The sequence below is a fragment of the Agelaius phoeniceus genome, chromosome 16 (assembly GCF_051311805.1).
Source record: "Agelaius phoeniceus isolate bAgePho1 chromosome 16, bAgePho1.hap1, whole genome shotgun sequence".
NCBI lineage: Eukaryota > Metazoa > Chordata > Aves > Passeriformes > Icteridae > Agelaius > Agelaius phoeniceus.
In genome coordinates, this window is record NC_135280.1 from 2,967,133 (window position 1) to 3,434,556 (window position 467,424).

Consider the following 467,424-nt stretch of genomic DNA (forward strand, 5'->3'; position numbering starts at 1 on the left):
AGGACAACTCCCAAAGACTGGCCTGAAATCCCAAGGAGGAATGGTGAAGGTGAGCAGGGCTGGATCAGCTGGCAAAGGAGAGGAACCAGTTGTGATCCTGCTCACCCTGAGCTCTGCACAGTCACCACCAGGTCAGCCAGCCCTGTGATCTCAAATAAAACACAATCCTTTCACCCCTTACCTACTGATCCTTTGCAGTGGGAGCATGTGGTCCCCCCAGCACAGCACAGCCACTGCAGCTCAGTTAAGCCACACTTTTATTGTATTGTATTCCATGCATTATGTTCATGTTTTATAGTATGACAGGGGGAGGGATCAAGATAAATGTTAAACATAAACAAGAGCAGAAAGGTCGTTTGTAACAGGTCCTGAGAAGGAAAGGCACATCGTAACCACCGAATCCAACAGAACGGAAACCTTGGACAGAGGAAGACAACGCTGGAGAGCGGATGAGGGAGGGGGTGTTTCAAGTTGGGGGCTGTGGAAGCAGGTTTGACAGCCACCTGCATTCCCCCACCCACCACAGGTCTGTAGTTCAAACGGGTTTGGGGAGCTCAGTATTCAACCAAACCACTTCCACACTCCTGTTGCCCGGGGAGAGTCCAAAATCCCAAACTCCTCCAGGCTTAATCAGCACCAAGGGGCAGCACAGGACTCCAAGCTCCTTTCTGCAGAGACCAGCTGGGAAAAGGCAGCTGGTGGGGAGGCAGGGAAGGGTTACCCAGCACCGAGGGACCCCCAGGCAGGTCCCACCCAGCCATGCAGGGTCACAGGAGCACCGTGGGCTCATCGCTGGTGAGCTGCGGGTATTGCTATTCACTGGCATCGAGGAGGAGGGGAGGCTGGGACAGAGCAGGGACACAGTAGAGAAATGGTTGGCACAGCCACTGGCACAGGTCTCTGCCAGCTCAGACACCAGGGGGTTGTAGCACCTCGAAGGAAGCAGCAGCAGAACCGGGAGATGTGCTGAGTTAAGGCAGCGATCGCTGCGGGGATCCAGGGAAGCTCGAGGTTCCTGCCAGAGCAGCACAGGGGCTCCAGAGCCAGGCTGGGCAGGGGGCTCTGCCCAGAGTGAGAGCACAGCACACCCTCCCCTGAGCTGACACATCAGGGGGCTGCTGGAGACTGCACCCAGTGGAAATGAGCACTAAAGCAGGACAGAGCTCAAGCATCGCACCCAGCCCGGCGGTGGCACAGACACAAGTGTCTGATCTTGGCTTCCAGGGGACAAAACAGCTCAGCTTCACCTTGGAATCAAGAGGAGGGATGGTTCAGCCATCACAGCAGTACCAGAGCCAGCCTTGCTCCTGTAACTATGTGTTGAAGTGTGTTGTGCATGTTAAAGAAGGAACATTTAGCAGCCCACGTTTCTTCTTGAGCCCCTTTAGTTTGTTACCTGTCACCCTTTCCCAGTCCCTCGAAGCCACCCTAAAGGTCACAGCCTGGGTGAAATAAGCAGCAGGAGGGCAGAAATGAAGCAGAGGCAGGGCTGAGCTTGAAGCCTTTCCTGAGCAGCCCAGGGCAGAGGTGGCTCTGCCCCCTGGCACAGGTGGTGGGCACGGGCAGGGGTCTCACAGCCTGCAGTGTGCAGGGCAGGGATGGAGGTTGGGAGTTCTGGAAGCCTGAGAGGGCTGTGCTGTGCTGTGCTGGTGATGGGCAGCCCAAAAGCACGGGCAGGCAGCAAGGGTTCCCCTTGAGCTGGTGGCCAGGGACAGCTCAGGCTGAAATCCTGGCACAGGGTCTCCATCTCTGGCCACCCCAACCAGGAGAGAAGTTTGTAGGAGTTTTTGCCTTTGCTGCCATGGATTTTGTGCTGGGCTCTGGGAAAGGGCTGAGCTGCCTCTCACCTGGGGCTTCAGTCACTCCGTGGCACAGATTGTAAACTTTAGTCCCTGCTGAGCTAAGCAAGGCCTGGGTTTGGTCTCCAGGTGAGAGGTTCTCCATGTCCTGCCTGGCTGCAGCCCCCAGGGGCTGCTCAGGGCTGGGAGTGTTGAAAACATCTCTCCCTCACCACAGCTCTGCCTTGGGACACTCCAAAATCCTGAGAGCTCAGTGTGAGATGCTCTGAGGTGTAGCTCAGGCCCTGGAAAATGCAGGCAAGGCAGGACTGGCAGCAAGCTGGAGTGCCCTGCCATCGTGGTGTCACCTCCACGTCTGAGGGTGGCAATGCTGGGTTGTGCTACAGAATCATCATCCACCGAGGGAAGAGCATGAAATGAGGGTGTTCCTGCTGCTGGCCAAGGTCCCCACGATGCTGCCAGTGCCCTGAGCTTGGAGCTGTGAGGGGGCCCTGAGCAGACAGGTAATGCCATGAGCCAGGGCTTCTTCCCAAAGGCTGTAAGGAGGAGCCATTGGAATCCACATGGATGCAGCACCTCTAGCACTGAACCCTGGAGATGGGCCAGGAGCAGGTCCTGGAGGCCTCACCCTGCTGCTCTCAGGATGTCCTGGTGGGGCTGATCTGGGGCACTGACAGGGATGCAGAGATGGAGGAGAGGGAGATGGAGGGAGCCTTCCTCTTCAGCTGCAGGAAACCCTTCTGGTGCCCTGGGATGTCCCTCACTGCTCAGGCCAAGGCTGGCTGTGGGGCTGGTCTCTTCTCCCGAGCAGGCTGTGTCCACACCAAGGGCAGGGAGACAGGAATAACCATCCATGACCCTCTGGGATGCCACTTCAGGGTTGTGTACACAAGCTGGGCAGGAGCTGGCATCTCCAGGGAGCAGCATCTGCAACTCAGCCACGTTTCTTCCTCTGCACAGACTCTGCCAATGCCTCTGCAGTCCAAGTCCACTCCTCACACAGCTCTTGTCTCCAACCTCGAGGGTGTCACCATCCCAGTGTCTCCACAGCCAGGGCAGCAAAGCCCCTGAGGTGCCACCATGGTCCACACGTTCTGGTATGTACTGCAGGTGGCCTTGGACACGGCCTGGTGCCCACCAGGTGCTGCAGGGGATGAGCCTGACACAGGGCTGGGGCTCCTCCAGCACCTCCCTCTGTCCCACAAAGCTGAATCCACAGCATCTCCCCAGCTGCCAGGAGCAAGGGGGGGCTGGTAGCCCATGAGCAGCCCTAACCAACATCCCCCAGCAAGTTCAGAGCTGTTGCCAAGCAGGGGGGAGAGGATGAGGTGCAGAACAAGTCACGCCCTGGCCTTGTGATGGAGTTTGGTGGAAAGTTCACCCTCTTCTATCCCCTGGCTTGGGAAAAGCACTGGTGGGCAGCCTGTGTGCCCAGAGCAGCCTGGCCCAGGGGCTGTGGCCATGCTCACACGTGGGCACAGAGGAGGAGGAGGTGGTGCCCACACTCACACACCCCATGGACACGCTAAAAAACCGGGAATTGCCAGTGTGGGAAGGGGGTTCCTGAGACTGCAGAGAAGCCAAGGCCGCCTTGAACAGTCAGGGCCAGGTGTGCTGGTGAGGGAGCAGTCCTGCCTTAAGGCTGCAAATGTTCCAGGTACTGCGGCAGAGGGTTCTCCTTGACGTATTTCTGAATGTACCAGCACGTCAGGTGCGCCTTCAGGTCCTCCTCCACCACAAAGTCCAGGGCTGCCTGCAAGCAGTGCAGATCAGATGGGTCACAACCAACACCCCCAGCCTCAGGGGAGTCCTGTACCCCTCACCCAGATGGGGGAAGCAGCAGGAGTCCCTCAGGTACCCCCTGTGTGAGGCAGGTGGAGGCAGAGGCACAGCTGTCCTGCCACAGCCACCAGCTCAGCACAGAGTCCCCAGTTTAACCCTCAGCACATCCAGCCCCGTGGATGCTGTGCTGCAGGTGACACAGCCCATCCTGTGAAGGCCACCTTCATCATCCCTTTGTCCCTGCTTACAGGGCCAGGGAGCAGCTGGACCCCAAAGCAGCACCCCACTGTTGTGCTCATGGCTCCCCAGCTCCCCCTCACAGCCCAAGCAGGCAGAGGGCTCATGAGGGCAGTGAAGGTCTGAGAGGAGGGGTCCAGCTTGAGCTGAGCCATCAGCCCCTGCACAAGGGATTTCTGCTGAGAGGAGGAATGGGCTGAACCTGGGGGAGTGGCTGGATTTGCTGACACTTACCCAGCTCCTCTTGCCACAAAACCCAGGAATGTCTGAGCCCAGATTTCCATCTGCCCCTCCAGCCACCCCATCTCCCATCAGAGCAGGATTCCCACAGGGCACACACACAATTCCAACAGGAGAGGGCCTGGTTCAGCCAGGATCTTTACCCACAGCTGGGATGGCAGCAGGATGGGCACCTTGCCCTTCTGGGGGGCTGGGGCTGTACCTTTGCCAGGTGCTTGGCAATTCCTCTCCCTCGATAGGCGTCCGGCACCTCCGTGTGCTGCAGGTCCACGATCCGCTTGCCCACGTACTCGTAGAGCAGCACGGCCTTGTCGTGGCAACCTGAGGGTGGCACAGAGGGGACAGGGCTGGGGTGACACCAGGGAGCCCACAGCAGGGCATGGAAGAGAGGATTGAGGGTTGGGATGTCCCTGGAGAACCCACAGCAGGGGATGGGACAGAGGGGTCAGGGTTGGGGTGTCCCCAGAGAGACCCCAGCGGGGAATGGGACAAAGGATTGAGGGTTGGGATGTCCCCAGAGAGACCCCAGTGGGGAATGGGACAGAGGATTGAGGGTTGGGAAGTCCCTGGAGAACCCAGAGCAGGGGATGAGAGAGAGGATTGAGGGTTGGGATGTCCCCAGAGAGCCCACAGCAGGGAATGGGACAGAGGATTGAGGGTTGGGATGTCCCCAGAGAGACCCCAGTGGGGAATGGGACAGAGGATTGAGGGTTGGGATGTCCCTGGAGAATCCACAGCAGGGGATGGGACAGAAGACTGAGAGCTGGGATGTCCCCAGCAGGACAGGCAGTTTTGGGACTGCTACATCATCCCTCATGCCACGGGAATGGCTCTGGTGCTGGGTTTCAGTGGTGGCTTTTCTTTCAGTGACACCTGGATGTCCTCACTGGTCCCCCCAAGGCCTTTCCATGCCCCTGGAGCAGGAGCAGGTTTCTGACCCAGCTCTGAATCAGTGATGCCAGCAACACAAGTTTAGGGTGGGAAAGCAGCTGTGGGGAGGGAGGAGATGTGTTGATGGTGGGGGAGAGTAAAAAGAAGAGGGGGAAAACCAACAAAGCTGACCCAGGTAACAGCCAGTTAATTTCTCCTCCAGCACAGGGTTTTTTTTTTTGTTGTGGCACATAAAACAGGACAAAACTCCTTGGCCTGGTGTTGCAGCATTGTCTAGACATGTTTTGGGAAAGATGAATCCCACAAACACACAGGAAAGCACACACAGGTGTGCAAGGGGGGCTGTGCACACAAATTTACATGTACACACACACAGGCTTCCTGTTTCAACAGCCTGATCTTTCTCACAGCAGCTCAGTTACAGGAAAAAAGAAGTTTCAGCTCATGTATAAATCAGAGGAGTCAGAACAGCCCTCTGGTTTCATCCACAGAAACTGAGCCTTCAGTGCAAAAGCAAATGTTTCATTTCTAGAGAGTTTCTGTGCTTAAAAGTGAGTTTCAGAAATGCAAGATCCCAATCAAAGAGACAAGTTTGATTAAAATAATGGGAACTTTTCCTTCTCTCTGATGTTTTTTTAAGGCTGAAGGGCTGCAAAGTTCACCTGCATTCAGGATGAGCTTTAGCTGAGCTCAGTACCCTCCATTTCACTGCACTGACAACTCCAGCCCAGCTTGCCTCACCCCTGTATTCAAGAGAAACTAGAAAGGAGCCCATTGGAATTTTGTGTTTCCAGAGAAGCAGCTCAAGCTTTTATTCCTGCTCCTTTTATGCAGACACTCCATTCTCCTACACTGGATGGAAACCTTCACATTTCCAGCCCGAGTTTATTCCTGCTGGTTTCTGCCCACTCCTTCTTGTGCCAACATTGTTCTTGGGTGGACATAAATAATTTCCCTCCCTGCCATTCCCCCAAGTATTTCTAGGCTTCAGTCCTGCCCCTCTCAGCTCTGGCTCACCAAAAAGCTTTGAGTTGCCCCCAGGCAGAAAAGAGGGAGCACTGCAATGTTTCTCCATGTGGATCCAGGCACCCCAAAAAAGCCAAGGGAGCAGGTGAAGCACAGACCTGGAGGGAAACCTGCCCAGGCTGGGGCATGAGGTGCCCTCACCCTCACAGAGCATTTGGTGGCAGCTCTCAGGGGTGGCAAGGGCAGAGTTGGCAGCACCAAAGGCTGTAAAATGATCTTACAGCAGCAGCTTTCACTCGTTCCAGCCCTTCCACCCCACTCTCCTCCCAGGCTAAAACTTTCCATAGCCTCTGCCTGAAGCTTTGAGGAGTTTAAAACTAAATTGACCACAGAACAAAAGATCTTTTTCTTTAAATACACTTTAAAATATATGATCTGTTTAGAAGTATCAAAGACACAAATGCATTTTAAAGCAGGAGGTGACTGGAGTGTTTGGAGGATCTCAGACATGTCCTGGACAGGCTTTTGCTGGATATTCCCTGTACCACAGCAGCACCCAGCCAGGACAGGAGCTGCAGAGTGCCACCAGGGCACAGATGAACACACACAGAGAGGATTTTACAACCAGCCTGATTTTACAACAGTCAGTGCTGCTGGAAACTGGGCCCAGCTCAGAAAAACATCCCAGCTCAGCCAAGTGCATGATCACATCCACACACCTCAGTGGCACAGCACCCAAAACCAAGGACCCTCGTGCCTCAGGGTGTGGTGTGGGCCCTGCAGGTCCCAGCCATGGCTTGGGAAGAGCCAACCCTGGAGCTGTGTGCTGCCCTGGCCATGGGGGCAGCTCCCAGAGCAGCTGGGGGGGAAGTGCTGACCCTTCCAGCTCCAGTTTGGTGCAATCCCCCCCAAAGAGAGGGGGCACAAGCAGAACCCCCCCAGAACATGGCATGAGAGACACCTCCTGCCAGCCTGTGCCACCCCCTGGGCTCTGGGACAGGAGTTTATCCCTGCACACAGCTGGGCACAGACAGCCTGCCCTGGAGTTTGACTCAGTGACACTGAGGCAGTGGAGTCGATGCAAATCAGCACAGCCAGAGAGGAGCAGGATGGCAGCCATGGCAGCACAGCTGGTGCCCTGCTCACCCCCTCCCAGGGGCCACAGGGGAGGGGAAGCTCTGCTGGGAACTGGGCAAGGGAGCAGCTGTAACCTCGCTCTCCATGGAAGGTTTGCTTGCACCAGGAGCAGTGGTGGGCTCAGCCCTGAAGCCAGACACAAGTGGCCAGGCTGGGGGAACAGGAGAGAGCCCAGTCCCAGCCCAGCTGAGGAAGGGACACCTCAGGCATCTGGGAGGACACAGACCCCCCAGCCCAGCCCATCCTTCACTGCCCCCCTCTCCTGGTATCCACAAAGTACCCAACAAGGGGAGGCTGCAGCACTGCAGGGCTGTCCCTTGTCCCTGTCCCCTGCACCAACCCCAGCCCACGACAGCCCTTTGTGTGCCCAGGACCAGGGCAGGGCCTGGCTGCTGCCTGCAAGGCCAATTTCTGTGCCCCAGCCCCCTTTGGACACTGCTCAAAGCCATTCCCTGGGAGCAGGGGGACAGAACAAATGCCAGCCCCATCTCCCAGGAGCAGGAGGCAGCTCAGGTCTGCTGCTGCTGAGCCAAACAGTGGGGGAAAAAAAAAGCAAGAGCTGTGTGTGGGGTGGGCTGAGAGGACAAGAAGTGCTGAGGAGCTCGTGCATCCCAGGCTGGAGCTCTGCCTGCCATGGGCTGGCCTCACTCCCCAGGGAGCTACTGGCACGTTACTAGGGAGAGAAAACACAACAGAGCACAACAGCCAGAGAGGAGACAGCACAGGGCTTGTGGAGGGGCCTCCCTGGCTGGAGGGGCAGCAGGGGGGCTGGCTTGGAGCAGTTTCCTGTTTAGGAGCTCTCTGGAGGTGCCTGTGGCACAGGAGGAGTGGGGATGTCTTTGATGCAGGGCCTGGTGAGAGATCCCCTGGTCCCTGCTGCAAACTCAGCACCTTCTCCCCTCCTGAAAGCACCTGCCCATCAGGCAGGAAAGCTCCAAGGCATGACCTGCTCCAGTTTTCCCAATAAACCTGAGCCTGGGCTCCTGGACAAGGAGCTCCTGAGACTCAGATCAGCAGTGGGCAAAGCAGGAGCTTCCAGCCAAAATCCTGCCCTAGTGCAGCTGGGGAGGAGTGGGAGGCTTGGGAAGTGTGGTGTGCTGCAGCCAGCAGAAGTGTTGGAGCTGGAATGTGTGAGAAGCCCGAGCATCCCTGAGGAACTGGAGCTGCTCCATGCTCGTGGTGAGCCTGATGGGTGTGATGGGCATCAAGAAGAGACAGCAGCTGCTGCTAAAAGCTCTTCCCCTGCCCCAAACATCTGTGCCAGCAGCTGGACCAACCAGCCAACTGCTTTGGCACGGGGGGGTCCCTTTGAGTTTCTTGTTTTGAGCTGAAATTTCATCTCAGACCTGAAGAAATACCCAACTATTCCTGACAAAACCAGCCTATATGATTCCCATGGAAGCTTTTAGCTTTGACAAATTGATGTTTTCCAAGAGAGTCTCTGCACAGGGAGGTTTCTGGCTGGCTCAGGCTGTTAGTCACATCCTAACCCATTACAAATCCAGTTGGGCGTCTCTCTGCCCTCCTCTCGAGGGATAACGAGGCTCAGTAAGGTCTGGTTATAATCAGCTTTACTTTCAGCTTCTAAATGCTCCTTCATTTGGGATGCAGGGGAAAAGGGAACGTGTTCAAATGAAGCAGCTGTTCCTACCAGAGATTTAGCAGCTACTGCAGCAATGAGAGAGGGGAGGAACCAGCAGAGAAAGGGAAGACAGGGCAAGCCCCAAAAAACTGAAAAAACTCGAGTGCAATTCATCTTCCCTGTGCACAAGGAGGAAGTCCTGACACGAGGTCACACAGGGGCGCAGAGGCAAACACAGGATGATGCTGCAAATGAACACTTTCACAACCAGTTCACAGCTTTCACTGTCTCAGCCTCCTGCTCCTGGGATTTCCAGAAATTCATCACCATGCAAAGTTTTCTACCCAGCATCACACCACCATAAACCACCAGCTGTCAAAGTCTGGCTGCTTGGTCCACGTGCCTGGTGCATCCATGCTGTATCATCCACACTTGACATTTAGCAGAAATTAGGACATCACAGGAAAGTTGACCCTGGAGCCCACAAAGTGCTGCTCATCTCTCAGTGACACGGGACAAGAGTGCTCTCTGAGGGACATGGAGGTGACTTTGATGCCAAAATCTGTGTCTGACCCATTTCTTGTCATTCCCTGCTTGCTGCAGGGAAAACCTCCCGGGGCATTCCACACCAGTGATGCTCATCATGCCAGGAGGGACAAAGAGCAGTGCAGGAAATAAACATCCAGCCATGCACTCCCACAGAGATGTTATCTCCTGAGCAGCTTCCAGGGCTTGGCTGCTACCAGCAAGGGCCTAACAAGGAGGAGGAGAGGTGGGTCACCCACTCCACGTGGATGTTAGTCAGCACAGCAGGACACTGCTCAGCCTGGCGGGGCTGAACTCACAAAAAAGGGCTCAGACTCCCTGAGCTCCCAGAGAAAACACAACCTTGGTCATGGGGATTCACCTGGGTGAGGCCATGGCCACACTGGATGGGGCTTGGAGCAGCCTGGTCCATGTCTGGACACACAGGTGGTGTCCCTGCCCAAGGCTGTAACGAGATGAGCTTTAGGATCCTCCCAGCCCAAACCACTCTGGGATTCTGTGACTCCAGGACCCCCTCCTGAATCAGGAGGTTCTGTGCTGATTCACACACGACTCCCACAGCTGAATTTCTCCCTCTCAAAGTTCACCCTCTCCAGTCACGACTCATCCCTGCTCAGCCACCAAATGCTGCTGGGCCCGTGGTGCGGCTGCCAGAGCTTTTATCCAGAAAACCACAATAAAAGATTATGTCTCCCTAATAATTGTTGACCCTTGGCTGTCCCCTCTATTTCCTGCACACACCAACTTCACTGGCTGGGACAATGCTCTGCTGGTGGCAGTGGGGACCCGGCACCTGGGATCTTGTTTGATCTCAGGCTGAAATAAGCAGTTGGTGAAATTGTTTTCTCCGCACCCGTCTCCTCCTTCCTCGCTCCACCACTGCCGAGCTCCAGCCTGCACTTTGTAATTAGTGGTTGAAATGAAAATGGGGTGGGGGGGGAGGAAGAAAAGTCTAAAATAAAATCTGGACTATTCTTGTTTTATTGACAAAGCCTCCTGCATTCCCTATGATTTCTGAACTACACTTTTATTTTTATTTTTTTTTAAAGGCAGCTACCCTGCAATTTCTGTATCGAGAGTAGTTCTATACCCAGAGTAGTTCTCATCATAACAAATGGATGGGGAAGAGATGCTGGGATGGTTGAATATCTGTAATTAACCACCAAGATGAAGGCTGGGAAAGAATCAGTGCACCACAGAGAAATTTTAGTGGCATCTACTTTTTGTTCCTTTGTTCACTCCACCCAATATGTGACAGAGCTTTTCGGGGGTCACCGTGTCACCAGAGCTCCACAGGTGGCTGTGGCAGCTTGGATCCATGTCGTTGGTCCTACAGAACCGCGGCACAGACCCTGCTGGAGCTCCCGAGGGGTTTCCCTGAAGGAATGTCCCCAGAGCTGGCACCCCCACATCCCCCACAGGCACCTGCTGGGGGCACCAAGGCAGTGCCCCCAACCTGCCCGTGCCACCATCGGGCTCCACAGCCCGGCCCCAGCCGAGGGAGCCGAGCGATGCCCACACCTCCCCTGGGAGAAGGTTCTGGGGGCAGGAGGGGGTGGGGGGCACTGGTGGGGTCATACCGCGGCAGGGTGGAGAGTACGGGGGAAAGCGCAGCGGGACACAGGGCACGGGAGGAGGAGGGAGCGGGGGAAATAGGTGAGAACCGGAAAAAGGGGAGGAACAAGAAGAAAAAGGGGGGGAGGAACGGGGAGGGAAAAGGGGGGGAGAGACGGGGGGGGGGCGAAGGGGGGGCACAGCGAGAACTGAAAAGGAACGGGAATCTGTGTCCCCAGCGAGGCGGAACCGCGGGCGGAGGGCAGCAGGTAACGTCCCGGGGAGCCCCGAGCGCCGTCCCTTACCGTTGAGCCGCACGGTGAACTGCCGCCGCTTGCGATCGTGCTCCACCTGGATGGGGCAGCCCTGCTCCAGGAGGCCGAGCGGCGCCGAGTGCGCCATGGCGGCCCGGTGCCGGTGCCGGTACCGCGGTCGGTTCCGGTATCGGTGCCGGTGTCGGTGCCGGAGCGGAGACGCGGGCGGGCCCGGCGCGGGCCCGGCCGCAGGAAGCCCCAGCTGTGCGGCACGTGCCCGCCCCGCAGCCAATGGCCGCGCCGCGCTTTTGTTTTGGTACGGCCGCGCGGCCCTTAAAGGGGCAACGCCGCCACCGCCGTGGGGACCGCAGCCAGCGCCCGGCGCCCCCGCGCGGGCGGGCACCGCCACCAGCGGCCGCCAGAACAGCACGGGTCCGGCACGGGTTCTGTGCTGGTTCTGTACTGGTTCTGTGCTGGTCCTGTACTGGTCCTGTACTGGTCCGGCACGGGTTCTGTGCTGGTTCTGTACTGGTCCGGCACGGGTTCTGTGCTGGTTCTGTACTGGTCTGGCACGGGTTCTGTACTGGTCTGGCTTGGTATCTGTACTGGTCCTGCACTGGTTCTGTACTGGTCTTGCTTGGGATCTGTACTGGTCCTGCACTGGTTCTGTACGGGTTCTATACCGGTTCTATACTGGTCCCATACTGGTTTTTACTGGTCCTTTACTGGTCCTTTACTAGCCCTGCATCGGTTTTCTGCTCTGGGTGGCTGGGGCCGCTGTGCTGGGTCTGCCCATGGTGCCGGCTGCTCTGCGGCAGGGCCCAGGCTGCTGCCCTGTGCTGTGCCCTGCCTGTGCCCTGTGCCCTGTGCTGTGCCCTGCCTGTGCCCTGTGGTCAGCCCTGCCTGTGCCCTGTGCTCAGCCCTGGCCTGTGCCCTGTGCTGTGCCCTGCCTGTGCCCTGTGGTCAGCCCTGCCTGTGCCCTGTGCCCTGCCTGTGCCCTGTGCTGTGCCCTGCCTGTGCCCGGCTCTGCTGGGAGAAGCCCCAGGTCATGGCTCCTATGTTATTCTGGGACCAGGTTGCTTCAAGTCCATCCAACCTGGCCTTGGACACTTCCAGGACCTGTGCCAGGTCCTTCCCACCCTCACAGGGAAGAATTCCTTCCCAATATCTCATCCATCCCTGCCCTCTGGCAGTGGGAAGCCATTCCCTGTGTCCTGTCCCTCCATCCCTTTTCTAAAGTCCCTCTCCAGCTCTCCTGGAGCCCCTTTAGGCCCTGGAAAGGGCTCTGAGGTCTCTCTGGAGCCTTCTCTTGTCCAAGCTGAACACCTCTGGCTCTCCCAGAGCAGAAGTGCTCCATCATGTATCACACACACATCACATATCACATACACATCACATCTGTGACCCCAGAGCTCTCAGTGACAGGAGCTGAGAGTGCCTGAGGTGGCTGTGCTGGCAGCTGCAACAGGAAAAGCAGCAACATCTAAATTCACAATAAAGAATAGTTCACCAGCAGCTTCTCTGCACCTGAACACCATCTCATGTAGCTCAGCCTTTGTTTACTCATCCCTTCAGCTCCTGCTGCCCTGTGGGAAAGGGATTTGTAAAGAATTCAAGGCCATAGAATAGAAGGCCATAGTGGGGGAAAAATACAAGTGATTTGTGGTAAAAGTAATAGCAGCATTGTGTGGCAAAAGCTAACAGGCTGAAAAACATTTATAAAGTATTGTGACCAAGAAATAAGTTAGCTTCTGATAGGATGGCATTGAGTTTTACATCATTTGTGTCTCAGTACTCATCGAGACTGAAAACAGAATAAAATTTTTTCAAATGCCTCTCAGTTGCCCCATCTCTGGGCCAAAAAAAAAATATTATCCAACACCCAAGCACTGCCTCAGCCCAGAGCTGTGTGGATCAGCTCAAACTCCGCTGCTGATTCCAAGATCAGCAAGATCTTTTACCCAAGATGTGGATAAATGTCAGAAAGGGCCCCTCAGCTTGCCCAGCCCTGCAGTGACACCCACAGCTCTTGCATCAGCTGATGACCCGTGGCTGGGCTGTGGAGCAGTGGCTTTTTTTTGGGAAAGACTCCTCCTCGTCTGTGTTGAAAGACTTGAAAGGTGGTGAATCTGCGACGTCTCTGGGGAAGGTAATTGCTCTCCCCATTAAAAACCTGTAATTTATTTTCCATTTGAACTCTTCCACCTTCAGTGTGCAGCTGGATCTGGTGCCTTTGGTGCTGGATCGCAGCTCTGCCTGAGGCACCCGTGCAGCCACAGATCCCAACCCCTCCAGCTCCTTCCCTCTGGCAGTGATTCCCTTCCACTGCCTGGCTTGCAGGAGGTTTTTCCAGTCCTCAAATTTATCCCAAATGCTCTGCAAAGCTGCGAGCTGGCTGTGGCAGAGCAGCTGTGATCTCACCAGTGCTGTCAGCAGTTGCCACCCCTCCAACCCCTCCTTTGCATCTTTACGGATCACACTAAGAATTCCAGCCAGAAAGTGGCACTTGGAATCTGCTTTTTTTTGCTTTTTTGACTGCATCTCTCACATCCTGTGCAGCACTTGTGCCTGCAGCCCAGCTCGGGGGCTGTGGGAACATCCTTACCCCGGGATGTGCCACGTTTAGGAGGGATTGATTCCTCAGTGACTCAGAGAGGAATTAACCACAGAGTCACAGAGTGTCCCGAGCTGTGAGGGACACACAGGGGTCACCCGGTCCCACTCCAGGCCCCAAACCCACACTGTGCTTGCCCGGGAGCGTTTTCCAAGCACTGCTGGAGCTGTGGCAGCCTTGGGGCTGTGCCCATTCCATGGGGAGCCTGGGCAGCGCCCGAACACCCTCTGGGGGTAGAACTTTTCCCTCATACCCAACCCGACCCTCCCTGGCCCAGCTCCAGCCGCTCCCCTGACTCCCCGTCCATTTCCCAGCCGGACACACCGCTGCCACCCGTGAGGGACCCACGGGAGATGTGGCGAGCTGGCCATCCTTAGCTGACAGCTGAGGTGCGCGGGTCGAGGAGCAGCACAGGACGGGGATGCTCCGCGCTCCAACCCCACGGGTTCCGCGGAGGGGCCACACCAGCGACGGTGACACGGAGGCCACCTCTCCTGAGGGGCAGCAGCACCCGCCCGCCTCACTTCACCCTCACAGTCGCGCCCAAGAACCGCAAAGCCGTTTCCGCGCGGGGGCCTTAGCCCCGCCCCTACGCGGCGCTGGCCAATGGCGGCGCGGGGGCGGGCCCGGCGGGGCGGCTGCCGGCGGGGCCGCGGCGGGCGGGACTCGCGGGCTCCGCTCGGGCCGGGCCCGCCGGGCTCGTACAGCGCCATGTCCCTGCCCAGAGGTACGAGCGGGCTCGGGAGGGCCGGGGGGGAACCGCGGGGCCGGGCATGGTGCTCAACCCGCCGGGCTTGGGCTCCCCGCGGGCTTCCTCTGCGCGGGCCCCGGTGGTTCCGCAACCCGGCGGCGTCGCTGGGGCCGGAGCTGCGATGCGCGGGGCAGCGAGCGGGGATGCGCGGAGGGGCCGCGGGGGACGGGGCGAGGCTGCGTTTGGCGTGGGGACAGCGATAAAAACAGGCGAGTTTTGTTTTCCCGTCCTTGAGCTTCCGCTCCTCGGGAGTCCTGGGCTGGGAGCCCTCGCCGTGGCTCAGCCGGGTGGGAAGGACCGGGCTGAGGTTCCGGGCGTGGGCCGTGTCGCCTCGTGTCGCCTCGTGTCGCCTCGTGTCGCCTCGTGTCGCCTCGTGTCGCCTCGTGTCGGTGTTGGGGCACGGCCGGGAGCCGATGCCGGCGTGTGCCGGTGTTGCCTCGCTGCTTTCCCGCGGTCCCGGCCGGAGAACGTGACCGTGTGTCACCGGGGTTATTGTGGAGCACGGCCGTGACTCAGGTGTCCCCATCGCCAGGTGAGCACCGGCCTGCAGGTGTCGGCCTGCGGTGGCCGTGCTGGGATGGATGGATGGATGGATGGATGGATGGATGGATGGATGGATGGATGGATGGATGGATGGATGGCGACAGTGGTTCTGCCGGTGTCCCGGTGCTCCCCGGAGCCGGCCCCATCCGCACACCGGGCGGAGCAGGGAGCGCTCGGAGTGTGGCTGCCGCCTCTCGAATCAGCGGAATAAAATTCGAGGGGTTTTCCCTGATGCTCTGGAAACTCGAAGTCAGGAGCCATGTGAGCAGATGAACGCGCCTCCCGTGACTTTTTTTTTCTTTTCCTCCCCCCCCCGATTTTAAACGATCCGTGTCTTATCCGGAGGGAATGTGGACCTGAGTTTCCTGTTTGCTGTGTAAGCAGGGGGTGAATCAGCAGCGATTTTTCGGAGCTGCTGAGTGGAGCTGCTGACTCACAGGTAGGAGCACATGCCTCCAGCCATCCAGCCTTGGAAGGGATCATCCAGGCTTCTTAAAAGGCTGGGACACCTGAGCCCACACCTTTCCTCGGCTGCCTGTGCCGGACCAGCGGATGTGTGCATGGAGGGACGAGGTGAGCCTGGCCCAGGGACCACTTGTGCCCCACGGGAGATGATGCTCAAGCTGAGCCTGGAGGATTTTGGGGGAAGCAGCAAGAGGTGATGCCTGGAGGAGCACCTGGAGCGCGGTGCTGTCCTCGGAGGAGGTTTGGAGCTGCTGTGTGCGTGCAGGTTTCTGTTGGTTGTGATGAACTGGTTCATTCATGCAGTTAGCCTGGTGTGCTGTGCTCGAGGTGTCACACGTGTGCTGGCAGCTCCGAGTCCCTGTGTGACCTGAGCTCCTTTGCTTCCACCAGGGCAGCAGCAGCAGCAGCACGAGGGTGGATCCTGAGTGTGTGGCACACATCTGCCTCCTCTCATCCTGCCTCTCCTTGCCTTGCACCTGCCTCCCAGGGGGTTTTTCCAGGGATGCTCGCAGGTCTGGCTGTGTGCACCTGCTGCTCATGGCAGCTGCTTCCCTCTCTTTCAGGCAGCCTGAATTAAAGCTGAATTTCCCTGGTTTTCCTTAGGGAATTTCAGTGAAAAATCTCAGGTTTCCCTTGCTGGTTCTCCTTGGGTTTGTGTTGCTCAGGGTTGTAAACAGAGGCCGCTGTGCTGAGGCTCTTGGTTGGTTCTTTTTGTGACAGATGCCTTCCAAAACTCACCTGCCATCACTTTGGTTTAGTCACAGGGCTGTCTCCTGCCTCGGGAGGTTTTTGGGACACGTGGCTGGCTGTGACACTGGCGATAGGAATGGTGCTGTGCCGGGGCTTTGCTCTGCACTAAACATAGCTTGGGAGATAAACACCTTCTGGGGATTTTGTGGAGCTTAGGGAGGATTTTGGCTTTCTTTCTTCCTCTTCCCATCGCTCCTGTCTGCTTGATCCAAGTTATCTCACAGGATCTTGTATGTGGGAGAGCATCTCCTGTGTTATCTTGTGCTGTTGAGGCTGATGTTTACTCATGTATGCAAAATCTCCCTGTTTTCTCAGGTCACCCAAGTTCCCTTGAGTTGTGTCTCATGGCCTGGGTGGCACTGAAGGAAGGGATTGGGAACAAAGCTCTGGAGCTGTCCCTGTGTCCTCCTTGCAGAGCTTTGCAAGGGATAGAGCCTCTGTCTGCAGCTTGCAGCATGTGGCTGGGTGTGATTTTTCCAAAAGGTTCCACCTTTTTCAGGGAATGGATGCTGTGTAGGGAGGGTGTTGTATCCCAGAGGGTTAAAGCAGGAGGGGATTGAAGCCTCAGGGAATTTTCAGCCTTTGTGTGGGTGCAGAAACACAGTGGAGGATGCAAGGTCTGAGACTCTGGGGATACAAAACCAGGCTGTTGCCTTTTCCCTGGGCCTCAAGGTGTATCTTCTGCCTGCCCTGCACATGGAAATCCCTGTGCCCATCCCCGGGGCTATTGGCTGTGCCCTGAGTGGCCCCTGATGCCTGGGAAGCCCCTCCTGGAGGGACAGGCAGGAGCGTGCTAATGGGGAAACAGTTGTTTCCTAAAATTTTGGGGTTTGCTGGGAAAAGCAGCTGCAGGGAGGGAGGGAGGGAGGGTGAGTGCATGGTGGGATCTGGAGGGAAACCTGCTTGTCCTGTCCTGGCTCACCCAGCACCGATGGCTGAGTAATTCAAAACCGAGTGTTTTTCCTTAGCAGGGAGATTGTCCTTTGGGAATAGAGGTGCTGCTGGGGAGAGGGATCAGGATCTGTCTGGAGCCAGGCTGTGCCTCTGGGGAGGCAGCTCTGCTTTACCACAGAGGCTTGGAAAAACCAGCAGTGAGAAATGCCAGGGCCTGGGGATGAACTGCTGCCTGTTCTCGTGGCACATCTATTCTGGGTGGGTAAATAAGTGGTGGTGCCTTGTCCCTGCCGTGCCCTGGCCGTGCCCTCCGTGGGAGCACACCACTGTTATGCAATTCAGTCTGTGAATCCAGCACTGTCTCATCTGCCATTCACACTTTTCCAGCTGCCATCCCCAAAAAAAGGCAGCTCTGCCAAAAATACACGTGTGGGTCGTGACCTGCTGAAGCAGGACTTTGGCTCTGGGCTCCTGTGCTGTCCAGGCAGAGCTGCAACCAGCCTGGTGCTCCCAGGGTGTGAGTGCTGGGACAGGTGGGAGCTCTGATCCCATGGAGCCATTATTTAATTTGAGTTAGAGCATCCTGGAGCTCGAATCCAATTAATTGTTAACGATCCTGGAGCAAACACAGCACTTTGCTCCTGCCTTCCTCCTCTGCTGCCACAACGGTGGGTGCCTGGAAAATATCATGCTGGATGTGATAAATATTTAGCTGTGCCTCAGAAATCCATTTCCCTCCCTGGAGGGATGCCTCCCTGCTTTTCTTTTAGTGGATAATGAGTCTCACTGCAGGCTGATCCCTTTGTTTTCCAGCTCTGAGCCGTGGTCCAGGGCTGAGCTGGAGTTTGTTTGCAGAGGTTGTTGTTGTGGCTGGAAGAAACTCATCTGTGCTTTGTAGAGGCTCCCATTGGGAGCAGCTTTCTGGTACTGGTGATTTTGTGCCCCCAAATGACACCTCTGCAGGTGTGGGGCTCTGTGGGTTTTTGGGCAGAAGATGTTTTTTGCTTGTGTTGGTTAATAAGGCACAGCCTGGGCTGGCTGTTTGCTGGGCAAAGAGCTGGGAGAGGAACTTGTGTTGGCTGGGGAGGTGATTTTACTCTATCAACAAAAAGTTTGGGGTTTTGCTGGCATGACTCAGGATGGCTTGTGGGTTCATGTGGAGCTGGATCTACCCGCTGCCTCTTGCTGACAAACCTCTGTAGCACAGGTCAGGTCTTAGTCAGGGATTTGGAGTGGGGGAAAGGGCAGAGAGGATTTTTTTTTTTTTAATGATGGAAACTGGAAGTTTCTGTTGGTTTTTTCCACCTGGGAGATTTTTCATCTCCTCACAGCCTCTTATCTGTGTGGGGGCAATGCTGCAGTGCTGCTGTGGCAGTGCTGTGAGTCCCAGTGTTTGTTGTGCTGAGGAACTCTGGAATTACTGGGCACAACTGCAGCAAGCTCAGATGTCACAGTGCTGCCTTGTGGCCCCAGTGGGCCTCAGTTTGCCCTGGATCTGAGTCTGCTCCCTTTTTTGGAGCTGGGACAGGGCTCCCTGTGTGCTCCTTTCTCTTGCAGCCTTTCTCTGCCCAGCAAAAGGCTGGAGCAGAGGTGCTGCTTGTGTGGGATGTGGTGGGTTATGGTGTGGCCAAGGGGAAGGGCAGGATTTGGGGGTCCCAGTGGGTAGGGGAGGAAGGAAATCATTGCCTTGTGCTGGGGACCTGCAGTGGGGTGAAGTGAGGATGAGCTGGAGCCCCTCCAGCACCCACTGAGCTGCCACAAACTCCCTCCTCTTGCCTGCACTGTGCCCAGGGAGGGGCACTGCTGAGTTGATCTGTGCTCTAAGCCTTAATTTCATCATTTCAATTGAAATTATTAAAAAAAAAAATTAAAAGATAAATTTCCACTAAAAGCATAACTTGTAAGAGGAGGCAGGATGAGGAGGAGACAACACTTACCAGAAGTTGTTTGTGGAGCATTCACCCTTCCTCCCCCTTCACCACCACCAAAGACAAATCTGGGTTTGGAAAGGAAGAACCCTCCAGAGTGCTCAATACAAGTAATTTCCCATCAGAGGCTGCTAACCTTAGCTGTGGTTTGGCACTGGCATCAGCCAAGCTGCTCGTGCCTGATGGAGCTCTCTGGGAATGGCTTGGACCCTTTTCTCCCTGGGATCTGCCTGTTGAGCACCAAGTGCCCCTTGTCACCAGTGTTCATCCCTGCTGCCTCCTCTCCTGCTGTGCTAGTGCCTTTTAGGAAGTGTAAAAAGCAGCTTTTAATTTTTGTATTTAATTTCTAAACATCTTGGAGGTTTCTCATGAGGAATGCACAAATCCCTGCAGCTGGGATGGGGTCCTGCCAGCATCAAGAGCCACATCCTCCCTCAGCATCCGTGGGTGATGGCTGTGGACCAGCAGTGCAGGACAGAGGGACAGGAGGGGAAGAAGTTGTCCTGCAGGGCCTGGCAGGTGACAGTCATGTGTGTGACAGATCACAGACACGCGGGGCTGGTTACGTGGATGGGCTGGGGTGGTTCAGGGGAGGATGACGGGGTTATCTGGGGTGTGTCAGCTTGTCTGGGCTTGCAGGCCAGTTAGAAACTGCTCTGTGGTGTGTGTGTGTGAGTGTGTGTGAGAATTCCTTCCTAGCTGGGGTCCCGTGGGGATGGCTGACACAGCACTGGGCTGGCTGCTGTGGATGCCTGCACTGGGCTGTGCTAACAGCAGCTTGGAGATGGCAGCAGCCTGACCCTGCTGGCTGGAGGGCGTTTGGCACAGCTGGAGCAGATGCTCCCTCTTGCTGCACAACAGAGACTGTTCCCTGTTCAAGCTGGTGAGGGACAAACACGCTGCAGGATGGAGGAATTTTCTGCTGTAGCACCAAGATCTTGGATTGCTTGGTGTGGGAGTGGGAAAGCTGAGGCTTGAGAGGGAGATGATGAAGCAGCAAAGTGTGCAGCCCTTGGGATGGCCCCTCTGAATCAGCGCTGAGCGCTGGGGGCACGGCTGCAGGGCTGTGTTGTGCTGCAGACACCAGGATGTCTTTGCAGCTTGTCACCAAAGGTGACGTGGCTCCTGTGCTGAGGGCCAGATGTGCTCATGGTCAGGGCTTTTGAGGAAAGCTGCTCTGCATAGTTCACAATCCCCTGCTGCTCTGCACCGCTTGGTTTCTCTCCTGACCTGCTGCCAACTTGCACCCTGGCCAAAGCTGAGATGATCTCGTGCTGATTCGTGGCTTTGGCTGCTCTTTGTCACCTTCCAAACACCTCTGAAAGGTGCTCGGGGGTAGGTGACAAGCCCAGCCCCACGTGCCTGTTTGTAAAAGCCCCAGAAAATCCCTGCTGGCACGGGGCAGGGCAGTGTGAGACACCCGTGTGTGTGTGCACGTGTGCTCAGCTGACTTCTGAGTTTCCCTGGTGTCCCCAGAACTAAAATCCTCCACTCTGTGCTAAATCCTCACCTGTTTCACCTGTGGTGCTGACTGCCACCCCTGTGGTGGTCAGGAAAATAAAAAATAAGATGTAATTGTGCAGAAAGAGGGATGAAGGTGCTGGTGGGTGGTGATGCTGCTGGAGGACCAGCCTGGACCTGACCAGCCCCTGTGCCAAGCTCTGTCTGCCTCTCTTTGGCAGCGCCCGTTTTCCTTAAGTCTGGAAGCAGCTCCACACTGCTTTAAGGCTGCTAAAAAGAGGGATGTGGTGGGTGTTGTGATGATCTGCTTGTACAGCTCCCTGTGTTCACTCCCTGTAAGCATCTGCAGCCTGTTTCCCTCAGGTTTTTGGTTGATCCCTGCAATTGTTTGGCTTTGAGCATCAGGTGCTAGAGGATGGCTGGTGCCAGCCAGGGTTGGGGTAGTCCTCAGAGCCCAGGATACCTGCAGGGCTGTGCTGGGGCTGCCTCTTGTGCTCTGCTGATGCTGCTTTCTTACCCAAGAGCAGCTTTTTGCAGGTATTAATTACACCTGTCCCTGCCTGGTTTCTTGAAGGGTGACGAGAGTGAAGCGAGGGCTGGAGGAGGTGCCTCCAGAAATAACCAAGCAGAAATTGTGGGTGAATTTCTAATTCTTATCAGCCTTGTGTGTGCTGTGCTAAGGTGCTTGAAAACCACTCAGCTTTTCCTCCAGTAGCTCCCCTGTAGGTGTGATGTTTTTGTGTACATTCCAGGTACCTGCAAGAGTTTCCCCTTAATTTTGGATCCACAAAGGGTTTTGTGTTTGGTAACTGTGGGTTTCCCCAGGGGGTTTTACAGCCTCAGCTCAGTGAGGGAAACCATGTGTAAGCATCCCAGGGACAGGAGGCAGGGTGTGTTTCCCTTGATCTCAGACAGGTTTGATGTTTCACACATCTCCTTCCAGCTCCTCTCCACACCTCACCCTGCAGAGAGAGCGCTGCTCCTTTTCCCAGAACACGGATGTGAGGCTTGCTCTTCTGAGAGAAAAGGGGTTTCTTAAAAATTGATTTTCTCTTACTCAAATGGAAATGGTTCTTGGAAGCCCTGAGTGTGCCCCGAGACAGCTGCAGGCTGGGCTGGGCTGAGTCACTGCGAGCTCTTGAGCTGGGATGTGAGCCGGATGCGTCGGGACCAGCCCGGCTGTGGAGACCTCTGCCTTCCTGGGATGGAGAGCTCTTTAATCTGCCCTTACCAGGAAAAACCTGCAACTCTCACTTCCCTGAACCCTGGAAAAAGTGCAGTGTGATAGGGTGGATATGAGAGAGTGACAGAAGGAGGGGAAAGAAGATCAATCCCACCCAGAGGAGCAGCTGTGGTGGCAAAGCACCGCTGAGCTGTGGGCACGTTTCCTGTGGAGCTTTTCCTTGTCATGAATCAAAGCTGCCCTGTGGGTACTGGGCAAATCCACCAGAAAATAAAAGTGTTTTCCCCACACAGACCTGGTACAGCCTTTGATAAGAGCCAGGGTGATGCTGGGCAGTGGGGCTGGCAGTGTGCTGGTGTTCCAGCCTTTAACTGGGGGGCATTTTTTAGGCTTTGCAGCAGGGAGTGTGAGGGAACAAAGGAGAGAAGTGTTCACAGGTGATTTCTCATGGACCAGCTGGACGTGGGGTTTGTTCTGGGAGTGTGGATGCAGTCCTGTGGGGCAGAGGAACAGTGATGGGAGGGAGGGCAGGAGGAACATGGTGTGGGTCATAAGGGTGGTGTGGGTAAAGCCAGGGAAAGAGGCTGCAGGTCCAGCTTGGTGGGGCTGAGCTCTCTCTTTGTATTTGTGTCTCCTGCCTGGTTCCCTGGAGCAGAGAAGGGATGGGTGAGAGAGGCGGGGAAGAGGGTTGGCACTGAATATGTACCAAAGAGAGCAAAAATTTGGTGTGGGACAGCAGGAAATGCAGGGAATTGTACTGCAACACTCTCCTGCTGCTAGCTGTGAGCTGCTGGAACAGCACCCTGCTCCAAATGGAATAATCCAAGGTTTTCTCCACTCCTGCACCTCAGAGATGTGGTGCTGGCTCAGTGCTGGAGGTCAGGAGTTTTCCTCTGAGGGAGCACAGGCTTTGTCCACCCGAGCTGTGGTGGCACCCTGGGAGTGGGAAGCATTCCAGGTCCCTGGGGAATAATGTCACTGTGAACCCTCTGAGCAGCTGCTTGGCTGTTCCCCAGTGCAGATGCTGCTCTCGAAAGTCCTGCCTGAAGTCTGTGGGCCAGGGAAGCACCTGGGTCAGTCTCTTGTTTCTTCTTCTCTCCCAGAGCAGGCAGCTGGGAATGTGAAGGGGGTTTTTTTCACCTCCATAAATTCCATTTTCATAGCAGGTGTCTGCTCTCTTACATCATTTGCAGAGATGACATCACTCTATCCCTGCCCAAAGCAAATGGGAGGGAGGATGGTAGAAATCTTTTTTTTTTTCCCTAATTTTTCTTTTTTTTTAAAAAGCAGAGAGGGGAATACTTTGCTCTCTTGATAAGTTTACAAGGACACCTGGAAGTACATGAATGATGCCAGTTTGGGTAGAAAAAGTGTCTATTGATGCAGGAGTTGAGTTACTGCTGACAATTACAAAGTCAAACTATTCCCTTTCCCACTGTGCCTCCTGTCAAGCTGATCTATTCCAAGGACAGTTTGAGTTTTCTCTCCCATCAGGAAACTGTCACTAGCCAGTCACATCAATTCCAAGCAGATTTTGTTTTTTCATGGCTTAGCCTACGGGGTGAGAAATCAAAGGAAGGGGTGATGCTGGTACCTGCTGGCAAGGAGAGGGGCACAGGTGATGATGTATCTGGCTTTTTTTTCTTCTAGTGTGTTCTTTGCTTTCCCTAAGCATTCTCTCCTTTGCCTTCCCCTGACAATCCCAGGGCATCAGGGCTGGGATTCCTTCCAGATCTTTGTTTCAGAACAAAGCTGAGTTTTGAAGAGGTGCAGTCTCAGCCACTGGAGAAAATCCAGTTGGAGCAAGGGATGCAAAGGAGGCAGTGGCCGTCCCAGAGGATGCTCTGCCTGCACCCCAGCTCGGTGCCTGCTCTGAATAGCTGCCCCTGGGACTGTCCCCACCTTTGCACAGGGCTTCTGCACAAGCTCTGGTGCAGAGCACCACAACTCTGGGCATGTACCTGTTGTGTCCTGTAATGCCACCGTGTCAGTGTCAGCCAGATGGGGCTTCTCAGCTTCCTGAGGGGACTCTGGCCTCTGGTCACATGTGGGAGTGGAGCCCTGGTGTTCCATTGTCACGGGGCAGGCTGACACATGGAGACGAAATCAAACGTTTTTTTCCAGCCCTCGAGGTTGTGCAGGTAACCTAAAAATACATCAGGAATGCGGCTGGGCGGTGACATCCTCCCTCCCGGGGCTGCCCCAGCCTTATCTGCCTGCTGCACAGAGCCCGGGCGTGGCTGCGAGCCCCAGAGGTGGCTGTGCCAGTGCCTCTGCTTGTCAGACACTCTGGCTGAAGTGCCCATCCCCAAATTCCTCACTGGACACACCGGGATGTCACATCCTTCTCCCTTGCACAGCCTCATCCAGAGCTGGTGGCACTGTGGCTGGGACGTCCTGCTCTGATTGTCCCCATCCTCATGGACCATGCCATGCCCCATCCAAGGGGATGAGAAGGATAACACTGTTCCCTTTCCACCTGGATTCAGTTCAAAGGCTCTGTTTTCAAGCAGAGTTTCCAGCCTGAGTGTCCCATGCATAGTGGGGCATGTGAGGCATTCCCATGGGATGTGTGAACAGTGAGCACATCCCAGACTGGGGCAGTGCCTGCACTGCAGCCTTGACCAGGGAAGCTGCTGCCATTCCTGGGAGATTTGGGCTCATCAGGCAGTGTGGTGCTGGGATGGGACAGCCAGCTGGTGCATGGGCTTGTCTCTGAGCAGAGGGAATGAAGTATTCCATGAAAATCAGACTGTCCCCGTGGTTAGGCAGCAACTAAGTCTACTTAGGGGACACGTGAAGTAATTTAATTTTGTGGCCTATCCCAAATACACCTATAAGAAGCTCCTTTCCAGCCCCAAATGGGACACTTTGCTGCTCATGGCAAAGCAGCTCATCCCTTTCTCCACTCCCTGGCTGTGATGGTGACCCAGCCTTAACTGCAGTGGCCTCGGGAGGGGCTGAGTGTCCACAGGGGAAGGGTGGGGAGAGGGGCCCGCTGTTGGCAGGGCACTGTTTGAGCTCATTGCTGTTTTTGTGGGTGTGCTCTTCCCCTTATTCAAGCCAGCCCCCTGGCAGGAGGCTGCTGGGAGGGATGGGAGCCATCCTTGTCCCTGGCTCTGCCCTGGCATACCCAACCCTGTGCAAGTACCTGAATTCTTCCCAAGATTTGCTCTCCCAGCATCCCTCACCTGTTTTGGGGTGACATCCCTCATGGGGAGGCTTTGTTAACACCACCTGATGCTTTTTGTTCCCCTGGGGTTACCTGTGCCCTATAAAGGACTGGATAATTTCTGGCAAATGGTGCACGCCTGGTTATTCCAACTGCACCAGCAAACCTTTGAAAGAGTTCCCAACAGTGAGACTTGAAAGGATGGTTGGGTTTGTTTTTCTTTCTTCACTTTTTTCCCCTTGTTTGTTTACTTTTTAAAGATGCTTTTGAGATGTCAGGAAGCTCAGCTTTATACCACCCCTGGTCCTCAGGCGCTGAAACCCAACGGGACAAATTCAAAGGAAATCTTCTTTCCCATCCCACCTGCTGGGTTAGGGACTTTCTGCTCCAAAGCAGCTCTGACTCTGTGGGTGTCTGTAAAGATCCTTGGAGTGTCTGTGTCTGGGTGAGAGGGAATTAGCTGTTGATAGAGTGAGTGATGGGAGGGCAGCACAGCACTGCTCTCCCCTGGAGTGCTGGGGATGGGTGCTGGTGGCTCTCAGTGCCATCTGCAAGAGCAGCTCCTGCGTCAGCATCCTTTATGTGCTGATGATCTGTGCCTGAAACTATACCCTGGGAGTGGAAATGAGCCTGAGAAAATACCTTCCGCAGTCCTTCTGGGGCTTACATAAACACTATTTAAAATTAGAGCCACTCATTATGTTGGTATGTGCGTTTACCTTGACCTCTGACTTTTCAGCCTGCAAATGTGCCTGGTCCAGCACAGCCTGGAGTCGGGAGAGAGCTCAGCAGCAAAGCACTGGTAGATTTTCTATAATTAGTTTAAGGTAAAGAATCTGGTACAGTATCTCCCCTCCAGGCTGACAGGGAAATCGAAAACAAAACTCCAGCCTGTCAGAGCTGAGCCTGGCTTTGATCAGGAACATCAGCGTTGGCTTCTGCTGGAGTGGCTTTGAGGGAAAGGGCAAGAGCAGCAATTCTTGGCCGTGGCTTTTCTTGCACGTGCTTGCAGAGAAATGAATGCTTTTATTTTCCCACTCTCCCTTGCTATTTCCCAGCCAAGTGCATGCAGCAATTTATATTTTGCTACCATCTCGGTTGTCACCCTGGAATAGCTGCTGAGCTCCGAGCTGGCATTGTCATGGAACAATATTTCTACTATTTGTTGTGGTAATAGTTGTTAGTGGCAGAGCAATTAACGTGTCACCTGCAGCACAATGAAACGTGACCTCTTTCCATCCCAACACCCCTTTGGTGCCCAAACCAGCGAGCCTGGGCTCTGCTGCTTGGTGCCAGGGCTGTCCTGGAGCAAGGGTCACTCCGCTGGGATGCCTGGGCCTGCAGGCTGGCTTGGAATGGTTGAATTGGTGGGAAGGGAACGTGTCCCACCGGGATGCACTTTAGCAATCCAGCGCCTCGGCAGCTCCGGGAGCTGGAGTTTGGCTCCCCACCAGTTTCCTGTTGACGTCACCTGCTATTTCTCTGCTGCAGTTTTTACAACTGTTGAGCTTTCAAGGGTAATCGGAGCTGAGTCCGGCCAACCTCGGCAGCTGCCGATGAGGGAACGCGGCTCTACCTTCCCCAATTCCCCCTGCCTGCCTTGGCTGCTGCTCCCAGCCTTGGGGACCCCTGGGATTTGGGGACACAGGGCTCTGTGAAGCCAGCGGGTGCTTGGGGCCATGCATTCCCACTGAAAGGAATCAGCCGTGCTTGCAAGAAGTGCCGTGCGCTGGATCCTGCGGGAATTTTTTCCCCTCCCTCCTCCAGTCCGCCCCCATCCCTCTCTCGTGCCAGGCGTGCAGGCGCTGCTCTTCATTTCTGGGAAACCATGGACAAGAAGCAAGGTAGATGTTGCAATTTCCAAAACACGTGGTGGGGGAGAGCAAAGGGCTGGTTTTGGTGCTAAAAGGGGCTGTGTAACTTTCTGGGGTCAATCCACGCGTTTTTGTTTTTCCTGGCTTGGGCAGGGGGTCTCTCCTTGCAGCTGGGGATCTGTTTTTAAAGCGCTGGAAAAGTTGCATGTTTTGTGGGGTTAAAACTCTGGCGTCTTAATTGGTAAAAAAAAAAAAAAAAAAATCAAATCCAGCATGTCTGAAGGAAAATATGCAGAGGGTGAAGCTGGCTTCTGGCTCTGGTTGGAGTCGCATTCCTGGGACGCAGGGTTTTCCAGCAGCTCTTGGTTGCCGTCCCCTGCCTGTTGCATGGGCAAGGTGGGTGCCCACGGCCCCAGCAGTCAGCAGCTCTGATTCAGCACAGGCTGAGAGGCTGTTTTGGGGCTGCAAGGGGCTTTTTGTGCAGCATGGTTTTTTCCTGCTGCTCGCTGGCAGTTTTGCAGAAGTGCGGAGCGCGCTGACCCGCGGGAGCCCCTCTGCAGCGGGACCTCAGTGGCTGATGAGTGATGGCTCTCAGCAGGTTGAGAGCCCTTTTTCCACTTCCATGGACAGCTTTTTCCACTCCCAACAGTGGAAAACAGCACAAAGTGTGCTTCTGAGGAGCTGGCTCTCATGACCAAGCACCCAAATTCCCCTCTCTGCTCTGCACCCTGCCTCCAATTTATTTCCTTTCTTTTCTTCTTTTCTTTTCTTTTTTTTTCCTTCATGCTTTTGTGTTCCAGCTCTTTATTTGCAGCAGGGCTGGGATCCACCCTCCAGCTTTCTGCCCTATCCATGGCATCTGACTCTCCTCCTTGGATCGAGGAGAACCGAGATGCATCCAAAACATTTCCCCCAGCACTAACAAAAGCAGCACAGCTCTCAGAGCAGCCTCCCGTGCCCAGGACTTCACCTGGGGCTATAACCAGAGCCCTGGAGAGGCAGTGGTGAGGTTTAATTTCAAAGGTCGACTCAGGCAAATAGTTTTATTTGCAGTTCTTTAGATTGTCCTGTTCATTTCTCTCCGCCCACGCCAGCAGAGTGGGAAGGAAAAACCTCCCGTGGAGAGGTGCAGCTTAATAGGGCTGAAGTTGGTGGTGGCAAAAATGAGGATTCCGGTGTTGAATTAGGCAGTTCCAGGAAATGTCTGGTGGTTCTTAACTGGTGGTGGTTATAGCATGAGAAAAAATCTCGTTGGGCTTTTTTTTTTTTTTCTCTTTAGGAGGAAATGGTTCCTTTCTTAGCATAAAGGATGCAGTTACGTGCCTGCAGCATCACGTGGGTTGCAATTTCATCCGCACCAGGAACTTCTGTCAGCTAATTTTCCCCTGCTTGGGTGCAGGGCACTGTGCTGTGTGTGTCTGTGGCTGGCAGCCCTTTCCTGTGCCCAGAATGGTGCCCTGCCATCCCATGAGCTCGGGGCTGGCAGCAGAGCCCTGGAGCTCACAGGGATAACCGGGACACGTCCCCAGATCGCCTTGTCCTGCTGCTGCCTTTTGGCCTTTGCATCTCTTGAGGGGAACTTGTGCTTGCAGACACCCCTCTTGCAAGAGCCCAGTGCCCTGGGAAACTGGAGCATTTCCAGGATTTTCAGGTGACATAAGCAGTTGTGCACATTCTAGCAGTTCCTCCTGCGGGGACCCTCGCGGGATCCCAAATGTGGGAGGGATTGTGCTGAGTCTCAAGGGCAGCAGAGGCAGTGCCAGGGACTCTCCAGTGGGAAGGAGCTGACAGCAGCTGCCTGCGGGGGCTGAAGGGCTTGAATTGCAGGGTCATGTCATGCCCATCCCACTGCCTTTCTGCTTCTCTCTTTTTTCCCTTTTTTTTCTTATTCCCTTCCCCAGTTTTTCCTGCATTCTCATTCACCCTGAATGGGGCATGGACTCTCCTTGGGGAGAGGCACTGGAGCCACAAGCAGTGGGAGAAGCTTGCAGCAAGGAGTAGTTCAGGCCAGCCTTTGGGAGCTGGAAATCTCGTGTCAAATTTTAGGAGAGCTGTAACAAACGAATCCAACCTCTGCCTCGGCTCCCTGGCTGCAGGGCAGCATCCTGGGTGATTTTATTCCTGCAGGAATGGGCTGAGCTGGGTTTTCTGCCCTTCACAGGTGGCCCAGGCAGAGTCTGGGAGTGCTGGTGTAATACCCCTGCTTTAATCAGTGCTTTTTCATGCTGGAGCTAGGAAATGCTTTTTGGGGCTAAGCAGGACAGGCTGCGAAAGGGATGGTTGCTGATTCCACCTCTGGGAAGTCAAGGGTGGAAGTTTGGGAGTACAGGGATGTGTGCAGGGTGCCTGTGACAGCAGAGTTCATGGCCAGTGCACATCAAAAGACTCTCCTGTACAGAGCAGGGGCTTTGGAACAGGGAAATCTCTGTGTCCCTTGCTGCCCTGGTATCCCATGCTGCAAATCCTGCCTGCAAGCTCGGGCTCTGCTGGACAAGGCACCCTGTGATTCCCAACCCCACACTGGGTGCTCCCTGCTCCCTCCAACCCCAGAAGGGCTGAGGAAGGGCTCAGGCCATCCTGCAGAGGCCTGGCTTGGGTGCCTGGGGACCCTGCTGCTGCCCTGTGAGTCACAGCCACGGTGCCAGGGGAGCTGCTGATGGCACAGAAGGCGCTTTGTGCCGGCTCTGCGGGGTTACTATGGCAATTGGGGAGAGGGAGAGCAAACAGATGGAGCAGAATCCCAGCCAGCATGGGGGGATTTCAGGGCTTCGTGTGGAGGTCTGGCTGGTAACTGCTTGAGGGGGGGCTGTGTGTGGAGCAGAGAGCAGTCTGAGTTTTGGAGCAGGTCCTGGGGGTGAAAGGCTCAGCACGGGGCTAAATCCATCCCCTGGCATAGGATGGGTGCCCACAGCAACTCCCCTGCTGAGTGCAGAAGGACTCAGGGGACCCCAGTTTCTAGATTCTGTTCTTGGCCTCCCACACTGAGTAGCAAGAAGCTGGGAGTGGGAAGGAGAGGCACTGCTGAACCCACAGACAGGATCGTTCCTCCGGCTCCGTTTTGTGTTTGCTCCCGTCGTTGCTCCACTGGGTATTTTGCCAAGTGCCATCCGTGGGTGTGTGGGGCTATTCATAGTGCCCCTTCCAGCCCTGCTGGGTGGGCAGTGGGGAAGGGAAACTCTGCAGGCTCACAAATTAGAACTTGTGACTGCTCTGACATGGTCAGGTGGTTTCCATCCCAGAGGGATGGGTTTGGGGTGGAGTGGCTCGTGTGCTGGTTTCACTGAGCTGGAAGTTCACATCATGGAAACTGTGCTGGTCTTGGAGCCTTTGGCTCAGCTCTGATGCAGGAAAAGTGGCAGATAAGGTGGGGATGTGGGCTGATCTGTGCTGATTCCCTCAGCAGGGAGGGATGGTCCTGCAGGTGGGACCTTTGCAGTACGCTGCAGACCAGTTTTGACCCACAACCTCAGTGAGGTTTGCATTTGGGGAAGGACAGGGCAGGAGAAGTGAGTCCCAGGCACCTGTTTTGTCCTGGAGCTGGCAGGGCACAGGGCTGGGGGCTGTCAGAGCTGGGGACATGCTGGGCATGTGTCTCCCTTCTGTCCTGCTGCAGCTGCAGGAGCTGTTGCACGGTGCTGTCTCCTGCTGAAATCCCAGCTCCTCGCTCTCCCCTCCCTTCCCTGGCAGCCTTTGGAGTGCTGGACTTTGTCCACACGCCTGCTCCCAGCAGCCAGGCAGGTAGGAGCTGCTCTGAAAGGCTGTCCAAGGCCATGCTGAGCTGTCTGCTCCCAGCCCCATGCCTGGAGCACACCTTGGTATTCCTGCTCTCTAATGGATCCTCCAGCTCTGTGCAGCCACAGCAGCTTTAGCTGCACAGTGCAGCTGCCTCCTTGTCTCTCCTGGGAGGGATCAGGACCTCCATGCTCTCAGCTGCTGCACTTTGAGCCCCTTGGGGTCAGTTTGTTTTCTCAGGGATGGAATTTTCACCTGCAGGTTTCTGGCCCTGCCTGAGCCCTGTTTCCCTCTGCAGCAGTGGGTGTTGTTATCTCAGTGCTGTTTGGAGCTGGGAGGAGGGGGACAAGAGCATCCTCTTGCCAGTCACTCCTGGTGCCTTGTCCTGGTGCCTCAGCCTGTTCAAACACCCAGATTTGTGAGGGGTTCACTGCTGGCTGACAGTCAGCTCATGTCTGGTCTTTCCCTGTTTTCCATTTGTTGTCGATGGGGTGTCCCCTCTCCTGCTGGGACCAACCCCTTGCTTCTGCTGGGTTTTGGAGTGCTTTTGTTGGATTTTTGCTGGATGTCTCGTGGTCATTGCTCTCCATGCCAGATCCAGCTCTGGCTCTTCCCAGGAAGGCCAGGCTGGGGCTGGGGCCCTGGGGGTCAAGGAGCCTCTGGACAGGGAATGCTTTTTTGGGAGCCCAGCACATCACTAATGGCGTGGGGACCTCTTGTGGCTGGAGAAACAGGGATGGGGCCAGGCTTGGCTGTGCTCCCAAAGCCCAGCTGCCTCCCTCTCCTGGAGCTCTCCTGGGTCCATGAGCCATGAGGGGCACAGGGCTGCTCTCTGCCTTGGCTGCAGCATGGAGGCTGAGCTGCTGTCTCGTTTTTCTCTTTCAGATTCCAAAGGATCCTTGGAGCCACACAAACCAGGTAAGTGCCCAGCAGAAATTGCAGCTTTCACCCCAGAAAGGGTTTAAATCCCAAAGAGAGGGGACTGTTAATGGCCATGGAGGGTAAAGAGCACTTTTGGGGTACAGTGCTTGGCTGCAAGACCTGGAAAATGGTCTGTTAGTGCACCCTTGGCTATTTCTGCAGAGCAATGCTCAACAGTGTCATTGAGACCCACTCGTGCTCTGGCTCTTGCCTGAAATTTTGGGCAGGTGGTCACTGGGACCTTCTTGGCATTTTGCTGACCATGGTGAGGGGTCCAAGCCGTGCATTCCTGCCTAGTGGCTGCTGGGAAAAGGGTACTTGAAGGAAAAAAGCAAAAATCCATTTGCTCACCTTACGTGTGCATCTTCTCTTGCAGTGAAAGGCAAGAAGAAACGGGATCTGAGGATCACATGTGTCCCCATCAAACCACCCGTGGCCAACACCACGTAAGAATCTCTGCTGCTCAGAGCTTCTCCAGAGCTGCATTTGGCACTTCTCAAGGGGAATGGCCTGTGAAGGGTTCCCAAAATCAGCATAGTTGTTCTTTTCTCTGAAGCTGGGGCTCGTGGGTGATGAGAAGGAATTGCACACGTGTGTTGCTCTGGGAGGTGCCTGTTGGATAGGAAATGTCCCAAAGGCAAAGACTCAGAATCCTCTGGGGTGCTCTCCCCAGTCTTTCTGCCATGGCTCTGCCAATGCCAAAGGGCAAAGATGTGGTAGAGAGAGTAAACCTGCCTGAGGGAAGAATTTTAATGCAGGGGAGGAGAAGTGGTGGTAGCTGGACCCCGACAGAAACCAGAGGCACAAAGGTTGGGGGAGTGTTTTACACGGCCTGAGTATCAGGTTTAGTTTGAGTTGTTTGCAGCTCCTTACCCTGCTAAAAGGAGGACACAGACATCCTGCACTGTTGTGCTGTTTGGGGCCAGTGCCCAGCAGTATCTCAGGGCACTGGAATTTCTCCCTGCCCTGTTTGCTTTGAGCTGCTGATGCTTGTTATGCCATGGGGGAGAGCCCAGGGTAGCTGTGCTTGGTTTGACAAAGAGCAGACTGCTAAAATTCCACTTCCATGGTGCTCTTCCAAAACACTTTGGGCTGCATCACCACTGCTGAGCCTTGTTTGCTCCAGAAACCTGTTCTAGAGAACCCCAGGAGAGCAGTGGAGTCCCCAAAAGGGAAACATCACTGCTGAAAACCCCAGGTAGAAAGAGGGAGGCAGGGGAGCTCCCCCAGTGATGCTGTGCAGCCTCGCACAGCCCTGCCCTGCCCTGCCTGTGACAGCCACCTCCTTCCCCCACGGGCACATCTGTCTCTGCTCCTGCCAGGGTTTGAATTTCCCCTGGAGAAGGCCTCATGCTGGAGTCTGCAGGGCTTTGCATGCCCAGAGTCTGGTGCAAGCTGCCCACTGCTCCTTTTCTCCCCTCCTTTTCAAGCTGCAGTGCAAATATTTGCACAGTGCAAGGCTTTTGCTCAGAGCCCAAAGTACTTCCTTGAAGCTGGAGGCTGCTCTGGTGGGAATTGAGACTAAACCAGTTGGGCAATCACTGCTCTTTAGAAGCTCCCAGGGGATGGGGAGAACCCAGAAGTGAGGCACAAGGGGCAGAGCACTCGTGGTGGCTCTAAAAGTACCGTGCTGCCCAGAATGGGAAGTGGGCAGCAATAAGGAAAAAAAGCCATAAAGGACAACTTTCACCTGCCTGGTGTTGTGCAAAGGGTGACACCAAAGTGCTGCCTGCTCTGCCTGCCTGGAACAGGCAGCAGAGTGTACACAAATGACTCACAGGGGAGGAATTACCTGTTGTTCCCTCGCGTGCATTTCGGGCTACGTGGCTGTGCTGGTACAACACCTGCCTGTCAAAACATGACAGCTGAGCTGCTCTGCCACAGAAACGTCTCATCTCGGCTCCTCAGGCTCCTCTCCTGAGCAGGAATGGTTTCACAGCCTGGTGGTTTGGTGCATGTCTCACCTGGCTGATTCCCTGGGGTTCTCACTGTGCCCCGTGGGTGTGGGGTGAGGCGTTACTGGCACGATTTAAGCATTTGTGGGTGTTTGGAGGGGGCTGGTTGGAACCTACAGCAAGGCACAGGGGGAAAGCAGCAGCTGAAAGTGCTCAAAGGAATGTGAAACCTGGCTCTGGCCAAGAGGGTGAATGAAGCTGGGCTTTCTCCTGACTCTGTCTCATTTCTTGCAGGCCCCCGAGGAACTTGGACTCCAGGGCCTTCATTACCATTGGAGATAAAGTACGTGTCAATGGGGTTTCTTTTTTTGCTTCCTTCCAGTTTGGTTTTCCTTGGGCATGGAGAGCTCTGTGGATTGTGCCTTGCAACCTGTCAGATCAGGAGTGCAGCCTCCTGGGGTACAAACTTTCAATCTAAACCATTCTAGGATGATCCAACCCATCTGTCCTAAACGAGGGTGGCCTCACCAAGCTCTCAGACTGCCCCAAACCAAGTCCCTTTATCCTGCCTGTGTTGCTGCTTGAGGCCCAGGAGAAGCTGGGCACAAAGTTTCTCTCTGGTTCTCCAGTCTTTCCTAGTGACCTGATGAAAAGCACTGCTGGAAATAGCCACTGTCCCTCTTTTATTTCGTTCTCTTGTTATGGGCTCTCTTGGGGCTGCAGAAGCTGTTTGCAAATGAGCTAAAAATACCCTGCATTGGATCAGCCCTATATCTGGACCCTTCCAGGCTGGGAGGTGGCTTGGCTGATGGGATCTGGGTCCCTTGGCCTCAGTGCAAGGATTAGGGTTGAGGAGAGGAAGCTTTGGCTGGGTCCAGGGAACAATCCTGCTGCCTGTGCTGTTTTCTGGGCCTGGTGTTGAGTGTAGCAAGAGCTCTGGGAGAGATGCTCTCTGTGACAGCCTGGGCACTGTGTGTGCAAGGGGACAGTGCTGCAGCCTAGGGAAGACTCTCTAGAGTCACTTCCTTGCCTGCTCCAGTGTTTGCAGGAAGGGTCTGGTCCGGGTATTTTGGAGTGACATGGTGGAGAAGAGGACTGGGGCAGGAGCCCAGCTTCAGGAGTGGAGGTGGGTGGTGACCTCGGGTCCCTGGGATGTGCACAGGCCATGCCATGCATCCCATTGTCCTGGGAGGGCTCCTTGGGTGCATCCATCACCTCTTGTTGCTGGGCAGGGCAGTGCTGGTTCCTGGAGCATGCTGGGAGCCTTGAGGCAAATGCCAGGAAAGGAAAAACACAATAACCAGGAACAACTGCAGAACACGTGTCCAAAAAGCACCACCAGATCCTTCCTGGAGGCCCCTGCAAGCCTGCTCTGCTCCTCTGCCGTCTGCCTGTGCTCTCCTCACTTCAGGATCCACGTCCTGCCCAGGAAAGGGCCGGCACCTTCCTGTGCAGGCCAGGGCACAGCTCAGGCTGAGCTCAGCCCTCCACATCTGGCTGCAATCCACAGCCACATCTGGCTGGGACCAGGGCCGGCAGGAAGGTCGGGCAGACCTGGTGGCTGCTGCCTGTGCTGAGGGGACAGTGCTGGCAGCCACATGTCCCAGCCAGAGGCCGTTTCCTCTCTCCCTGCTCAGGGCGTAGCTCCGTATCCGGAGCTGTGCCGTGCTCCTTTCCCACCCTCACTGCCTTTGTGGCCACTGGGGCACTTTGGCATCCTGGTATTATTTTCGTTCCCTGAGACCGGAGGAAAGCTGGATAAAGGCTGGCTGGAAGGAGGCTGTGACTTATTAGGAGCCATGAATGCAGCATCCAAAAATAGCCCGTGTGTCACTGGGTTGGTGCCCTGCCCAGCAGAGGCAGCAATTACAGGGGAACGTGGCTTTAGGGAAACTTGTTTGTGGCTGGTGCAGGAGCTCGCTGGCTCCCTGCAGTGTCAGCCACTCGCTGGGCTGAGCACTGGCCATGGTTTTTTCACAGCTTAGGTAGTTGTTTTCTTGGTGTTAACTCAGGTTTTACCTTGCTGGCAGCTTTGTGGTGGTAGGAGAAGGTACTGAAAGTGGGTAAAACCTGTGTGAACTCACTGGTAATTAGAAATGGAGTTGCTGTGTGCACCCCATCTAAGAGAGGCTTTGCACAGGTGGTGTTAGACACACACAGGGGTTTTTGTGACTGATGATTTTTGGGATGTGGGGAGAGGTGAGGGATCCCTGGCTGTTGGTGGAGGCTCCTGACAGCTGCCCATTTTGGCACAGGAGCTGTTAAAATCCTGCAGATAGTTCAGCAACTGCAGAAATACCCTTGGTGGGTAATCCCCCACAGGCAGTGAGGCACCAACCTTTGGTGCCCTGTGTAGTGGCAACGTTCCCTGGGCTTAAAGGATGAAAGCCCTGATCTCCAGCTGCAGAGGGGGAATTAAATGAACCCTGGTGAGTGTGGGGTGAGAGGGTTTGGGCTGTGATTCAACAGAGCCAAAAATACCCCCATCCTCTCCAAGTGTGGTGCCTCCACAGTCCTCTATTGTCGAAACGCTCTGCACCAGTGAGCTGACAGTGTTGCTGATGTCCTTGCTGATAAACCTGCTTGTCCCTGATGCCATTTTGTCCTCTCTCCCTAAAGAACTTCGAGGTGGAAGCTGATGACCTGGTGAGCATTTCAGAGCTGGGCCGTGGGGCCTACGGTGTGGTGGAGAAAGTGCGGCACGCGCAGAGCGGCACCATCATGGCCGTGAAGGTGAGCACACCTGGCTGGGCTGGGACACCTGCCTGGGCTGGGGACCACGAGGGACAGCCCCAAGGGAGCAGAGGACCTGCTGAGCTCCACTGGTTGTGACAAAACGAGGGTGGGTTTATCTAGGTTTGGCAGCCTCTGGCATTCCTGGTGTGGTTTGGCCAGTGCAGGCTCTGTGCTGATACTGGCTGGGCACAGTGGGGTTGTTAACAGGCTTGGGAATCCAGGATTGGTGCCTGCAGTGCAGGGCTGGCGTGGCACAGTGCCTGTCAGGCTGCTGGCCTGGCCCTGCACCCTCTGCAGAGCGTGCCAAGGGTTTGGCATTCGTTAAGGTTCTGTCTGGCAGAGGCAATTTGGGCGTCTCCTCCTGGGTGCTGCTGGCTGCAAAATAAGGATAAAACACCCTGGCCCCAGGACTGCAGGTCCTGAGTCAGGCTGGGGGATTCAAGGAGCTCAATCAGAAGTTATAGTTATGCCTTTTTGCTTTGCTTGCTTTTAGCCATGCAAATTGGCCAGTTAGCCAACCTAAAACAAGTGTTTGAATATCTACTAATATCTTCCATTGTTTGAATATCTGATATCTGGTAACCCCACCTACACCAAACTCTTGTTGTTTCATGTTTGTCTCAGAGGATTCGAGCCACTGTGAACACTCAGGAGCAGAAGAGGTTGCTGATGGACCTGGACATCTCCATGAGGACAGTTGACTGCTTCTACACAGTCACCTTCTATGGAGCCCTCTTCCGTGAGGTACTGGCCTGCTGGGTGCCTGGGGCCACCTGGGGCTGTGGGATTGCACTGGAGGCACCAAACTGTCCCCAAACACCCCTCTGTGTTCTTCAGCCCAGCCCTTTATCTCCCCTGGGTTTCCAGGGAATTCCCTCTCAGCTGCTTTCTCTCCATCCGCAGGGTGACGTGTGGATCTGTATGGAACTCATGGACACTTCCCTAGATAAATTCTACAAGAAAGTACTGGAGAAGAAGAAAACCATCCCTGAAGACATTCTGGGGAAAATGGCTGTGTCTGTGAGTGGCTCTTGGGTTCTCAGATGGGCTTGTGCATCCCCTGAGCCTGCTGGAGGCCTCTGCTGAGGGCTGTGGTGTGTTTGCAGTGAGAGGCTGCTGCTGCCTGTGACTGACGGGTGCTTTTCCACTCTCTTATCCCCAGATTGTACGAGCTCTGGAGCACCTGCACAGTAAACTGTCTGTGATCCACAGAGGTAAATGCTGGATGGGGTTAGTGGAGTGTGGTTGGAGATCCAAGTTAGGGGAGGGCACCTTTCCAGGTGTGCTGTGTCCCTGTGGGATGCCTAAAGTGGAATCTGCTGGTGCTCAGGACTGTGGTGAACAGATCTAGATGCTTGTTCCTGAGATGCTTCCCTTTCTGCAGGATGTTGTTCTCTTCCTCCTTTCCAGATGAAGGGTTGAATGTAACAACAGAATTCCTCACCACCTGTATTTTATGAGCATCTCTGTCCCTCTAGGAGTACAGAAATGCCTTGAAGGCAGCTCTTGGAGATAAAAATCCCCAAATCCTCCTGGCTGAGTAGTTTTAGCAAAGTGAGGGCTGAAGGAGACCTTAAAAATCACAGATGGGAATTGTAACACCCAGGTCTTGCTCTCCACCCTGGTGAAGTCCCTTGTGTAGTTGTGGACAGATCAGGATGTGCATGAGACAAACTTTCCTGAAGATTTGGTAGAGCTGTGCTTTTAAGGCTGTGCTGGGCCCATCAATCTCTCCTAAGGAGCTGGGGATAAACTCCTCAACATTTTATTTCAACCTTTTGACCTGCCTGGTTGGAGAGGGGACTTGTTCTCCCTAAGGACACAGTTGTCCTGTGAATAACTTTTATTGCAATAAGACTGGTGGGGCTTTGTCTCCCTTCCCCTGTGTTGGGGCCTGCCTGGTCCCTCCCAGGCCTGCAGGGAATTGCCACTTTTGCCTCAGACTCTTCAATATCCCTGAACAAGCTCAACTTTCCCTCTTGCATTTCCTCTTAGACGTGAAACCTTCCAACGTGCTGATCAACAAGGAGGGCCACGTGAAGATGTGTGACTTTGGCATCAGTGGTTACTTGGTGGACTCTGTTGCCAAGACCATGGATGCTGGCTGCAAACCCTACATGGCTGTAAGTGCAACCCCTGTGCAGCCTCAGCCCTGCCTGTAAGAGGCTGAAAGCCACTCAGGAGTGCTCTGCTCTCCCTGACTCAGCAGAGCCTCCCTTTAAGCCCAGCTCTGTGTTAATCCCACAGTGACTCTCCCTCTGCCCCTTCCATTTGCAGAAGGACACAAAACTGGTTGTGGCACTGCTCCTTGTTGGAGAGAAAGTGCTGAGGCTTTTCTTGGCAGGATTGTTTAGTTTCATCCTCAAGTCAGTATGAATTTCCCTTTGCCAGCTGTGGCATCCATGTGGGAAGTGTGTGCTCCTGGGGGAGGGATCATGCAAGCCTCACTCCCCTGCAGAGAGGGAGAGTTGATGTGAGTTGTGTGGAGCAAGATGTGGCTTTCATCAGAGCTGGATTTAACCTCAGACCCTGCCTCCCTGAGGACATGAGCCAGGGAAATCCACCCAGCCTGGCTTTTGCAGCCAGGGATGTGCTCTGTGGGGTTTGCACTGGGAAAGCAGGAGTGGTAACATCTCCCATTTTGCTGTTACAGCCAGAAAGAATAAACCCTGAGCTGAACCAGAAGGGCTACAACGTGAAGTCAGATGTCTGGAGCCTTGGGATCACAATGGTAACACCAAGGGCTGGGATCTGGATCTGCAGCCCAGGGTTTGGGATGGGGTTTGGGCAGGTGGGGCTGTACCCTGCTGGGAGCACTGGCAGCTGGGTGGGTGCCCATCAAGTAGGACTCAATTTGAACATGGGCAATGAGGTTAATTACCCAGGGAATTCAGGCTCCCAGCAGGCAATATCAGGATAACAATGAATATCCACGCTGAGTATCCAAGAGTCTGGCTTTGAATTGCCCTGCAGCTCCCTGCCTGCTGGCTGAGGGGTAGACACTGGGGCAGGGTTTGCTGCAGCTGGGGCTCAGCCTTCCTCAGCTTCACCCCCCAAGTCACCAGAGCCTTGCAGGGGATTCCAGTCCTGCTGCAGTGAGAGCTGCTGTGTGTGGTTTGCAGCAAATCCTGCCTGCGGGGTAGCTCAGAGCAGCCAACAGGAAGGGGAAATGCTTTCAGTTCCAAAATTGCAGCTGCTTGGGATGGTTTATCTGCCTCCTGCAAGAAGCAGATCTTGCAGAAAGCAGCTGAGATCCTCTGGCGCCAGTGGACAAAGGAAATCCCAGCTGCTGCTCCGAGGGATGCTGCCTGGGAAACAGCTCCTGCTTTCCAGGAGACTCTCTCTGAGGGTGGATTATTTTCAGGAACTTTTCCTGTGCCCTCTTAGGCTTTTGTTTTGGGGGCTGCATCCCTATGTTTGTGCATGCTGTGTCTTGGCAAATATTCCCTTTTCCCCAGCGTGGGGATCCAAACCCAAGTGCCAAACCCAAGCCCCTCTGCCTGGTGTCCCCATGCCAGGGCAGAGCTGGTCTGGCTGACTGGAAATGTCATCAGGAATGTCATCTGAGCTGCAGGAAGCTGTGGGATGGGAGACTCTGAGTGATGGAATATCCAAACCTTTCCAAAGCTGGAAGGGAGAGGACACCTTGCTGAAGCTGGCCAGCCTGCAGCTGAATGGAGCCCCAGGATGTTTGCTTCCTTCTTGTGTCTTCCTCCTGGGCTGGCTTCCTGGGGTTTTTTAGGTTTATTTTCTTTATGAAGGAGTTGGATTGATTTCAGACCAGACAGTTTGTGGGCCATTGAGTTGCAGGGCTGTTCCAGGCCTTCCTGGGCTGGTGGCTTCATTCAGTTTTGAAGCAGCAGGAACTGAGCTCCCCTGGCCTGAGCCAGAGGCAGGGAGGGACACTGGGCTCTGTCCCAGTCTCTGTCCTTTCAGGTTTGTTATTTCTCCCATCCCATCACACCCTACCAGGCAGGTCTCAAGGTTCTGTTGCCCATTTTGAGACAGGAACTGATCCTTGGCATGAGGACACTACCCAAGAGCTGTGACAGACTTTTTCCTGCTTAAATGAGGGATGGAGCAGAGGTGACTTGTAGGAAGAACCCAGTAATTGAGCTGGTTTTGGCAAAATTATGTTCGAGTGCTTAATTTTTCTTGGGTTTGTGGATTTTTTGTGTGTTTAGCTCAGGCAGTGCCTGCCCAAGGCCCAGAGGCTGCCTTAGGGCCAGCAGAGCACTTTGGAAGCCAGTGTAGAAACTGTGTGCTGTTATTATCTTTTTAAATAATCCCATTTTACATATCTTTTGTGACTTCCTGTAAATGCATTAATATGCTGAACCAACCTCAAAAGGAAGTATTTTTGGCCTCTGGGTCTTTATATTTAAAAAAAAAAAAAAAAGAAAAAAAGGTGGTATGACCCAAATTGAAGATGGTTTGTAAGGAAAGAGGGTTTTCCTTTGAATCTGGGCATGGTGGGGCTGTGCCTGGTGTGTGTCTCACATTAAGGAAAGAGGGTTTTTCTTTGAATCTGGGTATGGTGGGGCTGTGCCTGGTGTGTGTCTCACATTAAGGAAAGAGGGTTTTCCTTTGAATCTGGGCATTGTGGGCATGGTGGGGCTGTTCCTGGTGTGTATCTCACGTTAAGGAAAGAGGGTTTTCCTTTGAATTTGAGCTGTCTGGGCATGGTGGGGCTGTTCCTGGTGTGTTTCTCACGTGTCCCTGCCTCCACCCCAGATTGAGCTGGCCATTCTCCGCTTCCCGTACGAGTCCTGGGGGACGCCCTTCCAGCAGCTCAAGCAGGTGGTGGAGGAGCCCTCGCCCCAGCTGCCCCCTGAACGCTTCTCCAAGGAGTTTGTGGACTTCACAGCACAGTGGTGAGGCTCCAGCAGGGACTGCTGGCTCTCCCAGCCTGCCTGAGGAGCAGCCCTGATCTCTGGGGGTTGGAGTGAAGTGTGGGGCTGGCTTTGCTGTCCTTTGGGAGCCCATTTCTGCCCTCCTCGCTGTACCTGGTGCTCAGCATGGCAGGAAGCGCTGCCCAAACTGGTTTTGCTCTCAGCCTGACTCACCCAGGCAGGCTGGAAGGTGCAGAGGTTTCTCTTCCCCTTTTCCTGTCGCTGCTGCTGAAATGTTGGTGTTTTCTGGCAAAGTGGCAGTGAAACCAGAACCGCCCGCTGGCAGCCCCTGGGGGAAAGCTGCTTTGTGGGTTTGTGGGAAGCTGCTCCCCCAGGGTGTCCCCTGCTCCCTGGGTGCTGCCAGACAAGGGCAAGCTCACCCTGCAGGTGCTGGGAAACCATATCCTTCCCTTCCCAGTTGTTCTCCGTGTGGGGCAGACTGCAGAGCTGCTTGGCTTGTGCTTTTTGTGGCAAAACACTGAGTTGTCCTTCCCCCGTCACCTGCCTGGCTGCTTTGCTGGTGGTTCAAACCTGCTCAGGCAAGGAGGGAGACGGATGGGTGCAGCCCATGGGAAGGGGAGATCCCCTATGACAAACCACGTTCAGCAAAACAAAAAGATCCTACAGCCTTTCTGTCCCATTTTTTTTTGTTCCAGCCTAAGGAAGAACCCAGCTGAGCGAATGAACTATTTAGAACTTATGGTGAGTGCAGAGCTGCTTCTGCTGGTCTTTATTCCCAGTTTTGAAACTCAAGTCAGTGGTCCAGCAGGGAAATGGGACAACACATGGGTGATTTTTCAGGCATGGAGTGGGATGGGTGTAGTGTGTCAGGGGTTGGAAGGGTGTGTTGATTCATGGGTGTTAAGGTCAGGGTTTCCAGCTGTTTTCTCCCTCTGTCCTGTCTGCTCTTGGAGAGTTTAGACCTGGAAGGATGGCAGTACAGCTGCCAAGGTGGGGTGTCCTGCTGGGGCTGAACTGAGAAATGCCAAAGTTCATCTTTTAGCTGAAGAATGGTGTCTGGGGAGGAGGGTGGAGTCCACCTCCAGCTGCCTGACATCCCCCCGGGGTCTGTGGTGTCAGCTGAAGTTTTCTTTGATCTCGTTGGCAGGAACACCCTTTCTTCACCTTGCACGACACCAAAGAGACTGACATGGCCTCCTTTGTGACAGAGATCCTCGGGGAAGACTCCTAACTCCCAGCTCCCAGCTCCCTGCAGTCCCTCCATCCCGGCTTCCCCGCAGGAGAGCGAGCGAGGACTCGAGTTCAGGGTGCTTTGCACAAATCACAGATCCACCTCCCCGGCCTGGGGGCATCTCTGGCCCCATCAAAATCTCTTTTCTCTTTGCCCTGAGGAAAAAAAATCCCCCGGGAGGAGCCTTTTGAAGCCAGCACCTTCCCAGCCAAGCCAAGGAACTCTGAAGGCTCAGGAGGTCCCTGGAGAGGAGCAGTGGGTGCCCGAGGCCACCTCCCCTCCCCAGTACCCAGAGCACGGCACAGGGGGTTGTGTTTCTCTGCTGTCAGGGGAAGACAGAGAGAATCAGTGCTGCTGTGCTTCTCCCACTCCTCCCCTGCCTGCCCAAAGCCCCTTCCCTGGAGTCTGGTCTCCCTTGCCTTCTCTCTGTGCCTGGCTCTCTGCCCCCAGGAGCCCACGCAGCTTTAGGGGCTCATGGAGCTCCCTGGGCTGCTGCTCACACCAGAGGAATGTTGTTGGAATGTTTTAATGCCTGGCTCAACACCTTAAGGACCCTTTGAGGCAGCACCAGCTCGGGCATCCCTCTCCCTCAATCAATGCTGCTCTCTTGAGGAGGAGAGGGAGAAAAAGGCATTTTTCCACAAGCCCACTGTGCCACAAGCTGCAGCCCACCTGCCCGTGGGGCTTCACCCAGCATCCATCCCTTCCCTGGGGGGCACAAGGGGATGGAGACACAGCAGCTGCCTGTCCTCCCTGTGGGCTGGGAGTCACATCCCTGCCCTGGGCATCGCCTTCCTCAGCCCTGGCTGCCTCCACCCTGCCTGGCTCCCTGAGAAGTCTCTGCTCCATCTGCTGTCCAGCCTGGAGCTGCTGTCAGACCTCGCACTGTGACGCTGTTCCAGAGGCTGAACTCGCACCCCTGGCGTCCCAAACTGTCCCCAACCCCTGCGGGTGCCAGCGAGAGCCAAACCCCAGAGACTGGCCCGGGGCTCTTGTACATTTGATGTCTATATATGATGGACTTTGTAACGTGTTTCCTAGGTTTGATCTAACTCGCTATAAATTAAAGCCCTTTCTGTGTGGGAGGAGGGAGGAGCAGCTCCTTCTCTGCTGACAAATCCACTGTGAAAACCTGATGTGTTTCCCCAAGCTCCCAGCCTGAGGAGCCAGGGGGGCAGGAGGGGTTTCTGGCTTCTACTGTACATGATCACGGATAAACGCACCGGCTGTGGATTTTGGTTTTGTTTTTTTTTTTTTTTTTTTAATAATTGAGTTTTTCTGAAGGATTTTTTTTTCTTTTCTAATATATATTTGTGTGTGTGTGTATGTGTGCTCTATATATATTATATATTTTTAAATCAATGATGAATGTGTGGATGTCTATGTGGCCAGCAGATCTGGCGTAATAACAATTTTTCTGGCTAAATTTGGGCAGGTGGGGAAGGGGTCACTAGAAAACACTCTGGCCTAAGATTACTTTTTTTCTTTATTTTTTAAAGAAATGCATCTATTTTTTAACTGAATCTTTTAAAAATGTTATTCCTGAAATTCATGCCCTGGAGGTCTGAATTTCAGGGTGAATTTCCAGTGTTCAGGGTCCCCCTCAATGAAGAGTGATGTTCCCTTAAATTCATTATCCCCCCCCTCCTGCAGTCCAGGGTTTGATGCAGTGCTGGGGACCCCCTGCCTGGGAGCTGGGGTGCTCCACGCCATCTATCCCCACCAGCTGCTCCTGGGGAAGCTGCTCTGGGGAAAATGGTTTTCAGCCCTTGATGCATCACACAGCCAAGGCTTTTCCTGTGCCATCCCTCTGATCCCCCTCCCTGAGTCCACAAACCCTGAGGAACCCAGCCCAGGTGGAGCTGCACAAACCCTGTTCAGCTTCAGTTCAACCCTGACCCCCCAGCCCACCTCTGGATGGAAAATAAGGAAGTGATTGATGTTCTCCATGCCTCCCTCCTCCTCATCCTGCTCTGCAAACCACCCGACACTCACCTGTACCTGCTTGGTTTGACAGCTTTGCTGCTGAGATGTACAATTGTAATTTTTTTTTCATAGTTGGTTACTTTGGATTATTTTTGTTTTGAGTTAAGCTTTTGGGTTTTCTCCCTTCTCTGTTTAAATTCTTTTCCCCTTCCTTTATCTCACCCTTTTTTGGTGCTTTGGGGAATGGCGTTCATTTTTGTAAAAAATTTTTTTGCATGCTTTTTATTTTTTTCTGCATTTCTCCTCCTGGAGAGAGTCCTGATTTCTGTGTTTTGGGATAAGGGAGCATCTGCCCTTTCAAACACAGGGGAGATGGCTCTGGGGTGGGCTTGGGCGCCTGGGGATGAGCTGAGGCTTTGCTGAGGAGGCCAACACACCACACCTCCCTGTGCCATCTCCTCTGCTTCATCCTACACAGGTCTTACCTGTCCAAATCCCGTGTCCTTTCCACCTCCCTGCTCCCCTGTCCCACCTCATTCCCTCTGCAGTGGCAGTTCCCTGGTGAGAACCAGCTTGGCTTTAAGGTGGGCGAGGATTTTGACTCGCATGGGAAGCCCCTCTCCCCTTGTATTTTTGGGAATGGTCTGTACCCCTCAACCCCCATCCTTATTTCCAATAAAATTCACCCTCAAACCTGATTCTTGTCTCCTCTTGCTGTTTGAGCATCAGCTGGGGGCTGTTTGGGGCAGCAGCTTGGAGGGGAATCTGGCTTTCTCCCTATAGTGTGGGGTGATGCTGCTGCTGATTTGGGGATTGTACAAGCTGTGACCCTTGGGATGGGATCCCTGGAGCAGCCCCCCTGGGCCTGGGGGTGCAGGAGGCTGGGGAGGGCTGCTGGTTCCAGTCTGGGGCTTGCACAACCCGGGAACCCCAGCTCAGCATCCCAGGAGTGGCAGCCCCGGGAGCGCTGCCAGGGGCTCCCCGCAGGGCTCTGCTGCTCCTGGGGCCGGGCAGGAGGGTGAGGCTGTGGCTTCTGGGGCAGGGGGATGCTCACCATGGACCGGGGATCCCCTCGAGTCGAGGGTCCCGGGGCAGCAGGCGCTGCCCGCGGCCGCGAGGGGGAGGCAGCGCCCGGCGCCGGCACCGAGCGGGATCCACGGGGGTGAGCATCCACCGGGACAGCCGGGATGGGCCTGGATCCGAGAGGGTGAACATCCACCGGGACACGGCGGGATGGGCCTGGATCCGAGAGGGTGAACATCGACCGGGACACGGCGGGATGGGCCTGGATCCGAGAGGGTGAACATCCACCGGGACACGGCGGGATGGGCCTGGATCCATGGGGGTGAGCATCCACCGGGACAGCCGGGATGAGCCTGGATCCACCGGGGTAAGCATCCACCGGGACAGCCGGGATGGGCCTGGATCCACCGGGGTAAGCATCCACCGGGACACGGCGGGATGGGCCTGGGTCCACAGGGGTGAGCATCCACCGGGACAGCTGGGATGGGCCTGGATCCACAGGGGTGAGCATCCACCGGGACCCACGGGATGGGCCTGGATCCGAGAGGGTGAACATCCACCAAGACAGCTGGGATGAGCCTGGATCCGAGAGGGTGAACATCGACCGGGACACGGCAGGATGAGCCTGGATCCATGGGGGTGAGCATCCACCGAGACAGCCGGGATGAGCCTGGATCCGCAGGGATGAGCCGGACCCACGGGGTGAACATCCACTGGGACAGCCGGGATGAGCCTGGACCCACGGGATGAGCCTGGATCCACAGGGGTGAACATCCACTGGGACAGCCGGGATGAGCCTGGATCCGCAGGGATGAGCCTGGACCCACGGGGGTGAATAACCATGGGAACCCTGCGGGATGAGCCTGGATCCGCAGGGATGAGCTCCCACCGGCGGCGGGAGCCGGCGGAGCCCCCGTTTCCATCCCAAGCCCCCCTCTCGGCACTTCCCAGCCCTCCCTCGGCCGGGATTCGGGCAGGGGTGTCCGGGGCATCGTGCCCATGGGGGATGGAGCTGCAGATTAGGCGGGGCACTGGGAGGAAGGAACAGCTCCCTTCCCGAGTGTTTTCCCTGTCAGCCAGGCAGGATCAGGTCGGGGTCACCGCGTTCCTCCAGCACCAGGATTTGGTGGTGATGGTTTGCCTGGAAATGGGGCCCAGGAGGGGGTCAGCGGTGCTGGGGAGAACAGGGACCCCAGGAACACCCATCCGTGTGGTGTGGGGACACACCCGACCTGCTGGGAGCTGGAGCCTGCTCTGTTCCAATTACCAGCTTAATAGCTACATCGAGACCATTAAAAATGCATCAGTGCCTCCGAGGAAAGAACTTCAGGAGAAGTGGAAAATTCATCACTTTGACCTCCCTTATTAGGAGAAAAGGTGTTTTTGGTGTTCCCCCCCATTTGTCTCAAACAGAGGCAAAAACAGGTTATTTGGTTATTTCTTCCTGGTGACTCCCCCGTGGGACAGTCACGAGGTGCGAACACGCAGTGCCCAAACCTGGGTGGAAAGGACACAGCTCCTGCTGCTGAGAAGGGAAAACTCAGCACATCCAGCACAGGCAGGGGCATGGGGAGCATCAGGGCTGCAGCAGCTCAGTCCTGCTCAGATGAGTGACAGAGAGACCCCAGGCAGGTGTGAAGGAGGGCTCTTCATTGCCAAAACCCTGGCCTTTTTAAGCAGCTAGCCAGTTATGGTTTTAAGGCACAACATGTTTACATGGTTTTAAGGCACAACAAGCCCAAGTCAACCAACCACCATACACGATGAAGTGGACATGATGTGGACATGTGGCAGTCACACAGCACATCTGTCACATCTCTCTCGTCTCTCTCATCTCTCTCATCTCTGTACCCCTATTCCAGCTCAGTCACTCTCCCACATCTCCCTTCTCCTTGGCCTAAGTAACAGGCTTGGAGCCATCTTATGAGGCCTTCCCTTTATAAAGCCTTACAAGCAGTCCCTCTAAAAGGGCAGACCCCAAAGTGCTCCCCCAGTACAGTGCAGGTGTTTGTATTGGTCATACTGGCCCTTTGCAGGGGTGGTTCATCAGGAACTGTTGTGGTAGGACAAGGAGTAATGGGTTCAAACTGAAAATAAAGGTTTGAAACACAAGAAATTATTGGCTTTGAGGGTGGTGAGGCCCTGGCACATGTTGCCCAGAGAAGCTGTGGCAGCCCCTGGATCCCTGGAAGTGTCCAAGACCAGGTTGGATGGGGCTTGGAGCAACCTGGGATAGTGCAAGGTGTCCCTGCCCATAGCAGGGGGTTGGAACTGGGTGATCTTTAAGGTCCCTTCCAACCCAGACCCTTCTGTGCCTCCATTCTGTGGTGGTTCTCTCCAGGAGCTCCTGAGCTGGAGCTCACGCTGTTCCTAAGAGCCGTGTGCGGAGGAGGGCTGGCTAATGGATTAGCAGGGGGTGTGATGATGCAGCCAGTTTTCTGGGGCTGAGGGTTATTTATTTTGCTTAATTTTTCCTTTTTTTTTTTTTTTTTCAGATGGTGGCTGAGCCCGTATCTAGGACAGGGGTGGTTTTTTTTTGGTTCGGGTGGCCTGTGGGCACCTTGTCGCTCGATAGTGTAAATTAGCGAGTTCAGCCAGGCCAGGGGTTTGTACCAGACATGTTCAATCCTCCCCTAATAGCTGCCTCACCCAGAAACTTCCAAAGCTCTTGTAGCACCTAAGCACTAATGAGCTGAAGCTGCAGAATAGCAATGAGGCCTCAGGAATATGGATCAGCCTTTCCTGGCCCAGCCAGAGGCTCTAAAATCGTTTCAGCCGGCACCCAGAGGGACCAGTGCAGCCCAGCTGGGAGGGAAGGGTTTAAATGAGGGGCACTGGGTGCAGAAGCCTTTGCTGCCCATGAGGAGCTGCTGGGGATGTCTCCCAACTCTCCTCTCCAGAGAGGAGTGTAGGTGGCTTGTGCTGCGGTGAGGAGAGCCCAAACTTTGGTTGAACCACTGGTATCCAGGTGTGTTGGTGCCCTGCCTTTTCCCTCTGATAATTGATCGTCCCTGCTTGATCTAAGTTTGTTTCTAAGTTTTGTTTTTACTGCTGGCTCGGACAAAGCATCTCCAAGCCCTTTCTGCCTGTCCCAGCAGCCTGGTTTGCACACCCAGCCCCAGAGTTTGTGTATTTATGGAGTGAGTTGTGCCATCCATCCATGCACAGCTGCTTCACTGCTCCATCCCCTGGGAATTGTACAGGACCAACACCAACTCCCCATCAGCAGGGTGCTGGAAAGCTGGGGTGATTTCTGCTGGAGCCCCAAGCCAGGGGGAAAACTCCTCTCTCGCCCAGCAACACCAGCCTCCATCCATCCCTCCCTCTCAGCTTGAAGCTTCTATTGATTTTTCCGAGGCGGGAACGTGGGGGTGGGAGGAGGAAGCCTCAGCAGCGCAAAGCCTGAAAATATCAAAGCTCGACGCCAGCGCTCCGGGGGTGACCGGGGGGGTCACCTGCCCCGCAGGGAGCCCCGGTCCCCCGGAGGATTTCCCGGAGCTTTTCCAGCCCCGGAGCGGCGGCTGTGGCCCCTCTCACGCTGAGTTAACCTTTGTGGAAATGCCAAGCGGAGCTGGAACAGGCTGTTTGTCTCCAGAGCTGCAGGCACACACAGGCGGGGGGCTGAGAGGAGCCTGGCGAGCCACGGTGGCTTTTGCACCCAATTTACATCTTGGGTGGAGCAGGAGACACAAGCCTTGATAAGCAAACCTTGGTATCAGCTGTGTTTTCCTCAGTATCACTCCCCGCTCGGGGCTGCTTGTTTCTCCTCGAGGGATACACTCCTTTCCCCCGATTGAAGCTGGGATTTCATAAATAAACCCCGAGGTTTCTGACAAAAGCTCCGGCTCGGGTCCGAAGCTGCCACGAGTGGTGTGCGGCTGTTCCGAGCACCAGTGCTCCACTCAGTTAATTAATTAGCGATTAATTAGCATTTCCCAGGTCATGCCGACCCTCTGCTCGGGCTCTGCAGAACATCATCCCTGCAACAGGTCCCGTTCCACGCCGGAGCTGATGGATGATCCCGAGCATGCCCCAGGGTGTGCCTGCGGATCGGGGAGCCCTGGCTGCGGCAGGAGGTGCTCGGTTCCTGTGCTGCTGCCCCATCCCGGGCAGAGGCAGCCCCAGGGATGATGCTCAGGGCTCCCGATGGCTCTGCAAATACCCAGCAGCTGCCGGGAATCGATCCGGGCTGGCTCGGCTCGCTCCGGGCACGGACCCGAACCCCGGGCGGGCGGGAGGGGTCGGCAGCGCTGTTGGTGGAATTTTGGGAGCCTGGGGTAAGGCAGGAGGAATGGGGAGGTGCTGGTGGCTCCCAGGGCTGTGCTGGCGTGAGGGGTAGGGATGGCACCGGGATTCCTCAGGCAGTGCTGCCTCCAGCTTGTCTTCTCACCCCGCTGTTTTCCGTAGGGGTTTTTTGGAAACTTACTCTGTGCCTCTTTTGAGGAACCTCTCCAAACAGCCCAAAAGTGCTCTGGGGGTTCTGCTGACTGCACCCCACTTCCCAAAATTTTCCTGGGCTCTGACCTGGCCCCTTTGGGTTCAGAGGGGGCGAGCTGGGGTCAGGACCTTCAGCTCTGAGGACCCTCCAGCCTCTCCCTCTCCTTTGTCATAACTCAGAGTGGGATCCACAGGAATTTGGGTTTGCTCTAGGCTGGAGCACCTGATAGCCCTGTGGGAACCTCAGCCGAGACTGGAAGGTTGTTTTTGGGGTGCAGAGCAGCCTCTGTGAGCAGCATTTGGGGGATCCTTCCCCTCGGGGAGGGGGGCAATGATGGGGGCTCTGCCCTCCCTCAGCCCCAGCAGCACAGGACGTGTCCTTTGCCATCATCCCGCCCCACCCTGAGCTTCTTTAATTACAGCTTTGAGAGAGATCTTCCCCTTTATTCCCCCAAATCTTCTCCTTAATTAAAATCTTCGATCTGGGCCAGCGGGGAGCAGCTGTTGCCTCTTTGCAGCGTGCTGCGAGCTGCCAGCCTGAGTGTGGGCCAGGCAGGGACAGTGAGGGGACAGCACGGGACACTGGCACTGCCATTGTCACTGCCATTGTCACTGTCCCACCTGCTGATGGCTGCTGGGAGCCTTGCCCTGCTGAAGTGAGGGCTGAAATCATCTGAGCTGAGCGGGGATCAAGCACTGGGTCCCTCTGCACCTTCCCACCATGGAGCCCTTCCAGCGAGGGAGAAAACGGCCCGAGTGCAACGAGCCCAAAGCCGTTTGGGTTTGCCAGCTCCTGATCTGGAGAAGGGCTGGGTGATGCAGGTGGATGAAGGTGAAGGTGGAGCTGGGGCTGTTCCTTGAGTTTTGTCCCTGGGATCCACGATGTGCCTGGCCAGGGGCAGCTGTTTCTCATTCCCCTGTCCTTCAGAGGAAGCCCATTGGCCCCTCTCAGGTGGGGCCACCCCTGTCACCCCCGTGTCCCCATTCTCACCACAGCCTGGGGACATTCCCTGCCATGGCCTCGCTGCCTCCTCGTGTTTTCTCCCAGGATTAGCCCAGGGAGGTGACTCTACCCTCCCTTCCTGCTCTGTTTTCTCCCAGGATTAGCCCAGGGAGGGGATTTTACCCTCCCTGCCTGCTCGGGGCGGGCGCTCCTGCAGCAATCCATCGTCACAGCAACGGGGAAGCGTCGGCAACAATCAGCGAGCTGGTGGTGTCAGCTTTATCTCAGCTGATGTGTCTCTTCTTAATGAAACTTGTGGAAGAGAAAAGCCGAAAAAAAAAGGAAAAGGCTGCTGACAACAGATGTATTATTTCTATTTCACCTCAGATTTACTGGTGCATGCATTTTTCATTCATGGAAGAGGCTGATATGCAGATTTATTCAGAGCAGAGCAGGTACAACCCTTTGTGGATCAATTCCTGCAGCAGGCTTAGGAGAAAAGGACTTGGCTGAGCAAAGAGCCATGCAAGGCACTCCCAAAGCCAGCCCCAGGTTTTGTGCCCAAGATAGGCTAAAAGGCCAATTATTTATTTTTTCTTTTATTTTTCTTTCTTTTTCTTTTTTTTTTTTTTTTCTCTAAATCCACCAATCTGGGCTCCAAATTCAGCCCAAATTCTGTTCCTGTTTTTGGCCAGGGGAAACTTCTACTGACAGTTACAGCTTGTATTTCCCACGTACTTCAGCTGTGGTGGCCTGGGTTGACTTTGTTCCTCTTCAGCTCTGCTTTACTGGAGGCTCAGTGCCCCCAGGGTGGCTTCACCCTCTTTTGGAAAGGATGAATTTATATTATAGACTATATATATATATATATATTTAAATATAAAAAATTGTATTATTCATATTGAGATAGCTTTTTCAGGAGGATCCTTCTTTGTCCTGGCTCCTTGGTCACCAAAGTCATACCTTGAACCTCAACACCAGAGCCAGGTGTCTTTACTGGCAGCTAAAATTTGGCCTCCAGATGTGTCTGAAGCTCTTCTCCATCCACACAGAGCACGTTGTGGTTTCTCTGTGATTTGGGGGGCTCTGCTCCCCTGGGGGAGGACACCCTCTGGAAGCCAAGTAGAATTTAATCTCCCTGCAGTGATGAAAGTGAATCCAAGAAAAGTATTTGAGGTGTTTTTTCCTCTCATTAGGAATGGAAGACAGGAGTCTTCTGTCTTCTGGGTACTATACAACCAGCATGAATTATTTAGGACCAAGCATCTCTCCGATAAATAATTTTTTTATGTGGGGAGATTAAATCTGAATTTTTTAAAAAATATAATAACAAAAGCAATTTCTCTCTCGTAAGTCCTCATATTTCACCCAGCAAAGAGATCCCAGGCATCCATTCCTGTATTGATCAGCAAATAGGTCCTTTTATAGATTTAGTTCACCCAACCTTGTTTAATTTTGGATTCATTGATTCAATGCAAAGATCTAGATGAAAAGCAAGTGGGCTGTTTCCAGTGCTGGTGATGCTATTTTTAAATAAATCTAGTGCATGCTAAAATAAATATGCAAAACATTTTTGTAAGGCCGCGTACGGGTGGGGAGACCAGATGTACTAAAATATTTAACAAACTTTTCCCTGATTTCTCGAAATGCATGTTTTATTTACTAAACACCAGTGGAATTTAATCTCACCCAATGTTTGCTCCGACCCATTGTCTGGGGTGAGCAGGAACGTGGGACCTTGCAGGAGCTGTCTGTGCAGTGACATTGGTGGCACATTTAAATGCAAAGCTCATTAACCGTGTCTGGGATTTTTTGTTTGTTTCTCCCTTTTTTTTATGTTCACGTTCCTTACAAGAGCAAGAGATGAAATACCCATCTACAATTCCCTTTCATCTCCAGGCATGTTTGGCTGGGTTTTTTTTCTCCCCCCCCCTCTTCTACCGCTCAGATGACAAAGTTTCTTATTTGGTATTTTATTTGATTTCAGGAGATGAGAAAGAATTAAAAGCATCTTCAGGAGGTTGGGCTCACCTTACTCTATCCAGGATCCTTCAGAAGGAGGATGAGTGACTTGGCAAAGGCTCCTGCCCCCAAAGGATGGAGTTCATCCCAGGGTCAGAGCTGCATCCTGGCTTTTCCTTCACCTGGGGTGACCATCCTGCAGATCCTGCAGATCCCAGCCTCCTTTCCTGGGGCATGGCCTCCCACTCTGGGTGTTTGTGCCTGCCTCCTCCCAACCCTCTGCTTTCAATCCAATCTCATTTAATTGAATTGTGGTTTTGATCACATCTGACGGTGGCAGAGCTCTTGCTGATAATCAGATTCCCATGGGACAGGTGGAAATGGGGCTGGTGGAGGAGGGAGGAGAGACAGGGGCTTGGGTGATGCCACTTGGTCCTCGAGAGACACCAGGGAGGTGACACAGCAGCCAGGCTCTGTCCACCCTGGGGTCAGTCACGTTTTGGGGATGGGTAAATTAACTGAATGTCCCTGTGGGGGTTGAACCCTGCAGGTTGTGTTGGTTTTGGTTAAAAAAAGGCAATTTCCTTGGCAAAACCTTCCACCTTGCTGCAGGATGGAGCAAATCCAGCATCCCCAGCACTGCTGGAACCCAGCCTGGCCTCACCCTGCCCTGCCTGGAGTCTGTGCAGGGATGTGCTCAGCTCTCTGCACATCTGCCACGTGTGTGGTGGCAGCAATTAATCACAGAGATTCATGTGTGATTTACATGAGTTCAGCTGGAAGTGCAGCCTCTGGGATGGGGGGATATTCCTTGCAGAGCTGTGCTGCCCCCTGCTCCAGATGCCTTTCTGCCAGCAAAGTGCTTCATGGGGTGTTTGTTGTGTCTGTGAATTTGGGGGTACCAAAACAGGAGGGGCAGAACGAGCAGCAGCCTCTCCTCCATCCCTTGGTCCTTGCCAGGGGCTTGGGCATAGCAGGGGAGGCCTTGGGTGTGCTGAGACAGCAGGAATTTCCCCCCAGACTGGGATGAAAACAGCATCCTCCACCCTGACCCGTGTGCCCCATTCCAGTGCCCCTTTCCTGCTGACCCCAGCGCCCAGGGGAGGAGAGGATGAGGGCCCCCAACCCAACCCAACCCCTGTAGTGCTGTGATGTGGGGCTGCCACTGCACGAGATCACCTTGCCCTGGGTTGGCAGGTTCAGCACAGAGGCTTGGTGCTCCTGCTCTGCCTGAGCTCTCCCTGACCTGGCACAGCTCTGTTTCCCTTGCTTTGGGTGCTACAGCAGCTTTTCCCATTGAGCTGTGGCTAGTTTACCTCCTTGCTGTCTGCAGGGTACAGCCCTGTGGTTTAATGCACCCAATCTCCTTGGACCAGAGAATCCCAGAATGGTTTGGGTTGGAAGGGACCTTCCAGATCATTCAGTTCCAACCCTGGGACAACTTCCACTGGACCACATTGCTCCAAACTGCATCCAGCCTGTCTTTGGACACTTCCAGGGGTGGAGAGAGAAGAGATCTAAGACGGAGAACGGCCAGAGGAGGATGCAGGGCTGTATTTGTGGGGGTACATGAGGAAAGAGAGACTCCTGCAAGGACCCTGCAGTGTGCTGGCTTGGTCTAGGAGAGGTAGCAGCAAGCCAAGAGACTCAGATATCCTGGCCAGAAGGATGAGAGAACATTGCCAAGACAAGCAGGTGTCCAACAGAGCAGCTCTGGGCCTGGAGGAGACGGGGGGAGACTGGAAAGGAACAACGAGGGAAAAAACCCTGAGGTGTAAGGTGACAGCTGGAAATAGAAGGGAGCAAGTGATATTTGTATCAGAGGTATCCTGGGGAAGGCATGAAGGAATCCAGCCCTGAGAGGAATCCAGCTCCTCTGTTCAAGCTTTTCCTCTCCAACCCAGCACAAACCATCTCAAAGGCTCATCTCAGCTCACCACAAGAGAGGATGGAGCTGCCCATGGCAGCCAGGCACTTCCACTGGTCCACTGGCTTGGTTCTCACCTCCACTGGTTTGGTCCTGATCAATAATGAGCTAATTAGTTGCTATGGAAATGTAATGTGGGAGAACTTTAGGGAGGAGAAATTATAGGTAATTTTTATTTGTTTGGGCCCTGTTCCTATAGCAACAGGAGAACTTGTCACTGACTACCAGTTGGTTTCCATGGAGTTGGCTGCTAGTTCTGGGTTATTAATGCCTCCAAGCATAAAACAACTTACCTAGTAGGGCTGGTGGATTGTCCTCCATCATCCATGGGAACTTTGCAGTTTGCCAAAGTCTGGGCCTGGCCCTCGCAGTGGAATGTGCACGCTCCCAAAAGTTGGGATGGCTGGAGTGTTCATCATCAACAAACAGTGTGGAAGTGCTGGAAGGATCGATTATTCTGCCCCTCTCTTGAATTGAAGGCATCATGGAATGAATAATCCATCACTTCATGGCTTGCTCTACTCGCAGCATTGCCTGATTTTTAATTGGATTTTCTCTGTCTCCGGCTTCCAGATGCTTGGCATTGATCTGCCTTTCTCTGCTAAATTAAAAAGTCTTTTAGCACCTGGCAGTTTTGCTGTAAAGGGACTTACTGTAATTAAGTCCCTTTCTCCCCTCCCCAGGACTGGTTCTCCTGAATGAAGCCGTTTGTTTTCCTCCAGGCCCTCACCTGACGCGTTCCCGTTTCCGCGCTCCTCCGAACAAAAGGGATGTGGTGTCTGCTCTGCAGAGGGCTGCAGCTCTGTCGAGGGACCTCTCAAACTCCTCCAGGAGCCGAGCCTTGGAACCAGACCAAACACTCCTGAGCACTGAAGAGACTGGATTTGGGAGAGATTGGTTTTATGATAGGTTGTAATTTCCCTCCCACCAGCTAACTCCTCAGCTTTCCACGGGTGATAATTACCCAGTAGGAGCTAAAATGTCTCTCCCCACTCCCCCCTTATCAACCCATTCTCCACTTTGAAGGCATCACCACTTCTTCCCAGAGTGTCCTGGCCAATCTCTCGGAGCGCCTGCTCATCCTCTGTTGTTTTGGAAGATGGTGCCACATCCACCACCTCTCCCCTTGGAGGCCGATCTGGCTCCAGCTTTGGAGGCAGATAAGTTGATCAGCGTGTGGATAAACCTTTAATGGTATTTGGCTGAGCTCGCCAGGCAGTCGGAAGGGAGGCACGAAGCAAAGGGCAGCTCCTCACCAGCAGCCCTTCCTCGGATCTCTTGGCAAGCTCTGCTGCTGGCCCCCAGCTCTGCATGCTGTGCTCGCAGCTGCTCCGTCCCCGCTGCTGAGCCACAGCCCAAATGTCTCCAAGGAGGCTGCAGATGGGGCTGGAGGATGAGTCTGAGGATGAAGGCTGGCTGTGGAGATGGGAGGAAAGTCCTGAGCCATCCAGGTGGGGTCTGGCTGGCAAAGCCAGCAAAGCCAAACCTTCAAGGTGGAAGAAAGGCTTCATCCAAGAGTTCCTGCATCTCCTTGGTGCCACTTGATTTGCAGATAAATTATGTGAGAAATCCCCCTGCAAACTCTGTTTGTTCTTCCATGTGTTTCTTTCCAAGAGTGGTGCCCATGGAGGGAGAGGCTTGGGAAGTTCTGTATTGAGGCATCTGGCAGCAATGGCTTTAACTCAGACTGGCTGCTGGATGGAGAGTGTTAGCTGGGTGAAGGGGGCACATCCAGCACACCAGAACCAGCTCTGGGTTGGGAATCCAGGCTGGGGACGCAGGAGGTGCCCAGGAGGTGACATGCTGGGAATGCCCCAAGTTGTCCCTGCCCGGGGCAGCTGCTGGGGTCTCTCTGCCCACATCAGTGTGGTGGCTGTAAATAACAGGGATGCTCTGGGTGGTCACCTCCAGCCTGGCTGTGATCCATGACTCACCAGCTTCCTGTCCACAGCAACGCTATGGATTGACTCACGGCTATGGGAGTGTTTCACCCTGGGCCCACAGCCCTTTGATTTCACCAGACACCCTTGTGTGTTTACAAACCAGAGATCTCCATTTGATCAGGCCTGTGAAAACTGGTGACATCCTGCAAAGCCATGCAGCAGATGATGCTTCATGCTGAGCTTCACCTGGGTCTCCTCCTCCCCTTCCCTCATGTGTGGCTGGAGAGGAATTCTTCCTGGCTTGCTCTGAGCTGCAGCTCTCCCAGGCTGGGCTTTGCTTCACCTGTGTTGGTGCAGTCCCTTGAAAAATCTGTGTTTTCCCACTTAATGTCTCAGCCTTCCTGAGCCTGGAGCAGCCACGGCTCTGCACCAGAGCAGGCATGGGGCCTCATGGAGGTGTGGGAAGGCAGATGATGTGGCCCTTTTGAAACAGCATCTGAAGAGGGGTCTGAGCATGGAAATTACCTGGGAGGGTGAGACCAGCCTTTGGAAAATGGCTTTGAGTCACAGAATCATGGAATGGTTTGGGTTGGAAGGACCTTAAGATCATCTAGTCCCAAGCCCCTCATCATGGGCAGGGACTTTGTGTCCCTGATGCCAGTGGAGCTGTGCTGCTTTGCTCTGAGCATCTGTCACCGGCAGGGCACAGCAGGGCAAGGGGTGGCCCTGTCACAAGGTAAGGCTGGTGCCAGCTGAGAGAGCCATCCCTCGGGGCTGAGATGGCTCCTGGCACGTCCAGGGAGGGCTCCTCTCCTGCAGCAGGCTCTGAGGGACGTGGTGGAGCCTCCTTGGAGGGGTGTGATGGGACAGGCTGGCGTGGCTGTGGTGAGCGCTGGAGATCCCGCCCGGCTCTGCGGGGCCTGTGGTGGGAGGAGGACACAGGGTTTGTTTGGGTGACAGACGAGCACATGCTTTTACTCTGAGTAACCTTCTCCTGACAGAGAATGGAGCCTTCTACCATGCCCTGTGCTCCAGGGGGGCCCATGGCAGAGCGTTGTGTGCTGGAGCAGGGCAGGCACATCCAGCACCTGTCCATGAGAGTGTCCATGGACACTGGCAGCAGAAGGTGGCCATGGAGGAGCTCCATGCTGGGACAAGCCTGGGTGGTTACTCCTTGTCATCCAGCAGCTCTGCCATGACTCTAACAGGCAGGTTTGGGTTGTTCTCCACAAAGTAGGCAGGACCTGTTTGGGTGCGATGTTGTCCCAACCTCCTGCTCCAGGTTTCTGCTGTTCCCAGTTCTTTGTGACAGTTTCAGACAGCTCTCCTGGGAGGTTCTCTAGTGCTGAGGTGTCCAGATGGGCTTATGGTGAAGCCTGGGGTCCTTCCCAACACTTACCTCTGCATCCTGACACCCCCAGGATTTGTCCACGCCCTAAAGATCAAGCAAACTTCAGAGGAGCTGAATTAACCACAGAATGGTTTGGGTTGGAAGGGATCCCAAAGATCATCTCATTCCCAACCCTACCATGGGCAGGGGCACCTTCCACTGCCCCAGGTTGCTCCAAGCCCTGTCCAGCCTGGCCTTGGACACATCTTCACAGTCCAGCCATTTTTCAGCCCTGTTGTTTTTAACCAGCCATAGCCTGGACTTGGAGCATGCTGTCAACCTGTAGATCCTGGTCCTGGAGCAGCTCAGGAATGGGTAGGGAGAAGCATTTCTCCAAAAGCCTTATGTGTGACCTCCCAGCTTCAGTCTAAAATAAAACTGAGGAGCAGAAAGGTGTGTTAGAACACCAGAGCTACACTGGAGCAAGCCCAGGCTGGATCAGTCCTGGATGACAAAGCCATTTTACCTTCAGGAATGGCCACAGCAGACCCCATCCTGCACAAAGGCCTTGCTGGCAGCCTCCTCTCCTCACCAGCTGTGGCCAAGAGGAGGTTGCCTGTGCCAAGGGGTGGATCTCCTGCAGCCTCCTGTCCCTCCCTGCCCTGCCAGCCCTGCCTCACTGGGAACATGTCTTTCCAGGTGAGCATGGCAAGGTGTTTCCTGTGGAGCCACTAACCAGTGGTTGAGCAAGCGTCGCTGGCTTGAAGGGAGGTTCTCCTCCTTCCCCAGCCCTTTCCCTGCTCTGGGTCCATCTGTGGGGAACGTCCTCTCTGAGCTGCCGAGGCTCCTCAGCCTCCCCATGGCAGGAATGGAGGTGTGGAGGTCCCCTCTGGGCTCCAGCAGCAGAACAGGGTGGTGAGGGCTGGCTCCAAAGAAGAGGTGAGACCTTCCTCCACCAGTGCTTGGGAGGTAGGAGCAAGAGGAGAGCTCCAGGAGCCATCTCAGGAGCAGAGTGTGAGTCTGGGATGGGATGGGATGGGATGGGATGGGATGGGATGGGATGGGATGGGACAGGATGGGTGAGCCTGTGCAGCTGCTCCAGCCTTGTTTCACCTCCCACTGAGGTCCAGAAGGCTCCTTGATTGCCAGGAAGGATCATTTGGAGGTTCAAAGCAGTGATCTGCAGCAGTCCACCTGTGCTGGAAGTGTTCTAGAGGCTCAGGGGTGAACCAGCCATCTCTTGTGGGACCTGGAAGGGTTAGGAGGAGATCTGGGGGTTTTTCTCCAGGCCTGGGCTCCTCATCTGCCCCCAGCAGCGAAGGGAAGAGTGGATGGGGTGGTCTGGGGGTCACCTCAGTGCTTGGAGGGACTCAGGGTGGTTTCCTGGTCTAGCTCAGGGTGCAGCAATGTGCTCCAGCCCAAACAGGGCTTTTCTTCCCAGCTGGGCAGCCAGGCCAGAGCTGGAGTCTGTTTTTGTAGGAACTGTTTCTGCAAGGGGATTTCCTTGCTCTGTCCTCCCCCATCTCACCACAGGCTTTTCCATGGGTGTTCCTGGGGGCTGTTGCTGGGCTGTCTCTGACAGGACTCCCTGGACCTTTGGACACTGACAGGGATTTCGTTCCCTGTGTGTGGACAGGTCATTCTGTGTCCCTGCAACCTGCAGGACAGGCTGTCCTGGGGCTGGTGGCTCTCTGGGGCTGCCACCTCTGTGTCTGTGCTAGAGGGGTGCTCACAGCGTGCGGGGTTCAGGGGCTGCTGCCATTGGGTGGGACCTGGGGGCTCTGTTCCATCTCTAGGACACCGTGCTCCGTTCTCCCTTCTCCATCCTGTTTAAACTTCCATCAGCCAATCAGCTCCTGCCACAGAGCAAACATCATCTGGTAATTAATCTGCACAGATGGGCTTTGTTTGAGCAAGCTGGTGTGCACTGGCCTCAGAGGAGGGAGCAGCAGGGCCCTGGGGTGGGGGCACCTCACCACACCCTGCTCCAGGCTCTCCCCGTGTCCAGGACATTCCTGGCATCACCAGATCTTCTGCCCAGTGCTTGGGGCTGAAGGTGGTCCAGGGCATTTGGTTTTGTCAAGGGAGAGAGATGTGAGAAAATAGGTTTTGTGGTTTGGAAACCCTGATGGAGCCAGGGAAGGAGGGAGGGAGGAGACTCCCACTCCTCTCTCAGGGGCTTCTTGAGCTGCTCCATGCCCTGTGATCAGAGCAGCTGGGTTTGGACATGGAAAATGTTCAAATGGAAAATGTTCAAATGGAAAATGTTCACATGGAAAATGTTGAAATGCTGTCAAAGATCTCACCTGGAAAACCTCAAAGTAAATGGGAATCTGCATCTCCCAAGGGAAAAAACCTTTTGGAAGCCCTCAAGAGCTTCAATACCCTTGAATTAATTTTTGCTCCCCTGGTAATTATTGCCTCAGTTTGTGCTGAATTGACAAAGTGCTGCTGTTGCCCCAGAACCTCATTTTTCAGGTGAATCCCTGTTAGCTGATGTTTTTTGCTGCAGTGGTGGCCACAGGGGCTCATGGCCACAGCTGAGGGCAGAGGAGGAAACTTCCCAACCGCATTGGCGCCAGGTCCAACCCAAACTGAGCACTCAGGGCCCTGCCTGCCCCTGCTCTGCCTGGGGAGGGCATTTCTGGGGACAAACTGAGAACCTGGAGCTGTGTCCTGAGCCCTTTAGAGACTGAGCCCAGGCAGCCATTAGGGAGGGACACATCTGCCCCACTGCCCTGTGCTGGCTGCGGGTGACAGATGCCACGGGCAGCCCCATGAACCACGGCAGAGCAGAGCAGCACTTCCAGCCTCAGAGACTTCACCTCCCTGGCAGCAGATCCCAGCCTGAGCTGCCCTCCTCCCGTTCTGGGTCACTGCCTGCAGCTGGGGCTGCTCCTGTTTTTAACAGAGCATTTCTAGATTACAGCAAGTGACAGCAGAGTGATTTGTGATGGGTCAGGCTTCCTGCCCTTTCTCTCATAGCCCTGGCTTATAAAAATATCCTCCCTGTGGGATTGCTTCAGGTCCATCTCTGCTGGCCAGTTCAAATCCCTGTGTTTTATTTGTGTTAGGAGGGCTTGGGAAAGCTTGATGCCTCCTGGTGCCAGTGCCCAGCACAGCCCAGCCCTTGCCAGGGCTCTAGGATGGGGAAGGCTGATTTCCATCTCTGTGGAGATGGAGGGAGGTGCCCTGGGGCCCCGAGGCAGGGAAGGATTCACCTTGGCATCCCTGGAAGTGGGACCTTGGCCATCTCATGGTCCAGTTGCACAAAGACTCATCTCATGTGCCCTGTGTGTGGTCCTGGTCTCGCTGCCTTATAAAAATCCCTGGCTCAGTAGGGAATCTGTTGGTTTTGTGTGTGGCATGAGGCTGGTTTTGGTGGGGGTTGGTGTCTCAGGGGGCTGGGGTGGCCAGAAGCTCCTGCAGCTCCAAGAGACATCAAATGAGCAATTAACTGAGGCTGATTAAAGGATCTGAGGGAAGAGTTTGATGCAGGAAGCAGCACAGATCACATCCATGGCTCCCCACCACCCCATTGTGTCCCACTCTGCCTCCCCATGGCCTCTTCCTGCTTTGGGAGATCTCAAAAGGCCTCACAATCACCACGAAATGGAGATTTTTTTTTTTTTCTGGGCAATCAAGACTGTCCTTGCTTCCCAGACAGGGAAACAGGGTGGGATGAGATGAAGCCATTCACCCATAAACCCATGCAAAGCCTCAGCAGCAGATCTGAGTCCCAGCCTCCAGCATGGCTGCAAATCCTCCTGCTAATCTCTGCTTTGCTGAAGAGCTCCAGGGGATTTTTAGTGGTCCCATTGAGATTATTGTCATTTTTCTCTCTTACTTCCACTCCACCTTGGCAGAATCGATTTCCTTTACTTGATTTAGGCTTTCACTGTGGCAACAAAGCTGTGAGAAGATCCTTTTCTTCTGCAGGACCCTCTTAAATAACCAAGGAAGCCTCCTTAGCACTCAGGAGTGGCTGCAGCTCTGTTTCCCAGTGCCAGAGGTGCCAGCTCTTCCCTTTGAGAGCACTTCAAGCACCTCCACTCCAGCTTGTAAAGGTACAGCACAGATCTCACCGGGAGCAGAACATTCCCAGGAGCTTCAGGAGGACAGAAGCACAGCAGGACAGGCAGAGGAGGCCCCTTGGGACATGCAAGGGAAGGAGAAGGCACCTTGCAGGATGGGCTGAGCCAGGGCTGCATCCATCCCAAGCAGGTTGGATGTGCTGGCTGCATCCCTGGGCCGAGCTGGAAGGAGCCCAGGGAGAGAAAATGGGCTGGCAGAGGATCCAGAGAGCAGCACAGAGCTTGTTGCTCAGGCAGGAAATTGCTGTGTCCCAGAGCCTCTGCTGCAAATCCCCCTCTGTGGGAGCATCGGGGGCAGGAGGGTCAGGACGGATGGAGAGCAGAGATCTCTGCAGCCAGGTCTGGAACTTGGGGTTCATTGCAAAGGGCCTGGGGCAGGGGCCTTTTGGGATTTGGGGTTTATTGCAAAGGGCCAAGTGCAGGGCCCTGCTGGGAGCTGCAGCCACAGCTCAGAGCAGGCCTGAGAGAAGAGAGGGGGAGAGAGGATGAGAGGGTAAGAGGGTAAGAGAGAGAGGTTCCCATTCCAATACAATGAATCTTCTTCTGTGTTGAATATTCTAATTCTCACTAACCAATCCAGTACAAGATACAAATCCTACAGCATTTACATACAGCCTATAACAATCATTACATTACCACACTGTGTTACATTTTAAACCCTAAAAACTCCTCTTTGGGCCCCTTCTACCAAGCTGGCAGGGTCTGCTCTGCCCCTTGGAGCTGTCTGCAAGCAGAGGGTGTTGTTCCATCAAAAGGGGATCACCTTCAGTGGCCACACCATTGTTTTCCAGTTGTTCAGTAACTGAGGGATCTCAAAGCTTGCTTTCATTTCAATCTCACTTATAGTTTCCATATTCTCCAAATCTTTTGCCAGACAATCATATTTATAAGGCTTTCCTGTCTCATCTTCCCCAACACCCCTGGTCTGGGGATGGTGTGGGCAGAGCTGTGGGACCCAGCCCTGCAGGACCTGCAGGCCCACAGCTAAAATCCAACTGGGAATCGTGGAAATGCAAGGCCAGGCTGTTGTCACCTGCACAGGGACTGTGCTGCAGTGTCCCAGCATGGCACAGCCCTGAGCTCAGCTGCTGCTGCCTCTGTCCAGGCTCCAGGGCAGGGAATCATCCTCTCTTGCAGCACTGTGGGTGGCTGAGACACTTCTGCAACAGCAGTAACTGGCTTTGAGTCTGATTCTGACCTGACAGAGCCCTGCTAATGCAGCTCCTGGATCAGAGCCAGCAAAGCCAGGCTGGAATTTCACCTCTCTCCACACAGGGAGATGCTCAGATTTGGATATGTGCAGGCAACATCTCTCTCCTGCTCAGACACTGCTCCCATTCCAAGCCAAGCAGTGGTGGGAGCTGCTCTCTGGGGTAGGATTGCCTCGTGGCACAAACATGGGCTCAGCCTCCCAAAATCACTCAGGAGTGCAAATCTTTGCCTGCTGCAGGCATGGCAGGGATGGATATGATGAGTTGTTAGTTGGGATGGAGGAAATACCTAAGCCATGGCAGGGTGGGGAGGCAGAGGAAAATGTTCAGGGTCTGGTTTGAGAGCTGTAAGCAGCCTCCTCTCTCCCCTTGAGCTGTTCCCAGCCCTGTGAGGTTTTCCCCTACCTCCACTGCCTTTTGAGGATTTTATAGAGAAATGGGGAAACTGAGACAGGGAGATGTGCTGAAACTCATGCCAGGAATTAATCTGAGGGGCTTGGGCTCCCTTGGCTGACGTGTGCCTCTGTCTTGTCCCTCCTTCTCTGGACTAAAAGGGTCAGGGAAAAGGTACAGTCCCATCTTCATGAGGAAAATGGAGAGCTCCATGTCCATAGCCTGGATAAGTAGCAAAAACATTTGCAAGCTGGAAAGGGTCTGGAGAGGCTGGTTTCCAGGAGGGGCTCTTGGATGCTGAAAAACCCAGAAATGCATAAAAAATTCCAATGGCTGCAGCAAATCTAGAGATCCAGCAGGTTTGAAGATGCAGAGGTGAACCCTTTTCCAAAGGGAGGGCAGGGAATTTGGGAGGTGGGAAATCTCCCTGGCCATCCCTTTAGGAAACAGGGTGCCAGTCTGAAAGGAGCCCCAAACTCACTTCCAGCCTCCGGATTAAGCAGGAGGAGACAATAAAAAAAATCACAGTGTCCCGACAAATATAATTAACAGGCAAAAAAGGAGAGATTTTTCAAAGTTTGGGTCCTCAGCAGCGATGTTTTATTCATGGCCCGGCAGGGAAGTGCTGGCGGTGCCATTAATTATGGGAGCTGCGCCTGCTCCGGGGAGCTGGGCTGGGCTTTATCATCCTGACACCTGGAACAGGGAACTGGGGCAGCCTGGGCAGCCTGTGGGGCCACCACGCTCAGGGACAGCAGCCTTGCTTCTCCTCCCTGCAGCCATCCCTGCCCCTGGGTGTCCTCAGGCATCCGCAGGGTCCTGCCACCCCTGCTCTGCTTGGAGCACCACATTCCCAAAAGAGCAGAGCATGGACAAACAGCCCCATAGGGAGGGATCACCACCCTCCCTATGGCTGGGAAGATCTTGGCAGTGCCACTGAAGTCATGGCTTGGTCAAAGAACCAAATCAAAAGGGATGAGGATGATATTAAAAAACACATTCAAAGCACAACTAAAGAGCTGGTTGGAACCATCCCCGGGCTTGGTGCACCCCCCAGGAGCAGCTCACAGCTCTGATGATTTCCTATTCTGGGAAATCTCCCCAGTAACTTTCCAGAGAGGTAATAAATAAAATATTTAGTGTTGAGCAAACTAAAGCAGGTGCAAGAACAACACAAGTGGGAGAAGGGACCTGGGAAGGGTCCCTGTGGGAGTTGGCTGCAGCTTCCAGGGATGTGAAGGAGAGGGACCAGCACAAATGGGGCCAGTCTGGGAGAAAGGTGACCTTGCAGCAGGACATCCCTGTGCATCACATTTATACCCCTGGGAGTGTCCCAGGCCAGGCTGGATGGGGCTTGGAGAAATCTGGGATAGTGGAAGGTGTCCCTGCCCATGGCAGGGGTTGGAATGAGGTGAGCTTTAAGGTCCCTCCCAACCCAAAACATTCTGGAATTCTATGAAAACATTGCCGTGAAAGAAACTTCTCCAAAAATCTCTTTGAAATACAAAAGTGGTGGAACAAGGCTGGAAACTGGGACAACAGCCTGGGGGTAAAGAAGAGGGTGACCTGTGGCATTGTTAGACCCAGTCCAGGGCTGCACCCAGGGGTGCTGGTGCACCTGGTTGGTGGCACTGCACAAAGAACGGGGTCTTTTGTGTCTGCAGTGCCTGAAAAGGCAGGGGACAAACCAGGAGAAGCTCTGAAATGGCAGGAGCATCCTCAGAGGAGCAGATGCTGGATTAGTGGGTGGAACAACCTCTGTTTGCCTGGCAAGGAGGGGCCATCCCTGGGAGTGTGGGATGGCAGGTGGGACCCGCCAGGCTCCTGCTGTCACCTGTGATGGGGGAGCTGATGGTGGGGGACAGCCCTGCCTGGCTCTGCTGGGACCCAGTGCTGCATTCCCCCATCTCTTTTAATCAAGGAAATGCTCAGTTGTGTCCAGGCCCGGGCAGTGTCACCAGAGGATTGATGGCCTGGCACACCCAGCCCCGGTGGCAGCCCGGGCTCAGATGGCCCCGCTCATCCTTGCTTCCAAATGCAAACTGCATTTCATTTCTGCAGGAGAGGCAGGAAGGGAAGGGGCTGGCTGAGCACTCCTGCCTGCATTATCAGCCCCAAACCTCTCCTGGCCCTGCTATCCCATGGGCAGGGCTCCACCAATCCCAAATCTCTGCAACTCCATGGAGGGATGAGCTCTGTTCCCAACCTTATGGTTGGATTCAGTGGTTTTTTAGGAGCTAATAATGTGTCTTAAGAGTTTCATCTGGGGGGATTCCATCCTACACTCAAGGGGCTCATAACCCCCAAAATGCAGAGGGACCCAGAACCCTGGGCTGTGTGATCAGGGAACCAGCATCAGCTACTCAGGGGGATGCAGTTAGCTTAACTGGTGTGAGTATTAGAGGGAAGATGGTGTACTCTTGCCCAGCTCAACCTAATGAGAGGAGAGGCATCCTCCTCCCAGCCTGCTGGTTATAAATAGGAGGAAACAAATGGGGTGGGTTGATGCTGGGCAAGGCTTGCCTGGTGTGGGGCCTGGTGGTGGTGGTGGGATGAGCTGTGCCTGTGCTCAGCCCCTCGGTGCCTCCCCCAGTTCCCTCAAGGGGGTCCTGGTGCAGCATCTCTGGGGGAGGTGGCGTGGGACAGTCTGTCACTGCAGCAGGGCTGGGCTGGCTCCCAGGCATGGCAGCTCCATCTGCTCCTGCAGAAAGCCCTCCTGTTCCCTCCTGTTCCGCCCCCACAGCCAGCCAAAGGTACCTGGTAACCCTTGCTCGGAGCTGGCTCTGCGCAGAGCCGTGTGCTCTATAAAAAGCCAGGCTCCCTGGGAAGGGCCCCCCTCTATTAGGATTTTTTTAGAGACACCCGATGATGAGCAAATCTCCCCTACAGACTGGAGTGGATGCTCTTGGAAAGCAGATCTGGGAAGAAAGGGTTTGTGAGGAGAAAAGGACATATCCATGGGGGCAGAGGGGCAGGGAGCTGCTCCTCATGGACTGAGCTGTTCAGGGGGAATCAGCAGCAGCACTTGACTTATCCCTGAGCCCTTCATCTTGCTCTGAACGTGTCAGTCCCTGAAACTTTAATGCTTTTACACTGATGCTTTAATTATTAAACGTGGAGGTAATGGAGAAGCCAAGCTGGAAGAGGTGGCTGCTGTGCAGAGGTACAATCCTGCATCCTGGGCATCCTGGATCTGAGCATCCCAGGGCTGCTGTGCTGAGCAACACAGATCAGACACTGCTCTGGCTTCATTCTTAGTGCTTTTTGGAATTTCCCACATTATATTCCTGCTCTGCAGGGACCACGGAGGGTCTCGGTATCTCCTGCTCTCTGCCCGTGGTGTGTTTGTCTGGTTAAGTTTGCCAGAGGGGATGGATGTTCTCGAAGGACTAAGAGAGGAGATGTTTGTGATCCCTCTGGATGAATGTCTGTGCCTTGGTTGTCTGTAATTTGGGAGAGAACTGTGAGCTGTGTGGCTGCTTCCAAGTTTCTTTCCCAAAGGGAACTGTGTCAGATTGAAGTGGAGGGGAATGAGCTCGTCTGCAGCCACGATCGGAGCCTGATGGTGCTGGGGAAGAGCCTCCCTCTAGCTACAAAACTGCACCGTGCTTGCCAAAAAATGTAAAGCTCTTGTGCTAACAGGGTAATTAATTAATTACAGCTCATTAGAAGAATTACAATCCCATTAGCTCCTTTGGATCATGAGGGGGGGGAGCTGATCCTCAGAGGATGAGACTGAGGGCACTCCAGGCTGCTGAGAGCTGCACTGGGGAAACTGGGGCTGCTCTGATTTGTGGGGATGGGGTCCTGCTCAGACCATCCCCAAATGATGGCCCTCTGATTCCAGGGAAGCAGACACTGAACTTGCTCCTGCCTTCCCAAAACAGAAGTGCCAGCACTGCTGTGTCCCAGTCTGCTCCCAGGAGCTTGTGCTGGTTGTCAAACTCTGCTCTGCCCACATCCCCATTTACAGATGGCTCATGAGACTCTGCCTGAGGAGGGATGGATCAGGATAAGTATCTGATCCCATGTGGGACAGGTCATGGGGTCCTGCCACCACAGCTCTCTGCTTTCTCTGGAGCAAATCCTCCCTCCTGCCCTCCTTCTCCCCTTGAAATCCCATTAACGCTTCCTTTATTCTTTGCCTCACTTTGCTGTCACTCGCCAGTCACTCGGTTCTTTGATCCCTTTAATTTATTACTTTTATTTCACAGAATCTTTTATTATAATTTTTTTATATGTCTATAAGAAAAAGGCTCTATCATCGAGGCTGGGTGAGTGGGGACCTCTCTGATTAAATATAGCAACGAGACGTGCTGCTCACTGCGTGCCAGCCCTGGGGTGTAGTGCTTGTCCTCGCAGAACTTGGGCTATTTCCCTCCTCCTCCTCCTCCTCCCTGCTGGGACATGGAGGAGTTCTAGGGCCTGCCACGAGTCCAGATAAATTGCTCCAGACCTTAAGCCCTGACTGGAGCAAGCACCAAGTTTCCTCAATTTCCGTTCCCTGAGCCTGATGTTTAGAATCTGGGCGTTTCCATAATGCAGTAACACACCTCATGAATAAAGATTAAGTTGATTAAAAAGGAAAACCCAGAGCAAGGCTGAATAAAAGTGATTTGCAGAGATTAGATGCTCTAGCACATCAGGAGTTCCCTAAAGGGCTGAGCTAACATGTTCAAACATAAGAGCTTTAAGCCTTCTTCCCTGTTTTGTAATTAATGGCTTTGGGTTGGGAAGACTGACTCTCCCACTTGATAATTGTCCCTGTGGGACACACTGAAGTTTTATGCACTGCTCCAGAGGCCAGCATCCCCTGCAACCTGTTCCCTGCTTTCCATGGGGCGTGCTTTGGGCAGTAGTTGCACAAACAGTTCCCTTCCAGTGGCCAGATGTGGGGGAATGGAGCAAAGCAGGGGGATGAGCCTTGTACCCCAGCAGCCACAGCTTCTTCCATGCTCCTGGGTCCCCAGACTGGGGATAACTCTCCTGTGTGGCTGAGTCTAAGGAAGAGAAATAGTGAAAATCAAAATTTCCTTCTTATTTGTGAAAGTGAGACTGAATATGAAGTGTGTCCATGTGATGCCCCAGCAGACAGTGTCGTGTCTTAAGTACCTGGAGCAGCCAAGGAAAAACACCCAACTCCTTTTGCTGTGCATCAAATCCAATGGGCTGCTGCTGTCCCACCCTGAGCTTTCCCTCTGCCACAGAAAAACAAAGGTACATCCTCTCTGAAAAATAGGGGAAATGGGGGGAAAAGCCCCAGAGTCTTTTCTTTCTCCAGGGAATCTCCTTCCCTGGATAGCCCTGGGTCCCAAAGCTTTAAACCTGCTTCTTGCATGCCTGGGGTGATGCTCTGGGAAAGGGGCACTGTGTGTTCCTTAATGGGACAGCAGGGAAAGGAATGTGAATACCTCATCTGGAAAATCTTTTCTCTGGGATTTGCAGGGGCAGATATACAGGCAGAATCCACCTCACTCCATTTTAATGATGCAACCTCTGCCTTCATCAGAATTTCCCATTTGTGCTCAGGGCTGCAGCAACGTCCCTGCTCTGGGCCAGTCTTGCTGTTTAAGTGAGTGAGACTATTCCTGTATTTAAGCCCTGTTTGAGTGGGTGAGACTATTCCTGTACCTGAGAGATGATAATGTAATTGGCCTTTTTAATTCTGACCTGAAAATGGGAGGTTTTCCACGCCACATATCCCACTCCCCTGTGCCCATTCCCTTTCCTCTCTGGAGATGTTGTCACTGAGCTAATGCTGGTGGTGCCTGACTGGGAGACCAGCCCCAAGGTGAGGCTTTGTGTGTCCCAGCAGGTGGGGAGCCCACCCTGAGGCGAGCACAGCTGGAGTGGAGCATCCTCAGGAGGCAGCTCCAGAGCAGGATGCCAGCAGCAGCGAGGGGTAGAAAATGGAGCTAATTTAAAGATTTCCAGGACAGATTTCTGAACTTGATTATGCAGCATGGCAGGGTCTGAACTTGGCAGTTCAGGGTCCTCTTCCTTGTCCCTGCACAACCCAGGAGCTGCGATTCCTGCTGGAGTATTTTTTTTTGTGTGTGAGTCAAATTCCATCACGGGCAATTACACTCAGTCTCTTCAAACTCCTTGGGGAGCAGGGAGGCATTTGCTGGTCCTGTGCCTGCCCGAGGAGTCTCAGGTGTCAGGAGCTGCAGCCTGGAGGTGGCTGCATTGCAGGCGCTCCCGCCGCCGCGCTGCTTCACTCTCTGATTTCTCATCCAAATGAAATCCCTGCCTTCCTCCGGGTTCCCCAGCAGCAGTGGGAGCGGGGAGGCTCCAGGGGTGCATTCAGTGCTGCCTGTGCAGCTGGGACAGTCGTGCTCCCATGCTGAGGGATGCTGCCTTGCGAAGGTGGGAAGAGCTTTGACTCCAACTGGAAATGCAGCTGGTGGAGCAGCAACTCCCCCCTGCTCCTCTCCCTTCTCCCTGCAGTCACAGCCATTCATCCCAAGCAGTTGTACCCAGCGCTGTGCTTCAGCAGGAATTGCTTCCCCATCAATCCAGCCGCTGTTTCTTTCCCCCCCGAGGCTTCCAAAGGCTGTAAGTCCGCAGCAATGTGCAAATACTGGAGAGCTGTGCGTGGGGGATTAGTGACTTGGCAATTAAAATATTTGACCTACATCTTGTTGAGTACCAGCAAGGTCAGATGGAGCCGTGCTTCTTCCCAAAACTTCTTCCCAAAGGAATTTCAGTGTTGCTGTTACTTCTGTTGGAACAGGCTGCTACTGAATATAAAGGGAAGGGCTCAGGGTCCGGATCTGTGGGGCTGTGTGAGGGCTGGACCCCCCAGCAGGGATTTTGGGGGTGCTGGGAGATTCTGAGGGCGGGTTGGAGATCATCTGTACAGCACAAACACCCCATAATATTTACAGGACTCTTCCCACAAACACGGCAGAAGGCAAGCATCTCCTTTTGTTCCTGAGATTGTACGTGCTGAGAATCCTTGTCCAAACAAATGAGTGGGTTTTTCTTCCAGCAAACATCACAGATCTTTTTTTTTTTTTTTAAATTTTTTTTTTCCTCTTCTCCTTTTCACATGTTGTTCGCTCTGTTCTGCAAACAATGTTCTTTTTAAGCCAGGGCAGAAATCTCTGTGTGTGTGTGTGTGTGCAGAGCACGATGTGACGGCAGGAGCCGGCAATGTCCGCTTGGCAGGGAGAGGGAGAGGAAGTCTTTTATAAAGCTCCTCTCATCCCAAAAACAAAGCCCCCCCAGTACTGCTGGGTTTGGATGCTTTGCTCACAGCTGGGGATACAGGCACAGTTGTCAGAGGGTTCCTGGACAGCCCCCAGGCTGAGGTCAGGCACAAACCCTCCTTGGATTCGGGTGGTGATGAGTGGCTGTGGCAGGGCTGGAGGAAAACTGGGAATTTGCTGCTTTGGACTGTGGGCTGTTGATTGTTTCTCCAAAATCCACTTGTATAGCTGGCATCCCCCCCCAACAACCTGGGGAGGATGTTTTGGGCTGTAGTTTGAGTTGTAACAGGGATCCCTTGTTGTGACTGGCACCAACAGCTCTGCCTGTTACTCCTACCCTTGGGAAAGTGTCTGCTCTGAGCCTACCTGCTCCAGGCAGGGCTGCTGAGACACCAACTTGCTGCCAATCTAAGGGAGTTTGGAGTTCCTGCCTCCTGAAACTGAGCAGAGGAGGCTGTTGGCATATCCTAAATAAGCCTGGAGGTGATTGCAGCCCCTTGGGTGTGATCACAGGGAAGGGCTGTGCAAAATCTGTGTGGCTGCTCTGGGACTTGCTGCTGGCTCTAACACTGGGAAATCCCAATGCTCCTTCCCCTACCTGCTAAGCAGGTGCTCCAGGATGCTGCCTCAGAGCAGGAGAAGCCCAGGCCATTGTTGGTCCCAGCTGATGATCAAACCAGAGCCCAAAAACCGAGTGGATCCTCATTTCCCAATGAAACCCTGACCCTGAGGTTTTACCTGTTGGACCCAAGAGTGTGAATCTTTACCAAGAGAGTCAAGTAACAGGTTTATCCAACAGCAGCAATGCCAGATTTTGGCAAAAGAACAGTTAGAGAGTTGAAACCAAGAGGTTTGCAGAAACCCCCATGGTCTGTCATCCCATAGGGAAATCACTCACCCATTCTTTCCATGCTGAGGGGTGCCCCATCCTTTCTTTTTTTTTTTTCAGTGGGGCTGGGGTGAGAAACTCCCAATTGCTGCTGGGGACTGACCTTAGTGAAGGTCATTGATGCTGTTTGCAGTTGTGCTGCCTGCCCTGGTCCTGCCTGGTTTCCCTTGCCTCCCCAGGATCACTCCAGGTGGGATTTGATAGCTTATCTTTATTGAGTCGTGCTGTCCTTGGAGTCTGGTAGCAAGGATTTCTTGCAGAGCCATAAATGTCTTCAGGGCCACCAGTCTGTGAGCCAGCAGGGAGCAGGGAATTGCTGAGTTTGGGTAAACTTGTCATTAGAGAGAAAATAGTTCTTCAGGTTCCTCCCTGAGCAATACACGACTTAAAATAAACCCTCAAAACAACAACAACAACAAAAAAGAAAAATCCAACCTCTTCAACAACCTACACCTCAGCATGGCTCAAAAGAAAAAGAACATCTTTTTTCATTCTACAAATTTTCCTGCAACCTCTCCCTGATTTTCTTTGGGAAATGAACTTCTGGCTAAACCTATTCAATCTCACAAAACATTTCAATTTTGAAAAGAGTGCATATTCTGAAGGAACGTGGTTTCATCAGAGTTCCTCCAGCCAGCTCTAATCCCAAATGCCTCGCTGTGACTAAACCTCATTTCTATGTTAAGTACTTGAGCTTGCCTGTAAGGACCAGGTAAAAACTCAATCAGTGGAGTAGCCTCCCTGCAGCTGCCTTGTTAAACAGTGGGCTTTTAAAACTTTTCTCCTTTTTATCTTAATGGAGAAGAAGTGGAAGATCCCCTGGGGAGAGGCACAGTTTGATCCCTGATAAACCAAGCCAAAAATCTACACTGGAACCTTGCTGACATCCAGGGAGATGTGGGGGCTTGGGGTCACTCAGGACTGGGCTCTGGGAAGGTTTTGCTGCTTTGTTTTTTATCATCCATCATCCAGAAAGGAGAGGAGGAGAGGAAGAAAAAAAGGAATTCTTAAGAAGCAAATTTGTTGGGAAGCACAAAGTGCTGGCCTGGTAGGCAGTGCCCTCCTGCTGGCTGCAGGCCTCAGGGAAGGACATTAATAATTTCTGCCCTGCCCTGGGCATTTACAGCTGCTGACAGCCAGATTCCCATCCCAGTGGCCCTGGATTTGAGGCATGGGCTGCTCTAGCAGCAGGAGGAGTTTCCTGTCCTCCCAGAGAGCTGGATCACACCTTGCCTGGCTGTCCCACCTCACCTTGCTTTGGCATCCCCATGTGAGGTGCATGTGCCACCTGAGCATTGCAGAGGGCTGAGCTCCCCTCTGAAAAGGAGGGCTTTAGGAAGCCCCACAGCAGCTCCATGTGGGACTCAGCCCTTCTGTGTCACCTCTGTGAGCTGCTGCACTGGAGCACCCCAGAGCATCAGGTATCACCTGATGGGATCTGCTGTGCCACCCCTGCATCCCAAATGCAATTCCCTGGCTCACCCCACAGGGATGAACACCCCAAAAAAGGGAAGGGGTATTTCCCCAGCCCTTTAGGAGCTCCCAGCCCTGGGGTTTGCTGGGTGCTGGGGCTCTGCTCCGGGGTGTGCTGGCAGCTGTGTGTGCTCAGCACTGGCACTGCAGAGCCTGGCACCCATCCCAAACTCATGCAGAGCTCAGGAATTACATGTGACTGCTCAAAATGGGGGAGAGAAACAACTGGGAACACCACGGGGCTTTACCTTGGCTTTTTGGAAACGTGAAATTTTCAGGGAGAGTCAGAATGCTCTGTTTGGAGTTAATTTTTCTTTTTTTTTAAATTGCCTCTTCTGCTTTGGAAAACGTCTTTTAAATTATCTACAGGAGAACTGTGATTTACAAATGAGTGCAACAAACCTGGTGGGGAGTTGGTGCCCTTTGGATTGAACAAACTGCTTTGAGGCTCATGGAAAAAAACCTTTATAATTTAGTCTTTCACTTAAAAATAATTTGTTTCCATATGAATGTACGGTTTTATTTTGCTCCACAACCCAAAGAATAGCTCAGCCTTTCATCTCCCTGGCCCTGGGCACTACTGAACCTCTGTTTTCTAAGACTCCACCCTCCAGAAAGCCATCACAGGCAGGTGATCCCAAAATGCAGCTCTGTTTCAGCCTGGCCTCTTGGCTTCCCTGGCACAGCCCTGGTGTCTGCTGTGAGTCCTGCTCAAGGCTTTGAGCAGAGGGTGAAAACTGGGGGGTTTGTGCCAGTTTTGACTGTTTCTCTAGTCTATAAATTCCAATTCCACTTGGCTCTGGTGCCTGCAGCTGCCCAGTGTCACTTAGTGCTGCGTGCCTGGGGACAGGACTTGGGGAATCCCTCAAGTTTTACCTTTATTGCCATACCCAGATCCCAGGGCTGCCACGGGCAGCTGCTGCCTGGACCCCTTTTCCCTCTCCCAAACCCTGAGAGCTGCCAGCCACGGGCACAGAGGCCTTGCCAGGAGCAGGACAGCACAAATATTTGTGCATATGTTCCCCTCTGCCAGCTACAGACCCAAATTCTCTGCCTGCCTCTCTTTTCTCCCCAGCCCAGGGCTGCTGGTGGCACGGCCAGCTCAGCCTGGAGCTCCCGTGCTGATGGAGGAGCTGCTGGTGCTGATTCTACAGGGATGAATTTAACCTTGCTCGGTGCCCAGCACGGCCCCGGGAGGTGCAGCATCTTTATTTAGCAGCGGGGGCGGGTGTGAAATGCCTCTTGTGAAAGACAGGGCGGGTTTTCAGTGTTTAAGTGACCTGGCAAAGGGAGCAGGAGGCTGGGGCGGGTCGTGTCCTGTCTGATCCCTCGGCCTCCCGCTGTCTGTGCCTCCGAGCATCCTCCAGCTGATGTCTGACCCCACCGAGCTCGCTGTGACCTGGTTTGGCACAGGAGGGGATGTCCCAGGCATGGGCAAGTCCCCCAAGGCTGGTGCTGACAGGTAAAGGCAAAATCTCACTCATTTGGGATTTTCTTTGGCCAAAACCACTGTGGGTAAATCCTTTGAAGAGCCCGGAGAGAGGGAGGAAATAGTGTCTGCCAGCACAGCCCTCACCTGGGTTTTCAGCTCACTGAGCAGCCTGGAAAGACGCTTCAGTGCTGAAGATGCCCACAGGTTACCCATCCTCTGCATCCTGCTCATGCCCCAGCCCAGCTGGTTTTACCCCTGCTGCGTCCATCCATGGGCTCTCTCCAGCCTCCCAACTCCAGCTGTCTCCAGAAGGCTGCTCAGGACAAAGAGGAATTTCTCTCCCCCTCTCTCTCTCTGTCTTGTCTCTGGCAGTGCTGTGAAATTTGGGGGAGACTGAGATGAGAAATTCCCCCCGTGGTGGGAGCTGAGCACTGGCAGAGTCTCCTGGCTTGGTGTGGTGTCTCCATCACTGAGGGCACTTAGGGCCCAGCAGCTGTGGAAGGGCTGCCCTTGTAGGAAGGGCCTGTTGGGCTCTTCCAGCCCTGCACTCAGCTACCAAATCCTGGAGGACAAATAGCCTGGGGGCAGAAGTGATTTGCCATTTTGACCCCTTCTTCTGGTGCTTTTTTGCCTCTGGGGATGGGCAATTCTTCTCCACACACCAGACTTTTCCCTGGAGCCTCCTCTGGCTCACCAAGGGGATGTGCCAGGTCCTTGATGGGGACAGCCCCTTCAGGCCCCCCAGGCCTCCTCTAGTGCCTCTGTCAGGAGGGAATGGCTGTGACATGGCTGAGCTGGCTCCAGCCAGGCCAGGGGTGCTTACATAAGATATTTACAGAGTGGCCCAGGAGTGCCTTGGGAGGAAGCCAGCGTGCTGATTAGGTGACGTCTGCCTGGGCGGGTGGATTTGCCCTGGGAGCATCTGCTGCCTGTGCTGGTGGTCCTGCAGGGCCTGCCCTCAGCTCCTTTATGTAAGCAGCCATTTGGGCTCTGGGGCTGCAGCCAAACCTCTGGGTCGTGTGAGGTGCCTGTCTGACCCACAGGGTGTCCAGCCTGGGCTCTGCTGGGAGCAGCTCATCGCTGCTGCTTTTTCCTCCTTCCTCACCCTTTGGTTGAGGGGAAGGGGAGCTGGGCATTGGCTGTGGAGTGAGGAGAGCTGAAAGGGCTCCATGATTTCTCCTGGGTGCTGTGAGCCCCCAGGGGAGCTGCTCTTTGCTGTTCTTTTGGAGGATCCTGTGGTAAAAAGCCAAAGCTGTGCTCATCACAACTGGCCCGGGCCATGGAGCTGGCATTGGGATTGTGCACAAAGTCTAGGAATTCCCACCTGCTGCCCCAAATTCTCCCCCCAAACACTGCAGGCCATGACAGCAGCAGATAAGCTTCCTTCCTCCTGCTTTTTCATGTTTTTTTCCAGTCAGGATCCCAAGTCATGGAGTTTCTGGTCTGGTCTTGGAGTGGTGGCATTCTGAGGGTGCACGATTTTCCTAAACTGGCTCAATTTTTGCTCTTCAGTTGTGGATAAGGAGCAGGCTCCCACCTCTGGCCATGATGAAATGCACTGGCCAAGGTCTCCCCAAGTGCTTGTCCTCTCTGTGTGCAGCAGGGTAGGGTCAGCACCTTTCAACTCCTAAATGTGTATCATGACCAGCTGGGAAATCCTCTGGGACTGTGGAGGGAGGTGCAAGTTTTATGGAGGTTGTGCTTGTTTGGACCAGCACTGCTCATGGAGGAGCAAGGCTGAGCCATCCTGAGCTGAGCTGTGTGCACAGGGAGAAGAGAAGCAGAGGAAGAGTCAGAGGAGGATGCTGGGGAGTGACATTCCCTCGGGACCCTGCTGAAACAAGCTCTAATGGGTGAAATTAAACTGAGTAGAATGGGAAAATTTCCTAGGATGTGTTAGAGCCTCCCGAGGGACACGGTGCCACCCCAGCAGCACAGTCCCCAGGGCAAACACAGGGGAGCAAACCTGGCAGGGGGATCTGTGTCCCTGCTGTGGGGCAGAGCCTGGGTTTGCAGGGAGCCTGAGCTGTGGCACCAGTGCTGGGATGCGACGGGGATGCTGCCAGTGTCCGTGTTGTGGCTGGGGCTGGGATCCAGCTGGAAGCTGGATGGAGCAGTCCTTCATTAGCAAAATCTGCAGAGTTTCACTGGCTACAAGTGGCATTTCATTTTGTCAACTGGCAGAAATACAAATGTCTTTTTCTTTCGCCCTGTGCTAGCCATTCTGGGGAGAAATGGCTCACCTGCTCCATAGCTTTTCATGGAGCAGATTATTGCTCCTGGCTGATGGTTTCTCAGGCCAAATCCTGCTTTTGCTGTTCCTTCCTGGGTGAGTGGAGACAAAGGTGCTGAGCCAAGAGAGCAAGACCTGCTGGGCATGATGCAACCAACCTATGGAGTGCTGCTCCCCATCCCTGCATGGCAATGGCCAATTCTTGTCCCTATCAGCAGTTTCTGGTCCCCCAAGACCTCACTCTTAGTGCCAAAAAAGCACCACAATCAAAGGACCTCAGCTGCTGTGCTCCTCCTGCCACCAGCTGGGCTCCTTCCCTGCTCTCTGTCCCTCCTGGTCTTGCTGAAGCACAGCCAGAAACCAGAGGTGCACAGGGATGTGCATTCCTCTGTTTCCAGAGAAATCCATGGCGGTGCCACAGCTCACTGCTCCTCCTGCCCTGGGGTCAACCTCCCTGAGCTCTTTTGTGCTCCCTCTGTGCCAACACAGCCCTTGAGATGCTCTGGACGTGGAGGGCAGGTCTGAGCATCCCTCTCTCCATCATCCAACTGCTCCTGGACATCCTTGCCTGCTCTCCCAGGCTGAGATCCCCTGGTAACACAAACATCTCTTCTGCCCTGGGCTCTCACCCCTGCTTTCTTCCCTGCTGAGAGCACTCCAGGGGCAAGAGCAGTGCCCACAGCCCGTGCCATCCCTCCTCCCCTCCGTCTGCCGCATCCCCTGGCCCGCTCTCTTCCCAAATCCCACCAGGACTTGGCTCTCTGCTTCCCTTTGCTGGCCAACGGCGTGGCCTGGCAGGGTGGGCACCCCATGCCCGTGAGCAGATGGCACAGCCGGACCCATGCCCAGGCTGGGAGCTGGGGGTCAGCCTGGGCAGGAGAGATGGAGCCAGCTCAGATGGGGCTGGAGCGCCAGGGCCAGGCGTGGCCGTGGCAAAGCTCAGGGCTATTTTTGACCTGGATGGATGAGGGTTTGTTTCCTGAGCTGGCACGTGTGCCTCTCACTGCCCGTGGATGGAGGGACATGTTTTGGGTCATCAAAAGCCTGCAAATGGCCTTTTTTGGAGCAGAAGTGGGAAGGGAGTGGGGTGCTGGGAGAGAGGAGCTGGTATTCCATAGGGGTGTCCTGCAGTGGTGTTGTGATCTGGTGTGGCTTGAGTTCTGCATGTTTTGCTGGGCTCTGGGGTGGCTGTTGCATCCATCAGCCTTGGGGCTTTCTCAGCTTGTATTTCCAAGTCCCAGTTATCACACTGGAGCCTTTGATGGGGCTCCAAGCCTATTTCCCCCAGCACCCCACCTTCCTCCTGCTGCAAAACCCATTGGAGCAAATGGGCGAGATGCCCATGGGAGCACACCCTGCCCTGCGGCATTTGTGAACAACCCTGCACCTTTTGGTGCTCAGCAAACCCTGTTTGCTTGCAACCCAGCTGCTAGGTTTTTGGAAGGGCTTGGGGACAATGGGCTGTGTCCCCAGGGTGTGCAGGACGGGCTGGTGGCACCCGATCAGAGCGGCCACCAGGAGGATGGGTGACTTAGCACGTTTCCCCAGGCCCGCCTCCCCCTCGGCCTCCTCCTCTGGGAGCCCTGACATTAATGCAGCGGGAGGGGGGGATTTATGGACGGCAGCCCTCCAATCGGGCCATCCATCCTGATTAAATTAGCCCTAATGGCTCAGCGCTGACTCTGAGCTCACGGCCCCGCGCAGCCGCGCTCGCTGCAGGCGCTCACCAGGGCTCGGTGCACCCTCCTTTCCCCTCATCCTCCTCCCCTCACCTGGACAATTCCTGAAAGAGTGGTTTGGGGCAGGGGGAGCTTGGAGCTGGAGCTGTTCCCTGGCTGGGAGCCCACGGGACATGGGGGTCCCCAGGGCTGCGGTTCTGCGCTGACAGAAGGGGACAACGAGCTTCTCCCCAGCCCTGGTGGAAAAACATGGGGAACTTCTCCCCAAAAGCAGAGGGAATCTGGGGCTTACCAGGATGGAAGTCCCATGCTAATCATTTGCATTTGCATTTCCTGTAGCAAACTTGGGAGAGAGGGATAAGCCACCAGCATGGGCAGGAGATGGGAACACCAGCCTGGCCAGTTGTGGCTGCCCAGCTCCTCCCAGCCTTCCCAGCCAGCCCCACTCTTGGACTGGAGACCCTGAAGCTGCTCCCCTCACCCCAGTGGGTGCCCCTGGCCCATGGCCAGACTTCCACCCCAGCTCTGCAGCCAATCTTTTAATCTATTTTTGAAGGGAGCATCAGGAACTTTGGTCTGGCACCTCTGGCTGGGCATTGGGGCAGGGAGGTATTTGGGAATCTTTCCATGGGCATGCTGGGGTGACAGGAGAGGAGGAGCAAGCTGGCATGTGAGAAGCTGCCTGACAGATAGAAAGCAGCAGTATTTTGGGGTCAGGATGTCCCTGAGTGGTCTTTACAGGACCACCATGCCCAGTGTGTGAGCTGGTGTCCCCTTTGATCTGCAAATCCCAAATCCCTGCTGTTAACTGAGTATCCATCAGGGCTGGGGCAAGGCCCTGCAGTGCTTTTCACCCTGGGATTTTGGTGTTGCTTGAAATTCAGTGTTTCTGAGGCTTGTGGAATGGGGTGAGATGGGACAAGCCAAGGTGGAGAGGGGAGCGGAGGCAGCGCTGGGAGCGCTGCCCTGAGGTGCTCTGGGGTGTTTGTGAGCAGTGAGGGAACAATCAATGCTCCATCTCAGGAGAGGATGGGAGCTGGGCACCAGGAGAGTCGCTGCTCCAGGATGCTGCTGAAGGAGAGAGGGAGGAATTGCTGGTCCCAAACTTGTGGTGGGAACCACGGAAAAGTGAGGGAGAGGCTGCCAAAGGGCAGGGGAGGAGGCAGCCTCTTCATGTGCCGTGTTCTGTGGGGCTTTATGTTTTCTCTGTGACCTGCCAGCTCGTGACAGCCACGCTGAGCAGCGCCGAGCATCGCTGGCGAGGCTGGAGGTCTCCTGGCTGTGATTTCTTCTTCTTCTTTTTTTTTTTTTTTTGAACAAAGCCTGTGAATCCCCAAAAAAGGAGCAGGCAGCAGCCCTGGGATCTCGCGGGTGACCGAGTGTGGAGGAAGTGTAGCAAAAATTACAGACGGTGGCTGGTTTGCATCTCCCTCTGGCTGGGAGCCAGCCGAGGTTGTGAGCCCACTGCAGCATCCCTGTGCCTCCCGCTCCCCTCCACGGGGGAAGGTTTCACTTTGACCCTGTCCAAAAAGGCCTCGCTGTTATAAGGATAGTGTGACCTGGAGGCACCCAAAGCCTCCCGAAAGGCTTAAAATAATGCTCACCACCAAAGAAACAAACTTGGACTCCAGTCAACCTTTCGAAAGAAAATAAAAATAATCCCCGCCTGCAATAAAAAGAAGTGGCTCCAATTCTCAGCCCTCCCTCTGCCCCCATCTCCCCTCCCCACACACACACAACCCCCTGCCCCTTAAACCGGCCCAAAGTGAAGCCTTCAGGGACGCTGTCCCACCATCGATTTTCCATGGAAGGTGCCCAGCGAGGATGAGGATGGGCTGCAGGGCTGCTGTCCCCCAAGCAGCGCGGGGGAGCTGAGCTGGATCCATCGGGAAGGGGCTGTTGCTTCCCGGCTCTGTGCGTGCCGGAGCTGGGGCTGGGCTAGAAAAAGCCAGCGGAAGCCATCAAGGTAGAGGAGAGGAGGAAGAAGAAGAAGAAGAAGCAGCAGCAGAAGGGCCGAAGGGCTGGGGCGAAGCAGCCATTAGGAAAGTGCTGATGCAGAGGTTCCCTCGTGTCTACGGGCAGAGTTGGAGGAGTTGCTGTTCGCGGACAAAGGCAGCAGGAGGGAGTGGAGCTTTGTAGAAGCCGGAGCCTGTCTCACTGGGTGTCTGTGTTTCATTCCCTGTCAAAAAGCCTGGGAGCTGGTGGGGGAAAAAGCAGGGAAGCGGCGAGCTGCAGCGCTCGCTCAGGATCAGATAGCAAGGAAACCAATAGCGGCGAGAAAAAAAAAAAAAAAAAAAAAAAGAGAAAACCAACCCACATCAACCAACCAACCCACCCACCCTCCACGCTGAGGCTGGAACAGGCAGGTCCCTGCCAACTCCACAGCACGCAGCAAGCAGGGAAGAAGGGAAGAAGTCCACCCTCCCCGGGCAGGAGCGGAGTTGAGCCCGAAGGATATTTGATGACACTTTGGCTACGATGGGTCCCCCAGCATCTTCCAGAGCCCATTTGAGGGTGAAGGCTCTGAAAGCGCAGAGGGAGTTTGAAGCTAAATTCACCTGAGTCTGGATCTCTTGGTCGCTGGGATTTATCTATTTTTCTTTTTTTCTCCACGGGGAAACCGAACCAAGAAAAAAAGCTAGTTTGCTTTTTTTTCCTTTTTTTTTTTTTTTTATCTCCCTCCTTTTTTTTTTTTTTAATTTTTTTTTTTTTCTCTTTTGGAAGAAGATTATTTTTTTCCCCCTGTGGTTGGAATGGAGGGGTTGGGTCTGTGCCTAAGAAGCAGCAGCAGCAGCCGAACGTCGGTCCTGGGAGAAACCCGAGTGGATGTGGGGTCCCCTGCCAGCTAACTCTCCAGGAGCTGCAGCCCCACGGCCCGAGGGGCTGGATGCAGTGAGAGGTAAGTGCCGGCTCCGGTGCCTGCCGACCACGGCTCCTCCAGCTCCGTCTCAATCCCAAGTCAGAGGCAAAAACAGCAGTCTCATAGTGAGTCAATCACTTCCACCTATTGCAGCCCTAATGGAGAAATAAGACGGGGAAGTTTCGCAGCGCCGGCTCCACGGGGAAAGTTCCCCCTCACCCCTGTGCCCCAAATGCCAGTTTTGGGGGGGGGGGATGCTTTGCCAAGCGGCGTCACCGTGCCAGTGCCATGGGCCCCCTCCCTGCCCAGCCAGCACTGAGGGTATTGCTGCTGCTTTTTGGGTTCCTCTCCGTGCTCCTGCTCCCCTCTGCTCGCTTCCCCCGGCCAGCTCGTTTCCTCACCCAAAACTTTTGCACAGCAGCGGTTTTGGGCGATGCCCACGCGGGGTTGTGCCCCTCGGTGCCCACACAGGGATGTTCACATGTTGGTGTGACACACACACAGCTCCTGACCCTCCTATCCCCAACTCCCCGGGCCCTCCCGGCGGGGACACGCTTGGGGTGAGCCCGGGAGCTGCAGGGCTGGGGGGGGTTTGGGAAGCAAACTGCAAAGCACAGGGAAAAATCCGAGCGAGCCGAGCCCAGCAGCAGCAGCAGCAACAGCAGCAGCAGCAGCAGCAGCAGCAGCAGCAGCAGCATAATTGCATCACTGTAATAGTATCGGCGCTGAGCACGAGCCAGGCGAGTAAAATTGTCCAGAAAATGAGCTGTACTAAAGTGCCTCCAGTTAGCAGCACCTGCACGCCTTCACTGGGTGCTCGAGGCCGTTCGTATTTTTAGAAGTCTCTCTTAATTATAGAGCAAAGAGTGTGAGAGGGAAAATGGTGTGTATTTAGCAGCATTCCCGGACAGTTTTGCAGTGAATATGAGCACAAAATCACCAAATAGGGTTTATTTGATTCCCCCCCTTTGCACTTGTGATTTTGAACCACCTGTTTTGCTGTGGTGTCAGCAAACGAGGGCTGGGTTCTTTTCTTTCCTGTTCTTAGAAAGCGTGGCGTGACTTTGCCCGTGAAAAAGATGGGAAGCGGTCCTGCTGCCTTCCCTCTGCACCCCAAATCAACCCCAATTTCTGAGACCTCCCCATTCCCATCCCAGGGGTGACACTGCTGGGGACAGGGCGCTCACATGTCGGCGCCAGGTCTTCTGCAAGCAGCAGAGAGCTGGGGATGTTTTACAGGTCACTGTGAAAAAAAATCCACAACAATCCCTGCAACAACTCGTTTTGCTTCTACAAACCTTCTTCCCCTCATCCCCTTCTATGCAAAACTTTCCAGGGCCTTTTGTTTGGAACAGCAGGTGAAATTCCCTTTGTGTGAGCACAAAGCAATGAAGCCACCAGAAAATAATGAAAACAAGACTAAAAAAAAAAAATTAAAAAAGAAGAAAATCCTTGCCTGCTCTTTTCAGGCCTGGAAGAACAGCGAGTGTTCCCATCCATGCCAGATAAGCTTAATAAAGCTCTGGCTTTGCTGGGGAAGGCACCGTAAAGGCCACTTTACTTCTTGCCTCTGATCCAAAACACACTTTGAAATTCTGTGTAGCCTCTGCTGCTCTTTACCCAAAAGAGTTGCTTTGCCTGTGAAGTCAAAGCAGTTTTTTCCTCAGTGCTGGAAAGACCCGGGGGGGGTTATGGCAATTCCCGTGGGACCAGCTGGGGTGGGATTTTGGTGTCACCCTGACTCTGGTGCCGTGGTGCTCTGTAGTTTTTGGTGGTGTCACAGTGGGGTTCTCCCCTGTCCCTGCTGGCTGGGGCAGCTCCACCAGCAGCAGAGCAGAAATGCTCCTGCTGCAGATAAACTTCGGAGGAGCTGCACCCCGAGCTGAAACCTGGAATTTCCACCCAAGTCCTGTCAGCTTTAGGGGCTCTTAGGGTGGGAATGTGCTTGAGAGACACGGGAGCCTCCCCCAACCCCTGTGCAGGGGGAGGGAGGCTGGGTTGGCAGTTTTGGGGGTGCTGTCTGCAGCAGGAGTGGGAGCGCTGTCCCTGGCAGGGGCTGCTGGAGGGACAGTCCTGTCCTGCTCTCCTGTCACCGCTCGGGTGTGTGGCACTTGGAGGGGACACCTTATGTAAGCAGTGATGGCAGCGCCGTGCCCCGGCCGTGCCACCCTGCTCTGCCACTGCCAGGCCCCGTCCTGAGGGTCCCCTCTGGGTGCAGGAGCTGCTGGATCACTGTGCAAGGAGCGCAATCCCCCTGTGAGGACAAACAGCCCCAAGCCCAGGGTTTGCCTGGGGGTTTTGCAGAGTTCATGGCTGCACCCTTCCCAGCACAGGCTCTGGCATCCCCAGCCCTGGGAGGTGGCACCAGGCTCAAGCCCCTTTCTGGGCTCTTTTTCACCCCTTGGCTGAAATCCAGCCCCCTTTGGGTTTGGCAGTGCAGGGCAAGGGCTGGCTCACATGGATGAGGAGGCAGAAATTGTCCTCATGAGTGTGGGGACACTGGTTGGCAAAGGACCTGTGTCCCTGTCCCAGACCATGAGGCTGTCCCTCCATCCCCCTGAGTGCCCAGTGCACACCCAGACACCTGCCCTGGCCCTGGTGTGCCTGAAACGGAGGAAAGGAGAGGAAAAAAAGAGCATTAAGGGTCTTGGGAAGCCCCTGTGCCCCAGGGAGCAGAGCTTGGTGGGTGTCTCATCCCTCCAGCTCCACTCCAGCTTCTGAGTTGGGGTGCCAGGGAGAAAGGTGGGAGTGTGGTGGCAGGGAGGGTCCCAGTGCTGCTCTGCACAGCTCTGGGTGACTGTGGGCTTGTCATCTCACAGGGATGTGCCCCTCTTTCGCCATTCCTGGCTCCTTCCTAGCTTGTTCCCTGGTTCCAGCTGGGTCCTGCAGTCCCAGCTTGATCCCAGTTCCCAGCTCATTCCCTCGTTCCCAGCTTGCAGTGAGGCAGGACTGCCGGTGGGCGATGGATTTCTTGCAAAGCTCTCTCAGATTTCCCCGTTGGACTTTTGAAGCATCTGGTATCACTATCTCAGCGTCATTATGAATTAATTAACATTAATTTCCTGCTCTGCTATCTCCCATTGCTGGGACCTTTAGCCTGGGCTTTTTTCTCCCCGTCCCTGACATCCTCAAACAGAAATGGCCAGATCCAGACCTTGCCTGACAGAAAACCAGAGAGAAATCACCTAACTGGGCAATGGGGGGCTTTTGGGGTCCCCATCCTGCACCAAGGCCGGGGATGCTGCTGGGATCCCGATGGTCTGGTAGCCAGGATAAGGCTGATCCCAGGCAGTGCTGCCAGCCTTGCTTGCCCCCTGGCTGTGCCCCAGCACAGGGGATGGGTGTTTGGGGATGGGTGATGCCAGCTGTGCCACCCCTCACCTCCATTTCCCTGCAGGGATGCAGGGCAGGTGGGGCCGGGGCTGTCCTGAAGGGGAAGGATTTTCCCTCCAGCTCTGGGAAATCCTGCTCGTGGCTCCCCAGCCTGTGCTGGAGGCACCAGGGGTGTTCCTCTCTGGGATGCTGCTCCAGGGACGCTGATCCCAAGGAGGTTGATGGCAGGGATGCTGTCACAGGGATGCTGTGGCAGGGATGCTGGCCCCAGAAAGGCTGTCCTTAGGGATGCTGATCCTCCAGATTTGTGAGGATGGGGATGCAGATGCAGCAGGCTGGGATCAGGGCTGGATCCTTTGCATCCTGCTCCGTGAGTCACCCCGAGGTGAGGCACAGCCTGACCCTGGCTCCTTCCCTGAGCCCTCACCTGCATGGGTGAGCCCTGGAGAGCCCAGAAGGACTCAGGGGGATGTGAGTGCAGCACCCGCTGCCTCCCAGCCCCATCCCACCCTCCCACGCCCCATTCCCTGCCCCACAGCAGCCCAACCCTCCTGTCCCCCCAGTGCCACCCCGGTGCCACCACCGTGTCCCCCACGGCAGGGCCACAGCAACCCAAGGGCCACCCCAGCCCCTCCTTGCAGCGTGGGCCGAGCTGGGGGGGGTTTCCCCCAAACTCCCAAGCCCCGGGGTGGGGGTGGCAGCCCCGGGGGGGGCCGGGGGACAACCCTGGTGTCCTACATCCCCTGAGCTGGCTGGGGCTTACGTAACGGCCGTGCTGCAGTGTCTGCTCTGCTCAGCGCCAGTGCCACCGGCGGAGCTGCAGCGCGAGCCCGGCTCCCTGGATATTTGCTTTTTGGGGACAGGGGGGAGGGAGGGGGACACCTGCAGGGGAGCTGAGCTTCGGGGAGTGGCCAGCATCTGGAGGGGGTGGTTGGCAGGGCTGGCTGGGCACGAGGTTGAGGTGTCTGCTCACAGTCCCTTCTGGCAGTGACCTTGGGGGTCAGAGTTCCCCCCGGGTAGCAGCAGGAAGGAGGGGTTGGGGATGGGGACAGCAGAGAGGGCCCTGCCCTGGTCCTAAGCCAGAGGTGGGGTTGGAGTCCCTGCTGCACCCTCCTGCCACTCACAGTGCTGCCTCTCCCCTCTCAGGAGAGCACTGTGCAGGTGGGGAAACTGAGGCAGGAGGCTGTGACATCCTGTGGGGAGCAGGTACCAGGGACCCTCTGGATGGGGAGGGGATGGGGAATTACCAGCTCCTCAGAGAACCCTGGGTTGGAGATGCCCCAGCTGAGCCCAAGCTCAGCCCCCAGAGCTGGTGTCCCCACTCAGGGCTGGCACTCGGAGCAGCCTGACAGGGAGGGGCAGCTCTGGGTGTGTGTGACACGCCAAGGGCCATGGGGGGACACCAGGCTGGCTGCAGCACCCTTTGTGTCCCCAGCTTGAGTTCCCAGGAAGCCACAGGGTGCAGAGCAGGGAACTGCAGGGAGAGACCTCCCTGCCAGGCTATGCCAAGGCCGTGGTGTGGCAGGGGACCAGTGTGTCACCAATGTGCCACCAGTGTGTCACCAGTGTGTCACCAGTGTGTCACCAGTGTGCCACCAGTGTGCCACCAGTGTGTCACCATGCCTGACCACTGCCAAGTGCTGGGGTGCACCTGGGATCTGAGCCAGCCCTGGGGGCTGTGGGTGGGCTCAGGGTGCTGACAGCAGCCCAGGGGCTCAGGTGGCACCTGCTGCAGGTCCTTCTGCAGCTGAGATGTCACCACAGTCCCACTCTGACCCAGCTCTGCTCCAGCACAGCTCGCTGCAAGCAGGAGGAGGGTTTGTGTCCCAGTGGTCACCCAGTGCTGTGGGGACCTGGTGGGTCCCTGGCCCATCCTGCTCGTGCAGGGCCATCCAGTGCCACCAGCAGCTGGGCTGTGCCTCCGTGGTGCCTCATAGCAATGCCACCACCTGTGAGTGCCACCTGCCCTCAGGGGTGCCCGGCAGTGTGAAATACGTGGTGTCATCCATCAGTGACAGCCAGGGTGGCCCCAGGGACCGAGGCAGTGAGACCACCCTTTTCTCTCCCCCTTTGCCCCTCGTTCCCAGGCTCAGCTGGCATTTCTGCCAGGGTTTGGTGGGATGGAGCCCCAGCACCCCCAGCATCCTGCTGGGTCCCCTGTGCCCTCCTGGAGGGCGCACGCTGTGCTCGGCACAGGGACCCCACACCCCGGGGCCAGGGGGAACCAAGGACACCAGTGAGCTCATCCCTCCTGCCTGGGCTGGGAAAATCATTGCATTGTGCTCCCTGCAAGAGGCTCAAAGGCCTTTGGTTCCCTTTTAGGATGTGGCTGGAAAGGAGCCACCAAAACAAATGCCAGGAAAAATAAGCCTTCGGTAGTGGCTACTTTCTTTTTGGGATCTGAATGTGGGTCCCTCACCTCACTTGGGGAACCCCCAGTGCTTGGGCTGTAGGGATGAAACTCACCCCAACGCAGGCCCTTCATTTCTGCCAAATTCCAACCTGTTGGGTGATTCAAATGTTTGGGAGAAGTCTCTGGATTGTGCTGCTTTGTCCCTGCAGCAGAGCAGGGGAGCCCTGGCACAATCCCCTGGAGGGTTGGGGCACCTGGCTCGGTGGGATCCTGCTCCCCAGCCAGGCTGGGATCTCAGCTGGGCTGAGAACACCCTCCAGCTCGTCACACACATGGGCCAGCTAATCTGCATCTGACAGCGAGTCATCCTTCCCACCGTGCTGAGGGCTGCACTGACAGTGTGCCTAAAGGGGCTGATGAATTAAGTGCATCTTATAAATACACCAGATATTAAAATTCCCGTGTAATTACAGTGCAATGGGTTGTGTGTGGTGCTGAAGGGGAAGCAATTCAGCAGAGCAAAGGAATTACAGAGAGAGAGGAGAGGCAGTGAGGCATCACTGCACCCAGCTCTGCTCTGCCGGGGTAGAGCAGGGGCTGCAGTGGGAGCAAGGCTGAGAGGCCCCAGAGCTCTGCTGGCATCAGGGCTTGTCTGGGACACTGCAGGGATTGGGGACATTGAGTTGGAACCTGCAGAGTTTCGTGGAGGGGAGTGAGAGAGGGCTGTGCTCTGCTTCATCCCCTGCTCCCCGTCTGCCTCTGGCCACACAGACCCACGAGCTCACTCCAGCACCCCACTGCTCCCAGGGCTCCCATGTGTGACCAGCACTCAGTGCTTGAGCAGATCTAAGAGAACCTGATTTCCTTTCCTTTCCTTTCCTTTCCTTTCCTTTCCTTTCCTTTCCTTTCCTTTCCTTTCCTTTCCTTTCCTTTCCTTTCCTTTCCTTTCCTTTCCTTTCCTTTCCTTTCCTTTCCTTTCCCTTCCCTTTCCCCCTTCTCTTTCCTCTTTGCTATCTTCTTTCCTTTCCTTTATTTTTTTTCTGTCTCCCTCCTCTCTTTTCCCCTACTGTTTTTGTTTGTTTGTTTTTGTTTTTGTTTGTTTGTTTGGTTTGGTTTTTTTCCCTGCTTCTCCTTTTCTCTCTCCTTTTCCCCTTTCATGCTCCCAGCCCCGGGAGCTGCAGGTGTGTGAGCTGCAGGCAGAGGCTGCTCCAGGTGGTCAAACATCCCATCCCACCGCTCACATCCCCACATTCCAGCACCGGTGGCACGGGGGGGAATTTCTTGGTGCTTTCAGCGCCCCTGGCCCAGGGAGGGGGTGCCACCTGCAAGGGACCTCGTGCTCAGAGTGTCCCCAGCACGGTTTGGCTGCGGAGCTGCCGGAGCAAAGGCTTTGCCTTAATGAGCCGGTGCTGGCTGGCTCATTAATGATGTGCAGCGGCGCCATCGGCAGACAATTAGGGAGTGTTGTCCCCGGCTCTAATGAGGGCACAGAGAGAGCTGGGGGTGCTGTGGGATGTGATGGGATGCTGTGGGATGCTGTGGGATGCTGTAGGATGCTGTGGGATGCTGTGGGGTGCTGTAGGATGCTGTGGGGTGCTGTGGGATGTGGTGGGATGCTATAGGATGCTGTGGGATGCTGTGGGATGCCATGGGGTGCTGTGGGATTGCTGTGGGGTGCTGTGGGGTGCTGTAGGGTGCTGTGGGGTGCTGTGGGGTGCTGTAGGAAGCTGTGGGGTGCTGTGGGACACTGTGGGGTGCTGTGGGGTGCCATGGGGTGCCACATGTGTGGGCACAGAGCTGGGCTGTGTCAAGGCACCCACCTGGCAGCACCAGTGACCCACCCCACCACCACCCACAGCGCTGCCTCCTCCTCATCCTCTTCTTCCTCCTCCTCTTCTCCCTCTCCAGAAGGGCCAAGAGTCACACAGGACACTGTCCCCATCGTGTCCCCATCCCACACTTGGTGAGGACACGGGGCCCTGTGATGCCTGCCTTCGCTGGTGCAATGGTGTTTGTTCACTAATTAGCACAATCTGGCAACCCACACCGTTCTCCCAGTCATTAATTGTTATTAATTATTTGTTATGCAAATAGGATTGAGGAGCACAGGGCTGAAGGCAGCACAAACACAAACAGTCCCAGGCCTGGGTGTTTGTGTAAGGATGGGCAAGGTGGGAGGGCCTGGAGCCACCCTGGCTCTGGGTGCTGGGCCCTGCCTGGGGTCCCCTGGGAGCTGGGGACATGCTGGTGGCATCAATGGCAATTGGTGTTGCAGGGCTGGCGCTGGAGGGGACTGCAGGAGTGCTGGATGTGGGCTGTAATGGGGTCATGGTGCTTTTCAGGGTCCTGGGGGAGGAAGGTGATGGCCCAAGGGTGAAAGGAGATGTGCTGGTGGCGGGTGGCTGAGGAAGGTGCTGCTGGCAGAGGTGGGAAAGGTGATCTCTGTGTTCTGTGGGTGCTGAGGATGTCCTGTCCCACTCTTTTCCCTGTGCTCCATCCCTGGGAATGGTGTCTGGGGGGAAGTTGGGATCTTTCACCAAAGCTGGTTCATAGGTGGCAGTTTCCTGTCTCCACCCCCAGCTGGATGGAGGATGGGGCTGGGACCCACCTGTGCACCCCTCCCAGCCACTGCCTGGTGCTGATGGGGCTTTATTTGGGTGCTCCCCACCTTCCCCTTCCCCTCCACCTGGGGCTCTCTGCTCTGTCCATGCCTCCCTTTGCTTTGCATGCCTCTGATCTCCCCATCCACCCCAAATGCAGCCCCCCATCACCTCCCTGTGCCACAGAGCTCCAGCACCAGGGGCACCGTGCCACAGGGATACAGCCTGGCAGCAGCAGGGCCCTACCCAAGCCCTGCCTGAGCAATGGGGAAGGGAACTGAGAAAAAAAATGGAAATTAAAGAGAGGAAAGGATTAATAAGGATCCTGCCTCAACCACAATGGCTTTGTTTCAGCAGAGCTGATACCGCACGCTGGCCAATGCTGTTCCTCAGAGGGTTTTGGGAAGCAGAGAGGTTTTGGCCATGCCCAGGTGCAGATCTGGAGTGCTGTGAGTGTGGTCTTGGTCCCTGCCCAGCCACTGATATTCCCTGGTGTCCCCAGCCAAGTGCTGCACCATGAGGCCACCACTGGCATAAAGCAGAGCCCTGGCAGAGTGGAGATGTGGGGGAAGAAAGGTGTTCTCACAAGGCAGTGCCTGTCCTGCTGGGTGCTCTGTGGAGCCGTGCCCTGGGACATGGGACAGCCTGGAATCTGGAGGGCTGCTGGCTCCTGCTGCACAGGGCATCACCCCACGGGCTGTGTACAGCTCACCCTGACTGCCCCGAGCACAGAGCTGCCTGTGTGTTTGTAACAACTCCCTCTTCCAAGCACCAAGCTCCATCACCTGTACATCCCTGTATGTCCCTGTACCTCCCTCCCCAGCCCTGGTGTAATTTGCTTTTTGCACTTCTAGATCCTTCAGCCACTGCCCCATAAGGCTGCTTCCTGCATTTCCTCCATCCCGGGGTATTTGCCCTTTAGAGGAACATTTCTTTAGAGGTATTCCCAGCAGGGATGGGAGGGGAGCAGCACTTTGCACAAGCTGTGCTCAGAGCTGCAGCGGCGTCCCGACAAAGCTCTCCCATTATTCCTGTGCCTGATGTCCGTGGGGAGCTCAGCCTCTTTTCTTCCCTCTCCGCTGCAGGAATCAGCTCTGGCTGCCGCCAGGGTTATCTCCATCCTCCAGCTTGCAGCACGCTCTGCTGGTTCCCCGTCCCTCCGAGGGCTGGGGCCCGACCCCGGCCGGGCAGCTCAGGCTCCCGCAGCGGAGCGCCGGGGCCGCATTCTCCCATCGCCAATAACGAGCTCGCAGATAAAACCAGGAGAAAAACCGGGGACTTGTGGAAGTTCCCTGCCTGCCGCCTGGGCACTGGTGCGTGCTCTCTGCCCCATCCCGATGCCAAGGCTGAGCCGGGGGCTGCGGGGAGGGCTGAAGCCAGATGCCAGTTTCTAATAAAGCTCAGCTCCCGCCGTGAGCCGCTCCAGATGAGAACGGCGGGGAAGCCGCCGCCGGACGGACACGTGAAAAGCAGCTGAAGGTGAAAGGATCTTGCATCTGTGCGCTGCCCGTGATTTGTGGCATGAGGATGCCCTGAGGAGCATCGTGCCCCGGCTCTGGCCCCCGTGGGGGGCTCAGGGCGCTGCGGGGTCCGAGGCGCGGGCGCTGCGGGGAGCGCAGCAGGAAGGAAGCGCTGGGCGAGGACACAGCCAGCACTGCGTGCACGTCCTTACACGTGTGCTATTTTCAGCTTGACGGGGAGCAGGCCAAGTTCTCCAACAGATTGAGTTGGGAGCTGAAATCCTCCTCTCCTCCTCCCCGCTGCCCAGCACCCACCGCCTGCAGGCACGGCGGGTCCGAGCGCGCCGCGGGCCCCGCGCTCTGCTCCGTGCGGTCCGTGCTCCCATCCCTCCGGAGCTGAACCCCGCTCCCTCTGCCGCTGCTGCCGCTGCCCCACCTCGTAGCAAGGCCACAGGATCTGTCCCTGCTCAGGGACCAGCGGCTGCAGCTTCTCCCTTCCCCGCTTTGCAGCTTCTCCCAAACCCAAACCGCCACCAGTGTCCTCCCAAACCCAAACCCATCGTGGATCTTCAGCCTCACCTGCCTTTGGCTTCATCACACACATTCTCACCTGCTCCATCCTTGCTTTTTTCCCAAGAAGAAATATCTCTCCTCCCCTCCTTCCTCCCCTTCCCAAATTCCTCCTTCCTCACCCCCATCGCTGTGACCCCTCCAGAAGTGCAGCCATGTCCTCGCCTTGTTTGAAATGCAGGAAAGAAGCCCATGTGCACCTTACTGCCTCGGCACCTTGTAATCATTTTGTCACACAAAAAGCACTTTTGTCAAGCCCCCACAGGCAAACTGGAAGGGGATGGATTGGGAAGAGGTATCTGACACCACTCCCTGTTTTTTCCCCCTTTTGCCATCCGGGGTTTTGCTTTATGTGCGGGACAAGCATTGGGTTTTTCTCTCCTCTCCCTCTCCACGTGTTTCAACAACTGTCCTGAGAGAGTGAAAGGAATAAGGGAAATGTTACAGGAAAGCAGCAAGGCTGGAGAAAATGTATTGCCAGAGGCTGGGTCTGCTCAACAAAGTGCAATTACGCAATGGGAGGAGAAAGCTGTTCAGGCCCGGAGAGGGGTTTCCAACCAGGACTAATGGAGCCCCAGGCCTGGTCACCTGGGATGGCCCCAAAATGTTCAGGTGCTGGGGGGGCATTAAATGGCTCCTTCTGTCCAGCACATGAGCTGCTCTGAGGGGTTTTACAGTGGGAGGTCAATGGCGTCGGTTTGCTCCATCCTCAAAGCAGCAAACTCAGTGACAGCGGCTGCCTGGCCCAATCCTGGGAGCCCAAACCTTCCTCCAGGGCCAAGCCCCTGAAGGATACAGGGTTGTCCTTGATGTCATCTCTCCCACTGCATCTTCAGGAGGGGTGTCCCTTTCTCAGCCCCTTCATCTTCTCTGATGAGAGTCTGGGGTCACAGAGCAGCTGACAGCAGCCCTTTCCTCCAGGAAAAGGGTGGAGGCACTTGGAGTCAGCATTTCATATGGCCTTGAGGACAGATGGGCTTCCCAGGGACAGGCAGACGGTGTCAGGGGAACAGGCTCTACTCCAAGTATGGGGACCTCTGATTTGGGTTCTGCAGCCTGGGAATGTGGCTCTGCTTTTCTTCCCTGCTTTTCTTTCGGCTGGCACTTCCCTGAGCATAGGGGCAAGCTGTCTTTGCCAGCCTGTGTCACATGAGCACCACGGGGAGTTTGCACAGAGCTGATCCCCTCTCCCTAACCTTTCCACTAATGAGGAGGCAAATTCCTGGGATGGCTGCAGGGCTGGAAGGTCAGAGCCATCACAGCCTGGCAGCCCCATGGCTCTGCCCATGGTCTCATCCCCCTTTCCCACATCCTTAGTGGTTTGGGGTGTAAAGAGGAGCTGGGAACAGGATGCTCCAAGGAATTCTCATGTCCAGGATGGCACCATTGGCTGGAAAAATGAGGCACCACAAAGCAAAGCCGAGCCCTGCCTAACGAACAGGCGGTCATTAACTCTGCGCTGAAGTGTTTGCAGGTCTACAGCACAGAAAAAAAACAACAACAAAAAAAAAATCCCCAGAACCCACTTGCAAATGCTGCTCATCTAATTAGGGTACCAGGAAAGGCTCATCCATCCTTATGTGTCCAGCGTGTCCTCAAACACGCACGTGAAATCTGGGCCATCAAACACTGGGAGCCGGCGTTGCAGCGAGACGCTCCCGTCCGGAGACAGGTCTTTAAATCATCCCCGAGCTCTGGGAAAACTGCAGACAGCTCCAGAGTGGAAAATGAAAAGGCAAAACGTTGCTCCTGGAGCTCTTGCCCTGAATTATTTGCTCAGCTTCAATAATAAGTTACACACAAGCCAAAGTGAAGCTGCTCAGATGGTTTTGTGGGGAGAACCAGCCCGGTGGATGCTGTGGAGCAGTGCCTGGACCCTTGGTCCTCCAGCACCTTTGGGAATTGATGTGCTCTGGGAAGACAGGCTGGGAAAAGAGGGGAAAAATCCCTCTTTAATGGGCTTTTGTGCAGTATGCAGGTGTGGGAGATGGGATTGAAGCTTTTAATTGATTGTCCTGGAGCTGGAGGGGACAGCAGTGGTGGGGATGATGTTGCTCTGTCTCCTGTTTGCTGGCCCTGTTGCTCCCATGGGTGAATAACTGGCAGGTACCAGCAGGGAAAACTCTGGGCTCTTTCCCTGCCTTATTCTAGGCTAGTTTGACTAAATGTGGCTCGTTTAGGATGAATCACTCTTGCACTGCTGGTTGTGACCTGCTGGCCACTGTGCTTGCTGAGCTTCTGCAATTTCTCTTTTATTGGTGAAAATGAGAAGTTGCTTTTTCTGCCCTTTTCTCTGGGATCACAGATTGCAAATAATGATTGCCTTAAACACAGGCTATTTCCCAGCTTGCTGGGGAAGGGATTGCTGGGTGTTCAGTGCTGGTGGCACCAGGAGCCAGGCCAGCTCTGTGTTAACATGGTCCAACAAGCATCTTAATTTAACTCTCTGTAATTTAACTCTCCTTTATTTAAGTCTCCCCTTTCTCAACTTCATCTTTCCTAATGGAGCAGAGTGGATGAGGTCTTGCCACGAGCCATGTGTTGCATCCTGCACACTGGGCTCTGGGTTGGTTTCCATGTGTTTCTCATGGAAAGGTGATGTCTGGGCTGGATCCTGCTCTGTTGAGCTGCAATGGATCCCATTTTCTCTTGTGCCTGATTCCATGGGATCACATGGAGTACAAGGAGCTGCTCACACTGAATGGTTGTGGCTGAATTTGTGTCCCTGGATTTATTGGTTTCTGTTTGCTGCTTTTTCTCCCGTTTCCTTTCCATGGGATTATTTATAGCCAGGCCAACTCTGCTCCCACTCTCCTCTCCCTCTGAGGTCCCCAGGTGTTGCCTTGAGGAGTCAGGCACCTTGTTCCCAGTGAAAGATGCTGTCAAGGCTTAGCCCAAGGGCACAGGTATAAAACTTCCTGCAGGAACAATTTGCTGCAGGAATTGTGCTGAACCAGCCAAACTGGGTGGTTTCAGGGGATCAACCAGGACTGCGCTGAGATGATCTCACCTGCTTGCTTCCAGCCTGATCCCATTGCTTGTGTAACTCAAACATGTTTTGTAAGGAAAATCTAACCTGATGATCCTTCCCCCTATGGACTAAGCCAGGATCTGATTTTGGCATTTCTGGCAATAGCAAAATATAAATTTTCCCCCACGGCTTCTTCTCTTTGTGACTCTCATAAGAGTCCTGAGGATTTTGCTGATGCCCTGAGACAGCAGCAGGTCTGGGCACATGGTTAAAGGTGCAGATGAGACACTTGGGGACATGGATTAGTGGTGGCCATGGCAGTGCTGGGTTAACTGGGTGGTCTTGGAGACCTTTTCCAACCCTAATGATTCTGCGTGGTGCAGAAAGGCAGGGAGGTCTCCAGAAACCCAAAGAGTGGCTCCACATTTGCCTTGGGTCTGTCAGGACCCAGCAACCTTTACCCCAAATGAAAATGTGCTTTTGGGGTAAAAAACCCCAACAAAACACATGAAAAAAAAATAAAAAATCAGTATCTGTGATGCCATCTGTGTCTGCAGAGTGGCACAGCAGGGACAAGCTGTGCCCAGACTGCTGAGCACCTATGCCAGGGAGCTGAAAGAGGTGGCACGAGCCTTCCTCCTCATTTTCCCCCCCTGGGAGAGGAATGTCCTGTTTCTCTTGGGAACAGCGTATCTCCTTGGCATCTCTCTCTTTAGAAGCTTTGATTTCTTTTCCAACTGCAGCTCTCTAGCCTCAACAGCATGTCTTGGATGTTTTTTTCTCCCACTGGTTGATCTCCTGTTGATCCCAGGGGAAGGCTGGTTGGAAACCTCTCCAGCAGCCCAGGCAAGAGGCAATGGAGGGCTGGGGGCAGCAAGTTGCCAGTTCATTTGTTTTCCTCGATGGGGTTTCAAAAAAAAAAAAAAAAGTGATGGGCTGATGAGTTTGGAGTCTCAGGGGGGCAATTTCCCTGGCAGCATCCAAGTTGTGTCACCTCTCTGCTTGGCTCTGTGACGACAGTGTTGATTTGAATTCTTCCAACTTAAGACTGATTTAAATGATGGTGAAGTTGGGGGGTGGCGTGTGGGAGTAGAGCACTGAGCGCTATTCTTTTTCGGTTGTCATATGCCTCCATAAAGACTTCTTCTGCCTTGGGGATTTGCATAGATCCCTGGTCCAGATTGTGCTGCAAAACCCACCGGTGGTCCTCAAAGCTATGGCAACGCTTCTGTGCTGGCTCCTGAGGCAGATGAAGCTGGGAAGTTTAGGTGTGTTTGCAAGTCTTATGCCATCATTGTTCCTTTTTGGGTTTGGGGGATGCAGACGGGGCTTGGAGCGCAGCTGGGAGACCCCACTCCCCTCCTGACCGACAGCTTTCCCCCTCCTCTGCAGCCCCATGCCCTGGGGAATGTCTGGCTGCATCTCTATTCTATTCTATTCTATTCTATTCTATTCTATTCTATTCTATTCTATTCTATTCTATTCTATTCTATTCTATTCATTTCTCCTCAGCACGTTCTGCTTCGCTGAGCTCTCCCAGCCTTGCACTCCAAACCACTCTAATTTGATGGCAAGATGGTGAGGTCAGGAAAAAAACCCAACATTCTCAATGTTTTTGTGAAAAATAGGTGTTTGGGTAATGACCTCATGGGGAGGGAGGCTGCAGAGTGAGCCAGTCTCCTACCAGTGAAACCGCAGGAGGCGAACGAGTGGGATTGTGCAAATGTCCCAGCCACAGGGAAAGCTTAATTCGGTGCTTGTAATAGCTGAGGACACGCACATCTGTAGGGAAGCAGGCTCCCTTCCTCGCGCTGCTCCCAGAAGGGCTTGTTTGTTTAATTTTATCTCGCCGAGAAAATTATAAAAGGAAAAAAAAAAAAAACCAAAAAAAAAAAAACAACAACCCATACAACCACCACTCTGTGGTTTTACTCAGCTGCAGCACAAAACCACCCCAGCGGAGCCTGGAGAGCGCCGGGAGCGAAGCCCTCGCCTGAGCCCAGGTATTTCCGTGGGGAAGAGGGGCAGCGAGGGGCCCCCTTGCTCTGCCAGGACCCCGCTGCCTGCTGGCACAGGGCCAGGCAGGATGGAGCCGGCTGTAGGAATCGTCAGAGCTGGAGAAATCCGCACATCGCACTCGCTAATCTGCCCCTCCCATAAACCCCACTGCCCCGGGCAGCGGCACCCTGGAAGGAGGGAGATGTTTGCCCTTTGAGAGGCTGGAGGAGGATGGGGGTCTCTGGGGCCCCCAGCACAACAGCCTGGCTTGCCCAGCTGTCACTACTGCACCTTCTGGCCGAGCAGAGTGGGCAAGGTTGGATTTTGGGGCAGAAAGTTGAGATCTTTGTGGTGGTTGGCGCTCTGGAAGCTGCCATGTAAACCCCGCCACGGAGATGGCTGGTGCGGCTGGATAACGTGGGAGCGCCTGTGCTCTGGTTTCAGCTCATTTTCTTCGCTGTCATTAGTTTAAATTTCCGAGGGAGCCTGGGCTTGGCATCGACGCTGACATCCTTTAATTTAACAAATGTAAAAACGGGACGGTTTCCAAGTGGAGTGATTAGAAACGTCCCGCTCCGTCCCGCAGCCGCGGTGCCGGGCGCTGGCCGGGCCGTCCCCGCCACCCCGCTCCCCCCGCCGGCGGGGCTGCGGCTGAGACCTCCCACACTCGTCACACGGGTGTGACACCCATCCTCACCATCCCTGCCCGCTGCTCAGCGCTGCCATCCCCATCCTCACCATCCCTGCCCGCTGCTCAGCGCTGCCATCCCCATCCTCACCATCCCTGCTCGCTGCGCTGCGCCGCCGGGAGCTGCCGATGGGCCCGGCTGGCGAGGAGCAGCAGCGGGGCTGGGTGCAGGAGAGCAGCTCTCCCGCCAAGGGGAGGGACGGGCCCGTGCCCCCCGTGGCACCCCCAGAGCACCCCCCGAGATCCCGTCACCCCTTTGCCCTGGCAAGGGCCTCCTCCGCCTCCGGGTTTGCGTAGGAGGGCGCGTGTCCCCCCTAAGCTGCTTAATGAGGGTTAAGAAGCTAACGGGCTTATTTCCAGCAATGGTTTCCACAGCTCTGCAGGTGTCCCTGGAAGTGCAGTGGCCCTGCTCCCACCCGGGAGCATCCTGCTGGTGCACCCACCAGCCAGCCTGTGCTGCCATGAGCTCGTCGGTGCTCAGCCAGCTGCCTGAGTCAAATCAGTGTCTGTTTTCAGGGTGTTTCAACACCCTGTGACAAAGACCCAGGCTGTGGTTTGGGTAGGGAAGGGGAGTAGGGGGGTGGCATCCCTATGGATACATCCCCCACCGCCCTGGTCCCTCTCTCTCTGCCTCCAGAGCATCTCTGCAGCATCCCTGGGCGGTCGCCTGGAGACGGCCGCCGCGGGTTGCCACAGCGACGGAGCCTTCGCTCAGCATCCCTCCAACTCCGCAGCCTTGGCCGAAGTTGGGCGACAGGAAAATATCCCAGGGAAGGGGCTCTGTCCTCCCCTGGGGTAGCAAGCACAGGGCTGGGGAAACTGAGGCACAGCTGGTGGGGTTGGAGGCAGCTGTGAGGCAATGCAGAAGGGTTTGGAAGTTGCCTGTGAGGTGCAATGGGGTGAAGAGTGGTGGAAATGGGGCTGGTGGAGGGCAGGGGGTGCCTGCAGTCTCTGGGGTGGGGGTCAGCACTTTGGGGGGCAGGTGCTGGGGCAGCACCTCCACATGAGTCCTCCCAGCAGCAGCCGTCGATTGTCACCATGGCAATGCCAGCTGTGCTCAGGTTGTCATCTGTCGTGACATCCAGCGCGTGCTGGGGTGGAGGCTCCAGGAGTGTGCACACCCTGGGGGGCTCAGCCACCCGGAACCCAGACAAAAACCTGGGGTCCCCCACACAGGATGGGGAGACTGGCCCCAAAACCATCAGGGTCTCTCAGGCATGGGGCTCCACAGGGTGACCTGGTGGCACAGGCTGGTGCCTGGCCCTGGGGACTCTCTGTGGTGAGGGAGAGGAGGATGAGACCCTTTGGGGTGACCCTTTGGGGTGACCATGCCCCCCACCAGCCCCACCACAGAGGGCTCCCCCCCAAACCAAGCCTATAACTGAAGGCAATGTCCGTGGAGGGCGAGGAGAGGTTACGTAACTTCAGCGTTTGGAAAATTCTTTCTGCTCCCTTATCGGCTTTATAAATATCTCGACCTGGGGCCAGGCCAGCCAGGGGGGAAGGTGATGACAAGGGCTGCTGCCAGTCCCCACGCTCAGGCCTCTCCAGCCACCGTGCCTCAGTTTCCCCACCTCTATGGACAAAAGCATCCCTGCTTCTCCCGCTGCTGTGCTGAGGGGAGGGCTCCTGGCTGCCTATGGGAGCAGAGAGTGTTTTTCCCCTCCAACAGAAAAAGAGGGGCATTTTTTCTTCCTCTCCTGAAATAGGTTTGAGGGTGGTTTTGGGTCAGAGACTTCCTTAAGTGGCAAGACCAAAGAACCAAGGTCCTGCCTGCAGCACCTACTGCCTTGCCCTAATCTGGTATCACATCCCCCAGGTTTCAATTTGTTGCATCCTTCTTGCTGGTCTTTGATGTCCTAAAAGTCCCTGGGTGGGGGTCATGCAGTGCCTTACCCACTGTGTTTTCCCAGCAGGATGCTGGGGGTGGGTGCCTGCCCTGTTCCCCCTGCTCCCCAAGCCCTCCTGCCCCCACAGCCCAGCCAGGGGACAGTGGGATGCTGGTGCATGGCCGCTGCCCACTGCAGGAGCCCCAGGCTTTGAGGGGGGGCTGAGCAGGTCCCCTGCTCACGTGCACTCTCATTTGTGCCACTTGCAGGGCTCTGTTCCCCCCGGGGGTGTCGGAGGGCGGCCGGGGCCGTGTCGATAGGAGAGCGCACGGCACACACAGCCAAGGGCAGCGTTGTGTAACTCTCCGTGAGGCTCTTCACCAGGGCCATGTCACCCTGTCCCAATGCCACCAGGCTTGTCATCCTCCCCAGTGCCACCAGACTTGGCCCCTGCCCCAGCCACGGGGTCCTTTTGCTCTGTGCCCTCCCATTGCCAGCACGGCCTCCCAGCCATGCCAGCATGCTGTGTGATGCCTGTTTTCACTGCCCAAGGGATGCTGGTGGGCAGGACCAGGACCCCAGGGGTTCTGCAGTCTATTCTGGGTGGCAGCAGCATGACACCACTGTTACCTCCCCAAATCTTCCTGTGACAGCATTTTGGGTTTGCCTGCTGGTGCCCTTCTCCTTGTCAGCCCATGTGTGCACACAGCAGTGCCCGGGCTCGCCAACGCCGGGCTTTGCACTCGCCTTGTTCATTGTAGGGTTGCACAAGGACACATGTGGGGGTTGTTATTTTAGGGCTGGCCAAAAAAAAAATAGGGATCCCTTCATTGCTGTTGTGATCTGCAGTGTGTGCCTGAGTGAGCCACCCACCAGTGACCTGCTCTGTGCATAGGAGCAGAGGGGGAACACAGGCAGATGTGCACCAAACCTTGATGGTTTAAAAAATGACCTTTTAAGTGCCTTAAATGCCCAGATCTCTGCCACAGGGTCTGTGTCTGCTGAGCCCCTTAACTACAGAACCCGAGGCTGGGGCCCAGAAATAATGAATCATTTTAGGGATGTCCATCTGGTTCCTTCATGGCCACCTCAATTTGAACAGGGCTTTCCAAGCAAGGTGGGTGGCCTGGGAAGAACAATGTGAGCCCTGGGTGGTGGCAATGGGTGCCACCATTGGGATGTGGCAGTGGAGTGTCCCACAGCACATCACATCACATCACATCACCCCCAGGCTCTGGGCTACCAACATCAGCGGATGCTGACGTCGGGCAGAGATTTGACTTCTTGCTGCCAGGGCCAGGCTGAGAGGGCACCCATGGCTGGTCCCCATGGGCAGGGAATGAGGGAGGATTAATTGAGTCTCTGATCTCTGACGGCGAGAGGGGACGGGAGCAGTGACCCCCCCAGCGTTACGCAATGCCTGTGCTAAATCTTCATGCAGCAGATAAAGATGGTCCCCAAAATACCCTGCCCTGCCTTTGCTGCCCTTCAGCTACTTGGGTTTGGGGTCATGTCTGAAGTTTGGGGTTGTCCAGCTCTCCAGTGACAGCAAAGAAGCGTTGAAAAGGCAGAAACATTGGGACAGAAACCTGTTACCCCCTGGGAAGACGATTTCCTCCCACCAGGCTTTGCCTGAGGAATGAGAGCTTTAAAGGGAGCCCTTACAGGATTTTGAAGACACTGAAACTCATGAACTGCTGCGGGTAGAGCCATGAGCTGGAGGAAAACTAATAGCTGCAAAAACAGTGCAAGGGCCTTTTTTGTCTTGAAGATGCTGGACAGCATCACGAGTGTGCCAGGGGAGCTGGACATCCCCAGCAGAAAAGGAGGGTGATTTTTCATCCTCTCCCGAGAAGATGGGGTTTGTGTCACGGCCATCATTAAACAGCAAGAACAAAGTGGTCTCGCCTTGGAACACCGACTGCCCGACACCACTGTCTGATCCACCAGTTTGGAATGCGTCTCATCCTTCTGGCTGGTCCTTCACTTCCCAAAAATCTCTGAAATCCCCTCCGGGCTGCTTCTCTTCCACCGCCCCTTGGAGCGCTGAGGCATCGTGGGCTCCCAGCCATTGTCGCACGGCGATTGCCCCCCCTGCCCCTTGGCAATGCCACTGAAGGTGCACATCCCCCTCGCTGGCGGTGGCTCCCCGGGGCCGCGGCCGAGGTGCCATCGCCTGTACATGTAGGGAAGAAGCGAGGCTGTAATCTGAGCTCGGCAGCAATTAGGCAGGACATCGGCAAAGTCCCCGCCGCTCCCTCGGCCGCCGGCTCCGGGCTCAGCATCCGCGGCTCTCGCTGCCACCGCGGGGTAAGTAGAGCCTGGAGGGCGGCTCTCCCCGAGCCGGGCATGTCCTTCCTCCCCGCTTCCTTCCTCCTGGGGGTACCAGTCACGTTTAGGGCTCTGCTGGCACCTTAACCCAGGCAGTGGCAAACAGAGCTGGAAACACGGCACTTCAGAAATGACAGCTTTACCCTGGCACTGCCATGGAGCCAGGAAAACTGCCTGGGACAGTGGGACACGGGCTGGATTTCTCGCCAAGTTGAGCATTTGTTAATGTTTTGATGGAGCAGGAACGATAGTGGGTTTAAGGTCCGAAAAAGGGTGGAGGGTGCTGATGAGCAGCTGATGGCTCAGCCTTGCTTTCATCCCACCTCTCCTGGCCCGAAGGGATGTGTGTGCCCTGAGCTGGTCCTCGTGGTCATGCCGCTCCTTTCCAAGCAGATTCCCAGCTGGAACGGCACCGTGGGGAGCTGCCATCGCTCTCCCCACAGCCCCTGGCTCTGGCTGGCAGCTCCATGGCTCCCAAGCTGCCCGTGTTTGTGCCTTCAGGATAAACATTTCCTGGGCACGGGCTCTGCCCACACCCGCGATTTCCCTGGAGTGGGGGGGTTGTGTTAGGTGAGAACGACTGAAACCTGCCTTGGGAGTGATGGGATTTGGGAAAGAGGCCTCCACTGGAGCTGGGCAAGCAGGAGGTACAGGGTTAGTCTTGCTGGATGAGGATGAATGGATCCAGATCCGTCATCTCCTGCCTCTGGCCCTGAGGTGCGAGAGGGCTCTCGAAATAATCCGTGCCTGTGATATCCCAGGGATGCCTCCAACCACTGGTGTTACCTTCAGGATAGGAAGCCCTCAGCACTGCATCCCTCAGCTCGTTTCTGTCTAGTTGGTGACAAAATCCACTTGGAGACATTTGCCCTCTCTGCCTGGCTTTTCCCTTTCTTCCCACGGTGGTTTTTAGCAGCTGGATGCTCCCCCCTTGGTCAGGGCCAGGGCTGGGGCAGGGCTGTTGCCTCTCCCCTGAGCCTCTTGGCATGTGCAGGATGGGAACCTGCCATTCCCAATGGAAATCTGTGTCCCTGCAGAGACCCCTGCTATGGCAGGAAGGAGCGTGGCCGACTGATTCCAGCCCTGCCATCATCTGCTTCAGCCCCAATCCTGGCAGTTTTGGGAATGGAGCTGGAGCCCAGCATGTATCCGGATTTGGGAGCATGCAGGAGGGACCAGGGCCATGTGATGGAGACACCCCAAGGTCACCAGCACATCCAAGATCCAGGGATGGCTTTTTGGGAGGGAGGCCACCACCACAGCCTGGGCAGGGAACAGGATTTGCCTGGGGACTTGTACAACCCTCTGGCACCTTGGGCATGGCTGGGCTGGGTAGTATTTTAGTTCTAAACCCTGGACATCCCCCAGCAAGGAGTCCCACCCAGGGGGGCTCCTCTTCACCCTCCAAAGACCCTGCTGACCCAGGCCCAGCCATCTCCATCACCAGAGCCCCAACCCCACCAGCTCCTGAGGCTGCTGGGACACTGTCACCATGGCAGGACATGGGCATTGCTTCTGCAGAACTTCAATTTGCAGGGCCCTGGGGCTGCTGGGAGCGGATCTCTGATGTCCTGTGGGTCAGATCCTGCTGGGTGCAGGGTCTGGAGCATCAGCAGGCTGGGAAACCTCCCCTCCCCCTCACTAAATCCCTTCCCAGGCGCAGGACAGTAGGTTATGGGACTCGACCAGAGGTTGGATTTAAGGAGATTACAATTTCTCCCCCAGGATAATCTAGAAATTCAATTAAAACTCTCTGTCTGCTGCCCGGGCTGCAGCAGGGCCTGGGGCACCCTGTGCCCTGCAGCCATGGCCAGGGAGCGCCGGGGTCCCCCCGGGCACACACCAGGTAAGGGCTGACCCCCCCCGGGACCGGGCTGAGCCCCCCTGCCTGGGGAGGAGCTGGGGCTCTGCCCCTTCCCAGGCTGATTTCCTGGGATATTTACACCCACTCTGAGCCAGGGCAGCTGGGGAGGCTGTGGGGGCCTGCAGGGGGCTGTGGAGAGGGGAAAGGGGGTACCCCAGAGGTTTGGGTGGGTGGCATGTGGACAGGGCAGGCTGGCTGGGTTTTGGGGCATCCTTTGGCAGCCCCTGGTGCAGGTGGTCCCTGCCAAGGCCTGTGACCCCCTTGCCCTCATCCTTCCCCCCAGCCATGTCCCCCTGTTCAGGTGTGTGGATGTGAGGGGATGGAAAAACAGCCTGAGTTTTCCAGGAGAACGAGATGGGGTTTCAAGAGCTGGGGGGCAGCAGGACTGGCTGGGGGTTGGGGTGACTGTGGGTGCTGTGGCATTCCCAGATCCCCCTGGCACTGTCCTGCAGCAGGAGCAGTGAGAGGCAGCAGGGGTGGCTTTAGAGCCCTGGGGCCCTGTCAGTGCAGGGATGGGAGCTGGAGCAGGGGTGGGAGCTGGAGCAGGGGTGGGTGCTGGAGCAGGGGTGGGAGCTGAGCTGGAACAGACACAGCTAGACTGGGGTGCTCCATGGAGTTTGGGGCCAAATGAACGCTCAGTACAGCCTGTGAAAGGCTCTTTCCCAGGATCTCTCTGATCCAGGGCACATCTAGCAGGAGTTTTAGGGTGCTTAAGCACAAGCCCATCACCCCACAGAGGCCACCTGGCCCCAGTGGTGACGAATGCTGCACGTGGCCTTTTTTCTTGCTCCCGTACCCGTGGCATCCACACGTGGCTCAGGGGGACAGGGATGAGCCAGCATCTCTCCAGGCACCCTGGTCCTGCCACCAAGGGCCTTCCTTGTCCCACGTGCCTCAGTTTCCCTTCTGTATGTGCCACCAAGGCTTGCAGACAGCGATTTCTCAACTCCTTGTTGGAAATAGGGAGTGCATGGGTGTTGTGGGGAGGGGTGTGTGCCCGTGGCTGTTTTCCTCCCATGTCCTTGCCAAAATGGAGCAGTTTTTTCTCATTAGGGATGCATTGTGGTGGGAACCTTTTTCCTGTCCTCCCCAGCAGTGGAGTGGAAACAGGGAGCCATTTATCCTCATTTATTCTTTATATGTCCTGACCTGGCCTGCCTTGTGCTGACCCTTCATTTTTTGGCAGTGCTCAAAGACAGGGCATTGTAGGAGGGAGTTATTCAGGCATTGCTGCTGCCCTGGCATGCCTGGGGGGGCCTCCAGCCCCTGAGCTGGCTCCCCTCGGTTTGTGGGTGCCCGGTGAGGGGTGGCTTTGTCGGGACGGGGTGAGCAGGGGATATTTGGGCTCTCTCGGCCGCACACACAGCTCCCTCCTCGCCGCTGACATTGCTGTGCTGCTGCCGGGCCATGAAGGGCATCGCCGCGGGAGATAGCGGCGTTATCTGCCGGAGCAGGGCAGCGCTATCTCCGCCTCGGGGCAGGCAGCAGCGCCCAGCGTGACCCGCTCACGCCATCCCCTCCCCGCCGCTCCCCTCTCTGCCCCTCCAACGGGGGACCTGCAAACTCAGCGTCCTCAAACTCAGCTCCTCCGAGCCCCGCCTGAGCTGTGCCACACTCCCATGGGACAGAAAATCCACGCTGGGAGGGTGCGAGAGGCGGGTGCCAGCCGAAACGCGTCCTCTCCAGAGGAAAGGTGTGATGATAAATGGCATTGACACATTCAGCCGGCTCTAACGAATGACTTCCCTGGCACCCAGCGCATTTTCCCAGCAGTGCTGGCTGTCCCGAATATTGTTGTAACATTTAACATCCCCTTTTAAGACAAAAAGTAAAATAAATAAAATTAAGTGTGCAGTTGGCAGATTGCTGGAGACACTCGGGTTCTCGGCGGGGATCCGCTCCGCGCTGGGAGCCGGGTCGCTGCAGTTTCGTGGCAGGAGTTGTTCCTCTCTTGTCAGCTCATTAGCTGGGGCACTCCTGCCTTCCGAGCCGCGGGGAGCCGGGCCCGCGAGTTCCCGAAACTCGAATTATGAGCCTGGTTTGTTTCCCACACGTTAACGCTGTTAGCTCTGCCCGGGACGCGTGGCACCGACAGCGGGGGATGGCCCCGCTCCCGCCCCGCACCCAGCGGGGTTTGCCTGCGCTGGAGCCGGGCTGGGATTAACGGCATCGGCAGGGAAGTTTTGATTTTTGTTCCTGTGCGGGAAAATTGTGATAGGCAGGTTTGTGGGACTCCTGGGAAGCAGAAAGGAAGGGGGATGTAGCTCCGGGATCACCTCTGGCAGCTCCCTGGGGCAGTTCTGGCGGTGGGGAGGTGCCAGGGTGGTGCTGGAGGATGCGCTCCGGAGCCAAGGAGATGCTGGGTGACCACGGGGATGTTGTCCCCGCTGGTCCCGTCTCAGAGCCCGTCCAGCCACGGCTTCCCGTGTGTTTGCATGAGCCCTCTCCCAGCCCGAGCCTCCCGCAGCGGCAGCGTGGGGCTCCAGCCTTCAAATTTAAACCAAACCAGAAATTCAGCTTTCAGCGAAGTCGAGAAAGTGTATTTCCAAACAAAACTGTGCTAAATAAAGGACGAGCCGCGGGCGGCCGCCTGCTCCGGCACATCCACTTTGCTGCCTTTATTTAGCTGCTTTATTTGTCTCCCCAGGCTGCCGCTGCCGGCCCGGGACGGGGAGGGTCTGAACCCCCAGGAGCTCCGGGAAGGGCTCGGGAATGTGGGGTCCCAGATGGGAAAGGGGCTGTGCCACAAGAATGTCCCCGTACCCAAACCAGAGTCGGCTCCTGGGGTCTGTCCTGGCATCACCCCGCAGCAGAGGGGTCCCTGAAACTCTGTGATAGGGAAAGGGAAAAAGGAAAAGGGGGAAAAAGAGAAAAAGGGAAAAAGGGAAAAAGAGAAGAAAGGAAAGAAGGGGAAAAGGTAAAAAAGGAAGGAAGGAAGGAAGGAAGGAAGGAAGGAAGGAAGGAAGGAAGGAAGGAAGGAAGGAAGGAAGGAAGGAAGGAAGGAAGGAAGGAAGGAAGGAAGGAAGGAAGGAAGGAAGGAAGGAAGGAAGGAAGGAAGGAAGGAAGGAAGGAAGGAAGGAAGGAAGGAAGGAAGGAAGGAAGGAAGGAAGGAAGGAAGGAAGGAAGGAAGGAAGGAAGGAAGGAAGGAAGGAAGGAAGGAAGGAAGGAAGGAAGGAAGGAAGGAAGGAAGGAAGGAAGGAAGGAAGGAAGGAAGGAAGGAAGGAAGGAAGGAAGGAAGGAAGGAAGGAAGGAGGGATGGGGAAGGGGGTGCAGGCAGGGGGGAACAGGGATGGGGACGAGGAGCCTGAGGGTCCCTGGAAACTCTGGAAACTCCACCACAGGTGAGGGCAGCTCTGCTGCCCCTGCAGTCACCCGGGCACAGCTCCCCTGCCAGCACAGTTAATCCAGACCCCAGCTAATCCTCTCACAGGTCACTGGGGGCTCATTGCATTTTGTTCACTTCTCAAATGCATCTAGAATTAATTAAAAAAACCCAACTCTAAATTCCTCTTGTGGCAAAAGCATTTGGTGTATTGTCCTGGGGCGAGCCAGAGGGGTGATAGAAGAGCAGCCTTTTCTGGTCCAAAATGCTCAGATCTCATTTTAAAAAAAGAGGAGAAACATTAATGGATGCAGCCAGGATGGACAGGAGGAAGACTCGGGGTGGGAGACCAGGCTGGTGCTGGGCAGCTGGCCTGACAGATCAGCTCTGCAAGGCCACTTTGGGCCTGTTTCAATTCCAGGGACTATAATATTGTAAATATTTACTATTGATATTAACTGTTTGTGCATATTTTACTCTCCCCTGTGGCTCCAAGGAGGGAGAGGCTCTCATTCAGTGTGTGAGCAATCCCTTGGTCTGCTGAGACGCCAACAAACCACTGTGGCTCTCAAAAAATCAACTTTGGGGATAAAAATGGTTGTATTTGGATTGCAGCAGGACAAAATGTGTTGTTTGGTATGAGGTGGTGGCCCACCTGGTTCTGTGTCCAGCAGCTGGGAGGTTTGGGCAGGCTTTAGTGCTCCTGCTTGTGGTGCAGTGCTTCTGGAGGGTTTCTTGATTCTCAGGCTGGATTTGGGGAGCATTTCAGTAAAAGGCAGTGCAGGGTATCATTGCCATGATGCAGCCCCAGGCAGGCTGTGCCTGGCAGTGCTCCCTGGCACTGGCTGGCCCTGGACACCGTGTAATGGAAAGGGTGTGTTTGTCCCAGCGTGTCCCCGGGCACTGGAGCTGATTGCAGGAATCGAGCGCATCGATCGGGCCGGCAGATCCGGCACAGCCTGTCCAGCCCGGCGGCTTCTCTGTGCTCCAGGCACAACTGGGCTCTCACAGGGGGCTCTGCACCCACTCCCCCCTCACCCTGGTGCAGGTCTCATCACCAACAAGGCAGTTCCAGCCTCAGTGGTGTGTCCCATGGCGCTAAATAACAGGGTGGCCTCTGCCAGGGGGTCATGTGTGGAGAGTTCCCGTGGTGCCCTCTCTTTGAGGGGCTTGGGATGTGCCACATGGCTTCTTCCCAGTCCCGTCCACTCCCTGATGCAGCCCCACAAGGGGCTAGGGGGGTCCAGCAGCCTGGCAGAGTGGGTTCCCCCACCACATGCTCATCTCTACCAGGGAGCCCACCGGGCTTGGGCCGCCTCTCCCATGTCCATGTCACCTCTCTCCCAAGCAAAGCTGAGTGTAGGTCCTTGACCCTGCAGCTGAGCCTTCCAGAAGGGACCAAAACAGCTCCCCATTCCCCAGTGGCAGTTGTTCCTTCATGAGACTTGGCCAGCTAAACCCATCTGTGACCGTGGATGGCTCCATGTCCCAATGGATACGTTGGGAAAGTTGCTCCTCAGGAGATCTGCCCTGAGCAAGTACCTTCCCGGGGCCTTCTCCAACCAGATGCTTGTTGGCTCTGTCCTCTCCCATCCCCGGGCAGGGGGACAGAGGTTAAATCCACATCTCCCCGTGCTTTCCCTCGAGCCCAGAAGAGCTGGTGCTCTGAGGTCGGCGCTGGGCTGGGCACTGATCCATCTGGCACGGGCAATGTGAACTGATGGAGCTGCTTCCAGGAGTACCTTTATTGGTATCTGTGTCCCATGGAGAACAGCTCGGCCTCTCTGCTTTCCTCTCTGGTGGCAGAGCTCGTGGGAAAAGTGAAGTGGAGAAACTCTCCAGGTTTTTCATCTGCTGGAGTTGTTGAGTGTCCCACAAATGCAGTAGGATTTGTTCACTCACTTCGTATCATGAAAGAAGAAACTCTAACACCTTCTCCTTTCCTCGGTGTGTTTTTCGAGAGCAGCCCAGCCAAGGAAGGGAGAATTAGAGCAGTGTAGAAGGTTGTCACTCATCAGAACCATTGGCCAAGCAGCCCCTCGGGTCCCTGTGCCATGAGTGGTAACGGCCCTGTCTCTGTTTTCTCATTGCAGAGCCTCTCACAGGATCCACGTGGTGACGTGGCAGCCAAGACGTGGAAGTTTGGGACTTCTCTTCCACCGCAGTAGAATTTGGGGGGTGGGCAGGGGTGGGTCAGGGGGACACTGGGAGTCGCAAGACCCTTCACCTTCACTGTGGGCTTGGCTCAGGGATGACAACGGGCAGAGTCAACCCTTACAGCATCGTGTCCTCCGAGGAAGACGGGCTGAGGTTGACCACCATGCCAGGTATCAACGGCTTTGGCAATGGGAAAATCCACACCAGAAGGAAATGCAGGAACAGGTTTGTAAAGAAGAATGGTCAGTGCAACGTGGAGTTCACCAACATGGATGACAAGCCACAGAGGTACATTGCAGACATGTTCACCACGTGCGTTGACATCCGCTGGAGGTATATGCTCTTGCTCTTTTCCCTGGCATTTCTGGTGTCCTGGTTATTGTTTGGGCTGATTTTCTGGCTAATTGCACTCATTCATGGAGACCTAGAAAACCCGGGTGGAGATGATACTTTCAAGCCTTGCGTTCTGCAGGTCAATGGCTTTGTGGCTGCTTTTCTGTTCTCCATCGAGACCCAAACAACGATTGGGTACGGCTTCCGCTGCGTGACCGAGGAGTGTCCGCTCGCCGTCTTCATGGTGGTGGTTCAGTCCATCGTGGGCTGCATAATCGACTCTTTCATGATTGGTGCAATAATGGCAAAAATGGCCAGGCCCAAAAAACGGGCCCAGACATTACTTTTCAGCCATAACGCAGTAGTGGCGATGAGAGATGGAAAACTCTGCCTGATGTGGAGAGTTGGGAACCTACGGAAAAGCCACATAGTAGAAGCCCACGTACGAGCTCAGCTAATTAAACCCAGGATCACAGAGGAAGGGGAGTACATCCCGCTCGACCAAATAGACATTGACGTGGGGTTTGATAAAGGCTTGGACCGTATTTTCTTGGTGTCTCCCATTACCATTCTCCACGAGATCAACGAAGACAGCCCCTTGTTCGGGATCAGCCGCCAGGACTTGGAGACAGATGACTTTGAGATCGTCGTCATCCTGGAGGGCATGGTAGAGGCCACAGCCATGACGACGCAAGCTCGGAGCTCCTACCTGGCCAGTGAGATACTGTGGGGCCACCGCTTCGAGCCCGTCTTGTTTGAGGAGAAAAACCAGTACAAAGTAGACTATTCCCACTTCCACAAAACCTACGAGGTCCCGTCCACGCCCCGTTGCAGCGCCAAGGACTTGGTGGAGAACAAATTCCTGCTGCCCAGCACCAACTCCTTCTGCTACGAGAACGAGCTGGCCTTCATGAGCCGCGACGAGGAAGAGGAAGACGATGACAGTCGGGGTCTGGAGGACCTCAGCCCGGACAACAGGCACGAGTTCGACAGGCTTCAAGCCACAATAGCGTTGGATCAGCGGTCGTACAGGAGGGAGTCAGAAATTTGACTCTTGGTCCTTCCGTTGACTTTTCCAAGGGTATTTTTTTTCCTCCTCTAATCTCTTCCCCTACAACCCGCTCAAATTATGCAGAACAATGCAAGTGCCATAGGAATGCTTGAGAAATTAGTATCGTTCATAGTTTTCAGTTTCATCGCAATAACCACTGAGCGGTCTGCAGAGGGGACGGTGGCAGGCCACGGCGCGTCCCCCGCGCCCAGCGCCCGCGGCAGGGCCCACGGCTCTGGGGGATGGATGGATGGATGGATGGATGGACGGATGGATGGATGGACAGATGGATGGATGGACAGAAGGAAGGATGAGGAGGGGAGGGTCCGTGGGGCGTGGGCAGGTGCTCACCATGCACGGCCCCGTGGGGCTTTGCTCTCCCCGTGGGGAAAACGCCAGCGTTTTCCTGGAGCCGAGCACTGCGAGATCCAAAAAGAGGAAATATCAGGAAACAAATCTTACTCTTTTCTTTTCTTTTCTTTTCTTTTCTTTTCTTTTCTTTTCTTTTCTTTTCTTTTCTTTTCTTTTCTTTTCTTTTCTTTTCTTTCCTTTCCTTTCCTTTCCTTTCCTTTCCTTTCCTTTCCTTTCCTTTCCTTTCCTTTCCTTTCCTTTCCTTTCCTTTCCTTTCCTTTCCTTTCCTTTCCTTTCCTTTCCTTTCCTTTCCTTTCCTTTCCTTTCCTTTCCTTTCCTTTCCTTTCCTTTCCTTTCCTTTCCTTTCCTTTCCTTTCCTTTCCTTTTTTCTTTTCTTTTCTTTTCTTTTCTTTTCTTCTTTTCATTTCATTTCCTTTTATTTTTTAACTGAGCAGCAACAACAAAACAATTGCTCCTTCAGCAGGCGGTCTGGTTCAGTTGCACAAGAACAACACTTGAAATAACATGCAACATTAATGTACTTCTTTTTAATTTGGGAAAAAACGGGGGAGGGAGGTGAGAGGGTTTTTAATATTTTCACCGCACCGTTTGGGAGACTGTTTACCAAAATAATAATAATAATTATTATTATAATTATAACAACAATAATAATAATATTAAATCTGAAAGAAGTCATTCAGTATTTTTTAAAAATGAACAAGGGAACGAAGAAGCCACCGGGGTCCTTTGAGGGGGTGACTTGTTGGGTAAATGCAAGAGCTAAAAGTTAAGATTGCATCCAATTTTGGGGTGGTTTTTTACCACTGGCATGGCTTCATATGCAGGTGTAAGTGACTGTAGGTTCGTGGCAGTGGAAGAAAGTAGTGGAATTATTGACAAAGGAGGTAATAAGGATAAGCAGGGCTGTGAGAGAAAAAAGCATTGTAAACATGGTAATTAGCCAATTTCTGGAAATGTTGGATTTTGGGGTGGAAATGGGGTCTGGAACTTCAGCTGCTGAAGTGTTGGGTCTCCCCCAACATCTCTGATGGGGAATTCATAACGTTCACCATAACAGGGACATAACAGTGAAAAGCACAAAAATGAGAGTGGAGAGCTCTCAAAATTGGGTATTTCCCCACTTTTCTGACCAATTAGGTATTTTTCTTCCTTGAAGAATATTTTCAAACATGGAAATCAATGGGAAAATCATCTTGTTGGGCTGCTCTTCTAGTCCTGGAGCTGTGTCCGTGCCAGGCTGGGCTTTATGAATTCCCAACCCACCAGAGAGTCCTGCTTCAGAGGCAGATGTTCTCCCCAAAACAACAGATGCCAGTCAAGAAAATCACCCCATTTTGTGCTTCAGCCCATCCTTGTGTCCCAGCCTCAAGGTGGATTGTGCCTTAGAGATGCGAACTCATCCCGTGTCCCAGCCCTTCTCCACAGCCCCCATCCTGCATCCCCCCTCTTGCTCTGCAGCACCCTCATCCCATCATCCACCGCCTTTCAGGCTGGCCTTGGTGACAACCTGCTTCAGCTTTGGCTCTGGCACAAGGCAGAGCACCCCATGCATGGGAAGGGTGCTTCCCTCTGCTCCTGCCCTGCTCCCACAGAGGGCAGGAGTCAGGCAGGTGCAGTTTGTGGGTCCCTTCATCTGGCTATGCTGCTCGTTGGTGCTCTGGGAGCCAAACTCTGGCTCCCTGCTCCCTGTGGCCATGGGAAAGGCTTTGTACCCGTGGGCATCCCTCATCTGACCCTGGGCATGGAGCCCTTGGGGAGAGGGCTCAGCAGTGGGGTCCTCCACAGCACTTTGGCTGGCATGGGCTCCCGGTGCTTTTCCCCCACAGCCCACACCAGGGAAGCTGTGTCTTGGGGTCAGGACTTGCTGTGGTGTGTCCAAACATGGGTGGCAGAAGCAGGATTTGTCCTGTGTCCCCATCCCCATCTTTTCCTTGCCAAGGGCTCTGGGCTACCCCCAGTGTCCCTGTGCCACCGAGCACCGCGGTGGGGACCAGGACATCATCCCTGCAGAGCTTCTTCCCACCAGTGTCTGTCACCATCACCCCACACTGCTGCTCTGGTCTTGGCTTCCTCTAAAAACCACTGGGAGAAAACCTTCTCCAGGGGCAGCACTGGGAGGCAGCTCTTTCAGCACATTTGAGTGCCCCAAATGTGTTGTCCCCACAAGTGGGGACACGTAGGGAGGTGCCATTGAGCTCCAGCCATGACATTTCTGTTTCTTAGGCAGTGAAGGTGGATGCCATCCCATCTCCAATCCCTTTGCTCCTGGGGGGATGCTTCTACCCCCTGCTTTTTGCACCACAGCATCTGGGGGGTGGGAAGGATGGATGGGGCAGGGGGGGGGCAGAGAGATTTTGTGTGAGCACTACTTATTTATTTTTTTAAAACAAATGCTTTTAAGTGGTTTTAGGTTCTTTTGAATAAATAATAATTATTAAAAAAATAAAAGGTGCACATCTTGCTGCTGTAGAGTTCTCAGAGGGTTAACTTCTTTATAAATATATATATATATATCACAGTAAATATTTGTATAAAAACAAAAGAGAAATAGAGATGTCTTTAAGTAAATTATTGCTTTTAAAGAAACTTCTATGATTGTACAGTGTTACCTGGGAGAATAGAATAATATATACAGATGTATTTTTAAACTGCTGTGTAGGAGGATGTGAACTGGGACAGGGAACACCTGTGGCTGGCACAGTGAGGGGATTTTGGACCTTCCCTGCCCCTGTTCACACATGCCCTGCCCCAAGCCCTGCTAGTGAGGGTCTAGCTCTGCTGAGATGTCCTATATCTACTGTATAGTCCTTGTCCTGACCATGGACCACACCGGTACATAGTGTATAAATATTATTTTTGCCTACCTGTGAGAGCTCAGAGCTCCTGGTCTTTTTTCCTTCCACCAGGGAGCATTGGGAAGGCTGCCCAGCCATAGCTTAAATCCCATCAATTGTCAAAGAAAGGAGTAAAAAATTAAAAAGAAAACAAAAAAAAGGTGGGAAAAGCCCAAGTTCAGCCCTTGATTTCCTTAGAGGGCTGGGAAGGCACAGGGATGCTTTGGGGGTGTGGGTTTTTGTGGAGTGGAATCCCTGTGGGAAGGGGCTGGGAGAGGAGCAAGGTGAAATGTGCCCCCCACCAAAAACAGCCGCCGGCCATTTCCTTCAGCCAGCCAGCTCCAGCCCCGGAGTTCACTCCGGTGTCACACTTGATCCTTGGGGAGGAGGGAGCCGCTGACCTCTTGGCCAGCATCCCGCAGGGATTGCCCTGGGCTGGGGCTCGGGGGATCAGCATCAGCAGCTCCCCAAGCCGGGGGTCGGGGCTGGACCTGCCCTGCTCCCGTTTGGCCTCACCCTGAACAGCTCCCCAGTGAGGGCAGCAAGCAGCAGCGTCCCCACACCCCAAATCCACCTCTGGGAAGAGCATCCTGTGCCCCGGGGGGGGCCGGGGGCCATCGGGACGAGCCTTAGCTTCTCATCACCGAATTTAGTGCACTTTGTCTTTTAGGGCTGGGACAATCACTTAGCGCTCAACCTTTCGCGATTCGGTGCCTGCTTGACCTTCAAACCTTTTGTAGGAGATGATTTCAGAGCCACCTTTTCTATCTTTAATAAGGCAGAACAAATACGTTTATTTTTAAACCCTCCTGCTCTTCCCTTTCCTCTCGTGCTGACAACCAAAAGAGTCCCCTCTCTGTGTGTGTGTGTGTGTGTGTCCCCTCTCATTTACTGCACACAGAAACGAGCGTGTGGCAGCTGTGGCTGTGTCCAGCACTCCGGCCACATCCTGCTCTCCCACCCCCCGATTCAGGAATGCTGCCACGGGGGGGTTGGCACAGGGCAGGATCCAGGAGCAGGGACAGGACATGGGGCAGCGCCCAACCCGATGCCACCCATCCCCTCGCCCACCAGCTGTGCACATCTGTCCTGCTGCCCATCCCAGGGCACCTTGTCCCCTCCATCTCCCCCCCAAACACACCCAGTGCTCCCCCAGGCTTGGCCCCACATGGGTTTGGGGACAGAGGCCTGGCACCAGTTCACAGGGCAGGTTGGCAACTGGGAGCACTGGTTTCCCAGGGATGAAATGCTGAGTCTGTTCGCTGGGGCAGTGGTGGTAGAGAAGCTGAGGGATGCAATGAAGGATCTGTACCTTTTCCACCTCCGGTGTTTCTCTGTCTCATTGCACATATATTTGAGATATATGTGACAATGTATATATATATTTGTAAAATGTATTTCAGATGACAAAACTGGCCAATTTTATGTTATTTTAAATATATTATATATATTATATATAAGAGTCTCCAAAAGATATAAATAGACTAGAGAAAATAATATAAATATGTAATAAATGTATTTTGATCTATTTAAAATATCTCGCGTCATGCTGTATATTTTAAAGATCATAGTGAAGTGTCTGCCTGTAGCCAACTTCCAACGTGTTTCCAAGTCTGTCAGTTGTCACACACACAGGATATGTGGAGCAAACTTTGAGCAAGACTGGGGCCAGCACGACAAAAGAGAGATTATTTTTAAGAGCCTTTAAGCAAATATCCATCCTGCTGCCTCTAGGCAGGAGCAGAAAACACCCATCTGAATTTTTCTTGGGAGGATCATTTTCCTCCCTGCTGCAGGAATGCTCAGAATCGGGGGGGGGCCCTGCAGAGGCCCCCCAGGCACAGCCCCTCCCTGGGTAGCACTCGCTCCAGTGGCTCTGCCCACAGGAACAGAGTGCAGCCATGCAGGGAGCCCGGAGATGGGAAAATGTGTCAGGCAGAACGAGCCCAGCCATCCAAAACCGACCCAGCAAATCTTCCCAGAGCGACCTTGGTCCCCTTGGGCCCTGGAGGATGTGTTTCCTACAGGCACTGCCTCCTGTGGGGACCTCAGGGGACATCAGACCACGTCCAAGTGACAGTTTGAATGTCTTTAATGGTCACGGCTGGAGGAAAGCGGAGACAGTGTGAGATGCTATTCACAGAGAGGTTAATGGCCTGCTGGACACACAGCCCCTGCATTTGCCATCCTGGATTTTCCTCCTGGCTTTCACACCCGGCTGCCGCAGGGAACGGGGCTCATGTACTGAGATAACCTGGGGAAATTATCCATCATCATTCCTCAGGCTGGGCAGGGGCTGAATCCAGTTCAGGTGATCATTTCCACCCACCAGGGACGGTCTGTTGGGTCCCATCAGCTCCATCCCATTCTCCATAAGGAAGTTTTTTACTCATTTAAAAAAAATCCCTGCCAGCCACTCACTCTAATCACCACAGAGGGGGCTGGGGCTAAGCAAGATTTAAGAGCAAAGCCCGTTTAATTTAGCAAAGGGGGAGACTGAGAGGTGACTTGATTACAGCATTTGTCACGGGGAGGATACACTGGTACAAAGAGGTAACTTAATCTAGCAGGGAGAGCCATAATAACCACCTCTTCCTGGAAGCTGGAGCCAGACAAATCTATCTTGGAAATAAGGAGCGATCTTTTAATAATGATTAGCTATTAGAACAAGCCACCAATCTCTGTCTCTTAATGCCTTTAAATCTGGACCAGATGCTTTTCTGGAAGCTTTTCTCTTGCTGAGGAGAGGAGCGGGGGGTTCTCGGGGATGCTAATGGCCTGTTAGAGGCAGGGAGGAGAGGAGATGGGAAAAACTCTACTCCAAACCACGGGATGGATCTCGGCAAGGAAAATGCCAGGGAGGAGGTGGGGGATGCTCTGGCAGCATCGCCTGGGGACACGCACGGCCCGTGCAGCAGCTTCCCACGGCTCCCTGCCGTGCCTCCGCTGCTGCTGGGGTTTGCTGTGCCATGAGGCAGTGACTCCTCACACAGCAGAGGCTCCTCACACAGCATTGACTCCTCACACAGCAGAGGCTCCTCACCCAGCATTGACTCCTCACACAGCAGAGACTCCTCACACAGCATTGACTCCTCACACAGCAGAGACTCCTCACACAGCAGAGACTCCTCACACAGCAGAGACTCCTCACACAGCAGAGGCTCCTCACACAGCATTGACTCCTCACACAGCAGAGGCTCCTCACACAGCAGAGACTCCTCACACAGCATTGACTCCTCACACAGCATTGACTCCTCACACAGCATTGACTCCTCACACAGCAGAGACTCCTCACACAGCATTGACTCCTCACACAGCAGAGACTCCTCACCCAGCATTGATTCCTCACACAGCAGAGACTCCTCACACAGCATTGACTCCTCACACAGCAGAGGCTCCTCACACAGCAGAGACTCCTCACACAGCAGAGGCTCCTCACACAGCAGAGACTCCTCACACAGCATTGACTCCTCACACAGCAGAGACTCCTCACACAGCAGAGACTCCTCACACAGCATTTGCACTACAAACCCCAGCGCTTCATTTGTGGAAGCATTTAATGATTCAGGAGCCGGCAGCTCCCTGGGGATGGCTCCCACTGCCTCCAGAGTTCCTCCCTCAGTGGCTGCTGCTTGTACAGAAATCCCCAGGGAGCTGAGCTGATGCTGGCACCACGGGAAATGTGCTGCCAGGGTGTTTGGTCCTTGCTTTGTTTCCAGTCCAACCATCCTCGTGTTTGAGAGCTGAACTGAGGGGTGGGAAGGAGTGGGTGCCTCTGAGGGGAATGACCTTGCTTACATCTAACAGGCCTGGCTGGGACGTTTTCAGCAGTGATGGGCACCAGTGTAATGAGTCTGGGGCTGTTTCTTAGCTGGTAACCTCCACTTCTAATATTCAAGATGTCTTTAAGGGCTAAAACCCTCTCTGGACTCAGCAATGCACCAGCTCTCACTGACTGCCCTCCTGCCTCTTTCCCTTCAGGTTCAGGGGATCAGAGCATCTCTCTGTGCCCTTGCAGAGGTTTTTGGCCTCCAAAAAGCAGGGTGTCTTTTCACCAGCTTGAATGGGTTTTGCTCAAACCCACTGAAATGTGGCTGAGCCAGTCTGTCATCAAGAGGCAGAGAGTGGGCAGAGGGGCTGGGAACTCTGAATTCCCACCAGGAGCTCACCTCAGAGGGATGAAGGCAAGGAACTTTGCCCTGGCCCCACTGGAGATGCTGCTTCTCCATCCATCCTGGCTGCTCCAAGAGGCTCAGACCCTTCAGACCCCTCAGATCTGGTGCCTTGCCCCAGGAGTTGCCCCAGTGCCATTCCAGTTCGGGTACCTCGGATACCCAGGGATGCTGGGTTGTCTCTGGGGGTAACCATAGTAACAGAGCAGCATCTCTGCTCGCCTGCTGGCAATTTGCTTTTTCATCCTACATTAAGGTGGACCCTCTCCAACTCCTTTCTCCCCCTCCATAAAGGCAATACCAAGAGCTCTGCCAGAGGGGCCAGCTCTTCCACTCCATCCCACACCAGGTTTCATCCCACTAAAAGCAGGATCCAGCCGGGGAATCAGCCTCCAGCATCCTGCAGGGAGCCCAGGAAGGCAGCAGCTGGAGTTTCTCCTTAACACAGATTTTTTAATTGTGAGTGGGACAAAATTAGGGGTTTCCTTACACTTGTTGTTAACAGGTCACTGTCAAGGTTAAAAACCTCAAATACTTTAATTTTTTTTAATTGTAAAATGCCTCTACTAGCAATAACACTCTGGCTTATTAATATGGATTGGCTTTTTTCAGTGCAGAATGTAATTATCACCCGCTAAGTACTTTGTTCACCTTTCACATTTCTCCTCACTCGGGGAAGGCAAACACATGAGTCAGCGTCCCTTTTTCTGTCACTTTTAGGCAGCTTTTTTGTGACAAGCCATTGTGAATCAGCACAACACTGGAAAGTTCAGGTCACAAACGCTCCTGAGGTGCTGCTCACAGGGAAATTCGGTGATTTTTATGAAGGAGGTGAAGGACATCTCCTGTCCTGACCCTGGGCTTTGGTGGGAAACCCCAGATGAATAAATTCGGAATCAAACTGGGCTCGGTGGTGCTGATTTGAGGGGAGAAGTGAGAAGGGTTTCCCGTGGGCTATCAGGATGGAGAGGATGTGCTCAAGCTGACAGATCAGCATCCCTTCCCCAGCCAGCCGACACTCCCTCTCCTCTTCCCCTGCAGCTGGCACATTTATTTTGGAAACACCTCATTAGGATGTAATTAATCCTTCCCCTCTTCGCCTGACGACCCCCAGCATCCCTCCCGTCCCCCGGCCTGGGGCGTCCCTCGCTGTCCCCTGCCCTGCTCACACTCCGGGGTGGCACCGGCGGGGGGGTGGCCCCAAAATCTCGTTCCCCGTGGGTCGGCATGCCCGCCTCGGGGGCTTGCTGTCCGTTTGGGTTCGTGGCTGACTCAGCCCCAGATGGTTCCGCAGCGCTTACATAACGCGTGTTGTGGCGGGGGCCGGGACGCGGAGCGCGGCGAGGAGGTGGGCGCGGGGGCGAGGGAGGGAACAGAGCTAAAGATAAGCCTGGCAGCTCTGACAGAGCTTTGCCAGGCCCCGCGGGAGCCGGCAGGGGAAAGGCTGCTGGGATCGGGCACCGAGCTCGCAGCCAGGCCCCGTCTCCATCCCGGCTGGCGCCTCCCTGGGACCCGCCCGTGCCTCTCACAAACAGAGCCCAAATCTCCCCTGCTGCTCCTCCACAGGTTTATTTCCCCCTGGTGTTTCATGATCCGGGCGAGTTTTGGTTGCAGGACTGAACCAAACTGGGTAAAGATTTCCCAGATTTTGTCCCCATCCCTCCTTCCCTCCTCTCCTCTGCTTCACCTGCTGACCTGCACTGGAGCTCACAGTGGGAGCAGAAAAATGATGATATTTCTCTTGAAGGGATGTTTTGGGTGACCTTTGACCTCTGTAGAAGTCTTCCTCTTTTTTTCAGTTTACAATGTCAACGTACACACAAAGATGAATCTTGTTTTACGGGAGTTTTATTTTCATGCTAAATAAAAACCATTCTAATACACAGGATGTTGTGGATGTAATGGCTCTTCTCAGGTGGGGCAGCTGTGGGGTTTGGGGCAGGTAATTCATTACCTGAGACATTGCTGCATGTCTTTTATTATTTATACATGGATTTTATTTGTCTGGAGCTGCCCCAACAGGAGCCTTCCCCAACCCCACTGATTTCATTCCCAAATCCCTTTTTTCCCAAACCTGTGGCTCCAGGGCAACCCCAGGGGCTGCTTGGGGGTCCTGGGGCGAGGCAGATCCCTTTGCCCTGGAGGGATCCCTGGGTGGCTGAGGGTCCCTGCTGCAGAAGGGATGGAGAAGGCTCCTGGCCAGGTCCTGGTGGGCAGGATGTCACCTCTGAGCACCCCACACTGACACCGGGTGCGGGGGCGACAGCAGGAACAGGCTCTGTCAGGAGCAGGAGCACTGATGGTGGCAGGAAGTCCCCAGCTCTTGATAATTAGGAGAAAAACTAAATAAATCCCTCTGCAAAAGACAATGTGCAGGGAGAAGCTCAGGCCTGGGCTCCTGCCAGCCCTGGATTTGCAGAGCTGCCCACGCAGGATGGGAGCACAGGGGGGGATTGTCCCCCCAAGGTCAGGGGGACAAAGGGTGGCAGTTGGTGGCTCCGGCCCAGGTGGGGGGGTCTGGGTGCCCCCCTCACATGCAGGTGTCTGAGGGCCCCTCCCAGGGCAGGGCTCCATCCCAGAGCCCCCAGCACAGGAGGGGTGGATTTATGGGAGCAGGAATCTGGGGATTACGCTGCCAGGGTCTGACCAGCCAAAAATTGTTAAAAATCAGAATATCCGTAGCTCAAATCCAGCTTAAAAGTCAAACCAATCATCCAAACCATCTGCCTCACCATTGAAGATAATACTACTTTTATTGTTTCCATAAGCTGCTAAGCAGCTTTTCAGCAAGAAAAACCCTCTCTGCTGGGACATTTGTGGCCGTGGGACAGCACGGGGGCCTGCTCGGCGCCAGCCAGGTCCTGCTGGGATGGGGAAGCAGGGGAGGATGTGGGGACCTGGGGGGTGCAGGGCAGGGATGGTGCTGGGGGTTAAATTCTCTGTGCCTCAGATACCCCCTGGAAGCCACCTGCTGCCATCTCCCTGGAAATCCACCCATGGAGGAGGGGTGGCACTGCCAGATCTCCTCCAAGACATCCCAAAGTTTTCTGGAGGTTCTGGCAGCAGAGGGTGGTGATGGCAGCCTGAAATGGGAGCTGCCCGTGCTGCCCACCTGACCTTCTCCCAGGGGTATTATTAGCCCATCAGGAGCAGCCAGCAGCTTTCCATCTGCAAGGGCTCCCTGGCTGTGGGCCAGAGAGGGGAGCTGGGCACAATCCTCCCTGTTTCCCTGGGGAGATTTGGGTTGGAAGGGGCCTTAGAGATCATCTCATTCCATGGGCAGGGACACCTTCCACTGGACCAGCCCCATCCAGCCTGGCCTTGGACACTGCCTGGGCAGCCACAGCTTCTCTGGGCAACCTCTGCCAGGGCCTCACAGACAAGAATTTCTTCCCAATGGCCCAACTAACCCTGCCCATTGTTAGCTTGCCCTTGTCCTGTCATTCCAGGCCCAAAGTCTCTCTCCAGCTCTCTTGTAGACCACCACACTGAAGGCTTCCAGCCTCTCTCCAAAGTCTGCTCGCCAGTTCCTGGAAGATGTCCATGCCCAGCAGAGAGATCAGAGTGTCCTGCCTCTCCTAAACCCTCCCTGTTTCATCTCTTGACATGGCTGCTGTGCAGCTCACCCTCTCCCAGGACCTCACTCCAGCAGCCCCTGAGGTGAGAGGAGCTGAGGTCTCTGTTTCCACCTACAGCTTCCCTGGGCAACCAAAGCATCACCTGTCCTGTCCCTATCTGACATCCTGACAGACAGACACCCCCTTCACCCCTGGATTTCCAAACAGGGCATGTACAAGTGTGAAAAGGCCAGGTTGGATGGAGCTGGGAGCAGCCTGGCCCAGTGGAACAGGGCAGGGGATTGCAACACTCACTGGTGTCTGTGAGTCTGCACTGATGCAGGGAGAGCACAAGAACTCATTAATGAAATCGCCCTGGAGCTGCTGACATTGCACACTGGTGCTGCTGGCTGGCTGCTCCTCCTGCCTTCACCCAGGCTGAGTTTGCTTGGAGACATTATTATCCCATGGGAAGGCACCTGAAACAAAACTTTTTTCCTCATGTGGAAATAAGGAAGGAAAAAGAGCTGATAGATCAGCAACCAACAAGCCAAGAGGAGCCTGCTCCTCTATAGATCACCCAGCTTTTATTTTGTCTGATTTTAAGTGCCTGGCAGGGAGTTGGCCCTTCCTGTCCCCTGGGAGAGGCAGAGCATGCCCAGCTCACCAGAGCATCCTGGGTTTGCTGTCTCTGCTGCAGAGCCCCAGCTCCACGTGGCACGGGAGCCACCACTGCCACCTGGAAAGGGACTTTGCAGTGGCACAGAGCATTTCCCTCCTTCAACAACAGCTCAGGGACACCCTCAGCTGCCCCACCTCTCTGGCAAGGTGGACTCTGATTTTGTGGCTCCTCAGGAGGACTCTCCTGGATGTCTGGCTCCTCTGCAGCACCCAGCCATGGCAGGGGATGTGCCAGGCTCCAGGGATGGCTCCATCCTTCTCCACCTCCCAGCCTCTGCCCCGGGCTCACCTGGGGACCTGACTTGCAGCTGCCAAAGCCACATCACTGATTTTTAATTAGGCAGAGGTGCAATTAGTGAAAGACAGCAGAGTGGGAGGAGAAGCCCTGGCCTGTCAGTCTTGGCTGTGAGGTCCCTGACACTTTCCCTAATCAGCCCAGGAAGTCACATTGCCTTGGCCGTGACAGTCCAGAGATGGGGAGATGCATCAGACCTTGCTAAATCCCAGCTGGATTTAGCTCCTGTTAAATGTCTGCAGAATATCACCCAGCAGAGCAGTCTGGAAGTCTTCCCCCTCAGGTGATAGCCACAGCTTTACTGCTCTTGTGTGTGTGTGTCCTTTGTCCACACAGCAAGGTGAGGGTTGTGCTGAGAGTACAGAACAGGGCAGTGCTTTGTGCCTGCATCCCTTCCACCACGTGTTTCCAGCCCTCTGGATGAACACAGGCTCTTTGATCTCAACATCAGAGATGTCCAGACACTCCCAGGGATCCAGGGAGACACAGCTGGGAGGCACCAACAGGGTCAGACCCTTGGAAGCTGAGTTAGGCTCAATGCATCCTTTGCCAGATTTCCACATGCTCCCACATCATCCATCCTTATCCTGCTGCAGGAGGGATTTGCTGCTCTGAGCTGCAGCTCCTCCACTGCCAGTGCTGTGCTGGGGCTGCAGATCCCACCAGGGCCATTTCCGAGATGCTGGCAGAGATCCCCTCGAGAGGAAAGGAGCTCAGCCAAGCCTGGAATGACCTGCTGGGGCAGGGCAGGCTCCTTCCACTCTGGCACCATGTGCTGGGATTGATTTAAAAGGGGATTCTTTGCAGGATGGCCTGCAAAGGGGGGGTGTTTGCAGTGTGTGGCTCCCAGAACACAGCTGGAACAGCCCCAGCCTCTGCCACAGAGCACTTGGCTCCCATTGAGGTCAGGCTGGGCTTGTGTGTGGGGTCACAGCACCCTGGGCTGTGGGATGCTGCTCAGGGCTCTGAACAGTGGTCACACGTGTGATGCCACACACACCTGCACCCCCAGCTGGGGCACAGCCCCCTCATCCCACACCTGAGAAATCAATGTCCTGTTGCTGTGTTCCCACCCCAGAGCCACGCTCTGAGCAGACCCCAACCCCTCTGCACCCCGTGCCCCCAGAGCCCAGGGCAGCTCTGCTCCCCCTGCAGCACAGACCCTGTGAGCTCCCTGCAGTCACAGCTGCTCCCACACACTTCCCAGGCTTTGATTGACTCCAGGCTCCTCTCTTTCCTCAGCCCCTTGGGAAATAAAACTCTCCAGTGCTGCAGATTGTTTCCAGGTGATGTTCAGCAGGGGCTGAACACTCTGGCAGTGCCATACTCACCTCCCTGTTCCCCATCCCTGCCTGATCCCTGTTCCCTCATCCCTGCCTGATCCCTATTGCCTCATCCCTGTTCCCCATCCCTGCCTGCTCCCTGTTCCCCATCCCTGCCTCATCCCTGCTCCCTGTTCCCCATCCCTGCCTGTTCCCTCATCCCTGTTCCCCCATCCCTGCCTGCTCCCTGTTCTCTGTTCCCTGCTCCCCATCCCTGCCTGCTTCCTGCTCCTTGTTCCCCATCCTTGCCTGTTCCCTCATCCCTGTTCCCTCATCCCTGTTCCCTCATCCCTGCCTGTTCCCCGTCCCTGCCTGTTCCCTGTTCCCCATCCCTGCCTGCTCCCTGCTCCCTGTCCCTGTTCCCCATCCCTCTCTGTTCCCTGTTTCCTGTTCCCTGTTCCCCATCCCTGCCTGTTCCCTGTTCCCCATCCCTGCCTATTCCCTGTTCCCTGCTCCCCATCCCTCCCTGCTCCCTGTTCCCTGTTCCCCATCCCTGCCCGTTCCCCATCCCTCCCTGTTCCCCGTTCCCCATCCCTGTTCTCCCGCTCCCAGTGCCATGTGCTCGCACGGTGGCAGGACAGGCGATGCCAGCCGCTCCTCGGGCACTGTCACCTGATCTCCGCCGCCCCCGCTCCGAGCCCGGACAGAAATAAACCCGGGAGCTGCGGTGGAGCCGCCCTGGCACGGCCGGCCCGGGCTGAGCCCATTGTTCCCTGCTAATGCCGGTTCCAGTGACTGATCCCACAGAAATGCAGATATTCCCCTCGCGCCTCTCCAGCCTCCTGCTGCACACAAACCATGGCTCAGGAGCAGGTGGAACAGAAAAGGACATGTTTTTCCCCCTATTTTGTGAATTTTCCCCTATCATGTGAATTTTCTTGTTGATTGAAGGTTCCTTTGTGGGGCGAGGCTAAAGTTTCCACAGGGATTATTTTTTTCCTTGAAAGTTTGAATTTGTTTAAAAAAACCAAAACAAAACAAAACCCTCTCACATTATATCCTGAAAATATAAAGCCTGAAGCTCCATCTCTCCTGGTCCTGGCAGGGCCCAGTGTTCCTGCTGGGCAGCAGCTTTTTGCTATGTAAAATTGGCATCTCCTTGCAGCTTCCATGGTGCTTCCAAGCATGTGCAGAAATACCTGTGGCAGGGCGTGCTGGGGCCAGCCAAACTCATTTCAGTCGTGACCTGAGCAGGTGCTGGGTTGGAAAGGTCCAAAGCTGGGGCAGTGGCTTTGGCAGGACAGCACAGGAGCTGTGTGGTGACAGAGGGGACACCGCAGTCAGTGATTTGGGGTCTTCTTCAGCACTCAGCCTGAGACAAACCAGCTTACAGAGGGACTCAGCATTTCTGTGGTAAGCCCTGGGCTCTCACATCCATTTGTGTGGCTGGAAAGTTGCCTTCACATCTCTGATTTGTCCTGTGGTGCTGAAATATCAGAGACTCTGGCCCAGAGGATCTTTACTTGCAGCCACCCCAGCCTGGCTGAGCTCAGGATGTGCCCCAGCTCTGCAGAAGCAGCCTCAGGAAGGTTTTGCCACAGGAAACCAGCACCAGCAGAACCAAGAATTGGTCTCCAACTGCATCTCCTCATGCTCCAGGTGTCCAAGTGGCTTCCAGGGCCCCTGCCCTGAGTAGGACACATCAAAGTCTCTGCCAGGCAGAGGAAGGACCAGGCTCCTTGCAAGGAGCCCAGCATGCTCTCAGCCTGGCAAGGCGATCAAAGGGGAGGAACAGACAGATCTGAGCAGAAAACTGAGAGAAGGCAGCAGCAATATGGTCCTGGAGAAAGCAGGAGCACAACCCTTTGGCTTCCATTCCCTGCTGCTTCCCCTTGCTTCCCAGAGTGCCTCAGCTTTGCACAGAGCTGAGCTCCTGGAATTCTCTGGGCTGCAGCCCCATCCCAGCAGCTTCAACTCTGGAGCATCCACCAGAGAGGCTCCTGCCCTTCCCAGCAATGTGCCAGGGAAATCACAAGACTCTGGGCTAACCAGCAGCTCTCCAGGGACAAACCCTGCCTTTCTGCCTGCATCATGCTGGATTTTGTCCCTGTCCCCAAAGCCTGTCTCCTCTCACCCCCTCTCCCCAGGCCATACCTGGTTCTTCCGAAGGCGTCATGACTTCACTGTCTATTTTTATCCAGCCCACTGCTAAGTAAAAGCAGAGTTGACACTGGCTTTTGGGAAAAAAAAAAGGGAAAAAAAAAAAAAAAGAAAACAAGGCATTTTTCTTATTGTGTGGGAAAAGATCCATGGGCTGGGTTTTCTTTTTCTTCCCCCTTAACTTGGAGATCTCCCAAAGCAAACAAGTGCTGTTAACTGGAAAATAGGATGATTCACCAGTCCCCTGGGCAGATGGTACCCAGGCCCTCCATTCTCCAACTCCTGGCAAGGGAAAATGCCCCCTGTAAAACTTAAAATAAACAGATGATCCTGTATCCACCAGGGGATCCACCCTGCCAAGCCAACACATCTCCAGCGAGCTCCTGGTGTGCCCAGAGCACTCAGGTCATCCCCGTGGGTGTCCTGCCCCAGAGGGGCACTTTGGGGCATGCAGGATCAGATCAGGGGCACAGGAGGGTCCCAGTGGCTGCAGCCTGCCTGTGGGTGCTGTGTCTGAGTGATGTGCTGGGTTAGAGCCCCAGGTGCAGGGATGGAGCTGGAGCAGAGCTGCTGCTCCATGACAAGGTGTCTGTCCCTCCATGGAGCATCTGCCACACGATGCCCTTGCTCTGGGGTGCTGAGGGGATGCTGACACATGGAAAAGCTGGCCAGGAGATCCCTGTGGGTGAACAAACAGTGGGGCCAGAGCAATGAAGCAGCATTATCTTCCCTGCAGCCTCTGACATGTGTCACAGGAGGGATCGTTCTCTTCGCGATGTGACTCAAATCCCATATGGACAGTGCAGGAATCTGCTGTCCTTCCCAGAGACAGGGAAGGCCTGTTTGTAAATGCCCCCAGCTCCTCCCTTCTGCAGGCAATGGAACCTCTCATCCTTATTGCATTCCCCTTCCAGATTCCCAAATCCTGGCCACACCGGCAACAGGGCTGGCCCTGCAAGGAGGCCTCACTTCAGGCACACAGCAAAGTGAGGGGCTCTTAAGGTATTTTGGTGCTCAATGACCCCTGGAACATATCCAACATGTAAAGTGCCCATCACCAGTGTCCTTTCAAACAGAAGCTGTGGTGGTGGTGCTGGAAAAGACTGGGGTGAAAAGAGGACCTTGAGAGGGCCTTGGGGTGACCCAGGAGTGTTCCCTGTTGAGATCAGGGTTCCTGGACCTCAGGAGCAGGGCTGAGTTCAGGGTCTGCCTTCCCCTGCCTGGGACACTGTAACAGCAGAGGAGCCCCAAGCACAGGCTGAGAGGCCAAATTCCCAGCACTTTAAAATTCCCCCTTGGAAGCTTTTTGGCTGCTGGAGGCCTGGGTTATTTCTGGATGCACTCGGCAGGAGTGTTTTTCTCTTGCTTCGAAGCAGGGATGAACAAAGAGCTCAGCTCTCTGCCTGCACAGAGACAGCCCCAGTGCCCTGGCAGCACCCTCACCAGAGTGTGCCCTCTCCTCTCGCTGCTCTCCAGGCCAGGGATGAGCTCCTAAGGGTGGGGATCAACCCCTTAAACTGCTCCCTGTATGAGCCAGAGACACAGGACAGCGTCCTCCTTCCTCTCCCTTTAGATCAGCCCTTTTCAGCCCAAATGTGACAGACTCCTCACAAGGGGTCTGTCCTACTCCCTGGGCTTCCTCCTGCATCCCTGCTGGCAGCAGGTCAGAGACTTTTGGGCTGCACAAATGCTTCAGCTCCTAAGAGGGCTCTTGGGACAGAAAAACAAGGTTTCTCAAACAAGGTTTCTTAAACAAGGTTTCTTAAACAAGGTTTCTTAAACCACCCAGAGATGCTAAGCCTCAAAATAAGTGACAGCCAATTGTGGTGTCACCGCATTGCCCACACTGCCACAGCTGCTCTGGGCATTTTTGTCAGCTTTGCCCTCCTCCTGTTGCTTTTGTGTTTTATTCCAAGGCACCCACTCAGCCCTCACGCCTTGGGGTGGGCACAGCCTCTGCCTGGAGCCCACTCCTCCACCTCTGCCTGAGTGCGAGGCTGTGACAGCCCCCAGGTCACCTCTGGGTGATTCTGCAGTGGGATTAACAGGAGAAATCCCATTTTTTTAAATGCCAGATATATTGAACAAATTGTGCTGTTACAGATTTAGGAAGGAAATACAGCCAGCACCCAGGAGTTCTGGTTCGGCAGCAATGTGGGCACCCTGCAGGCAGGAGCTGTTTGGGTTTGGAGGGTGAGGAATGGTTTTAGGGCTATGATTGCTCCTCTCAATTATCCCCCTGCTCCCAGGGAGGGGGCTGGGAAAGGCTGGCTCTACAGAAGGCTCTGATTTTTCATAGAGCTGTTCAAGAGAGCCAGGCTTGACCTGGAAGGGTTAAATTCACCCAGTTCATGCAGCAGACTGGTCCCATTCCCCTCCCCATCACCCAGCCCTGTGGTGTCCAGCTGCAGAGCAGGAAGAAGGGGTTGTAGCCCCTGCTCTGACCACCCACCAGCTGCCCTGCCTGCCCCTCCAGCCAGCTGAACAAGCTCCCAGCACAGGGGGGTCGTGGGCTTAGTGGTCCTGAGGGGCAAGGAGGGGTGAGGGAGGTGGGAAAGGCGCTGGGTGAGGGAGATGGGGATGAAAGATGAAGAGGTGACCTTAGCCCTGGCACCTGGAGTGGGGCAGGTGGCTGGGCTGAGGTGGGTGGTCTCTGGTCCTCATCAGAGAGGTCCTTTCTAAGCCTCCATGTGTGGGGAGCTGGCAGAAGTACAAACATCCCAGAGCTGGGATTTGGGACTGCCAGGATTCACTTTGGCCACATATTTTCCTGGCCTGGCTGCAGCTCAGAGAGAAGTGATTTGGCACCTGGGGTCCCCAGCTCACCTCACACCCAGCCCTGGGCACTCCTCTCTTGGATCCAGTCCCCAGCTGAGCCACTGGGACACACCTGTAAAGATCTTTCCAGAAGGCTCAAGGCTGCTGGAGGGTCCTTGTGGTGCCATCCCAGTCAGGGCATGGTGGCAGCTCCTGGGGACAGTGGTGCCATGTGGCTGCTGGGCTGGGCAGGCTGTGCCCCTGTGCAGAGGGGCCAGCATGGCACAGGCAGCCCCAGACACCCTCGTGTCACTGCAACCACCCCATGGAGGTTTCTCCTTCAGCCTTTCCTCTCCCAGACCTTCCCAGAGGGAAGGAGAATGGGGCAGTAGGAAGAACAACCCATTTCAGACCCCAATCCCAGTGCAGACACACCTGGAGGAGAGGAGGCCATTTCTGCCACGGCTTCTCACACACAAGGACCCTTCTCCTGTAACAGCCCCGAAATCTGAACTGGGAGCCAGCACCAAGCCCACCAGCAGACTCTGTCCTCGTGCCCCCACTCCCCCACAGCTCCTGCCCTGCCCTCAGCTGCTGCTCTCCATGGAAATTTGCCCTTTTTCCCCCTGACAACAAGCCCTGCCCACGCTGGGTCTGGCTCTGCAGCGCTCCAGGCTCCCAGCATCAATCCATCTGCCAGCCTTGGTGTCACGAGTGCATCATGGAAAATGCAATCGATCCACCAAGGTGGGGACTTCATTTGAGGGCTCTAATGAGGCAGGGATTTAACCTCATTACACAAAGGTAAGTGCAGCTGCTGGGTGCCCTGGCCAGAGGGCAGCTGCTGGTGTTGTTGCCCAGCTCCTCGTGTGGGAAGGTGTCTCCAAGGTCACGTTGGTGTTAGGGAGGGCTGGGCTGGTGTCCAGAACTCAGTCAACATCTCATTGTGCTGGGGTGTCCAGGCTCCTGGTCCTGCCCAAAGTCACAGGGGAGTTCAGAAACCAGATGAGCTCTGAGCTGCAGCTCTCAGCATTGCTGTCTCTAGTGCTTCCCTCCATCTCCTGGCTCCTTCTTTCCCATCTCCTGGCTCCTTCCTTTCCATCTCCTGGCTCCTTCCTCCCCTCCCATCTCTTGGAAGCCTCTTAGTGCCTCAAGTTAATGTACTGTTTCAAAACAGCTTGTTCTGGCTTCACAAAAGGGTAGAAAACTCAGGGGAGAGCACTCATTAGGAGACTTCCAGCCTGCCACCAATTCACTTTACATCTCTGATGAAGTCCTTTATTCCAATTTCCTCATTAATGCACCACATTAACAGGATCACTCCTTAACTGGGGTGTATTTGCCCTCCCTTCCCTCAGGCCATGCAGCTTAGCTGCCTGGACATCTTTGGCTCTCCAGGGCCTTTGGGACACAGCCAGGACAGAACTGGATGTGCCCAGGACTAAAGCTCTGCTGTGGGATGGAGCAGAGAGCCCAAAGGCAGCCGGGAGGGCGATGGGGCAGTGAGCAGCGGCCGAGGTGCTCCTGACCAGTGAGCAGCCAGGCACAGGAGGGCAAGAAGGGAAGGGAGAGCCCTCACTGACCCATGGGCTGGGGAACACGTCCTCTGTGGCCTGGGGCAGCTCTCAGTGCCACCAGCAGATCAGTTTTACAAACATCAGGGTGATGATGACAATTCCGAGTCCTCCCCTGCGCACAGCAATGATTTTTCCAGTGTCAACCACGAGCTCACAGCATCAACCTCTGCAGTGCTGAGCCCAACAGAGCCCTGATCCCTCCTGGATTCCTGAGATACCACCACCACCCTCTGCTCCCTCCAGAAGTGTTTCCTCTCCTCAGCTGGAAGCAGGTGCAGGCTCCTGATAACTCTTCTTTGTGTCCACAAAGGAAATGGGGCGTGAGAACAGCCCTGCACAGGAGCAGGATGACAGCCCTGCTCCCACTGATCTCAGCCCGGGCTGCAGATGACTCTTCCCTGCTCTCTGCCAGGCCTGGCAAAGTGAGACACTGTGAATAGAAAACAAAGGCTTAAATGTCCCTAAGCCAGTGATCCCAGTGATGTCCCAGCACACCCTAACAATGAGGATCTCCTCCTCCTCCTCCTCCTCCTCCTCCTCCTCCTCCTCCTCCTCCTCACAGCTGGTGGTGGCAGGACACGAGCACATGGTGGAATGACTGTCCCTGCATGCAGGACTGTTTTCAGCACACACAGAGGAGGGTATTAGATGGTGGAAGGTGTCCCTGCTCATGGCAGGGGGTTGGAATGAGATGAGCTTTAAGGTCCCTTCCAACCCAAACCACTCTGTGATTCTGTTCCTCTGGCCAGCCATGGCAAGCACTGGTATCTCTGCAGAGCTGAATTGTCCTGAGTTCTTGGTGTAACCAGCCTCAGCATTAGGTAAGGTACTGTCCTGCTGGTCTCAGGAGCAGCTGGCTGGAAGCAACATCCTGAGGCTCACACACTCTTCCCAGCTGTGTATCAGCATCTTCCTCATTCTCCCACTCCAGAAGATCCAGGCAGTGAATGTGGATCCCCACAGAGAAGTGTGGTCTGACCCACATGTGAAGCAGAAAAAAACATCAAAGAACGAAAAGAAACAAGCCCAACAACAAACCAGAAAAGCTTTTGGAAACTGGGAAAGAATCACAGAGTGATGAGAAGGAGAGGCAGCTCTTCAGGCAGGCCTCAAGCCTAACAGACCCAGATCTCCTCTAAATCCTGGGCAACTTCATCCCTTCCCACACAGGAGAAGTGGCACAAGAAGTCCACCCAAGGGAGGGTCAGGGAGGGATTTCCCCTTCCTCCCACCCATCCCCAGCAGCTGAGGATGAGGAGCAGGGTCAGTGGGCTCCCCCTGGGAGCGGGGCCACGCTGTGCTCTCTCCCTGCCGAGCCCACCGGCGTGCGTGCACACTCAGCAAGCAGTCAGAGCTCGGAGACACGTTCTCCCCAGCATCCTCCCTCCCTGCCTGCCTCCCTCGCCGCCTCCTGGGAGCCTGGTACGTCAGTGCCTGTGGGGGAGAGCCGGTGGGAGAGCTGGGGAGCAAACTCTGCTCTGCGGGGGCAGCTCCGCACGCTGCAGCGAGGGCCAGGCTGAGCGAGGATCTTCAACGGGATCCAGCAACTCCAGGAACCCCCAGATCCCTGCCGTGGTGCCTGGGAGCATCAGTGCAGCAATTGGGAATGCCAAAGGAAGGCTGGTGGGGGGGTGTGGGGAGAGGGAGAGGGATGAGGAGAGGATAAATAAGCCGGAGAAGTGAGGACCCCGGTCCTTTCTCACTGTTTGACATGCAAATCAAATTTGCCTTTCAAAACCTCTACGTCTTGGCAGGGCTGGGAGAGACAAGGCTGAGGCAGAGCCATGGATCTGCCTCCTGCAGCCAGCCTGAAATTGTAGCCTACAGTATCACACAGTCCTGCCCACGCCCCAGCAAACCCCCCCACTCCAAACCCAGTCAGCACTGGGATTCCTCTGCAACCATGGGTTGGAAATAGGTTGCTGGGAGAGACAGATGCCAAGGGAGAAAGGTTAAACAGACATTGTGCTCCAAGGGGGGAAAAAGAAGGATCCAATTCAGCTTTGCAGTTCCTAAAACAGTCTCATGAGATCCTGAGTGAAGCGTGCGCAAGCAGTTTTGGCAAGGAGAAACAAAAGACCTGAGAGGAGCGAGAGGAAGGATGAATGAACAAAAGACAGGAAAGCTGCACATGTTTTGAGTCCCTGAAGTTCACTCATCTCTCTTTTCATGCCCAAATCCTTTTCTTCTTGAGGCACCTTTGGGAGAGGTAGGAAACGGGGGGTGGGAGATTTACTGCTGCTGGGTTCAGCACTGGATCCTATTAACTAAAAAGAATGGGAGCAAGGAGAAATTCCCAAGGCGAGAAAAAAAAATCCATCATTAATTGACAAGTCCCTGCGGGGCTGAAGCGGAGATGTTGAGCTGAATTCAATTACAGACCTGGTCAGAATCAGACAGGAAGATGTGGCTTCTTTCACTGTGTCAATTAAAGAAGCGACTGGGAACGATAGACTTCTCTGACCCATGACTCAAAACAAGCTTCCATCTGGCACTGCCTGATGGCCCCGTGGCTCCCACTGGGAACAGATGGGCTCATAGGCAGTGCAGGCATGCCAGAAGGCCTCCTTGCAGGCTGGGCACTCGACAAAACCAAGCCTTGTGCCCGCTGCAGAAATTGCTGTTCTCCTCAGGAAGGTGGCATCGTTAACAGTAATTAATTTGCAGCCACTGTGCTACCTGAGCAGAACCCAGCACAGCATCACTGAGCCAGCAGCTCCCTCACCAGATTTGGGGTCTCTCTTCAGCATTTCCCTTAGGGAATGGGGAGATAAGTGGCCATGTGAAGAGGGAAAGGGCAGAGAAGCTTTCAGAAGGTACCTGGGCACTGAAAACTCTGTGTCAAATCTGCATCACCCCTTTCCTGGCTGATGGAAGCAGCTCCCCTCAGACCACCTGGTGCTGCACAGCCTGAACCCTCCAGCTCTCAGTCCCTGCTACCACAGCAAAAAATATAGATGCCAGTAGAATATCACATCCTTTTCCCTTCACATCCTCCACTTGGGTATCCCTAATTTTCAATTTTCCCTGCAGCACGGCTCAGCTGGGCAGGGCTCTGAGAACACGGCCCAGATCAGAGATGGGGCAGAGCATGGTCACATTCCCTGAAACCTGGTCTAATGGAAGGTGTCCCTGCTCATGGCAGGGGTTAGAACCTGATGAGCTTTAAGGTCACTTCCAACCCAAGCCATTCTAGGATTCTGTGCTTGATTCCTGCTGGGCTCAGGTGGGCAGGAGTGTGTTCTTCCTTTGTAGGATCAGAAAACTTCAAAGGAACCTCCCTCTGCTCTGTCACCACTGGGAAAACTCCACATCCTCCCATTTTCAGCTAACTGCTCTCTTCAAAGGAGTAACAGTACTGTGTTCCTACTGACACCATTTTACACCTTAAAAAAATCTCTCTTTCTCCAGATTCCCCTTCAAGGGTTGAAAACATCCTTTCTTCTGCTTGTTCCTGCTACTTTCCTTCTCCTTTGAGGATGTTTATTTTATTGAGCAGTCTCCTTTGCAGCCTATTTCTTACCATCCTGGATCCATCGTGCCTGGCCTGATCACAGGATGCCATGGGTGGCTTCAAAGCCTTTGGGGCATCCTCACACAACCCCTCAAAAAAACCACAAAAAACCAAAAAAACAAACACAAAAAAAAAGGTGAGAAAACTGATGCCAGAAAGGTCTGATTCCACTCTGGGAGCACAGCCCAGAATGCAGGGCTCCAAGGAATAAGCTGAATAAGGGCTGATCCTGAGCTCTCTGTGCACCAGCTGAAACCAGGAGTACCACAAAGCTATGAAGAACAAAGAGGTCCTACACAAACATCTCTGTATATTTATAGCTCTTGAATGCTCCTTTTCCCCAGGTGTTTAAGTGGCATTGCCAGCACCTGGGGAGAGAGATCCTCAAGGGATGGGCAGATTGATGGAATCATTCCTGGTCGGCTGCTAACTGGTGGAAGAGGCTGAGCAGGGGGGCTGTGCTGTTGGGAGAACTTCTCTGAGGCCTTGGGAGGGAGAAAGAAGCCAAGAACAAAGGATCTGTGCAGTGTCAGGCAGGGCCTGGAACGGGAGGAATTCCTTTTTCTCATGTTCTTGGCTTATTTACAAAGATTCCCAAAACTCCTGTAAGGAGGGAATGAGCAGGATGAGCAATGCTTCATTCCCAGCCCCAGAGCACAGACCCAGCAGCAAAGGGAGAGGTTTGTTACAGTCAACAAAACCCAGCAGTGGGTAGGGAAAGGAGATTTTCAGCAGACCCTGAGTTCAGGGGACCCTGAGGGTGTGGGGAGCACAAATTGAGGTCTGTGAATTCCTCTGAGCCCCAGCACAGGTGGTGTGGGAGGATCAGGCTGTGGCTCTAAGTCAGAGCTCTGGGAACGAGCAGGGAGGGAAGTGTCCTGTCCTTCTGCCTGCAAGCCTTTGGGCTCATGCTCGAGTCTCTTCTCCATCCAACAGAGCATCTCCAGGCTCCAAGACACTTCCAGCACCCCTCCCCTTCTTCCCCTGCCTTTCTCAGCTTCCTCAGAGTCCAGAAGGTATTGACAGTCCTGGAGGGGGAGGAGAAAGCAGCCTCCCCTTGGGATGGTGAGAAATGCCCTCCTGCCCCAGTGCTGAGGCTGATTCCTGAGGAGAGGCTCCACAAGTGATCAGGGGAGCTGTCAGCAGGAAAGAAAGGAGGGGAGGAAGGAGAGGGCACGTGCTGTACCCGCCAGTGCTGACTAAACCCTCAGGCTTTGTTTGCTTGGTCTCTCCAGCCCCATAAAAGTCAGATGAGCCTTTTAGGCAGGAGCCTGGGGAGGAACAGAGAGGCCTGGGATAAGTGCAGCAGCGTGAGCCATTCCCTCCTGTGCCTCCCCATCTGGGGGGCCCAAGGGAGCCATTTCAGGTCCTTTGGTCTTACAGGAATTCCTTGGTCTGGATCTCATTCTCCTGCAAATGTCTCCTTTTAGGAGCAGTTCCATAAGGCCATAAAAAGGGCTGTACTTGTGAAGGGCTCAGCCTGAAGCTGAGCAGGGACTGAAGGCAGAGAGGTTCAGTGACTCCTTCATCTCAGCCTTCCCTCCCCACAGAGGCATAAGGCAGGACCAAAGGGCTCCCAAAGACGAGGAGAATTTTAGAGCACAAACACTCCCAAAGCCATTCCTCCAGCCTGGGAAGTACCACAGCAGCAGCTGGAGCAGCAATTATCCCTGTGAGGAGGAAGGGAAGGAGTGAGGAGTGCTTAGCAGGGAGGTGTAAAGGGAAATCCTACTTTACAAGGGCCCAGTCAGTCCTGCTTGTACCAAGTGACAGACCTGACAGGAACTTGTGACAAAACACAAACAGTGTCTGGTGGGTACAAAACAGCAGCAGGGACTCATTGCTCTCTGCCCCAGCAGGAATTTGGATGCTGAGAGACAGTTCCCAGGTAACACGTGGGGCTTCTTATTTGAAAACTGCTCCTTTTATTATTATCTTTCCTCCCACTGCAAAAGGCAAAGAGAAAAGAGACAGGGAGAGGGACAGTCATTTGACAAGCTGAAAACTTCTCTGAGGGGGGAAAATGAATAAGTGGGGAAAAAAAAAATGAATAAGGGGAGGAAGAATAAAAGCGCAGGTGAAGAAGGAAATACAAAGTCAAAAGGCTCAGGGCTGACTCAGTGTGGTGCAGGGTTTGTGAGGAAGACTCTGCCTTTTGGAAATCAGTAATCCAAAGGGCTCTGCATGTGTGCATAAAGTTATTGACTGACTGCATTACATCCACTTATCCCCCATTAAGCAGCAGGCTTCAGCTTGATCCCCAACAGCAAGGAATTAGAGTAACTCTACCCTGCGTTTTTAGAAGGGTTTCCATCTCCCAGGAATCCAAAGTGCTTCAGCAGCCCTCCAGGGAATGCAGGACTGACATCCAGATCCTTCTGGGGTGGAGACTGGCAGTGGGACAGGCTGCTGTGAGCAGCAGGGATGGGAGGGAACCCTGGTGCTTCTGTACAAAGCTATAGGATCTCTATTATGCAAGCAGAGTGGGAAAGGGTTGGCTTCCAAGGACACAGAATATAATTAGCCTATCTCAGAACAAGTAGTGATTCCTCCCCTGCTAAGCTGCTCTCAGTTCAGCTTCAAACAAATCATCTCTGCTCCCTGGCTGTGTCTCCACACACGAGCACCAGACAGCTCTTCACGTCTGGAGGGGACTGGAGAGGCTGTAGGTCTCCACATAGTTACTGAACATTTTCAAAGCTGACTTAGAAAGTTTTTGTTCTCTTTTCCTGCCCCCACTTCAGCTTTCCACCCCCTCAGCTGTACTGATGCAACTGCTTGTGGATCTATGGGGAAATGAGACCACAGAAATTAATTTTTTTTAATTGTTTTTTTTTAAAATACGTATTCACTTGCATCACTTCAGCAGAGCAGCCCCAACCTCAGAGCAACACACACAAAGTTTGGTGAAGAGGTGGAAAGAAGCTCCTGGCGGGGGGAGGAGGAAAGCAAAGGAGCCTCAGGTGCCTCCATCAGCTCCTGCCATCCTGAGGTGCTCTGCTCTGGGGCCACACACAGCCCTGTGACCCTGCAGCTCTGCCCAGGCAGCTCCATGCAGGTGTCCCTGCAGCTGGCACGGGGGCACGCTCACACCTCCCTTGTTCCAAAGATGCCTCCTTGCTCTGTGTCTCTGGCCTCGCTGCCGTGCCCCAGCCGATTCCCCACGTGGCAAAGCTGCTTTGTCACAGATGCCACTGGAACTGCTGCTTCTCCTGGAGCTGAAGAGGAACCGGGAAGCTCCGAAGGAGGAGGAAACTGCAGCTCCCCCTCCGAGGGAAACAGAGACAAGTGAAAGGTTTCCAGGTCATCCCAGACTTCTAGGGCAGAACTGGGGAAAGATCCTGAAGGAAGAGATGAAATCAGGGTGTTTAACCCCTGCCATGACAGGGGTTAGTTCACTTCTGCTACAACAGAGAGCAGTGGTCCTCAACTCCTCTGCCTCTGCACCACTTCCAAAAATCCTCCAGATGGGAGCTGGGGATGGTTATGTTTGTTGCCTTGCAAACAGCAATGTCCCCATGCAAAGTGGTCAAACAGGGAGATGTCAAACTTCCCTTTACCCCCTCTGCACCCTCCAGACAGTGCATGAGAGGCACCTTGTTTATGGGCTTGACACTGGGTATGACTTAACCAGCTTTGACAGGGGTGATCCTATTTATAGGAGGAGCTCCTAATGCCTCTCATTCAATGTCATGTTTGGGAAAAAGTGAGAAATGAAACAGAAATGACCCCTGAGTTTCTACTTTCAGTAATGGAAATTTCAGCTGCTGACCTGGGCAGGTTGGGCAGCACTGAGCCAGTTTACTCAAGGTCACTGAGAAGTTCACATCACAGTCCAATTTCCCCTATTTGAATGTCCTTCCTGGCTTGGCTTGGCACTCCTGACGCATTTTCAAGTCTGGATCCCTCTCATTTTGGAGCCTTCCAGAAATTCAACTGCAACTCAGCCCATTCCATAAGGATGGGGGATGTGAGGAGCTGAATGAGAGGTGTTGCTTCCTAGATTGCCACTCAGGAGTTGCACAAATGCTTTGCTAAAGCACCCCAGATCACAGGTCAAGCACAGGAACAACCAACCAAACACCTTTATTGCTCCTTACACACCAAAGGCTTCAGCAGAGGTCAGATCTCATCAGGGCCTGCAGCTCCTCCCAAGGTTCAGGCTGGAGATCAGGAAAAGGTTCTTTCCCAGAGGGTCTTTTAGCACTGCCCAGGCTCCCCAGAGAATGGTCACAGCCCCAAGGCTGCCTGGAGTGTTTGGCCAATGCTCTCAGGGACAGGGTGGGATTGTTGGAGTGTCTGTGCAGGGCCAGGAATTGGACTGATGATCCTGGTGAGTCTCTTCCAACTCAGGATATTCTATGATTCTACAAAAACTCTTTTTTTTTTTAACCCCTGTAAATTTTCCTAGCATCTCAAAGGATGGCTGGCCATGCATTTGGCCCTTGTGAAGCCCTCTGGTCAGCCCCTCCTCAGAGGGAGCATCCAGAGGTGCAGTGCTGTGTGCTGAGCCGTGCCAGGAGACAGCGTGTGTGCGAGGCATCCTGAGCTCCACCATGACTCAGAGCCAGTCGCCTTTTTCCCTGCACTGCAATTGTACCAGGCCCTGACAGCATCAGCTGGCTTCTATCACTGCTCCACATCAGAGCTGTCAGTCCTGAAGACAATGGAAGGTGTGTGGAGGGGGAGGAATTGAGCATCTCTGCGCTCTGTTGGCTTCCCAGAGTGATGCCAAAGTGGCGAGCAAAGAGGTTTTGATGAGCAGCAGCAGCAGCAGAGTGTTTGATTAGCAGCCTGCTGCTGCAAGAGGCTCAGCGAGGACGTCAGTGACTGTGGCAGCACTGAAACAAAGAAGCAACACTTCTGGAGCTTCCTCCACTGCTGTTCTGTGGGGAAGAGCTCGGCTGGTGGTGATGAGAGCTCTGGAGGGCACACAGCCACTGGATGGTTCATCCATGCTCACAGCTCTGTGGATGGAGGGCATCTGCCTTCAGATCTACTGGCTCCAGTGGGGTCTGCAGAGGATTTGAGTCATTTCCTCAGTGCAACTCATCTTGCCCACGTGTGACTTCTCAAACTCACCTGTTGCTGTGGCAGTGACAACGACAGAGAAGGAAGAGACTCGAGAAGCAAAGTCCGGGGGCATTTAGTGAACAAACAAAAGCCTCAGGCGAACAAAAAGATCAGATCTCGCCGAGTCCTCTGCCAAGGAGGAGGGGGGCGTTTGTGCCTCCTTCAGGGTGTCTCCTGTGGCCCAGGTTTGCAGGGAAGAATCACCCACCAGGGTTCTCAAGCCGCCCCTGTCCCGTGCCTCTCTCCCTCGCGCTCGGGGGCCGCTTCCTGCGAACGCCCACGGAGAGATTCGCGCTCTCCCTGCACGTCCCCGGTGAGATGGGATGGAAAAGCTGACAGCAGCAGTGCCCAGGTCTGTTTGCCTGTCAGCTCTGCCTTGTTTCGTTCCTTCTCAGCAGACTTGCACCTGCCTGCTGTCCTCGTCTTGCACTTATGCACCAAAGTCCCCCAGCACAGAAATCAGCTTTTTATTCTGCTTCTGAAGCACAGAACACAAGGGCTTTGATGCCATCTAGATATTATGTTTATCCTAAAACCAGGGCTAAGGGAAGTTGTTATATTGATTATTTTCCAGACTCAAAGGTTAGGTTCAAAGCAGGGTAAGTGATTTGGGAAAGGTCTCGGTAAATCTGTGAACCCTGTCAGAACAGGGTCTGTTTCTCTCAAAACTCAATCCAAAACCTGAAGCAGAAGTTCACCCTTCCCTTCAAGATGGACTTAAGACTGATTCCTAAAGTGCTGAGGCATTATGTAAAATAAATTAGCTTGGTCTGTGCAGGCCCAAGCACAATGGGTTTCTAAATTAAGCTCTTGTAAATGGAAATGGTAAGACAGGTGTGAGAGAAGATACCTACAGGCTGGAAAGCTTAATCAGAAATGAAAGTTGCTGAATGGACCAGCCAGTGATTTCAGCGAGTATTATGTGGCGTTGTGCAAAACAGCAACAAATTGGCCATTGTTTTATTGATCCCACACAACCTGCTCTGCCCATGCTATTGATGCACTCAGGCACTGTGTCACCGTGCCCCTGAGAGCTGCTGCAGTGACAGAAGTCACCTCCTGTCCCTGGGCTCTGCATGGCCCCAGCCTGTGAGTTTCCATCCAGCCCCCACAGGTGAAATGCCCTGTGATGACCAGCTGGCATTTCATCTCCACAGTATTCCTCTGGAAGTGACACATGAGGAAAAGAACACATTCAGCACCAGGACAAAAGCTACAAAATAAGCAGAAAGGCAGGAAGTTTAAAAATTAATCAGAGCTCAAAGTGCTGTTAAATTTTTCCTCCCCTTGCCCTTCTGGACACACAGCCATCACCAAATATTAAAACTGATTGACTGACCAGGTCAGGGCAGAGCAGATGTGATAATGGGAAAAAAGAGAATGACTTCAAACTGCCAGAGGGCAGGGTTAGATGGGATATTGTGAAGAAATTATTCCCTGTGAGGGTGGTGAGGCCTTGGCACAGTTTGGCCAGAGAGGCTGTGGCTGCCCCATCCCTGGAAATGCCCAAGGCCAGCCTGGACAGTGTTGGAGCCACCTGGTTCAGTGGGAGGTGTACCTGCCTGTGGAAGGGAGGTTGGAACAGGATGATCTTTAAGGTTCCTTCAACAAAAGCCATTTTAGGATTCAGAACATTGTGTTAGACTCTCCTGGAAAACAATTTACAGATCTCTTCCTCCACCCCCTTTCCTCTGTAGCTCATTCCTGTTCCTTTGCTATGAAAAGTTTGGTTGTCTTCTCCTTTTTCTGTCTGAGTCTTTCCATGGCAGTTAGCTGCCATGGTGATAGAAGTTAGAGAAATTAGTAAGAAGAAGAGTCATAATTAACAATTGACTGACAGTCCCATCTGACCTGAGACAGTAGCTGAAAGCTGCCTCCCACTTCAATCTGCTTGCCACGAAACAGCCAGGAACAGGCAGATCCACTAGCCAAGGTGGTCTGGCTGCTGGCTCCATTCCTGCAGGGGCTGCCCTCAGTGGGTTTGGTGCTCAGAGCCTCGGTGAGGATGTGTCACCATTGCCCTCTTCTGGATCCACAGCCAAGCCTGCTCCAAAGATGGGAGATGTCACCGTCCAGTGATGGCAACACGTGGTGACCCCAAGGGAGCTGTTCCACAGGGGGCCACTGGGACCTCGTGCAGGTGCTTTGCACTATTTCACCCCAAGAGCTTCAAGTTCTTCGTGTTTCTCCTTCCATAATGGTAGGAGAAACCTCCCTCCTTCCCTACACTGCAGGGCAGGTTTACAGCAGATGGTGGCTTCAAAGGGAAGGAGATATTAGAAAACAAATTAACGCTAAATATATGACTAATTCAGGATCTTTGTGAGTGTGTACCACTGTGAAAGGTGGGTGGTTCAAAACCTCCCAGGAAGAGGGGGGGATCTCAGGTTCAAAAGGAAGGAGATGTGGTTAAGCTAAGGAACTCCTTGCCACAGGATGCTGAAAAGGCTAAAAATATATGTGAACTTAAGAACCTGGGAAAGTTTGTGGAAGAGAAATTCAGTGAGGCTTACTAATTACACAGAACTTCTAGCCATTTATATAAGTTATATTTCTACATTAAATACATATTTATGGAAGAAAAGGCTTCCTAGTCTATTCAAGGTACCTTCTTTTGGGATCAGAGGACATGATCCTGAATCAGCCCTCTGCTGACCCAGTATAACTCACTCCTGTTTGTATGAATATGGAAAAGCAGGGGTCAGGTCCTCAGCTGCTCCCTCAAGGTTTTATTCAGCTTGAGGCAGGTGAAGACTCAGTAATTGCTCAGTAACACACTTGGGGCCTGGCCCACCATGGAGCCCTTGAGATCTGGTGTTTTTGTAATGCACAAAATTATGCAGAAACCTCACTGTTTTGTACAGGGAGGAAAATTAGCTCAACTCAACAAGGCACATTACTGATGGACTGAGCGAGGCAATTTTTCACACTCAGCTGGAAAGAATTTCTGCACTTGTCTGTCTGCTGGAGATCGTGCAATATGGTAACACAGAGAACCAAACCTGACACTGGAAATTATGGGGCTGTTGTCAGCATCCAAGCACTGAAAATAGGCAGGAAATAGGAATCTGGTGATGAGTTTCAACAGCTTGACCCGGCTCTGTAATGGACTTTAGAGTCAAGAGCAGGTTGATGACAGTTGTTAATCCCTTCTAGCACAACCCTCCCTCACAGCTCTGCCTGTGCTCCCTGCTGTTAAATAATGTATCTCCAAACAGGGAAAAAATAGGAGCAGGCATCTCCTGTTTCACCTGGCATGGGGGAAAGGAAAGATGGGGGAATGATTGTCCCTGACAGCAGGGAGAGTGATGGATCAGCGAGACAGGGGAGGTGCCTGGCACGTGGAAGGAGAATGGTGGGTCCAGGGTGAAGGACAGAATACAGGGGACATATATCTCTGAGCCAAGGATTTAGGGGGAAATTGGCACACACACCTCTTGAGTCAAGGGTGGATCAGTGAGGCAGAGTGGGATGCAGGCTGGGATTGTCCAGAAAAGTAAGAATGGAAAGCAAAGGGCTCCTAGTCCAGTGCAGTCGGTCCCAGCACAGGCTCTAAGTGTGAACAATGTGACAGGAGGGACAAACCCACAGCTGAGGTGTCTCAACATTGTCTCCAGTGGGTTTCTGCCAAATGAAGATCCCAGCATTGAACTGCAGAGGTCTGGAGAGGAACCTGTGAGACAGAAGTGTCCAAGGGTGATAAATGGGACACAGAACATGCAGCACACAACATGAATGAAAGAAGCTCCTCAGGCCCTGGGTGACAGAGTGCCTAGAAGAGAGATCAGGGACTAAAAGTCAGGACTCCTGACCCACGATTAAACTTTGGCACACGTTAACTTACACTGGACAAAAGACACACTCTGCCCCAGTTCCCTGCTTTCCAGCAAGTGTAAGAGTCATTGTCTGCCCTAGAAAGAGAACATTCTCCATTCATGCTTGGAAGGCTCCTGGAGAGCAGAAGCTGTGCAAGTGCAGAGCATTATCTCCTCAGCATGCTGCAAGAACATGCCAGCAACATTCAACCTCCCCTCAAATCCAGTGGCAGGTCACAGCGATTGGCGGGTCTCGCATGTGTGTGACTGTGAGTCACCCAGGATTACTGATCTTCATATTAATCTATTGTTGTAAATGACTTGGAGCTGCCTACAGACAATCCTTCAAAGTATGGAACAATGGAGAACCTGCACATCTGAATAAAGCCTCCTCTGCATGGCAACTTATTGCCATCGTAACCAGCATAAACAAGAGCAATTAAGACAATTTCAGAGCATCACCTCCTCCCTCTGGGGTCTTAATGAGAGCACGCTCAGAAGGGGGCTGGAGCAGAAGCAGCAAGGGCTGGGAGTTAACTTGTGCAGGAAAAGAAGGGCAGGGAGAGCGCTGGATCCAGGGGATTGCTCCTCTCCACTCCATAGGGTAACACAAAGGGCAAGCAGGGGGAGAGATTCGATCAGCTCTGGGGCAGATAGCAAAGGCTCTGAGAATCAGAGATTTTCTGCTGTCTAACCCTCACACCAGCTGTCTCTGCAGCTTTGCAGATTTTGCTGACATATCCAGGTGACCAGAAGTAGCCAGAAGGGGTGAGAAAAACACAGGCACCACACAGAGGGATAACAGGGTTCTGAGCCATAGTTCTGGTAGACTCGGGATTGGACTGATGACCTTCCAGGAGCAAGGTGCTCAGGAAGAAGCTCTTCAAAAGATGATGATTATCCATCCCAGAAAATAAACACAAGCCTCCACATGGTGCTGTTGGATTAGTGTATGGGTTGCACATGCTCCATAAATCTTTGCTATATGCTACTGATCTACAAGCACTCAGACAACTGAGAAGCTGTTTGTGGGTGGCTGTGCAGTGAGGCGAGGTGGAAAACTGGGAATTTCTCCTTTGAGGAATCTGTCAGGAGATGAGAGGGACTGACCTCTACAAATACTCCAGGGAAGGAAGGGAGACAGCTTCTATCAGCTTGGTGATGGCACCTCTTTCTTTGGAAATCTGGCCCCTTGCAATGGAAGGGGCTCTGGAGCAGAAAGCTTTTGTGAAGGTTTTCATAGGATTGAAGGAACTACATGATTTTCAACTGACTCTTTTCCAATTTAAGGCAGAAGTCAAAACGTGGTTCCTGCACTGTCACAGTGTATAAATAGCCTGATGGAAGCATAACAGCAGCTCAGTTTGGTATGTATCATGCACTCAAATAATTTTATAAAAATCCCACAGAATTCTATCCAGTTCCTCCTGCAAGAAGCTCACCAGCTTCTGTTTAATGTGTGTGCAATGACAGTTACCCGTACTTCAGGTGGATCACAAAACTCACCCTAGAACCAAAATGGTTCTTTCCATTCTCTGCAGAGACAATTTTTTCCTTTCAACTTGAAATTTGCTATCATAGATTTGATTGTCTGTTTAAAAAAAAAATGAAGAAAAGTGGCACATTAACTTGCAAAGAGAAGAAAGGAGCTAAATCTGAGACCTCTTATCTCAATCTTCCCAATGCCTAAGTGCTGGATAATTGGAATTGCTGTCTGAGCCGTAAAATGCAGTTTTGCTCAGATGTTCCTAACCCCAGATAGTCTTCTGCCTTCTGCTTCTCCTTCAGAAGCACCCTGGTTCTAAGATCTCAGGAGATATGTGAAATCTGACCTTCAGTGGAGAAAGATCCTACTTAAACTTCCTAGAAGCCAGCCAGCATGAGATAAGTGCTTTGCAAAATGAGCAATCCACTTTTTTTTGGAGTCAGGAGTTTTTTGGAAGGACAGGGTCACTCAGCCAACCACATGGACCAGCTTACCCTCAGCTAAGAATGTTCACAACCCTCCCAGCCAAAGCACTTCTTATCACCAGGTAGGTTTTTAGGAGGGAAATATCTGGGAAATAGTCACCTTTAGGAAATTGGGTCTAACTGCTGTACTCATTGCCTTGTGCTTATTCTATGAGTGTGCAGAGCTGGAGTCCACCTGAAAAACATAGATGAGTCTATAAAGAGAAATAACTATTAGTAGTTGCTGATATTCAAGACAAGACAGCTTTCCCCATGGATTTCTTGTTTGGGTACTGCCTGGAGGGCAACTAGTGAGGACTCAGCAATTCTGAACATCAGCTTACGTATTTAGGAACATCATGTCAAATGCATCTTAAAATACAGGGAAAGAAAAGGCCATTTGACAGAGAAAAATGGGGAGATATAAACAGCTGGATCTGTTCTCTGTCACTGACTCACCAAGGGACATGGAGCAAATCACTTTATTTTTCCATGATTCAAATACCCCCTTGCAAAATGAGGCCAACAGCAAAGCAGGTCCAGCACTTCCCATAGCGCTCAGGTTTGTACCTGGTGGGGTATGTGTGTGTCAGCTGGGGAGCACCAGAGTTTTCGGTTCACAAGGAAGGTCTGTAGAGAGACATCAGTGTTTGTTAATCCATGCTTTATAACGTTCTGTCATCTGGAAGGGCAGAGCAGAATCGTTATCCTTCAGATGATGACCACTGCGTCCCTTATGAAGAAGAAATTAAAAATAGGAAGTGGTTATAATTATCACTTTGGACACCATTCCAGTGGCATCATTCTCAACACAGTGCTGGGATTATAAAGTAATAGCTGAGGGAATGTCAATTTACAATTCCTTTTTTCAGTGCAGCAGAGTGTGAGCCAGTCCGATCCCTGCTATCTCCTTCCCCGACATCCAGCCGTGCATTTCCCAGCACTGCTCGTTCGGCTTTCTGAGGTCCATTGTAACGTTAACAAAGGCAGCCCAGTGATATTGTTACATCCAAATGATGGGCAGAGACAGAGAAAAAACTCCCAGTACCCCTAGAAATGAAAACAATAATCTTGTTCCATTCCAAATGGGAAGAGAATTTCCCAGATAAAGATTTACCTGTCTCCTGCTCTGAGGCAAAGTGCTGTTGCCCGTTCCAAGCTCACTGGCTTTGCTCAAGGAAGTGAGAACCTGCCTTTGGAAACTGCTAACCTTTTCCTGCATGGGAAACCAAAGGAAAGCACTTTGTTTGGGAAAGGCTTGCGCTGGGATTCATAATAAGCCATCATTGACGTGACAGACCTTGTTGTTGACTTGGAGCCAAATCTTGAGGTCCTTGCCTGAAGGATCAGAAGGATTTGACCCCAGGACTGTTATTAGCCTTGACATCACCAGCTCCTGACATGGGATAGTTTTCCAGTGAACTTGCTTGAGAATGTTTAGAAATGTCAAGTGGCCAAGCCACGAGGACACAAGAACGAGAAGGTATCAAATTCGCCCAATTGAACGGGAGAATTTCAGTCCTCCCCCTGCTCCCGCTGGCGATGGCAGCGCTGCTGACAACGTATGTCAGGGTCACACTGCCTTATCAGGCCCCTCTCAGCCCAGCACCCTTCATCAGCACAATCCACGTGTGCCATCCCAGCCAAGCGAGAGCAATGGGATCCCAATGTAAGCTCTGAGACCCGTGAGAGAACTTTTCCAGCACTAATTGTGTTGTGGTGGACAGAGCTTGTACCAAACAGTTTACACAGAGGATGGACACTGTGTGAGCTGGACAGGAGCCTAGAAGTTCTGGTTGTGGTGTGGTAGCATTTTGCCAAAGGGTTCCTGGTGTCACATCACGCTGAGAGCTTTGAGGGTGGGGAAGGAAAGGGGCAGAGGAGACTGAAGAAGCCACAGAGCTGTGGGCACTGATGAGCTTGTGAAGTGCAGCGACTCACACATTTACTTTTACTCCATATAGGCCAGAAGTCCATGCTGAACTCCAGCAGAGGAAAGGCTGTGTGTTAGGTAAAACTTCTATCCAAACTTTCTTCATGCAGGGAATGGCTACAGCACTCACTTCAAGACTTGCAGAGTAGCTCTGCTCACCATGATTTAAACCAAACTGCTCAACAGCCTTTGCCTTTCCCCATTGTCTTCCCTGTGTTCAGTGCTGCCAGCTTTCCTTGGACACATCCACAGCACAGTAAATCTTCCTCCTCTGCTTCTCGACTCAAGCCACCGTTCTGGTTGCTGAAATTAGTCAAGGTCTAACAGGATCTACTATTCCATTCACGCCTCCAGAAGATTTGTGCCATCCAGATGCCCTTACTAAGTGAAACTCCCATTGTTTCATACAGCTAAAATCAGTTCCACTAACAAAAATGATAAGGTGTCAGAATCCATATTGATCATATATCCACCCATCTCTCTTGCCATCTCTCAGCAATTTCCGCAATCCTTGAGAGCATCACTTGTTAGTGCGCTACAGGAACTCATCCAAAATGCTTTAAGATCCCTAAATTAATCATGGAGGATTCACCTTCCCTTCCATCAGGGAAAACAAAAGCTTGAAATTCAAGGGGAGGGCTGGAATCTCCCCAGCTGATTGGCTGGAGGATGCCTTCTCGCCCACACGTCCCACTCAGTAACATTTCCAAATATTTTTGAGCAAGCTGAAAACAATTGTGTTGGAGGGGCAGGGGGGCTGCTAATACCCTATCGGTTTCACATTCCTAGGAGAGTTCCCAGCCCACCAATCTGCCATCCTATATCAGGCAATGAACCCTCAGCTGGAAACTCTACCCTGGCTCTACCTATTGTCCAATGTTTTCCTTCCTGCCAGATGATTGGAATTGCACCAGTTGTTAATTTTACACCTGCTGTTTGTGAATATCCCAGAGTGACCTTTCCGACAACAGCCACCCCGGGGGATTTCTTGGTGTAGAGATGCACACACATGCATGCAGGAGCAGATAGAAAGGGAACAGGAAGGGGCCTCCTGATGAATGATGAGGGATTAAAATAGCTCTTGCTGGGGCCATAGTGGGATATTGGACAGCAGGAATGATGAAGCGGATGTTTAAAACATAGCGAAGTGTCAATCTAAGCACAGAGGGCAAAATAGTGTTAGCAGATCCCTTCCTCTTTCCAGCTCTTTCCTTGTGCCCAGCTGGCTGAGCAATGCAACTCCCAGAGCCTCTTACAAAACAAGAATGGCTCCCTGAGACTCTGAAGCCAAGGTCTGGAGAGTCTGAAAACCCTTTTATTTGGGAATCTGAAAGGAATATCTGCCCTGTGGCCCCATTAATCACTTCTTACCTCGATGTAACTGACCCTAATGCCAGCTCTGGAAGGTATCAATCACCCCAGAAGGGATGTGTCAGTACAGCATGGACAGGAAAAGCCATTGGCTTCTCATTCCTGAATTCTAGCTGGCCTGAGGAAGTCACAGGTGCTCAGATATCACTGTGACCAGTTTTAATACTCAGATTAGGTTAAACAGGTCTAGCCCACTTTGGAGTAGATTAAGAGCACTCTGGTTATTAAAAATTATTTGTGGTGCCAGAGATGGATCAGAGGAGAAACTGTCCATGGGCTGTAGCCACACAACCTCGACATTTCCTACAGCAAGCTGGTACTTGGCTGTAGAAAGTGGAGTGGTATACAAATAGGAGCAGGAGATGGCAAATTTTCCTCTGAAAAAAGACTGAATATTGGATAAATAACACAGTGGTGGATGTCTGCTGAGTGGTAGCAGATGTTCAGGGACAGACAAGCCTGACCCTTGTGGAGGAGAAATCACTGATGTGGATATCAACAGAATTCTGTGTGTACAGTGCTCAGTCCCAGGCATCCATCCCCCTGGTACAGCAGTGTGCCAAGCAATCCCTCTCCCAGAGATCTCAGCTCAGGATAATGCACCCTGCTCCTGGAGAATGGCTCTGGCTTGGGAACAATTCCGTTCAGAGATATGAGGCAAATCTTGTGTCCATTCTCTAATCTTGCCAAGCACAAATCAAATGGAAAAAAACCTTCTCAGATCTGAACTTCCAAATCAAGCTGTCCTCAACTCCTGTAATTTCTCACTACAGGATGAGGGGACCCCATGCTGTTCTAGAGGCTCCTTTGCAAGTGAGGCTCTCCCCACATCTCAGCTAATGAATATCCCAGTGTATCTTGAGCAAAATGGGAGCTCCAAGGGTTGGCCACTTCCCAGTTTTGAAGAACAACATTCTGACAATCTAAACTCCTGCTTTAACCCCAAAAGACATTCCTCACATCTTCTTCTGATCAAGTGAAGAAGACAGAGCCATTTCTGCAGAGAACCTGTCTAAAAATGCCAGGGGAATAATGTCAACACACCTCTAAAAGAAAGGACGTCCCTAATGCATCATTTTGCTACGGTGTTCTTGTGAGTCCTTCTTCTGAGACTTTCAGGCCACCAAGCCACTACTTTGTAAATATTGTTGGTCAAAAATTCACTCAAATGAATGGACAGCTGCAGACAGCACGACATGCTTTGGGCATCATTGGAAAGGGTCTGTGTGTCAGGTATCTCGAAACTCCTGGCAATCAGGGGAACAGTACTTGTAATCTCCAAAAAAAGAATTCCTTAGCTGAGTGAAACCCATGGTGGAGGAACAAGGATGGCAGATGAGCTTCTCTCTGCAGCCTCATCAACATATTAACGGCCATCTGCATCTCTGGATTCAGCTCTGTCCTTGGCCAACTCAGTTTAGAAAAGGTTTTGTTTTTCTTGGGCTGGTTTTGTTTACAGCTGCTTGACTGAGGCAGAGAGGTCACCAGCAGCTGAGTGCAACCCAGGCTCTCCCAAGTGTACATTCTCCAGTGAAACATCTGGTTACAAGGCAAGGTCAAACGGGCCTGAAATGGCAGAGGGCCACAGATTCTGCCCGCTGAAGCCAGCTGGGAAAAGAACAGGCTTTTCTGGGTATGTTGGAGGATTTGGCTGGGAAAAGAAAGGAGAAAAAGAAACATACTGCAGAAAAGCTGAGGATCAAGAGGCTGGTTCTTTCATCAGTTAAAAATCAAGACCACCCTAGTTGTCACGCGAATTGCTGAGTCTTATTTAGCAGGAATTCTAGTTGCTCCCAAACAGACAGAAGGTCTCTTCAAATCATTCATTTATACATAGTACCAGTGCATGTATATGAATACCTCTATTCCCCATTATCCTGGGATTGCCTCAAATACACATCTCAGACCTTCTCACTCTGTTCTTTCTGATTTTCACTGCTCACAAGGCACTGCAGCCAGAAGGATGAAGACAGATCCAACTTGCAGCACATTGCAAACCTTGATTTCCTGAGTTCCTTGGGGCAAGGACCACCCAGCTGCTCAGTGTTTGTCCAGCACCTGCACCACTGGTGCCCAAGCCAGTGTCTGGATGCAATAATGACACAAATAACAACATTGTTCAGGACCGATGTGAGAGCTCCTGCAAACCAAAGAAACCATTCAGGAAGCCCAAAGAATAAATCCTTCCATGCAGCCCGTGGGAATACTAGCAGCAAATATTTAGGGTTTCTTTGTTTTTAAAGCAAGGCTTGTTCCTCTGAACAAGAATCAGAGAAAAAAACCCCAAGTGAATTGGATGAACCAAGCTCACAGAACACCAAGAGAGGAAGCTCATCATGCAGACACAGTGGGAGGTGTTTGGTGAACCAGGATTGATTCATGGACAAGCAAAAAACAGCGGAAAACACTAAATTCACATTATGGTGTTTATGTAGAGTGAGCTGACCAGCCTTAATAACACTAATGCTTAGTACATGATTTCAGAGAGAAAAAAGTGAAGAATAATTGTCTGAGCACGGCACCAAGCACTGTTTCTAAGCTGTGATACTTCCTTCTTCTGGACTTTCACTAAATATCCTGACCTGTTTGTGCTTGAGCATCCTTCTCTAAAAGGATAAGGACAACAGCAGTCACTCACCTACTTTGGTGGGTAATGAATGACTCAGATAGCTCTCACTGACCTCTTGAAGTCCTGCACACAATACCCGATGTGTCATGCAGCACCTCACAGCAGCCAGAAAGCTGTCACCTCCTAATGGGCCTGCCTTGCCAGCGTGATGGGCAGGGCAAAGCCTGCACAAGGTCCTTTGGCACCTCTGTCCAAGCTGGGAATGGTTTGCAGAAGGATCCACTGTCCCATGGAAGGGTAGAGAGTTGGGGAACAGCTTGAGCAGGGTGTGTGCTGCCATTCCATCGGGCCCTGCTGGAATCCGGACATTGCGGGCAGAGGGATCTTTTGAGGCTCAGCACATCAGCTGCTGCCTTCATGCACCAGAAATAAAGGACTCCAAATCCAAACCTGGAAGCCAACCAAAATACCAGAAGATCGTTGTGCTTCTCATGTGCCTAATCTGATGCCTAATTTGCATGCAACGCTTGTGTATCTTAATCCCAGCTTTCCAGAGGATGCTGTCCCATCCCTGATCCCATCAACAGATGGACTCCATCTGCCCAAATGAAAGCTACAGTTTCACCCTGCTCAGATTTTCCCACCAAACTGCTGGATGCAGCTGTTACCCAGGCCCCTGCCTTATGCAGCCCTTGGTCTGAATGCAGAGGTTTTCCTTCAGAAGATTGTTACCATTTCAGTCACCCTTCAGGCTGCCTGGGCATGAGCGAGCTCTGTGCTCAAATAAACTCCACCAGCACTTCCCAGCACACAGCACTGGCTGGAATCTGCCTGGCTTGGAGCACAGATCCAGTGTAAAACTCCACACAGAGCAGCCAGTTACTCAAAACAGTCTATACAAGGCACATCTGGACTGGGACTCAGCTGACACATATCTGGGAGTGCAAAAGCAGCCACTGCTTGCTTGAACGCAAACATCCCCTTTAAAAACTTCCTTAAAATCCTTCTAAAAGCCAACCACGTGATTTTGGCAACTTCATGCACCCCTCATGCTGTAGGTAATACTCAGTGAAAAGACATGTTTGCTCTGACCCTCTGGTATCTGCAAATACTGAAGGGATAAAATGGAACCCGGTCCCTTGCTTTCCCCAGAAAAGGGAAAACCTCAGACATAAGTGAGGCCCTGGCACAGGCTGCCCAGAGAATCTGTGGCTGCTCCATCCCTGGAAATGTTCAAGATCAGGTTGGACAGGGCTTGGAGCACGGAGCACCCTGGGATAGTAGAAGGTGTCCAAGGCAGGGATTGGAACAAGATGAACTTTAAGGTACCTTCCAGTCCACACCATTCCATGATTCTATCATTCTGTATTTCATTCCCCAAATAACAAGCAATAACAAGAACACAAAGTCACATCCTTATTCCTGTCTCCCAAAACTAAGGCAGGGGCATTAGGAATAGGTGCATTTGCAAACCCACAGAATTAGATTTGCTAGGACACATTGAAGAGTTAAAAGAGTAAAAACACCAACTGGGAGTGCTAAGTAAGCACATGTGGGAAGATGCTGTAGAAACTGGGCTTGAGAAGCCACACAGTTAAATGTTGATTCATCCTCACCCCTTTCCTTCTCTTCTGTCATTTCTCTCATAATGGGAGTCTCTCTAGAAAAACCTCATTGTGTATTTCGTGATGAAAACCGTGATGAAAACCTTCCTGCTGCCCACCCCAAACCCAATGCTTTATGAGCAGAGCTTTGTCATAAGGTAAAGGGTCAAATAGTTCCCCTCTCCCTTTACTCATTTACCCCATGGTAGGTAAATTTGGGTCATTCCCAACCTCTAAAGGGCACAAGGGTTCCTTTGGCTATTGAGGCTGTACCAAATTAGCAGTAAAGTTTTTTGAGGCCTCCCCTCTCTCTGCTGTCAGGAGGGAGGGAACTACACTGACTGAGAAACTGTCTGGGACTTGGGCACTTCCCTTCCTTTTTCTTTCAGAAATGTTTTGATTAAACCAGTAAAACCATTCATTCTCTCTATCACTCCTTAACTTTATTTTTGTTACTTCTAGACAGCTCGGAACACCCTTTCCTAGGTAACGTTCACTAAATCTGTCTCAGAAGCCAAACCTGCTGCCTCCCTGCACCCAAGTGACAGAGACACTCCCCTGCAGTCGGATCTGGCATCACCTGGGGAGCACCAAAGAACCCACCCAGCTCCATTTCTCTGGCCCTGGTTCTGGGAGGTGCCATCCTCCAGCTGGCAATGATCCCTGCCTCACTCCCCATGGCTCTCAGTCAGGAGGTGCCATCCCTGAGCCCCTGAGCTGAGGGGACAGGGAATGCTGTGGGGACAGCTCTGTGGCCTCCCCACAGCAGTGGTTTAAGGGTGCTGACTGAAAGCATCCGCTGTGGCTGGGCAGCCATCCAAGCACGCCGGATCCAAGCTCAGTTGTGCTTCCACAGGGATCACACTCCCGGATCTCCAACCCTTGACTGCAGCGGGCAAAATCCTAAAGCAGGGAAACTGCCCTTAAAGCTTGTTCCCTTTCTAGTTGTTCACAGCAGGGATAAGTAAGGCCTCATCTATAATCACCTAAAACCATCACATGATTCCTGCTCTGGCAGTACAACAGCTGAGCACGCTGCAGGATACACAGCAACACACATTGGAGATGCACCATTACACATTCCCCAGTGCAAGCCCTGTTGAAATGCTGCCATCAAATTATTTCAACTGATCAAATCAGGAAAAAAATAGAATATTAAAGCCCCAGATAACAAATTAATAAGAATAAAAGCATGTAGGTGAGAATTAAGAAGGCATTAACATTCTGATGGCATCTGCTGCCTAAATTAAACTACAGGGAAAAAAAAAAAAAAAGAGTTCAGCTGACGCTCAGGATCAGGACAAATAGTTCTCAAATGGAAATTACAGTTTTGAAAATTATGTACCAAAAAAGGATCCAAATTAGGACATTTCTGATTTGTGAAGTTCTTTCTCCAGGTGGGGATCTCAGGCTTGACTGGAGGGCTGGCAACATGATTGGCAAGATGCTGGAATTGCTCAGTTCCTGCATCCCACAGCAGGACCAAACTGGCCCAGAGCCCAGCTGGGATAGTGTCTTGTCACTTCTCTGATCCCTCTGGGGCTCTGTCCCTTTTTGGATTTGGACCATATGGATATGGTGTGTAAAGTGTGTTTCATTCATGCAAACACCATCTTGGAAAAAGAGGAGGAATTAGGCCTGGATTTCCAAAGGAGCTCAGTGCTAAATTATGTGAATAACTGCATCAGTAATTTACATGAGCAGTTACTGTGACAACTAATAGTGAACAACTTAAGTAGCCAGTTGAGCATGTAATGACCTGAGTTATATGCACCATCATGTCTCTTTGGCACACCAAATTAGGTGTGCATACACATTTTGCATGCCCTGAAGGACTTCTACCTCAGCAACAGCCTTAATTTCACAGCACAAGCCTGATCTCAGCAGCATAGCACAGCACAGCCAGTTTATGCAACACAAAGAGCTGGCACAAACTCCACAGCCCAGGTCAGAACGGATCCTCAGACAGCTAATTAATTTTTACTGCTCCTTTGTGAACTGTAAATTACCCTTCATTTCCTAGATTTCTGTCCCATTTTTTGCCTGGCTTTCTCTAGTGAAGCAGTAAAAAGGGAAAAGTGCCAGTAATGGGCTCTCGTTGTGATAAAAGCAGCCACGATTCACTCACGCTTTGAACAATGCTCTGCTTATGACCAGAATATAAAGGCAATTGGGTTTCAAGAAAGTGTCCAGAGATAATGACTTTTCCTGTAGATGGGAGGACAGTAGGAATATTTTATAAAAAGAAGGGCGGGAGAAGTGTCTGGTTTTACAGGACAAACACAACTGAGCTCCTCTCCTGCTGAGGGTTAAAAACAAGACAAATGATCTTCACATAGAGACCAAGTTCATCAGTATTGCCTGCACAAAAAAGAAGGGAAACTGCTTACAAGGCTGAACTGCCAACAGCCTCCCCTTCTCATTCAGACAGGAAAGAAGAGCCTCTTCCCGAGAAACAGTGACCTTCAGACCACACACACACCCCCAGAGTCTTCCGAGAGCAGCCCCTGAGAAAACGGTGCCAGAGCAAGGACGGGCGGGGCTTTTCAGCACTGCTGTGACCCTGTGCAAAGACTAAAGCTGCTGATTCTGCTGAATCCAGAAAGCAACACCCTGCCAAGAAAAGATCTACCAGTGTATACACTCCTGCAAGCCGTGGTTCCAGTCTCTGTTTCTCTGCTGATGTCACTGTCCACAGAACTGTAGAATGGGTTGTGTTGGGTTGGGTTGGGTTGTGTTGGGTTGGGCTGGGTTGGGTTGGGTTGGGTTGGGAGGGACCTTCAGCTCACCTCGTTCCAGCCCCTGCCGTGGGCAGGGACACCTTCCACTATCCCAGGTTGCTCCAAGCCCTGTCCAACCTGGCCTTGGGCACTTCCAAGCATGGGGCAGCCACAGCTTCTGTAGGCAACAAAATTAATCTAAACCTTTGACCTGCAGCCACACACTGATCAGAGGCAGAAGCAGCTGTCGGGAAGAAATCATAACACACCTGAGATGAACTTTGCTCAGGCACTGCTGAAATTAAGGACAGATTTAGCATTGTGAGACTCACTTCACCCTTGTGTCAGGACACCAGCATTTGCATTAAACCCGCAAATAACAAAAAGATATTACAGGAATTTTCATGTGGTTGCATCTACCAAATACCCCTTGAAAGGCCACGGCCACAAGAACATACAGAAGATCTCCAGGTCCCAGCTGTTGGGATGCTGCAGGAATGAGAACACGGCACTGCTGGGGTGCATTTATGGGGCCTTCAGCATATGAGATACTTATATTGCAAAACACCACATTCCTCAGCTCTGACAGAGCCTCTTTTATCTCCGTGGCAGATTCCTGAGCCGCAGTCGCTGCCAGAGGAGGGTGCACAGTGAGTTACTGGCCAGGGACCCTGAGCTCCTCGTGCCTCAAGTCATTTACCCAGAGCACCAGTGACGTTATCGTGTTCAGCCCATATTTACTACAGCTACAAACTGATTCAGAGAAACCTGGAGTACAGGATTAATCATTACTCTTGGGATGTTGAAAATGGATACCAGAACGGACTTCCAAATTAGGTATCTAAAAGTCCTGTATCTCCCAGGAGAGCCCCATTACATCTCCCTACTCCTTCTAATGGAATCTATAGTATGTGAGCACGGCTTTGCCTCCCACAAGCCCTCCCTGCATAATTATCCCCAGCTCAGATTGCTGCTTTCTGTAATGGCTGGAGAACCACTTTCTTCAGGCTACTGAGATGTAGAGGAAATGTTTATTGCAAAATGCAAGTCAACCACAGCCAGTGGGTCTGGGCCATGGTGGAGGGATACAGAAATGGCTTCTTCTTCTTTTTTTTGGCCTCAGAAATAGAACTCACTAAAAATAGCAGTTCCACAGGAACAAGACTGCCTGAAAATAGCTGTTTCTCAGGAGCAGGGCTGGCTGCTTCTGAAAGAAGTAGCTATTAATGTATAATTGTCCCTGAGGCTGGTTTCTGAGAAAATGCTGTACATACAGAGGGCTGTAAAGAGATATGTTCACAGCAGGGAACACAGGCACCCCTCTCTTGTCAGAGGTCCAGTGAACTGCAGTAGCTCATATCAGTGTATTTGGTTCACTAATCATAGGCACAGTTAGATCCATCTCAGCACCGGGAAGTATTTCCATCTGTTCTGGTTAAGGCAGCACTCTAGGATGCTCTTACTAGCTAGACCGGTAAATAAGAAAACCTCCATCACCTTTAACTGAATGTGCCTCTCCCAGGACTGAGCAAGCCTTACAAGCCAGAGCCAGCTCTGAAATCCCAGCACTTTCTTTCCACAGAAGATCCAAGAACTTTGTTGAATTGCAGGTTGTGCAATCTACTCCCAATTTCCTGCTCTACTCAGCACTTAAGAGTTTTCTTGCGCAGATGCTACAGGGCAATAAATCTTCTGAAGAATGGCTCTACATTTCTCCCACTATGGTGTTGCCTTTTAATGAGGAAAGACAAATTGCTTGTGAGATTGGCTGATTGGTTGGTTATTCCCTAAAATGTCCTACTCATCCCTCTCATAACACCATGGGTTCAACAGCTCATTTCTTCTGTCTTCGTTTTCCTTCCCAGCACAGCCAGACAATATCTATATCAAGGCCATTCTCCTCCTGTTCTTCTCCCCTTAAGGAAAAATCCATCTGGCCAAAAGCAGCAGAGATTATGAAAGGTCCAGAAAAGGCAAATTTTGGAAAGCAGCAGCTTTAAGGAAACTGCAGTGGGGATGAAACACAGAGGGCCTGGCTGCTGCCATCACTTCAGTCCCTCAACACCAGTGCCAGAAGCCAAAGTAACCTCGGCTGGGAGCAGCCCAGGATCCCCAAGGCTGTGGGACTGGGCTGGGTCATCACAGCATGGAAATCTCAGATTGCTCCTTCCAGGCTCTGCTCTAAGTGCTGCTTCAAGTCATATCTCCTCCGTTCACTGGTGATCTGACACTTCAGCATTCCAGTAACAGGAGAAGGTGCTTTCCACAAGAAGCTGAAGTTCTACCCTCCAAGTGGCCCAAGGCTGGTCTTGTACCTTGAGAAATTACTCTTTCTTTTCCCAACAGAATTCCAGGAAAAAAACTAAATGGCACCCTTCTTGTCCTTACCCCAGGCTGCAGTTTCCAGCATGGAAACTACTGGTTCCCTGGGAAGGTTTACATTGCATGTGCAATGAAGACCAACAGTCCCAGGCTTCATTTTATCCTTATTTGCTTAGGAGAGGGAACCAGAGATGCTGCAGACTGGATGATTTCACATGACTACAACTGGAAAACATCTAAAACACAAAATATACAGTGCCAGAAGTGTGGTGCCTGATGTGGCCCAGTAATACCTGAGCAGGTACACACACCCTGTCACTCAGCCATGACATCCAGCCACACCATTCTGATCCTTCCCTGTTGCCAAGTGGTTTGTTATATAACTGCACACATAAAGGGAAAGATCTGTAAAATATAGAGACACAAATATGCTCCTTGCTTTTTTATTTTGCTAAAGTTTTGAAAAATGTCTTGGGATCCTCAAAACCAATAGCCCATGAAAGACAGAGTACTTGATTCCTGTTGGATAGCAGCAGGATGAGGATTTTTTTTGCAGCTCAGATCAGTTTGATTAAACAAGCGTTTTGTTGCAGCCGTCATACAGTGCTCGCTAAAAAATACTCCACATTTGTGTAGCATTTATCATCCAAGAATCTCATCATGTTTTACAAAATGTAATTAATTAAACTTTACAACTCCCCCCAGAGAGGGATAAGGAAAATGGAGAGCTGCTTTAATCCATCACTGAACTGCAGCAGGTGCTGGGTTAGAGGAAAGCAGCTTTTCAGCAGCACACAGCAGCACTGGATCAAGAAGAGAACATCTCCAGGCAAAGTCACCCAGGGAATATATCCCACACCTTGTGTTTGCATGAACCGTGCACTTCCACGAAAGGTTAAATGCCAATTCTTGCAGAGAAGAGGGGGATTTTTCACCCCCACCCTGCTCCCCAGGTTTGTATCTGAGGCACCCAGCAGCACAATGCCTTCCATTGAATCCCAAGCAGTTCTAAAGCCCAGGGGCACCCACGACCCTGCCTGGAACCCAGGAGGCAGAAGATATAAAGCCACACAGCTACAAATTGCATCTCACAGTCCTGGAATGTTGTGCAAGCTGGTGCTTAAAGTGGAGGGAGAGTAAAGTCCCTTTAATCCCTCGCTTACTTCCCTCTCCCCTCCCCATCCGTAAATCCACACCTGTTAAAGGTCACCCTGAAATGAAATACATTTAAATGCTTCCTGCTGCTGCTTGGCTCCCCTGTCCTGGTCCCCTGTGATCCCTCCCAGTCCACCCTGCAGAGCAGAGGGAAGGGGGGTGCCCACGTGCCCTGCTTGAATGTCAGCGTCTCATGGCTGAAATCCCACCCGACTCTAGCTGATCTTTAGAGAGGAATCTCTCTCTCACCCTTCCTTTAGGAGCAGATAGGATAACATGGCCATGGGGCAAGCCTGATTAGACAGATCTGTTATGCCACTTTCACTACCTAGGAAAAAGGTAGAATTTGATCTGGTGCAGGCTGGGGAGGGAATGTAAAGGATCGCTTTTGTGAGAAAGTATGGCAACAAAACCACAGGGATATGTGCCAGGAGAGAATGATGCAAACAAACACATGGAGGGGGATAGATGGAGCAGCACCAACTCATTCACCAGTGATCAACAGAGCTGTGAATCCAATAGCAACTGCATGTATGGATTAGAGAAAGAGCCTTTGCCTAACCCTGGGATACAAACCCTTCCAGTTCTCAGTGGGAAGATGTGCTGGGTTGAGACTGGCTGTGGTCTGGGATCTGCAGGAAGCATCATCAACCAGTGCCACAGGGCTTTGGAGGCAATAATGTCCCAAAGCCACCAGTGTCTTTGGTCTGAGTGAGGCTCAATGTCAGCAACTGAGCTTCTTCCAAGAAACAAGGTAGGAGAGGGAGAACAGCCATTGGCTGCTTCAGCTGGGAAGGTCAGAGAGACAAATTCCACATTTATTTTCATCAGACATAAATGTGGGAAGAGAGAAGTATAAGGATTGTGCTGGAGGAACTGACAATGGATTCAAAGATGGTAACAAGGTGATTTATTTTAAACCTCTGTCACATCAATTTAATTAGTCTCCAAATCCTCCCCTGATAATATGAGGCCCATTTGTACATCCCCCCTGCTGGCCCACTCACACTTAGCCAAACAGACACGTGGATAAAATGGAATTTATCACACCAATCTTCTCCCACTAATGAAGGCAGATCGCCCTGCCCTTCTGGACTGATACCACCATGCCATTCCCACTGGGTACATATCTTTCCTCTTTTTAGCATGAAGAAACTGGGTTTTACTGGTCCCTGGTTCTATTTTCATGTTTGTCTCTGGGAAGCAGCCTCAGATACAGCTGTTGCTGCAGCAGATTTATCTCTGTGAAAATTCCTGCTTTGGTTTTGCAAGTGTTTTAATTAACGTACATTATTTTAGTACACTTTACTACTGATAGCATGTAATTATCTCCCCACAGGTATATATTTAGCTAACCACCAGGCTGATCAAAGAGTTATAAAATAAGGTACTTTTGCAACTGACACCAGATACAAGCAAAGGCCAGCAAGACGGGGCCAAAGGAGGAGGGAGGAATTCCCCCTCCCCACTCCTAAACCCAGGGCTCAAATTTCACCACTTAAAAAGATAATCATAACATTAATGTACACATTTTATCACAGGAGCAGGAAGATGCATCAACACTCAAGTGCTGTGAAGGAGAAAAGAACTATGTACATGCTAAACTATTAATCATTGGTAAGTGATCTCCTCTGCAAAGTGTTTTGAGGTTGATGAAGGAAAATGGCTCCATAATAACACAGAGCAAGCAATCTGCTTGCAATCACAGGTTCATTCTCTCAACTGCTTTTGCCATGTCAATCCCTAGGTATTATTATCTCTGCAAGGCAATTCACCATTTTCCTGAGGAGGTCTGGCCATGGAAGAGATTTCAAACTCCACACCCTTTTCTTATCCTATTCAATGCTGGAGTCTGGTTTCCACTGCAAGCACAATTTTAGATGAATGATGCTGAAACCCCAGCAGCTGCTCTGCTCTCACCACACCAGATTGTTCATGCAATTAAAAAATAACTGACTAGATGAAGTAACCTGGGGCCATAACTTTTCTCCAAATTACTGGCTGATAGAACGTGCATTTCTCTGTTGAGCTTCTGCAAGAGCTGGTAGCCTGTGCTTTCTCTTTCTCCTTGATGGCTGTAGCTCCTTAACCTGAGCTGGTGGGAATTCATCAGATTGAAATGAGTGCTTTGGAGCCAAGAGGCTTCCTGTGCCAAACCACATGTTTCAGAACCGTATCTGGTCCACAAACCACTGAAGGTTTGATCCTTTATTAAAAGCACTGGGTGCTTTGTCATCAGTTTCAGTGGGCACAGGATCATTTAGGTAAATCCTCGTTTCTTGACCTTCTTGAAGGCCACTCTGTGCTACCTCACACACCTGCAGAGACTGTGTCTGTATATTCCTGCAGGACCACTGACCACCCAGGTAAGACCCTGAGTCTTCAAGGGGTGGCACATGGAACAGGAAACATGATCCCAACCTCTGAGGGAGGCTGTTCTGCTTTTTATTTCTCCTTTTCAGCAACTCAGATGAAGTGTGACTTAACTTTTTGGGCCACATCTGAATCTTTGGACTAAAAGCTGCAATATTATGTGTTACCCTTGTTAGTGGAGAAAGGAAATCTCTTTTGTGTCCATTGACATCTTTTGCAAAATGCTCTGTGTTTTTTGAATTGATTTCTATTTTTATTTCTACTTCTATTATTTCTATGCCATTATGTACAAACTTCACAGCATTATCTAGAGAGGTCTTCACTAAGATGAAAACCTCAGGGCAACACTCCATTAGGCTTTTATTTTTAGAGGTTGGGTTAAACCTTCTTGAAATTGGTAGGTTTAACTGCATTCCTTTATTTAAGGTAGCTGAAGGAGACATTAAGTCTATTGCCACCCACAATACAAGATTGCTCAAGAACCTGAAGGCTCTGGAGGACAGTTTGGATTGGATATTAAAAGGAAAGAAGGTTACATGTGGATGCTACAGTTCAGGTGGAGGAAGAGACAGAGAGACAGAGTGTGGAAACAAGCAGAGAACGGAAACTTCAAAGAGCCTGAACAATCATTGATATAAGACCTGGACTGAATACAAGGATTTGGGGTCACATTGCTGCCGGGAGCAGGTGTGGAGCTCTAAGCAAGGCAACTGGTTCTCAGTGTGTGAATTCTTCTGTGGTCAGGAAAAAAGGGCCACGAGAATTCTTGTAAGCAAACAGAAACACATCAGAAACATCTTTCTTTGTCACAGATCCTCCCATCTGGATCCACCAACAAGACCCTGAGTTTTGGCCAGCAGCACAGGTCAAAAGCAGGAAATGTGCAGCAAAACCTCCTGCACATCTGTACCATTCCACTCTTCCTGCTGGGTCAGGTTAAGGTGGCATGAAGAGAACAGCCCTGTTCCTCTCACCCTGCCAGCATGGGCAGCTCAGGCCAAGGCTTGAGTCACTGCTGCCTCTAATTGAATTGGAGATGGATCCTCATTAAGGATGTCCATTCTTACCCTAACAATCCAAATTTCCCCAGATCTTGCTATAAGCAGTTTGAGCAGCTTTATGTGCTCTTCTACTCTGCAGGGAACTCCTTAAAACGAGGCCCCCGCCACTGGCTTTCTTCCTGTAGGTGAATTAATCTGCCTTGCATGAGTAATCCTATTTAAAACAATAGGTTGCCTTGCAAGAATGAGGGAAGCAAGTTTGGAGCATGATTTTCTGCAAGTACTGTAAAAAGGGCACATAGTAGTTCATCAGGGGACACTTCAGCCATAAAACGACAGTTACCGGTAAAGTCCAATAATAAAATAAAGGATAATTTCATAAGAGGATTTTAAACTCATTTAGCAGGGTCTAAATTTGGAACCCTTTCTTCAGGTGATCAGACACACTATACATTCCTAATCTTACTTTCTGTTAATAAGAAAAAGAAAATTAAAAATCAAGCAGCAAGCAATGTATTCTTTCTGCCTTTTTTTTAAAAATTATGTTATGTTATTTATGCTATGCTATAGAAGTACTCAGTGTAAATAAATTAATTTTGGTAAAATAGAAGGTGAAGCTAGATGTGGATATCAGCCTCTGATGTGACACAGTTCCATGTATCTTCAGACAGCACAAGTCCCTCAGCTCGTTTAATACCAGGTAACAAACCCTGCAGACTCCAAGAATCCTGCAGTGGCAGGAGGGAGGAGTGTGGAATAAGACTCTGTGAGCTGAGAAGTAAAAGCTGCAGAGATTAGTGTTTATGTGGGAGCCCTGTGGGCTCCTTTCAGCGTCCTTAATTTAGTTTTCATCTCTGATCCGCTCTACCAGTCCTCTGTGGGATGGAGATTTCATATCCTGGAATCCCGGGGTGCTGTTTGACCTGTCAGGGGCAGCGGGGGAACGGCTGCTCCCTGTTTACCGCTGCAGCACTCTGCTATTCAGCTTCAGCACAATAAACAACAACAAACCCTGACACTGCCATGAACCTGCACGAGAGGATTTGAAGCCTCTAGAGGTCACTACACGGGGACCATCAGCAGCAGCCGCTGCCTGCGAGTGACACCTGCTGGAGTCACACCTGGTGCCACCACCCTGGGCTGCAGGTGTGCCCAAACCCCCAGCAAGGCTCTGGGGAAAAACAAAATAAATCTGGGTGGCTCTTTCCCGTTTTACTCTGAGCTGGTGCAGTCTCACCTCAAGTTCTGCATGCAGTTTTGGGCACCACAATACAAGATATAAAGCAATTAAAAGGAGGGGTAGAGAGATGGGGAAAGGTCGAGAAGCAAAAGGAGTGGTTGAGGTGACTTGGGTTGTTCTGCTGGAGGAGACTGAGGGGAGATTCATCAGGGCTGCAGCTCCTCCCGAGGGGCAGCGCAGGGCCAGCTCCAATCTCTGCTCTCTGGGAGCAGGGACAGGGCCCAGGGAATGGCTGGAATGTCAGGGGGAGTATCAGTAAAATGTTCTTCTCCCAGAGGGGAGGGGGGCACTGACCAGGCTCCCCAAGCAATGGTCGCAGCCACTGGCAGGGCTGCACAGGCTGCTCCGTGCAGGGCCAGCAGTTTGATTCTGATCCTTGTGAGTCCCTTCCAACTCAGGATATTCTGCAACTCCTGTTTCAGGAAGGTAAAATTTATTTTTATCTGGACATTAACTGCTCCACCACTCTGGTTATATGGGTTTATTTACACCGTGTACCCCAACCCAGCCTCTCCTTTTGCCTTTGACACCCTTCCAGAGGAGCTGGAGCAGAACACAGCGTGTTCCCACAGGGTAAAGTCTTCAGTGGGCACTGAAAAAGAACTTCTTACAGTACAATAAGTGACAATTTCAATGTATGTTGCAGTATATGCTGTCTGTGAGCACATATTTACTGTGTTAGAGCTGTAACTTAAGAACACACTGGAAAAGGTTCATTTGTGGGACATCGACAAGATTGCTGATGGAGACGTGTGAAGATGCTGATGACAACTTGTGAATTTTTCTATATTTCCTCACAATCTGAAGCACTGCAAGGAGGGCACCTGACACCCCGTAATGTGGGACGGTGCGAGGCGCTGCCCTGGGGGATTGAGGGACATGATCAGGAGTTGTTTACCATCCCCTAAGGAAGAGCACAGCTGATGAAGGGACCTGATGGATTGAAAATGAAGGGAAAATCCCTCAGGTGCCCCAGCCCTCTGCCAGGCTGGCAGTGCCTGTGGCAGCTGGGGCAGAGTGTGCAGCCCCCACTGGGGAGTTGGCTCCTAGAGAGGAGATCACAGAATCACGGAATGTTAAGGGATTGGGAGGACCTTAAAGATCATCCAGTTCCAATGGGCAGGGAAACTTTCCACTAGATCACGTTGCTCCAATCCCCATCCAGCCTGGCCTTGGACACTTGCAGGGATGGGACAGCCACAGCTTCTCTGGGCAACCTGTGCCAGGACTTCACCTCCCTCACAGGGACGGAATTTTTTCTGTATATCTAATAAAATTTCCCCCACTTCCAATTAGTACCCATTACTCCTTGTCCTGTCCTTAGGACAGGCTGGATGGGCTCAAGGTGGCACCGGGACCGCCATGGTCCCTCATGAGGGGACAGTGACACACCCAACATGGCGCCGTGACACACCCAACATGGCGGCGGCCGCGTCCCGCCCGCCGGCCGCGTTCCCGTCCCTAGGACAGGCTGGACGGGCTCAAGGCGGCACCGGGACCACCATGGTCCCTCATGAGGGGACAGTGACACACCCAACATGGCGCCGTGACACACCCAACATGGCGGCCGGCCCGTCCCGCCCGCTGGCCGCGTTCCCGCCCTTCCCTCCTCCCATGAGCCCCCGCGCGCGTCCCTTCCGGGCACACCAAGATGGCGAAGCCGGGTGAGTGCGGGGGGATCAAGGTGACCGCGGCGTTCCCCTCCTTCCCTCCCTCACCCCCGCGCTGACCGGGCTCTCTCCCTCTCCCTGCCGCAGTTCTCCTTAAGGACACGAAGCTGATGGATGTGAAGCTGGGCCAGCTGGGCAGCTGGCTGGCCATGAGGGACTTCACCCCCGGCGGCATCTTGGGGGCCATTCGGAGAGGTGAGGGGGCTACGGGGGAGGCCCGGAGGGTGCGGGACCCTCATTCCTTCTCCTGACGGAACCAGGGAAAATCGCACACAAGAATCCCTGCCTGCCAGAGAGGATGTTGTTGCCTGAGGGAACGGTGTCTGGCAGCGCAGGGGCTGCTCCGTGGCCAGTTCTGCCTTCCCAGAGCAGCTTCTCCTGTAACATCTCGCTTTTCCATCTGTAAATTTATTTTTCGTGTGGGTTTTATGCACTGGATGTTTGTTCTCAGTGTTTCTTCTTGTATAAAGGGGAAATGGGATGCCCTTAGTCCTGAACCCGTTGGCTGGAAATTTTGGGGTTTCACAGCATCACAAGTAAACAAAAAAGAATTAAAATGCAGTTGACCCCTAGAGATGGTAAAAGAGGAGACAGAGCCCTTATGGATCACTTGGGCCCAATGTCATTTGCTGTAGATACAAATGTCATTCGGGTAGATTTAAACACAAAATGTCAACTGCAAGTGTCTGCCTTTGATAATACATGTGTGCATGTATATAATGTATAGAAGAGTTAGATAATTCCAAAGCAGCCACATTTAGGGAAAAAAAATGGGAAATTTGAGTTTTTTCCCTTTTGTGGTTGGTTGTTTGTTTTTTTTAAGGCTTAGGTCTATTAACTTGGGATCACCTTGCTCAACCAACACACAGGTTGCCTCCTCTCAGACTTGCTTCTGAGACCTTCAGATGTTTCATTAGAACCAATTTTCTGAAGTTTTGTGAATCCAGGCTGCTTCTTTCTCTCACAGGGTAACAAACAACTCATCTGGCTGCTCTGAAACATTTTCCTCCTCCACAGGTCATGAGAGATACTACAACAAATACATCAACGTGAGGAAGGGGGGCCTCGGGGGTCTCTCCATGGTGCTGGCTGGGTATATCATCCTCAGCTACATGTGGAGCTACAGTCACATCAGTAAGTAAAAGCCATGGATGAGTGTGTGCAGGGCAGCTGGAAGGTTGCCTGGGGGATAAAAACAATCACCTGCTGCTGCTTTTAGAAATAAAATGAAAGATTGTTGGCAAACAAACTTCTTTTAGCCGTAGAAAACTTGAATGCTGAGTTTTTTCTTGGCAACGAAGAAAGTTTCGACCTTGGTGCCTGTCTGCCCTGGCAGCACCTAGGAAATACATGCTCAGGGGTTTTTCAGAATCCTTTCTTGCCTGGAATTTCAGGTGTGGTGGGGTTTTTTTCTTGAGAGTTCAGCAGAATTAACTTGCTGTGCTTTGCTGCAGAGCACGACCGCAGGAGGAAATACCACTGAAACACCCTCAGAAGGTGAAGGTGCAGCTCCTGGCACAGCCACCCTGACAGAAGACATCAGAACTATGGATATTAAACCTGTACTCTTGTGACCAATAATAAAGTGCATACACTTTACATTTCCTGAGCTGACAGTCTCCTAATTGAGTTGTTAATTGTACTGTGCAAATAAATTTGTATTCTGAGAGTTTCCCCCCTCAGGGTAAGTTCAGAGGGAAAGCAGCTGCTCCTTGGGCTGTATTATGAACTGGGGGAACTGTTGGCAACTGATTCCTGTTTGATAAAAATGATAGCATGGGATTGCTTCTCCCTGGCCCTTAGGGACAGGCTGGACAAGGGGCTGAGAGGATGTGTTTTGATTTGAAAGAGCATCTGAGCTTTGTGTGCCCTGTGGGTGTTTCTGGTTCTCAGTCAGGCTGTCACCAGGGGCTGCAGGTGTTTTGGGCAGTTTTCCATCATTGCAGAGCACTGAGATGAGGCAGGGCTGCAGCTCTCCTCCTATCACTGCCTCAGGTAACCCAAAATTTCCATCAGAACTCCTTTCACTGCCAAAACTGGGAAGTAATTTTGAGTGGGAATAAGCTTCAATCCATCAAAATAAAGAAAAGGAAAACTTTCCTTCTTAAATGCAGCTTAAAGGAGCATCTGAGGGTTGGCCCCAGCTCTGAGCTTCCTCATTCCCCAAAATCACACCAGCACCTGGAGCTGGGCACTGGTGCCCACCTGAACATCCTTGTCTGAACAGCAGGGAGAGTGAAAACCACTGCTTGAGGGACATGAACAATCTCCCAAGAGCTTCAGTAGTTAGAGGAAGGCTTTCAGTGTTGGAAAACTGGTACTGAAGCCCAAAAGCTCCTGAACTCAGTGGGGAAGGTGATCAGACACTGGAGTGTTTTGGTTTAGCTCTCCTTCCACATGCCCAGTTACAAACAGGTCACAGCTCAGCCTGAGGGGGGCACAGAGTGTTATCAAAGTGTCTGATGGTCTGTGACTCCAGACTTGAAACTTACAGTGAAGTAAGTGCAGTCATTGACACCAACACAGGCTCTGGTCACTTAATCCAGCCACATTTACCTTGTTCTTCAAGAAAAATAAATTCACAGCCAGCTTTTGCCATCAGTACATTTCAATAAAAACAAAGTATAAAGGCAGGCAGCAAATGAAGAGATGGGGTAGAATCAATAAGGCTCACATTGTGGGTATTTTTTTCTTTTAATTCACATTTTGTCATTGGCCCTTTTGAAATAGTCATCTCAAAATACATGGGGTTTGCGTTGAAAAAAAATGCTTTCAGAAGGGATCTCTACCAACACTTTAAAAGCAGTGTTCCATAAGAATAAACAGCTCCACTTCTGCTCTCTAGTGTGGGAATACCTGCTCAGTGTGAGCTGTTTGATGGGGGCTGAGACAAGGCTCTTCTATTCCTACTCCAAGCCGTGCTCTTGTCCCTCCTGTCTGCAAGAGGGAACTGAGCACAGCTGCAGCTTTCCTATAATCATTGCTCCTTGTTGTCTGGCTAACCAGAGAGATGCCAATTTATTCTCCCCCTGATCAGTTCTCTCCCAGAAGATTGATTTCTAACCTTCAGTACAGCAAGAAGCACAGAAACAAAGTGAGTGGACACAGGTTTTACTGCCTGATGTACGTGAGGGGTTTTGTCAGCCACCAGCACAAGCTCACCAGGCTGACCTGGAAACAGGACTTGGCTTTTGAAGAGCTACAGGACAGCAGAATCCCTGCTTCCTCACTGAGGAGAAGGCATTGCAAGTGTTAAGTTTTCCCAGTCAGTCTTCCTGCTTCCACAGGGAGGGCTGAAACGCTGCAGATTCTCCAAAGAGAAGTGGCAGAAGGAAAATACTTTAAAGAAACACTGGCCTAAGATGTGTTTATGTGGAGTGCTGCACCAGTAAGGGCTTGGTTTATCTACTGGCTTTTACATCTACCTTTCATAAGGGCTCAATGAACACAGGCGGAGGCCAAAATTGATTTTAAAAAGGTTAAAACTTAAAAAAAGTTGGGAACAATTACAAAAATGTTGCTTAGCAGCAGCCAGCCTCTGACCAGTTCTTTCAGTAATGGCATTAAAAAAACAACCTGATTAATAGCTCCAGACATTGTGCTAGGCAGAAACCTTTCCTCAGTGGTAACAGCTCCCTTGCACCTTCCTGCTGCTCCTTCACTGTCCACTGAGAAAGGCCAGGTGTCCTTTGGTGCATCTGTTGGCATAATGACCTTTTTCACCACACTGAAACAGAAAGAGACAGGAATTATTGCAGAGATACAGCTCCTTCCTCCTAGCTGCCTTTTTTAAGGCACCCAGCAAGTGCTCCCATTTGGAAGCTTTTCCACACGTGGCAGATGCAGCATTTAGCAGGTGCAGTGAAACAGGGCCTCAGGAGGGACAGGATTTATGGGCTGCTACCACGCCTTGGAGCAAAATCTGCTTCTATGCTGGGAGTAACCTGATGCCATGTTATTCTAAGGCATTTTCAAGGAGAGAACCCTCAGCACACAAGGAGGAGTTCAGCATTAGAGGCTTCTCAGACTACTCCACGTGATATGCACCATATCCATGGGTACTCTCCTGATCTTCATGAATAAACAAAGAAAAGCACCTCTGAACTTGAGAAAGTCACAGATTCGTGACTTTGCATCTTGAAGCTACTCAAACACAGAGAAATGCCAGTATCTGGTGCAACAGCCTTCTCCAGATCTGTAATTTACTTGCAGATTAAAGAGGCAGCTATTAAAGGTTTTCAGTGAAAGGGATTCAGCTATTTAATATCCCTCTCCAATCACAGTGACTTTCACCCAAACAAGCACCTAAGGCTCAGAGTGGACATGTAAAATGTTTTAACTGTCAGGGCTAAAGGGACAGGAAGATTCTTTGTCCTTTCTAGTGACTGTGTCTTTTGTGGAAAAATAAGGAGATAGAAACTTGATTGTGCCCAAATTTTCCTGGTGCTCCTCAATGAGCAACCACGGTGAAAAACTCATTCCTTGCTTTGACACCACAGGGTGCATTTACAGCTCAAACACTGAGCAGGCTTTGCAAGCCTAATTTGTTACTTTCAATGACCCTCCAGGAGAAGAGAATCTACACCCACCAGTGTAAGCAAATCAGCTTATGAGACAGAAAGTTTCTATTAACTCTTATTTTCAAATGTGCAGCTTGGCAGTCTCCTTCCAGTCTTTGGGGCAAGGTTTTTCCTGTTTATTAGCAGACAGCAAAGTCCTACAGAATTTGGAACTTGGAGTCCTACAGAATCTCATTGTCACAGCAAGAGAGAGACCTCAGAACTCAAGGCCAATTCCCACAGCTGTATCCAGGCACCACACAATGTCTACTGAGCAGAGCTCAGAATTCATGGACCTTTTTACACTGTGAAAAAGCCTTTTTGCCTTCCCTCCTGAGCCCTCCCCTCTGCATTACCTTGTAGCAGGTGACCTGCTCCAACGGCCGGGGTCCTCTGTTCCCACTGTTGTTATTTTGAGATTGCATGACTCCAATGACTTGGGGTGTCCTCTGTTGGGTAGGAGAAGAGTTCTGACTCGTTAAGTGCATCAAGGATAAAGATCTTTGTGGTTTTTGTTTTGTTAAGAAGGGAAAAGAGCACCCCATATGTCAAATGATCAATTTTCCTCCAAATCTGTGTGTGGGTGCTCTGCCAGCTGGAGCACCAGAAAGAAGAAATCAAGCACTGAGCCTTACAAAGCCCAGTGATCCTGTTTTTCTCTGGAAAGCAGATTTGGAGAGTAGGTTTAGGCTGCTAAAATATCATTGCCATCATGGAGGGATGTCACCCTGATTACAAAACCTGGCAGACTGCTGCACACCACATCTGATGTGTTTCTGTGTAGCGTGGGAGTGTTCTGTGACATGATCTCCATGTAAAGTTGGAACAATTGTGGGGTTTCATCACTACAATGGCACTCAGGGTTGCTCACTGTTTAATTCTCCCTTCCAAACCCAAGAGCCTGGGTGCCCAATTTTGACCACTTGACAACCTATTCTATTTTAAAGCACTGTGGGAGAGGTTTGAGGGTGGCTGTGTGGGGAGGCAGGGAATCTGGGTACCTTTTGCTGTGTTTGTGTTGGCTGAGGCAGTGGTGGTTGCTCTGTGGTTCCCATTGGCAGTTCAAACCGAGGGCTGGTTTAGATGGAAACAAGAAAATTGATTCTCAAATCATATGCCAACATTTTATCATCAGCTCAGTCAAGTAGCTCCAAACAACAAAACATTCAGCCAGTTAAATCTGGCTCACAGGAAACAAACCTCCCCCTCCCCACTTCTCTTTACATATGTGTTGCATATCGCTCTGCCTTCTGGAATATAAATCCACGTGATTCCACTGCACTGATGGCACCTAATCACCATGCCAGTCTCACTGGGAACTCCCTGGAGAGGCCCTGCCCCGTATCATAGACTGGTTTGGGTTGGAAGGGATTCACAGCTCATACAGTTCCAACCCCCCTGCCACAGGCAGGGACACTTTGAACTATCCCAGGTAGCTCCAAGCTCCATCTAACCTGACCTTAGACACTTCCAGGGATGGGGCAGCCACAGCTTCTCTGGGCAACCTGTGCCAGGGCCTCCCCACCCTCACAGGGAAGAATTTTTTTCTAATTCCTAATCTAAACCTACTCACTTTCAGTTTGAGACCATTCCCCCTTGTTCTGTCACTACATGCTTTTGTAAATACTTTTTCAACCCTCAAATCAGTAAAAATTTGGCCCAGCTAAACACTGACAAATCTCCAAACCATTGGAAAGCACGGGAGCACCCTCATTTGACATGTACCAGCCCACAAGGGAAACACAAGGCTGCAGGGCAGGCCTGGAGCATACTCACTGCATGAATTTACAGGCAGGGCCCTCTGGACAGAATCCTACCAGGTAATTCACACAAATGACTCTCCGAGTGTGCCGATGTCTGCACAGGGGACCTGCAACAGCACAAAGCTCAGCAGTTCACATTCCATACACCCAGATCCCAGCAGAACCTGCAAAGATGGAACAGCAACACTCCCCCCTTGATCTGCAGGCACAGGAACAGGAAGTGTGGGAGGCACATACCGTGTTTGCAGAAGCCTCTGTCATACCAGGGACAGTCTTTGATCTTTGACTCCGGGTCAATGTGCAAGAATGGACATTCCTTGTTACTGCATTCCCCTGTACCAAAGGCAAACACACTTCTCAGTCAATTGTGCAGGTCTGAGATCAAAATGACTCTCAAAATGTTACCTGGATCATGCAGCTCCCACAGAGCTGTTACCAACATTTTTAAGTTCAGGCACAACAGCCTCACTGCCTGCCTTAACCTCCATGAAGAGCTCCAAGGACTCACCCCGGTCAGCCAAGTTCTACCAGACTGGATGTTTTATGTTTTTAAAAACAATGAGGGAACTAAATTTGAAAGAGCAGTCATGCTAACAAAACCCAAACATTTAGTGCACCAGAAGTGTGGAGAAACTACAAATTGCACACTAACCTCAATCCAAGGAAACCTACAAGACTGTAAGTTTCTGGCACCAAGTTGCCTCATTATGTCCAGATCTCCAGAGCTGGAAAGCAAGTGCACAAAAGTTTTGCACACCCATGCCCTCTGCTGCTCATCAGCTCCCCAAAATCAGAGTCATGCAAAGACCAGCTGCTCAGCCTACTCATCTCATACCCAAAAAAAAAAGAACTTAAGGCAAAAAAAAGCAGTAAAAACAGCAGTTTCCCCCCTCTTCCTGCAAGGGACAAGCAGTCAAGTGAAGATATCTAGAATGCATCACAAATTTACGTGGATAATAAGGTGAAGCAGATCTGGAAAAATGTCGGTTTAACATCAACCACAGAAGAATGTAATGCCATGAGGAGGGACCTTCAGACTCCCACACCTGCAGGAGCTGCTTACCAAATTTGGAGTAGAAATAACACTCAGGCATCTTGGTCATGTCATACTCGTGCAGGAACTCGCACTGGTCTCCCTTTTTGCACAGTCCTCGTAGCCAGTGTTTACAAACAACTGTCTTTTCCCCACTGATGTGTCTGAATGGGCACATGCCTCCTGTGGAAGGGTGGGAGAAGGGAAAAAGGAACAATTAAAGTGTGTCACACAGGGCAACAGCAACCCCTCTGCAAGAGGGGTTTCAGAAAACATCACCTATGATTTTAGCCTTAAGCGATAACAGCAAAACAGGGAGTTCCAAAACAGCCTTGTGATACCCTCTAATGAGCTTCACAACAAAATCTTCAGCTCTTAATCCTGGAAACTATAAACTACAGAAACTAACAGGCAGATCCACAGCAAAGACTGCCTATGGTGAGTTCAAACCTTCTTTTACAGCAGCTCTGTTTATTTACTTCCTGGCTCCCTTAAAAAATACCATTATTTCCCAATTGCTGCAGATATTCCAACATCCTTCAGTTTCCTCCTCTATCTAGGTTATCCCCTCAGCTTTACAAAACAAGAGCACTATAATCACTGCTGGAAAATCTGTTTTCACCCCCCCCAATCCTGTGAGAATAACTGCATTTTCCAATATTCCACACAACTTGCCTTTTCCACATGCCGCCTTTAAAAAAAACTCACAGACAGCTGCGCCCGATTCTGTGGAGAGAACAAGGAAACATTATTTATTTTATCAAAGCTTCATGGCAACCTTTAAAACATTTCCTGCCCTAGAAAGAAAATCTGATCTCCAACATCAAGAGAAAAGCAACATTTTGGTTTGGGGAATTTACTTTCCTGCGGGAGTTCCTTGTGAACGTCTGCCACTCAAAAATATCTGTTTTCTTCCTGAGGGATAGGAAAGGGAACTCGCAGGGAGATTTGGAGGTGCTTGTTTTGCTTTTAAGTTCTTGACTGGGTTTTCCTCTGCTGTTAAGTCAGTCATATCACAGAATATCCTAAGATGGATGGGACCCACAGGGATCATCAAAGTCCAACTCCTGAACCTTGTATTTGTAGTTATGGCATTAAAAGTCTTATATTTCTTTACCAGAAGTGCCTGAAACAACCATTAGCATGTTATCCCTTGCAGATCCTGACAAAGAGGAACATTCAAGGGAGTTAAACGTAAGTTTAGTAACCCTGCTAGAAAAATCCATCAAACTGTGAGTCTCCTGAGTCTGTGTCAGACTGAAGGAAAGATTTAAGAGAGTCAGCCATAGATATACCTAAAGCTGATGAATCTTCCCATCAAAATACCTCATCTACCAAAAGGGAATGAAAAAGGAAATATAAAGTACTGTGCAGGAGAGTGATGTTTATTTACGGTAACATCTCAACTTTAATTTTCCAGCCTGGCCGGCAGTAATTACGAATTTCGCTAAGTAGAAAAGACAAACATCTGGGTTGACAGAACTTCACGAGGAAAGCAGAAGCCGGGTGGATCTACGGGTAAGACCTGAGGAAGACGCTCAGATCCCTGCAAACCTCCCAGGCAGCCCAGCCCAGCCCTGCCCACCCTCCTCGGCCCCACGGCCCGGCCCGAGCCCCCCGCGGAGCAGAGAGCCCACACGCACTGTCCATGCCAGGGAAGGGGAGCGGCTGTGCCCCCAGCTGCTGCTCCACGGCCAGCTCCAGGTCGAACGTGATGTGATCCACGCTGGCGATGAGCTCTTGCATGGTGGCAGCTGGGGGCCGCCGGCAACGGGAAGGTAGGGGCGGAATGGTGGCGGTATTGGAGGCGGCGGGCGGGCGGGCCCGGGCGGGCCCAGCCCGGCCCGCTCCACTCCGCGCCGGCAGCGCCTGCAGTGAGGGGAGGCGGCGGCGGCAGCCCCGTGGCCGCCCCGCGCCGCCCGCCCGCGGAATGACGGGACCCACGGCGGGCACGGCCGCCCGGCGGGCAGCGCGCGCGCTCCGGCCAATCAGCGCTCGGGACACCCCAGCCCGGCGGGCAGCGCGCGCGCTCCGGCCAATCAGAGACTACCGGGGACACGCCCCTTCCGTGCGCGCAGGCGCCGTGGGTCAGGGGCGGGGTGAGAAGGGACGATGTGAGGGCAGGGGCGGGCCCGGTTTTGATCCCGGTCCCGCTCTCGCTCTGCAGCCGCTCGCTTCCGCGGACAGCGGGCACATCATGGGCTCCCTGCGGCTCCTCGTCCCCCGCTGGTGCCGCTACGCCTCCCCCGCTGTGCTGCGGGCGCGGTGCGCAGCCCCCGGGGTTGGAGCCGGGCAGGCGCCGCTCCTGTCCCGGTCCCCAGGCCAGGGCCCGCTGCCGGGCTGGAGAACGTGCGGCTCCTCCCAGGCCTCCTCCAAACTGCCCGGCAGCGACCCGAGAGAGATCCGTACTGGCAGCTCCGCTGGAGCTATCGAGGAGCAGAAGGATGACGATGATGATGATGAAGGTGTGGAGTTCGGGACGCTGTCTGATAAATTTTCCTCTAGGAAATATTACCACAAAACCACAGCGCGCTTTCGGGATTTAAAGCTTCAAGAAGAAGGAGAAGAAGAACCAGAAAGAAAACCTCGACGTGGTCCTAAGAACACTCCATACTGGTACTTCCTACGGTGCAAGGCTCTCATCAAAGAGGACAAGGTTTGAGCCCAGCTCTTCTCTTGTTTTTAATAGCACTGATGAAAGATGCAGCTCTGACCAGCTCTCTCTCACTTGGTATCTTTTCAGAAAGAATTAAAATAAGGATTTCCTATAGAATCATAATAAAGCAGTTTGCGTTGGAACAGACCTTAGAGTCCATCCAGTTCCACCCCCTGCCCTGGGCAGGGACACCTTCCACTATCCCAGGTGGCTCCAAACCCTGTCCAACTTGGCCTTGGACACTGCCAGGGATCCAGGGGCAGCCACAGCTTCTTTGGGCAACCTGTACCAATGCCTCGCTTCCCTCATAATAAAGGATTTCTTCCCAATATCTAACCTAAATCTCTCCTCTGTCAGCTTAAAACCATCCCCCCATCCTGTTACCACATGCCCTGGTCCAAAGACCCTCTCCAGCCTTATTGTGAGTAGCCCCACACTTTGTAGGGCTTGCACTACAATCTGCCCACAGTTCATATATTAATATCCATTGTAGCTGATTCTCTTGCTGCCTCATGATGGATTTTTCTCATCCTTGTAGCTGGCAAAGGCTCTGGAGCTGTTTGAGGTGCAGATGCTGAAGGAGGAGCGTGTCCAGCCAGAAGAAGGCAATTACACTGTTCTCATTGGTGGCTGTGGCAGGGTTGGCTACGTGAAGAAGGCATTCAGGCTCTACAATGATGTAGGTTTAACTTCTCCCTCAAAATATTTTCTAAGCTAAAAGCATTTCAAGCATTTCAAGCATTCAGTCGTGTTCCTTTGTCTCCAAAAGTGTTGGCACCTTCATAGCCTGAAACTCTTAAAAAAAAGTTAAAAAATTCAAGCTGTCCTTTTGCAAAAGGGCCAGTTCAAATCCTTCTTCTCTTCCTTCAGATGAAAAAACGAGGGTTAATCCCCACAGAGGCCACTTACACAGCCCTGTTCAACGCCTGTGCTGAGTCCCCCTGGAAGGACTCGGGGCTGCAGAGCGCCCTGAAACTGCGGCAGCAGCTGCAGAGCAAAAACCAGGAGCTGAACCTCATCACCTACCATGCCCTGCTGAAGGTCTGTGCCCTCTGCTCAGACCTCAGGATGTGCTTGGATGTACTCAAGGTAAATTGGTTGCTTTTCTTCTGTTAAACCTATTCTGTGCTGTGGTTAAAGCTCCTGGAAGTTGACATGTCGCATCGGGTTTTAATTTCATTTCCAGCAGAGATAATTATAGATCATATGTTTCTGTTTAATTGGTCTTTATTGTTATACAGTGAAATTGTATGTACCAAATACAATTGATATTGGTACCAAAGTCTAAGCTTAATTACCTGAAAGGAGGCAGCTTTGGCTTTAAAACTGGCTGGGTGTGTCCAAAACTTGTTACATCTATCCCCAGAAGATGAAGGTGATATTTGACTTCACCACACAGGGTAACTGGGAAGTTTAATGCTCTCTCTGCTCTTTTCAGGAAATTGTGCAGAAGGGCCATGTCCTCACAGCTGAGACCTTCAGCTTCCTCCTCATGAGCTGCATAAAAGACACCGAAAACGGCTTCCGATTTGCCTTGCAGGTTTGTCCTCCTGTTCTGAGAGAGGGGAACGTGCTGCTGTGTTTAACTCATCACCTGAACACATGGAAATAGCAGTGGGGTGGTGAAATGGGAGGAGTTCAGCTGCTCCTAGCACAAGTTCTGAAAACCAGACTTTGTTCAGGACATCTCATACATTGGTAAATAACCCTGGATGATCTCACAGGGCTCTCCAGCTCAAGGTCACTGTCCTTGTCGTGCTGTACATTCACTCCTTCTCACACAGATCCCATTAACAGATGTACTTACAAGCTGCTAGATATGCTCCTGTTATTTAATATCCATCTTCCCCTCTTCAGGTTTGGCAGCAAATGAATAAGCTGGGAATCAAGGCCGACAGCCACACCTACAACCTGATGCTGCGTGCAGCCAGAGACTGCGGGATCGGCAACCCCGCTGTGGCCTCTAAGCTGCTGCTCAGCCCCCCTGAGAACTCAGCTCAGCTAAAGCTGCCACCTGGCAGGCGGAAGGAAAAGGTGAAAAATCAGAGGAAGAAGGGATCAGAGAGTGCTGCTGTCCAGCTGGATGTGGAAGCTATGGAAAAGCAATTGTTTCAGGAGAGTTCGGTGCAGCCCGAGGAGCGGATCCAGCCACAAAATGAAGATGTGGCTGGGGCTGGAGCAGAACCAGCTGCTCCTGACAGCCCCAGAGTCACTCACAGCAGGGCTGGAGCTTTGATGAGGAGAGCTCAGAGTGAGATGGAACTGGAACAGCCACACCCAAGCCAGAAGCTGCCTTTGTGCAACCTGCCCAACTTGTTGGATTCCAGGGTGGCTGACACGGCCGTGATTTCCCTGGGGACAGTGGCCACACCATCCCACAGACTGGCCCTGATGGGGGATGTGGAGGGATTCTTGAACAAAATGAAAGAGGACAATGCAGAGCCCAACATTAAAACGTTCACATTACTGGCTGAGCTGGTGGAACCCCAAAGCCCCTCAGAATCCTCTCTGCTGGCATTGGTGGATGATCATAAAGTAAAAGTAGATGTGACCTTCTTTAACACTTTAATGAGGAAGAGAAGTAAACTGGGAGACCTGGAGGGAGCAAAGGTGAGAGAAAAACCTTAGAACCAGCTTCATAACCACCTGATGTCTCAGGCTTCTCTTTTGCTGAGACCCATTTCTCTGTCCACAGTAGAAACTGGGATCTCAAGCCATTTCCCACAAGGTGGTGCTTGGGTTAATTTCTAAATATTTATGGATTCTGTTCTAGCATGTCCAGCTCCCTGTCTGGAAAGCTACAGTAAGAATTTTTGGGAAGTGATGCCAACACTTGTATCTTGCAGAGCATGCTGCCAGCTCTGGTGAAGAGGGGACTGTCACCTAACCTGCAGACATTTTGTACCTTGGCAATTGCCTGCCACAACCAGCAGGATGGACTGCAGCTGCTCTCGGATTTGAAGGTAATCAAAGAAAACTCCTCTGCTCCCTGGGGTCTGAGCTGCAGGAAGAGGCAAAGTGAAATGTTAATGCTTTTAAAACACCTGCTGAGGTTTTTGTGATGAGTGGTTTTGTTCTTTTCCCAAAAGAGCAGCTCCAGAGTAGCTGGAGTTCAGTTGGTCTGTCTTAGCTTGTGCTGGCACTGCACAAGCTGCTTCACAGGTCCTGTGATGAGAACTGTGATAGAGCTGTGCTCATTGTGTCAAAAGTGCCTCTCTGCCTTTTCTCCCTGCAAGTCCTGCACTAGTCAGCAGATGAACTTGTTTAACCATAGCATTTGCTCTTTCCAGAGGTCTGGAATAACTCCCAACAAGTACATCTACAGCAGCCTGATTGCTGCAGCTGTGAGGCAGCTGGATTACAGTTACCTCACGGAGATCCTGCGGGACATGAGGAACACACAGGTGCCTCCCAATGAAGTCATCATCCGGCAGCTGGAGTTCGCAGCGCGCTACCCTCCCAAATTTGACAGGGTAAGGAGCCACCACTGGCAGGCTGTGAAGGCTTCAAAAGGACACCAGCAAGGGAGGGGAATCATAAATATGATGATTTAATGTCTGCCTGAGTGTCCTCTGGGTTTGTCTGGTGTGGCTGATGATTACTCGATCGCTGTTTCTTTGGTAGCATCTTGTAGCTCCTGCAGGCTGGTGCTGAAGTGAGCTCTCATCTAACAGAAACTTGTTCTGGTGGCTTTCTCTTTGCAGTATAAGCACAAAAACCCATACCTGGAGAAGATTGATGGTTTCCGTGGCTACTACTACCGGTGGTTAAAGGTTATGGCTGGAGAGGAGACCCCCCACCCCTGGGCCAAGTACAGGACAGCAAAGCCTGGGGGGCAGGACAGCGAGGCAGAGGCTGTGCAGGAAAAGGGAGCAGGATGCTGAAGTTTCAAGTTCTTCCAGCACAAGGAAGATGCATGACTTGCTTCTTTAAACTGGCTTGTAGTAAAGCTGCTTTGTGTATCCCCAACCCCCAGTTCTTGCAATAGTTAAATAATTAAATATTTCCTTTTGTTTTAAGGAGGAGCAAATACATATGCAGTGAATTTCCTTCAACTGCTGAGGATTAGATGGGCTGTAGTTTAGCAAACCCTGTGCAAAACAAGGAAGAAGCAAAATCAGATGTAACAGGGGTTCAGCTCAGTGCTGGTTTTGTCTGTGTCCTGTCACTTCACATGTGACCTCTAAGTCTCTAGACTGCTGGCATTCCTGAAGGGATCTGTGCCTTAATTCCAGGTTACAGACCTCAGCAGAGAATTCCAGTGAAATGCAGCTTCCATCTGCAGGTGGTCAGGGAAGAACTCAAGAAGTACATTAGGGAACTATTTCCTTTCCACACAGCCTTTTAAATGGACTTGGTTGAGGAAAAAACACAGAGCAGCTCACTGTGCAGAGCAACCTTCAAGAACACATCCAACAGGAGAAGAGGGGCACAGCAATGTTTCACCAGAAGATCACACCACTCTCTCAGGAAGGCAAGCTTTATTTTAAAATAAATGGCTACACAAAACCCTACTCCAAAGCACCCCCCATTTATGCATGATCCAGGTGATCATGCTGATGCTTTAATTTAATACAGAAATAGCCCATCACAGAAAATGGCTGTAATTGCACTCATAGTCCATTGAGGAGGATGTCCCTCAGAGTTCAAAAAACAAGTTTGATGGCAAAAGGCTTCACCCAGAGCAGCCTCTGCATCCACAGTGAGTGCACTCAATGATTCTGCCCTGAAAAACAAACATGAGGAGGGTGTTACAGCCAAGCCACAGCCAGAGCAGTAGGTTCAGACCTCCAGGCAGGGAATGGTTCTGGGTGGGAAGGGTTTCCACAGTCTGGTGTTATTTCCCATACTTTTAACAACCTTAGATGAATGCCAGAGCTGACAGTAACTCCAGCACCAGCTGGACACCAATTCTACCAGCAAAGGCAGAGGAAATGACCAGGAAGAGCAGCACTACCCCCTCTGCTGTCCCTGAGCTGGGAGAAGTCAGAACAACTCCTGCAGGGCAGAGGAACAAGCTGGAGACTCACCACTTCCAGCTTGCTTTTGGGGACCCTGCAGATGCAGTTGGTGCCAAAGTTGGTGTCCCGAGTCTGGATGCAGCGCAGGCAGCAGAGGTTCTCATAGCCCTGCTTCTTCCACTTGGCAATCAGGTTTTTGTCAGCATAGCCCTCCTTGATGCAGTACTCATAGAGCTCTGAGGAGAAGCAGACAGTCACAAGTTACCAGCTGTAGTAACCAGCAGGTAAAGCTGGGTTGCTGCAAGGCCTTCCCTCCACCCTCCTTCCCCAGAAACCTGATCCCACCAGCTCCCAGTTCAGTTCACAGGTGAACACCTCACTCACTCCAGTTTGGCCCTGCCCTCCTCACCTCTGCTGATTGCTTTCCTCTTGTAGAAGAGATCAAAGATGTAACGTGTTTTCTGGTGGTGGATCCTGAAGATAGGCCAGAGGGACTCCACTTTCCTCTTCCCTTCATGTGGCTCTGTCTCAGCTGGGAGGGAACACAAACACTGGATGCAGTGAACTGTTCCAAGAACATTCATAACTTTTAATATATGGCAGGGATAAAACTGAGATTAATGGGAGGAGACTCAAATGAGAGAGACTTGACCTGGAACAGCTCCTTTAGGATACAAAACCAGTGGTAATGGGATGACATGACCCACACTGGGATCAGGGCTGACTTCATCCCCACAGGAACTACCAAACACCCATAGAGCTTCATCCCTCAACCAGCTGTAACCAAACCTCTGTGCTCCATAACCCCAAAATCAGGGACCAGCATGGCCCAGGATCAACCTGCAGCACCACTGGAGGCACAGACACAAAAAAAGCTCCCCTGTATCCATGAAGCAGCTCTTGTGAGCTTGTTTTGGGGTCCCATCCCTGAGAACACCCACTCACCTTCTCTCATCTTCTGGTCCAGCTCGTCCAGCGTGGGCTCGATCAGCTCCCAGCCATCTGGGGGAGGCTTCCTGCTCCTCTTCACTTTGGGCATTGCCTGGGCAACGAGAGGGCCAAAGGGCGAGGGGAACTGCCAGCACTCCCTCAGAATCACTGGGAAAAGGGAAGAAAATCAACTGTCAGACATATTTCTCCTAAGGTTTCTGTGCCCCTTCCCGTTCTCCACTAAGGATAAAAATGAGCTTTACGGAGCTCGTGAAAAGCTCTGTGACTGCCGCACAATAAGTCAGTTTTTCTCCTCAGCAAAGAGCGGCAGCCACTCCTTCTCCGAGCTGACAACTCCGGTCAGATCCCGGTGATGGAGAGGCCGCCGGCCCGGCCCGGCCCGGCCCGAGCCCGACAGCCCCACAGCGGAACCCGGAGCTGGCGGGCTGAGGGGAGGGCGCAGGTCCGGGTGCCGATTCCTGTGCGGACCCCGGTCCCTGTCTCTGATTCCGGCTCCTGTCCCTGATCCTGATCCTGATCCCGGTCCCGGTCCCGGTCCCGCTCACCGCCGTTCCCGTCGCGCCGCCGTCGCCGTCACCCGGGGTCCTCTCGCAGCCGCCCCGCCCGTGGCCGCGCCCCTTGGGCTGCCCCACGCGCTGCCTGAGCAAAGCGCCCCCCGCCGCCCGCGCCGCCGCCCCGAGAGAGGCGAGAGCCTTCGGGGGAACCGGCCCCGCTCCGCTGTCCCGGCGGGAGCACCGGCAGGGCGGCGCGGGCAGCGCAGCGGCGGCGCTCGGGCAGCCCAGCGCGGGGGCCTGCGCTGGGGGCGGTTCCGGTTCCGGTTCCGGGCGCCGCTCGGGCCGGGGGGGCCGCGCCGCCATCGCCGCGATGCCGAAAGGTGGTGGGGGCCGGGCCGGGCCGGGCCGGGCGTGCCCTGCGGGGAGCGGCGGCGGGGGGAACACGGGACACGGGAGAGGAGGGGGCTGGGGGGTGTGTGCGCCGCTCGGCCCCGGCGCGGGCAGGGCTCGTGTTCGCCCCCGGCTGTGGACATGCCGCGGCGGCTCCGTTCTCCCGCTCTCCCGGCCTTGGCGGAGCCTGCGGGGGTCCCTTTCCCGGTCCCCGCGCTGCCCCCGCGGCTGTGTTTGCGCTCTGGGGAGGGGTCTCGGGTTCCCTTTCCCCGTTCTCGGGGGCTCCGGGGCCGCCTCGCCGCGTTCCCCCGCCCCTCACGGCGCCGGGCCCGTTCTGAGCTCCCCGAAGCGCCGCGGCGGCGGCAGCAGCAGCCCCTGGGGGTGCCCGCGGCTCCGGGCTGGGCTCCATGTGCTTGGACGGGAACCGCGCCCGCTCCCCTGGCTCGGGGCTCACGGAGCTCGGGGAGGGGGAGCAGCCCCGCCGGGGGTACCGGGGGCTGGCCGCCATCCCGGGACGGGGTTCGGGGGCTCCAAAGGCGCCTCTTTGATGATGCCGCGGTTTGGCTGCTGCGGAGCGGGCAGGGACTTGCTCCTGGTGTGATTCAGGAGCGGGGATGGGGCACGGCCGGGCTGGATCCACCCAGAACCTTCTCCTCATGCACCATCCGCATAATTGGCTCTCGCAAATCCCGGTCACACACGTTAAAAACCAGCCCGCATCGTTCCTCTTCCTGCAGTTTGCTCTGCTTTGTTTCATCAGCAGTTCCCAGCCTTTAGCACCAAACTGATTCTTGCTTAGGATTTATTGAACCACTCGTTTTGGGTCCATTTGCAGAGTGATGGGAGATGGGGCTGAAGCTTTCACATGGTTTTTGTGAAGGCAAAGAACCACGGCAGGTTATAACCCCATTTCTCTTATTTAAATGCCTGTAACTCAGGATTTCCTGCTCTTTAGTTCATTGTACAGATTTCAATGTTTGATTCAAACCTTTTGCTTTTTGGAAGAAGAGGGGCTTTGGTCATTTTTCCCCAAGTCAGTGGGAGTTGTTGGATTGGTGGCAGAAGAGTGGATTTTGGCACTCACTGTTTAATATAAAAGGGAGAGGTATAAAGAAGCTAATAATAAATTTTTTACAGGATTATTTCAAATTAATTTCCTATTTCCCCCCCCTAATACTTCGATTTTAAAAAGAAGAGATTCCGTCAGTATCATTCCATTTTCTTCCATCTAATTTTCTTAATTAGTCTGTTTGAAGCTGAAGACAAATGTGTTTGAACGTGGGCCTGCCTGGGCACCACTGGGCTTCGCTGTAGGTGAAATCTGCAGGTGATTCTACTTTAAAAGTGCTTCACAGAGGTGGAAAAGAAGCATTATCCCTGTTTTTGCTCAGTGGTGTAGGACCAACTCCCCATATCTGATGTGAGGTTTTGATCTCCCTGTGGGAGCAGAGCCCCATCCCTGCTCTGTGCTGAGCTCTCGTGGGCCTCATTCTTCCATTTGCTTCTTTTTAGGCTTTTAATGTAAAATAATTTCTCTTTAGTTGCTTCTCCCCCCTTATCAGCAGTGTTTATTTGCAGTTATGGCAGTTTGTGTTCCTTGGTCCTGAGCCCAGTGTGGAATTCTGGCACGGCTGGGTGAGGAGCCCTGGCCAGGCTGGGAGCACAGTTTGGGTATTTGGGGTTGGTGTGTCACAGATGTCACTGCTGTTCCCTGGGGGTGATGCCATGAACTCAGGGCAGTGAAGTCCTGTCTCCCCAGGAGCATTCCCATGGCAAATCTCCTTCCAGAGGGTGTCAGTGCTCCCACGAGGGAGGGCTGGGAGCAGACAAACAGAAAACTCCTCTCTGCCTGCACCAAAGCTTTGGTTGTGCTCCCCAGCTGAACCCAGGGACAAGAATTTGGTCTCTGCACTTCCCCATCTTTTGGAAAAACATCTCAGGAGTTTCTGTAAAGCTTCACAGTCGGGTTTTGGGGCAGAACTAAGGCATTGTGAGAGTTTGTCTGTGCTGAACCAGGAGAATTGGTCAGGAAATGTTGGATCTCTCAGGCTCCCAGTGCCTCCCAGTCCAACAGAGAGCAGATCTCCCATGGATTCCACACAGTGCCAGGGAGGGAGGGATGGATGATCCCTCACCCCTTCCCATCCCTGTAAGGTTCCCATGTCCTTGGCAGGTGAAATGGGGAGGATGAGGGAGATCCAGAGTTTCCTGCTCCTCCCATGGCACTCCAGGCCTGCTGCAGTGGCAGAGCTGCCCTGCCAGGGTTGTTTGCTTTGTGCCAGACTCCCTCACTCAGGGCTGGGGGTTGGCTCTATCCAAATTGCTTCCCAGTTCTTTGGGTTGGAATAATATAACCAGAGCAGTGGCTTGAGGGGAGCATTAATGGCTTCAGCAGTTCATTAATCAACAGAATTTGGAACTTGGGGCAGTGCCAGCCACACTGACTCCCCTTCTTGGTTCCTAGAGCTTGTTTTTATTTTTCCTAATAAAGCAGTAAAACTGGAGGCTCCTTTTAGGACTTCTTCAGCTCCCATTGTAATTCCCAAAGCCTTTGTCCAATTAGCTTCCTATTTTTTCGTGGCACAGTGGGAGTGGTTAAGGAGCCAAGCTTGTTGGAATGTTGGTTGTAACCACAGGAACACACTGTGATTCCTCCTGTGCAGGAAACTGGGGTCTGCTGTGGGACTGAGCATCCCCTCCTCTCGTGGGAATTGGAGAGGCCATGAGCACAGGCAGGGAGGGGTGATACCAATAATCCCAATTCTCTGTGCATCTCACCTAAAAATCTTGGAGCATTTCGCCAAGTTCACTGAGGGGTTTTGTTTAGGGTCTATCAGAGGAGCTATTTTGGTTTGTCCTGTCCACACCTAAAATCCAGAGAGTGCTGCAGGAGGAGCAGACCTTTCTGGAAGTTACCACTAAACCATTTGTTATTTTTATTGTTTTGTGCAGGTAGAAAAGGAGGCCACAAAGGCCGGGCAAGGCAGTACACGAGTCCTGAGGAGATCGATGCCCAGCTCCAAGCAGAAAAGCAAAAAGCAAGGGTATGTGTTTGCTCCTTTGTGTTCTTTCTATCCTAATTCCTGCCTTATCCAGCCTGGTTCTCACTGCTCAGGAGCAATGGCAGCTTAGCCAAGTGCTGCAGATCATTCCAGCAGTGATCACAGCATGGATCCCAAATGTCTCCAGCTGGGGAGAATCCAGGGGTCACCCAGTCTGGTTCCTGAGGCCTGGGAGACCACCCAGGGCAGCACTGGAAGGTTGAAGGACAGGGAGCTGATTACACAGCAGCTCTGGAGGTCTTTTCTCTCCATATTTTATCATTTGAGTCTCCAGTGTCAGCTCATTTTTATCCATGTTCTGCAGCTTGGCTTTGGAGAGCAAGGGCCACATCTTGACATGTTACTGAATATTGAAATGATATTTGCCTCTTTCTATCATAGATCTATGGACCAAACTCCTTTGACTTCTTCCTGGACACAAGATTTTCTTGTTTGCCTCTGCTTTGTAGGAGAGATAAGAGTTTTGTGTGTGGGGCCTCCTTTTGGTGTGTTTCTGTGCCCTGGCATGGGACTGTAACAGCTCCCCCCACTTCCCCCATGAGCTGACTGCTGTCATAAAACCCTTGGCTGCATTTTGGGGCTCTTGGTCTCTTTATTCCCAACTTATCACAGCTCTGGTGACACTCTGATATTTTCTGTGACTTTCTGGAAGTGCTGCCTCAGCCCAAATACACAATTTCAGCTGAGGCCTCACAGCACTGACCACAGGAGGATAATTACACCCCATGAAGGAAATCCTGGTGAATACCTCTGAGATGACTCTCTCAAGCAGTTCTGAGCCATAGTGTTGAGTCCTTTTTAATGTTTTGCCCAGCTGGAAACTCGAGATGATTGTTTGGTTTGCTGCTTAGCCACATATTCGAGCTTCATGTTGGATTTCTTCTTCCAAACTCTAACTCCTCTGGGTTAGTTTCTGATTCCACCTTCTTGGTTTCATGCCATATTTCCAAATTTTGAAACCACTGATGAGTCTCATCCTGTTTTCCAAGATAATTCCAACTCCTACCAGTGTGATGTCATTCACAAACTGTCTAAGTGTTCTCTGCTTCCATGTTGTTTAATAAAAATGCTGACTGGAAGTGGAACAGAAAAGCAGGACCCACTTGAAATGTGTGTCTTGTTTCACAGCAAACCAGAGAACTGCTCTTTGAGAAGGATTTATTTTTTGGGATAATCCATATCACATAGTGATGGTTACATCTAACACTGATACATTAAGGAAAGCTTTAAAAACCCCCTACAATTAACAAAATTACTCCTCTTACTGTTCCTTGCTCATCCACTTTGCTGGTTGTTTGATGAGAGATGTTGGTAGTGTAAAACAAGCTGTTCACACCCATGCTGGCTCTTCTTATGATTCAGAAATTAATTCCCAGGTTCTGACTGGTGGAAGCTGTGCTGAAAAGGCTGTAATTCATTGGATAATAATGTTCAGGTTGGTGGTTGTCCATTTTCTCCTCTAGGTGTTTTTATTTATCCACACCCAGGATAAGCTCTAAGCTGCATCCATGTAGTTTCCAGTCTCTGAGGTAGTGTGCACTGGAAACCCAGGCCAAAACTCTTCTGGAGAGCTTTGATTTGATGAAAATAAAGTGCCAGTGGTGTCTTTCACAGTAATTTTCCTTTTAGAGGGAGCAGCAGAATTGTTTAGAGGTTGCTGAGGAGGAGCCCTCATTCTGTGACAGCCAGAGCCCCTTGGTGGCACAAGGCCACATCAGGAGCACCAATGCTCAGAGCTGGCTCATCCCTCCAAAATCTCATTTAAAAGCTGGGTTTGGGGTTTTTAGTGACATTAATTTCCTCTGATTTTGTAGGAAGAGGAGGAGCAAGAAGAAGGAGGAGAAGGAGCAACAGGGGACCCTAAAAAGGAGAAGAAGTCTTTAGATTCAGATGAGAGTGATGAAGATGATGAGGATTATCAGGTACTGCATCTCAGGGCACTTGATGCTTGGGCTGAGGGGGAGATGCACACTCTGGATTCTGAGCAGAGCTACCTAGAGTGCATTTTTTATAGAACTACTTTTAGAAGCCAAAAAACACTCACTTGACAGCCTTTTGCCCTCAGAATGAGAACTTGTGAACATTTACAGATGAAATACAAAGGCAACAAGATATTTAAAAAGGCTGAAGGTGCCTTGATTCATAAATGGTTTTTCTGGCTTGTAGTCAAATCTTGCCTTGTGCTTTTGGGGTGCTTTTGGGGTGTGTTTGGGGAGCTCTGGTACAACCAAAGCTGCGTTGAGAGCTCCTCAAGCTCCCTCTTGTTCTTGACCCGCAGCAAAAGCGCAAAGGAGTGGAGGGGTTGATAGACATAGAGAACCCCAACCGTGTCATTCAGACAACCAAAAAAGTCACTCAGCTGGACCTGGATGGACCCAAGGAGCTCTCACGACGAGAGAGGTGAGTGCTCCCTGCTCACCCTGCAATTTCACCCTGGAATTTGATGCAGGGAGGTGTTTCCCCTGCTCTGTGGCAGTGTTGCAAGGAGGCCCTTAAAAGTGTGTTTCTGCCTAAAGCAGGCACTGAGCAGCAGCAGACTGAGCTCACTGTGCTTCAAAATGTGCTTCCTTAGAAGCTTCACAGGAGTTGTTGCTGTGGCTATCCTGGAGCCAGGCAGCCTGCCCTGGAGCTCTGAGAGAAAGGGATTTAGGCCATTCCTTTCCTGCAGTTTTATGGCCAAAAATCAGACCTAACTGAAACCCTGAAATCATACTGCTGTGAAAGGGATTTAGGCCATTCCTTTCCTGCAGTTTTATGGCCAAAAATCAGAACAGAAATCTATTAACCAGAGGTCACTCTGGATCCACTCTAATCCTGCTGCAGAAGGTGCTCTAGTGACAAGTAGCATTTTCCCAGATTCCAGGTATTGTGGTGAAATTTTTATCTGGCCAGATTAATTACCTGAAAACCTAAGTTTAATCTTCTAGTTTCATTTAGCAATGGTGAGGTTTGGAAGGGAAGGTTTAATCTTTTTTATTTGGGATAGATTGCTTCAGCAGAAGGACACCTTTGAGGGTAAGGCAGGGAAAAACATGTCACAGTTCTTGTGATGTGGGGCTAATTCTTTTGACCTCCTTGTGTTTTTATAGAACTACTTTTAGAAGCCAAAAAACACTCACTTGACAGCATTTTGCCCTCAGAATGAGAACTTGTGAACATTTACAAATGATTTTTTCTAAAATGATTATTTCTACCTTCCTTACTTAGCTGAAGGAAGGTAGAAATAATCTCTCACCTCACCCCTGCTCAAACCCTGCAAATAGACAGAACCTGTGCTTGAAAACTGGTAAAGGACCCCCAGTTTTGGGGTTTTTCCTGGTTGGAAAGCCCCATTCTGCCTGTTCCTGTGGGCTTGCCTGGATACTCTGGTGACTGGTGTGTTTCCTTTGGGCAGAGAGGAAATAGAGAAGCAAAAGGCAAAAGAAAGATACATGAAAATGCACCTAGCTGGGAAAACAGAGCAAGCCAAGGCAGACCTTGCCCGATTAGCCATCATTCGGAAGCAAAGGGAAGAAGCTGCCAGAAAGAAAGAAGAAGAAAGAAAAGGTTAGAGAATAATTAATCATTATCTCCTGCCTTTCCAGGAGGCACACATCCCTCCTCTGAGCCTGTTGCTGAGTGTCATCAACTCCCCTCAGCAAAGCCAGGCTCAGCTGTTGCCCTCTCATAAAGTTCTTGCTTTATGAACAAGAGCTTGGACACTGGAGCAGGGAAAGAGAGAAGGGAATTGCCCTTGATATCCATCTCATCCCCTGCCTCCCAGGCAATGCTGGCTCCAGTTTGGGGGTTTAGCAGGCTCCTTGTGCTGGGTGATTTATCTGCTTTGCATGTGGGGATCTGAACGGCCCAGGAGTTCCCAGCAGTCTGAACACGGCTCCTTGGTGGCTTCCACAGAGAAATTTGGGCATCAGGGGGATTTGTGAACACCTGGAGAGAGCCAGGATAGAAGGGAACATGAAGAGGGGCTGTGCCTCTTACTCTGAGAAATTGTTGGGAAGGGTGGGATTTTTCCATGACCCAGCTGGCAGGATTCAAATCCCTGGGGCTGCCAAAACTCCCCAGTCCCTGATGTGCACCATGAAATGATGAAACCCTGTTTGTTGTTCTCCTCCCCAGCAAAAGACGAAGCGGCCATGGCAGGTAAAAGACTGCAGTCACTATCCCTTAACAAGTAAGCCCAGGCCATGCAAGAGGAGGAAACACCAGGGAACTGTGCCTGGTCCTGCCAGGAGCTCTGCCTTCCATCGCTGCCACGCAGGGCACCCTGCAGCATTGACCTCACCACCTCCAAGAGACACTGGCGATGTGTTTGTCCTCATCCTGGCACAGATTTCCATTTGGGGTTAGGGGCAGCTGCTCTCTGCAGTGCAGAGCTGTGCTGGACAGCAATTCCCTGTAACAGTTTGGAAACATGAATGTTTTTGCTGTTTTTAGGATCAAGAACTCGTAGACGGTGGGAGGGGGGCAGGGTGGGAGGGAGCTGTGTGGGAGGGGAGGTGCTTCAAGTACTAGATTGCAAGAAAAATAGATTGTGGGGTCGTTTGGGGGTGGGGCATGGGGTGGGGAACTGACTTGGTATGAAATCCCAAAGGATAATGTATCTGAGGAATCCAGTTGGCAAAGAGCCCATCAAATTTTGCTGCAGGGTGTTGCAGTATAAGCTGGGAGCCTGACTTCATGGACATCTGGAGTGCCGTTCCTTCCTGGATTCATCCCTCCTTTCTTGCAGCCAGTCTCCCCTTTTCCCTCCTCTTCATTTTCTTTTTCTCCTTATTAGGGATAGTGCCAGTTTTTAACCACATCATCCTTTGTTTAAAGGAGAAAAAACAAACAACATTTATTGTGTCAGATCCAGATGGAGAAAAAAAAAAAACCAAAAAGCAAAAAAAAAAAAAAAAAAACTTGATCAAGTTTAAAAACCACCAAGAGAACTTGTATATTTGGCTGATTAAACTGTAAGTTATCAGAACTGCTGTGGCCTCGTGTGTGTGTGAAGGGCACAGCTGGGGGGTCCTGGGGGAGGCTCAGCTGCACTCGGGGGCTGCTGGTTCTGATGTGGGGTTTGGCTCTGGGTCAGGAGCTCCCTCAGCTCACACAGCCTGAGGGAAAAAGCTTTTCCTGCTGATTCTGATGGATGTCTTGCACAATCTGTTTACCACGGTGGAGGAAACAATTACCCTCAGGCCGTGTCTGGCCTGCTCCCCTGTCAGCAGGGCGGTCACTGCACTGCCAGCTCCTCTCAGATGTCTCTGGAGGGGGGCAGCTCCAGCCTGCTGTGCCCCAGGGCCTTTGGGAGCCCTGCTGCCAGCCTGTTCAGGGACACCAGTGCTTCCCAGACTTCCCAGAGGCTGGACATCCACCCCAGGGCTTGGAGCACTGAAAGTCACGGGGAGAGGGGTTGCAGCTGTGGAGATGGAGGGTGACAAACAAAGGATTTGTTCTCGTGCTTGGCTGCAGGGACTTGGGCACAAGGATGTGACACAGGATGTGCCCCAGGGGCTGTCACCGTGAGCTGCTGGCTCAGAGCTCAGACCAAGCCAAGATTTGGGGTAGGAAATGCTCCCAGGGAGCTGTGGAAAATGAGAAGTGCTGGCAGAGAGGTGCCTGTGCTGTCAGCTCCAGGAGGGAGGAGCTGGTGTGGTGGGGACAGCCTGACATGGGACAGTGGGTGAGCCTTGGAGCACAGGGAGGTGGATGGGGCAGGACAGGGGGAGGTTTTGGGCTTGTGCTGGGATGGAGCAGGGCAGGAGCCACAGGGGACAGGGTTGAGGATTCTGAACACATGGAAAGGGGTGGGAAAATCTTCTCCGAGTAACAGCTCCCACTGACTGAGGGCTGGAGCAGAACTCAAATGTCATTGTCTCTCTGGCAGCCAGTGCTCCCTCCCCAGGCCACGGGAAACTGCAGGAGTAGCTGGGCAGCCCAAGGTCTCTGAGCTGGCTCCAGGTTTGGGAATTGCCCACCTGCCAGGATTTTACCAGGGAACTCAGAGAATGACAAACCTGTGCTCCCTGGCCACTTCCATCCTCTGCCCACCGTTTTTCCTAACACCAATCCTGGTTTGAAATGGTGCTGAAGCAGGGAACAGAAAGGTGACATTCCCCTTCTCCCCACAATCCCAATTCCCCCTCAGCACTGGTGGCAGAAATGATGTGACCACCTGTGGCACAGCACTGTGCTCTGCCCTGATCACACCTGTGTTTGGACTGAACTTGTTCTAAAAAAGTGCAAAAAAACCCCATTTTGATTTATTCAGGAAAATCCTTTATTTGCTATTTCTCCAAGCAATGTATGACCAGCACCGGGAAGGATGGTAACAAAAATAGTAAGAAAAATGGGGTTTTTTGTCTGGAAACAGCCACCAGGGCTGGCTGGCAGCAGGGACAGGCACTGGTGGCATTGTGGCACAGGGTGGGGTGGCAGAGGGCAGCAGGCAGGGACAGAGCAGGGGCAGCTGGAAGCTGGGATGCCCTTCCCAGGCGGCTCCTTCATTTGATCTTGAGATCCTTCAGCGCTGACTCCAGGCTCTGAAATGAAACAGGAAATGAAACAGGAGGGTTTTCAGCAGTTCATGGCCTCCCAAAGAACCTGGAGGTGGCTGGGGAGCTGGAAGGGGGAAACTGGGCTGGTTCAGTGCTGGTACTCCCAGCCTGAGGGGTCCATGGGGATTCCTTACCTTGACATCCCAGATGCTCATGCCCCCGTCCATCCCCGTGGTGCAGAACTGGGAGCACTTGTCCTTCCCACCAGTCAGCACTGAGATCTGGCTGTGGGTGCAAAGAGGGAGCAGGAATCAGTGCCAGGGCTGAGCCCTTAGGGGTGGAAATGGGGCTGGACCCCTTCATCTCTCCCACAGTGCAGGAAGGCACTGGGGATAGACAGGGATGCTTGGAGACACCCAGGGATGCTCCAAGGATGCTCCAGGACCATCCCAGCTTTTGGGACTACACCTCTCTACCTCCCCTTCCCACATTCAAGGATTCTTTGGGGATACCCTGGGAAACTCAGGGACACCCAGGGCTGTCTCAGCTCCTGGTGCTGGAGCCTCAGTTTCTCCCACGTGGTCTCAGGGACCATCAACCCCCAAGCCTGGCCAGCCCCCACCTGATGCTGTTCTTGTGCAGGGTGTCCAGGCTGGCGTTGGCCGTGTCCGAGCTCGCTTTCTTGTCCAGGTTCTGGAAGCGCTCGCGGGCGGTGAGGCCGCGCTGGGAGCTCTGCTTGGGGACATCCAGCTTCCCCCCGAAGGTCAGGGTGCCCTGGCTCTCCTCGTAGGTGAACAGCATCGGGCAGCAGTCGTGGCCCTGGGGAACGAACGTGCCCTGCTCAGCCCCCCCCGGCCGGCTCCAGCCGCGGCTCCCAGCCCGTGTCCCTGCCCGCACTCACCGCGGCCACCAGGCTGAGCTCGGTGATGAAGGTGACAGCCAGCAGGGGCAGCGTCTCGGTGCACAGGGAGGCAACGCTGCCAGGGGTGAAACACCAGCTGAGCTTCAGCCTCAGTGCTGAGGCTGGCACAGCTCATCACACGGGTGGAACCCACGAGGGGAGACACCCCCTCCTTCACCCCGGTGATCTGGGGACGTTCCAGGGGTGTCCCAGGTCCTGAGCCCTCTGTGTCCTACACCCATGTACAGGGATGCTCAGGGGATACCCAGGCATGGCCAGAGATACTCCAGGGATGCTCAGGGGTGGCCATAGATACTCAGAGATACTCCAGGGATGGTCAGGGATGCTCAGGGATGCTCATAGATACTCAGGGATACCCAGGGCTGCTCCAGGGCTATTTCCAACTCCTGAGGCTGAACCCCTCTACCTCCCCCACCCAAGTACAGAGATGCTCAGGGGGTACTCATAGATGCCCAGGGATGTTCTAGGGCTAACCCAGCTCCTGAGGCTGAACCCTTCCATCTCCCCCACCCGCATGCAGGAACATTCTGGGATTGCTCTTGGCCCAACCCAATCCAGATACCTCCATGCCCATGTTGGATGGGGGGTCAAGCCCTGCTGCCACCCCAGCACAGCCTCCCCCAGTCCCCCCTCCTGTCCCCAGCCCTGCTTACGCCATCTTCTTGCCAGCATCAGCGAGGCACAGGGTGCTGTCATGGCTGACCCAGGCCACGCGGGAGCCGCTGGCCGAGAAGCTCACGCTGTGCACCCACCCACAGCTGCTGCTCGACTCGAACATCAGCTCCCCAAAGGGCATCTTGGAGCCCCAGGGTGTGGGGCTGGGCCGCTCCTCCACCTCCTTGATGTAGGCTGAGAAGATCCTGGGAGGGGGAGAGCCTTGCATGTGTTCCTGGATGCAGGATCTGTGCCACCCTCATCCCTGCCCCTTGCCTCAATTGTGTGACTCAGTTTCCCTGGCAGAGCCTGTGGGGTGTCCCCCTAATCCCCATGGGTGCTGTATCGCTGGGATGGTCCCAACACCTCCCTGCATCTCCCTTGTGCTCCATTCCCTGCTCCAAACAGCACCTGGGGTGAAGCCTGCCCCCCAACCCATCCTTGGGGATTCCTCTGCATTGGGCCCCCCTGTCCCCCAGCCCCTGCTCCTCACCTGCACTTGAAGTCACAGGAGCCAGCAGCCAGGAGGACATTGTTGGGGTGCCAGTCCAGGCTGAGCACAGTCGAGCGGATGGGCTTCTTGATGTGCTTGCACACCCACCTGTGTGCAGAGCGGGTGGCAGCAGAGGGGCAGCATCACCATCCCCAGAGCCCCCCTGGGATTCTGGGGAGCTGCCTGGTGTTGGTCAGGGCTCCAAGTGCACCAGTAGCAGCTTGGGCATGGGGAGTCCATCCCTCCATTTCCCCGTCTCTACCTCCAGCTCCTCCAGTCTCTTATTTCCCAATCCATCTCCCATCCCTCCATCCATCCATCCATCCATCCATCCATCCATCCATCCATCCATCCATCTCCCATCCATCCATCCCCCATCCATCCATCCATCCATCCATCCATCCATCCATCCATCCATCCATCCATCTCCCATCCATCCATCTCCCATCCATCCATCCATCCATCCATCCATCCATCCATCCATCCATCCATCTCCCATCCATCCATCTCCCATCCATCCATCTCCCATCCATCCATCCATCCATCCATCCATCCATCCATCCATCCATCCCCCTCTTTCCCCCTCAGAGCCTCACCAGTCGTTCTCCTGCTCGAAGTAGCAGATGGAGATGAGGCGGGAGCCGCTGCCCACGGCGAATTTGTTCTCCCTGGGGGACCACTTGACGCAGCGGGCGGCGCGGTTGATCCTGAGGATCACCAGGGTGGGCTTCCAGACGTTGCCCTTGAGGGTCCACACGTAGGCGTTGCGGTCGGTCCCGCACGTCACCAGCCGGTTGCTCTCGGGGGCCCAGTCGATGCCTGGAAGGCAGAGGGGGATGATGGTGGCCCAGGGTGGCCCAGGGAGCCTCAGGAATGGCAGTGGTGGCACTCAGGGCTGGGGGTGTCTGAGGGTGTGGTTGTTCTGCGTGGTTTCTGCTCCGCAGCTCCTCTTTGCCCCATACCATCCCTCCCACCTCAAAGCATTCCATGTCAACTCATCCCACCCCATCTCTCTCATCCATCCATCTCATTCCACCCCATCCCTTCCCATGCCTCCCACACCATTCCATTCCATCCCAACCCATCTCTCCTATATATCCATCACCCATCCATCCATCCATCCATCCATCCCTCATTCCCCCCTATCCCACCCCTTCCTTTCACATTCATCCCACATCACCCCAATCCATCTCACCCCATTTGTCCTATCCATATCCCTTCCCATCCCTCCATCTCTCCCTCCCTCCACCTCATCTCTCTCCATCTCTCCCATCCCATCCATCCCACCCTGGCTGCCTCCAGCTGGGCACAACCTGCTCCATTCTCCTCCACCCCTGCACAAGCCCCATCCACTGGGTGCCAGTGCCACGAGCAGGGCTGGCAGCAGCTCTGGGACACCATCCCTGTCCCTGTCCCCTCTGCCAGCCAGGACTCACCTGTCACCTGCCCATTGTGCTCCTTCAGCTCGTGCACTTTGCTCCACTTGGCCCCATCCTTGCGGTAGATGTGAACCTCGTGGTTGTTGGGGCACAGGGCGATCTCTGGGGGTGACAATGGCCAGGACAAAGCCCTCCCCTGGGTCACAGGCTCTGCAGGACCAACCAGCACCCACCCCCCCTTCCTGGGCTCCAGGTCCCCACCAAGCCCCCAGCCCTGCCCCTGCACTGCCCTGATGCTGCAAATTGTCCCTACGGGAAGGGAGAACCCCAGACCCCACAGCCAGGGTCACCCCTTCCCTACAGGGGTCCCATGGGGGTGGTGGGCTGAGACAGGACAGGATGGGATGGAACAGGACGGCTGGGGGTGCACAGTTCCCAAACCCAGCCCCATCCATCCCGCCCCGCCTGCCCGGCTCTCGGCCGCAGCACAGAAAGCTCTTTTTGTTCTCCCCCATCCCCCGGGCCGCGCTCGGGAAATGCCATCGCCCGTGAATCACCCGGCTCCGCTCCGCGTCCCTCCCTCCCCGGCCGCTGCCTCGGGGCCGGCCGCTGCTCTGGCACCCCCGTGCCCGGCTCTGTCCCGCACGGGCACCGGGGGACACCGGGAGGGGCCGTCCCAGCCCCAAAGCCAGCCCTGCCCCGCCCCGGGGATGCGGAGCCAGGACAGTGCCCGGGGATGCCTCGGGAATTTCGGGGAGCCCCAGGCGTACTCACGGGTGCGGTCCTTGTTCCAGGCATGGCAGCTGATGGGCTCCAGCAGGAAGCTGTGGTAGGCCATGGCTCACGGGCTGGGGACAGGGACAGACCCCCAGGCTGTCAGGACAGGCTGCTGCAGCCACAGGGATGAGCCCCCAGCCCCACAGAGGGATCCTTGCCACTGGGTCAGCCCTGTGCTGCAGCCCACCCCGTCTCTCAGCTGGGGAGAGGGTTTTCCCGAGGGTCTCCGAGCTCAAACTCTCCATTTCCAGGAGCTTCTAAACGCTGCTGCCGTCCTGCTCCAGGTGGCTGGAATGTGCTGGGCAGGAGCTGCCTGGGCACACAGGGACGTGGTGCCAGCAGCCCCATGTGCACCCTGGGGTCCCTCCACGGGCGGGCAGCACCTCCTCTCTCCACCCCAGCAGCGCCAGATCCACTCCCTCCTTCCACACCTCTCATTTGGGAAGAGCCAAAGCTCCACGGAGACAATTCCACCCCATCAGGACTGATCCCTGCTCCTGGCTGAGCTCCCACCATTCCTGCTGCTCCCCAGCTGCCATGGGATGGAGCCGTTTGTCCCAAAGGCTCCCCCAGGTGCCACGGGAGCGGGAAGGGCTCCGGGCAGCATCGCAGTCCCTTGGCCGTCCCGCCCAGGGAGAGCAGGGATGGAGGGAAACACCTCGCCAGGGCGTGGCCGACAGCGGGAATTACTCACAGCCTGCTCTCGGCTATTTTGGGAACTCCCCGAACACGTCCCGTTTTCTTTGGCAGCTAAAAACGTTACAGGGGAAGGAAAAAAAGTCCCTCCATCCCTGAGCTGGAGAAAAAGAAAATCTGAGGAGCTCCATGAGATGCCTTCCGCGTGTGGAGAAATCCCAGGGCTGGTGCAGGACAGCCCTGCTGTCACACAGGACAGGGCTGCATCCTCCACATGGATGAGGAGGCAGCTGCCCTATCCAGCCCCACCGATGCCCTGGGATGCAGCACAGGGTGTCCAAGGAGGGAACAAAGCTGCTGCTGCCACCAAGAGCCTCTCCCTCGAGCCCCGAGGATGGAGCAGCACCTCGAGGGACGGCCAAAACCATCAGCAACAGGCACATGGCAAGAGATCAGGAGAGGAAAAATGTGTGAAAAAGGGATTTGGCTGAAATGGGCACCTGGCTCAAAGGGCTCCCTGCAGGAGGGATGGGAGGCAGGACACACTGAGGTGCATTCTGGCTTCGACACTAAGAAAACAGCCATACTTTTACTTTTCCCGGGTGGTTTGGGAGCTCAGAGGCATTAACCCTCCTCGCTGGCGTCCCTGCTGCTCCCTTGCCGAGTGCCAGCCCGAAGGGACGAGCTCAGCCGCCGTGCCAGGGACGGAAACCTTTGCCAGACACGGGAAGGAGCGAGGGCTGCGGGGCCCGGGCCGCTCCCTGTTTTTATTTCCCCTCGGCCCCTTTCGAGCCAGTTCCCCGCTCCTGGTGCCCCGCTCCGCAGTGAGCCCCGGGCTCGGCAGCCCCGTCCCCAGCTGGGAACAGCATCACAGGAGCTGTGCTTACGGCCCCCACCGCACCGCCCCAACCCGGGGGCTCTTCAGGGAGGAAAATGGGAATTTTCCGAAGGCCAGACAGGGCGGGACTGGGAGCTGGAACAGCTCCGTTATCTTCCCGGCCAGTCCAAGCAGTTCGGAAACATCCTCGGAGGAGATAACCAAACCTTGGCAGAGCCCAGGGCCGGGGGCTCCTCCCAGTCCCGGGAGGAAGCCACACTCCAGAGGAGATGGAGTTTGGGTTTTACGAGGCTGGCGGGGCGGCGGGAGGAGGGTTTGTACCCCATGAGGATCCTGCTGGGAGCTGGGACCCCCTGAAACTCTCCCCGGACACTGCGGTGGGCCCCTGCACCAGCAGGACCCCAACAGCGACCCCCGGAGCCCCTCTGCTCCCTGCGGCAGCCGAAGGTGTCACCCCCTGCTCCTGCCAGCCAGGCTGGGGACACCCAGTGCTGCTGGGGTACCCCAGGAGCCAGCCTGGCCCTGAGGGGACACCCCCGTCCCAGGGCAGAGGAAGGCGGCTCTGAGCCTCCTCTTCCTCGCACCGCGCAAAGCGGGAGGCAGCTGATTCCCGAGGAGGGGAGGACAGATTGCGGCAGCTCTGTCTCTGCCGGCACCAAGCCCGAGGGGACCCCCACAGGAGGACTCTTTCCACCCCCCCCCCAGAGCTGTCACACCGCCGGCAAGAGGAACAAACCCTCAAACTTGCTGACAAAGCTGGGGAAAACCCCCCAAAACATCCGAAAGGCAGCCACAGCGATGCTCGCAGGGGGCAAGGGGCTGCCTGCACCCCCCTGACCCCAGCCCGGGGGCACCCCCCGAGCCTCGAGCAGGGTGTGGGGGCCAGGAGCGGTGACAGCCGCAGCCCCTGGGGACAGCCCCGGCTCCCGGCAGAGCCCAGAGCCCTCCTTACCTTGGCGGGCAGCGCGGGCTGGGCTCGGTTCCTGCACGGCGGGGCTCGTTCATGGACTCTGGGCAGTCGACACGAACGGAGCCCGGAGCGAGCGGCGGGAGCTGTGCCTGCCCCGCCGAGGCAGCCCGGCCGACTTCCCTTTTCCTCTCCGAGAAATGCAACCACTTCCTTACGTGGGCGTTGGGGGAGCGGAGCGGCTCTGCGGCCGCCCTGCCCCTGTGCCTGCGGCCGGGCCGCTCCGGCACCGCCGCACGTGGAGGGCCCCGGGCCCGGGATGCTCCCGGCCCCCGCCGGACGTGGGCAGCCCGCCCTGGGCGCTCCAGGGCAGGACAGAGCCAGCAGAACAGAAGGGAAGGATCCCCGCCGGCTCCCGCTGGCAGCGGGTGTTGCTCACCCCCGGCCCCTGAGGAGTTTTCAGAGGGATGGGGACTCCCCGATGTCTGTGCTGGTCCCCACCAGGGAACAGCCGTGCCCGGAGCCCACGCGGGGCGAGCCGCCCGTCGGCATCGCCTCCCACGGGCGGGGAGAGCCGCGGGAGCCCGCGGAGCCGGGATCCGGCCGCCCTCGGCAGCAGCTGCTGCTGGTTCCTGCATCCCACAGAGCCCGGTGGGACCCAGTGCCAGGCTGGCTGTGCTCACCACGCCTGTGTCCCCACGCGGCAGACATCCAGACCTCTGCTTTTATCACCTCCTGCTTCAGAGCAGCTCATTTTTATCCCTTTCGCAACTGGATGCACTCACGCCTTCCCTCCTGGGCATAGGGATGTACTCACTCACCCTTTCCCTCTCTGCTACCCCACAGAGCCCCCGACTGCAAATGAAACACTGATTATTTTATGTTTAGAAGGGAGAGGAAATTGTAAAGCCGAGCCTGACTGCCAGGGGAGAAGGTGGGAGACACAAGGAACCAGAGAAGGATCCAGCTCTGTGATGGAGAACAGTGGCTGCCACTCAGAGCTGAACTTCCACAGTAGCAGAGCTGAGAAACGAGCAGGGTGTGAAGCAGCTCTGGTTCCAGAGGAAGTGGTAAATTTAGTCATTGGGTTTTTTTAAGACACTTCTGCATTTTCAGCAGAAATGACAATTTTCAGCTTTGTAAAGCAATGCTATGAGGCAGCTAATCCCCTCAGAGCACAGCAAGGCAGCAACACAGGGAGGAGGAATACACTCCAAGAAGAAAGTTGTGTGCAAATGCCTCCATGAGCTCCTGAGGCTCAGAGCTGAACTGAAACAGGTACCTGGGCACAAAGATCAGCACAGAAGCCAGATCACACTGACACCTCTGTTTGCAGCTTCCTTTGCCCACCAGTTGCTATAAACACAGGATTTTACTGGTTGGGAGCTCAGCTCTAACGGGACACAGAATCTCAGAACCACTGAGGGTGGAAAAAACCTCCAAGTTCATCAGGTCCAACCTGTGACCAATTCCCACCTTGCCAACCAGCTCAGAGCACCAAGTGTCATGTCCAGTTGTTCCTTGAACACCTCCAGGGATGGTGATTCCATGAAGTTCCACAGTCTTACCACAAGATTTGCTTTTCATTTGTCTTCTCCAGATGAAGCTCAGCAGATTTTTGTCTCACTTTCCACACAGAGCTTTCCATCCTGTCCCCCAGGCACTGACCTGGGAGCAGGCTTGGCACCAATCCCAAAGGCAACTACAAATAATTCTGGTCACTCACCTTTGGAAAAATGTCACCCACTGAGCAGACAACAAAAAAAGACATTTGGGTTAATTTGCTGTTGTTACAGATCAAATGCAAGGCAGACAGAATGAAAAGAAGTAGGATAAAATCATTCATCCTCCAAAATTGTCATCTCAAGGGAAGAATTCCTCTGGAAGAAGCTCATCTGAATCTTCATATCCAGATATCAGGACTCCAGGTCTGTCAACTTTAGAACCTTTCAGTTAAGGTGAACTTCTGCTTTAAGGCCATAAAATATCAGTGCAGGGTTTTCCTCACTCCATCTCTCTCCCAATTTCCTTAACACCCCTTTTTTAATCATTAAGCATCAAAACAAAGAATCAGTTTTTCTCTTTTTTATTATTATTATTATTATTATTATTTCTAGCAGACAATTTACATAAAATTCCCCTTTTAAGTTAGTGATTCATAACTTCCTGCAATAAACTACCTTAAGGAGCAGCTTTGGTAAAGAATGGAATGAAACAACCAACCAAAAAAAAAAAATAACAATCACAGCTGATTTTGAAACCAACACAATTCACCAAATTTAGATTCAAAAGAAAATCTGCCAAGCTGTATTTTCTCAGTGTTTCCAAATATTTCACCTTCCTCCTCCCTTTTCAGGTTTGTGCAGATGTGGGAGCTGCATTCTGTCAAGCAGTTTGTCCTGCTAGATCATGGAAATCCATCTTTACATGATTCGTAGCCCTTGGATGGAGGACTCTAAAGTCTTGTAGGAGAGAAAAAAAATCTTAATTACAATCTGCTGCCATAGCTTGAGCTAAATAATTCAGTGTAAATGCTAACAAAACCAAGCAAAGAACATGAATATTTGAAATCAGACTCAGTCACAGAATCCCAGAATGGTTTGGGTTGGAAGGGACCTTAAAGATCATCTCATTCCAGCCCCTGCCACAGGCAGGGACACCTTGCACTGTCCCAGGCTGCTCCAAGCCCCATCCAGCCTGGCCTTGGACACTTCCAGGGATCCAGGGGCAGCCACAGCTGCTCTGGGAATCTGTGACAGGGCCTCCCCACCCTCACAGGGAAGAATTTCTTTTTTAAGTAAAGGATTTCCTTCTAATGCAAGAGCCAGAGACCACAACAGTCATTCCTTTCAAAATCAGCCATTTACAGGCCAATGATACAGACCTAAAACTGCACTAAGCAGCTTAGAGATCACCTCAACTTCATGTTTGACTCCTGTCCCCACCAGAGCACTCTGGCACCACAGAACACAGACAATCTGTTCCTTCCCTATATCAGAGCCCATATCCCAGTTTTGGGAAGCCCAACAGGGACCTCTGTTGGCCAGGCCTGAGCAAAGCAAGCATGGATATTAAAATACATCCTTTTAGCATTTTCAATATTGTATTTTCCAGCTGTTAGAGACAACTTCTTACTCCTTGGGTAAGTTAATTCTGAGAGGACAGGGCCATGTTGTGCAGCAGGACAATGAGCAGAGCCCCATGGCATGGGAGAAGGAAGAGGCAGGGGGTTCTGTTGTACTAATTGTTCCAGCCCAACTGTGGCTGAGGCTGGAGAATGAAAGAATTAAGGGGATTTCTACAGGGATATTAAGTAATTCTATTAAAAAATAAGTCTGTATTATCACCATCTGCTTAACAAACTGCATCTGCATTTATGCAGATTCTTGGATCAGTTTTTTTTTATGGACTTCACTAATGGTTTTGAATATTCCAGTCTGGATTTCCTGCTGCTACTAAAACCTGGCTTGGGGCTGAGCCCCAGGAATTGATACTAGAGATTAAAAAAAATAAAAAATCCATCACCCCAGCTAGTTCACATAAACATGGTAGTAAAAGCACATTTTTACCTTAAAATCCCAGATGGTCATTGCTCCGTCGATGCCGGTGGTGCAGAATTTCCGACAATCCCGTTTGTCTATCTCATAAATAGACACTTGGCTGCAAACAGAGAGTGAGAGCTCCAACACCCATTCCAGAGAGCCAGAAAACTGGGAAATTTGGGTTGAATTCTACTCCTACTCTTTGGATGGAGACATGACTATACCAGAGCCTACACTAGATTCTTGGTAGAATGCCTCAGAAAAATAAGCCAAGAAAAAGATGCTGAAAGCTCCTTAATGGCTTGGTGAGACTAAATGTTTGCCTTGAATAAAGAGAAATTGCTCAACATCCCTGGGGATCACATAATTTTTTTAATGCAAAGATATTTTACCCAATTAACCTGAATGAATCCTTTCAATTAACAGAATTGTGGAATGGTTTGGGGTGGAAGGGACATTAAACTCATCCAGCCCCACTCCCTGCTATAAGCAGGGACACTTTCCACTATCCCAGGTTGCTCCAACCTGGCCTTGAAAACTTCCAGGGATGGGGCAGCCACAGCTTCTCTGGGCAGCCTGTGCCAGGGCCTCCTCACCCTCACAGGGAAGGATTTTACTGAATGTTTAACTTAAATTTTCACTCTTTCAGTTTGAAAACAGTGATACATAATAAATAAATACACATGGCAGTAACATCTGAAGTAGGAAGCTGGGATGTGAATTTCAGGTGGATTTTGCTGGCTGGATTTTGCACAATGCCACCAGCCTCTTGGGAACTACCCACATATTTGATAAGATAAGCTGTGTCCAAGGTACACAAGACATTAACCATGAGCAAACAGCTGTAGCCATGTCAATGATTAACCAGCACCCACGTAAATCCCAGAAACAGAGAGCTGCTAGGGAAAGACCACAAGGGATACCTGTAGCCATGATATTTTCTGAAAAATCCCTTTGCTAGGATTTTTCTCCTGAGAAGCAGAGAGAAACAAAATGTAAACAATAATTATCTGCTGCTGTGGAATGCAACACGTGGATCTTTGATTGGTCCATGTTGGTTGTTTCTAATTAATGGCCAATCACGGTCAGCTGGCTTGGACTCACTGAGAGTCAGGAGCTTTTGTTATTCATTCCTTTCTATTCCTTGCTTGCTAGCCTTCTGATGAAATCCTTTCTCCTATTCTTTTAGTATAGTTTTAATATAATATATATCATAAAATAATAAATCTAAAATGGAGTCAGATCCTCATCTCTTCCCTCCTCCTGGGACCCCTGCGAACACCACAGGTACCAGCTCCACCCTCCTGGTACAGCAAAGCCAAGTGCTGGCAGAACAGCCTGCCAGGAGAGCACTGCCAGGAGAGCACTCACGTGATGCTGTTTTGGTGCAGGGTCTCCAGGGTGGTGTTGCGGTCCTCCGTGGTGGCTCTTTTGTCCATGTTGCGGAAGCGCTCCATGGCCGAGATGTTGCGCTGGATGCTCTGTTTGGGAATGTCCAGTTTGGACACGAAGCTCAGCAAGCCACGCTCGTCACAGTTGAAGAGCATTGGGCAGCAGTCGTGGCCCTGCAAGCAAAAACCCGTCAGGAAACAGCACCTCAGCATTCCCAGCCTGCCCTTCCAACAGGTAAACAAACACTGGCCCAGGGCACAGCTGGGTTAGTGTTGTTATTATTAACTTGCAAAATATGGGGTTTTCTCCCCATCCAAAACATGACAAAGCTCTGCAAGGAGGAAATAGCAAACACTTACAGCTGCCACCACGCTGTTCTCCGAGACAAAGGACACGCTCAGGAGTGGGAGGAACTCTGTTTTCAGCTGTGAAACCCTGAGCACAAGGACATTTGTTAGAGGGATTCACTGAAACCTCTCATTTTCAGCTCTAACAAAAATAGGCACCCTTCCCACGCAAGGATTTTTGGAAAAGTCAAGGTAGCTTGGCTGTCCTGAGGTGACAACAGAAGGTTGTAATTTGCAACAAAAAGTTTCAGCCTAATAAAAGTGTGCTGGAAGATTTATAACAAAGCCAAGTATTCCAGGTGAAAGGCTAACATTACCAAAATTATGTGTAAACAAGGGCAAGAGTTGAAAAGGAATACCCCCAAAAATATCTGTACTGATGAAGATATTAATTTCATTTGAATATAAAAGACACTTGAAATTTTGATACTTGACATCTTTGCAGAGGCAAAAAGCCTTGATGTTCATTTAAGTCAACCTCTGTGATTTAATGACAAATAAAGATTCTTAAACACTTTATAATGAATTATATAACTAGAAATATAAAAATTCTTAAACACTTTATAATTAATTATATTCCCTGCCAGGTACTTATACAACTGTATTGATCAGAACCACAATTCAAAATTAATCCCAGCAATGCCTGGATGACCCCAGAGACTTCTGTTACCAAAACATATGGAGAATCTCATCCTTCCTGGCTGGAAAGCCAAGGACACTGCAAAGTTATGCAGATCAAGAGGAGCAGCAGAAGGAGCAATTGTTATTAAAGTATTTTGTTGGATTGGAAGGTGTAAGTTGAAACCTTGCATCAGCAGCATCTTAAGGACAGATGTTGAAATTAATATTTCATGAACTTATTTTCCAGCTTCTGGTTAGGGATGTGGTCTTAGTGCTGCAGTGAGCATGGATTCTCTTTGAATTGGGAACATTGTCTGGAATATTGCTTGGAATATTTTGTATTGCAAATACTGTTTTGAAAAAGGAAATAATGTTTCCCTGGTTACTTTTTTCCTCTTTTTTCCCCCAAAATAAATCAGCTATACTCTCACCAAAGGATTCTTACAAAAAATTTAAATTCTATACTCTAAAATTCACAGAAACAAACCTTATTCATGGAGGTTTATATTTGCCTCAAAGAGACCTGGAGCCTACAGTAAAACAGGCGACAGCGGCGCGAGCTTGTGAGCCCAATATTCCACACCATGGAACCATGGAATCACTAAGGCTGGAGAAGACCTTGAGGATCCTCAGGCTCACAAGGGGATACTCACATCATGTTTTTGGAGGCATCAGCCACGGACACGGTGCTGTCGTGGCTGACCCAGGCCAGGCGGTTGCCACTGGCGGAGAAGCTCACGCTGTGCACCCACCCTCCGCTGCCCGCGCCCCCGAATTCCGACATCAGCTGCCCAAAAGGCATCTTGGAGCCCCAGGGTGTGCTGGCTGGCTTTTCATCCACTTCCTTAATGTAAGCAGAGAACACCCTGCAAATAAAAAGAATTTTGTGTGAACAAAGAGAGAACAAAGGTCTTGGGAGTGTGGGGTGTGTTTCATGTTGGAAGGAGAGAGATGGGTCCTGATTTTCTGAAAATAAAATATTTTGGTGTCTTTGAACAAGCCTGGAAGCAGCAGCGTGCAGAGGGAAAGCAGCAGTAAAAAGGGTGTAAAGCACACAGGTTTCTCATGAATGCTGTTCTTGTAGCCCTCTCTCTTTTTTCCAGAAGATGGCACAAAAATACACGTTGTCAGTGCATTTTTCCCCGTGCCAAGATTTCCCTTTCATCCTTTTGCAGTGCTAACAGCTCTCCAGAGTCAAGCCTTCAGTTAGAGAAAACCCAGGAATGGCACTGTATAATTAGAAGCTAATACAAACACCTACAAAATTACCCACTTTTTAAGAACATTCCCATTTTAGCAGGATTTCAAAGAAAGAAATGTGATGTTCTAATGCCAGCAAAGGAGCTCTGAGCCACCTTCTTCCGGCCCATTATTGCAAAAATGCCTTGAAAACCTGAAATACTGCAATGTTTTTACAGATTTTTTTTTCCCAGCACTACAGTTTTTAAGGTATGTTTAAATAGAAAGCCTCCCCCTTTCATCAAATTCCTTCTGCATGATTCAGACATGCCACAATATGGTGTTCTTGACTGTTACCATGGAATTTATTGGGACGTCACAACCATAGGATTTGAGTCCATTGAACAGGAGGAGCAAGGCAGCTACACCATGCTACTACCAGAGGAAAAAAAATCAGTGCAAATGAGAAACTATAATCAAATATTCATGGTTGCAGTCACACACAAACAGGAATTATTTTATAGTGAGTTTAAGGAAATGTGGCCTCCCCTTCCCTGTTTTTTGTATCCTTTGTGTGAGTGTGGGGTAAGCACTTCCAAAAGTACCTATATTCAGCTTATTTCAATAAAGCTGCTCATATGGAATGAGAAGGGTTTAACTGCAGCTATATTAGGTACAGATTTTCAGGGAATTAAGTATGGATATATATTTGGCTCTATTAGTTTAAATATAATCTAATGATAATCCTTTAAAAATCTGAATTTTATAGAGCTACCTAAAAGGATGGTCTCTTAATGTATGGAAGTAGGACAGGATGTTTAAAGCAACAGCCTTTGACACAAGGCAGGAAAATCATACCTAAGTAGGGAAGACCTTGAATTTAACTGTTAGTTAAAAATATAAGAAGTCTTCCCCCTTATTAAAGTCTCCCTGTCTTTTAAAACCAAAATCACCTCAGCTTGAAGGCCCCAGCCTTCAAAGAATTTTGGGAAATGACTTTCATTCCCTCAGCAAGAACATAAAATCATACTTATGTGGTGCTTGTAGCTATAGATACATATGTATTTCAGATAAATAGAAGGGAACCTCATTTATCTTGGCCAAGCACCAAAAATCTCTGCTGAATACTCAGCAATTTGCAGCCTCCTGCCCTCCATTCCTTCTCTAAAATGTTTCCCATTTAGCTGCTTATTACGTGGCAGTGGCTCTGGCAGATCCATTTCCTAATTTCCATCAGAACAGGTGCACACTTCAGGTATCTTAATTTTTTTTTAATATGGAACTGAAGGAAGAACTGGAATTCTGGAGATCTGTACTCCTCATTTACAAAAGAGAATAGTTTTTCATAGTTTTGAGGAAGAAACATAATCCTAGAATCCCAGAATGGTTTGGGCTGGACACACACACGTTTCAGGTCACCTATGTCAAAATCCTGAGGTCCTTTATGAAACCAAACTGAAAAACCTCAAACATGTGAAAAGCAGCTGCTTCTGTTTCACATCACCTATTTTGTGACAGGAAGTGAATACATACAGTTTATCTAATTTAAACTGTAAATAAGGCAGGAAAGAGGAGACAACTCTCCCCTCTCTTTCCCAGCTTCCATTTAACATCTCTCCTTACATGAAAAGGTATCAAAGGACAGGGTTTAGATGTGAGGGTTTCATTCTGAAATAAGGAATGCAACAGTCAGTCCCACCTCCCCCTCCCACTCCTCCTTAGTCATTTTTAGTACACACTTTGAAGCTTAGAAATTGCCCTATTACATAAAGAATTTAAGAAAAGAAGCTTTCATTATCATTGAAGGTACAAGTGATTAAGTCAATGTGGATTCAAGTCAGGCCCTGCAGACTCCCCATGCAGACTTCCCTGCAGTGACCCCAATCACTCAGCACAGAGCAGTTTGCAGGGCCCATCCCTCACACTGTAATTTCACAATCAGTTGCAAAGTCTCCCCCATCCATCTCTCACACCAATCTGCCTTTCTGCCTTTAACAGCCTTTTTTTTTTTTTTTTTTAATGGTCTTCAAAAATCTCTTCTATTGTGTTGAGTTGCAGGTGGATCAATTGCTTGACTCTGCTCCCCACAGGCAAAGGGGAGGAAACAAGGAACTCAGAGAAAAAAAAAAAGGGATTAACACCTTTGGAAATGACCAGTTACTCTGAATTTTGGAAAAGTGCACCATTAGGGTATTGCTTTTTACCCTCTAACTAGCAGTGCTGGTGTCCTACAAGGTAACACCTGCTAATCCAACTTCAGCCCAATGACCAGCTCTCAGCCTAAATGCTGTGTAATCCCCCAAATTCAGGTGTGTCCCTCAGCAGATCCACGCTGGCTGTGCAAAGTCAGGACACAGCAGCACCAAAGCCAAGCTTTCTCAAGCTGGGTATTTTATTTTGGTACCAACAACAGTACACAATGAGCCACCTTTTATTCTGATAGCAAGTGCAAATACCTGATCAACATGCCCAAGCTACTGATCTGATCAAGTAACCCAAACTGTAGATAAAAGTTTTGGTTTCTCTCACCTGCACTTGAAGTCACAGGATCCTGCAGCCAGCAGGACATTGTTGGGGTGCCAGTCCAGGCTGAGGACAGTGGAACGAATGGGCTTTTTAATGTGTTTGCTCACCCACCTAAAACAAAACCAAACCAAAATGAGACATACATTTTATATGAACATATTTTACCTGATTCCCACAAATCCATGAAGCACTCCTCAAAAAGATTCCTCCCTGTCAATGACTAAACACATCAGTTTTGGAAGAAACTTCATGTTCAAATCTTTCACATTCCCTTGTGCAATCTGTGAACTTTATGGTTAGCTTAATTAAACTTTCAAATATTATGAACAAACTCATTAAATATGTATCTCCTCAGTTAAGTCCTATTCCCCTTCAAGGTGATTTTTATGATGCATCAGATGGAACTCCTTGATGTGAATTTTGCCCAGGAACTGCCAGGTCTCTTCCCCCAGGGAACACAAGGTCAGCTGGGACTGTGACACTGAGCTAAGCAGCACTATTTTCATGGATCACCAAGCACAAGTCCTTCTCCAGTCCTTCCAATGAATTTTATAGTCACATCTCTTGCCTATTGACTTTTCTACTGTTTAAAAATACAATAACTATAAAACACACCAAGAAAATGGGGGGACTGCCAACGACCCAACCAGTGCATTCATCTCAATTATCTGCAGTGCAGTGCAAAGTGGTCCTGCTGCTGAACTCATCAATAGTGGCCTAAATATGTCTCAGCAGATTTGGTTTATCTGAACTATTTACAAACCAGTAATGAAATCTATTATTCACTTGATGGCCTTTGAGATGATGGTGCTTTTTCTTTGATTTTACTTCCATCAGGCACCAGTTTTAAGGCTCACAATTTACAAATTATATTTCTTTAGCGTATGGAGTCTTGATTCTTTTGCAGGCAAGTGAGGCAGAGAAAAAATATTGATAAGTGAATATGCTGGAAAGCATAAAAGTCCAAAACAATCTTTAAAATGTATTTTGCAGATGGTGCCATTGTTTTTCATCTCCACATGGCAGACTGCACAGAGGACACCTGTGTTTTTGTGCCTGTTTAAGCAACCCAAAGTAAGAGATACCCCACATGCTGATTTCAGCTACAGATGATACAGCAAATGTAGCTCCATTAACTACATGAAGGAAATGAGAAAAATGTTAATGGTGGAAATATCTTTGTGATATTTCCTATGTGAAATGTAGAAACTGTGGTAAAAGTACGTGACAAAATGCAGAACAGGTTGATGACAAGCTCAAACATCTTCTAACAGATCACCCTGGAGATGTGACAGAATGACAAGAAATGGCCCAAAATAAAAGATACAGAAGGAAGACTCTAGTGAAGATTTCTTCATTCATTCTGGCACGAAGAGAGGGAAGGAAATATTTATCTTTTTTCAACCATAGAGTTGTAGTAATGAAACCTTTACTCTGCAAAAATTCTTGCACTTTCAGAAAAGCAACATATGTTTATGGCAGTCAGGCAGAACCCATCCATGCCAACTTGTAATGGCTGAAAATAGGCAAAGGCCTTTAGGTGCTACAGCAGAGTGAAGAGACAGAACCTTATTCCCCAAATGTTAAAGTCCACAAAAGAACTGAGGCCATCCCTCTACATTTCCTGAGTATTTCGGGTATTAGTGAAATAGTAACAGCATTAAACAACTTCAGCTTTCCCACAGGGACCTTCAAGACACAAAATCAGCTCACCAGTCATTTTCAGACTCAAAGTAGCACACGGATATGAGCCGAGCTCCACTGCCCACAGCAAACTTGTTCTCCAGGGGGGACCACTTGACGAAGGTGGCGGCGCGGTTGATCCTGAGGATGACCAGGGTGGGTTTCCACACGCCGTCCTTCTGGCTCCACACGTAGGCGTTGCGGTCAGCGCCGCACGTCACGATGCGGTCGCTCTTGGGAGCCCAGTCAATTCCTGCCAGGGAAGGGGGCACAGGAATTCATTTTCTCCTTTACATTAAAGCAAAACAGAGATCACCTCACAGCTCTCTGTCACAGAATCCCTGAATGGTTTGTGGTGGAAAGGACCTTAAAGATTGTCCAGTTCCAACGCTGTGCCGATGCCCATTCACTATCCCAGGCTGCTCCAAGCCCCATCCACTTGCACACTTCCTTGGACACTCCCAGGGATTCAGGGGCAGCCTCAGCTTCTCCAGGCAATCTGAGTCAGGGCCTCACCACCCTCACAGGGAAGAATTTTGCCATATCTAACCTAAATCTCCCCTCTTTCAGTCTGAAGCCATTCCTCCTTGCCCTGTCACTGCAGTTCCTGACAAACTGATCACTGACACAGTTATTATTGTTATGTCATTCCCTTTCATCTCTTATTCTCCAGGAGCTACTTCAAGCTGTTAGGGATACTTGTTTCTCCCTCTAGCTTTCATCAAAACTGCAGATCCCAAATTCCCCAATCCCAAGGATTTGCTGGCTGAGGAAGCTCCGAGGGCTGGCCAATAGGTGGAGCTCTGCAGACCGGCCAAGGCCTGTCCACCAGCACCCTCCAAACCTCTGACTCGTGCAAGATCCCTCTCAACAGCTGAAACTCAGCAATTCTAAAACTGCACAACCTCTAACAACATTTTGTGCTTGCTGCCAGACTGCAGCCAAGATCTAAAGTTTAGATAACAGGGCTTTTTGGTTAGCTGTTATCAATCTTTATACACTGACACAATGCTTATGTTTTTTTTTCTTCTGTGCCTATTTAAGCTGTGCCACAAGAAAGGTTTAACAAGAAAAAAAATAACAAATTCAAACAATAAAATAAAACCTTTGATAAAGCTGCCATTGCTTCTTTCCCCTCCTAGGCAATGAAGGATGTTCCCAACTGGAAAGTCTTATGGGAACATTATTTTTTATCTTTTCTCTAGCATCCTTTGGGATGCAGTCCTCAACTCTCCTGCCACAAATTATGTATCAGTGGTTTTCCATTACTACATTCAGTATTAAAAATATCTCTTAAGCTCACAAACTGAAAGTGGGATAAAAGCTGTAGAAAGAATTTGCACTAATGTTATCATCTTATTCATACATTGTTTACTTCAAAATAGATTTATGCTTAAAAAGTGAACAGCTTGGTAGTCTGAAACTGCAGCTACAGGAGTTCTAGCACTGCCTTTGAAAGAGGGACCATCCTTGTCTTTCTTTCCTTCTCCTGCCCACCTCCTCTCACCAGCCCTGGTGCTGCTCTGACTTAGGCCAAGTTCAGATTTTTAGCTGGGCAGGAAACAAGCTCTTCCTGTGAGTGAGCAGAGGCTGCTCAGCACAAACCTGAGCCACACAAGGACCTTGTCCCCTGTGATCAGGAGCTGCAGTGGCAGCAGCTGACTCACTCCTGCCAGGGCTTACAAGCAGTTTGATCAGTGCATCTCCTGTGTGTAACCACAGCTTAACTCCACTCTTTACACTCACCCCAGTGTTTTGTACTCCAAAGGTTCACACTGTGCAGGAGAGCAGGGAGAGCTCTTTTCCCAAGTCATGAATATTTGGCTTCTAACACTAACAGGTACAAGCAGAATGTCTTGGGGGGGACACACTTCATTTGTAAATGCAGCCCAAGGGACTCTGCACAAAGAAGCAGGGATAGCTGCACTCTTGGACAGCAACAACTGGAAAAATTGAATGAAGTTCCTGCTGTTGGACTGATACTTCTGCCCATTAATGAGGTGAAAAGAGCATCTGCTGCTTTGGGCAAGTGCTTGTATTAATTATTTTCATTTCCTTAAGAGAATAAAGCCCTTTTAAAAATATCACCATGGAAAAAAAACCCCAATCCAGTAATATAAAAGACAGCCACAGAATAATCACATTTTTTAAAATAACACCTTGTGACTCATTGTGGTAGCTCTTCTTAATTTTCATTGTGGATGTACAGGGCCTGCAATAAATGTGCTCACTGATGGTGTAAGTCCAGGACTGACCACTTCATATGTTTATACAGTCCTTAAAAAAGGGTATTTATTGTTGTTGGAAACCACAAAGCAATTCTACAGTTGTATACTTGATGAAATTTTAGTACTAGCACTTGAAAGGGAACAGCATGCATCACTGTGACACAAGCAGATTACTTCAGCAGACTGAAAATGTGTTCTCATTATGTCATTAGGGATGAAAAATAAGCCATAGATAAGAAAAAATGGCTCAGTAACTCCACTGAAATGTCTGGAAATGAGATAGGCTTTTCTTCCTAACATTCACTGCATGCAGTTCAGAAAACTGCTGCAAGGCTCTGTCTAAGTGGGAATGCCAACCTATAAAAAGATCTATTTACTCAACACTTGCAGATTTTCTGTTCAGAATCTCAACTGGGGAAAACAGGAGGGGTTGGAAAAACTCATGTGTGGCTCAGCACATTCTCACCTGTAATGTGTCCATTGTGTTCCTTCAGCTCGTGAGCCTTCACCCACTGGTTCCCACTCTTCTTGTAGATGTGCACTTCATGGTTATTAGGGCTAATGGCAATCTCTTGAAAGAAGAAATAAAATAATCCAATTGTACAGAAGGCTTTTTAACAGCAAATCTATATTTGGAAAGATTTTTCCCATCTAAAACCTCTATTTACAAATTTGAGAGCATTACATGGGCTTTGTAAATGAAGGGCCAAAGTCCCTGGAAAATCTCCAATGATTATGGACAAAGAATCATGGAATGGTTTGGGTTGGAAGGCATCTTTAAGATCTTCCAGTTCCAACCCCCTGCCATGGACAGGGACACCTTCCATTGTCCCAAGTTGCTCCAAGCACCATCCAACCTGGCCTTGGGCACTGCCAGGCACAGCTTCCCTGGGAATGTGTGGGAAGAATTTCTTCCCAAAATCCCACCTAACCCTGCCCTCTGGCAGTTTGATATTGCTACACATATCATGGTCATGAGTACTCTGCACAGGAAGACAACACATTTGGAACACAGCAATCCACATCATATAGAAAACTTGGCCAAGAGGCAAAGCTTTGTGGAGCACCAGGAAGACTCAATTATCTCCTATGCCAAAGTTCCAGCAACTGGCTTAGAGAAACTCAGATTTGGAAGACTTGTGCTTTTTTGGATCAGAGGTAGAACATGTAGAGCTATGCATCTGAACACACCTTCCCTAAATGTGACCCAGAACATCACCAGATGAAATACCAACAGCAGAAAGAAAACAGCAATTGGCAAAAAGATCAATTAAAAATGCAAATGAAGTCATGACTTACGAGTACGGTCTCTGTTCCAGGCATGGCAGGTGATTGGCTCCAGCAGGAACTGATGCAGAGACATTCCGAGTTCAAGAGGCTCCTATGTTGTAAAAAGTGAAAAGGCTGAAAGGTGTAAAATTGAAAACAAAACGCTTCAAAATGAGAGAATTAATAAAACAAAGTTAACCTTCAACATTTACCAAGCATCTTTTAGTGCAGTGCTACAATTAATTTACAGATCACAAGTTAATAAATATGATAAGGCTGCTCAAGAGCTGCCTGTGTCACACCCCTGATATTTTCAGTAGGATGATGGATTTGCATTGTCCTGCTTACATTAGCTAATTGCAATTGCCCTAAAAGCCAGATACACTTGCTTCTTTGTGTATCCTCACAGACAAGAGAGCAGGTCCTCAAGAAATCTAATAAACCTATTAATTTTACTATGGAAATAGAACAATTAAAAAATAAATATCTAGGACAAAGGTCAGGGTGAACTGATTCTAAAGCCTGACTTGTATCCAGGCTCACAGGCAGCACAACAATAAATTTTTATTTTCAAGAAGTGAAACTGATGTGTAACTGATCTGCTGATATATTATTTGATAAAACCATTTATATGTATCCTAGGGAAAAATTAGTAAGATTAGTAATTAACTAATTAGCAATTTCTTCAAATTAATTATAGCACTGAACTATTTGATAATCAGGCTTCTGCCCCATGAAATTCAAACACTAAAACAAGCTGAATCATTATAGTTTGTGAGTATTTTGTTTAAAAAAGGCTAAATACCTACTTTTTTCTTGTGACTGATGGCTGTTATAAGAGACAGTGCTGAAGTTCTGCAATTGGAGACACATCCATCCACAGACACAAAGTTGTTTAAAATGTTTTTATTATATTATCTTCCATCCATTTATGCTGCCTTTGGTTAATACAGGGCATAGTATAGTATATTTTTGAAATGAAAATATTTTAGACATTAAAGTATTTTAGATACTAAAATATTAGTATTTTAGGTATTAAAATACAGTCTTCTATGTGCTGTATTAACCAGAGCAGCATAAATGGATGGAATATAACACCATAAAAACTCAAGGTCACCTGTAATAATAAAAATGTGCACAGCTCAATACATCCAACTTGGACTTGTCAATTCCTTTGGTATATTCCAGTAATTTTCACACTAATTTATCACTGCCTAATGGATCAAAGCATTTTTACCCCCACATATCCCTCTTGAAAGAACTATCTCCGTGATGTCATTCCAAGACATCCACACCCATTGCAGCCTGGAATTACAACATACCCAAGTATGGCCATGTTAGCAGAGGGTGGAGACTTCAGGACAAGGTAGGAGTTTGGAAGCAAACAGGAAATGAATGGCAATCCAACAGAAACTTGGGACTGAAAGAAGGATGAGTGTGCTCTTAGGGAGCCTCAGGAGTTACCACCACACCACCAGCTTAACAAATACCTTGAAAGTGCTGGACCTTGGAGCAAAGCTGAGACAGTTTTTCACCAATGCAAGTAACTGGAGGAACTTTTCATTTTATTTAGTTTTTTGTTTAAGGAAATCGAGCACTGTTATTCTAAAAATATGCAAATGATGGGTGCATTTCAAATGTACTTGAAATACAACTTTTAACAATATGAGCTTTTAGTCCAGCTCATAAGTTTAACCAGCATGATTTTCATGGTTCTTATAATAATCGCATTCCACCAATCAAATGAGGTATTAAATACACACTGTCCTAGGCAAAATAATTAATTAATTTTTGTTAATGTGAAAATGTTGCTATAATCTGGGTTACCTCTGCCCTTGGGCATCCATCATTTGAGATTCCACGTGTGGAAGCAAAACACAACTGCAAAGTGCTTTTTCCAGGATCTTGCTTTAGCTCCTGCCAACATTCAGTAGCAGCACATTTCCATATAGAGGAAAAGTTCAAGAGCTGTTCCACCAACAAGGAATGCTCACCCTTTGCTACTCTTTCCGAAATAAAATGTAAAAATATCCAGTCTCCTCTCCCCAAGGAATGCAGCTATTTTGAAACACTTTCTAATGTAACTGTAATATTTTATTCACAGATTGGCATTACATATAAAATATGGTCCCACTTTAACTCTTAGTTCAGGTATTTTTACTCAGCTGCTCCCAAAACCTATCCAAAGGTGTATAATCCATTCCTTCCCATTGATTGAATTACTTGAGCTCCACAACTGGCTACAAGAGACTTTTTTCCATTTTGGTTTGGTTACAAACCCATAAAACACAACAGTGATGATAACCTCAAGAAGCAATGCTATTTCTGTCTCATGATAGATACACTGCTATGTTCTTTGGGAAGATAAAGCTTAAAGAAGTTTTCCAGTTATATTTATTCTTTACTAATAGACAGGGAAAATTCAGCTCATATTTCTCTTGGGAAAATGCTGCTGGCTTTATAATCCTTAATAAATTAATAACTTCTATGCCTCCCTGTCACCCAAACTGAGAGTCTCACATGGGGAAGATGCTGGTATGACTTTGTTACCAAGTACCTCATGCAGCTCTCCTTGAGTTTTATTTTGAATGGAAAGCAACGGACTTTGAGTTTCAATACAATATTTTAAAATGGAGGGGAAAAAAGGGAAACCTTGCACCTTTGTAGAGCAGTTCTTTCAGTACAAGGCCTGAAAGGATCGAGGCTGGGATGTACAGCATTCAGCTGCTGTCACCTCTTCTGGGGTGAGAAATATGTGCTGAATGGTACTTGCCCATTCCTGGACAAGCAGCCAGCCAGGAAACGGATTCAGAAGTAGAGATGGAATACGTGTGACAGCGAAAAGGGGATCTTTGAAATCCTTTCCCATCCTCGGAGCACCCACACCACTGGCAAACACTTGGTACCAAGCACCTGCGATGCAGGACAGCCTCCCAGCACTGTCACTGCCTCCCAAGTCACTCAGCACGGATTTCCCAAGGGGGTGGGCGGCTCATCTCGGGCACCTCCTGACACCAGACACCGTTAGCAATCAGGTATCAAGGAAATAAAGCCGCCGGGATGGGCACGGATTGTGAGCTGGGCCCTGCCAGCACCGGGCACGGCGGGGGCCGTGCGGGCACAGCGGGGAATATGGGGGGCACAGCGGGGGAAACGGGGGACACCTCCTCGGCCTCGCCTCTCCCCGGCCCCTCCAGGCGAAGCGGTGAGCGGTGCCCACCGCCTCACCCTCAGCACGGCGTCCGCAGCCCCTCGGGGCAGCGATGCTGCGGTGCCTCCCCCCCGCGCTGCCCTCACGCCGGCGGGCCCGCAGGCTCCCCCCGGCCGGCGCCCATCGCTGCCGCGGCCGGGACTCACCTGAGGCGGCGGGGGCGGAGCGGGACTCGCGGACTCTGGGCAGTCAACGCGACTCCACTCCGGCGGCGGGAGAGGCCGAGCGGGCCCGGCTCTGACACGGGCGGCAGGAAACGCGCGGGGCGCCTGCGCCGCCAGCCCTCCCCACACAAAGGGCGGAGCGGCGCCTGCGCGGCCCCTCAGGGCGGGGCGGCCCCGGCTGGAGCTGAGGAATTGACAAGGTAAGGAGAGAAATTTAAGATCGTAAAGCACGGCTGGCAACAATGCACCCCCGCCATTGTGTGTCCTAAACCGCATCAGGCAAGCGCCTCTTCCGGGGGCGGTGAGTCCACCGCTTAGCTGGGTGAGCTGTTCCAATGTCTGACCGCCCGAACAGTGAAAACAATAAATTATAACATCTAACCTGACTCTCCAGGGACTCAAGGCCATTTCCTTCAGTCCTCTCACTGCTGGCACGGTAGAAGAGGCTGGATCCGGCCTCAATACACGCTTCTTTCAGATCTACTGCTGTAGTCAGCCTGGAGCACAAGTAATGAAAAAAAAGGAAAAAAAGAAGGTATTTCCCCCTGCCCGGTTGTTTCTCCGAGGAGAAAAACACAAAGGTGTGATTATTAATTGTTCCCAGTAGATGACTCTGAAAATACAGAGGTGCTGGACACATACATGAGATTGGGTCCCAAACAGCAACACTCATAACCCATCCTACAGGATACATCATGTAGAATCTAATCTGGTGTAATTGCTGGTATAATGGAGACAAAATGCCACAAATATGAGAGCAAATAAATCCACACTGACTTTCTATGGGATTAACCAAACCCATTTCCTCAGCCATGGCTTATAAGGTTTTCTAGACCTTTCATGAACCTTTTGCCCTCATCTGGACACGCTTCAGCACCTCAATGTCCTTTTTGAAATGAGAAACCAAAACTAAACTCAGCACTCAAGGTGTGGTGTCACCAATGCCAAGTACAGGGGGACAGTCACTGCTTGGTCCTGCTGGCCACACTGTCCCTGATACAGGGAAAGATGGCACTGCAGGGGACAGGGCTGCTCTGGAGCCAGGCTGGGAGAGCTGGGGATGTTCAGCCTGGAGAGGAGAAGATCCAGGAATCTTCTGTCCTTCCGGGATCTAAAAGAGCTCCAAGAGAGCTGGAGAGGGACTTTGGACAAGGAATGGAGGGACATGACACAGAGAATGGCTTCAAACTGCCAGAGGGCAGGGTTAGATGGGATATTGGGAGAAATTTTTCCCTGTGAGGATGGGGAGGCCCTGGCACAGATTCCCAGAGAAGCTGTGGCTGCCCCTGGATCCCTGGAAGTGTCCAAGGCCAGGTTGGATGGGGCTTGGAGCACCTGGGACAGTGGAAGGTGTCCCTGCCCGTGGCAGTGGGGTGGAACTGGATAATCTTTAAGGTCCCTTCCAACCAAAACCATTCCATGATTCTATGATTGAGGGTTGGAATATCAAAATAAGTTCATGGGCAATAATTTGCCCTACTCTTAATCCTCTCGAGGAATTGCCTCCTCTTTGGGGTCTCATAGTTTGTCTCCTTCAAACTTGTGAGATTTTGTGAGCTCAAGTAGAACAACAATGAACAAAAAAGTCTGGGAGAATGAGGAGGCATAAATGAGCCCCAGATATACTGAGGAGCAATAGAGTAGTGAGTTTAATTTCAAGTCTGAGAGAAAATAAACAATTTATAAGCATCTCAAAGGAAAAAAGAAGGTGACTGCTGGCCAGTATGGCTTTGTCAGGAATGAATTGAGCCAATCTAATTTCCTCTTCTGGCAGCATAACAAGGATTGCAGATAAGGGCAAAGCAATGTATGTCATATATCTTGATTTTTAGTAGAGTTTCTGACACTGGCTTGCAGGATATTCTAATAATAAACTGGGAAACCAGTCTAGATGATACTGCTCTAAAGGAGTTGCAAAACTGGTTGAGGGAAGAAGTACTTAATATCAGTGCTTGTACAGGGAATTACCTGTGCATTACTCATCTGTGATGCAATAATACAATTACTGCATCTGAAGCTGAGATCAAGTTCAGAATAAACACAGTGGCAGAACCAGGGTTCAAAATGGGAGCTCTGTGGTAAAAATGGGATGTGGTTGAGCAGCAGGTGCACTGCTCTTCACTCCAACACCATCAGATTTACACCACTGGGAATAGATAGGGCAGCTGTGCTGCAGGGGAGGGTGGAGGGGCTGCTGAGGGTCAAAAGCTGAACAGGAACAAAAAATATCTTTTTGTAGATGAGGTAAACACCACACAACACTAAGAAAATCTGAGTAACACACACAAAGGGATCCTGCTCTGCTGAGCTGCATTAGAAGAGCGTTAGAGTCCTGTGCACCAGAGAAATGAGGATGATTTAGGGAAGAAGGTGGCAATAATGATCAGGGCCTTTGAACACGGCTTCAGCTGAACCTGTTGAGAGGACAGAAAACTGAGGGAAGATGTGCACAGTCTTGGAAGAGATGAAAGGCTGCTGCTCTGAGGAAAGGAACAATTTGTTCTCTTATGGCCACAGGGTAGGGCGAGAAGTCATAAACTGAGATAACAACAAGGCAGAGCTGGGTAAAAACTGCCAGCGACTGCTTTGAAGTAGTGAAGCCCTGTGCTAGGAACTGATCTGACAGGATGGAGGGCTGCTCTGAGAGGTTCTTAAGAATGGATCTGAAATATTTGTCAGGATGTCAAAAGTGCGATACAAGGTCTTGTATTCAGGAAGGAGGTGAGAGTGGATGGCCTCTGTCAGGGGTCCTGTGGCTCTGTGGCTGCAAGATGTGTGACCAGTGCAGCCCTTACTGGTTTCACAATAAACCTGCCCCAGCTGCAGGGATTAAAGACACACAACTAGGCCGAGCAGAGTTACATAACTGCAACAAAATTACATTTTAAGTACGGGTTTATGTTTACAAAATAACTTTCACCAGATGGAGGGAGAGCATCTAAATGAGGAGCTCTGCCGAGGTTTTAAGCATTAAAAGCTAAGACCCTGTCTCCAATGAAGCTTCCCAAAGAATTTTCCACCACTGCTCCTGCTGTAGTGCTGATACAATTGCTCTATGCTTAATCCAGGAAGGATGCTGATGTTTTTGAGATTACAGCCTCACAAACAAGGCTGAACTGATTTTAGTGAAAGTGGTTTAGATGCAATCTGACCTTAAGGTATATATGAAAAAAAGATTTAACCTGGGACATCCTCATTCAGCTACAGGGTAGCAGCTAGTCAAAAAGAGATCTTCTGGAAGCAGGCTGTTAGATGCACAAACAGGTAATTGGTGAATGGAAAGTGCATTCTAAGTGTGCACTGCCACAGGAGCTGGTTTTGCCTCTCAGCTTGTTTGGATTTGCTCTTTCTGTGCTCTCTACCCTCCTGTTGTGATGCCTTGCATCTTGACTTTGAGCAGAATACGATGTTCTGCCATCTCACTGTGAAAAATACAAGTTTTCCCCCATACACTAAACCTTAATAAGACTGTGAATAAAGGCTATTGATGACAGGAATTATTTGCAAGAGATGACCTGGATCACATCCCCCATCCTTGACTTGAAGAATCTTTAATCTCTGTTAGCACAGATCCGTCACAAAGTGTTGGATGTGTTCCATCATTCCAGATGTACCAGGGATGTATTATTTGCAAAGTTTTGAGTCTGACACAGAGATAATTCTTTTGTCTGCAGATTCTTTCACACTTTTTCTGTCTTCTTTTAAGAAAATATTTAGCCCTTACTGTGCATCCGTTTGGGGAGAAGAAGGATGCTGCTCCTTTTCCCTTTCTGTTTTACCATTAGTGAAAACATCTGTACCATCCATTAGCTGTTCCAGGAGTACCTCTGTGCCTAAAGAGACTTGTGGAATATCTGTGTTCCCTTGCTCAGAACTGCATGAGTCAGCTGGTGTTGAGAACACACCTATGTTTTCCTCATCTCCATCCCACACCCTTTTCTGCTCTAATAAATTCATGGCAGGTGGATTCAGACACGGGAGCTCCAGCTTCCCTGAGCCACTGGCACAGGGCAAAAGGACAGAGGCCTTGGATAACCTCCCCAGGAAGGAAAGCCTGAGACACAGTGCCAGATGTGCAGTTTGCTTAGAGCCAATGGAGCCATCCCATCTCCCTCTCCTCTGCATCTTCCCCTTCCTGTATGGGCTCTCTTCCTATATCAGAAATGGTTTGATTTAGCAAGAGGAATCTTTGCACTGGAAAAATTGACCTGGAACCTGTCTGATATTTGTGCACAGTGACATCAAGGTGAGGAGAATGGGCATGACCCTGAAGAGTGGTAGTTAATAAGTACTTTATAAATTGTGTGTTCATGTCTGTGCACACATCAGAGACTGTGCTTGAGAGCAGGAAGTGGCTGCACAGAAGGCAGAGGAGAACAATCCTTTGTAGAGAGTGATGCACTCATGTCAGGGACTCTCTCAAAAGGTGCATCCAAGTCTACAAAGTGCCCATGTGTGGGGATGCTGTCAGTATGAACTGAACACAGCTGGTGTTCTGGAGAGGGGAAATGCCCCTGGTGTGCACCAAGTGCCATTGTGTGATCACAGAACACATCAAGCTGGAAGGGACCGGTAAGAATCATCCCATCAAACTCCCAAGTGATGGAACAGAGAGCTGGGGCAAGGCAGACCTACAGACTCCTCATTTGCAGTTTATTCTGCATCTGTCCCATCTGGTTGGTTTTACAGACATTTTTTGGAGAAGACCAACTCCCTCAGAGACCTCTTGTTCTTGTGCAGAATTTTCAGTCTCCACACAGTGTTTCTGTTTGCTGTCTGGCTGTTTCAGTTCCTTCATGTGAAGAGGAGCAGGACAATTGATGTGCCATTTTGAGGGTTAGAAAATGGCCCATTGTTTTGGTATCTACCCCAGGAATTTGAAGTTACTCGTGCCTCTGGAGTTTTGTTGCAGTTGAAAAATAAAAAGTCATGCTGCTGATGACAGCACACCTTCCAAATTCTCCTTTGTGGGTGTAGATCAGCTGCTGAGACCAGTGGCTTGTTCCTGCTGCATCCAGGCACCATAAAGATCCTGATGGATGAGTTCTGCACAGGGTGCAAAGTGCTGAAATTCCCTTGTGCTCCAGTGGGTTCAGAGTTCCCACATGCAGCTTTTCTGCCTAGCCTGGATTTCCTTGAATTAGTGCATTCCCTTTGGGACATATTGGCTGTTAAATGAAAATGTTCCTTTTCAGGTGTTTGTGCTGAATGTGGAAGCTAGGTGCAGGAAAGGGTTTCATAGCTGGTCTGTTGGAATAATCTTTCTAAGATATTTGTACATGTTTTTTTTACCCTGGGGTTTCATAATGGTGTTTTTTTTCCCTCTCCTCTCAGGGCTAACTGTTCTGCCTATTCCATCTTGACTTACAGGTCTTTTATTGCAATTTAATAGTTCTTCTTAATCTTTTCCAGGTGCTCATAATGATCCTGCTCTTGACACAGATCTTTTGCCACACAGGAAGACTGTGAGGAAGGTATGAAACAGATTGAGAGCATAGCTATTTATACAGATCATGGAAAGCTAGGATATGTAGATTTGAAATCTGTGTGTTACCTTCTGAGAAATTTTGCCATATCTTAAATTTTATTGTGTATCACAAGCTGCCTTCTGAAGGCTGGATCCAGAGTTAACTGAATTCATTGGAAGTAATCCCTGACATTTTGGACCACTCTAGATCAGACCATAAACCAGGTGGTGGGTGCTTGTTTTGAACCACTGGACTAGTCAAAGTTGTTATCCCCACCTGTTATTAAATCAGAAATTTTGATTCTAATGACACTTCAGGCTTTTATTTCCACCCTCCAGTGGAAAGAAGGTGGCTGAGTGTGTGCTGTAGGTGGAGGGTGAAGACATTGTCTGAGCACACAGAAAGCACAAAGGTGGCAGAAGGCTCAGTGTCAGTCTGGGAGGAAATGCTGTGCATTCAATCCCCAGCTAGCTGTGATATTTGGGAAGTGCCAGTTGTCAGCACAGTGCCAAAGGAGCAATCTGCTCAGTGCTGGCAGCTCTGCTCTCCTCTGCCAATTCCAAATGCCACTGACTCGCTGGAGAGGGAACCCAGCCCACTCTTTGTTGGAGGGCTGGTAGGTGTGAGGAGTGGAGTTGTGTAATAAGTGAAAGAAAGGACAAATCAAGAGGAAATGGAGGAATTCCTCAGGGTGCCATCTGTGATGCAGATTACCAGGGAGGCAGAGTGAAAGTGAATTTCTTCTTTTGTGGATTAATTCTGCCAGGCTGCAATCAGTGAGCTAACATGCATCCTGCCTTTCAAGATCATAAAAAGCAGTGCAAGTGCTGACATCTATTATTAACACTGCTTTCAAATCAGCACTGGAGAGAAATAATGGAATATATACCTGAAAGTTTCCAGCTACCACCAGAAAGGGCAAAAGGTGGGGAGGTGACTTAGATCAGCCCCAGCTTTCTTTGCTCCCTCATCACCTCCTCAGTGCTCGCTGATGATTTCCTTGTGCTCATTAGTAAAGTGTTGAAGGTCAGGCCCCAGCTTTCATTTAATAGTAAACAAACTGATTTTAGAGGGCAGAAAGAAGTCTTAGAGACTCAAAACATCTCTCCTATCTGCTCCTCTCCTCCATTCAGCTGCCAGAGATGATTTATGAATGACACAATGATACACCTCTGAGGCAGAAACAGACCCTGTTGTTTACCAAGTCCTGAAGTCTGCATCCATTTTTCTGAATTTCTGCTGGATTGGAGTTTATATACCAATATTATTTATTTCAGAGCTCTGCTGCAGTAGCAGCAGCTGGCTTTAGACCTGACTGAAGCTGTATTTGATTGCTTTCTCAACAAACATAGTCTCTGCTCCACAGTTTATGATATGGATGTGTCTTTTTATCTCATGGAAAATATGAGCCCCACAGCTCATTTAGCGCTTACTGTTTACTGATATGAATCATTGGAGGACTGTTATTGTTGCTGCTGTAAAAATAATAATAATAATAATAATAAAAAGACACTATGGAAGGAGAGTTCCAAAGGCTTTAATAGAAAAATTGCATTCTGGTAACAAAGGCTGCTCTTCAGCAAAACAACATCATGTAAATGTGCCACAGTGTTCCAGAATGCTGCACAAGTTCAGTGCTATGTGGGTTATATATAACAAATAAGTTTTAAACCCCCAATTTAGTATGGAGATAGCAGCTCACCTGCTTAAAATGCATCCTTTTATTATCAGTCAATTGGAGGGGAATGTATTGGTTGTATTTTTTATCCTATTCAAATAAAAGCCACATTTATGACTCAGTTTTTATAACCAATGCCCCATAATTGCAGCTGAGAAGTGCTTCTTGGATTATCAGTCCTTTCCAGAAGTTACATTCTTCTCCTTGGAAATGTTATCATGGGTGGTCTTGATGGAAAAGCACTGCAGACTCTAATGGGGAATGTTAAAGTGGCTTCATAAATCTGTGCACAAACTGAAGTGGCAGGTATGTTATTTCATTCTGCAGTCTGTAATGCAAGGAGGCTTCAAATTTCACTACAATGGATTTCACTGGGGGCTACAGTCCATGGAAGAAATCTGAGCACCATGGAAACAACTGTAAAACTCTGGTTTCAATGGAGGCAGAATCTTATGCTGTCCCTTTTAGGCTGGTTTTTCCCTCAGCAGTGTCTTAATTATTCCACCAAATTTGTTTAAAGTCTCTTCATAAGCCTTGCTAGGAGTAAAGCTGGTCCAAGATGGTCCTTTTGTGAAAATCTTGCTATGAGTGAAATATTTTTAAAAACTGAGCTCTTCATACTCCATAGAATTATCAGACTTGCCTTATAGACCACTGATATTTATCCATTATTTACCTAATCCTGGATTTCTTACCCAGAGTTAAGATTTAATGTTAAACCACACACACATGAGCTCTCTGAGGTAGCTGTTGCATAAGCAGTTGTATTTTCTCTGTGCATGGACACTGAGTTCCTCATGCTTTCTCCATGACCTCTGCCTGCTCCTGGAATTTTTCAGAGTGCTCACTGCCCTGCAGGTCAGCCTGCACTTCTTCCACTTCTCTCTGAGGTGGGCAGAGGCAGCACTTACAGCTCCTCATGCTGGTGAGCATCCTCATCCCTTTGGATCCAAAGGTCCTGAAAGCAAATGAAAGATTAATGTAAATAATGAAGGGAGAGGATGCTGAAAGTTGTAGGAGGTCTCTCTGCAAAGCTGTTCTTTAAGGTGATGCCAGATTTTTTTTTTAAAAAAAACAAAACTTAAAACCAAACCCCATGAAAACCCCAGCTCTCTCAGTATCCTGTTTTCCTCTCATTGTAGCCACCCTGACTTTAAGAGAATTGTTTCTGATTGAGGCTGATGTAACTGAGCACGAGCGAGGTTTGAGTGTGTGTGTGTGTGTACATATAGATATGTATGGGGAGATAGATAGAATCTTTGTTGTAAGTCTTTATGTTACTAGAATTGGATTTTTGGCAGCAGTTGTATAACTTTATTCCAACAAAGAGACAGCTTTTTACTAATTTGCTTACTTTGTTTTATTTTAGCAATGAAGAGCTGAAGGAAGCTCTCTAGTTTTACATCTCTGTTAGTTTCCAGTCCATTTCTTGGCTATCCTATTCAAACAGCAATCTCAACTTCTCTTAAACACAGAACATTTTTGGTTTAATTACATATAAATAGTTCTTGGGTTTTCAGTTTGACAAAAACTGTTAGTAATGCTTGTCTTGTATAAGATTTGTTGAAACTACTGCAGATTGAAATTGGTGTGAGTGGGAGAACCAGGGATTTTGAATATAAATTCCCAGCGTGTTCAAGATTTCTGTCTAAACAAGAGCTCATAATCTACTGCTTTGTTACTTAAGTATAAAATAGAACTGGAGTTATTTTCCATCCAGTTTACCTGGCCATGCTGTTGCAGTTTGGTCAGGTCTGGACAAGCTCACTGCTGTTCCTGCTGGCACAATCCAGCTGCATTTCCATTCTGGTCAGGTCAGTGGCCATCATCATTTCCAGGCAGAGATCTTCAGCACGCCCCTCCACTTCAGTCTCCAGACTCGCCTGCAGAGACTCAATTGCATGCTGGTGAGTGTTTCTGTGGACTCCAGTGAAGCATATGGTACAGCAGTCTGTTATCTTGAGTCTGATCCAGCCCTTGTATCAAATTATTGCCCACCAAGTAATAAAAATACAGTGACTTTTCAAATCTGTTAAAACTGAGATACCAGGACTTTGTACCAAGCCATTCACAAATACCTCCTTTTAAAACAGGGCTGGAGAGATTTCAAGAGGTCATCCTAAGAATGTACTGCCTAAAATATGGATCAGCTCCTGCCAAACCAGTCCCACTTGATGTGAGACCAGACTGCATTTAACTTCCAATAACAGAGACCATAACCTCCAGACAATCTGGTCTAAGCAGTAATTCCCCTTAATGATTATCAAACTTTCCTAATGTCTAACTTAAAACCTCCATGCTGCAACCTTATTATGTACATAATGTAATTATGGTCTATGTGATTATACATACAAAATCTATCCAGTTATAAATGCAAAATCCATCTGGTGCTGTGTGGGCAGCAGGCTGGCAGGAATCTCTCACATCTGCAGCACTGATACCTCCAAGGAAGTCTCTGCTTCCTCCAGTGCCACCTGCAGTTTGTCCTTCTCAATCTCCAGCCTCACTGTTTGCAGATCCTGAGTGTTCTCCCCTCCCTTCCTCAGCTGATTGATTAGATCCTTAATTTCCTCTAGGGAAGAAAACAGATATTTCATGTGATAGGTTTATTTCAGGACTGTGAACTTTTCTGAGTGCACCAGACAGATCCTTTGACTGGAAATAGCATGAAATGGTTTCAGTCACTTTATGTCAGCTGCCCTTTTTTTCACTGCTAGACATTATCCTGGATTTCTGAATGAGCCCTGCTAGCTGCATGTGTTCACAGAGGTGGAAGAATGAAGTGCACTAATAAAGAGAATTTTTTTTCCAGTTTTTATCCACCCTTCTCCTTTCCCCCTTTCAGATTGTTGCTTTCACAAAATGGGAACAGGACACCACATCATCTCCCTGCAGCAGAGAGGGGCTCTCTGCCAGCTGATGGAGGAGAGCCCAGGAAACTCTGGTGTGTGCCAGGGTGTCCATCACTGTTTTCTCTTGGCCACAAGGACAAGGGACTGTAGCATCTCCTAAATGTTTACAGTGTAATCTTCCAGACAGTGATATAGGAGATCAATTTTTGTAATTTACAGAACTGTAAAAAAAACCCGGGGGGAAGGGGGAAGGCATCACTGAACAGCCAGCAGGGAGAAGGGATGCAAAGATGGAGATTGAGAGGAGTCTGACTGCCTTGCTCTGAACTGATTGCTGGAGATGCTGAATCCTCTCCATGGAGGTTAAAGGGAATATCATCTTCCCAGGGTAAAGCTGGCTGTTGCTAGCAGCCCCCCCAGGTGAATTGCTCAGAATTAGAGGATGCTAGAGGCCAGAACTGGCACTGCAGCCTCTCTTTTATGGCACCAAATTAATGTCCTCAGAGAGTGAAAGCACTGCTAGGAATAAGGAAAGTGGAATTAGTGCTAGAAGACACCCCAACAGATCATTCAGTAGAAATCAAGGGGCTTATGATGTGCACAATTTTTGTACATCAAACCAGTACTTAACCTTAAGGGCCTTGTTCTCTTTCTTCATAGATTCCAGGTGCTCCAAGGATTCTTCATAGGCAGCCTAAAGCTCTACATTTTCAGTTGTGTACATTCCTTCTCTGAATTTACTTCAACCTGAAGCTCTTTGCCCTTTTTTTGCCATTCCTTTAGCATCTTACCAAAGGCTCTTGTCCAGAGCAGCACAAGCAGCATTGGCCTGGAAAAATAAAGCCAAGCATTCACTGGACACAAGTTCTCTTCACACTTCACTTCTCTGTATGTCCTGCCAGCCAGTCACAGTTAAATTGGCAGCCATTCTAAAGGCTGACAGCATTTCTCTTGGTCACTCTGAATGCATGATTAAAATGTTTATGAGGCTGTCTTTCCTCACCATTAGGAATTTAACAAGATCACCCAGTTCCCATCAGTGTGATAGTCATCCTTGCTCCTGTGGTTATAATGATGCTGCTGTGGAGCAAAATGTTTTCCACTTCAGATGTTCCTTGTGCAGATGTGCTGCTGGTAATTGCCTGGGTTGATCAGTGTGACTTTTTCTATATTAAAGCAGATTCAGTTACAAACAAGATGTTATTCAAGACTATTTTAGACTGTTTAACTGCTTGTCATGAAGGGAAAGAATAAAAGTACATTTTTCTTTCCTAGGAGCTTTTAATCACAAATATTCTACATATCCTTATGATCCACATGGTGTTCAGATACCATGGTGACAAGCACACCACAGGAACCATAGAATAAAGAACTGCTTCATTAAAGAAAGGGATGGGGAAACAGATTTTTTCAGCCCAGTAATGCAATGCTGGGATTTTCGGCTCTTGGGATCTGTTCTAAAGCCAACTGCAGGCATTGGCAAGTACCCAAGGACTTCAGTGGATTTGGAGCAGCCTTTGTGCCTATTTTAAGTAACATTTTTATTCAAATATCCTACAGTTGCACTACTATTCATGCTCTTACACTAACATGAGCAAGAGTAGAAATACTAATTTAATGAAGGAGCTGGTGTTTAAACTGTGTTGTTTGGGTCTGCTTTGAGTTTGGTAGTTAATAACCAGTGGCCAACCCACCAGTACTGCAACACTGAAAAGTTCAAAGCAGGATATCATTATCCTTTAAAGGAAGATGAATACTTTGCCATGCAGTAAAGGAGGGCTTTTGCTTTAGCTGTACTCTTGTTTCTGGAAGTCAGCTAATGAGCTTATGAGAAGCATGCTGTGTGCTCCCAGGAATTAGCTGTGGCTCTCATCTGGGCTTTCTCTTGATGTGAGAAGCCTTAGCCTTGTTTCTCATGGCCATACAGATTGCTTGACATTTAATGGAGAGACCTTAAGAAATAAGGAAGTGGATCAAAGCCCACCTGAGTTAACAGAAAGTGTCCCAGAGCCTCTGGTACCAGGTCTTAGATCTTGGTGGCCAGGCTGAGAACACTCCTGGCTAGCTGGATTCCTGGCCTTCTCAAGTCAACAGCGAGTTCCTCCACTTCATTCTGCAGCCTCTGCTCAGTTTTCTCCATGTTGGCAGCCCAGGCTTGGACTGATCCCACTGTCTCCTCTGCTTTTGGAGCCTCACAGCCAACTTTTTCCTGAAGGAAAGATGGCAGAAATATCCTGGTGAGTAGATCATGGATTTGAAGAATGGTGGAATCAGCAGCCCTCACCTACTGAACACCATCACTGTTTTCACCAGAGAAAAGATGGTAACTTGGCAGCAGTCTCAGAAAACAGATTGTAAAAACTTTGGTGTTTGCTTTATCCTTCGGAAATTACAGTGGCTTTTGTAGGGCTAATGGAAGAGTAAAGTCCTGTTGAAATTAAAAAAGGCTACCCAAATTCAAGCCTTAACCAGAAAGGTTTGTTTACTATTGTCTGTGTACCAATGTTAGGTCTCAGTAGTCTCTGTTATTGCAAGTATTATTTTCCTTCTCTTGGCTGGAGCCCTTTGCTTTCTCTCTCTCGTACCAAATTACATCCCAACAGATCACATCCATGAGCTGTGACTCAGCAGCCAAGCTAAATAATGAGACTGCCCTAAGCCCCAGACTCCCTGAAAGCTGAGTACTCACTTAGTTTCCCCCAGCTTTTGCTTCTATCAATGGCACTCAAGGCAGAACAAATTCCACTTGAACCTCTCAGTCCTGGACCATCTAGAAACATCTCAGCCTTCAAAATATCTTCCTGTTCAGGAGCCAAGGTTTTGAGGTTTTTTTCCTTACCTGTTTTTTTGCTCTATTGGAGTGAATTGAATTGAGCTCATACAACTGAAAACAGAACTTGGCATGTCACCATCACTGTTTGCTTTCAGTGTTTCAAAGAATGATGACAGTAAACCCATTTGGTGATTGTTCTGAGCACAGAATCCTTGCCAGACTGGTGATATACAGGTGCAGCACTAGAATTACTCTTTGGAGATGAGCAGACATTTGCGACACACAGGTGTCAGACAGGGAGATGAAATGTTGATATATTTTGAGCCAGGCTTTTGTGATCTCTGTAAATAAACTGCTGCACAATCCACTGAATGGACAGTGGACTGATAATCAGGAGGCCCTCTGTGTTCTGCTCTGCTGCCAGCTCATGGGAGACTTATTTCCATATCCATACAAGGTTCATGTCCCCCACATCCCCTCCAAGACCAGCTGGTGACAAGCCCAGACATTAGCTTGGATGAGAAAAGTTCTCCTTTGTGAGGGCTAACACAACAGATTTGTTACTCTGAAGTGGACAACGTTCAGAGGAGCAGGCAGTGCATGGCCCATGATAGCAGCAGCCTCTGCAGGCAGCTGGTGTTCCCCAGCACCTTGGGCTCCTCACCCAGCTGTCTCCTCAAGGCATCTGCATGCAAGGTGAGAGAAAGCTTTATAGACAGTCTGGGTAAGCCTGCTCTGAGCTTCCTGGGGCTCCCAGCTCAGCTGGCTGGTCTTGGCTGTGCAACAACTGTATAAAGAAGCAGGAGAGGAACTAATTCAATGTGACTGGAGTGAGAGAGAAGGATTGGCCAGATCTGTGAGAGGAGACAGGGCAGGGCTGCCAGAGCTGGATGGAATACAGGGGAAGAGAAGGATCTGAGGGAGGTAACATTGCACAAAGCTGTCAAGAATTTACCTTGGAGCCTGATGGCTTTATTTTCAGCTTGGCTCTCCCCCACCACAGCCAGCTGGGCATTGGCCTCAGCCAGGTTATCTTCCAGCAAGTGCACATGAGCATGGGAGTTCAGCTGGAAGAGAGAGGTCAGTCATATGATGCTGAGTAAGGCTTCAAGGGCCAAGATATCCTCCCTCCCTGGCAAACTCACTTTATTCCAGTTGGTAACTGCACTGGGATGACTGTAGCAGCCCGGGGGAGTGCAGAGTGCCCTGACCTTTGTGAGGGGGATGCCTGCTCCATCAGCCAGGATGGGCAGTGGTGAGCATCAGCTGCCAACAGCTGCTCCCTGGCATCAGCAGCTCCCACTGGAAGGCTGGATTCTGCTTTGCACTCATGGCTGCACCTGTGGCTGCATTGGTTTGGCGAGGAATTCCCTGCTGCTCTCTCCCCCTGGATTTCTGCAGAGATTCCATGCTTACACTGAGTTTACCCATTTCTGCCTTCATGAGCTGTTTGTCCATCTCCAGCTTTGCTTTCACTCTGGGGCATCTCCATGAGCTCTGCTATCCCAGCCATGGCAACTGTTCTTCCTGTAGCCCTGCTCTGCTTGAACTTGCTGCTTTCTGTGCCACTGGACAAGCTCCTCTACCTGTTTTCCCTCTTGCAAGGTGTCTGACAACATGGACCTATCTCCTGATATGGATGAGAATTAATCAGCTCACATTTCTAAAGTGAATTAAAATGGAAATGTTCCTTATTATTGATGCTATCAATTTGTATTAGTCATTAGAACATGTTCAGAGCATTCTATTCAAATACAGCCTCAGCTTCCAGGTCTTCTTCCAGCTCTTCAGTGTCTGGAGTGACTGGAGTACACACAGGGGCACAGAAGTGTCTGTGAGCAGGAGATGTGAGAGAAATTTGTGGGAATATCAACAAGAATCTTAATTTCTTCACTCCCTTCTCTTTATGTTTGTCAGCTCAACTGGATTTTATTTCTTGGGAGAGATCTATGGCTGAGAATACTGAGCCAAGAAAGCAGGAATGTCTGGCCAGGTGTCTCAGCAGACAGCTGATGTTATCTGCAGCATGGTTGGCTTCCTGTATTATGTTGGAATTTGGCCTTCAGGAATATAATCAAGCTTACTTGAGGGAAATAGAGGCTTGTTCATAGAAATAGCTGCAATCTAGGTCTTTGTGTCATGTTTTTGTTGAAATGCTGAGTGTTTAGTTAAATATTTGAACACTGAAATACTTGGATGAAATAAATATTTGAATTCAGAATGGTAACGCTGCACATCCCATGAACTGTGGCCTCATTTCTTGTTTGATTTACCACCTTTCCTTCCAGAGTGAGAGGGACAGTGCCTTGGAGGGCAGTAGAGTCCATGGAAAAGTCTACCAGACATCTTGGCTGACTTCCTGAGGAGGATCCTGGAACACATCACCTTTCTCCTGGTCAGAGAAGCATGGCAGGAGATCTGCAGTGAGCACACAGTTCCCCAGACTCCACAGTGGAGTTTCCAGTGAGTGGATAATACACAAGACAAGCTGGATTCAGAGCTGGCTGAACTGTTCAGTCACTGGAAACGAAAAGGCAAATGTTTCCAGGCCCAGGGGTTTCACAACCTCAAAGAGAAGTCAGAATCTGCTGCAGAAAAAAACATCAGCATCTGCCTGGGGAAAAATAAATACTAGATCTCAGCTGGTTCTGTTATTTAAGGGTTTAAAGAGATATGGGATCCAGACTCCATTTTAACAGGGTAGGTTTAAAGGGCTGTATTAATCTTTTATGCCAACTCAGTCTTATCAAAAAGTCAAAGCTGCACAAGCTGCCTATTGTGGGGTGGCAAAGGTAGGACATTACACCAAATGAATTAAGCCAAATTATATTTTCTGCTTGTAGTGAACAGCTGAGGTTTAGTGTCCTGTCTCCTTGATGGGACTGGCAGGGCACTTAAGTCCCTTTTTCCTTTGTGGAAGCTCCTCTTATGCCATCATTAACAGGTCTGCACAGAAAGGCTCAAGCAGCCTGGGAAGCTGAGCCTGTTTGCAGCTCTGAAGGACTAAAACACTTAATTTTTCTTCTGCCACTTAAATGTCCCAGTGGCCTTGCTCTGAAGCACAAGGATCTTGTATTCCCTGTGGAGAATATGAATTAGCAAAGCTTGCAGTATGTATTAATGATTGTGCACATTGCCTTTGCTACTTAGCTCATTAACTAGGTAAATTAGTGGTTTGGATAATATAGAGTTGGGTATTTGTATTCCAGGAAGTTAATTTCTAAGGGGAGGTTTCTCAGAGCAGTGCTGGCAGACCATTCACTGAAGTAGTCAATAGTGACACTAAAATAAAGTTCTAATTTGTGATAATATTTTGCAATTCTAAAACAGTTTTTGTCTGAGGATCAGAAGGCCTTACATAAACATGAATCATTTAAGCCTCATAACTTCCCGGTGATTATACACACTTTATATGTGGGTGAGTGTGGAAGATGAATTACAAATATCAGACAATGAGTCAGAGAAAGACTTAGGAAACAAAATCTTGCATTTCTGATTCTGCCTGCCTGAATTACTGAAGTGTACTTGTGCTTGTCATTGGGTTAATGCTGATGAGATCTGGATTTTCTCAGTGAATTTATGGTCAAGGGACTTTTCAGCTGTAGCTGATGGTGTCAGAGCTGTGACGTAGCACAACTGCACCCAGTAGGATTTTGTACCCTGGGAAATTCCACTCTAACTGACACATTAAGCCATGAAAATTCCTTAGAACATCTTTCAAGTTTTGCTCATTTCATCTCCTTGAGGTTAGCAGTTGTCGTTTTGAGGTCACGCTCTGCTTCAGGATGAGCCTTTTTCGTCTTGCCATGGATTTTCTTTTCTTCTTCAGAATTGTCCTCCAGCTAGTTGAAAAAAGCAGAATAAATGTGAAAAAATGCTTTGTAACAAGCATAAAAATCATAGGATCATAGAATGATTGGGTTGGAGGGGACTTAAAGACCATCCCATTCCACCCCCTGCCATGGGCAGGGACACCTTACAATATCCCAGGTTGCTCCAAGCACTGTCCAAGCTGGCCTTGAACATTCCAGGGATGGGGCAGCCACAGCAAACATACAGATGATGTTCATCAAAAGGGCCCAACATGTTGAAACCAGAGCAAAGAGGGTCATCTAAAATGGAGACCATGGCAAGTGCACCTCAGGTATCCAAGTGGCAGGTTGGCTGCTGTTCTTGGGCAGGTGGTTCACCTTGTTCTCCTTGCCTTGTTCTCCTCACCTTGCAGTTTTCCAAGAAGGGAGAAGCCAAAACTAGTGCACAGAACTGAGTGAGAAGCTAAACCCTGCCCTGGCAACAGACTGAAAACCCAAAGAATTCCTCCAAGGTGCTTCTGGAGAGCAGCCTGAGCTCCATGTGTGGTTTTCAATGGGGCCACAGGAGCTCAGTCCAGCAGTGACTCTTCCCAAAGCAGCCTGCTCGCCCTCCAAATTCACACAGCTCCTTTGGGCAGTGGCACAAGTTGGCAACACTTCACTGTGCTGCCATGAGTTAATACCTAGAAAAACACAGCCCCTTCCTGTTTGTGCAGCATGCTGGAGTCTCACAGCATTGAACCAAGTAGACAATGGGGATTTTTTTCCTTTCCCCAGACCAGGAGAATGAGAATGGGAGAGAATAAAGAAAACTGAAACAGTTATTTCTGCCTGGTGAACTCCCTGCAAAGCCCTCTTCTCCTTTTGGCGTTTAGTGACTGAGTCATTCCAAGCAGAGAGATCTAAGTTTGAACCCTGTGGTCTAATGCCTGCAGACAGGAAAAGGTTTTTGTGGATCACACAAGCCGTTAGCAGCAGCAGGACAAAATGTCACTGGAAACTTGTGCTTCTTTAGAAGGAATCTGAGATTCAGTTAATAAATTCTGAGGCATATGAGGCATCTGTGAGTTTAACATCCTGTGGAAGTTAACACTGACTTCAGAAGAAGCAGCAGACAGCCACATGGCTGCTCTGGTGCAGATTTAAAACTTCTCCAATTACATTAAATAAAAAACAATTCAGGTGCAGGAGAGGGAGAAGCATTCCCCAAGGCTGGATGGAAAGGAGTTTCATGGCTGCAAAGGGAGATGTGTTATAAGCAGAGGCCTACCAGCATCATTACGTAAAAGTGGGTCTAATTAATGAAGAATGTCAAAGAAATACAATGTCTTTATGTAGAGAGATCCCTAAAAATTCCTGTGGAATGACTATTGCTATCAGGTGGGAGGGTGAAGTGAATAATTAAATCCATCCCAGGTTGTATGAGATGCTAGAAGACAATATAAGAAACCGTGGGGGAGATGAGCTGAGTAAATCTGAGCATCCCAAAAGGTGCTCTGAGTGGAAGAGCTGTAATGGTTGGCTGGGTTCATTTCCCTGAAGAATAAGGCAGAAAAAGCCCCTGGTTATGTGTCATACCCACTTCTCCTTCTGGGTTTTAGCCAGGGTGTTCTCCAGCTCCAGCCCTTCCAAGTGCCATTTCAAATGGCTGAGCTAATCCTCCAGTATCCACTTGCTGGCCCTCCTGTCAGCTCCTTCACATCTAGGAGCTGCCTCAGGAGGCCCACCCTTCATTTTGGACCATCCAACAAGTTCCCTTGTTCCTAATGAAGGGGTGGGAATCCAGTGTTCATCCTGTGAAAGGCTGCTAATAAGATTCTTTTAACATGCCTGTGTTACAGTTGATCTTTGTGTCTCAGGCCACAGCTTCTTTAAGTTAAGCATTAAAACCTCTGTTTGTACACACACAGACTCCTAAAAAAGAGTTTTCACTTCAAAAAGAGGCCACCCCAACTTGCTGTGGCTCATACTGAATATCAGTGGTGGACCAGGGACAGAACTTGTGACAGCAGCTCCTTTGCTTTAACCAGGAGGCTTTTCAGTCTTCATTTGAGTTACAGTCAGGCTGCCTGTGAAGCTCATGCATCATCCCCATGTGCTCTTTATTCATTCCATATTCTGAAAAGGAGCCTCTTATGAGTCACCTGAGGGAGCTGATGCCCTGCCTGGATGAATCCTGAGCCTTTAACCATTCCCTGTGGATAACAGCCTGCAGTTGGGTGGAGAGGTCACCCTTCTCCTGGCTCAGAGTGGCTTATCAGCTCCTCTGCTCTTTCCTGTCTTCTCTGAGCTCCCAAATCTTTGGGAGAAAATCTTTGACATGATTATTGTCACCTCCCATCCCTTCAGTTACATTTCCTCCTCCTGCTGAGCCACATTCAGCAGCAGCTTCACCTGGAATTATGGAGTCCAAGCAATGAGGCTCCCAAAACAAGCAATTTCTATTCTAATGGCTCCTGAAAGCCCTGAGGTGGTCATTTTATTATCAGATCCTAGGGGGTTTTGCATACCAGTGGGAGGCCTGGTGTTTCCTGAAATGCCTGTTTAGTGCAGTTTCATATCTCTGGTGTGAGTAATACAGCTCCTAGAAAAGGTTGTTATGGAGCACAGGAGCAGATCTGTGTGCCAGCACAGAAGTCAGGACTGCATGCCAAATTCTGAACTGATATAAATGCAGAATGATTCTTATCATGATCTAGATTCACACCAGTCCAAATGGGACCAGAACCCTTTGAAAGCTTTTACTTTCTAAGCCTGTAGCTTAGCCTCATTTGGCTCACACTGGAGCTGGAAGGTGTGTACCCAGATAAAGAGGCAGATTTTGATTCAACCATATGTAGAAAATTGGCTTTAATTTTTTTTTGTTTGTTTGTTTCACTTAAACTTGTATATCTTGGTCATCACTTTCTTTCCCCTCTTGCCAGAAACCCAACTGATTTATCCATCCTGGGCCAAAGTGAAGAGACTCTGAGCTGGAACCGCCCCTTTGTGATGGCTGCGGGGTCCTGCTTAAGAGAAGTGAACCAAATATCTTTGTTTCAGCTTTTAAATGTTAATGAATAGTGAAATCTTGTATTCCCATGCTCATTTCCTCACCCTCCTCTGGTTTGTGCTGGTTTGAGAAGTGGGAAATCCAGGCCTTGAATTTTGAAGACGTTCTCTTTCCACTCCCTAGAGGCAGCAGGCATAGACTCAGATTTCAGGATTTTCTCCATTTACTAACTTTTCTGGCATTGATTTGGAAAGAAATTATTTAGGCCCCTTGCCCTATCAATAATTAGCAAGAAAGTCACTGGCTTTCTCAGTGTCTCTAACTGAACATGGCTGTTATTTTTTTCTCCCAGCCCTTATCTTTCCTGCCCAGACATCCCAAGGTTCTCAGTGCCTGTAATTGCCACTGTTTAATTCTGCAGAACAGGACAACCTCAGTTTATTTTCCTCACCTTAATGTTTAATTTCTCCCAGAAAAGCAGCTGCAGAAACTTGTGGCCATTCCTCTGAATTGCCATCAGGTAAAGCCTGTAGCAAACAGATCATGTGGGGCTTAGAAAAAACTGAAGGTGGAAGTTTTGTCCTTGATAAAACCAAAATACACCTTGTGCCATCCTGTGAGAGGAAATGCACTAAATAGTTTTAGTAGTAATGAAAAATAATAGTAGTAATCTTGGAGCTGTTGGCTTTAAAGTAATATTGAGGCAGTGATCTCCATCCATAAGTTGAAACCTAAAGATAGAGTAGGTTGGATGAAGGATGACTATTGTGTAATTATTATAAAAGTTGGGAAATGCAGATTTTAGGTTCTTGGAAAGAACAGAATGCTCCCTTCTGCGTGGCTGTTACAATAGCTACTTTCATTATGTTATGACAAAAACATATGTGCAAATTTAATGATGCATGCTGCTAATATTAGATGACTACAACAATCTCTCTACATTTTACTTTCCAGTCTTAAATTGGATAAATGATCAGTTAGTAGGATTTTTGCCTGACTAAGGAATAGTAAAAAGCAAGTGAGATTTATCGCATAGCTGAAGGTGCACTTCATTTGCATTTTATTAACTGAACTGTCTGATTAAAAGTCAGTTTCAGGAGCGTGTGTAAGAGAGAATATTATATGCATGAGGAAGTGGGTTGCTGTAGAAACTCAAACTCTGCAGCTTTATCTACACCAAAGGCATCCTGGGTCATAACTGCCATCAGTTTAGTCAGCCCAGTTTGGTTGGAGTAGATGGTACCCTTTTATATCCAACCTGCACTCCTTTTCCCCCAGGTCAGGAGAGCCAAGCAGCAGCTCTGGTGCCTTCTCATTGTCCACAAACACTGCAGAGATCAAGCTGGGATTCAGGTTTTGGTATCTAACATGGAAAGACAGGTATAATGATGTGCAGAATCCTCATCACTGCCTAAGATCTTCTCTGATGTCTCTTCCCAGCCCCACAGGCACTGTAATACTGCTGTAAAGAAGCCTGTGGATATTCCTACCTGTGAAAGTTCTTGGAAGAAGCAGAAGCAATGGAAGCAGCCATTTCTAACCACAGCTCTGACATGTGCAAGTGGAAGCTGTGCATTCAGTAATGGTGTTGGAATTCAAACAGCACGAGTAACTGCCTATTCATAGCACATTTGTTTGCTGTTCACTGCTTTCCATTACTTGCCCTTCCACTTTATTATATATGTCATAGGTGAAAACTCATGTTGCTCTTCCCCCTCTGCAACTCCCTGCTTCTGTGGTTATCCTGCAAAAAAAAAAGGAAAAAAAAAAGGTCACAGGAGGCAATACAGGCCAATAAAAATGGTGCCAATTTGTCTAGTTCCTGGTCATGTATTTCCTAATTCTTTGTGCTTCTCTCACAAAATGAGAGGTTTATTAGACATCCTGTCTCTGGCCCTGGTGCTTGGAAGTGTCTCTCAGCCTGACATTCCCCTGGGCACAAGGCAACCTGTGAAGGGATAACCAAACTCTTTCATTCCTGCATGAGGATCTGCTCAGCCAGCTCCAGCTTGTGCAGGAGGCACTGTGAGCTTTGCCTGAGGATTGCTGTACACTGTTGGAATCCATTTGGAGCAATGCAGTGGGTGAAATGCAGGGATGTGCTGTGCAAAGCAACCTTCAGTTAGTCCAGCTGCTCCTGGAATGAGACAAAGAGGAGTGGAGTGAAAGTGCTAACAGGAGTTACCAAGGCTGGAGAGAGAAAACCTTCTGGTTTATAAAGTCATTTGCATTTCCCAGCTGGAATCATAGCCCCATATCAACTGGCTTTAGCTTTGGATACACAGAAAAGTAACACAAAACTTCTTCTTGTAATGCATTTCCCATTTTCATTTGTGACTTTCAAGGCAAAATATTGACAGGATTCTCTGGAGCTTTCCTGTCCTGTTTCTAGCACTCCTGAGAGTTACTGGAACTGCTGTGACAGCAGCCTCAGAAAGAAACATCACATCCTCAAGGTGCTGGACTGCATCTCAAGAGTCAGTCTCCCCTTTTATGTTGGTGCTGTTTATCAGTTTAGCAAAGCCCAAGATGGAGTTCCACAAGCAGGGAGTAGAATAAGATGAAACCCTGTCCATTTGATAGCTCAAAATCTGCAAAGCAGTTTCCCCATCTCTCCCATTCACCTCTCAACAGCGGAGTGCTGGGCTGAGCTGATGACAGCCCTGGTAGGCAGCGGGTTTTTCTGGTTGATCAAAACCTGACATTTGTCTGGGCAGCAGAAGGCCACTGAGTGCCAGGGGGAGATTTTGTAGCCTGTCATTAATCCAGGGCTGCACTCACGCTTCCATCTGTGCAGGAATGTTTGTGGAGCAGCGCTCGTGGTGCCTTCCCGAGCGCACCAACGCGCACGCACCGTCTGCCTCTCGTGCTGGAGGGGCAGAAATTTCAAGGTCAGAGCAAGATTGTCTTTCAGCAGGGAAGAGAAGGACACAGGAGCAGACAAAGGCTGTTACCTGCATGAAGGGAGTGCTACAGGAACAGGCTTTGTCCTTTCCACAACAGAACAATGGGGAAGCGCTGGGCACCAGAAGCGGGGACATTTGTGTACTGATGCATGGAGCTGACAGAATTGATTGTACCCTGATGTTCACTCCACCTGCAGCCTCCTCTGCTTGGAGGAGGATACAGAGCAGGACAGGCTGGATTTCTGAAGCAAATCCACCACTGCTTGGTGGGATCCTTGTTCTTCTGTTACCACCCCCTGATGTGGTGTCACATCTGGAAAGGAGCAGGGGAGGAAAGGCATGACCAGTTCAGATACAGCAAGAGAACAGCCTGGTAGTGCATAAGAAAGCAGATTTATGATTGTTAACTTGTGCAGAGAGAGGCAGAAATCCTCCCTGTGGGTACAGGGAAAGGAAATGAGTTAATGCTGGCATGGGAATAGCATTAAAGCAATCCTTAGAGTCTCAGTCCTCACAGGGGGTCCTTTCCATGGAAAACCCATTTGCCCTGAATGAATGATTCTGCAGCACTGCCAAAGGAAAGCGTGTTATGGAGAGATTATATTTTTACCTTTTGGGCTCATACTTTGATACACTGACAGAGAGGACAATGTGGCTTCTAGGCTGCTATAACCAAGCACAATCAGAACATATTTTGGCACAGTCAAATGTCACTTTCAGAAACCTACTTGGTAGCAAAGAAAAGAAATAGTTGCTGAGTGTAAAAAAGATAGACCAAAGGGCCTGTGATTCATGCTCTGATCATGTTCTGTCAGTGTGTCTGTGCAGTGGAGTATATGAATAACTGGTGGAGTTTGATAATATGCTTAAATACTGTTCCTGCTGCTAAGCATTAGCATGGCTGTGTGACAGCACAGCAGAGAGGCGAGGCACAGCCACCAGGAAAGGCAAGACAGGCTGCAGTGAGCTGCAGGGCTCTGGCTCTTCAGTAACATGCAAGCAAGGGAAGCAAACCTTGATTTAATCTTTGGTTGATGTGTCTTTTAGGTAGCTTTCCTATAGCTCTGTGTTACTAGAAACAAGCTGTGATTTTTTGGGAGTTTGTTCCTTTTCAGAATTTCTGTAAAGATTATTTTTAATCAAAGCCAGTGGCAACCTGCTGGGGAGTTGTGGAACAGTCTTGCTGTTCTTTGTGCATTAAAATGCCCAACTGTGGCATCACAGGTCAGACATTTGCATAATCAGTATTTTCAACTAATTGTCACTGGAAAGGATTTCTGAGATGCACATTTCTGTATGGCAGAGCCACCTCTGCCTTTATGGCAACAGGCACACATTAATTTGGTTCTAGCTTGTACTTTTCCCAGTGTTACTGTCTGTGAAAAACCCATGGAAGTTTGGGGTGATCTGTTCATGCAGAGGGCTTGGGCTCATCTCTGACTTTGCTAAGAGCAGGTTCCAGCTTACACAGGGTTAGAGAAGGGGCATGGCAGAAAAGAACTGCTCTGCACTGGCTGTGCTGATGTTCCCCTTCTCCTCCCTTGGGCTTGAGGAGGTTGGGTGATTGGCCCAGAGGTGTTACAGTGGCAGCCTTTGATGGCCAAATCCTCCATTCTGGCACTCTGATGCTGAGAGGATGCTCTTCCACTCCAGCTTGTTCCCTGCTTTTCCCCTGGGCCTGGTGGTGACCCCGCTGGAACTCTCCAGAGTGCAGCTGAGTAACTTTGTCAGCCACTGTTGGAGGGAAGGTGACCATGTTAATCTGAGAAACAGGGAGGAAATCCCTCATTGTCCCCATTCCCTTGCTGCATACTCAGCAAAATGGTTGCAGATCAGCCCTGCTGGGAACAAAGTGGGAAGGACAGAAGGGAAGCAGCTCTCAGCTCCATCCCTTCACACACACACACTGTTCAGCAGGGCTGCCTGGCTGGAGCAGAGCAATAATACCTCACAGTGGGTGCTGCTGCCCCTGGGCTCCTGCAGGCTCTGGAGGGTCTGTGCTCCACCATGGCTCCAAACTCACTGGCAAGGCAGGGCTGTTGGACAAAGCAGGATCAAGTCCTTAGCTGACAGCTCAGCCATCTGCTAGGCCTGCTGCCCTGTGGCAGCTGTGGATGCCAGCTCTGACTCTCAACAGCACATCTGTTCATTTAAAAAAAAATCAATGTGTTGTTTAAGGTCATTCTATATTCCCCAGAAACAAGAGTCTGGGTTTAGCAGCTTTTCCAATCTCAGTGAACTGGCTAAGCTCACAGCACACTGGCTTTGCCCTGATTTGTGTCACCAAGTGTGAGATCTCAAGCCAGGTCCATGTTGTCCACCTCTCCCTGCTCCTCCTTGGCTCCTGCTGGAATTTCTCTGTGACATCCTGAGTCAGAAGTCTCTTCTTCTGGACCAGAGCCCAGGACATCAAAGGACAGAAGGGACACAGACCCCCACAAGGGAATTCTTAATCTGCACCATAAGCTGGAAGCCAGGCCATGGTCAAATATTTAAAATAATTTTCCATCCCACTGAGATTTGAGCAGCCAGGTCCCTTCAGACCAGCACAGTGCTTTGCTCTCCCACCCTGCCCAGAGCAGGGAGAGTGCACAACTCCAAACACACCAGAGGATCTTGCAGTGTGTTACTTGTGAGCCATGATTTGGAACTGCCTGTCTTTGTGGACTATGAAAATCATATCTGCTTTATACAAAAGGCTTGTTTGCAATGTATAAATCCTGGGAGCTGTAAAATACCAACAGCTGCTGGAAAGGGCACTGGAAGTTCAGCAGCTGGAGACTGTTTGATCTCGCTGTAGCTCAAGTCTTGCTTATAATAATAGTCTCAGAAGCCAGCAGATATTCCCAATAAGCTCTGCTCAGCAACAGATACTCTTCAAAATGATATTAAAAAGGAAAATATGTGTCAAAACTAGACAAAGGGTCAAGTTTTCTCCTCACAAAAGCTGCTCCTTGAGATTACACGCGGATGCGAAATGAGCAGGTTTTAACCTGTGGTCTCTGCCACAGCTTTCAGATCTGTCAGTTTTCAGGCTTCAAACAAACCCTGTTACAGCTCATCTGAAGTCCTGCAAACCCCAGGCCACTGAATGTTAACCAGACACTCCTACATCATGCTCGTTTATTCTGGAGCTGATATTTTATCTTCAGGCTTCAGCTCACAGACAACTGAACAAATCTTCAGGCTGTCCCAGCTGCTCCTCAGTTGCTTATTTATCCTCAGGTTGAAGAAGCTGAATTTTATCCCTACAGGAAGCTCAGGACAGGGGGGGAGCATCCTGTTTGCTGTATTTTCACTTTCACTGATGTTCCTTCAGGCTTCCAGTGAGAAGTGGCTCTTCCCCACCATCTGTGGTTTTTTGCTGTGATCACACCTTGATGCAATGCTAAAAATTAGGATCGAACACAAACAGAAGTTTCTGCAGCAAGAGGCAGACCAAGAGGTAATTACACAATCAGTCCAAACAAGGCATAACAAGCAGGTTTTGGACTGGAGACTGAATGTTCTTCTAGGTTTCAACTCCTGAGCATGTTTTGAGTATTTCACAAAAAAAAAAAAAAAAAAGCCCTTAGTGAGACAAGTTACTTAGGCTGCCCAGGAGAGTTTGACATAGCAGCCACATTGAAGTAAGTGGGATTGAGCACCCAAACCTTTTCAAGAGTATTGAAAATCTTGTCCTGGCTGTCTTCCCTGTCCTGAGGAGATTCAAGCAATTAGCTTGAATCTCAACACTTCAGTTTGAAAATTATCATTTTTACCTTCATGGCAGCCCTGCCAGATCAAGGGGGACCTCCCCATTCATTGATCAAGATAAGGGAAGACAGCTTTCCTTTCTCACTCTGGCCTGCCTAAGGAAAAGTCACTTGCAATCCTCTTCTTCCAGGATAATTAGTAACAACCCCCCACTGCAGAGAACCTATTTCAATCTCTGACCAAGCACAGTTCTGGGGAATAGGGTTTTTATCCCAGAAACAGAGGATTGAGCAGGGATGTGAGCATTAAAGGCAGTGAATAACACACACAAAGTGCTGTACCAGTAAGTTCAAGGAAGAAATTATAATATCTCTTGGCTCATTCCTGAGAAATGATACATGATTTCTCCAGACATGGAACATAGAGGGGAGCATATATATGTTTGTATCCCAGATGTATCCAGCAGACAGAGATTGAAAAGTCACAGCCCTCTGGATGTCAGTGACAATTTTACTTTTGATATCAGTGAAAGCAGTATTTCAAAATATCCTTTGGAAGTCCTGTGAGTGCAGCAAAAACCACAGCATCCTTCAGTGATGCTCTCAGAACATGCCTCTAACCTTCACAATGTTCCCACTGACACAAGTGTTAGTACAGATATTTTAGCAGCAAGTGAAAGAGAGGCAGAAAATGTCAATGCTTGTCCAGCTATGTCATTGCTGGGTTCAGGAGCAGCTGTCCAGAGTAACTCATCCTGCTTCTGAGTATCCTCTGAATTGCCAGTGCATGGTTTGCAGGATTGTCCTGTGCATTGTGTCCTTGCACAGCCCTTTGTTTCAGTGAAGAGCTCTGGAAAAGGTGGTTTGTACCCTGAAATCACTCGGTCCATGCCTTCTGCCAGGCTCTAACACAGTTTGGCTTTTGGTCTCTAAACCTCACTGCATCAATTCACTCCAAAATCCCCAAAGGGATATCAAATCACCAGGAGGTCCTGCCTGGGCATTTTCATCCTTCCCTCTCTCCATGTAAGTCTGCTCTGAGCTGCATCATGTGAGTTCTTCAGACGAGTTTAGGTTAACTCAAATCACCTTTATTGCCAATTTTGTTTAGTCCAAGTAACTCTGGGAGGACTCACAATCCCTTCTGCCCACAGAGCTCCAGCCAAGGTTCAGGAGGTCCTTGGACCTGCCCAGCAAAGGTCTGGCCATGCCAGGCAGGAGGAGGCTGAAAGCTGCCAGGAAACAACCTCAGCTTGCCTTGGCCTTGAACTGTCCACAGAGGCAAATCCAACATATGGTTGCTGGGTGTGATGCAAATCTGGGATGAGTTGAAAGTCAGAGGGATGCAGACAATCCCACATTAAAGAATGGCTGCTCCATATGTTTCCTCTCTCCTTTTTCTGTGTGTTGAAGGGCTTTAGTCAGGAAATGTGGTGGGGTCTTTTCACCTTGAGAGCTGAGATTTGTGGCTCTCAATTTAGTGTTGGATGCACGTATGCAAGCACAGAACAATGCACCTTCCCTGCAGAGCTATTTTTAGGGTCTTGGTTGCAAGGCAATTACAATGTTGTGCTGATGAGTGTTAGTAATGGTTGCAATATAATCATGGAGTGAAAAATGTACAGCTTTGGGAGAGGCATCGTGTCCTTTTTGTGTGCACAGAGTCTCACAGGCAAGTAAAGAAAGAGGAAATAAATTTGTCATCATCTAAAACATGTAACTTCACTGTAGAAGAAGAGACAGAGTTTGGTTTCATTTACAGCAGTGCAGATCCCTCCAGTTCACAGAATTCATTTCAGATTTGCTCGTGTCTGATTTAATCAAAACAGGGTCCATTCAACACAAGAAAAAACCCAAAGCAAAGTTAATATGGAGAATTATCTGCTTACTTACAACTCCCAGTGTTAGCCCCAGCCAGCCTCCCTGTGCCACCACAGTCAATTCAGATAAATTTGCCTTGGATGAGAAAATAAAAGATGAGTCTGTTAATCAAGATTGCAATATCTGTAGGAAAACAGAAAGTAGCTGAGAGGTTCTGAGTGTTCATCAGGGACAGACAATGTTGCCTGTAGGGGCAAATTTGAAAGTCAGTGAGAGGAAATTTAATATTTTCAAAGATCAGATCTATAAAAAACTGTCTTTCTTCTTAGATTCTGTATTAGAGCTTAAAGAAATCCTCCTTTCTCTGCAGCATATGGCAGAAGTATGTAGCACACAGAAACAGGAGTGAGGCTTCAGTTGAAATTCCCAATGTTTTACGTGTTCACTGAGAACTCCAAAATTAAACTGCAGGAAATCTGCAAAATAATCTGAAAAAATCTGTAAAATTAAAAATAATCTGCATTTTGAATCTTTGCAGCAGTGATCAGTTGAAAGGGCATTGATTTGAGGGGTTGTTCAAAACTATTTTTTAATTTGACATATAAAAATTTGGCATATAAAAATAGGAAGGCAAAACGAAAGTGACAAACTCAGTTCAAGAAAATAGGAACCAATAATGCTCAGTGGGAAGTGTTAGCAAATATAAATTAATGCTTGAGGAAGCATTTTAAGATAGTTTTGGTTTTATTTTTTTCTGAGGGAAGATCTTTTTATGATCTACAGTGACCTACCAGTGAAAGACTGCTACTGACAAATGGAAGGAATTGTTCTTCCTCCTATTTTTAGCATTATTAAGGGTCTCCAGAAGAGGATTTATCTGGATGATTTGATCTTCCAGGGATTCCTGCAAAAGCCAGCAGGATGCTCAATGCAGAAGCCTTGGGCTTTGAGCACAATGACCCCTCACCATCCAAACCAACCCGAGCAGTAGATTTGCTGTCAGTCACCTCCCACGGAAAGCTGAATTCCCGCTGTGAGCAGGAATTCCATTCAGGTTCAGCCCTGCCAGAGGCTCCCCGCAGGGGTCCAGCCGTGTGGATTCAGGGCACTCTGGCTAATCCCAGCCCCAGGAAGGAGCACCGAAGGCAAAGTGGGCTGTGGGGTTCAGCTCTAGGGAAGAGGGTTCGGTGTATCCCGGGACTGAGACACCCACAGGGGATGGTGGGGCAGCACTGGGGATCTGCGGGCAGAAAGCTGGGAAAGAGAAACGAGGTTTGTTGCTTGGAGTAGGAGGAAGGTTATTCCAAGGATAGAGGGCAGCATAAGACAGGCTAGGAATGCGTGTGGGATAGGGAGAGCCTGGGGGGAGAAGTTGTGGAGGAGGAAACAGGAGCAGGGACAAGCTGGGACTTGGCAATCCAGAGGTCTGGCGGTGAGGAAGCTGGAAGGAGGAATAGGAAACCACCGAAGGAATCCCACAAGGCTTGAATAACAGGATTTCTGCTGCATGGCCAAATGTCGCTGCTATTCGTGTCTTTAAATTCAGAATTGTTTTACTGACGCCCACAGCAGGGTCTGAGGGGACAGGAAAAAGGAAAAAAAGAACAAAGAGGAAAGAAGGAAAAGGAAGGAGGAGAGGAGAGGAGAGGAGAGGAGAGGAGAGGAGAGGAGAGGAGAGGAGAGGAGAGGAGAGGAGAGGAGAGGAGAGGAGAGGAGAGGAGAGGAGAGGAGAGGAGAGGAGAGGAGAGGAGAGGAGAGGAGAGGAGAGGAGAGGAGAGGAGAGGAGAGGAGAGGAGAGGAGAGGAGAGGAGAGGAGAGGAGAGGAGAGGAGAGGAGCCATCATTATGGTGGAACAATTTCTAGTTGATGCCAAACAACTTTCCTCATTGCTATCATGACAAAAAAGACTGGGTCTTCCTCACTGATTATTGATGCTTATATCTCCTTCCTTATTTGAATAACCTGCTCTTCACAATATTTTACCCAGATAAAACACTTTTTACTATGCTTTGGTTGTGCAGGTGGCAGGAAATAAAGTGCTGGGAAATCCCACCTGGCTGAGGATCCCCGAGGCTGCTCTACAGCACTGTTCTCTCAGGAATCTCCATGCCCTCTGCAAACACTGTGATTATTCCTCCCACTGCTATTTATTCCCATTTCCAGACCACCTGGGAGCCCCCAGAGCTCTGTGTGAGTGTGGATTCATTGCAGCCACAGATCAAGATTCCCCCCTGGGTTATGAATGGGCAAAAAGAAGTGCAGGGAATTAATTTGTAGAGAGGGCAAAGCAATGCAGAGAACTCAAATATTCCGGTGTTTTGCCATTTGCTTTTATCAAGGAAAGCCTTTCTCTTCACCCAGGAGGAAAAATCCATCCCAGGGCTTGTTCATGGCCTCAGGTTTCTCTTTTTTCGGCAGAGTCAGGAGCTGCATGGGGTCAGTGTCATCCACACCCTCTTCCCTATAACTATCAGTCATTTTGGCTTCTATTTTGGGTAGAAGGTAAAACCAGAAGGAAAAGAGAAGAATAGCAGTGTTTCCCACGTTGTTGAGAAGCAGGTTGAAGAAACATGGAATTTCCTGTGGTGGTGTCCTCTTCACACCAGTGATACCTTCCAGTTCAGTGGGAATCTGCTGCAGAAGGAAGATCCCAAATATGAGTGGGTAACTCCTAAGAGGGGTCAGAAACAAGAGATTGCCTGGGAAAAACCAGGGAGAAGATTCCCACTTTCTCTTGGGCCTTCCCCACCAGGCCCAGGCCACTGGGAACCTGCCTATGGCTGAGAACAGGGGGCTTTTCTCCAATCTTTTTTTTCCCTGAAAACTGTTAGACCAATTCTGGTGAGGGAGGTTTTTGGATGGGGGTTCAGAGGAAACCAAAAGAGAAAAGGGAAGATCTGGTTCATCACCTCCTGCCCTCAGCCACCAAAAACTACCAGGAGAGTCCAGAGCACATCATTTCCCATGGCCCATGGTGGTTTTCACTCTCGTCTCAACCTGAGTTGTGGCAAAGCCATTCCAGAGGAGGGAGCAGGGGAGTTCAAGGGCGTGACTCATGTCCCAAGGCTTTGCATTTTTTGGGACGTGTTCTGTGCTGGGAGCAGACTGTGTCCCACACTCCAGGCAGTTTTCCTTCCCCACCCACACATCTGCAGCAGCCCATGGTGAGCTCTGTGTCCGTGTCCAGCAGCCCAAGATGTGCCCCTGGGGACCAGCCCTACCTGCTCAGCTGCTGCTCCCTGCAGAGGCCAGGCTGATTTCATCATGCCATGATTAAAGGGAGCAGGGGCTGTGCTGTGGCTTTCCTTGGCAGCAGGGACACACTGCCCAGGCCCGGGGCTGCTCCTGTCCCACCTCTGCAGCCCCGAGCAACGCTGGGCGCCAGCCTGGTGACTCAGCCGGCTCGGGAGTCAGCATGGGCACAGTGGGAGAAGCCCCTGGGCTGGGGAGGGCACTTGTGGCCACCAGGGTCTGGTTCAGAGGCCACTGCTCGGGCTGCAGTCAGGACAGCTTGGCACTGGTGGGAGGCAGCAGTGGCCCTGGCTGGCCTGGTGATCTCATTTCCCCACCATCCTCCTGAAAACCTTGATGGGCTAAAAATATACGTGTGCAAGGACTCCAAGGCAGCAGGGCTGTGCCCTTGGAAACCAGTTTCCCAGCTCTGAAAGGTGCTGGTGTGACACCCTCAGCTGCAATCTGCTGCTCTGGGGTGAATTTCACCCGCAAAGCAGGAAGGAGAAATTTCCTCCGTCCATTTCCGCTTTGATCAGGCAGAGATAAGGAATGTAACAGCTCAGCAGTCATTTCCCCTCTCAATCTACACAGCTAAATCTGTAGGCTGGCTGGCTTGAGATGCCTGGATTTGCAATGTATATTTGAGCCCTGGCTCAGGTCTGCCTTTAATCTATCACCTCCCTGAAACACAGGGACTAACAGTGGTCCCTGGAACAGACCAATGAAATGTTAAACCAAATGCCTACAGAAAATAAGTGTATGGCACAAAACAGCTCATACTTGCACCAAACAGTTTCTTGGGTGTAGGGCTCAGACTCTTCTGGAACTTTAAATTCTTTATACTTCATCCTTTCACAGCTGGGGAAACTGAGGCAGGACATGACGACAACTTACACCTTCAGAGTTGTCCACCCAGTGTCAGCCTATTTTTTGGCAGACAACCTACCTACAAAAAGTCTGTTTTGTTTTGATCTTTCAGACTGAAGCCAGAAGGAGTGATCTTTTTAAAAGCTTAGGTGTAAATGTAGACCCAAAAGTCAAGGAAGGCGTAAGGCCATGCCAACAGCTGGGGGTGAGTTAAAACTCTGAGATTTAATTTCCTCAAGATCATGTGGAATTTAACAAACTTATGGTTAAAATACCTGTGAATTCAAGTTCACCTGATATAAAACAGTGAATATAAACCCAGATGGGCTCCACACACACCTGCAGACAGCATCCTTTTTTCTCTCTGCCTCTGCCTCCCATTGCTGCCACATGGCCCTTCCTGTTCTCCATCTCACACTCCTTCCCAGCCACCACACACAGCAGGTTAAACCCAAGGTCCTGGAAGGTGTGTGTTTGCAAGGGCTGGCCAGGCTCTTTCAGAGCTGTCCAAAGGGACTGATCCAGAAGTTCACTTTAAAAGAGACAACACATTCCTTATCTGTAAGTCCAGGGGGGTGGTAATGCTGGGAGTCTGATTGGGAAGCTTTGATCCCTCAGGAGACATCAAATAATGCTTTGTTTTGTGGCAATTTCTTCTTGTCTTGCCTTGTAGGTGTTCTATAAACTCAGCTGCTGGGGGGTAGGGGACAAGAGGCTGAAATATAAAGATCATCTAAATAAACTTCCATGCAAAGTCACATCCTTGGCTGTATTTTCTTGCCAAGGTGGAAGAGCAGATTTCATCAGACCTGATCTTTGACAGGCAAACCTCAGGCTGAACCCTTGGCAGGAGCAGCCACACTGGTGATGGAACTGAAGTTTCATTTTAAAATCATTTCTGTGCCCCATGTTTATGATGAATAAAGCCTGTGTGTTTGCTGCAAGCAGGGAGGATAAAGCTGTTGTTGTGTTAGCATCCTGCATGTTTCAGTCACTCAGTGGGTATGAGCTGCCCTGAAAGACATGAAAGACAACAGCTCCTGTATCAGCCCTAAGTATTTCTCTGCTATATTTGCCTCAGCTGGAGCGTTTGGGATGTGGTTACCCTGCCAGGATTGCCATTGTGGGTGTTGTGGGTGAACACGCTTGGGATTGAGTTTCCAAGCAGGAAGATTCAGATAAACAACTGCTTTGAGGTGAAAATTAGAGAGTTCATGTTACACCCACCTCTTGAATTTGTAACTGACTATTCACCCTGAAAATCTGATTCTAGGAACTCAGCATGTCCCGTCAGGAGCAGAGCAATACCACAGAAACCATGGCCAGCCTGAGTCCTGAATGCTGAGAGCTGTGATTAACTCCTCAGGAATCTCTCTGGAGCAAGTCATATTTTCTGGGCTTTTTTAGGTAATTATTTCAAACCTTGAATCTGTGAATGGAGATTGTAAACAGTTCTCAACCCAACACCTTAGAGAAGAATGTGAAATGCATCAAATAAGTAATGGGTTCTGACCTGTTTGCTCATGTGTAACTCGAAAAAATAAATGTTTTAACCACACAGGAGAGCTGCAAAGGCAGCTATTGGATCTCTCCATGCAGTGATCCAAGGCAGAATGGTAAACCTGAAACAGCTGCTGGCCCACTCAGTTCACAGACACATCAACAAGAACCAGGACTCAGCCAAGCTGCTTTGTGCTCCTCTTGCTGAGTTTAATGACGTGTTGTAGCCATGTCCACAGCCCAGGCCCTGTCCTGTATCTCACTGGCCACGCTCTGCTCCAGCACATCACCACACTCAAAACCTGCTGGGACAGCCTGGGCTGGGCTGCAGCTGCTTCCCCAGCATGTCCCCTTGTGATTGCATTATCTGGGAAGGGGGTTGGAGGTTCCCCCAGAGGACAGAGGAGAGATTGTGGGGTGACGTGTCCCGATAGCAGTGCACAGCAAGCCCTGCAGACCACGGCTTGTGCAGGGAGTTGTCTGCTAAGCAGGATGTTTGCCTTTGGTGTGGGCTCAGTTTCTTGCCCTGACACAGATTCCTTCATCACGTTAAAGTGAGACTGAGAGTCCAGCCCTCTTGCCTGAAGGGATGTGGAGAATAATTCTATTTTCAGGTTGGAAAATGGCCTTCAGATAAAGGCAGGTCAGCCCATGTAGGAGCTTGGAATGGTTTGGGTTGGAAGGACCTTAAAGCTCATCTTGTTCCATCCCCTGCCATGGGCAGGGACACCTTCCACTGTCCCAGGGTGCCCCAAGTCCTGTCTAACCTGGCCTTGGACACTTCCAGGGATGGGGCACCCACAGCTTCTCTGGGCAGCTTGTGCCAGGGCCTCACCACCATCACAGGGAAGAATCTCCTGCATGTACCCTACCTGCATTCCACCTGTCCAATACAGACCACACACAAGAAAGCCTCTTGTCTCTTCCTCCGTGCTGCCAGGGGTCCCAGGCTAAACACAGCAGCCCAGGTGTCCACAGTGACATTCCCAATTAAAAAGAAGGAGAGTGCAACTGGAGAAGGACAAGATGAGGAACAGCAAGTACAAAACCATTTATAACTGCTTGTTATAGAGCCTCAGCCTTTGTGCTGTTGTGATAAGCTTTGGAATAACAAGGAACTCAGCTTGGATGCTGCATTTTGGGGTTGCATTTCAGCAGCAGAAGCAAACTGATCTCTGGTGGTTTGGGGAGGAATGGAATCCAGACCAGAAAACCCTGCTGAAGGATCACAGGGTTATATAAAGATCTCCCTCAGGAGACTGCAAGAAGTTTTTGCATTTATTAGTCATTTAGAAAATAATGAAAGCTGCAACCTCATTCTCAGCTGTTGTCTGTGCTTGCTTGGGGAGGATCAGTGTATTCCTGTGAGGGCTGCAGGGATGTTGTCTCTACAGAGACACAAGCAGGCTCTAAGCAAACAAGGGCAGATCACTGCTCGTGGGGCACAGAGGGTCTGATGGGGACAATGCCAAGGCCTTTCAAATCCCACCAGGTGCTCAGTGAGTCACAGATCCTGTAGGAGACAGTCTGTGCCTTGTGATCAAAAGCTTCAGGGAAGGGTACACACAGGGAAGCAAAGTTCAAGTCTGTCTCTTCCTGGTATCCAACTTTTCAGTGGTACATTTTCAATTGTAGCACACAACGCAAGGAATTAAAGAATCGGAGAATCATGGAATGGTTTGGTTGGAAAGACACCTAAAGCTCATCTCATTCCAATGCCCTGCCATGGGCAGGGAACACCTTCCACTATCCCAGGTTGCTCCAAGCCCCATCCAGCCTGGCCTTGAACACCTCCAGCTTCCCTGGGTAACCTGTGCCAGGGCCTCACCACCCTCACAGGGAAAAATTCCTTCCCAATATCCCATCCAACCCTGTCCTCTGGCAGTGGGATGCCATTCCCTGTGTCTTGTCCATCCATCCCTTGTCCCAAGTCCCTCTCCAGCTCTCTTGGAGCCCTTTTAGGCACTGGAAGGGGCTCCCAGCTCTCCCTGGAGCCTTCTCCTTTCCAGGTGAACACCCCCAGCTTTCCCAGCCTGGCTCCAGAGCAGCCCTTGGAGCATCTCTGTGGCATCCTTGGGCTCACTCCAGCAGCTCCTCATCCTCGTGATGAGGGACACCCCAGAGCTGGAAGTACTGTCCAAGGGGGGGTCTCAGAAAATGCAGCTGAGGTGCAGAATCCCCCTCTCTGCTGCCCACGCTGTGGGATCAGCCCAGGATACTTGTGGGTCCTGCAGAACTCAGTTTACATTTTTACATACAATTTGTTACACTGACACATTTCCAGGACAGCAGTGGAGTGGCAGGAAGGAGATGGCACAAGGAGATGGAATTACCAGGGGTGTTCCCCAAAAGCTCATTCCCAAATCAGTGTGTGTGAGATGTGAAGCAGTTGCAGCAGAGAAGAACATCACCTCTGGGCTTAGCAAAAATTACCTGCAGCTCTTGGATCAGGCGAAATATGCATGTCCAATCCTCTTTTTAGCATTTCCTAAGCATGGCTTTCAAAGGAAAGCCCCTAAATACACATTTTAAACAAAGACACTAATTTCTGTTGAAATGCTGTCCTCAGCTGGGATAATTGGAGGCGCTGGAGCAAGGTGAGCAGTGTCTGGCAGCAGGGAAGCTCATCCCCTTCTCTAATTAAGCTGCACATGGGCTCCCTGACAGCAAAGAGGCATCCAGAGGCTCAAGACCACATGATTTATATGGATTTCCTGGTGTTTTCATGGAGTTTCTTTTTCCTGTATGATTTACAAGGCACTCCACTCCTTTAGAGAGCACCTTTGCCTTTCTCCTGCTTGGTGCTGTGGAGCAAGGCCATGCATGATTTATACAAAATTATGTGGGTTTTTGATTAATCTCAAGGTTACTTCATCACTCCATTGTGCCTCATCCCCAAATGCACTGTAAATTTCTCTGTTTCAGATCCTTGAGTTACAGAGTCAGGGACTAAAGGAATAATTATTGCTGGGCTCTGCTAAGGAAAAAAAAAAGTAATATTTTGGCCATAGGTGATTATAGTTTCTGCAGCTGAATCAGTGTCCCATAACTGACAGAGGATAATGGATTTAATAAATAACTCTGATTAAGTCTGATGTTATTTTTAAATAATTTCAAAAACTGTTACTCTAATCCCTCCGTGGCTGGCAGAAAGGAGGATGCTCAGAAGTTAAAATTAGTTCCTTCACGTTCAGCCTGGTGTGGAGTTACAGGCTCCAGGGCTGTCCTGGTTTTCTGGGGCATCCACTTCCAGTGCAGCCAAATGGACACAAACAGCTGCCTTTGGAAAGTGGGAATGAGCTCCCACAACTCCCTCAGCCCTGCTGCTGTTCTCCTCCCCAATGCTCTGACAGCTCAGCAGGAGCTCCCAGCCCAGCTGATGGGACAATCAGTTGGTGTTATTCACAAGCTGTCTTCCTGCACACAAATCCTCTTTCCCTTGATTCACAGGGAATTCCCAACTCTCCCAGGCCTCTTTATCAACAAATATAGATTTCTTCTGTACAATGTCAATATGATTCATTTCCTTTTTGGGTTTCAGTGCCTACATTTCAGAGTGATCCCATTTCTTGGCTGGGAAGAGGACCTGAAGAACACTTTGCCTTGAACAGCACCACAGAATCAATCCCACAGTCACAGCAGGACCTGTTTCAACTGAAATGGAAAACCATACTTCTTTCCTCCTCCTCTTTTTCCTCCTCCTTGTTTTCTCTCCCATAGAGATGGGCTGACAGAGCTGTTCAGCCTGGAGAAGATAAGACTCCAGAGAAACCTGAGAGACCCTTCCAGGGCCTAAAGGGGCTCCAAGAGAGCTGGAAAGGGACTTGGGACAAAGGATGGATGGACAGGACAAGGGGGAATGGCTTCCACTGCCAGAGGACAAGGTTGGATGGGATATTGGGAAGGAATTTTTCCCTTTGAGGGTGGGGAGGCCCTGGCACAGGGTGCCCAGAGAAGCTGTGGCTGCCCCTGGATCCCTGGAAGTGCCCAAGGTCAGGTTGGACAGGGCTTGGAGCAGCCTGGGGTAATGAAAGGTGTCCCTGCCATGGCAGGGGGTAGGAATGAGATGAACTTTAGGGTCCTTTCCAACCCAAACAATTTCATGATTCTCTGAACTGACACATGCCCATGGCTCCCTGGCTGCAGAGGAACAGGGGCAGAAAAGCAGGACCCACGTTTTTGGGGCTGCTCCACTAAATTAAAGGAAACCACAGACTGAACTTTCAGCCTCAGTAAATCCAGCTGCAGTGCTCAGCTTTGCCTGCAGCTCAGCAGCAAGGCAGAGATAACAATAAATCCCTTCTCCCACCTTCTGCATGTCCTGATTAGCCAGACTGGAGCAGATGGGGGCTGTCATTATTCCGTGCCTGTTCCGTGCCTGGCACAAAGCGGCTCCGAGCGCGGCTCTGCCCGAGGGGGCTGCACCAACAATAGCTCTGGCAAGAGGCTGGTGGCTGCTGCTGGGAGGTCACAAACTGCCCAACTCCTGCCACCCCAGGAGGCACCTGTGGAGTCAGCACTGCCTCCCTCACAGACTGTGTGCCAGGGGGATGGATCCCAACTGAACAAGGAGGAATTTCCAGGCTCCATCCCTGCCACACTGAGGAATGCTGCACACCCATGAAGGCATGAAGCTGTGTCAGGGAGATTTAGGCTGGATATCAATGAAAGCTTCTTCCCCCAGAGGGTGCTGGGCACTGCCCAGGCTCCCCAGGGAATGGTCCCAGCCCCAAGGCTGCCACAGCTCCAGGAGCATTTGGACACTGTTCTCACACACAGGGAGGGATTGTTTGGGGTGTCCAGGAGCTGGGCTCTGATCCTTGTGGGTCCCTTCCAGTTCAGGACACATCATGATTTTATAGACCACCAGCTGTTTCAGGAAACCACATGGATATTTCCATATTAGTGCAACTAATAAGTGAAATTAATTTGTTGATGTTCATTTAATGGAACTGCTCTGTTGCTGACAGAGAGGATGTTGTGTGAGAGCAGCATTCAGGGGCTGGCAGGGACCCCTCCCTCTGCTCCCCTCCATCCAGCTGAGGCTCTCCTCTCACAGAGGGCTTGCTGTGCCTGTGCAGCACCCCAGGATGGACCCCAGGGTGTTCCTGCCACAGAGATGCCACACACTGACAGCTTCCCTGACCAGTACCTTTCTCCATGTGCAGTGAGGGCAAATCCATGCAAGAAACATGAAAAATACAGGAGAGGAAATCAGGGCTTTTCTCTCAGGGCTAAAAATTAATGTTTTCAAATCTACCCCAGTCAGAGCCTCACTGAGGTGCAGTGTGGGGTGAAGGGTGGCAGAGTGGGGGAGAACAGCCTCAAAAAAACCCCTGCACTGGAACCACAGCTTCTCATACCTGTCACAATGTGGATTTTCAGCTTGAGCACACAAGGCTGAGCTCAGGGGACACTGTCATGTAGATTTAGGGTTTTATCTCCTTTCCTCTCCATTAGCTGTGATACTTTCTTATTATGCTGAAACCCAAAACTTTTCTTTCCTCCAGTGGTTGTTCCCTTCCCCATTTGGCAAATATTGATCTCTCTGTGTCCTCAGCACAGGTTCAAATCCACCCCCCTCACCCTCAGCCTGCTCCTGGGGTCAAATGCGTGGCAGTGCCACCTCTCATGACATCAGGGACCAGAGTGGAGGACAAGGAGAGGGATGTTCATCCATTACACGTGTTTTTCTCTCCCCATCCTCTCCCTCTATGTGCTGGAAGTGACAGGGAGCTGAACAGGATGGGGCTGATTGTGCTTGGCAGGTGGAGAGGGAATGGAAGGAGCAGGGAGAAAAGAGCAGCCTGGGATAACCACGAACTTCTCCCAGCCTTGTTCCACATTCACATCCTGCAGCACCTTGGGTGAGAGCTCTGCAGGCAGGGGACCAAAAGCTGGGGGCTGGCCTGTGCAGGAGGCTGCCCCCACTTACCTTGGGGTGTGATTTTAAGCCAATTTAATTAAATTGCTTGGCAAGGTTGCGAGGACTCATCTATTTCAGCTTGAGCCAGGCCTGTTTTGATTTAGTGTTGGCTGATTAGGAATTAGTGGAAACAAACCGCTCAGAAAACAAAATTAGAGGGTGCACGCTAACTTTTGCACCAGATTAAGTTGAATTAAAAAGCAATTGAAATGTAATTTTCCTGTCTCAAGCAGCCAAGAAACAAGATAATGCAACCAGTGGCACTTGAAGCTTAAAATCACAGCCAGGATTAGCACAACTGGCTTTTTAATGCCTACAAACAACAGATTTATCTGAAGGTCTTTCCTCAAACCTCCCCTATCACCTTCCACATAAGGCTGTGTACAATTCATTTTATTTGCCTTGAAATGCAGAATTGGTGTGATCCCAGGACTTGAATCCAGGACTTGGAGCAGCCAGGGTATTGCACAGTGTGTCTCCATAGGTATTTCCATGCTGGGCAGTACTGGTTGTTCCCTGAATTGCTATGATTTGGATTGGAATGGCTTTGTGTGCACAGCTGGAAAGTGCACACCCCCTCCAGGAGTGTGGAGGGTGCAGTTCCCATCTGCATCACAGCATCACCTTCCTGCAGCTCTGAGTGTCTTTGTTCCCCATCTCCCTTGTACAAAAAGATGTCGAGTAATTTAAATTGAGGTTTTAATTAAATATTTTAATTGCTGTTTTCTCCAGCCATTTGGGAAACACTGCTCCTCCCTTCCCCATCAGCAGGACCAGGCTGGCACCCCTGCCCACACCGAGAGGGTTTTATGAGGCTTTGCTAAAAAGGGTGATGGTGTGGAGGGGGTGCCAAGCCACGATGTCCTCAGCACCTCAGAGTCCCCAGAAGTGCCCACAGTGCTGCAGCCAAGCCCTGCTGCAGTGGTTACCTGGGGGTCAGGGAGCTGCTGTCCCTGTCGGCCAGGGCAGGACTGAGGCAAGGGCTCCATAAATGAAAATATCTCCTCACTGATGGAGACTGTCATGGGCACAGAACACAGCACTTTGTGAGCTGCCCAGCAGCTCCTGGCCAAAACCTAAAGGACTCATGGAGATAATGGGCTCCTGCTGGGTTTCTCTCCTTGCCACCTCCCTGCTGTGCCAGCCAGCAGCTCAGTGCCTGATGATGCTCCAAGCTGCTTAATCCTGTCTTGGCTCACTTGCAACCTCTGTGCAGCTGATTCTGCCTGGCTCCCTGGTCCTGGGCCCCTCTGACTGGAGGAGGTGCTCTCCTGGCCTGCAGCACCACCCCCAAGCTACCCAGACAAAATAGTGTCACTCCAGACTGCCTGTGCCCTGACAGTGATGGGGTGGCAGAGCCCACACTGTCCCCACAGCCCAGGACACTGTCAGGTACAGGCTGGCAGCACCACAAAGGGTCTTGGCCAAAAACAAGGCCAAAGCTGGCAAAGCATAAATGTAGAGAGGAGATCTGGGGGTTGAGTGGTGGCCCAGACAGAAAGACATGGCCCAATCCATCCATCCATCCATCCATCCATCCATCCATCCACCCACCCACCCATCCATCCATCCATCCATCCATCCATCCATCCATCCATCCATCCATCCATCCATCCATCCATCCATCCATCCATCCATCCATCCATCCATCCACCCTCCAGGTGCACCCAGGTGAGGGAGCAGGTGCAGATAACGGGGGGCTGTCCTGGGCCAGTCGTGGGGTGGGGGGTGTAGCCCCATGGGGGAATAAAAGAGGCAGCTGAGGGCAGTAGGGTATGAGGCACAGTTAGAGTAAGTGGGGTGTTTTTCCCCGTTCCTTCCCTCCCTTGGGTACTGGGTTGTTGTTCAGTCTCTTATACCCCACTATGGGTTCCTGGCTGTTTGGGGCTTGGCTGGGATCACTGGGTGGGCTGTGGTGCCCTTCTGCTGGGGTGGGGAGGAGAAAGCTCCCCCAAAAGAAGAGGCTTTCTGGGGTGTTTGGCTCTGCTGGGGAAACAGGAGGGGAGGCTGGAGCAGACCTTGATGTTTGGGTGTTGGATTAAGGCTGTGGGGGATGGTGGATTGAGCCAAAGGGTGGCTCAGCCTGGCCCTTCTGGAAGCTGGAGGAGCTCTGCTGGATGCATGAGAAAGGGGCTGATGCTGCTGGTGCCTGGCCTTGGTTACTGGGACAGAAAACAGGGAGACAGAATGAGAAAAACACCAAAACCTTGAACTTAAAAGGGTGGTGTGAGGGAGTCCTTGGAAACTGCTCTGAGCTGCAGGTGTTGGCTGTAAGCCTGGAGGGGAGGAGAGCAGGCACCATCTGTGTGGGATCAGCCCCTGAGCATGTTGATGCACAACCTGGGTTTAGGGGTCCCATGATGGTGTCTGCTCTGAAAACATCTCCCTTATTGCTGGCTGGAAGCCTTGTTTTTCTGACAAAAGCTGTCTGAAGGCCAGGTCTTGGTTTATTTGTGTGTAAATCTCTGGTTTTTTGCTAGGAGGTGCTTAGAAATTATTTTGACCTGTCCTTATTTCATGATGTTCCCCTGGCAGCCTGTAACAGTTGCTGGGTTTCCAGAACGTTTTTTTTTTATCAGCTGAACTTGGTCACTTTGTGTCCCTGTATGTGACTGTGGGCCTTTCCTAGTTGGGATGCAGGTGGAGGAAGCCAGGCTGGGCTCTGTGGTGGAGTGAAAGAGGCTTAGATGTGGCTGTGTGTCCTTAAGTCAGACCTTGAGCTGCTCCTTTTGGAGGCAAGAGGCTCTTCCAGGCTTGTGTGTCACAGTAAATGTGAAAGCCCCAGGATGAGGGCTGGAGGAAGGGGGTGTTCCTGTCACCGTGGGGTGTCTGTGTCTGGCTTCCTCCTGGGATTGCAGCAGCTGTAATTTTTGTAGCGTGATATTAAGTGGTAGTTTGTGCTTCTATTTAGTTCAGTGGCTCAGCTGCAGTGTGTGAGGATCCTACCGAGCCCTGCTTGGGCCAGGGCATCTCCAGTGTCTCCCTTGCTGGAAGTGTGGGGTGGAAATGTGTGGCCCAGGCTGGTGGTGGGAGTGGAGGGTCCCAGCCCCCTCAGTGGCTGGCAGGGGATGGTTCTGGGCAGCTGTGACCTGACTCTGCTCTGTGCTGACGCCCAAGAGCACGTGAGGGCTCCAGCACCTCTCTCAACTCTGCCAAGATGCCAGTCAGGAAGCACAGCCAGCACATGAAGTTGTTCAAGAACAAGGGCAAGGATGAAACTGTGAGTACCCCCCTGCCTGTGCCAGCGTTTTGGACCCCACTGTTGGCAGGACCTGATGGAGGAGCTTCTCAAGGTCCATGGCCCCCAATCTACCTGTGTGAGGGAATGGGAAATGGCTCTGCATACCACCAGCTGGGGTGTTTGGGTGGTTTTGGGGATGTGGTGTGGGGCTGGCTGGGCTGCAAGGAGTGTGGTGGTACAGGCAAGGGGGATGTGAGTTTTGGGTGTGTGTGGCTGGGGAAGGGAGATGGCTCAGCCCCAGGCAGCTGAGCTCTCCACAGCCGTTATCCCTGTGGAGTTGGGGCTGGTATGGGATGTCAGATGTAGGATCTGTCAGCTTGATTTAAGCCAGTAGAGGAGATGAGGATTTGCCTTTCAGGTTCAGAAAATCTACTTTTAAAAATACCCCTGGTTGCTGGTTCATCCAGCAGCCCATGTCCTTGGGAGGCACCGAGGGAGAGCCTTCCTCTGTCCCAACTCCTTCATCACCCTCCAGACCACAGGGAGGAGATGCTGGCTCCCCACTCCTCCTGTGGGAAATGTGGGGCAGAGGGATGAACTCCCTGGGGAATGGGACAATGCAGATATAAATGGGATGCTGCTCTTCCCCCCAGAGCCTGCGGAGGCAGAGGGTGGAGGTGAGTGTTGAGCTGAGGAAGGCCAAGAAGGATGAGCAGCTCCTGAAGCGCAGAAACATTTCCTTTCATGTGAAGGAGGAGAATCCCTCTCTGGGACAAGACAGAGCAGCTGAGGTGGTGAGTGTTGGTGCTCTGCAGCTGGGTGGGATCAGTGCAGCAGGAATCATCCCCTACTTGGGCCACTATCAATTCCAGCTGGGGTGACTTGATTTAAGTAGCTGGTGCCATTCCTGATCCCCATGCCCAGTGCTGGGAGTGTTTCAGACTGCCTGGCCTTTGCTGTGCAATTTTTCATGGTGATGATGTCCTGCTGGCCTCCCTTGATGGCAGGTAGAACAGGCTGGTGCTCTGGCTCTCTGGGAGCTGCTCCTGTCTGGCTCCCTGCACAGCCAGGGGTAATTACTGAGCTCACAGCCCATTATGGTGTCAGTGACTCTTTCACTGCTTGATTACAAGCATTAGCTGCCTTGAAGGCTTTTGTGGATTGTCTTCCCCTGCCTCATCTTGAAACCGTGTTGCATAAAGAATAGACACTGCTTAGATATGAAATGGTGACTGAGCTGGGTCTAGACAGCTGATTGACTGCTGAGATTAAACCAGAGGGAGTCCCAGCTCCCCGGCTGACTCTGAATCATTCCCTGTGACACAGATTATTCAGCCCTCCTTGGAGGAGATCCTGGAAGCCGTGAATGGGGAAGACACCCAGCTGCAGCTGCTCGCCACCCAGGCCACCAGGTATGTGCCCAGCTGCTGGAGCTGTGCTGGGGCCTGGGGGCTGCAAGTTCCTGTTTGAGGAGCTCTCTAGAGAGGTGGCAAAGGGAGATGGGGCCTGGTAACCCAAACTGCCCAAGGGAATCTCAGCTGGTGCCTGTTCTGTGGCTTCTGTGCTGTGCTTGGCTCACAGTCCTGCATGGACCCAACCAAGGGTTTGGCTGTGCTGCTCCTTCCTGGGCCTGAAATTATCTTGGAACCCACAAGAAATTGAGTGTCAGATGCTTGGGCAGGACAAGGTCTGGAGAGCCTGGCTCTGTGAAGGGTCAGTGCTGAGCAGGGCTGTCCCCACAAGGGTGGGGGCACAAAGGACCACAGGGCTATGGGTTGTGGTGGCACCACACAGGGCTCCTCATGGCTGGCTGTGCTGTGTCCTCTCTCACAGGAGACTTCTGTCCAAGCACAAGGACCCCCCCATCAATCAGATCATCAAGCTGGGGATCATCCCCAGGCTGGTGGAATTCCTGGGCCGTGCTGACAATGCTGCCCTGCAGTTTGAGGCAGCCTGGGCACTGACCAACATTGCCTCTGGCACCTCGGAGCACACCAGGGCCGTGGTGGAGGGAGGAGCCATCCCAGCCTTCATCTCTCTGCTGTCCTCCCCACACATGCACATCAGTGAGCAGTCAGTGTGGGCCCTGGGCAACATTGCAGGTGAGGAGACCTGGAGGGGCATTTGGAGGTCCCTGACTGAGCCAGGGACTTGATGATCCTTGTGGGCTCCTTCCAACGTGGAATATTCTGATTCTGCTGGGGAGATGAAGCACTGGAGCTCCTCTCCATGCAGCTGGGTCTCTGAGCTGCTGCCCCGATTGAACCCCATAACCCTTCATCCCCTTAGTGTTGCCTGGCAGCCTTTGAGATCCTGTGTTGGCTCTGCAAGAGGATTTTGGCCAAAGCCAAGGGCAAGACTCTGTCCTGCTGGGGTGGTTTAACCCTCTAATGTCACCGTAGGGAGAACAGAATGGGTCATGCCTGGCTGGCCTGCTGGCACTCCAGTCTGCCCAGTAAATCCTTCCCACCTGGAAATGCCTGTTGGTGTGTGGCTGGTGGGTCACCCAGCCCTGGCCCTGCAGGTCTGATTGCTGTCTTGTGACTTGGGCAGGTGCAGTGACCAACCCTTTTTATCTGTCCAGGTGATGGCCCTATCTACAGGGATGCTCTTATTGCTCGTGATGTGATTCCTCCCTTGCTGGCTCTGGTGTCACCTGCAACTCCAGTAAATAACCTTCCATTTCCTTGATTTAACAGATCTTAATCCCTTGGGTGATGGGTGAGTCCACTGTCTGCTTTGTACACAGCAAACTGTTTGTGTCATTGAATGAGACCCTGCTCTAAACTGCTTTTATGGCCCTGCCTATGCACAAAGCTGGGGTGCCAAGCAGATGCTCCAAGTCAATGTAATCTCTTCCATCCTGGCCTTTCTTATCCAGCTCTGACTATCTCAGGCTAGGAATAAAATGAAACTGGTGTGAGGCAGGCTTGCATATGCATGTGGAAGGGCTGAACTTGCCCTTCAGGCTTCTTGCTGCTGCTCTGTGATTTGTCTCTGCCCTTCTGCAATGGTTCCTGCCCCACTGTTCTGTCTCTGGTGTGTGAGAACCTTCACAGGCTAACACAGCCTGAGAGGCTTTTGGGGGCAGTGAGGCTCTTACACCTGCCTTGTGTTTCAGGTTGGGTTCCTGAGGAACATCACCTGGACACTGTCAAACCTGTGCAGGAACAAGAACCCCTGCCCTCCCTTGGATGCTGTGCAGAAGATTCTGCCAGTCCTTGTCATCCTCCTGCAGCATGAGGACAAGGATGTCATCTCTGACTCCTGCTGGGCTGTTTCCTACCTGACTGATGGCTGCAATGATCGCATCCAAGTCGTGGTGGAGACAGGGATTCTCCCAAGGCTTGTGGAACTCATGGACAGCCCAGATTTGATTATTATGGTAGGGAACAATCAAAACTCCCCCCTGTGGTCCCTTAATGTAGAAAGGTCTGAGGAGAGGGAAGGCAGGTGCCCTTGTTCTGTGTGGCAGCTGTGGTGTGCTGTCCCCTCAGCCCATGGAACTGCCTGCTTGTCGAGGCCCTGCTTGTTCTGCTGGCTGGGGCTGGAGGCTGGATAGAGGCTCTAAAGCTGCTTAGAGCAAACAAGGGACGACAGGGCTGTAAATAAACAGCCATCACCCACAATGCTCTCCTTGTGTGAAGGATCAAGCACTTAGGGAGGGATCTTGCTGGGCTTTCTGACATGTATCCCTCGAGGTAAGGACTCTCCTCATCTCCTCTAATCTCTGTCTAGACTCCAGCTCTCCGTGCCATTGGGAATGTGGTCACAGGCACGGACCAGCAGACCCAGGAAGCCATCAATGCTGGTGCCCTGACTGTCCTGCCCCGGCTGCTGAGGCACAGCAAGTCAGTGATCCAGAAGGAAGCAGCATGGACCCTCAGCAACATTGCAGCAGGGCCTTCCCACCAGATCCAGCAGATCATCACCTGTGGGTTATTGCCACCTTTGGTGGAGCTGCTTGACAAGGTAAGGGATGGGCACAGGGCTGCTGAGGGAGGGATGTGGGGTTCAGGAGGCCTGGCATGGCTCCTTTGTGAAGCACTTGGCCCCAGAGCTGCCTGAGCAGGCTGTTTCAGAGCTGTTGAGATCCTTGGACAGCCTGAGCATCCCAATTTGGCAGTACACCTGCATGGAAACACATCCTGGAGCTGCCCTTGGCACCTGCCAGGTGTCCATGCACCACCCAAAGGGGCTGGGAAAGCTGCAGATAAGGGAAATGGTTATCCTGGCCTCACACTCATCCTAGAGGATACCATAGCTTGGGAATGCCTTTGCTGTGCTGCTTTCCCAGGGTGATTTCAAGGCTCAGAAGGAGGCTGTGTGGGTGGTGGCCAACTTCACAACTGGAGCAACAGTGGATCAGGTGGTGGAGCTCGTCCGTTCCGGGGTCCTCAAACCTCTGCTCAACCTGCTTTTGGTCAAAGACAGCAAAACCATCCTGATCATCCTGGACACCATTTCAAATCTTTTCCTGGTGAGATCTGCTTATCCTGGATGACATTTTTTTAATCTCTTCCTGATAAGGTCTCATCTTTTGACTTCCTTCTTCCACAGAGCAGCAAGTGCTCATATTGTGTGGTTAGAACAATGACTCTTGATATTTGGAGTAAAGAGAGACTTCATGTTGTCTAAATTTGCCTTGGATACCCTTGGGTTGTGTAAAGGGTTGGCAAGATTGAGTTCCCAAAGTGCTGCTCTTTATGCCCTGCTCCCTGGTTTGGCTGGGAGCCCCCAGCAGAGACTGGTGCACCACAGGCACACCCCTGGCATCAGGAAGGGACCATAAATTCAGGGACTGTGAGCCTTTGACTTGTAGATCAGGGTTGTAATTACAGAAAAAAACCATCTCAGACCTGTTACTGATGTTCTGTTTTCCTGCCTGGCTTTCCAATGCTACAGGCAGCTGAGAAGCTGGGAAAGACAGAGAAGTTGTGTCTGCTGGTGGAAGAACTCGATGGTCTGGAGAAAATTGAGGATTTGCAGAACCATGAGAATGACATGGTCTACAGAGCTGCCCTGGACCTCATAGAGAAATACTTTTCTGGTGAGGTATGTGAGCCCTTGCTGTTTCTCAGCTGAAAATGTGAAGTTATTACACACTGGAATGAAGCACAGAGTTTAAGGATATGGGAAAAGGTTTTTGGAAGAGACTTCCACATGACCAAAGTAGTCCTTGCAGCTTCTTCCAGCTGCTGTTAAAGGTCTGTGAAAGCTCTCAGTTGTCAGCCAATGAGTTGGACAACAGACATGGATGCCTTGATAGCATCTTGCTGCTGGAATTTAAACTGGCATCAGCTGGAGTTACTGCAGTTACTGATATGAATACCAAATGTGGAGAAGTTTCCTCCTTCAGAGCTGAGCTGGCTTGTCACTATGAATGGCAGCCTCCTACTCAGCTGATAACAGTGCTCAGGTTGCATTTGGATTACTTGACCCTTCTCATGGTAAGGAATCCATGGAAAAAGAGGATAGGACACCAGCTAGGAGCTGCAAGGGTCCAATGACTGTCACAGATGCCATGTTTGGTCCTAGCCTTAGACTTGCAGATGGGAAAACATCAGGGAAGAGGCTTAGAGGTCTGGCAGGCCTTGGAACTGTGGCTCAGTTTGGGTGTGAGCTGCAGCAGGGGGCAGAGGTCTGGTTTAGAGCTTTGCCAGAGCAGCGTCTGTGGGGTGTCCCTGTGAGAGGCTGTGGAGGAAGTTCTCCACAGCAGCTCTGGCTGGAGGGGCTGCATGCCAGGGAACATCTCCCTGAGCAGTCCTGGCTTGTTGCTGTTCCAAGCAGGCCATTTAATTTCAGTGAGCTCTACCACTGCAGCCACTTTTATTTCCTTTTGCTTCTGGAGTCTGAGCCCAAAGGCTTGGCTGCTGTTGTGTGTGGGCTGCAGGGACACTGCAGCTTCAGGCTGCTGCAAGGAGCAGGAAGGCTTGGCCTGGTCTCCAGGAGTTCTGGTTCAGTCAGGCTGAGCTTAACAGGGTTTTTAAAACAAGACTAAAACAGAGTTGCTGTAAAAAGTTTAGGTTTATTCAAGTGCAGACCCTGTGAGTGATTTCTATCATTTTCCTCCTAGGAGAATTTAAACCTGGAGCCCCAGACTGGCCAAGATGGGCTGTATGATTTCTCAGTAGAGAAGCAAGACTTCAACTTCTGAAGATGAAGCATGACACAGCTCTAAACTGGTGGGTGGAGGTACCTTGGAAGAGCTCAGACATCCAAACCACGAGGAGCAGAGATGCTGAGCCTTTTTACTTCTGAAACCTGTCAATAAATTGCACTTTTGGCTTTGTACCTTTTGCCTTTAATTATCTCCCCCTCTCTTTTAAGCTGCTGTTGCAGATGACCTAACTTGTTTTTTCCCAATAGCATCTCAAGGCCTTGCAGGAGTGAGTTGGAGCCCCTGGGCAGATTTTCTGGGTGGAATCTTTCTTCTAAGTACATTAAACTGCAGGAGAGCAGCATCCTGCCACCAAATCCTTGAGCTGAAACTCCTAGCTTTGACTTGGAGTGGCTGAAGTAGCTCTGAAAACCTCTTTGAGAGGTGTTTCACCCTTCTGCAGGCACCCTCACTGCTGTGGGGAAGGAGCTGAGCCAGGCCCAGGTGGGTCAGGGGCCTTGCTGTGTTATTTCACCTGGAGGAGTTGAGTGTGGATGTGGGAGCTGCTGAGCAAACGCTGCTCCTTTGGAAGGGAAGCTGTTGGAGGCAGTGCAGGGGCAATGATTCAGCTCTGCTGCAGCTTCCTTGCTGCCATCCATCAGCCTGGAGCCCATGGAGCTGCCTCTGCCCTGAAATTCCAAGGACCTGAATTTCAGGTTTCCATGGTGTGTCCCTGGCTCTTGTTCTCCTTCTCTCCAAGCCCTCCAAGTGTGGTTTCCAGCAGAAGGTGAGGATGGAATTGAGCCATGAGCTCAAAGGTTTTGTGCTGTGTGTTCTCAGCAAGCTGCTGGCCACTGCTCCATCCTTGCAGTGCTGATGGCTCCCAGCAGACCCTGCCCCAATCCTTGGCTCCCCAGGGCTTGAAGCACCTCAAAGGCTTTGCTGAAGGCAGGATGAGGGAGCAGCTTTCCCTCCCTGCTTTGGGGAGTTTGGCTCTTCAAATTGACCCTGGGTGGGCTCAGGGCTCTGCTGCCTCAGGTGCAGTGGGAGGTGATGGGACAGGCAGCTTAATCTGGAGGGAAAATCTCCTCTTCAGGAAACAGAGACTCTTCCTCTTCCCTGGATCTGTTCATCAGAGGATTTATGCATTTCTCCTGCAGGCCACCCAGGGAAAAGGGAATTGGTAGTGAATGTGTTCTCTGAGAGGAGCTGGGCAGCCTTACTTATGGGTAGCAGGGTTGAGTATCACTTATTTAATATTCAAATACTGGGATCTGATGAAATGCAAAGTGCTTCTTACATCCAGAACTATGGGCTTAAAAACATGGTACAGCACTGCCTGAACATGCACCTGAACCAGGGCTGGGGCTCTGTGGGCTCCCCACTGCTGCCAGGTCTGCTGGGGCACCTGGGCATGGCCACAGGTCCCTGGGTAAAAGGAATGGGAGGAAGCTGAGCTACCACCAGAGACACAGAGCTGGGGCCTGTGTGCCTGTCCTGACTCTTGATTTTGGTCCTGTTGGGCCATCCCAGCTGGTTTTTCCCATGGCCAGGCAGGGCTGTCCCTTACAGCTGCTCTTTGCTGATCTTCTGATAAAAAGAGAAATAGGAAATCTCTTGGCTTCTTTTTCCTGCATGTTCTGGACATAAATCTGTGGTGGGTGGTGTTACACAGAGCCAGGGGCCCAGAGCTGCTCCTTTCCATCCTTGTGTAACTTAACAAAATATTGTCCTGAAGGCAGGGGCTAGGACAATGTGCCTCTCTTATAAAGAGTGCTGGGCTGTGCCTGCTGTCTCCCCTGGCAGCTGGAGAGCTGGGCCCCGTGCCTGCAGCATCTCCAGGGCTCTGTGTGGGTGTGTGAGCGACCTGCAGGCAGCTGCTTGCCCCTGCCTGGCCCTCCCCTGCCAGCCCCAGGCTCAGCCAGCAGGGCAATTTCAGCTCTGGGGCAGTGGAGGCAGCCTCTCCTCCCAGTGGGGTGGGATGGGGCATCCAGGGCCACCAGAGAAGGGGAGATGCTGCTGTGCTTCCTCAGGGCAGCTCAATCTATTGCTGCACAAAAAAGTAGTTTTTCTAATTAAAACCTCCCCTGTCCCAGCCCCAGAGGAGCAGGTGGAGGATCATTGAGGCTGGAAAAGACCTCCAAGGCCACCCACTGACTTCTATCAGCCTACTGCCCCTTTAGTGCCACCTCCACTCCTCTGAACGTTCTCAGGAGTGGGGATTGCACTGCTGCCCTGGGCACCTGTCAGTGCTTGAGCAGTAAGGAAATCTTTCCTAATATCTAATCCTGGTTTCCTTTGTGTTGTCACTTGGGAGGAGAGTCCATTCCCCATCTGGCACTCTCTCATCAGGGACTTGTAGACAGTGGGAAGATGCTGCTCCATTTCTGGAGATGGAACAGGCACTGCCACTGCCTGTAGTCGTGTTTTAACCCCAAAACAAACCCTATTCCCCTATCCCATTCCTTTACCCTCACTCCCCCTCTATTTCCCCCTATTCCCCTATCCCACTCCTGTTCTCCTATCCCATTCCTTTACCCCTATTCCCCTATCCCATTCCTATTTCCCCCATTCCCATCCCACTCCTGTTCCCAATCCCCCCTATTACCCCCACACTCTCCCGTCGCCAGGGGGCGCTCCCCCGACCCCTCCCGCGCATGCGCCGCACCCCGACCTTCCCCGCTCCGACCTTCTCCTCATGGCGTCCGGACGTGGCCACACCGCCCTGCGCGCTGACGTCACCGCCCTCCGCCGTGCGCGGGGGCGTGGCGGGGGCGCGGCCACGGTTCTCCGCGGCCGGGCCGGGCCGGGCGGGCGCGTCGGCGGCGGTGGCTGAGGCTGAGGCGGCGGCTGGGGAAGGGGCTGAGGGCGCCGAGCCTGCGGCGGCCGCCGGAAAGCGGGCCCGGGTATTCCCGGCATCGTGAGGAGCGGGCGGGCTCGCATGGCGGGGCCGCGCGGAGCCGCCGGTTGAGCTCGGCGCCGCCGCCGCCTCCTCGTTCTCCTCCTCCTCTCCTCCAGGCGCGATGTCGAATCCCGGTACCCGCCGGAACGGATCCAGCATCAAGATCCGCCTCACAGGTAACGGGGCGGCGGCGGCACCGTGTGTGTGTGGCCGCACATCCCCGGCTGGGCCCGGGGTCCCCTCCCCTCCCCGGCGCCTTCGCCCCCTCCCCGGCCTGGCTGTGAGGGGAGGGGCGGCCGGGCCGAGCTCCAGCCTTGCTTAACTTTTATTCGCCGTTTTTCTGTTCCGCTTCTACCGCTGTGGCCCGGCGGAGCCTCTCTGCGCTTTTGTGTATTTATATTTTTTCCCGCCCCTCCGGCGTGGGGTGCTTGAGCCCCCTTGGGGTGACAGAAATTTGAGGAGGGCGGGCGGGGGTTGTCACTGTTTGTCGCTGTTTTGTCCCCCTCGTTCTCCAGCGGGTCAGGGCACGCTTCTCCTTCCTGGGGGCTTTCCTGCACCGTCCCCATGGAAGGTGACGCTCACCACCCCCTCGAGCAGCCTGGCCCTAATGGGGGTCCCTGTTGATAACTCTCCCCTGCCTTCTGCCCCTTTGTGGGGTCTCTCCTGCACCCTCCCAGTGTGGGGGTCCCCGTGACACCCCTGCCCTCTTCCCAGCCCCTTTCTGGGGTCTCTTCTGCACTTCCCTGTCCGTGGGCATCCTTGTGACACCTTTTCCCCTTTCCCGGGGTTTCCCCTGTTCCCTCTCCCATGGGGTATCCCTGTGCTCCCCCTTCCACCCCTCGAGACCAGGCTACCCCTCCTTGGGGGCTCCTCTCCACCTTTCCCAGCAGGATTCCCAGGGCCACCTCTCCCACAGACTGGCTTTCAGCAAAGCCTTTCATAATTTGCCTTACTTCACTTTAATTAACAACCCCCCCAACCTCCTGTGTGCCGAGGAGGATAACTCAGTTGCTAATGAGAAAATACCCATTTAGTTGCTTTTAGCTGGGCTTTTTTTAGCGTGTTCTTTTAATTTTCCCTCCTTGCTTTCAACTTGTTCTCACCTGGCACACCCTGGCATTCAACTTTGGAAGTTCCTTCCCTGTGCAGGGGCTGACACCCAGAGCTGTGTCTGTCCTGCCTCTGTGTAAGGCCTCTGGAGGGTTCATGGGTGGATAAACCAATTTATGTTGGACCCTGAAAGATTTGGATTAAGTCTTTTGGAAGCTGCTCTGCTCGATGCCGAGCCTGCTTCTTTAATGAGAAGAGACACAGTTCCTGCTTGTTGAGACTGAATTATTAAAAAATAAGGTCCAATCCATTCCTTCAAAGGCAACAAGTGGATGCTTGGAGGTCACTTGGGCTGGAGAAGCCACAGTGCAGCTCTGGGTGACCAGAATTGATCCCTGGAGAAGAATCTTCTCTATGTGGGTGCATAAAACATTGGCAAATAATGAGAAAACGGTGCTGGTGAAACTGCAGGTACAGGTTAACTTGCTCCTGGCACATAACACACTCAGAGGCTGATCATCAAAAAATAAAAATCCTGGTGTTCTTTTAATCCTTTGATTCTGCACTGCTTGTGCTTCAGAAGACCAAAGTTTGTGAGGATAATGTAAATCTGAAAATCCTTTTCTTGGATGGGAGAAGGCTGGAAATATTTTTAGGTTGTATGAATGATGTTTGATCTGAAATGAGTTTTGTGGTGATGTATACCAAATGTCAGCTCAGTCCTTAATGTGGCTTATTTTTATGCAAGTCAGTCAATAAAAATGTAAGTTAAGTAACTTAGGCCATGGTCATAGCCCTTCTGAGCTGGAGGAGATCATTTAAATAACAGAGAGAAGCTGTTGGGTTTAATTTTAAAGGCTGAATGCTGCAGCAAAATGCTCTTTTACTTTTAGCATACACTAGTCTTCTCTCTGAGCTGGGAATGTTTCCTGGAACAGACTGAAGTTTCAGTTTATTGAGCAACTTGGTAGATTTATTTTTTATTACTCCCCATTTTTTAACTGTATTGAAGAAATCTCCTGCTTGCTCAAACACATCTTCTGTTTTCACAAGCAGGAAATCTGGGTGATGTGACAAAAACTGCTGTATTTAATCAACAAATAAATTGCTCTGGGAGAGGTTTAGCTCTGGAATCGTTGGGCAATGCTGAGTTCTTGGCTGGGACTGGGGTGCTGACTTACCTGTTTCAAATAGCTGCAGCCAGCCTGGCTGTTGTTTTCTCATCTCCTTGGCTCTTGGGAGATTTGAGCACATTTAAATCAAGACAGAGGACCTCGTTTGTTATGATTTACTACCTGCATTGTGTTTCCTGTGATTAGGCACTATTGAAGTTTTGCAGTACTGAAAATAGCAGTGTAAATACCACTTAGTATGCCTGGGAGTGTCACTGGGTGAATGGCAAGGGAACAGTGGTTGAACCTCCTGTGATTTTTCTAAAGAATTAATTTTTTCCTCATCTGTTGTAAAGGTATTTGTGGTAGTGGAGTGTTGGGGTTATTTATGTGAATATAAGCAAAAGTTCTCAATCTGCTGATGATTAGCAGAAGTGATCTCCCAGCTTATACAGAATGATGTCAGTCCTAGCCTGATGCAAATTGTAATGAAGTAAAATGGCAAATAGTGCACCCTGTGCAGAAATACTGAAATCCTCAATGTAACACTGAGATGCATGACAGGTTGAAATGACTTTGTGGCCTGTGGATCTCAAATATGCTAATCTCCCGTCAAATCGGTTTCTCCTCTTCTTTCCACTAAAGCCTTTACCCCAGTGGGTGATGCAAGAGATACTCTGGCCTTGTCTCTTGTCCCTTGGAACAGTTCTAGGCACAGTAAGAGAAAACTTCCTGTTAAATCTGTGGTCTCTTCCTATCAGTGCTGTCATCAGGGCAGTGGGGGAATTGCCAGCACAAGGATGGAAAAATGAAGTGATCCTGTGAGTGCATATCCTTGCCAAATATGCTCAGGGTCTGCTGGGTCAAGGAGGAGCACAATCCACAGATCAGGGAACCTTCATGTAGATGTGTCCCTTTTTTAGCCTTGTGCTTCTCTGAAACCTTTGTTTGCTTCTGCTCCCTGGGGAAGTTCCAAAGGGTTCATCATCTCCAAGGCTCACACACGCCTTGCTCACCCTTGTACCAGCCACAGGCACTGGTGAAATCTGCAATCTCATGGTGCTGGGGATGGGAGACACCCTGATCCAGGTACCTCGTAGGCAAAGGTTGCAGGTGGAAAGGCCGTGAAGAAATGGACTAAACATGGAACTTCACCAAAAAAGCTGCAAGTTGGGTTCTGGGTTCATTGGTTCTGGCTTTTTCAGCAGGGCCTCAGCTGAGGTGTTAAAAGCTGGCTGGCTTCTGGGGCCATTGTGGAGCTAAGGGAAGTTAAACTGTAAGGATCAGTTCCTAGCTGGATCTCACAGACACATGTTGAGGACTGAGTTTCTTTAACAGAGAGGCCTGAGTTGGTGGAACAGGAGGATCCAAATAACCTTCTCCAAGCACCTCACTTCACTGTGGTTCAGAGTCCTCAATTCCTCCTTGAAAAACCTGGCCTGGGAAGATTTGCTGCTCATGGTGGCAGCTGTGGAAGGCAGGTGTAGGTGAGAATCCTCCCAGGTGTGAGGGGTAAGAAAGTGCAGTGTCAGAAGCATCGAGGGAGGAGTGAGGAAGACGATGATGAAGCAGGTGGTTGCTGTGAGGTGAGAAAGGAGCCAGAGGGGATTTGTAGGTGATAAATCTGATTGCTGTAAGGAAGGTGGTTGTGCTTAGCAGTGGCAAAGAAAGGGAAAGAGGGAAGAAGTGACACAGATGAGTATCCTGCACACACACTTCCAGCTCAGTGTGGTCAGCCAGTTCAGGGAAGCCCCAGCCACAAAGTCTGGCCAGTTGGTAGCTGGTAAATGGGTGCCTTTGGGACTTCCTGCATTTGTGATTCAAGGAATCCATAAAAGAATACAGTGACTTCAAGCAGAAGATAAAACATTATGTTGTCATTAGAGCAGTGTTCACTTAGGATTGTTACAAAGGCACAGACTAAAGCGTGTCCCAAATGTCAGGATGTTTTACTTCCCTTTCATGACTAATGTATCGAGCAGTGCAGCAGAGTTAACTGACTGATCAATAGCAACACTAATATTGGTGACCTGGACACTTTCTGTCCCGTGTTCAGTGAATATCTGTGTGGGGATCTCTCAGTCAAACATGGTGAATACATCATGGGCTGGCTGTAGCTTTATGGTTGGGCATCAGGACCACTGGTTCCAGGTGAAGAGTGCTGGGGCAGGAATGCAGGAGGAGCTGGCTGCTCATCCCAGCCTCCCTGGCAGCTGGTATTTAATCTCGAGCCAGCTTTGTGCTAGGGGGGACATGGTGGGAAGCAGCAGTTGGGTAGCTCCAAATTTATTTAGTGTGGTAATCTGGGAGTGTGTAGAAATCCGTGTCTCATTCTTTTCTTCTCGTGAGGATTTTCTCTTCCCCGGCCCGCTGGGAGCGGGGCCGGCTGCGATGGGAGCGCGGGGCTGAGCTCTGTGCGGAGCTTGGCCGCGCGTTTCCTGTGCGATGCTGAGCGAGGCACTCGCCTCCCTCTGCCTCCCTTCCCCGCTTGCCTTGGGAAGCAGCAGCGTTTTTGTGAAGGTAAATTCCTGGCTGTTCAGAGCCCTGTGGGTAGGAATGGCAAAGAGGCTCGGGCCATGGAACTCTGAGGACATTAAGGAAAATAAAATTTTGCTTTCACAGGAGGAAGTGGAGAGCACAGCCTCTGCAGTTGGCCAGCTGACATTTTTGGGCTGCCAAAGTGGGAATCCAAAGAGCAGCCCTTTCCTCTGGGCAGGCTATGGGGAGCAAATCTCCTTTTTTACTTCTCTCAGTAAGTCAAAGCTGTGCCAGCACCATTGTCCTGGTGGAAGTAAATTAAATCACCAAAAGAAGTTTGTTTGAATATCCCCCTCAGGCGGGGAAAGTAGAAACAATAACTACTTTATTCCTGACTTGAAACTTTCTTTTGTCAAATTGAATGTCTTCATATAAAGAAATGCAATTTGGGATGTAGTGGTGCAGTTCATGATTTCTTTTTTATTCCATACTGCCCACAGTCTAAGAACAGTTTTCTCATCCATTTCTTGAAACAGCTATATCACATTTCTAAGATTTTGTAGCATCATCCTTTCTGTTTGTGTTTCAAAATTAATCATCGGTTCCAGGGAAATACAAGCAGTGTTGAATTTCTCAGTGAGGAGGTTGCTCTTATACCACGATTTTCTGTGTGTTTGGTAGAGGAACTTTACTGCCAGCAGCTCCAAGGCTGCTAAAATTGCCACTGTAAATAAAGATCAGCGAGCCCCCTCAGTTTTTCCTGAGCTGGCTGGAGGCTTGCTTGACAGGTCACAGAATGGAGAAGTACATCATGGAAATACCATCCATGTGTGTGGTTTTTGGAGGTTTACCTGGATTACTGCCCACCTTGAAGCCAGTCCAGTTGCCATGCTTAGAGCTGGATTAATCTGGTTGGATTACTTGCTGCTATTTATGGTTCTTGAGTCAACTGCTCACTGTCGTGTTGGTTTGGGCTGTCTTGGTGGAGGCAGCGGGATAGAGCAGAATGGTTTGGATAAGATGTGGATAAATCAGTTGGGTGTGAAGTTTAGGTATGTACCCAGCAGAGCAATTCATGTAAGACTTGAGTGAGGAAAAAATTAAAAAAAAAAAGGCTGGAAGAGATGTTCCATCTGCCATCTTTTTCCCTAAGTTTGGAATGGAATCTTTGTTGTTGTTGTTACGTTTCTCTATTATTATTCCTCTGGAAATAGTCAAAGTATTACTATGAGAAGGACTAAAGTCTGGAATATCACTGAAAGCTTTGATATTTTTCATGGAAGGAGATGCTAATTTATTCCTCCAGAGTGAAATAAACTGTTACTGCAAATGGTTTGTTCTTTCCTGTACCGACAGTTGTCGGGGCAGAGAGGGGTCAATGCGACCTCAAGTCTCGAGGCTGACAACCATTGTGTTAGGATCTGCTCAGCTTTTAGGGAATGTCTTCACTGAGCTCTTACCATGGTCCTTGGTGCTTCACCATCCCTCTGTGAGGACAGCACTGCAGTTGAGGCACTCCCAGCTTTTTCCACCTGGCTATCATCTCACATTGTCTCCCATGTCTGTCGGCAGGCTGCAGTTGAGCCTGCGGGCGGCTGACATGGAGCACTTGTATGATGGCTGGTGGTGAGGAAGCTGCTGCTCTGACATTGTGATGTTTCAGGTGCTTACAAGTGAGTTCCTGCAATACTGCTGCACTAACTCAAGATGTTATCTCCTTCCTGGTCTGCTGACCCTCATTGCCAAAAATTTGTCACCTGCCATGAGAAAGCTGGCGGAAGAAAACCTGTGCTCACACTTCAGCTGCTTCAGTGCAGATTCAGCTTTCCTTGTAAGCCTGGCTCTAGGATTTAGACTAAGCTGCTGAACATTGACAAGCTCAGGTGTGTGCAAGTCATGTGTTGTGAGGTTTTTTGAGAGAAAATCAGAAGAGATATTAGTGATTTTGTAAACCACGCAGCAAGTGTGTATATCTCAGTTTATAATTATTTATGTAAGTATTAATGTAATAAAAGAAGAAAGCTGCATGTATGTTTGCTAAGTGAAGCAGTAGGTCAATTAGCATTAAGATGTTGCATGTTTTAAAACTTTGTTTCACATGTGTTTAAGGGGAAATTCAGTAATTTATGAGAGAGGATCCCTGGGGATATTTTACAGTTTTCCATGTCTGGGAAAGTTATAAAATATAATTGGAGAACATAGCAGAAATGATGGAACTTTTTCTTTGTCATACTCTTTTATGAACTGACAGCTACATGGTGAATATTTGGGGGTGTAGGATGATAAATCTGATGATGCTCTAGTTGAATTGGCAGAGTAAGCATCCATGCTGTTTCAGAAAGAATCTCTCCACAGGGCTGTAATAGCTTGATGCCTTCCTCTTCAGTAAGTCATTTTTGTCAAGTTAAAGGCCAAAATTCAAACTGGCTTGTTGTCAGGGACACTAAGCACAGCAGGCAAAAATCCCCAAGGCTACCCAATTCCCAGCATAGATACATAAAGCTGGCAGAGCCTGCTTTACTCGTCTTCCCCTCCCCTGGAAAAATCCTCTTCCCTGGGATCTTTTTGGAGGATATGAGCACTATTCTGCATACTAATACAATTTAACAGAAAGTATTTAAATGGAAGGTTTGTTTGTGGGTAAAACAATCCGTTATTGTTTGGGAGTAATGGAAAAATAATGCACAATCCCTGCAGTGAGCTGGCCATGCTGCAGGCAGCTGTTCCAGCTGTGCTCACCTCGCCACAGCTGGAGGGAATTGTCCTTGGCACAGCAGCAGCTCCGGTGAGCACGGCCCTGCCTCGGCCCTTGTGTGATGGAGCTGCTCAAATGGGTTGAGCTCATAATCCTAAACTGTAAGAAATGATGGAAAATCTGGTGGAACTGGACTTTGGACCAGGTTCCCATTTTACACTTGGGGTCCTGGTTGCTGAGGCTGTAGAGCAGTTTAGGAACGAGGGGCTGGGTTAAAGCGCACTATTGGCTTCAAGGATTATTGACCACTGCACTGCCTGCTGTACTCCAGGAGTGCTCAGTGTCCCTCAATGTCCTCACTAATGTGCAGTTTCACCCGTGGCTGGTTTTTTTGAATGGTGGATGCTTCTTTCCCAACTCATTTTGAAGAAGGTCTGCTGAAAAAAAATAAAATTTGTTTCTTTTTCTTTCATGGGTAACCTGCTATTATCCTTCTCTGGCAGAAGTTTTTGCTTTCGTAGGTAACCAGTAGCAGGAAAAGAAATATTTTTGATAGGATTCAATCTTTTTTCCTCAAGTTGATGAGATCTTTGTGGATACATTTCATTATTTGGAGTAAAATGGCATTTTGGATGAGTGAATTAGGAAAAATAGCATTTTCGTTGACCTTTGAATGTGTTTACAGTTTTGTCTTCCTTAAATATCTGCCTATTTCCTCTAATAATTAGACTAAAATAAAATGGTTATGTATTTATCAATTTAAAGTTTCCATATCTTATTTTCATCACAAAATAGCAAATTAAATTTGCATTTGTGTTAAATTCTGGGCTTCTAATTTGTCTTCCTGATGTTTCCAGGACAATATTAAAAGCTCCCCTTGTATTTTTCTCCTGAAAATAAAGGTTAAAACACTGAAAATAGTTGCCTTTCTTATTTATACTGGAAAATAATTTATTTATTTTGGCAACTCCTCACATCAGTCCAGACTTTCTTTTTTCATGGCCCTGACCCTTCTTCTTCACATGCCAGGTTTGGGCTGTGTTGCATCCCTAAAGCCACCCAGACATTGTGGCAGAAAACTCAATCCCTGTGGTCAGTGTTTGCACATTCTTTAGTACATGGGGTGTATGACCTGAAAAGTTTATTGGAAAGGAAACATCTTTAGAAATACATGTGCTCTGTTTTCCTGAAGAGCAAAAGGAGAAAAAAAACCCCAAAACTCCAGACCAAAAATGAGCTGAGTATATGGATTGTACTGTTGCTTTAACAAATTTTTTTTGACTACATAAATGCAGAATTTAGAAAAATGAAGAATTTCAGTTTGATTCACACTTGCAGTGATTGATGCATTTCCCAGGGAATCCGTGTTCTTTGTCCTTGTAGCTGATGTGTTTTGGTTCCTTTCCCATGTGCAGACATTTTTACAAGCATGTGGGAATTTCACTTTAATTCAGAATTAAAATATCATATTTTACAAGTGTAAGTCTAATCAGCAGATACCTCTTTGTTGCTCCTTTAATGTTAATGGGGAGAGAATCCATTACATTTGGTAAGCTTTGGGTTAGCAGTTCAGTGGGTGAGCATAAGCTAAAGGTCTGATGTCACCCTTTGAGAGAGAAATTGGGTGAATTTTCTGGGCTCTTGAAGTGATACTTACTTCAGTGCTTTATATTCCAAGGAATTCCAAGCAATGTCTCTCATATCTCTTTCTTAAAAACATCTGCAGACAGGTAATGGCTGCATTAAGTGCTGCAGTGGGCATGTTCATATCTCATGTGTCTGTAAATACCCTACTGAGCAGATCAGAGAGAGCAGAAATGGCTTAGTGAAAAAAAAAAAAAAGCCTGAAATGTTGTGGGTTTTGGAATTGGCAGGGAATTGCTGTGTATCTAATTTTTCATCTCCCAGCTATCCCTTACGTAAAGTGTTTTTGTGCTGTGATCGGCCGATGCATTTAACCCACCCCTGAAATTGTTTTTAACCGCAGTGAAAATACTTCTGCTGAGGTTCCCCTTGCACAGATGAGTGCTGAAATAAGGTGAGATGAGGTTAAAAGGCAGAAGTGAAGTTAGGGAAGCCAAAAGGTGCCAGAGAGTGGTTCAGCTGTGAAACTCAGCATGGTCCATCAGCCTCTGAATGTTCTGGAGTCAGAGAAGGGCTTCAGTGCTGAACTCGGGCTTTAATGACTTTATACAACTTGGTAAGTGTGTGATCTAACCAAGTTCTGTGATGTAACCACACTCAGATTTAAATCTCTGCATCTTTTTCCAGAGATCCCATCATTCATTCAATAATCCAACATTAAATTTACCTCTGGAAAAGCCCAGGGTGTAGAAATAAGTGTCTGGCTCTTTATAAGAGTGACTTCTGCATATTGGGCAATAATTAACTAAAAATAGTATGCTATGTGTACAGCTAACATGCCATAATGGGAACACCTACATCTTTTATTCCTTCTTTCCAAGAATTTTAGGGAATTTAATGTTAATAGAGTTCTTTCAAGATTTATTAATTCATGTGTCTGTGCTCATTTATCGAGCTCTATGTGAGACAGCCGGGCAGCCCAACACTGCTCTGCAGCCCCTGGATCTGCTGAGGGTGATGGAATCAGCTCCAGAAGGAGACTTTGGCAAACAGAAGAAACATGTACATAGGTGCTTTCCTGTGTTGTGTTCTTCAGTTTAAAATCAAATACCTCCTTGGAGTTCCAGGTCTGTCTGGTAACAGGATAAATAACACTTCAGTATAACCCAGCAGCTTGGCTTGGACTTCTAGTCACAGTCATTTCTTTTGTAATTTTTTTTTTTATTTGTGCAATCATAGAAGTAATTTGACTTGTTGCAAATAGTGTTTTGATAAGCTTCAATAGAAATTAGCAAACCAGCCATCAAATGGGATTTATAAAAAGTTGCTTGGGAAAATATGTTGTAAGTAGTCTGCAATTCAAGGCATTTCCTTTGCAGGATGCTTATCAAGTCTGCATGTGCTACTTCCAAATTGAACCAGAACGTAGATGAGAGCTATTTTTGATAGAAAGGGGTGGGGGGAAAGAAAATAAAGCCCAGTTGGAAAGTAGTAACAGGTTTTTTTCTCATTGCCTTAGGATGTAAATCCTGCAAGTGTGCAGAGAGAAAACAGACTTTGAAACAGCCGAAGAAAACAGATTTATCTGTGATGTTTGAGATGATGCTGGTAGTGTAAACGTGATTGAAATAGTCGTTGTAGGAGTGGTGAGTAAATATACCAGAAGCTTGTGGATAAACTGACTTCTCTTTGCTGCTCCATATGCCAAGTAAAGGCAGAATGTCCTGCCTGTTTCTGGGATGTTCCTTCCCCAGGGAGGCTGTATCAGGAGGGGCAGCCACTGGTTTTCAGGATTGTCATCACTCCCAGATGCCAGTGTAAAGCTCTTCTTTTATGCCCTGGATGTGGTTGCTGGCCTCCTCTGGGCTGTTGGAATTAAGATGTTGCAAGACCGAGAGGGAAATGATCCAGCAAATATTTCTGTGAGGATTTCTTGTAGATTAATCAGTTTTTTAGCCTTTTGGTGTTTCACAAATCAGCAGTGAAACCTGGAATGTGGAAGCTGTCTACACTTTTCAGGACAAAGTGCTGCCTTATTTGACCATCATGCTGATGGATAAACTTACAGGACAAGCTTAATCTTTTTTTCCAGACTGAAAAATTACCAGGCTGAAAAGGGATCTCACCTGTCATTCTCCTCTAACTAATTTTTGGCTTTTCATCTGGCTTCAGTCAAATTTGATAAAGGCTGAGCCATTAAGCAGACCAGGGCTCAAGATTCATGGAGATGTGGAGTTTGGGAGAGCAAATCCACCTCTGCCATGGTCTGGCAGAATGGTCCTGGTCCCAGCCCTGAGCACAGGAGGTGTGGAAGGAGCAACCTGGGAAAGTGAGAGAGGAGCTCTGAGGTAGGAAGGGGAGGGACATCCTTGAATTAAGTCCCACACAGCTATAGGTAAACCAATATTCATGAACTATGGCGAGAGTTCAGGGTTTTTGTTGGCTTTTTTCCCCCCAGAATTTAACATTCTGTGAGACAAACACCCAGATGACTTGGTCAAGCACCTGTAATAACACTCCCTATATGTTTGTTTGGATTTAGGGGTTTTGTTTTGCCTTTTCACCCAGCTGTAACTGTGCCTTAATTCCTCACACAAAGCTTCAGCTGCGCCCTGCGAACACGTTGCTTCCAGCACCAGCCACTGCATCAGCCTCCTACTGGCATTTTTTAATTAAAAGAACAGCACTATCACTTCAAATTAGTGCCACATAGCTTATTGGAGTAAGGAGTGAAATGGTGTTTAAAGGTTTTTCTCTTGTGGAAATTTTTTATTAAAATTTGCTCTCTTTTGGGTTTATCAGTAGTTTGTCATTCAGTGCTTGGACAATATCTGATTCTGAGGTGTGCAGGTCCTCTGTGATATGAATGTAAATAAAAGGCTGCCTTTTAATATCTTGACTATTTGATAAACAAGAAGCACCTTCTTCATAAAAACAAAGCAACCAACATTATATTACTTTATGATTCCCACAAAGCAAGTGTCAGCCTGTTTTTCAAGTGCCTTCCCTGTATGGAGAAGGTAGTGAAGAAATAGATATTTCTGGGAGCTTCTGTGCCATGAACTGTGAAGAGCTGTTTGTGTAATCCTGTTCAGTGAAATTGTTAGGGCTCCGTTATACTAAATTACTGTGAGAGCAAGGAATATATCCAGGGGGAGGTAGCCCTAGTGAGAATTTTCCTCATACAGCATTTCATTTTGTCTGGAATATTAGCACTGTTAACCATCCATGCGAAATGTAATGTATTCAATCTATTTAATCAATTTAAACTGGAAAGCAAACGTCTTAGGCTTTGAGTGAACCAGCTATCCTCATGTACTGGGTTTTTTAGATATTAAGTTCTGGGCTTTGGATGTGCTAATATAGTAGTTTGATAAAGAACTTTTTGTTCAAGAGAACTTCTGTCATATTTTTTTTTTGCAGGGTCCTGGAACCAAGTGGTGTTGCTTGTATAAAATCCTGTGTCTGTATATCTGAATATGCATTAAGGTTGTACAGGAAGAGGCATCATATTTTTTCCTTCAAGCTCCAGTTTATTTATGTAATACCTTTGATCAAAGTATCTCAGAGCAGTAGTGGGATTGTAATTTATTGATGTAATGGACACTGACATTTTGTACAAGGAAAATGGCAAACAGGTGCTGTTGAAAGGCAAAGTGATGAATGTATAATGTTGAAAAAATTGTGACCGAACATCCTGGTCGGAATAATGCACTAAAACATTTTCACCCAGATCCCAGCCTTTGTGACTGCAGATTCACTTGGGATTTGAAAGGGGGTTTCTTTAGTGAGGAGCTTGCAAGCTGTTAATAAAAATTGCCAGTGGGAGGAAGGTCCACATATATTGTTTAGCCACTGTTGGGAAACTGATTTTGCAATGAAAATGTTTATTTGTTTTGAAAGAAAAATCTGTGCTAGAATGCTACGCATGCTCTACTTATCTGTTTTCATTCTAAACTCTATTTTTATTTTGCTCTCTGCAGCCAGTCTGTAACTAAAACATTCCTAGCATCCTTTGGCTGGAGATTCAGTCAAGGACTTTTTTGTTCTGCTCTCAAGAAGATGATTCCAGTCTTTCTTGAAGCTTCTCCAGTGGAAATTTCCTTCTGTAGTGGATAAGGTGACAATGAGGGAAGTCACTGCCTATGGTCCAAAGGCTTAGTGACATCCTCTTACTGTTGTCATGTCTTGCCATGCTTAATCTGACAACAAATGGAAATATTTTAGCATAGCTACAATGGCACACAATAAGAGTTGGAGCCACTGTGATGTTAGTTGTGCTTGAGTTCACTGCGCTCACGAGCTGGCTGTTAGCAGGATAATGTGGATAAATGCTCTGTGGACACACAGGAGAGGGGCTGTGGCTGTGTCCGTGGGCAGCAGGCCTCCCTCCCCAGCTCCCCATCCAATCGAAGGGTGTTTGCCACCACAGATTGGATTTTCTTGCTCAACCAGGGATTGGCTCTGACCAGTGTGTTTGTTTTGTTGTTCATCCCTGGTGACTGTCAGTAGCACTTGGCTGAATAAACAGAGACTATTGATCAAATTTGAAGTCATTAGCTTGGCAGTTTAAATAGATGCTGGCCTATATGGTTAGAACAAGGGAATAACACAGGCTGATACAGCTTTATTTGGAATAAAAGCCTTCTTTTCATAGAGTCCTGTTTGGTGCCATTCAGCTCCCAGTTTGGTGCCTCCCTTAGGTCATGCAAGAATGAGACATTTTGCTTAAAATACCTAAAGTGGAGAGGGTGGCTTTGCTTGTGTAAGAGAGTGATAACACAGATATAGCAGGGATCCACTGAACTTTGGTACTAATTGGAGATCAGGTTTGGAAGAAGGGGGTGCTGCCATGAGGTTATTGGTTAACCACATCCAGCCAGGGCATGCCCTGGGAGGAATCCTGCTCCAGCCCCAGCTCCAAGGCAGCAGCAGTGTTGGGTTGTCCATCTCAGTGCTGCTCAGCTGACAGACACAGGCTGGGACATCTGTTTACACCAAACACCACGGTGATTAATCACTTCTGAAGGAAGTACCTTCCTTTTAGTGGCTGCTCTCGTGCCATGTGCCTGACAGCCTTCTCCATCATTGGAGCATTTTGGAGGAGCATTTTGCTGAGGGAGTTCTGGAGTGCTCTGAGATCTCGTTCCAGAGGATGGGCAGTGCTGTGTGAGCTCCCCAGCACGGAGCATCACTAATTCCCTCCTGCCAGCCCGATGCTCCTGAGTCACAGAGCTGTGTCTGTGTGTCCCTGGAGAGCAGCACGGGGCACACACGGATTGACCCACATTGCCTCGGGCACAGCAGCAGTCACCAGTCACGTGCAGCTCACTGCCAGGAAATCAGATGAGAACTGATGGAACTCAGCTCACCACGGCCAAAGTGCTTGCAGGGATTTACCACTCGTGTGACTAATAGGTGATTAGGTAGATTGGAAGGAGTGTGTCTACGTGCTTCATGTAGACAAGGCTTATCCTGTGATAATGGCAGCACCAAAAAAAGTCTCTTACACATCATTCTCTCATTGGAGTTTTTGAATGGAACTGGTTATTAAATCGGATTTTCTTCCTCTACATAAAAGCTTTCATACTGATTCCTTGGAAAGTTTGTTGCTTAGGGATGTTTTCCCTGTGACAGCTGGACAATTGTCCTGTAGAAGAAAACAATAATTCAGTCCTGGGGTTAATAAAAGAACAAAAGTAGGTGAATGAATGATAAAAATTTGGCTTCACAAAGCTATTAATACCTCTGTAATTGCAGTCTTTTTTTGGAACAAGCCTCGTTTCTGTCCCAGTCTCCTTTGCCTCTACCACAGCTTCCTTATTCCTGCACATCCACTTGCAGTCCCCCTCCTTCCCCAGTGCAGCCACTGTCACCTCCCCACATCCCTCCCCAGGCTCAGCAGGGCTGGCACAAGGCCCAGCCTAATAAGCCCAGACGAGCTGATTCCCTGGCAGGTGTCCAGGTGGCTGCTCACCTTTTAGCATCAGTGCCCTCCACAAACACGAGTGTTTGGGGCTGCCTTGGGTTCCTCATTTGTAAACAAGGAGAGTTGGAGCTGAGTTCTCTGAACAAATGAAAAAACAGACATGAAGACAGTGGAGAGCGATGTGCAGCCTCTTGGGCGGATGTTGGAAGGGATTATAATGGGCAGAATAATCACAAAACAAGCTACTGGAGATTGAAAAAATTTCCAGGAGTTAAAAGCAATATTGTAAAACAGCTAATGTACCTGATTCAAAATGAGAAAGGATGCCAAGAATTTAATTTGGGTGAACACAATTTTTCTTCTCTCTTCCTGTTTTTAAACTTGCTACCTTTATTTTAGCTTTTGTATAGGAAATTAAAGCAATTGTTCCATTTTGTAGCTCAGCACTTAATCAGCCTGAATTATTTTTGAAAATTTTACCTGGATGGTCAGGGTGTCATTTTTCCCTTTTTTTGCACATGCCTCTTGAATCGTCTGGAATCTGACAGATATAATTTGAATATGGAATGGTAATGAAGACAAAAATAGATGTGTGCAAGAGCTGGTAACAGGGAAACCATCAAGAAGAGAAGTCAGTGGAATGTTTAATTCCATCTAGTGTGGGCAGTTTTCCCCCTAAGACATTAAAAGCATTTATACCTCAGGACTAAGATCCAAGTTAGGCTCAAGACTTCATTTATTATGGGCCATTAGGCTCTGCCACTCCTCTCCAGCACCAACTCCATCTTGATGATCCATATGTTTGTTATCCTTAGGTTGATAACGACAGCCCAGGGAGCTCTGGGAAGAAAGAAGTACTTGGGAATGAATTCCAGCTGGGTCAGATTTTGGCTGGCCACTCTGAGTAGCCTAGAACAAAATGAACTCATGGCTCTGGGCTTTTGTGCTTCCTTAACTCTTCCCTGAATATGGACTTTTACTGCCCTGATTTTTAAGTCAGAGCTCACTCAGGGTCAGGTCAGAAAGGGCTGCTCCAGCTCATGTGTTTGTTACCATCCTGACTGCAAAGCAAACAGCAGGTCTGAGAGTAAGGAAGGCAAAAGCTGTAAGAGCATGAAAAGGTTTCTTTGGCAGCAAGGCCCGTGGCTTTGAAAAGCTTTACATGACAAGACTTGAGGCTTTTTATGTTTCTATCCAAACATGCCAAAAAGCACTCGGCATACCTCAGTTAAAATCCAAGCATGGAAAACAGCAAGATGTGCTGGAAATCAGGGAAAGTTTCTGAGGCATTTGCTAACCTGAGGTATGTGGTGGTAAAGTAGTGATATGGTGCTGATGCCTTACTTGAAAGAAAGAATGCTTTTCATTTACTTTAAAAAAAAAATTGGGATATTGACTGTGCCTCTTGAAAAGTCATCCAGTACCTGCTGGAATTTCTCCTGGTAGCAGTTAGTGAAGTTGGCAGTGCCAGAAGAGGTGCTTGGTAAGTGTTATTCTTTGCAATAGATTTTGAGCAACTGCTTGTTACAAGATTTCCAGTTATTATTGAAATCAAAATGAGTCTTGATTACACTGAAATAAGTTCGGTCCCCTGCATTGTTCTGGGGTTTCTTCTTTCTATGTACATAGTAGCCTGTAAGCGAAATTTTCCTGTGGAATTTCTGTATTGAAAATTCTTCATTCACTGCTTCCATACGAATGAAGAAATGTGAATTCTTGAACATTGTGACCGCAGTGGTCATCAGTGTTTTTATACTTTTATTTATGAGCTTCTAAAAATTACTCTGGCAAAATTTGTTGGTTTGTATTTTCTATGTTTTTAAAATAGGGATTTTTTTCCCTCCCTTCATTTTGCTGGAAGTTTATCTCAACATCAGCAGCTTCCTGGGGCACTGAAGTGATTCTCTTGCCAGCTTCCTGCTCTTGGTTCACAAGGAAGCTTCAGTTCAACACTGAGTTGAGCAGTCCAGAGCCAAAGCTGCATATTGAGCACTAAGGCAACGTTCCATGTGGATTGTTTAACTGCAGCTCTTTTACTGATACATTTAAGCCCCATGGGATGAACTAATAGTTTACATAGTTTACAACTTACACATAACACCATCAATTTTTTGAATAACAATGTTCTTGCTTTTGAGCAATCTGCTTAGCACTTGATGAAAACCAGACATTAATTTTGTACTGTTTATTATATACCCCAATTGGAAACTTTTGTTCCTGTAAAGTTGATTTTATACCTTATTTAATTGCAGTAAGATATCAAAGTCAAATACTGGTTTTGTCTGGAAAAACAAATCTCAGTTTTAAATTGAGATTGAGAATGTGTTAAATTACATTTTTTTCCTCCTTTACAATAGTGCTTAACATTCAAATTGCTTTGTTGAAATACTGACACTACCTGTATGTGAAGGAATGTAAATACCAGCCACTCTTTGGAGATACAAAACATATGTTTTAGTTTTAAACTGAGAAATCTGCTTCGTTTTAACTTGGAAGTTGTAGACCTTTTGCTGTTTGACAAAAATTCAGTGTTTCTATTGAACTGTTGCTTGGCTGTATCTACTCCAACTTTGCCAAGATTTTCTGTACCAAGGTTTCTTCTTTCACAGGTTTCACATGTTCTGCAGCAGCAGGTCAGACTCCTTCCTGCTTTCTGCATAACAAGCAGCTGTTCTGAGGCAAGGCAATATTTATATATTGAGCTGGAGATAGTACTGGCTTAGAAAGTACAAAAGTTGTGCGTTGTGTTCCTGACATTTCAAATGTTTTCCTCCGTGGACAGGACCCCAAGGCTGGGCCTGGTTTAATTGGTGTGAGTGCTTGTGAATTCTGCTGATTGTGGTGCTCAGTTAAGTACCCGCAAATGTGTTGCTTCTGGTTTTGGTCTCTTGTTCTGCACTTTCTCCCCTTTATAAAGCAGCAGAGAGCAGTTGTGCAGGTTTTCCTCACGGAATTAGGAAATGAATGGCTTGTAAAAGCTCGAAGGGCATTAATTGGATGGTGTTTTGTGGGGGAAAAAAAGCTGCTGTTAGTACAGAAACATACCTGTAACTTGAATCTCACAAACTGCTTATAAAACATGCAGTGGTAGTAATGGTCTGGGTAGCCCCAGAGAGAATATCTGGGAAGAAGGAGAATCTAAATTTCTGTGTTTTAGAGTGAACATAATATTTATTGGAAAAGCCTTTTATGTACTGAATTAGTAAGCAAATGATCAGCTGCACAGGAGAGTCCTTCTAGGCTTCTTTTTGGTAATGAAAATAAGGTGTTCAAGGCTTTATACCTTGAACTTATGAAAGTGAAGATCAGAGACACCTTAAATGAAACACACCTCCCTGAAATGCTGCCTGACACAGGCACTGTTCTCTGCTGCAGGAGTGTCAGCTATTTCATACCTCATTTATGCCTCAGCAATATCTAAAGCATTCAGGGTTTCTGTTCTGTATTTGATTTTTAATTTAATGTTGTTCACCTCACATTTTCCAGAGAGACAAATTCATATATCTGAACATTTGGACAGGATTTCTAGAAAGGACTTTTTGTTACTGGGACTCTGGGATTAGGGCTGGGCTTGAGCTGGGTTCAATCCCCAGCTCTGCCTGGGACCTGTTGTGAGCAATGTTGGGATGAGAACAGGGTCCTCATCCCAACATTTTTAGGGATTTGAAAGGTGCTTTGAAACCTCCTTGGTGTTGAAAGTACAAAATATTTTTTGGCCATCTTAGTAAAATTCAGTTTGGAATCTGAGTTATGAGTGCATGTGGGTGGAGGAACATGTTTTTCATGCTTTAGGAATTTTTTTCCAGATGCTTTTGCAGTGTTTGGGTAACTGTAACAGCAAAGTATTGAGATTTCAGCATGGATTTATTCCTTAACTTTAATGCAATTTAAGGGAATCGAGCCACATAGTTTCCTGGTGTGTTTTTAGCTTCATTTTGGTGATGATGTTGCACAGCTCACGTTGTGTCTGATCCAAAGTGTGAGCACAAGAAGAATGTGCAAGGCGTGCAGATAAGTCTGTCTGGATAGACACCACTTGCTTGGAAATATGAATTATTCAATGCAAAGTGCACGTGGTTAGAGATGCAAAAGATTGAATAAGGGAAGAATTCCAGAGCTGTGTTGATCCCAATAACTGTAACTTGCACAGTGAAGTGTGGAGTAAATGAAAAGTCCATTTTGTATTTCCAGCAGGATATTTTTCCATTGAAATTGTTTTGTTTAGCTCTCAGCTAAGAAGCTGTATTTGCCCTGAGAACAGCATATGTGTGGTTTTAACAGCAATTTTGAGGCTTTTACAGATATTCCTGTATCCTACTAGTGTATACAGAAGCTGATGCTGTAGCTGAAGCCTGAGTGAATCCTTTGTTTTCAGGAAACCAGGAGACTTTGTTGAATCTTGACTGAATTTGGGAAATCTCTCCTTACAAAATGATTGTCCCACTTGGCTGTGGTCCTGGCAGAATTATTGGTGGGGGTGGATGAGTGAGTTTTAGAAACCATACAGTGGGTATAAATTACATTATGTTCTGTTAACATATTTCCTGGTAAAGCTGTGTAAAGGGCTGTTCTTGGGAATGGCTGTAAAGTGGTGATGGTAATAACTGACTTAGCTCTTAAATTCCAGTTCTCACAGAAACTGGTTGTGCTTTGGACATGTTTGGAGACAGTCAGCAAAGAGAAAGTGGAAGGGATGTGAGGGAAGACAGAGCTTCAGGGACATCTTGGTGACAGAGGAGGTGTCACCAGTTAGGGTCTCACTCTTGCCCCAGCATCTCTGGCTGTTTTCCCCACATCTGAGTAACCACTGCAGGGCCAAGAAGAACAATTAGCTGCTGAAACAGCAGTCTATGAAAGGTTTGCCCTAAAAAATCAACTTTAAAAGAAAAAGCACCCATGGAAGTACAATTTGAGTGGCACATGGGTGACAAAGCCCTATGGGCAGGTTCTGCTTTCAGAGCTGAGGGTGTGTCTGTAGGACTCCTGCATTCAGGGATATTTGGGGGTTGTGTCTGTCTCTTGGCCTGGATTAGAGGGAGGCACTGCAAAGTCATAAGAAAACTGAGGCAATAGCTGGGATTTAATGAAAGATTTAATCTGAGAGGTAACCTTTATCTCAGGTATTTGTTAGGGGTGAGCAAGAGGGAAGAAGAGAGAGAAAAGTTAGTATGAGTTATAATTGATAAGCTTATTCCCACTTCTGATTTGTGTGCCTTTCTCAGATTCTGTACATCAACATTAATTCAGCTTCCTATTGATCTCCCTTTCTTATCCCTGCGAAGTTCTTCAGCTGATTCCATAACTCTTCAGTGTTTCTGCAGTTTTACATCTCAGTCAGTTAATTTTTAAACTTGCTTTACTGGTCTTGTACTGCACACAGTCTCAGTTAAAAGGGAATTTAATGAGTCTTGTTCTTCCAATAGCCCTGTGCTGGGTTTTTCAATGATTGATATTATTGAGGGTTAAGTCAGCCCTTGCTGGTTGTATGTGAAGACCTATTGTTGGAGAATTTTTCAGTTTGAGTAATTCTTAGGAGCAGAGATGAAGCTCTTGTGTTTTGTCAACTTGGTTTTTTTTTGCAGTAGGAGAACTGCCTCTCATTCGTGACTGGTTTCTGCTTAGGTAGGATGGAATTTTGATTCCTGACTAAGTAGATACTTTAATGACATGTTAATGGACTAATAAAAATGGCTTTTTCTGGGTGTGTGGTTTTTTGAAGATCTCTTCAAAGTTGTCTAGTGTTTGCAACTGGCTACACGAAGCCAAGTTCCAACCCACGAGGAGATCATGCCTTGAAAAGAGGCTTTGATTTTTACTGCAGCCTACACAAAAGGGCCACAAAAAGAGTTCATGTATCAACTCTAGCGACTCTTTGAGAATTGAGGGTTTTATAATGAAGCCTTGCTTTAATCTGGTAGTCAAGGTCTGGTTTAGCATGAGTTCAGGCAGAGCCTTCCAGTGTCAGGGCATGAATGCAGGGCCTGAAGTCGGAGGGGTCTCGGGGCTTTTTGGTCGGTTTGTGTCTCAGATTGCAAATCTCATTGGCACCACAATGCTGAGATCGTTAGTGAAGGCCACTCAGGGTGCATGTCAGGATGAAATTAGTTCCATACAGCTAATTGGCTTATTTGGCAAATGTAAGGAAGGCTGTGGGTTTGTTTATCTCTTTGTGCTCGCCGGTTGGGTTCGGTTACTGAGAAGTTAAAGCAGTCTGGATTTGTGCATTTCAGTCTCGAGCAGACAAAGGGAAAGACCAAAAGTATTCCTAAAGCAAACAAAAAAAATGACTAGAATAGAAACCTTGGCCTTTGTGGTGACAATTTAAAGTGCAATTTGTGAGTAAAGTGGTGTATTTCAGTTCAGTGGTGTGGCTAGCTGTAGAGAACTGCATTTTTACACACTTCAGCCATCTTTCCTTTCCCATAAAATCATTTTTTGTACCCCACCACATATAAATGATTGTCATCCTTAAAAAAACCAGACATGTGAAACCTTCACGGGTTGTCTGGTAGCAGAAATAAAAGCAGACCTTATCTGCAGTGAAGTCTCATTTAAGGTTATGTGCAGAGAGCACATCTGTAAGCAGAGTCATTCCTCAGGGCTCTTCAGAAGGGGTGGCTTGTGGTATTCAGAGTATTTTCCACAAAATCCATGGAACTGTTTGGATGAGATGTGATTTCACATAAGAGATTCAGCAAAGATTTTAACTGTGGGGCCATGAGTTTTAGGGTGTTGGAGCAGCATGTGGTGAATAGCTGATGTTTGCTTTTTTCTCCTTTTTTGGGGGAGGCTTTTTTCCACTTCATGTACATTATTTTTGCCATGCAGCCTTCCCAAGACTGTTTTTCAGGATGGGATTTCTGCTGTGGAAACCAGGCTGTGAGCTGGCACACACAGGGGACTGTCCTGCTGGGGCACCTCCAACACAGGCTACCAAGTTCACAAGTCAAAACCTACACAGACTTTGAAGCATTAGCAGAGATATTTCCCTTACTTGGATGTCTCAAATTTGACCTGCTTTGCAACCTTTATCATTTTCCAATTGTGTGCAGTAACTTTAGTTTCATTTTATGTGAAGATCTTTATTGCTTTCTGTTCCAAAGCCTCATTGTTCTTCTTTGCTTCTATCTTAGAACAAACCAAGCAGCCTGTGGTGCTTGTAATGATTATGCTGCATATCTCTATGATTAAAGATGGTCTGTACAGAAGGAAATATTGAGTGAAGTCCTTTCTATGCCATCAGCCTGCTGGCCTGTGTTTATCTTCTGTCACAAAGTAAAACGAATATATCCTGGAATCTGGCTGCCTGTTTGTACAAGCATAAATAATTAACCTGAATTTCCAGGGGAAGGCCAGAGATGGCTGAAGGTGGTATTTGCCAGCATGGTTCACTGTGACCTCTCCCCACCTTTCCTAAGGAAGATGTGGACGTAGTGCTGGTTTGTCTTGTCTTATCTCCAGAATTAACTTGGATACTGAGTTGAAGGCCGTGGTTAGCTCAGATCATATCCACATGTAAAGGTCCTTAATTTGAGCATGGAGGCTCCTACCTTTAACTTGCAAAGTGTGAATGAATGCAGTCCCAGGTGCACATTTGCCTGCTGTTTTGCATTGGTACAGGCTGGGCCTATGGAATATTTTCATCACTTGCTTTATTTACTTTACTTTTCCCCCCAGGAAACCGTGTCCTTTGTACACTGTGCAGCTGGAAACCCTTGTAACATCTTAGCAGTGTGCAGTGGGATGGGGTGTGTTGGGAGTTGGACTCTGTGGTCCTTATGGGTCCCTTCCAAACTGAGACATTCTGGCTGTATGGGAATAAATCTGGTGCTGATGCAGAGTCAGGCTGTTTACTTGGGAATGTTTGAAATTATTCCTCTCCCAGACTGTTTTTCTGTGCCTCCCTGCAAAGTGCTGCTCTTGCTGCAGGATGTGTCTCAGGGTGAGTTAGCAGCTTTCTGATGCAATTCTCAGCTGGGTTGTTCAGACACTGGTGCCACTCTGTGCTCTCCTCACTGCACCAGTCCTGCTCCTGCAGCACCTCCTGAACCACAGCAGATGATTCATTTCTGTTTGGAGGCAGGGTGGACAACCAGGGCCTGGCAGAGGAACCTCTCAGCTCACTCAAGTTACATCCCCAGGGTGAATACTGACTTTGTCTAAGGCTCATCCTTTCTTCACCTCCTGCCAAATATGCTTTCACACTAGCACTTCACCCAGCTGGCTAATTTGGCCTTTGAAATTATCTCAATAATGTCAGGTACTTAAAAAAACATTCCCATCCCTTTATAAATATTATAATCTAGATGTAGAGACATTGTTTCGGTGTTGTTTGGGATCTGTTGTATTAAGAAAAGAAGTTTTTCAGAGCTGTGCAACAATCCTGAGCTGAACATAAACAAATCCTGTGTCAGGCTGAAACAAGTTGGTTGACTTTGAGGAGGCAGAATGTAAATACCCAAGTCAGGAGAATTAGTACCTTTTGTAGTGTTGCAACAAATGCAGGGAGATCACTCCTGCTGACAAGCCCAGAACTTTTCTTGTTTAACAGAAAGAAAAACTAAAAGAAAAAACAATTTGGAAAATGGGCAAAAAGGGGATTTGGGCAAGACCTGGGCAAAGAGCTAAGGGTTTGTCTCATTCTCCTAAACCCTCTCTGAACTAGGGATAAAATTAATAACTTTTTAAGCCTTTGTAGGTAAAGCTACCCAAGTCCATGAATTTGGAGCTTGAAGTAGCAGCCATCAGGTTGGAGATGATGTGTTTGAGGAGGAAATGTGGCCCAGCCCCAGCTTTGCACAGCAGGGAGGGGCTGTCTGCTCTGCTGCTGGCATGGTTTCACATCCAAGTCTCCCGTTGCTGACCTTTGCCACCTGTTTTTTTACTGGAATTTAGAAATCTGTGGCTTTTAAGTGATACAGCTCTTGCAAATATTTTTTGCTCTAGTGGGTTTAACATGCAAATAGTGGAACAGAGCCAATGGTCCATCTCGGGCAGCCTGATTCTGGAGATTGCTCCATAAAGGTTTATTTCAGCTATTAGCTTTTGTGCCAATATTTTTCTTACAAGAAAGAGTAATAATTTTTGCAACCGAAAATTGAGGGTTTCACAGGCTGTGAGTGGAAAATTGGCAGCTGTGCTCATCTACTGTAGACTGAAAGGCTGGGGCAGAGGGAAAGGAGTTACATGAAAAATATAATTCTTCAATAATAGCTTTAGAAATTTATGCTGCTGTTTTGAAAGCACACCTGAAATATGGAATAAAGGTACTAATTATATGGACAAACCATATGCAGAAAGTTACAGATGTCATCCTTCTCCAGCTCAATGAATTATTCTTAAAACTGGGGATGGCAAAGTCGAGTTGATTTTAGAAATCTCACAGAATTCTTTCTGGCTGGTACTAGCATGCTAAAGTTCTTATTTTACTTGTACTTAGTCTCTCTTGAGTAGTTTTTCCTCTGAAGCACTCTCAACAGGAAAAGGAAATTAAAGGTTGCTCTGTCGTGCTTCCACGGGCAGCGGATGGTGATTCTCTAACCCTGTGTTGTTTCAGATTGAATTGCCAGAGTCTGGCACACTTCTCTTTTTGGTCAGTTGTTTAAAAAAAAATGCAAGAGAAGCCTTCTCTGATTATAGTTTACCAGTGTAAGAAATAAGTAATTTTTAATCCCTTCTAAAAATACTTTCCTGGTGTGGCTGCTTTAATTATTACTAAGAAGGAGGATTTGTGTATTTTTTTCCATGAGCTTCTGGTTTAAATAGTGGATTTCTTTGGTCTGTTTGCTTGACATGTGAGGTGAGGCAGTTTTTTCTCTGCTGCCTGTGTTACGTAGGAAATGTCTCTCTGGAGCTGAGAGGTGCAATTCTAGTAGAAGTATATAAAAATAAATAAATAAAGTATTTGTTCCTTTGCACCTTCCCTTTCCCCAGTGTAGAATTACAGTGAGACTGAGGGTAATTCAGGAAGAAGGGGAGATGGAGATGAGAAGGGGAAATGGTCCATACCTGGGGAATTGCCCATTGATTATCTTCTGAGCCTTCATTCTCATGCTGAAAGATTTCTTTTTTCCCACTGGGGAAAGAGACTCCCTCAGCAGTAATTAGGTCTTTTATAGTTACCTTCCTTTCTTGGATCTTAGTTTGAGATAAGTTGAGCTCTAATATTTTCCTTTTTGGCTCTGGAGTTGTTTTTCCTGGCCTGTTAGAAGAGTTTAATGGATACTAAACAACTTGGATTGCTGAGATCCTACTGAGCAGTCCTTATGGAAAAGCAAAATTAGACTTGTAGCTGGTAATAGACCTGGTAGAAATGGAGATTGATGTGAGTTTCCTGATGTAATTTTTTCTTAAACTGCTGTGCTGGTGAGCAGAATTGGAGAGAGGGAAATGATGTCTCATTTGTGGCCCTTTCAAAGGAAAACATCTTGATGCAGTTGTTTTTTTTTTTCCAGTATATTTCTTTTTCTCCTCAGTAAGGCCCTGCCATACTTCTCCCCAAACCTTTGTGTATTTACAGATTGCTTCTGCTGTTGCAGAATCCCTGCCATGCTTTGTTTCACCAGGTACCCACACTCTGTGTGCAAGGAGCAGGAGGTTGCACTGCATTTGATGGCACTTAGTGAAGAGGTCTCTGCCAGAAATCCCAGAACTGTTCTTTGTTCAGAAAATGTTTAGCCCTTGTTCTAAAATGGATGGATTCTAAAACAACAACAAAAATCTGATTTAGTATTTGTGTAAACATGCAGTGAAGAAAATGATGAGGTTTTAATGCAAAGGGATGTTCATTAAATCTTCTGTGTGTTGTAACAATAGAATTAAAGCAGCAAATATAAAGCCAAATTTATATGTAAATATTCCAATCCCAGATAAAGAAAACAATGCTCACGTTTAATATTTAGGTGGTTTTTTATGAATTATGATCAGGTATTATTTTAGCTGATTTGATTTCCAGAAAGCTTTTTTTTATGGTTTTAAGGTTTCTTTATCTGCTTTTTTGTTTTGCAGTATTATGTGCCAAGAATCTCGCAAAGAAAGATTTCTTCAGTAAGTATGTCCTAATTGTGTGACTTTCTGCTCTGGATTAATCAGATTTATTTGGAGATGGTGCATTACTGTGGAGGCTCATCTGTGTGTGTCATATGCACAGCTTTACTACAGGAGTACAGTTACTCTGGGCTGTAGGTTGTGTGCACTTCAGGGTTGGTAACACTCAGGGCTCACAAATTCCAGCTGGAAGTCTGACTGATGGAACCACAGGCAGGCTGCTGCTCACAGCTCTGTGCTGGGGGTACCAGGAGCATCCTCAAACACAGGATTTGCTAAAATTCTTTCAGGATAATGGCAACTGTCCTTTCTTGAGGGGGGAGCTTCTAGTGGCATTGTCTTGGAAGCAGCAAAACAAGGACTGTGTCTAACAGCAACTTTTCCTTTCCACAGGACTTCCTGACCCATTTGCTAAAATAGTTGTGGATGGGTCAGGTCAGTGCCATTCCACTGACACTGTGAAGAACACGTTGGACCCCAAGTGGAACCAGCATTATGATCTGTGAGTTGGTTCTAAGGTCATAACTAAACAGTCCCCCAGAGGTTTGTCTAGGGAATAAATAGTGCAGGGTTGGCACTGCAGCTTCATTTTGTGTAAGCAACAGGAGTCACATTTCATAGAATCTCAGAACAATTTGCTTGGAAGGGACCCTAAAGATCATCCAGTTCCACCCCTGCCATGGGCAGGGACACCTTCCACCAGATCAGGTTGTTCCCAGCCCGGCCTTGGGCTCTTCCAGGGATGGAGCAGCCACAGCTGCTCTGGACAGCCTGTGCCAGGGCCTCAGCACCCTCACAGGGAAGAATTTCTTTCCAATATCCCATCGACCTCTGCCCTCCCAGGGACTGATTTTTTTCCAAGAAGAAAATCCTTATTGATAAAGGAGTGGTACTTTGCTTTTAGGTGTTTGAATTTGGAGATATTTGTGTGGCAGGTACACAGCACAAAGGCTTAGTGAGCTCTCCTGGAGCAGTGCCATCCGGTTTTTACAGAAAATTGTCCTTGTTGGAATGATTTATTTTCTTCAAATTATTAGAACCATAAATTCTGCAGTTTTGTATGTTAATCGACTTGTTGTTTAGCTTTTAATGAGGCTGGCTGTAGTTAAATTCATGCTGCAGCAATATCAATTTCCTATGCTGTGTGAAATCACTATGCAGTAATTCATTAATAACAGCATTTTGGGCATAAACACTTGTGTACTTCTAATAAAGAGGCATGACCGATGTACTAAAATGTGTCAGAATTTGTACCAATTACAGCAGCAGTTCTGTGGAGTAAAAAGAGGTTATTATTTCTAAAATTACTCTTTTAATATGTATCTTTCTAGATATGTTGGGAAAACAGATTCCATAACCATCAGTGTATGGAACCATAAAAAAATCCATAAGAAACAGGGAGCTGGCTTCCTGGGGTGTGTCCGACTCCTCTCCAATGCCATCAGCAGGCTAAAAGATACTGGATGTAAGAGCAATTCCTCCCTGGTGTGACCAAGAACCCTCCATACCTTGTACTGAGTAGTGAATGTTCCCACCCAGCCCTTCCCAGGGTTGATTTTTCCACTTCTCCTTTGCAGACCAGCGTTTGGATCTATGCAAACTCAACCCCACAGACACCGATGCTGTCCGAGGCCAAATAGTGGGTAAGAATGATCCCAGCTAAATTCCATTTGTTTGGTAAATATCCATAGGGAAAAACTCCTCTAGGCACTGCTTCTGTGCCTGTTCTGTGCTGCTTTTTCTTATGTTACTGGGATTAAATTACATAACCTGAAAATTTTCATTACACTCCTATGCAGGAGTTTGTTTCCTCTCAGTTGATGATGGGAAACAGCATTAAAAACAGGGAATGCATCTGGGAAGGCTTCTGCTGCATCTCTGGAAGGGTGAATGTCACTGGGAGATGATGCATTTGGGCAAGGTGACAGGCAGAGGGAATCTTCAGAGTTAAAAAAGGATCTGGAGGAGTTAAAAGACATTTTACAAGTTGCTTGGTTTGATACCTTTGACTCATGCAAGCCATTTCCAAATTTCAACAAGGCCGTGTTCATTTTACAGCAAATTTACCCCACGTTTTACTGCCCCCAACCAACCCCAGCTTTTCAGCTGCTATATAAATATATTTGGCAAACTCCAAATTCTCACCCTAAGATGACATCTAGTGGTGAGCAGTTTTTTTCCAGTTTCCCTTTCTAGATCCTCATGAAACCCAGATGTAGAACTTGACATGTTTGATATTTACAGAAATAAACTCAAGTTTTGAGGGGATGTCCCTCTGGTTTTTCTTCTGCTTTTTAAAAAATCGGTAATGCTTTAAAAAAGCATTTTTTAAAATTAGTAATGCTTTTTTTAAGAGAATGGAGAGAATTTTGGTACATGATGTGTTCCTGTGCATAGGATAGAGCTTTCCTTAATATTTTTCCCTGTATAAATGTGGATTTTTTTGCTTTTTGCTGTTTTTAAGAATGCAGTTTTTCTTTTATTGACCTAAGTTTGTGTTTTCTTCTTTCAGTGAGTTTACAAACACGGGACAGAATAGGCACAGGAGGTTCTGTAGTAGACTGCAGAGGGCTTTTGGAGAATGAAGGGTAAGGATTGTTTTCTTTACACTTAATTAGAAAAATGGTCTGTGTGTGGAAAGACTGTAACTAACATTAGAAACTTAAGTATCAGTGTAACTATTACATTTTCTGGCAATGTGTATCAGGCAGTAAGGTTATTAGGCTAAACTCGGTAAGGCTTGATTTTATTTTGTTACCAGTGCAGAGAAATTGAGGCAAAAAAGCATTAAGAAAATGGCACCTCTTGGGTTAAAAGCTGCAGCACTTGTAGTTGTGGGGAGAGAGAAACAGTTATTTCTGCATTCACTTCTGTTGTGATGGAAACTCCTGAAGTTTCCCCATTTTCAGAACGGTTTATGAAGACTCGGGGCCGGGGAGGCCGCTGAGCTGCTTCATGGAGGAGCCGGCGCCGTACACGGACACGACGGGAGCGGCCGGAGGGGGCGGCTGCCGCTTCCTCGAGTCCCCCAGCCAGGAGCAGAGGCTGCAGGCCCAGCGCCTCCGCACCCCTGAGCTCAGAGCTCACGTCCAGACACCTCAGAACAGGCCCCACGGCCACCAGTCACCCGAGCTGCCTGAGGGCTACGGTGAGTGCCCCACACAAGGGTTTCCTTCCTGGAGGAGCATCGGGGGTAGGGCAGTCGGGATGGATGGAGACGAGGAATCTCTGCAGCCAGGTCTGGAACTTGGGGTTTATTGCAAAGGGCCTGGGTGCAGGGACCTGCTGGGAGCTGCAGCCACAGCTCAGAGCAGGCCCAAGAAAAAAGAGGAGTAGAGAGGATGAGAGGGTAAGAGAGTAAGAGCGTAAAGGAGTAAAAAAAGTAAGAGCATAAAAGGGTAAGAGAGAGAGGTTCCCATTCCAATACAATAAATCTTCTTCTGTGTTGAATGTTCTAATTCTCACTCACCAATCTAGTACAAGATACAAGTCCTATAGCATTTACATACAGCCTATAAGAATCATTACATTGCCATACTGTGTTACCTTTTAAACCCTAAAAATTCCTCTTTGGGCCCCTTCTGCCAAGCTGGCAGGGTCTGCTCTGCCCCTTGGAGCTGTCTGCAAGCAGAGGGTGTTGTTCCATCAAAAGGGGATCACCTTCATTCTGGCCACACCATTGTTTTCCCGTTGTTCAGTAACTAAAGTATCTCAAAGCTTGCTTTCATTTCAATCTCACTTATAGTTTCTATATTCCCAAAATCTTTTGCCAGACAATCATATTTATAAGGCTTTCTTGTTTCATCTTCCCCAACACCTTTATCCAAAAAGGTACAAAAATTTTCTTCCCTTTCGATGCATCGAGGGGTTTTGCCTGTTGGAACAAGCAGCGTCCACGTGCATCTCATTCTGCCTTTTGGAAAAGGAACTAAGTGCAGATGGGAGTTTGAGATTGGCTAATTAGCAGTTGGCTACGCCAGGATACACTGAGGGGTTGATGGTAAATTAAACATGAGGTTGTGGTATGATGCTGTTACAGAAAATTCACTGCTAATCTTGGCTGTGTATCTAGGGAGAACGAATGGAAAGAGCTCTTTAAACTAGAGCAGTAATGCTATTTTTTCCTTCCCCCTTGGCATGTTGTGTAGGTTTGAGCCCACATTTGAGAAAAGATCAGGAAAATATATAAAAGCAACAAAGAAACCAATAGTACAGAAGATTAGTGAGGATGGGATTAAGGAGAATTTAAACCTCAGAAAAGAGCATACCAAATCTAGGAGTAGAGAAATCTAGTTTGGGGGTTTGAATTATCTCAAAATCTAACACTAAAAATACAAACTAAAACATGCTGGTGCATGGATCTGTGAGTTTCAGAAGATTGTTCAAATGTGTAGTCAGAGTAAATTTGTCAGGGACAAAACAGTCCATGCTGCAAGAGATCAGTGTGACGGCTCCAGTACTTTCTCTTAGGAGGAAAATATTCTAATGTCTTTAAGCTGTTTAATTATTTTTTTTAAGAATTGTAATTTAGAATAATCTTCCTTCCATTTTTACAGAGCAGAGAACAACGGTACAGGGACAGGTTTATTTTTTGCACACACAGACTGGAGTGAGCACGTGGCATGACCCAAGGATACCAAGGTATGGATTTATAGTTAAAAATCAGGGCAGTTTGGTGTGTATTTGTGTGGCAGGATGCTGGATTTATAAGAGCAAAAAATCTATTAAATGGCCTGTCTGAATTTAAAGGGAGAGCTCCCAGCAGAGGAATTGTTTGGGATGTTTCTAGTTACCTTTTCACCAAACATTAAGGATTACTCTTTTTGAGAGAAAGAATTATTTACTTGAGAATCATGTAAAACAAAAAGCAAAAAAAATGTGTAGCCCTTCAGGAATTCTCATTTGACAAATTCTTCCTAAAATGTTGATGTGGCTGTTTTTGGTGAAGCTGCAAATTTCTGAATCTTACCTACAATTTTTTTCTGTGTGAAAACAGTTTGGACTGCAAATTGGAGAAAATACTAACTTCTTTTTTAAAATAATTGTTTCTTGAATATTCAGCTTGTAATTTTTGTTTTATTAGTACTCACTTGTGTACAACTGAAGGAGAGATTACTTGTTATCTTTAAACTTGAAATGGTTTGAGGTTTTTATTCTTTAGGCCAGTAATTTGCAGCTAGAAAATTTGAATCCTTCACATGATTAATTTAGCAAAGCCTCTTTAAACCTTAACCTGCAGTTAATCCAGGTCTTTGTGAGTGAAGTCTGGTGCTCTTCCTGAGTAGCTCTGAATCTGGGCTGTTTCATGGGCCACCTGCACACCAGATTCAAGAGTGAAGTTTGTAACTCTCAGCTGCTGCACTGCCTGGATAATAGAGGAATGTGGTACAGGATATTAGAAAAATGATACAAAGTAGTGCAGGCAAAAGTGGTGATAAAAGCTCAGTGTGTATGGAAGGAAATGAAAAGCTAAGCTGAGAGAGAGAGAAAATAGCTGATTTTAGATTAGCTGGTATTGGTGGAAGAAGAAATGACAGTCATTTGTGTCAGTCATGTCAGGCTTGTGTGCCCAGAGCTTTGTCTCTTGTTCCTGTGGTGCTGGTCACCCTCATGGAAGGTGCTGCTGCTCCTCTCCCCCAGTCCTTGAGCCAGGGTTTCAGGAGCAGCAGTGGAAGTGGCCACAGCAGTGTCTTGTGAGGCACAGGTCACACCTATTCTAGTGAAAGGTGACTTTTGTGCTACCAGCTTGTGGTGCAAGAACCTAACCCTGGCATGGGGCAGAGCTGTAGGTTAAAACTTGCTGTAACCAGATCTCTGCAGGACTTGGAGGTGCACAGCTGATCTCAGCTAATGGTCCCAGCCATAATCTCCTTTAAGGAGCCTAACAAGGGTTTGTCTGTCTGCCTCTGTGTCCCCTTGGCTTATACTCGCTGTGACACTAAGGCACCTTCAGTGTGCAAAGCATTCCTACCTTTCTAAAGCCTCTCAATTAACTCATTTATACAAATATTGCATGGGTAGATTTAGGTGAGGAATTGCACAGAGTGGTGTCTTCAACCCTGGATCCCTGCCAGCTGTCTAAAGAATACTTTACTTAACAATAGGTTTTCTGCCTAAAAATAATCTTCATGTTTCCTTCCTTCCTTTTCTTGCCACTCTTGGTGTTTTCCTCAGTTAGTTGGCTGGAGCCTTAGGTATTTTCAATCTTTTTAGATATAAATACATTTCATGTATTGAATTCAGACACTGCCTGGAAGTGAGTGACTGCCTTTAGCAGCACTTAGAGTGATACCTGAAATTTATCCAGGATGAAGGAGGTGAGTGAATGTGTTAAAACACTTACTCTCAGTGGTTTTTCAGTTAAATAGTCAGGATTCTAACCTTAACCTAATTAAAGAGGTGATTTGAATTTTTTAAGTGATCTTGGTATTTGGTTGCTTCACTTCAAATGTGCATTAACATCTTGTTTGTTTTTCACTTTAGAGACCTTAACAGTGTGAATTGTGATGAACTGGGACCCTTGCCTCCAGGCTGGGAAGTCAGAAGTACAGTTTCAGGAAGAATATATTTTGTAGATCATAACAACAGAACCACACAATTCACAGATCCACGACTACATCACATCATGAAGTAAGAGCTTTGCCTGATAAATAATTCCTGTCAGGTCTAGGAGTCATGAGGGGCTGAAACCCTGAATGATAACTGAGGAACAGATGTAGCCAGTGCTGTAGTCAGGGTCCAAGCACTGGTTCTCAGTGCTGTTTTTATCTAAATTTTTTGCTGAGACTATTCAGAAGGGTTTCCCAGCAGCTCATGTCTGTCTGGATGAGCAGTTCTAGTTCTGTGCTGTCTGTTCTTGATCTGGACTAACTTCATGCTTCCTTGAGCTCCAGACAATGGGAATATAAAACCAGCTGGAGTCTGGTCAATGGGTGCTGTGCACAGCCAGTTGGGGTTTAGCAGGATTTGGTAAGCTCAAGTTCTGCATCATGGAAAGGCAGCTGAACTGTTGTGGAACTGACCCTTGAAGCAGCCTGGCAGTGCTGCTTGTGCCCAGGGCCAGACTTTTGCCTTGCTTGAAGCCAGCCAGGGAATCTCTGCATCTAAAAAATAATTGCTCTACAATCCAAATAAAGCATTGATGGATAAGGACAGTTGAGTGTATGAAGCTGCAACTATGTGGGACAAGTGTTTCTTTCTCTCTTAAAAACCATAGATGCAGTATTTTTACTGTGTCAGGATCCCCAGCCTCATTCTGCTTGAAGCTGGAATAAAATCACTTGCAGTTGTTAAACAGTTCCCTTTATAAAGCTGTTGTTAGTTCCATTAGAGATCTCTTTCCATGCTGCACTCCTGAAAGTTCTCTCTATGTGGGAGAAATACACACAAACTTTAATTACTGCTCAGTCAGCAATCAGTGATCATGCTTCAGAGCCTTCCACAGTGCTTTGCCATATAAAAACAGCTCAAAAATGCTGAAACTCTTTAAGTGTCTGTGTTCCTTACATCCCTGAATTTAATGTAAAGATGGTACAGAAGGATCCAGCTGAATACACATTTCACTCCATGTTTCTCTTAGAGAAGCTTAATCTTTTCTTCCACCATTGTTTTACATATTCCTTATTGTTGTGTGCCCAGACTAAATATTGTCCTTTTTTTCTCCAAGCCATCAATGCCAGCTAAAAGAGCCCAGCCAGCAGCCTCTACCAGCTCCAAATGAGGGGTCACTGGAAGAGGGTGAGGAGTTGCCTGCACAGAGATATGAAAGAGACTTGGTACAAAAGTTGAAAGTTCTTAGACATGAGCTCTCTCTTCAGCAACCTCAGGCTGGTCACTGTCGCATTGAAGTATCCAGAGAGGAAATATTTGAGGTATTTGATTGATTTTTTTTACTGTTAACGGCAGCTTTTGTCACTGAAGAGTTAAGTAAAACTGATCACTGATTATAGCAACTTTGCTTCACAAGCACCCACCACATTACACAGTTGTCATTGAAATTTGCCTCAGGTTAGCACTCAGAGTCATGTTTTCTGTAGTTCAGTAACAATCTGTGTATTACAGAAATGCAGAGATCTTAATTATGGTATTAGAGAAATCTTAATAGACTTAATTATAGGAAATAAAATAGCTAATTGTACAAATGCACATACAGGAATCCTATCGTCAGATAATGAAGATGAGGCCAAAGGACTTGAAAAAGAGGCTTATGGTGAAATTCCGAGGAGAGGAGGGCCTGGACTATGGAGGAGTAGCAAGGTGAGATTTTGGGGGTTCTCTGACACCTCTGAACTGTAAAGTTGCCCTTTAAGTGTGCTATGGTTGCTACCATCCTCTTTCAAGTTACCTGTTAATGTCATATATTAATTATTTGTGGTGTAGTTTATAGACAGTGGCTGTAGCTTCACTCTATATGGTAGGTTGGAAAGTGGAAGCTTGTGATTTAACAGTTGTCCCACTGATCAGCTCAAATTGTGAGGTCTCTCAGGGAGTGTATAGACCCTGAAGTCAGATCCAGATCACAGGAATGGTTTTGTTGAACACACCTCTCTGATTTCCCACAAATGGATTGCAGGAGGGTTCCTTTTTGTTATGTCTCAACTGCATTCAGGAGAGCTCTCTGATCTGTTGGAGCAGGAGTGGAGATGAACTAATCCTAAACAAAAGCTAAAATTTCAGCGAGGACTTGCCTCCCTCTTAAAAATGACAATAACTCCCTGCAGATCACCTCAGATCTGAAATTCAGGAGCTGATTTAGCATCACTGAAAAAACGCTCACCTGGTGGCTCAGAGTTGTGTAAATTCACAGAGAAATTTCTCAAATCCACAAAAGCTGCCCACTTAGGTGTCTTTCAGTGATCAATCCCTGGACAAAGGAAAGAAGCTGGAACATTCTGAGCTGCCTTACCCGAGGCAACCTTGGGTGTCTCCACTGTTGACATCCTGTTACCCTGATGCCTTTCATAATTGCCCATTAGTTGCAACAGACTCTTCCAGATCAGTACAGCTCCACTTCTAAGCATTACAATTGATAGTTCTCTGAATATTTTGGACCTGGGAAGGGTGTCCAAATTTAACAACAAAGGAGTATTTGTCATGGTGGCTTGGGAGGTCAAAAATAGCTTTAGTTCTGCTCCTGTCCTTGTGTGTTAGTGAGGTGAGAGAATTTACCCAACCCCTCCTTTTAATGCACTTGGTCTCTGTCCCTTCTGGCCTCTGCTGAAAGCAGTCACCAAGCTGACAGAAAAACAGCTTTTCTAAAGATCCTCAGCAATTGAGCTGATTCTAATAAACAGATTTTTTAAATATTTCCTTATACTGTACAGGTTGCAGAGAAGCAGATCTCATGGGCTCCAAATAGCTGAACTCTGTGCAAAGGCAGGATTTTTTTGGAAGTGTGGCCTGTTCAGACTCAATTAGTTGATGGCATTGTCTAACAGCTTGCTGTAGCTTCTTTAATTGATGTTAATCCCTTCAATGCTTCTAAACTAAACCAAGTCTGCCCTGAGTGGGGTTGGACGTTGTGGGGTTTTAATCACACCCTTTTGGTCTACAAATGGAGGGCACCAAAAGAGAACCTGATTTTGAAATAAGCATTCCATGACTGATCAATCACAATAATTGTGTTGTCTAAAACTTAAGTGCAAGTTGCACTTTTCTAAATTTGTTGGTTTTTTTTCTTGTCAGAGAGTGGTTGTATTTACTGTGCCATGAAATGTTGAATCCCTACTATGGACTCTTCCAGTACTCCACAGATAATATTTACATGCTGCAAATCAATCCAGACTCCTCTATCAATCCTGTAAGTATGAATTTCTCAGCAATATTCCTACTTTAGGAGATGTCCTCTGCAGTTTATAACAGCTGTTCTTTCACAAGAAGTGTCTAAACTGCAGGGTAAATTGAAATAAGAAGGTGTTAATGTCTTATATTTATACAGTAAGAAGCAGAGGGGTTTTGTTCAGAAATTAAAAGCATGACAGCCTTTGATAAATACCTGGTTTCTGTGAGACTCCTCAGTACTGATTGGTTTGCACAGTGACTCTGAGAAGACAAAACAGATGAAATTAATTTTCACTGTGAGCACAGCTGGTTGTGCACGCAGCATTGCATTCCCAGCAGTGCCACCCCATGACTTTTAGGGATGTATCCCTTGCTTGCCCTTTCTCACTACTCTCCTGTGCTTGCTTTTTCTCTTACTGGAGGATTTGTATTGATGCAGACCCTAAAAGGAGCAGCAGTTCTGTATTAGTAGAGGGAATTCTTCCTGACATGACATTTCCTGACATTTGCACTGGAAGATGAGGGAGGTGGATTGGAAGAATGTTAACCATAGGTCTTACACCCCAGCTTTCAAAAGTTACTTTCAAAGGAACATGAAAGAAATGAAGGAAACAAGCACACTGCTTCCTCAAGACTAGGTACATTTGGATGGCTAAATAAAGAATAAACTAATTTGTTTGGAATCTTCATCTTCTTGGATGCTGGAGGTTTCACAGGGATTTTCTTTTTCCAAGTTTTTCCCTTTGAGAGGTCTAGAGACTTGAATCCAATTTATTAATCAGGTAATGCACAGAGAGACTCGTTCAAGGTTTTTAATCATTAAATGCTTTGGTTTTGGTTATGTTGTGAGGAAAAGTGGTGGCTGCTCTTGCCAGAGAGCTGCAGGTAACTCACACAGAACAAACCACCGAGGTGCCACAAGATGTCAGTGTCTTCCCAAGGCTGACTCTCCTCTCTCCCTGCAGGACCATTTGTCTTATTTCCATTTTGTTGGTCGGATAATGGGTTTGGCTGTGTTCCATGGACACTATATCAACGGGGGGTTCACAGTTCCCTTTTACAAGCAGCTGCTGGGGAAGCCCATCCAGCTCTCCGACCTGGAATCTGTTGACCCAGAATTACACAAAAGTTTAGTCTGGATCTTGTAAGTACTGAATTTAGCAATGTCTCACTGTACAGAAAATGGGGTAGAGTTTGTTGGCAATAGTGAGGTGCTTTAGACAAAGAGTTTGCAAAAATCTTTTTATGGTGGCTGTCTGTACAAAGTCATTAAACTGTTCTTAATATATCAGAGGTACTTGAGGGAAAGTTCTCATTGCAAACTCTCCTTGCAATAAAGTAGATGCTAAATCATTAAAGGTGGCATGAGTATGGTAGAATATCACTATCAAAATCCAAATTCAGGACAGAGGTCTGAGGGAAAGTACAGCCTTCTTCAAAAGAAAGCCAACTCTGATTAAAATTAAAATAAATAGAAGTAATTTGGGCTTCTGTATGCTTACAGGACAAGATCCAGCATTCAGTGTAGCTTTGGGAATCTTTGGAACTGCTTTGCATTATCTTAATTTCTTTTCCTAAAAGCTGTTTTGAATTTTATATTTAAAGAAGTTACTGATGATGAAATTCTCTATGTATGATCTCTTCTGTGCTTCAGATATGTGACAGCAGATCAGATTCTTGCTGGGTGTATATCTATAGATGTGTGTGTGTATTTCTGTATATAGGGTTTTATCCAGTATCCTGAGTTCTGTTAGAATTAGATGAAAATCCCATATCTGGTCAGGCTCTTCAACATGCACTAAACCATACAGAAATTGGTGATGGTGGCAATATTCCTGTGGTGTGTGAAATGCAGGTGATAACTGGGATTTAGCCTGAGGACTCCCTAGGTGCTCAAATAACTGTCAGCATCACCACTGAGAGTTAGCAAAATGCCAGAAATGCTGAGTTTACCCTCTGTGCATTGGCAGAGAGAACGATATCACACCAGTCCTGGACCACACGTTCTGTGTGGAGCACAACGCCTTCGGGAGGATTTTACAGCATGAACTCAAACCAAATGGCAGGAATATTCCAGTGACAGAAGAGAACAAGAAGGAATATGTCAGGTATTGCCAACAGAAATATGTCCTGCAAATGGAGTGGGAAGAGGGTAGTAAACAGAATTTTTGTATGTAGTGAAACTAGGGAAGTATTTTGGGTGGGAACTCCTGAGTCATAAATGGCACGAGTGTTTTCACTGGAAGACCTGGGAAGATGCAGTTCTGAATGGTATTTTGGTTTTTCTGCTGATGGTGCAATAATTATTTGTTGATGGAAAAAGGAATGGATAAGCACTTCTTTCATAATACAAAATGTGTGTAAAAACAAGGTCTTCTGTAAAATGAGCATTTTGCAAGTGTGCTGTGAAAATCCCAGTGCTGTCCAGCTCATCACCCTTGGCTTCTTCCTTCCTCCCCCACAGGTTGTATGTGAACTGGCGGTTCATGAGAGGAATAGAGGCACAGTTCCTGGCTCTGCAGAAAGGTTTTAATGAACTTATTCCTCAACATCTCCTTAAGCCTTTTGACCAGAAAGAACTTGAGGTATGTTTTATCCCCATGGATTATTGTTCTGTAATTTGTTTGATCCACAGTCAAGCACTGATTTAAAAAACAAACATAAAACAAACAAACCACAAAACTTATTCCATTCTATATACCAGAAAGCTGAGTATTTGTTTAACCAAACCCTCTTAGGTTTATTCTAGACATTCTTTGGGTTGATATTATTGAGAGGGCTACTCAAACAGGGAAAGATAAATACACCATGGTTTCTATCCAAGGACTAATGCTCAAGGCAGGTGGTCTGAGAAGGAGGAAACTCTGCAAGTTTGAGGAATTGTTGGCAAGACCAGACATGTTATTTACCCCAGAACCTGTTTTGTCCAGTAACTTTTCATGCATGGCTGTTTCTGTTTGCACACAGGAATTGGTTTGCAGCAGTAGAAGAGTTGAGCATATAGAAAAGAAATTAATTTGTCTTCTTATCAAATCCTGAGATGCAGAAAGCTACTTCTTAAAATAGTTCCTGTTACAGCAATTTTTCCTCTGGTTTTGCTTCCTAGAAAAAATAAGACAACCTGTGGAATATTCATCATTTGTGGTTTAGAAAGCATTTTGTGCTAGTCAGTCATGCATTTTGGTTAATCCCACAAAGTTCTTGCATTCCATTTGCTTAAAAAGGTAGATTAAAAATCCATTAAATATTTCAATACTCCCCATGTCAGAACAGTCTCAACTCCCCTAATGATGTGAGCAGGTGTAAGTGGGTGCTGTCTTGGTGGCACAACAAGGCAGCTGCTAAAGGGCAGCTCTCAGCAATGGGATCCTTACTGTGGAATATTATGGGAAATTTAAAATACAACACACGTTTTGTTTTGAGGGGTGAAGTTTGCTCTGTGCTGTTTATTTGTTGTTGCCAGAGGAGGTGGTTAAATCATGGCCAGCAGCAACTTCCTTTTTGCAACCTGGTGTCATGTGGAAAAGAGATTGAAGTGATATGTCTGGTCTGTGTCAGATATTCTCACAAATGGTGTCAAAAAACAGATGAAAAGTTTCACTTGTTTGTTGTGGAACAACAAAGCAACTCAGATGTTCCCATAAGCTGAGCAGGATTCCATTGGCACCTCTAGGACAGTCCTGCAGCAGGACCATGGTGCTGTGCCACAGCCTTATTCCAAATCAGTGCTGTGCCCTCATAAGGACAGGCTGTATCTTCCAGGGAGCACAGATTCACTAAAACAAATTTTGCATGGGCTCCTGACTCGTAGATGCTTGTGGAAGTTCTAATGTTGATAAAGCACTGCTTGGGGTCAGTTTCCCTGCAGTCAAACTGGAGAGACTTGCTGCCAGTTCTGTACTGGTTTGAAAGGTTACCTTGCACCAAAAAGGTGGGTGAAGCACCTAAACAAGGCCAGGCTTGGTGACGTGGTTGGATGTGTTTTATAACTGCAAACCTGAAATTACTCTGGACTTTAAAGCGCTTCCTAATCTTTTAACAGCTGATCATAGGAGGCCTGGATAAGATAGACCTGAATGACTGGAAGTCCAACACACGCCTAAAGCACTGCATGGCTGACAGCAACATTGTCAAGTGGTTCTGGCAAGCAGTGGAAACGTTTGATGAGGAAAGAAGGGCAAGGCTGCTGCAGTTCGTGACGGGCTCGACGCGTGTCCCACTTCAAGGTTTCAAGGCTTTACAAGGTGACTGATGTGGAGGCTGAGTTAATCTGTGGTTGGAGAAAGGGATAAAAGTGGTGTGGTACTTACAGGCCCCTTGTAAAATATCAGCATATGACTGGATAAGTCAAGCACTTGCAAACTTCAGAGCTTGAGAGCTGTTTTACATTTGTCAGCAGCTCAGCTGCTGCTGAACACTTTGGCTGTTGCTGATAGTGATGGAAGCTGGTGGATCTGTTACTGTGCAGTGCTTTGACTGCTGTCAGTTTTGGCTCGTCAGTCTCCTGCAGCTCTGTGCTCTGAGGTTCAAATCATTCCATGCAAATGTGCACAGGGATATATGGCTGACTAAAGAACTTTTTCATGTGAGAATTGTATTCCCCTCAGTGTTCAGCAACAAACCTGCTTTAGGCTTTAAAGCAAATTTCTGAAAATTGCAGGTTTTTATCAAAAATGTGGCAGTGTCCTTGGCTGTTCTGATCTCCTGATCACATTCCATTTGTTGGCTGGCAGTAAATTGATGTTCAAAATTAAAATACTAGTTCTGTTTTACAAGGAAAACCTTCATGCACTTAAGTATTTTCATTTTTGATGGTGCAGCTTCATTAATATCAAATTTAGCAGTTTTCCAAAATACCAGTCAGTGAAATGATTGTCACAAACAGCCCTATCTCTTCTGCCATCCCTTCATCAGCTGCAAATATCTCTACAGATTTAGCCTAGGACATACTTAGGCTTGCAGCTGGAGCTGTAATTTCCTCTCTTGCCATTTTATACTCAGCAAAATGTGTGTGTGAATGAGGCTTTGTTGAAGTGCATTAACTAGAATGTCTGTCTAAGGTTCTACAGGCGCTGCAGGACCCAGACTGTTTACCATCCATTTAATAGATGCAAACACAGACAACCTTCCAAAAGCTCACACTTGGTAAGATGGAAACACTCTGCTTCCTCTCCCTTTGTCTTGATTTAAAGGAGTCATCTCTGTCCTGGGCAGGGGTTAGGCATGTGATGCACACGGATGACTCCAAGAGTGCTCTGTTAGCTTGGATATATCTCCACTCTGCAGCCAGCAAAATAATTTGCCTTTCTTAAAGGTTGTCTTCTATACTATCTGTGGTTTTCATTTATTCCAGTGGTGATAATTCTGGGTAGTGAGATGTTTGTAAGTTTATTTCTTTATTTCTTTATTACAAAGAAGTGTTGTCAGATGTTGAATGTTGCAAGCTCATGCTGTTGCTGCAGTGTAGGCATAGCCTGAGCCCTTGCACGGAAATCTCACTCCATCAGAGGCAGGAAATGGTGTCAGCAGCAGCAGACTGTCTGCAGGCAGGGCAGGGAGAGGGCTTGCCTGATGTGTTGCTTTTTCTTTACAAGTCTCCTGCATCTTCCTCTTCCTCCTCCTCATCCCAAGCGCTGCCCTATTAAGCTCTGCATTCCTGCTGTAGGAATAGTTGTTTTTCATCTTGTCTCCTTTGGTCACTGAGACAGCTGAGAGTTTTTACAATTTCTATCTATGTGTAGCCTCTTCACATTTCTCCCCCAATAAGCACTTCAGATCCATCAGTGTTTTGTTACTTTCCCTGCAGCTTTAACCGGATCGACATTCCGCCTTATGAGTCATACGAGAAGCTTTATGAGAAGCTGTTGACAGCTGTGGAAGAGACGTGTGGGTTTGCTGTGGAATGAAAAAGCAACCAAAGGAAACAGATGCTAGCTCATGGACCACCAAATCAAAAGCTAGAAGAAGCTTGCTGTGAACTTCCTGCTAAGCTGTCTGAAACATCTGAACTCTGACAACTTAGAGATGAGGCTGTTTCCCTTAGGTCGCTGGTGGATTTGGGGGGGAGGGTCGGGGCTTTTCTTGGTGGTTCCCAACTCTATTTTCTCCCCTTTGTTACAATAACCCCTTCCCTCTTCTTCTATCCCCCCTGAAATGCAGCCAAATTCAGCATTTGGCTTTGGTTACACAGGATATTCTGCTAGATTTGTAACACATATTGTGATAGGGTCAGCGACCTGTGGGGCTTTTTTAATAGGAGAATCAAAGTGTATTTGAGAATGAGCTTAATTTGCTGAGGACTTAAAACTGGTAGGTGCACCTGGTTAGTCTGTCTTAAATCAAGGTTGAGCCTTTGTAGAATCCAGCAGGTGCAGAGTGTCTGACTGGCACCAGAATTTGCATTGCACATTTTAAACATCTGTTTAAAAAGTAAACTTCTAGCAGAAAATACCTCCATATGAACATTTAACTGAAAGGTAAAGAAATCCAAGTTCTGCCTTAGCAGGAAGCTCCCAATGGAAGCTGTGGCTCACCTTAAGAAAAGTGAAGGAATCTGGGACAGCTTAAACGGTATTGTGTGATTTCTTTTTGGTTGTCCTGGCTGAGTCTAATTGTTTTGCACGTGAAAACAATTCTTTCCTCCAGCAGAATTACTTTCCATCGTTTGTTCAGATATAAGTACCTTGCAGAGAAGCCTTGTGAGGAGGAGACAGAGGATAAAGATCCATTCAATCCCAAAGCTGTGATTTCTGTGCCACTGTTTTACCCAAGATGTGTTTGTGTGACTTTTAATTCTAAGACTCACATGGAAATCACTAAAAGTCAAGTTAACAGAACAAACTCCTGCTTCAAATTTTTTGGCCTTGGGAAAGGTTTATTTGGAGATTGAGGTGAAAGGGGAACTATAGAGTGAATACATTCTAAATGTTACAGAAAGCTATTGGAACAATTTATGACTTCAGTTACATAGGGATGAAAATTTCTCCAGAGAGCCATAAGGCTATTTTTCCAATATCTGAAACTAATATTAAAAGGTTTGTTCTCTAACACAGGGGAAACAAAAGCAAATCCAATACCTGAACGTCTTGATTTGAAACACAGGTGTCTGCTAAGGAAGGCAGGAGCCTCCCTTGTAATGGAAAATGTAAACCCCTTCCCTCCAAATTATTATCATTTTGAAATTAAGGGGTTTTCAGGCAAAGATATGAGAAATAGGAATAATGGCTCATTACTAGTATATATAACAAGGCAATAATACAGAAACACTGGCTTAAAGGGACAGAGTCAGGCTAGGAGCTGACACCCTGTTGGTCAGGGTGGTGATGGCAGCCCCAGTTAGTGGTGGCTGCAGTCCTGATGAAGTGATAGATGTGGTTCTGTTGAAGCAGTGATCCTGTAGAAGGGTCTGGTCTTCCTCTGAAGGTCTCCAGTGGTGGTTGTGTAGCTCTTGTCCTCTGGGAATGCATTAGGTAGGGGCTGCTGTGGTGTTCCAAATCTCAGATTATATCCAGGTAGGAATGCTTGGTTCCTCCCCTGGGTGGAGCATCTCAGCATGGGATGATGTGATTTTGTCAGTCATGCTTTGAGGCTCCATGGCCCATTAACAGAAGATAATTCCCCCAGAGGGAGTTAGCAGGGATGTGTCATGGAAGAGACAAAGAGCACTGCCCCAGTTGGTTTTAACAGATTGTGATGGAATACATACTTTTGGTTACATCTTACATTGTAACCTATGACACTGAATCACTAACATTTTTCCAGTTGGCACACCAAGATGAGACAATATTTTAACAAATAACATGGCTTCAGAGAGACCCAGTTATCTATCAAACATGTCTAAACTTAAGCAGGCTTGCTTGTATAGGATTTTTTTTTCTTTGGCAAGCCTGATTTCTAGAGAGATTCGTGACTGAACCACTTAACAGATGTTACATTAATGGAATAGTGCATTGAAATTCAGCTGTGGGTAAGAGACTGTCCTTAGGAGATGTCTACTGGAATACTTCTATTTTGTTTTTTTTTTATTTAATTGCATTTGGTAATAGCTTTAAACTGTGATAGGACAGAAAGTAGACACTTGTCAAAACCTGGCATCTTTCTCTGTTTTGTTTGTTTGTGGTTTTCTTTTTGCCATTGACCATAATTCTTGTGATTTGTTGTCGGGAGTCGCATTGGAGGTGTAAAATTGTACCATATTGTGAGGTTTGCACAGGGTAGCTAAAGATGCTCATCCCTGCAGGACTGTACAGGAGAGGCATGTTCAGCCCCTGTTCTGTAGGGATCTTTTGGCACTTGGAGACCAGTTTCTGCAGTTCTGGTTGTTGGGATGTGCAGCAGTTGGCAGACAGCATCCCTAGAGTCCCAGGCTGAGTAGCAGAGTCCCCACAACCCTGGATTTTCCAAATTGCTTTGAAGTGAAACCTGTTCATAGAGTGTATTTAATCCTTTCAGTACGTTTGAATGTGCAATAAACCAGTCAGATAGGAAAAATGCAAAATGGATTATTGCCCAAAAGCTTTGCATGCAGTCTCATGTGGATTTTTCACTGAAAGAAGTGTAAAAAAACCCCAAAACCCCAGATACTAAAGCCCACCCCTAATAAAAATCCCGTCACACCTGCAGCACAACTGGCTCAGTACAAACCAAGTGAGGTGAAGGGAAAGGCCCCTGATTTGGAGATCTTTAGGTCAAGTAGCTTTATGTCAACGACCCAGTTGACATAAGATAGTTCCTAATGTCTTTGCTAGGTCAGTGTTTTATTGAATGCACAAAATAAGAATAGGCAAGGATTGTTGTTTGGAGAAGTCTGTCTGTTTTTTGCTGTATTTTAAAGCCCTTGTCAAGGTACCTCCTCCGTGCTGACAGTAATGAGAGTAGGGCACTGTCTTTTAAATTATTTCAGTTCTGTTTTCAACAGCTTCACCACCTCTCCCGTCGTGTTGTCTTTGCAATTTTGTGCCACTTCAGTGACGACAGAGACATTTTTTGTCTTGTTCTGTACATGCATTTGAGGCAGGCCTTAAAGCTGGTTGGGTGGATGGAGGAACAGCAAGAAGTGAGGCAGATTGGCTTTGGAGCCATGGGCTGTTTGTTCTTCCTGTGCCCACCTCCAAGGCCAGGGAAGGACAAAATGCCAACAGGAGTTAGCTTGGCTTGAGCCAGTGGCTCTCAGAGGTCTGGGATAACCTCAGCTGTCTGAATTTGTGTGTCCAGTCCCACTCGCTCTGCCAGCACTTGAACTTGGTTGTTATTCTCAAACTTGCCCAAAGAAAACCATGGAGTCCCGTGTTGGTGTTGCCATTCCACGTTCCAGCGCCGAAACTCTTGGGTGTGACCCGAAGGGAAGACGAGGCACAGCGTGGGCGTCACTGCTGTGCCACACAAACCCCTCTGCTGCAGCAGCCCTGCCCTGGGACTGCTCCCCAGCCTCTCCTCTACGCTCAGGGATGTAGGAAACCACCACTCTGCTCGTGTGCTCCAGCAGGAAGAAAGCAGGCTGTTGGATGGATGGGTGTGAGTGTTCTCTTGGGCATTATGTTAGACAGGACCCTGCTCCGAAAAGGCTGCTCCAAGCTCCAGGCGGTGCCATCAGCTCAGCAGTTTGTCCTCAGTTCAGGTGGAGGTGGTTGTAAAATCCAGCAGGTTTTGTAAATTACTGATCCAGCCACCAGGCCCTCTGGAGCCAGTGCCCAGGTTCAGGGCTGTGTGGCACAGCAAATTCCCAGAAACACAGTATGGATCTGGTTTTAATCTGTTCTTTTTTTTTTTGTTGTTGTCGTTGTTGTTGTTGTTCCTCAACCACTTTATAATGTATTTTTTTAATTTATTATTTTGTAATGTCATGTTTAAGTATTGCTGCTATCCTTGTTATTCTTCACACTGTTTTTATTGCAGATTTATTTTGTGGAAGTTGTACACTAATGTTTCATTTTATGTCTAAATCAAAGTATTTAAGGAAATACTAGTTCTATTTAATGTGGTTATGGAACCAGCTGGAATAAACAGTGATTGTATAGTAGGCTGGACCCAGGAGGTCATGTTCATTTTTGTTACATATGCAATAAACTCACAACTTTAAACTCTTGGTAGCTACTGTTTTGTTTGTTAAAATATTTGTGGGAATCAGAGGAAAAGAGAGGACAAAGTATCGAAATGCAACTGATTTAGCAGCTCTATAAGGATTGCCCAGATGAAAGTCCTCCTCTGCAGGGAGAATACTTTGTTTCAATAATTCACGTTAATCTTTTTCCCCTCTTGTCTCATTATTTGTCCTGATACTTTTCCAAAACCTCAGATTGCAGAAAAATTATAATCTCCCCTTAATGAAAGCTGGAGAAAGATTCACTAATGTTGATGAATCCTTGCTTTCCTGTTTGTTTGGGTTTTTTTCCCTAATTACTGCTGCTTTGCAGGTGGAGAAGGACAGGAGAAAGTCCGAGGAGGGTGCTTAGTGTTGGTGTGTGCTGCAGCACTGGAAGCTGGGGTTTCTTCTGGCCATAATTCAGTTTAATAAATAAAAAGGAAGGAGTGCAAATAAAATGCTTTTTATTCTTTGAGTAATTTTACAGTATGAACAAATGCTGCAGCCCACCCCTCGTGTCAGCCAGCCGCAGGGCCTGAACGATTTCATTACCTGGAGCAGGAAATAGTGTCGGTCCTTCAGTGCTCTGCCACACACTGACACCACTGTTTTCTTTAATAACGACTTTTTGTGAAGTTTTCTTGATTTCTGCTTTCCTTTTGGTGCTGAGAGAGAGGAGGATCCTTGTAGCCTGCTCCAGGGGGATCCCGTGCAGGGGTCCCAGACCCCCTTCCCCATTGCTGAGCCCCCAAAAAAGTTCAGTTCTGCCCTCCCTCCCCATTGCTGAGCCCCCAAAGTTCAGTTCTGCCCCCCCCTCTCCCTCCCTCCTTCCCCATTGCTGACCCCCCAAAGTTCAGTTCTGCCCCCCCTTCCCCATTGCTGAGCCCCCAAAGTTCAGTTCTGCCCCCCCCGGCCCCGCCCCTCACGCACGTGCGGCCCTGGCCCCGCCCCCTCCCCCGGGAGCACCGCCCGCCCGGCAGGGGGCGTCCCGCGCCGCTGCCCGCCCGCCCCCTGTGTCTCTATGGTAGGTTGGCCGGGCCGGGCCCGCTCGCGCCGCCCGTCCCCGCGCGCCGCTCTGTCCCTCCCTGGCCGTGTCTCTATGGTGCGGGGCGGCGCGGTCACGTGGCGCGGGCCGGGCGGAAGCGGCGGGAGCGGCGGTTAAATGAAGCGGGGCCGGAGGGGCGGCGGGGCCGCTGAGTGCCGGGGTGACCCCTCCGTCCCGCGGAGCCGGTGAGTGCCGGGACAGCCCTGCCGCCCCTCGGGGCGTCCCTGGGCCTCGCCGGACCCCTCGCTGCGGGGTCGGGCGCTGCTCCCGGCTGGGCCTGTCCTCAGGGACGGGTCGTTCTCCCCCCTCTCCCCGCGTCTCCTCAGGGCCCGGTGTCCGTTCCGTCCGTTCCTCTTTCCCCGCGTCCCTTCAGGGCCGGTCCTTCCCCTCTCTTGCCGTCAGGGACGGGTTGTTCCCCCGTAGCGCTTCCCTTCAGGGACGGGTCCCTCGCGTCGCCGTCCCCGTGTCCGTCCTCCCGTCCCCCTCCACGTTCATTTAGAGCCGAGTCCTTCCTCCTCGCTCTCCCTCAGGATCGAGGACACCGCCTCCCCCTCCGGCTCCCCTCAGGACTGGGTCCTTTCCCTCCATCCCCTCAGGGCCGCTTCCCTTCTCCCCATCCCCGGGGCCAGGGGGTCCCTTCACCGCCCCTGTATCCCCCGCAGCCCCGAGGGACAGCCAGGGACAGGCGCTGCTCCCGGGGGCTTCTCACGGCTGTGCCGGGTACCCCGGGCCGGGGGTTTGGAGTCGGGGACAAGCCGGAGCTGGTGGGCAGAGGAGGGTAAAAGATATTTCTCTTCTGACCCTTGTTCAGTGTGGGAGCACTCGGTGCTGTTGGGACATCTCGACATTTCAGGTATCTGCTGTGGGAGCTGCTGCAGGAAAGAAACCCCAAACACAGCTGTCCTCGGAGCTGAGGGATCAGTGTAAGAGATACTCCTCTTCTTTCCCTTCTCTGTTGATCCAAGTGCCAGCCAGCCGTGGTAGAGCACAGCCTGGAAGTGTTAATGTACACTGCGTTTATGGAATGAGTTTTTCTGCCCCTGGAGCTGACCTTGTTCCCCCAGACGGCTGGAGGCAGGTTGGGATCCCACCCAAGTCTGAGGCTGAAGAGCTGTGGGGAACTCCAGCGTGTGTGTGAAAGAGGAGTGTGAGCTGGCCCGGGGCAGTGCTTTGGGGTGGGCAAAATGTGGATTGGCTTAAAGAGTCATCCCATGGATCCCCGGCTTTGCAGCTGTGCTGGCTGGAGCCCTGGGTGGGTAACAGCTGCTTGCACCTGCCAGCCCAGCCTGGGGAGTTTTTCCTTTCATCTCACCTGTGCTTTATGACCTGGAGTGTTGTCTTTGAGTGTCCTCCAGTATTTTACTTTAGAATCTTACTGACAGATGCTTAGAACAGTTTTCATAGAAATAAGTTTAGTTGTTGATGTTTCTGTTCAGTTTCTTATGGTTTGGTCACTGTCCTGAGATCTCTGATGCTTTGAAAGAGAAGAGCTGATATTGCTGCTGTGCACTTTTATTTCCATAATTCAGGCATGGTGCTGAAGGACTAAAGCTTGATGTCCATGTGCTTTTCAGAGTATTCCCTCTTATGTTTCTTTCCCTATGGAACAGCATTGCTTCAGCCAGGAGTTCTAGAGGATGCCTTGGTGGCTGAGAGGCACAGCCAGTCCCTATGACCTGTGGGCAGATCTCTGCTTCTCTATTCTGTCTCTGTGGAGGTTGATTCCTCTTTTGAACAATCTCTGCTCTCCCACCTGATGCACTTTAGAGCTCTTGCAGGTTTCCAGTGGTAGCAGTGGAGGGAAAGGCAGGTGTCCCCCATCAGGCATTCAGACTGGCCTTTGCAGGCTCAGCTAATGTGGCCTCTCCTGCTTCCAGAGAGGATGGCATGAGGGTTTTTCCTCCAGCAACCTGTTTGGAAGGTGAGGCAGGAAATCTGAGACCCATCATTCTGCAGATCCAAATCTTAAACAGCTTCTGGTACATCCCTGAACAGGTACAGGGCCTGTGCAGCTCAAACCATGTGGTAGAACCCACTTTGTTTAGGACTAGGAGGATTCCAGGCACAGCTTTTAATTCCAGAACTCTGGGATTTACAGCTTTAATATGTGCTTTTAATTTCTAGATGAATGCTGTGCAAAAATTCCACTGCCTTACATCAGGCTTTCTGCAATTGTAAACACGTTAATAGATTTCATGTGCTGGGTGTCTTGGTGGTGTGACTGCATGTTAATAAACAATCATCTTGACAGGAGTTTGTGCCTGAAACACCAAGACTTGGGAAGGGACTCAGACAGATTTCCTGAAGATCTGTAGACATTCAGCCTGCTTGGAGGTGCTGCATTGTGCTAACAGGCTTTCTTCCATCTCTTTTTCTTGCTTCCTAGGATGTTTTCCTTCTGGTTGGCCTGGCTGCAGGCAGTCAGGGCAGGAACAGCAGTTCCTAGAAGGGCACTTGGGGCAGGTGTTCCTGGTGATAAGGTGCAGTCTGGATTCCAGCAGGGTGCTGGCAGCCTGTTCCTGGCCTGGAGTTTCAGGAGCTGCCTCGGAAATCCAAATTCCGGGGTAGACCAGTGCTTTGTCTGCCTGAGAATGCAGTGGGCGTTCCTGCTGCTGGCAAGGCTTGTGCTTTGAAATTGGACACAAATCACTGAAAAGTCCTGTGGCAAGAATAGGTGGGGCAAACAGACAATTCCAGCGCAGCTGGAGAGAGGCAGGAAGCATTTCCCAGGGGCCAGGAGCTGATTAGCAACCTGGAGTAGCACAAACCCAAGTGCAAGAGACGTGGAGTCCTTCGGGTGTTGTTTAGTGCCTGCTGGAAGAAGCTCCCATTCATTAATTTGGAATGGGTGTCTTATTTTTATTTATATCTTTCTAAAGCCATTGTGAGTGGTTTGCTGTGTCTGAGCGCCAGCAGTGCTGGGTGTTGGGGCTTGCCACTGGCTGCATTCTTTCTGGGACAGTCAGAACTGCAGCACTAATTCCTCTCTCCAATTGAAAGTTTGGAGTTGTTTTTTTTGTTTGTTTTGTTCTTTTCCGATGGATTTGATCTGGAGATATTTTAAGAATCCCTTCAAATTATTGAATTTGGACATCATTGTAACTGCTTAAAGATGAGGGATTAATAGTCTCCAAAGCCTGTGTGTGCACTGAAATGATGGTGGGGTTTAGAGCTGCTTCATGTAACTGGGATTGCTCCCAGTGGGACAGGTGCCTTTGTAAATACAGCAGAAGGTGTGAAACACGCAGCTGCCTGGGACAGCAGCTGTCTCCCTGGAGATAAGGTCATTTGTGTACAGGCTGGGAGTTCCTGTGTTTGAAATGGAGCTGAATAATGGGCTGGCCAACATTATTCCAGAGTAGTTTTGTTTTTAAGGAGGTTACTGGAAGTGGGAGATGTGGGAAACTGGGGAGGGGTAGGCAGAGGAAACAGGAAAAGAGGGGTGGAAAAAAGCCACTTAGCAATGTCCTGGTGGCTCAAGTAAGTTATCCTTGTCAAAGCACTAAGATGAGAGATAATAGGGAGTGTCTCACTGAGCTGGGATAATCTCATTCTCACCAGCCTTCATGTCACTTTTATAGAATTTCAAGTTTATTTTGGACTATCTCGGGAGTGATGTTTTTCCTCTGGGTCAGCGCTTAAGGGCTTGCAATAGTTTTAAATTCATAACAATCCTTGAGAAAGCTTAATTCCTGAGGATGGGAAATGATATTCCTTCTGAATGACACCTCTCTCCTAATTACCAGCCCTGCTGTGGTTCCCTGCCTGTGTTCATGAGGGGAACTGTCAGTGCCTGATTAAGTGGAAAAACCATTGGGCTTTAGGGAAGGATTTCTCTGTGGGGCAGCTGCTACCCCGAGCCATGCAGTGTTCCTGACCCAGGTCAGCAGGAATTGAAATTAAATGTGTGGATTCCTCTCTGGCTTTAGGGTGCCCCACTCCTGTGCTGATGCTGGTGGTGTCCAGCTGCTCCCAGGGTGAGCTTTGGAGGCTGTGGTTGCCCCTTGTAATGAGAAGCGAGGTTGATGAGCTGAAATAAAACTGGGAGTGTTTGTGGGTGGCAGAGTGGCCTGAAATGTTTTCAGTGGTGTTGCTCCCTCAGCCTGCTCTCCCCTGCAAGGAGGCCAAGCTACTGTTTGCATTATTCAGAGAAACATTTGGATGGGATCTGTAGAGGCATCACGTGATGCTGCTCTGCAGTACACGGTGGTCGGGATCTGCACTAGCTGGAATCTCTTTTTGGGTGAATATAAGAATGAAAAATGGCCTCAAGAAATATGTTTTGTCCAAAGCACTCCTTGCACAAGGCTTCTGTAGTGCTTTATCCAGACTGACGTGCTCTTACCAAGCTGTGGGCACTGCTCCTGTTATTCCTTGGAGGAAAGCAGGCAGGGGTTGGCTTTTTGCAGCCCCTGCAAAACCAGAGCAAGGAACAGATTTACACTTCTACTTCCAAATCCCACCCCAAAGACATGATGTGTTTTTGTGTGATGGATGGGGAAGGAAAACCTCTCCCTGATGCAGATGATTTTTTGCCTGAAGGCCAATCTTGGAAGGAGCACTGGCCCACGTACCCCTGGCAAGTACAAGCTCTGTTGGGCAAACACATTTCAGGGGGTTGGCAGAGAGAAGGGACAGCAGTGCTGACAAGCTGCCTGCAGCACAGCCACGATGCTGCTGAGGACTTTCCTCCTTTCCCTGCTCTGCTGTCATGTGCTGAAATGCAATTTGAGGGAGATGACAGCAGCAGCATAATGGGGAGGCAGGAAAAGCAGCTCTTTCTTTCCTTTCAGGAAACCAGCAGGGTAGGGCATTTAATGCCTCCTGTGCTGCTGGGATTTCCAGCTACGGATGAGCAAGACCTGGGAGCAGTAACTTGGCTCATGTAAATAGTTCCTTGTAGATTGTTAGAGCAGAATCCTTTTAGTGGAGCTTCATTGTGTATCAACTGGGAGGTGCCCTTGGATCTGCCCAGACCAGCTCACAGGCTGGAAGCACCTCTGCCTTGGACACAGTGTTTGTGTTTATTTAGCAATTTGTGGCTGTTTTTACTGATCCTCCAGCCCAGGTAGTTAAATAATCTGTCTGATAGTGCAGCACCCAGGAAGAGAATTTCTGTTCTGCTGTGAGGACTCACCCAGTGTTGGACACAAATGTGTTGACCAAGGGTGGGCACAGGATTCACTGCCTGAAAAAGTCTGTCATTAAGTGCTCTGAGTGCAGCCTGTAACCCCCTGGCTGTGGCCTGTGGTGGTTTTTGCAGTTCTGTGTCTGTGAAATGTTGGTTTGCCTTGGGATGGGTGGTACAGTCTCATTAATCTACAGGAGAGTTAACATGCACCTCTTCTTTTCTCCCTTTTTAGCTCATCATTCATTCTTTGTGAACTTTTGTAGTCTCAGAAGGGATTCATGCTGGATGTGGAGCATCTCTAAATCCAGCCACCATCTAATTTCACTATTTTCTGTTCTGATACAGTAGTATTTACCTCAAATGCAGCCTCTTTGCTTTTCTGCTATTTTAACATACTCAAACTGCACAGTGGCCACTGCCACGTGATGTGGGTGAAGTCAGGCTGGACAACTGTCATGAGCCTGGAAGGCTGCCCTGGGTTTTCACTGCTGGGAGCTTGCTGGGCTGGAATTGGCTGCAAGGCCACACGTGGCTGTAAACAAAACTAAACCCAGTTTTACAAAGGCTGTTGCTGCCTGTCTGGAAAATCTTTTGACAAGTGGTCATCTGTGCTGCTGGAGCAGTAGGGAGGTAGTTGCAGTTCTTCTGTGACAATGCTCCTCCTGCAGCAGTTGTTGGGTGCAAGAAGCAGCTTATTTTTTACTCTTTCCAGCAGAAATTGGTGCAGAGCATGGATTTGTTGCTCAGGTGTTGGCACCTGTCTTACAGGGTTTCTGTTGGTATTTTACTCTGAGTAGGTAAGGCCGTTTAAGACTTATCACTGTGAGCTTGGCCTGTTGGCCCAGTCTGGCTCTAAACTGGCTTTTGTGTATATTTAAACCCTTAATTGATTGTGTAAAAGCATCTTTCAAAGTGCCTGACCTTGCAGGAGGGAGCACATGTAATTTGAGTGGTAGGGATAGGCTGTGGCTGTATCAGCTTAAGCTGCAGTTTAAGATCTTCCCCCTTCTTGCATTTTATTTTACCACCTTAATTCTGTTCTCCCAGTTCCACCATGTGTGGAGGGTATCTGATCTGAATCCTACAAAAATGTTTTCCAGGGCAGTTCCTTTCAAAGCTGTAAGAAATGCTGGAGGAGCTGAGTGTGAAGGAAGGAAACAAGGGAACATGACTATCCTTAACAGGTATTGAAGTGAAACCCTTCTGAGCACCAAGCCACAGCTTCTGGCTGCTGACCTTTGGAGCTGTGGCAAGTGCAGATGCTTAATGCAATGTCATTACATTCATACCCTAAAAAAGGGCATGACTGTTGGAACCAGAATATGTGACCTGTGAAATGATTCTTTTTGCAAGTCCTTCACTCTGGGATGTTTGACACCTGGAAGGGTTGGTGGCAGGCTTTTAAGTCAATAGTTCTGAAAGTGCTGTGCAGATTGACAGGGACCTTCTTTTTGCCAAGGTGGGCTGCTGCAGTAAGTCAGATTTTTTTCCCCTGTTTGCCACCTCAAGGTCAAGTCTCAGCTTTTGTGTTGTCAGCAGCTTTGAGAACGAGGTGAGGTGTGCTGTGCTTGAAAGCAAAGGTTTTGTGATAAGTTCAGGTCACATTTAAAATAAAATAAAATACAAAAATACCCCCTTCCACATTTTTTATTGGTGGTGCATTATGCTTGTAATTTTTTCTGGAGCACAGCTTCCCAAGTGCAGCTTAGGTGGTTTCCTGAGTGGGTCTGATGGGCAGCTGCTCAACATCCAGGCTGCCATCAGAGCTTATCAGATCCTTGTGGTTTTCAAGTCCTCTGGCTGCCACTGGAACTGAACCAGTGCTTTCCAGCCCTTTTGGTTTTGGTCTGCTTAGCCCTGTCTGCTGCTTTTCACAGCAGTTGCTGGTTGTGTGCAGCCTGGTTCCCCCTGCTCTCAGTGCCCCTGCAGACAGGGCTGTGAGCTGAGCAGGCTGCTGGTTGCTCATCAGTGTGAATGTCAGTGCCACTGCCTGTCCCAGCAATCTTAAATCCTTTATTTCTGTTTCCTCTCCAGTGAAAACAGTGCTAGGATGGGAACCTGAATGCTCCTGAAGACATTCATCCAGCTTGTTAAATAACTACTTAAAAGGTTGCACTTGGATTTCTTTGTTCTGTTAAACTCTTTAAAGTGGCATTCAGGATGCCTTAAAAAAGAAAAGAAAAAAGGTAGGAAAACTACTGAGGATTTGGAGAGGAAATGCTCTGTCCTTTCTCCTGGAGGGATCTGTGAAGTGCAAGTAAGAGAGGAGCACTCTGCTGTATATCCTGGGGCTCACAGGGCATTTCCCCTGCTCTTTTCCATGTGGCTGCTGGGTTTATGGAGAAGAGAAGGCAGCTGCAATTAATGCTGTGTGGAGCTGTGGCAGGTACGTGCAGCACCTGGGGCTTTGTGCAGTCCAGCTCTTTAAACCCACAGGTGACTGAATCTTGGTGCTGATCAAAGCAGCCCCTGGCTGTGAGTTCAGGGAAAGGAAACTGGAAGTAAAACTTGCTCTAGAAGCAGCAGAACTGCAAATCACATGGTTTCACATGCTCTTCCATTCATCCCTACCCTTGTAGCACAAAATCAGAGCAAATGAGTTCTTCTAAGTGCTGGTTTGGGAGACAGGCTGTGAGCAGAGCAAGGCTGGGTTTGTGTGTGGGTCTGTAGCCAAGTGCTGGGCTGCTGGTGTCTGAATTGTTGCACCAATGTGAAATGCCAAGCTGGCACCTGTGTTTGTGATGTGGGAGGGAGGTTTTGGATTTAGGGATTACACTGGGTGATCTTGCACATGCCAGAGGTCTGAGGCAGGCAGAGTACTGCCCATACAGGAACTAACTCCAGGAATGCCTCCTCCCTCAAAACCTTGATTTTTCACCTCACTCTTAAAATGAGCTGCTCAAGGTAAAGGCATTAACTCCTTTCCAACTAGAATTTGTAGATTTAATTTTTTTTCAGGACTCAACTAGGGGGAAGGAGAATGACAGATCCAAAGGTTTCTACCTCTTGTGCAGAGAGGGGTTTTTGTTTTGTGGGTTTTTGTGCTGCTCAGGGAGATGGGATGATGGGAGCTCTGCTTTTTGCCAGAGGCACTGATGGGGGTCCTGGGAAGACACTGAAGTGTCCACAAGTTGACCTTGATGCCAATCACCAGGGAATAGCTCAAAGGAATGGGAAACTTTCATTTGTGTTGCCCAGTTTTGGAAAATGAATGCAGCTGTTTCAAAACAGTCTTACATTTTAGAAAGTAGCTCACAGAGCATATATTTTGCTAGGGAAATGCAAATATTTTGCAGGTTTGAGAAGGAAAACTGGTGCCAATGTATGTGGCCAGCTGTTAGTGAATTAGGTAAAACTGGGTACATTTCCTTTCTCTTGTACTTTGTGTTTCAGATAAAAATGGTGATTGGGTACTTCAAACAATTATGATTGATAATTATGATACTGTGACCTTGATGAAATGAACTGCAAGTAAGGCTGATGAGAAGTCTTGTGATGTACAAGCAGCCAAGATATTTCCTGTAAGTCCTGAGTGGGCTTAGAAAATGGGGAAAAATCTAGTTGGGGATTTGAAGCCAAGTAATGCCTAAATATCTGCTCTCTTGATTGCCCCTGAGTAAGCAGTTTTCATTGGCCTGGAGCAGTGGCACTGATGTAGCCCATCCTGTGTTCATCTGTAGCCTCTCTCTTTTTGGAGCATCTCTTGGTCCCACTCCTGACTCTGCAGTTACCAGTGGTGAGCCTGGGAGGAGAGGGCATCACTCCCTTCAGTGCTTTTCTCCTTGGGTCAGAGAGGGTGAGGAACAGGCAACTTTTGGGAAGTAACTTGAAGCTGTGATTGCTGCCAGATTCATTCCTCATTTCCATCTTCATTCATGACCTGGCCTGGAGCTGCTGGAGCCAGTTCCAGGTTGGTGTGGTTTTGGAAATGTGGCTGCTCTGCTGGGATACTGAACTGTGTGTGTTGGGTGTCTTGTCTTTCAGGAGGAGGTGGGCATTCAGGTTGCATTTACTTGCCACAAAATAATTCTTGTATTGTATTATATGTTTTGGTGTGGTTAAACCAGTTCTGTGGCTCTCTGCCCTAGAAATTTTGCCTGGCTCTTTTTATTATTAATTTCAGTTTCTGTTCCTTGATTTTTCTCACATCTCAGGAATCCTGTCTTCCCCTTCTCAGAGTGTATGTGTTTAAAATCCTGTGGTAAACCAAGCCAGCTGCTAATGTGGGAAACACTTGGGGAATACTTTATAACTCACCAGCCAGTTCTGTTTTTAAATGATCTTCAGGTTTGTTGTTTCTCTTCAGCACATCCTATGGGTCCATAAATTGGTGGCAGAGCTGCGTGGATGCTCTTGTCCTAAGTCTACCCCTGGTCTGTGCTCCTGAGAGGAGCTTTTGCCCAATACCTGTAGCAGGTTGTGCTGCTGGAAACCAGGTGGTCTTTCCTCAAGGTTCTGCCCACACACTCCTGCCTTGGGGGGCCAGGGTAAGGCTTTTGGGCTGGAATCAATGCTTTTTCCACTTTGCCCAGGCTTGGAACTGAGCAAACCTGCTGGCAGAGGCCCTGCTGCAGCCCCACGTGTTGCCCTCTGGCTCTGTCCCTTTGCAGGGTGTGAGGCAGTGGCAGTAGCTGCCCTGTGCATAGCAAATAGGATTTGTTTGTGCCCAGCAGCTCTTGTTGGGCTTATGATCAGGGGATTTCTAATTTTCAGTTGGGATGATGCTGCTTAACACGATCAACCACTGTTAAACTCTCCCTGCTTTTGCTCAGTGCCTGTTGCAGCCCCCAGCAAATGGTGAACCCTTTGAAATGTTTTGGTGAAATGCTTGACAGTAAGTCAGGCTGGTTTATTTCCCTTCTGTTGTGCTTTCTTTTATTTTTTTATTTTTAAAGACTGAATTTTTAGCTTTCCATTTTGGTGGTTGTCACAAGCCCTGCATTATTTAAGTAGCTTCTTTTAGCAGCTTGAAATAAGCCAGAAATTCACCTTGCTCGCAGGCTACCAGCAGACACGTTTGCTGCCCGCAGGCACAAAGTAGGAGTTGATGCTCTTCTGTCAGTGTAGGTGAGCAACAGTGGTGTTCTGTGAGGGGGAGAGGCTAAAACACAGTGATTTGATGTTGCTGACATCTCTTTCAAGTTGCTCTTTTTTTTTTCCCCTCCCCCCTGTTCATTTGGGATCTCAGTTCCTACCTCCCCTGCTTTCTGTCTAGTCCTGTTGCCTTGAGCTGCAGCCAGACAGGAGCACTTTGAGCCTAGTCCCATCTTGGGTATGTGGGAGTTCAAGATTTCAAATGCTGTAAATGAGGGGGGAAAAAAATACATTACACTGTGTTGAGAAGGGGAGCTCTCCCCTTGCCTGTCAGTTTAAATTCCAGCACCATCTGAAGATGCTCATCACAGCACAAATGTGGGGTGGAGGGAGCAGATTTGAGTTCTGCTCCAGTTACTGCAGACCAGAAACGCCTTCATCTATCAGGAGATTAAATATATGCACAGCACCAATGGTGGCTATTTTTAGGTTAAGCTAAAAATATGTCATGTGGTGTTTAAAAGGATTTTGAATGGGTTTTGGAAATCCTTGTGTAAGCATTCTGTGTGCTCCTGAGACCTGCTTCACCCCATAGCAGCTGATCCCTTACCTCAGAGCAGTGGTTGGAAGCAGTGGTTTTGTGGATGATATTTTTGCATGTTTGAGGAGCTTGTCCAGGAAGTCCCTGTGACCTCAGCTGTCAGTCTGAGGTCTTGTCACTTCACAGAACTGCTAAACCCAAGTCCCTGGTGGGCTCTGCTTTTCCCAGTAGCTGTTCTGGTGATGTGTTCTTTATTGAATTCACGTTAGGAAGAACCACCATGGGGAGGATTTTATTGTCTGCACAGTGAAGCAGCTGGGCTGTGCTGTGTCAGAGGGTGCTGGGCACTGCCCAGGCTCCCCAGGGAATGGTCCCAGCCCCAAGGCTGCCACAGCTCCAGGAGGGTTTGGGCAATGCTCTCAGACACAGGTGGGATTGTTGGGGTGTCTGTGCAGGGCCAGGAGCTGGGCTCTGATCCTTGTGGGTCCCTTCCAGCTCAGGACATTCTGTGACTGAATTATGGAGGAATACAGAGGTGGAATTGGGTGGGACCATGTCCTCAGTGTGGTTGTTCCTCCCTGCACAGTCAGAGGGTGTCTTAGAAGTCATGATGAGAATTTTGTGTCACTGGATACTGCTACAGGGATTCAAGTCTAAATCCAGCTTGATGTGCTGTGGTGCAGGTGGGAGCCTTGTAAGAAAAGAAGAAAAACTAAAAAGTTTGGAAAGTGTTTACCTGACTGCTTTGCTGTTAAAACAATTCAAGTTTCCTTTCCTTGACTGCATTGCAGGAAAGCTGATGGGCATGTTAGAGCCTGCTTATAGGTAGCCTTATTCTTTGCCTATAAATAGGCTCTAAAATCACTGAGGTAGTGTGCAATAGCTTCTTTCCATCTGTCTTCCTTGCTTTTTTATTATTGTTTATGTAGGGCAAGACCCCAGGGTGGCTTTGATCTTGTTACTTCACATTCTTGGCGGCCTGGTGCTATAAACATGAATAAACTTCTTATTCATGCCACTAGATGGAACTGGCCCATGCTTATGGATATTTGTGTAAACTTCAGCTCTGTATTGAGTATTGACAAAATGAATTGCTAGCTCTTGGTGGAAGCTTGGCTTTCACCCTCAAAGCAGGGCTTTATTTAGCTGCTTGGGATTTTATTCAGTCTGTTTTGAAGTAGGAAGAATTGCCAGTTCTTTCCAGCCTTGGCTTTTTTTGTTGTTGCCTTGACTGTGTATTACAGTTAATGCTGTTTATTATATTCCTGCTTTTAAACCATTTTGGTGGTGTGCACACTTTCTTCTATGGAAGTGCAGATAGTTTTTTATCCCAAATTTAATTTCAGAATATTCCCTGTACCTCTTTCTCACTGCTGAAGGTGGAAGTGTGCAAGTTCCTCTCTACAGGAGCCAGAGTGGCCCATAGAAAATATGACCTTAGTCTTGTGTCTTATCCATCATTCATGGATCTGAACAGCTGGGGCTTAGCCAGCATTGGACAAAGCACCATTTGAGCTATTTGGGAGAAGATTTTTTTTTTTCTTTTTTTGGTGGCTGTGCTGAGCATTTGCAGTGTCACCCCCCTGTGAAGTTCCCAGCCCTGCTAATGCACCACGAGTCCCTGGAGGGGAGAAATATCCAAGCACTGAGCTTTGCTTGGAGCAGATCTGAGCACACACCTGTCCAGCCCCTGTCTGCAGCACTTGATGCTGCAAGGGCTGGTTTGTGGCCCTCACAAGTGTTCTTGTTCCTCCCAGCCAGTCTCAGAGTGATCCTTTGGTGACCTTGGCCACACTGGGCCTACCCTGCTTCCATTTCTCCACCTTTTCAATGACAAGAAGTGAATTGATTCTGTTTGCTAAAGGAGTCAGGCAGCTAAGGATGGAAAAGTGCTGTGCAGGGCTAGGTGATTGCTGTGCACAAGTACCAGGGAAAACACAACTGTAATAATGTGGATGTGACCTTTTACAAAGGCCAGAGTTTGCACTTTGAGTGACCCAGCCCCTGAGCTGCAGCTCCAGCACCTGCCTGGGATGGTGGAACAGCACTTTGATGCCACTCTGGCAAATAAAGATTTATTTCTCTTTATTAGGCAGAAAATTAAGAATCTAGCGGAAACACCCCCAAAATGTTGCTTTTCAGGTGTTTTCAAAGCACCAGTATGCCCATGATAACCTTGGAGCTGCTTACTGGAATTAGGATGTGCTACTGAGGTATCAGGGCTCACATACAGGGCAGTTGCATATTTGTGGTAATGCTGGTTAGAAAAGGCCTCTTGCTGTTTCCTCATCCAATTTCCCACTCAAAATTGGACCAGCACCAGATCAAGGATCAGGTAAATGTGGATGTTTGTAGGCAAGCCTTGAAATCTTTATGCTGGAGGTTTCCTCTGAAGAAGGTTCCCTCAGGCACTAAGCCTGTGCTGCTGGGCTTTTGTAAGTGCTAAATTATACATTTTAATTTTTATTATTGTATCTTGTGCATCTGAATTCATTTCTTCATTTTACTGTCCTAGCTGCAAATCCTGTTCCCTGCAGAGGAAGTTAAGTAGAATTACTGAGGGGGAATTTCTACTGCTCTTGTGTACTAGCAAAAAGGATTTTATAGCAGACCCACCATTTTCTTCCAGCTTATGCATCAGTAAATATTTAACAGTACAGATTCCTCTGTGCTGCAATGAGGAGATGAATACTTTCCAATAAAAGGAAAAAAAACCTCCTTTCTCCTTTCAGTGATCAAATTGTGCTTGGAGTTCCTGTATGTGTTCAGCCTCTCTGTGATAGTGGGAATGGAGAGCTGTAAGCTGACAGAGCATAAAATGGAAACCTCCTGTTTAGTTTGCAGTGATTCCTCTGGCCCCCTAATCCTGTTTGGGAGCCTCTGGCCAATTCATTGTGCCTCTCTGAGAACAGGTGGGGGTAGCAAAGCTCAGTTTCAAAAAGCCAAGTCCTGTGAGGGAACCTGATTCCTGTCATGCTCTCCTTTTGGTGTGACAGCAGATGGTGTTTCCTGGAATTTGTACCAAACCCTCGCTGTAAATCAGGGAAATCTCTTCTATAAAATAGCAGATGGTGGTAAGGAAGTGTTCTCTGGAATGTTCCTGTGCTGTTTCACAGTGCAGGCACAAACCACACACTGACACTGCTCTGCCCAGGGAGCAGCTTCCTTCTGACACACCAGGAATGAGGGGGGTGTGGGATTGAGCTTGGAGCATCTCTGGTGGCTCTGAAGTTGTGCCACAGCTTGGCAGCACTGGGGGAATTCAGGCTGGGATGGTGCTGTCCCTGCTCCCCTCCAGGCTGGGTGTGACTGCCCTGGCAGTAAGGGTGACAGGGATGGTTGCAGTGACATCATCTGGGGCTGTGAGGTGCATGTGGGGATGCCTGGGACACCTCAGGCCAGGGGATTTTGCCCCTCTCACCTATTGATGGTGGCAGAAACAGCACTGTGTGGGTTGGTGCATTGGATTTTGGTTGGAAACAAGGGAAGGCCAATATGCTGGGAGGGTTTGAGTCCTGCTTGGGTAGAACTGCATCTCTCCTCCTTTTCTGTGATTGCATGGCTCCTCCAGAGAGACTTCTCTGGCCTAATTGCACTTTTCAGTCCACTGTCTTAACTGTTGGAGCACAAGATAACAAACATATCTCCTTTCAGGTCCTGAGAGGAGGGGTACAGAGAAATACTCATGTGGAGAGACTGCTGGGAGAGCCAGGAGAACCCCTGGCAGCTAAATCTTGAAAAAAACCCTTTAGGGTGAATCTGAGTTTGCCTGACTCCCTTGTGGTTTTATTTTATCTTCCAGTTCCTCATGTGAGCCTGACTGCCATGCTGGGGCATTGACACTCTGGGGTGCAGCTGTTTAAAATGGCAGAGAGAGGTGGGAATGAAGAAGTGATTAACTTGAACAGCTTCAGCAATCACAGAGGGAAAGGTGAGTACTGATTTGTGCCTGTTTCCAAAGCACTCTTGTGAAACTCTGCTGAGCAGCAGGATTCACAGACACTGAGCTTCCAGGGAGCTGCTGGAGGTCTGTTCTGTCACATCACACACCACTGTTACACTGACTTAGCCACCTACAGAAACTCTTCCATATTATGCAGGCATGCTAAATATTTGGCTCTTGTCTTTCTCGTGTTGTACTGCCTCAAGGGATGTTGCTGACTTCTTGGGAACACTGTGTAGATGTGTTTCAGCAGCTCCAAGGAGGATCCATCCTTCTGAGAACCCCACAGGAGACAGGCTGACCCTAAATTTATGCTCTCATAGGGCTGCATGCATTGGCACCCATTCCCTCAAGGGTGGAATTTAAAGTGAGGCTTTCTCTGTATGCCTGAAAGGTGATAAATGAACACTCATGCTAAAAAATAAGCCAAAACATGTCAGATTTTAGGGAAAGCATAGTTGTATGCTCTCTGTGCAGTACAGAAACCCTCTATTGCTGCCTTGAATCTCTCTCCTGTGTTCCAGCAGCTGTTGAGTAGCATCTATATTCCATTCTTGACAAACCTGGAGGCACAAGGTTGTCATTACCAGCAGGGTACCTTCTGCACCCACAGCCACAGGCCTTATCTTGGCCCTGCAGAAGGTACTCCTGCAAAGCCTCTCTTTGAGAAGAGGCTGGATTGCACAAAGACCCTTATCTCTCTGCTAGATTGCACTACACTTTAACAAAGAAAATGCAATGTCCCTGAGATACTGGAAGTTCAGGATTTCTCTGCAGAAGTATTCCCTACTTGCCTTGTTTGTCATAACTTTTGCAGCAGCTTGACTCGTGCTGGAGTTGAGGGTAGTAGAAGATTCTTTGTGAGTGTCAGTGGCTGTCCCTGCAGTGCTGTTGTGATGAGCTGAAGCTGTGCAGGTGTTTTGCTGGAGGCTGAGGGATGCAGGAGTGGCTCTTACAATGCCTTGCAGAGGAATTGGTGACCTCTGAACGCTTCTTCCTGCAGTGCAAGTGGGAAAATTGCTTTCTCAGATGTTTCAGTGCATGTACCCTATAATTCTATTGATTTACCTTGAGCCAGCAGCTAACTTCAACTTTACTTACTGTTCTGCAGACTGGATAAACCACAGAGATGAAAGTCTGATCACAATATCAGATTCCTCAGATGAAGATTTGCCTTTGTTGCTGGAGATGCCAGAAAAGCAGCAGACTGAGGAAGATGATGATGATGATATAGTCATCTTAGCAGAGGTAACTTTTCATTGTTGGAGCTGCTGTGCTGTATTCATGGCCTGTATTGCCAAGTCTTGTGCCAGTACCTGATGCATTCCTCTGAGTCCTGCCTGGTTATAGCAATCTGCTTGGGATCTCTGAAATAACAGTGAAATGATGGCATATTTTGGGCACAGGAGGGGAGAACCAGACTGTGGAACTGCATTGTGTAGTTTAAGTTCTACTTGATGAAGGTTGTAGCTCCCATAAAGTTGACTGTTTGAATCCAGCAAGGTGGAGTGCTTTGCAAGAGGACTTGATCTTCCATAAAATATTTTCAAACCATGCCTTGTTTGATTTATAAATTTACTCTGTATGCTTTATATTCCTCTATGCTATTTGCATTCATGTTGGGCTATTGCAGGCACTGATATTTTTTCAGCATTTCATATCTATCTTATATTAAGAATATATTCCACTTTCCTGTTAAATTAACCAGAAGCACTGAGAAAATGGGTTGCAAAGCTGACCTTTCTGCTTTTAGTTGAAAACAGCAGCAGAGAACACTCAGGCTCTGTTGGCATACAGCAGTCTGTCTGCCAGAGGCAAGAACAAGGCCAGAGATTAATATTTGGAGCTTTGGTTCCTGCCTGTTTAAATAAATTGGTGAGAACACAAATATGTCATCAGTTAGTTCTTCCTGCCCAGACTGTTTTACTGGAAGGGAAGTGAGTACTGAGGTGAGCTTAGGAAATGATTCCAATTTGAAAGTCCTGTGCATCCCCAGTTCTGCTGAAGGTTCTCATAGCACCTGGGGACAGGCTGATGATACAGATGTGTGGGTTGCAGTTCTGTGCTTTATTAAACATCTTGCTGCACAGACTGTTTATCAGTTTCCCATCAGAAGTTTTCTTAGATGCAGAAGTATCTGGAGCAAGGATTCTGACACACAGACAAGAATTCCTCCTTTCTCTTGTTGATGTCCTTTTCAGACCCCAAAGCATCAGCAGCCCCTGCGTCCCAATGTCATCAGACCGGCTGCTCCATGGCAGGGTGCAGACACTGTGGGAGAAGGGGGATCCAAAAGTGCTGTGGAGCCTTTGAGCACAGACCTGCAGCATTCAGCTCTGCCCTGTGAGGGAGATGGGAATAACCTCGTGCTGGAGAGCAATGCTGGACCAAGCAGGGGTGAGAGTGTGGATGTTGCCTTGCAGCAGCCAGGACCATCTGAGCTGAATGGCCCCAGATCTGAACTTACAGGTAGCCAGGAGCCTGGCCCAAGTTTGCTGCCACCGATCAAGGTGCATCCACAGCCTGCTGATAACACAAAAATCATTAGTCTGGAGAATGCAGACCTTCCACCTCAACAGGAGGAAAGGATGGAAGCTCGGGAATGGCAAGGAAAGAACTTGGAGCCAGAGCAGAAACTTGAAGGCATAGCTGCTAAAAGTACCCCGGAGCAGGGGGAGATGCAGGAGAAGGGCCAGCTGGAGGAGAAGGGCCAGCTGGAGCCTCGGCACTTCCCACCGCCCGAAGATGAGCCCCGGGCTGTCGCGAACGGCCGCGCTCCCCAGCAAGGGCAGCCAGAGGCAAACCCGGCATCTCTGCAGGCGTACGGAGGGAAGGCTCCAGGGCCCGCCTTCCCCCGGCCCGAGCCGCAGCAGGACGGCATTCCCGGCCCTGCCTCCCCGCAGCCGGCGCATCCCCCCGAGGAATCGGCTCCGCAGGCGGGGACAGACAACGAGCAGCCCGGGCCCGCCTTCCCCGCGCAGGGCTCGCATGAACTCGGCTCAGGGGACGTGCCGGAGCAGGGAGCTGCTGGGCAGGAGCAGGACCTCACTGCCCTGCTCATCAGAGAGACTGTAAGTATTCCCAGGGCTCCTCTGCCTCCTGTGTGTGAGATGTTTTCAGACAGGTTTTTCAAGGTGTGTGGCGTCTCACATGCTCAGGACACACAGCTGCAAATCCTCTTTGCTTTGGCTGAGGTTCAGCCACACACCAGGTGAGGAGCATGTGATGAACTGTCTTGGAAAACTTTTACTTAACATGAAATAATCTGTGTCTGTTCCCTGAAAGACCCTCTTGGATCTGGCCTGGTTTTATCTGGTTCTTTCCTAACCCAACACTGTAGAGCTGGTTTAAGATTGGATATAAAACTAAATGAGTAAACCTGGGACACTAAACAGTGTCAGGGAGATACAGGGTGGAGAAGAGAAGTTTTAGGGACACATGGCTGAGAGCCAGGACTGCTTTCAGCTGCCTCTCCTACAGGAGTGTGGTCCATGCCCATGTTAATGCCACCAAGGGTAAGGGTTGCCCTTGCAGTTTGGATTTTCAAGTCCCAGCACCAAGGAGTAACTGGATAAGCACCATGAGGACTTGTGCATGTAAACTGCACATGCTCCATGTGTGAAGCTTAGCATGAGGGACACTGGCTATGACAGCAGCCACCAAGAAGGACACTCCTTATTCTTTGGTTTATCCAGCAGCTTGGGCAGCATGGTGTATACATGATAAATAAAGCTAAATAAAAATGTGGTGATTCACTTGTGTGATATTTGCACACTCCTCCCCTTGATTGCTAGGGAGGGCTTGTTGAATATTTTTTCTTGCAAATAGGCATAATCTTATGTGTTTGTATCTGCTACCACCACCCCATCCCCTCCAAGTCTTCCCCCCACATCCCATGGCTAATTCTACTTGGGAAAACTGGAGTTGAGGAATATATTTTTTTAAGTAGCAGTCTGACAAAATTCAGTTCTTTCCAAGACCTCATTGATCAGTGCCTTTGAGATGGGTAAGAGGCTATTCTTGCAGTGTCAGTCCAGTCTTGCAAAGCAAAATACCACATGGTAGCAGTAGCTGTACAGAAACCCCAGAGAGAGCAGCAAACACTGGGAGAGCCTTCACAGAAATGCCACCAAAGGTTTGTTTTCTGTTCTGCTCTCATTGCTGGTGTGTCTGTACGTGTTGTTGGTCTATTTCCTGTTGCTTTGGAATGTTGTATTTCAGCACATAATCTGGAGCTCCTTGCTGCTCATGCTGAAGGTAAATATTCCCTTTCCTTGGGTTGAAGTTCATTCCCATGGAGCCTGAATCTCTCCTTAGGCCAGGTGCTTGTGGCTTTTCACATCCCTGGCCTCACTCTTCCTTTGAGAAAGAGCTGTTAGCAGTTATCCTGTGGAGCAAGGCTGGGTGCCTATAAATGATCTCTTGACCATTTTGCCCCGAGTCTCAGGACTTTTTTGATTAATTACACATAAATCCCTGTCCTGGGTGCTATGTCTGTTACACACCTTCTCCAATACCTGTATAACCTTTACCTTTTCCTACTGTAGGAAGCAAGATTCCCAGATGTGAAGAAGGAATATATTGAAGAATTAATCCTCCTCAAGAATTGCTATGACTTAAATGTGTAAGTATAGAGGCAAGGACCAGAGTGTGCCATACAACTGCAGCACTTCCATCCTGCCAGGGAAGCTGCTTTAGAGCACATCCAGGCTGGGCCTTCAGCACTGCTTTGGTGGTACCACAGATTCTTTTTTTTTGTTCTTCTAATTGAGCTGGTTTTAAGTCCTTTCTAGTTCTGTTGTGCTGTAGCTTCTCTGCTTTTAAGATAATTTACTTATTTAAATGTACTGCATATAATTTTGTCTTACCTATTACTAGAGCTCTTAAAAAGAGTGAGTGTCAGGATTAAGGTGTTATGAGGACTGCTATAAAACAGTATGGAGATGGGTTGGTGAGTTTTGAGTTGGAGGAAATCATTCCCTCCTTCATTTCACTGGTTTTTGGACTTTTCCAGGTAAAGCTGACACTGGCTTCAGTCCATTATTTGGTGTCATGATGTTGGCTTTTATCCCATTTACTTGCTCAAGTAGCAGTAAATTTGTTTGAATTCTCTCACGTCACTACTTGGGGATAGACAGAGCAAACACGTTTAAGGGCTGGTAGGATTGGTTCTAGAGATCTGATGAGGGACTGATTTTGGTCAAACTGAGCAGAAATGTGAGCAAGAAAATGAAATAAAAGGAGAGGAAAGCTAATGTGAGGACTTGCTTTCCAAATGGCATTAACAGCTCAGAAATACCTTAATGTTCATCATGCTGGAGGTTTCTGGGAGTCAAGTTAGAGTCAAAAGTTAAAAAAATAAAAGTGATTATTCACTTTTATTCACCTTCCTGCTGAGTTGCATCATCCCCCTGCCCTTCTGGGTGGATCTGGGGAGTGAAGGATTGCATGTGCTGGCACCAGCAGCACTGAGGGGAGATGGTGTGAAGTAAATCACTTGTGACTGGTGTCTGATGCTTGGTGGCCTCTCTTTCTCCCTCTGCAACTGGCTCTGTTATCTCCAGCATGTCCAAACTGGTTACTGTGTGATCCAAGAATGAGCAGTAGGTGTTGGTTGCCAGAGTGTTCATTTGTATAAACCCAATGCCCTTTCCAGCTAACTGGGGCACTAATTAAGCAGCATTTAAGTGCTTGAGGCTTACAATTAGTCACTGGGCCATAAGTGAGTTAACTGGTGAGGAACTAAGGGTGATCCCATCCATTGGGCACAGATTTCCTGTTCTGCTGTGCTGCCTGTGCTGTGAAGTTGTGTCTCCCAAGTAGAGCTTCTTGGTTAGAAAGTGAGCAGACCAGAACTTCATTCTGGTCTTTCAAAAGTGCTTTCCCTGCAGTGGTGGAGCAGCTTTGGGGTGCCCACACCATGGACTGGGTGCACTCCAGGGTGGAGGCTTGTGGTGGGAATGTAGAAGACAAGCAGAGCCATTCCTTGGGGCAGCTGGGCTGTTGAAGGTGTGCATCTGGCTGCAGGACCCTCCCAGATTGTGTGAAAAAAACCTCGGGTTTGTGTCCTGGGGGGATTTAGCGAAGCCTGATGGAATTAAATCCCACTGTTGGCTTCTGTCAGTCTTAATGTGTTCCTTCCCTTTTTTGCTCCCGAAATCTCTTCTCTCCCTTTGTGTGCCACAGACCCAGGGAGATGAAAAGGTGCTTCCAGGCTTCCCTGTAGGCCTGCTACAGTGCCTGCTCAGTGGTGCATTACCCACTTACTGGATGATAAAGATTTCTTCTCCATATTTTTATTCCTTTAACCAAACTATCTTTTGAGTTGTCACTGCAGCTTTTGTGTGAGAACAAATGGGTCAAAGCACTGGTCAGCCTGGCTGGCAGGGTCTGTTTGATCTCCATGGTGTGTCAAGCTGAATCAGGCTTGAAATATAATAACTAAGGGTGAGTGGTTTTGGGCAGGGGTGAGGCTTTTAACCAGCTCTGTGTCCTGTGGTGCAGATATTAATGAACAGTGCCATGAGTGTGGGTGTGCTGTGCAGCAGGACCCACTTAACTAATTGTCACACACTGGAGGACAACATCCCCCAAAATCCTCAGCGTGGAAATGGCAACGTGCAGGAGAGTTCAAATGTACCCTGGCTGTGCCCCAGCTGAAACCCTTTCCTTAGAGCCACCATCTGAGCTCCTTGAAGTTTCTGTTTTGTTGCATTAAAACAGTTATCTTTTACCAAAGGGGGGGCAGGAGGTGGGAGCTGGAAGCTATTAAATGCTCAGTGCCAAGATATTTGTTGTTTTCCCTGAAATGATCTTCTTAAAACTTTCAGCTGATGTGAAAGATAAGATGTGGGAGCCCCTCTTAGCAGGGTATCATCTATTCAGCTTTTGTGTGCAGGAGCATTCACACTCAGTCAAAAGCTTCTGGCTCAATATGTCAATACCTGATTAAACAAAAAGAAATGTCCCTGCTTTGAATGTGAAAGCAGAGCTAAAGTAATCGTGCCTTGATAGTGAGTTAATGCTTCAAGCCAGTTCAGATTTCTTAATTAGGGACTGATTTCTGACATCAGGAATATAAATTAGCTGCAATTATATCTTTGCTGCAGCCTAGCACCTTCTCATTCCAATAGTTCTACAAATGTTAATTGCTTGTCCTGGCTCTTTTCAGAAGGATCTTATTCTGCAGCTGGGGAAACTGAGGAACAGCTTGTGTTGCTTGCCCCAGCCAGCACAGCTGCTTGGTGAGGGTTGAGAAAAAGCTGTGGGAGCCTGATTCAGGCTGGCCTTTCAGAAGGGTGTCTGGAGTATTTGTGGTTCTCCACCAATGGGGCATTTGAAAACCCCTTGCTGAGTCTTTTCTAAGCTAAAATAATCAGTTAAACTACAGTTACCTGACAGTTATGACTGTTTGTGGTTGGACCTCAGATATGCTGCATTTACAGGCTATTAGGCAAATTTTCAGCAATTTTAGTGGTTATTTTCTAAGTGCTGTTCTCACCAGACCAGTTTCTAGTGGAATTTGGGTAATGCTGGTGTGATTGCAAGCTTTCTTACAATGAAACCTGTATTCAGAGTTTGTATTCCATGGAGATACACACCTTAAACTTCATTTTGTCTCTGCTTTAATCATGGAATCACAGAATAGTTTGGGTTGGAAAGGCCATTAACCATCACCTGGTTCCATCCTCTCTGCTGTGGTCAGGGACACTTTCCACTGAACCAGGTTGCTCTGGCTGCTTTAATGTGAAGGCAGACTGAGAATGCAGGCTTTGATACAAGTTTGAATCAGCAATAGTTTGTTGAGGAAGACATGACCCTTTTATGGGTTTTGTAGGGATTTTTGTGCTGGTTTTTTCCATATATGATTAGTAGCTCATCCATACAAGCTTTATGTATGTAAACTTAATTATTGAAAGACAAACCTATTTGCTTTTCCTTCTGCATCCACACAGCTGATTCTTTTTCATTTAATTCTCAGTCATTTAGTTACCATTTGCTCTAGTCCAGGACCACCCTTGGTCCTTACAGAGCAGGCTTTGACTGTGACCTCATAATTATCCAGTACTAAAAACTTGACAAATGAGAAATGAACCTGAGCTCCCCAGCCCTGAAATAACTATCTTTATCTTTTCAGACTTTGTAACTTTCTTCTGGAAAATCCAGATTACCCAAAGAAGGAAGGCAGAGTGGTTTTAAACCCCAGCAGCAGCCTGCTTGCCAGCCAAGATGAGACAAAGGCAAGTGAGAGTATCCACATCTCCTGCTGCCTCTGGGCAGTCTGTTCAGCCTGAGTGGACCTTGGGATGTCTGCTTTGATTAGTGTGTGTTTGCAGAGTGCTTGACTGAGCCTGGCCTTCACAGGAGGCCTCTGGGTGTGTGTAAGGCAGCGTTAAATAGCAATAATTAGTTGCTTGCAAGATGACTTCCAAGCCTTTCCTGTTTGGCTGTGCCAGAGCTGCACAGTGTCTGCTCCTTTGCCTCCAGCAAGCCCCTCTGCCCTGCCTGTCTGTCACTGCCCCATCTCAAGTGTTCATTTTGATAACTGAGACAAGAATTCCACAATCATTCTGTCACATGAAGTAGCCTTGGCCCTCGGGTCTCTCTTATGAGGCCTTTAGGCATTGCCTTGCAGCCTTCTAACTGCAAATCTCCCTACAGATGCTTGCTTTTGTGCTTTAAAGCATCCATTAAAAAAAAAATTCTCTCTGAGCTACACTCTGAGGATGTTGTGTGGCCTGGGAGAGATGTTGAATACCTCTTTCTACTCTTGGAAGCATCTCTCTACCTTGAGCTGATAAAGTTGTTCACTCTTCATCATGAACAATTTTCTAAATATTTCTTCTTGCTGTGTCAGGCAGCCACACACCATGGTTTTAAACAACATTTTGCCTTGTGCAGGTCACCTGCAGAGGTGCCTGGGCCAGTAGGCTTTGCACCCACACTGGGCTAAGGTGCTCAGAGCTGGGTGCCACATACCCTGAATTTTGGGTGGTCTTGCAGAATGCCCTGATCACTGAGAGAGCCATTTGTGACATTCCTGCGTGTATTTATAGCAGCCTTTTCATCTTTTCCATTTTCTCCTCAGGTGCCTAAAGTGGACTACTTTGATTTTTCCAAACTCGCCCCCCTTGACCAGCGGTGCTTTATTCAGGCAGCTGATCTCCTCATGGCAGACTTCAAAATGCTGAGCAGCCAGGACATCAAGTGGGCACTGCATGAGCTCAAGGGGCACTATGCAATCACACGAAAGGTGCTCCAGCTCAAGTCTGTTTTCTTTCCTGGGCTTATCTCCCATGTCTGCAGAGAGCCCTGTGATGGCTTTGGCCTTACTGTACCATCTGCTGCTGTGTGGTTATGGGTTTTATAATAATCTTCCTTTCCTTTTAAGAAGTTTTAATCCATTTAGTAGAGATTTTCAAAATTTATTGGCCAGACAGAATGCTGCAGGAAGTTTTTACTTTCCCTAATAGGAGAGCTGGGGAAACATGAGCTGGCTCATGGTGGGTGATGCATTAAACTGGGAAGTGCTCCTGTGTGTCGCCACTGAAGTGCAGTATAATTGCCAATAAAACCCTGGCATTTAGTTAAATCTTAAAACATTTAACTGCTGCTGCTGGTTAACTGGCTGCATGGAATTAAGGAGCAGCCTGAGTATCACTATCTTGTTTTGTCTTATTATGACCTGTGGCATGAGTCCTGTATTGCTTATAAAAGAGTTTCACTGTCATGGAGATGCAAAGACACTTGTTTGAAGTATCAGCAAACTGAATGTCAGTGTGGGTTCAAGTTTTTGACTTAGATCTGCTCCTCTGATATGCCTTTGCTTGAGCTCGTTTCTCTACTGTTCCAGGACTTAACTAAAACAAAACTTGTTGTCTGTTCTCTTGATTTGATTGAGCACTCAGTATTTGAACCTCACCTTTTTAAACAAGAAGCCAAACCCAGCAACAAAAAAAGAAGCCAAACCAGCTCTGTTTAATACAGCTGGTGCCCACTTTGGTATTAACAGCTGAGCTGTTATGAAGTATCATTCACCTGCTTTGTTTTTATGGAATAATTACTTTGAGTACATAAAGCAACAAGGTGAGCAGAGGAAAGATGTATATTTGCCTCTCTTTGGAGTGTTTGGCTTTCTAGTTTTGGATCAGTCCTATGCCCATGTTTGTACTGTGCTTCAGCTTGAATTAAGTGCTCCTGCTTTCTTCCAGGCACAGGATTTAAGGCTGTATGTTGTTTTCTAGGCCTTTTCAGATGCTATCAAAAAGTGGCAGGAGCTGTCTCCCGAAACCAGTGGGAAACGAAAAAGGAGGAAAGAAATGAATCAATATTCCTATATAGACTTCAAATTTGAGCAAGGTAAATGCCAAGCTGTGTGTATTGTGCTCTCTGCATCATTATTGTAAGCAGAACTGGCTTGCAGCTGAAAGCAGCTCTTGAAAGGGGATGTGGTCCCAAGAGAGCTGAGTTACTGTCAGTGGTATCTGTTTTGGAGATGCTCCTCATTAGCACCTCTGCTTGGTAAAGTGCTGTGTGAGCTGCTGAAAGTCTGCAGCTGGTGGTGTATGCAGGAAGAAGGATTGAAGCTTTGTTCTGGCTGCTTTATCCCTTTTTATTTCACTCTGCTTCAGGGGATGTGAAAATTGAGAAGCGCATGTTCTTCCTGGAGAACAAGAGAAGGCACTGGAGGACCTATGACAGGCTGTCCCTTCTCCCCCCAGTGCTGCTGGAGCAGGAGTTCTATGAACAGAAAGTCAAAGAGATGGCAGAGGTGAGTGAGAGGAGCTGCTTTGATCATGTGCAAATCTTCAACAACTGTTGAAGTTTTGGCCCTAAACATGAAAAATCTGTCTCTTACAGCAACTCAAACACTGAACCAAGTATTGAATAACTATGTTTTCCCCTTCCTTACCTGTTACACATATCTCTTTCCAAGAAACTCCATTATAAAGGAAAGAAGCCAAGCACAGAATTTCATATTAACTTAAATATGCAGCTGCTGCTTGTGCAAACACCATTCTGGAGGGGGGAGTTTGCTATGAAGTGGCAAAAACTCTACCAATTAACTCTTTCCTCTAATTGTTAGCAGGCTTCTTTGCTGCTTTAGGGCTTGCAGTTGCAGCTCAGTGTTGGTGGTGAGGAATGGCCAGGCCCAAGGCGGTGTGTCCACTCACTGTGCCCTCCCCAGGCTGGCAGTCCTGTGGCTCCACAAGGGTTTGTCCTGTGCTGAGATCTGGGTGTTTTGAAGCAGAACCTGCAACACCCACTGCTGTGTTGTCTTCCTCTCCTAGGCTGAGGAAAGAGTGAGCTCACAGCTCGGCACCCACAGTCCTTTCTAAAGTAGCTCCTTAAAGATCCTTGTCTCTTAGGCAGATGGATAAGGTCTCCTTTGAAACAAAAAGCTCATGTTCTCTGGAGGGGCCCATTGGGTGAGATCATCTCTGCCCATGGAAACCTGAACCCCACAAGACAGAATTTGGTTCTTTGTTCTTGCTGCCTTTGCTTCTCCCATCTGTTTTAGCTGAATCATAAATAGCTTAATGGATTGGAGGGATGGGCTGAGTGATGTTACGAGCAGACAGCGAGCCTTTTATGGTGGTTTGTGAGTCCTGAGATAATGTAAATGAGTGGAGAGTTTGGAAAATTGCTTTATCTATTCTGTAAATACAGATGCACATGTCTCTTGCAGCATGCAGACTTCCTCCTGGCTCTGCAGATGAACGAGGAGCAGTATCAGAAGGTCAGTGTCTATAATGTTCTAAGTTGAATTCAGCTTGTGCACAGACACTGTTTTGCACTTCCTCCTTCACAGAGACTTTTAGCTCTGGAATGGAGCTTTTCTGGAGCTGTATTTCACTGTGCTGCTTTTGCTGAGCTGGCAAAACCTGGGTAATGTTTGTTGGCTGGCTTTTAGGAAAGGTAGACAGGAGCTGAGGCCAGCAAGACAGTATTGATGCATGTAATGATCTGTAGTAATTCAGCTTGTATCTTCATTGCTCAGAACAAACATTGCAACAGAATAGCATCAGGTTTGCTCTCATTCTTGCCATTATGGCTGTTTCAAACAGATCCACTGTTGTTGGAGCTTGGCCAGTGAGAAGGCCTTCCTTGTTTGCAGAAAGAATTCTTTAAAAACCTGAAAATCATCTCTTCTGCTTCAGAGAAAATGTAGAGAACAGTTCAGCAGCTGTACATTACATTTTGGTTTCAATGTTCATTTCCTTTTCAAACTTTGGAAAAGTGGGCTATACTTATACTTTTTAGCAGTGGCAAACTTCTCCGCCCCCACAGTTAAGAGGCCAAGACAGGGTGTGCCCAGGCAGATGGTAAATGTTCCTTTGGAGGGTAACAGATCTGAATCTTGGTTTTCCCCATGAGAGTGGTGGCACACTCAAGCTGCTTCCCTGTGACTGCAGCTTCCCAAATCCAAAATGCTGCTCTGCCTGTGAGCTAAGAATTATTAATCACTGCATGTTCTGTAGCTTTTTGGAACCTGTCAAGCAGGACATGTAGAGGCAAAGTGACTTAAAACTGCGTTTCTGATTGCACTGAGGGAATTTGGACCACCAAACAGGGTATCTAATGGAATGGTGTATATCTGCAGCTGTTTTTTAGCATTAATGCTGGCAGTTTTTTCTGCCTTGCAGTTGTGTGTGTGTTGCTATAGCTGTTGATGTTTTGATGCTGTTCCTCTGGTGGCTGCAGGACGGGCAGATGATCGAGTGCCGCTGCTGCTACGGGGAGTTTGCCTTCGAAGAGTTGACTCAGTGTGCAGATGGTCACTTGTTCTGCAAGGAGTGCCTAATTAAATATGCTCAGGAGGCAGTTTTTGGCTCTGGGAAGGTAAGGATTTCACAACTGGACAAGGGAGAAGTAATTGCTGTTGGGAGATGACATTGCTGTTTGTGTAGTGTTGTTACTTAAAACAGATGTAACTGCACTTCCAAGGAAATAATTGAATGGAATGGTGTCCTGAAATCCAAGTCAGTCTTGCCATCAAGTGAAGCCAACAACTTCACAATGTGATCTTTGCACGGGATTTCAGGGTTACTAACCTCCTTTTTTTTTTTTTTTTTTTTTAGCTCTATGCTTAGCAATTTGATTGTTAGGAAAACTTTATATAGTAAAACAATAACTTGTTTGGATTTTATTTTCTGCTAAATAAACCAGTGGTATCTGCACAGAGAACAATTATCTCTGACTTGGCCTGTCTCCTTCTACCTAAGAGTGTTTGTCCTTCATAATATCACTGTGATCCCAACTTAATTGGGGGGTTGATTCCTCTATGGTACTAACCTCCTTAGTCTCTGATTTATCCAGCAATTATCCTGGTACTTAGCTGAGTTATAAACAAGTCATTAACCTGCTCTGAAGTGTGTCTGCTCCTTTGCCTCAGGATATGATGCTCAAACTGTGGGATGCTGTTGTACTTTGGGATCCATTTCATGTAAATGTATAAACTGGCAGCTATATTTTATATGACTTTATTGAAAAGAATGTAATGTGTGAGTGCTGGTGCTCAGCAGAGACTGAACAATAATAATGGGCTGATACATGGTCACAGTGAACTTGGAGTGAATTGTGATCCTAGCTGGCAACAGCATCTTCCTGCCCAGTGCTTGTTTGAGGCCTGATTTGTTTAATTAGGCTTGTTCTTTCTCTAGTGAACCCATTCTCTGGCAGTCAGGTGGATTTAGATGAGATATTGGGAAAAAATGTTTGTTATGGGGCACTGGCACAGGTTACCCTGAGAAGTTGCAGATGCCCCATCCCTGGAAGTGTCCAAGGCCAAGCTGGACAGGGCTTGGAGCAAGCTGGGATAGTGGAAGCTGTCCCTGCCCATGACAGGGATTTAGAACTGGATGACTTTTAAAGTCCCAAAACCCAAGTCATTCTGAGACCTGCTGACTTCAACCCTTGCTCTGTCTGAGCAAGGCTCTGTGATTTCCCTGGAAATGTTCTGGATGCTGAGTTGCTCTTTGCTAATGTCATACTGAACCTGAGCCCTCTTTCCAACCCCAGTCAGAGCTGAGCTGCATGGAAGGCAGCTGCACGTGTTCCTTCCCCACCAGTGAGCTGGAGAAGGTGCTTCCAGAGACCATCCTCTGCAAATACTACGAGCGCAAGGCCGAGGAGGAGGTGGCTGCTGCCTGTGCAGATGAGCTCGTCAGGTGGGTGTCCCACAGAGAATGCTGCACTTACTGCTGTGCAAAATTGTTCCCTGGAACTCTACTTTTGTGCTGACTCTGAGATAGGTAGCTTTTAAAGAACTGGATTATAAATTCAGTCTTCTGCCTTCCCAGGTCTGTTTTTATTCTGCCTTTGACTAGGAGCAGATTAAAATTCAATAGACTTGTCTCCCCCAAGACTTGCTTGCCAGCTCTGTGCTGATCCACTAAATTACATGGTCAAAAGCAGTGCTGAGCATATAATATTTTGATTGCAAACGGGGAAGTGATTGAAGAAATATGAGCAAAAAGGCAATAGTCAGCACATCCTGGCAACAGGCATTGGGTTGGCAGCCTTAGCAACTTCCATGCAGCTATTTGACTAAATCAGCTTTCAGCAAAGCTATGTTTGGCACTCTGCATTAATGGCATCTTGTTTTGGGCTACAGGTGTCCCTTCTGTAACTTCCCAGCTCTGCTGGACAGCGATGTGAAGCGGTTCAGCTGCCCCAATCCCCGCTGCAGAAAGGTAATTGGGGCTTACTTCACATTTGGTCTCTTCTGGAGTGTTGGGCAGGAGAGCTGGGAGGACAACTCACCCTTCCTAGTAGCAGTATCTCATGTGACTGCATAGGGGCAGCAGAGTGTTTGCTGGATCCTACTGATCTTCTATAAAATTGGGTGCCTGGACAGGTGAATTTCAGGGCACTGTTGCTGGAGGAGGTGTCCTGTCTTTTCTGGGAAGATGTTGGCTAAAAAAGCCTAATAGTTAAATTCTGTTGCCTGGAGAAGTTGAAGTTGCCAGCACTGAACTCTGGTGTGAAAATCGAACTTACTTTGGGGGAGAAAGCTGTGTATGAAATATGCTCAATTCCATTTTAGATCTCCAGATAGGTTTTGTTAACATCTACCCTTCACAATGGGAAAAGGAATGTCCTGGTGTTGGGGCAAGGAGGTTTGCTAGGCACTAGGTGGCAATGTTGATTCACGTTTAAATCTCAGTTTTTTTCTAACTGTTTTTGCAAAAGCCGAGCTGTTTTCAAAATGTACATGTGTCAGCACTAAAAAACAGAATTTGGGCTTGAAAAACATGAACCCTTCAATGGGCAAAATGAATTGAAGTTGCTTTTTCCCTAAAATGTGTAATGCAGCAGAGTGATCGTGTAAGAGGGATTAGTGCTGAAATGTTCCTTTCCTACTGCTTCACTGTTTCATTTCCTTCCTAGTGTGCTGCCTGTTCCCCCCCCTCCCTGGGGTTACAGCATTCCAGTGGGCTGGATTTCTGGTTTCCTGGACAGCTTGTGTTGATTCATTAGCTGAAAATCTGCTGAGTAGCTTTGTGCTCTTCTTAGAAGTCTTTAATGACTTCAGGATTTGAAGTCGAGGGTGAGGAATTTGGATAGCAGGATGTGGTGTCTCAGCATCAGCTGCAGTGGTTCTTCATATTCCTGCTATCTCCTCTCTCTCCAGAATGAAGGATTTCAGTTAATGCTCTTGCTTGCAGGAAATGGTTGCCCTAAGGGAGGAAAGGGCTAATCTAGGGAACTCCACAGAGCTTGGAGAGGATGCACTGGCTTTGCTAGCAGTGCCTCTGGCAGGCTTGCTGGTGGTGATGACTGATCCTGGAAGGAGTCCCTCTCTGGTTGGAAGGACTGCTCTCACATAGCTGAACCTAAAGCAAGGGGAAGTGTGGAAAGGGGAAGGTCAAAATGTGTCTCTCCCAAAATCTCAGAGTGCTCTGAGGGTGGGGAGAGGAGGACCAGATGGTGGACCTGTTGTATCCCTGTGCTCCATCACCTGGATCCTTCATCTGGCTTTGGGAGTTTGTGTTGATACCCTCGGGGTCTCCATTAAACCTTGCAGGGAGGTTCATTCATATTTGGGCCAGCTATGGATGTGCTGTAAAGCAAGTGATGTGAACCAGCTGCAAGCCTTCACTTTGGCTCTGTGTCTGTGTGCTGGGCTCAACAGTAAGAGCTCTACACATACCCAGGTCACTGCCTGTGCATCTCAGCTGTAGTTCCAGTCATTTGCACCTTGCAGGGGCCAAAATGTGGCTGATGGTAACTTGAGTAACAGGCAGAGCTGCCCTGCCTCTGTGAGTGCCTGGCTGCACAGGGAGCATGCAGATGAGCTGGCACCATCTGCCAGGGCCACTGTGGCTCCAGCTGTGTGGCATCAAGTTTGGTTCCTGGTTAGGTGGCCAGGGCTTGAATCTTAACATGACAAACAGCAGGGTGGAGGAAGAGCTTAGTTAGCCAAGGAAAAAGACCACTTATCTCCAAGCCACCCTTCAATGAATTCTGTGTATGTGCAGTCTGAGCTGGGGCAGAGGCAGATTTCACTCAGATTTGGCTGAGTATTGAGGTTTTGCTCTGTAATAGGCTGCTGACTGCACATGGAGCCAGGTTTCCTGGTGGCAGGAGGGTTTTCCAGGCGTCCATCTTGCTCCATCCTTGAGGAGTGCTCAAATTTCTCATCTCTAAGGATGGACATTCCTCCTCCCAGCACTACAGAGCAACCCAAAACTGGCAACTGTAGTAAAACAAGGGAAGGCACATGTTGCTGGTTGAGTTGTGCAGCACTGGGAGGTGAGGGTGCACTTCTGCATGGTGGGGGAAGTGCTGTTTTCCACAGGAAAGGAAGTCCATCCTCTGTGCTCAGCCTCCCTCCTCCCAAGACCCCACAATGTTGGAGACAAGGCTTTTGTTCCCAGCTGCTGCTGCTGCCGGCCCTGGCGCCGTGTTGTGGGAGAGGGAGATGGTTTCCCTTCTTTGCAGTCTCAGCACAAAGCACTGCAGGGCTTTCAGCCAGCAAGAGATGGGGAGCTGAAAGCTGCCGTTGCCATGGAAATAATGCATGCACGGAGCAGCAGAGAGCTTGAAACCCCCAGCACTCCTTTCATAGCCAGGCCACATTGCAGGGACTTGCATTTCCAAGAGTTTTGCTTAAAACTCCTTTTCACAGCATGGAATTTTTATTGCTTTATGGTACCCAGTTGTCTGGGTCAGTGCTGGCTGGGTGTAAGAGATGATGGCATGTGGCTGCATGGTGTGGGGATGGCATTGTCCTTGTCTGGGCAGCTGCCATTCCTGTGCATCCACAGTGGGTTTGGGGACTGCCTTGAGCACTGATGTGCCTATCTCAGATGGATAAAATTTCTGCTCTTTCATCTTCAGCTTAGGCTCTCTGGCCACCAGCAATCCTCATGTTGTTTTAATTAGCAGCACTGAGACTTTGTGTTTTAGGGCACGCCTTATTAAGCTTTTCCATGTCTCGGGATTGATTTGGAGGTGCTGGCTAGGAACAGATGCACCCAGCTGCTTTTAGCCTGCATTTTCTGCTGGAAGTGGGGCAGGTCTAAACTTGCACTGAGCTGTGCCTGAACACAGCCACTCTTAGCAGGGCACCAGCAGCACCCATAATGAGCGTGAGTCGCGCTGTGCGGTTCGCGAGGCTCGGAGAGGAGGGGTCTTGCTGAAATAAATTACTGCTTGATCAACAAGAGCTGAGTTGTAGAAGGAGGTGAGGGGGATCCTGTGACACCTGTGATCTCTGTACCTGGTACAGCAAGGCACATGCAGCTGCTTGTGGTTCAGAGGTGGGTAACACTGCTTAGGAGTGTTTTATGGAGTGCAGGGGGAACTGTTTGTGTAATCCAGCACCCAGCAGCAGGGGATGTGTTCAGGATGACACAGCTGTCCAAGGATGTCATCCAACACATACCACAGGGCCCATTACTTCTGTGCTAAAGGCTGGGCCATGCTGCCCAGAGCTGCCCTGCCCGACTCCAGATGTACTGTAGATTTAAGCTTAAACTGTATCAGGATTTGTAGCTGGCAGGGTGCATGTGCAACATGGAAAAAAAGATTGTCCTGGTTGGAGAAATTGAGCTTGTCCAGAATGCCTCAGAGTAGGATATACATATGGAGAATTACTTAATTCTCCTTGTTTTGCAACATGTTTTCCCAGCTGTTGGAGTCTGCTGTCTTATTCAGCTTCCTGACAGCAGCACAAACATTTTGAAAGTCCCGTGGCCCCATCTCATTCTCTGTTCAGACATTCTTATTGCTATTATCCGTATGTTTTTCCTTGAGCCTTTCTTTGGATTTGATTGTTACTTGGAGCTTAGCCCCACAGCTTTAGTACAGAGCAGAGCTGAAGGTGGCATTTGGTGTGGCAGACCCTCACTAATTTCTTCTTGGTGGAAATGACCTCAAGTCCCAGCTCCTGTTTCAATTCCCATCCTCCTGTGTCTTTTAGGAAAATTTGCTGGGATAAGGAAGAGAAGGAAGTGTGGTGAGGATGACCTTGTTACAGAATGGTTTGGGTTGAAAGAACCCTTAAAGACCATTCATTTTCACCCCCCCACCATGGGCAGGGACATTTTCCACTAGACCAGGTTGCCTGGGGCTCTGTCTTGGCCTTGAACACTTCCAGGGATAGGGCTTGGGAATGGAGCACTCATGCCTCTGTCTGCTTGGATCTGGAGACCTGTCTCCCACGTGTCCATGTCAGCAGAATCCTCTAAGCCATCTCTTCATGGCTCTGCATCCCTGACACCTCCTGCTCTGGAGCTCTCCGCTGCGCCCTTTTTAAACTCGCAGCGTGCATGGGAACTCTCTGGGTGCTCTCAGTGCCAAAACCACAACAAATGGCGAGTTTCCGTCTGTCAGCTCGGCTCAGCCCGGCTCAGGCACTCCATGGCTGGGCAGGCGATTTTCATTTTTCTTCCATAAAAGGACATTGAGGCTCGGCTGCAGCCGTGGGGCCGGGGCCAAGCCGCAGGCAGGGCGAGCGCGATGCTATCGGAGCCTCCTTCCCTATCTCCGCACTGGGATGGGCCCGAGGGAGGGACCAAGGTCCAAGGTGGGGTTGAGGTGATTGTAGGCAGCAGATAACACCCCAGTAGGTTTTATTGCCAGGTCCTAAAGGGAGATAGATAACAGAAGAGAGTTTGTGGTAGAGCAAACCTTAAAAGTACAGTCCTGTGGAGGACGGGCACGTGCGCTGAACCACGTGGGCTGTGCCATCGAGCTGGGGAGGGTCAGAGTTGCCTGGGGAGTGCAGAGGGTTAGGAGATCTTCTCACCCCCTGATTTATGCTGGGCAAGCTGCTTATCCTGGGAGGAAACTGAAAGGGGAATGAGGGAAGGCCACATGCTGGGGGTACTGTCTTACACCTTGATTTTTGCTGTGTGCTTGGAATGGGCAGGAGCAGTTGCAAGAATTGAGTTGTAAGCAGTGAGTTGGTCCTAAATTCCCCTTTCCGGAGAAGGAGGCACAATGATCAGCCCCTAATCACTGCTTGCCAACTTGTCACCCTTTGAGACACACAGGAAAGGGCTGTAGAAGCTTTCAGAATACCCCACCTGGAAAGAGGGTAGGAATGGGCTGGGTTAATTGCTGTGGTGGGGTGGAGAGACTCCATCAGTGGGAGCTCAGGTGCTGCTGCTGCTTTAACAAGGTCAAGTCTATTTATGCAGTGGTATGTGGAAATGCTTCACTTGATAAATGAGTCTGACAGGAGGAGAGGGTGAGGCCCAGCCTGGAAATGGACCTGAGGAAAGAGGTCAGATTAAATGGGGTATCTGTCTCTTGCAGGGAAAAAAAAAAACTGCTGAAAGCAGGAACTCAGACTAGTCCCTTTAAAAATGGACTGTGTAAGTCAGTGCAATTTTGAGCAACAAGCTTACTCCTTGTAAAAATAGCTTGCTTTCTGCCTTGTGCAGCAATATCCAGTCAGTGAAAAACCCACTGAAAAGGCTGTTCACTGACCAGTGAGTGCCTCTGTGTCAGGCCCATACGAGGTAGCAGTGCTGCCTTCCATTCATAGCTTTGCCCTTTGCTGGGGAAAGGTACAGAAGTAATAAACTGAGTACAGCTTCATGTGGAGATGGAAATTTAAGCTCCAGCATCTTGTTTATCCTTTTGTCCCTGGGCACAGGGAGCCTACAGCTATTTAGGCAAAGGGAACACTGAGAGAAGCAGCACACCTGTGGTGGTCAGTTCTGATTTCTGGTGACTGTCTTTGGAGATAGGTGATGGATTCCATGAGGAATTGGATAAGAGCACCCTGAGTGGGTTCTGAAAGACTGCTGGCTGCCTTGAATGTGGAGAATTGGTGAAGTGGACTCGTAGCCAAAGTCCTGGGGCTGGAGGGACCCTGAAAGCTGAGTTGTGCTGAGGCTGAGACTTGCTGCAGGCTGAGATGAGCTGGCAGCTTTGCCATTTCCTTCTCAATCCCTTTGAAAATGAAAGGGACAAGAGGGCTTTCTTCTGTCTCATGCAGACAAGTGTGGGAGTAATGTAACATAGTCACCCTAACAACAGGGAGAAACCCTGAATCTCTGTATGGACCAAAGTGCTCAGATTCCTTCATTTGTTTGATTTTTTTAAACAGTGAAGCAACTTTGCTCAGTCACTTGTGTGTCCCCACAGCAGGGTAGCAGTGCCACCGAGTGTTCTGGGACTGCTGTGGGCTCTGTGCAGGTTCTTTCACAGCAGTTTAAGGTTAAAACCCTGCCTGGTGAATTAGCAGAGTGTTGGAGCAGGGGTATCATTTTGCTGCTGCAGTGGAAATGGATGTTGGAGGGATGGAAAAAGGCTGTTCCCAAGGCAAATTAAAAACATTGTTCTGACCTTACTCAAGAAGCTCTATCTTCCTTCTCTTTCCTCCCCCTCACATTCCTGTCGTAGTAATCACTGATCTCTAACCTCAGCTTCATCTGCCACAGCTAACCACTTAAAAAATGCACTAAAAAACCCCCATACACCTAATTTTGCTGTACCTTAGTGCTTCCAGGACACAGTTATCTTTGAAGGGGGTGAGTCAGCAGCAGAGGTTTGGAATAGCATTGAGTCAGGGCACTGATGACTCCTTGGGGTGGCCTAACCTGGTACAGGGAGTGTGGGGAGGGGTTTTGCTTCCCCTTTCTGTTTGCACATAAACAGATTTCAGCAGATGACACAGTCATCAGACTTCCTGAGCTAACACAAGGCTGCTGCAGATGATGGCCATTCTGGAGGCTGTCAGTGGAGTTTGTTTCCTAATTTGGTCACAGTGTGTTCAGGGCTGGCCTGCTTTCCTTTTTTCTTTTTTCCTTTTTTTTTTTCTTTTTAAAAACACCCATCCTTTTCTCTCATTGTTGTGGAGGGGAAGCTGTTTGTATCTGAGAACCTCCAGCTTCTCTCACTTCCTTTCCACAGAGGAAGTGATACTTGAAAGGCCCAAACCACCATGCAGTTCTGAAGCTGATCTTTCCTTTTTTTTTTTTTTCCTTCCTTTGCCATTCTTCTATGAGTTAATCCCAATGCTGGGTTTTTATGCTTTCTGGGTAGTCATCCAAGCCCTTTGTGCTGGAGGACTTTGGAGTAGCTCTCTTAAGTGTCAGAATGAGCTTGCTGTAGTTAAATTATAACATTGATTAACTTGATTTATTGAAATCTATATTTCAAGAGGGAGTGACGTGTGTGATTTCAGGTAATGGAAAGAAGAGCACATGTGTTGCTTTGTACATCATCACTCACAAGAGGCCTGGTACCATGTAAGAAGCTGTAAATGCCAAACAGGAGAGAAGACCTTTCAGAATGAGTTCAATTGTCTTACAAATCTTCCTGTAGAAGATCCCTGCTTTTCAGTGTTGGAGTAGAGTCAGCCCCAAACCAGCCACCTTCCTGGCATGCAGAGACACTTCAGCCCTTCCACTCTTCATGTGAGTTCTCATTCAGCAATAGGAACAGCCAAGGAATCATCACCAAACCTCCAGGCTCCTTTATTGCCTTGGTTCTGTGCTGAGCTTAGCAGGAAAAGGAGAACATAAAAGGTAAAAAAGCCAAGTTCCCAGGTGATGCAGTGAGGATGCAGTTCCAGCAGCTTTATTCAGTGTCATGGGCAGGATTGTGTGCCTTGGGGAGGGGTGAAGCTGTTGCTCTCAAGGGAGCTGCTGTCAGTCAGAGGAGATTCCCAAGCCTTGGAAGCCTGGGGAAATGCTGGGTTACCTGTTCAAACCCAGCTCTATTTTAGGTTCACAGGACATGTCATAAACAGCTCCAGCAGAGCCTGGGGTTAAGGTGTGGCCAGAGCAGATGGATTAGTGGCATTAAAGGTTTGGCTGTAGATGGGCAGGTACAGGCTGGTCTCAACAGAAATTCTCTGCAGAGAGGAAATTTCAGTGTGTGTCATGTGTGGGAGCCAGGTTACCACTGACCCCTGAAACATGAGTAACGGGGAATTGGGAGCACTGAGTGGTGAGGCAGCAGGTTTGGAGGGGCAAAGGGAAGGTGAAACACAAGTTTACTTCTGATTTAGTAAAAATCACCTCTGTGTGTCATTCCTATTTGCATATTATCCTCTAATTAGCCATGACTGACTCACCCACCACTTCCATCTGAAAGGAATGATGTGTTTTGAAGTGTATGGTTTATAATCTCAGTAGGCCAGCAATTCTCCTCCTCTTCTCCTGTCCCCTTCCAATGTCCCCCAAAATGCATTCTCTTATTGCTTTTAACCTTCAAGCCTCTTTTCTTCTGCTCTTTCTCTGTTACTACTCTTGCATTATTAATGGACTGTAGCAACTCAGCCAGAACACTGACATTACTAATTACTACTTGTACCAGAGGAATGGGGAGCAAGATAGAAACTGGGTCAGGAAATGTTGTCATCATAAAATAATAGCATCAGAACCGGAGAGCAGAACTGTTTGTATGTGCAGGTTTGCATTGGAAATGCCTCCTTCACCCTGGAGCACACCTGGGCACACTTACCATGCACATCCTCTTTGCTTATTTGCTGTGTGCAGTTGGGAGAAGCATCTCATGCACAGAGAAGGGTTAATGGACCTGTAGTTTCCAGCAGCAGAGAATTGGAGTGATGGGTTGTGTTCTGCCTGGCAGCACTTCAGGCATCACAAAATTCACATGTGCCTCGTTGCTGTAGCAGGAAGCCCCTTCCCCTGTTGGTGTCAAAGGCTGGGGAAGCAAAGTGGCTGCATTTATTTTTGCATTCAGGGAGAGCCTGTCATGCTCAGTGCGTTCAGATTGTCCTTGGTAGCACCAAGGGCATCCCACAGCAGCAAACAGCTCACTCTGCTCCATGTGACAGAATACAGCTGCTATTAAACCAGAACATTATTTTAGGGATGCAGCAATTAACCTGTGAATATTGGGCATGAGGAATTGCTTGCTTCTGGTTAATGGAGCTTTGCCTCTTCACTCAATTGGGCAAAGCATCCTCTGGGGAATCTGGCATCCCTTGGAGGCCTGGTGTGAACAGTTGTCTGTTGTGTTAGCTTTCCCCTTGAGAGGGGGGCACTTGTGAAGTTGGGAGTGTCACTGAGTGTAAAATGTGTCGACTCTTATGGTAGGTGACAGTCAGAGAAGGTCATCTCTAAACACACACCATCATCTTTGAATAGTCACAACAGCTAAAATGCATTGGTCAGCAGTAAACTACAAACCCAGCAGTGATCAGAGTGTGCTGGCAAATGACAAGTCCCTCTCCCAAAAACATGCTTACAAAGAAAATGGACAAATTGAAGGCTGATCCCTCCCAGAGGCACAACTTTGGTTGCTAGTGATGAGAGCACATCTCTGGGTGAGATGTCTGGCTCGAGGTGGCAGATTCCCCAGAAGTCTCTTGGAGACAGCAAAGGGACCATGTGTGTCTTCCCTCTCCGTGCTGCATGTCCCAGAACGTGACTGCCTGCCCGTGCATCAGGTGGGGGCCCTGTTCTGGATGGATGTGGGGCAGCATCAAAGCACTTGGGGCTCAGTCCCTGCCAGGCATCTCCCTGAGCCCGAATCTGCTTCATTGACATTCCCAGGGAGGCGGGAGGCCAGCGCAGGAGCAGCGTGACTCCCTCTCAAGTCAGATGGTAACTCACACAAAGTCACACAAAGCCAGCTCGATATTTAGGCTGGGCAGACTTGACAATATCCCCTTTCAAAGATTATCCGTTAAACTGTCCTCGTCACACTCCGCCTTTGGCGCCCGCCTGAGCCCTTTGTAAGGATGAGCAGTATTTAAAAGAGAGGCTGCCTGCTCTAATCTCTGCTCCGTGGGCTGTAAAACCCATCCTGCTGTAGCTCGCCAACTTTATTTCTCTTACTGATGGTAATAAGTGTAGGGCTCTTAAATCCTGGCTCATGTTTTATCCGTGGTGTTGGTGGGGCTCTGTTATCTTGAAGCAAGCCCAGAGCAGAGCTTTGCTGGTGCATTTGAGGGAGAGCAGACATTCCCATGAAGTGGGAGCTGGTGATAGGCAGTAATTTCTACTGTATTTAATAAAACCATTGTGAAGCTGGAGAGGTCTAGAGTTTACAATCCCAGTGTACTCTTTTTTTTTAAAAAAAGGCAAGTAGTGATTTGCCACTAAAATTGAGCATTGTCAGTGAGGCAAGTACTCTGTCCGAAATTTCATGTGCACGTATTTAATTAAAAGGCAAGAGGGTTAATGAAGCTTTGAGTGCATAAGGCCTCATTCCCTGAATTTAATTTTCTTTAATTGCTCCAGAGATTGAAATTCCCAGCTGTGGTTGTCCCCTAACATGTGAATTAAGGAACCGGAAAGGGACAATTTGATTTCTCTCATTCAGTGCCAGCTTCTTCCCTTTAGACTGAATTTTCATCTTTTTGGTTGAAAGGGGACTAGTAAAAATCCTAAAGTCAGTGTTTCAGCTTTGTGGTAGAATTGGCAAAGCTGATACTTTAGACACTGAGGCTGAGCTGAAAAACAGGGAGTGTTTGTGCAGATTGTGTTACTCTTCCATTATGTATTGCAGATCATGAGCAAATACAGTTTTTATTCTTTTCCCTCCCCAATACCTGTCATCTCATTCAGGATTGGTGAGGTTAAGTCAACAGAATTGGATGGCACAGCCCCAGTCAAACCAGCCTTCATTAGTGTGCAGTTTCAAAATTTAAAAATTTTTAAAAGGTGGTTTGGGGCTTTGTTGCTTGTTTATAGGGGTGTTGGAATAGTGGTCTAAGCCCTCTGTGAGTGTCAGGTCTTTTTGTGTGAGTTCATAGTCCAAGCTCTGTCCAAGGGCAAGACAAAAATCTAAAATGCAGCAGATTCATGGACTGTTGAGATAATCAGTGATGGGAAAAGCCTGTTCTTGACTTCATTATAACAAAGGCTGATGTCCCTTGCTGAATGCCCTGTATGTTGTGTGCTAGGCCTCTGTTGTGGCAGTTGCTGTTGGATATTCCAAGGCTGCTGTACATTTTTGTGTCCTAATGGGCTTGTTAGCAGCTATAGCCTTGACTGGGTGGTTAATAGTAAAGGATGCTTCTAGCAGCAGCAGAGGACATCAGGGGTTAATTTAATGCACGCCTAACACTGGAACAACAGCAGCAGCAAGTGTTTGGGGTTTGCCTTTTGGAGGTCTTGGCTGTCAGAAATCCTTGGAAAATATGTAATAACATCCCCCTTGATCTGGTGGAGACTTGACCTAAGCCTCCAGCACGTAGTAGTGATAGATAAGCACCCCCTGCCTGAACAGGTATTTCAGAGCTCTTGGGCTCTCCCAGGTGGAGAGCTAAGCTGTATGTTTGTGGTGGTTCCTGCAGTGCTTTTGGGGGGATTGTTTTGGATGAACTGTGCTTTGCCTTCAGGAAGATAGACTGTCCCTCCCTGATGCTGTGGGACAAACCACCCTGCAGGGACTCCTGCCCTGGTCGTGGAGCTGGGGGGATGTGAGGCTGGCCCTGGAGGTGCACATTTGATTGAGATGGACCATTAACCATCCATATCCATTGAGTCTCTACTTCAGTCTGTAAAACCATTTGGATTTTAAAAAATTAATAATTTCCTGACATTCTTTCACCCATCCTTATTTCCAGTCAGCCTGTTCATCTTCAGCTAGGGTCAGCACGAATTCCCCTCTCAGACTTGCACTTCTGCCCTGGAGGAATCCACCTTCTTTGCTGCTGCCCAGCACCTCTCCCGTGGCTGTGCCCTGATGGTGTGAGTGCCCTCTGCCCTGCTGGGTAAGGAATGGCCAGGTTGGAGTGCCGGGGTCGGGAGCTCCAGGGCCCGCCCCGTGCGCGGCCGCTCCTCCCGCCGTGGGCCGGGGGAGCAGAGGTGATGCTTTAAGTGGTCTCTGTGCTGCTAGCAGGGTAAACAGAGCAGATGTTTCCTGAGCCAGGGGAGCATTAATGGAATGCCTCGGCCCTGGCTGATGTAAAACATGGCAGCGAGCTTTGGGGATGAGGTCAGCGGGACTGAAAGCCGATGGGAGTTTAATGTCGAGGCTGCCTCTCCGAGCCCAGGGGTCAACTGAGAGAGCTGTGGCTAATGGAAAGGCAAGTACACTTGTCATAAATCAGTGCCAAAATGCTGAACAGGCATTGCTGTTGCTGGATGCCACAGCCAGGGGTGGTTCTGTAACCACCCATGAGCTCTTGTTCCTCACTGGGTGTCCTTAGTGTCTGTGTTTGATTTTAGAAGGGACAAAGAGACTAAAAATGGAAGGTTTGGGGAAAGCTTTACCTCCATGTACTGTGAGAGCCCTGCGTGCCTCACCTGCTTCACTCCATTGTTCGTGGAATCCTGTGGTTGCTGCATCCCATCCACATGGGGAATGCCAGGAGGGCAGCCAGGATATTGTTGGGATGCCATTTTAAACAAGCTGTCCTCGTGGTCACAGGAGATGGATCTTGTTTCTGCTGTGAGGTTGCTAGGAAGTCCTGAGGCATCAGGAGGCAAAGCAGGCTTGGCATTGCTTAGGGATCATGTGGTTTTTTTAAAAACAAACGAGTCTTGTAAAAAGTAAAGAGCAGCATTTTCCAAGACAATGAGAAATCAGTTTGCTCTCCAACCAAGCAGCGCATTTCCCGTGAAGCTGGGTGCTGTAATGTGCCATTTGCCAACAAGATAAGATGGCTGTATTTGTTCAGTGATTTATCCCCTGTGAAGCCAATCTGAAAGAATGCTTTATTGCTCTATTTATTTTTTTCAAAAGAAGCTTCTTTGACCTCATTTTTTTGTGTAGGGAGCATGCATGCCTTTAAGCTAAATCTCAAAGCCTGGTCAAAATTGGGGTCTGTCTTTAGGGCTGCAGCTTGAAACACAACATCCGTGATGCCATTCAGAAGCCAAGAGGTGAGCAGCTCTCCCTCAGGCTTTTTCTGATTGAAAACCTCGTACACACCAACAAAGCCAGTCTGCAGCATAAAGGGTTTGGGTTATTTTTCCTTTCTGGGTCCTCCTTTAAGGGCAGAGGTTGAAATAAAACAGATGCTCTTGGATGGTGTCTCTGCTCTTAGAGGCAGTTGCTGTATGAGGACTTGGCTCCTGACACGTGAGGGGAGGATGCTCCCTCCTATTTGTGAGCGGATGTCAGGCTTAATAAAAATCCCCAATCTGAAAGGGTCAGATGATCCCCCTGAGTGAGAGGTATCAGTGCTGTTATTGCATTACCTCCATCCCTTTGTTTGGTTGTGCAATTATCCATGTAAGTAAAACCTGAAAGTGCCTCCTTACAGCACGTTGTCCCCAAAGAAGGGAAAGGATCGCAGCTATCGGAGTGGCCTGTGGAGAGAGGGATGGATTTTGCAGGTAGCTGGAAGCTGTGCCAGGTTGGGTGTTTGCTGGTAGCCTGCTACTATATTTAGTTTTTCTTGGCCTCCCGGAATGAGGGCATTGAACCTTTCTAGATATGGAGATAGGCACAGCACCAGGCAGCCCTGAGCATGGGTTGCCAACTTCTGGGCTTTGTTGTTTAGAGCCTTGGTCTTCACTGTTCTGTGTCTGGGGTAGAGGATAATGAGATGAGGTTATGTGAGCAAGAGTTGGTTTTGTAGCTGTTCTGTCTGCAGGTAACAACTGGGGTGTTTTTTAAGAAAAGCTCTTGTTTTGAAGGGTTTTGTTGTCCTGAAGCTTTAACCCTTTGTGGTGTTTCAGGTGTGCAGAGTGAAGAACAGGTGCTTTGCAGGAGTTACTAGTTGCCTTTTCAGTTTTTTACCACAAACTAGCATGCAGATACTTTCAGACACACATTTCTTATACTCTGAGATCCTTTGAATAATTTTAACCTACCTACCCATGTAGTTTAACGAAACATTTTTTTCTTCTTGGAACTTTATTCTGGATGCAGCTGTTGTACAAGCTATAGATTTCTGGATTTGTCAGAAAACCATGACTTCAGACCACTGGGATTTCGGTGGGTGGGTGAAAGTGCTAACAGATTAATGAGTCTCACTTAGCATCTCCATCTGCCAGACTAAACTCTGTTCTGCACAGGAGACTTAACACAGCTGGTTTGAGCTGGTCTCTGAAAGCAAAGCATCCTTTACCTAGTCCAGGCTCACCCCTGATGTAAAAAGCCAAGCACTGCAGTGTCCTGGGTATAATTATATTTGCCCAGAGAAGTTGTGGGTTCCCCACCCCTACAAGGCCAGGTTGGACAGGGCTTGGAGCAGCCTGGGACAGTGGAAGGTGTCCCTGGCCATGGCAGGAAGGTGGAACAAGGGGAGCTTTAAGGTCCTTTCCAACCCAAACCATTCTGTGATGTATTTTCCTTTCCTTTTCCTGATCCAAGCATTATGGTGAACTCAAGGTGTGCAAATGAGTAAAAACAATGGAAAAATGCAGAGAATCCCCTGAGGACCAGGGGTAGAAGCCCTGGGTCCTCACCAAATACATGGATCAGCTCCCTTTTCTGACACTTCAACTCTCAGGTATTGCTGTGACATTTGCAATGACTTTCCCTGTGCCTTACCTCCATAAGGAGATAAATTAAAATGCATGGTATAAATGACATATCTCAATCCCAACATGGGTGGCTCATACTGGGGGAAATGCTTGGCAAGAGCTGTGTGTGTAGCAGTGCTCTCTCACTGCAGTTGGCTCCAATCTCTGTCGCTGCAGGGGCAGCCTCAAGGTCCAGCTGTGAGCAGGAATGAGATGGCCTGATGAGGCAAGAGCTGCTGTGCATTAGCTGGAGCTGTTGGTTTTTCTGTTCCCTCCTGTGAGCTCTGAAAGTGAAATGGGAATGAAGTAGCTGCTGAATAAGAGACATGTTATCCCTCGCCTGCATCCGTTTATCGGTGGCAAGTTGCCATGGCTGAGACACTGATCAATTGTTGCTCTGAAATCTGGGGTTATTCTTCAGCTTTTTTTTTCCTAGAGAAATGGGATCTCTGCCATCTTCAGTGCCCAGGAAGTATCTGCAAAAGTGAGTGTTGGTATTAGTGTGGGTGCTGTGTGTGCCTGCACATACACACTCTCCTGCTGTCCCTGAACACCCATTCTCTCATTTTTCCCTTGCCTGTGAGACTGGATCAACAGCCCAGAGGCCCTGGGGAGCTCCAGGGTGTGGGGGAAAGGCTGGCCTGGCTGATTTGGTTATGTAAAACTAAAAGGCATTTACTCAGTGCATTGGGTGGACTGTTCTTGTGTGTAATGAGTTGTGCAACTGCACAGCCATAGCAAAGCAGACTGAGCTCCTCTGACAGTCCTCTGACTTGTCTCCCACATGGAATCATTACAGCTGCTTGTCAGGAATATGCAAAATCCCCGTGATCTGCTGGCATGTGTTACTCCAGATTGCTTGCTGCTCAGAGTGCCTTTGCAGTATCAGTGAGCCTTCTTGCTGCTCCCTGTGGGTTTGATGACATGCTATCCCAAAAATTTGGACTGGATCATTTTTCTGAAGTACCTCATCACTATGGAAAAGTGAAAGCAAGCGGTGCCAATTACCAGGAAAGCTGTTGCAGTCCTTGGACTTACATGTTGGGCATATGGAGTCAGATCACATTTTCTTTATATTATGACATCAGTGACACCAAGTGTTTTGTTCTGGTTCTTAGTCAAGAATGATAGGAGGATAGCAGACCCTTAGAAGAAGTTTAAAATTATTCTCTGCAGTCTAGAAATCTGCCTTACAGACAGTAAGATGTTAAAGCTGTGTCTCTGAGGAGAAATGTTGAGATCACTTGATGAGTCTGTCAGGGTACACCTCCAGAGATGTGTGTAACATTTTAAATGTAACAGATAATGAGAAGATAGTATTAAAAGTTAATATTAAATGTCTAAAAGGCAGTGCTGGCTGAAAACCCGTACTTTGAGTCATCTTGGAGCTTTTGGATCAAGATGGAGATCCTGACTGAGAAGGGGGAAGGGGAAGACTTTAGACTTAGTTGTAAATGGAATAAAAGCAATAGATGCTTTTATAGGACACCCAATTTAAAGGTCACTTTTGGCTCATTCTGAGTTGAAATCTATTGCTGTAACATCATTAGTCTGCAGCCCCACCATTTCCAGCTGTGATCCAGCTAGATTGGCCAGGCTGAGCCAGCCTAGGTGTGAACACGTGGCTGACTGAGAGCCATGGAGCTGAGGGACTGCAGGGAATGGGAGCCTGGGTTCAGTGGGTAACACTTCTGGGAATCCTGTGGTGTGTTAATTAGTGCTGCCAGGAGAGAGACAGCCTCAGAACATGTGTGATTCAAAGGCAAATTCAAAGAGGAATTTAGAGAGAGCTATTAGATAAAGTGCAGACTGTCCCTGGCCCATGGGGAGCAGTGTGAGGAGCAGCATTCCTGCCCTGTCCATAAGGAGCTTCCTCATTTCCCTCCAAACAGCACAGGTCTAGATGGACTTCTACTGACCCTACACTGGGTCATGCTAATGATGCTGGTGAAGGAACTAAGCAGCATTTTAATATTCAGGAGTAAGAGGTCTGTGTGAAAAGGGCTGTCGGTCATCACTGCATCCAAAATTCTGCTTTTGACCTGAACTCTGCAAAACAGCCTTTGTTTTTGTGTGGTGCTTTGTTAAATGGCTGTTCTTGTGTGTGTGCACTGAGAGAAAGGTTATGCTGTAAATTAGGGCTCCTGGATTTTTCCTGCTGGACCAATGTGTGTGGGGAGGTCCTGCTCTGGGCTTTTCTCTGCTCATTTCTGTTTGTGATTCTCCACTTAGCACTGAATACAGATGTTTATGCATATATTTAGAAAAGGCTGGTCTGGAAATAAACTTCTCTTTGCAGCACTCCACCTCCCTCTGCTTCATATTTTAAGACTCTTTGTTCTCTCATAGTAATTTTCCAAGTGGATTAGTGCAGGTCACCAAGGCATCCACATCAGTGAAATACAGCAAGATGTTGCTGTCATCTCCCGAAACACTCCAGCACTCACCCCATTGCTTATCAACCCACACTCCAGTAATCCTAATAGCTATGTCAGAGCAAGATTAACAGAAAATCCAGGCAAATATTTATGGTTCCCTTCAAGGTATGTATTAATCAGAGAATTTGGAGCAGATGCTTTATGAGGAGAGCTTGGAAACCTTGTTCACGTGGGCTGAGGAGGGATTCTGCCAGGCTGGGTAAGCTGCTGCCAGCTTGGGGAAGAGGCATGGGGCAGACAATGCAGGAAAGGATGCAAGATTCCCAGGTGGAATGGGAGAGAAGCAGCTACAAATGAAAAAGGGAGGATAAGGAGCTGTGTTTGTTCTCCTCTGTGCTATAGCAGCGTTGTATGGCAGCTCAGCAGTGAAAGAAAGCACAATATAAAGACAAAGAAGAGGAGGAGCAGGTTGAGAAGAAAGAAGCAGAAGAACCACGCAGCAGGGTGGCATCTGGGAAAGCAGCACTGGCTGGGAGGTGGCAGTTTTTAACCATGGTGAAACCTGAATCCCTTTTGTCTATGGGGCTGTGCAGGTTCCTGGAGTTCATGGAGTGATGTGAGAGGGCTGGTGAGATGCAGCTTTCTCCTGCAGTGTACAGCTAGTTCCAGGAGGATTGGATGCCTGGCTCCAGCCTTGTAAGGGTGAGGATACATCCCCAGTTTTAAAACATCTCATAAAAATATCTAAATTAATACTTTAACACAGCCATGACAGTGCTGACCAGAACTATAGGAAAATCTAGTGAGGAGCTGCAATCAAGCTAAAGTCAGGCAGAGACCAGCCTCTGAAAGAAGAACTGGGAAAAAAAAAGAGATCTACTCCTGGCTGTAGCTCTGAGCTCTAGGAGATGTCTGTACTGTCCTTAGTGTGCTTTAGTCAAAGACTGCTTTGTGCCTGGGAAGAGTAATCACTAATGCTTATAAATATGGCTTCCTCTTTTCCAGAGGGGAAAAAAGCAGGATTCCTTGTAGTTTGTGTGAGTTTAGGGGGTGTTTTGTTCTGGCTCAGCTGCAGAGCTGTGACACCAGAGGGAGTAGGTGAGCCTCGAATAGCTGCTTTCAACAAAAACCAGCAGCAAATAATCACAGCCTTTGCAAGAGGTAAATTAAAACCATCTCCAGCCTGGAAAACATGCACAGCTCAGCATCTTTTCTCCATAAATATTTCCCTGCTGTTGAATCTCTGTAACCCCTTCAGAGTCCAGCAGCTGTGCTCTCCCCAGCTTGAGGTGAGCCCCCTCCTCACCATGTGCTCCCTGAGTAGCTGCTGGGCAGGGATTTTGGAGCTGAGCTCTGTGGCTCTGTCAGAACTTATTGGCTTGGAGAAGTGAAGAAAGTGTTGGTATGAAACCAGTCTGGCCTTCCTGCATGGCATTAGTCAGCCTGACATCCCCATGGAGCAGTGAATTTGGTTTTTTCCTTACATGTTTCTGTTGCTGAAGGAGCATTTTAGCTGTGGAGGAGATTGGACTCAGTGTCTTCTGTCCCACTTTAAATGTGGGACTCGTCCAGTCTTTGCACACTTAGCAGGACCATTTAAGGAGCTGGAAATGTGGGATTTTAAAAGACATTTGTGTGCTCAAAGCCAGGAGAGGTGTTCTTTCCCACCCTGTCTTAATGGCATTGCATCCTTGTCCTTACAGACACTGGGAGCTGTGTGTGGAATTCTGCTCTGAGGAGCTGAGACTGAGCTGCCATAAGAGGGCTCCAGAGCCCTGTTCTTGGCTGTGTTCCTTTGTGGAGTAATCTTCCCCTTTTTCTTTATCAGTATGTCCAAGCTGCCTCAGCCAAGCCCTCTTACACCTGCTCTAAATGTTTTTTTCTATTGCACTGCTCAGACAGATTATGAGCCTGGTTCTCTCCATTTTAACCAGCAAAACAAAAATGTTCCTACTACAGAAATGCCTTGAGTAAAGCTTATTTCTTTGAATAGAGGGAATTTGACTTAGGAATGATCTTTCCCTTCTTGTGGTGCAACCATAGCCCCATAGCAGGAGCTGTGTCAGTCCAGCTGCAGGGAGAGCAGCCCACGTTGAGAGGTTCATCTGTATGCAGGGTGCTGCCTGCCAGGCTGGTAATGAGCACAATGAGCCTGGGGATGGGCTCTGGGCAGGGGAGGGAGTCCTGTTGCCATGACAATACAAATTGCAATGGATGACTCTTCAGATAAAAGCATCACGTTTTTAAAGGAGAAAAAAAAAATAGTGTGAAACAATAGCAGGAAGGGAAAAAACAGTGTTAAATAATAGCGGAAAGATATGGTGTGAGTTCTAGCTTTGAGATGCAGCTTGGGAGAAGAAGATGGGGCTGTGGACACTAATTCTGGAAATGTTCTTCCCCTCAGGGTGTGGAGGAGCATTAAGAAAATGAGGCAGGAGCCAGGCCTCCTATGAATAAGCATCCAGCAAGTTTTCCTTGCAAATATTTGGATGTGCAGTAATGAGTTCCAGTTGGAGCTGAGGGCTGCCTGCACCATGGGAGGCTCTGGGGCTGTCAGTGATAGCCTGGTTGCCATAAGGGTGCAGCTGGAGTGGCTGGGCATGCTGCAGATGGACAGCTGTCCATATTCCTGTGTGTTACCACCCTCTGGAGCAAAGTCAGTGTGCCCTGGGGGCCAGAGGCAGCAAGGATGTATTTACAGCAAAGACAGAGGAGTCCAGTGGACCAGCCCTGCTCTAGGGGCTTTTTAGCAATCTGCCTGCTGATCCTGTTTAGGTGGGACATTTCTAATCCTGCTGTGAATCCTTGTTAAAGACAGGTTTTGTTTTAAGTCATGGCCAGTGTAAGATCTGTTTCTACTTTGAACTGGCACCTTTTTAACACAGGCTCCAAAGATCACAGTGAAATGGGCTTTTTTTAACTGTCACTCTCTCAAAGCTGTTCACAAGGTGAAACTAAACTTACCCAGCTGCCTGTAATTCAGGATGTGTTATGATTCCACTGGTGTCACAGCCAGTTGTGTTGAGCACAAATAGACATTCCAAGGAAGGATGGGATAATTAGAAGCAATCCAGTGATTCTTGTGACTGTATAAAAATAACTGGACTTTTTTAAGGATGAGTTATTTTTAGGAGCCTCGTGTCAAAAAGGGCTTGTGGGGTTTTGCATTCAAGAGCAGTAAAGTCAGATGTTATAAGTCAGATGTTATACCTGCTTGGGCCTTTTTTTTCTCTTTTTTTCTCTTTTTTTTTTTTTTTTCTCTGAGTAAGATCTCTGCTGAGGGTCTTGCTTTATAAAATAAATTGGCACTAGAAGTTGTTGGGATAAGTAACACAGGCCACTGATTTGCTAGCAAAGGAACATCAGCCTCAGGTTTAGCAGTGGGACCCCAGTGGCCCTACAGTAGGTAGTGAAGATCAGATTTAAAAAGACTGTTCTAAACAATTCACCCAAAGAAAGCTTGCAGCCTGGAGCTGGCTGAGGCCTTGCTGAATTGAATTTATTTTGGTTTATTGTGACTTGTGGAGGGGGAACATTCTCCTGTCCTGTAATGAGACTGCTGTAAGCCAGGGTGGTTTTCAAGCTACTCCTGAAAAGCTGCTCTTCAAAGGGAGAGGTTCTAGGTTAGTGGTCAAAACCAAAAAGTGAAGTTTTTGTGCTTCTTGTTATAATATATCCTCTTTGTGCTCCTGAGAAGTCAGGCAATAGTGTTTGTGTTAAAAAAGGGGAGAGGATTGAGGGTCTTTGTCTGGCTGCTGGGCAGCATTAACCTGGCACACCAAAGCCTTTCACAAAGGTACTGGGTTGTAGAATGTGTTACCAAAGTTCAGTTTATGTACCTGAATTGGTACATAAATGGATAAATGAAATTGAAAGTAAATATTGGAATATGCTCTATTAGTGGGACTTCCTGGAGACCAGTGGGAGACTTTGCCCAGGGTGAAGCTGTTTGCTCTAAGGTCTGGTGTGGGACAGAGGAGTATTTTATTCTGTGTAAAGTGGAAGAGGATATCTTGTGTTGTTTGCTTCCCTTCTTACTGGAACTCTTTTTGTTTAAGAGGTTGGTGCTGGGAGTGGGGGAGGCACCATTCACACATACGGGAACCACTCTAAGGAAGAGACTTGGAGCCACTGCAGCTACAAAGCAGAGATTCCTTGGCTTATCCTAAAATTATGAAGCTCCAACTCTGAAATAAAAAGCCTCCCCTCCAAACAAACCCTGCAATAAGTGATGTTTTGAGATTTTAAGATGCCCTGTGAGTATCACACTGACTTTTCTCCCCAGTCACCATTGTGCTGTTAAGACCTGACAAACAAGTTCAGGTTAACTTTTACTTCTGGGCTCATAATCAGTTTTGTGGTTTCCACCCAATACTGCTGCATTGTTTCATGTGATTCTGAAAGTGAAACAAAAATGAAATTGTCCTGTCAGCTTTTCTTGTAGATATATCTGAAATACAAGGTGCAGTGTGCTGCTGGTGAGTGATTGTCAGTGCAGGGGCACCTCACCTTCATCTGTCTGTGTGTTAAGGGAGTTTAAGTGTGGCTGTGGTTAGTGGTATAAATGTAAAAGAATGCTTTTTCATTTTAAAAAAAGCAAAGTTAATGTTTGTGAATGAAATAACTTCTGACTCCCCTTACTTTTTGATTGAGCACGCCCATAGTTGAGGCTAGGAATTCAGAATAATATCTGATGGAAGAAACATAGAGGTTTGTTAGGCAAACATAAACATGCCACAACTAAAAGGCCAAAAGCATTCTTGATGTAAAGGAAATTTTCATCTTGTTAATTCCAGCAGATCCATCAGTAGGATTGCATGGAAAGGAGCGTGTTGGGTCACCAAGGGAAAGGCTGCATCTGCAGTGCCCGGGGGAGCCTGGGGCAGAACTCCCTAAACTGCCTGCTTGCTGCTGCTATTTTTTCTTTCCCTTCCCCTTTGTCTTCCTTCAGAATGAGACATCTGTGCTGCTGCTCTGTCTGCTGCTGGTGCCCACGTGCATCCCTGGCGGAAGCGGGAGAAAAGCCCTTTAATCCTTATAAGGGGCCACGGCAGAGGCCTCTGCTGCTTCCGCAGTTTTTAGGAAGTCACTCAAGTTCCTCTTGGTTGACTCCCCTCTGCAGAAATGTGATAGATGGGTCTTTTCCTTTTATGGCAAATAACCCTGGTTTCCCTTTGCAATAAAATCCTGGGTCAGAAGTGGAAGGAGAAGTGGGGCAGGAGGAAGGGGCTGGGCTTACCAGAGCCCGATGGGTGGGGATGGAATTTGCAACATAGTAAATTTCTAGACTAAAATAAACCAAGTTACAACATCGACCCTGAGGTGATGGGTTTGTTTGTTTGAAGGGGGCCATAGATTTTCAGTCTTGTTGCTTAAGACAGCAGTTAGGAATTGTGAGTCTCCTTAATTTCATGGGGAGAGGTTGATCTGGTCCAAACCCACGACGTTTTCATGTCTGATTGAGTTTAGCTAACTTTGATTGAGTCTAGATAAGCCTAGGAGAACAATACACACTTCTTCTCTACAATCTCCTTTACACCAAGTGAAATGTCTTGGCTTCTCATGGATGTCTCAGAATAGTTTTCTTCCTGACCCCTAAAGAGCCATTTTCTACCCCAGTTAATGTCTGTGCCTGATGTTTGGCACCGGTGTCACTCATTAGCTGAGAACAGGTAATGTCCCTCTGGGTGGTAATTGCTGATGGCTTGGACAGCCAAAAGCCAGCTTTGTCAGCCAATAATATCTTTTACAAATCATCCCTCCCTGGCTACAAATGGTTTGATGAATTTGAACCTTAATAGTATTTTTCTAATAAAGTCAATCTCCTGTTTCTTTCTAAAAGTGCTTCATATCCTGTTTCACGAGGTTAATGCAAATGGCTCATTTGGCACTGGGTTAAACTGCTGCTTTTTTAAGTGATACAGCTCACGTTTCTTCCATCCAAAACCTATTGGCTGACTCTTTATTTTTGGTTCTTATGTGGCACTTGAGGTCTGAAATTAGGATGAAAAAAAGACAGTAGCTAGTTAGGAGAGTCTCTGATGATGCTCCTGGGATTGTTTCATTCCAGCCACCCCTCACTAGATCACAGTGTCCAGTTGCAGGGATACGACTGGGACTTCTCTCTTGGAGAAAGGTGTTTCCATTCCTTGGTGGGTGACATGCCTTGGGGTTTGCTGCCATGGAAAGCCTCTTCCCCAGGGTCACTGACTGGTCAGCAGGAGCTAAACACTTCCCCCCATGCTGGGGAACCACTTTGGAAGTGGTTTTCAGTAGCATCCGCATATTCTTCAACTCTGTTTTAATGGTGGTGTGTTTGTGATTGTGCTTTTTCCTTTTTTCCTTCCTCTCCTTGTCTTCACAATAGACATCCTGGGAAAATGAGAACAGGATCTGGAAGTTGCTCTGGGGCTGGGGAAATGGCTGGGACCAGTCTGTGTCTAAATACCTCACTTGTGCTGCCAAAATGGTCGATTGAATCTCTGGGTATCCCACCCTCTGCGCTCTTGTGTGTGGCTCGTACCCCTGTGAGGGTGTTGGACTTAATCCTTCCAGAGGAACTGCATGTACAGCATAGTTTAATAATCCACCCTTTGGATAATGTAACCCCCCACAACACCAGTTTTGATCCTTGCTTACATCCAGCTCTGCCAAAGCTCTCTGTACTTGCAGTTCTTGTGGTTTTTCCTTCTGTATGGGTGTAGGAGGAGGGAGGTGACTTGTGTGTGGTAAAGGTGATCAGTGAACCCCCATCCTGCACCCAGGAGCATCATTCCTCTCTGTGTGTTAGGATGGCTTTCCTTCTCCTGAACCAGCCAGGATTCTCCCCTCAAAACCAAATTGTCATCAGCAGTGCAACATGAAATATTCCAGTTTGTTTTGCTGTTGTAGTTGGGTCATGGCTGAAATTACTGCTGCTGCTTGGGAATGAGCTGGGTCTCAAACAGATCCCTGGAGATGGGGTGACTTGTGCTTTTGGGGGGTGGGGGTTGAGGGTTTTTCTGCTTTTACAGATAACAGGCTTGCAACATCTCTGGTTTGTAGACAAGTCATGCCATGCAAATTGTTGAACAGCGTGCTTAATTAAACTCATGTGCTCATGCAGGGGAAGAGGGGAACCGGTCTTTCCGATGGGTGTTTGTGAGCGTGGCAGAAAGGGAACTCTTCACTTGGGATTTCACAACTCCAGTGTTGCAGGGTGCTGTTCCACTTGTGTAGGGCTGTGTCCCACCCAGCTCTGGGACCCCACAAACCTTGCAGGGGTTCCAGTTGTTGTTCCTGGCCTCTTTTCCCTGCTCTCACGTGGCTGTGCGGAACTCAGCTTGTCTTGCTGCATTAGCAGCTGCTGTTGAGAGCTGCTGCAGGTGCAGAGGCTCCCTTTGGAGTTGCTAACTCAGCTTAGCTTCAATGTCTGCAGATCTGAGGTGCTTTTTCTCTTACTCCAAAGCGTTTCCGAGCCCCGCGTTTTTTCCGCGACTAATAAAAAAGTGAATAGAAAGGGATTATATGACTTAGCTGAAAATTAAATTACAGGTTAGGCAATTTTTCTACTTAGAAGACAGAATGTGTCCTGAGTTACCCTTGTTTGGCAGGACATTGCAGGCCTGCTCCAGTAACCTGCCTGTCCCCCCACGGGAGTTAAGGCAGCTTGATCGGCTTTGGTCAAGATTAGGCTGCTCTGCGGTCAGCAGCCACTGGGCTCCATGGCCTTAGGTGGCTCTGTCCTCTCTGCCCTGCTCCTGGTGGGGCTGCTGGGTCCCTCCCAGTGTCCCTGTGCTCCCTGCAGCCTTGGGAAGGCACATTGCATCGTGCAGGGCCAAATAACCTTAGCAGAACTTTAAAAAACGCCCACAAATTGTGGGTTTGAGGGTTTTTTTCACCACTTCTGCAGCAAACAGAAACCCAGGCTCAGCTGGTGGGTGCTTTAAGTACAGGAGGGAATGGGAACATCACTCAGGGGCTCTGGAAGAGGAATCAGTAATTTTCCAGCACATCTATTTCCCTGATTAGTTTTCTGCTTTGTTTTACACTTGTCTCCTTGATAGATTTTGTTATTGTTATCCAGACACCTGTACAAAATAATGGGTTTTATGCTGCAGGAGGAAATCCAGTGCATTTCTGCACTGGAGCTCAGGTATGAACTCTTTCACCACATGGCACTTCTCAGTCATTTTGGTTTTTTTAGCAGTTCCAGCAGGCTGCTGCAGGGCCATGGGTTCTGGTTTCTCCACTGCCTTTTTTTAAACCCAGCAAATGAGCTGCAGGTGACTCAGTGTCACAGTGGTGAAGGTGCAAGGTGAGGTTAGTGGTTCACAGGGCCATTTTCATACCTCTGTGGCAAATATTGTTGCTATAAATATTACAGTTAGAGAGCTGGCTGCCCTGTGGTTCAGTTCAGGGGTGCAAATTTGTCCTGTCTGCACATGGTGCTCGTGTGGGGAGCAGCAGGTAAGAAGTAACTGAAGCACACAGGCATTAAAGCAGTAAATCATTTTTTTTCTGAATTTCTGAGTTTTGAATAAGGCCAGTTATCCCTTTGCTTTCTGTTTTCTCAATCCTTGCTCATTCCCCAACATTTTTGTTTATTTTTTGCTCAGTCTGGGTTCCCTCTCATTTGGGTTTCATTTCCCAGGCAACACAAGCTGTGTTTGCCCAGTTTCTGAGGGTGGACTTGTACCCAGAGCAAAGCTATTTACCAGCATCAGTTCACCTTCCCCCATCCCTTGCTGGTGTTGTGATGATCTGGAGTGTGAACTTCTATTGTAGGTAGAGATTACAGTTAAAAATGTTCTAAATTGAAAACAAGGTGTGTTAATGCTGCTAAATTACCATCAAAATTGCTATATTGCAGAGACTTCTTAAAAAGGGCTGTAGGTGTGTTACATAAACCTGGGTCTCCATGCAATTTTTGATGGAGGAGAGGACATCTCTAACAGAGTTCCTCTTGCTGATCTTTTTGTGTTAGAAAAAAATCTGGGAAACTGTAGGGAGAGAGAAAACCAAGGGAAAAAGGGTCTGGAAGAGGCTCTCTCCAGGTTCTGCCACCCTTTGGTTTGGCTTTTGTCTGGGGCCTGGTGATGGGGGAATTCATTTGTTTATCATGTGGTGGTGTAAGAGGGAATTTTCAAAACTAACTTCAGTAATTGTTCCTTCTCTCAGTCTCACACTGCATTGTTAGCAGGTACCTGTGCAAATAAGATACCTTCCTTTTGTCAGCCTTTGCCTTCTTGGCATCCTTGGGTGCAACCCCTGGCGTGACCTTCCGCAGTTATCCTCTAAAAATCAAGTTCCTTGTCTTGAACTGTAAATCTGTGCCTCTCCCAAGGTCTCTATTGTTTCCACCAGCTCCACAGTCAGATTTCATCACTTGGTGTTGCAGCTATTGGAAGCAGCATCCCTTTTTCTGTGAGATTGTGCAGAGGATTACAGGGATAACCTCCTGGATGTGCTCTGCTGGATGGAGTGCGGGAATTCGCTGGGGGAGGGCAGGAGGGGCAGCTGCTGAGGCTTTGAACTCCTCTGCTGCTATTTAATTATTTACCTTGGCTGGGAAGGCAGTAGCTGTTATCTGCAATCAGTCCAACAGATCTCAAAGCTGGGTTTGACAGCTACAGATGTGTTTCCAGTAGCTTGTGCTGAGTTTCTCTCAACTTTTTTCCCTGGGAAGGAGTGATATGACCTCAGGTACAGTGATTTAGCCAGCACAGTTGGTGTGAGGTCCCAGGATGTATTTAACCTGCCTTTCTAAAGTGGCCAAGCAGCGTTCTCCTCTGCCTGCACTGCAGGTGGACTCAGATTGGTGGGTGACCACCTCTGGGTATGTCACAGTCCACCCTGTATCCAGAATCCTCCATGTGCTGGTCTGGAGAGGTGCTCTGTGTGATACCAACTTGCTCAGGGCTGGGAACTAGCTTTAAAAAAAAAAAATCCCACATAATTTTGGTGAGGAGAGCTTATCCTTGTGAGAAACACTTGTTCCTCAGCTCAGGGGAAGGCATCCTGGTGTGATGGATGTGTGATGCAAATACTCCAGTGCTCTTTTCTGCAGCCAACCTGCTGCCTGCACCTTTTGATGTGTTTCTCAGAGCCCTGGAGCTTGAGAGAAAGTAGCTTTGAAACAATCATACTTCTTTATAAACATTCCAGAGAATGAAAAAAAAAAATCGTTTTGTTCAAGTTCAAATTAAATATGACCTTTCTCCATGAAACAGCTGTTTCTCATACTCAGGTTACCTTGAGTGTGAGATCAAGGAGCAATTTCTTGTGCTGGTGCTGTTTTCACCTCTGGCCAGCCACAGGGTCAGTGATGCTGAGCAGCACTTCTTGTGTGAAGCTGCAGATATTTTTGCTTCATAGGTCTCTAAACCACTTCACCCACATCAGCAGCTGTTCTGGCCTTTTAAAGTCAAACTCTGAGGAGGGAAAAGGCTTATTTTGGTTTGGTGTGTGTGTTTCAGAAACTTCTGAATTACAGGTATGAGTTTGTCCTACTGGCTTAGGCAAAAGGTGGGAGTTACCACACATTTCTGGCTCTGGGATTCTGACACAGACAGCCCAAACCTTCATAGGAACCAGCCTGGAAGGAAAAGGGCATTGAGTATCTCCAGTATCTTAGAGATGGGGTGGGACTGAAAATATGCTCAATTTAACAAGAACAGGCAAAACAGAAGACATTGGTTTGGGTCATGACTTTTTGTAATGGGGTTTAATACATGGCTGTATAAAAGCTTTAACCACCCTTCTTAAAGACTGGACTGGATGGAGATCTTTTCCAATCTTAATAATTCTATGATTCTGTTCTATGGTTCTTGGTGGGTTTTGGTTATAAATGCATGTTTTCCTTATCCAGCTTTTAATTCCCAGTCACTCTTTTTTTGGTCTCTATTTTTATGCCACAGCACATTCTAACAGCCCAGTTCAAGCTTGTGCCTTGGCTTTATTTCTCTCTGCGACCTCTCCCCTCACAGAACGGCTCCTGGCCGTGCTCAGGAGGGGAGAACTCGGTTTGTTTTTCCCAGTTTCCCTTCCTGCTCTCTGTCCCTGCTGTGTGAGCAGCCACCGCTGAGGGGCAGCGCTGCCTGGGGAACAGCCGTGCTCCCGGGGGAGCTCCAAACCCGCGGCTGTCCTGCCCTCCCTGCCCCTTGAGCCTTGCTCCATCACCCATCCCATGCACGGCATTCCTTTCCCCACCCTGCCTGGATTTTGTGTTTGGGGTTGGTTCCTGCTGCCCATCGTGCCCGTTGTGTGCAGCTCCAGGACCAGAATATTGCCAGAATATTGCCACAGCAATTGATGCTGGAAGGAGCTTTCCCTGCACTGTGGAGTTCAGGGATCACCCCTCCTCCCTGTGCTGGGTGTTTGTACATCTCTAAAGAGGGGTCTCTTACCCAAATGGATTGTCTTGGGCTGGATTATAGCCTCTTTATCCCAGCTTAACATATAGGAAATCCCAGGAACAGCCCTGAAGGAGTGTGTTCATGAGAGCTTATCCATGCTTAAAGGTTGTATTCATTTAGCCACTTCTGCATCAATTTTTAGTCAAGGTTGGTGCAGCTTTATGGACAGTGAAACTTTGTGGGAGGAAGGCTCTGTGGTTCTTTGTTTTCCCATTAACTCATCTGGTTGGGAATTGCAGCTCTTTAATTAAAGCAGCACAGTACGGACTGGCCCTGAGGTGCTGTTCTGAGGCACTTGCATTCACATCTGCTTTTGGCTAAAGCTCAGCCTGTTTGGGGTCAGCCTGTGCTGTTGCACGTCCGAGAGCAGGAGGAAGCAGCAAATCAATCACTGGGGCTCTGTCCCAGGCTGCCTCCCCTCCCTCCTGCCAACATCCCACGAGTGCCATGGGCAGAGCCCGCTGGAGCGTGCACCTCACCCTCCCTGGGGGATGCAGGCAATCACACAAGGATTTAATTACCCAGCATATGGAGGGCTGAGGGGAGCTCAGAGCCACCACTGGGAGCGCAGGGCGGTGACGACAGCTGGGGCTGTTGCCTGTTGTTGTTTAAGTGGAGTTTCCCCCAGCCTCTCTGCGTTTTGCCCGGTCAGTAAATGGCTCCGTGTCAACTCCTACAGCACAAGCGGGCAGGCGGGAATGCCGTGGGCAGGCGGGCTGGGATCTGGGTGGATCATCTGATGTTTTTGTCCATGTGGCATTTGTTTAGGTTGCATTCAGGAAAAGTGACTTCTGTTACTGACTGTGGCCAAGAGAATGTGGAGACTGGCAAGGAAAAGTTGATTACTGGAGATTTTTTGCCCCTCGTGATGAGTGGGATGGACTTTAGAGAGTTATTTTTAGTTGATGATAGGGTGAGGGGAAAAAAGTCTAGGCTGTGTTTAAAACTGTAGCATCCATTGGAAGTACCAGCAGAAGTGCTGAGGAAGGTGGTAAATTTGTATAAAACACTCCCTGCCACCTTCATCAGGTGCTTGGACAATTAACAAGGGTGTTGAAGGGCTATGCAAAGAGTCCACCCTTGGCCAGGCTGGCCCTGAGCACAGAAAGCTGCACATCCAGCACTGACCCTGGGAACAAAGGATCCTCCTGAACCCAAACATGTTTGTGTTAATCCCGGCTGCTTCCTGGCGGGCAGCGGGAGGAAGCGGAGCCACTGCCTCTAACAGATGTACAGTGAGGAGATTACAGGGTGAGATTAAACACCCTCTCCATCACATCCTCCCGTGGCCAGCACAGCAGTAATGGACTGTCCCAGGCTGCCTGCCAAGCTGGGGATGTAACAGGCAGCAGATTCTGCATCTCCTGTCTCCATGCCTGGTTTGGAGCTGTTTCCCAATGCCAAGACTTCTTCAGCACCTGAAGCATGAGCTGCCTTAGCTGTTCCTGCCTGTGAGGAGGAGTGGGCTGGGTGGGAGAAGGCAGGAGAAAACATGGAATTCACAGCATCCAGAAATGATGCATTCAGCTGAAGTGCTGTTAAAGCTAAAACACAAGTGCCCCTACCTGACCACAGCAGGGTTTGCTAAGGGACCAAGTGCTGAAGAAGTTGGGAAGGATCTTTATTTTGGTGGACTTGCTTTTTTGCCACTACACTTGGAGTAGATGATTTCAGGACAGGGAAGGACTTGTTCCCTCTTTCTGGGTTTGGGTGGTGCCTTATATTGCTGTAGCCAGTCTTGGTGCCTTGTGCTGCTCTTCCCATGGAAATAATCTAGGTTGGTTGCAAGAATCAGCTGTTCCACTGTGTGTTTAGGCTAATTAATATGGTAATGGGAGAGTATCTTCCATTATCAAACAAAGGGATGGTTCTGAAGTAAAAGAACACTTTGTGGAAATTGTAGAGTTCAGAATTGTCCGAATTGTCATTGTGTGAGATGTGCAAAACCCTCATCAGCCAAGTGGATTGGGTTTGACTCAGTAGAAATTAAAGAAGGTCACTTTTCTTGGGCAAGGGCTGTGATCTCAGTTGTGATACTAGGGCAGTAGCTGTTGTCTGAGCCATGGGCTTCCTCCCCAGTTCTGTGTGAAGGCATCAAACAATGTGCCCTTGTTTTTGGGTAGAATAAGGGGAAGAATCACTACAGGTTCTGCTAATGACACGTGTGTGGTGCATGTTCCCAAGCCTCCCGTGGAGAGGACATTGCTCAGTCAGAGGCAGCACCAGGTGACACTCGGGAGCTGGGCAGCCACAGGACTGTCCCCTTCATGGGGTGCATTGGCACAGGCCCAGCTGCCTGTGGGTTTGCAGCTCCTTGAGGACAGCACAACTTGGGAGGGATCCCAGAAATGTGCACAGCTGCAGTGGGACCTGCTGAGCCACACGGGGAACCGGATACCTCCTGTGGTGCCATCCCAGGAATGTACACGGCCATGCCTCTTCTCTTTCTCCTTGCCTGCACAGAAATCTCTTTTCCTGAGTGCAGGAGACAACTGTTTGGCAAATAACAGCAGCCTGGGCTCCAGGGAGAGCATTGTTTCCAATAGCCACCGGGCTGGAGGCGGGAGCAGAAGGGAATGACTTGGGATGAGGGTCTAAGTGGCACCATCTGCTTCTGAAGGGCATCGTTTGGGCAGCAGAGGAGGCTCCTGGAGTTAAGTAATTGGGAATAGCAGGCTCCTGGCTGGAAAATGTGCCAGCCCTCCTGGCAAAAAGCTGTTAAATCTCTGTTGCTGGCATGTGGAAGCAGTTCTGTGTTACAGGGCTCCAAAGGCTCTTTTTAACCCTTGGTGTACATTTTAAAAAAAAGCAACCTAACGCACTTTTGATCTCGGAATGGCATGTGGCCAGGTGTTGGGAATAAAGGGGAAGGTGGGTCCTCATGGAGGTATGTGAACAGCTCCCAGTCTGATCCTCCTGTGCCGCCAACAGCCAGATGTGGCCTGCCAAAAATGCACACAAAATGGTGCCTGTTTTAACAGCTTTAGCAGGAAAACACAGGGTGTGATGAATGATTCATGAGAATCAATAGAACCCGAGGCATTTACTGCCCCTTAAAACCAGTGCCTGCCTGCCAAGGGGTGCATTTGCAAGGTGAGTGATCACAGAATGCTCTGCTGGGTTTTGGGATGCAGTCACAGCTCACTGCAGCCCTCACCCTGCTGTCTGCAGACACGTCCAGCTCAGCAGCCAGGCCCAGGAGCCTTTCATTCCCCAGATGAAAGCACGAGCAGTTGGGCATCTCCCAGCGAGCACAGATACAAACAAGGCCCCATTTTGCATCCCCCCCTCCTAGGGTGGCTTCCTTGGAAGCTTTGGCCTTCATCCTGTTTGTCTGATTCACGATCAAAAGAGTGTTGCTGCCTACGTGTGTCTTGAAGCATTTTCTTCTTTCATATCTCACATAAACGGCCAATTTCTTCATTAAAATAAAATGGAGGTAAATGAAATCAAATAAGATCTGTCTTTGCAGTGCTTGTATTTTGCTGATAGTGAGACCAGGGCTGGGCAAAGCTCTTTTGGGACCTTTTCTGGTGTGCAGGGGAAAAGGATGCTGCATAGCCAGATGGGTTTTCCTGCCAGGGGGAAGGTTGGATCTAAGAGTCCAAGTCCCAGCCATCCTGAAGATGAAACAGTTGGATCATAAAACATGTATTTTTTTCAAGTCTGATCTGGATATTTTTTAATCTTCCTCAAATTAAAGGAAAATCTCTTGTTTGACCCAAAACAAAATTGTTTTCTTTGGCCAGCCAACTGAAAAAATCAGCTCTGTCCCCAGTGTTGTTCCAAGCTCCTTTCCTAATTGTGCCTTCACAGCAATCCTGCTCCATGCAACTCTACCAGTCCTGGATTAGAGCCTTGCTGCTAAAGAATTTGCAGGAACAAGAGAGTTCAGCTACTTGCTCTAAGTTTAGTCCAACTCTTCTGGTTAAGTTTGTAAATATTTGTTCATATCCTGCCTCAGTTTTATGGATGTTTGTCCAGATTCTGTGGTTTTCAGCTGTTTAATCGTTTATTTTGTGAGATTTTGCAAAACAATATATGTATTTGCTTGTGTGCCTGGTGAAGCTGAGGTTTTGATGTAACTGCAGAGTTTCCATCAATGGTGGAATTAGAAACCCTTTATATGAAGGTGATGGATTTTGGTCAGGAAACAGATGAACTTAATGTTCTTTGACACCACATTTTTACCTCTGCAGCCTCCTCTGGGTTGTGACTGGTGAGCCTGGTAGCTGTCCCATGAGTTTTAGGTGATGAGGATTTATGGGTTTATTTTATATCTATTTTCTTGTGCCTTGGAAAGACCTTTGCCTCCCATTTTCTGTGGCCTTTGGTCTCCTATGGAGGACAAACCTGCAGACCACTGTACCATCCTGCCAGCCCCACCCTCACCTGAGAACCTGCAGCTTGATGGGGGAATTTTTACAGTTCTTAAAGCTGTTAGTGGTGTGCTGGGTGGTTTTTTGGTTTTTTCCTTCCTTTAATGTTTGTTATCCTCCTCAGGAGACGTGTCGGAAATGCCAGGGGCTGTGGAAGGAGCACATGAATCTCACCTGTGAGCAGCTGGCTGAGAAGGATGACATCAAATACAGGACATCCATGTAAGTGAGACCCCACAGCCAGGGGAGCACAGGGAGGTGGATGAACTGGGAATCACAGGACACTGTCCCTGTCACTGCCTCCCCCAGGCAGGTCCTGGGGATGGCAGAGCTGAGGGGTCAGACAGCTCCCAGGATGGGATTTCTGTCTGTGAAAGATACTTGGCAGCAGATCCAGCCGGTAATTTGAGAACGTGGGAAAGCTGTCACCAGCCCAGCCTGCTCCTCTGGCTGGCCCAGTGTCTGCAGGCTGGCACCTGGTCCTTCTCCGAGGTGAGAAACCCCCATTAGCATTGCTGGGGGGAGAAGGGAGGTGGTGTGTGCAGGCAGAGGAGTGGATTGAGTCACAGTAGGTCATTGCTAGCCTTTGAAAATCCGGACTGGAGACTGCACTGTTTGCTCAGCTGCTGCTTTGTGGGAGAGGATGTGTTTTCCTCCAGAAGCTTTTGCCTGTTTCTAACCAGTTTGTAGGAATTGTTACAAAGTGCAGTCACATTTTGAAATATGCAGATGTAAATCCTGACTGTTACCCTAAAATCTTTTGCAGTTTGATTTCCCTCTTATCTACAGTAAATGACAAAATCCTCTGCCTTCAAGAAACAAGGGAATTTTCATTTATGGAGCTAAATGTCTGGTGCAGCCAAGTGGGACTTGCCCACATTGCCCAATCCCTTCCTCTCTGATTTAGTCTGTCTGGCTTGAGTAGAGGTTGGAAAGCTCCACCACTGGGATTTGAATGATTCTTGCTTGCTCATCCCACAGTCCTTAATTCAGAAGAAAATCTTTACAGATTTGATATGAGTTTTTTTTCTCTGTTGATCCTTTCCCTGTAGGAAAGAGGGATGAGAGGGAGGAGGAATGAGTTGTTATGTCCCTAGTAAGGAAAAAAAATACCAGTTTCAAAACCTTCAGCAGATTGTGTCTGTGGATAGATGAGTCTAACTGCCTGATACAATAAAAACTTCCTTTTGAAACCCTGCATAAGGAAAGGGAAGCCCAGCTGGAATTCAGGCTAAACTTCCTGCCTTGCTCAAAGTTTCCAAAAAAAAATCTGCATTGACAGCATCCTGTTGAGTGGCAGAGGGAAGAGCAGCTGCAGCTCTAAGGAGAGTCACTCTCAAGTTGGGTTTTTGTGCCTATTCTTAGCACATCTCCACATGCCTGGGTGCAGGTCATGCTGGCTACAACTCTGTGGGAACCTTGGGTGTCTGCAAGGCTGGGGAGTTCCCACCTCACCATTCCCTGCTCCTCTGCTTGTGCTGATGGAGCAGTTTGTGGGGCTCTGCTGCAGTCCTCAGAAATACCTCCCTGCCATCTTCCCCAACATTTGTTAGCTTTGCAGATGCACTGAAGCAGCTGGGTGGAGATGCCTGGCTAAGGATGATCCATCCCCAGTGTCAGAAGAATTGTGCTTCCCTCCATGCAAACACGCTGGCCTTGCCCTGCTGTCATCAAATTTCACTTCTAGGTTGTGAATTAAAGTGTAACGTGATCTCCAGCGGTCAGAAAATGGGCCCTCAGGATGATAATTTATATTCTGAAGTCTTTTAATTAAATGACCGAGCCTTTCTTCATTTCTGTGCCAAAACAGTCTTGCTGTGAGCTGAGCCTGTGCTGGAGTTTGTGTCACTGCCAGGGTGTCCCTTGGGAACAAGGATTGAGCTTTGTCCTGGATTCCCACTTGTGCTCTGTTAGATGAAAACCCATTTCTAAAACCTAAAGCAATAACCTCTGCAAAATGTATATAGGGAATCTTAGAGAAAAGATAACGCCTCTATGGGGAAATGTGATTATTTTTCAGTTACTGATTTAAATTTAACAAACACTAAGTGAATCTGGAGCATAGCAGCCAAGCTTGGAAGAGAAATACATGGTCATGGCAACTTTGTAGCCAGAGCAACAGGCAAACATAAAAGCTAGAGGTGACAGCCAAATGTTTGCTTTTCCTGAACTTTATCTCCTTGGCTGTATTTTCCTTCAGCCAACTCAAGCATCCAAGTGCCCTTTGGCCCTTGAACTTGCATCTCAAATTCCTTCCAAGCCAGAGGCTGGTGCTTTGGCTCTCGTGGAAACCAGGATCAGGGCTGCAGCATGCAGCCAGTGATTGACTTTTTTTCTCTTATTTTGTTCTGAGCTGTCATGGGCTGGCTCCACGTGGAGCTGAGCCCAGACCTCCTTGGAACAGCAGCAGGCTTGGGGATGGAATCGGAGCAGAGAGGAGGGGGTTAAAGCCTTGCTGGGGTGCTGTAAAAGTCATTTTATCACAGGCTGGTGAGTGCAAACACCCCTTTGCTAATCCTCCCTGGTCTTGCAGAGAGGAGAAGATGACAGCTGCCCGGATTAGGAAGTGCCACAAGTGTGGGACAGGCCTGATCAAGTCGGAGGGCTGTAACCGCATGTCGTGCCGCTGCGGCGCCCAGATGTGCTACCTCTGCCGGGCTGCCATCAACGGCTACGACCACTTCTGCCAGCACCCCCGCTCTCCTGGGGCACCCTGCCAGGACTGTGCCAAGTGCTCCCTCTGGACAGACCCCACAGTAAGTAACAAAGGATTTTTGTCAATGATTCTCACCCCAGTTTCCATCACCGCCCACACAGGCACTTTGCAATACACACATTCCACTGGGGGGGAAATGGTTTTAGTCAGCTCAACTTTTACCTTTCCCAAGGCAGCTAAAACACCACACTGGGATCCTGCAACAGCACAGAGTCACAGCTGACCACAGCTTGGGAGGAGCTGATGTTGCCTTAGGGAAAATCAGCTCCTTTCAGATGAGGGCTTTGGCTGGGAGTGCTCTGAGTGCTGTTCTGCAGAGTGAGGCTGGTGGGGAGCAATGCTGGCAGCAGGCACAGCAGCCAGCTTTGGGATTATTGGGACTCAGTCCTGCTTTTGCAGCTCAGATGGTGTTGGCATGGCCTGGCATTTGGAGGCAAGGAGAATTGTGGTTTTGGTGCTCATATGATCTGACTGCTGGCTGTGAAACCTGTCACAGAGATGGACCCATGAGAAAATTGCCTGCAAGCCCAGAGTTGTAGTTTGGGTCCATTCTCAGGGCTGTTGTCAACAGCTGCAGAGGGAGAGCTGAAGTGTGGAGTGAGCTGTAGTAATTTAATACAGCTCCTATCTGTGACAGGCTTGGGAAAACTTGCTGCAGCAAGTAAATCTCTGTAAATAGAGGTGTTCAATACTGTAAATCCAGGAGTGTTGGAAGGAGCAGGAGTTGAATTTCCTGATTTTAGCAAAGCCGCAGAGAAACACTAATGTGGATCTGCCTTCCCAGGGCTGGCCTGAACTTCCTTTTTCCTAATGGTTCTTTGTCTTGGGTTTCTGCAGCTTTCCAGGCTGTTCCCAGCCCCCCTGTCTGCAGGGAATGTGCACAATCCTGCATCTGCACAGAGTCAGGGAAAATCCACTCTAAATCTCTCCTTTCTACCTCCAGGCTCTTGGGGATCTCCCAGCAATGTCACAACCAGCATAAGCTTCCAAGTCTTTTGCTTGCCTGCTTTTATTCCCTGAATTATCCTGTCAGTGTGAGCTGTTAAACTATACACAACCACCTCCTTGCAGGCACCCCTGGAGCATTTCTGACACCTGGTTCTGAGTCTCTGGGATTGCTGTCCCACTCCTTTTCCAGCAGGATGTGATTTGGGGCTCAGCAGTGCTGGCATCCGTTGTTCCTGCCAGGCTGCTGATTGTGCTGGGGGATGGCATTTGTTCAGAGCCAGAGAAAACATGAGGCCTCTCAAAAAAGCTCGTACTGTACTTTCAAATAAATAAATAAATAAGCAGCACAAAGAGGCCACTGTCACCAGGCCCTTTCCACCTCTCTAATTAACCAATGTTGTGGCAAAGGAAAATTTCCCACTGTCAGCACAGAGCTGGCACTGCCTGCTCTTTTATTATTTAATTCTTTTTTGGATGATGGAGTGCTGGTGGGCTGGGGAGGTGAAGCTGGGTGATTGTCCTTTCTGCAATGCACAGAGTAACACAAAACTCAACTGCTGGCTTGAAGCTGCAATGATGGTATTTCTGTGCATGGTCCTCCCTCATAAGGGGCTTAGGGACACCAACCCAACCCCTCCAGGGTGATCTCTGCTCTCACATGGGACCTGGAGACAAGAATTAGCCTGGTAGATGTAAAGAGGAAAATGGACTTTGAGTCTTGACATGGAGATTTGAAAGACTGGAAGATCATTGCATCAGTAGTGTTCTGTTCTTTGCCAGGGATAACGTCCATCCAAGGCATGGCTTTGAAAGATCTGGTTTGAGTCTAAATCCCTATTATTTACAGCAAAATTCAGGTTTCTTTAAAATAGGGAACCTTTGTTCTTTTCCAAATGTTTAATGTTTTCCCAGTCTGAAACAATTCTTGTGAAAGTATAAGTAAACCTACTCATTAGCTTGGGTTAAAAACAAATTAAAGGCAGTCCTCTAGGAATGGCAGCATCTGTTAGTCTTTGTCTCAAATGATCTTGAGAGAGTAAAGCAGAGGCTTCAAAATTTCCCATAATTAAAGGTTAGTTAAAATTTTGTCCCTAAGCTGTAATCAGGCTGGAGTCTGATTTAAAAGTATCGGTGCAATATTTGCTGGCTCTGAGACAAGCTGCAGTCCTGCTGTGGTGAGCAGCTTCCAGGGGGGCCAGGCAGGAATTGTTTAATCCCTGCATTTCTTCTGGAGCCAACTGGTGCCCTGCACCCCTGTAGGAGGTGCCAGGAGCCCTTCCCAGGGAGCTGCTTGGCCTAAAGTCCTCGTGTCCCCCAGTCCATGCAGGCTCTGCTCTGCAGGAGAGGCTGATGCAACATTGCCAGAGACAAAGCTCAGGAGGGAGCAGTGGGAATAAAGCTGTTAGAAAGCATCCAGGGGAGAGATGGTGCAGGGCCTTGAGGGGAAGCTGTCTGAGGAGTGTTTGGTTTGTTCAGCTGAGGGGAGATTGATTGATTGATTTGGGGCTGCAGCTCCAATCTCTGCTCTCTGTGAGCAGGGACAGGACCCAAAGGAACATCTGGAGCTGTGTCAGGGAGGTTTAGGTTGGATATCAAGAGAAGGTTCTGCCCCCAGAGGGTGCTGGGGCCCTGGAGAGGCTGCCCAGGGAATGGTCCCAGCCCCAAGGCTGCCACAGCTCCAGGAGCATTTGGACATCACCAGGCACAGGGTGGGATTGTTGGGGTCCTGTGCAGAGCCACAGGTTGGACTTGATGATCTTTGTGCATCCCTCCCAGCTCAGGACACTTTATGGTTCTACACATTGGCTCTGGGATGGAAGGGCTGTGTTTGCCCTGATTTCTAAAAATCTGTAGCAAACCTAAGGCTGCTTGTGTGCATTTCATCCACTTTTTACAAATCCTGGGATGCAATGGGGATTAATGCATTCTGGTAAACCAGGTTCTGCTCTCAAACATATTATTTTGAATTTAATACTCATCTTTGGGCTCTCAGTAATATTGCACAGAGGCTTTTTTTTGGCTTTAAAGTTTTAAGATGTTTTCAGTAAACTCTTAAAACCCTCCCAAAGGCCCATCGTTAAAGTTCAAAGCAGAAGACTAATCATCATGAGGTGTTTGCAATTATCCCCCCTTCTGGTGTTATAAAAAGATGATGTTGAGAGAAGACTCTGTAAAACTTCAAATGCATCAAGGAAATGCATGAAGTGCACAGTGCTGCCTTTAGGATTTGGAAGCGAGGATGGGGGGAAGCTCCCCTAAGTTTAGGATGTGGAGTTTGTGGTGGGTTTGGGGTTTTTTTAACTGCTATAAAATGCCTCAATCATGAGCATATGGTTCATCCAGGGGATTTCACACAAAGATATGGAATGCCTGTTGCTAAAATAACTCTGCATTTCTTGAACTCCAGCGTGTGCTTGGTCCCCATGCTGGCCCCCCTTTTCCTGCAGCACTGCGGATGCCCTGTTCCACTTACAGCACAGGCTGCTTTTATCCCTGCTTCCTGCTGCATGGAGGAGCACCCAGAGACAGCCCAGGCCTGTTCTTGCTCAGCCTCTCCACAGCTGATCTGGGAATGATTTGAAACAAAACCCCTCAGTCCTTTGGAAGCCTCCGTCGTGAAAAATCATTTCAAGTTTATTAGAAACGGCTGCGGCCACACGTACATGGAAAAAAGAAAGCAGTAAAGAGGCAGAAAGGGGGAGGCAGTGGTGCTGAAGCACTTTCTAAAGTAGGGGAGGAGTTGCAGAGCCCAGAAATAGGCACCAGGACTCTTGTTTTCCCTCTTTTCAGGAGGCGGCAGCCGCTTGCCGGTGACACTTAATAATTAAAGATAACGAGAAGCGCAGGAGATAAAAACAGAGCTTTCAAAAGCTCCCTGGCTGGCACTTTTGTTCTGGGCAGAGGAGGTTTTATTTGGGGGGAGGTTGTCTCTGTGTGACTTGCTGAGCTTTTATCTCTTTTGCTGCTGTATTTTCTCATTCCCAAGGGCAGTTTGTTTCTGCAGCAGCTCGTTCTGCTTGTGGCAGGGCCCTGTGTGGATGCTGGGTGAGGCTCCTGTGCAGCAGCATTGTTGGATCAGGCCTCCCTGCCATGAAAAGGTGCCTCTCTTAGCAACCCAGCCCTGCTCCTCGCTAATCCATCCACAGACCAAGCCCTGTGTGCTGCTGTGATTGGCTCCGAGATCGCTGCATTCCCTGGATTCAATGGCAGGGAGCTGAAAGGAAAAGCTTCCTCCATGCCATGCTGTGAGAGCCTTTCCCAGGTGGGGGATGGCAAGGGCAGGCTCCCACACTGGCCAGGGATCAGCATTTGTTTTCCTTGGCTACAGCATGGGATGCACAGAGCATTCTGCTGCTGGGTCTGGAGCAAAGCTTGGTGATGTTCTGTCACTTGAAAACACAGCTCCTGCTAATGACCATGTCTGCTTTCTGCAGATAAAAAGGGGTGAATGCATCTCAGAGATCCTTTGCATTTTCCTCCTGGCCACCTCCCTTCTCCCGTGATGCAGCAGAGTGTGGGGAAGGGCCACGCTGTAGCATTGCCCTGCATTTCCTCTCTGGCAGAAAAGCCAAGTTACATCTTTGCTCACAAAAACTGCCCAGTGCTGAGACCCCACCCCCAGGGTTGGGAGGTTGCTTTTTTCCTTTTTTCCTTTTTTCTTCTTAATTTCTTTTTTTTTTTTTTTTTTTGTCTTGCTGTAGGCAAGGCAGCTGACAGGAAGATGACTGTTAACTTGACAAGATAAATGCCTTCAATCCACACAGCCTGTGAACAGGCCATTAAAATTATAATCTAATCCTTTATTAGGGGACTTGAACCCGCTCAGGGAAATGGACACAAGAAGCTTTTGAAATCTTTCTGCAGCCTCCACCCCATGTGATGTTAAAAGGTTTCTCACCACAAAACCAGCCATAAGTGTGCTAATGAAATCTTAATTTTCGGTGTGGGTGCTTTACCCCTCGATGAATCTGTCATCTTTCTAATTACTGTGGTATTAAAAAACAGCCTTTGCTTCCAAAGAATTAGGAGTGTTTTGTAAGATTCACTAAAATAGCACCAGGACTTGTTTGTTGGTTGTTTTTTTTTCTAATTCTGACCTGCACAATATGTATTAGGCAGAACTTGTGGCATCAGCTTTCTTAAAGAACAGCCTAAAATTATCTTGCTGTTTACATATCATCAATTCTTTTGTTCCATCTGGGATGTGGATCTTTCCTAAATACTGCAGGTATTGAACGGTGCTGTGCATTCATCACTTGCCAAATTTAATGTCAGCCTCTTAATGTGTAGTGGGGTTCTTTTTTTTGTTCTTATGATAATAATGGATACCAGTCTTTCAGAAATACTGATGCAAAAAAACCAAAAATTCCAAGCTAAATCTTGGTATGTGGCATTAAGCATAAGCACTTCTTAACCTTCCAGTGGGAAAATACACTTTTATCAGCAGAGAAGCAAGAGGGCTGATAAGGTCTGTTCTTGGAGATGGGGATTGTTGTGGCTCTGCTGTGATTTGTGGTTTCAGAACTCGTCAGGAACTCACCATCCTGATCCAGGTCTGCTCCTGGCAGGGTTTGCACCCAGGGTGTGCTGTGAGCTCTGCCTGGCTGGAGCTGAGTGGGTTCTGTGGCTGCTGCACTTTGGGGGATGTGTTTCATGCTGTGCTGGGCAGCTCTGGGCTCAGTTTGGAGGTCTGGCAGATGGGTTCCCTGTTCCCAGGAGCTCTGGGAGCTGCAGTAATCAATTCCAGCAGCACCTTGGGCCAGTGCAGCTGGCTGCAGCCCCGGGGCAGATGGATGTGTCCAGCCCCATCTGAGGGAGGTCAGCTGCAGTTTAGACTGGGAGGCTGGAGCAGCCCTGCCTGCAGAAGGGTCTGGGGAAGCTGTCTTTGTGTCCAGTTTTGTGCAGGACTGACCAGAGCTGCAGCATCAGGGGCGGTGACAGGAAGGGGAAGCACCACTTCACAGGATTAACCATAGATTTTTGTTGGAAAGGACTTTAAAGCTCATCTTGCTCCACCTCCTGCCATGGCCAGGGACACCTTCCACTGTCCCAGGTTGCTCCAAGCCCTGTCCAACCTGGCCTTGGGCACTTCCAGGGTTGGGGCAGCCACAGCTTCTCTGTGCCAGGGCCTCCCCACCCTCCCAGGGAAGAGTTTACTCTGTAATCACAGACTTTAACTTAACAAAATGCTTTTACTTTAGTCTAAGGGCACATTTCTGGGCTTTAAGGTAAGGTTTATCCTTTGTGTGGGGAAAGGAGATACTGGGTGATCTTGCTCAGCTGAGCTTAAAATATATTTCTTGTCACATAAACCTTCAGGTGCATCTTCTCCAGTAATAGAATGAAATGGGAGTGGTGGCTGTGTCCATTTTCAACAGCATTGCAAAATACAGTCTGAGAAGGAAAAAAATTTAAAAAATCAAGTCTTAAAGCTTGAAACCAAGCTTTGGGAGTGCTGCTGGGGCAGCTAAAGAGCAGGGGGTGTTTGGCTGCCTGTGGAGCCATGCCCAGCTGGTTTTCCAGCCAGGAATACTGATACTACAGGGGTAGTTATGCATTCCATATAGGCTCAGAAGAGCCATTCTTCAGCAGCTTTTGTGGAGATAGATAAGCTGTAATTAACAGCCCATGCAAGCAGCCTGCTTGGGAAAGAAAAAAAAAAAAAAACAAAACATGTCCTGGAAAGTCTTAATTTTTAACCATCGACTCAGAGAATAATAAAAGTGAGGGAAGTATTGAGTTTTTGGCTTGCTGCACATTAAGATAACTTCAGTCTCCCAGGGAAACCTTATCTGGTGGTGGAGGAGGGGATTTCTCCACAAGCTTCCCAGGCTGTGCATGTGCAGGACTGGCAGCTGGGGACTGGGAAGCTTAAAATCATCTCAGTGTAGCTGCATACACGAAGCACATTTTCGATTTAGTTCCAGAGCACTCTTCAAAATAAGGGATTTTTCACGTTAAGAGTGTTCAGGAAGAAATTTATGTGTTTTGGCAGTACTGAAATTAGGGTGACTAAAACAAGCAGAGCCTTGTGCTTTGTGGAGTCCTTGGGGCTCAGGGTTCCAAGCACTGTCCTGGAGGTTTGGCTGCTCTCCCTGAAATCTCCAGGTTTGGTTCCATCCCCACAGACATGCAGAAACTCACCTGAGGCTTCATTGCATCCTTGGATCTCACTGGTGCTCCTTTGAGTTAAGAGAGCTTAAGGTGATGAGAGGCAGCAGGACAAATTCAGTTTCTGGCTTGTTCTTGCCTTCTCAGTGAGCAGCAGCCCTGCAGATTCTTGCTATAACCTCTAGACAGACATTAAAGAACCATATTTCGATTTATGCCCTTCTTAGAGTTACAGATAAGATCTAAATGGCACCATTTAGCTACTAGAGCCAGGATTTAAGTTGTGTTAATTCCAGCTGTTGGGCCAAAAACTCTACAAGTGCTAGGATAATGTAAATATTTAATAGACTATTGCCATTAAAAAGATTAACAGCTCTTCAGAGGGGTGGAGCTGGGTCGCTGTTCTCTGGTTTCCGTCAAGTCGATGAATTTTAGTGCTGATCTCCCTGGAAAGCTGATCCAAGCATCTTGGTCATACTCCATAAAGTGCAGGTTATTTGTGCTGCTGCAGTTCCCCCATCACAGCTTTGCTTTTGGGTAAATCTAGGCCAGCCCCAAACGAGGACAATTCAGCCAAATTAATCTTTGTTGGTTTTCCCTGTGAAAATGTGGTGAAAAGAAAAGCAGCACTGAGAGAACAGAAAGCTGCTGCAGCAGGAATTCTCCCACTGATTCTTGGTATTCCTTGATTTCTAGGAAGATGATGAGAAGATAATTCATGAGATTCAGAAGGAGGCTGAAGAGGAGCAAAGAAAGAAGAATGGGGGTAAGTCACTGTTGGGATCAAACTGAGGATGGATGGTGGGACAGCACAGGGTTCCCAGCAGCTGATGGGTCTCTGGACCTGCACTGGCTTCTGTTCTCCTGGAGGCTGGTCTGTTTTTAAAGTGCTGTTGCCTGCAGACTTTTGCTGGGATTGTGAGCAAGATTTTTGTGTCCATCTCTCATGTGGCACCAGCGTTGTGGATGTCTCTGCTTGTCAAAGTAGCTGAGGGGCATCAGAACCTCTGAGCTGTGGTGTTGGGGGGCACAGGGGCTGCCCCACATCCACAGCAGGAAACGTTCCCCCTTTGTGGGGTGGTGTTGGTGAAAGGAGCCGGGCTGGAGAGCTCAAGGGGCAGCAGTAATGCTGTGCAATGTGCTTGGGATGGGGCTGCTGATGGTGGTGGGGCGCTGAGCTGCACTTTGGGGCGCTGAGCTGCTCTGTGGGGTGATGAGCTGCTCTGTGGGGCGCTGAGCTGCTCTGTGGGGTGCTGAGCTGCTCTGTGGGGTGATGAGCTCATGGATGGGGCGCTGAGCTGCTCTGTGTGGGGCGCTGAGCTGCTCTGTGTGGGGTGATGAGCTGCTCTGTGTGGGGTGATGAGCTGCTCTGTGTGGGGTGATGAGCTGCATTTTGGGGTGCTGAGCTGCTCTGTGTGGGGCACTGAGCTGGCTTGGAGGGCTCTGAGCTGCTCTGTGTGGGGCACTGAGCTGCTCTGGGGTGTGCTGAGCTGCTCTGTGTGGGGCGCTGAGCTGGCTTGGAGGGCTCTGAGCTGCCCTGTGTGGGGCGCTGAGCTCATGGATGGGGCGCTGAGCTGCTCTGTGGGGCGCTGAGCTGCTCTGTGGGGTGATGAGCTGCATTTTGGGGTGATGAGCTGCCCTGTGGGGCGCTGAGCTGCTCTGTGGGGTGATGAGCCGCTCTGTGGGGTGATGAGCTCATGGGTGGGGTGCTGAGCTGCTCTGTGGGGTGACCGCTCTTTGCTCTCCCCCCGTGCAGAGAACAGCTTCAAGCGCATCGGCCCTCCCGTGGAGAAGCCCGTGGAGAAGATCCAGAGGATGGAGGCCATCCCCAGGCCGGTGCCTCAGAACTTCCACCAGCCCCGGATGCCCCCATACCCCTTTGTGCACCCCCCGTTCCCCCTGCCCCCCGTGCGGCCCCTGTACAACAACATCCCCCTCAACATCGGGCCCATCCCCGCTCCCTACGTGCCCCCCCTGCCCAACATGAGGGTGAACTTTGATTTCCCCCAGATCAACGTGCAGCTGGAGCACAACCTGCCTATGCACTTTGGGCCTCAGCCCCGGCACCGCTTCTGACCCGCCCCACAGCACAGGGCAAAGCCACCACCCCTTAATGGCACCCCCTCCCCACTCCAGCCCCTCTGGGGTTTAGCCAGCAGCCAGGGGACTCAGTGTCCCTGTGCTGCACCCTCTCTAGGGCTTCTCCAAATCTTTGCAATCCAACATTTCAACCTGTGCTGCCACGGGGTTTGGTGCTACATTTCCCAGGGGTGGAATTCCCCCCTGAGCTGGGCATCTCCAGATGTTTTGTTTTGACAAAGCCTGTTCAGGCAGCTGTTGGGAGGAAAAGTGAGGCTTTGTAGGACACAGGGATACAGCTGTTCCTTGGGGAATTCCCAGAAATCCTGCCTTCCTGCTGGCCAGAGCAGCAAAGTGAGTCCTGGAGGAAGGGAGGAGACACTTGGCATCCGAGTAAGCATAAAACCTTCAGGAGTGAGGAGCCTGTGGTGAGGCTCAGGGCTGGGGTTCCTGTGTTCTCCAGCATCCCTGTATCCTGCTGGCACCTCCCAGCAGAAATAAATTGTTCAAAAGCAAGTCAATGTAGCATTTTTAGTGTGCCTCACTCTCCAAGCAGAGCGAGGGGCTGCAGCAGCTGTCCCACTGCTCAGGGCTTGGTAGGAAGCCCACAGCCATGTTCTGTTTGGGGGTGTTAGAAATTGGCAGGAGATTTGGGCACCCAAATCTTTGGCTGGACTAAACTTGCCCCCTTTGAAGGGCTCAGTTTTCCCCCCAAAGGTGTGTGCCCCTCAGCTTCTGAAACGTGGCCTTTGCTTTGCTGCTCTCATCTGGCATCCCAAACCTCCCCCAGCTTCTGGCAGCAGTGCTCAGGCAGCTGTGGAAACACCTGGAGCCAAAGCTGTGCCCTTTATTGCAAAAACTGCCTGGGAGACACCCAGACAGACGTGCAGGCAGTGATGTGTCCTGTGGTAGGAAAATTGGGAATGTTCAGCTTGGGAGCTCCTGTACCCCAAACCCTCACAACCCAATGGGCGGCTGGAGCCTCATGCTGCAGGAAGCTGGCTGCTTCCACAGCACCAAATAACTCATGAAAATGTGTGTGTCAGCTTAATTGGCTTTGGAAAAGTGTGTTAAAAGTTAAACCTGAGTATTGCTGGGCTTAGAAAGTGAGGGAAAAGCAAAACTTCCTTGTGAGAGGTGGGGAGTGCAGTGCTGGGCTGTGGGAGGAGGGTGGCACAAAGCCCTTTCTCCACATCCCTTGGCTGTGCTACCTGGTACAGGCCCCATCTAGAAAAGAAAATGGTTGGAGTGGAAAAAACCCCTCTTCCCAGGAATGTTGGGCTGGCTTTTAGCAGCCCATTTGTGCTGTTGTTCTCCAAATGTCTTGTTCTGGCCTTCATCCTGTTCTGTCCTGCTGGGAGCTCTCTGGGTGCATTTCCCCTCTGTCATTCCCCCCTGTATTTCAGCATCCAGGTGTTTTGTGGGTTTCTTTGGTTTTTTTCAGGTAAAATTCCCTGTCTCCACCTCACAGCTTCTGCCAAAGCCCCAGTGCAGCGCTCCAGGAGCCCTCGGGTGTGCAGGGGCACAGGGTGTCAGGGGGATGCTCCTGCACAGGGGCCTGGCACAGCATTTGGGGACTGTTCTCCCCAGGAAGGTCTCCCAGACTGGAGGATTTCCCTGCCTTGTGGAGCTGAGTGCTTTTCCCATTGCCTGTGGGTCAAACATTCCCTGTGGAGCTCCCTGGCTCCTCTGTGCCGTGGCCTCTCTAGCATTAATAACCAACTGCTGTTCCCTTGCTGCTGGAATTTTCTATTTCAAATTAGTTTATTCCTGGCAGGGGTGTGGGGGCTGCAGGAGCTCTATCATTTGCTGCTCAGCTGGGCTTTGACCAGGTTTAAATCCTGCCTTGCACTGACTGATTCCTGCAGCAGCCAGGGACAGGAATCCTGTTGGGCTTGGGGAGGGAGAACTTTGTCACAGCAGCTGCTGAGAGAACACACCCAGGGCAGAAGAAGCAGTGGTGCCTTCCCTCCTGGAAAGGGAATCCTGTTTGCTTAATAGCTGAGGTTTTATGGGCTCAAGGGCTGGTTTGGATGAGCCCTCCAGGCTCTCCAAGGGATTTGCCCTTCCTGGTGGGTGCAGGAGGGATCAGGCAGTGGCCCAAACTAAGAAGGAAATAAGATGATCATCCAGCAAAAAATGGTGGTGCAGGAATGTGTGGGCATGGAGAGCTGAGCCTTGGCAGAGGGAAGTGAGGGTGTGGAGCAGAGGGGCTGCAGAGGTGGCACAGGGAGGTTGGGGCTGTGATCCATCGGGGTCACTGCTGCCCTGGCACAGCTGTCGTGGTCCTGGAGGAGCCTGGAGGATACAGAGGGAAGGGAAGGGAGGGTTCCCTGGGTCCCCTGCCAAAGCCAAGGGGTTGCTTGTGTCCAGGAGAGGATAAATCAGTGCCTGGCCTGTGGTGTGCAGGTACACCATGCCCAGCACACCCAGCACTGCCCCTCTCCCCATTGCACCAAACCTTGCAGCCCAAGCACGTGGCTGCTCCTCCCCTCTAACCCAGGAGATCTCAAGTTGCTTCTGAATCTGTGTTGATTTATTAAAAAAAAGGAGAGAAAAAGCCCGAAACTTTTACTGAGCCACCCAATGCAGCCTTGACCTGGTTTCTAACTCCTGCATCCCACTTTCCCTCTTGTCTCACAGTCTTTGGAACCACTTGTTTAAAGGTTTTGAAGGCAATGAGGAGGTTGCTGTGCCCAGGCTGATCCCATAACAGGTACTTCTTACAGCTAATTGCAGTGTCCCATTTACTTGCCTTAAAGGTGGAGAGAGAAACTTAGTATTTGCACTTAGCAAAACGTTGTATTAAAAGAAAAAAAGACCTGTAAAGATGTGCATGTTCTGCAACTTTGTATAACAATAGCTGAAAATAAATAGGTGGTTTATTAAAAAAAAAAGGAGAAAAAAACCCCAAAAAATATTTTTCTTTACATTCTGGTAGTAAACAGTTCTAATATTCTGTGTGTAAAAAGTTCCTGTATTATATTGTAATTTGAATTTTTGTAAATAAATTTGTGCACTCTGGCTTTTCACCTGTGTGCTTTTCTTACAGCCATGACCTTGTCCTCCCATCCTGCCTTTGCCATGGAAACTCCCCAGATTGTAAGGCAAAACCCCAGCTGACCCTCCTGGAACAGCTGAACCTGTTCCCTGTGCTCCCAAGGAAAAACTGGATGGGATAGAAAATGGTTTCCAGTCACTCCTTTAAATGGAAACCAGGATGGGGGGGAAGGGTGAGGGGATTTCCCCTCTTGCTGGAGTCTGGTGAAAAAAGGAAATGTGTGCTGGCAGCTGGGGAGGGGCAAGGGGGAGAGTCCTTCCTGCAGCTCCAGGGTGGGCACCCCTGGCAGAGCTGCTCCCCTGGCTGGGCTCACAGTCTGGGCTCACAGCCAGCTCTGTGCACACACAGATGTCACAGGGAGGCCGAGTGTGGCCGTCAGAGCTGCTCAGCATCTCCTGCACTGCACATCCTTCCTTCCTTCCTTCCTTCCTTTGGCCCTTGCAGGGCTCACCTCCCCCTAATCTGATGGTGAAGGTCCCTCTAGGCAATGCCATCCCCCTGGGGTGTGTGCCTGGGGGGAGCTGGACAGCCCCCCCATCCCAAACTTTACTTTTTCCAATCAGTTTTACATTTTCCAAGGCAAACAGGAGCCCATGGGTGCCCAGCCAGGCTGTGGTGAGGGAAGCTCTGGCTGCTCTCAGTGCAGGTGCTGGGGGTGTTGTTGGTTGTGTTTCAGGGCTGCTTTCAGTTGTCTTGGGAAGACTGGGGGCACATCCCAGCTCCTTTGGCTCCAGGATGTGAGTTGGGCTGGGCTCCCCTTCCCTCTTTAGTCCTTTAGCTTGTCTTTTTGGGTGGGTGGAAGTAAAGGAGGCTGATTGCTGAGCCCCACACACCCAAACCCCCCATCCCAGTGCTCTTCCCTCCCATGTGAGCCCTCCCATGGAGGTGAAACACCTGAATCAAGAGAAGAAGCTCTGTGGGGGCACAGCTCTGCTCCTGGCTGTGAGGGAGCAGAGCTGGTTTGCAGATGAGGTGGTCCTGACCCATCCATGGGTCACCCATCCCCAGCTGCCCCTGGGCTCAGTGGCTTCAGGCTCTGACATCTCCAGAGGTGACCCAGCCTCTGGCTTTGGCTTTACACCTCTTTGGAGCCTCTTAGTCACCATTCCCATCCCACCATCTCCTCTAGAACCAGCTCAACCCATCAGACAAAGGCTCCATCACCCCAAATCTCCACACTCAGGCCCAACAGACCACACACACCAGGTTGAATCCGAATGCGGGTTTTATTTTTTAATTCATCTTTCTCCATTTGAAGCTATTTTTTTTTTTAAGTTATACAAATGGCACTTACAAAAAAATAATAATAATAAAAAAAAAACAAACAAACCCAAAACTTCAATTTTCAGAGTGAGATGTTTTCAGAGAGTCACGACACCCGATAAGAGGAGACAGGAGAGATGTCTGACCTAGCGTCACACGGGAGAAGCCGGAGCAGGAATGACACGGGTGGGAGCGTGACGGGCATGGGGAGGAGGTGACACAGGGAGGGGTGAAGGCCAGCGAGGGCGTGTGTCAAGTCACAGGGTCACACAGGGCTTCAAGACACTCGGTCCTTGGAGGGGCAGCGTGTCCCGGGGGGCCGGGGGGCGCGGGCAGCCCCTGGGTGTGAGAGCAGAGCCGAGGTAGAGTCAGCCCCAGCCGGGATCCCCCGCGCCCGCCAGGGACCCCGGCCCGGAGCTGTGCCCCTGCCTGGGGACAGCCACTCGCTCTCCCAGCTGAATTTAGCACCAAGCTCCTGCGGAGGGGATCCCTCCTCATGGCTTTAAGGCTGACGAGCCCCTGCCTGGCCTCCGGCAGTAGGGACCGGCCCTGGTTTGGCACGGCAGCGATGCCGAGAGCACCCTTGATGTGGGGTGGGACCAGCACTCCCCCTCTGCAGAGGGGCCCCACGCGGGAAAAGGCTCCTTGGTGTGTTTGTAGGGAGCAGAAACCGGCCCTGGGAAGGCCCCAAAGGATAAAGTGCCTTTCACCACCCTAAGGAACACGCAGCATCACCCTTACAGACAGCGTTAAACTCTAATGCAGACCTAGTACAGACAACAGCTGGTCACACAGTGCCATGGAGAGCATATATAAATAGAGACTAACAAAAATACTGTTTTGGTCTTTTTTTTTCTTTTTTCCTTTTCCAGTAGGGTTGCAATTCATGAGAGCCCAGCCCAGGTGCCCTGGGGGTGGTGGGACCAGGAGCTGCCCCCTCGGGGTGCCCACAGGAGCGGGCGCTTCCTAATTCAGCATTAGGTGTTCAGTGATTCGCTTCACTGTTCCAGTATTTTATGAGAGAGAAAAAACAACATCAAAGGTACTGAGCAAATATCACTGTGCAAAGTTTGCTAAGGAACTTTTCTATTCTGTAAACCAAAATCTGCAGTTTATGCTTCCAGCCACTGCCCCGGGGAGATCACATTGGCCAGCCCAGCTCCTGCTGGGACCGAAGCCCAGTGGAGATGGGCTGGATGAAGCCCCCACCCTGGCATGGGCTGGCTCTGTGTCCCCCACGCCCTCCCCTCCAGGCACAGCAGCAGGACCAGCCTTGCGGCAGGCTGGACCCACCATCAGGGTCTGGGATGCTCCTCCAGAGCCAGAAGCACAAGGAGGGGTGGAGGGACAGGAGCACGGGGCTCCATGAGATGAAAGGCTGAGGCTTTCCAGACAGGATCACCCTAAAGAATCATTTCCAGGTGTTTGGGGAGGGGCAGCCATGCCAGCCCTATCCCCAGGGATGGATGCTGTGATATGTAAGGTCACCTCTTACAGCTCAGCTGGGGATGGACCTGCCCCACAATCCAGGAGGGGAGAGAAGCTGCTGGGACCAGCCAGCTGAGCCAGTTGAGCCCAGCAGCATCTCTCCACCTCGACTGGAGTGGGGCAGGACAGGATGGATGCTCCAGGGAACACTGGCAGCCAGTCTGAGGCTGTGCCAGTGCTGATATGGCAGAAGCGAGCACAGAGGTGAACTTATTCCCTTTTTTTTTTAATTGAGGAGAGGAAAATCAACTACCTAAGGTGATGCTCAGGGCCAGGAGGGGGATACGGCCATTTCCAAGCCCAGCAAACCTGGGGGGAGGCAGGGAAGGGGGGATAGAGACAGACCCCTCTACAAAGCTATAGGCAGGCAGCCCCAGCACTTTTCCAGTTCTTACAGGGATTTACGGAGACCCACCTCCCACATAACTCACCAACTCTATGGCAGGAGGGAAGGGCAAGCCAGTCTGAAAATCCTGTTACAGAGAGGAGAAACAGAACCCAAAGGAAAAGAGGACAGGAAGGGAAAGAGAAGTTGGCAACGGGAGGTACCCTAAAGTGCATTAATATTCCCAGAGGGTGGAGGCGTCGATGGTGTCGGCCGATGCCTTGAGCACCCCGGCGTGGTCGCCCTTCAGGTATTTGCCATTGATTTTGATGGCCACTTTGTTATAGTCGCAGAACTCAAAAAAGAAGTCCACGGGGGTGTCGCTGCTGCTGGTGACGGACGACTCGTTCCCCACCATCCAGTACTTCCCAGTGGTATCTGCAGGAGAGGGGACACGGTGGCCTCATGAGCCACCACGGGGACCCCAAAGGCCACCACCCCCAGCCCTGGGGCACCCTGGGGACTCACCCTTGATGTTGTAGGCACCATCATTGAACTCCAGCTGGAAGACGTCGTAGGAGGAGCGGTTGGAGTCCAGCGTGCCGGTGACCTTGCGGCAGCCGATGAAGCCGTGCTCGCCGCGCAGCACGATGATGGGCCTGTTGATCAGCTTCATCACGAAATGCTCCGTCTCTCCTGCACCGAGGGGACACCGAGGGGCTGTGAGAACAGCCAGGGGGGCACAGAGACAAACCCCAAAGCTGGCAGGCAGCGGGGAGGAGCAAGGGCTGTGCCCTCACCCATTTCTCACCCACACCATCTGTCCCCCTGTCTCACAGCACGTCACTAAGAGAACTTATTGTCTGAGCATCACTTGGAAGAAGAGCCTGGCTCTGGGGGGGCTTTTTTCATCCCCTGCTGCCCCGGTGTGGGGTCCCCAAGGGTCCCTTACCCGCTGTCTCCATGGAGGCTGCCAGCTGCCCGTTCTTCTTTGCTGTCACGTACTTGCCATTGGCAGCTTTCAGGGTGATGCGTTTGTCGCACCACTCGATGTCAAAGTAGCAGCTCGCGTTCCTGTGGGGCAGAGAGGACACTCAGGGGGGTGTGATGGAGGGGGACCCTGCCACCGCCCCCCTGCTGGCTTGGAAAGGGCCACGGCTGGATCAGGAGAGGCTGCTTCGATCTGTTTGTGCAGCATGAGCTGTGCTGTGGTGGCCATCCCGCTGGGGAGCCCTCGCCCCGGGGGCGGGAGGCAGGCAGGCAGCCAAAGGCACTTCTGGGCTTTCCGCCTGGCTCTCAGGGTTGAACTGCAGGGCAAACATTTCGACAGCCCCAGCCGGCCAGGAAGGATTATGTGGCCCCAGGGACCTCCAGAGCATCGTGGGCGGCAAGCCCCGACCCATCCCTGGCTTTCCCAAAATGCTCTGCCTCTGCTGGGAAGCGTTTGGGATGAGCACCCAAGCTGGAAAATCCCCTTGAATTCCCCTGGGAGGTGCAGAGGGTGCTCTGAGGCCCAGGCAGGGCCCTGGGGACTCACTTTGTGGAGGCTGTGGACTGGATGCCCCCGTTGGAGGTGAGGGTCCAGTACTTCCCGGTGTAGGTGCGGAAGGCGCATTTCTTGGTGTCCTTGTTGATCTCCAGCTGGTAGGTCTCCTGGTCACCCTCCTCATCCTGGTTGGCTGAAAGGTCCATCCCTACAGACCAGAGACAGACGGAGTTGGGGGTGGGACCACAACCCCCCTCCAGCAGGTCCAGGTGCAGGGCAGCCCAGGAAACCCAACTGAGAGGGGCTCCTGCTTCCTGGGTGAGCTTTGGTGGCTCCCAAATCCCTCACATGGACCTCCCCTCTGGCATTGGGTTCAAATCCAGGTTTTCATTTGGTTTTTTTGGTGTTAAGGTCTTAAACGAGGGGTGGGCAGCCGTGAGCTTCCACTCCTGACCCAGCAGCTCCATCACAACGAAGCAAAGACCAGTGTAGGTGTTTTATAAGGAAAGGGCTGCAGTTTTTCCCAAAGGTGACAGCCAGGTTTCTCAGCCCATTAGCAGAGGCCACTGCAGCACCCATGAATCCCAGCGTGTTTAAGGACCATGACAACATTTTTCATCCACAATTGTCACATCCCACTGGGGCACTGAGGTGTGCAGGGACAGGAGGCTCAGGAAAGCCCTAGGGCAGCCAAGCCTTTCCCTGACTCTCCAAAATCATCAGCACCAGCCAGCTCTGCAGCCAGGATGGCCCTTCCCTATGCCCAAAGGGCCAGAGACAGCATTTCCATGCAGAGAAGGATGCAGCTGCTCCTGGGGCCACCAGCCACAGCCCTGGGCCACTGCCAGCCACATGTGCATCCTCTGAGCCCAAGCAAACCTGCTTAGTCAGGGCTAGCAGGGCCAAAACTGCTCCAGAGCTCTCCAGCTTGGTGGATTTCAGCCTAAAAACACTTTGGGGATGAGAGCCACAAGCTGTAGCCAAAGCCAATGGCTGAGCTCTGTGCTGGGGTGCAGAGCTCAGCCCCACTACTGAGCTCAGTGAAATGGGAGTTTAGTGGAGCTGGATGAATTTTCCAGAGCCAAACACACCTGCATCCCTCCCTGCTGCAAAGGGGTGCACAGGGCTGGAGTGCACATTCTGTCCAGTTCTGGTCCTCTCACTAAAGTAGACATGGAGGTGCTGGAGTATGTCCAGAGAAGGGAAATGGAGCTGGGGAAGGAGCACAGATCTGATGAGGAGCAGCTGAGGGAGCTGGGGGCTGGCCACGTGTTCAGCCCCTCACACCTCCACGATGCATCCCAGTTTCAGGCCTGCTGGGGTTTCTGGTGCTGTGCACAGTCACTGAAAGGGCTCCAGGGTTGCTGGGGTCCCAGAGCTGCACCCAGCTGTGCTGCACCCCAGCTCCCTGGGACTCCACATCGCCTGTCTGTGTCTCTGTCCGTGTCTCCAGTCTCCCATCCCAACACCCAGGAGCAGCCTCTGCTTTGTACATCCATCACCCACCTTTCCCAAAGGGATCAGGCTTTGTTCCCAAAGGGATGAGGCTTTGTTCCCAAAGGGATCAGGCTTTGTTCCCAGAGGGATCAGGCTTTGAAGGCTCCACTTTGCTGGCCATAATCTTATCTCCCTCATCCCAACTGGCCCACAGCTCCACAGCTCCCACCTGCTCACAGCACCCCCCTCTCACCAGGCACCCTCCAGCACCTTTTGCAGCTCCCATCCCTGGAAGTGCTCAGTGTCAGGGTGGGTGGGGTGTGGAACAGCCCAGTCTGGTGGGAGGTGTCCCTGCCCATGATCCCAACCATTCTGTGATTCCACCACTCTCCTGACAGACACAGCCACCCCACTGCTTTGCTCCCCAGGGTGTTGGGGCAAGGCAGGGGGCAGAGGGTGCTGATGGCCACCAGCCCAGCCCCACTGGCCACGTCCTCAGCTCCCAGAGCCGTCCCAGAGTCGCCTCCTCCCAGCACTGCCGGGGGCTGAGCCGGCGGTTCTGGGAACATTTGGTTTTGATTTTACATCCCCAGCTCCAGCCCCAATCCAGAGCTGTGAAACGGAGAGAGGGGGGCTCTGCAGGGGCTCACAGAGAGCCTGGGCTGTGGGGAGGTGACCCTGGGGGACACAGCCCATGCCTCAAGGCTGGCAGCACCCCTGGGCCCCCAGACTTTGAGAGCTGTGGTGCCTGTGGTTTGTGGGGGAGCAGGGCCGTGGTGCTTCCCCTCCCTGACTTTTCTGGGAAGAGCTCACTGAGCTGCAGGGACCAGGCTGGGCAGAGCCAGGGGATGCTGTGTGCCCCAGAGCAGGACAGGGAGTGCCAGGAGCTTCCAAACGCTGCTCCCTCTGCCCAGAGCCCCCTGGCACGGAGCACAGGGCACACACCAGCCTCCCCCACCCCTCTGCCTGCCCAATTTCCACACTCTCTGTGCACGGAGCTTTGGGAGCTTTGGCTTTCCCCGCTGCCTGGAAGCAGCAGCAGCAGCAGGAGGGTCTCCCACAGCCCCCTCCCCAAAAGCAGCAGCTGGGGTTGGGTTTCAGCGACTCAGCACAAAGGAATGCGCTGGGGCTGGGGCAGGAGGGGCTGCGAGGGCTGGAGCCGAGCTGGGGGGACTGCAGGAGGCACGGGCTGTGAGCGAGGCTGCAGGGCCGTGGGGGCTCCCTCAGAGCTGTCCCCGTGTCCCCGTGGGGAGGACAGGCTGTCCCCACAGCCACCCCCCTGCTGTGGCAGCCCAGGGCCGCTGCTCCCTCTGCAATCAGGATTAATTAACGCTCCTGGTAAATTCACAGTCTGGAGCTGGCGCTGCTCTTCCTGACCTTGAGGAAGCTGCTAATTACAGCTGGAGGCAGGAGGGGGCTGAGCACACGGGGGCTCTTTGGGAGGGGGGGCCTGCACACCCCAAAATTCCTGGTGTGGGGTATCCTCGGGCTCTGTGTGCAGCAGGGATCTCAGGGAGAGTGTTGGGAAGGCTCAGGCATGTCTGCACCCCAGAGCTTCCTAACGCTGAGTCCCTGGGCTTGGGGTGCTCAGAGAGCAGGAAAGGGCTCCCCAAGTCCTCCAGGCTCGTGGGTTTGCAGGACTGATGTGGAGCCCTCGCTGCTCCCCAGCCAGAAGTGTGGGTGTAGCAGGAGCCCTGTGGCCATCGCAGGGCAGGCACAAACCCCCCTGTCCCTCCTGCAGGGCCGGGATTCTCTCTCTGAAGGAGCAGAGCTCGTGGTAGCTCTGGTGACCTCCACACCATGGGGGACTGCAGACCCAGTGTGGGGCATTCAGGGCAGGCAGAAAAGTTTCCCTCTGCACTCTGCTCACACAGAATGTCCCCCGTGAGCAGCGCTGGGATGCTGCTGAGAGCCAGCGGGATGAGCTCCATGGGGAGGAGCACCTTTCCCATTTCCAGCTCTCCTTTCAAAAACCCCTGGGTTAAAGCTGAAAACACCAAGCCCGGGACGCCTGGATGGCTCCACAACCCAGGGGCAGCACCCTGCAGAGCCCCCAGGGCAGGATTTCAGGATGGGACAGGGATGCTGTGCCCAGCACAGGTCGGGGCTGGGCTCCCTGTGGGCTCTGGCGCCTCCACCCAGGGCTGCACCCACCCCGTGCTCAGAGCCCGCTCCTGCCCCTCCCTGCCCTTCAGCTGGGCTCGCACTGCACCCCTGCAGAAATCCAAACAGGTTTTTGTCTAAATCCAACAGCCTGGAGCACGGGGAGCTCCTCTGCTGAGGGTGCAGCTCTGCAAAGGGGTCAGGGGAAGGGGTGAAACGTGATTTCCTGAAAAACCCACCCCTCCTTCCCCGTGGATTTCCTGTGGCTTTGTGGTATCCCCCAAGTGTCAACAGGCCACTTGGCATCTCCAGATGAAAATTACATCCAAGCCTGCGTGCCCCTTGCCCCGGAGCCGCATCTTCCCGCCCTGCCGTGGCACCCACATGAACTGGAGGGGGGAAAATGCGGCTCAGCCCATGTCGGGAGGGCTCCTGGCCCCAGGGCAGAGCTCCCCGCTGCCAGCACGGCACGTCCAGGCTCGCTCGCCCTCCTCCCCATCCCCAGACCCCATTTCCTGGAATTCCTCACTCCCACCCTCTCCCCCATGGGTGTGGGGGGCCAGGGGCACACCTCGGCCGGGCAGGGGAGCAGCGGGAGGAGCAGAGCCGGCTCTGCCCCCGGGACCCCCGCGCCCACAAAGCGCCTTTGTTGCCGCAGCCGGGCGAGAAAGGAGCCATTGAGCGGGAGGAGGCTGCGAGCGGCAGCTCCGCTCGCTTTGAGCTGCAAACGGGAGATGGGAGCTCTCGGGGAGCCCGGGGATCCTGCTGGGGCTGGAGGCAGCAGAGGGGGACCTGGGACACCCCCAGAGCCTGCCCCGGGGCAGAGGCAGGGCTGGCACCCATCCCCTGCTGCCCGGGGTGTCTGTGCGGTGGTCCCGGGGTGCCGGGGATGCTGGCAATGCCCGGGGTGTCTGTGCGGTGGTCCCGGGGTGCAGGGGATGCTGGCAATGCCCGGGGTGTCTGTGAGGTGGTCCCGGGGTGCAGGGGATGCTGGCAATGCCCGGGGTGTCTGTGCGGTGGTCCCGGGGTGCAGGGGATGCTGGCAATGCCCGGGGTGTCTGTGCGGTGGTCCCGGGGTGCAGGGGATGCTGGCAATGCCCGGGACAGGGAGGAGACGCCAGGCCAGGAGCTGGTTTGGCACGGGTGGGACAGCGCCGTTCCAGAGCTGGATCCCAGCCAAGGGAACCGCACAAGAGCCCCATGGACCCATCCCTGCTCCTCCCATGGGGCAGAGGGGGGGCAGCCGCTGTTCCCTGGTTGACTCCACACAGGAATAAGCTGCTCCTTTTTCCCGCCGGGCTGTGCCGAGCTGCGGTCACCGCCGGCCCGCATCCCGCGTCCCCCATCCCCAGTGGCCATGGGAGCCTCTGCCAGCAGCAGCACGGCCCTTATCAGCCCGGCGGGGGAAAGGCCTGTCTGGAAAGGGCTTCCTCCGACCGCTGTTTCTGCTGCCTCCTCGGCAGCCTTTGGGACACAATGGGAGGAGAGGGTGAGCTCCAGAAAGCGGCGGCTCCCAGCCTTTCACTGCCATCGGGAAGGGTAAACGGGGTGGAAACGGCTTCAGCAGCCAAAACGGACTGGAGCGAGGATGTGCAGCCCCAGCGCGGCCCTTCCCGCTGTATTTTGCTTGGAAAGGGGCCGGGCACAGCCCAGGGCCCTCTGTTGCTGGGGAGATTTGTTCCCCCCCTTCCCGCTCCCCCATCCCTTCCGAAGCAGACAAAGCCGGAGGGTCGGCCAGCAGCATTCCCACCATTCCCACCGCTCCATGGGGTCTCCGCCACCGCGGGTCCCCCACCGCCACCGCTCCGTCCCTCGCATCTGCCCCACATCTGGTTTCCCCATCTCTGGTGACAAAGGGCTGCAGCAGCCCTTCCCCCACGGCGCTGCGGCAGCCTCCCGCCATCCTCCCGCCACCGCCATCCTCTCCTGCTCTTCCCAAATCCCCGCGCCTGGCAAAACAATCCCCACTGCCCATCCTGGCAGAATTTATTGTTAATTTTTAATGGGTTACTGGGCAGGATTTGCCCTCGGACGGGAGCAAAGCGTGGAGCTCCCCGCACGGAGCTGCCCAGGCACGGAGCAGGGTTAAGCAGAAACCTTGAAATACAACATATACACACACACACAAAAATTCCCCGCTGTTCCTCCAGGCTTTGCTGCATGCTCGCACCCATCCCACGCCCGGCGTGCGCCGGCCTGACCTGGCGCGGCCCGATGAGCCCCGGGGCACCCAGGGCACACACCGGGACCCCAGGGCACACACCGGGACCCCAGGGCACACACCGGGACCCCCAGGGCACACACCGGGACCCCGGCACCGCAGAGCGGGGACTCCCCCCCATTTCCCAGCAGGAGCCCTGGCTCGGGGCTGCGATGCCCGGTGGGCACTCGCGGGCGGCCCGGGGAGCTCCGGTTGTGAGCGGGTCCCCAGGGCGGGCGGATGGCACCCGGGGCGGGCCGGTGGCACCGCGGCCCCTCCGAGGGGATGGGGGCTGCGGGTGCGGAGGGACGGCGGCCTTTGTGCGGGGGATGCGGGATGCGGGAGTTTAGGCAAAGCCCTTTATGTAACGCTGCTTCCCAGCCCCCCACCCATGGGATCTCCAGCCCCCCTTGGGGACAACCAGAGCCCCCCCCGGGACCCGCAGCCTTCCTGCTCCGCTGGGCAAAGTGCTCGGGGAGGGGGAGGTTGGCGGAGGCTTTGTTGGGCGAACAATGAGCTCCAAAGGAAGGAAGGCGAGGGATACAGCCCTGCCTCCTTCACGGCGAGGGAAGGCTCCATCCACACCCTGCCAGCCCCCTCCCTGTCCATCCCTGCACCCCAAGGCAGGCCCCTCGCCGCCCCTGCCCCCCCGGGCCCTGCGGGGGCGATGCTGCGGGGATGGGGGTGCCGCAGGGATGGGGGTGCCGCAGGGATGGGGGCCCCGGGCCGGCGATGCTGGAGGGATGCGGGAGGGGGAAGGGGAAGGGATGTGGGAGGGATGCGGGGGGATCGTGATGGGGGTTTGGGGGAGGGACCGCGGGCAGCCATGCTGAGGGGTGCAGGGGGTGCCCGGGGGAGATGGCGGCTGCAGGGGAGGGTGTGAGAAGGGGCTTGAGCCGGGGGAAGGCGCCACCGGGGAGGCGATGGCAGAGGGAAGCGGGGGGCAGCCTGTGGGGTGGCAGATGAGGAAGGCAGCGGATGCCGGGGGCTGGGGGCCAATGCTGCGGGGGGAGCACTCCGAGGTGGCGATTCTGAGGGGATGCAGGGGAAGCGATGCCGGAGGGATGCAAGGGGTTGCTCGGGGCGGGCGATGCCCGAGGGATGCAGGAGCGCTCCCCGAGGCGGCCACAGCCCTGGGACAGCCGAGGCGTCCCGCTCCCCCCACCCGCAGCCCCCAGCCCCTCGTACCTTGCCGGGTGGAGACATTCCTATCGTTGCCGGCTCTCAGCACGACCTGCGGGCAGCTCTGCTCCAGGGCGAAGAGCTCGTCCTTGCCCACCTTGGCGCTCTTGCCCGCCTTGAGGGTGCCGCTGGGCCCCGAGGGGGCCAGGTAGCGGCCCTCCCCGTCTCGGAAGGCCACCTTTCCGCAGCGGAATTCCAGCGTGAAGGCGGTGCCGGGCTCGGCGGCGGGCACCAGGCGGCCGTCGCTGCGGAGCAGGCGGTGGTCGCAGCTCTGCAGGCTGTACCGCTGATCCACGAACAGGAGGGTGATGAGCGCATCCACGCCCCAGGGCACGTCGCGGTCCACGGCCAGCTCGTCGCGCCGGGGCCCCAGGTGCGCGTAGCGCTTGCGGGCCAGGCTGTAGAGGTTGGCCTGGGGGTGCATGGCCAGGTGGACGCTCCACTTCTCGGCGGCAGAGACGGCGGGGGCGAAGCAGGAGAGGCGATCCTCGGTGCCGCCGAAGAAGCGGCGGTGGGGCTCGGACTGCAGCGACCACCGCCCGTCGCCGTGGGCCAGCACCAGGAACCGGCAGTCGGGGCCCGGCTCCTCGCTGTCGCAGCTCACCCGCCCGTCCTTGTCGGCCGCCAGGTACCGGCCCAGGTGGCTCTTGAGCAGGACGGCGCTGGAGTCCTCCCCGTCCTGCTCCAGCGTCCAGATCTGCTTCTTCTTCATGCTGGCGGCCGAGGCGTTCACCTTGAAGCCGAACGCCTCCGCCGTCAGGTACCGGTTGCTGCAGTTGATCAGCCCGAACTGGATCTGCACCGGCTCCGCCGTCCCGTTCGCCGTCATCCTGCTCCCGCCGCCGACCGACACCGAGCGACCGACACCGAGCGAACGACACCGAGAGCCGCCGCCGCGCCCGCCCCGACGCCGCCGCCTTTATAGCGCCGGGCGCGGCGCCGCCTCCCGCACCCCCCGCCCGCCCGCCGGGGCCGCCCCGCCGCGACCCCCGCCCGGCCCCCGCACCGCCCGGGGCCCCGGGCCCGGCCCGAGCCCGCCAGGAGCAGCGGGAGCCCCCCCGAGTCCCAGGACACCGTCCCCGCCTCCCCCTGCGTGCAGAGCCCCCTCCCTGCGCGACAAAAGCCCCCATGGACCGCAGGGTCCTCCCACCCTGCAGGACCCCCAGTGTTTGCTCCGTGCAGTTCGGGAGCCTCCCTGAGCTGTGGGGCAGCCCCCAGTGCATGGCAAGGGCCCTCCCTGCATTTCGGGAGCCCCACACAATGCCAGTCCTCATTTCATGGCGAGACTGCCCCAAGCACAGCAAGAGCACCCTTAAAGTGTAAAATCTCCCCATTAACTGGAAGACCCCAAGACTTTTCTCTGCATTTCAGGAGCATCCATGAATTGCAGGATCTCCTCCTCCAGCACAAGCTCAGTATGGAAAGGCCCCTCCAGGAAGGGGCCCCTCGAATTGAAGGACCCCCAAACACACATAGCAAGACCCCCACTGTAAAACAAGAGACCCCTCCTTGAACTGCAGGGTCCCACACACTGCACGACCCCCTAAGCAATGCAGGACCCTCCCCATAATGAGAACACCCCTTGCACTGCACAACACCCACTCGAACTGCAAGTCTCTGTCCTGCACTGCAGGAATCCCTCTGATTGCACATCCCCATCCCACTCCAAGGCATTGTGAGACCCCCCTGCACCCCTCTGTCCCTCCTGGGCTGCTGGCTGTGTCACAAGGCTGTGGGGCACATGGGGAGCAGTGTGACAGATGCTGTGGCCTCCTGCCATCTCTGAGCCATCCCAGCACCCTGTGCCAGGCACCAGTGAGGCTGGAGCACCCTGGCCCTGGGGAGCTGAACGGCCACAGCAAATCCAGAGTAAAAACAGTGGCACTCCTGCACAGGGGAGCATTTTGAGGCCATTTCTCAGGGGGTGGGTGGGCAGTGTTGCTGTGCATGCAATGGTGGCACTTCCAGCAGGGCTGACCTGGAGATGGGAAGAATCCAGCCTGGGGAGGATTTTCTGTGCTGCCCAAGGGCGCTGCCCACTGCACCTGGGGGACATTTCTTGTGTCTCTAACAGGGACATAAACCAATAAGTGGGAGCACAGCTGCAGGGGTTGATTTGAAGCTGGCTCAGGCACAGCCCTGCACTTATGGGGGGAGCTGGCTGGAGGGATGTGCAGAACCAGAAAACCGGGGAAAGAGGGAAGATGGGAAGGACAGATGGAGAGTTTTCAGCAGGACCAGGGAGCTGAACTGCCTGTCCCAGATGAAGCAGGACAAGTGAAGAGCTGAGTGTGGGCATGGATGAGAGGGCACAACATTGAGTGCTCAGGGCTGGCACAAAGAATTCCCCCAGGCTCAGCCATCCCAGGCAGGACGGCATCCATCCCACCCCACCTCCCAGGGCCTTGCAGGCTCCACTGGTTCTGCACTGGCTGTACTGGTTAGAGCCACTGCTCCACTGCAGGCCAGCCTTGCCCGGGGCTCACTGGCACAACCCCTCCAGGGCAAACCTGCCAGGCTGGGATGGGATTTGTTTTGTTTTCCTGGAAGTCTTGGCCAGACCTGCTCCGTGCTCATCCTTGCTGCCCAGCCCTGCAAGTCCAGACAGACCATTGCCAACCAGAGCCAAGCCCACAGCCTCTTGTCTGGGCTGGAAACAGGTCCCCCCCCGAGCTGCAGTGAGGCACATCCATGTTTGCCCAGCAAATCCCTTTTGCTGCTCTGGCTCCAAGCCCCCCTGCATTAAGAGCTGGCCATGAGGCTGAGCAGCTGCCCAGACCCACAGCTGCTGGGCTCTGCCTTCCCCGGCCGCCACGGGCAGATGGTGATGAGGCCAGGGAAGAAACAGCTTTTTCTCCTCAAAAAAAAAAAAAAAAAAAAAAAAAAAAAAAAAAAGCAATTATGCAGAGAAAGAAAAACCCACCCTGTTTTCTCCCCACTGCTCAGCACTGTGGCATGGATGGGTGACAACACTGGTGGATGGTGGCACTGTGTGGCACTGCCTGGCTCAGCAGATTGGGTCCCTCCAGAGCAGCACCCACCCTGCCTCACCCACCCTGCCTGCACCCTCTGCTCCTGTGGGCTGGGAGAGCCCTAAACACGGTCTGAACCCCCCCACATGTGGCTGTGGTGCCAAAGGGTGCCCAGTGTCCCCTGACCTGGGGGTGCAGCAGGCACAGCCCCGGTCCCGAGGGTATCCATGAACGGCAGGAAAGGCGAGGAAAGGCGCTGGGTTTCCCTCTGTACTTTGCATTTCCCGTCATCTTTGCGAGGCACCGTGACTAAACGCTCCTGAGGTCATCCCCCAGCCCTCCCACCGCCGCCCCTGCAGGACACCAGTCCTGGCACACTTTGACAAGGGCTCTCCGGAGTGAGTCCCCCGAGGGGCTGTGGGACCTCAAAGAGATCCCAAAAGAGAGAAAAGGAGCCAGGAGAAAGGGAGCCCCGGTCGTGGAGTGACCCCTGTCCCGCCTGCCTCAGGCACAGAAACGCCCCCGGATTTCCATTTTTTGCTTGCCTGGACAGTTCTTGTGGCAGCCTGGCTTGGTTTGGGAGCAATCCCGGGATTTTCACTGGAGCTTGGGAAGGCAGAGCTGGGCTCTGCAGGGAGGGTGGGATGCACCGTGCCAGGGGCTGGCACGGGGGCTCGGAGGGGACAGGGACAGCAAATGCAGTGCACGGCAGTGGCTGCTGAAGAGCAGGAGGTTGTTCCAGCCCTGTGTCCCCAGGAGGGCAGTGGGGACATCCCAGGGCACAGAGGGATGTCCTCAGGCCAAGGGGCAGTGTGGAGGCAGCAGCTCCAGCCCCAGGGATGGTTTGAGCTGTGTCCAGCAGCCTCCTGCCCTCCAGAGCACACAGACCCTCAGGCACAGCTGTGTCCCTGTGTCCAAAGCTGCTGTCACTGGGTCCCTCCCTTGCAGCACATCTCTCCTCTGGATTCAAGGATTCCAGCCTGGCCTGAGCCCTCCCTGCTCCTCTTTGATGGAGCAAGGTTGGGGGCTCACAGTGAGGGTGCTGCTGGTTGGTTTCACCCCAGCACAGTGGACAGCAGCCAGGTGCTTTCCCTGGCACACCCACACACTGCCCAGGGCCCGTGGCACACACAGACCCCTCTGGGGGTGCTGCTGTCCCAGCGGGGGTGGCAGTGGCTGTGACATGGCCAAGGCTGCCCTGGGAAGTCCCCCCACGATGCAGATGCCCCCTCACCCCTGGAGGGGCTCAGCAGAGATTGGGGATGCAGGGCTGGGGGTCACCACCTCTCCACCACCGCCATCCCCCGTGGGACAGAGCCGGTGACAAGGAGGCAGGATGAGGTGACCTTGTGCAGCCACCAAGCTGTCCCCAGTGGGATAAAGGGCTCTGCCAAAACTCCACAGGGATCAGAGACCACTGGACCAGGGCTGGGAACAAGTCCCAGGTGCAGACAAAATCCTGGCTGGAGACTGCATTTCCCCAGGTCCCCAGTTGTCCCCTGCTGCTGCTGGGGGCCACAGGGACACCCCAGGGTGCCCAGCCTCACTGCCATATGCCACCAGCCAGCTCAGCAGAGGTTCTCTGATGGCCCTCCCGACAGTTGGCAGGCGCCCCAGCCTCATTAAAATTGTATTAGGCTGTATTTAAAAAAAAAACCAGCAGCACCAGAGGAAACAAAGAGCAGCCCTCAGAGAGGGGCTCAGGGAGGCAGATCGTGCTCCAGGGATGTTTTCCCATGGGATGCTGCCCCAAGGGGGTTTGCTTAGGAAGCAAGGGACAGTGGTGGAGTATGATGGGGGCTCAGCCATGCTCCTGTGTTTCCTGGACATCAGGATCAGGCACAGCACTGGTCATCAGGCTTGCTCAGCTCTATTAGCTGGATTTATCCCCTTAGCTTAATTTAATTGCATCCAGAGAGCAAAAAGGGGTGGAAGTGCTTGAAGTGCCTTGTTTCAAGCAGTTTGGATGTTGGAGACCAGCAAATGGAGGAAGGAAGTGGATGAGTGCACACAGACACCCTGCACTGGGAATTCGTCCCTCTCTTCCCGCCCCAGCTCATTTTCTGGTGTTTTCTGGTGTGGTTTTTACATTACCAGAAATTAAAGTGAAAACCCGCTCCTTCCTCTGTCTCCCCCGAGGACCCTGCGGAGGTGGGGTGGAGGCTGAGGCCGGTTCATTCGGCAGGAGAAGGAATTTTATTAGGAAAGCTTAAAGGACCTTTTGTGTGGCAGTGATTAACCTCTGTGGAGGGGACGATGCTCTTTGTCCTGGAGCCAGTGCCCTGCCCGGTCCCCGGGGCTCTGCTGGGACACCAGGCTCTTGTAATCCAGTGCAAGTGCCCAGGAGCAGGACACGAGAGACACAGGGCATTCTGTGGGACAAAATAATCCATTACCAGGGGAAGCTTTCCAGCTTTGAAAAAAAAAGGGAAAAAAAAAGGAAAAAAAAACAGGAAAAAGGAAAAAAAGGAAAATTGAAAATTTGCCCAGTTCACAAGCAGAGCAAGGGAGATCCCTGGGGGTTTTGTAGCCATGAGACCCCAAGCAGGAGGCCCAGAGGAAGATCCCAGTGCCAGCCCTGTTGCCTGTCCCCACTTTTAATTCCCTGCTGCAGCGCAGAGTCAGCAGAGAGGAGTTTGCAGGGAAGAGCAAAGTGTGTTACCAGCGGCTCCCACACAGCTCCAAAATAACCCAGCCCAGGCAGGGCTGGGCGGAGCAGGTGACTCAGCAGCGACAGCAGCGACAGCAGCGACAGCAGCGACAGCAGCGACAGCAGCGACAGCAGCGACAGCAGCAGCTCCTCTCTGCTCGCATCTCCTCACTCGGCCGTGCCCCATCCACGTTTCCCACTGCAGCCCAGGCTCTGTGTCCAACGCTGCCTCTGCTCAGGGCCTCTGTGCCCAGGATGCTGGAGGGTTTGGTGGGCACAGGAAGGGACATCAGGGCAGGTTCAGGCATTCACTGCCTGCATTCCCAGGGCAGAGCTGCTCTCTGGACCTGCAGCATCCCAAGAGCTGCTCAGGGCATGACTGGGATGGAGATTCCCTCCTCTGCAGGACCCAACACCCCACAGCTGTCCCATCCTCACCTTGAGATGGAGCAGCAGCGTCCCAAAGAGGGATGGAAGGGCTTGGAAATGAGTCAGAGAGCAGCAGGGGGATGTCAGGAACGGGGGTGAGCAGACTCTGATCAAGCCACTGTGGGTGGGGGGTGAGGAGGAGGTGACAGCTCTTGGTTTTGTGTTTGCCATCTCCCCAGCTTCTCCCAGCGTGCAGGGGGACATGGACAGGGCAGGATGCTGGTGCAGCACCCACAGGTGCACAAATCCCCCTGGTGGGGTCAGGGGGCTGAAGCTCAGCCTGGAGAGAAACAGAGGGACCGGGGGATCCCCCCAACACCCCCAGGTCAGGGGGGGCATCTCTTCAAGGATGAGGTATTGGTAATAGGAGCAGCAATGGGAGCCAGCTGGGATGCCCCGGGGGAGCCCTATAAAGGGCTGAGAGGGGCAGGGGCCTTTTACAGCCTGTGCCTTGGAGAGGAGGTGAGGGGGCTGTTTGACTCCTTGGTGGTGGTGTTGGGCACCGTGGGCTGGGATGCAGGGGGCAGCAGCAGAGCTGTGCCCTTACCTGCAGGGGGGAGGAGGGATTTTGGCCAGGGAAGGGGCTGGGAGCAGAGGTTTGGGGCTGGGGGAGGGGTCAGACCTCCCTGCCCAGCCCTGGCCCCACCAGCTGTGCCTTCCTGGGCCCAGAGATCCCCTTCCAGATGGATAACTCCTTTGTCAATAGTGAAAAGAGTCCATTAGTCAGGATTAGGAACGGGACCTTTGGGGATTAGCCCTGCACCTCCCACCTGGCCCTCCTTGATTCCTGGGGCTGCTGGTCCAGGGCCACTGGAGTCCCTTTGGGTTTTTGGGATGCAGAAGGGGATGGGACTCTGACTGAACCACTGGATTGAGAAATGTGGAAATCAATGAAAGGAATTGAGCTGAGTCCCCAGGTGATGTGATATCCTGCTCCCCACTGCATTTTCTCATGGAATTGCAAAGTGTCCCAGGAGCAGAGCCCCTTGGATAGAAGGGGTTATCAGAACCCCATCTCTCCTCAGTGTCTGGGCTTCCTGTGCATCCTTGTAGGGGGCTGGAGGGAGTTCTGCACATGGAGAAACTGAGGCAGAGGGAGTCCAGCTGTGCTTGCATCTGGTTTGTGGGAAACCACATCTGGGCTAAGGGTTGAAGATGTTCTTCCTGTGGCATCTGCAAGGAGGGGTGGCTGGGGAGGGGGCGAAGTCCCAAAATCAGGCACCCTTTGATGAGTTCAGGGTAATTCCATTGGGCATGAATTCCATGATTCCCTGTGCCCTCTGCAAAGAGGGGCTGGATCTGACCTCCAGCTCAGGAAACCCGGTGCCTGCTGGTGTGAAAGCAGTGCTAGGGAGAGTTGGGGGGGCTTTTATCCCCCCATCCCCACGGTCCCACAGCTCCCTTGGCTCCCCAGTGCTGACAGGCTGGCTTTGTCCGTGGGCAAATGGCCACAGGGAGGGCTCAGGGCTGGGGGCTCTGGCCAGGCTGGCTGTGAGAGGCCCAGGGAAGGCAGGAATGCAGGCGGGGGGGCGGCTCTGAAACCCAAAACCTCGGCACGGGGGCCCTGCCCCGGGCATCCGGCGGGGGGCCCCGGGCTGTGGGCAGCTGGGGCTGGGGGGCTCTGCAGCCCTCCCTGCAGTGAAGGTGCTGGTAGCCCCCTCCCAGCCCCTCCTGCCACCCCCCAGATGGAGTCACACACAGCCATTCCCAGCTGGAAATGGAGGGTGAAGGAGAACACCCCACTGAGGTGAGGTTGGGGTCCCGGGGAGCAGAGCAGCCCCTGGACCTGGGTGTGTGCACAAAACTGGGCTGGACACTGGGCAGCCTGGGGCAGGCACTGTGCAGAGCCACCAGAGGGTCCCTGGGAGGGACAGGGGTGGCTGTGGCTCTGCAGGGTGAGAGAAGGCCTTTGGTGGGGGGCCTTGGTCTGTGGAGAGCCCACTGCACCCTGTGACTGCTTGTGCTGTGTGTGTTGGCAGGAGCAATCTGTGTGCAGGCTGTGTGCACTGCTGTGTGCAACGTGCATGTTGGTGTGTGCAATCCCTCATGCCTGCAATGCCTTGTGTTACACGCACATTGCTGTACCAGGCCATGCACAGCTGCATTTTGCCATGTTCAATGCCATGGGCAGGGTCACCCTGGTGTGCCCCATCCCATGTGGGGTGTGCAGGTGTGTGCAGTCCCATAGGCTGTGTGTGTGTTGGCATGTATATTGGAATTAAATCAACACCCCATGTGTTGTTCGTGCAATTCCTCGTGCAGTAGGCGTGCCTGTGTGCAATCCCATGCAGTGTGTGTGTGTTGGGCTGTGATTTCAGGTGTGTTGGGATCACTCTGGAGTGCTTGTGTGCAATCCCATGCAGTGTGTGTGTGTTGGGCTGTGATTTCAGGTGTGTTGGGATCACCCTGGCGTGCCTGTGTGCACTCTGCACCCTCGGTGTGTGTGTGTGTGTGTGAGATCAGATGTGAATCATGTGCATCTCAGCATGCACGATCCCACACCCAGCACGGATCTTGATGTGCATGAACCTGCATGCAGCAGCGTGTGTGATCCCAGTGTGTGGCTCATCCATGGCCCCACGTGCAGCCTGTGCACCTCACTGTGCATGGCCTTGTGTGCCATGAGCACGATCCTGTGTGCAGTGTGGGGATCTTGGCACAGTGACCCCAACGTGCACCTCAATGTGTGTGTGCTCATGTGCAGCGTGCACGATCCTGTGTGCAGCGCATGCACTGGTGTGCACAATCCCACATGCAGGATGCCTCTTGGTGTGCATGTTCCTGTGTGTAGTGTGCATGATCCCATGCACTCTGTGCATCCTGGCATTTACGATTCTGCACACTCTGTGCATTTTGGCACGCATGACTCCACATGCAACGTGCATCTCGGTGTGCACGGTCCTGTCAGCAGCACATGCCTTGGCGTGCAAGATCCCAAGTGCAGGATGCATTTCTGTGCGCATGCTCCTGTGTGTGGTGTGCATGATCCCATGCACTCTGCGCGCCTTGGCACGCATGACTCCACATGCAACACGCATCTCGGTGTGCGCGATCCTGCCCGCAGCTCGCACGATCCCGCGCTCCCGGTGCGCGCTCCCGGTGCGCGCTCCCGGTGCGCGCTCCCGGTGCGCGCTCCCGGTGCGCGCTCCCGGCGCGGCCGGCAGTGCGCATCCCAACAGCACCACCCAGCTGCGGCGGGACGGGCGGCGCCGGCGATGCGAGCAGGGACGGACAGCATGGAGACGAACAAAGCGCTCAGGGAGCGAGGTGGAGGCTTGAGCCGGCTCCGGCCGCCCCAGTGCGGCTGAGCCCCTCCGGGATGGGCTGTCTGTCTGTCTGTCCGTACGCGGACGGGTCGCTTCTTTTCGGGCATTGCTTGGAACACGAGCCAGAGCTCTGTCCGGCAGTGGGTGCTGCGGGATTTGAGCTTTGGGTCGGAATGGGCATCACAGCACGGGGAAAGGGGTGCCCCAGTGCCCCCGGATCCCTGCTGGGGCAGCCACAGGCTCGGTGCTGTGCACAGCAGACTCCAGCTTGTCCCCTCAGGCCGGTTCACCTTGCACTGAGGTGACAAAGTGCTGGTGTAACCACTCGCTCCACCACAGCCTGACCCACACCGTGGTGCCCAGCACAGGGACAAGAGACCCCACAAGACCCTCTCAGCATCATCCATCTCAACCTTTCTTTGTGACTTGCAGAGCACCTGGCCCACACACAGACCTGTCACTCCCTTCAGCCCCGGAGACACTGCACACACCCCACGGCCCTGCACACGCCTTCAGTGCTGTGAGATGTCACCAGAACATTTCCAGTCTTTTATTGCTGGGGTGAATCATTTACTGGGGCAGCCAGCCTGTCTGCAGAACCCTGGTGCCAGCTGGTGCCAGCTGAGCACAGCCTCCCAAGAGTGTTTTGAGGTGTTTACGGGGGGGATGCCACCAGTCTGATTCCCGTCCTTGCTCCAGAGAAGGCTTCAAACCTCTCAGTGCTGCTGTGTCCCCATGGTGAGGTGACAGGGTGACACAGCCACCTGGAGCAACACCCAGGCTGTCTCCTGGGGCAAGAGCAGAAGATGTCACTTCCTCACGCCCCAGGGCGTTTCTGCCTGTGACACAATCCCGGGTGACTGTGCCATGCTGTGGGCACTCCTGCAGGGGTGGGGAGCCCTGGTCACTCCTCTCAGGCTCAATAGAGCACCCCAGGGCAGAGCAGGCAGTCAGCCCTGCTTTTTCTGTGGGGAAATCGAGGCAGAGCCAGGGCCAGAGGAGGTGGCGTGGAGGGAACTCAGGGATGTCCCATGTCCTGCTCACAGGTCACCCTTGGAGCCATCAAGGATGGGACCAGGACCAGCACCCAGAGCCTGTGTTCTGGAGGGGCTGCAGTTCCTTAGCTCAGTGATGGGCCCTGTGATCCCTGTCCCGTGGGCTCTCTGATCCCTGTCCCATGTGTCTGTGACCCCTGTCCCATGTGTCTGTGATCCCTGTCCCGTGGGCAGCAAACAGGCTTTGCCCACCCAATTCCAGGTGCTTCAAGGCACTCCCAGGTACATCCACACATCTGTGCTCAGGAACAAATTCTTTGCAGAAAATGAGATTTTGCTGCCTGACCATCAGCGGTACCGCTGCACCGGCTGCCAGATTCCCTTTTTCCCAGAGTGTGCGTTTCCCCCCCGGCTCTCGGCTGGGAGCAGGGCAGCATCTCCCCAGCGCAGCGTGTCCGGCAGCAGCCCCGGAGCTTTGGGCACGGTCCGGGCCGAGGCAGAGCCGCTCCTCCCCGTCCCCCCCGCGCAGAGGGGAGCGCGGAGAGGAAATTGCTGCTGACGGAGCTGCGAGCGCTGCCGGACTGGGGATGACTAAGTTTGGCAGTGCTACCTGCTGGCTGTTTTTCCTTTTATGGAGGATTTGAGCGAGCCGCTGGAGCAATTCTCCGAGAGGAGCCGAAGGGATCCACCCTGACCTTGGGGATGGGCACTGCCGGGCTAGGGAAGGGTGGCTGGCGAGCAGGGTGGGTCGTGGGGCCTTTGGGGCGGCGCTCGGCTGGTAGAGGCGGGGATGGGCCCCCCTCGCCCATCCGGACGGGGCACCCGAGTGTTTTCACTTTCTATTTTAAGGCGCTGGGCTCTGGGTCCCAGCGGTGCCAGCCGGGGCGCGTGGCTGCTGCCACCCTCCGTGCCACCCGCTCTGGGTGGCTCTGGGGCCACCCTGCACCTCACCTCCCTCCCAGTGTGGCTTTCCCACAGGTGATGGGGTGAGGAGAGAGGTGAAAGGGGATGTGTCCCTGCAGGGGGACACCTCGCTGGAAGGGGACGCTGCTGCAGGGGTGGGGGCAGCATCTGCTGGGGGACATGCTGCTGCAAGGTGACACATTGCTGCAAAGGGACACTCCTCGGGTGTGGGGGCACAGCTCTGCACCCCAGGGCTGCTCCACGGTGCTGAGATGGAAACGGGGCAGCCCAGCCTTGGAAAGTCCCCAGCTGGTGAGAAAAGCAGAGAGAGAGAAACAAAAATAGCACCTTTGCAGTGACTGCAGTGGGGTGGCTTGCAGGGACAGGACTGGCTTTGGCCAGGCTGGCTGTCCCACAGCCCCCAGCCCGTGCCGAGGGGCTGGGACTGGGCTTCTCAGCTGTGTCCTGCATTCTTGGCATTATTCTCCTTTTTTCCCCTCCTCTTCCACCCTGGGGACAGCTCTCAAACCTCTCCATTTATGGACAGGAGGGTAGGTCAAGTGGGAGGGTAAGGGGACAGCGGGTCCCTGGGGAGGGACAGGGGTCCCACGTGGTGCTGGGAGCTGTGGGCACCCCTGGAGGTCACAGAAACAAGGGTGTGTGGAACGTCCAGGGTGACCTGGGCAATGCCCTGGGATCCCCGTGGTGATGCCCAGTGCCACTGGCACCCCCAGCCAGGGTGGTGGTCGGGGTCAGCCCTGGATGCTGGAGCACCCTGAGCTGCTGCAAGCAGAAAACAGGCCCTGCAGGTGGGGTGGGGGTTTTATCCCCTCTTGTTTTATCATTTTATTTTGAAGCCAAAATCTGCCAGTTTGGGGGTGAGGCTGCAGCAGCTGCACCCCACCCTGGGGTGGCTGGTGGATGTGTCCCTAGCCCCAGGCTCTGAGGAGTCACTGGGGCAGGGTGAGATGACTCCGAAGCCACTCCAGATGACGAAATATCCTGACTCATTCTAATCATTAATATTATTTAAAAAAATAAAAAGAAGAAGGAATTACTCAGACATCAGTACTCTGCCATTGGGTGGTGACAAAGTGGCTGCTTGGGGTTAGGTTTTTGGGGTGGATTTTCCCCAGTCTGTAATAACACCTTGGGGTGTTGCTGACAGCAGTGAGCTGAGGGAGAGGCAAATACCCGAGGAAATGTGCTGCAGGGGGTCCTCCCACTCTGCCATGCCTTAAAGGGCAGAACATGCAAGCCCCCCTGAGCCCTGGCATGTCCCAGGCTGTCCCCTGGCTGGGGAAGGACAGTGGCACCTTGTGGGGAAGGATGAAATGAATGAATATCAGCTGGTTCTTGCTGTTTTCACCAGGCCTGCAGCCCCCTGGCCAAAACTCTGTCCCCATGGGCCGAGGGGGGGACCCTGGAGCCTCATCCCTGCACCCTGTGGGGGCTCATCGACCCCTCCCCTGCTCCTGGCTGACTCAGCCACGCGGGATTCCCACAGTTTCCGTCAGATGCTGCCTGGAGTAAATGGGGAAGAGGTTTCACAAGCCCTGGTAATTAATGCTAATTACAGAGCAGCGACATGGGAAACATTTCTTCCCCAGGTGTCCTTCCAAAAATGGTTTTGTGCAGGTGTGGCAGCATCCTTCACTTGTCATTAGCGCTGCTCTGCCTGGAGAAGGTGAAACCTCCTTCGAAGGCAGGGCTGTGGGAACGGCGGGACGGGGATGGGGACGGGAACGGGCCGGTCCCCAGAGCCCCGCGGGTGCTCGGCTGCGGCTGCTGGCAGCTGGGCTTGGCTGCAGGGCAGGGCTCAGGCAACCCTGGGTCAAGGCAATCCATGGGGAAAAAATACCCTCTGACCTCCTTGAGCAGCGTGACTCCTCCTGGCAGCTGCTGGTAGAAAAATAAAACCATGGAGAAGGGGCTTGGAGTCCTTTTTTTTCTTTTTTTTTTTCTTGTGTGTCGGTTCTGCTGCCTGCATTGGAGGGACAATGACAACCCCCTAGGACCAAGGGCTCATGCTGAGGGGGGTTGAGCTTCTTTGAGGCTTGAAAAAGGCTGAAGTGGTTTAAAACCCCTTTTCATCTTTGTTTTTCTTCTCCTCACTGAGCTGCTCATGCTCAGCCCCCCCAGGTGTGAGGTATTATAAATAAGGTGGGGTGAAGGTGGGCTGGGAGACCTGAGCTGCAGAGCCAACTGGGATGGGCTGGGGAGAGCCTCCCCTGCCCTAGGACATCCTGAGGAGCTGTGATGCTTGGATTGTAGAAAAATCTCTACTTCCCTTTATCTGGCTGGAGAAAGGAAGTTACAGGAGACACAATTGGGCAAGGTGTGGAGGAAGGGACCACTTTGTCCTTTGTGGGCAATGGCAGAAATCCTGGGCTGGACTGACAGTGGCAAAGAAGTGGTATAGAGGTGAGGAAACTCTTTTCATGCAGACTGTGGTGTCTTAGTCCCTGGACCCTGATTTTATGTGATTTTTATGGAAGATTGAGCAGTGGGAAGCAGCTTGGAAGTGATGCAGTGATGCCAGGTGGTGGTGGTAGCATGACCTTTAATGGTGACAATCAACCACCCTGGATGGCTGCAGGGATTGATAGCTCTGTTGGTTGTTGGTGTCCCACAGCCCCATTTTGTTATTTTAAATTGGTCTTTGAATTGTGGGATTTACATCTCCACCCAAGGATGGTTGTGTCCTATTTGCCTTAAACTCGAGACTCTTGGAGCAGAGGGAGATGAAGAGGTTGGTCCTCCCTGTTTGATGAAGAAGAGCATACCCCAGGCTGGAAACATGTTTATTTAGGAGTGGAAACAATGTCAGAAGACTTGGAAAAAGCTCACAGAAGAGGAAATCAGACGGGATTAAATCCACCCAGAGTGTTTCCAGGCCATTTCCATGCTTCTCCCAGTCCAGGGCCTGTAGGTGCTGCAGCTCCCTGTCCCCTGGCCAGCCAGGGTGGGGACCTTGTGACAGAGCGGGGCTGGCAGGCAGAGCCTCATTCCCACTGGGCTGGAGAGCTGGGAAACCGGTCCTGGCACAGGAGAAAGCCTCCTCCTCCTCCTCCCCAGGCTCAATGGGAGCTCTGGCTGTCTGTGGGGTTCTTAAATAACTGTGACTTTGCTGAGCTGATTCCTTTTTGATGTGTGCAGACTTCTCCCTCTGACTTTCCCTTTGCAGTTTCCCCTGGCAGCAAGGGCAGCTGATGGGGCTTCTCCCAGGGCTCCATCCTCTCTCCTGTCTGAAGGTGGGGAGGAAAAGGGCCACTCCAATCCCAGTGCTCCTGTGTGTGAGCCAGTTCCCCCAAGGATGGTTGCTGTAATGAGATGTCCCAGCTAATGAGGCTGCTGGCAGAGTGCTCCTGGAGAAACGTGCTGGGAAATGGTAACGCAGCAAGTCTCAGCCTTCCAGGCTCTGTCCCATCCCAGAGATGGGAATCCAGGGCAGCAGCTGGGTGAAGGACCTTGTGCTCCACCCCAGCATTAGCCAGGAGCAGCTTGCTGACAGCCCACTGCCTGCTCACTATCAGGATGTGATTGGGCCAAGTGAAAGGAATAAATTAATCCCAAAAAAGTGGGGTGGCCAACAACCCAGCCAGAGCAAATATTGGGAACTTCCAATGCAACCAGTGCAGGGTTCATTAAGTGAGACTGGCGATTTATGGCAAGAAATTTAAGCTTGTGGTGGGCTCATCCTGCACTGTAAGACCCTCCTTGCCCACAGCCCAAAAAAGATGTGAGGCTGTCCTTTACAGCAGCTGGGCCTGAGAGGCACCTCAAAATCCGTGAGGAGTGAGCATCCAAGTTCCCTCTATCCCAGCACATGGAGACTGGGGGAGCTCAGCAATGTTTTCGCTGCTGAGCACAGAGAGTTCTCTTGGAAGGAATTTGTGCCCTGGAATCTGCTGGGAGTTAACCCACAAAAGTAACAATGGAGGTTGGGGAGGGGGCTCCTGTCCCTCATTGTTCCTTGAGCTGATGCACAAGGGAGAGGGAATACAGAGAGCTTTTCTCTCCCTGTGCCTGCCTCAGGAGCAGGGTGCAGGATGATCTGGGGCACCCATCCCATAGGAGGGCACTCCCAGCACTTGAAAGGGCAGAGGAGGGAGGAGATCATTTCTAAGGTGTATTCCTGGTGAATTTAGGTTTAAAAGCCAGGAGGCGGGGGAGGGCCTCAGCTGCTCTCTGGTTTCCGGTTTCTCTGCCTCTTGCTCCAGCTGGTTACCGCAGACAGGGCCAGGTTTTGCCATTTAAGGCTGATTTCCCCAGGCTGGGCTGTGCCGAGAGCTGCCTGGGACGGTCCCTGGGCCACTCACTGCTCATTAAAATGTGTGCCCAGAGAGATGTGGCTCCTCTGGGGGGGAGGGAGAACCCTCACCATCTCCCCATCCCTTTGTCCCATGTCTTCTTTCACTGGTCTCCGTGGCAGAGGGAAGAGCCAAGGGAAGGGCTGTGGGTTCATCTGTGGAGCGATGTGCCCGGTCTTGGATGGGCAGGACAAAACCTCTCCTGGTCCCAGAGGTGACAGGGCCGAGCAGAAGGCTCTGGTCCCACTGATCCAGCCCTGAGTGAGGGACCTGAGCTGAGCAGTGCCAGGGTGGAGCTGGGACACCCTTTGCCCTGCCAGGACTGAGCCCAGGCTGTGCTGGGGCTGGAGCTGCCCCACACTCTGGGCTTCCTCATTCCTGTCACCACAGCTGGCTGCTTTTCTTCTTCCTCTTGCTTGTCCCCATCTGCCCCAAGCTCTTGCAAAACATGAGCAAGGGTTCCCAGAGAATGAGATGTGCTGTGCAGCCCTCTCACAGCCTTGGGCAGTGATCTGGGAACCAAAAGGGCTCCTACAAAGCCCCATAGGAAAGTCACTCCCTGCTTTTTCTGCATGCTGACTTGCCTCTTCTTTGGGCTGAGAAACCATAAAGACAGTGGGCACTCTTTGTGTCCATCTGAGCTCCACCAGGCCCTGGTGGCCTCTGTACCCACTTGGCTTCTCTGTGCTCCAGAAGTGGAGGAGCTCTGGAAGCCACTTCTGCACCCCCACACTGCTCTGGCTCTGGCATGGGGAAGGGAAGAGAGCAGGAATGGAGAATATTTAACTCCATTTATTGTTAAAGGCTGGAGGAGGGAGAGGTGTGTTCATACCCCTGCCTGCTCATACCAGCAAAGGGGGCCTTGGGGACGCCTGGGCCAGGCAGTCCCCAGGGCTGTGCCATTGCTCCAGTAAGTGCCACCTGCAGGTACTCAAGGTTCTAATAGCATTCAAGTGCATTTTTCAAATATTCTCAGAGCTGATAACACCTCTGCTGCTCCAGAGGGGCTCTGTGCCTACCCAGGCACACATCACCCACATGGGACAGCAGAGTGGGCATCCCAGGGTGGCACAGGCACCTGAGAGAGCAGAGCTCTGCAGTCCTCCTCAGGAGCAGGAGGGAACCTGACAACTCACTCAGCCACCTGAGTACCACCACGATTTCTCTTTCTGGACCTTCACCCCAGAGCCCACCCGTGGTGAAAGGAAGATTCTGGATGTGAGCTCCCAGATCAGAGCAGGTGAGGAGGGAGCAGGGTACCTTCATGAGCCAGGGGAGTGACAGCCAGTGCCTGGCACCCAGGGCTTTGGTTTGCCTTTCTCCTGAGATCTTATCACCTGCCAGCAGGAATGTGTGAAATGTGCCAAACAAAGCACATGTGGAAATACTGTCTCGAGTGAGGAATGGAAACTTTGGGGGCAACGGGCTGGGAGGGAAATGAAATACAGGGGGGCTTGGTGGTGGTGCTTTCCTCCCACGCCCAGTCTGTGTGTGAGTGGACTCAGGATGATATCAGAGGGATGATATATTTGCAAACTTGCTGGCTTGTTCCCAGGTTTGCTGCAGATCTCGGTGTGAGCTGGACCAGAGGGGCTGGTTGGGAGGAGCACCATCCTGCAGAAAGCCTGTGCTCCATCCTTCCCCACTGCCAGCCCATCATGAGGGGCATCACCCCACTGTGCCCCAGCCATGTGGACCACAAACAAGCCTGGCACCAGACAAAAAAAACCTGGCCCTCCTCCCATGCACCTGCTCTCCAAGGTGTGGGGAGAGGAACTGTCACTGGACTTCAGTTCTGGTGGCTCTGTGAAAGGGCTGAGTGCTGTGTAAGTGCTGAATCACCCCTGAAGGTTTATTTAAACCCGCAGGAGTGGATGGGGCATTGACTAGAGCAGGTCCCACTCCTCCCGCTTGCGTCACGGCTCGGCACCGGCTGTGCAAACAGAGCCGGGGGCTAGCCCGGGCAGGGATGGGGCTGGGACAGGGCCCAGAGCAGTTCCTGGGTTCCTCTGCATCCCTCCTTCTAGGAATGGGCAAACCCTGCCTCGCCCATTCATTGCCTGAGCATCCCTGTGCCTGCAGGGATGGAAGCTGCTGCAGCTCACTGGAGGATGGGGGGGTTCCCCACCTTTGGGTGCTCCCACAGCAGCCCCAGCACAGTGACCAGGCCCCCATGACTTGCTGATGGAGGAAAAGGGGGCTTATGCCCCAAACCCAAGCCAGAATTATCTGCAGAGTCACGAGCGCTTTACATCACCTGGCATAGGCAGGAAAGTCACCCTGGCTGAGGGCAATGGCCATCCCTGCTCTCCCTGCCTCTGTTTCTCTGACAGAAAACAAGGGCAGCATTATTCCCTCTCTCCAAGGTAGGAGAGGTCACCTCTGTCAAAGGCTCAAAGCCCCTAGATGGAAAGTGCCATTAGCCTGGCAAAGATCAAAGCGAATTTCCCAGCATGCTTGGGTAGCCCAGGATCTGTTTCATTTCCTAGGTACTGTACGAGCAGGAAACTCCATCCAGCTGCTCCCCTGCCTTTGTCATCAGAGACCAAGAAAAATCAATTCTCAAAGTAATTAAGAAGCAGCTGAAATTGCACCGTATGGCTTGGCATAGTGCCATGTAACACCTGCAGGAGGCTTTTGCCAGGACAGGTAACTGAACCACAGGGAGCATCCTTGGGGGAAAGACCCCCTTGGAGGTGCATCACAGCCAAGGGATCACTCAGTAGCATGGGGGTGGTGTGAGTGGGGCTGGAGAGCTGAGACAGGCAGAAAAAACCCAGGGAGAATCAGCTTTTTCTCTTCCCCTTCTGTTTTTAGCTGGAGGAAATATCCCCTGAAACTGATGCCAAGCCTGGCTGGAGGGGAGGGCTGCTCCACCATTCTCTGTCTCTGCAGGGAAGCTCCAGCACAGGATTTAGCTTACACCTGCCCTGTTTCTGTGGAAGAAGTGGACTCCAGAGATGCCCAGGGCAGGGCTGAGCTGGGAGCCCGGCCGGCATCGCCCCAGGCTCTGGCTGTGCCGGGGTAATCGCTCTGTGCTGCAGAATGACCTTGGGCTGAAAACAATTCCACGCTCTGGCCTCAAAGGCTGTTGCTATCAAGGTCAACCAAAACAGCCCTGGCAGCACGTTTAAGCACTGGGGGAAGGGAGGGCTTTGCTCTGCTCTGGCCAGGCCAGCACAGCCCAGGGAGGGTGAGAGGGTGGCAGGGCTGTGGGGCACCAGGATGGGACTGACCTGGCTGCTCACGAGGCTGGGAATGACACCTTGGCCTCCTGCTGCCTGTGTGAGCTGGGAAACCCTGAGGCCAGCGTCAGGATCTGGAAATGCTGGCACAGGGATCAGCTCAGGGATATGCAATGAAAGGGCTGGGGAAGGCATGGGGACACAAAGAGACAAGGCTGGAGAAATAGGTGGAGAAAAATCTTCAACCCCTCCAGCAAAGTCCACTTATCAGGGACAGCAGGCTGTAAACCAGGCATGTGTGCCCTGCCAGCACCTTGGCTACCTGGGCAGGGCTAGGCCCTTTCAACAGCCTCAGCAAACCCTGGCACAGATTGTTTGTCTGTGCCTTGAAAATGGAAAATGGGGGATTTATACAGTTTTGCAGCATGATACAATGTAATGATTTTCATCCCTTGTGAATGGGAGGGATGCTCGATGCATTGTTAGCCTGTCTATGCGGATGCAGCAGATCGGGGGAGAACACCCTTGCACATGGAGGGCTGTGAAGGGAAAGGCTGCCTCTCTGGAAAAGGACTGATAGATCAGAGACAGCTGAAGGATCAATACAAAGGAGCAGAAACCTCGGGGAGGGGTGTATGGGAGTGGAGAATGATGCTTAAAGGGGGAGAGTCGAGTCTGCAGCTTGTCAGGGATGAGCTGGCATCAGGGATGCAACACAGCGAGCCAGGAAAATGTCAGGGGCTGTTTTGCTTCAGGTTTAATGCTGAATATGTTCCCATAAAGGGAGAGGTGGGGGCTGCACTGAGGCCCCCAAACATCTCCAAAGGGAGTGGAGGGCCTGGGGTTCCTGCTTAGATTTTACCTCCTGCAAATTCCCGTTACAGCTGATGCTGCAAGGAGAAAATTGAAAGAGGAAGGTGCTGAGATGGCCCCTGTGCCTGTGAAACAGGGGATGTGGTCAGCACCTTTCCTTCTTCCCCTTGGGGAGTGGGAAGGGAAGGGAAAGGCAGTGCTTCAAAAAACATCCATGATTTTTGTGCGAGGGTGATTCAAATAGATTGTGGTGGTTTCAGAAGTTTCTACCTCTCTTCTCATTGTCACAACAGCAGGAGGGAGAGAAGGGAGGCCTGAGCACATGACAGAGTGAGAGATGGAAGAGCTGGTGCTGAAGGGAATGTGCAGAAATCCAAGCTAAAACTCCAAGTCCAAAAATTCCCGGGAATATTTCTCCCCCTTTGACCCTCCTCTCCCCAAAAGCGTGGCAGGTGCCATCCCTGCATGGGCACAGGGCTGCTGCACATGGGGAAGGGCTGGGAGCAGCGAGGGGAAAGCAGAGCTCACACATTGTCCCACAAGTGCAGCAATGCAAGCCCAGCCATATCAGCTGCTGAAGGGCAGGAGGATCCTCCCTCGGATAGTTTTGTCCAGAGTCGGTGTGAGCCAGGCACCAAGGACGAGCAGGGAGACATGAAGCAAAACATGGGAACTTGGGAGCTTGTGATGTCTGCCCCAAGTAACATGACAGCCAGGGAGCTTTTTGCTTGGTTCCCCTTTCTTTCCTCTCAGCTCTTGCAACATCCCAGAAGAGATGGGAAGAGAGCCCCAGCCACGGGCAGGGAGGTGGCCTGGTCCCTCACACAGTGGTGGCTGGCTGGTGGCTTTGCTGCCAAGGTGTCTTCAGCCCGGGAGGAAGTGGTGGCACCCAGCCATGTGCTGGAGGCCACATCCTGACATCCCACCGAGGCCAGACCTCGCTGCCCCTGAAGCCGGAGCCACGAGGCCGTGCTGCTGCCCTCCGGATGCTGGCAGATTGATTGCCTTCTGATTCAGTCCAATAATCAAGACTAATTGCCTGGCAGTTCTCTCCCTGCCTAATGGGCTGTCTCCCATTGTGGCTCCCCAGCCTGGCTCCACCCAGCCTGCTCACAGGGATGCAGCAGAGCACAGCATCCCACCCATCTCATGCATGCCCCATCCATCTGCCCAAGACCCCCATGAGCCCTGGTGGCCTCTCCACCTGGCCCTGACCTGATGTTCCCCATCCCAAACCCATCACCCCAGTGGTACTGTTGGACTTTTCCTGCTTTATCAGCACATTGGTGGACCACACTTCCCAGCTGCGAGGGCCATCAGCTCTACCCATGCCTTGTGGCTCCCCTTATTTGACATATAATCTTCTAATTAATAATCAGCCTTTTCAAAGTGGAATGCAAACATTAATTAATTCCCCATGAGGCAGGTAATTAACAGCCATGACTCCCATTTTACTGCCAGGGAAGCTGCGAGAGAGAGATCTTGCACGATCCACATCGAGGCGACAGAGGAATGACCGGGCAAAGGCAGCTCTGCTCCAGCCTGGCCCTGCAGGCACCCCAGGCTGGGTCCCTTTCCACTGAGGGCTTCCTGGGGGGACTCTCCTGGCCTGTCTCTTCTTTATCACTGTGGCCATCTCCAGTGAGGAGGGGATGCCATAATCCCAAAGTGGCCGGGCAGAACACGTCCATCACTGTGGCCATCTCCACATGGTGGGGATGGCCTGGTCCCAAAGTGGCCTGGCAGGACACTATGGCCACCTCTGCCCTGTGGGGTGAGGCATGGCCCTGGGGTGGCCCAGAAGAGCCCACAGGTCTCCTGTCCCTCCTGAACCACCCCCTCCAAAGCACCCACCTGGGTACAGCTGTGGTGCTGAATTTTGGGGATCTTCACCAGGACAAGGCACTCCTGGGGAAGGGGATGCCATCCAAAGGAAAAGGGTTTCTCTTGTATTCCCATCCATGCCTGGTGTCCCATTGCCTCCCATCCCCCCAGGTAATTGCAAATCTCCATCTCAACAAGCTTTTGCAGGTTCCTCCTGCTGCTCTTCTCCTTTGTTCATCCCACAGCAGGAGTAATGGGGGGGGGGGGGGGAATAATGCCTGGGTCCCCTTCAGTGAGACCCATATGGGCAGTTTGGGGAGGGAACCTCATCCTCAGTGGGATCTTTGCAGCTCCCTGATGACAAAGAGTTTGCTGGTGTGGCCTGCAAGACCTTGACTGCAGGCCTGAGTCGTGCCTCTATGATGCTGGACAAGGGGTATTCCATGGAGAACAGGCATTTTGAGCCTTTTTTTCCCCGGAGATTTTTTTTTTTTTACCTGTCACTACAGTTTTCAAACGGCTGAGATTACACATCCAAGGTCCCCACGCTGAAGTCTCTGTGCTTCCAGCCGGCAACAGATTGCGAGTGGCTGCTGCTACTTTACTTACAGGACTGCTTAATTAACTTGATTAATCAGCCCGTGTTCGCACAACACTCTGGAGACGCAAAGCCCTCTGGTTGCTGCTGCCTGCTGCTCTGCGGCCGCTGCCCTCCCCTTTATTCCCGACCAGTGTGGGATGGTCACAGGCAAGAAGGGAATTGCAGAAAGGCAGCCTGGGCTGGAGCAGCCACGTCTCCTACTCCAGCAAGGTTTGGAGCAGAGAATAGCAACAAATATTGCTCAAATCTGACCAAACCACTGCTCCCGTGGTGTGCCCTGCCAGCACGGGGCAGGATGGAGAGCAAGGACCAGGCTCCCCTGCTTGACTCGATGAGCCAGAGCTAGCGGAGCGTTCCCTTCTCCCCGGTCCCGCTGCCACCGTAGGCACACGGGCTTTAACAGTGCCCGGTGGCGCCGGCGGAGTTCCCGGTTGCCCGGGCGGGTCCAAGGGCCGAGGGCCCGGTGGCGGCCGGCAGGAGCCTGTCGCCGCCGCTTGCTGACATCAGCAGTGAACTTGGCCCCGCGTCCCGCTGGTCCCGCTCCCGGCCGGGGTCACCGGTGCCCGCCCGGCCCAGGGGTGCAGGTGACATGCGCCCCACGTGCCCCGAGCCGGGCAGCACCACGGGCGGGCTGAGCAGCATCCCCGGGACCCCGCGCCGCGCCCGCGTACCCCCTTCCCTCAGGGGGCTGCATCCGCCCGGCTCCCACAGACACAGGGGGCGAAAGGGCCGGGACCCCCACCCGCGGGGCTTTGTGTGAGGGCTGGCGTGGGGGGGCTGCACGGGGACAGCGGAGCAGCGCGGAGTGCGGCGGGGACGGGCACGGCCCGGTCCCCGGAGCAGCGCAGGGGCCCGGGGGCCGCGCCCCCGCCTCAGCCCCGTTCGCTTCCCCCCCACCCCAATATTTTCCCCCCTGTCGAGGCGGCGGAGCGGGGCGAGGCTTGGGGGGCGTGGTCAGGCGTGGCCAATCGGAACGGCGCACTCCGAAAGTTTCCTTTTATGGCGAGGCGGCGGCGGCGGCGGCCCGATATAAAGCGCGCGCGGGCGGCGGGCGGGAGCCGCCGCGAGCTCTGCCTGTCCTCACCGTGCGCGCGCCCCGCTCCCGCCGCCGCCTCGCGCCCGCCCCAGCTCCGACCGCGCCAACTCCCTAAAGGTGAGAGCGGCACCGCGACAACGGGGGATAGGACAGTAATAATATTAACGAGAACAGTAATGAGCCGGTGTTGTTACGGATCTCGGTGTGATCGGGGTTGTTGGGACACGGCGCGCCCTTTGTGCGCTGGCGGGGTGGCGGCCCCGTAGCGCGCTGCCGCGTTTTAAGGGATAGAGACGCAGCTCGCGGTTTAAGGCCGGTTTCGGGGGTGATGCTTGCGGAGGGGGGTCGCGCCCCTGCCACCCGTGGGGCTAATCCGCCCTGTAAGAGGATTGCTGGTGCGGACGGGGGGAGCGGGCGGCTCGGCTGCTGTGTCCCGGGAGCGGCGGCGCGGCCGGGGGTGCGGGGCTTTGTCTGTTCGGCGGAGCCGCCCGTGCCGGGGTCGGGGCCCGGGGGCGTTGTCCCCCGTGAGGAGGGGCGCGGCGCCCCCGCCTCGCGCATAGGAATAATCGTGGCGGCTGTTGCTTGTGGGGAGGGGGCGGCACCCCTACACGGGGCGAGGCTTTGGATCGGAACAATGCGGGGTTGGGGGGCGCAGGGGGGACCCCCCCTGTGCCCGGAGCGCAGGTGCAGGCGGGCTGCCCGCTCTGACTACACTTCCCAGGCTGCCCGTGCGGGGCGGCACATGTGCGGCAGCTGCTGCCGCCCCCCCGCCACCGGATTACACCGGAGCCGCCGGGGCTGAGCCTGGGCGGGCGGCAATTGCATAAGACGCTGGCTGTAATCCCGCCCGTGGTGCCGCCGGTCGATGGGGCAGAGCCCCGGTCACGCTTGACTAGTGAACTGGGCGTGGTGGCCAGCGCTTGTCCTGCTGCGGCTCCTTGCAGGGGCTGGCTGAGACTTTGGGGTCTGTGCATGCAGAGGGGGCGAATCCCGCCGGCCGTGCCTGGCACACGGCGGGCACCGGGCGTTACCCCGTAGGCTGGCTGGGCGCGCCAAGCCGCGCTGACTGGCACATGGCGGGGCTCTGAGCAGAGCACCGGGCGTGACCGGCGGGGCTGTGCGGAGGTGTTGAGCCCCGCTGGCCGGCTCAAGGTGGGGCACCGGGCGTGACCGGCGGGGTTGTGCGGAGGCATCGAGCCCCGCTGGGCGGGACGCGGCGGGGCGCTGGGGTGTGGCGGCCACGCCCGCCCGCTCCGGGGAGTGGCCGCCGCCGTCCCCCCGACAGCCGGTGGCGGGCGAGGCGCGGCGCGCTCCATCCATTGCCTTTTATGGTAATAATGCGAGAGGGCGCAGGGACTTCCTTTGTCCCAAATCCGCGCAGTGCCGAAATCTGGGAGGCGTCGCCCCCTCTAGCGGGCGCCGGGCGAAGCGGAGCGGCGCCGGCAGGAAGGAAATGGGTGGGGAAGGCCTTGGCGGCATCGCCTGCGCTTCCCGCCATCGCCTTCCCTTCCCGCCTGCCGCCGCGGGACGGGGCTCGCCGTGTGAGGGGGGATGCTCACGTCTCCTTCTCTGCTCTCCTCCCGCAGCCAGCCATGGATGACGATATTGCCGCGCTCGTTGTTGACAATGGCTCCGGTATGTGCAAGGCCGGTTTTGCCGGGGACGATGCCCCCCGTGCTGTCTTCCCATCCATCGTGGGTCGCCCCAGACATCAGGTAGGTGGCTGGTTGTGCTTATTGTCTAACAAAAGAGAGGAGTTTAGGTGGCAAGAAGCCCTTTTATTTGGCTTTGTACCTTGAGAGGCCTGTGCAGTGCAGCACAGCTGGTGGGGAATCCAGCCTCCTCCAGAGCCTTTGTGCAGTGTGTCAGAACAGCTGACTGAATGCATTTCCTGATAGGTGACAGCAGAGGGACAATAATTAGAGACTTAGCTTTGAATGAAGGGAGTTATCCACTCTTCAGCTGTACTTACCACATGGTCTTTATTCTGCAGGGTGTGATGGTTGGTATGGGTCAGAAAGACAGCTACGTTGGTGATGAAGCCCAGAGCAAAAGAGGTATCCTGACCCTGAAGTACCCCATTGAACACGGTATTGTCACCAACTGGGATGACATGGAGAAGATCTGGCATCACACTTTCTACAACGAGCTGAGAGTAGCCCCTGAGGAGCACCCTGTGCTGCTCACAGAGGCTCCCCTGAACCCCAAAGCCAACAGAGAGAAGATGACACAGGTGTGTAGAACTCTGCAGCTTGGAGCTACAGCAGATAATTGCTGCAGGCCAGCTCTCCTCTTCATGTTGTCCTCTCGTTCTTCACCACTATTCTCCCTTTTTGCCATCTTTACAGGGTTTTCCTTTCCTGACCTGAGTCTCCTCTTTGCTGGACCTTGACAGGTTTTGTTTGCTCTTCTAAGCTGGCTTTCTCTGAGACTGAACTAGCAACTTGTCTAACTGCTGTTTCTGCCTAGGCACACTAATCCATTTACAGCCCCTGAGTGACTATACTGTAGATTACTTGGCATTTGTTTGTTTCCTTGCTGTGATATGTGGATGGGTCTCTAGCAGTGGTGTCCCTGCTCAGGCTCTGACCTGGCAGGTGTGGGTGGAGACCAGGTGAGATAAGCATGGACTTTAAAGGCAAGTGTAGAGATGCCTCTTATCTAGGGGCAAAAGTAAGACCATTTGCATGGACTTGGTTAGGGTGTGTAGCAAGAACCCTGTGTTATGCTGCTGACTCAACCCCTCCTTTTCTCTGCCTAGATCATGTTTGAGACCTTCAACACCCCAGCCATGTATGTAGCCATCCAGGCTGTGCTGTCCCTGTATGCCTCTGGTCGTACCACTGGTATCGTGATGGACTCTGGTGATGGTGTTACCCACACTGTGCCCATCTACGAAGGCTATGCCCTCCCCCATGCCATCCTCCGTCTGGATCTGGCTGGCCGTGACCTGACGGACTACCTCATGAAGATCCTGACAGAGAGAGGCTACAGCTTCACTACCACGGCCGAGAGGGAAATCGTGCGTGACATCAAAGAGAAGCTGTGCTATGTCGCCCTGGATTTCGAGCAGGAGATGGCCACAGCTGCCTCTAGCTCTTCCCTGGAGAAGAGCTATGAACTCCCTGATGGCCAGGTCATCACCATTGGCAATGAGAGGTTCAGGTGCCCTGAGGCCCTGTTCCAGCCATCTTTCCTGGGTAAGTCAAACTTTTCTAGGATACTGTGTTGCCCCTTAATGTTCCTTCTGTGAAGGGTGACCTGGAGACCATGGCAGTGATGTACCATGTTTTATTTCTGATCTGTAGCAAGGCTTGTGCTGCCCACACCAGTCAGCCTCACTTCCTACACAGCTTTAAAGCTGTTTGAGGGACTTGGGTCAATAGAGCCAAAGGTTGAGTCTGTCCCAGCCATGGCTCTGTAGTGCCTTCCTGCTGAAAGGACTGGTGGTCTCTTGGTTGCCTGTAGTATCCTCTTAGGCTTCCTTGACTTTGTCTGAGCCCTTGTTGACTTGAAACTTCTGTTTCTTCACAGGTATGGAGTCCTGTGGTATCCATGAAACTACCTTCAACTCCATCATGAAGTGTGATGTGGATATCCGTAAGGACCTGTATGCCAACACAGTGCTGTCTGGTGGTACCACAATGTACCCTGGCATTGCTGACAGGATGCAGAAGGAGATCACAGCCCTGGCACCCAGCACAATGAAAATCAAGGTAGGATGGAGTTGAGGGAACATCTCACCACCACTGTTGGTGCAGCACGTGTGGAGGGTGAAATGCTGGAGTCGTGCTGCAAAAAATACAAACCATGTCTGTCTGGTACTGCCTTAATGGCCTTGGGCTGGACAGGGTGGCACCCACCCAACTGCATGAATAATGGGATTAGAGTAAAGACTGACTGCAGAGGAGGGAGGTGGGTGTGTGAGGCTGTGTCTTGATCCTGTTTGGACTTCATGGTATCTTGGCCAAGGTTAGATAAGGGAATTAGGCAGCTCCATCTTGCAGGGCCGTGCGTGGGCTGTGAGCGTAGCGTGATGCTGTGTCTGACTGGTTCCTCCTCTTCCCTGCAGATCATTGCCCCACCTGAGCGCAAATACTCTGTCTGGATCGGGGGCTCCATCCTGGCCTCCCTGTCCACCTTCCAGCAGATGTGGATCAGCAAGCAGGAGTACGATGAATCCGGACCCTCCATTGTCCACCGCAAATGCTTCTAAACCGGACTGTTTCCAACACCCACACCCTTGTGATGAAACGAAACCCATAAATGCGCATAAAACAAGACGAGATTGGCATGGCTTTATTTGTTTTTTTTTTGGCGCTTGACTCAGGATTAAAAAACTGGAACGGTGAAGGTGTCAGCAGCATTCTTAAAATGAAACATGTCGGAGCGAACGCCCCCAAAGTTCTACAATGCATCTGAGGACTTTGATTGTACATTTTTTTTGGTTTTTTTTAATAGTCATTCCAAATATTATAATGCATTGTTACAGGAAGTTACTCGCCTCTGTGAAGGCAAAGCCCAGCTCGGAGGGAGTCCACCAGTTACAGCTGGTGTTAGGTTATAATTGCTTGTCTGTAAATTATGTAACCCGACAAGTGTCTTTTTGTATCTTTCCGCCTTAAAAACAAAACACACTTGATCCTTTTTCTCTTCGATTTGTCAAGCAAGCAGCCTGTGTTCCCCAGTGATAGTTGTGAATGAAGGCTTTACAGTCCCCCCACAGGGTCTAGAAGTGGTGCCAGTATGTGGGGGAGGGAGGGGCTACCTGTACACTGACTTAAGACCAGTTGAAATAAAAGTGCACACCATAGAGGCTTGACTGGTGTTGGTTGTTTATTTTCTTTCTTCTCATGCCATTTTTTGACAGTTGCTCCCTGCTGGGATCTCGCCCTGCCAGGCTGCACAGCTCTGCTATCAGGCTGGGGGGATGCTGGTGCTTCAGGGCACAGGGCAGATGGCTCTGGGTGATATGGGAGGGGTAGAACTGAGCCTGCCAAACCTGTGGGTCTCCAAGGTTGCTGTGGGCTGGAGTTCTCCAGATACTGCCACTGTGTGCCACAGGGAGCTGCTGGAGGAGCTGGGCTTAATGGGGAATTCACATCTTTCCAAATGTTGCTCTGTCACCCTCCTCAGTGTTTTATATCTTAGGCTGGACTGCTGGAAGCAAGTGGGGTGTTGCTGATCCCATAACAAAGCCTAAGCAGCTGCCTTCTCCTTCCACCAAGGCTCCTTTGACTAGTCTCAGCTCTACATTGGGCAGTGTCCCTGCTTCTCCCTGCTCCAGGTATTAGAGCTTGCCTGTCCTGCTCCCCAGTTTGCCCTGGGAGGGAGGCCTGGGTTCAGGTAGGGAGACTCATACCCTGGCAGTGTGCTGGCTGGGTGTGGAGCAGCTTTCAGGTGAAAGCAAGAGAAAGTCCTGTGAAGTGCAAAAAATTGACTTCAGAGAGCAGGGCTCTGGAGTGTTGCGTGGGTGGGGCTGGGAAAAGGTGCAGGAGGAAGGAGGAAGCTTTGGCAAGATGAGTGACACAGCTCCAGTGCTGGTACCTACCTCCAGCCCAGCCTTTGCCAGGAAGGTTTTGGGCTTACTGACTCTCTACCCATCCTTTGAGCTTCCAAACCCTCTGTGAAGCTTCAGCCCTGTTTGTTCAGCGTTGCTGATTTTGTGGAAAAGAACAGGGATAATCCTCACAAAGCTGGGACCCTGTTGGGTACAGCGATGTCCACAAGTCCCCAGAGCTGGAGTCACATCTGTGGAAAGGAGACAGAAGATTGAGGCCACTGGGTCAGGAACCAGGAAAAGCTGAGCCAGGTAACTTGCCAGCTCTGGGAGACCAGACCTGGGAGTGTATTCAGGAGTGAAGCTTCCCAAGGCTCTGCCACCCTCGCCTGCCTTTGAAGAGCAAATGTCTGTGATTGTGTCATGCTCGAAGCAGATGAAAGGCAGGGAACAGGCTCTAGTTCCTCTTTAATCCTCTGCCTGGCCTGCTCCTGCTCTGGCATCGTACCCTTCTCAGGGTGGACCTGCCGGTTTCTGCCCTTCATCTCCCCAGGCTCCCTCCTGGGTGCAGTGGGAGCCTGGCAGGGCTGGAGGTGCAGACACTGGGCTGAGCTGGTGAGTACTGGAAGCACCAGTTTGCAAGAGAGGAGGTGAAACTGGTTGGAGTAAGGCCCAAACTAGGCTTATAACCTGGGGAAATGGGGTGAGGAAGAGGCAATGGCAGCTCCTGGGGAGGGAGTTGGTGGGAGTGGGGTAGGAAAAAGGCCAACAGCCAAGAAGAGATGACAGCAATAGGGAAATGGGGTGCCTTTCTTCAGCCTCTTCTGAAATGGTCACTGATCGCTGTGGGAAAATGTACTGAGACACAAAGAATAAAAGAAACTGGTGGTGAGAAACCAGTGAGCAGCAAAATGCCCAGGGCTGAGAGCAGGTCAGGTGAGCAGAGGTGTGGGCACAGGGAGACTGGTGCAGAGCTGCTGGACACAGGGCAATCAGGATGATTTTCATGCTCCACAGCCAATGGAGGTGTGCTGTTAGTTAACACTTGGCAGGGCTTTTTCTCCTTTCTTCCCATTTCATTTGCTGTTTTGGGTAACCAGCCCCTCAGTAAAATGAGGCTGAGCCTTCCACAGCCCTTCCCAATGCCTGTCCAGTGTGAGGCCATGGTGTGCACAGCCACACTGCAGGCTGCTCCAGCAAGGCTCCATTTATCCCTCCTCTGGGCCATTACATGCTGGAGAAAAGAATGTGGTGCCGGGCAGGGACAACTGCAAGCATTACTCACTGCTCCCAACTCCAGCGAGCACGGGGGAGCCCAGAGTGGTTTCCTCTCAAGAATGTTGAGTGCTGAAAGAGAGGGGATTTTTAAAGCAGTTTCTCTGCCATGGAGTTTCAGAGGGCTCTATTCACCCCTCACTATTTCACAGAGGTGGGGAATGCCAAGAGGCCTCTCAGGGAGGGCAATAGAGGAGCCATGTCCTGGCTTTGTTAGACTCAAAGGAGAAGCTGTGTAGGGGATAATCAGTGATCTATCTCCTCCTCTGCTCCAGCACACAAATAGCCAGGGGTTGTGGGGAGACCAGAAGCTTTAAGATGTCCACCCACAGGCCAGGCTGAGTGTGCCCCCCTGTCTGGCTCAGCCATGGTGATGTTCCTGGATTCCTCAGGCTGCAGGGACAGTGGGACTTGGCTCTAGATCCTTCTGAGGCACCCAGCCCTTTCCTACCTCCCTGTAGCTGCCCCAGGAGAGATGGCTCAGCTCAAGAGAGCTGAGCAAACATGTTTTACACCCTTTCTTCCCTCAGAGTTCCCAACTTTCCCTCCTGCTGGAGACAGTCTCTGGCACTTCACCTGCAATTAGCTGATGACCTGGAAAGTCACCTCACTGAGCTGCTTATGGAATCAAGCCACCGCCGGGAATTAGTGATGTCCTTGGCAAAGGAGATGGTTGCAGCTCTCGGGATTTAGCCCTGAAGGGCCTCATTGTCTCTCAGCTGTGTCAGGGACAGTTGACCAGAAACGGTCCCTGGATGGGGAGGGTCCTGTTCTCTCGTTAGTGAGCATGTGCTCCTCCAGGAGAGGTGCCAGCTGGCTGTGTGGAAAAATTCCAGGGAATCTCAGAGCATTCAAACTGAACTGGCCTCTTTGCAGAAGTCCCCTTGGAGGACGCAAAGCACCAGCTTTAGAAAATGGCCATTCCAAGGTACCCATTCAGGGATGGGTCTGTGGTATAGGCTGTGCTCAGAGGAGGAGCAGTCTTGGTCCCTGAAGTCGTTCTTTGCAGGACTGCTGACCTGGAGCCTGCCCTGACTTGCATTATACCCATCTGTAATCCACTTTAGCAGGCCTTACAGTATTAAACCATATCAGGGATTGAGAATCACTTCCAGCAGTGGAGCTAGCAATCCACCCAAGCATACCAAGTGCTGTGGCTGCTACAGCCCAGCTGGGCTTTAGTCAAGCTGACAAAAAGATGTTCAGGCTATATCAGTCTTAAGAAGAATCAGAGGAGAGAACTGAGACAAGACTTTCCAGAGGAAAAACACATAAAATCCCCAGGACAGACTGGCCTTGAATGTTAAGATATTTTGTTTTAAAATACCTTGATAGTGGCATTAATTTGTTTGCCTTTCTGGACTAGGACAGCATGATATGTGCCTTGCCTTGTTTGGGCTAGGAAAATGTGTATTGGTTGTAAGATGACCAAAAGTCTACCCACATGAAGAGCATTCCTGAAGTGAGGCACAGCAAGGAGGGTTTCCTCTATCACTGTCTGGCCACCTCCCAGGGCTATGAAGAGAAATGCCACAATTCAGTGTAGATGCTCAATTCCTTCCTTCTTTACTGCCCACTTCTGCCTCATGTTCAACCTCCGTGTCTGATCTGCACCAACACACTGCTCGTTTATTTGGTGGATCACAAGTCCAAATGCAGCTCCTCTTACAAAGCCTTGTTTCTCCTCAGTTCCACCCTCTGTTCCCAGTCCTTATTCGGGGTGGTCAGCTGTTCTGTGGTCGCTGTATACCCCAGGGCTGGAGGGAACCCATGGCTACTCTAAACTTCAGCTGCCTCAGCCACCCTGGCTCTCTGGGCAGGGCCTTCCCTCTGCCTTTGGGACTCACTGATGGTTTTATTTATCATTTGCATTGGAAATGCAGGTCTCCTCCACCCTGGTCTCTGCTTTCCCTGGTGACTGCAAATATGGTAGGTTGGTGTTTTCCCCAGATGTCAAACAAGTCGGTCTTGACTGAAAGGCCTCCGGATTTAATTTGTGATTACCTTTTCTTTAAGTGAAACACATGACAAACAAAGCAGGTACAGATCCTCTGCAGAAGCTCTCTCTCATCTAAGAGCTAAAAATGGTTTTCCTCTTTGACTCCAGCCTAGAAGCAAAATACATAATCAAGACTTGAGGCACTTGCTATTTCTAAGTGAAACCCCCAATTTACCCTTAATGTAATTCACGGCCTTAAATGGCAACAATCAAGCAGGAAGAAAATAGCAACTTATTCATCTTCCTTTATGGGTCATCTTTAAAACACATTTTCTATGAACAAAATTCCTGAAGCATACACGTAACTGGAAATTCCAGTGCTCCGGTCCTGTCTGTACTTGAGGTTTGGGATAGGAGCTATGTGGAGCTACACTGCTGGAGCCAGCTGCTCCCCTCGGACATGGCTGTGTGCGATGGCTGTGGTCACAGCAGCAGTCACAGCAGCCCTGGTTGATTCTGCATGGCCCTCTGCACATCTGTGAGGGGTAGGATGGTGATATTGGGAAGAAATTCTTCCCCAGGAGGGTGGTGAGACCCTGTCACAGATTGCCCAGTGAAGCTCTGGCTGCCCCATCCCTGGAAGTGTCCAAGGCCAAGTTGGAGGGTGCTTGGAGCAACCTGGGGTAGTGGAAGGTGTCCCTGTCCTTTTGTTCATAGGAACTGGATGATCTTTTAAGTTCCAACCCAAACCATCCTAGTATCCTACAGTGTGTCCCATAGCAGTGGTTCTGCCCCTTGATTCACAACTGGAGAGGTCACACCTTGAGTGCTCTGTCCAGTTCCAGGTGCCTCAACCCCAGAAGGCCATTGAGGCACTGAAGCGTGTCCAGGGAAGGGAATGGGGCTGAGGAAGGGTCTGGAGCACCAGGAGCAGCTGAGGAAGCTGAGGGAGCTCAGCCTGGAGGAAAGGAGGATCAGGAGGGACCTTCTGGCTCTGCACAACTCCTGACAGGAGCGAGATGGGGGTCAGACTCTGCTCCCAGGGAGCAATGGGCAGGATGAGAGGAAATGGTGTTAAACTGTACCAGAGCAGGGTCAGGTTGGACATCAGGAAGCATTTACTCACAGAAAGGGCTGTCACATACTGCAAGGGGATGGGTGGTGGAGTCACCATCCCTGGAGACGTTTAAGGCAAGTCTGGACATGGCACTCAGTGCTCTGCTCTGGTTGACACGGTGGTGTTCGGTGACAGATTAGACTCGACGAGCTCGGAGCCGTTTTCCACCGTGAGCGATCCCGGCGCTCTCCGACTCCACGGCCCCGCCACTCCCACCATGGCGGCGGTGCCGCGCTCAAGATGGCGCCGCGCCGCGGCCGCGCCGCGCTCAAGATGGCGGCGCGGGGCGGGCGCTGCCGGGGAACCGGGTCATGGCCGCGCCGGAAGCGCCGGGAGGCGGCCGGGCCGGCGGGAGCGAGCCCGGGACGCGGCCGCTGCGAGCGGGGCCCGGCCAGGCGGCGGCGGCGGCTGCGGCAGGACCGTGCGGCCGCCGCCATGTCGCGCTGCGGAGAGGTGAGTCCGGGCTCATGGGGCTCAGCTCGCCCCGCGCTTCCCCTCCGCAGCGGCCCCTCGGGGCGCCGGTAACGGCGGCTGCGGCGGGGCTGCGGGAGCCCGGAGCCCTCAGGGCGGGAGCCGGGCTCGGGGGCACGGAGGGCGCCGGGATCGCCCTCGCCGGGTGTGTCCGGGGGGCTCACGGGGCTGTGAGGCGGAGCAGCCCCGCTGCCCTCGGCAGGGAGCTGCCCTGGCGTTAGTGCCGGTTTGGGCTCTGGGTTCGCCGTTAAGGTGTGAGAGTGTTGCACAAGAGCTGGCGGTGATGTTGGGCTGCAGTGTTGGTGTGTGTCTGTATGTGTAAACAGATATATATAGCCGTATCTGTATGTATATATGCATGGTTATGTAACTCTAAAGGTTATTGAAACGGGTGGCGCTTGGAGGAAGGATGTAGAAAGAGATCGCTGTGTTATATTTAGGAAAAGATCATGGACAGTCGCTTTTCCAGTTGCAAAGTAAGTAGAATGAATGGAAATGTTCACCAATGGTGAAAGATCAAGTGAAAGTACCATGATTTCATGTGAAGTTTTGCCCTACCTCCATATTCTCCATTTCTTTTTCCTCTTTTTCTTTTCCACCAGGAGGTCGTAAGTGAGGAGAGTGAGGAGGAAAGCAATGGTGTCAACTTGATGGAGTTCTCAGATGAGATCCTTCTGCACATCCTCAGCTATGTCCCTTGCACAGACCTGGTCCTCAATGTCAGGAGAACCTGCAGGAAACTTGCAACACTTTGCCTTGACAAGAGTCTAACACATACAGTCCTGCTTCAGAAGGATTATAAGGTGGGGAGACTAGCTTGCTTCTTCTGTTAGCTGTCAAGACAAATCTCACTTCTGTAAAACAATGCCAAGAAGTAGAACTTTCCAATGTGTATGCATAAATAGACTGCTCCTGAACTGTGAAATCAAATACACAGTAAGCTGTTTCATAGAAGCATTTATTTTCCAGTATGCTTTGTTAGAATAGTCCTGTGCTCTGTTAGTTATATAAAATACTGTCAGTGAAAAAATTAACTTCTCCATATTTCTGGAAGCTAAAATGAAAGTAAACATGACCTTAAAGTTACCATTTTCCCAAAATATGTTTTCCGTGTTGTTGTGCAAAAAAAATCTTGTGCATGTTGCTGTCAGGCTTGCAATCAGCAAAGCCAGAAGTTGTGTGCATGTTAAAACAAAAATAAAGCTTGGGAAGGAAGGGTGATATATTCAATGAGAACTGTATCAGCCAGTGCAGGCAGGGGAAAGTCCCCTATGCTCGTTTCCAAAAGAGGAAACTGAATGAAGAAGAATGGAAACATTCCTCTTTCAATTAGTGTTTCTGCACATAGCCAGTTCTGCTGAAATAGCTTTGCTGATGGAAAACTGAGGTGGTTTTCCCTTCCACTCTCAGCTGCTGAGCAGCTTCTACTGTTAGGATTACACTTCCTTTTGCTTCTAATGCAGAGCTGCAGAACTGCAGAAGCAAAAGGAAGTGTAATCTGAAGAGTCCAAAGCATGGCAGACTGAGGTGCCAGCAGTGTGGTAATTCTTAGGTTGTGCTGCCATCCCCAAACCTTTGGATGAGCCACATAATCCAAGTACCAGCCTCTCTTATCCCCACCTCCAGCTGGGAAACTGAGTCAGTGCCCAGTTCTGCCGTATCCCTCACTGAATGTGCTTTTGTTTGGGTGCAGGTGAACAAAGACAAAGTGAAGCAGCTGATGAGGGACATTGGAAGGGAGATCTACCAGCTGAACATGGCCGGGTGCTACTGGCTGCCCAGCTCCACCATCGACCACGTAACATGGTGCAAGAACCTGGTGAAGCTGAACCTGTCGGGGTGCCACGTCACCTCGCTGCGGCTCTCCAAGATGCTCTCCTCGCTGCAGCACCTGCGCTCCCTGGCCATCGACGTGAACCCGGGCTTTGATGCCAGCCAGCTGAGCAGTGAGTGCAAAGCCACCCTGAGCCGCGTCTCGGAGCTGAAGCAAACCCTCTACACACCCTCCTACGGGGTGGTGCCGTGCTGCACCAGCCTTGAGAAACTGCTGCTCTACTTTGAGATCCTCGATCGCTCCCGGGAGGGGTTCATGCTCTCTGGGCAGCTGATGGTGGGCGAGAGCAACGTGCCCCATTACCAGAACCTGCGCATCTTCTACGCCAGGCTGGCTCCTGGCTATGTCAATCAGGAGGTGGTGAGGCTGTACTTGGCAGTGCTGAGTGATCGGACGCCTGAGAACCTCCACGCCTTCCTCATCTCTGCCCCCGGCAGCTTTGCAGAGACGGGAGCCACCAAAAACCTCCTGGACTCCATGGCCCGAAATGTTCGTCTGGATGCTTTACAACTGCCCAAAGCCTGGATTAACGGCTCTGGGCTCCTGCAACACTTGAAGTTCAACAACCCTTTCTACTTCAGCTTTAGCCGATGCACCTTATCTGGTGGGCACCTGATCCAGAGGGTCATTAATGGTGGGAAGGATCTTAAAAGCCTGACCAGTTTGAACCTCAGTGGCTGCGTTCACTGCCTGGCCCCGGAGTCCTTGTTTCGGAAAGCAGAAGATGACATCGACAGCAGCATTTTGGAAAGCCTGGTAGTGTCTTGCTGCAACCTGAGACACCTGAACCTCTCTGCAGCTCACCATCACAGCTCTGAAAGCATAGGGAACCACCTGTGCCAGCTCCTGTCCAGGCTAAAGCACCTGCTCTCATTAGCACTACCAGTTTGCTCCATCACAGATGTTGGTGCAAGCGTGGAGAAGCCTCCCAGCACACCTAACTTAGTGCCCCAAACATTTGGAAGGAAAGTTCGGATTGGGGTACAGACATATCCAAGGAACTTGGGGGACCAGACAAATCAGAAGATCGAGTCCTCAGTGTTTTGGGCTCTGATGGGAAGCCTCAGATTTTTGGAAACCTTGGAGATAATTGGGTCCAGTTTCTCCTCTGCCATGCCCCGCAACGAGCCAGCAATTCGGAACTCGTTGCCTCCCTGTGTCCGGGCACAGAGCGTGGGGGATTCAGAGGTGGCTGCCATTAGCCAATTGACTTACCTGCAGAGCCTCACCTTAGCACAGCTGCCAAATATTCTCACGGGCTCTGGGCTCGTCAACATTGGGCTGCAGTGCCAGCACCTGCGGACTCTTTCCTTGGCCAACCTGGGCATGATGGGCAAGGTGGTCTATATGTCTGCTCTCATGGACATGCTGAAACACTGCAAGTGTTTGAGAGATCTCAGGTGAGGGGCTGCCCTTGAACATCTCCCATTTTGTTTGTGGATCTCCAGAAATGCGATGTGTGGTTTATTGTGGCTACTATTAAAAGCGTTCCGGTCCAGAGTACATACAATGCCTTGAAAACCGAGTATTTTCCTTCCTGACTTGTGGAGAATGGGAAGGCATTGCATGTTGTCCTTGAGGGCTCAGGATATGCCCTTTAACCAGTGTTTCAGGAGCAAAAAGTGCTGTGACTGCCTTCCTTTTAGATAAGGAAAAGTGCATGCTGCTTATTTGGGAGCTAGCAGCTTGTCAGGGCTGGTTAGACACTACGTGCCTTTGCTGTTTTTTTGGCTTTGTGTACATGCACACCTCTTAAATTTCCAGGAAGGAAGAGACTCCTACACTGTCTAGATAATGTAGAGTTTTCTTTCAAATATCTCATACCCAATGAGATTTAGAGTTTGTCCTGTTGGTGTTCCTCTCCTGATAGGATTTAAAGGATCCTACCAAGGATCTGATCTTAAAGAGTGCACAAAGAAGCTTCATGGTAGCCAAGATGTGCTGTGAAAGGAAACTGTGATGGTTTCCTTGCAGTGGTCCATATGAACACAAACATTATCACTTTAGGGAGATGTTTTTTTTTTTCCTTTTTATTTTTTCCTTTCCAAAATCAGCCTCTTTCAGTGAAACTGCAGAACCCGTCAGTCCCATTGTCCCCGTTTGTTCACCAAGCTCCAAAGTGCTGTGCAGTTGAGACAGCAAGGTCACAGTTACTGTGGCTGAAATTACTGCTCATCACCTGAGACTGGTGCTTGTGTGCCTGTCCCTGGTCCACTGCAATAGTGAGGGCAGCCAGGGGGGCTGAAACACCTTAGGAGGGTTTTCATTTTCCACCACCTCCCATTCATAATGGGGGAGGAGTGTGCTGGTCTCATCCGAGGGGTGGCAGCTGTTGGGAATTCAGTTGCTCGAGGTCTTGGGTTATCTGAATGTGTCTTTAACCTTGAGGAGAGTAAATAGCCATGGAGGAACTGAGGGCTGGGGAAGAAGGTTGGGGTGTGCAGTGCTGCTTTGCTCATCCTGGGCCCTGTAGCTTCCTGAGGCTTTGAAATGGAGGCCAAGAGTGATAGAGATGGGAGGCAGCACAGAGCCTGGAATGAAGGCTGCAACAGGGCTGTCTCCTTGTGCTGCATTTGGGTGGAAACCGTCGCTCTTCTTCCCTGAGTAAAGTCTAAGGTTTTATATTGGCTTAAGATGGTTTTAGAAATTAGCACTTCCTCCCGATAACGTAGTTTCCTTTTGCTTTGACTGATTCCCTGCTGTTCCCACCCTTTTTCCTTTCCCAGTTTTCCAGGCTGAGGAACACGTTTAAGAGGCTATTCCAAAGCAACATTGCCATCTAGCGAGTGCAGGGCGGCATTGCAGGTGTGGCTGGTGCATCCAGAGATTCACCTGGAAACCGCGGTCCTGGAGATTCTGTGCTTTTTTGTCCTAAATTTACAGTGCCTCAGTAATGATGTTGAAAAATTGAAGAGGCTGCTCGTTCTCTTGATATGAATTTTAATTTATTACCCAAAGTGTAGCTATGCTCTTAGGATCTCTTCAGGCAGTGCCACCTGACAGCAGTTGTAAGCTGAGACTGAAACAGAATTTAACAATTAACAGGATTAAGTTGCTGAGATACCCCTGCATACTACAAAGCCTGTGCAGAGATTACCCAGAGCAGGCTGGGCTGACAGCTTGTTATCACCTCATGGATTAACCTTCCTGGAGCTCTTGGCTTTCCTGACCCAATGACTGAGATTCCCAAGTGCTCTGAAGCCTGGTAGTAAATCTGCACTAAGCAGATGAACTCTCCTGCTGGCACAGGCCTCAAACAGGTTCAGCTCCTTGCAGGCTGGTTTCTGTGAGGGAGTCACCCACTTATGCTGCTGGGTAAAACACAGACCCCTTGTTGGCCAGGTATGATCACTGTCATTTCATTGTCCTCCTGGATCACCGTGATAGAGGATCCTGTCTCTCTTCCCTGAGCCAGGTGTTTAAGGTAAAGGTTGGGTTGATGATGGTTGCTCTTCCTGTGGGAGAGCAGTAGCTCTGATCCTTTGCCAGGGCTGGTTGTGGTCGCTGTGTTGGCCCCAGTTCTTCATCAGCCTGTGTGCCCTGTGTATTTTTCGTGGCAGGAAGCTGAAGATAGGTCCAGTTTGGGCAGTGTTTGTACACTGGAGCAGAAGGTCCCTAAATCCACACCACCTGCTTGGTGGATGTCAGGTACAGAAGCCAGGCTGTTTTTTAGACCAGAATGGATCTGCTGCTTCTCTTAACCACCATACTTTGTGGGAAACTTGCAAAACCAAGGTTACTCCAAGGTCACTCCCCGTGGGCGCCAGAATTCTGCATTTAGGGCTTTCCTGCCTACTTGTGCCCTTGTCCTTCAGGGCTGGAGGCACTCCTCGCTCCATTTGCCAGCCCCCCATGAATGTGCTATGTCTTTCCCTCTTGTCTGGGAGCATCCCAGGCATGAATTGCCCATTGAGTTGTTTTTGTTTATTCCTGCAGGCTGGAACAGCCCTACTTCTGTGCGGGCGCCCAGTTCTTCCAGGCACTGAGTCACTGCTCCTCTCTCCAGCGCCTTTGCATCGTCTCCCGGAGCGGGACTCTGCAGTCTGACGCAGTGATGTCATTCATGGCCAGCTGCCTTGAGGTCATCATGTGCCACATGTTTATGGGAGAGTCTCTTACCGTTTGCAAAAATCTCCAGCAGTCCATTGTCCGGAGGTGAGTGCGGGAAAGGGTGGATGTGGGATTTCTGGAGCTGTTGGAGATTTATCTCCGCTCCCTGGCTCGCCAAGGTTTATATGGCTTGGAGCTCTTGTTCCAAGGAGCTAATAGGTAATGTGTAACTGTTTGGCACACGAGCCAGCCTCTTACTTTAATAAGAGCGAATCAGTGAAATATTTGAAGGTATTATATGAATTCTTGGTTCCATTCCCACCCATGTTCTCTGCAGTTCTGCTGGCCGAGTTGAAGTTCTGGATGCACAGCTCCATCATAAATCAAATGACACTTTTTGTGTAAACAAAACATCTGCCGACATTTAAGTACTGAGAGGTTTGACCTTGAAGCTTTCCTCCTTTCCCACAAGTGACTAAGATAATTCTCTGTCCTCTAATCACTTGTAAATGTCACTTACTGATAATCCCCTGGCAGCGCAATTCAAAGCCTTTAAAGGGTTGTTGTGAAGGGTTTTTTCTTCGGAGGGTGCTTGGGGGGGGGGGAATCGGTACAAACTGCCTTTGCACGTTTGGCAGTTCTTAAATGCATTTTGCTTGGCCCCTTGCAGCGTTCTGAGGCTCACGTGGTGGGAAACGTTTGTGTGTGAGCCGTGAACTGCATTTGAAAAGAGAGCTTTTAATTACGCTTGGAATTTGGAAATCTTCTAATAATGGCAGTCATCTTACAAAATATTTCCCATGCAGCAGACTTTCCATTATTATCTTTTCTTTTTTTTTTTTTTTTCCTATGAGGCTATTTCCCCACCTACAGCCTGTTTTCTTTGTCACCTACTGTTGCTGTGCCCTGTTAAGCTCTAATAAAAATTTCAAATCACACGGCGTTATTAGTGCATCCTAAAGGGTGCTCCTCCCCCCGAGCCTTCCTCCAGCTTCAAACTAACTTATTACACTTGGCTTGTTTCCGTGGATCAAATCCAGGGAAGGCTGTGACTATATTAGCTCCCTACCAAACTGCTCCTGAGATTGCTGCTGCCTCTGAAAGCCTCTGTGTCCTTCTGGCATGGGGATTGTTGGAAACATCTGAGTAAATTCCTTGTGATGTGACAAGGATTCTTTGAGTTTGTTTTACACAGGGCTTCATATCTGTAAAAACATTACTGGGTTGGTTTCAGTTGTGCTTTGGGGATCCTTGGAAAGAACCAGAAATCTGCGGTTCCCATTTTTTTATTTTCCCTCTCTTCTGAGGTGCCGTTGCAGCGCTGCCCAAAATTTTAATGTCCACTTACTGAGCAGAAATAGACCATTCTGCAGTCTTTTCTCCCTCTTTTTCTCTGTCATGGACTGATTCTCACTACATTCTCTACCTCTTTATAATCTAAACCCTGGGAACTTTCTAAAGAGCAGCTGATGCCTGGTGGAAATGTTAAAAACTATTTTTATATTTAGCTACAGTTCTGGCTGTCAAGCTTATTTTCTTCTTTTGTATTTTATTAATAGAGACACTTGTATGAAAACAGGGTTTTTTGAAGGTGGGTTTTGGTTTGTTTTTTTTTTTTTTGACTGAAGAGAGCATCTGCTCCTTCTGCAAATTCTACACCTGAAGTCATAATCCTCTGTGACATTGTAATTGGTGGCTCTGGAAACGATTTTGATGTCATGTAAGATTATGACTTCAGGAGGAGGATAAGCAGTGGGAGCAGATGCTCTCCTAAGCAACCAAGATCCCGTTCTCATGCAACTGTCTCTAGTAATCAAATGGAAGAAACAAAATACAGAAAATGATGTGTAAGCAAAGCCTGGAGTCTTCCATGAGCCATCAGCGAGTCTTTCACCACGTGACTTCTCCAGCAATTCCATTCTCATCCTTGCACAAATGTGCCTTGGGATGGAGTCAGGAATTGACTTGCTCTTGACTGCATTTTGTCTGCTACCCCAAGGCAGAGAGATGTGCAGTAAAATCTGTGTGTGAGCTTAAACCTGTGGGTATGGCTCCAATTCACACAGCATGGCTTCCTCTAAGAGTGTGCAGCTGGTGTCTCTTTAATCCAAGTTTTACACCAGGCAGCAAGTTGGAAGTTATCTGTCCTTGTGCCAGAATGAAACAAGGGGATTTATGCTTTTTTTTTTTTTTTCCATTTGTTGGGAATGTGTGTGGATGCTGCGTGTGAAACATGGGGAGTGGGTGGGAGGGAGGATGTGAGAGCAGGGACCTTGAACTTCTGTTTGCTCCCTTTCTTGAGCTGTGGCAATTGATCCATATTCTTCAGGTCCTACTGAGGGTCAGAGTTCCTGTTTTAGGGCTGTGGTGAAGGTGTTGTTTAGGATGAGAGATAGTTTTGAACAGCAAAATGGAGCCAAAGAGGGGGTTCACATTCTCCCAATGCCTCTAAAACAGAGAAGAAATGTGACTGGGAATGGGAAGGACCCAGGGCTGGCCATGCTGCAGGAGTTTGCTGCAGGAGGTAGAGCTGAGAGGGCTTGAAAATGAATATAGTGCAGGGCAGTCCTTTTTCAAGTGTGGGTGCACAGGAGGGTTTGGGTAACAGAAGAAGGCAGAGCCTCTCTGTGGAGAACAGACAGGTTTTAGCTGTGGAATTGTACTGGAAGATGGTGAATTTACAGGGTGTGGTGATGGGAGCTTGGGAATTAAATCTGCTGCATCACAGCAGTGGCTTAAAGCCTGAGCTGCTTCTCAAACTGTCCCTTTTTACTGTAAAAGGAGGTTAGTGTTATGTATTTCTGTTCCACTGGCCTGAAAAGAGAGGTTGTTCTCATGTCTCTTAGTCTTGTGACAGCTTTGAACCAGACCCTGTGTCGTCCAGCTTTCTGGTGAGCAGCTTCTGCTTGAAGTTTGCTGCTATTTGGGACAAACTAATTCGTGTATTCGAGTCATTAAAAGCCTCTGATTCAGTTCTGGCTCTTTTGCAATGAAACACAATAAGCAGAGCAGGGCTCATCTGGAGCCTCATCAGCAAACAGGAGGCTTGCAAGGGCAAGGTCTCCTCTGAGCTGTAGAGAAGACTGTAAAGATTGTTTCCCTCTGGGCAGATAAATCATTGCAGTGTTTTTCTTTTTTCTTTTTCCTTCAGTGTGGATGGGAGGGGGGAGCTCCTTTATGGTTCAGGGAGATGCTCTGCACATAAGAAGGGCGTAGTGGTTACAGTGGGAGACGTGGCTCGAGTGATCCAGGTCCACTTCCCTGATCTTCCTCAGGTTTCACATGTGACGTTGGTCTAGTCTCAGTTTCTGTGTAAATTGACATTTTTTCCCCCCATCACATGGTGCTCAGCTGCTGCCACACTTCAGATAGCAGCAGATCCAATGAACACAATGTTTTCCATTTTATGCTTGGACCCGAACTTTGCTGGAGTGCTCAGCTCCAAGCACGTGTTATCCCTGTTTAAATAACTCTTCTGTTCAAACCACTGCAGCACTAACTCCACATACCCTAAAATACCACAATTTGAGGCCCTGTGGTTGGAGGTTCAGGTGTGACCCCAGACTTGCTGCTGTGCCAAAACTTCTTTGCAGAAAAGGTAAATTTGCTTTGCCATTTTGGGCTGAGCCGCCACGCTGGGATTGTTTCTAAATCCCTGCACAGACCCGTGTGTCCAAAGGCAGTTCCAAGCCTCCCAGGAGCTTTCCCGATCTTTTCCACAGCGTTATTTTGTGGAAGAGTCAGTAGATGGAGCTGTGACCCATGGAAGGTCCCACCATTTACCAACGGGCTGCATGCTAAATAATCGGTATTTATATGCCGGTATGTCTCTGCCCCAAAAATCCTGCGGGCAAGGAATTTGGATGACTTCAGGCTTGCACAGCTACATGGGGTTAGCAGGCACTTCACAAATGTGCAGGAGAAGTTGCTTTCCTGGTGCTTTCCTTGCTCTCAGAAAACAGGCTGGAAGAGGGGTGGGAAATGCTTCAGCAAATATCCCCTTGGCTTCAAGGACAGATTTTTATTTTCCACTGTGTGCCTTTAGAATTTTGTCGGTTTTAGCTGAAGTGTTTAGATAGCTCCTGTCATTGTAGTGATTTCAAGGACTCTACAACACCAGACAATACAAGCCAGTGAAAAGTCCTTGGAAAAACACCTTGGAAAAAGATCAAGAAAGCTACAATAAAATAAAAACAAACAAACAAATTTTGAAAAACCCCAAAGCAAAACACAAAACCTCTAAGAACACGACATCATTAGGGATTCTTCATAAAGAAGGGGGAAAGTGTCAAGGCGTAGAGCTGAGCTGTGGTTTATAGAAATGAATCCAAGGGGAAAACTGTGGTGCAGCTGGAGTGTGTTTTGGGGTGCCCATCCAACACCCCAAAACACACAGTATTTTTTGGTTTTTTCCTGTCTTTCCATAACTCCCTGGCAGGAGGTGCAGCCAGGGGGATGCTGGGCTCTGCTGTCAGGGAACGGGGGACAGGACAAGAGGAAATGGCCTCAAGGTGTGCCAGGGAAGGTTTAGGTTGGATACTAGGGACAATTCCTTCACCAAAAGGGTTCTCAAGGCCTGGAAAAAGCTGCCCAGGGCAGTGATGGAATCTCCATCCCTGGAGGGATTTAAGAGCCATGGGGATGTGGCACCTGGGGATGGGTTCAGTGGTGGCCATGGTAGTGCTGGGGGAATGGTTGGGCTTGGTCTTAGGGGGCTTTTCCACCCTAAACAATTCTGTGGTTCTGTGACTCAGGTCACTCTTGGGTTAACCAGTGCTGGAAAGTGCAGAGAATTTTTTCTCATTTAGGACAATTTCACTGTCCTGAGGATCCAAACTCAGAGGAAGAGAAACACAAACCTACCCAGCCTTATGCCTGTGTCAGGTACGAGCACTGCTTGGTTTGAAGTGACTTTCATGATAAGATTCCTGCCACTTTCTAGGAAGACCTTTCAGCTTAAATTAGATCTTCTTGTTCAGTCTTCTGTAGCATTACCTACATTTCCCTGTGCTTGTTATTGTCCTTTTTTAGTGTGAAACTCTTGGCTGGATCTTCCCTTTTTCTTAAACTGCTGATTCCAGTGGCGCTGTGTGGCTGTGAGCTTGCTGAAAGGATGAGGCAGCCTCCTGGGATTCAGTTGCAGAAACAGGGCTTCCAGGTGGGAGCACAGGGCTGAAATGGAGTATTGGAAAGTGCTGAGTGAGCCAGTCCCTCTCGTGGCATTTAGCACAGGGCTGAGTTATCACAGATGAGTTTTTGCTCACCTCAGGGCTAAGCATTCCCCCTTGCCCTGGATATCCCTGCAGCATTCTGCTCCCCTGGATTCTCATTGTGGTCTCAGGCTCATAAAATCCCATTTGCGGATCCCTTTTACTGTTAGAGGGGTTGGAGGGGGCTCTAGGGGCAGTAGGTGGTTGCAAGATCATCTTTGAATTCAGCCAATCCTGTGCTGCCCACCCGACTGCTGCAGTCCTACTGCCACTGCAAAAAGCTGCTGTGAGCACCTAGGGCTTATTCAAGATTTTCAGGCTGGTTTTGCATCCCTTCAGCACCTTCTCTTCCTTCTGACCTTGAAGAAGTGCCTGTTTGCTGCTGGCTTTCCTGGTCCCAGAGCTGCAGGCGGTGGCTGCTGATCCCACCCTGCCAGCCCCAGTGTGCAGATGGCTCCAGCCCTGCACAAGTGGGATTGCAGAGGACTTAATGTATCACCAGGCTGGTGTAGTGAATCATTAGCATCCTGCTCAAGCTTTCATTGTCTGTTTCATTTCCTGCTCTTGGAAACCCCTGAATCATTCTGTCACAGACTGAATAACAAACTGCATCCTTGTCAGATTGCGTTGCCCAAGGATTCCTTGGCGGGCTTGGCGAAGGTTGAGTGCATGAGGTGTGGCCCAGACACCTTTGCTTCTACCAGGGATGTTGTTTATGGGTGGGTTTAAATACTTTACAAGCCAGCAGGGCTTGTGGGACCATCCCCAGTTTGCCATATTAATCTGTCTTCTTTTGGGGGTACTCACAAACCCCCTTCTTTAAATGCATTCCTGTGGCTGACCCAAATGCCTCGTTCTAACTGCCAGCTCCTCGTGTTTTGAAAGGAATTCAGTTCTGAAACCTTCCTCAGCGGGCAGATTGGTTTGTGCATGAAATAACTTTCAAGGATTGTCCTCTCTCTCTTGGCTGAGAAATAATATTGGAATAGCACTGTCGTGCTTTCTCTTCATGAGGGTGTAAAAGCCTGAACGGAAGCATTAACTGCAGCTTTAAAGCATTTCCATAGTAAAATAAATCTAATTGAGCAGTTATTGCAGTAGCTTTTTAATTTGTGGAAGAGATTAGGAAATAACTTTCAGCTTGCTCTGGCAGAGCACTCCCCTAGGACGTGTCCTGGGCGCTCTGGCATCGCTCTTTGGGTTCCTATTTCCCTCCCCCTCTAATTGTCCGGTCACATTTGAGTGATGCAGAGTTCAGCTGGCAAAATAACATAGGAACCTCAGTCTGCAGGCGTGTTTGATACAAACCTCAGCTCACAGGAGAAGCAGCAGAGTGCCATTCATGCCTTACAGGGAAACCACAGCAGAGAGATGTAATTTGCCTCGGCTCGGGATGACTCTGATGTGTTATTGCTCCTTCCCTGTGGCTCAGCACAGTGGCAAATGAAGAAGCTGCATTCAGGATAATGGGAGAGTTGGCAGTGATGTGTGTGAGTGATTTCCAGAGTCCCATCTACACCCCTTGGTCTCAGGTTGGAGGCTGCAGGGATGGGACTTAAGTGTGGAAAAATCAGCAGCTGTGGGAGAATTTTGGTTTGTCTACACAGACATGAAGGGATGGAAGATACTCCTAAAGGAAAATGCTTTATAGCAAAAATATCTCATTGTGTGGAGTTAAGAGCAACCAGAGGAATCTGAACATCTTTCCTTGGGAACTTTTCAAGTCCATTTCTGAGGTTTGGAAATAAAGTCTGCTTAGCACTGGCACTCTGGCAGGGCTGGAAGGGAGGATGGCACTAGAGAATGGATCTGCTTTAGAGTCAGTGTGTGGAGGGTTTGGACCCCCCTGAGAGGCTTCTGGGGAATGAGTGGGAGGCAAAGGCTCTCCCTGCTCCCAGGAGAAGGGTCCTGGGAGAATCCCACCTACAGTTTCTTTGGTGAGGCCAAATCCTCTTTGGAAGATGCTCCTGCAGAAGCTTCTTTGGCAGTCACTGTAGGCAAGGAGGGATTTTCAGCTCCTTGGTACTGAGGTCAGGGCACGGCCAGTGGAAAAAATGTTGAGTGTTTGCCTGGCCTTCCCTGGGAAGATGAGAAAAGTGTGAGTGTGTGTGTTGGGTCATGCTGCTGCCAGCTGCTCCAGCTTGCCCTGGCACTTCCTCCATTCCACCGTGCCATGCTGCAGGAAGGGAGTTTCCAGGCTGGCTCAGGTGTGCTGGCTGAAGCTTTCAGGACAGATGCCACACTTGAACTTGGAGGTGTGAGCAAGTCTTCCAGTAAAAACAGGCTGTGCCTGGCAGAGGATTAGCAGGGCTTTGTGCATGTCGGTGAGAAAGCTGCATACGGGGCAGAAAGTGAGTTGGTGTGAAACTTCTGCTCTTGAGAAACTTGTGGCTCTCCAAAAGCAGCTCACCAGCCTGTAGGGAAGGTCAGACCAGAGGGGGGAGAAGGTGTGTGACTGCAGCAGAGACTGGTTTGCATTTGTGAGAGTTGTGCCAACCAGAGTCCACATCTGCTCTGTTCCCCCAAATCAAACTTCTCCTCATTTCCTTCCTTCCTTCCTCTCCTTCTCTAGAGCTTCTTTTTCCATAAGCTCAGCTTGGTTTGTGGAGGTCAGAGATCTGCCCTTGATCCATTCCTGATACTCTGTATTCCCTCACTTCATCTGCTGTGTGCTGCTTTTGTTGGCAGTGTTTAATTATCCCTCCTTGTGTCCTGCTTGCCAGCCTCTGGGAAGTGGGATGTGCTGAAATGTCTCATTTGGCTTAGGACTTTCCTTGGGTTTCTGTGGAGATCTCAAGGGGGAGAACATTCTTCAGCCCCAAATGCTGCCTTATCCTTTGCCTACAAGTAAAGGAGGTTTGAGCAGCACCTAATGCAGAGAGCTGTCACATCCAGGGTCTGTGGTGCAGGGGGCTGGGTGTGATCCATCTTTCCAGGCTGGCTGGGGAGATTCCCCGTGCCTTTGGGCCACCCTTTGGATCTATCAGCAGGTGGAATCTCCTGGGGACTCACTGTCCTCTCTGGAGAGGCATGTCAATGTTTGCCAGGAGATAACTGCATTCCAGGGAGGGTCTCTTTTGTCTTGCTAAAATCGAGGAAATCTGATCAAAGTGCAGCCTTGCTTTAGACTTTTTTCTCTTTCTTTTTGACTTTGTCCCTGACCTACATATTGGATCCTGCCACAGTGGTTGGAAGTAATTGAGAGTGTAGTGTTAGGCTATTTACCAAGCTGTTCACTTGAAAATAACCTTACTGAGTCCAGTCCACACCTGTTCTGGGAGAATTCTGGAGACAAATAGCAAAGCATCATTAACCCTTTCATCCACACACAACCAGTTCAAGATCTAGGAGCAGAGAGACGCTGATGCCAGGAGGAGTTTGTGACACAGGGTGTGCTGCATCATTTGTTTCCCAGCTCTGTGGATGATTCCAGCCAGCTGCTGAGGCCAGGTCTGCTCTGTGTCCACATCCACGTGAGGACACTTCAGAAACCTCCTTGTGGAGATTCCTGCTGGGTGGTGCTTGGTTTGGTGTTGATTCTGCTGGACCAGAGGTTATGCTGGAAAATATACATGGGGGGGGAGGGAGGTGTTTTCTTTGTTATCCCAGTGGTTGTTTCTGATTAAAGGATCTGTTTTGAAGGGGCTGCTAGTCAGTTGCATAGAAAACTTGCTTTCATTTAATTAATCATGATGAGTTTAGTCTGGAGGTTTTGTAGGAGAGAGCAGGCAAGCATATCCTTGGCTTTTTTCCCTTGGAAAAAAAAACCCAAAAAAACAAACCCAAACCAAAAAAAACAGGGCTTCATGTCTGAAACTGCAACTCTTTTGTCTCCCTGGGTCAACATCCTTCTCTGTCCTTCGGGTTTTAATTTTACAAGCCCTGCGTTTGCAGAGGTGGATGGAGTTTGAAGTCCATCCAGGTGTGGAATGAGGAAAGAACCCTCAAGAAGATTACAGGAGCTGTTCTGCAACTCATTAACTCACTCTCTTCCCCTTCTTGTTATCTCCTCCCCATGCCTGGGGCCTTTCGAAGTAGTGCTCTAAGTGCCTCTCACTTAATCTAGCCCACCTGGACAGGTGTATGAAGAAAGGAATTGCCTTCCGGGGGAGGACTAAAGGAGCAGAGATTGCAGAGGGAGGCTGCTTTTGGGAACTGCTAATCCCAGTTTAACATTATGACAGCTGCTCGTTAAAATCGGGGTGTTTTTTAACAGGCAGTTAAAGGAGAGGCTTTGCACGCACATTTAACTGAGAATAATAGTGAACCATGTGCATTTGATTTTTTTTTTCCTTAAATCACGCAAATTGTACATGGAAAGAATTCTCTGGCGTCAACTTGCTGGGGTATGGAATTTACAAGGTTTGCAGTAACATACAGTTTCCTGTTGAGGGGGGGGAGAAAATCACAAAGCTTTCATTTTTTTCTCTTATTTTAAGATCAAGTTCAAACCCCTGGTATAAACCCAGCCTCTTGAGGAGGGACACTTAACTGCGTTGGGGTTTTTCACTTGTCTCGGTGGCAGTTCATCACGTAAACTTGTCTGGGTTCTTGTTTTTATAGCTACATGTAAAGGCTGCTTATAAACTACAATTTTGTACATGGTGAGAAGGCAGCACTCAGGTCCAATTTGGGAAAGTCTGTATACAAAGAAGGAAGCAGTTTCTTTCCCTTGGGGAGATGGCAGTTTCTTCCTTTGCTGGACTTCAGTAAACTCGGTCCATTAACATGATTTTCTCTGCAGGACTGTGGTGTTGGATAAGAAACACGAAGAGCTGAGGCAGAGCAGGGACTATCAAAGAGACATTTGGCTGTATTTTATGTGATTTCACTGCAGACTTTACCAGCTGCCTCCCAGATCAGCAGTTATTTGCTGGTTGATTTCTTGAGGGCAGTGCTGTGGAAGTAAGAAGCTGCACAGCTCTGACACAAGTCCCCAGATCTACTCAGGGAGCCGTGTCCTTTTCTGCCAGCCCTTAGGCATGAGGCATGAAGGGCAGGTCTGTGATGCAGAGAGATAGAAAATTGCCCCAGGTAGTTCTGTTGCTGGAAATTCTTATTCCTGCAGCTACTTAGGTTCAGGCAAATTAATTCAACCCACCAAGGCTGAGCAGCTAGCCTGGGAATGGAAGTTTCTCTGCTGTGTTTTTGGCAGCTCTACTCCAAATCGTTTGTGGATGGGAATGTCCTTTCTGTCTCCCAGGAGATGCCAGTCTCTCGTGGTGCTTTCTTCAGCTGGCTGCATTGCTGCCTGGGATTTTCATGTCTGTTTCCAGCAGCTGGATCTCCAACCTTTCCTCAGTGTTTGACAGAAACCTGGCCATTTCAGAGCTAGAGATGAGCTGGGAATCTTCCAGGCACGCACCTGTCTAAGTTTGTCGAGCAGAGAGCTTCTCTTTGGGCCCAGCACAGCTTGGTCCAGCCTCCAGGGACCGGTGCTGCCAGTGTGGCTCTGCCTCCTTGTGAGTGACAATGAACCGGTCCTCGTCACCCCCTTCAGAGGAAACACCTTGGTGGCACAGGACTAAGAGTCACTGATCTTTTTCATCTTAAGGTGTAGCTCTTAAGGGTAATTATGCCACAGTTTTACCCCCCCAGCTTTAAAAGACTGAGCTCTTGTTACACTGCACTGCTAACACCGTTTCTCTTCCTCACAGGTTGCTGTCATGTAAAGTACTTGCTGGTGGGCACTTGGGCTTTTTCTGTACGGTTCTTTCTGCGTTGTATAATGGCTTTAACTTGTGCAAATCTCTTCCTTTGCTCTGCAGCCTGGATTGAAAAGGAGGCTGCAGTGTGTGAGTGTGAGCACACTTAAATGCTTATCTGCACATCTGAGCTTTCTAAACTTGCCTATGCTCTAATTGCAGAGTGTAGACTCTGCATGCAGAACAACCCAGCCTGAAGTGATAATCCCAGGCTCAGCCCCGAGGGAATGCCTGACATTGCTCTGGCCTGATTTTCCTAATGGCTCTGCAACTTGCCTCTGGTTTGCAGGTGGTGTAAATTGTTATCGCTGAGCACCTTGCCCAGCTTGGGCAGAGCTCTTGGGATCTCTGATCCTCTAAGAATACCTACCCGTCTTCATTTATTTTTTATTAATTTTTTTTTTAAACTTCTTCCTCGCTCCCGATTTTAGGTGCAATTTGGGCTTGTGGCAGCTTAGCAGACTCACTGCAAAGGGGTGCAAACCCAGCCTGAGCTCCTTGCTGACACAGAGAGGGAAGAGTGGGAGACCTGGAGCTCCAGCTGCCCCTCCTGCCTCCTCCTTCCTTGCCCCCATCCTGCATGATCGATGCCCAGGCCATCCCCTTCCCTTGCACTGCAGAACTGGTATTTTTCCTTGGCTAATCACCTGTGTCTGATTTAGTTTCCAGGCAGAGCGCCCTGCATTAAACGTCGTCATTTTCCCTCTGCTTCACGAGGACTTGACAGAGGTCATCAGAGATGTCCCCATGAGGCACTTGGATGAAATTACCTTGTTTAAAAGCAGAGTGGCTGAGGAACCTCCCAATTTGTGGTGGTGACTGCCACAGCATGGAAAGGACAAGTCAGTGTGAACCCATGGAGCAGCTTCTTGTTGGCCTGGATTTCCCATCCTTGACTCCTGGCCACCTCACTGGATGCTGTACAATCACTTCAACCAGGTGCAACTGCAAAATAAAAAAAGCTGGTTCTTTACAGTGGGGAAACATCTATTGGATATTGCTTGCATCTGAAAATCCTGTCTCAAAGGCTTGTGGAATCTGATGAGTATTTCCTTGCGGTTAATATGAATTGTTTTTGTTATTTTACTGAAGTTAAAGGTAAGAGAAACTGACTTAACAATGCTCTTTCCCCTGTGTCCCCTGGTGTCTGTCCCAAGGGCCCCTGTGTACGTTGGCAGTGTGCTTTGTGGTTTTGGTGGAAATCATTCTTTGCTTCAGTCTGTTTTTGGCAAATTAGAAAGCCTAGGCCAGCTCAGAGGCACAAAAATGTGTTGCTCAATTGAAGTGCATCACATCTTTTCTGTGTTACAAATAGGCATTTGTAGTCACACACGTGCAGTCACAGATATTTAAAGATTTGGGGTTTTTTTTGTCTGAGAAGTACCACAAGGACTCTTTATTTTTTAATAACAAATTAAGGTCATTAACACCTTGACCATGGTGTGTTCCTGCTGGTGCTGTTTCCATTGGTCTGGTGGAAGAAGTTCTCAGCTCTTCTGGAAATCCTTGTCCTAGGGTAGATGGTGCCTACAGTGAATAAGTTGAGGCTCAGATCTGATTTATATGCAGTCTGTCTTGCAGTGTAGATGGGAATGTAGTGTTCCAGTTCTGTCCTTATATCCCATGCCTTGGGCTCATGCTAATTTTAGAGATGTTATGAAGTATTTTCACAGTGTGATTTCAGTCAGCTTCTCTGCTCCACAGAACTTCCTCAGGCATCAGTAGTGGTCTGGATCACTTTCATATTGCCTTATTTACTGAGCACTTTTAAAAGCATCAGACAGCTGTACCAAAAGCCAAGTTACAAATTCCTGGAGCTACAAGTCTGGGTGGCAGAATTTTCCTTGGTAGCATCCCAGGTCTGTCTTCTGCAAAGCAGCTGCTGACCAGAGCTGTCTGACTTCACCCAAATCCCGAATGTGTTGAGCTCTGCTCTTCTGGGGAGGCCCAGAGTCGTCCAAAGATGATGTGCCCATCTCCTTGTCAGCATTTCCTACTCCAGATGCCCTCTCCCAAACGCTCTTCTGCCCTCAGTGTCCAGAGGGAGCCTGGTCTGATGGGATAGATTTGAGAACAAAATGCATCTCCCAGCCTTGGAGGACTTTCTGTCCTTGCTTTCCAATCAGCCACGTGTGAGCCTGCCTGGAATTGTGTCCCACAGGTGTAAATCTTGGGCCAGGCCGTGACAACCCTTGTGCTCAGAGAGGTTACAGTAAAGAGCAGGTGAGTGTCAGGCTCTGCTAGCACAGGTCTGTGCTTTGCTGAGACCAACCCTGGTGGTTTGCTGTCTTTCCTGAGGCTCTCATCCTTCCCCTCTGAGGACAGGGAGCCAGCACAGCCTCTGGAGTGCAGCTGGCAGCAGGAATGTGAGGCCAGCTCCCCTGGGAATGCTGCAGCTGAGCTGGGAGCGCTTCTGAGCGTCGGAGGCTCTGCCTCAGCTTCACCTCCATGCAGCTGAGTGTGAGGAGCTGCTGCCCTGCTTCTGCCACTGTTCTCCCTCCCACTCTCCCCCCTGAGGTCGTTCTTTCTACCTCTTGTCACATTACTCACCTGTTTGAATCCCCGTTTTCTCCCTCTCTTCAGCACATCAGATGTGCTTTTTGGCAGGAGCACGAGCTGCTGCTCTGCCCCAGCTCAGGCCACTTCAGCTCTGCCTGGTTTCTGTCCGTGTTTTTTTCCTGGGATAACTAGCAGGACTGGGCAGAGGCTGTTTGCAAAGCTGCTTTCTCCTCCTTGTTGGAAGCACTGGCAGAGTTGCTTTGTCCTGCTTGTGCCGCTGGCCTCAGGGCAGAGGGAAGGTGGAGGGTGTGGCAGGAGCTCTCTGGTGCCTTAGGGAACCTGTTCAGTCCTGTGAAGGAATCCTGATGTTTGGTTGAGTGAGGCCATCCCCAGCCTCAGCGGGGATTTCCCCTGCACAAACAGCTGTGGTGGCATCAGCAGGGGCCTGGCAGTGCTGCCAGCTCACCTCTTCCTGTTCCTCTGGAAAAGCTGGGCTGGGGGACAGTGCTGTGCAGAAAGCAGCTGCTGCTCGATTCTGGGGGGAAACCTCTGCTCCTGGGCTTGCAATCACCTGATGGAACGTGCTGTGCACTTGGCTTGGCACATCCATATCCACCTGCCTGCTGTGCTGCTGGATGGGGGCAGCAGCCAGGGATGTCTGATAGTGCTGTTGTTCTCTTGCCAGGGCTATGATGTTTGGGCATCTGTACTCATGCAAGTGGGTCACAAGTCCTGATGATGCTGCCAGTTATAAGCAGGGCTAGGAAAGGTCACCCACAGGTGATGAAGGTAGCATCCCAAATAGTAATAAAGAGCTAAAATCTCCTTCTACCCCCAGCTCCCCAACTCCGGGCCAGTGCTTGATATCTCTACTACAAATCCTCTTATGGAGAGTGAGAATTTCCGCTGCTTTTGCACTCCAGGCAGGATTCACCAGATGTTAATAATGTGCTTATTTTCTCTAAGTGCTATTTTGGCATCGGTGTTAATTACAATTTATATTCTGCAACATTTACACTGGGAAAAGAACCCACCCTAATAGTACCCAATTGGCAGAGCTGGGCTATTAAACACAGCTCCATATGTTCTGAGCAGAGCAGTGCCTGGGACTCAGAGCCCACTCAGCACTCAGGCAGGCAGCTGCAGGGGAAGAGAGGGGAGCAGAGAGAGGTCTTTTCTGCTCCTGGATTTTATTTAATATGAAATCCCCCCCTGCTTTTCTCTGTCCCCATCTCTCCAGAAATCTCCCTCCTGCTATCTTAAGGAGGTGATCTCTGAGCCTGCTGATGCTGCTGTCCATAGGCTGAAACAAATGAATTCAATTCCAGAAGGTGCCCTTCTCACAGGGAGTGCCTCTGCAGGATCCCAGTCCCTGGTGGCTTTTCCTTGCTGCTTTCCAAAGCAGACCTCCACTCTTTGGGCACTGCAGCAGAAATCTTTGCTTTGACCACCCCCAAAGTGTCCATGGTTCTGTGGGAGAAGGATGTTCTGGGGCAGTTCTGTTCTTGTGGAAAGCTCGGTGTAGATTGCTGCTCTGCTCATGTCCAAAGTCTTGTTTGGCAAAGTGGCATTTGGTTCCTGAAACTGGCAGGGTCTGGAGTGACCCTGGTGTGGGGAATTCAGAGGGGCTAAGTCATTCTGTGGGTTTTTTGGGAGTGTAGGTTAAAGGATTGCTTCCTCAGCTGTTTGCAAAGCTGATTTCATGGTCTCTTTAGGAAATGGTAGTGTATGCACTGCTCTGTTAGGAGAAGGGGCTGTGTGGTGACAGCCTCTCCCTTCATGAGAGCTCTGACTGTGGTCACTGCTCTGTCAGGGAGAAGATGGGAGTGCGAGGAGGCAGGGCAGGATGGAGTCATGGATCTCCCTCTGGAAGCCAGACACACATCCTGAGCTTGGGCTGTTTGCTCACCTGTGGAAGGACAGGAGGCTCCCCAGGTGCTGAACCCTCCCCTCCAGGTGAGGTGTTGCTCACAGGGCAGGCCTGGGGCTGGGGTGCACTGAGAGCAGCAGAGCCACAGCCCCCCTCACTGGGGTTGAGTTCCTATCACTGCCGCCTCCTCTGCAGGACCTGTCCCCTCACAGGGATATTCAGAACTGTGGGACAATGGGCAGGTGTGTGGGACCATCCCTGTGAGGTGCTGGGTAGTGCTGGTTTAGGACAGGGCTGTAGAAATTTGGGGCTTTCCCCCTGGTGGAGTGAACCAGTGCAGAAGGGTTGTTTCACCTGTCTAAGGGGGATGCAATTTCCTCTTGGCTGGTCTCAGCAGAGTGTCCAAAGCTGGGAGAGCAGTGCAGGAGCTGTGCTGGGTGCTGCAGAGCCCAATCTCCTTCCACTGCAGCTCTCCTGCCTCTTTGAGATGCACAGGCAGCCAGGGTACTCCAGCAGGAGAATCATTTCCATAGAAACCAATTGGGATGTTGTACAGGGAATAATGATTAATAGTGAAGGGATGTTGCCTCAGGCCCTTTTCATTTTTTAGGGGGCAGTGAGGGACAAACTGGGGCACAGGTAGGGGGACAGGGAGACTTGAAAACTAATGGAAACCATCTCTTCCATTAATTTCCAGGGCAGCTTCCCCTCTTCTCCTCCTACCCAGCCCCCCACTGCTGCTCCCAGCTTTCGTCAAATTTTCAAAATGGCTAACCTGGTTAGAAATAATCATAATAATAAAAAAGGATGGATGAGGTCTGACTACTAACATTGTTGCTGTTAGCAGCAGGATTTCAGCCATAAAACATGAAGCAAGGGAGGCATTGACCTTTCCGCTGTTTGAAATGAATGGAGACATCAATATCTATTGTTTTGTGGCATTGACCTCTGACGCTCTCAGCTCGCCCTCCCCTTTCTTTTTTTTTAATTTCCCCCTGACACTGGAGGAAAGGGGTCAGTCTGTACCATCTATTGATCCCCATCTTACTTGGTGATAGGGAAATAATTAGAATTTTAAAGATCTCTGCTGCACGCTGGTGAAATACACACACAGAGGCACAGGCTAAGCCCCCGCTTGCCATGTTGTGTTCTCCCCCCTTCCTTGCAGAGATCCAAAGCTCTGAGATCTGAAGGAAGGCAGATCAATATAGGTTTAATCATGATGGGGGTTTTATTTCAGTTTTTTAAATAGTAAAGTGTAACATTTTATGTTAATGTTGTCGGAGCCTGGCTGCCTGGTGCCTTGTTTTATTTATTCTTTTAAGTAGCCCCTTCTTTTGTGAACTTCATCTATGTACAGAGAATGTGAAATCAGGCATTGCTAATTAGCTGTATGACAATTAAGTAATGTAGCACAAAACCATTAGGACACTGGATTTGTTTTTGAAGTTTGTCCTTTGAAGTGGAAGCTGCAACTCCCTGCCCAAGGCTGCTGGGGAAAATGTTTTTCTATCAAAACTTTCTTTGAAAATAAAATGTCAGTGTAAGAGTCCCTATTTCTGTCATCTCTCCCTCTAAACAGCGGGTGGAAATTGTTTCTCCTTGTAAAAACTGCTGGCATTGATAGAAAGGGGAATTCAGGAAAGCATTAAATGGGCAGTTGGTCTCCAAACACCCTCAGTTCTGGTAGAGATATTACCAAAAATTCTTCTTTAGCTCCTTGAAAGGGAACGGTGCCACGCTAGGAGAGAAGACCCAGCTCCCAGCTCTGGAGATGGCAAAGGGAGGTGGTCCTAAAACTGGGGGTTCATCTCTGACACCCCAGGTGCCACCAGGGTGAGAGCCTGGTCACAGATCCCTGCAGGCTCCTGGGCTCGGGCTCCTCCATCGCGCGCTCGTTTGACACTTGTGTTTGCATCTGGCCCTTTGTCCTCGTGGTGAGTCCAGTTCTGAATGTGCAACTTTCATGTACGCTGGTGGCATGTAAAACTTCAAATAAAGAGTGGAACATTTGGAACCAGCTCTGCCTCCTTGCCTCCTGCTTCCCTCTCCACGTGGAGCCCAAAGCCACCCTCTGATGGGCAGTGCTTGGGCATTGCCAGGTAAGGTGTGTGTGTGTGGGCAGGGTGCGCTGGGAGCTGTGGAGTGTCACTGGGAGTGCTGGCATGAGCACTTCTGGGGTTACAGCCCTGGTCTCCTGGGTTTGGGGATGCTCTTCTGTGGTGTTTGTGGCTGTGGGCTCAGCTGAAGGAGGAGCTACTCTGTGTTTAGGAAATGATTCTCCTCTTTGGATCTCTGCACATCTGACTGCTGCGCTGTGCTGAGGTGGGACAGAGTGTTCAGTACCAGGCTGGGGGGGACTGGAGCAGCCTGGTCCAGTGGAAGGTTCCCTGCCCACGGCAGCAGGGTTGGAATGAGATGAGCTTTGAGGTCCCTTCCAACCTGAGCTTTCCTGGGGTTCTGTAACCATTATCCCTGGGTAGGTGACTCACAGTGGCTCAAGGAAGATCCATTTCTCTGAGCAAACCCAGGCCACCTCCCACACCTTGCTCTGACAGCTCCAGCCCCTGGATGGCAGACAGGACCTACACCACTGCTCTGTGTGAAGCCAAGGGCTAAAATCAAGTGCCTGGTGAAATGTGAACTGGGATCAATGGCACCATGACTGTGTGGATTTAGCTGGGCTGGGCTGGCTGGGGCTGCAGGGAGGGGAAACTGGGATGATGGCAGTGGGCAGGATGGGCTGCTCAGGGTGAAGGAAACTCCTCAGGCATTAACCTGCCTTGGCAGCAGCATTTCTGCCCTGGATGGATCCTGGAGCTGTGCAGTGGTGGCTGCACTGCCGCCCACGCTGAGGATTGGAGGGGAGTGGGATGGATGTGCTGGGGCTGCACAGTCCTGGGCGTATCTCTGTGATCAATGCTCAAGAAAATGTGCACCCTGTTGAGCTGCCTCTGTGTTGCTGTTCCCAGGGATGGTGGTACACAGAGAAGCCAGGCTTCAGCACCTTCTTTGAGTTAGGAAAATCCACAAAATAAACACACAGGAGGAGCAGCTTGGTGGAAAATGGTGCAGCTCATGCACTCGTGTGCTTAAGTCAACTCACTCCAGGTAGCTGAAGTAGAGAAAAGCCTCAGAACTGGGCTGTGATCAGTTTTTTAAAGGTGAGTGAGTCTGTGCAGGACTTGTGGGACTGTAGGAGAGCCTCTGTGCTGGGATCTCTGCCTGCAGTGATCCAAGGTTTTATTCCCAGAGGGGATCATGGGCTCTCCTCTGTTTTTCTGTTCTGGCAGATCTGCTCACCCAGGCATGGAGTGCAGACCCTCCTTCCATCCCTCCTGTGCTTGTGTTTAAGTTATAGATTTTACCGTTCCAATAACATTTATCTAAATGTGCTTTGGGGGGAGGGAGGAAGGAGATAAGGAGGGAGGAGGCTGAGGAAAGAATGTGCTTTTGGACTCTGCTAAGCCTCCATCTTATTGCTGGGACCTGCTGTGGGGTTTTGGAATTCATGATCCCAGGGGAGGAAATGGCTGGAAGAGCTGTGGTCAGTATGAAACACTGGTGGGAGGGAACCCAGGGATAGCCTGTGCAGAGCATCCCTCTTCCCTTTTGGTACTGATCTCATGTCCTCTGCCAGCTTATCTCTTGGCAAGGAGGGGCCTGACTCAGTTTCCAGGCAGGAGAACTGGAGTGGAGGTGTGGGAATGCTGAGGGTGCAGAGCTCAGCTTGGCACAGGGAGAGATTTTCTGCCCAGGTGTCTCAGAGTGTTTGTGGGTTTGCCCTCCCCTGCACAGCCACGGGGTGGGCACGTGGGAGTAGGGGTGTCAGGGAAAGGGGCAGAAGGCCCTGGTTTTCCACTGCTGGGACATTCTCTGGGAGGTCCCCAGGGATGGGATGGCAGGAGGAGAGTTCCTCTGGGTTTGTGCTCCGAGTGCAGCTTCACCCCAGGGCGGTTTGGGAGCAGTTTGTGCATCCCTGGCACTGGCACGGAGGGAGTGTGGAGGAGAGAGGCCAGGTTGCTGCAGCTCCCAGAGGTGAAGGATGTCTGTGGCCACAGGAGGCAGCTGACAATTCCCAGGGTGCTCATTTTGGGCTTGGTGCTTCCCAGCCCCAGAGCTGGCCTCTCCCAGGGGCTGGCAGATGAGGCAGAGCTGGAAGATTCCTGCCCTGCACAAGGGAGATGCCGTGTGTGAGTGAGGTTCTGACCTTGGGGACAGGTGGAAAGTCTTGGGGAGGGTCAGGAGAGGAGGAGTGATGGTGTCAGGGCATGGATGAGCTGTAGCCCTGTGATCCAGCCCTTTCTGTGCCTTTTGGTTGCCACCAGAGTGGACTCTATGGTCCCATTCCCATTTCACTGTGCTTGAATTTGGTTTTTGGCGTGGTGGTGAAGGCTTGCATGGTGAGAGAGACCCATGGCAAGTGGAGAAGAGAAGGAAAAGGATGAGCTTTCTTTTTCCTAGGAAGCACAAATGGATGGAGCAGTATTTCTGAACAAACAACTCTCTCCTCCCTGTCTCTTGGAAGCTGCATTATCAGAGCACCATTGCTGTCCTCTCTTCTCCTTCCCCCCACCAATGAACAGGAATTAAAAATACAACTAATAAAACCCTTTTACTTTCTCCTGCAGGAGGGGAAAAAAAAAAAAAAGCAAAGCAGCCTTGAAATGCTAAAGGACATAAAGGGCATTCATGAAAGGGTTGGATGGTGGTTATTGCAGCAGGGGGAAAAACATTATTTCACTGTGCAGATAAAAGGAAGTGGAAAAGCAGCATATTTATAGCTGGGGAGCCTGGATTCCTTGTTAAGCTGCTATTATCAAATTAATGTCAAAATGCATCAAACAGGCACGAGTGTTCTGGGCCCCTTATGCAAAGTGCTTGCAAATTGGTTACAAATACATTTGTTTACAGGGGACGAGGCAGGAGCGAGCTAATTAGTCATTGTAGCAGGGCTGGTTTGTGTCTTTTTTTCCCTTTTTTTTTTACATTTTTTTGGCAATTACACAAACAAGCTGTTTTGAAGTATAAATACACGCTGCATTACAGCCCCTTTAAAGGGGAATCAAATGGGAATTGTGGGATGCAGAGGGCTTGGTGTGAGGAGCAGCGTGGTGGAGCATCGTTCTCTCCTCCTGGGTGCCACGCTGGGCACTCAGCTCTGGGATGTGCTGTGGAAAGGGAGCAGCTCCCAGCCCTGGGCATCAGGAGGATGGGATGTGGCTGGAAAGGGAGCAGCTGGGTTTTGGGTCCTCTGAGAGGCCTGAACTCCCTCCTATGGGGCACAATGCTGTTTTCATACAGGACCCGTTAAAGTTTCAGCTGCCCACCTCGGTCATGGGAATTCCCTTTGGGCCTGGGCTGTTTTGGGGTGGTTTTGGTGTCAGCAGCAGCTGCCAGCTCAGGGTGTGAAGCTCCTTGTGCCCAGCTGGTGGGTGCTGACGTGGTTTTGGATGTAGAGAGCATCCCATGGATGTGTGAAGAAAGGAATCTGGTGTGAGCTCTCCCAGGTGAACGTGTCCTCAAGGCTTCTTTAACAAAACCACAGGCTGCACCTCCCAAACCCATTAATGAGGAAGGGAAACAGGTGAGCTTATCTGATCCTCAGTGTGGGAATGGTTGGGGAATTTGGTTGGGGGGCAGATGGAAACTTCCTGCTGCCCTGCATCTTAATACATCCCATTCTGGGAGTCAATCACACCTCTGCCACTCAGGGAAGCTGCTAATTGAATCTGCTCTGGTGGGAGAGGAGAAAGCCAAGAGGCATCTACCACCATTATTTTTAATTTCCTAAGAAAGAGAAAAGAGAGAGGAAGGAACAAGTTGTGCCCCTCTCATGCTGGAGGCCCTGACATTTCTTGGCAGAAGGTGCAAAAACCCCACGGCTGCTTCTCCATTTGGATTTGTTTGTGGTAAATCTGCCCTTCAGGCTGAAATAACCCTTCTGAGCAGGTCCTGCACTCCCAGAGGTGCTGGGATCATTGAGTTTAATGCCATCATAAAACCCTGTTGTGGGTGGGAACAGAAGAGGAGAAAATCTCAGAGGACCAAGAGCAGTGGAGAGGGCAGGGCTTCCCCCAGCCCTCCTGCAGGAGCTCTGATGTTTGCACCAGGTTTTATTCCTCCAAAACTCAGGGTAACATTTCTCTGCACCTTGGGCCTGCTTTTCAGTGCTACCTTCAAACTCCAAACCTCTCATTTCCATTCTTTGCCTGGTTGGCTTTGGTGGGCTCATTTGCCACGGGGGAGGGTGACTCCCTTGGGATCAGGGGCTGTGATTTTGAGGAATGTTCCCATTTCCAGCATAGTCCTACCCCTGCCCTACAGGGTGTGCAGGAGCACAGCTCAGCTGCTCAGCAAATGCAGGGGCAGCTCGTTGTAATCAGGCTGTGCCTCGTGCCCAGTTGTTCCCATCAGGATTTGTCTCTCCTCGTTTACAGCAGGGCTCTGGTGTGACTGTCACCTCCTGTGGTTGTTGGTGACCGTGCCACAGGATCCTGCTCTGGTTTGAGCAGTTGGTGTTTCACACCTGCTTTTCTTATCCAGGGGTGTTCCAGCATCTCCTGGGAGCAGACCTGGAATTTCCACCCTCTGTGAGTCACTCTGGTCACCCTTTCCCTTGCAGAAGGCTCTGGAGCCCAATGGCTTTGCCTTGGTGGGAAGGGATGATGGGGCACAGATCTGTGCTTGATTCCCTTCTCCACTGTTAATTAACATAATGAGGGTGCAGCTTTTCCTGGAGTTGTGTGTGGCAGTGACTTCCAGGCTGCCTGGTGAACCCTCAGTGCCCAAATGTGCCCAAAGTACCCAAGAACTTTCCTTGGTGAGTCTTTGGACGTGTTCCTCAATATCCTCCTCTCCCATGTCCAGAGGGGTGGAAGCACTGCCCTCAGTCCTGCCTCCTGTATTCTCTGGGAATTACAGGACACCTTGGACACCTTGGACACCTCAGTCCTCTGGGAACATCCTCTTCTCTGGGGTGTTCCCAGAGGACTGAGGTGTCTGAGGTTTCAGAGGAAAACATCACAGTTGTCCTGCCCTCGTTCTTATTGAGCTGGAGGGGAAGGATGAAGGTGTTTCCTCGAGGCTGAGGGACAGGAATTGGCTCCTTGGCATGGAGGTGATGATCCTGGGTGTGGGAGTGATGTGGGGGCAGAGCTCAGCAGGGATTGTGGCGCCCGATAAGGCTGCGGGTTCGGAGCAACCCAGCATCCTCTTCCTCTCCTGGCAATCCCACGTGGGCAGCACGAGGGCTGAGCTGGCCAGGGAGGGATGTGGCCTCTCCTGATAAGAGCCTCTGGTTCCTGCTGCTGCAGATTTACAGCCTGGGAGCGGGCAGTGGGTGCTGTGCTTGTGCTGGGGTGATTTATCACAGCTCAGGGCAGCGGTTGCTCCCCTCTCTGGCCAGGGGAGTTACAGAGCCTGACTCAGCCAGGGGGAGGCAAAGGCTCAGCCGAGGTCACCACATGGTGGGACACGGGTGGGAGCAGCTCTCTGTCATCTGTGGGCTGGAAAATGGCTGGGGCCATCAGGCTGTGTCCCATGGCAGCAGGGATGCCTCCAGCCTTTCAGTCCCCAGTGCCACATGGAGCCCACCCCACTCACAAGTGGGAGACCCAGCAGCACCACCAGCCCCACAAAGCAATGCCTGCACTGCCCAGTTGTTCTCCATGTGTCCCTGTGATGCAGACAATGCCAGGAGGGCTGAGCTGCAGTGGGCAAGGAGGGGAGGATGAGGAAGGAAGCCTCAGATGCCATCACTGCACTCCCTTCCATGTCCCAGCTCCTGCCTGGGTGAGCTTCCCAGCTCCTCTGGTTTGTTTTAGAGGCAGCATGGGGGCCCCAGATCCCTGCAAACCCTCCACACTCTGGGTTTTATTGGCATGTGGAAATGGTTTTGTCTGGTTTCAGATCTGGCTGATCACTGACTCTGCTGCTGCCCTCCCCCCGACAACCACGGGGACCCAACCGCACTCATCTTCCTCCCTCTTTCTTCTTTCTCCCCACATTGTTCTCTGAAACCCCAGCTGCTGCTTTCCCCCCTCCCTTTCCTATCCTCTCACATCAGCTGGGATGGATCTATCTGTGTTTTGTATAAAAGCTCTTTTTTGTTGTCTGTCCTTCTCCCCCCATCCTCTCCTTGGGGCCGTGCAGGGGCTCTGGGCACCCTCGCTGTCACCCCCAGGCTGGCACAGGGGGAAGCCTTGGCAGGGGTGAGGGCATCAGCATCTCCAGAGTCCTCATTTTGCTTCTCTGACAGAGAAACTTGGCAGATCCTGGGGCCAGAGCCACCACATTCCTCCCTTATTTTTCACTGGTGGAGCACTGACATGGGGGGTTCCTGGTGAGGGCAGGTCTCCTTGTGTCCCTGGGCTGTTCTCTGATCCACACAGGCTCAGGGTATTTATTTTATGGTGTATTTATGTGCCAGTGCCTGGCTCAGCTCCCACCAGCCCAGCCCAGCTGTGTTCAGGCAGCCAAGCAGATCCCAGGGGACCCTCTGGCATCAGCAGGAGCCTCCAGCCTCTTTGTGGGGACCCCAGCCCTGGGAAGGGGCTGAGCTGGGCTGTCCCTGGCTCTGTGGTGGGGTGGATGTTGAGGTTCCTTCTGTGGTTCCTTGTCCCCAACCCTGGGAAAGGGGCTACAGCCAAGGCAGTGCACAGAGACCAAGCAAGGACTGGAGAGCCATTGGCACCTGAAGGGAGGCTTGGTGTGAGCTGTCAGGGAGCCCCCAGTGTCCCCATCACCACTCCTGGCTCCCTTCCCAGTGCTCAATGGCTTTTCCCACCTTCAGTCCTCCCACCCAGCCCGGTGAAGGCCCCTGGGCAGCCTTAGAAGGGAGCAGGAAACTCTCCTGGACTTCTGAGCCCTGGGGTTGTTCCCTGGTCCCAAACCTCTGCCAGGGGACACTGGCTGTCCCCCTGCCAGTCTGCAGCCTGTAATCAACCACTCCCTCATCAAATTTGGGTGAAATACCATGGATGAACTCACTAAGAGTGCACAGGCTGTCCCAGCTGAGATGGAAGTTGGCTGCAAGCTGAGGATCATCCTGGGATGCTCCTGAGGAACACCCTGGGATGCTCCTGAGGAACACCCTGGGATGCTCCTGAGGATCACCCTGGGATGCTCCTGAGGAACACCCTGGGATGCTCCTGAGGATCATCCTGGGATGCTCCTGAGGAACACCCTGGGATGCAGCAGGGACCAGGTGAGGGTGAGGAGCAGCTGGAGGAAGGTGACACCCACGAGTGAGTCCCTTCCAGCCAGTGGGGAAAATCTGTGGTTTTCGTGCTGCTTTGGGTGGGCTCTGGCAGCCTGGAGAGCAGCAGGGGGGGTCTGGATCCTCCGAGGCAGCGTCTCCCGAGGTAATCACTTCCCTCCTCTCTCTGCTTAAAGATAATTTTAAATGCATGACTGGCAATTCAAGGGAAAACAGAGGAGCAGTTGGTGCTGCTGAGGATCTCAGCCCAGCCAGAGGAGACGTGTTCCTTTTGTGGAATCAAACACCCGTCAGGGAACAGTCATGCAAATTTATTTCGCTTTTTTTCTTTGTTACCTGTTCCATTGATCCGGAGCCTGTAGCAGTTGGCTCGTGGAGAGACAGGTTTGTTAATTCAGGAGCCTTGCAAAGCCTCGCTGGGTGAGGAGGGGACTTTGCCAAAGCTCCTGGCTCTGGGGACACTTTGTGCTGAGTGTGGGGACACTGGGACACATCCCTGCAAAGGAGAGGGGAAAGGGGTTTGCTGTGACCCCGGGCATTGTGCAGACCTGGAGTGGCCCTGGCAAGGCAGGAGAGTGGCTGCCAGCTCTGCCAGAGCTGCTTCCCACCACGGGAAGGGACAGGGACACTTGCTCACACTGCTGGGACAGTCACCACCAGCCCTGAGGAGTAAATGGGAGTTAAACCCTTAAAATCACAAGGTGGGCTTTAAAATACCCAGCTGTGAGATTGTATTTGATTTTATCACTATTATTAGACTCTTCAGTCCATCTGGATGTTGTCAGGAATGTCCTGCCAAGCTCCTCTGGGCAGGTTTAGGGTCCTGTGGTGTCTTCCTGTTGAGGGGAGGTGGCTCCAGCCCGAATGCTGTGCCTGTGCCAAGGTGTCAGCCTGCCCTGCATGGTCTGACCCTGCAGAGGATCCCAGGTGCTTCGGGTTGGAAGGGACCTTAAAGATCATCTCTGTCAAGCCCCCAGGTTGCTCCAAGCCCTGTCCAACCTGCCCTTGAGGCCTCTCCTCCTGCAGTTTCATCTCCTGGGAATGGGCAGCAGATGGAGCTGCCTGGGGAAGGGCCAGAGGCTCTCACTGCTGCAGGGATCCTCTGCTCCAGGCAAGGGAAGAGCCAAAGCCCCCTTGGAGCAGGAGCAGCTCCAGTGTCTGGAGGCTGAGAAGCCTCTCTGAGACATTCCTTGTGTCCCTGCAATGCTGCTGCCCTGATTTCCTGCTGGAAGCATTGCTTTGTCCTTCAAGAAAATGACTTTTTTTTTTTGCTTGAATTGACTGTTTTGGTATTTTTTCCCTGCAAAGCCCATCTCTGTGTGTCTTCACTGCAGGCAGTGGGGGCCAAGCCCTTGGCTGATGACTCCAGATGAGCTGAGACACCTGTGGATGTCCCCACCACGTGGGCTTGTGTGGCTGTGGAGGAGCCTGCAGCTGGGACAAGCAGGAGATGCCTCATTAAAGCAATTTGGGAGAAGCTCATCCACCCAGAAACCTGAATTTATTCCGCTGGAGCTGTCTCTCCTCCATCTCCCCTTCCTTGAGCAGAGGAGTTGCCTGGCAGGGAGCAGAAAGCTCAGGGATGTCCAGGGGCTCTTGGCTGGGAAGGGAATGGGTGGAAACCCAACCCTGACCCCACAGATGGGGAATAACCCCAGCAGCACCCGTGCTCTGCAGCCACTCCCTCCCCCTGACGAGGATTTCTCCTGTCATTTCAGGTATTGCCTCCTTTCCCCAGGCTTTCCCTCAGCCCAGCAATGCCTTGTCTGAATAATTCACCTAAAAATTCAGGCTGGCGAATAAATTCGGGATAATTGCAGAGGGCTCGCAGGCAATCCTCAGCCAGAGCACGGCTCAGCTCCTGCTGAATTATTTATCTGCCAGGAATGATTTGCCTGGCCCTGCTAGGGAGGAAAAGCTCCTTCCCAACCTTTGCCTGACGAATGGCCTGGCTGGGGGCGACCCTGGGTGCTGACTCAGCCCTTGCCCAGCTCCCTGCTGGATGCCTGGGTAATTCCTAAAGCTTTGGGTAATTCCTGAAGCTTTGGGTAATTCCTAAAGCTTTTGGGGGTCCTTCAAGGTGGGTGTGAGGGTCTTACTCCCAAACCATGCTGTGGCTGCAGAATTCCATCTCTCCGTGTCCATCAGGCTCTGCCTCCCCCCGTGAGATGGAGAATTTTTGCTTTGGGGAGATGGAAAAGGCTCCTTGCTGATCTTCCACCCTGCAAACCCTGGGAAGAGCTGCTGATGCAGGGATGCAGGCTGGAGACTTCCTGGCTTTGATGTCAGCTCTCTGTGAGATGATCCCTGGTGGTGGCCTTCGCCCCTCTCCATCCATGAGGCTGCTCCTCATCCTCATCCCACACCTCTGGGCTGAGCCA

The 467,424-nt window shown here is 50.6% G+C and overlaps 16 protein-coding genes and 2 long non-coding RNA genes across 31 annotated transcripts; 10 read left to right on the forward strand and 8 right to left on the reverse strand.

Annotated features, from left to right (window-relative positions):
• Nucleotides 1-240: 240 nt before the first annotated feature.
• On the reverse strand, nucleotides 241-11,272 carry NATD1 (N-acetyltransferase domain containing 1). Its single transcript, XM_054644071.2, has 3 exons — nucleotides 11,040-11,272; nucleotides 4,261-4,379; nucleotides 241-3,552 (listed from the first exon to the last, which is right to left on the reverse strand). The coding sequence occupies exons 1-3, from the start codon at nucleotides 11,134-11,136 to the stop codon at nucleotides 3,436-3,438; spliced, it is 333 nt and encodes a 110-aa protein (XP_054500046.1). The 5' UTR covers nucleotides 11,137-11,272; the 3' UTR covers nucleotides 241-3,435.
• A 2,949-nt stretch (nucleotides 11,273-14,221) lies between these two features.
• Nucleotides 14,222-44,555, forward strand: MAP2K3 (mitogen-activated protein kinase kinase 3). Of its 2 annotated transcripts, none has more exons than XM_054644069.2 (13): nucleotides 14,222-14,329; nucleotides 31,181-31,213; nucleotides 31,593-31,662; nucleotides 33,406-33,454; nucleotides 35,731-35,844; nucleotides 36,472-36,591; nucleotides 36,751-36,867; nucleotides 37,010-37,061; nucleotides 37,843-37,970; nucleotides 38,501-38,578; nucleotides 40,582-40,721; nucleotides 41,396-41,441; nucleotides 41,848-44,555. In XM_054644069.2, exons 1-13 carry the CDS (start codon nucleotides 14,314-14,316, stop codon nucleotides 41,929-41,931), a joined length of 1,047 nt encoding a protein of 348 aa, XP_054500044.1. In that variant the 5' UTR covers nucleotides 14,222-14,313; the 3' UTR covers nucleotides 41,932-44,555. The 2 variants fall into 2 exon arrangements, with proteins under 2 accessions (XP_054500044.1, XP_054500043.1); XM_054644068.2 differs by lacking the exon at nucleotides 14,222-14,329 and adding an exon at nucleotides 26,267-26,593.
• Nucleotides 44,556-50,594: 6,039 nt separating this feature from the next.
• Nucleotides 50,595-55,012, reverse strand: LOC143695337 (uncharacterized). Its single transcript, XR_013184444.1, has 3 exons — nucleotides 54,880-55,012; nucleotides 54,443-54,750; nucleotides 50,595-51,081 (listed from the first exon to the last, which is right to left on the reverse strand). It is a non-coding gene; the product is annotated as an uncharacterized LOC143695337 (long non-coding RNA).
• A 254-nt stretch (nucleotides 55,013-55,266) lies between these two features.
• Nucleotides 55,267-114,443, forward strand: LOC129127214 (ATP-sensitive inward rectifier potassium channel 12). 3 transcript variants are annotated; one of them, XM_077186755.1, is made up of 2 exons: nucleotides 55,267-55,710; nucleotides 108,253-114,443. In XM_077186755.1, exon 2 carries the CDS (start codon nucleotides 108,411-108,413, stop codon nucleotides 109,698-109,700), a length of 1,290 nt encoding a protein of 429 aa, XP_077042870.1. In that variant the 5' UTR covers nucleotides 55,267-55,710; nucleotides 108,253-108,410; the 3' UTR covers nucleotides 109,701-114,443. The 3 variants fall into 3 exon arrangements, with proteins under 3 accessions (XP_077042870.1, XP_077042869.1, XP_077042871.1); XM_077186754.1 differs by lacking the exon at nucleotides 55,267-55,710 and adding an exon at nucleotides 79,747-80,879; XM_077186756.1 differs by lacking the exon at nucleotides 55,267-55,710 and adding an exon at nucleotides 96,026-96,130.
• Nucleotides 114,444-163,537: 49,094 nt separating this feature from the next.
• On the forward strand, nucleotides 163,538-165,286 carry ATP5MF (ATP synthase membrane subunit f). Its single transcript, XM_054643336.2, has 4 exons — nucleotides 163,538-163,671; nucleotides 163,765-163,872; nucleotides 164,695-164,811; nucleotides 165,132-165,286. Exons 1-4 carry the CDS (start codon nucleotides 163,659-163,661, stop codon nucleotides 165,158-165,160), a joined length of 267 nt encoding a protein of 88 aa, XP_054499311.1. The 5' UTR covers nucleotides 163,538-163,658; the 3' UTR covers nucleotides 165,161-165,286.
• Nucleotides 165,287-166,213: 927 nt separating this feature from the next.
• On the reverse strand, nucleotides 166,214-173,009 carry CPSF4 (cleavage and polyadenylation specific factor 4). Of its 2 annotated transcripts, XM_054643332.2 has the most exons (8): nucleotides 172,676-173,004; nucleotides 171,708-171,758; nucleotides 171,063-171,215; nucleotides 170,237-170,332; nucleotides 170,013-170,106; nucleotides 169,238-169,310; nucleotides 168,593-168,685; nucleotides 167,142-167,404 (listed from the first exon to the last, which is right to left on the reverse strand). In XM_054643332.2, the coding sequence occupies exons 1-8, from the start codon at nucleotides 172,776-172,778 to the stop codon at nucleotides 167,336-167,338; spliced, it is 732 nt and encodes a 243-aa protein (XP_054499307.1). In that variant the 5' UTR covers nucleotides 172,779-173,004; the 3' UTR covers nucleotides 167,142-167,335. The 2 variants fall into 2 exon arrangements, with proteins under 2 accessions (XP_077043308.1, XP_054499307.1); XM_077187193.1 differs by lacking the exon at nucleotides 169,238-169,310 and having other exon boundaries at nucleotides 166,214-167,404; nucleotides 172,676-173,009.
• Nucleotides 173,010-173,120: 111 nt separating this feature from the next.
• PTCD1 (pentatricopeptide repeat domain 1) lies at nucleotides 173,121-177,707 on the forward strand. Its single transcript, XM_054643331.2, has 8 exons — nucleotides 173,121-173,688; nucleotides 174,227-174,367; nucleotides 174,559-174,777; nucleotides 175,127-175,228; nucleotides 175,546-176,298; nucleotides 176,535-176,651; nucleotides 176,979-177,161; nucleotides 177,393-177,707. Exons 1-8 carry the CDS (start codon nucleotides 173,230-173,232, stop codon nucleotides 177,570-177,572), a joined length of 2,154 nt encoding a protein of 717 aa, XP_054499306.2. The 5' UTR covers nucleotides 173,121-173,229; the 3' UTR covers nucleotides 177,573-177,707.
• A 445-nt stretch (nucleotides 177,708-178,152) lies between these two features.
• On the reverse strand, nucleotides 178,153-180,286 carry BUD31 (BUD31 spliceosome associated protein). 2 transcript variants are annotated; one of them, XM_054643334.2, is made up of 5 exons: nucleotides 180,146-180,286; nucleotides 179,595-179,747; nucleotides 179,059-179,181; nucleotides 178,719-178,885; nucleotides 178,153-178,414 (listed from the first exon to the last, which is right to left on the reverse strand). In XM_054643334.2, exons 2-5 carry the CDS (start codon nucleotides 179,686-179,688, stop codon nucleotides 178,364-178,366), a joined length of 435 nt encoding a protein of 144 aa, XP_054499309.1. In that variant the 5' UTR covers nucleotides 179,689-179,747; nucleotides 180,146-180,286; the 3' UTR covers nucleotides 178,153-178,363. The 2 variants fall into 2 exon arrangements, with proteins under 2 accessions (XP_054499309.1, XP_077043310.1); XM_077187195.1 differs by lacking the exon at nucleotides 180,146-180,286 and adding an exon at nucleotides 179,843-180,090.
• A 38-nt stretch (nucleotides 180,287-180,324) lies between these two features.
• Nucleotides 180,325-188,515, forward strand: PDAP1 (PDGFA associated protein 1). The gene is made up of 6 exons (XM_054643333.2): nucleotides 180,325-180,474; nucleotides 183,437-183,528; nucleotides 185,361-185,468; nucleotides 185,825-185,946; nucleotides 186,941-187,092; nucleotides 187,663-188,515. Exons 1-6 carry the CDS (start codon nucleotides 180,465-180,467, stop codon nucleotides 187,719-187,721), a joined length of 543 nt encoding a protein of 180 aa, XP_054499308.1. The 5' UTR covers nucleotides 180,325-180,464; the 3' UTR covers nucleotides 187,722-188,515.
• Nucleotides 188,516-189,787: 1,272 nt separating this feature from the next.
• Nucleotides 189,788-197,010, reverse strand: ARPC1B (actin related protein 2/3 complex subunit 1B). The gene is made up of 10 exons (XM_054643487.2): nucleotides 196,680-197,010; nucleotides 194,251-194,324; nucleotides 193,534-193,638; nucleotides 192,694-192,916; nucleotides 192,098-192,205; nucleotides 191,604-191,810; nucleotides 190,930-191,005; nucleotides 190,651-190,847; nucleotides 190,223-190,313; nucleotides 189,788-190,073 (listed from the first exon to the last, which is right to left on the reverse strand). Exons 2-10 carry the CDS (start codon nucleotides 194,312-194,314, stop codon nucleotides 190,035-190,037), a joined length of 1,110 nt encoding a protein of 369 aa, XP_054499462.1. The 5' UTR covers nucleotides 194,315-194,324; nucleotides 196,680-197,010; the 3' UTR covers nucleotides 189,788-190,034.
• A 1,694-nt stretch (nucleotides 197,011-198,704) lies between these two features.
• ARPC1A (actin related protein 2/3 complex subunit 1A) lies at nucleotides 198,705-214,938 on the reverse strand. 2 transcript variants are annotated; one of them, XM_054643479.2, is made up of 10 exons: nucleotides 214,779-214,938; nucleotides 211,452-211,533; nucleotides 210,619-210,723; nucleotides 207,955-208,177; nucleotides 206,245-206,352; nucleotides 203,190-203,402; nucleotides 201,928-202,003; nucleotides 201,548-201,741; nucleotides 200,204-200,294; nucleotides 198,705-199,096 (listed from the first exon to the last, which is right to left on the reverse strand). In XM_054643479.2, the coding sequence occupies exons 2-10, from the start codon at nucleotides 211,513-211,515 to the stop codon at nucleotides 199,058-199,060; spliced, it is 1,113 nt and encodes a 370-aa protein (XP_054499454.1). In that variant the 5' UTR covers nucleotides 211,516-211,533; nucleotides 214,779-214,938; the 3' UTR covers nucleotides 198,705-199,057. The 2 variants fall into 2 exon arrangements, with proteins under 2 accessions (XP_054499454.1, XP_054499453.1); XM_054643478.2 differs by having other exon boundaries at nucleotides 211,452-211,556.
• On the forward strand, nucleotides 214,934-263,787 carry KPNA7 (karyopherin subunit alpha 7). Its single transcript, XM_077186856.1, has 15 exons — nucleotides 214,934-214,996; nucleotides 220,209-220,270; nucleotides 226,943-227,031; nucleotides 229,856-230,030; nucleotides 248,168-248,301; nucleotides 257,438-257,540; nucleotides 258,155-258,295; nucleotides 258,828-258,913; nucleotides 259,335-259,603; nucleotides 260,086-260,168; nucleotides 260,623-260,886; nucleotides 261,240-261,473; nucleotides 261,799-261,981; nucleotides 262,407-262,556; nucleotides 263,578-263,787. The coding sequence occupies exons 6-15, from the start codon at nucleotides 257,478-257,480 to the stop codon at nucleotides 263,656-263,658; spliced, it is 1,554 nt and encodes a 517-aa protein (XP_077042971.1). The 5' UTR covers nucleotides 214,934-214,996; nucleotides 220,209-220,270; nucleotides 226,943-227,031; nucleotides 229,856-230,030; nucleotides 248,168-248,301; nucleotides 257,438-257,477; the 3' UTR covers nucleotides 263,659-263,787.
• Nucleotides 263,788-266,369: 2,582 nt separating this feature from the next.
• On the forward strand, nucleotides 266,370-312,259 carry SMURF1 (SMAD specific E3 ubiquitin protein ligase 1). Of its 4 annotated transcripts, none has more exons than XM_054643446.2 (18): nucleotides 266,370-266,679; nucleotides 292,359-292,397; nucleotides 292,791-292,899; nucleotides 293,729-293,862; nucleotides 293,975-294,040; nucleotides 294,910-294,985; nucleotides 295,292-295,545; nucleotides 296,954-297,038; nucleotides 298,881-299,027; nucleotides 300,064-300,268; nucleotides 300,550-300,653; nucleotides 302,082-302,196; nucleotides 303,143-303,321; nucleotides 304,148-304,285; nucleotides 304,642-304,762; nucleotides 306,220-306,421; nucleotides 307,238-307,322; nucleotides 307,984-312,259. In XM_054643446.2, exons 1-18 carry the CDS (start codon nucleotides 266,625-266,627, stop codon nucleotides 308,081-308,083), a joined length of 2,214 nt encoding a protein of 737 aa, XP_054499421.1. In that variant the 5' UTR covers nucleotides 266,370-266,624; the 3' UTR covers nucleotides 308,084-312,259. The 4 variants fall into 4 exon arrangements, with proteins under 4 accessions (XP_054499421.1, XP_054499422.1, XP_054499423.1 ...); XM_054643447.2 differs by having other exon boundaries at nucleotides 307,247-307,322; XM_054643448.2 differs by having other exon boundaries at nucleotides 266,371-266,679; nucleotides 295,307-295,545.
• A 1,028-nt stretch (nucleotides 312,260-313,287) lies between these two features.
• RNF216 (ring finger protein 216) lies at nucleotides 313,288-389,845 on the forward strand. Of its 3 annotated transcripts, XM_054643900.2 has the most exons (18): nucleotides 313,288-313,488; nucleotides 314,115-314,226; nucleotides 327,812-327,940; nucleotides 329,064-329,200; nucleotides 330,154-331,023; nucleotides 332,500-332,576; nucleotides 336,090-336,192; nucleotides 337,041-337,205; nucleotides 338,197-338,311; nucleotides 338,584-338,723; nucleotides 339,642-339,692; nucleotides 340,658-340,795; nucleotides 341,975-342,123; nucleotides 342,570-342,648; nucleotides 375,092-375,189; nucleotides 377,501-377,723; nucleotides 385,439-385,508; nucleotides 386,499-389,845. In XM_054643900.2, the coding sequence occupies exons 3-18, from the start codon at nucleotides 327,874-327,876 to the stop codon at nucleotides 386,816-386,818; spliced, it is 2,802 nt and encodes a 933-aa protein (XP_054499875.2). In that variant the 5' UTR covers nucleotides 313,288-313,488; nucleotides 314,115-314,226; nucleotides 327,812-327,873; the 3' UTR covers nucleotides 386,819-389,845. The 3 variants fall into 3 exon arrangements, with proteins under 3 accessions (XP_054499875.2, XP_077042984.1, XP_077042985.1); XM_077186869.1 differs by lacking the exon at nucleotides 314,115-314,226; XM_077186870.1 differs by lacking the exons at nucleotides 313,288-313,488; nucleotides 314,115-314,226 and adding an exon at nucleotides 321,836-321,955.
• Nucleotides 389,846-391,089: 1,244 nt separating this feature from the next.
• Nucleotides 391,090-402,287, reverse strand: FSCN1 (fascin actin-bundling protein 1). The gene is made up of 5 exons (XM_054643649.2): nucleotides 401,373-402,287; nucleotides 394,496-394,652; nucleotides 393,911-394,032; nucleotides 393,487-393,654; nucleotides 391,090-393,396 (listed from the first exon to the last, which is right to left on the reverse strand). Exons 1-5 carry the CDS (start codon nucleotides 402,193-402,195, stop codon nucleotides 393,194-393,196), a joined length of 1,473 nt encoding a protein of 490 aa, XP_054499624.1. The 5' UTR covers nucleotides 402,196-402,287; the 3' UTR covers nucleotides 391,090-393,193.
• A 22,056-nt stretch (nucleotides 402,288-424,343) lies between these two features.
• Nucleotides 424,344-429,175, forward strand: ACTB (actin beta). Its single transcript, XM_054643638.2, has 6 exons — nucleotides 424,344-424,470; nucleotides 425,940-426,068; nucleotides 426,347-426,586; nucleotides 427,115-427,553; nucleotides 427,888-428,069; nucleotides 428,426-429,175. Exons 2-6 carry the CDS (start codon nucleotides 425,946-425,948, stop codon nucleotides 428,567-428,569), a joined length of 1,128 nt encoding a protein of 375 aa, XP_054499613.1. The 5' UTR covers nucleotides 424,344-424,470; nucleotides 425,940-425,945; the 3' UTR covers nucleotides 428,570-429,175.
• On the reverse strand, nucleotides 428,627-434,434 carry LOC129127179 (uncharacterized). Of its 2 annotated transcripts, XR_008535165.2 has the most exons (3): nucleotides 434,194-434,434; nucleotides 433,133-433,236; nucleotides 428,627-430,104 (listed from the first exon to the last, which is right to left on the reverse strand). It is a non-coding gene; the product is annotated as an uncharacterized LOC129127179 (long non-coding RNA). The 2 variants fall into 2 exon arrangements; XR_008535164.2 differs by lacking the exon at nucleotides 428,627-430,104 and having other exon boundaries at nucleotides 433,097-433,236.
• Nucleotides 434,435-434,456: 22 nt separating this feature from the next.
• Nucleotides 434,457-457,843, forward strand: FBXL18 (F-box and leucine rich repeat protein 18). 2 transcript variants are annotated; one of them, XM_054643636.2, is made up of 5 exons: nucleotides 434,457-434,637; nucleotides 435,258-435,458; nucleotides 436,349-437,889; nucleotides 440,426-440,644; nucleotides 440,877-441,355. In XM_054643636.2, exons 1-5 carry the CDS (start codon nucleotides 434,458-434,460, stop codon nucleotides 440,965-440,967), a joined length of 2,232 nt encoding a protein of 743 aa, XP_054499611.2. In that variant the 5' UTR covers nucleotide 434,457; the 3' UTR covers nucleotides 440,968-441,355. The 2 variants fall into 2 exon arrangements, with proteins under 2 accessions (XP_054499611.2, XP_054499610.1); XM_054643635.2 differs by lacking the exon at nucleotides 440,877-441,355 and adding an exon at nucleotides 452,117-457,843 and having other exon boundaries at nucleotides 434,460-434,637.
• The last annotated feature ends 9,581 nt before the right edge of the window (nucleotides 457,844-467,424 follow it).

What these genes read in the sequence shown, in the direction of transcription:
- NATD1 (XM_054644071.2), bottom strand. Translation starts at nt 11,136, where the DNA reads ATGGCGCACTCGGCGCCGCTCGGCCTCCTGGAGCAGGGCTGCCCCATC. An exon ending in GTTCACCGTGCGGCTCAACG is followed by an intron (nt 4,380 to 11,039) that starts GTAAGGGACGGC and finishes TGCCACCCTCAG; the next exon opens with GTTGCCACGACAAGGCCGTG. An exon ending in TTGCCAAGCACCTGGCAAAG is followed by an intron (nt 3,553 to 4,260) that starts GTACAGCCCCAG and finishes CACTGCTTGCAG; the next exon opens with GCAGCCCTGGACTTTGTGGT.
- MAP2K3 (XM_054644069.2), top strand. An exon ending in CCACCCGTGGCCAACACCAC is followed by an intron (nt 31,663 to 33,405) that starts GTAAGAATCTCT and finishes CATTTCTTGCAG; the next exon opens with GCCCCCGAGGAACTTGGACT. An exon ending in TGAACTATTTAGAACTTATG is followed by an intron (nt 41,442 to 41,847) that starts GTGAGTGCAGAG and finishes TCTCGTTGGCAG; the next exon opens with GAACACCCTTTCTTCACCTT.
- LOC129127214 (XM_077186755.1), top strand. Translation starts at nt 108,411, where the DNA reads ATGACAACGGGCAGAGTCAACCCTTACAGCATCGTGTCCTCCGAGGAA.
- ATP5MF (XM_054643336.2), top strand. An exon ending in CTTGGGGGCCATTCGGAGAG is followed by an intron (nt 163,873 to 164,694) that starts GTGAGGGGGCTA and finishes CCTCCTCCACAG; the next exon opens with GTCATGAGAGATACTACAAC. An exon ending in GTGGAGCTACAGTCACATCA is followed by an intron (nt 164,812 to 165,131) that starts GTAAGTAAAAGC and finishes GCTTTGCTGCAG; the next exon opens with AGCACGACCGCAGGAGGAAA.
- CPSF4 (XM_077187193.1), bottom strand. Translation starts at nt 172,778, where the DNA reads ATGCAAGAGCTCATCGCCAGCGTGGATCACATCACGTTCGACCTGGAG. An exon ending in CCTGCCTGTAAATTCATGCA is followed by an intron (nt 168,686 to 170,012) that starts GTGAGTATGCTC and finishes CCTACCCAACAG; the next exon opens with AGGACACCCCAAGTCATTGG. An exon ending in AGCAGGTCACCTGCTACAAG is followed by an intron (nt 167,405 to 168,592) that starts GTAATGCAGAGG and finishes TTTCTGTTTCAG; the next exon opens with TGTGGTGAAAAAGGTCATTA.
- PTCD1 (XM_054643331.2), top strand. Translation starts at nt 173,230, where the DNA reads ATGGGCTCCCTGCGGCTCCTCGTCCCCCGCTGGTGCCGCTACGCCTCC. An exon ending in CTCTCATCAAAGAGGACAAG is followed by an intron (nt 173,689 to 174,226) that starts GTTTGAGCCCAG and finishes TCATCCTTGTAG; the next exon opens with CTGGCAAAGGCTCTGGAGCT. An exon ending in ACCCTCCCAAATTTGACAGG is followed by an intron (nt 177,162 to 177,392) that starts GTAAGGAGCCAC and finishes TTCTCTTTGCAG; the next exon opens with TATAAGCACAAAAACCCATA.
- BUD31 (XM_054643334.2), bottom strand. Translation starts at nt 179,688, where the DNA reads ATGCCCAAAGTGAAGAGGAGCAGGAAGCCTCCCCCAGATGGCTGGGAG. An exon ending in GGACCAGAAGATGAGAGAAG is followed by an intron (nt 179,182 to 179,594) that starts GTGAGTGGGTGT and finishes GTTCCCTCCCAG; the next exon opens with CTGAGACAGAGCCACATGAA. An exon ending in GAGGAAAGCAATCAGCAGAG is followed by an intron (nt 178,886 to 179,058) that starts GTGAGGAGGGCA and finishes GCTTCTCCTCAG; the next exon opens with AGCTCTATGAGTACTGCATC.
- PDAP1 (XM_054643333.2), top strand. An exon ending in CAGAAAAGCAAAAAGCAAGG is followed by an intron (nt 183,529 to 185,360) that starts GTATGTGTTTGC and finishes CTGATTTTGTAG; the next exon opens with GAAGAGGAGGAGCAAGAAGA. An exon ending in GAAAGAAGAAGAAAGAAAAG is followed by an intron (nt 187,093 to 187,662) that starts GTTAGAGAATAA and finishes TCTCCTCCCCAG; the next exon opens with CAAAAGACGAAGCGGCCATG.
- ARPC1B (XM_054643487.2), bottom strand. Translation starts at nt 194,314, where the DNA reads ATGGCCTACCACAGCTTCCTGCTGGAGCCCATCAGCTGCCATGCCTGG. An exon ending in CTGGAACAAGGACCGCACCC is followed by an intron (nt 193,639 to 194,250) that starts GTGAGTACGCCT and finishes TGTCACCCCCAG; the next exon opens with AGATCGCCCTGTGCCCCAAC. An exon ending in GCACAATGGGCAGGTGACAG is followed by an intron (nt 192,917 to 193,533) that starts GTGAGTCCTGGC and finishes TCTGCCTTCCAG; the next exon opens with GCATCGACTGGGCCCCCGAG.
- ARPC1A (XM_054643479.2), bottom strand. Translation starts at nt 211,515, where the DNA reads ATGTCTCTGCATCAGTTCCTGCTGGAGCCAATCACCTGCCATGCCTGG. An exon ending in TCCTGTGACTTCAAGTGCAG is followed by an intron (nt 203,403 to 206,244) that starts GTGAGAGAAACC and finishes TTTTATTTGCAG; the next exon opens with GGTGTTCTCTGCTTACATTA. An exon ending in CTGCACCAAAACAGCATCAC is followed by an intron (nt 200,295 to 201,547) that starts GTGAGTGCTCTC and finishes CTCTGTTTGCAG; the next exon opens with CCAAGTGTCTATTTATGAGA.
- KPNA7 (XM_077186856.1), top strand. Translation starts at nt 257,478, where the DNA reads ATGCCAGTCAGGAAGCACAGCCAGCACATGAAGTTGTTCAAGAACAAG. An exon ending in ACAAGGGCAAGGATGAAACT is followed by an intron (nt 257,541 to 258,154) that starts GTGAGTACCCCC and finishes TCTTCCCCCCAG; the next exon opens with AGCCTGCGGAGGCAGAGGGT. An exon ending in GCCCAGATTTGATTATTATG is followed by an intron (nt 260,887 to 261,239) that starts GTAGGGAACAAT and finishes ATCTCTGTCTAG; the next exon opens with ACTCCAGCTCTCCGTGCCAT.
- SMURF1 (XM_054643446.2), top strand. Translation starts at nt 266,625, where the DNA reads ATGTCGAATCCCGGTACCCGCCGGAACGGATCCAGCATCAAGATCCGC. An exon ending in CATCAAGATCCGCCTCACAG is followed by an intron (nt 266,680 to 292,358) that starts GTAACGGGGCGG and finishes TTTGTTTTGCAG; the next exon opens with TATTATGTGCCAAGAATCTC. An exon ending in TTGACCAGAAAGAACTTGAG is followed by an intron (nt 304,763 to 306,219) that starts GTATGTTTTATC and finishes ATCTTTTAACAG; the next exon opens with CTGATCATAGGAGGCCTGGA.
- RNF216 (XM_054643900.2), top strand. Translation starts at nt 327,874, where the DNA reads ATGGCAGAGAGAGGTGGGAATGAAGAAGTGATTAACTTGAACAGCTTC. An exon ending in AATTGCTATGACTTAAATGT is followed by an intron (nt 332,577 to 336,089) that starts GTAAGTATAGAG and finishes TTATCTTTTCAG; the next exon opens with ACTTTGTAACTTTCTTCTGG. An exon ending in TGTGCAGATGAGCTCGTCAG is followed by an intron (nt 342,124 to 342,569) that starts GTGGGTGTCCCA and finishes TTTGGGCTACAG; the next exon opens with GTGTCCCTTCTGTAACTTCC.
- FSCN1 (XM_054643649.2), bottom strand. Translation starts at nt 402,195, where the DNA reads ATGACGGCGAACGGGACGGCGGAGCCGGTGCAGATCCAGTTCGGGCTG. An exon ending in GAATGTCTCCACCCGGCAAG is followed by an intron (nt 394,653 to 401,372) that starts GTACGAGGGGCT and finishes TCTGGTCTGTAG; the next exon opens with GGATGGACCTTTCAGCCAAC. An exon ending in CAGTCCACAGCCTCCACAAA is followed by an intron (nt 394,033 to 394,495) that starts GTGAGTCCCCAG and finishes TCTGCCCCACAG; the next exon opens with GAACGCGAGCTGCTACTTTG.
- ACTB (XM_054643638.2), top strand. Translation starts at nt 425,946, where the DNA reads ATGGATGACGATATTGCCGCGCTCGTTGTTGACAATGGCTCCGGTATG. An exon ending in TGGGTCGCCCCAGACATCAG is followed by an intron (nt 426,069 to 426,346) that starts GTAGGTGGCTGG and finishes TTTATTCTGCAG; the next exon opens with GGTGTGATGGTTGGTATGGG. An exon ending in ACAGAGAGAAGATGACACAG is followed by an intron (nt 426,587 to 427,114) that starts GTGTGTAGAACT and finishes TTCTCTGCCTAG; the next exon opens with ATCATGTTTGAGACCTTCAA.
- FBXL18 (XM_054643636.2), top strand. Translation starts at nt 434,458, where the DNA reads ATGGCGGCGCGGGGCGGGCGCTGCCGGGGAACCGGGTCATGGCCGCGC. An exon ending in AAGTGTTTGAGAGATCTCAG is followed by an intron (nt 437,890 to 440,425) that starts GTGAGGGGCTGC and finishes TTATTCCTGCAG; the next exon opens with GCTGGAACAGCCCTACTTCT. An exon ending in CAGCAGTCCATTGTCCGGAG is followed by an intron (nt 440,645 to 440,876) that starts GTGAGTGCGGGA and finishes TGTTCTCTGCAG; the next exon opens with TTCTGCTGGCCGAGTTGAAG.